General features: G+C 43.9%; 8 protein-coding genes across 19 annotated transcripts in view; 4 read left to right on the plus strand and 4 right to left on the minus strand.

Annotated features, from left to right (window-relative positions):
- Positions 1-64396: 64396 nt before the first annotated feature.
- Positions 64397-276066, minus strand: hip1 (huntingtin interacting protein 1). 4 transcript variants are annotated; one of them, XM_078422446.1, is made up of 31 exons: positions 275892-276066; positions 189562-189625; positions 181947-182089; positions 174368-174424; positions 163449-163529; positions 157630-157706; positions 150486-150547; positions 146294-146434; positions 143705-143762; positions 137014-137089; positions 129286-129429; positions 123628-123725; positions 122778-122850; positions 119560-119743; positions 118707-118795; positions 99209-99286; positions 97111-97212; positions 95201-95395; positions 94699-94846; positions 94142-94228; positions 89249-89356; positions 87952-88088; positions 87518-87628; positions 83433-83491; positions 82733-82826; positions 81515-81615; positions 75169-75274; positions 73226-73349; positions 70033-70094; positions 69096-69204; positions 64397-66551 (listed from the first exon to the last, which is right to left on the minus strand). In XM_078422446.1, the coding sequence occupies exons 1-31, from the start codon at positions 275994-275996 to the stop codon at positions 66541-66543; spliced, it is 3084 nt and encodes a 1027-aa protein (XP_078278572.1). In that variant the 5' UTR covers positions 275997-276066; the 3' UTR covers positions 64397-66540. The 4 variants fall into 4 exon arrangements, 3 of the variants coding, with proteins under 3 accessions (XP_078278572.1, XP_078278571.1, XP_078278573.1); XM_078422445.1 differs by having other exon boundaries at positions 99209-99325; XM_078422447.1 differs by lacking the exon at positions 275892-276066 and adding an exon at positions 227368-227938 and having other exon boundaries at positions 99209-99325.
- Positions 276067-276766: 700 nt separating this feature from the next.
- On the plus strand, positions 276767-369540 carry pom121 (POM121 transmembrane nucleoporin). 5 transcript variants are annotated; one of them, XM_078422444.1, is made up of 14 exons: positions 276767-276878; positions 336124-336339; positions 338375-338524; positions 338898-338978; positions 340360-340531; positions 341249-341346; positions 342087-342166; positions 343203-343324; positions 345236-345338; positions 346168-346350; positions 348192-350057; positions 355072-355110; positions 361432-361554; positions 363529-369540. In XM_078422444.1, exons 2-14 carry the CDS (start codon positions 336137-336139, stop codon positions 363621-363623), a joined length of 3315 nt encoding a protein of 1104 aa, XP_078278570.1. In that variant the 5' UTR covers positions 276767-276878; positions 336124-336136; the 3' UTR covers positions 363624-369540. The 5 variants fall into 5 exon arrangements, with proteins under 5 accessions (XP_078278570.1, XP_078278566.1, XP_078278567.1 ...); XM_078422440.1 differs by lacking the exon at positions 276767-276878 and adding an exon at positions 331661-332273; XM_078422441.1 differs by lacking the exon at positions 276767-276878 and adding an exon at positions 331661-332273 and having other exon boundaries at positions 363532-369540.
- Positions 369541-382173: 12633 nt separating this feature from the next.
- Positions 382174-400966, minus strand: nsun5 (NOP2/Sun RNA methyltransferase 5). The gene is made up of 10 exons (XM_078422823.1): positions 400755-400966; positions 395276-395398; positions 394332-394503; positions 393356-393464; positions 390757-390895; positions 389459-389574; positions 387099-387277; positions 385842-386055; positions 384239-384403; positions 382174-383286 (listed from the first exon to the last, which is right to left on the minus strand). The coding sequence occupies exons 1-10, from the start codon at positions 400845-400847 to the stop codon at positions 383151-383153; spliced, it is 1446 nt and encodes a 481-aa protein (XP_078278949.1). The 5' UTR covers positions 400848-400966; the 3' UTR covers positions 382174-383150.
- A 3386-nt stretch (positions 400967-404352) lies between these two features.
- Positions 404353-430401, plus strand: LOC144606406 (E3 ubiquitin-protein ligase TRIM50-like). The gene is made up of 6 exons (XM_078422458.1): positions 404353-404757; positions 410834-410929; positions 412531-412761; positions 416545-416567; positions 428458-428582; positions 429610-430401. Exons 1-6 carry the CDS (start codon positions 404353-404355, stop codon positions 430155-430157), a joined length of 1428 nt encoding a protein of 475 aa, XP_078278584.1. The 3' UTR covers positions 430158-430401.
- Positions 430402-434928: 4527 nt separating this feature from the next.
- On the plus strand, positions 434929-469301 carry lig3 (ligase III, DNA, ATP-dependent). 4 transcript variants are annotated; one of them, XM_078422127.1, is made up of 21 exons: positions 434929-435000; positions 437622-438220; positions 438840-438941; positions 440579-440773; positions 441943-442094; positions 445071-445237; positions 447440-447517; positions 448742-448910; positions 450009-450164; positions 452535-452666; positions 453342-453421; positions 454732-454819; positions 456775-456852; positions 458477-458600; positions 460441-460583; positions 460699-460773; positions 461191-461337; positions 462007-462184; positions 463216-463307; positions 466490-466561; positions 467508-469301. In XM_078422127.1, the coding sequence occupies exons 2-21, from the start codon at positions 437650-437652 to the stop codon at positions 467739-467741; spliced, it is 3033 nt and encodes a 1010-aa protein (XP_078278253.1). In that variant the 5' UTR covers positions 434929-435000; positions 437622-437649; the 3' UTR covers positions 467742-469301. The 4 variants fall into 4 exon arrangements, with proteins under 4 accessions (XP_078278253.1, XP_078278256.1, XP_078278254.1 ...); XM_078422130.1 differs by having other exon boundaries at positions 462007-462169; XM_078422128.1 differs by lacking the exon at positions 434929-435000 and adding an exon at positions 435052-435340.
- A 33907-nt stretch (positions 469302-503208) lies between these two features.
- On the minus strand, positions 503209-551582 carry LOC144606407 (complement factor B-like). Its single transcript, XM_078422459.1, has 18 exons — positions 551430-551582; positions 547494-547700; positions 545589-545774; positions 536094-536264; positions 533899-533973; positions 532254-532378; positions 530200-530332; positions 527523-527669; positions 526328-526408; positions 523807-523959; positions 521546-521667; positions 519737-519845; positions 511384-511528; positions 510774-510859; positions 507970-508100; positions 506717-506798; positions 504322-504371; positions 503209-503603 (listed from the first exon to the last, which is right to left on the minus strand). Exons 1-18 carry the CDS (start codon positions 551530-551532, stop codon positions 503481-503483), a joined length of 2229 nt encoding a protein of 742 aa, XP_078278585.1. The 5' UTR covers positions 551533-551582; the 3' UTR covers positions 503209-503480.
- Positions 551583-555801: 4219 nt separating this feature from the next.
- rad51d (RAD51 paralog D) lies at positions 555802-572146 on the minus strand. 2 transcript variants are annotated; one of them, XM_078422478.1, is made up of 10 exons: positions 571886-572146; positions 570362-570423; positions 570067-570185; positions 567483-567564; positions 564353-564487; positions 562879-562974; positions 562222-562306; positions 559376-559446; positions 557432-557590; positions 555802-556797 (listed from the first exon to the last, which is right to left on the minus strand). In XM_078422478.1, exons 1-10 carry the CDS (start codon positions 572019-572021, stop codon positions 556696-556698), a joined length of 1047 nt encoding a protein of 348 aa, XP_078278604.1. In that variant the 5' UTR covers positions 572022-572146; the 3' UTR covers positions 555802-556695. The 2 variants fall into 2 exon arrangements, with proteins under 2 accessions (XP_078278604.1, XP_078278605.1); XM_078422479.1 differs by lacking the exon at positions 570362-570423.
- clip2 (CAP-GLY domain containing linker protein 2) overlaps positions 571721-576716 on the plus strand; it is a 107622-nt gene continuing 102626 nt past the window's right edge. Inside the window, exon 1 of the mRNA XM_078422475.1 lies at positions 571721-571833. The gene's annotated coding sequence lies outside the window, so the exon portion shown is untranslated. The remainder of the gene's footprint in view (positions 571834-576716) is intronic.

The following is a 576716-nucleotide window of genomic DNA, read 5'->3' on the forward strand; positions in this document are numbered from 1 at the left end:
ACAGGGATAATCTGGAGCAGGTCAGTTTTAAGAAGAATGAGGCACTCAATGTATTACAGGATGCTTAGGGTTGACGATTCCCCCAAGGCCAGGCCAGGTGACATCTAACCAAAGTTGCTCTTGGAAGCAAGGGAGGAGATAGCTGGAACCCTGACGGAGATCTTAACAACAGGACAGGTGACAGAACACTGGTGAACAGCTAAAGTTGATCCTTCGGGTTACACAGTCCACATCATAACAGCATGCTGCAGAAAAAGATAATCTTCATTTAACTTCAAATTCTATTGCCAATTAACTTTTGTTGCTCCTGCCAATGTATTATTATTATTTATTCTCTCAGAATCCCACATATATATAATATCCTAAATCTCCCTCTGTGTACTGAAAGAAGAAAACTGGGAGACATCACATTAGAATAGTGGGTACTCAGGATTGTCTGGAATAAAAGTTTAATTGATGTAGAGTTATGGTGAGATTCAGCCTAGAAATAGGCCCTTCAGCCCACTGAGTCAATGCCAGCCAGCCATCAGTTTACACTAATCCCACATTAATGTTTATTCTCCCTCCATTCTCACCAACCCCCCACTCCCACAGCATCCTATCACTCATCTATACATCATAGTACCTTCCTCAAACTGTTCTACTCTAATGCCATCACGTAGGTTTAGTTTAGATTAGAGATACGGCGAGGAAACAGGACCTTCAGCCAATCGAGTCAGTGCCGACCAGCGATCACCCCGCACATTAACGCTATCCTACACACACTAGGGACAATTTACACAGGCACCAAGCCAATTAACCTACATACCTGTATGTCTTTGGAGTGTGGGAGGAAACCAAAGATCTCAGAAAAAACCCACGCGGTCACGGGGAGAATGTACAAACTTCGTACAGACGGCACCCATAATCGGGATCGAACCTGGGTCTCCGGCGCTGCAAGCACTGTAAGGCAGCAACTCTACCGCTGTGCCACTGTGTTGCCCAATCAACCGTAATGCTTTGACAACCTAATTTATTTTATTTCTCGTTCCACAACAGAGTCAAGTAGCATTTTTAAAATTGATTATAATGTTTTAGTTATAATGTTTTGTTCTTGACATCCCCCAACAAGCCAAGACTTGATCAGGTCCTCACAGGGTAGCTTTCACTCCCACAGCTAGCTAAACATTTACCCAAGTCATGTTATTGGAGAGGTTTGATGCAGAACAATCGGGGGTAAATTAAGTACAGAACTGCACATTAAATCCTTCTTTCAATAATAAATTTAGATTTTTAGCTAATCATTATTATATTAGTGGGAAATGTGGACTTCCCATCATGCTGGATGCAAGACATTAATGTAACAGATTTGAATTAGCAATGCTATTGTTGTAACATAATTAAACATGACCAACTACTAACTAATTACAACTCTTGCAGACATTCGAAAATGTTACAAGAGATGCTGAAGTTTGAGATTTATAAATGTGCCATGCTCATATCAGATGTGGTTCAATTGGCAATACTCTTGGCCCTTGCGTCAGAAACGAAACCAAGTTCTCACACCAGTGCAGTACTATGGGAGCATTGCATTGTTACAAGTGCCATCTCAAAGATGAAACTTCAGCCAAAGTCTAGCCGGCTCTCTGAGGATATAGAAGATCCTGTGGCACAATTTCAATGAAGACCAGGGGAGCAATCCCAGTGCCATGGCTAATATTTGCCCTCTATCTACACCCTAAAGATCAGAAATAAAATCAGAAGATGTCAGAAATATACAGAGGATAGAGAAGCACAGTTAATGATTCAGGTCAAAGCATCATAGATTCATAGAGAGACACAACAAGGAAACAGGCTCACCGGGTCTGCACTGACCATTAGCACTCATCCTACATTAATGACATCTTTTATGGTCAATGATCTTTTATCAGAATTTGGGAAAGTTAGAAATGAAACACATATGAAGTTACTGTGAAAGAGGAGAGGGTGGAGAGAACAAATGAGATGTCTGTAATAGGCTAAAGACTGATTGAATGATGTGGCACTGGGTAGATGTGGTAGCGGTGTTGGCTGAGATAGGCTGGTGAAGGTTTATTAGCTGTAGATGATTGATCTGGGAGAGTTATGTCTTTCTCCACAATTGCTGCCTTAACTGCTGAATATTTCCATCACTTTCTGTTTTAATTTCATATGTACAGGATGTATCATCATTCAGTAAGACAGTTCCCAAGAGGGTATACCTATTTGCAATAGGCACAGCCACTGGGGTCTTCTGTAGTCCACGTCCACTCCCCCCTGAAACAGTCTCCCACCTTCGCTCGACCTGGACCCAATGCTAAATGCTTTATAAGATTGCTGTACCCTGCCTCTTAAATTCATTCTACTAAAATCAATAGAATGAATGTTAGAGGATGTGTATGATGTACTGATATGACTAGATAATGAGTTTAACCCTAATATCCCGAGATGAAATTTTAACCGTAACGTTTACTTTCTCTTCCTGGCCACAACATCAAGTTAAGCTAGAAAATACATGCTTAAAGTCTCGTGCAAATCAGTCAAGTTTATTTATATCCTTTCACGGGACGTTGATATCATTGGCACGACCCGAATTTGAAGCCAATCCTTCATTGCTCTGAGAAGGTACTGGTGAACTGCCCTCTTGAGCATTGTTTGTGAAGGTACTGCTATAATGTTATTAGATCGGGAGCTCCAACATCAGTGAGAGTTAAGGAGTAGTAATATACTTCAAGCTCAGAAAAGGTCACTCACTTCCAAGTCATGTGCCTTGGAGAAAATTTTCAATCCCTCTAGTCATGCAGAATGCAAACAGGCCATTCGGCCCAACACATTCATGCCAACCAGTTGGCACCTAACCATACAAGTCCCATCTTCCAGCACTTAACCTCGAGCCCTTCATTCCTAGGTGATTTAAGTGCCATCAGTGTCTTTGATTCTACCATTCTTGTAGGCAATGTATTCCAAGTATTCACCGCTCAGAGTGAAAAAAGGTCCCTCTCATGCCCTCTCCAAATTTCTTGCCCATTGCCCTAAATCAATGCCTTCCAGTTTTACCTACCCCAATAAGGGGTAGTTTCCTGTGGCTGGAGATGTGGCTGTTTAACTTTCTGAAAAAAAGTCTGAAGAAGGTTCCCGACTGGAAACATCACCTATCCATATTCTTCTTCATTGCCCTGAGAAGGTACTGGGGCAATGAAGGAGATGCCCCAGCGATGCTGCTTGGGCCGCTGAGCTACTCCAACACTCTGCTGGAGTTTTCAGTTGCAGGGAATATGGGAGAGGGCTGGAGAGAACAGAGGGAATATCCACAATAGGGAGATACTAAATGAGTTAATGTGGTAGTTACGACTGCATCCATGCCATGTTTGTAAAAGCAGAGCTGTGGGATACAACAGTCCAGGACATACGAGCGTAAAAGAGATTAATTGTTTCTTTTTCTATAGGCGTTATCTGACTTGTTGAGTGTTTCCAGCACTCGAGGTTTCATCACCTACATTTGACCTAATGCCAGAAAATGTGATTGTATGTGGATTCATTGTTTCAGTGCTATTTTGTTCCTGACCCTTTGCTTGGTCTCTCTGGCAGATGGGACAGAAACTACCTTAACTAGATAGAATTGGAACTTAAGAGAATATGGCTGCCAAGCCGTTGTATAGAAGTGAACCTCCACCCCAGCCCTCACCCCCGACCCACGTATTGAATTAACATAGATTTGCTGCAGGTAATATTGACTTTCTGAGAGAGGTTAGATTAGTTCAGGTAATATATTTTCAGGGACAGATAAAATAGAGAAAATTCGGTCCTCGTTCATTAAAAAAAATATGCAAAACTGAACATTACTCTTTTTTGTAATATTTCACATGGAGGTCTGGTGTGGAGACCAGACTAAGTTGATTGAGCGGGGAAATTGGGTTAAATAGTGAAATTACGTGATTTTTTTGGTTCGAGATCTAATTATCCAAATCATACCATTGTGTTGTCAGCAACAGCATCTCATATTTCACATTGGCAGCTTGCACCCCAGTGGTATGATCGGCACAGAGGATTGGCAAAGATCAGAGATTAAAAGAATAGTGAAATCAGGGAAAGGAATGTAGGTGGAAGGGGAGCAGGAAGGGAGAAATATGTACGAGTTCAGGTCAGCATAGGGGAGGGAAGGGTAGAAAGAGGGGGCTGGGGGAAAAAAAGAGTAAGGGAGGATTTGTATTTACCTACTTTTGGGGACATTTAAACAAGAAGCTTTACAGAAAACAGGCAGAATAGGGTGCAACATCAGTTTTATCAATAGTCAATAGTCAATAGCCAATTTATTTGTCACATACACATAAATGTGCAGTGAAATGAACAATTACCCGCAGTTCAACAATAAGACCAATAAGAATAATCAATAAAAATGCAATAACACATACAATCATAACCAACACCAAACAAAAGAAACATCCATCACAGTGAGTCTCCTCCAGTCACCTCCTCACTGTGATGGAAGGCCAGAATGTCTGTTTCTCTTCCCCTGCCATCTTCTCCCGCGGTCAGGCTGTTGGAGTTGCCACGTCGGGGCTGTCGGGGCTCCCGACATTGAAGCCCCCGCCGGACGGTGAAAGGTCCGTGGCGGGCCGACCCAGGCCCCGCGATGCGGGGCGGGCGAAAACGCTGTCGCTGTCGCTGCCGCTGCTGGAGCTTGTCCTTATATCCTTGTCATTATAACTTTAATGTTGAGGACAGTGGACAGGAATGTAAAATCTCAATTCCCAGGGGACAATGAAGTTAAAATTATCGCAAATGAAGTTAAAAATGGCACAGAATTTCCTTCAACTAAACGAGAGCAAGTCTGAGGTCATCCTATTCGGGCCCCCCCGACTCCATCAAATCGATAACAGGCAGCCTTGGAAGCCTATCCTCCCTAGTCAAACCGCATGTCAAAAACCTTGGCGTGATATTTGACTCTGCATTAAAGTTTGACAAGCAAGTCAATGCTGTGGTAAAAGCCAGCTTCTTCCAGCTTCGTACCATAGCTAAAATCAAACCATTCCTCCAATTTGACGACATGGAAAAAATCATCCATACATTCATTTCCTCCCGCCTAGACTACTGCAACTAGACGCTGGGATCAGCCAATCATCCCTGTCCCGCCTGCAATTGGTCCAAAACGCCGCAGCGAGACTCCTGACGGGCACCCGTAAAAGGGACCACATCATTCCGATTCTGACCTTTCTCCACTGGCTCCCAGTACGGTACAGAATCAACTTCAAGCTCCTCCTATTCACATACAAAGCCCTAAACGGGCTTGCCCCCCACTATATCAAAAATCTTCTAACCCACCTCTCTATCTCCAGGTCCCTCAGGTCGGCCGATTTGGGGCTACTCACTATCCCGCGGTCTATGCTTAAGCTCAGGGGTGACTGCGCTTTTGCGGTTGCAGCTCCTAGACTGTGGAACAGCATCCCTCTCCCCATCAGAACTGCCCCCTCCATCGACTCCTTTAAGTCCAGGCTCAAAATCTATTTCTACTCCCTAGCGTTTGAGGCCCTCTGAGGGGGCGCTGTGAACTGTTTATGTATGTGCTGTTATGTTTGTGTGCCATTGTATGTTCGTTTCTTAGTACCTGGACTGATGTACAGCACTTTGGTCAACGTGGGTTGTTTTTAAATGTGCTTGACTTGACTTGAATATCTAAATGACACAGCAAGCACATCGTCCCTTGCATTTCTTTTAATCAAATAGTTATTCCATTTAAAATGATTTCATTAATATATGACTTTTGCCTTCAGCATGAATCTGTTTTCCACACTACGTTATGTTGCTTTTGTCACACTTTCCCCTGTAATATTATGCATTAAATATAGGCAAGATAATTAGGCAGCTGTGTTGCTGAGAATCAGTGCTGTGGGATTTGGGTGATTGATTGATCTGACATGCAGTGGGAGGCAATGAAAGTCAGGCAGTATGTAATGGAATATGGATTCCTATTTTAAATTGGACTGAGCTACTGGAAAAAATAGCTTTCAATATTTTAAAGTTGAAACCTTCCCCATAATATCAACAATAAAGGTTATGTCATCTGAGACTACTCTGCCATCCAGGCACTGTATATTAAGGAAAGCAACACAGTCAAACATTTGTCAACACAGAAGTGAAGAAGTTACAAATGCTGGATATCTGAGATGAAGACAGGAAATGCCGAAAGCATTCAGCAATTTAGGTTACATCTGTGGAACGACAAGGAATTAATGTTTCCAGTGAAAAACCGTTCATCAGGACAAAGGGTCGTCAACCTGAATCATTGACTCTTTCCCACAGGTGCTGCTTGACCTGTGAAAAAAGTGTCAATTATTCCGATGACTCTTAACTTTTTTTTACCCTCACCTTGTTTCCGGCATTTTCCGTGTTTATCCATCAACACAGATTTGCCAGTAGATATTAAATTGTGCATAATTTGGATTTGGAATCAACTTACCTGAAAATGATTGTTTCATCAAAGGGATCTACAGGAGGTGCTGCCTCAAACAAGCAGCTAAAATCAAAGATCCAGGCTCTCACCTTGGCACCACCATCGGGAAGGAGGTACAGCAGCTTGAAAAACATGATCTCCGGGTCCAAGAACAGCTTTCTCCCAGCAACCATCATGCTCTTGAACACAGCACAACACGAATCACAACGTCAGCAACTATGATTTACCATGGACTTTGTTTAGGTTTGTACTACAGACTTCAGTTTTGTACTATTGTGGTCTAGTTACAGAATATTTCTGATTATTAGAACATTGAAAACTACAACGGAGGAACAGGTCTTTCAGTCCACAATGTGTCGAACATGATGCTCAGCTAAACTAATCTCAACTGCCTGCACATGATTCATACCCCTCCATTCCCTGCACATATCATATCATATCATATATATACAGCGCGGAAACAGGCCTTTTCGGCCCACCAAGTCCGCGCCGCCCAGCGATCCCCGCACATTAACACTATCCTACACCCACTAGGGACAATTTTTTACATTTACCCAGTCAATTAACCTACATACCTGTACATCTATGTGCCCATCTAAATTCCTCTTAAATACCACTATCGTATCTACTTCCACTATCACCCGCACATCTCCTTTAAAGTTTGCTCACTCACCTTAAAGCTGTCCCCTCTAGTATTTGGTAAATCTACAAAAGCAGCATTTCAAAGGCAAATCTATATCGGCCCCTCATACACCATCCTCCTCTTTGAGCACTCATTCATTGATATGCTCCCACACATTCAGTCTTGCACATGTACAATTGCACACTTACTCAGATTTTCACATCACTCAAGTTCACCCACACAGACTCATTTACATAACAATGTTGTACATTAACCTTTATCATCGTTACTTTGTTGCATATCTTTTATTCATTGTTCTTTATCTCTCCACATCATCATCTAATATCTTTCGTTTCCCTTATCCCTAATCAGTCTAAAGAATTAGTCTCGACCCGAAAAGTCACGCATTCCTTCACTCCAGAGATGCTGCCTGTCCCGCTTAGTTACTCCAGCTTTTTTTTGCAAATATACTACACATTAGTTCACATTGATGAAAGCACACACTGTCACTTTGTGTTACACACTCACATTGCCTCTTATTTACAGGCAAAATTAAGCACACATTTGGCTACAAATACTTGCATCTACAATGTTTCACACAGACACACACTTGGGTATAAATGCTCAGATACTCACAAACCCCAATGAACATGTTCGCTCCATCTCTCCCGGAGACAATGCCACCACATGACATTTCATTACGCAACTTTGAAACTTTTTCTGGACTCGCATTTTGACCCCAGTTCCACTCTGCAAGTCACATCTCAAAACAATATCATGCATGAAACTTTCCCCATTTGTGGCTGAATATTCTGTTGCAGCCGACTGAGTCCTTGCCAGTGGCTTTTGAGCACAAGGATATCCCCAAGACATTTCTTAATGAACCTCTTAACTTTACCCAATGACAGAAACGCTCATTTAGCTTTCAGCACAACCTCTTTAAAAGACAACTTCACCGTCTTCTGTTGCGTATAATCTACCACCAGCTATTTCATGTAAAGGAAATGGCTTTTCCACAGTTGTGACTTTATCTAGAATGGAGTCAGAGTTAATATCACCTTATTTCCATCTGTGGGATCATTATGTATCTCACCGCCTATTGTTTATAGTATGGAGAAATGCACTGTGCACAAGGAAATAAATTCATTATCTTAAATTAAACCTGTACTCATGCATGACATTAAATGTGAAGACAAAGCAGTTTCCCATTTTAATGTGGCTCATCAGAAGTCTCCCGACTCAGGCTGCATTTTGGAAATATGAGAAACAAGAAATTACAGATGTTGGAAATCAGAGCAAACGAAATATCAAACTGCTGGAGAAACTCAACGATTCAGGCAGCATTGGGAGGGGGGGGGAGGAGTGTAGTCAGGGCTTCCATCTTTTGCACAGGATTGTAAATGAGTTGCCTCATGGTTTAGTAAAAGAGGTTATAAGCACATTATAAAAGGGCAATAGAATTCTCCCAAAAGCCCCTGCTAATCCCTTAATCAGCATCAATGACAGGTAACCTGGCCATTAGCTCATTACCATTCAAGGGAATGTTGCCCAGAAATTGGATCACTTAGTTCTTTTTAAGCACTGATCCAAAAATGACTTTAACGAGCTTAAATTACATTAGCAAACACCTCTGGATGAAAGCAATCCAGTCATTAAATTGGACTGGGTGTTTCTGGTCACAATCCACACCTGACATTTTCAGAACGTGGCTGCAAACTAGACCAGATGGCAGATGTAGACCGATCATCATGCAACACACATCTCTGCTCAGCCTGACAGAAATTAGAGCTCAAAATTCCAAACATCATGGAACAGTCTCACGGAAACCAGGAGTGAGAACATAGGCATTTCCATGCTTCATAAAGGAAAATCAAGGACTTCATAAGGCTGCCTCAGAACTGACTGCAGAATGCTCAAATACCTCCCGAGCTCAGGCGAGTTTGTCAAAACCACTAGGGAACATTTTGTGGTAACATTGGAGGCCTCGGGATAGGTATTGCAAGTAACTTAAAGAGGGGTTGTGAAGCATGGAGCAGGAGACATAGATATACTCGGGAAAGACAACAATTGATAGAGAACTTTCAAAGACAACACACTGAACCGGGAACTGTGCTGAGCAATGACTTTGCAGGTTCAGAATCTCTAAACATGTAGTTACGGAGATATTTGGGATATCGTTAGTTGTGTTTTCTTGCCTGAATTGGTCTGTGTGTGAAGATGAAGACCCTTGCTCAGTCTGCCAAGGCCAACGTGATCTCCTGTTTGCCAAACACCAACTCCCCTTCCCGTTCTCACCTGTCTGTCCTGGGCCTCCTCCATTGTCAGAGTGAGCCCAACTGTAATTTGGAGGAACAGCACCTCATATTTCACTTGGGCAGCTTACAACCCAACGGTATGAATATTGATTTCTCTAACTTCAAGTAAACATTGCATCCCCGCTCTCTCCATCCTTCCCCCACCCTAGTCTTTGTATTAGTTTCAGTGTCGTCCTGTCGAGTTTCAATGTCTGGATAACTTGTTATCGCCTATCCACAGCCAACAATGGACCATTGTGGGCTCCACCTTTCCTTGATTATAGTTGCTTTTTCCATATCTTCAATTCATTTGTTCGGTATCTCTCGTTTCCCTCTGCCCTGACTCTCAGCCTGTTGAAGGGTCTCGACCTGAAACCTATTCCTTTCCTCCAGGGATGCAGTCTGCCCGTCTGAGTTACTACAGCTTTTTGTGTCTGCCTTCATTTACTTTGATATCTGTAGCAACTCGTGATTTGCCTGCATTGTTGATCCCCCTCAAGTGGCATTGGTGGGAAAAGAAACAATTAATATTTCAGAGCAGAGACCCTTTATCAGAACTGGGAGGTTTTGTGTCACCGTGCCACAGGAAGGATGTTATTAAGCTGGAAACGGTGTAAAGAAAATTTACGCGGATGTTGCCAGATCCCACGTGCCTGAGCAAAAGGGAGAGGTTGGGCAAACTAGGACTTTATTCCTTGGAGTGCAGGAGGCTAATGGGTGATCTTATCTGGTAGGCCCCCCTCGGTCATGGCTGACTATGGGTGATGGAGGCTAATGGGTGATCTTATACAGGTGTATAAAATCATGAGGGGGTGATCGGGTGAATGCAGTATTTTACCCAGGGTTTACACTAAAGATCGACACAACTCAGACAGTCAGGCTGCATCTCCAGAGAAAAGGAGGTTTCGGGTGGGAACCCTTCTTCAGTCTGTACAATGACACCTATTCCTTTTCTCCAGAGATGCTGCCTGACCCGCTGAGTTGCTCCAGCACTGCGTGTCTATAATCTGAACAGGATTCCGCTCACAATGAAGAACAATGGGGAGAGGGGAGGTGTGGCATTTCTCTGCTGCTGCAGAAATGAGTGCGCGTTTCCACACGCCACATCCATGCCCCTGCCTGGCACCTCTCTTGCTCCTGGAGGATGAACAATCCACTGAGGCTTGGGATAGCTGGCGTCCCTTGCTCTGGACAACAGTGAAATGCCGGTGGACGGCATTCCCTCCGTTCACTGGGAGCAGCTGTCTGCTTACAAGTGGCTCAACAAGGAACCAAGCTGCTCCCTGGTGACGTACTGCTCTTCCTGAGGAGCCTCAAGCTGATTCCATGTGGCAGAGACCAGACCTCCGGCTGGATCATTGCCAGACTGCACAGAAAAGGGAAGAGTTTGCGTGGCACACATCTATGCCTTTACAATGGCTGTCACTGAGCACCGTGAGACGAGATTGTTGCCAAGCACAATGTAACGATAAAGCTGATAATGCTGTTTAAAGGAGGTGGGCGGGTGATTTCAAAGAGGTATGGAGAAGAATTCATGACATTGGCTCAGAGATGATCAGGGTCTGAGACGATCAGGGCTGGAAGAGGATGGAAAAGGTGACCTCACCTAAGAGAAGATGTTACTTATTCTGCTTAATCCATGGATGCCACAAAGGATCTTAAACTTAAAAACATATTAAAATAATCAAGGTTAGGGAATCGGGTTTGCTGTTAACCAATACATGTTGACTGATCTATATTTATAGTATGCTTAGAATCTATCAGGGGCTGTGTAGAGGAATTTACTCGGACATTGTCTTTGAAGTTTCTTATGTTGTAAACCACAAACTCACTTGGAGGGATTGGACTGTGTACTAATGGTTAAATGGGGGGAAATAAAGTTATACAGGTAAATAATGCCTGAGCAACGACTGGGCAAGAACCTTGGGGTTGTTTTGTTCTGTGGCCTTTCAAAAAGCTTTAGTAACTCCAGACCGATAAAGGTTTAGTTTTAATGCAACAAGGAAACAGCAAACTGGTAAACTTGTCTTGCCAATTTATCAAACACAAAACTCCTCGCAATGCAACTACAAACTAGACCTGTGTGACAAGATAACGAGGAAGAAACATAATGCGGACAGTACATCTAGAAATTAATGTACAGGCGAGAACAGCTGTACATAATTCGCAAAACAGATATGAAGTGTGAACAGCAAGGAATTGACCTTGTCAATCAAACTTTTGAAATTTTTGACTCGGCCTTAAAGGAGCCGTCTAAACTACGGATAGAGGAAAATGTGGGAGAGGGGGACGTGCCTTCAGTGTGTGTGGCCATTTCACCATCCCCCTCCCAAGTTCATTGACTCAGTTCAAGAGAACAGCACTAAGTCACGGCCTTGTCATTTTGCAGAGACACCAGCACATGTCTCTGCTGTGTACTGTTGCAGGAAGCAGTGTTAAAAGCCCTGGCAGGTAGACGCCAGCAGCTACATAATCAGTGCCCCAGTGGGATCCTTTGATTCACAACTCCTTGCCAACGTGCTGCACAATCTGATCCTTGTTTCGCTGGGAGTTGAAGATGAAGGCTATAGCTGGCAATTACCATCCCACTAACTGTTATTGAAGCAAGAATGGGCAGTTCAATTGTCATCATGTACATAAAAGACACCAAATAACTAAGTCATTGTTAAGATAAATAGTCTCAGGAGGTACCCCATCCAAAATCCCCCGAGTGTGTCATCCACAGGAAAGAATTTCCAACAGTTTATAACATGAACAAGATCTCTTAGGTGTAATTTGCACATGAAGTAGGTGTACAAAGCTCCAATTCCCAGCCATGGATATCCATTGGAGCAACAAGTCCATAGAAAAATCGTCCCCATCTGGAAGACGGTTGTTGGGATCTACCACCTTTTACAGTTGGACAATAAAAATTGTAATAAACTTTTAATTTTACTAAGTAATGGATCAGTGATTGAAGCTCACTCAATCCAATATGCTTTGCATTGTGTTCTGCATGAGTGTGTAACTTCTAATTGCACAGTAAAGTACACCTGTTCTGCAAAGGCATTTTGCTGGAAAGAAATGGGCCAGCTCAATTATGCAAACAATCCTTTGATATTCTCACAGCATTATCCCATTACACCAAGTAATTAATTAATAGCTGGTAATAAATTTTAATTGTTTCCGGCACTTTGGTGTACTTGGTTGATTGCTAATTGACAGTGGATCTGAGAAATCCCTGAACAATGTTTGCCTGACTGATTTTTTTATCCAATATACAAATAAGATACACATACATTCAGATATAATACAAACATTGCCTCTGCAAACAGGGCCTGCACAATGATTAATGCAACCATCCTTAATGAATAACTCATACAAACTTAAACTAATCACGATATATTCACAGACAAAGCCTTCCTACTGCCCAGAGAATAGCAGTACAAGCAACCTTCCCTCTACAAATAATCATAAATTCACTACTGTGAGAAGTATACCAAGAAACGTTCACAGAACTGGACTGTGCATTTAAAATTGCCGAGTGCTACAGAGAACAGAACTAATTGATGCCAACTCCCATGGGATTGGGAATGAAAATGAGCAGAATAATGAAAGAATGTTAGTGGCATCAGCTGGCTCTTTCAGCGCAATGCAGACATTTTCCACCAAGCATGATGGTTTAATAGTGCCAATTAAGAACTCGTTAATATCCCTGTGTAAGAAGGAACTGCAGATGCTCGTTTGCACCGAAGATAGACACAAAGTGCTGGAGTAACTCAGTGGGACAGGCAACATCTCTGGAGAGAAGGAATGGGTGACGATTCGGGTTGAGATCCTTTTCCAGTGATGCTGCCTGTCCCACTGAGTTACTCCAGCTTTTTGTGTCTATCTTTGGTTTAAACCAGCATCCATAGTTCCTTCCTACACATTCTATCTTGTGTCTATCTTGTTAATACCCCTGCTGTTTTCCAATTTTGAAATAACTTTTCCATCGGTGCCCATTGCCAGCTGGAACTATGCTGCTTATATTACTATTTCCATGGCACAGAAGGAGACCATTCATCCCAATTAAGTCTATGCTAGTTCTCAGACCAATCCCAATAATCTAATTTCCACACTTTCCCTGTTCCCCACTGTCTCAGACATGCCAATTAATTCCTCCCTGGATCTTGGGATAATTTACAGCTACCACTTATCCTGTCAACCAGCACACCTTTAAGACATGGGTAGGAACCGGAGCACCTGGGTGAAGTGTACACAGTCACAGGGAGAACATGCAAACTCCACACTGGCAGTACCAAAAGTCAGGATTGAACCTGTGTCACAGGAGCTGTGCAGCATCAGCTCTACCAGCTGCACCACTGTGCTGCCCGCTGTTCGAATACTCTATATACTGGCACGAGTTTAAAGAAAGCGCATCAGAAATGGTGAGTTCAAGTGGCACCACATGCAAGCTGCCCGAAAACTCTCACCCATGGCAGAGAACGAATGGCTCTCCCTGACCAAGAATCAGTATTGCCCACTGACTGAGGAACATTGACTGCCCCTGAATGAGACTCCCTCCTGCCAGAGATTCAGCAAACCCTCCACTCTGACAGAGATTGGGCAGCTGCTCCTGCCAACTGAGAAATGTTGGCTGTGACTGAGAATCTGGTTCTGGTTGAATACTGCGGAAACACCTCATTAAGTGGTTATCTCGCGCGCAGGTCAGAGTGAGTAGAGTAGTGATTACATTTTGAAGTGGGCCTTTTTGACCAAGTTGAGGAGATCTAGTTGCTCAATCCCCTTTTTAATTGACTGAGCATTGGGAGCGGCACGTGTGTTGGGTGGTAACATATTCCATTCCCTTATCGTCCTCGGGTAAAGTGAATATTGGAGCAAAGCAAAGTTTATTGAAATTCAGCGAGTTGCTGATGAGTTCAATCAGTGAAAGGGAATCAACCCATAACCTCGTCTGTGAATTTGCCCAAGTGGGAATCATTGGTGTCCCTGACTGAGAATCAGTGGCTGTTGTGTAATTAAAATCTGAGCATTCCAGCTGAGAAAGAGTGCCCAAAAGAGTTTGCTGAGCGGCCCCATCTTGCGACAAAGAGCTGTAATGACTGGCCTCATTCAAAGCTCTTCACAATTTCAGCAATTCTCCCCTGAAATGCCGGTGTGTTATCCCCGACAGCGCGCTCTTCAGTACCAACCCTCTGCTTCATGGCCGCATTATAAAGGTTGCCATGGGCAACAAGCGCAAAATTAACTTTTTTTATAGATGACTGAACTGCGAGACGCCATGCACTGCTAGTGCATAGCTAATTGAAACAATCCTGAGCTATATACAAAGTCACAGATTATTCATAATAGTAAACAACCTTCTCACTGCATGGTGGCCTTCAGTTTTACTTTGGTCAAAATCCACACAAAAACATTAGTTCTACAAGGCAAAAAGCAGCAACAAATTGTAATGTGCATCTCCTGACTGGTAAGATTTTATTTAGCTTTCTCTACTTCGTCGAAAGGAAAAGGCCAGAATAGCCAGATTTCCTATTGCTTTACAATTACCATCTTGATTCATGAGGTGGTCAATCACTTCAAATGCTCCAGACCAAGAAAAACAGAATAACTTTTATTGAAAAAAACCTGACAAAGAAAGCAAGGAAACCAGACATACCTTACTGAGACAGATTGCTCTGCACTGCAGGAAAACAGATTTCAAAGTATGGAAGGATTGAAGGATTGAACTCCAATCTTCGAGCAAGGTTCTGTGCAGTCTTGGTGCTGGAACCCCACCAGCTCCGTGACACTATGCAAAATAATTAGATGGTTAAACTGTTGGAGGGTGAAGGTGAGCTTCACTCATCTACCACAGTGGTGGGTGAAAACATATTCACTCATCTACCACCCCAATGGGTAGAGGACCTCCTCATGCACCTACCACCTCTTTGGGATCAGACCTCCTCAAAGAGGGCCTAGGTGGGCTGAATGGCCTAATTCTACCCCCATCACTTATGACCTTATGAAATCAAAGACGAAAATGTAAAAAGCTGGAAATTGGCCAATATTGATGTGTGAACATCTACAAATGGAAAAATTAGTTGAATAAATATCAGAAATCTGGTGAAAGGTCATTAATACCAAACTGCTAATTCTCTTTCCACCAGCTCTGCAGGATCTAATGAAGACATTTATAATTCTTTAGAAGAAACAAAGAATTGCAGGTGTAGGTTTACAAAAATAATGCTGGAGTAATTCAGTGGGTCAGGCAGTTTCTCTGGATAACATGGATAGGTGATGTTCAGATTTCAGATTTCCACCTGCAGAATTTTGCTTTATACAGGTCTTTGGTACAATTAATCTGGCCTTTTCATTTTGAGTAATAGATCCAGCAGCTTATCTCAAGCCTGTTCCCTGTTTTTCTGCAATACCACTGCAGCTGGGCCCAATCTCAACCCAGAAGCACTATCTCCATTCTTGCTTTGGCTGATCTGGTACAATTGTGCTGCAGGAGAACATGGAGGTGCCAAGATGTGGCAGGCAGGAAATGTTCAACGAAATAACCATCTCGGCCTAGTCATCCACGAATGTGAGAAGCATCCTTGGGGAGCACATGCGTCATAAATCATCCAGCAGGAAATAAACCTCCATTGCCAGTTTCCGCAGTGTGTGTATAAGTAATGTGAGTAATGGAAAGAGTAAGTAAAGAGAAACAGTTTTACAAACAGAAGAGCAGTAACCAGAGGACTCAGGTACAAAGTCATTGGCAATACAGCCAGTGGCAATAGGAGTAGAGTGTTTTTTCTGCAGCAATTATTGTTCTGCAGACCTAAACGATGCATTCACCATTCATTTATCTCACCAGTGCTTCCATTTTCGTACACTCAGCAGAACTCTGCTAATTTTCTGGGGTACATCTATAAAGTAATTATTCAGACATATGCACAAATGAATATTCAACATTTTAAACCAGTCATTTGCTGTAGTGAATCTTGAAATTTCCGATCACACTCTTTCAGCGACAGCTCAATCTGTTCTGCGACTAATCTCACTCCAGGATAAACAGCCAGGGAACATCTCGGCCCCAGGAAGGTCTACCGCTTACTGCTGTCAGATCCACTCCCCAGCTTCAGACATTTCCATACCCCGAGCTCAACAGGAGGTCATGTCTAGTTAGTCCAATTCAGTCTGAAGAAGGGTCTCGACCTGAAACGTCACCCATTCCTTCTCTCCAGAGATGCTGCCTGTCCCGCCGAGTTACTCCAGCATGTTGTGTCCATTTTCGATTTAAAGCAGCATCTGCAGTTCCTTCCTACGCAATTAGTTTCAGGTTCACCCATGAAGCAGGAGTTGTGCCACGATGTAGATGCCTTTATTACATACTTTAAAAATGAGGGTAACCAGGGAGAAGGTACGAGCACTCGAGGATCAAGGAGGGGATTTATGCTTGAAGTCAGAGGTGATCAAATGAGGGTAGGCAATGAATGATGTCCACATGGATTTTAGTAAGTTATTTAAAGAAGTCCCTCACGGTATTCTGATCCGGTAAGATGGAAGGGATCCATGGTGACTTTGTCATTTGGATTTACAACTGGCTTATTCAAAGCAGATAGAGTGTTGTGATAGAAAAGTGTTATTCTGCTAGAGGTCTGTGGCCTGTGGTGTTCTTCAGGGAACAGGGACCTCTGTTGTAATGATTAAATATACCCACCCATTTACATTTATAAGATATGGATGGAAGTGTTGATGGGTTGGTTAATAAATATGAATATACTATAATTGGTGGAGTTGTAGGAAGTGAGGCAGGCGTACCCTCAAAGTATGTAGGGAACATAGATCAGCTAAAGAAATTAGCAGAGAAATAGCAAATGCTGTTTAATCATAGCAAATGTAAGTTGTTGCATGTTGGGGGGGTCGAACGTTAGGGGAAAGTATACTGTTAATGGCAAGACTCTAATAGACATAACCTCTGAAATCCTTACTATTCACGAATCTATTAATGCATGCTTTAAAAATACCCAATGACTTGGCCTCCACAGCCGTCTGTGGCAATGAATTCCACAGGTTCACCTCCATCTGGCTAAAGAAATTCCTCCTTATCTCCATTCTTTTATTGGGAGGCTGTGCCCCCAATAATGTAATGAGCCTCTCCTATTATTGTAAACATCCTTTCCACATCCACTCAATTTTAGACCTTCCATCATCCATTGTACATATGGATACTTGGACTGTACACAAGTCCGTAGATTCTGTAACTCGCAAACATGGAACCAGATTGGTGAATCTTCTCTGCAGTCCCTCACACAGACCCATTTACAGTATTCCAGATGTGCAAATTGCCTCTACTCTTGTCTCAACTGACTGCTGACTACATCTGCACATTGACTTGCAATGATTTGTACACTAGGCTCCACAGATCCTACTCAACACCTTCCATTATTTCACCGGGTTTTTAAAAAAATCTACTTTAAAGAGCTTTTCCATCAGTGGGCAACTTCCCATTTTTTCTCCTTACATCGCACCCACAAAGTTTTCAACCATTTTATCAGCCTGCCTACGCCCCTCCATCACAGTCTCCTGAGACACCAGTTTTGTACCGATGCAAAATTGTTGTCTTTGACTTACATTTGAGCTGAAATTAGTCAGCCAATCAATAGTCAATAGTCAATAGTCGTTTATTTGTCACATACACATAAATGTGTAGTAAAATGAAACATTACCCGCAGTTGAACAATAAGACCAATAAGATTAATCAATAAAAATGCAATAACACATACAATCACAACTAACACCAAACAAAAAGAAACATCCATCACAGTGAGTCTCCTCCAGTCCCTCCTCACTGTGATGGAAGGCCAGAATGTCTTTTTCTCTTCCCCTGCCGTCTTGTCCCGCGGCCAGGCTGTTGGAGTTGCCTTCCTTCCTGTTGCAAGCAGCAGCAGTTGTTATAGAATCAGATGAGGAAGTCAATGAACACTATGGAGCCCAAAGACATGCTTGTCAGAAACAGCCTCCCCAGGATTTATTTCAACTGATACAAACCCCCAACCAAAGAAAGTTTAAAACAAGATGTGTGCCCATTTAGCCTTAAAGGCTTTCGTTATTTAATCTCCTTGGTGCTGGTATTAAGTAAACCCCACTGCTCCAATTTCAATCTCAGCAGCTGCACCCCTCTTCCTTTAGTGTAATTAGGAATGCATGAAACCCAGCAGGCTATTGGTAGAGTGATTAGCACAGGCAGCTCGATGCAAATGAGAACTGGTCCTAAATGCTGCTTAAATCTCAAACCGAGAGCTTTGGTTGAAACAGGAGGCAGCTGAGTGAGACACAGTGCGTGTGAAAATCATGTGGAGTTCATTACGTTTCTCGTTCAGAGCCTCAGGAAGAGAAGCTGGCCATTCAGCCTTCAAACAAAAAACAAACTACTTGAGGAACTCTGTGTCAGGCAGCAGCTGTCGGACTTTTTAGGTTCCAACCCTTTAGTTTAGAGATACAGCGCCGAAATAGGCCCTTCGGCCCATCAATGTGTCGACCAGTGATTCCCCGCACACTAACGCTATCCTGCACACGCTAGGGACAATTTACAGAAGCCAATTAACCCACAAATCTGCACGTCTTTGGAGTGTGCGAGGTAACCAGAGCACCCGGAGAGAACCCACGCAGGTCACAGGGAAAATGTACAAACTCCGTACAGACAACCACCCATAGTCTCTGGCACTGTAAGGCAGCAACTCTACCGCTGCGCCACCGTGCCGCTCTTCTTCAGACTGATCCATTTCCATCCACAGATGCTGCCTGACCCATTGAGTTCCTCCAGCAGTTTTCTTTTTTGCTGAGGATTCTTGCATCTGCAGTCTCTTGCGACTCCATTCGGGACTCAAGTTGGTTCTGCCACTCACTTACGCCATGGCTGACCTGTCTGTGCTCATTCATCTTGCTTTTGCAACCCGCAACACCCTCATCCAACAGAATCCGTGTAAAAAAGAACGATCAGCCTGTAGTGGGTCTGGACGCGACAGGAATCAGGCCAGACGCCAGGTAAGAATTAACAATAACTTTAATGCAGTATCTGAACATTCACTCACTTCAGTCACCCGCACGAGTAAACACAAGCCCCTTCCAGCAAACCCCGTAGCCCCAGACCAGTCTGTTCCCAGGGGTATGACCCAGGGAGTGGCCTAATCCCCCCGGGCATGGGGCATGTCCCCGGGCATGAATCGTCATTCCCAGGGAGTGCCAAGGGGAATGACCCAGGGAGTGGCCTAGCCCCCGGGCACCGCCACAAGCCTCTGAATATCGAGTTCCACTCCCCCTGGTGAACGAAGTGTGAAGAGTGTTGATGAATCAAGCTTACACATTGTTATTGACTGTAAATCTTCAGTAAGGGTTTCAGTAGCTGAGCCAAGAAACTGCTGGCTGGAGCGGAGGCAAGGGGAGGATGGATGAGTTATAATATCATTTACCAAGATGGTATTTAGGGTTGTGCTAATCCTTAAAAGACTAGGTCCCTTTAAGAGAGGCTGCTTTTGTTTTGTTTCATCCCTCCCAAATAGTTGAAAGATAACCAGAAGACAAAATAATTTTACATAAAGAAGCACACGGAGAAAAAGCTCCTCAACTGTGTCTGTACTTGAGGTTTTCACGGAGGAAATGTTGTGATACCAATGATCTATGGAACAGCTTCTCAAGCTACAACAGACCACGTGGAGAAGGTGCATTGATGTGTGAACTTCCAGTATTTAGACTGGATCACAATCTCCTTACTCTGTCCCTCTAGATTATCTGCATTTATGTTTCAGTCAAGTATATCAATGAGTGGAATCAAGGGATATGGGGAGAAGGCAGGCACAGGTTATTGATTGTGGACGATCAGCCATGATCATAATGAATGGCGGTGCTGGTTCGAAGGGCCGAATGGCCTCCTCCTACACCTATTTTCCATGTTTCTATGTTTCTAGTAAACAAGATGACTAAATATGGCCCAGCGCAATCCCTCACTTCAGTTTCTTTCTAGGGGGCTCTCAACGTTCTTCAAGCTCCCATTGCACACAATTTAATTAGCCACAAGTGTCTTGTCCTCCCTGACCTGCAGATTTGCTTGGTTTGGGGTTGAATCATGAACATTAAAAATGATGCAGAATGGATCCCAGTCATTGGCCTCATAACCATTGGACTCGTGTGATTTGTGCCAGTGTTTGTGTTCCACTTTGATCGTCCTCCTGTTCCTCCCTCCCAACTCTATCTAGCTTCACCTTTGTTCAGGTCATGGTATTCTCTTCAACCGCTCCGCAGTGATGCCATTTCTCCGTTAATTTCGTTCTCTCACGGCAGAAGCTTTCCCGAAACCTTGTTGAATGCAATTCTGATCCCAATTCCCAATTCTGATTCCTATTGATGAACTGACCAATGTCAGTCAGATCCTCCAGTTTTTTTCTATGTTGCATCGGTTATTGCAATTCAAAAGCCACCTTACTGACTGTGAAATGCCCAGGAAAGTATTGTGAAAGAAGTTTTGTAAACGCAAGTCCTTCTATCTTGTGGAGAGCAGGGGAGGAATGGAAGTCAGCTAGGCTTTTTGATCATGAACCTAGCCAACCATAATTTATAGTTGTCTCCAACACAACCACGTCAGGGTAATACTGGGGAAATGGCGTCTGTACGGAATGGGATTCAGGTTTATGGCATTTCTGTTCCCCTTGACTCATGTTCTGAAGAAATAGATCCAATAACATCACACATCTACATTTCCATGCCAGCATTAAGACTGCTTATTTCCACTTGTGGAGCTCTGCTGAGCATTGTCCCAGCCTCTGCTCATCCACACCTTTGCTCCATCCCTGCTGACCAAGAGAGTGTTGAAATGGCCATGTTCCAAACACACTCCTGATTGGCTTCCCTCATTCTATTCTCAGACACCCAAAGTCATCCAGCACTCTGGGCTAATGCATGCCATCCTGTTCACACATGCCGACTCACTCTGGACCTCCACCTTTGACGCCTCAGGTCCATGCACCAACATCAGGAACATTTCCATGGGCAGGGATGGTGGTCCTGGTTTATTTAGTGAAGGATCGGTTGTCAGATTACTAAAGCCATGATGTGGATGCTCTTACTATGGTTCCATATTTCCCAGTTCACCAATGTTTTTAAGATTCTCAACCTGGAGTTCACCCTCTAGATCCTCCCAACCTGTGTGATTCCATGCAATTCAACAATCCTCCACATCCCTAACTCTGTGCGTCTCCAGCTCCTGCTCATTTACAAGTTAAATTGCTGTAAAAATCGGTATCCATGAGCTCAACTGCCCAGGGCCAAGCTTTGGAACGAGGTCCATAAACCTGCCTCACCTTTTCTTCCCCTTCTTCCTCCTTCAGTAGCTTTCTTAAAACCCGCCTCTTTGACCGAGATATCGGTCAGCTGGTCTATGTGATTACGTTCTTTCTGTTTTCAGGAACGTTTCTGCAAATCATTTCGGATACACTTGCTTCAGTAAATATAACATGTTGTTTAACGACGTGAAAGAGTAACCAAGAAATCCAATGGCAAATTCAGAACCAAATCCTTTACCTTGCGAGAGGTGAGTGGTGAGGTTTTTCACTGTGTCTCGCTACACATGGCAATAATAAACCAATACCATTCCAAATACCAGTAAAAATACTCCAATGCTGGCCTAACAGAAAGAAAATGAGGAACTCACTCCACAGGGAGCTGTTGAGGGGATTGGTAGAGACACAGTTTAAAGGAAACTGGACAAATATATGATGGAGAAAGAAAAAGACGGTCATCCAGCAAAAAAAGTTTGAGGGATGCAAATACAATTCTTTATGAAGCTATGCAGTTTTTTTCTGGTAGAATCTCAAATGTTCATTGATGGAACTAGATGAGGAGAAGCAGGCACATGAAGTCCAGGGTCAGGCATGTGGTTGAGATGACCCACCCAATGGAAGCAAGTGAGTGGAACTAGGATCTCATTCCTGAGGATGTCAGCTTGGGGGAGGACACAATGCTCATTCCAGGATTGGAGCCTTGTGTGGGGATAGCAGTGACAGGGTCTTCCTGTGCCTTGAGCTGGGGATCCAGCTCTCAACAGCATAGTGGAGCACAGACAACGCTGCTTCTCGGTAGATCATACATTTTGGGTCAGGGTCTGAGGTCTCGATCTTCGAACAGTCTTTCTCTCAAACAACCAAAGGCAATGTTGGTACATTGATACTAATGAAGAATTTCACCACTGATGCCAGGGGGCAGCTGTCATGCCATTTGATTAACTGGGCCATTCTCAAAATATCACACTTTAATTGGATACATCAAATCTGTTTGTATTCACTTACCATTTATTTTATGTTTCATCTAAGAGCACCTTGATGATTACAATATTCCTATCACCTGTCACTGTATGTTTATTTATTTTTTTCCTAATCAGATGTACAGCACTTTGGTCAACGTGGGTTGTTTTTAAATGTGCTATACAAATAAAATTGACTTGACTTAACCTTCCTGAGAATTAGACACAAGCTGAACAGCAGCACTGTCTTTCATGATCACAGATCAGGTAATGATCCTCCCTTGCACTTCAGCATCTAACTACATCTGAAACAGATACAGAACAAGGCAGCCTTGTACGCTGAAGGGAACTGGAGTACTTGTCTACTGTAATCCATTAATTGATTCACAGTAGAAATGACAAAGGTTTACACGATTCGAACCATTGCTAATCAATCTCTCACATCATCAATCTCAGTGACACCTCTATGCCGACCCTGTTAATGACAGCAGCCTAGAATATTTTAGCACTGTTGTCGCTAATGAACATTTAATGCTTTTGCATCATTTTAATAAATAATGTAACTTTTTAATTGAACCAAAAGGTGCCAGCATTAAAATAACGGAATATATCGGCATTGGCTCTTATTTCCTTGTGTTATTTTGGGACACAAATGTTCTCCCGACATATCTACAATAGCCAATGCATTTCAGAAGGTATGCCATTTGGGCGTAGGATGCACTAGATGCTGTGATTGGTGTTGTATCCTTTTGTCTTGCTTTTTTTAATCTATGATCCTGCACACATACTTTCATGATTACATCCATGAATGCTTGCACTCTGCATCTTCACATGGCCTAAGGTGATCTACTGGGAGGTTTATGATTCTCCATGTGGTGTGGGTTTCAGAGTACAAAATTATTCTGTACATACAAACCAATGTCAACCAAAAGATGAAACTCCCCTCGCATTACTTCTCTCCAAATCCTTATTTTTCCCTCTAAAAACAATTCTTACTATTATTTTTCTTTAATTTCATCTACCTGCACCATTGATTTACTGCCTGACCGTTTACTTCTGTTTCCCGGTCTCAGACATTAACATAATCTCACACTAGCTCTCTCCAAAAGATCTGGGACCGGAAACATTAGCTGTTTCTCTTTTCACAGACGCTGCCTGACCTGCTGAGTGTTTCTAGCATTTTTCTTTTTTCTTTTAGATTTCCAACATTTTTTTTTTCATCCCCTGTTATGGCACTTGGAGTTAAGGAGTAGAGTTGCAGACTAAACATGCTAATATCAAGGGGAAAGACAAGCTATTTTAATTATTCATCCTTTTGAATGCATGATCACTGACGCTGCATCATTTAAAGCCCATCCCGAACATCTCTTGAAGAGGCACGGTGGCACAGCGGTAGACCTGCTGCCTCACAGCGCCAGAGATCCGGGTTCAATCCTGACTACAGGTGCTCTTTGTGCAGAGTTGTATGTTCTCCCTGTGGCCGCATGGTTTTTCTCTGGGTCCTCCAGTTCCTCCCATATTCCAAAGACATGCAGGTTTGTAGGTTGATTGGCTTCTGTAAATTGCTTCTAGTGTGTAGGATGCGAAAGTGGGACAAATAGAACTGCAGGTGATCGATGGTACAGGTGATCGATGGTACAGGTGATCGATGGTCGGCGTGGACTTGGTGAGCTGAAGGGCCTGTAACTCTAAATTAAAAAGGCTTAGAGCTATCTTCTTGCAGCTCTGTATTCTTTGACGAATCTACTCTTGCTGTACTTTGGCTAAGACCCATCCATTTGCAATGAAGGAGATATATTTCTAACATGAAATGGCATTGGATTTGAAGTTGGTGCTCCAATCAGTCTATTGCCTTTTACATCTGGATGGCCGAGGTTATGGGTTTGTGATTTGCTGCCCGATAAATTTTAGCCCGTCACTAAAATAAATGTTATAGATGATAAACACTTCAGTCACAACATATTGGAGGAAGGCAATGTTCAGGATGGTTGTGAGGTGATGATGCTAGGTTTTTTGAAGATAATAGAAACATCACACCACCATGTAACTGGAGAATATCCATTGTGCTCCTTGCTTTGTGCCTTTTAGATAATGGAAAGGCCTTGGTGAGTCAGGAGGTGAGACATTTGCCACAGGACACCCAGCCTCTGATCTTGTAGCCTCGGTGGTATTTACGTGGTTGATTCACTTGAGTTTCAGCTCAATGATGACTTCTGGGATGTTTATAGTGGGGAGTATTTGATAGTAGCAATGTTAAGGGATAGGAGTGGGATTGTTGGGATTGCCAAAGTAAACTTAATGGGCCAAATGGCCTCCTCTGTCATTATGAAATATGAAGTTGAACATGAATATGAAGTTGAATATGAGTTGAACAGTGATTGGGAAGGGAAGGAATTCACTATTGTTATTATCAACAATATTTTTGCAATGCATCAATAATTCAGTAAAAATCCTCACGATTAATGGCACAGTGAACCTTTGTCATCCTCTAGAGAATGGTCCAGGAGCGGGGTTGAAATTAGATCTGGTCTGCTTATTGCCCGGGGTTGTTCAATTCCTCGTGCAAGCAATCAGTAGAACAAATTAAGACTAAAAAGCTGTAGCTGATGAGATTATCTTGGTTTCAGTGCTGTCGGATTCTGGCAAGCCCATTCCTTAAACTGATCCAGAAATCACAGGCTGGCACCGCAATGTTTCAACATATGCCAGGAACTGGGACCGCACAGTTAGAAGCTTTAATCTCTCTGCATGGTACCAAGACACATGACCCCCCCCCCCCTCCCCCCACTGCAATAGCATTGGTAACATACTCCCATCCCTGACAAGAATAAAAATTCATCCTAATAAAATGAGTGACAATTAAAATGTAGGCTTAGATGCTGTTCAAAGCAAAATAAATCAGAGACTAGCAGAGATCCAGAGCAGTACAGGAATGCTAATGTGACCTAAAATTGGAACAGCCTAATAACTATGCAGTAATCGCTTGCTCAAATTGATGTTGATTTTAAAGCCCTCAGGCCTTTGCTTTGTATTTTCCCTTAAAATAAAATTTCACAAAAGAACCCAAAGCGAACTTTCAAACCCTGCAGTTGAACGGATTTTATTGCAGAGCAATCATATCATCCAAGATAATGGAACATCGAAAGAATTCATTGGAACAATGCAATGCCAAGAAAAGTCTTAATTGTATTGCTCGCCCTAGAAAACACATGAGCTGTTAATGGGGCAGGAAGCTATAACAGGCAGATCAACCCCTTCAATAATGCTTCTCAAGTGTATACATTTTGAAAGATGAAGCTTATTGTTGCTTTTGGAGCAGTCATGCAGTGCCACACCATGAAAACAAGGCATGAAATTTAGCTACAAAACGCAGTCAGAACCTGACTACTGGGGTTGTACAGTTGCTGGAATAATGGGTAGTGCTGAAAGTGGGATCAGTAAAACATGCAAGTCACAGTTCAGTGCCTGGGGGGAGCCATTGGCAATGGAAACCAACAAGCAACTCTTTCTTTCTCCTCTTTCCTCTCTCTCTCACTCTCTCTCTCTCACACACACATTCTTCCTCTCCAGTCAATTGTTCAAGACTTTCTTCCATGCAACTTATGTGATATTTACTGTCACATCCCTGACTTGTTGATGGCGAAGTGTAATGAGAAGAGCTGCCAGGTCTGATTTGTCAGCTACCTGTTGCTCCAAAGCCATGAGCCAGCCACCATTATGTCAACCCCTCCCAACATTCTGATTTATTTCCTGGCCTTCTTCCAGATCTCCGCTGAATCAGTTCCTCATCCCTCAGTGCCCACAAGGGCTTCTAACTCAGAGCGTGACTCCATGTGCTCTACATTTCCACGTTTACCTCATGTGTGAGTTCAAATTCACCTTGCCCCCTTTTAAGCTGTTTAATGGGATTCCACCTGCTGTAATTTTAGTTCAAACTCTGCGTCCTAACTCTGACATGACTATTTACCTCATTGGGTACCCTTGGACTATCTTTGATTGGTCTTTACTGGCTTTACCTTGCACTAAACGTTGTTCCCTTATCATGTACTTGTACATTGTGTGTGGCTCAATTGTAATCATGTATTGTCTTTCTGCTGGCTGGTTAGCACGCAACAAAAGCTTTTCACTTCTCCATTCTATTTTTTAAAAACAAATCTTATTCATACAATAGGTCATATTTACGAAAAAGGAATACAGAATCTCTGCATGCCTCAAATATTGAAGGCAAGGGGTGGGATACAAGAAATTACCTTTTAGCAAGTGCAAGGTCTTGGATGGGTAGGTTTAAGATATGTAAAATAGAATGGAGGAGGAGAAAAGATAATAGGAAAGAACTGCAGATGCTGGTTTAAATCGAAGTGACTCAGCTTCTCTCCAGGGATGCTGCCTGTCCCACCCAGTTACTCCAGCATTTTGTGTCGACCGGGACAAAAGATAGGTTAGGATCGATGTGTCCTTATACAGAATTGGCTACCATGACAAGAAATCTGTGTAATGGCACAGCTTTAACTTGGGTAGTGCTTTAAATATTCCCAACATTAAACTTTATAGAGATAATTACAAAGGTAAAAAGAAAAGGAAATATCAATGCCTAATTACTAAAAGTGTAATTAAGTGTTGGGATACTGAAGAGTTGTTCTGGATCATGTCTCTATAATTAGGAATCAGGCAACTGAACCATCCTACCGCAAACAGAGAGCGGTCCTGAACTACTATCTACTTCATTGGGGACCCTCGGACAGTCTTTGATCAGACTTTACCTTGCACTAAATGTTATTCCCTTATCATGTATCTGTACACGGCTCGATTTTAATCATGTATTGTCCTTTCCACTGGCTGGTTAGCACGCAACAAAAGCTTTTCACTGTACCTCGGTACACATGACAATAAGATAAACTGATCTGAAGGAAATGCCCTATAATAAAACTAATCGTCCTTCGTGATCTGCATTTTGTGCGTTGATATTAGGGAATAGAAGAGATAGACAGGCAAATGGCTGTGCTGAATTGATCAGATTGTGAATGAATGAAAAGACTGGACTACCCCAAGGCAACCTTGTAGAATGTCAACAATGGAGGTTAAAACTTACTATATAAAGTTTTATAAAGCAAGATGTTACATCTTCAATGGGGATAAGTATGATGACAGGTTTCTAATTAATACACCAGAAATTGCCTTGTTGGAGGGAGACATTTCTGGGACAATGATCATAAAATAGGTTGGTTTTAAGCCAGAACAGATAAAGGAAAAACAATAAAGAAAATAAAAGTACATATGTTAGACTGGAAAAGATGTTAGACTGTACAGACACTCCAAAAGATAAGAGAGCCAAATCATTTACAACAAAAAATGATATCCTTGGAGAATACAAAAAAAGAGACTCAAAATTTAGATGCGTATCGAATATTGCTCTGATTTACACATTAAACTAAATCAAACAAAAGCAGAATGCTGCTGGCACTGGAAGTTTGATGGAACGTCATTAACCTGAAACATTAAGTCGATCTCTTTCTCAACAGACCTACTGACTATTTCCAGCATTTTTTTTAATTGTATTTGTCTGTTGCATTATGCAACGGTCAATATTCTGCAAACCCAATTCAATATAAGAATTCACTTAAATGTATCAGTTCAATGTATTGCAACACAGTTCAGATAAACAAGCAAAGAAAAGATAAACATTAGGCGTACAGATCCAACACCACCAAGCCTTCTCAAAACCTAAACACATATCTCCTAGTCTCCCCTCATCTAAACGAAGAAATATCCTCAAATAACTTAGTTAAATGTAATTTATCATTCATGTACCCATGCTCAATCACACTGTTATTTTCAAGCGGCTTTATTCAAGGTCTAATGGTTTAATATCTTATCCACAGGTTTGCACCTCTGACATAGTTGCATTTCCTCAGTATTGTAATGTTGATGTGGGTAAAGCCTTGAGATTCTGGTGTGGGATATAATGAGTACTTTACAGCAAAAATAGCCAAATTAATGACTACTACTTTCATGAACGTGCCTTCATTTCACACTATAAACTGAAATAAGTAGTGTTGATTTCAGATTTTCCTTCTCAGGCAAACTTTTGGATCCACTGCTCCTCTCCTCTGCTGTTAACATGGGAGAGCTAAAATCGATCAATTATGAGGTGATTCATTTTGAATTAGAATCAAGACGATTATTCTCAATTTAACACAAGTGTATCTCCCTCCCCACCTCTCCATATTCTATTCAAAGGACAATAAAATTTTCAACTATTCCCAAGTAAAAACAAATGTTTGATGATGTATTCAGTTTATGTTACAGAAATAAACCAAACACCAAGCTTCTGGAGGAACTAAATGCATCAAGCAGCATCTGGGTGTGTGAAAAGAATTGTCGACCTTTCAGGTTGGGACCCTGCATTAGGACTTGAGTGTTCAATTGCAAAATATTAAGGAGTTCACCCTCACAACTTCATCGTCTTTTTTGCGCTCATTTCAAGCATTCATTTTGAGTCTGTTTTTCAATTCTTATTCCAAAGTCCAATAATCACTTTTGAATGACTTTTCTTAACTCAGATTAAGGGATCGATTTATTTCTCCAAATCTACTGCCTGTGCAGAGTTATGATTTAAATGACATTTCAATCTGATCTCGAGATATTAAAGATAAACATTGTCATTCCTCAACACAAATACAGCTTCATTTTTATTTCTTTGAGAAAACTCATTCAGGCATTGAAATCCTATTTTCCAGAGGTAATTATTGTCTTAGTTCACATTGCAGATGGTTTTTCTTCCCAACCAGTGCTTTTGTCATGCCATTTCAAATTGAAAGGCGCAGCGATTATTTTATTTTGGTCCGTGTTCCTAAATCATGCTATTATATTTCAATCTGTTTCTTTTGTCCACACTCCAAGATATACTGTCATCACTTAAATTAGAATATTATTTCAGAATTCAATGCGATCTTTGTATGAAGTACAACACAGTTAACTCATGAGTTTCTAACTTCATTCCATCCCTTACTGGAATGTGGATATGGCAGTCATAAGTGATAGGAGCAGAATTAGGCCATTCGTGGGGTTGCTCTGCTGGTAAGGAATGATATTCATTCCCTTGCAAGGGGTGACATAGAATCAGGAGATGTTGAATCAGTATGGATAGAAATGAGGAATTGTAAGGGTAAAAAGACCCTAATGGGAGTTATCTATAGGCCCCCAAACAGTAGCCTCGACATAGGGTGCAAGTTGAATCAGGAGATAAAATTGGCATGTCACAAATGTAATGCTACGGTGGTTATGGGAGATTTCAACATGCAGGTAGACTGGGAAAATCAGGTTGGAAATGGACCCCAGGAAAGAGAGTTTGTAGAGTGCCTTCGAGATGGATTCTTAGAACAGCTTGTACTGGAGCCTACCAGGGAGAAGGCAATTCTGGATTTAGTGTTGTGTAATGATCCTGATCTGATAAGGGGACTAGAGGTAAAAGAGCCATTAGGAGGCAGTGATCACAACATGATAAGTTTTACTCTGCAAATGGAAAGGCAGAAGGGAAAATCGGAAGTGTCAGTATTACAGTATAGCAAAGGGGATTACAGAGGCATGAGGCAGGAGCTGGCCAAAATTGACTGGAAGGAGGCCCTAGCAGGGAAGACGGTAGAACAGCAATGGCAGGTATTCCTGGGAATAATGCAGAGGTTGCAGGATCAATTTATCCCAAAGAGGCGGAAAGACTCTAAGGGGAGTAAGAGACACCTGTGGCTGACAAGGGAAGTCAAGGACAGCATAAAAATTAAGGAGAGGAAGTATAACATAGCAAAGAAGAGTGGGAAGGCAGAGGATTGGGACTCTTTTAAAGAGCAACAAAAGTTAACTAAAAAGGCAATACGGGGAGAAAGGATGAAGTACGAGGGTAAACTAGCCAATAATATAAAGGAGGATAGCAAAAGTTTTTTTAGGTACGTGAAGAGGAAAAAAATAGTCAAGGCAAATGTGGGTCCCTTGAAGACAGAAGCAGGGGAATTTATTATGGGGAACAAAGAAATGGCAGACGAGTTAAACCGTTACTTTGGATCTGTCTTCACTGAGGAAGATACACACAATCTCCCAAATGTTCTAGGGGCCGGAGAACCTAGGGTGATGGAGGAACTGAAGGAAATCCACATTAGGCAGGAAATGGTTTTGGGTAGACTGATGGGACTGAAGGCTGATAAATCCCCAGGGCCTGATGGTCTGCATCCCAGGGTACTTAAGGAGGTGGCTCTAGAAATAGTGGAAGCATTGGAGATCATTTTTCAATGTTCTATAGATTCAGGATCAGTTCCTGTGGATTGGAGGATAGCAAATGTTATCCCACTTTTTAAGAAAGGAGGGAGAGAGAAAACGGGTAATTATAGACCAGTTAGTCTGACATCAGTGGTGGGGAAGATGCTGGAGTCAATTATAAAAGACGAAATTGCTGAGCATTTGGATAGCAGTAACAGGATCATTCCGAGTCAGCATGGATTTACGAAGGGGAAATCATGCTTGACAAATCTACTGGAATTTTTTGAGGATGTAACTAGGAAAATTGACAGGGGAGAGTCAGTGGATGTGGTGTACCTCGACTTTCAGAAAGCCTTCGACAAGGTCCCACATAGGAGATTAGTGGGCAAAATTAGAGCACATGGTATTGGGGGTAGGGTACTGACATGGATAGAAAATTGGTTGACAGACAGAAAGCAAAGAGTGGGGATAAATGGGTCCCTTTCGGAATGGCAGGCAGTGACCAGTGGGGTACCGCAAGGTTCGGTGCTGGGACCCCAGCTATTTACGATATACATTAATGACTTAGATGAAGGGATTAAAAGTACCATTAGCAAATTTGCAGATGATACTAAGCTGGGGGGTAGTGTGAATTGTGAGGAAGATGCAATAAGGCTGCAGGGTGACTTGGACAGGTTGTGTGAATGGGCGGATACATGGCAGATGCAGTTTAATGTAGATAAGTGTGAGGTTATTCACTTTGGAAGTAAGAATAGAAAGGCAGATTATTATCTGAATGGTGTCAAGTTAGGAAGAGGGGATGTTCAACGAGATCTGGGTGTCCTAGTGCATCAGTCACTGAAAGGAATCATGCAGGTACAGCAGGCAGTGAAGAAAGCCAATGGAATGTTGGCCTTCATAACAAGAGGAGTTGAGTATAGGAGCAAAGAGGTCCTTCTACAGTTGTACTGGGCCCTGGTGAGACCGCACCTGGAGTACTGTGTGCAGTTTTGGTCTCCAAATTTGAGGAAGGATATTCTTGCTATTGATGGCGTGCAGCGTAGGTTCACTAGGTTAATTCCCGGAATGGCGGGACTGTCGTATGTTGAAAGGCTGGAACAATTAGGCTTGTATACACTGGAATTTAGAAGGATGAGGGGGGATCTTATTGAAACATATAAGATAATTAGGGGATTGGACACATTAGAGGCAGGAAACATGTTCCCAATGTTGGGGGAGTCCAGAACAAGGGGCCACAGTTTGAGAATAAGGGGTAGGCCATTTAGAACGGAGATGAGGAAGAACTTTTTCAGTCAGAGAGTGGTGAAGGTGTGGAATTCTCTGCCTCAGAAGGCAGTGGAGGCCAGTTCGTTGGATGCTTTCAAGAGAGAGCTGGATAGAGCTCTTAAGGATAGCGGAGTGAGGGGGTATGGGGAGAAGGCAGGAACGGGGTACTGATTGAGAGTGATCAGCCATGATCGCATTGAATGGCGGTGCTGGCTCGAAGGGCTGAATGGCCTACTCCTGCACCTATTGTCTATTGTCTATTGTCTATTGTCTATTGTCTATTGTCTATTGTCTATTGTCTACTCCGCCATTCAATCATGGCTGATCTATCTCTCTCACCTAACCCCATTCTCCTGCCTTCTCCCCATAACCTTTGACATCTGTACTAATCATGTATCTATCTATCTCTGCCTCAGAAATAACCACTAACGGCCTCCTCAGCCTTCTGTGGTAAAGAATTCACCACCCTCTGACTAAAGAAAGTCCTTTAATTCTGAGGCTAGGACCTCTAGTCCTAGACTCTCCCATTAGTGGAAACAGCCTTGTCAAAATATTGCAGAGGTTTGGAAGTCTGAATTTTTTTTTTTACAACTGGAAACACTCATCAGGTCAGACAGCATCTGTGGAAAGAAAAACAGAGTTAATATTTAACAAATCAATGTTAAAATCCACAATAAAAAACAGAAAATGCAGAATAGGGGTATCTGTGGAAAAAGAAAACTTGCATTAAAAAGCCCCTTCATCAAATCAGTCTTCAACCCCATAACATTCATTGGGTTTCGGTTTCTACGTTTCTGTTATTCTCCTTTCTCAGTGTAATTTTTGCCACTGCCTTGAACTTGATTAATCAGAAATATTGCACTTGGATAATGGCACGCCTGACCAAGAAGATTGAATACATAATCTTTCTCTTATTTTCCATTCAGTTCTGGGCAACTTTTGCACAGACATTTTTCAGCAGTCTCAAAAAATAAGAGTCATGATTTAAAAAAGGGTGAAGAGTGTTTTATTGTCATAGGTCCCAAAATGGAACAATGAAATTCTTACTAAAAAAGAGAAAATGCTGGAAATACTCAGCAATTCTGCGATGCCTATGGGAATACTAACAGAACCGGGGATGAGACCGAAGAAGATTGTTACTCTGCAGGGTGTGGTGTTTCCAATAGGATAAAACTGGGCCGACCATGGTGGGGTAAATGGCAAACTGGACTATCTGGTCAATTAGTAAATGAGAACAGTTAGAGAGAGAAGGTAGATGAAGGATCATTGACATCATAATCATAATAATCATAATCATACTTTATTAGCCAAGTATGTTTTGCCAAAAAGTCATACCAATAAAAAGCAACAAAACACACAAAATACATTTTAACATAAACATCCACCACAGTGACTTCTCCACATAAGAATGGAGGAGTTATAAACTGCTGAGCAGAATGACATTTCGGGTTGAGACCTTTCTTCAGAGGACATAACTGGCAAACCAGGCCAGTCACGAGAAAACATCTGCGCTCATTTTCATCAGAGGTTTTCTTGATTTTCATTAACATGGTGAGTCATGAAGTGGCCCATTCAAAACGCTGCAATCAGTGTGGCATGGGTATTCCCACCATGTTTTTAAGTGGGGAGTACAGGAGTTAGACCCTGCGTTGATGAAGGAATGGCAGTAATACTTCAAGTACATATGGCATACATTGAGATAGAAGGGATTGTGCAGATGACGGTGTCCTTGGACATTGAGGTCATGGAGTTGGCGGATGGGGTTGAAGAAACTTGCTTCAGCGCCATTATCAGATGGTACAATCCACAGCCCCGTTGTGCCATGGGAGGAGGAGAGCATGTTTGAGATGGTGGTCGGGGGTGCCTTGCTTTGACCTGAATGGTGCGGGGCTTCTAGATTGTTGTTGGGGCTGCACACACCCAGGCTAGTGGCAAGTATTCTAGAAACAAAGAACTGCAGATGCTGGTTAATTCACAAAAGGACACAAAGTGCTGACGTCACACAGCAGGCCAGACAGCATTTCTGGTGAACGTGGATGGGTGATGTATCAGACCCAAAGCATCACCTGTCCATGTTCTCCAGAGATGCTGCCTCATTAGCTCTGAGTTAGTCAAGCACTTTGTGTCCTTTTGCGGAAAGGGTTCCATCCTGCTTGTCGAGTCCAGCAATGGAAATTTATTTTTGAGGTGTACTGGGGAGTTCTTGACTAAAGGAACTCCTGCAGCAATGCCAGAAGCTGAGAAACAGTACAACTCCAATGATCCAGCATGCCCAGGACTTTGATGCTGCTAAGCTGGTAATTTGTTTTAATTACTATTGGATGGTCCCACCACACCCCATGTGCACTTTTAATTCATCGTATTATAGATGTTACAGAATATTACCATAAATTTTCCAGTGAACGAGGTAAGCTTAAAGAGGACACGGGAACTGGGGCCCTGGTGAGTGGAAAGTGAATTCAGCAATTATCACCTTGTGACCAAACCAATAGGATTTCCCAACATTCAAATGCCAGATTATTGGACTTTTACTCCACTTGGCTGCCAATTAATCCAATTTTCCTTTGAAATCAGGTTTAAAATCTTTTTTTATATCAAAAAATACTTTATTCAAGTTATAAATATCATTTACAAACCATCATTTTTAAACAAACCCATCCGACATTTCCGGAGGTTACATATTCAATACAGGCATTTACTTGGACATTTACATACATTTACATACATATCCCTTATTTGGAGGGGCGTCTCTCTCCCCCACACCCTGCCCCCCATGTCCAGCAGCGGAAGGACCCTAGACTGTGGTCCTCCCCCACAGGGCCTTGGCGTTGGCTGCACCAAGCTTCAGAGCGTCCCTCAGCACGTACTCCTGCAGTCTGCAGTGGGCCAGTCGGCAACATTCCTTGACGGACAGCTCGCTCCGCTGGGAGGTCAACAAGGATCGGGCAGACCAAAGAGCGTCTTTCACCGAGTTGATGACCTTCCAGCAGCACTCGATGTCAGTCTCGGAATGCGTCCCTGGGAACAGTCCGTAGAGCACAGAGTCCTCTGTGACGGAGCTGCTCGGAATGAATCGTGACAGGGACCCCTGCAGACCTCTCCAGACTCGCCTGGCAAATCCACACTCTTTGAAGAGGTGGGCCACCGTTTCCTCTCCGTAGCAGCCGTCCCGAGGGCAGCATGCGCTGGTAGTGAGGTTCCGGCGGTGCAGGAAGGATCTGACTGGGAGGGCTCCCCTCACCGCCAGCCAAGCCAGGTCTTGGTGCTTGTTGGTGAGTACTGGCGATGAGGCATTTTGCCAGACAAGCTGGGCTGTCCGTTCTGGGAACCACGCCACAGGATCCATGGAGTCATTCCCCTGCAGTGCCTGCAGGACGTTCCGTGCTGACCACTGCCCGATGGACTTGTGGTCAAAGGTGTTGGTCCGGAAGAACCTGTCCACAAACGACAGATGGTTCGGCAATGTCCAGCTGACTGGCACATTGCGTGGCATCTGCGCCAGGCCCATCCTTCGCAACACCGGGGACAGGTAGAACCTCAGCAGGTAGTGGCATTTGGTGCCCACGTGCCTTGGCTCTATGCTCCGCCTGATGCAGCCACACACGAAGGTGGCCATCAGAATGAGGGCGACGTTGGGCACGTCTTTACCCCCGTTGTCTGCCGACTTGTGCATTGTGGCTCGTCGCACCCGGTCCATCGCCGACCCCCAGATGAAGCGGAAGACGGCCCGGGTGATCCCCTTGGCGTAGGAGGGAGGGACGGGCCACACTTGCGCCAAGTACAGCAGCCCCGAGAGCACCTCACACCTGATGACCAGGTTTTTCCCGGTGATGGAGAGGGAGCGCTGCTTCCACAGCTCCAGCTTCTTCCCCACCTTGGCTATCCGCTCCAGCCAATTTTTGTCACATGCCTCAGCCTTCCCAAACCAGATCCCCAGCACCTTCAGGAAGTCAGGCTTGATGGTGAAGGGGATGGAAGATCGGTCGGGCCAGTTGCCAAAGAGCATGGCCTCGCTCTTCCTGCGGTTTACCCTGGCCCCCGTGGCCAACTCAAACTGGTCGCAGACGCTGATCAGTCTGCGGACCGACCCTGGATCCGAGCAGAAGACGGCGACATCGTCCATGTACAGGGAGGCCTTGACCTGAGTGCCCCCACTGCCTGGCAATGTCACTCCTCTTATGCTCGCATCCTTCCTGATGGATTCGGCAAAGGGTTCAATGCAACAGACGAACAAGACAGGGGAAAGAGGGCAACCCTGCCTGACTCCAGACCTGACGGGGAAGCTGTCTGATTCCCACCCATTAATTTGGACTGCACTACAGATCTCGGAGTAGAGCAGTTGTATCCACTTCCTGATTCCCTCCCCAAAGCCCATTTTGGAGAGCACGTCCCTCATGTACGTGTGCGATATCCTGTCGAAGGCCTTCTCCTGGTCCAAGCTGACCAGGCAGGCATCCACCCGTCTGTCCTGCACGTAGGCAATGGTATCTCTCAGCAGCACCAGGCTGTCTGAGATTTTCCTGCCAGGTACAGCACAGGTTTGGTCCGGGTGGATCACCTGTCCCAGAGCAGACTTGACCCGGTTGGCGATGGCCTTAGACAGGATCTTGTAGTCTACATTCAACAATGTGATGGGTCTCCAATTCCTTAAGTCATTCATCTCCCCCTTCTGCTTGTAGATCAGGGTGATGTTGCCCTTCCTCATAGAGTCTGACATGCTGCCGGCTAGAAGTATATCGTTGTACACTTCCAGCAGGTCCGGGCCCACCCAGTCCCACAGAGCCGAGTACAACTCTGCCGGTAAGCCATCGCCTCCGGGAGTTTTACTCGAGTCAAAGGAACGGATGGAGCCAGTCAGCTCCTCCAGGGTCAGTGGTTGGTCCAGACTCTCCCGCTTGCTGTCGTCCAAGACTTCCGTGATGGAGGACAGGAAGTTCTGGGAGGCGGTGCTGTCTGTGTTCTTTACATCGTACAGATCCTTATAAAAGGATCTGCAGATCTTGAGCATGTCTGACTGCGAGGATGTTACCGAGCCGTCCTCCTCCCTAAGGCTTTTGATCACAGAGCTCCCCCTGTGAACCTTATGGAAGAAGTAACGTGAGCACGTCTCATCCTGCTCAACATGGCGGACCCTGGACCGGAAGATGATCTTGGAGGATTCAGAGGTAAAGTGCCGAGCTTGCCGGCCCTTCAACTCTCTCAGTTCCTCCCTCACATCCACCCCTCTCCTCTGCAGAAGGAGTAGCTGCTGCAAATCTGTCTGGAGTTGACACAGTTCCCTCTTACCCTGTCTTGCTCTCTGAACACCTTTGGAGACGAAGAACTTCTTGATGTTCTCCTTTGTTGCCTCCCACCAGAGTGTCGCGGAGTCAAAGAGGGGCCTCACAGTTCTCCAACATGCGTAGTCCCTCTTTAGCTCCTCAACGTTCTCCGGGGTCAACAGCTCCACGTTTAACTTCCACGTCCCTCTGCCCGCCTTCCGGTCCTCCTGTAGGTGACAGGTGGCCTGAAGGAGGCAGTGGTCAGAGAAGAACACCGGCGCGAGGTCGGTGTGTCTGACCGTGACGGCCTTCGATGTGAAGAGGAAGTCTATCCGGGACTGGGCTGAACCGTTCGGTCCTGACCAGGTGAACCGCCGCTGGGCTCCGCCTGCAGGGTCACTGAAGGCGTCGCGCAGCTTTGCATCTTTGACCGTCTCCACCAGGAGTTTGGAGGTGCCGTCCAGTCTGTGGTTGGCACTGCCGGATCGTCCAGCCGCATCGATGATGCAGTTGAAGTCACCGGCCAGGTTTAAAATCTTTTTTTTATATCAAAAAATACTTTATTCAAGTTATAAATATCATTTACAAACCATCATTTTTAAACAAACCCATCCGACATTTCCGGAGGTTACATATTCAATACAGGCATTTACTTGGACATTTACATACATTTACATACATATCCCTTATTTGGAGGGGCGTCTCTCTCCACCACACCCTGCCCCCCATGTCCAGCAGCGGAAGGACCCTAGACTGTGGTCCTCCCCCACAGGGCCTTGGCGTTGGCTGCACCAAGCTTCAGAGCGTCCCTCAGCACGTACTCCTGCAGTCTGCAGTGGGCCAGTCGGCAACATTCCTTGACGGACAGCTCGCTCCGCTGGGAGGTCAACAAGGATCGGGCAGACCAAAGAGCGTCTTTCACCGAGTTGATGACCTTCCAGCAGCACTCGATGTCAGTCTCGGAATGCGTCCCTGGGAACAGTCCGTAGAGCACAGAGTCCTCTGTGACGGAGCTGCTCGGAATGAATCGTGACAGGGACCCCTGCAGACCTCTCCAGACTCGCCTGGCAAATCCACACTCTTTGAAGAGGTGGGCCACCGTTTCCTCTCCGTAGCAGCCGTCCCGAGGGCAGCGTGCGCTGGTAGTGAGGTTCCGGCGGTGCAGGAAGGATCTGACTGGGAGGGCTCCCCTCACCGCCAGCCAAGCCAGGTCTTGGTGCTTGTTGGTGAGTACTGGCGATGAGGCATTTTGCCAGACAAGCTGGGCTGTCCGTTCTGGGAACCACGCCACAGGATCCATGGAGTCATTCCCCTGCAGTGCCTGCAGGACGTTCCGTGCTGACCACTGCCCGATGGACTTGTGGTCAAAGGTGTTGGTCCGGAAGAACCTGTCCACAAACGACAGATGGTTCGGCAATGTCCAGCTGACTGGCACATTGCGTGGCATCTGCGCCAGGCCCATCCTTCGCAACACCGGGGACAGGTAGAACCTCAGCAGGTAGTGGCATTTGGTGCCCACGTGCCTTGGCTCTATGCTCCGCCTGATGCAGCCACACACGAAAGTGGCCATCAGAATGAGGGCGGCGTTGGGCACGTCTTTTCCCCCGTTGTCTGCCGACTTGTGCATTGTGGCTCGTCGCACCCGGTCCATCGCCGACCCCCAGATGAAGCGGAAGACGGCCCGGGTGATCCCCTTGGCGTGGGAGGGAGGGACGGGCCACACTTGCGCCAAGTACAGCAGCCCCGAGAGCACCTCACACCTGATGACCAGGTTTTTCCCCGTGATGGAGAGGGAGCGCTGCTTCCACAGCTCCAGCTTCTTCCCCACCTTGGCTATCCGCTCCAGCCAATTTTTGTCACATGCCTCAGCCTTCCCAAACCAGATCCCCAGCACCTTCAGGAAGTCAGGCTTGATGGTGAAGGGGATGGAAGATCGGTCGGGCCAGTTGCCAAAGAGCATGGCCTCGCTCTTCCTGCGGTTTACCCTGGCCCCCGTGGCCAACTCAAACTGGTCGCAGACGCTGATCAGTCTGCGGACCGACCCTGGATCCGAGCAGAAGACGGCGACATCGTCCATGTACAGGGAGGCCTTGACCTGAGTGCCCCCACTAATGGAGAGTTTTCTCCCAATGTAATAACACCTCAGTCAATTAAATGTAGCTATGGTATCACACTTTCAAGTCACCTTTGAGCTGAGGCGAGAGTGAGGTTCAGAGTCTTCCAGGAATTCATCTTGCTGGCATTGGGATTTTCCAGCCTGGAACACAATTCCAAGATTCGGTGACCAAGATCATCCCAATAGATCAGCCAACTGGAACATCAGAAGATGCTGCCTGTACTTCTGGTACATTCTTGCAATGGACAGGGGGGAACCTGGATGCTTAAGGGAGATGGAGGGAGAACCGAGGAGATCGAGAGAGAATCAGGAAATAATTATCCGAGTCCCACCGAAAGTGGTCCCTTTCACAAGGAAAGGTCATGGATGCCAACCCATTCCAACATGCAGGGAGAAAACACGTTGAGTTTAGTTTAGTTTAGTTTAGTTTAGAGATACAGTGCGGAAACAGGCCATCCGTCTCACCGAGTCCACTTCAACCAACAATTCCCATACATTAGTACAATCCTACACTCTAGGGATTTACAATCTTTACCGAAAACAATTAACCTACAAACCAGTACGTCTTTGAAATGTAGGAGGAAACTGGAGCACCTGGAGAAAACCCACACGGTCACGGGGAGAACATACAAACTGACAGCATCCGTCGTCAGGATGGAGCCCGGGTCTCTACCTCTGCGCCACCATAGGTGCTGCTTACCACATATGTTTCCAACCGTGGGGTTCCACAGAACCAGGAAGAGCGCATAGATATAGATAACAAACAGTAATGTTTGCTAAACGAGCTCCTATATTCCCTTTCGGGTAGACAAGGTACAGCTTACTACAAAAATAACAACAGTGGATCCGCCTAGAATCTCAGGAACAATTTATTCCTCAACCAATATCACTAAGAATTGATTATGGGGTCATTAACAATTTCCACAGTGGGAGCTTCCTGTGCACAAAATGGCTGCATTTTTTCCCCTACTACTCATCGAAGCCTATTCATTTTTAAGCTCTTCGGTATGTCCTGAGCTTGTGAATTGCACTGGTAAATGCAAGGATTTATTTTTGTTTAGAGTTCTACCATGGGGATTCGCGATCTCCAAATGTTCATTCCACGTAATTGATTGAAACATCGTCGTTCAGTTCCATCGAAACCTTCTTGTACAAAACCTGTCCTGAAACCTCCTGTTCAGAGGGAATATATGGAGAAAAGTGTTTCATCTTAATTTGCCCAGTGCATTAGCTTTCATCATTCCCATACAGTTTATCATGTTGCAAATGAGTGGGAGAATGTGGGAAAGATTTTTCACTTTGATGGCATCATGCAGCCTGATTTATTCAAAACACACAGGGTCCTGTAAAAGCTCCATCAAATGCAACAGTGGAAGAATTATTAAAGGAACACTTTTAAATCAGCATGATGTGCAGTGCTGTTTATTGTTCCCTTCAGCCTGTGGTGCATTGTTAAATGACTAGCACTCAGAACTGATTTCTTCACATAGCCTTGGGCTATTGTTACAGAACTGATTTCCTTTAAACGTTCTGTGCTCTCCCCAAAGAGATTAAATAGTTAACTTCAAACGATCACAAAAAAATATATACAGCAGGCCATGGTCAGTGTATAACATCCGTATACAAAGCAGCATCTTTACACGGCTTTCTCAACAGCACCTCCAAACCTAGGCCCTCGGCACTGTCAAAGGCAAAGGCATTGAAGCCACCACTGACCGCAACCTCCTCATCCCTGTTCCACAGGCAACAAACTTCGTTTCTCCAAGATGGAATGCACCTGACGGGTCGCGATGCGCAAGTCCCCAACGAATGGGGGAGAAGCATACCCAAGATCGCTCTTGTCCTGGTGGCCAGCTTTGTGAGTGGCTGCATCAAGCTGTGTGCAGGGCTAGAAATAGACAAACACCAGCGTCTCTTTGTGCTGAGGTTGTTTCTATCCCGGCGTGTCGAAGGATGGGCCAGTTACCCCACGAAGTTTCAAACAGTTAGACATTGCGGCACTTTATGGAAATGTTCTTTCAGTAAGAACAGTCCAACAGGTAGTGCAACTTCCTGCAGACCATGAGGGAAATGGTAACGATGAATCCAGAGGGGTGGGTGGTGGTGGTTCGCTGAATGTTGGTCAAAGTTATTTGGCAAAATGGCTGATCACCAGCACTCGCCAACATGTACCAGGTGCTTGCCAAACAGTGGGGTAAAAGAGGACTCGTTGATCTATGTGCTGTGGCGGGACCCACTGAGACGGACTTCAAGTGCTGTTGTCAGATCATCAACTTGTGATAGATGCAATTTTGCCTCCTCAAAATGTTTTTGTTATTCTGATATATTGAGATGTCCGAAAAGGGGTAGCATATTCCATGCTGCAGGAGTACAATAGACAATAGACAATAGGTGCAGGAGGAGGCCATTCGGCCCTTCGAGCCAGCACCACCATTCAATGTGATCATGGCTGATCATTCTCAATCAGTACCCCGTTCCTGCCTTCTCCCCGTACCCCCTGACTCCGCTATCCTTAAGAGCTCTATCTAGCTCTCTCTTGAATGCATTCAGAGAATTGGCCTCCACTGCCTTCTGAGGCAGAGAATTCCACAGATTCACAACTCTCTGACTGAAAAAGTTTTTCCTCATCTCAGTTCTACAAGCGGAGGGGTGCTCTGAAGCTCGGCGCTACCAACATAAAGATATTGTGGGGATGGACTACAACCTAAGGCCCTTCTGCCACTTGCTATGGAGGGCTGTGTCAAAGCCTCTCAAACACTGGACCTACGTTCTTACCCAGGTGACCACGTGACCAGCAATGGGTCTCTGTACACAGAATGTACAAACATTCCCACTGCGGAGAACCAATAACACTGTGAATGTATAATCTGAATAACACTATGTGTGCAATGAAAGCCATGCACTGCTATTGTTACTCCAAAGACGTACAGGTATGTAGGTTAATTGGCTGGGTAAATGTAAAAAAATTGTCCCTAGTGGGTGTAGGATAGTGTTAATGTACGGGGATCACTGGGCGGCACGGACTTGGAGGGCCGAAAAGGCCTGTTTCCGGCTGTATATATATGATATGATATGATATAGTTCCTGTATATATTTTTGTGAACAAAGTTAATATTTAAAATAATGAAATAAATCTCCACCCACCGCTGCAACATTCCAGTCCTGGCAACATCCTCATAAATCTCTTCAGTACTCTCTCCATTTCAACTGTCCCTTTCCTGTAATGTGTTAACATAGCACTCAATCTGTGTACCATGGACACTACATAACACACACTATGTTTCTATACAGCTCCAGCATAACTCTCTGCTCTTATATTCCATTCCTTGCCTAAAAAAGGAAAGTATCCCGTGTCTATTTTACCACCTTATTGACCTTCTACGGATCTGTTGACATAGATGCCAGAGATCTTTAAAAGTAGCAAAACAGGCCAATATCTTCCCACATTGGAGATTTTCTTGCCTTGTAGCACTTTCACAAATGCATCCGCACATCCTTTGGTTTGGTTTAGTTCAGTTTAGAGATACAGCGTGGAAACCGGCCCTTTGGCCCACCGAGTCCACGCCAACTGGCGATCCCTGCACACTTACACTATCCTACACACACTAGGGACAATTTACAATTTTTATCAAGCCAATTAACCTACAAACCTGTAAGTCTTTGGAGTTTGGGAGGAAACCGGAGATCCCGGAGAAAACACACGCAGGTCACGGGGAGAACGTACAAACTCCGTACAGACAGCATCCGTAGTCAGGATCAAGCCCGGGTCTCAGGCGCTGTAAGGCAGCAACTCTACCACTGCACCATCGTGCTCCATTTGCCATAAAAACAGGTCACACAGCTTTTGATTTCTATTTGCTATTTTCCCAATCAACCAGACCATCCACATCTTCCTGTAGCCTGCAGCCTTCCTCCTGAATTCGCTTAATTCTGCATCATCATTTCCCACCTCTCAAAACCAAGCTACACTTTTAGGTTTTCAGTTAACAGGAAATTAACTTAAGTTGGCCTACTTTCACGTTAGATTTCAGGACAAGCTGAATTCTCCAATTAGTAGTAAAACAAACATCACATCCTTTCAGCTTTCCTTATTTGCCAATTTGTTCGTGGTTTTTGTTAATTGCAGGAGGACAGGATGTCTCTTGGTGTTTAATGAAGGCTGGAAAAGGGAGCAATTGGGAAGGACAAAGCTGGTTTTAATTGGACTGGTAGGAGAACACTTCAAACCTCAGGATCACAGAACAGAAATCGTCACTGGTGTAACCTCTGGGAGGTACCACTGAAATAATCAGACCCAAGAGTTCAATCCAACTGAAGAAGTGTAACAGATCTAAACCAGCATATCACAGAATCACAGCCCTGGAGACCTTAGGGCTTTGCATGCAGAATGGCTACATTTCCTATTGTATAGACCAGTTATAGAAATCACCACAATTTGGTAACTTGAAATAAATGATGTGCTTCAATAAAACCTATCACAGCCATAGAATGTTAGAGTCATAGTGTGGAAACAGGCCCTTCAGCCCAACTTGCCCACACCAACCAACATGTCCCATCTACACTAACCCCTCTTGCCTGCATTTGGCCCAGATCCCTCCAAACCTGTCCTATCCATGTACCTGTCTAACTGTTCCTTAAATGTGTTCCAAAGCATTTTACAGCCAGTGAAGTTGTTGCTTTAATATGTCAAATACAGATTGTGGAAGCAACTCCACCGGCAGTAACATGAACCTGAGAATGAACAGAAAATCTGACCTTTAGCGGATGATGACTGCAGAATGCTAGTTAAGGATTAAATGTTGGCTGGAAAAAAATCTGTGTTCTGCCTGGGACCATCTGAGAGGGGAAAGCTCTGGATTAAATCCAATCAAACTCCTCGCCGTCTTCATGCAGCATAAAACACTCTTGTCTGGAGAAAGGTCTCGATCCCAAAAATCACCTGTTCATGTTCTCCAGAGATGCCGACTGACCTGCTGAGTTACTCCATCACTTTGTGTCCTTTTGTGTATTAATCAGGATCTGCAGTTCCGTGTTTCTACTCTTGTCTTCGGTTTCCTCATTTAACTCCTTGAATGGGCAGTTGCAGTCTTTAAATCATCAGTCGGCATAATTTTAGCTTACAAGGTTAAAGAAGGACTTTACACAGTTAATGGTGACCTCAAATAAACAATTAGTGAGTTTTCAACAGTGAGACCACGTATATAAACTATAGCACGACTTACACTAGTTAAAATGGGTGCCATTCCCTTCATGTAAATATAACATGAGGGTCAGAGATGCCCTGCAGAAACAAAGGTAAAAAAGGAGTTCTACTTTAGAATTAGATTTAGATTTTTTATTTTATTTTTTTAGATTTAGAGATACAGCGCGGAAACAGGCCCTTCGGTCCACCGAGTCCGCGCCGCCCAGCGATCCCCGCACATTAACACTATCCTACACACACTAGGGACAATTTTTACATTTTACCCAGCCAATTAACCTACATACCTGTACGTCTTTGGAGTGTGGGAGGAAACCGAAGGTCACGGGGAGAACGTACAAACTCCGTACAGACGGCGCCCGTAGTCAGGATCGAACCTGAGTCTCCGGCGCTGCATTCGCTGTAAGGCAGCAACTCTACCGCTGCGCCACCGGTTTTAAATGATAACAAGTGCAGTGTATTTGTAGACCAAAAATGTAATTCTCAAGACAACCGGGCTATAATGTACAAGAAAGCCAACAGTTGGGAGCCTTTATCTTGCTCTTAACTGTTAACAGTTTCATTGCTCGCCGGCTGCAAGCAACTAGTTGGAATGTTAAAGGAATAAGCATAATCCTGTTACATTAACCTCATCATTTTATCTGCCTCATTAGCTGCCTTATCAAGTGTAAAGGGCAACAGTACTCTATTGCAGTAAGATGCAATTTATCCCAACATTTTGCACCACCCATCGTCCTTCCCTCAGTTACCGTACAAGATCAGCATGTTATTAAGTATCACTGGTTGCGAGAGTTGATGTTTAAACTGGTGGATGTCTTTGCCAGCCGTCCACTTTTCCAGAATAATACACTAGATGTGGGAAGCATGGAAGGTGCAAGTTAGAGCAAGGTTTTGCTATAATCCCAAGGCTGCCCGGTGGCACAGCGGTAGAGTTGCTGCCTCACAGCGCCAGAGAGCCAGGTTCAATCCTGACTACGGGTGCTGTCAAAATGGAGTGTGTCTGTTCTCCCTGTGACTTGCGTGGGTTTTCTCCGGGATCTCCACTTTCCTCCCACACGTACAGATTTATAGGTTAATTGGCTTGGTATAATTGATAAATTGTCCCTAGTGTGTGTAGGATAGTGTTGATGTACGGGGATCGCTGATGGGCGCGGATTTGGTGGACTGTTTCCGCACTGTATCTCCAAACTAAACTAAAAAAGGTATCACATTATAAAGAAAAAGTGGGAAGCATTGATCATGATTAACGTCCAGAATGTGAGTGCAAGAGAAGACAATTCAAGAATTAGTCATTTAAAAACAGAACATAAAGCCCATGTACCTGACTCACTTCCCAGGCACGTTCTGCCTGAGCTGTGATTGGAAATGTTTGCACAAATATGCATTAGTTGTTCTGCTCTTCAATCTCTGGGACTGTGGCAAACAACCTCATTAAATTAAACTAATCAATACTGACGTTTCAAACGATACAATAGCCAGGATTGCTCGACTGTGCCAGTGATTCGGTTCTAATTATAATTCACTGTAAATGCTTCGGAAGAAAATATTCGGTCTCGCACTCCCTTACTGAGTGCATCTGAGAAAATCAAATCATACAAAAAAATAGCAATTTGCCTCAGCAATCGTTCAGTGAATTCATTTGGTACAACAGCAACCAGGGATGGGCTTTGAAATGGGGGGGTCGTTTAAATGAAGGAAAGACTTTAAATGAAGACTTCCATTTATGTGCCACCATTCACAATCTCAGGACTTTGCAGAGCACATGACAGCCTCTCTGAAATAGTGTCTTTGTTGGAAAGAGGGGAGCCTGGAAGGCAGTGTGCTTCCACAAAAAGCAAGATGAATACACAATGCTGGAGTAACAGCAGGACATCTCGGGAGAGAACGAATGGGTGATGTTTCGGTTCGAGACCCTTCTTCAATCTGAGAGTCAGCGGAGAGGAAAACTGGAGATATGGAAGGGTAACAGAGAGAATGCAAGGTGCGAAAACGACAGATCAAAGCAGGCGATGGTCAAGGAAATGTAGAATGGTTCATTGTTGGCTGAGAAAGAGGTGATAACGAGCGTATACAAACAGTAAAATTAATCAGGAGGACAGTGAAACTAGTTGGAGAACTAGGGTGAGGGAGGGACAGAGAGAGAGGGAAACCAAAGGTTACTTGAAGTTAGAGAAATCAATATTCATCAGTCTGAAGAAGGGTCTCGACCCGAAACGTCACCCATTCCTTCTCTCCCGAGATGCTGCCTGACCTGCTGAGTTACTCCAGCACTTTGTGAATAAATCGATTTGTACCAGCATCTGCAGTTATTTTCTTATACTCAATATTCATGCTGCTGGGTGCAAGCTACCCAAGCGTAATATGAGGTGCCGTTCCCCCAATTTGCATTTGGCCTCACTCTGGCAATGGAGAAGGCCAAAAAGCAAGCTGTTAATAAACAGGTATCAATGGAGAAGTAAATATTGACCAGGACATTGTCTGAAGATGCACCCTTCCAAATAGTGGCCTGGAATATTTGAATTTCACTTTGTACGGCATATAGGGGAAGAGACGTGAGCTGGGGGGGGGGGGGGGGGGGAGAGATGAGTGAGTAGGCACAAAGTGCTGGTGCTCTACGGTGCAATACAAACTCACAACTGACTGACCATCACTAGCTCTTATTTCTGTGCAATGGCTGACTAACAATAAGAGTTAAGTAAGGAGAACGTTTCATTACAACTAATTATTCAGCCTGTGCAATGATCTGTGCACCAGGACCCAACTGTGATGTGTCCTAATAAGAAATAACAGAATAATAAGATGAAATTTGGCTTTTTGTAATGATATTTTTTTCACAAAACGGACTGAAATGAAGTGTTGAGGGAATATAGCATGTTAATAGGGGCAGTTTACAAACTACTTGGTAAGGGTAGGTAAGGCCACATTTGGAATACTGTGTAGAGTTCTGGTCACCCTGTGATGGAAGAATGTCATTAAAATGGAAAAGGGGGAAAAAGGATTTTCCAGGTCTGGACAGGGGAGAAACTAGATTGGTAGGGATTTTTTTCGCGAGTGTACAAGAGGCTGAAGGGTGATCTTATAGAGGCTGGGCAAGGAGAACTGTACACAGTACTCCAAGTGTGATCTCAATGAGATTTGTACAGTAGTAACATTATGTCTCAACTCCCCTACTCAACGCGTTGACCAATGAAGGCAAGTATACCAAACTCCTTTTTCACAGCCTGTCCACTGCAAGAAAAGTAGAAAGTTAAACCCCTGTCCCACGTAGGTGATTTTTTAGGCACCTACAGGTGACTAGGCTGTCGCCACACGGTCGCCAGGGTGTCGCCTGTACGGCCGTGAGTCGTCTCCAAAGAGTCGTAGCGTTTTTCTGGTCGCTGCTGGATTTTGAAATGTTTAAAAAATTTCGGCAACTGTTGGTTTGACGCCAATGTTTGTAGCTTGACGTCTCCTGATATGGGCGCTGTCGTAGGTTGTCGCCAGGTGACGTAGGTTGTCGCCAGTGCTGACTTCATTGAATTCCATTGACGACTACCTACGTCAACCAGCGACAGGTACCGGCGTCAAAACCGGAGGCCAAAATGACGTGAATTGTCTTCAGTTGTCGCCGACACGGTCGTAGCTTGTCGCGGGGAGGCGTGGGTTGACTTCGGTTGTCGTAGGTTGCCGCCTGCGTGGTCGTAGGTTGTCGTAGGTGCGGTCGTAGGTGGATGATTAGGTCGCCGGTTGTCGGTAGCTTGCCGTAGCTTGACGTCGACTAGGTGGTAGGTTGTTGTAGCTTGTCGTAGACATTGTCGTAGGGGGGGTCCAGTCGCCGTTTTTTTCGGCGAACTGCTACGACTATTGCAGTCGCTGGCAGTCCCCTAAAAAACGCCTAAGTGGGACCGGCCTCTTAGTGAGTCAATGGCATAGGTCTGCAAGTGAGAGTTTTCAATAATCTGCCAGAGGAAGGAGGAAAAAGGTGGAAACAAGGTTGGAGTCATTGTAACTTCTTTTGACTTTCAAACAATGAGAATTCAATACTGGAAAGAGCAGTGAAACATCCTGGTCGTCGTGATTGTAACAATTGTTTAAAATAATAATCACAAAAGATCAAAGCAGCAAAAAATTGGAATAAAATGTTCAAAAGACAAATATGAAACTTGGGAAGGCAAACTGGAAGAATCATTGGCAGACTTTGAACTGCAATGGGAAATAAGTTAAAAGGTCAACAAAGAGATGAGAAGAAGTGTTTTCTTCTAAAATATAAATCACCCAATCAAAATGTCTGAATGGATAATCAGACAGACAATTTAAGATACAATCACAGAGTGACATACAATTTAAAGAAAAAGCACACATGCTGAGAGTGATAACAAAAGAGAATATGACGTGAGGAAAACAAAAAGGCATTTTGAGTATTGTGTCTAGTTTTTGGTCAGCCTGCTATAGGAAAGATGTTATTGAACACGAGGATGTTGCCAGGACTTGAGGGCCTAACCTATAGAGAGAGATTGGATAGGCTCAGGATGAGGGGTGGTCCTACGGAGGTGTATACAATCATGAGGGACATAGAAAGGGGACAGTCTTTTACCTAGAATAGGAGAATCAAAGACTAGAGGTTATTGGTTTTAAGGTGAGAAGGGAAAGATTTAGTAGGAACCTGAGGGGCAACGTTTTTTACACAAATGGTGGTAGAGGAGGTAGTTGAGGCAGGTACTGTCACAACGTTTAATAAACATTTGGACAGGTACATGAATAGGAAAGGTTTGGGGGGTGGATATGGGTTAAAAGGGGCTCTGGTGTAGATGGTGCATCTTGGTCAGCATGGGGAAGTTGGGCCAAAGGGCCTGTTTCCATGCTGAATAACTACTGTATATGACTCTACAAGGAAAGCAAAGAGGATCTACAACACTAAATGACAGAGAAGAACTTTAAAGGAATTTGGAGATATATGAATTATAAATCAGAGTAAAAGTCTGGGCACTAAAGAATGTGCAAGATAAATCTCACAGTTAATGACAGCAAAGGTGCAGAAATATTGAATAACTACCTTATTTCATTATTTAGTATGGAAACCAACAAGCTGGAAAAGAGAAGAGAATGAGAAATCAGAAAATAACACGTTGTCAGATAGAAATACGTGAGATAATTGACAGATTAATAGCAGTCCTGGTTTTGATCAATTGTGTTTGCACATATGAAGGGTTAGGTTTGGGAGAGTAGAGGCACTGAACATATATAAATAATATGTAATAATAAATTCATTAGAAAAGGGAATAGTAGCAGCAGGCTGGCAGATAGTTAATATTATTCTTATATTTAAAATGCGAGACAAAGCACGTTTGGGGAATTTTAGGCCAAATATATTAATGTCAGTGGGAGGAAAGATAATGAAATCTTCATTCGAAATAAAATAGAGAAACAGCAAGAAGCTGAAAATATAATAAGGAACAGTCAGCATGGATTACAAAGGCAAAGTCATACTTCTCGAGTTCTTGAAAAAGAAGCTTTTGATGAAAGACAAGGGAAATCCAGAGGATATATTTGAATTTCCAATAGGCCTACAGTAAAGTGCCAAATAGCAGGCTTACGATCAAGGTCAGAGCATGTGAAATCACAAGAGTAGGTACAGACAGATCACACGATGACTATAGAACAAAAAACAAGTGTGGGTTTCAGGGTGGCTTGTCAAAAGACACCACGTCTTCTACAAGGAATTATTCGTATTCACAATTCCCAGAAATGGTTTGACTTATGAATCATAAAGACAATTTTAATATTTGCCAAACATGCCGTTTGCAGAAAAGACTGGAAGCACAAGCATTAATTGATTTGCATAATAGACATGCAAACTTTAATATAAGAAGGAGACATCAAATTACTTTTGCAGGAATAGAAAGGTTAGATGAATCTTGGATAATGTAGCTACGTGTTGGATGAGCAAACATATCAAGGGGCACAGATGGTAATATTGAAAGATAATGAATCTATAAAGAGACAAGGATAACATGGAAATTAAAATCAAATCAATGAAACTAGCAACAGATTAATAAAGCCATCAAAGTAATGTTCAGAAGGCACAAAACTGCAGATTCTGTAAATCTGCAGGCTTCATCAGAACATTTACATATCTGTGAAGAGTTCTGATCCACTGTCACAAAAAGGTGGCACAGTGAAAATGAAAAATAAAATGGTAAGAATTATATCAGAAATAAAAGATTGAACCTTACAGGAAAGGTTTTCTTCTATAGAAAAGTGAAAATTGAAGACTGACTTAATGGGGACATTTAAGATAATACTTGACATAATGGACTTAAAATAATTCTGCTCCCAAGCAAGTCCAAAACTAGGGGTTATATATGTACGGTAAGAACTTACAACTCTGAATCTCATTTGGGTGAAACCTGTTTATTCAGACTCGTTCGAATATGGGTCTGGTTACCAAAGGTAGAATAATGTGGAGCATTTCAGACAAAGCAAATGACTCAGAATGGAAAAGGAGATGGGGTTCAATATAAAGGATGGAGCAAAGATCAGTTGAATCAAATGGCCTGCTACCTCTTGGAAATCTGACATAATACCCTTGTATTTTTAGTATCATCTTGTTGGTGATCCCATGGAATGAGATGGGACATCTCAAGCACAGGATCCAGCAGGGAGCATGATTTCGGAAATCATGGCTCTCATCAGCAGCCTTGTGATATTACATTAACAGACATAGATTCAGAGGCTGGGGAACTGTGGATCTGCAACCACTGGTCCCTGCAGCCACAACACCTAATGCACTACCCAATGTCAGCCCTATTATAGGTCCTCCCTGAACTCCCCACCATGGACATCCCATCCATGTGAACAAGCTCCAAAAAATATGAAGTGCTGGAGGAAGTCAAGCGGCCTCTGTGGAGGGAATGGGCAGGTGGCGTTCCGGGTCAGTCCCTTCTTCAAGATGGCTCCTGACCCAGAGTGTGATCTGTCCTTCCCTTCCAGAGATCCTACCTGACCTGCTGAGTTCCTCCAGCACTTTGTGTTCTTCTCAAGATTCCAGCATCTACAGTCTCTTTTGTCTCCAGTAAATATTATTAAATTCAAACACGAACCAGTCTTGAAAAAGAATGTGTTTACAAGTAAACCTCTCCGCAGTAATCAAACACCATTGTCTCTTAAGAACAGCTTCACTGCAGGAGGCTGCTTGCTTTGAAAATGGTTAAGCAATGGCTTCTATTGATACATGCACAAGGATACTATTAAACAACGTAACACCCATTGATACTTCAAGTGCATCGAAACCAGCATGTGAGAGTGGGACATCCTGATTCAGTTTCATAGTAGACATAAACTCCTGGAGTAACTCAGCGGGACAGGCAGCATCTCTGGAGAGAAGGAATGGGTGACCTTTTGGGTCGAGACCCTTTTTCAGACCCGACCTGAAGCATCACCCATTCCTTCTCTGAGTTACTTCAGCATTTTGTGTCTATCTTCGGTTTAAACCAGCATAGGCAATTCCTTCATACATCAGTTGCATTGTAACTAGTTTGGAGAAGACGATAAATAACTATTTATGTTAATTGGCCCTCATCAGCACCATTCATTGCAATACATTGGGGGTATTATTAATTTTATGCTGTAAATCACAAAATGATAGGTTTAAGATGTTTTTAGTTTTAGTTTTAGTTTTAGAGATACAGCGCAGAAACAGACCATTCATCCCACCGAGTCCGCGCCGACCAGCGATCCCCGCTCACTAACTCTACCCTACACACGAGGGACAATTTACATTTATACCAAGCCAATTAACCTACAAACCTGTATGTCTTTGGAGTGTTGGAGGAAACCGAAAATCTCGGAGAAAACCCACGCAGGTCATGGGGAGAACGTACAAACTCCGTACAGACAGCACCCGTAGTCGGGATCGAACCCGGGTCTCCGGCGCTGCAAGCGCTGTAAGGCAACAACTCTACCGCTGCACCACCGTGCCACTCAATGTGTTATATTATTTGGAAGTAAATAGATCACATAAACCTAATGAGGTATCGCTGTTTCTCCGGATGTTTGACCGTGAAAGAGTAACGTTGCAAAGAAGAAGCATAGATCCAAAACATTGGAAACTAACTGTTAACCAAACTGAAGTCAAAGTCTAATCATAATCACTATTGGAATACATAGAGGCTTGATTCATAACTAAATCGTTCACACTGATGTCATAATTAACTCCAGTGGCTTCACGTCGACAGTTTCATCACCCCGTGTCAGTGTAGTCACCAATTCAGGGAAGCTGCAGACTCCATTACTGGGAAATTCAATTGCACGCAGACAGAGAACAACACCTCCATGTAAAACCTACTTGGACATCCTGCCTGGGATACAGGGCCATTGACTCCAGGGGATGCAATGAGTGATGGAGAAAGACAAGTAAATGTTGTTGGATTTTTGGCTGTATATTTAAGGAAATATATTATTTATCGGTGCAACATTGCTTTCATGTGAATAGCCTTTTGTATTTCATCAATAATGTAAACAATATCAACAATAATGTACAGTGCAGCTGCACGTGCTGTACAGCTCCATAACTCTGCAACTAATTGCCGAGGAACAGAAAGTGACAGACCTCACGTGTGAATGGGATTTGAAAAGATAGGTGCATGGGCACTGGGCCAAAGGGCCTGGTTATATGCGAGATGTTTCTATGAATGCAGCCAATCCTCTCTGGAGGTTAGGGAATGCAGGTGAGATGGATCCTTCTGGATGGTTACTGCTGTGTGTGGTCACACACCGACATCTCCTAGCAAGGGAGGGAGGTGGGTCGGGGTCCATGTGCTGTCTGGGTGCTGCAGTTGTTGTGCTTGCACAGCTCGCAATACGTGAGCTGTGGACGTGAGGACTGCATTGTTGTGTGAGAGAGGGTGCCGCAGTGGGCATGCACTCAAATGGGGATTGCTGGAGCTTCGGGTGCATCAAAATGACATTGTCGGAGTCTACTATTGCACCTGGTGGGAGATCGAGTTATACATCGATTCACCAACTTTCTCATCATCTGTCTTCCACCTGCCTTGCAACAAAGGAAGGAAATGTGTCTGGAAATGATTGAAGTTCTTGCAGCATTGCATCTCAAGACCTGGCTCTTGGATTTGTCTACTGCTCCCACTGCCTTTTAGCATGCGTCTGACCCCTGTGCACACTGAACCTCGCCTGTGTTCATCCTCTTTCACTAATAATGCAAATTAATCCTGGGCTCTAACACTCCGAAATGGTTCTCCAACTGTGTAGGAAAGAACTGCATATGCTGGTTTAAATCAAAGGTAGACACAAAATGCTGGAGTAACTCAGCGGGACAGGCAGCATCTCTGGAGAGAAGGAATGGGCGGAGTTTCGGGTCGAGACCCTTTTTCAGACTGAAGAAGGGGCTCGACCCAAAATGGCACCCATTCATTCTCTCCAGAGATGCTGCTTGTCCCGCTGAGTTACTCCAGCAGTTTGTGTCTACCTTTGGTTCTCCAATGGGATCCTTCCACATTGTGTTGTTCCTCAGTGATGCCACAATTGGACACTTCCCACATGACACTCAACACCTGCTCAAAGCCCAGTGCACATTTCCTCAAGGGTTCAACAAAGGATATGATGCCTCAAACCATTGAGACCTCTAACCACTCGCACCTGAGCCTTCTAGACACATTGCTTCCCTGTGACCACTGGAACAGGAATACTCTCTCAAGCTCTCCAGGTGGATTAATTTGCATTATTAGTGTAATAGTCTTTTTGTTCCAGCTTTAATATTGTTTAAACTAATGAACAAAGGTCACAGAGTCGGGGAATATACAGCTCAGGAAGGTGCCCTTCGACCCACCATGTCTGCACAGAGCATGTTGCACCCACTTCCATTAATCCTAACTCATTTTATTCTCCCCACATTACCATCACCTATCCCCACACCCCGAGATTCTACTATTCACTCAGGGCAGGTTACTTGGGAACAGTTACCTTACCAACTAACATGTTTTGGTTAGTGGGAGGAAACCGCAACATGTGGGGAAACCCACACGGTCGGAAGGAAAGCATGCACCCACACAAACAGCACTGCAGGTCAGGCTTGAATCTGGCTCCCTGGTGATGTGAGGTAATGGCTCCACTAGCTTGCCACTGTGCTCTCCTGAAATTATTCAAAGAAAGTAAACAAAACACAACTTTGCTTAATGCCTCCCTGATTCAGTTTATGGCAGTATCGGAGCGACCACTTACAGTCTTTGGACATATCTTCAGCACACATGTGAGACAGATCCCTCTTCGGCCTGCTGGCTGGTGACCTTGGATAGAGTGGATGTGGAGAGGATGTTTCCACTAGTGGGAGAGTCTATGATTAAATGTCACAGCCTAAGAATTAAAGGATGTTCTTTTAGGAAGGAGCTGAGGAGAAATTTCTTTAGTCAGAGGGTGGTGAATCTGTGGAATTCTTTGCCACAGAAGGCTGTGGAGGCCAAGTCAGTGGATATTTTTAAGGCGGAGGTAAATAGATTCTTGATTAGTACAGGTATCGGAGGTTATGGGGAGAAGGCAGAAGAATGGGGTTAGGAGGGAGAGATAGGTCAGCCATGATTGAACAGCGGAGTAAACGATGGGCCGAATGGCCTAATTCTACTCCTATTCCTGATGACATTATGACCTCTAATTGAGTCCCTGGGCAGCATCATTGCCCGAGTCAGGCCATCATCCTGGGTAATCTCACCGTGGCAGATTTTGAAATAAATTTGCATTCTCATAATACTTTAAATCCCGGAGACACATGCCTGTGATATTAATGGATGGGAAGGAACAGGTTATTTAAACTAATCATTGCCCATCACTCTCCCACCAACTGTTAACAAAGGAGACATGAACGCAGTAAGCACTTGTTTAATAAATATCAGCATCAGCCACTTCAAGGTTCAATTGTCAGAGCTGAGTCACAGGAGTGGAAATTGAAAGTAGCCTGTGGCCGATTAATAAAAAGATAGTGCTTGAGCAGTTTGTCTAAACTATTTGTTGCCTCTGAAGAGTGTTATATGATCTCTCAAACTGATTAAATTATGGAAATGAGACACAATGAATAATAAAAAGTCTATTCTATTATCTGCGTTGTACTATGTGGTGAATATAGTTATTCGGTCCACACTATCAAGGCCTTTCACCTTCAGAAACACCTTAAGCAAAATAATTTCACATTTGAGTCCTTTTTTAAAGTGGCTGGTGGTGAGAAATGAAACAACGCACACAACACAATCGACATGGGCAGAGAGGCTTGTCTAAGCATGTTGTACATGTTCGTACTGTACAAACATAAGAGGAGACCCTAACACATACACTGACCTCAGATATGAAAGTGGTTTAAATGGTCCAACAGCCTGTTCCAGCCACATCACTGCAGCATGATTATTTATCAGCTACTTTTATTATGATAATACCAGCCAATTTGAAAATAAGTCTTTCAAAATGTTTAATTACATTTATGGAAATGTAGTACTTTAATAACTGCAGGACATACTGTAACAATCTGTAATTCGTGGCACTTCATTAGACACCCTCACCATAGCAATCTGTAACATTGACACGGTGTTTTAATGATGTTGAAGATGTGGAAAGCAGAGGTTTATTATTCTACAAAATGCTGGAGTAACTCAGCGGGACAGGCAGCATCTCTGGAGAGAAGGAATGGGTGACATTTCGGGTCGAGACCCTTCTTCAGACTACTACCTTCTATTTAAACCAGCGTCTGCAGTTCTTTCCTACACATTTTGTCCGCTCCACTGCAAAACCTCCTCAAGGTATGTCTACTTTGAAGAAGTTCTCCTCCTCTCTCCAACGATAGTTTATTATTCTGCTGATGGTTTGATTTCGATTTCAGCATCGCACTCAGTAACTGGATCTTGCTACGACAGTCCTAAATCCAGGCTGCTCCCTTATAGAAAGGAGACTTGAACGAGCTAGATACAGATTTGCCCCATATCCCCACCACACGTTAATGCCGGGAGGGAGAGGAGATTAAAAATGAGGACGATATTGAGAATTTAATTTTAACAAAGATCCATTTATGGGACTTCTCGTCACTCTGAATGTCATTCATAATAAAAATATTCTTTAGTCTGGAAGAGAAACTATAACATTAAGAACCTCAAGGCATTCCAAAGCAATTTTCAGCCTATGAAGCAGCTACTATTATAACGTGGAAAATGCAATTCCAAATATACAGACGACCCCAGAGACAGGAATGTGACAACCTGGTTTGTTTAACATTGACCAGGAAACGAGCCAACATCCTTACTGTTTCTCAGACAGTCACATTTAACAAAGATTGCAGTTTAACAACTGGTTTTGGTTTAACAACTTTTTTTTTTCATTTCTGAAGAGCCATAGAGAGACTAGTGCTGTAAATGGAGGGTCTCGACCCGAAACGTCACCCATTCCTTCTCTCCCGAGATGCTGCCTGACCCGCTGAGTTACTCCAGCATTTTGTGTCCACCTTTAAATGTAATTAGTCTTTATTCAACACAACCATATAGGAAAGAGAACTCAACGTCCATCTATATCTTTGTTCCACGCTTTAGGTACCTCAACAATAACCGATGATTGAATAGAATTTCAATAGTCCTGATGCATTGTTTATTGCAATGTTCGGTGAACAAGTGGTTCCAAGGAATTTCCAAGGGAGCACATCTTAAACAACAAGTATTGCGAAAGGGCAGCTCGCATCAATATTCTAAAAGCTTTAGAGTATGAAACCCAGGAATCATTTTCCACAATGTTGTGAAGGATGACTCTTTGGATACACAAACATCCCAAGTACTGATTGCATTTGTCTTCAACACAGAGGGTACAGTAACATCCCAGAAACAGCTGTAAATCAGGAAGTGGAAACGAGGGAGCATCACAGGAAAATTCCAATCACCAGTGTAATGGTGAGTGCAGTCTGATTAGTCTCTGGGTTCTGACGGAGTGAATCTGTCTGAATCTGAGTCTCCCACTGCTCCTCACTCATAGCTTGTCTCCCTCCATCATATCATACAAGTGTGGGAGAGGCCAACACCTTGGAATAGTGCAGATTTACATCAGTTTATGGTCACACACACCAGGGTGGAATGATACGAAGCTCATGGAGTAAACAATGTAGTTAAAGCAATAATAAATACGACAGTAAATACAACGCCTAGTGTAAAATAGCATAATGGAGCAAGATTGCACTCCAGAACCATTGCACAATGTGTGGTTGAGAGTGGGGACTTGGAGGAAGAGCAATTGCAGTCTCATAGGGATCCCCACTGTTAGGAAATCATCAACTTCAGGCCCACATGCTGTCTTGTCTCCCAGGTGGCAGGTTACAGAATGCCACTGAGAAGGGAGTCAGGGGATATGGGGAGAAGGCAAGTGCGGGGTACTGATTGTGCATGATCAGCCATGATCACGGTGCTGGCTCGAAGGGCCGAATGGCCTACTCTTGCACCTATTGTCTATTGTCTATTGGACGGGATGTTCTGTGAAGGAGAACATGTTGATAAACTACATCAGAGGGAGGGCTTTGCTGTACGAATAGGGGTCCTATAATCAGACATTCAGCTGCTATGAAAGAGTTTAAAAAGTGGGGCACTGAAGGATATTGCCTATTGTCTATTGATATTAGCTATATGGAGAGATTGGACAAACTTGGATTGTTTTCTCTGGAATGTTGGAGGTTGAGGGGAGACTTGACAGAAGTATGTAAGTTGCATGTTCCAGCAAGAAAGAAAATGGACAAATTGGTTGGCTTATGTATGGCTAACAGCATGGTTTGGCACAGAGGGCTTCAGATGCTTGCAAAGGAGGAAGATGTTGAAGACAGATGGGTTGCACTTCAATGGAACTGGTTCGTTAGCAGGGTTGGGAAGGGTTTAAATTGAATTGGCAATAGGATCAAACTAGTGCATAGTAATGGAAAGGAGGAAAAGGTGCACGAACAAATGGAAATGGTAGATGGGAGTAGGGAAGGCCGTAGAACAATGCTCATTCAGCCAACCAAGAGAGACTGTGGAAAGTACAAAAAGGGATTAGAGAGCCCTTATTGAAATGCACAAAGTGCAGTTGATGAGGTCCAAGTACAAATAGCATGTGGGATGACAACGTTGCGAGAATTGGAACTTGGTTCAAAAAGACAGGAGGGAGTTAATATTCCAGAACATATCCTGTTCAGTAAAGTGAATTGAAGGGGGAAAACAATTGAATCACATGCACTAATTAAGGAAGATAACATGGAAGATATCTAGCTGGCAATCAGAGGGCAATTCTCCAGTGATAACTGAGTCCAGGGTTGTTCCATGATTTGCTGAGCTGAGCAGTCACATACATGTTGTCTTTGGCCTCCTGGCTTCATGCCAGCCACAACTGCCACATCTAGTACAGGCCACTTTATCACTGACCTGTATTAAAAAGGTAAGTGGTGTGTTGTTTTTACTTTAATTTAATTCTAATGCCTTTAATCCACTTCCATCAGATCTATGTACCTTTAAACGCATTTTCTTTTTTTTAAGTTAGTTCATTTTTTTCTGACTGTTTCTAAATTTGTCTACTCACCAGAGGCCTAGAAGAGAGCATCTTCAACCAATGCACTCAAAATCGTTCACAATCATTAACATTTTCTGAAGAGGAGGAATTATTGTCACTGCAGATAGTATTTTCCCATGTTTACATTCTTGTGGAACTTGGACTGTGTGTAAAACACTGGAGTTACACTCGCCAGACAAATATCTGCATCTATTCTTCTTTTGACATTCATAACATATATTACATTCAGGCCCGCCCAGAGCCTTATGTCATTCACACCATTACTTTTGAGTTTCGTATGTTATCAAAGAGAGCAGCATTCTCTGCCCATGCACTGTTATTTTCCCACAGTTAAAATGACCTGGAAAAAAAGTTGCTTCCCATGAGCTTGAATTTGTTACGAGTGTTTCTCACTGTATGCAGGGTACACGTTCTGAATTATTCTCATCTTGTGCAATGGACCTAGGTTTATTCAAAGGCTGGAGGCTGCCAGAACTGTGCAGTGCCCATTGCTCTGCTGGCTGGTCTTTGTGTAGTTGCAAGAGCACCACGAGCCATGTTTGTTACCTCCCTCTCGAGACTTCTCATGGCACAATCGGGAGATTTTATTGATCTGCAGGAAAATGGTTAAGGATTTTAGGGTGGAACCTTACTACGTTTAAATAGCAGAAGGTGTAATCAAGGAAACTCAGCCCACCCCCTCACCAGGTCACCCAAACCAACTCCCCAGCACTGCAGAAGATACAACACCTGTTGCTATACCTCCTCCCTCAACTCTGTCCAGGGACCCCGACAGTCCTTTCAGGTTAGGCAGAGGTTCACTTGCACCTCCTCCAACCTCATCTACTGTATCCATTGTTCAAGATGTGAACTCGTATACATTGGCAAGACCAAATGCAGACTAGGCAATTGTTTCGCGGAACACCTTCGCTCAGCCCACGTGAACCAACCTGATCTCCCGGTTGCTGGACACTTTAATTCTCCTTCCCATTCCCATACAGACCTTTCTGTCCTAGGTCTCCTCCATTGTCAGAGTGAGGCTAAATGCAAATTGGACGAACAGCATCTCATATTTCACTTGGGCAGCTTCCAGGCCAGTGGTATGAGTATTGATTTCTCTCTCTTCAGGTAGCCCCGGCATTCCCTCTCTCACTGTAACGACTGAAGCTTAACCACGATACTGAGGACCACATCCTGAGTTTAGATTAGTCACATTGCTGAGAACTTTCCACTGGGACAAACCTACAATGTTACCAGGTGGAACTCAGTAGCTGTTAATAGCCTAATTTATAATCTGTACAGCACTTGTCTCTGCTTTCGGCTTTGATGGATGAATTCAGACCTGGCAACAATGATGAAGCTCTCTGCTCATCGATGCTTTAAGTACTTACCATGCACAAGTTCCTCAAATTAATTTAATGGAATTTTGACAGTGAGCAAAACTGTTTGTAAATTAATTAACAGATACATTTTGGAACTGAAGCAGCAGCTTTCCACTCAACAACGCAAATTAAAAATGGTGTAAAATTATTTTTAATGTTTAAAATAATTTATTACTTGACTGCAACCTAACCAAAGGTTTCAGAATAGCAGGCACAGTTGCAGCCTGGGATCTAATTGAGAGATGTGGGTGATTGCAGATAGAATAACTTGTCTCTGGTAATGGATTTCAGACTGGGATCAAAGCAAGGGATTATATAGTTCACATGTAGAAGACCCAACACTTGACAGGTTGCAGGCTGGGATCTCATTAAAGAATTTCGATAGTTTATATTTGAGTTATGGATCCTTCGAAGTGGAAAGTTAGGCTGGGACAAGGGAACCCTATCAGTTTTTTTTTAGATTTAGAGATACAGCGCAGAAACAGGCCCTTCGGCCCACCGGGTCCGCGCCGCCCAGCAATCCCCGCACATAAACACTATCCTACACCCACTAGGGACAATTTTTTTTTTTTACATTTGCCCAGCCAATTAACCTACAAACCTGTACGTCTTTGGAGTGTGGGAGGAAACCGAAGATCTCGGAGGAAACCCACGCAGGTCACGGGAAGAACGTACAAACTCCATACAGTACAGCACCCGTAGTCAGGATCGAACCCGAGTCTCCGGCGCTGCATTCGATGTAAGGCAGCAACTCTACCGCTGCGCCACCGTGCCGCCCGTTAGGGTTATGTCAAATAACTATCTGGCTTGTTTCTATAAACATTTAATTCGGAGTCTTGTGCAGAAAAATGCTGCATAAGTACAGGCCATACATGTATGTCATTGTCCTTTTCATCAGCTGCATTTTGTCTTACCTGAAGTTCTCAAGCACCAGCTCAGAGAAAATTTAAATTAAATTGTAAATAAAAGCAATCCTTCAGTGACAAATACCCCAAAGTCAAAATTCACTATTTAGATCAGCAAAGCTGCAGTCTAAATTCTCATTAGATTTTTTTGCTAAAATAGTGACGGGCGGGTGCAATTTATTACAGCACTGCAGGGCAGAAAGAGCAGGGCATCCACTCCCAATTATTGGCCAGCAGAATTAACGACCGGCCAAGAAACGCAAGTGTTGGGATGAGCAGTGACTGGGATTGAATCCCTGCTGGTTCTTCCTCCTCTTGCACTGAGCTGTCAGTACTACCGTATCCTGTAACTATGCCTATTGAGAAATAAAAATAATGTGAACCTAACCATCCCTCATTAAAACCCCTGTCATATTTCCTTCTGATAAATTTTCCATTCTGCATCCTACAAACACAAACCTAGAGAAACTGGCAGAGGAACAGTGAAAGTGAATTTGTGTGGAGTTTACAAGGGAAAGGTGGTTGAAAGGAAAATATGTAGAGGGGAGTGGAGCTGGCCAGACTACTCCTGCATGAAGTTGATATTCTGTGGGATGAATGATCTCATTCTATACTGTAACCTTGCTGTGATTGGATTGTATTATCACTGAGTAATGGATTTGGGAATAATGGTATTGTCAGAGTGATATGTTTTGTGAGCAGTGTTAGAAATGTAGCAGCTCAAAGACTACATGTATAACCGCAACTTCAGGTGATCATAAAAGATTAATGGACTCTTTTTCATTTGGCGGATCATGACTATGCATACAATAAGTCCTTAATAGGCTCTGGGATCCCAGATATGTGAACATATCATATCATATATATACAGCCGGAAACAGGCCTTTTCGGCCCTCCAAGTCCGTGCCGCCCAGCGATCCCCGCACATTAACACTATCCTACACCCATTAGGGACAATTTTTTACATTTACCCAGCCAATTAACCTACATACCTGTACGTCTTTGGAGTGTGGGAGGAAACCGAAGATCTCGGAGAAAACCCACGCAGGTCACGGGGAGAACGTACAAACTCCTTACAGTGCAGCACCCGTAGTCAGGATCGAACCTGAGTCTCCGGCGCTGCATTCGCTGTAAAGCAGCAACTCTACCGCTGCGCTACCGTGCCGCCAGGAAATAATGCAGACTAATTCTGATTTTGCAACCACTGCATTTAGTAGCAGCAGAGCTCTCCAGGCTCATGATAAGTAAAGAACCAGAAAGGGTCCTAGGTTCAATACGGATTACAGATCACTGGCCAGTCCTTCTTCATAGTATGCATGGATGGATATGGGATGAAACAATCAGCCACATATACAACATTTACCATAACCCAATAATCTGTCAATACTGTCTACACATGTAAACATGGAATAGCCACTTACATTAAGTATGGGAAGACAGTGACAAGCAGCACAGCATGTAGGAGAATGGAACGATCGGAAAAATGATAAGGAAAATAATCTGCATCACCTACAGCCCTTTTAATGATTCATTTGGTGTGGCAATGTTGCCCTCTGCTGGTCCACAGTACTTTATCAGGAAGAACAAACTTTTCGACCCTTGCCATTATTTCCCTGCTGAACAATATCAATGCAGCTTGGATTACAGACAGCACATGCCCTCAATAGATTAAAATAATTTTTTTAATGAAATTAACTTTTTTAATGACATTTCATTTGATATTCACCCAGTGGAGTATATCAGGCAATTCACTCTCATTCTACTTTGTGCCTTGTAGGTTTTTTTTAAAAACTTGTCATTGCATTGTACTGTAACTTTGCTCACCTACTTCCTTGGTCTTGGTGAAAGACTGAATATAGACAGAGTATATTGCCAGGGAACAGTTGCAGATGGAATGAATGGGACAAGGTTCGAGTCACATCAGAGCTTTCACTATTAAGACCTGTCATTGGAAAGTTCCACCAAGATGCAGGACAGAACGCCACAGGAGATCCTTCTTCCCTGTGGCTATCAAACTGTGCAACTCCTCCCCCTTCAGTCGTGGGGTAGACTGAGACTGACTCAGTATCCGCCCCCCCTTATAATCTCTGCACATCCCCAATCCTCTTTACTCGTTACTTTAATTTCAAGTTTCATGTATTTTGTGTTTTGTGACTGTTGGCAGATCAATTTCCCTCCTGGGATAAATAAAGTTCTATCTTATCGTTAATGCAACTTTGAATTACAAGGGAATAAGTACGGGAGAGTATGTGCGTAGAGAACAGAATCAGTTTACAAGTGATGCAAACTTCATCACTGACACAACGCAAGTCCACGAGAGCTTTGCAGCTAAGAACAGAATTAACAATGGGAGGAGTATTTATTGTGTCTGTAATTATATTTCTTAATAAATTTGAGTTTGTAGTTATAGCTTGAGCCATACAACAGGTGCTTTCAAGAGAAGAACCTGGGGACCCAGTGTTAGGTTGACATCCTCCACAGAAAAGGCTTCATAACACCATCGATCATCTGATCACAGTTGCTGTTTTTGCAAGCTTGCTGTGCAGAAACCTATCTATATTACAATGGCTACAAACTCGAAGTACTTAACTGCCTGCACCACCCACAACCTTGACATTATCACAAGCATTTAACACATGTCATGCTTGCTGCCTACAAATGCAATTGTCTACCGTAAGCACAGGTGAACTAGATTAGGCAGTTGCCCAAACTGTTAGCACAATTAAATCTCTCGGTCTGGATGCATATTCCATTTTGAAAGGATATACAAGCACAGTGGTGAATGGGAGCATGGAAACAGTAAAACTGAACTAAGTGCCGATTCAAAGCAGTCAGTCAAGAACTAGTCAAAACAACAGAAGCTGAAAATCTCAATTTTTATGATTTAAAACAAATATTAAAAAGTATAAAGTCAGGCGTGTACAAAGTTGGAACAAATTCATTACAAGAGCATGGGTGCAGAGTATTGTTTCTGTAAGTTGCTCAGAGTTAGAGAATAATGCCACAGCAATCAAATCCCTGCAAAAGATCAGTCACAGTTTGCAATGAAAGGGGAAACATTCTCAGTAGACATCATCCATGGATCATTGCAGGTACGGACTCACAACCAATGTTCAACTGCAAAAAACAAGTCATGTCAAACTTGGCTAACAAAAAATATTCATAAGTTAAGCTATGAAGTGAATTAGAATGTCCAATATTTTCAGGAAAGTGACAATCAAGATATTTTGAGATACATTAACAGATTTGTCATGGGTAAACTGAATTCATTTTAAATAAATTGTTAAAATCATACTTTCTCCCAAGTAGTTATAAATCCGAGTGTTTTCGCTATTATCTCTCAACCGATGAACCCCCTTCACCAGCACTGGAACGGTACATTATTGAGTTGCAGCTGCTGACCAGTAAACTAATATAAAACTTTGCTTTCTCCTCTCTTCCTAAAGCTGAAATTAGATGAAGTAAAAGTCAACACCACAGGTCGATATTGCTCTTTCACTTCTTCCTCTGCAAATCTTCGCAACGCAACAAGAGAGCATCGACATAGCAAGAGAGATGTTCTGAGATAGTCACTGTGCAGTACGTTCTACCATGCATGAAGCAGAAGGGGAATAGGGAAGGTAGGGGTCAGTGGGATGAACTGGAGGGAAGAAAAGGTTGGATATATACAAGGGATAAAATAAGAAAACATAGCAATAGAAACCACTGGAAGAATTCAGTGTGCCAGGCAACATCAGAGTTCCCCAGCATTCTTTTTTGCTCCAGACTCCAGAATCGGCAATCTCTTGTGTCTCTGCCAGCATTTTGAAAGGGTAGGGTTAAGTAAATGGAGCATAAACAACAGCAATGATCAGGCCCTACTGTGCCGCAGAATGCAATACAACAAGATGGCAAAGAACTGCATGCAGAATGTAAGGGAAAAGGCAGCAGTGACAAGGGAACCCTATCACATGCAAGTTCCCTTCAGGTTCAGACCACATTTCCATTTCCTCATTGTCAGGTCAAAATTATCCACCTAATAGCTTTCAATAAGTACTATCACAGTGAGAATGAGGCCATTAAGGAAAACAGCCCCACCCCACTTTCTCAAGGACCATTATGGGTGGGCATGAAATGGTGTCCTTTCCTGCACTGTCCGCAAACCTTGTGGGATGATAAAAAGCTGCCACTGGGCTGCAAAGGTGGGCAAACAAATCACACTGGGCTCTTGCAATGATTCTGGAGCCATGTCCTTTGTACAGGAAAGACAACTAAATGGCTTATTCTGACCACTTTTAATGAAAGTACTGGTGTTCTGTCTCAATTCCAAATTACACTGTCCATCCTCCGGGAATGCTTATCAAAGAGTATTCGCGTCAGTCAGAGTGGACAATAAGATACTAGGTGAAGGACAGCAGCATACACTCCCTATTCATTACCAAATGGAGTACACAACAAAAAGGATATTGGCACTCTTTTCATTTCTTCACTGACCTGTTAGACCTACAACAATTGCTACCCTGATTGCTGATTTGGGCTCAACACAGATCACGGCGACCTTGGGACTCTCTTGTCTCTGTGTTAACAACACAGCGAACCATTGCTCACCAGTCAACGTAGTTTTGAATAGAGGAAAAAGCAAACCACTTGAAATGTTACAAAACAGTCATATCTTGCTGCAGGTTACTGATGTGTGCCGGCAAAGGGGGGTATAAATAGTAAAACTAAAACTTGTTGCAGGTACTGGAAATGCAAAGACTGGCATAATACTTACCACTGGTGTGCAAAAACAAAAGGTAAAAATATACATGTAATAAATAAAGGAACATAACAGCGTTGTGTCAATAGTGACAGAATCCTGGAATACAATTGGGAAACACTGATGCAGAAGTGTAGGACCATTCCGGCCAAGGCTCGCGGTTACTGCGTGAATCCTCTCGATGCTGGAGAGAATGGAGTGGGTTTTGTGTGCTCAGAGTTTCAATGTTCATTCAGTCTTTGATTGGAGGATACATTCTCACAATCTCCGCGTCTCATTCTCCACTCAGCACCTATTTGGTATCTGTGTTTAAGAAAAATAAGATTTTTAGTTTTTACCCAAACTTTGATCTGATGAAAGGTCACTAACATGAAACATTATCTCTGTTCCTCCGCCCACATATACCACCTGAGCTGCCAAGTATTTCTAGATTATTTTTGTGTGCATTTTGCAATTCCCTAATTACTAACTTTACATTATTTTTAAAAAATACTTCGGCCTACCGTGCTTTATCCCAAAACAAATTAAGTCATAATTTTCAGCATGAGGTTATAACCTTTTGCTCCCTATTACATTTCTTATTTTGCCATCTATCTTTGCGATTCTCTATTGTGTTAACAACATCATTAATGTAATGAATATAGTGTACAAAATCACGAGGGGAGATGATATTGTGAATGCACAGAGTCTCTTATCCAGGGAAGGGAATCAAAAACTAAAGGACATATGTTTTAGGTGAGAGAGGCAAGATTTAATACGAATGTGAGGGGCAACTTTTCACTCGGAGGGTGGTGGGTGTAGGGAACAAGCTGGCAGAGGAGGTAGTTGAGGCAGATGCTATAACAGCATTTAAAAGACTCTTTGACAGATACAGGGATAGGAAAGATTTCGAGCAATATGGGCCAAATGCAAGACAAGCTTAAATGGGGCACCTTGGTCGGCACGGACAAGATGGGCTGAAGAGCTTGTTTCCATGCTGTGTTATTCGATGGCTCTCTTTGACTCTAATAGATGAGGCCTCATCATTGATTCCTGTAGGACCCCAGATGTTACTTTCTTCCAGCTCGACTATACGCCTATTAGTGTGGCTGTCTGCATTCCATTGTCTGACCAATCTTCTAAATGGGTCAATGACTTGACTTCAATTCGATAGGCCGCCTTAAACTTAAATTTCCTGTAGCAGAACCTTAGAGTACGTTCTGGAAAATATTACCTAGTTACTTCCTCAAAAACTTTAATTCTGTTTGTGAAAGGAAAACCGGTTCAAAGTAGGTTGTTTCTAATCAGCACAGATTCCTCGTGCTCAGTCATTCTCTCCTTTACTACAGATTCCAATAAATTCCTTGCAGCAGATGTTAGACTAATAGATCTAGAATTTCCAAATCTGCCCATTTTTACCTTCAGTTAATAATGGATTTATATTTGCAATTGTCAATTTCAAAGCAACAATTTTTGAAAGTGATATCAAAAGCACCTGGAAACATTCACATCTACAACCTTTATGGACCTTGGATATGACATAGGTATGGCAACAATAATTTAAATTATTGAACTGGTAATCCTGCAGAAAAGTGTAGAAATTAAATGGAGAAATGAATGGGAAAATTAGTTCAAATAACAGTGCGACATTGAGCCATTTAAATCCAGTTAATGAAGTATCTGAAACGTTAAAAAATAGGGTATCAGGAACCATTTTTCTCGATATGTTTTCTCATAAAATCCATCCAGTTCTTTAATATCCCCCAGGGAAGAAAATCCTTAACACTGAGCTGTACGAAAATACAGTGATACTGCAATACCCTCTGTAATTCCCTTGGTCGGTCAAGGGATTTATAGAGGATATTAAATACTAACCTTGCTAGTGGTGCTAACATCCCAGGAAATACAACAGTGAAAACCTTCAGTTGCAGAGAATGTTTAAATCTTTGATGCCAATTTCATGGTCACAAAGTAATACAGCATGGTTCTTTGGCTACTGAGCTATAGGCCAGCCATCAAACATCTATCTATACTATTCCTTTCTTGTGTCTCTAATCCAAAGCTAATTCCATTTCACTCTCCCCACTTCCAACAACTCCCCCCCCCCCCCCCCAGATTCTACCATTCTTCTGCAGACTACGTCCAATTTATGGTGGTGAATTAAACTACTGGACCACCGGAAGGAAACCCACACAGTCACAGGGAGAATGTGCAAACTCCACACAGGCAGCAGCCGAGGTCAAAATCAAACCTAGGTCACTGGAGCCGAGGGACGGCAGTTCTACTAACTCTGCTACCCACTTTTCTAATCATGCTTCCCTGACAGCATTAATTTAAATGAATTCCTCTCCTTAATTTCTTAGTGGGTTTCTTGGAATATAAACCCCAGTATCCTCTTCTGGTACTAAGAAGAATGACAGAAAACAAATTGTTCAAATGACGTGCAATTTGTTTGTTTTTCTAAAAACAATGTTTTTCAGTAAAAAAAACAATGCTCAATTTTGAACGTATCACCAAATCTATCTTTGCATTAATATTCCACTGCATTGTATAGAGGAAAGATGGCATTTGTGTTCTGAGGGACCCACATGAATATTGGAAAGATGCTATGAAAGCCTGTACCCTGGGAATGGTTTAAAAAGGTGATTCTCTAGTTTCAGTCATGAATTCTAACCCATAAAACATTGGCAGTGAATAGAAAATAAGTGTTGCACAAACGGTTTGCAAACAGGTGAAAGGATTTGTAATAAACTTGCCTAGCCCACCCGCCCCCAATTGCTGGTGGTGATGACTTTGTGGCCCTGGTGAGTAGTTTATCATTACTATCCCAAATACCTCGGTTCGTATTGAAAAGAAGTTTGCACACACCTTCCTCCCATCCCTCAGAGACTCCTGCCAGCTCATAATGCTTTTTCCTCAGTCCACCAAGCCGCTGCCTCTCTTTCTGTAGCTGGCTTTCCAGTTCTAAAACACGAACCTTCAGGATAGGGATAAAAACACAAAAATATTAGCATTTACACTTTTATTTCACCCTGTTATAGTCATACAGCGTGGAAACAGGCTCTTCGGCCCAACTTCCCACACCGACCAACATGTCCCATCTACATTAGCCCCACCTGCCTGCATTTGGGCCGTATCCCTCTAAACCTGTCCTATCCATGTACCTGTCAAAACGTTTCTTACAGTTGTGATAGTACCTGCCTCGACTACCTCCTGCGGCAGCTCATTCCATACACCCACTAACCATTCTTTGTGTTCTTGCAGAAGAACCTGTCTCAGAGTGAGCTTACAGTCACTTTACAGTTTTATAGTACAGGTTAAAAACACAGACGTAGAGCAAGAGAGGCTCACCAATCACATTTTCTTTCTTCAGACCACTTGTTTAACCTCTAAAGGAAAACTCATACAGTACATTATTACCATTACAATGGTAATCAAGCAAAAACTCCTGGGCATGCATCAATCTTGTTCTCTCCATTGACAGCAAAACAGCTTTTGACCTGACCAGAGAACTAACTATTCATTCTTTGTGTGATACTCATCATGGGGTACAGCTTCTGATAAGCTGCAAGCTGTGGCTTCCAACTATCTCATTTATTAAAGAACGTATTAACTCTGATTAGAATGCAAGCTTAATGTTTATTCCCTAAATTATACCCCTGCTGTGGGACCATGGTACATGAACGATGCACTTAATTCAAGGGAGCTGGAAGATATAATAATCAGACAAACACTTTGTCTTTTTCATTACTTCAAGAAACAAGGGAAAAAAGCAGAGAGCCATGCAATGATAGTTTTACAGTACCTGCGAATCCATTTCCTGTCGCTTGATTTGTGTCAGTGTCATGCTGGAGAAATCCATTGTATCTGGAACAAATCAATGAAAGTGGCAGACCACGCGTGAAGAAAAATAAAATCACCAACAGACATACATGAGATATGGTTCCTCATCTGCAATTTATCTTCTGCTACTAACAGAAGTATTTTTTGCTGGATATAGTTCTGTAGGCACTAGGTGTGGTCCAACAATTTGCCCAAAAGCTCTTCCTTCCTGTCAGCCTGCACAGAGAAGCTGCACCACAAATGGCCCAAATGCAACATCCAAACAAACGTGGAAAACCCAACAGCTGATCTGAGGGAAGATAGTGGCCAGGGTGAGAGGGGTCAGAGATGATCTTACCCGCTCGCTTCCTGGCCCTTGCAGTGTACAGTTTGTCAATGGGGGGAAGGTTGCAGCCAACAACTTTCTCGGCTGATCGAACGATGCGCTGCAGCCTCCGGATGTCATGCTTGGTGGCTAAGCCACACCAGACCATATTGGAGAAGGTGAGGACAGACTCTCTATGATGGTAGTGTAAAACTGGACCATCATTGCCTGTGGCAGGTTGTGTTTCCTCAGCTGCCTCGGGAAGTACATCCTCAGTTGGGCCTTTTTGACTGTGGTTGATGGTGGCCTCCCTTTTAAGGTCCCTGGAGATGATGGTTCTGAGGAATTTAAATGACTCCACAATTGGGACTGTAGTGTTGTTGGGGGAGGGGAGGGAGAGCTCTCCTAAAGTCTACAATCAGTTCCATTGTCTTAAGAGCATTGAGCTCCAGGTTGTTGCGATGGCACCAGGACGCCAGCTGTGTCACTTACTGTCTGTAGGCAGATTCCTCCCCATCCTGGATCAGTCCAATCAGGGTTATATCATCCGCAAACTTAAAAAGCTTGACAGAGAAGTCTGTGGAGGTGCAGTCATTGGTGTAGAGAAACTAAAGGAGAGGGGAGAGTACGCAGCCTTGCGGTGCTCCTATGCTGATGGTCAGCAGGTCCGAGATGTGCTTTCCCAGCCTCACATGCTGCTTCCTGTCTGTCAGGAAGTTGGTGATCCACTGACAGAGGGGTTCAGGCACAGTCAACTGGGAGAGTTTGGAGTGTAGTAGCTCTGGCACAATGGTGTTGAATTCAGAGCTAAAATCCAGAACCAGAATCTTTGCAGTAGGTTCCCTGGCGGTCTAGGTGCTGGAGGATGAAGTGCCCAAAGGGTTTGGGACATCTTGTGTTCACGAGCGACGACCAACAACTGGAACGTGCCCCGGTAGGCCCGACTAGCCTCACAGGCCTCACTGGCCTCCTAGGGACTGCCGAGAAGCCGGGCGGCAAGGCCTGCTTGGGTCGAAGGAGCCTCAGCGGCGATGGGAGACTCGGCGGCAGCTTGAGCCTCGACGGCAATGGGAGCCTCAGCGGTGATGGGGCCTCAGTGACAACGGGAGCCTCGACGCGGTGGAAAGTGAGTGGGGGAAGGGGGCGGGAAAGACAATGGAGGACCGGGCGTGGGGGGACCGCCATGAAGAACATGTGGGAGAACAAAGGGGGACCCTGATGTGGGGGGGGGGGGGGCACTCTGGTTTAGAATCCTCTGCCCAGGGGATAAGCCTGCGTTGGTTGGTTGGTTTGTTTGTTCCGGTGAAGGCGCCGTGCACATTGCAGCCAGCCAACAGTCGCTTGTCTTATTCTTTTATTTTGCACTTTTAATTTCAAGTTTTTGTGTACCTTATGTGTTGTGACTGTTGCAGACCAATTTACCTCCGGGGATGAATTAAGGTTTTATCGTATCGTATCCTTTATTAATGCAGGTTTTCTATTACAATTTGGAAGAGCTCGTCATAACAAAATACCTCTTCTAAGATTTTCAATCATCTCAGAATCAGAATAACCTTTATTTTCATCCAAAAGAACAAGTCTTTTGGACGAAATTCCATTACCCACAGTCCAACAATAAGAGCAATAAAAATAAGCAATAACACACACAATCACAAACCAACACAAAACAAAAAAAAGAAACATCCATCATAAGGTGGGTCTTATTATTCTCCTGAAATGACCCAACTCCCATGACTGTTGGGTAACAGACATTCTGTGCATCATATTCCATAAAGAACAAAAAGCGAATGGCCAATTATTCTGTTTCTGGTGATATTAAGGAGACACTGTTCATCAAAATAACTTTTTCCAATCATATCCATATCTTTTAACATCCCCTCGAAACCACATTTCTGGGAGATAAGGCCGCTGTTTTATCTTACGGCAAATGTTTCCAACCAAACAGAATATTGTGTGAAAATTTAAATCTAGATTACAAGTCAAGAATAGGTGGCTGAATGAACAATCCTCCAACTCCAGACAAAGAGGAATGCTTTACAACTGTCACAAATGATAGCACTTGCAAACTCGACAAGAGCCTTTTCAATATCGAAGTGAGGCAACATGCTGACTGAAGGTCTTCCAGGAATGGTAGATTTCCTCCTCATATCACATGGGAAAGATTGTTGCCAACTACAAAACCATTGCTCAACACCAGGAACTGGAAGTTGGTACATTAAAGGTAACCAAGTGTCACAGTGTGGTACTTCCACCAACTTCCACTTGATGGCCATTTTGCTGCTGCTATTTGAAATAGTCAGTCATTCTAATGAATTATAAAGATTCATAAAATACTCCATACGTTGCCAGTGATTCTCAAAACTATGTAGTTTGTGATTTTTAACTATCAGTATTACATTTTCCAGCTAAAAGTATACAAATTGCCGCAGACTCTGCTTTTCCAGGATGATTCCATTTGCATGCATCCCAATCAGCATCAATGAAAAGCAACACACTCAAGAAACGAGGAGCTGTGCTCAATAAAAAACAGAACATTCTGGAAAAGCTCAACAAGTCAAGCAGCAGCTGCAGAGATAGAAACACACAAATAATTTAGGTCAAGGACCCTTGATCAGAATACTGGTGAAGAACAAGTCGTTCCTCTGTTCCCCAGATGAGATATCAGCGACCTGGAGGGCTAGTTATATTTCTCAAATATTGCCAGATTTACTGAATATGTCTATGTTTCCAGTGTCTGCCATATTTTGCTGTTAGGTTATATTGAATGGATATTTCCACTTCCCTCCACACATCCCACCATCCACCTCTTTATATTCTATCAGGTTCACACATAATGTGAAAAGTGAACTACCTTTCTCCTCAATCTGGGACTTTCCCGATTTGGTGGAAGCCACTACTTTGGCTGTGGCTTCGTTAACACCCTTGGACGCTCCCCGCAGCCTTCCAAGGTTACAGTTGTCTTTATCTGCTTTCACCTAGAAAAGAAGGTGGCACAAATATAAGTTTATCAGGAGCAAGGGGGTAATCGGGGAAAGAGTGGGTCCCTATCAGGAACAAAGGGATAATCTGTGTGTGGAGGCAGGTGCAATGGGCAGGTCCTGAATGAATACCTCTCATCTGTATTCAACAAGGGGAACGATGCGAAAGAGAGAGTTCAGGGAGGGGTATTGCGATGAACTGGTTCGTGCCAAGATGGAGGTATTGTATGTCTCGAACATGGGTGACTAAACCCCCAGGGCCAGATGCAATGGAGACCAATGGAGGAGATATTTGGTGCTGTGACAGAGCTTTCCGCATCTTCCTCACCTACAGGTGATGTGCCAGAAGACTAGATGATAGCAAATGCTATTCCTTACGTGATGAAGAGCAGCAGGAAGTGTAAGCATTTAATAACAGGCCAGTGAGCCTTACATCATAGATTGGGAAATTATTGGAGAAAATCCTAAAAGTAGGATTCATGTTGGAAAAACAGTGATTGATCGGGGAATGTTCAGGATGACTTGGTATAGGGGAAATCCTGCCTTACTAATTTGAAGAGATTTCTGAGAAAGTTAGCTATGAGTATTGATAAATGCGGGGCTGTAGTCATTGTCTATATGGACATAATAATAATAATATATTCCTTTATTCGTCCCACACCGAGGACATTTGACAAGGTCCTGTATCCAGAAGGTTGAGTCCAGAGCGAGCTGCATAATTATCGAAAATTGGCTTGGTATTAGGAGGCAGAGTGTAGAGGTGGAAGGATGCTTTTCAGATTATAAGTCTGTGACCAGCGGTGAACTGCAGGAATCAGTGCTGGATCCTTACTGTTCATGATATACAGTATATCAACAATTTAGCTATGAATACAGGAATCATGATGAGTAAGCTTGCAGATGACACAAACATTGGTGCTGTTGTGTGTAGCAAGGAAGATTACCTAATACTACAGCAAAATGTAGATCAATCCAGCCAACATCCTGGTGAATCTCCTCTGCACTCCATGCCTATCTTTCTATTTGAAGTTCTTTAGCTATGGGAGAGACTGGATAGGTTGGGTTTGCTTTCCTTGGGGTGAAAGAGGCTGAGGGATGACCTGTTACAGGTAGATAGCTGAATTGTTTCCCCATGTAGAGGTGTCAAAACAGGCGAGCAGCCATTTTAAAGGATATTTGAGTTGAAAAGTTATTTTTTCTAACAGAGAGGGATTGACATCTGGAAAGTGCTGCCAGAGGAGGTAGTGGAGTCAGATGCAATCACAATGTTTAAGAGGCACTTAGCCAAACATTTAAATAAGCAAAGCATGGAAGGATACGAACATAGTGTGGCCAAATATGGTTAATGTAGATGGGCAAAATGACAACACAGATACAGTGGGCCCAAAGGGCTCATTTCTGTGCTGTATAATTCCATGACTCTAAAAGTCTAGACATTAAACTCCTGACAAGATTATACTATTTTTCACCATGTCACAGTCAGAAGTGAGATTGATAGGACTGGTCCCGAACATACTGAAACAAGCGTACCTTGTTGTTGTAGTAAAATGAATAGCAGGTACTCTCCTGCACTATTAGATTATATATAAGACTGCTCCCTCACGTACTGTACTGGCATATAGAATTCTGTGAATGTTAAATACTGAATCACTCTTGCTGTCCACCTGTTCATTCAGTGGGAATTTATTTCGGAAACAAAGTGTTTATAAATTAAATTAACTCTTCAGCTCTTTTGCATTTCTTTGTCGGAAGGTTTCTATTCGGTTTCTTTGTGTTTTATTTGCTGTTATTTTAATGAACAAACATGATGATTTACCTTGGAGGCAGCAACCAGTTGTGCTGTACTGGCTGCAATCTCATGAGAACACACCATTAACTCTTCAAACTTCCCCTTTCCCTGGACAACCAAGTCTGCAGCATCCCTGAATAGACACATGGAAGAATGCTAGTTAGGCTCCAAACCATCCATTAAATCTCAACACTGCTAAATAAACTAGAGTAAGAATATAATTTACTAACATAAGCTCTTTACTGAGATTTACAAGAATTTTGCCAGGACTTGACGGTCTGAGCTATTGAGAGAGGTTGGACAGGAGGACACTCTATATTCCTTGGAGTGCAGGAGGCTGAGGGGTGATCTTATAGAGGTGTAAAGATCATGAAAGGAGTAGATAGGGTGAATGAATAGAATCTCTTACCCAGAGTAGGGGAATCAAGAACTAAAGGACATTAGTTAAATGTGAGAGGGGAAAGATTGAAAAGGAATCTGAGTGGCAACATTTTCCACACAGAGGGTCGTGGGTGCATGGAACAAGAGGAGATAGTTGAGGCTGGTACTTTAACAATATTTAAAAGACATTTGGACAGGTACATGGATTGAAAAGATTTAGAGGGATAATGACCAAACGCGGGCGGGCATGTGGGGCTAGTGTAGTGTGGCATATTGATTGGCATGGGCAAGTTGGGCCGAAGAGCTTGTTTTTGTGATGTAGGACTCTATAACTCTATATTAGGTAGACATGCATCAATGACAATGACAACAAGTTAATCAGTAAATACACATCCCAAAGATGAATCACGTAAGCTATAAAAAACATTATTGCCCAATAAAACCTCCTCTGAAGCATTTCAACTCCTGACTTTGAAGGCCTGCATTATACAGTCAACAGATGGGCCCACAGCTGACCTCCAGCTGCCCACAAACATCAAGTGTCCACTGTGGGGTGGATTTCCCCTTTCCTGACAGTTTGTTTCAGCTTGGTCTCGGGATCTGTGGCATACAGTGGCCATGATGTCGTGGTTCGCTATGTATCCAGTCACATTAAAGAGTTCTGAACCTTTGCACAATGTAAAAACCATAATTTCTAGCTAATTGGACATAGTCCAAAAGTTTCAAACGGAAGCTGACTGTGGAGGAGTATTGATTCACTGACAGTAACTTCAGGATTTCTCAATTAAGCTGTACATGTGGAAATCCCAAAACTGCACTCTGGCGCATAATACAGTGATAAAGCATGATGACAGTTACTCTGCCACTAAATAGCCAAAATCCAGGCAATCAAGTTCTCAATAACTTGATAATATTGCTTGAACGTATTCTCGTGTATCACTGTAAACAGCTTCATTTCATGTTCTATTACCTAATACTTTGAAATCACAACATGTTGAGTGGTGTGGGGTGAATCACCTGCAACTCAACACTGACAAGACTAAGGAGTTAGTGGTGGACTTTAGGAAGAGAGGGACACCCCTGTCCCATGTCTCCATCAATGGTGTGGATGTGCAGTTTACCAAGGAGTGCCACTACCTTGGAGTGTACCTGGACAGTAAACTGGACCGGTCCAGGAATGCTGACTCCCTGGACAAGAGGGGACAGAGCCGGCTGTACTTTTTGAGAGGGCTCCACTCCTTCAATGTCTGCAGTAAAATGCTTCAACCAATCGGTGGCAGCCAGTGCCATCTTCTTCATTGCCGTGTTCAGCAGGGCGAAGAATCAAGAAACTCATCAGGAAGGCTGGCTCCGTCCTGGGGGCGGAGTTGGATTCATGGGAGGTGGTCTTGGAGGGGAGGAAGCTCCTCAAACTGCAGAGCATCTTGGACAATGCAGCTCACCCCCTCCGTGATACACTGGTCAACCTGAGAAGTACCTTCAGCAACAGACTGGAAGATGCAGTACACAATACCACGGGAGATCTTTCTTCCCTGTGGCTATCAAACTGTACAACTCCTCCCCCTTCTGGCTTGGGGTAGACTGACTCCCTTTCTCCACCCCCCCCCATCTCCCCCTCCCCTCCACTCCCCAATCTTTGCACGTCGCCGATCCTTTCCACTCGTCATTTTAATTTCATGTATCTTGTGTTTTATGACTGTTGGCACATCAAGTTCCCTCCTGGGATAAATAAAGTTCTATTCTATCGCATGTAAACAGTACTGAATCCATATGCTTGCTGAGTTCACAACTCTTTATTTCCTTTTCCTTCTGACTATTCTACTTATATTCTATTCTATTGACAGAGCATCTGCGCCACAGCTTTATTCTTACAACTATTTACTCTCATTTTAACTATAAAATATTTTTCTTGCTGCATCCTATTTTACTTGCATTTAATGTTTGTTGTACATTTGTTGGCCCCTTAACCATTTGATCCTATCTCACGCTTCTATAATTTTAAACACCTCTGTCAAACGATTGTATGATGTTCTACTTTAATGAAAATTTAGTCTGAGTTTTCTTCCTTCGTGGCACATAAAACAGCATCATAGTAAATCTGCGTTAAACATTATTACTGCAGCATTCTGTCATATAGTGATGAGCCCAAAACTGAAAACATGGCATGGTTAAGTTTTATACTGATTAACCACTGCATCACTGCACTGGTTAACCAAGGGTACAGAGAAGATTTACTAGGATGTTGCCAGAGCTAGAGGGTGTGAGCTACAGGGAGAGGTTGAGTAGGCTGGGACTCTATTCCTTGGAGAGCAGAAGGATGAGGGATGATCTTATTGAGGTGTATAAAATCATGAGAGGAATAGGTCGGGTAGATGCACAGAGTCTCTTGCCCAGAGAAGGTGAATCGAGGACCAGAGGAAATAGGTTTAAGGAGAAGGGGAAAAGATTTAATAGGAATCTGAGAGGTAACATTTTCACACAAAGGGCGGTGAGTGTATGGAACAAGCTGCTGGAGGAGATAGTTGAGGTAGGGACTATTCCATGATTTAAGAAACAGTTGGACATGGATAGGACAGGTTTGGAGGGATATGGACCAACACAGGCAGGTGGGACTGGTGTTTGCTGGGACATGTTGGCCAGTGTGGCAAGTTGGGCCGAAGGGCCTGTTTCCACACTGTATCACTCTATCTATCTCAAATCTTAGATTCTATATAAACCTAATATTTCATTACATTTGTTGTGGCCTTACTTACATGAGCTGCTTTGTTTAATCTCTATCATTCTGCTTTTCCACATCAACAAACAAATTCAATGCACATTTTATCTTGAAAATAAATGAATGACACAGATATCAAATCTTTGCCCATTCACCACTGCAACTTCTTTGGTCCTTTGAAAACGTTATCAACCCTCCTCTTTTCTTACAATTGTGCGTAGCACACCGATAGCCCAAAATCTCTATCTTAATGAACATCCCCAGTTTCAGAAACTGCTAGCCACTTGCAATCTTCTGAGAAACTGCCTGCAAATTTGATGCTATCTTTCCTCCTTTTAATATGGATTACATGTCGGCAGATATGATTTGGTCTTGGTACCATGTTCAGCACAGACATTGAGGGCTGAAGAGCCTGTTCTTGTGCTGCACTGTACTGCTCTTTGCTTAAACTGAAAACAAGAACAGTATCTGTAGCAGTGTAACTGTTTAGGAAAGAACTGCAGATGCTGGTTTAAATCAAAGGTAGACATAAAATGCTGGTGGAACTCAGCGGGACAGGCAGCATCTTGGCTGTATACACTGGAATTTAGAAGGATGAGAGGAGATCTTATCGAAACGTATAAGATTATTAAGGGGTTGAACACGTTAGAGGCAGGAAACATGTTCCCAATGTTGGGGGAGTCCAGAACAAGAGGCCACAGTTTAAGAATAAGGGGTAGGCCATTTAGAACTGAGATGAGGAAAAACTTTTTCAGTCAGAGAGTTGTGAATCTGTGGAATTCTCTGCCTCAGAAGGCAGTGGAGGCCAATTCTCTGAATGCATTCAAGAGAGAGCTAGATAGAGCTCTTAATGATAGCGGAGTCAGGGGGTATGGGGAGAAGGCAGGAACGGGGTACTGATTGAGAATGATCAGCCATGATCACATTGAATGGCGGTGCTGGCTCAAAGGGCCGAATGGTCTCCTCCTGCACCTATTGTCTATTGTCTACTCTGGAGAGAAAGAATGGGTGACATTTCAGGTCGAAACCCTTCTTCAGACTGAAGTCTAAAGAAGGGTCTCAACCTGAAACGTCACCCATTCCTTCTGTCCAGAGATGCTGCCTGTCCCGCTGAGTTACTCCAGCATTGTGTGTCGACCACAGTGTAACTGTTGTTGGATTCCTCTTTAAATTTCTCAGTCCTATATGGTGAAAATTGTCACTTCTTGGAACGTCTACATCAGAGGCAAGGACTAGAAGGAACTCAGCGAAGGTGCCAGATTTTTAAACTCATTAATCATTAGGCAAATTAAGACTAAGCACAGTTTACAATAATAGGTTGCGTATTAGACGTAGACACAGAAATCTGTTATGAGAATACTGATATGAAGTGTTAATATTTCAAACTGTAGATTTAGAATTGGAGGGGAACAAATAACTGTGACCTAACTTCTCCTGTTCAGCACCTAATAACGTTGTACTCCATTCTCTTGTGGATATTTGGAATTGCATGAGTATCTGGTCTCCTAAATACCCACAGTTCTTGCCTCCATGGACATCTGGCATTAGTTTTGGTCTGTTTCTGGAAGGCAGCACAGGGAATGCTTACTCAATGAAAAGAAGGTAGTTAAGATAAAGGAAAGTTAATGGAGAAATACAAAAGCTAGCTATGTTGAAAGAAAATAAGTGATCTGATTTGGATGGGGTGAATCGTAAGGCAGAGTGCAGAGTGCATGTTACAAACTTCCAATCCTCCTGAAGTACCCTTGCATAACAAAACGCCCACCAGTAATTATAGATCAGCCTGTTTAACCTCAATGATGGTGAAGTTCTTAGAGTCTGTAATCAGGGAAAGAATTAAAAGGCACTTAGAGAAGTCTGCATTATAAAGAGAGCCTGCACAGATATATTAAAGAAAACTTGCATTTGACTAACCTGATTGAATTTTCTGATGAGGTAACAGAGATGGTCAATCAGGGTAATGCAGTAGATGTCATTTATTTAGATTTTCACTTGACGAAGTCCCACATAAAAAGCTGGTTAGTCAAACTGTGGCACATGGAGTAAAAGGGTCAGGGCCAGAGTGGATAAAGAACTAGCCAAATGAGAGAAATCAGAGGGTGGGAAACAGTTGTTTTTCAGACTGGAATATGAAAGACAATGTTCCCTGGTTTGTTTTGGATAAATTGTCAATGACGAGGCATGAGCAGCAGGGCAAAAGTTTGAAATGACACAAAAATGGGAGATGAGATAGACAGTAAGGAGAATTGTGATATACCGCAGCAACACAGGCAGAATGGGTAGATAATTTAGCTGATGAAATTTAATATAGAGATATGTGAAATGATACATTTTGGTAAAAAAGAATGAAGAACAACATTGTGGATCAAACGGCATATTCTAATTTATACGGATGAGAGATATTTGTGCTTGTGAATCTTTATAGCTAGTGGAACACATTGAGAATGCATTTGGTAAAGTCCATGGGATCTTAAGCTTCATAAACAGAGGCTTGGAGTGCAAAAGCAGTGTCATTATATTAAAGCTTTGTAACATTGGTTAGCCCGCAAATAGAGTACCCCATGTGAAATTGTGGCCATCAAACGTTAGGAAAGAGGTGAAGGTTCGAGAGAGGTTGAGGAAAACATTGACGACAATAGTTCCAGGCATGAAGGATTTTAGCCACAATGTCTGACCAGAGAAACTGGATTGTTGAACTCAGAGCAAAGGAGGTTGAAAAATGCTTTGACCGAAATGTAGAAGATTGGATTCATTAAAGAAATATAGAGAATGACTAATGCCATTAGAGCACAGCTCAATAAGGGAAGACAGATTTACAGAGATTAGCAAAAGGCATGGAATGATATGAAGAAATTTGCTTTTAAAAATGTAGAAAATGGTTATGACCAAGAAACTGCTGCTTTGTAAAGGTGATGAAGCCTATCAGGGTTTTATAAAGGAGACTGAATAGAAAGTCATGGGAAAATTATTTTCAGGTAAACGAGGAAAGATTGGAATAATGAAACTGACTAAATTGTACTATGTGGAACCGATGTGCCAAATGGGCTTCTCCTATGCTTTAACAATCCTGTTTCTCGGAAAATAATTCATGTATTTTAGTGGAATATTCAAAGGATCAAACCTAATGATATCAGGTAGCTAAATGCTAAATACTTAAACTCACATTGGATCCGTGTTAACCAGATATGATTGCAACTGTGATCCAGATTCAACAGCACACGTGACAGAGTCCATAGGTGACTGAGAAATGGACCCATAAAATATTATAATACTTACACCAATACAGTGGCTCCCCAGCCTACAGCCTTTGATGCCGAGATGAGGCCTTCAGTCCATCTGGAGTTCTTGACGTAGAACTCTTTCTGGGAGGCTGCCCCCTGTAAACAAAAAGCACAAATTTATCATGGCATTTTCTCTCAACTTTCCCATCCTGTGTTGAAGGTTCAAACATCTTGCTAGGTGTTCTGGATCACTTATGTCATCCAAGTGCCCATCCTCCATGCACCAGTGGCAAAAGGAAATGGCAATCCAGACTAATTCAAATCACCTCAACCTCAGCACAGAGGAGGAATTTGTTTTGGGACCTTTGCCTGAATTACAAATGATCAGAAGGGTGGCTTTCTGATCATTTGCTGAGGATAACATTATATGGCCTTGCAAGGAAGGACAAATACATTCCCTGCTGCATTTTCTTGACCCTCTGCCATCACTTCAGTAGAAACTCCAACGAAATGGTAAAAGCAACTTCGTGGAATTTTAGATGGTTTACGCATTGTGGGCAAGTAGTCTTGCAAGTCTTTGCCACTGTTGCTATTACGTTGCCCCTGAAAATGAATTGATGACGAACCTATTTTAATAGCACAGAGCACTGTTATATACCTCCATTAACAGTAAAGTTCTTTCACACTTCACTTGCGAGTAATCAGACAAAAATTGAAAACTAAGCCCAAGACGATGATAATAGATGACTGAATGCTTGGATTAATGAAAGCTTTAAGAAACATTTTTAAATTGGGAAGAAATTGAAGAGCTCAAGGCTCAGGCATTTTAAGGAGCAGCACAATGGATGCACTGGGCAGTGAGGCATGCACAAGAGGCTAGAAATTAAGTTCAGAGTTATGTTTTAAAGTATTTTATTCATCCAAAGCAAATCAACAAGTTGTCTTGCAATTTAACAAGTGCCATCTTATAATTGAAAAATTCTGTGCTTCCAAGAGGAGCAACGCATTTGTGCCACACAGCTCCAGTGATCCATGTCTATGTGGAGTTTGTGCATTCACTTCATTACCTTGTGGATTTCTTCCCACATAATTGACCACTGTAATTTGCCCCAAGTGTGTGTGTGTGTGTGCGTGGTAATATCTTGGTAGAGAATGTGGGAAGAATAAAATGTGTTTGAGGTGAATGGGTGATTGATGGTTGCATGGATTCAGGAAGCCGAAGGTTTGCTTTAGTGTTACATGACTCTATCACTGAGTTTTACAAGGCTCTTACCCTTCCACTCTCCACTATGTCCCTCTGTAGATCCTTCGATGACAGAACCAACACTTTGATTGCATGCATCAAGCCTGTGCAAGATTCAAGGATCCTGCAAGAAACAACACGGAATGAAATTGACACAAACAAACTTGAGGATGGAAATATGATTTAAAGTAGCCCATTATAATTCTGGTCAAAAGGAAGAAAAGTGCAGTGAACCAATCAATTTTATTTTTTGAACCCACTGCGTCATACTGCCATCACACTAAGAGGAAATGGATCCATGCACAAGATGCTGTGAAAGACTGACAGCTGGCTGGATCATACCACAGAAAGATTCAAAGCCTGTAAACTAATTAAATTATTTAAAAAAAAGTTAAATGTAAAACAAAATAAACAAGGACTGCTGTTCCCACCTCAGATCTAAAGGTGGTGTGGAAATGGTCCAATTTCACAGCTCCATACAGCCATCAGAGAATACTGTTGATCACTGCAGAGAGGCTCATCTGAGACATCCATTATCAGGTGAACATTTAAATTGTTGACAATAGGGATACGTTGTGATTACACGGGAGATTGCTGACATTTCTTCTCAGAGTCCCAGAACAACTGCTTTTCCCGGTGAAGAATGCAAGGCCCTTTGAGCCAGAAACGTGATATTGAAACTGTACACAATGGTCAACAGTCCCAAATTGATGTAGACTGATGCAATTACCTCTCATTCACCTCCAACTTTACACCGGTGTCTCCTGTCCTTGACTTGTTCAGCATTTCCTGGATTTTTAATGGAAAACAAAACAGTTTTAATCATTGACAGCTTTGCAATCCAACAACTAAATGTCATCCTATAGTACTGTTCAGAGTTTTAACAACAAAGAAATTGAGTACAGGTGCTCCCCGGCTTACGATGCTTCGACTTGTGATATTCGGACATTGCGATGGTGCAAACGGCAGCGACCCGCAGCTGGCTTCCGGCCACGTGATCAGGTGTATTAAATGCATTTCGACTTACAACATTTTCGGTTTGCGATGGGTTTCTCGGAACGGAACCCCATCGTAAGCTAAGGAGCACCTGTACTGTATCATGTCAAACTACTCGTGCAATGCGACTTGGAAGAAAGTGTTGCTTCGCCAAATGCAACTGTTTGAAAGATACAGTGTTTTAGGTAAAATGTGTTTCAACTGTGTTGGGGGGACAAGAGGAAGACATGAGCAGTAAGGGGTATTCTACTTAAAATTGAAGATTTCTATGTTAATGCCTTTGGGTTGTGCTGATCTTCCAGGTTGCATTGGCCTCACTCTAGCAATGGAGGAGGACTAGGACAGAAAGGTTTTATGGGAATGAGAAGGGCAGTTAATGTGGTGAGCAACTGGCAGCTCCTGGAAGCCTTAGCAGATAGAGTGCAGTGTAATGACTCTGTCAAGTCTGAGAAGGACAAATAAGGCACAGAAGACCAACAAATGATAGAATACCCGCATTATACAGATGGAGAGTACATGCACAAACAGGTGAAGTTGGAAGATGGATATATCAAGTGGTTAAGGCAGCACGAGAGATGTTTTATTTTAATGACCAAGGTATAGAATTAAACAGAAAGAAGGTCATGCTAAAACAGTATAAAGCACCAGTTAGACTACCGTTGGAATACTATAAACATTTCCATTTTATACGGTGTGATGGTGCTAGAGAAAGTACAGAGGAGATTTATGAGAATAATTCCACAGCTGGATAATTCAATCAATGAGGAAAGATTCACTGGGCTGGGTTTGTTTGCTTTGGAACGGAGGAGGACATGGAAAGATTTATAGGAGTTATATAAAATCCCAGGTCCACTAGTTAAGCTGAACAGCAAGAATCCACTTCCCTTAGAAAGAGGTCAATAGAGGTAAAGATTAAAATAAGTAACAAGATTATCAGGAAACTGAGAAATTTTATTTCACCTGAAGTGCGACAGAAGGCTGGAATTCACTGCCTGAAAGGACAGTTGGGGCAGAAACACTTTTGAAAGGTATCTGGATAAACACATTCAGGGAACTAGGTATCTGAGTGCATGATTCACAGTAGACTATATGCAGGTACGTTAATTAAGAAATCTCATATCATCATAAGAGTTAATTTGCAAGTTGATTTGGTAGTAAGGAAACCAAATGCATTGTTATAATAATAATAATAATATATTCCTTTATTTGTCCCACACCAGAGAAATTTACAGTGTTACAGCAGCAAAGTGGATAGCAAGAGATCATTCATTATAAATAAAAGTAAAGACAAGGATAAATTATCATCAATTTACTGTGTATTCCTCAACTGTCACTGTTGACTTGTCTGCTGGGAGCAGTGCTGGTTGTGCAGTCTCACAGCAGCGGGAAGGAAGGACCTCCTATATCTCTCCACACACTTGGGGTGAAGGAGTCTGTCACTGAAGGAGCTACTCAGTGCAGTGACAGTGTCCTGCATGGGGTGGGAGTCGTTGTCCACTTAACTTTGCCATCATCCTCCTCTCTCCCACCACCTGTACTGAGTCGAGGGGGCAACACAGGGCAGTGCTGGCCTTCCTGACCAGCTTGTCAAGTCTCTTCCCCTCTGCCACTGAGATGCTGCTGCTCCAGCAGACCACTCCATAGAAAATGGCTGATGTTAGCATTTATTTTGAGAGTACAAGAATATAAAAAACAAGGATATAATGCTGAGGGTTTGCATTTGTAGTATTGTGAGCAGTTTGGGCCCCATATCTGAGGAAGGATGTGCTGGCGTTGCAGAGGGTCCAGAAGAGGTTTACGAGAATGACCCTGGGATGATTGGGTTAACATATGATGAGCAACACAAAAGGCTGGAGTAACTCAGTGGGACAGATAGCATCTCTGGAGAGAAGGAATGGTTGACGTTTCGGGTCGAGACCCTTCTTCAGTCTGATGAAGGGTCTCGACCCGAAACGTCACCCATTCCTTCTCTCCAGAGATGCTGCCTGTCCCACTGAGTTACTCTGCCTTTTTGTGTCTTTCTTCGGTTTAAACCAGCATCTGCAGTCCTTCTTACACATAACATATGATGAGCGTTTGACAGCACTGGGCTTGTACTTGCTAGAGTTTAGAAAGATGAGGGGGGACCTCATTGAAGCTTACAAATAGTGAAAGGCCCGGAGAGAGTGGATGTGGAGAGGATGTTTCCACGAGTGGGAAGAGTCTAGGACCAGAGGGCACAGTCTTAGAATAAAAGGATGTGCCTTTCGAAAGGAGATGAGAAGGAATTTCTTTAGTTAGAGGGTGATGAATCTGTGAAATTCATTACCACAGGTGGCTGTGGAGGCCAAGTCATTGGGTATTTTAAAGGCAGAGATTGACAGATATTTGATTAGTAAGGCTGTCAAGAGTTATGAGAAAGAAGGCAGGAGAATGGATTGAAGGGGAATAATGGATCAGTTGTGAATGGCAGAGTGGACTCAATGGGCCAAAAGGCCTAACTCTGCTCTTATGATTTATGAACATATGTCGTCAGGGGAACTAAATATGTAGGAAAGTTTTGCTTCAGTTACACAGGGTGTGATGCGGCCACATGTGTAATACTCTGTATGGCATTGGTCTTCTTATTTAAATAAGATGGTAAACCTTTGGAAGCAGTCCAGAAAGATGAGTAGATTAAAACATGGAATGGACATTTTGCCATGTAAGGAAAGGTTGGACAGGCTAGTCTTGTACCTTGGAATTTAACAGAGTGATATATGATTAATTGAAAGATACAACATGGAAATAGTCCCTTTGACCCACTGAGTCCATGCCGACCATCGATCACCCATTCACACTCGTTCTACGTTATCCCACTTTCTCATCTTCTCTCTACACACTAGGGACAATTTACAGAGGCCAAATAACCTATAAACCCCCACATTTTTGGGATGTGGGGGGGAAACCATTGCCCTGGAGGAAAGCCACGAGGTTACAGGGAGAACATGCAAACTCTACAGTCAGGGCCCGAGGTCAGCATCGAACCAGGGTCTCTGGTGCTGTGAGGCAGCAGCTCGACCAGCTGTGCCACTGTGCCCCCCTTCAGCATGGCTTGATTGAAATATATGGTTCTGTTGTCTTGATATGGTGGAAGTGGTAGAAACATTTCCTCGTAGGACAATCTGAACTCGAGATTACAATGAAAAAAATAAGGAGTTGTCCCTTTAAGTCAGAGCTGAGGCAAATTATTTCCACTGAATATTGTGTATCATTTCAACACTCTTCCTCAAAGTCCAGTGAAAGATAAGACTTTGAATATCTCTCAGGCAGTAGTAGATAAATTCTTGTTAAGCAGGGGATGATAGGTTTTCATGGGTAGATATCACAATCATATCATCCATGATCTTATTAAACGGCGGAAGATGCTTGAGGAGTCAAGGGGGCTCCTCCTGCTCACAATTTATTGGTTTGTACCTGTGATTGCCATTACCATTACCTATATAGGTATTGACAGAGCTGGGAAGGAGGGCTTAATCCAAATAGCTTATTTTGACAGGTCGAAAACTCAATGGACCAAATTCTTCTCTTTGCTGCTGCAAATGACTGAGATTCTAAGGTTCTGCCCGCTGTGAGATCGCATCTCAGTTTTCTAAACTCTAGTAAACATATCCTTTTTACACATTCTTTTCTCACAAACAGTAGTGTATCCGAAAAATTGATCTTGCCTTAGGGCAAGTATACTCTTCATGTTCAACTATATCCTCTCCTCCAGACACCCGCACTCGGCGGAACCGAAAACCTTTGCACCATTTTTTGTTCTAGCTCGTGAAATGGGGCACAGATACTGAAGCAAATCACCTCTATCCTCGCAGTAGCTGACTCTACAGCTGCTGATGTGGCACACATCTCCTGCTCCACAAGGTCACCCAGTTCTTTTTGTTTGATGTCTCTTCCTTTAGGCCTCAGTTCCTAAAATGAAGATATACAACAGTCAGTAGCGCAACAGGGGAGAGAGAATTCATAGCAAACTCAGTCAATATGGAATTTCATGAGCTGCACAAATAGTGGTATTTGATAGCGATATATTTTATCTTAAATGTTGGTGTTACACATTGACAAGACATCCCAGGCCCAGGTCTTGAACTGTGTTACTGCAGTTGATCGCAGGTGGAGAACCAGTGTGGGTAACTCTGGGTGGATTCAGCAACCTTCCTGCAGGTTAGGTTGGCTCAATCTGCTTCCAGCTTCGTCCAAAGTTTTCCAAACTTGCAGGAACATACTCAGCTTCTTACCTCTGCGATGGCGTTTATCTGGTTCAGACTCTCTCTCACTTTTGTGGAATCTGCAATGCTCAGTGTTGTAGAGTCCTTCAAATTGGAGAAGTAGGAGAGCACGTCACTGCCACACCGCCTACACGCATCCAACAGGTCTAACAAATTGAAAACAAAACCAATGTCACGTCTGAGCAGAATGGTATGACCAAGATCATGAATGCAAAACACCATGGCCAACTGGTTTATTCCAAGTTTTCTCCTTATTTGCTCAGCTTAGACCTTCTAGGTTATGGAACAGAAAATGATCAGCCAGGGTCGCTACTCAAAGACTAGCTGAATGAAGTGCAGCTGTAGAACAAAAAATTACAGATGCTGATTCACAACAACAAAAAACAGTGCTGGGGTAACTCAGTAGGTCAGGCAGCATCTCTGCATGACATGGGGAGGTGACACTTCAGGTAGGTGACACTTCAGGTAGGTAACTCAGTAGGTCAGGCAGCATCTCTGCATGACATGGGGAGGTGACACTTCAGGTCAGGATCCTTCTTCAGACTTTCCTAATCTGAAGAAATGGCCCATCCCAAAGTATCACCTATCCATGTTCTCCAGAGATGCTGCCTGACCCGCTGAGTTACTCCAGGGCAGTGTGTTTTTTAAAGCTCAACAGTCACCGCCCCTGCCCAAGGCTCAGATCTAAGAAAAGGTGCTTGGGAGTGCAGCACCTGTTTAACTGTTCACAATATTTATCCCAGCTGCCTATACTTGACCCATGCCGCCTCCATCTTTTTTTCAATTTCCATCATCATCCAAGGTTCTTTACTCCGACCTGCCTTGCCCTTCACTCTAACAGGATTATGCAAACCAATAAACTCTCATTATTATACTTTTAATGGCATCCCACTTTCCGGATGTCTTTTTGCTCACAAACAACGGACTCCAATCACCTTTTACAATACCATGTCTAATACTGTCAAAGTTGGTCTTGCCCAATTTAGAACTTATTAGTTTTGCCTCCTTTTGATGCTATTCATTGCAATACAGTGGTGGTATAGTTACCATATTGAGTGATTTTTGTGTATTTTCCAACCGCTAGAGAAAATCGACCCAAGGATGTCAGTGAAAGCTGAACCTTTTTCGGGACGGCCTATATTATTTATCATTCGTTTACAGCAGACTGACAACATTACCAACTGTCCACAGACAATGGGTTAAGAACATGACTGCCATCTGCAGCCAATGGGTTAAAAACTTTGCTGACCGTCGGCAGATATTGGATTTATAACACTACCATCTGCAGACAAAAGACCTTACTTACTATCCGCCTGCTCCATTGGAACCATATGGGATGTGGCGCTACCTTGAACAATGGTGTCACTCATCAAATGGGTAAAGAGGGTCACTGACTGCAGCAGAGAGCTAGCGTCTGAAAAATAAATAAATATTTTCGAGAATTTAAAAACTGAGAACAGTTATGCAAAAAATTAGATACAACTTGCATGATATACAATGAGCTCCTGTTTTTATTATAAATTTCCTCCCTCTTTATCACTCCCACTGAAAGTTTTTACCTTGCCGGCATGCACTTTGGTGCAAGTCACTCTGCGTCTGGAACTTCATTGGCCATGAAAATCACATCCGTAAAAGAAGCACAAGTTCAAAAATAGAAACTTTACTGCCAGCTGTACAGCACTGATTTCAATTTGCAACTCCTCAGGTAACAAAGCAACCCATATTCACACCCAGTAAGTCTTAAAACACATTTTTGATATGGCTCGAAAAGTGGCATGGAATATTAATGACATTTAAGTGCCATCAGGTGGGACAGAGTAAAAAATGCTGGCATTCAGAAGGAAATGGGTAATCTTGCTCAAAAATAACCCAGGCGTTGTCATGTTTATCAGGCAACTATGAAGACAAATTACTTTAGTAATTAAGGGAAAGGGATTGCAGTAAAACAATCAAGAAATGTGACAGCATTTTCATGAGGCTTTAGTGCAATCAAACTTTGCTTGCTGTGTGGTTTTGTTAACTCATTAAGGATATGTTTGCTTTAAAAAATAATGCAACTAAGAGTTCATGGGATTGATTCCCTGCAGTGATGAAACAGCAATCCTTGAAAACAAAAGTGACACTTGTCTTCTCTGGAATTTACAAGGATAAAAGGTGGTATCTTTAATAATAATAATAATAATAATAATAATAATAATAATAATAATAATAATAATAATAATAATAATAATAATAATAATAATAATAATAATAATAATAATAATAATAATAATAATAATAATAATAATAATAATAATAATAATAATAATAATAATAATAATAATAATAATAATAATAATAATAATAATAATAATAATAATAATAATAATAATAATAATAATAATAATAATAATAATAATAATAATAATAATAATAATAATAATAATATTCCTTTATTTGTCCCACACCGGGGAAATTTACAGTGTTATAGCAGCAAAGTGGTTAGCAAGAGACATTCATTATAAATAAAAGTAAAGACAAGGATAAATTGTCATCAGTTTACTGTGTATTCCTTAACTGTTACTGTTGACTCGTCTGCTGGGAGCAGTGCTGGTTGTGCAATCTCACAGCAGCGGGAAGGAAGGACCTCCTATATCTCTCCTTCACACACTTGGGGTGAAGGAGTCCGTCACTGAAGGAGCTACTCAGTGCAGTGACAGTGTCCTGCATGGGGTGGGAGTCATTGTCCAGCAGCGATGTTAGCTTTGCCATCTCTCTCCCACCACCTGCACTGAGTCGAGGGGACAACCCAGGACAGAGCTGGCCTTCCTGACCAGCTTGTCAAGTCTCTTCCACTCCGCCACTGAGATGCTGCTGCTTCAGCAGACCACTCCATATAAAATGGCCGATGCAACCACCGTGTTGTAGAAGGTCCTTAGGAGTTCCCCCTGCACTCCAAAGGACCTGAGTCTCCTCAGCAGATAAAGTCTGCTCTGGCCCTTTGTGTATAGCGCATTGGTGTTTTCGGTCCAGTCCAATTTATTGTTGAGGTAAACAACCAGGTACTTATAAGAGTCCACCCTCCCGATGTCCATTCCCTGGATGTTCACCGGTGTCGGGGGGACCTGGCTGCGCATGTGGAAATCCACCACCATCTCCTTGGTTTTCCCCGCGTTGATCCGGAGGCGGTTCCGCTGGCACCAATCCACAAACTCCTTGATCAGTTCTCTGTACACCCTGTCATTGTCGCCTGTGATGAGGCCGACGATGGTAGTCATCAGAGAACTTCTGTAGATAGCAGTTTGCATAGCTGTGCCTGAAGTCCGCAGTGTACACGGTGAACAAGAATGGAGCTAGCACTGTTCTCTGCGGAACCCCTGTGCTGCAGACCACCATGTCCGAGACATAGATCACGTAGTTGTTGAGAGGCTGATTTACCTGCCAAGGGTCTAGAACTTTAGGCAGAGCCTGAGAGTAAAGGTCACGTATTTGGAGCCAATGGAAAGAAGTCTTCACTCAAAGATTTAGATCCTCGTAATTCTCCTTGATTAAGTAGATTCAAGCCTGAGATTGATAGCTTTTTGAACCTTAAGGGAATGAAGGAATATGGCGATAGTGTAGAAAGGTGGATTTATGTTTGAACATCCTACAGTCTTGGTCAGTTGAGTAGCCAGTTCCCAAACCTATTTTTCATGGCGGTAAGAGGCTCTTGTGAAGTACTGACTGAATCCCAGATTAGCAGAGATGCTATTTTTCTGATTAATGCTAAACCAAGGGCTTGTCTGCCCTTTAATGGATTCTAAAACAAAAAGTATTCAATCAAAAATGTTTGAGTAGTTCCCCCCCAATTGCACAGAGATCATCCTTCCACCAACATCACCAAAACAGACGATCAGATCCTGATCTTTGTGGGTGTGTTTCTGACAGTGTCCAGTTTTCACACACTGTCCAGTTTTTAATCTGAGTCTCTTGCCCAGAGTAGGTGATCGAGGACCAGAGGACATACGTTTAAGCTGAAGGGGAAAGATTTAATAGGAATCTGAGGGGTAACTTTTTCACACAAAACGTGGTGGATGTATGGAACAAGCTGCCAGAGAAGGTAGTTGAGGCAGGGTCTATCCTAACATTTAAGATGCAACTAGACAGGTCCATGGATAGTAGACACAAAATGCTGGAGTAACTCAGCAGGTAGGCAGCATCTCTGGAGAGAAGGAATCGGCGACGTTTCGGGTCGAGACCCTTCTTCAGACTCCGATGTCCATGGGTAGGGCAGGTTTGGAGGGATATGGACCAAATGCTGGCAGGTGGGACTAGTGTAGCTGGGACATGTTGGCCAGTGCAGGCAAGTGGGCTGAAGGGCCTGTTTCCACACCAGGATGGAGGTGCCGTGGCTGCGGCTCGCCTGCAGTCTGTCTGTCTTTCTTCTCTCTTTGTCTTATCGTTAATGTTAGATGCATGTAATAGTCCATTTTTAGTTGTGTATTATGTGGGGGTGGTGGGGGAAACTTTTTTAAAATCTCTTTCTTCAACGGAGATACGACTTTTTCCGTGTCGTATCTCCGTTCGCGCTGTGGCCCAACATCGAGGAGCTGGACGGCCTCCAGCTGGGATCGATCTTGAGGGCTCCGGTCGCAGAGCCTGTGGACTGGCGGAGCTGGCTGACTTTCGGAGGCTGTGGTGGTGCTGCGATTGCGGCTGCAGCACTACGTTCGGCGGCTTCGGCCTTGGTCTCCGTGGTCTGTAACATCGGGAGCTCGCAAGTCCCTGGTTGGCGACCGACCTTTCAGGAGCTCCAGCCACAGCAGCTTCGTTCGCCCCAAATAGCAAGGCTTGAATCGGCCCTTTCGCAGGACATTTCATCGCCCGGCGTGGCTCGGCCCCGGGATCTTCCATCGCCCGGCGGGGGCTTCAATATCGGGAGCCTCGATCGCCTTGACGCAGCAGTTTGACTGTCTGACCGCAGGAGAAGACGCAAGAAGAGATAAGACTTTTTTACCTTCCATCCCAGTAAGGAGGTGCCTGGAGGAGAGAGAGTCACTGTGATGGATGTTTATATTAAATTTATGTAATTGTGTGTTTTGTTTGCTTTTTATTGTTATGACTGTATGGTAACAACATTTCGTTCAAATTTTTTGAATGACAAATAAATTCAATTCAATTCAATATCACTCTATGACTCTAGAAACCGGGCACAGTCCTGCACGATACATGATCAGCTACATCTTGATTGAAAATTCGTCCTTCCTCTGGGTTGGATGATAGACCACCTATTAACTACACGCTTGCCATCAAGGACACCCATTATGGTCTGCATTTCAAGTCTAGAAGATGCAGAGCTCCTTCTGTACTGTTCTGCAATGTGTATGAGCATAAAAATCATAAGAAGAGAAATGCAACTCAGCCCATGATGCATTGTTTTTCCTGATTTATCTCTGTAGAAAAAATTCACACCCCTTTCACGTTGAACCAATGATGTCTATTAAGACGCTGACAATAGAGCTCTCGGTTTAAACATTCATAGGCTAGAATTACCCGTTTCTAATAGCATGATTATTTGCAGCCAGGGAGGAATGGACAGTAGTTAATAGCCACGATAACTTTCAGTAATGCAAGCCATACACAGCCACATGGCAACGTAAGCAGTGCAAGTGTTGAACTGTTGTATAGATCTGTGGAGCCCTGACCAGACAGCATCAGGTTACTAATCAATTCCTGAAGCAACATTTGGAGTCACTGTGGCTTTGTATAAGCTGCAGCCCAGCCTCTAGTGTTCACACAACTGCTCCTTGTATATTCCTGCCTGTAGCTGCCCTCAAAGCTCCTCTTCCTGCAGCCACATTGATGCCAAGAACAGGACCATTCTTGCACAGTGAGCTTTTGAGGATGTAATAATAAATATTCAAGAACACAAACCAACCACTAAAAACACTGACACCAATGTAGATTTTCCCCTTAAATTGTATGCAAATTTCTTTTAAATCAAATTTTGATCACAGTTTTAAAACCAATCCTTCCCAGAATTACTGAATGAAGTCAGGGCTGGGGAACCTTGAATAATTTCTAGTGATATTATTGGAAACTACTTTGAACATACGACTGAAGTTCCCCACCTGCATGAGTCAGGGGAGTTGAATACAATTCTGAAATGGCTGGACAAAGTCACACACGCTACAAGCCAAATAGTTAATGTTTATCACACTGGTAGTTCCTCAGATCTCACCTGATTTGTCAGCCAGATACTTTGTATGCCCATTCTGTAGTCTGCTGAGGGAATCCTGTGTAGCTTCAGCTCTTGTTATGAGATAATCTGTAAAACAAAATTAGAAGCATTAAGGATTGGTGCAAATGTATAAATTTGTCTCCCAGATTTGAGTAAAACTTTTCAAAAGGTGATCCCTGGTTCTAAATACTGCCATGAGATGAAACATCTTCACATCCACCTCAGCATCTTCTACGTTTCATTCAAGGCCCACTTGCGCTTCTAAATGCTTACAATAGAACCCTAGCCTCATACGAAAATTTGGCCATTCCAGGCATTGATCCAGAAAACGTTCTCTGCACTGCTTCAAACACGATGTACTAACGCATAGTGAAATGATCTGCCCAAAATGTGCACATCTCTTCCCAGATTCTTAATATGTAAAAGTGAATATGTATTTAGATTTCAAGCCTTACGGTAAATCATCTTCAATACTACTTAACAACTCTATTATTTAGAACCAACAACAAAGTATATTTGGTTCAAATTCAGGCCTTCCTCTGACTTTCTGTGTTTACCTGCAGAACTGGTGCAGCCAAAATGAAGAGGGTCCTCCAACCTATTCAGAGCATCCTGAATGATCCCCTCCGCTTCCTCGACCGCAGAGCGCAGAAGAGCAAACTGTTCATCGAGCAGCTGCTTCTCCAGAGCTTGCTCGTGGCTTTCCTGAAGAAGGCAGGTACATAAACATTGTATGAATAATATGACTAAAGCCCAGTTACACCGCGCATCCAAATATACACAAAGCCCAGTTGCATAGTGCAACCCAAGCACACGGCTGGCAGTTACCCAGCACAGCCCCAACACACAGCCAGCCCAGATACACAGCACAGCCCCAACACACAGCCAGCCCAGATACACAGCACAGCCCCAACACACAGCCAGCCCAGATACACAGCACATTCTTGCCCAAAGCCAGGACATTCATCTCAGTCTATTTAATCAGCAGGTGTTGTAAGATATTTAAACGCCAAATTCAACTTGATTCCTGAGTTCTGACCAGATAAACTTCCCTTGTACCTTTTCATTCAGCTGATTTTGCAGCCCCTCGACCGTTCGACTCGTGCCGTCCTTCTCTGCAGTCAGGGCCTCCTTCGCCTGCTCCAGCTCACCCCGTAGCATAGTTAATGTGCTCTCCTTCTCATCCACAGCCTGACTTAGAGCCGTCTTCTCTGACGCCAGCGATTCAATGGTTGATGCCATCACAGTGCTCTCCTGATGGGGAGGGGGGGGGGGGGGGGGGTCAGACACAAAGGACACAAATTAATGAGGCATCTCAGATTTACTGAGGGAATTTTTTCTCTGTCTTAATGTGATCAATTTCTGTCCTGGTGAATGTTTCTCGCATTTTCTATTTTCATGATATGAGCACATAATTGCCAAGATTTATCATCTATCTGTTTTATAATGTTTACTAATACTCAGAATTGAACTCAAGTTTACATGACGCTTGCTCTGGCCTCACGTTTTGCATGAAATCTTTAGTCAAGTATGAACCTCCGTTCTCCCTGCCTCACCCCAGGAATCATTCTTCTTCCCAATCTGAAGGCAGGTTTTACTCCAAAACAGATTGTTCTAGCAACACGAAAGCTAGTTTCATTCTCAATTAAGCAAATATCATTGTGGAAACTGGTGATATCAACCTCAGCAGCAGGGTGTCCAGAATCAGTTCAGATCCACGAGGATCAGGGCAATTGTCTCGTGGTATCTGTTGTCACAACACAGAATGATTCACCACACACGCCCTACTGCAATCTGAATACAGCACAGCAGTATTGGTTGAAGTGACACACAGGACGTGATTGTGCTGGAGATAGTAAGGATGAGATTGTGCTGGAAATAGTGCCGAGGGCATTAACCGGGACGGTGTCTGTATTGGAAGACTTTAATTACGAGGCGAGATTAGATAGTTTGGAATTGCAGTGAAGGAGGAAGAGAAGCATAAGCATCTAAGATAACGAAAGACATAGATAAGGTAGATAGTCAAAATCTTTTTTAACAATAGTAGAGATACCTAATACAATAGGGCATAGATTTAAGGTTAGAGGTAGAAGATTTAATGGGGATCTAAATGAATGAGTTAAAGAAGATCTGAGGGTTAGATTTTCTTTGCACTGAAAATATAAGATCGCTACGTTTAAGAGACTTTTAAACAGACACTTTAATGGGCAAGACATAGAAGGATACTGTCCTAATGCAGGCAAACCATATTTGTGTGGATAGAGAGAGAAGTTGACAGATGTGTGGTGGGCTGAAGGGCCCATTTCTGCTCTGTAAAACTTTATGCAATAGAAGCAAAAGGCTGTTTCCTGTCCTGAGCATCAAATTGCACACAATCTCCAGATTGCAAAGACGGGAAATGGAGAGGGTTGCAGTCTGCACATGACTTTGTATATCTCTTAAAGCCCTGTTGTACAATGGGGGCAGGTCTTTAGTCCAGTCACCCAGTTGACTCAGTACTGGGGGTTTAAAATTGAACAAGTAAGAAGGACACTGGAACAATCAGTGCTGCTATGTTGAAGCCCAACACCTGACCATGTATAGAGTGGTGGGGATTGGATTGATGCATTTAATTACATCAGGGCATTCAACCAAGGAGAGCAACAAATTCTCACTAAATGTCCTCCCCTCAATCCATGGGCACTTTAGATGCAGGGAATGTTGTGGTCAGGAGCATCAAACCTCATTTTTTTATCCTCCTTCTGGCCAGGATATTCAGATGACGTGCAGCCGCAGGTATCTGATCAGAGAAGCTCTGGATCCAACTTGGAATCCCCCGGTTTACAACACTCATTTTCACAGAACCAGCACATGAATCATTTTAAATGTTATTGTCCAGTAAAATCACAAATACCGGCCAAGCTAATGGAGCAGGGGTTCCAGACCCCACCCTCTAACTTGGAACGAGAGTCATTCCCAGAAAATCTCACCTGTTTAGAGTCCTCGTGGGTGCTTTTCAAAGATAAAACTTCTACATTCCTGGATTGCAGCTCTTCCTGTAGAGTGTCGAACTTGTGAGTCTGCTCCTGTTCCTATTGTTTCAGGAAAGAGAAATTCATAATTTTTTAAGTCAGAGACACCACGCTGCCTTTTATTTTATTTATTTTAATAGACTTTACAAACTGCTAACAATAAACTCTTCATCACAAAGAAAAGAAAATCCACAATTGAATTTCTCCCCACAATTGCCTTTGAATGAACCCATCTATTTACTAAAACTCTCGTTTGTTTGTTTATTTGTGATTGAGCTACAGTCAAAACGGTACACGATAGCATGACAATTTTAGGCCCACTTTACTCACCGTTCTCACTTTAATGGTAAAGCGAGTAGTTTTATTGAAATCGGTGTTATACTTTTAAAGTTATTCACATTTTAAAGTTTAAAACCAAATACCGATTCTCGTGACTTCTGCTGGTAACAACTTTCCAATCACTTCTGACAACCACTACCTTCTGTTTCCTGCGTCTGAGCCAGCTTTGCCACATTTGGATCCCATTTTTTATTGAAGCAGCCAGCTACTTGTGTTCCGTCAAATATATTGCTAAAATCCATGATGGCTTCATCAAAAAAAAAAACTGCTCAGGGTGCCAAACAAAAGATTCCTCACAAATAGATCATTTTGAGTGAAATCTTGTTTGGCTTTAATTCACCTGCACATGACGGTGTCACTGAAAAGGCAAAATTGATGATCCACATCAATTTCCAGCAACGCTACTGAAAGTGTCAGTGTGTCTACCTGAAACAGGGGCAGGATTAGGTTTGACTGTAAAATTCTGTAGAGAGGTAGGTGCTTACACATGGACAAATTGCATTCATGTACAGGTACTCCTCAACTTACGATGGGGTTACGTTCTGAGAAACCCATCGCAAACCGAAAATATCGTAAATCTAAATGTATTTAATACACCTGATCACGTGGCCGGATGCGAGCTGCGGGTCGCTGCGGGTCGTTACGGCTCGCTGCCGTTTGCACCATCGCAAAGTCGGAATATCGTAAGTCGAAGCATCGTAAGTCGGGGAGCATCTGTACCATCTTTAATATATTAAGATCCCAAGACGTATTGCAAGAACAATTGCAAACAAAAAGTGATACTACAGTTCAGTTCAGTTTGACAGTTTAGTTTCAGTTTAGTTTAATTTATTGTCACATGTACCGAGGTACAGTGAAAAGCAATAAATGATTACAAATTTAGAAGGAATTTTAAGGACTATCTTGAGGGATTGAGAGGAAGATAGATATAAGGTAGGCTGAGGTAGAGGACACTAAGAGGGGACATGAAAGAGAGGAAAGAAGCACATTATTAATTAGCCCAAACAAATCATATAAGATTCATGATTAGGAATGCACTGAACCAGACTGGAATTACTGCTCCAACTTTCAGTGTCCTGATACAAGCCGAAAGAGGAAAGGAATTAAAGATAGACGCAAAATGCTGGAGTAACTCAGGCAGCATCTCCGGAGAGAAGGAATGGGTGACGATTCGGGTCGAGACCCTTCTTCAGACTGATGTCAGAGGAGTGGGTGGGAAAGAGGTAGAATGTAGTCGGAAACAGTAAGACTGGTGGGAGAACTGGGGAGGGGGAGGGGATGGAGAGAGAGGGAAAGCAAGGGCTATTTGAAGTTAGAGAAGTCAATGTTCATACCGCTGGGATGTAAGCTGCCCAAGCGAAATATGAGGTGCTGTTTCTCCAATTTGCGCTGGGACTCACTCTGACAATGGAGGAGACCCAGGACAGAAAGGTCAGATTGAGAATGGGAGGGGGAGTTAAAGTGCTGAGAAAACGGGAAATCAGGTAGGTTAAGGCGGACTGAGCGGAGGTGCTCAGCTAAACGATCGCCGAGCCCGCGCTTGGTCTTGCTGATGTACAGGAGTTGACACCTGGAACAGTGGATACAGTAGATGAGGGTGGAGGAGGTGCAAGTGAACCTCTGCCTCACCCGAAAAAAACTGTTGGGGTCCTTGGATGGAGTCGAGGGGGGAAAGGAATTTCTGATTTATGGCAAATTGGCCAGATGCTGAACTCACTTTCTGCTCCATGCTGTCTTTCAGCTGCTGCACTGTTTCCTCCAGCTCCTTCTTCATCTGTTCCATGTCTTCCTGCGTCTGACGAAACAAAGTCATTTGCTTCATGACCTCTGCGTTCTGTAAAAATTACAGTAGGGGTTTTTAGTCAGGTGAATAGGCGGATGAGCTGTATCAAGTTTCCATGACACATAGAAGACACTGAATGCACGACTCGGGCCATTGACTCCAACTAGCAGCTTCCAAAAACCATCAGTAATGATCACTCTTGTGAGGTGTATTAACGATCATAGAGTACCTGCTACTACTTATTAAACCCCCCCCCCTTCTCTCTATCTTGAGTTCCCTCTTTAAAAAACCATGAGTTATTCTACAGCATTTACTGAACGATACAGCAATTTAGCTTAACATCTATATTACATTTTTCTTTGCCAGTGTCATGCTCAAGAACAAATCTGAATGACAAAATGTTGCATTCCTTTTTTTTTTTAAAGCCACTTTCTCCGATTCTGCTAAATGTGTTGCCGCTGCTAAATCTAGAAATGATCTCTGCATCTCTGGAAACACCTCATTAAAAAACATCTCGTTTGCAGATACTAATCCTGCTCTTCAATAATCTAGTGAGTCGAGGTACCAAACAATGGGAGCTGAGCCAGGAGTTGATGAATTACAACTGTAATCCTTGGGCTTCCTTATTGTGCAAAATGTGGGGCTGCTGTTTACATGCAAGCACCAATCCTGGGAGAAAATAAAGTCGCTCTCTCTGTTCTATTTTTAGGTTTTCTGCTCCATTTCAGGGGCAACAAGCAGAGAGATTGCTAATTTTTAGTTTAGTTTAGAGATACAGTGCTGAAACAGGCCCTTCGGCCCACCGAGTCTGCACCGACCAGCGATCCCCGCAAACCAACACTATCCTACACACAAAATGCTGGAGTAACTCAGTGGGTCAGGCAGCATCTCAGGAGAGAAGGAATGGGTGTCGAAGGGTCTCGACCCGAAACGTCACACATTCCTTCTCTCCTGATATGCTGCCTGACCCGCTGAGTTACTCCAGCATTTTGTGTCTACCTTCGATTTAAACCAGCATCTGCAGTTTTTTTTCCTACTATCCTGCACGCACTAGGCACAATTTTACATTCATGCCAAGCCAATTAACCTACAAACCTGTACATCTTTGGAGTGTGGGAGGAAACCGAAAATCTCGGAGAAAACCCACACGGTCTCGGGGAGAACGGACCAATGTACAGTCAGCACCCATAGTCGGGATTGAACCCGGGTCTCTGGCGCTGCAAACACTGTAAGGCAGCAACTCTACCTCTGCGCCACCATGCCGCCCCAAATAAAAGTAGATACTGTTGAAAGTACACAGAGATTTTATAAATATATTAAGGGAAAAAGAGTAATTAGGAAGAGAATAGGGTCCCTCAAAACACCAGGGTGGACATCCAGGGCGGAACTGCAGCAGATGGGCGAGGTCCTCGATAAATCTTTCCTCTGATTTTCCCAAGGAGAAAGACATAAACTCTAAGGAACTCAGGAAGGCTAATGGGGATATCTTTGGGACAGTCGGCATTACAGCAAAGGATGTGTTAGACATCTTAAACCATATGAAAGTAGATATATCTCCGGGACCTGATCAGGTATATTCTAAGTTAGTAAAAATGCAAATGACACTTAAATAAGTGGTATCATAAACAGGGAAGGTCATCAGGAATTCCAACGGAATTAGTTGGGCAAGCGGGCCCAGGAACGCTAAATGGAGTTTAATTTAGAAACGAGAGAGTGCTGCATTTGGGGAATTCAGACCAAGATAGAACCTTCACGGTGAATAGTAGGGCGCTGGGGGGGTGCTATAGAACAGAGAGACCAAGGACTGACTGCAAGTACACTGTTCCCTGAAAGTGGCATCATAGATAGACAGGACTGCGAGGGAAGCTTTAGGCACACTTGCCTTCATCAGTCAGGTCATTGAGTGTAGAAGTCACAAAATGCTGGAGTAACTCAGCGGGTCAGGCAGCATCTCTGGAGAAAAGGAATGGGTGACGTTCAATTTTGGTAATTCTGTAACAAGAAAGATGTCATTATGCTGGAACGGGTGCAGCGGAGATTTATGAGGATGTTGCCAGCATTCAGGGGCCTGATCCCTGGGAAGAAGTTGGGTGGGGTATGACTTTATTCCCAGGCGCACCGGAGGTTGAGGAATGATCTTATAGAGGTGTACAAAATCATGAGGGGAACAGATAGGGTGAAAGTATGGAGTCTTTTTCCCAGAGCTGGGGAATCAAGAACGACAGGGCAGACGTTTAAGGTGAGAGGGGAAAGATTTGAAGGGAACCTGAGGAAAAACATTTCCATACAGAAGGTGTACATACGTGGAAAAAGCTTCCAGAGGAATTGGTTGAATCTGGTAATAATAACAACATTTAAAAGACATTTTAACAGGTACATAGATAAAGAAAGGTTTTGTGGGATGTGTGTCAAACATAGGCAAATGGGACTAGCTTTTATGGGCATTTTGGTTGGCATGGACAAATCGAGCCACAGGGCCTGGTATCATTCTGTATGGCTTTATGACCTAGCAGGTCAGGCAGCATCACCAGAAAGAGAAACTAGAGTCAATATTTCAGGCCAATGACCTACATCAAAAAATTGTTAAATAGCAATGAAATCACGACCAGGCCTGGATTTGATTTTCTCGGCTATAAAATTAACCTCCAAATGAAGGTCCCAACCAGGTGTCATCCTGATGGACTCGTCTGAGATTTGTGTACACCAAACTATTGGGTGAGTCTTACATCCAAATGAAGAACACATATTTCACACTAAATGTAAACAGAAAACTGCATGAAACCCTCACTCCAACTCTAATAAAACTAAACTATACAAAATACCATTAGGTCAGGCAGAGCCTGTGGAGAGAAACGCAGATCTGATGAAAGCAATCAACCTGAAACACTCTTTCCATTGAAAACCACAGGCCAGAGCGCGTGACCGAGTGGTCCTGCTTCTTGCACTTCAGAACAAGAACAGAACATGCTGCAGGGCACATAGGTATATCTGACTTCCTGCCCTGCCACTTGACTCATACACTGGGTACAAGCTTATTAAAAAATTGCAGAGACAGATGCACTTCATACCTGGCTCCTCATCACTGCCTGCAGCCCAACCTGTGTTTGTGCTGTCTTGTCAAACCAACATGGCAATAACACAGGCAGTGAGTGCATTGAGAACTACATGACCAATATAGGTTTACACAGGGGTTTGGGGTGACAGTGACCATGTGGTAGGCACCAGGGGCCAGTGTGATCTGGTCCATTTACTCTTATTTTCTGAATTCTGATGAAAAATCATCAAACCTGAAACAATAACTGCTTCTATCTCGCATCAGATGTTGCTTGATCCGATGACTATTTTAAGCATTCACCAACATTGAAACAAGGACCACGTGAGCACTTGATTATCAGAACGAATTGAGATACATTTTCTGAAGGTTTGGTGGACCTGCCATTTGATTTAGCCTGTCACTTCATTAACCCGCCATCCAGTGAGGTAACTGAATGGGAGATTAGTTCTCCGTTCTACGCTGTCTCAGAATCTTATTTCTACAAAATCAGCAGCTTCCTGTAAAGCAGACAGACAAATGGCAAGCACACAGATTGAATGCCGTCTCAATGTTATGTTTTTCCCATCACTTATCTTTAATGTTTGATCTTGCAGTTATGTTTAATTTTAAGTGAAAATCCTGTGACACTTGCTTTTTATGCCCAACTTTATCACTTTTGTTATACCGGGGGTTTTGCCTGTCACACCTGAGAGTGGCAATTTTTCATTGAAAAGTGGTGTGTAATGCATTAAAGACAAGTTACTGTCCTTTCTCACCCTGTAAAATCATTAAATCCAGTCTCTCAGCTACATGAGAATCTCTTCAGCCATTTAAGCTCAGTTATTACTTTCCTGATTAATTCATTTATTTAATTTTCTCATTCCAGTATGGGCCTGCCTAGAGTTCCAACATTATTTAATTAACTGGCTTTGATATTATTTAATCTATTTAATTTAATATACTCATGCATTTACTGAATCCATCGTATCCAATTTTACATAATCTTCCAACAATAATAATTATTTGACAAAGGATTTATTACTACCTCCCAGATCTATTTGCGAAGTATTAGAATGTCCTGTAATTGGCATCCATCTAATTGCAATGATTTATGACTTTATGATTTATGGCTTCACTGTACTTTTATCTCAGACAAATATTTACAGTGCAAACTCCTTTGTAGGCTGTCACTTGCAATACTTTTGCAGGTTTTCTACTATGAGAAGATCTGAGAACGAGAGTAAGGAAATGCTGTTGTTAATTATTTAGAGCCTTGGTGAGACCACAGCTGGAGTATGTGCAGGTTTGGTCTCATTATCTTTAATAAAAGATAAACTTGCCACATAGGTAATGCAATAAAACTTTACATGGGATGGCAGGTTTGCCACATAAGGAGATATTATATAGACGAGACTTGTATTCTCCAAAGCTTAGAAGAATGAGAGATCTCATTGAAACAAAATTCTTGCAGGATTTGACAGAGTGAACACAGTATTCCCTTCGGCTGAGGAACCAAGAGACATTGTTGCAGAATGAGAGATAAGCCACTTAGTATTGAAATTAGAAATTCATTCAGAAAAGGATGGAGAATCTTAGGAATTCGCTGGCCTGAAAGGTTGTGACGCTGACATTAATTTCATTCAAAACAGCTGGATAAATCTCTGGATGTTGAGTGAATGTAAGGATAGTACGGGACAGTGGAGCCGAGGTAGAATAGCCATGATACTGAAGATTGGCACAGCAGGCTCAAAGGGCCAGTGGTTTAAGCTTGCTCCTAATTTTAATACTCTTTTATCATCTTGTCCTGCCACATAGACTATAAACTTTCTTCATTCTTCTCCTGTCAAATGGGGGTCTTCCAGTCAACAACATTTATAATATTAATCATTTATCTGTGTTGGGAAAAGGGTGCTATTTTTAAGGGGAAAAAAGTGAAATTGTGTTTTATGTGAAACATGTGTAATACTAAGCAAATACATAGCCAACACTCTTCACAATATATAAGCAGTGACAAGCAAAAGCTCCAACAATGAAAGTAGCAAGCTGGAACAAACTCAAAGGTGTCAAATAATTTTTTTCAGAATGTCTAAAGGACAATGCTGTTAATTTTCAGGCATGGTACTCATCCCATTCACAAATACACACTACTGATTTATTTCTGTCTCGCTGTTATACTCTGTCCCTATATTGGTATTTTCTACTGCCCTCTTAATTTACCAGTGTCCCTACCGTTCTATTAATTAATTGATCTGGTAATATAAAAATTGAAACCTCATGGAGATGCTGAGCCATTCATTAATTAATTTGGGAAGATAGTGTCCAATTAAATAGTTAATTCAGTGTTTGTTGCAGCAATTTATTCTGTTGCTGATAAATTCTTTATTGATTTGAACACGGCTACTTCACTTTTATTTATTGGCCCACTATCAGTTCCATGAATTAATCTGGTGTGTCCTTGGCTCCAAAATTCAATACAGTTGCATGATTTAATTATACCAGTGTACTGTTTGTACTATAAAGTTATAAAAGTTACTGCTGCCGCCCCATAGATTTATTTTAAGTTCAGTCTCAGAAAATGGGCGGATGGAGGGAATCACTCAGGTCTGAATTATCCATGATGATGAAAACAGTTTGATCAACATTGTTGAAGCTGTACTCATCCAAATAGATGGAGATTATTCCATTACATTCCTGGATTGTACCTTGAAGACACTGGAAAGATTCTAGGGAAGTCAGTGTACTCAATCAAGAAACCGCTATGTTTATGTGATAAGTTTCTCACAAAATGCTGGAGTAACTCAGCAGGTCAGGCAGCATCACAGGAGGGAAGGAATGGGTGACGTTTCGGGTCGAGACCCTTCTTCAGACAGATGTCAGGGGGGGCGGGACAAAGAAAGGATATAGATAGAGGGAGGAAGACAGAGGGAGAACTGGGAAGGGGGAGGGGAAGAGAGGGACAGAGGAACTATCTAAAGTTGGAGAAGCCAATGTTCATACCGCTGGGCTGCAAGCTGCCCAAGCGAAATATGAGGTGCTGTTCCTCCAATTTCCGGTGGGCCTCACTATGGCACTGGAGGCCCATGACAGAAAGGTCAGACTAGGAGTGGGAGGGGGAATTGAAGTGTTCAGCCACCGGGAGATCAGGTTGGTTAAGGCGGACTGAGCAAAGGTGTTGAGCGAAACGATCGCCGAGCCTGCGTTTGGGTCTCGCCGATGTAGACAAGTTGACATCTAGTGGTGTCACTAACTTCCTACACTATTAAGTTTCTGTTCAATAATGTTTTTGATGATATAAGATCATAAGTGATCATAAGTCCCGTGACTCTAGTCTGAAGAATGGTCTCGACCCGAAACGTCACCCATTCCCTCTCTCCAGAGATGCTGCTTGTCCAGCTGAGTTACTCCAGCATTTTATGTCTATCTTCGGTTGAAACCAGCATCAAGATTCAAGATTCAAGATTCAATTTATTGTCACATGTACCAATGAAGGTACAGTGAAAATTGAGTTACCATACAGCCATACTAAGTAAAAAGCAACAAGACACACAGCCACATAAAATATAATTTAACATAAACATCCACCACAGCTGATTCCACATTCCTCATTGTGACGGAAGATAATAAAGTTCAATCAGCTTCCTCTTTGTTCACCCGCTGTCGGAGCTGTTGAACCATCCGCAGTCGCCGACTGTCCGAGGCCCTCGCGTCGGGATGATCGAAACTCCAGCGTCGGGACGGATTGAAACACTCCCCGGGGCATTGGAGCTCCCGAATCGGCCTCTTCTTACCAGAGACCGCGGGCTCCACGATGATAAAGCCCCGCGGTTGGAGCTCTCCACAGTCGATCCTCGACAAAGGATCGCAGCTCCACGATGTTAAAGTTGCGCCACGCCCGCGGTTTGAAGCGCCGGGCCAGTCTCTATGAAAAGGCTGCACCACCCCATGATGTTAGGCCACAGAGGGGACGGAGATAAAATACGGAGAAAAATCGCATCTCCGTCAAGGTAAGAGATTGAAAAAAGGTTCCCCCAATCCCCCCCCACACCCCCCACATAAAACAAACTGAGAAACACTAAAACATACTTTTAACACATACTTAAAATAATAAAAAACAGTCGAAGGACATACAGACTGCTGGCGAGGCAGCCATTGTGGTGGCGCCACCCGATGGAGATTCCTTCCTACACGTCCAAAAGGTCGCCTGCTTCACGAAGGAACCAGCAGAAATTGGCATTGCTCATTGGATTGTTGTCTCAATGAGAGCAGACTGTGGTGCAGAATATAGACATTTTGAAATCTGCTATGAAATTAATGTACTGCTTGGAAGCAAAAGCGATAGAATAAGACAGGTCTGATGACTCTGTCACAGCCCACATTAGCTCGAGGGATACACAGATCATATTCCCTTGGAGGAAGTGCTTGAAATGCTCACTGATGTTCCAGGATTTTGAGGAATTTGCAGCAATCTCATTGAAATCTTTACAATTCTTTGATGCGCAGATGCTGTCCACTTGCTTCTCTTTTCGTAGATTTTGCTTGACCTGCTGAGTGTTTCCAGCATTTTCTGCTTCTATTTTAGTTTTCCCAGGTCTGCAGTTATCGACTATTTCTTCTTGTAATGTATTCCCCCTGTTTGGGCAGCATAGAGTTAAGGATCCTATTCTCTGGATTGACAGGTCTGCTACTTAATATGCAATGTGAAATTTCTTCAATCCTGGGCTGTGAAACTTTGGACTCATATGCATTAGTTGTAGATGTTATGTTGATTCACAATTGAAATTTATGGATTTTAGACACTAAAGAAATTAAGAGATATGATGGGACCAATGTAGATGAACCAATGCAGCCACTAGTCTGACTATGACTCTGACTTGAGGTATGTATTTGTTTTACACCTCATCCTCCACCCAGCTCCATTTTGAAAATTGTAACCCCTCCACCTTTTTCCAAGTTCAGCTTTTGTTTGAAATACATGGGAAAATGGTAGAGATTCTGCCTTACAACACCAGAGGCCCGGGTTCGATCCTGACTGATGGGTATTGCCAGTACAGTGTTTGTACGTTCTCCCTGTGACCTGCGTGGATTTTCTCCCGGTTCTCCAGTTTCCTCCCTTCCAAAGACGTACAGGTTGGGAGGCTAAATGGAATGCTAAAAATTGTAAATTGTCCCTAGTGTGTGTAGTATAGTGTAGGTATGCAGGGATGGCTGGTCGGTTCGGACTCGGTTGGCTGAAGGGCTTGTTTCCACGCTGCATCTCTAAACTAAAAACGATTTACCTTTCTAAACAGCATCATGGGTGTTCGCCAGCAGATGGCGCATGAATTGCAGAAATCAAGCAGAATTTTTTGCCTATTTAAATTTTATAAAACTGAAATCTTCAAGCAGTTATTCTGAATTATTATGAACCCAAAATTCACAAACCACTTACGCGGCCTAATAGACACCTCATCCAGATTAGCAGCCACTCCACGAAGCCATAGATCCCGTTTACTGCAACTCCGCCACAGAGCTAAGTATGGGCTCCACCCCAAATTCCAGCTTGTTCAGACTGACTTTCAGCTAGATGTCCCAGCACAATTTTATTGTGATTTCAATAATCTGATCATGCCTGTCATGTCATCGCAATTATATATTCATAAGGATTCTATAAAATTTCACTGATTTAAATTTGTTGCACTGGAATGCACTAGTGCCAACTCAAATTACTGTTTTAACAAGTATTAAAAACATACAGACACTAATGCTGGAGTAACTCAGCGGGTCAGCATGTCTGATTTGCTGAGTTATTCCAGCACGTTGTGTCTTTTTTTATAAACCAGCATCTGCAGTTCCTTGTGTCTACACTTCAAAATTAAAACATAGGTTGGAGTGGTGATGGTGTCACAAGTTTCAGGTTCAGATGTGGATAATCCACCTGGGTATTACTGGTTCCTGTATAGATGCAACCCTGAGGTGAACATCTGCTTTCTGCACGAGTCTAATCACCTACTTCAGCCAAGATTTCCAGCATCTGCAATTTTGTGATTTATGTGACAAGATGTCGCTGCTTCAGACACAATGGTATGAAATATATGACTGGTGCAATAAAGATTTAATTACATTCCTGACATGTCTTGGAGATGGCGGATAGGATATGATGTTCAAAAGATGAATCACTTGCTGCAGGATGAAGAAGGGTCTCAACCCGAAACGTCGCCCATTCCTTCTCTCCTGAGATGCTGCCTGACCTGCTGAGTTACTCCAGCATTTTGTGAATAAATACCTTCGATTTGTACCAGCATCTGCAGTTATTTTCTTACACTTGCTGCAGGATAGTCAGCCTCAGACCTATGACCTGACCCATTCCTTCTTTGCTTCTCTCCAGAGATGCTGCCTGTCCCGTTGAGTTACTCCAGCATTTTGTGTCTATCTCAGACCTATTCTGTTGCCAAGGTACTTCTGGCTGGTCCAGTCGAGCGTCTGGTCGATGGTGATTTTCTGTTTGTTGATGTGGGAGAGGGGGGGGGGGGGGGGGGGGGTGGAACTCAAAGATGGTCATGCCCCTGAATGTTAAAGGCGTTCAGGGTAGGTGTTTAGACAGTTTCCTATTGGATATGGGCATTGATTAACACTCCTGTAGAACAAATGTTACTTGCAACTTATCATCCCATGCTTGAAATGTCTTGGTCTTCTTGGACTGCTTCTGCTCTGAGGATATGTGAATGCATTTGAACATTGTTCAATCATCAGCAAACATCCCCCACCTCTGAACTTGTGATGGAAGGAAGGTCAACAATGGATGAGTTAAAGATGATTGGATCTAGGCATGATGATGAGGAACTCCTGCAGTCATATCCTGCGCTTGGATAACTAACTGCAATCACCTTTCCCTGTGTAAGGTCTGACTCCAACCATTGGAGGATTTCCCCTAGATGCCCATTGACATTGTAACAGTTTTAGTAGGATTCTTAATGCTATGCTCTGTCAAATGCTGCCAAAACTGCCTAAGGGGCAGTTACTCTCACCTGCCCACTGAAATTCCACTCTTTGGTGTTCATATTAAGACCAAGGATGAAATTAAATCCAGAGTCAAATAAACTTGACAAAACACAAACTGGGCATCAGCAGGCAGGTTATTGGTGAGTAAATGCCACCAGATGGCATTGTCAATGACATTTCATTACTACACTAATAATTCTGAGTAGATTGATTGGGCAGTAATTAGTCTGATTGGGTTTGGCCTGCTCTTTGTGTGCAGGACATACCTGTGCAATTTGCTGCAAGGTTCGTCAAGTCTATTGTTACATGCATGAGTACAAGTTAGGTAAATACTAGTGTTGTATACTCTAGGCACAATATAACAGACCACACAATATGTTAATGCACCAATTAAAGATCCACAATGAAGTGGCCTGAAACATTAGCTGTACTGAGCTGACAGCGTAGCCTTCTCTGGCTTCCAAGAGATAAATTAAAGTGGTTTGTGGTCCGTAAAGGCCACAAATAGGCGGCCTTCTAAAAAATACCTAAAGTGGCGGACAGCTAAATAGAGAGCCAGAAGCTCTCGGTCAAAGGCGCTATACTTCAGCTCAGCCGTATTAAGCTGTCGGCTGAAAAACGCCAAGGGCTGCCAACCGCCATCTACATGTTGTTCCAAAACCCCTCCCACCGCCACGTCCGACGCATCGACCGTCAGGGCCGTGGGGGCTGAGGCACTTGGGTGGACGAGCATGGTGGCGTCTGCCAGAGCCACTTTAGCTGCCTCAAAGGCCGTCTCCGCGGCCTCAGACCACTCCAACTCGACAGGTTTGCCTGCGAGACACTGGAAGAGCGGACGCATGACCCGTGCCGCTGCCGGCACGAACCTGTGATAGAAATTCACCATGCCCACGAACTCCTGCAACCCCTTTACTGTGGTGGGTCGCGGGAAGGCACGAACAGCCTCCACCTTGTCAGGCAAAGGAGTGGCGCCGGCTGAGGTGATCCGGTGTCCTAAGAAATCAATAGAGGGGAGGCCAAATTGACACTTGGAGGGGTGGATGATGAGCCCGTGGTCTTGAAGCCGCCGGAACACGGTCCGCAAATGGACCAGGTGTTCTCGCACCGAGCGACTGGCGACCAGGATATCATCCAAATAAATGAAAACAAAAGACAAATCCCGACCCACACGGTCCATAAGCCGCTGGAAAGCCTGTGCCGCGTTTTTCAAACCGAAAGGCATACGCAACCATTCGAACAACCCGAACGGAGTGATCGTGGCAGTCTTTGGTATGTCTCCCGGATGCACAGGGATCTGGTGGTAGCCCCGCACCAAATCAATTTTGGAGAATACTATGGCACCTTCCAGCCCAGACGAGAAGTCCTGGATGTGCGGTATGGGGTAGCGGTCCGCCGTGGTGACGGCGTTAAGGCGCCGGTAATCCCCACATGGTCTCCACCCCCCAGATGCTTTGGAGACTATATGCAACGGAGAGGCCCACGGGCTGTCGGACCGACGGACAATGCCCATTTGTTCCATCTTCTGAAATTCTTCACGTGCTACCCTGAGTTTGTCCGGCGGCAATCTCCGGGCCCTCGCGAAAACGGGGGGCCCCTCAGTGGGAATGTGATGGACAACGCCGTGCCTTGCAAAAGGGGCATCAAAACGCTGAACGAGCAGCTCCGGAAACTCAGCCAGGACCGCAGCATACGGGTCGGAGGCCGCGACACCGGCCTGGACAGTCGGGCTGGGCGGGGTGGCCGGCGGTGGAGCAGCGGGCTCATCGCTGCTAGCGGAGGGTCGAAGGCCTTTACCTCGGACATCGGGAACTAGCGAAAAGGCCCAGAGGAAATCTGCGCCCAGGATCGCTTGACCGACTTCCGCGTGCGGGTGCCTAAAGCCAGAGACATTGCCCGCGTACCATACGTGCGGATGGGGCTACTGTTAACCGCGATGAGGGTAGGCCCTCTCTTACCCGATCGGGCTTCGAGGTCGGTCGGCGGTACAATGCTGACTATGGCTCCCGTGTCGACCAAGAATTCTGTGTCCGTGAATCGATCTCGGACGTAGAGGCGTCGGTTCTGGCCAATCGCAACCGCCTCTATGTACGATCGGCCGAGGCATTTCCCGAGAAGGTGCACGGTGAGCGGCAGTTGCGGGATTCTCCACCCCATCTCAGATGATAATAACACCAGCCGCGCTTGTGCGGATCTTTTTGGCGGGGTTTTGGAGAAATGGCGGGAGTCGCGGCGTCATCTTGGTGCCGTTGCGGGCTGCCCGATGGTGCCAAGACCCTGTTGATCGAACTATGTTTTTTCGATTTGGACGCCATGAGCGCATCGGCTTTCTCCGCGTATGCCACGGGGTCCTTAAAAGAACAATCCGTGAGCATAAGCCTAACATGTTCTGGAAGTTGCTCTCGGAATGCCTGCTCGAACATGAGGCAATCCTTGTGCTCACCTGCCAGCGCCAACATTTCAGCCATGAGGGCGGACGGCAGCTGATCTCCGAGATCCGGTAGGTGCATAAGCCTCTCAGCTCGATCATGCCTACTGAATCTGAAGGTTCGAAGCATGAGTACCTTCAGTGCCTCGTACTTGCCGTCTGCAGGAGGGGAGGTGATGAACTGCATCACCCGCACGGACGTCTCAGGCGGTAGGGCGCTGACCAGGTAATAATACTTCGTCTCGTCCACCGAGATGTTTCTTAGGTGGAACTGAGCTTCCGCATGGGCAAACCAAAGGTGGGGTTGATGTGCCCAAAACGGAGGAAGATGAACGCTGACCGCGTTTAGCTGCGGTACGCCGGGCGTTGGAACCGAAGAAGGGGCGTCTTGTCCCTCTATGGTAGATGATCGGCTAGATCACGTCGGGGTCACCAATATGGCGAGTCTGGAGGCTTGTTCTTTGTTAAAGAAGTTTATTGCGGCAGCAATATTCGATTACAAAGTATAACAAACGAAATTACAGACAACCATTAAATCAAACTGTTCGCTTCGAAGTTCTCTTCCCACTGCTTGGTTTTGGGCGCCAAAACCACCACCTGACCTAGCTGGCCAATCCGAGGGTTCGACTCTCAGGACCAATCCCTATGGTCGCTACAACCTCCTACATATTCTTCAACTAACTTGTTGATAAATGTAAGTTTCACCTAGGATTCAGTTCATTGCAGATGCTTATCAAAGCTACTGCTTAGCTGTAGGAACAAAAGAGGCTGCAAGGCAAAACTGGGTCAAATCAATCACATGGAATGAGGGAGCCTTTTGCAGAGCCACAGACTTAAACACTAAGCACCTTCTGTCCATCCTACCACTCAAGTCTCTCGTACATCAAACCTTCCTTAATTTCCTCATGTATAGGAAGGAACTGCAGATGCTGGTTTAAACCAGAGATAGACACAAAAAGCTGAAGTAACTCAGCGGGGCAGGCAGCATCTCTGGAGAGAAGGAATGGGTGATGTTTCGGGTTGAGACCCTTCTTCAGACTTCCTTATCATGTGTTCCTTATAATTTCCTTATCCTTACCAGCAAGTATTACAATATTCTCTTTCCTAGAATGAAACATCTTGATCAGTACAGTTGGCTCCCGATGACCAACGTCATCAATATTAATCTACTGGAGAATTGATTGATGACATCAGCTTGCACCACCACTAACAGAGATGAGCTCAACAAGTTCTGGCTCTACCTCAGTTCTTGCATTTGAACAGCCAAAGTGGATAGTTATAAGAAATCCCAATGAAAGGGCTCCCGATAGGAGATTTTAAAATATGACAAGCAAATTAAAATGCAAAGAATTAAAACAAAACATAAAAGTCACCAAGTCAGTCAAATTCAGTTGCTTTTCCCTTGTATTCAATCATTCTTTGAAATTCATTTTGCTTTACCTCCCTTCCATCAGAGGTAATTCACTCATCCTCCCTTTCCATGCTGACTCCAGGTTATAATGTCCTCCCCAGTCACTCTTTGATTAACCAGAGTGTTTCTGGCACTGCAGCCCCACTCTCTGGGATTACCTTCTCATTATTTTCTCATCAACCTGAAAACCCTTTGAAGAATCTTTTCTTTCATCCAAGTCTTGTGTCGCCACAACTCTCCAGTTCCTTTTCCTTTTGTCTGCTCACTGCTCAGCCGTGTTAAGTTACTCAGGTATATTATTCTGTGCCAGGATCTCCATTAAAAACTGCTGCTGTTCGTTCCTATCTTATCACAATAATGTTGCAGGATATATAGCGGTTAAGCTAATCAGAGATGAAAGGAATGAGCAATAGTTTGTGAAACAGCTTCCGTTACTTCAGAGCTTCAGAAATAAGCCCTTGCACCTTTTACAGTATCACTTGTTCATGTATAATATCGCCCGCCATATTCAATTTCTTAAATCAGCTGTTCTTAGCGTTTTGCTGTTAAAATTAAATCTTGCATTGGCCCTAAATTAATGGCCCGGATTGTGTTAAATGATTCCAAAAGGACCCGTCGGCTGGCTTCACATGCCTTGGCATTATGCTTGGTGTAAGACGAAAGTCTGATACAAACTGGAGGTCTGGTGCAGGTGCATCTTACAGTCTCCTGTGTTGCTGTCATTGAGCCCAGCGACAAAGGAGAAACATGAGAGCAGGGTCTGACCTTCAGCCTCACATCAGGATGAAGATTGCCTCCAAATGGTAACCATTCCCATTTGAAAAACATAATTCCTGCCTTGGCTTACCTTAATTCAATATTTTTTAATTTGTTACAGTTTTGACTACATTTTAATATACTTTTTATTGAAACATGTTTGAATGATTGTAATAATCTCTGACTATAAAAGGCATTTGAAAAATGCCTCTGATAACCTCCTCGCCCCATATGTCACATCATTGCTTGGCTCTCAGATTCAAAGGCCAGCTTGTCTGGCTCTCCACATCTGCAAACTAAGGGTCAGAGGATGGGAACAGCAGGTGTTGATCGCAAAGGGGCTGGATCTGGGAGAGCCAGGCTCCATACATCTAATTTAGAGTCATAGAGTCATATAGCATGGAAACAGATCCTTCAGCCCAACTTGCCCAAACTGACCAACATGTCCCATCTACACTTGTCCCAGCTGCCAGCGTTTGGCCCATATCACTCTAAACTGAAATAAAATCTTGGCTTCAATCAAACTTCCTCAAACTCAATTGCAACAAATCTGAAATCATCATCATTGGTCCAAAAATGTTCACCAAATCCACCCAAAACTTCATCCTCAACATTGATGGTCTCCCAGTATCCACCTCACCTCACATCCGGAATCTTGGAATCATCCTTGATCAAACCCTCTCCTTCGACAAACACATCAAACACATCACAAAGACAGCCTTCTTCCACCTCAAAAACATTGCCCGTCTCCGTCCATCCCTCTCCTCCACAGCTGCAGAAACCCTCATCCACGCCTTCATCACCTCCCGTCTGGACTACTGCAACAGCCTCCTCTATGGCGCACCCTCAAAAATCATCAATAAACTTCAATACATTCAAAACTCCGCTGCCCATCTACTCACACACACCTCGATCCGTGACCATATCACCCCCGTCCTTTATAAACTCCACTGGCTCCCCATCCCCCAGAGAATCCAGTACAAAATCCTCCTCATAACCTACAAAGCTCTCCATAACCTGGCCCCATCCTACCTGACCGACCTCCTCCACAGGCACACTCCCACCTGCACCCTCCGCTCTGCCGCTGCCAATCTCCTATCCCCCCACATCCGGACTAAACTCAGATCCTGGGGGGACAGGGCTTTCTCCATTGCTGCTCCCACCCTATGGAACTCACTACCCCAAACCGTTAGAGACTCCCCCACACTCACCACATTCAAAACATCGCTGAAGTCTCACCTGTTCAGTACTGCCTTCAACCACTGAAGGTCACCTCACCTTCTGTCTCCTTTCTCTGTTCATTTATTTATTTACTTATTTATCTATTTATTAATTTCCCTATGTTCCCAAAATCTCTGTAAAGCGTCTTTGAGTATATGAAAAGCGCTATATAAATAAAATGTATTATTATTATTATTATTATTAAACCTGTCCTATCAACGTACCTGTCTAAATGGTGCGATGGTACCTAATACCTACATTAACAGAGTACATTAAAACAGCACATTTCCACAATCTTCATTCAGTGATCCCACCACCAGCCATATCTTCCCATCCCCACCGCTTTCCCCAGAGACCGCTCTCTCCGCAACTCTTTTCCCACCCAAACCACTCCCTCCCCAGGTACCTTCGCTGCAGATGTAACACTTGCCCCTATGCTCCTTCACATCCATCCAGGGACCCCAGAAGTCCATCCAGGTGTGACTAATATTCACATACACCTCCTCTAACCTCAGCTGCTGCATTCAGTGCCCAGGATGTGCGACCCATCAGCAAGACCAAGCATAGACTAGGCGACTGTTTTGCTGAACACATGTGCTCAGTCTGCCAAGGTCTGCTGGGTCTCCTGGTTTGTAAACATTTTAAATCCCCCTCCCATTTCCATACTGACCTTACCATCCTGGGTCTCCTCTATTGTCAGTCCATACACAAACTGGGTTGCGTACAACCCAATTCAATGAGCATTGAAGCCTCCACTTTACTACTCCCCCTCTCTTTTTTCCCCTCACTCTTCCCTGTATCCCACCTGGATGCACACCCACTTCTTCCTTTCCTGCCAACCCCCTTCCACCGATTCCTTCCTCTGGCCCCACATTTCACACCTCTTTTATCTTTATATCCTGGTCTCACATTCTGTCTTTTCATCTGTGCCCTTTGTCCAATTATCTGCCAATCATAAACACCCCTCACCCGTGTCTATCTATCACATGCCAGGTTTTGTCCCAACCCCACCTTCCAGCTTTCTCCCTCCTAATACAATCAGTTTGAAGGAGGGTCCGACCCGAAACATCACCGATCCATGTTCTCTAGAGATGCTGCCAAACCCGCTGAGTCACTCCAGCACTCTGTTTTGTTTTGTAAACCAGTATCTGCATTTCTGTGTGTCTTCTAAAATAGTGCTTGTGCCCCTCCCTCCCCCTCCCCCCCTCCCCCCTCCCCCCTCCCCCTCCCTCCCCCCTCCCCCCTCCCCCCTCCTCCCCCCTCCTCCCCCCCCTCCCTCCTCCCCCAATTCTGGTGGTTCCAATTCATTTTGTTAACAGGGATAATTATGTAACCAATGTATGCCATTTTAACTACCGAAGGTTACGGAGTGTTTAAATGTCAGGTGCACCATTACTGGTAAACAGACAGTCAGGCCATAAAATGTTATCAACACCCGTCTTTCAGGAGGGCCATATCAGCAAACCAGACACTGCCTTGGTCTACTCACTCGCCTCAGAATCACAAGCTTGCAACCTCAAGTCCCACTCCAGAGACCTGTGTGGAAACCTTAGCTGAACAAACCTTGCAGTACTCAGTAAGTTCCACAAAGCCAGAGATTTAAACAGTAAATTGAGGGCCCAGCTAACCCTACAGATGGACATGAAGATTCATGTCACACTAAAGCAGAGGAGCTCTCCCAATATCCACAGCATTAATTACAATTTCATTTTCAACCACCTGACTAACGTGGTCTCTACACTGCAACAACAGCAGCACTCAAAAAGCACTTTGTGGAACTATAAATGATGCAAAATTAATGCAAGATGCTCTTTCTCTTGCATTAGCTAAGAGCCAAATGTGCACTCAGAGGACCAATAGTTCAATAGAGCCCATAAACCTTCATTTCCCAGAGAAATAAAGCCAAATCCAACACAGGATTTACAGCCATGTTGCGTTAAAGCAATCCAAAATCCGTAGGGCAAATTTCTCAAGGGAACAGGGCCAATAGGAAAACTGTAGAAAGAAGATTCAGGAGTGAGACTTTGATAGTGTGTCTTTTACAATCTCTGGAGTTCCCAAGAGGTTCAACACCAAGGAAAAACTTTATTTGTCTGGTCACTGTTGCAATACAGGAAACATTCCTTGGGCAGGCTAGGACTTTATTTCATGAAGCACAGGGGGACGAGGGGTGATCTTATAGAGGTGTATAAGATCAGGATGGAATAGATAGGGTAAATACACAGTCTTTTACCCAGGGTACGGGAATCAAGAACCAGGTGACATAGGTTTAACATGAGAATCGAAGGATTTAATAGTAAACTGAGAGGCAACCTTTTCACACAGGTGGTGGGTATATGCAATGAGATGCCAGAGGAGGTAGTTAAGGCAGGTACTATAATAATATTTAACATAGAAAACATAGAAAACAGGTGCAGGAGGAGGCCATTCGGCCCTTCGAGCCAGCACCACCATTCATTGTGATCATGGCTGATCGTCCCCAATCAATACCCCGTGCCTGCCTTCTCCCCATATCCCTTGATTCCACTAGCCCCTAGAGCTCTATCTAACTCTCTCTTAAATCCATTAAAAAGATATTTGGATAGGTACATGGATAGGAAAAAGATGGAGGGATTTGGACCAAACGCAGGCAGGTGGAACTAGTGCAGGTGGGGCATCTTGGTCGGCATGGGTAAGTTAGGGCAAAGGCCTCGTTCCGTGCTGTATGACTCTGTCTATGTGAACAACCATAATTTCTTGCCCAGATAGCTTGACTGTGGTTGAATAAACGAGGGATAAAGATTGACTTGGGTTGGAAATGTCTCACATATGCCCTTCTCTCCTTCAAAAAAGTGATGTGAACTGTTTATGTCCAACTACATTACAATACAATACAATACATCTTTATTGTCATTGTACAGGGGTACAACGAGATTGGGAGTGCACATAAGGTATTGTTTAAATATTTCATCCAAAACACAGCTGTTTTGAGAATGTCGCACTCCCACAGTACCACACTAAAGTGTTAACGCAGACATTTGAGGGTAAGTAGAGAGAAATTTGGCTTTTTGGGGAAATCCAGGAGAAAGGGGAAAGTCAAAAGGTTATCGCCAAATCTATCAGTGGCAACATTAAAAAGCAATTCCACACATGGAGTTCTTCTACACGTAGCAAATAATGCTCGGGTTGACATTGGACATAGGAGTAGCATTAGGCCATTCAGCCCATTGACTACTCCGCCAGTCAATCACGGCTGATCTATTTTTCCTTCTCAACCCTATTCTCCTGCCTTCTCCCCATAACCTTCAAGATCGGGAGATTTTGTTGAGGGATGTGGGAAGAAGTTGGCTTTGTGGCTTTAGGTCACAGGTCAGTCATGATCCTACTGAATGGCAAAACAGGCTCAAAGACTAAATGACCTCATATTTCTCTGCAATGAACTTTGAATTAATAACCTTCATACTCAGAGTGAAGAGTGCTACCAACGAAGCTGCAGACATCAACCAACGTATAATTTTACCCACCTGTAGCTATTTCAAAGCTGTAACAGTTTTCAACCTTCTTATGCCTGCTAGACACTCAATTTGACCATGCTGTAAAATCAGGCTGGTGTTCTGGAGGGACTCACCTTCCGGAGCAAGTCTGCATGATTTTGAACCAGTTCGGTGTACTTCTCCTTCAACTTTGTGTATCTTTGTTCATTCGCTTGAGCTTTTCCTGGGAGATGAAAAGAAACAAAAAAAACTCAATCATCCCATCTCAAATTTGTCACTGAGGTTAGTATTTTTGAAGCATCAAAATGTTTAAATGTAGTCAACTAAGCATAGTTCTTCACTGGCCGCAGTCAAAAATCCAGTGGGCCGCAAGGTGTATGGTTCAACCCTGAACTGATCCATTGATCTCAGACTGGTGGGTGCTACCAACCATAATTTGCCTGAGTAACAAAACAAGAGACACGGGTCGTTACCAATCGTAATTACTATTTCATGGCCCCACTGGAAAATGGACTTGTGTGAACGTCAGGGGAAGAGGTTGTAGCGCAATATAGTAGGGAAGTTTCCCACAGAGATACAGCCACTAGTTGCACTCTGATGGAAGAGTTACTGCTTTCTGAAGCGGATGAAAGGGATTCTGTAATTCTTTGAATGCTGTGGAACGCTTTCACCAAGTTTCAGATCCCGATAAAAAATGGACTCTGAAGAGATGCGAAAGGGACCAAAGTGATCATCATTGAACCGCACACAGCATCTTAAAGTGCGAAGAAACACCCAGAAGGTTGGCCCTGAGGTCAAATCTGATTATACGTACTGGATGAAAACAGTGATCCCTGGCTGACTGGTGAAGACCATCACTAGATTCAATCAGATTATATTTTTAACATCATTCATTACATCAACAGAGGCATGGCAGTCAGATACAACCGCCACCATGCATTTACAGGAACTAATCTCATCAGGCTCTGACGCGAATTTGGAACTCACGTTCGATTTCCGTGAGGCTCCTCTGGGCTTTCTCCGTGACATCTTGCTTCTTTTTCACCTCCTCGAGTTCAGCCTTCACAAACTCATTCTCATCCAAAGCCTGCTGCTTCAGGTGTCGCTGCTCGGCCAGCTCAGCCTCCAACTCATTCATGCGTCCCCTCAGCTGTAGGATCAGGCGCTTGCTCTGAAGTGAGAGGAGCAGAGTGGGATTGAGGACCTCCGGTTTTAACATGTAGAAATTAAACATGCAAAACAAGGCAGACCCAAAGTAACAGCAGAGAAGCTGTAAGCTGTTGGTTGGCACACACCTGCAAAAAGCCCGAGGATAGGGTTTTTTTTAAAGATTAAAAGTGTGCCTTTGCTGAAATGAGTAACTATTAAATTTAGGTTTATAAAAGCCTGTAGGTTATAGAAGAAGGGAGCAACAGAGAGAGTTGAGGTATACCGGAGATTGAGGAGAGCAAATTAGAACAGAAGAATTAGAATCTGGTAAATAGTAAGTTGGACTGGGTATTAGCTGTTTATAGAAGAACACTTTCAGAAGATAAAATAAAGGGAAGAAGCTTCAGAGCGAGAAAACAAGTGAGCGAGACAGTAATGAGCAAGAGAATAGTATACAAGGATATGCACGCAAGTCAAAGGCAAGAAATGAACCTAAATTTTCATCACTTCAGGCCTTGTGCTAAAATTAGCTTAGCTGTTCTTATCACCATCAAAGTTACCTGATGCGCCTGGAACAACAAGCTATTAATCCTGAGCACAAAGATTTCCATCTATGTAACCAATATTCTCCATCACATCTGTGAAAAGTGGAATATATACTCCAAAGAGAGGCAGAGATCCAAGAGCTTCCCCGTCAATGTCTGAGTTACTTGGGACCAACAGATCATCAACAAGATGATCGTTAAAAGAACCAACATTGAATTACAGGCTTCAGTGGCTGTGGCTGGAGTGTGGAAGTCAAGTTCATAAGCCAAAGGGCATGAACGAAGTGCCTGCTCAGAACAACTGGCAGCAGACAGAAAGCCTAAAACTCACACATGAGATTCAACCTTCTCACCGACACGGTCAAACCGTGCCCACGAGGATTAGTTCAGTGAAGCTGGGTTAAGATCACGGGAGTTATTTTGGAGAGCAACTATTGTATAGCTTGCATACCCAATCTGAGCTTGACAGAACCCAACCACGTATGTTGGGTTCAGGTCAAGGACAATCAAGAACCACCAAAGTTATAAGTCCATGGGCAGGTCGAGCTCCTTATAACTTCGCATGCTAAAGTACAGTACTGTGGAACATGATACGGCTGTCTACCCACAAACAGCATGAGAGTCTTTGTGGCACGGGAGCTTCTATTCCTTGACAAACAGATTCCCCTGTTATGTTTGGTTACCCAACCCAAGCATTGCAACTATCCACGCAAGGTCAGGTATTAAAAAGATTCTCAAGCCCTTGGGCTTCAATTAACTGTGGGGAGGTCAGTTTCTGGTCAGGTTTGCTGGTCTGGTGTCAGGGGTTACGGGGAGAAGGCAGGAGAATGGGGTTAAGAGGGAAAGATAAATCAGCCATGATTGAATGGCAGAGTAGACTTGATGGGCTGAATTGTCTAATTCTGCTCCTATCACTTATGAGCTTTATCCCTGAGTGGACAGTACACAAGGGAGATAGACACAAAATGCTGGAGTAACTCAGCGGGACAGGCAGCATCTCGGAAGTCTGACGAAGGGTCTCGATCCAAAATGTCACCCATTCCTTCTCTCCTGAGATGCTGTCTGTCCCACTGAGTTACTCCAACATTTTGGGTCTATCTTCGGTTTTTTCACACAGAGAGTGGTGAATCTGTGGAATTCTCTGCCACAGAAGGTAGTTGAGGCCAGTTCATTGGCTATATTTAAGAGGGAGTTAGATGTGGCCCTTGTGGCTAAAGGGATCAGGGGGTATGGAGAGAAGGCAGGTACGGGATACTGAGTTGGATGATCAGCCATGATCATATTGAATGGCGGTGCAGGCTCGAAGGGCCGAATGGCCTACTCCTGCACCTATTTTCTATGTTTCTATGTAAACCAGCATGTACGGTTTCTTGGTACACAAGGGAGACCAGGCCCGGACCCACTGCTTGACCATCAAACTGACCTAACGCACCACTGCCCAACACCCCCGATTGACAGTGTGTTGTGTTTCCTTCGTAAGATGTCGGACAATTTTCTAACTGGCTTGATTTCAATGATTAATAGGTCAGTTAAAATGTCAGACAGAGTCTCAAAACTAATCAAATGCTATTATTTCCACAAAATTACTACCCTTTAGGCACAAATGTTCTATCCAGACGATGTCCACATACAAATAGACTAACCCTATAATTCTACTGCTGGAAGCTTTCCACAGTCCAAGTCAACACAGTATGAAAACAGCATTCAGACCCTAATGACATAATTGCAGCGACAGTCAAATGATCTGATTATAGTAGTTTCCAGGAACCACAGTCCCTTTGCTCATGGGTTCATTCAGGACTTGAAGGAAAATAATAGCTCCTGATAAGACCTAAGCCAGTTCCTAGTTCACATAAACTTGGAGCACCATGCAGTGCTAATTCCAGCTTACTTTAGATTGAGTTGGCAATGAGCGGCTGCAGTTAGGATGTTAGAAACAATATATTGGCTGCATCAAGCATGGGATCTATCGGGTAGACAGGAGCAGAATTACTGCTGCCAAGATTGCTGGTCATCTATACTCTAGCCAAACTATTTCTTTCAGCAAGGTCCAAGGCAGAGTCGACAATGGGGAGGCCAACACCCAAGCTCATCAGCACGTGCAGTGCAGGGCTTTTCCCAGTGCAAAAGGTTCACTGTGCTGATAGAGCAGGTTTGAAATCAGGTGAGGCCTGGACCCAAGGTTCAATCGGCAACTTAAAACTAACTTGTTTTCTCACATTCCATTTCTGAAAGGACAATAAATTAGTTTATCTTTCCACACATTTCCTGACCTGCTGAGTCTTTCTAGCATTTTGTTATTATGGCAGCCAGGTTGAAAAAGGCCAAAGACTGCAAATGCACAATGGCCATGACCTTAGTGAATGTCATCTGGGACTTTCACTGGAATCAGTTTTTATGAGAACTTGTGGTATTATTGTAAGTTGGAACTGTTGATCAACAGGTAAATCATTTTGTTTTCTCAAATCTATGGTGTAACTTGTACACTAGCAGAGTAAAACGACAACCCACCTCCGCTTTAAAACTCGCCAACTCATCCTTTAGAGCTGCGATCTCCTTGTAGAGTTGGTCAATCAACTTATCCCTGGAAATAAACAGATTTACAAGATCAATGAGTACATTTTACTCCTAAAATCTATCATATCATATCATATCATATATATACAGCCGGAAACAGGCCTTTTCGGCCCTCCAAGTCCGTGCCGCCCAGTGATCCCCGTACATTAACACTATCCTACACCCACTAGGGACAATTTTTACATTTACCCAGCCAATTAACCTACATACCTGTACGTCTTTGACTATGTCAATTGGCAGGAGACAAGCATGGACAGTTAGCAGCCAAGAGAACCAGAATTGCCACATGATAAATGAAGCTTACTTTATCATTGGACCTTTCGCCTTCTGATACCACCAACTCACAATGGACGCACAGCACCATTTGCCCACTGGAATTTTGCCATTCTTTACTTTCTGCAGGAGTCACTGTCTGGCAGTGGGGTGTTGCAAGCTGTTCTGAACTTTGCCCTCTAAACAAAGATTACTGAAGCTAATGGCAGCCATCTGCTCAATTTGGATCAACTAACATGTTGCAGACCTTGAGCAGAATTTACAGTTTATTCCCACCTGGGTGGATTTGGAACAGCTCCTTTTTTTGTCTAGGCCTCATTAGTATGCATCAAGAACATTAAATATCCAAGGGCCAACTCCAGATTGATTTCTGCCATTTGCCCGTATATTTAAAACATGAAGACTCACTCTATGAAGCCCCACAATTACCAACTGGATATCAGCTGGAGGTATCCATCATTAATTATCGAACACATTTACTCCAAAATTCAAGTTAGATCAATACCCTTACCTTTCATCCTTAGACATTCCATTCTGATTATTAAAATTGAATGGGTCAGTGGGCCCAGTACTTCCAAAGAGGTCATCAAATTTATTCTCAAATAAATCCTGCAAGGAAGAGGGTTAAAACTTGTTAAAGGCAACCACAGTTACTGATCCACTCACACGAGTAAATAATGAAAACCAGCCTAAGAGTAAAAGGCAGAAGTTACATGTCTGTTCAGAAATACACACGATGATCATTCACTGAAAGAGGAACGCAAGAACATAGTAGCAGGTGTAGGTCATCAGCCTGTTGAAGCCTGCTCTACCATTTAATATGATCATGGCTAATCTAAGCAAAAGAAGAAATGGATCAAAGTTAGTCAAAGAAATTCCCAACAACTTCTGACCAACAATTTTGATTTTCATGTTTTTATGGTCCAATTTCCAAAAACAATTCCTCTTTTGAGGAAGTCACTTACCCCTGAATAGGTGACTTCATCCAGTTACCAAATCAACAACCATTCTCTTATAATACTGCACATCAATTACGAACCAACGTGTTCTCAGTACTGCAGGGGCCATAGCTGCACCTGATCATATCCATTCATTCATATGCTGAGAAAGATCACCAATGTAGCAGAAACCCTGGCTGCATTTGTTTTCTGCTCCATCCTAACGGCACTTTGCCAACCTAACATGTTTCCTAACATCGCACAATGGCCAAATGCAGCACGGAATTAAAAAACCTGAAACTACAGATTTGTCACCTGCCCAAGAAAGGATCAATTTCACAGTGGATCTTATACAAACAAATTGAGACTCTAATTCAAGGCAAACCAATGAAAAAGTTGCAGAGGTGATAGAAAACACCAACATTTTACCCACAGCAAATAAAAGATATACAACCTACTTAAGGATGGACAGAAATGTATGAAAACAGATGGTGGAATCTATTAAGAATAAACAGCAACAGTGCTCATGCAAGATGATATTCATAGCACATTTAGTGAGGTTTATCATCCCAAAGCCCTTTGTACAAATGTAACCAGAATGGGGCACCCAGCCACAAAAGGACATAAGGAGAAGTGACTAAAAGCTCGATCTAATTTAATTGTAAAGAAACATCACAAAGGAAGAGAGAAGAGAGGTTCAGGTCAGGAATTCCATAACTTAGGTCCTGGGTAGTTGAAGGAACCACATAAATAATGAAAGACGATCTGTTGGCAGAACAGCTGGCAGTGGAATGACTGTGACAGGAAGAGAAAGCCTGCAAAGTTAAAAGCCCACATCTACAGAAAGTGATAAAATCCAATCGACTGAAGCAAAATACAGATAACTGGTCACAAAGAAGAAGCTGGGACTGCAAGGTGGAAGTGGGCAGGACAGTGGCGAAGGCAGATTTACGAGCCAGTTAAACAGCAGAGCTGAGAGCCTGGATTCTCCTGTCATTATTATAATGCTGGCATTAAATCAAAACTGATTCCAGAATTTAGGCCCTTTTAAGACCAATCTACCAACCACTGAAAGAACAGCAAATCATTCTTCTGAAAAGGCTGAATTTGCTCACCACTCTTGCTTCCTGAATAACAGAAGCAGATGGAGTTACTCTGATGAGACAATGGTGTAAGTTTCTAGTCACGACTCAGCTCCTGAAACAGTTACACATGGAATACTAAAGATTCTGCATTCGTTCTGATGAAAATGCAGCGCCTCTATTGAATGCAGTTAATAATCCTTCAAATCTCTTCAGCAAAGCTGGGTATAAAGCCATTCAGAGAGAAATCAATTATCACCATGGTAACAATTCCACTTCTGTCTCGGTGCCTCTTCCGTGCATTAATCCTTTCTACTGCAGTGATAAAAAAAATCACATAGGAAACTAACTGATCATAAGATCACTTGCAAATTCTAGGTTGAATCACAGAAAATAACGTACTCTATTATAAATGAGGCAATATCTGTCATGGCACTCTTCCCACCAAATTTGTACAGATTTTATCCCCAAATGTTATCCAACAGTTCAGTCATCCACATCTATTTTTAGTATAAACTAGGCAAACAGTTTACCATTACAAACTCCATACTGTTCCATTTCTTCCATTAGAAACTAGACAAAATCTACATAAAGTTCTGCATGTCCCAGTGTTCATTACATTGTATTAGTTTGATAACTTCAGAATGATAAATAACTATTATTTATAATAATACATTTTTTATCTGTATATATATATATTATATATAGATTAAAAAATCTATATTTATTATATATCGATTTATTATCTATGATAAACTACATTCTGGGTTTTCCCTAATATATATATATAAATTCTCAGAGTGACATTGATTGTTTCACTTCTCTGATACTATGAAATGAATAACAGAGACAAAAATAATGTTGCAACCAGACAAAAAACTGAATTTCAAGCAATCTTTTCCAAGCTAACTGATCTGCTCATGCCGTTCTACAATTCTCAGCTTTAGTCTACCATTTTTGGAATATCGGAGAATCAAAAATGGTCCCATCAGCAATAAGACATGAACAAGGAGTTGCCAGAAAATACATTATTACCATGATAAAAACTGATCAAGATCGCAACTTGATTGGTTTAGCTTAGTTTAGATTAGTTTAGTTTAGTTTAGTTTAGTTTAGTTTAGTTTAGTTTAGTTTAGTTTAGTTTAGAGACACAACATGGAAACAGGCGCTTCACTCACCAAGTCCACGCTGACCATTGATCACCTGTCTACTATTTCTATGTTATTCCACTTTCACATCCTACACACTAGGGACAATTTAAAAAGGCCAATTGACCTACAATGGTGCACGTCTTTGGGATGTGGGAGGAAATGGGAGCATCTTGAGAAAACCCACGCAGTCACAGGGAGAACGTACAAACTCCGCATTGACAGCACTCGTAGTCAGGATCGATCTCGAGTTTCTGGCACTGTTTGGCAGCAGCTCTATCTTTTGCAAATTCCCAATGTGGCCATGAGAATTGTTCATTTGATGTTGCAACCATAAAACATTTAGCTACATCATAGTAAGAATCAAAAACACTGGAAACCTGAAATATGAATTAAAAATGTTAAGAACGCACAGCAGATCAGGCAGTATCCATGCAAAGAGAAAAAGACATAGCCTGTCACATCAAAGACCGTTCTTCAGAACTGAAAAAGCAAAACATGTCAATAGTTGGTTGCAAAGAAGGGACATGTGGGAATCTACAATAGGGCGAGGTCAAGATTGGTGAGGGGCTAAGCTATAAATGATTGTTTAATGAGAGCAGTCAAAGAGCAGGAATCTGAGCGAAGGAACATAACATCTACGAAATTAGGGTAGTCAGAAAGTGAAAACATTTAAAAAAAAAGAGAATTTATGAACTGCCAAGATAACTACATATGCCCAGCAGATCAGGTTGTGCTAACAAAGAGCGAAGAAACTACAACAATATTTCCCACTAAATGCAGAACCAACTTATTTAAATTTTCCCCCAATTTTGATGAAGGGTCTTCAACCTGAAATACTTGATTTCTTTTTCCTCAACGCTGCCTGATCTGCTGAGTATTAGCAGTATTTTCTTTTTTTATTTTGTAGCAGCTAAATCATAATTCAAATGTAGAAACTGGTCTATTTTAAAGCTAAGTGTGAAAAGTAGGGAATGAGGAAAAACCATTCCATGTTGTCATTGGTCACACGAAAGATTACCATGCTATTGTGAACTGTATTGAGCACTGGACAAAATATCAGAATAATTTTACAGGTTTAACAAAAAAGATTCTTCTTGAAAAACATATGAATGTTTTGGAAAGAATTAGGTAGGGAGACTCCGGGCTCTACTCTGGGAAAAAAGTCAACAAGTCTATTTACGTGCCTTTTTAACGCAACAAAATTTCCCACAATATGAGACCAGGGCCAAAATTCTGAAATGAGGCAGGCTTCAGAAGTATTTTATGGGAGGAAAGAGATTGAGAAGCAACCAGATATTGTTAGTTACACAAAGGAAGAGACAGATCCTGACAATTATCAATAACTTAATTTATGTTCCGATTGCAAATATGCATCATTGACCCATGCATATTTTCCTTATTTAAAATGCAGAAAATGAAAAGCTGATGTTTTTGTGCTTGACAACGTAATTGACTTTAGGTCAGGTTCAAAACCCATTTCTATCCTGGAAGCTCAGAAATACTCCAGCATTGTTGATTTTAAAATATTACTTGCTTTATTAGTTCAGCAAGATAGAAATCTTGTTTGAACAGTTTACCCTCATTTTTGAAACTCTTTCCAGTTTTTGTGTTACATTCCTCCTCCTAGAATTGTACATATTTATGTTTCTCTGGTAATAAATAATCAGATGACTTTATACTCTTCAAAGAAACAGAATGAGCTAATGGAACAGTTCAGCATATTTACAGTGACGATTAGAAAAAAAAAGCTCTGATATTCTCCAATACCCGCAAAACCTTAAAACCGCCACTGAAAATGTACTTGTCTATTTTCCTACAGCAGATCCTAAGAATCAACATATTCCACTTCAAATATTCATACCCAACTCCGATCAAATATCAAATAATGCTTTCTGGAGTTAGTGGATGGAGGGAGAATCAGGGGTGAGAGGATTGGGAGGCGAAGGGTGGAAAATCGTCTTTAAAGGGAAATAAATTGCTCCTGACTATTCCATTTGACTCCCGGATTCTATCCATGGCCGTTCCGAGTATTCTCCAGAAAAGATACAGAAATGTCTGGAGAATGAAGAAGGGTCTCGACCCGAAACATCACCTATTCCTTTCTCCAGAGATGCTGCCTGTCCCGCTGAGTTACTCCAGCTTTTTGTGTCTATCTTCGGTTAAACCAGCATCGGCAGTTCCTTCCTACACCGAAATGTCTGGTACTGGTCGAATACAAATAACAAGAGTACAAGGATAATTATCCCCGTTTTTGTCCGTTTATAACTTTGAAATAATTCCAGTCTCATGTGCTGTTATTATCTTAAAATTTATTAATCTCCTTTTAGAATATATTTAATAACAGCCCATTCCTCTTAGCAAAGCTGAATGATTCCCCACCCTCTGGGTGGAGAAATTTCTCCTCATCTCACTCCTGAACATCTGAATGGAAATTTGAGTCTGTGATCCCAGCTTCAAGATGCCCCTTCCTTCTCTCCCTTCTCTCCTGAGATGCTGCCTGGCCTGCTGAGTCACTCAGCATAAATACCTTCGATTTGTACCAACCAGGAGAAACATCAATTCAAAATCTATCACCCCTTATTGAACATACTGACAGTAGTCTGAGAATAAAGCTCAACTCTTCCTGCTCAAGCCATGGGTGTAGTACAGGGGTACAAAATGAAAAGTAAAAATATCTGATTGGACTTGAGAGGAAGAAAGAAGGAAAAGGATTGTTCTCTGCTCACAAACAAGATTTTTTGCAAGCAGCCACTTTAGAGGTAAACGATCCATCAAAAGATTTAGCCAGGTGGAACCTATCCCACTACCTTCCTTTGATTTGATTGCCTTTTCGAATACTCACTCTTACACTGATGAAGTATTGACATCCAGTGCATTTGCCAAAGAGGGAATGAGACCAAGTGTATTGAAGCTGATCCCGAGAAATACAGCAGCAGGTTTTATCAATCGGTTCCTGATCTCCTTGCTATAAGTACTCATTGAATATCTTGCACAGTACCTGTTGGGATGATGGATCCATCTCAACCAAGTCATCAGTTTCCATAACCGGCTCACTGTCAGGGGAGGTAGACTCAACAGGTATCACTACAACAGGGCTGACATGTTCAGACAGAGCTGAGGCCCGCAGGAAGTTTGGAGGATTCTGCAAGATAAAGGAATAACCAATCGTCAATTAAATATATAATGAAAGTACACAGCTAATCATTCAACATATATTTGGGTTAATGCTTTGGGTGTGGACTGTTCAGGTGCTGTCTGTACAGATTGTCTGTGCAAAATTCTCTGCCACAGAAGGCAGTGGAGGCCAATTCACTGGATGTTTTCAAGAGAGAGTTAGATTTAGCTCTTAGGGCGAAGGGAATCAAGGGATATGGGGAAAAAGCCGGAACGGGGTACTAATTTCGGATGATCAGCCATGATCATATTGAATGACTGTGCTGGCTCGAAGGGTCGAATGGCCTACTCCTGCGTCTATTTTCTATGTTTCTATGTTTGCATGTTCTCCCTGTGACTGCGTGGGTTTTCTCTGGTTGCTCCGGTTTCCTCCCACATTCCAAAGATGTGCGGGTCTGCAGGTTAAGTGACTTCTGTAAATTGCCTCCAGGGTGAAGGATAGAACCAGTGTACAGGTGATCATTGGTCAGTGTGGACTGTGAGCCGAAGGGCCTGTTTCCACACTCTACCTCTCAATTAAACTAAAACTAAATTAAACAAAGCACTTAAACATCTGATAATATCACTACACCAATTTGCAGGGCAATATTATTTGGTACTTAAATGCATAATGATTGAAGGAAATACAACTGCAAGGAATCTGAATGACTTCAAGGATAGTAGTACAAATTCATCATTTAAGTTAAGGCTTTCGACAAATATGCAAAATCTTCTCACCGTCCATTCAGAATTGTATCTGCAGCACTGCAGTCTCAATTTTGTTTCGTTAACTACTGCCAAACAACCATCTTTATGTCCCCCATCTTTTCTTAATTTTATCTAATGTACAGTCATCACTTTATATAAAACTAAACCAGCATTTTATTTTCCCACTTTCCCTCTCTCTCCCCCCCCCCCCCCCCCCCCCCCCCATCATCCACCACCTATATCTCTCCCTTTGGTTTAATATTTCACTCTTCTCTCCTTATCTGACAATCTTTCATCTCCTTTTGATCCCTAGCCTTTGGCTTTTACTCCACCCATCTGCTAATTCATATCCTCCCCCCCCCCCCCCCCCCCATCACCTGTCTCCACATCACTTGCCAAACTTTGTCCTGCCTTCATCTCTCTTTTAAAGCTTTCCCCCTGCCCCCCAACTACGATCACTGAAGAAGTGTCCCGACTCGATACATCGCTTATCCATTCCCTCCACAGATATGTAGGAAAAGAAACTTCTCTAACCAGATTGCCCTTGCTTTCCCTCTCTATCCCCTCCCCTTCCCAGTTTCCCCCACTAGTCTTACTGTCTCCGACTACATTCTATCTTTGTCCCGCCCCCTCCCCTGACATCCACCTGAAGGGTCTCGAACCGAAAAGTCACCCATTCCTTCTCTCCCGAGATGCTGCCTGACCCACTGAGTTACTCCAGCATTTTGTGTCTACCCTCCACAAATGTTGCTGAAATGCTGAGTTGCTCCAGCACGTTTTGTTTTGCTGTTTGTTGGTCAAAATGTTTTCTGCCTAAGATTTCCTCCAGAATATTTTAAGAACGATGGATGGCTCTTAAAATTCACAAAGATATTTTCCAGGTTCTGGATTTTGGAAACATCCGCCTGATCACCGCCTGCAATTTTCCTGAAACGTTCATCCAAAATTCAGAGCTGTACTGTACACGCTGAAATCTAAAACTACCAAATAAAACATCAGCTTTGCTCACCTGGGCCCTGTCCTATGGGTATTACTTGCAGACTATTCCTAATGTTTGACTCGTGTTAAATGTAATAGCCACAGGGACTGTTGTTGTGGTTGCTCTACAGAAAATCATTTGCTTACATTGTAACATGACCTCAGTAACCTGGTGCTTTGCCAATCTTATTTTCAAGGTACCATGGGAATACAGCTTGCTTTCACAGCCACACTCTTACCACTCCTTATTTGATGAAAACAAGTGCCTTCCAGTCCAATGGAAATTTTTTGGAATCAGTCAATACACTACAACCCTGGGAGTCTGCAGACTGAAGTCTCATTCAGCAGTTGCGGGAACTGTTGTCAGGGAACAGACACCATCAGGATTTTCACTGGCTTTAAAAGTCGCCCACCTGGTACCATTATATGCAGGGGTGCAGTGCTGCCGGAGGTCACTGGAGTGCCGCTCCAGGAACCTCTGTTAAAAAAAACCCAAAATAAACAGCGGGGAATTTAACAGTGGACGTTCTGGCACCAGTGACAGCTCCAGCACCTCAAAAATTAGCACTGCAGCACTGGTTCAGTGCAACAAAACCATGAGACAATCTGCTGTCTCAAAACGATCACATCACACAACTTGCATTGCTATTACAAGCTAGTGCATTGCTATTACAAACTAGTTCCATTTACATTTTCATGATTAGTTGCTTACCCACAAGAAATGTCAAAATCAGATTGTGTAGGAGAAATTGTATAGGAGAAATTGCAGGGGAATAACAACAAGAGTAACAATAGATAATAGACAATCGGTGCAGGAGTAGGCTATTTGGCCCTTCGAGCCAGCACCAAACAGTTGGAGAGGTTATGTGTGATTTCATATGAAATCAGCATTTGGCCTGAGTACATATAATCAATAATCACGTTCCAATTGAAAACGAGCCTTCAACACCTAGTTTCTGGAAATAAGCACTGTAATTTTTTTCAAGGTACCCAACATACCTAATTATAGGGCAGGATGATCAGGAGAGGTAAAGAGATAAAGGTAAAGGCACCAATCGCAGAAAACCAGCAGTAATAGCTGAATGGAGTAGTATGGAGGAAAAGATTAAGTATTCCCACATAACCCTAGATCAGAATCCAATGTTGAAAATCCTCAAGACTAATGAGGGTAATTTAACAAAATTAATAATTCTGCATATGCTTTTGGCAAACTCAGGTTTTTAACACATTTTTCACTAAAGAAGCCAAACAAACATGAGATGAGATACTGAAAACATGAATTTAATAGCAAGTGACTCAAATGATTAGTCTCACATGAGCAAGTCTGCAGTAAAAATGATCTCTGCAGCTCAGAGGCAAGTTGCAAAGTAATCCATACTCTTCCCTTTAAGTGGCAAAGTGCAGGAGAGTGGATCCTACGACACATATGATGAGACTCCAGTTGGTGTCCAGAAATGTTGGGGTGCAAAGTGCAATTGGATAAATATTCTACAGTTAAGAAGAGCAGTTTACCATGAAAACTGGTAATCACTCCTATCTTATCCTTCTTGTGACACATCGTCCTCCTAAAGTACTTAGCATTCATAATTTAAAGTGCACAGAAGGATTTAATCAATACAATTAGCAACTTGAACAGGAAAATATTCCACGTGATCTTCAAAATATGCATCCCTGAATGAAATGAGGTACAACTGGTTTACTTTTGTCATTTGGAAAATAGTGGTTATTACCTCAAATTCCACCCAATTCCAAAAAAAAGGATTGTTCTCCATCCATTTTCATCCGGAATAAATGTTTGCTTGGGAGATATTTTCAGAGACAACTGAAGGATGCCGTGAATTAAATGGATAAGGGACCTCCCCTGATGAATATTGTGTGAGTGAACTGCTCCTTGGGAATATGTGAACAGACGTGTTCATTCTTTGCACTTTACATCACGATCAGTGCAAGTCATATGGTGCAGTGTCAAAAAATGCTAAAGATTATGCAGTGATGAAAATGTCACTTAAATCAGCCAATTGTTTTCCATATAACTGCAAAATGAGGTGGAACTGCCTTTTAATTTAGCATTGAAAAAAGACTGAAAAACCCTGTAGGGCATTGCAAAAATAGTATCTGTAAATAAGAGTCAGAGTGGAACATCTCACTGGGTGCCTTTTCTCTGAATAACATGACAGAATTTTGTACTCAAATGTGATCCTCACTGAAACAGGAGCCTGAGGAACAGGACATTAAGGTTTCACTGCAGAGAAGAGAGGGAATCAGGCGGCAGGCACGGTGGTGCAGCGGTAGAGCAGCTGCCTTACAGCGCTCGCAGCGCCGGAGACCCGGGTTCGATCCTAACTACGGGTGCTGTCTGTATGGAGTTTGTACAGTCTCCCCGTGACCTGCGTGGGTTTTCTCCCACACTCCAAAGACGTACAGGTATGTAGGTTAATTGGCTTGCTATAAATGTAAATTGTTCCTCTTGTGTTGTGTGTAGAATAGTGTTAATGGGCGGGGATCGCTGGTCAGCGCGGACTCGGTGGGCAGTTTCCACGCTGTATCTCTAAACTAAACTAAACTAAGGATGCAAAAATGCAAGAGAGAGACTGCAAATGCAGAACCATGAGTTTTGTTTGCATTGGTCTTACAATACTGAAAGACAATCTTCACATTTCACCTCATATTTCCTCAAGGCCACCAACTATCTGTTGGGGACATAATGCCAGCATCCTTTTTACATCTTCCCCAAGTGGTCATTTCTCATGCGTGAGCCTTCACGATACAGGAGCATTCAATCACGTTATATTTTAAACTGGTTTGCCCTATTTTTAACACTCCATATCTCATTTTGCGAAGTTCAAGCCAGCCTTAATAAACTGATTGACATTAGTCGATGTTAATGGAGTCAGTCGTAATTGGAATGATTTGTTACACTGTGAAGTTCCAGAAGCTACAAGCTGCTCTTTGCTGGAGGCTAATTGTATGTCAGCAATGCATCACTCCCCGATGAGCTCAATGCTTGCTTTGGTTGCTTTGAAAGAGTGAAAGAAGATGTTCCTTCATGGGCCCACACAGCCCGATGGTCCTGTGATCTCAGTCTCCGAGGCTATCATCAGATGATCCTACTCCAAGGTGAATCCTTAGAAAATGTGCATCCCTGATGGCGTACCTGGCCGTCTTCTGAAAACCTGCTCGGACCAACTGGCTGGTGTTTGCACAGACCTCTTCAACCTCTCGTGATTACAGTCCAAGATCCTGCTTTAAAAGGACATCCATTATACATCCATCAACTGTCAGGTTCTTGAGCCAGCCGGCAAAAACTTTAACCACAACCGTATCTCAGCACTGAAGCATTCTGTACTTTGCACTACTATGGTTGCTCAACATATCTTGCATTTTCCACTGTCATAGTCTGGTTTACTTGGAATAACTGATAATTTATTGTGCACTGTTGTTGTACCTAATGTGCCTGGAAAGCTGCAGCAATGAAGAATTTCATATCCGGTACAAATAACTAATAAACACTCTCTGTCCGGGTGTTGCAGTTAATCCCCCATTGGCACTCTGCTCTTATTTATCTCCATCTTTGGATAATGAGAGATGAGGAGGAGCACTAAATAACCTTCTCATTTTGTTTTCCCTTTAGAGGATTATCCTCTGAGCGATGAAGCAGTAAGAATATCTGGAGTTGGACAGGATGGGGTGTATGGGACTTGTAGCCATGAAAAAGCAGTACATTTTGATCTGGAGTTGAACTTGACAGGTAAACTTTCTTGCTTAATTCGGTGATTCTCACAACACGCCGACACCTTCTCAGTTACGCCTTGTCAACCTCGTCTAATGCTGTCCCTGACAAGTGGACTATCCACAAAGTGCACAAGACCTTCATCCATGTGTTGATTGTACCAAGACTCTTTCAATGCTTGTGAGAGCTCTCTTCCTCTGCTCTACGACCTCTCCTTCCTCCACAGTAGCTCCAGCTTGTCCTTCTCAGAAACTGCTGCCAGGGACATGAAATGATGGTCCCAGTGGAACTATCTGCAGCCTATTTGAGTGCAAGCCGATGTTTCTAAATCACGTCGAAGCAGTTTCAAATGTCTTTTGGTCAACTTCATTATTTCATTTCAAGGAATCCATATAGAGTCCATATAGATGTGAGCACAAAACACATCAAATGTTTAATACATCAACAACAACAAAAATTCTGGCTGCTTTACTATCTGCTGACAAATGCGGTTTGGTTTCAAGATTCTGTAAGTGTTTATAGTGTACTGTACGTAGCAAAGAGGAGATGAGAAATGAATTCAAGTTTGGCAGATTTTCTCCGTTAACTTTGTCACGTCTGCTTGAAGATTAAATACTGAAATGACATTAATTAAAACGGTCTCTGAAAGGAAGGAGAGGAACCAGCAGATAATTCTTATTGGAAAAAAAAGACCGCATTCTCAGTTTTTAGAAACTTAGAACCAAGAGATCCAGAAGGTAATTAACCACAAGCAGAGCATTCACAAATTGGAAGCTCCACCATTCCCCAGGGGAATAGAAGCAGCTCCTTCGGCACAGGAAGCTCGAGGCCCAAAATACCCAATGGACAGACCATGGGCGGACACATCACAGAAGGTGCAACAGCTCACTAATGACCATGACACAAGCAGATTCTTCAGAGCTGTTACTATCATCAATGTCCAAACATCCACATTACTGACAGGCATGAACTGAAGAAGAGTCCCAGTCTAAAACGTCACCTATCCATGTTCTCCAGAGATGCTGTTGCCTGACCTGCTGAGTTACTCCAACACTTTTTGTCTAAGAATTAAAGAGAACCTGTTATGACAAGCAGGCAGTCGGAAGAACATTTATCTTCAATTTGCATCTGCTACCTGATAGCTTGCAAGTCATGATATTAATCAATAGGCCCACATCAGACTTGATCTCCATATAGACTAGTTCAAACAAATTGGATTGTCACCTCAACAGTTTTTTTTACCCTTTCTTGTTAAAATGCTGCAGTTCATCTCCGACATGATTCCTGCTAATGCATAGCTGATCTACAGGACAAATGGAAAACGGTTTATACTATGTAATTTACACTCCAGAAGTCGGGGCACTTCAACCTCCTGCAGAATGTAAACAACTTAGTGATTGTACACGCTCGGAAGTCAAGTTCGAAGTCATTGTCAGCATGTCCACTGATGCATATAGGTGCATGCGCCTTACACTCAAGCATCAACAAAACATAGGTGCCCCGCCAACTAGTCCCCAGCATATAGAGCTAACTCCCTAAAATAAAAGGTCCACAATTAACCCCTTGAAAAAAGAGCCCACTTCTTATATCTCTCATCAAGCCAAATATCAGTGATGAAATTCACCGACTTCTTCAGTATGTCAAATCAGCCTTTCACCATCTAAAGAGTGTTTGAAGACCAAGACTTCAAACCCCTCACAAAGATCCTGGTCGATTGATGGAGTTACCACCAATGCTGCCTCCACGGAATTTTCCTTGACGATAATCAGTGTCTTCTTCAAAGCTAACATCCTGAACCCTGAAGATTGAATTACACAATGCAACTCTAATGAGTGTGCCGTGTCATTTACATGCCCGACACAAGACTCCTGAGGTACACTTTACTTTGGATTCCATTCCAAGTAATTACCAGATGGATAACATAAACCATTCATGGATCTTCTCAGCCTCCTTTAAAAATGGGCATTATCCTCAGTGACACAAGGGATTCTTTAACCCAACATGATGGAAGTGCATTTGTGCTAACAAATGAGTACATCAGCTGTGTGCTTGGCATTGTCACCATTCTTTCGGCAGTAAAAATTTCAATGATTGTTTTCCACACAATATGCACAACTGGTGTACCCTGAGTGATTTTAATCTTCAAAATCAGCTTACCTCTGGAAGCTGTGGAATCTGGATCAGTCGCTTGAAATATTGTAAGTTGCTGGATCTATAAAATAATTCTTTAAGTCTGTGAAGTAAAACAATGGGAAAATTGTCAAGTGCATTCTAAATGGGCAAATTAAAAGTCACCCTGCAACATGTGCTGTATTACACATTGACTGTGGAAATCTAGTGATGGAGTAACTGGGCAGATGATGGATAAATATAGATTTTTTTCCTTCCGCTTCTGTATCACATCGCTGACAAACCCATCAAAATAATCAATAAATGCTACTTACAATATTTCAAAGATTTTTTAAACATCAGCTCTGAGCACAATGAACGGTTTGTGGTGAAGAAGGGGTTTAGAGACAGACACTCGTTAAATTAAACCACACGAGAACTGACAGTCTATAATATTTTAGAGAACAGATCCTAGTTACTGGAAGATACATTTGCAGATAGCTATTTTAGGAGTCAATAACGTCCGTGCAATGACCAGACATTGCAAGGACATAAAAATACATGATTTTAAAATGGGTTTTTTTAAATGTCCGTGGGTGCGGGGGGAGGAGAGGGGAAGTTTTGTTGCCTCCATCACAGTGAGGGGGTGTTTGGAGTCACTGTGATGGATGTTTGTGTTGGGGTCGTGTGTCCTGTGTTCTTTTCTTTTTTTGCTGTGACTGCTGAAATTTCATTCGGTGTTGTGCCGAGTGACAATAAAGTTTTGTTATGTTATGTTATGTTATGTTATCAAATCCCACTAGTTGCTCCACACTTATCCACCCCTCAATCCCTTCCCCACTTCACCAAATAAACATGTTCATGAATTCATATCAGAGGAGCAGAATTAGGCCATTCGGCCCATCGAGTCTACTCTGTCATTCAATCGTGGCTGATCTGTCTTTCCCGCTCAACCCCATGCTCCTGCCTTCTCCCCATAACCTTGGACATCCTTAGGGAGTCAAAAACTTCAAATTCCTGGGCGTGCATATTTCCGAAGATCTTTCCTGGACCCAGCACACTGATGCAATTATAAATAAAGCACATCAACATCTCTACTTCCTGAGAAGATTACGGAGATTCAGTACATCAAAGAGGATTCTCTTGAACTTCTACAGGTGTACATTAGAGAGCATATTGACTGGTTGCATCACAGCCTGGTTCGGCAACTTGAACGTCCAGGAGCAAAAAGACTGCAAAAAGTGGTGAACACTGGCCAGTTCATCACCGGCTCTGACCTCCCCACCATCAAAGGCATTTATCAGAGTCACTGCCTCAAAAAGGCAGCCAGCATCATAAGAGACCCACACCACACACTCATTTCACCACTGGCATCGGGAAGAAGGTACAGGAGCCTGAAAACTGTATCGTCCAGGTTCAGGAACAGCTTATTCCCTACAGCCATCAGGCTATTAAACACTACAACCTCAAATAAGCTCTGAACTACAATAGACTATTATTATCATTATTATTGTACTACTATTGTTTGTTTTTTGAGTGTGTGTGTGTGTGTGTACTTGTGAGTATGTGTTTATATATACACTGAATTTCTTTTTTCTCTCTCGTTTATCACATTGTTTACAGTGTACTAATGAAAGAGTTAAAGGCTATTAACTTTGCATGATGAGATGCTTGACCATAATAAAATGGTAGAATGAATAAAAAGCCTGAACTCTGAATAGCTGATGTTTGCAATATTTCACCTGGCAGGATATAACTCCTAAATCTTGTACACCAGGCTGATAGAACATCCCCCCTTTTGCTTGGGGAGGACGTCTTGGAATGATGAGAACAATGTTTCCGCTGAGATTGGGATGTAGTTAATTGCTGACTGATTGTGGAATTGTGCAAACATGACCTTCTGTGGTATAATGTATAATGGTATATTCTGACCCAGCTCTGTTCTCTCTCCCCCTCAATCCTCCTCCTCGGTGATTTCAACATCCATATGGACTCCACTGACTCCACAATAACCGCTGACTTCACTGAAATACTCAACTGCTTTAACCTCACTCAACACGTCAATTTTCCCACCCATAACCGTGGGCACATTCTGGACCTTGTCTGCTCCACTGGACTAAATCTACATCACCTCTCTGGCTCCGACCCCACCCTCTCTGATCACTTAGCCATCACCATGTCCGTCAACATTCCCACCCCAGCTCCAAGGCAAAAACGCAAAATCAACTTCCGTAAGCTGAACTCTGTTTCACCTACCTCGCTCTCATCCTCCCTCTCTGAAATAATGTCCGCCTCTCCCTTCGTTGACCTCCACAGCCCCTCTGACCTCACTGGCTACTACAAACACACTCTCTCCTCCTGCCTCGACCAGCTTGCACCTATAAAAACCAAAACAGTTTCCTTCACCCACTCTGCTCCCTGGTTTACCCCCGAACTCCGCATGATGAAAACTCATGCCCGCCAACTTGAAAGACTCCGCAACAAAACAGGTCTCACAATTCACTCCCAAGCCTACAAAGACCACCTGCAGCACTACAAAGATGCCCTCTCCCGCGCCCACTCCACCTACTACTCTCAAATAATTCACTCTGGCTCCGGAAACCCAAAAGCACTCTTCTCTACAATAAGCAAACTCCTCAGCCCCCTGGACACCATCTCCCAATCATTCACAGTTGACAAATGCACCACTTTCCTTTCATTCTTCCAAAGCAAAATAGACAGCATCTACAGCACCTTACCACCAACGCACCTGCTCCCCCTCAAACCACCTGCCCCCCCTTATCCTGTCAACCCCTGCCTCAGTTCTCCCCAGTCTCCACCACCGACCTCTCTGACCTCTTCACAGGAATAAAAACTGCCACCTGCTCTCTGGACCCCATCCCCTCCAGCTTTGTCAAGGCCTGCCTTCCTGCTCTCTCTCCATTTATCACTGCAACAATAAACTCCTCCCTGTCCACTGGCATCGTCCCGCCATCCCTCAAAATCGCTGCTGTCACCCCCATTCTGAAAAAACCTGGTCTCAACCCTGACACCCCAAACAACTTCAGACCAATCTCCAACCTACCATTTCTGTCCAAAGTTTTGGAACGTGCTGTAGCTTCCCAACTCAAATACCACCTCTCTACCAATAACCTGTATGAAACTTTCCAATCCGGATTCCGCTCCAACCACTGTACTGAAACTGCGCTCCCCAAAATCACAAACGACCTTTTCCTCTCCTCCGACGCTGGTAACCTCAACATCCTCCTCCTACTTGACCTCAGCGCCGCCTTTGACACCATAAATCACTCCATTCTCCTCACCCGACTTGAAACCTCCTTTAACATCACTGGCACAGCCCTATCCTGGTTCAAATCTTACCTCTCTGACAGGCACCAGTTCATCTCCATTAACAACTGTAAATCCCCCACCGCTCCCCTCCCCCAAGGTGTCCCCCAAGGCTCAGTCCTTGGCCCCCTCCTCTTCATCCTCTACCTGTTCCCCCTTGGTCAATTAATCCGCCGTCATGGTCTCAACTTCCACTGCTTCGCCGATGATATCCAGCTCCTCATCTCCACCAAGTCAATCTCCACCACCACACACTCTACACTGACAAACTGCATCTCTGAAATAAAATCTTGGCTTCAATCAAACTTCCTCAACCTCAACTGCAACAAATCTGAAATCATCATCATTGGTCCAAAAACGCTCACCAAATCCACCCAAACCTTCATCCTCAATATTGATGGTCTCCCAGTATCCACCTCCCCTCACATCCGGAATCTTGGAATCATCTTTGATCAAACCCTCTCCTTCGACAAACACATCAAACACATCACAAAGACAGCCTTCTTCCACCTCAAAAACATTGCCCGTCTCCGTCCATCCCTCTCCTTCACAGCTGCAGAAACCCTCATCCACGCCTTCATCACCTCCCGTCTGGACTACTGCAACAGCCTCCTCTATGGCTCACCCTCAAAAATCATCAGTAAACTTCAATACATTCAAAACTCCGCTGCCCGTCTACTCACCCACTCCCCGATCCGTGACCATATCACCCCCGTCCTTTACAAACTCCACTGGCTCCCCATCCCCCAGAGAATCCAATACAAAATCCTCCTCATGACCTACAAAGCCCTCCATAACCTTGCCCCATCCTACCTGACTGACCTCCTCCACAGGCACACTACCACCTGCACCCTCCGCTCTGCTGCTGCCAATCTCCTGTCCCCCCCCATCCGGACCAAACTCAGATCCTGGGGGGACAGGGCTTTCTCCATCGCTGCTCCCACCCTATGGAACTCAATACCCCAAACCGTCAGAGACTCCTCCTCACTCACCACATTCAAAACATCACTGAAGTCTCACCTCTTCAGCACTGCCTTCAACCACTGAAGGTCACCTCATCTTCTGTCTCCTTTCTCTGTTTGTTTACTTATTTATCTATTTATTCACTTCTCTATGTTCTAGAAATCCCTGTAAAGCGTCTTTGAGTGTTTGAAAAGCGCTATATAAATGTAATGCATTATTATTATTATTATTATAATAAAGATCCTTACCTTTGACTAATGACTTTGTGTGAAACATTTTATGACAGTAGAGTGATAAGAATATTGGGCAGGAAACAATCTGTTATTAATTTGAAGGAAATGGTGTGTTAAACATTTTTGCTGCAAATTTTGTATAAAAATGCTGCGAAAATGCTGTATCTTTGAGTGGAAGCAAGGGGAGTGCTGAGTATGGTCATACACCCTCAGCACTGATCCCCCCCACTCCCGTCTGACGATAATTAAAGCTTTGCTTGGTTTACCTTTAACTGTTTGTGTCGTTGTCTGTTTTAAGAACCGAACTTTAACACTATGTTTACATATTCTGTTGTGCTGCAGCAAGTAAGAATTTCATTGTTCTATCTGGGACATATGACAATACAACACTCTTGACTAATCATGAACGTGTCAATCTCAACTTTTAAAAAAACCAACATCTCCATAGCCATCTGTACCAATGAATTCCACAGGTTCACCACCCTCGGGCTAAAGAAATTCTTCCTCATCTCCTTTCTAAAGGTAAACTATTTGTTCTGAGGCTGCACCCTCTGGTCCTAGCCTTTCCCACGAGTGGAATCATCCTCTCCAAATCCACTGAATCCAGGCCTTTCACTATTCAGTAAGTTTCAATGAGCTCCATCCTCATCCTTCTAAACTCCAGTGAGTACAGGCCCAGTGCCTTCAAACGCTCATCAAATGTTAATCCAATCATCCCCGCATCATACTCATAGAAGATGGTCTCCTCTGGACCATATCCAATGCCAGCATATCCCTCAGCTATGAAGCCCAAAACTGCTCACAATACTCCACATGCAGTGCATTTTCAAGCTGCAGCATGACATTCCTGTTTTTATATTCTAGTCCTCTCGAAATAAATGCTAACATTGTATTTGCCTTCCTTACCACCAATTCAACTTGCAAATTAACCTTTTGGGAATCCTACACCAGCACTTCTAAGTCCCTTTGCACCTCCGATTTCTGAATCCTATCCCCATTTAGAAAATAGTCAATGCCTTGATTCCTACTGCTAAAGTGCATGACCGTACACTTTGCCATGCTGTATTCCATCTGCCGCTTCTTTGTCCACTCTCCCAACCTGTTCAAGTCTTTCTGTGGACTCCCTGCTACCTCTACAATACCTGCCCCTCCACTTATCTTTGTACCAACACAAACATAGCCACAAAGCCACCAATTCCATCATCCAAATCATTGTTATGCAACGTGAGAAGTAGCAGCCCCAACACTGACTCCTGCAGAACACCACTAGTCACTGGCAGCCAACCAGAGAAAGCCCTCTTTATTCCTACTCTTTGCCTTCTGCCATTGAGCCAACCTTCTAACCATGCGAGGATCTTCCATCTAATTCCATGGGCTCTCATCTTGTTTAGCAGCCTCATATCCGTCACCTTTTCAAAGGCCTTCTGAAAATCCAAGTAAACAGTATCCACTGATTCTCTTTTGTCTATCCTGCTATTTATTTCCTCAAAGAATCCCAACAGATTCCACAGGTAAGAACTCCCCTTAACAAAACCCAGGCTGACTTCGGCCTATTTCATCATGTGCTTCTAAGTACTCGGAAACCTCATGCTTAATAATGGACTCCAAAACCTTACCAAGCAATGATGTGAGGCCAACCGGTCTATAGCTTCCCCTCTTTTGCCTCGCTCCCTTCATGAACAGTGGAGTAACATTTGCAATTTTCCAGTCAGGATACTTCTTGTCAATCACCCTGGGCCTTCAATAATTTTACTGCGTATTATTTCACAAGCATCCTCAACCTCATTGAATCCATTTACCCTTGATGTCGCCAATAGCTATGTTAAAATCTATTTCCTTCAGCACATTTTTAGCTCCTTAACTTAGCTTCCTTCCTGCATTTCAATAATAATCGCATTACAAAACTCTATGGTTGTGAAAGACACTACTTAATTTCACATCTTTATTTCACTCTCTCAGATCCAACAGCACATGTAAATGTCTTGAGATATTTTGCAATAATAAAAGCATCAGAAAAATAAACATCAGTAACATTTGGCATTGTTGCAAAAATGCATTACAGGAAGAAACTCTTTGTCAAACTATATATATTAAAGCCAGCAAAGCAAACAGTTAGCAGTTTCAAAGATGGGCTTAATGGAGGAAACAGCATTGGTTTCACAATGCTAATGACTGATGTGGTGGGTCAACAGGATGAGATAAGCTTTACTACTTACTTTTTGAACTGTTCGTGAAACCGATCTCTATGGCCTTGCAATGTGTCAGCTGGGAGACCTGCAGGAGAATGTAAGTTTAAAACTGATACGTCAATAAAGCATTTAACATGGAAGGCAAAGACACAGCTAACTGGATTAGTTATATAAAACTTAATACTTTTATAAACAGCTTTCCCTGTTTTGATAGAGTTTCTAACACTCAAGGGAAGGTTATTGAAGACAGTCGTTAAAAATCAGATGATGCACCATTTTCTAGCCATTTCCTAATAAGACTTTATTTGCAAAGTTTGAGAGCCTAAATGAGTTTACTGGAGCCTCATGTTACATAATCAGGAAAACTGAATATTTGATCCCTCAAAACGGTTGTTTAAGTCAAAGTCTGGATTTTATTCTCAATTTGTATTTGGGTCATAATGTGGGTATGAGAATAAACAGAGAGTGATTTACCAGTCATTTCTCCACCTTAAAAGAGTGAAATAAGGTGGTATCACCTTATATATTTACTTTTTGTGATACCTTCGATTTGCACCAGCATCTGTAGTTATTTTCCTGCACTATTTACTTTCATTATCAATATGGGTCCTTTGGGAATTTTAAGTGGTGGTGACCAAATTTCTGCTTCAGACATTTCAGGTTGATTGATTTCTATTGGCATCCTCAGCTGGAATCTAATTTTGTTCAACAATGACAAACATCCATATACCCACAACACTCACCCCTACATACTGTATTGCTAGCACACACAGCTCCATCTAATCAAATTATACCTCCCAAGGCTTCAGATTTGATGATGTGAGTCAAAGTTACCTAGATTTAGCTGGGTTGCATTCATTTCAATAAAACAATAGCACGTATGCTCAGAAACAGTGTTTAAAACCTTCAATTAACGCATTTGTTATTAGTCATAAAACCACCGATCAATTCAGCTTCCTCAATTATCTTCATCGTGACTTGTCCACCCTCAGTACCACCGGACTTTGCATTTCATCAGACCTATTCCAATGTGGAGTTGGCTCGATGGGCCGAATGACCTGATTCTGCTCCTATGACTTGTGAACTCCCCATAACTCTAACTTAGGTTCTTCATGGATCCAGATGCCCGTGGCTAATTTAATTATTTAAACAACTTTTGCTTTTCTCGGAGACATTTTGATTAACACAAAAATTATTGCAAATCATCCATTTTTCTTTAAAGGTTTTGCAATGCTTACAGCTACCTACAGATAGTGACTTTGGTGTGGCCATATAAAGCAGACAGAGATTCCATCACAGGGTTTTAAAGGCAGTGTATGCTGGCTACAAGGAAACATTATGATTCAGACCCCTGCTTGATATCTTTGAACTGGAACAGGGGACCCAAAAATTACACAGTTAGATGTTCAATCACATTTAAAAAGAAAGGTTGTACATCAATCACAACCTTATTTATCAATTCCCCTCAAAGAGAAACTTTTATGAATTCCAGAAACCCAGCCAACAAGGGGAAAAATAAAACAAAAAGGAAAGATGGGTTAAAGGAAATACACTAAAGCTGAAGGACTACTTCTGAGTGTTTAGAGAAGTGGACGGAGTGTCGATACAGTGGGGTGTTGTGTCCTGAATGTTATTAAGCTTGAGGAGCTGCACAATCTAAGTAGTAGAGGATATTCCATCCATTGATGGAAAGTACTTGAAGTATTTAACATGTGAGTCAATGAATTGTAAAGTACCAATCTTTGAATATCATAGCTCTTGTATTTATCTAGACAGCTCAGTTGAGTTTCTGGTCAGTGGTGGTGATTGTAGATAGTTTATTGTTGAATAACTCGGGAGAGTGCCTAGTCTCTCCTTTGTTGACTATGATCATGGCAAATGATGAAGGCTAATCGTTAGTCCCAACTTTTGTGCTGTCCAGGTCTTGCTAAATGTGGTTGGACACAAAAAGCTGAAGTAACTCAGCGGGACAGGCAACATCTCTGGAGAGAAAGAATGGGTGACGTTTTGCGTCTCGACCCAATGGGCTGAATGTCTCGACCTGAAACGTCACCCATTCCTTCTCTCCAGACATGCTGCCTGTCCCGCTGAGTTAGTCCAGCTTTTTGTGTCTAACTTCGGTTTAAACCAGTATCTACAGTTCCTTCCTATACACTTGCTAAATGTGTACTTGTTTATTTGAGGAGGTGCAAATAAAAATGAATATTATGCAATCATGAGCAAAGATCCCCAGCTATGACCTTATCAGAAGTTGAAATGTTAAAGCCGATGATAATATTTAAACCTAGGTAATTTCCCCGAGGAATTCCTGTCCCTGGACAAAGATGATCGAGCTGTAACAGTAAAAATCAACTTCCTTGAACCCTAGCCAGTGGACAGCTTTGCCAAATTTCCCACAGCTTCAATTTTACTAGTATTCTTCAAGACCACAAACCTGAGTTAACGACAAAGTCCAGTTTCCAAAATTTGTCATCGTAATCCTGCACTCTACACCCACTACCCAGCAACTCACTAGTCAAACGACACAAAGCCACAGTCTACTTACAACAGCATTGCCTTACACAAAACATTCGTGACATGCATTGTTTTTGACGCTAATGGTGCATTCAAACTTACAGGAATGTAACTTGAAGAGAAGTTTAACTGTGTAATCATAGAGGTGGCTGCCGTCAAGAATGACCTGAATTAGAGGTGCCAACCGACACTGGCCAGCCACTGTTACCGAGACTGATCTTGACATGTCCAGAGAACTAAAAACTGCAAAATGAAAAGGAAATAATGTCACCAAACGGAACCAAAGAAACAACTCTGCATCAGACATTTAAAAAAACATTCAGCAAGCTATCATGGCAGCTCAATGCTTGGAACATCTTGTTAAATTATCTACTCCGACAAACACCAGAGAGATAGTTATCCATAACATCATCATATCATATCATCATATCATATCATATATATACAGCCGGAAACAGGCCTTTTCGGCCCTCCAAGTCCGTGCCGCCCAGTGATCCCCGCACATTAACACTATCCTACACACACTAGGGACAATTTTAACATTTACCCAGCCAATTAACCTACATACCTGTACGTCTTTGGAGTGTGGGAGGAAACCGAAGATCTCGGAGAAAACCCACGCAGGTCACGGGGAGAACGTACAAACTCCTTACAGTGCAGCACCCGTAGTCAGGATCGAACCTGAGTCTCCGGCGCTGCATTCGCTGTAAAGCAGCAACTCTACCGCTGTGCTACCGTGCCGCCCCAGCTTTGGATATGTCTCCAAAAGACAAATTATCGGAACTTCTAATGAGAGAGAAGAAACAAAAGTATCCCTGTGGAGATACGTTTGGAAATGCGCTACCCAGTTAATGAAAGTTGGTGGACAACATTGCACAATCACAAGAAATAATTAAAGCAGAGTTTGATGCATCTTTTAAAGAAATGTTAGTTAAATAATTGAAACAGCGGAAGATAGCTGTCTAAGGGTGATGGACAATACAATTATTTCTGGGATGCTCACAAACACAGTGATCAAAATTATGTGCATGTGCAGGAAGGAACTGCAGATGTTGATTCATACGGAGTATAGACACAAAATGCTGGAATAACTCAGTGGGTTAGGCAGCATCTCTAGAGAAAAGGTATAGGTGATGTTTCTGGTCAGAATCCTTCTTCACACTGAAAGATAGAGGTGGGGAGTTGGGGGTGGAGGGGAACTGGAGGTGAGAAAAGGACAGAAGAAATCAGGGCTGGCAACAGATGACCTCAGAAAGGGTGGAGTCCATAATGGTCCATTGTTGGTTGGGTAAGATGTGCTAACGAGAGAGATACAAGGATGTAAACAGTGGAACTGGTAGGACAACTAGGGTAGGGGTGTGGTGCAGGATTTACGACTTTCGAGAAATCAATGTTCATACCACTGGGTTGTAAGTTGCCCAAGTGAAATACGAGGCGCTGTTCCTCCAATTTGCATGTGGCTGCCCTCTGACAGTGGAGGAGGTCCAGGACAGGAAGGTCAGTATGTGAATGGGAAGGGGAGTTAAGATGTTTAGCAACCGGGAGATCACGTGTGCCAAGGCGGCCTGTGCGTAAGTATTCAGCAAAACAAATCTACTGAATCCAGTGCTCCCGGTGTGGCTCCTACATATCGGCGAGACCAAGAATAGACTTGGTGATCATTTCGCTGAACACTAAGGATGTAAAAACCTGATAGGGTTCTTAGGACTGTTGAGAGGCCTTGTGGTGCAAATTCATAGGTCCCTGAAATTGACGACACAGGTGGAGAGGACAGTGAAGAAGGCATTTGTCACGCTTGTCTCCACAGACCAAAGCAGTGAATACAAGGGTTGAGACGTCATGTTGCAGCTACACAAAACTTTGGTTAAGCTGCACTTGGAGTTTTCATTGCTACACTACAGGAAAGATGTGGTAACATGAGGAAGAGTGCAGAAGAGATTCACCAGGGTGTTGCCTGGAATGGAGTGCTTTAACAACACGGAGAGAGTCTGAAGAAGGGTCTCGACCCGAAACGTCACCCATTCCTTCTCTCCCGAGATGCTGCCCGACCTGCTGAGTTACTCCAGCATTTTGTGAATAAACGGAGAGATTGGATGGGTTGGGTTTGTTCTTACTGGAACACAGGAAACTGAGGGGTAATCTTACATAAATTTACTTCGATTATAAGGGGCTTTGATAAGGTTGATAGTCAGAGGCCTTTTCACAGGATAAAGGCACCTAAAATAGGAATAGGTTTAAGGTGAGAAGGGGCTAATTTAAAGGTTATCTGAGGGTTTAGCTTTGCACATGGAGTACAGGGAATGAGCAGCCAGGGAGGAAGTAGTGGCAGATACATGGATAAGAAAGGAGTAGAGGAATATAGGCCTAATGCAAACAGATGGGATTAGTGTAGTTAGGCATCATTGTTAGCGTGGCATGTTGGGCCAAAAGGCTATGTCTGTGTGCCATTGCTCCATGATTCTATAAGATATTCATCTCTATGCATGACACCCTGACCCAACCCAACCCCCCCCCCCCCCCCCCCAACCCGTTGCTCATCAACTCTCCCTCTAATGCCAACTCTTGGCAACCAGCACCATCCAAGATTGCAGTGGGTTGTACCATTAGACAAGGAGAGGAACAAGAATTTACAATGTTTCGTTCTATTGCTTGGGCACCACTCTGTTTAATGCAGTCTCCCATTAGGTTGAATTGCGGTCTATAATTTAGAGATGAATATTTAAATTAAGAAAGTTCTTTCACGTTTTTAACAGTCTGAAGGTCAAAAACATAAAATTTTCCAAGCAATACCAATGTGTGTGGCCCAAGAACTGCTCTTTAATACAAGTATTTCCTTCTGTGCACAATCTTGGAGAATCGCCTCCTCTGAATGAACATCCTCTTCCTGAAATAGTGCTTTTTAGACAGGTGCTCCCCTGCTTACGATGCTTAGACTTGCGATATTCCGACTTTGCGATGGTGAAAACGGCAGTGACACGCAGCGAGCTTCCAGCCACGTGATCAGGTGTATTAAATGCATTTCGACGTACGATATTTTCGGTTTGCGATGGGTTTCTTGGAACGAAACCCCATCGTAAGCTGAGGAGCACCTGCAGTCACCTCAAATGTCAAAATAGGCATGGTGCATCTGAATAGCCTGTGAGTTATATCTCATCGGCTGGTATGTCCAACTAGAAGCAGGTCCTCAGCTCTGCTCTGGGTTTGATCCCAAAACTCATCTAATTCAAATGCTAGCAGAGGCAAGAAAATACATTTATTGAAGGACATTCTTCACAGACACTCTATATATATATATATATATATATATATATATATATATATATATATATCTTTCAAAACTCATTGAAATGTTGCCCAGATCATCTTTCAGTTATCAGAGGACACTGTGCAAGGGTTCAATTTGCAGAGGCAGTGGGCATAGTCTTCCAATTCTTTTTAGATGCTCTGACAGGTGAATGGAAAAAAAAAAAAAATTGTTTGGAATAAAGAGGGCAACAATTAACCCAGAAGCTACTCGGGTAGCAAGTGATACTGCCTCACAGCTGCTGAGACTCAAGGTCCACCCAGGTCTCAGTGTCATTTGCACATTCTCCCTGTGACTGTGCTGGGTTTCACTGGATGCTCTGGTTTCTTCCTGCATCCGAAAGATATACTAATTATATGGCTGCTGTAAATTACACCTTAGTATAGATACTGTAAATGCCTAAAAGAACTAAAGGGCAGTTGATGGACATGCAAGAGAGAATAGGTTCCAGAGCTATAGGGAAATAAGAAGGGGATTGGAACCAATGGGGTGCTCTACCAATTCTCTGTACCTCCCCCCTCCTGGCACAAAATCATCCGACTGACCCAAGTTAAGTTCTTGAAGGAAGCTCTTGGAATGTCTAGTAGGGACCATGGGCGGTACAACCATCTTCCCCACAATACCCCAACACTCACCTTCTCCCCATCTACAAACCTCTGTGCCGTACCGCATTAACCCCAGAAAACCCTTCCAACCCCATTGTCAGTCATCAACTGCCCCTCTTACTTCACCCACCAGCAATCCTCTCCCAAACTCTGCTCCCCAGCAATCGCCACTCTGCAGTGGAAGGAGACCATAGCAAAGATCTGCTGCTGCACTTGTGTGTCACAGGATATTAGAGCCTCTTCTTGAATAAAACTCCCTATCAGTACATCAAGCTAGGAATTGCTGTTGGCTAAATGGCCCTCGGGCTTTAACTAAAATTGCAAAGCAAATCTGTATTCCATTCTGTTTAAAAGCAGATCAGATAGTTACTAAATCCCAACTTACCTGCCTGAAAAAGGTTGAGCTCACACTCCAGATAATCAAACATTTCCACTGTCAACTGAAAACTGATGAAAAACAGAAAATACATCCTTTAGTTATAGTTTTATCAATGAAATGGATACCTTTTTAAGGGGCACTCTATTCACCACATCTGTATAATGTAAGCCTTAGAATTAACTGTAGAAATAAGGAACTGCAGATACTGGTTACACAAAAGAACACAAAGTGCTGGAGTAACACAGCGAGTCGAGCAGCATCTCTGGAGAACATGTATAGGCAAGATTTCAAGTCGAGACCCTTCTTAAGACTGGCGATCTGATGTTCTCCAGAGATGCTGCCTGACCCACTGAGTTACTCCAGCACTTTGAGTCCTTAGAATTAATTATAAGGCAACGCCCAATCTTGGGCAATGCTGCCAGACCACCTGGAAGCAGCTGAGTGCAGAGGCTGTTTTGTACCAGGAAATAATTTGCGCAACACTATCTTCCAAAATCAATCAGGAGATGTGCAGATCATAATATTCCCTCAAAGGTCACCTTTATCAAGAACTCACTTACTGTGGAAGGGCTCGCAAGAATCTTGTGGTAGATGAACAGATGAACTGTCTTTTTCAATGTGTAAATCCAAAGGATCATTGTTTTTAATATACTGCATGAAGGAGAATAGTGATGGGCCAATATTAATCCAAATATTAATCCAATAGATCCAAATAGTTAATTCATAGGAAATGAAATGACTTTTTTTTAAATGTGTTAGTCAAAGAAAATTTGATTCTTGCAAAGCAATAGGTCTTTAATAGAGATGAGAAAGCAGTGAGATGGAAACGTAAACTGGAACAGTGAACAATAGATCCTTTGATCATTGACTTGGCGAGCAATGCTGAAAGGATTATGGGGGGACCAAATCAGTTGAGCTGGTGTCATCAGTTTTAGGTAAGTTCTACAGGAGCACTATTTGAAAAAGACAGATATCACTAAATGCTGGAGTAACTCAGCAGGTCAGGCAGCATCTAGGTGAGAAGGAATGGGTGACATTTCGGGTCGAGATCCTTCTTCAGACCCAAAACACAAATTCTCCTAGATGCTGCCTGACCTGCTGTGTTACTCCAGCATTTTTGTGATACCTTCGATTTGTACCAGCATCTGCAGTTATTTTCCCACACATTTGAAAAAGACATTACAGCAACATGGCAAAACAAATATAAGAAATACTACTGGTGCTAAATTACAGGCTACCGAAACTTGTTCCTCCAATGCAGGAAGAATCCTCTCATCTAAAAAGCCAACAGCTGATCTTTCAGTGCAGGCCACTTACCACCTGGTTCCCATAACCATGTACCCCTTCAGTGTCCAAAAATTTATATCAGCCTTGAATATACTTATGGCCACAACACACTAAACTAGAGAATGCCAATGGTTTACTACCCTTCAATTTTGTCTGCCATTCGCTTTGCAAGAAAGGCCATGATATTTCTTGCCTTCCTAATTAGCTCCTGTATCTTCATACTAATTTTCTATGGTCATGAACCAGAAAGTGAAGATCATTCTGTACAATCTTCTATGCGTGTTTCTCACTTGTAGAAAACACTTTGTTTTTCTATTCTTCCATTCACAGTAAAGAAGCTCACACTCTTCTCATTCTAAACTTCATCTTGTTCACTCACTTAGCCTGTAGCAGCCTATTTGCATTCTCACAAATCACAAGTTTGGGCTAATTTAGAATCAATGTCAGGAATGAATTTGTAATGATAGCAATGGGACCTCCTCCCTGGTGATGAAATGGGCAAAATACTCAGCGTTGTGCAGCGAGGTTGCTACTTAAAATGTGTAGGTTATGATGGAAAACTAAATTAGTTCGAAATATAACTATCCCTCTATCCAGTGGTAAATTATAGCTGCGTGACACCGTTGTCTTCACATCTAATGCCCGTGTTTCATGTTCAATTCACACAAATTACATTCAAAATGTGCTTTAACCTAAAGTGGTCTCTTAAATTCCTGTAACAAGTATTTCATTACACACAACTTACAAGTCAAGGATTCCAATCCTGCCAATTATTTTGCAAAAAGAACCACTCTTTGAAACGATGAACAGAAATTTATTGCCTGTCTGCACCTGCACTTCGTCAGTGTTAAAATTACACAGGCACCATAGTGAGGCATTGCCAAATAAAGGTGAGGTCTTCATTTCGGAAAAATAACATCAATAAAACTTTCCTTTAAAAGTTGAGATACAGGGAACTACATACAGATGCTGAAATCTTGAGCAAAACACAACGTGCTAGAGGAAATGACCGAGACAGGCAGCATTTATGGTGTGGACAGATAACGTTTCAGGTCAGGATCCTTCCTCAACTGTATTTGTTTTCGAAATGCAAGGTGAAAAGGCAATGAACAGTAGTTTTCTTTTGAACTCCAAGCCAGTGCTGCTGCCTAGCTCCAGTGATCCAGGTTTGATTCTAACTCCTAGGGCTGTCAGTGTGGCTTTTGCACATTCTCCCATGGACTGTGTGAATTTCCTGTTGTTCCTGTTTCCTCCCACACCCCAACGGCTTGCTGGTTGCCAGATAATTAGGTTGCTGTAGACTACCTCTAGTGCAGGTGAACAGTGGGAGAATTGTGGTGAAGTGTGGGGAGGTGATTTGATGACCCAAATGAAATATGGAACAAAATCTAAAGCGGTACAGACCTAAAATGGAGCTTTCTTTGAACATGTCAGGCTATGAAGTAACAAAGCTGCAAAGAGCACAATAAATACTTGCTTACTTGCAGGTTAACATAATGTTGTTTATAACAGAGATTGGATGGCCAAAGGTTTTGCACTGCTGAATGCCCATATTACAAATTGTCTGTCCAAAGGGCATCCATTAATATTTGGTACATTGCCTTTCAGCTAAGTACATTCTCGAGAGCATTTTCCCATTTCTTTAGTCTCCTTACATTTTATATCTGGCAAAGAAAGAATGCACGATTTAATTAACGATAAAACACCAATTTCTGTTTTGTTGGGAGTGGTAGGCCAACCGATTTCCAGACTACACAAACATTAACACATTGAGAATGACCTCTGTTAAAACCTACGATATAAAGGAGTAGTTCAATGGGATGTTTAGGAAATGAAATCACTTCCAGCACAGCAAAGCCAATATAACATAATGCCATGCAGTCAAAGTTGAATCACTCTCACTGTTAAAAGGATAGGTGCTGCTTCACAAGGCATTGTGGCAACATACGTCAATGAAACATTCTTCATACAAACCCACTGCACACAAAACCATAATTGGTAACTGTCCTTCAACTGTTTTATGAATGATAACTGTTGTAAAGAATATCACTCCTATTCTTGGGATCCAACATAGTTTCAGAGATCTTTTTAGACAACTTGGGTAAGAATTGCGTCTGAGCTCTTTACCTGAATAATGTGCCGACTGTCCGTTTATTTAAACAGCTGTAGGTTCTTTTACAGCCAAAAATACCATCTAAATTCCTTTGAAACTTTCTATATAGGCATCATTATTTCCATTTCCAATCCTGACAGAAATCCAGCCGAGGGAGAGATTTGTAAGCAAGTGGTTCACGCTATGGATGCAATGAGTTTCCCAGTCTTACACGGTGAGTCCAGTCTGACACCACTGCAATGTCACTGCACAAGAGTCCCCAGAACATGCAAAGAAAGTGGGTCACGGTATCGATATGGCTTCCTTCAATTCTATTTTTGGATTGACTTAGAAACATGGCCAATTTTAATTCTATTTTTTGCCATTGTAACTTTCTTCCAAATGCCAAAAATGAAGAAATACATCTGGTTATTTATTTATCGTTCACAGGCTTCTATACACACCAAGGCACAGCTGCGCCTCACCCAATACTCGCTATTGGATGATAATGTAAATTTAAGTTACTTCATTGCATCAAGAGATGCCTATTATAGACAATAGACAACAGGTGCAGGAGTCGGCCATTCGGCCCTTCGAGCCAGCACCGCCATTCAATGCGATCATGGCTGATCACTCTCAATCAGTACCCCGTTCCTGCCTTCTCCCCATACCCCCAGACTCCGCTATCCTTAAGAGCTCTATCTAGCTCTCTCTTGAATGCATTCAGAGAATTGGCCTCCACTGCCTTCTGAGGCAGTGAATTCCACAGATTTACAACTCTCTGACTGAAAAAGTTTTTCCTCATCTCCGTTCTAAATGGCCTACCCCTTATTCTTAAACTGTGGCCCCTGGTTCTGGACTCCCCCAACATTGGGAACATGTTTCCTGCCTCTAACGTGTCTAACCCCTTAATAATCTTATATGTTTCGATAAGATCCCCTCTCATCCTTCTAAATTCCAGTGTATACAAGCCTAGCCGCTCCAGTCTTTCAACATATGACAGTCCCGCCATTCCGGGAATTAACCTAGTAAACCTACGCTGCATGCCCTCAATAGCAAGAGTGAACAGTTCACTTGCCAATTAATTCTGGACAAGCATTTCATAATGAACTATACCAGTAGAACCATCCTAATGCTCTATGGAATACAAATAATACAAGCCTAAAGATGGCACTCAAGCGAAGAAATACAGAACATAGAAAATATTCATTCAATTCTAACAGTCCAACATTTTCCCACTTCCAAATCTCCAAATCTTTTCCTTCCATTCTATCCAAACAAATGTTGATGAGTGATATTTTTCTACTTCAACTTCCAGCCCAATTTTTTTTGTGGCTCCTCATTCATTTCACTCCTTCAATTACTGAAAAGACTTAAGTATATTTTCATCCTGTAGTCCAAATTAATTAAAATACACCTTTACTTTGTCTTTCTATTTTAATTTTTTTAATTTCTTAGACCAGACAGCATCATCATGAAAATGCAGGAGAGAATTCCCTATGTTTTTGGAAGACTAAGGAAATTTGGCATTCCTCACACTTGAGTGTGTTGCAGAGATATGCACATAGTGCCAAATTATAATCAGAATCAGGAACATGTAGCTGATTGAGTTTGCAAAGATGAATCAAACAGAATTCACGGAGAATGATAAACAAAAACATCATATTGAAAATAAATTGCAAAAGGAATCAATTGTGCCTGTTAAATGTGGAGCTGAGAGAATGTACATGACCAAACAGAATGCAGGTTATGATGTTTTAAGAGAGATATTATAAATGCCAGATCTGAGGGGTGTCATGAAGCATTCCAGACCATTTGACTCTGGCTGAGTAAATATTTAAGTGAACTGAAAACAATCTGAAGATACAGCAGATGGGCAGAGTCAGATTCTAAGTTGTAGTAATTTACACATGGCCTGAAAAATATTCGTTTTTTTTATTGCTGTTGAATTATGGAAAATATTTCTCCTTCTTGGAATTGTCTTGGCAGTTGGAACGCAGAGCAAAGATTAAGGAAGAGAATGTGATGGTGAAGATGAGCTGAGCATCACCGAAAGGAACTAACCTGAGATAAGGAACAAATAGAACTGGAGAGAGGCACAGTGACAAGGCGTTGCACAGGAGGGGTGATAAATTATTATGAACAGGATCAAGGCCCTATAAACAAATTATCCACATATATTTTATACATAGTGAAATATAAGAACAACATAGTATGTTTTCACAACAAGGGATTCTGTTAATTTTGTGCCACTGGTCATAGTAAATTAACAATTCTGTCATGATTAAGAGTCTTAGGTTATCTATCCTTGTGTAACCTTTGCAATAGACTGCACATGCCAGTTTGCTTGGTGTTTTTCTTCCTGAATGAGCTATCTGCTTTCCACCAAGGAAGACAAGAAGGAAACCAATATTGTTCAATTTTAATGGCCAGGTTTGAGATTGAAGAAGACAAACTTGAAGGAGAACCTGCCTCCTTGATCTGGAAGATTGAGGCAATGAATAATAACCAATTCAGCTTGAAAGCAAAAGAGTTAAAAAATTGCCTTCTGTCAAAGTAATACATGTCAAAGTAAATAACATATACTTCACTCCAGGAACTAACCTAATGGGAAACCCAAGTTGTTCAAACATATATGGGAGGTAATAAGCTGATCTAGTCACATAATACGGCGTTAAATAAAATTAAATCCTTACCATATTACATAAATATACAGGGATAGATTGTGTTCTCTATTTTATGAAATGTACTCTCAATTAAAGTGCCTTTCTCAGTAGACTGATTTGGAGATCCTTATGCATGGTGGCATTCAGCTGGTCAAAAAAGTCTACGTTAAGCTGATTAATCAATTTGCTCAAAGGAATTTGGAAAATTTCCCAAGAAGTCACGCAAAAAAGATTTGAGCTGCATGAATTTATTCTCTTTAGCAAATTCATTACATTTGGAAAGTCACTAGTTTTCATTCAGTTGAAAACTTAAATAACTGAACAGAACACAATTGCCCCAAAAACAAGTACCTCAAAATTGGGCTATCTAAATTCAATTTGATTTAGTCAAGACTGATCCGCAGTCTTGATTACAGGAAACCTTACAGAATACCTTCAACAAGCCTATATGCTTTCACTGAATACGGAATATAATCTGACATTGTCGCAACCAGAATACCAATTCTGTTTCACTCAAGTCTGAAGAAGAGTCCCAACCCGAAACATCACCCTATGTTCTACAAAGACGTTGCCTGACACACCAATTTATTGCAGCATTTTGTATTAGTTTTTGTAAACCAGCATCTGCTGGTCCTCGTTTCATCATCAATTCTGCTCTTCTTTATCATTAATATTAACTTTTATTTAATTGCACTCCGCTGTCTGGAATGTGCAAATCTACAGTTTGGTATTAGTTTATTATTGCAACATTAACCAAGATAAACATTTTTTATGCACTATCCAAGCAAATCACACCATACATGAGTACATCAAGGTGCTCAAAACAGACCAATTCAGTTTTCCATAAAACCTTCAGAACTTCACAATGAATGAAAACACTTTTGAAAAGAGCTCAGCTGAAACAGCATCTCTGAACAAATTTAATAATTAGCCAATCTTTTAAAGATAAGGTAATAAATCATGTTTCATCTATTCTTTATCTTATCGGGTAATCGTTTTTTGTTTAGCGACTTTCCCTTGAAGTAATTTGGGATACCATGCTACATTGAAAACATAAAAACAATTATTCGAATTTAGATGAAGCAAAATAAATCACAATACTTACAAATTATTTACATCATTTTCCCCTGTTTCCTCGAGTTGTCTGTCTGTCATCTGAAGATTGCCTGGAAATCTGGGATTCTACATGGAATCAAAAAAAGGTGAGAAAGAGCATTAAAAACAATTTGCACTCAAATGTTTTGGCAATCGCACTCCAAAGTGAAACAATGTACAGAAATTTGCACTCTAGGATTTTCAGTTCTGATGAAAGGTTATTAGCCATTTTCTTGGACACTACAAGACCTGCTGAATATTTCCAGTAACTTTTTATTTATATTTCCAGCATTGTGTCATTGTCTGTGTGGCTTATTTGCAATGCAAGTATTTTTGCTTATAAGCCTCACTGCATAAAACATGCCCAGTAAACTCCATTTAGAAACATTGTGGAGAGTTTCATTGTTTTGGGGGAATAAGCTTATATGTGTTTAAAGACACTGGTGTGGAAAAGGATGTCGAACATCTGGTAGTAGCTGTTGCTAAAATTAACAACAGAGTCTATACTTGGAATTTATTATGCTCCGTTTAGAGAAAGCTATCTGACAGTTTGGCAACATTCCTTCAATACGCGGGAGCTCTGTGTAATTTCATATATTAGTACAAATAATTCTGTGGAAGAACTTAATTTTGAAAACACCTACTTCTATATTGGAATTTGAACCTCAACTTAATTAATGCTCAAATCACAAGCTGAACGAGTAAAGGTTTTTGGAAGGTTAGTGCTCAAACACAGAACAATACCTTACAACCAAACAAACCAGACCAGTCCCCCATTAATACAACAACTGTGCTAATACAACTTCTCAGCACAACTTCACATGTCAATGAAAGACACAAAAAGCTGGAATAACTCAGCGGGACAGGCAGCATCTCTGGAGAGAAGAAATGGGTGACGTTACGGATCGAGAACCCTCTTCAGGCCTCTCTCCGACGATACACATTTCACCTGTCAATGTACTTTTTGCATTACCCACAACAAGACATGGGTTTCTCTATTACTTTTTGAATGCACTTTTACAATTCTTGATGGTGGTTTCTTCTGCTGCTGTTGTCTGCCTTGCTGGGGACACAGATGCAGAGTTCCCTGGCCAAGTAAAAAATGTTCATTTTTGAATCAGATTCCACTAGAGGCTGCTTAGGAACATAGCCACTGGTATTTTTGGCCCACTGAACATCCTTAGAACCATCCAACTCAATCTGACACGTGACTGGGTATCTTAGCTCTGTCACAGTCAACAATTTACCTGGATTAAATTTTTTCTATTGCTTTTTATAAAAATTGCCATAGTTCAAAGAACTAATATTCTTCTCTTTTCCAAAGAAAAAAACAACTTCCTTTATCTCTCACAATTTAAATTTCCATTCCAAACTAACTATATTTTCTCCGTAGATACAACATCTTGCAGAATGAGGGATCGCTTGAAATTTAGCTACAATGGAAAATATTGTCAACGGAGGGCAGTCAGAAAACATAATTCTCTTTCATAAACTGTGGCTGAATCGGGTATCCATAAATTTAAAGAAGAAAATTGGACAGTCGGTTGGAAGAGAGAAATAACAGAAATGTACAGTAATTAATGTAGATAATTCATACCAATTGTGTTTTAAGAAGATTAATGTGAAGCTGCTGCATTCCCTTTTGAACACGATCAACTACCAAATGACTCTGGAAAATACCACTCAATTCAGTCACTATAAATGAAAAGGAACTTTCATGTGAGTGGTACCAGGAGTCTTTTGATGTGAGGATGACCTCAACCACAGATTTGCATATAGGTCGTGAAATAGCTTGAGGTTGCAATTCTAGAAGTGCAAACCTGCCACAGAAGGTACAGACATTGCCGTGCAGGTCAGCTGTCTACTGGAGATTGTTCTTTCTATTTCCTTTCTTCACTCTCCCTCTTTTCGGCTTTGATGGTAAAGCTCTTTTTCTCCATGCAAGTTACTACTTAATTGAGGTTGTGGAGCCACTGAGACCAATTGACAGTTTACTGTTCCCAACGACATGTCTATAAAAAGGTTCTTGAGTTCACTCTCTTGCAGCATTTCTGCTGTCCACCATGGGAACTCTGATCATGCGTGTCCTGAGATAAGGGGCCTTGGAGAGATGAGAATCTGACATCCACACACAAAGCTCAGTCCAGCAGAGCTGGCGCCCAAAGATTAGCACCTCACTGCTGGTGACATTGGCTTCAGTGTGAATTTTCGTCATGTTGTGCAGCATTCTTCCCAGTTGAAGAGTCCTTGTTAATGGCAACTCTCCACCCTCTTGCCATTAAGTCATCCAGATCTTGCAATAGAGGATTACGTGATGACAAGTGCATTACAGACTTGGATCTTGGAGTCCTTCCACGTAATCCTCGTGGAATTACGCAGTAACCATGTGCTGGAGCAACTTCCTAAAAGAAACATTTGTTCGCTGGATCCAGTGCTGAATCATAATGGTGAAGTTAGCACTCTGAAAATAATATCTTCTAAGGCAACAGAAGCACTTAACTATCTCTGAGGTCACAACAGTATTTTGTATTGAATGATGTGTAAGGTCTGAGGTAGGCTTATAAGCATCTATAGCATTAAAGTGAGAATCCTCGTCTCGAGTAACCTTGTGCAAAAGGATTCAAGGTGGACTTAAGATCATTCTCATTCTGCGCATGGATGACATAATCATCAGCTTATTAGAGAACAACAATGGATGTCTTCAGGATGATCACCTTTGTTCGGAGAAGACGGATTACAGAGCCATCCATTGTGCACTCTACATCAATAGCAATGGGAAGGCTTTTTTTTTAAGGAGGGAAAGAATAACTGCTAGGAAGATAGAGAACAGGGACAAAGCAATAACACAACTCACTGGACATCATTTTGAGTGACTTTTTGGTCTGTGTTAAAGACGTTACTGATCATGAAGCCATAGGTCATAATCAGTTCTGGAAGGAAGATAAAAATCTGGTCAGCATTCTCAACACCAATGTATGACTGGTGAAATCAATGGTATTTATCAAATCAAGGAAGATTATATGCAGGTCTCAATTTTGTTCTTGACATTTTTCCTAAATTTGAAGTGCAACAAAGATATGGGATGGTTTGAAACTCCACCGAGATTGCTGCAGGACTTCCTCAGCAAGGAGAAACCATTGGTGCAAGAAAATACAGGTAAATATTTTTTCTGCTACAAAAAACATGATAATTCCTCAGTGACTTTCACATGCTGTTATCATTTTCAAGAAAGCAAATGTCAAAGTTAGCATCTGTCACAGCTGATTCAGCAGTTCCTTTATTTCGCTCTGATGGCTTGATTTTCCCCGAGGAGCACCAACTCATCGTTGGCTCACAGTGGAGCGGTACTTGAGCCATAACTGTCCCTCACATCCTGGAAAGGGCTCGTCATGTCATGTTCGTCAGCATTAAGTTTGATCTCCAGGCAGTTTCTTGTCACCACTTGTTTTTTAATGCACAGATCTTCCCAAGGGTTTCAGGCTTGAGCTGCTAGTAAGACTCTTACACTGGCATGAGACATCATTTTGCCACATGCAATGAGCGTTTCCTTTCTGATCAACCAAGCCGTGAACACCAGCATTATTCACGACAAACCAATCTTGGTGATGGTTTGTCAAAGCAATGCATACCGTGTGTCAAGAAAATGACAGCCATTAAAATCACGCTCAAATGTTCAGGAGATTAGGCATTACTCAGCTCACGGGTCTCATGACTATTATTTTGTTAAATAGATATTTTGCCCGTAGATACTGCTTTCAACTATAAAGAAATATATCCACTGAAACTAGAGCTACTAGCGTTCACATTATACATGAATACAATAGGTAGTGCAAAGGAGAAAGGAAACAAAGTGCAGAATATAGTGATAGAGAAAGTACAGATAATGAAAAGTGCAATGGCCAAAACGAGGTAGATTGGGAGATTGGGAATTCATCCTCAGCATATGAGAGATCCGTGGAAGAGTCTGATAACAGCAAGAAAGATGCTGTTCCTGATTCTGGGGAAATGTGCTTTCAAGCTTATTTCTGTCCAACGGGAGAGGGGAGAAGAAATAATGACTTGGGTGTGAGTGGTCCTTGATTATGTTTTCGACTTTCCCAAGGCAGTGGTAAGTGTTGATGGAGTTGATGGGCTTGGGGTGGGAGGGAGGCTGGTTTGTGTGATGGACTGGACTCACATCTCTCTGCAATTTCTTGTGGTCTTGGGCAGAGCAGTTGCTATTCCAGGCTGTGGTATATCCAGATAGGATGTGTTCTATTGTGCATCTGTGGAAATTGGTCAGAATTATTAGAAAAATGCCAAATTTCCTTAGTTTTCCAAAGACATAGGGGGTGATGATTTGCTTTCTTGCCCATAGCATCAATGTGTTGGACTAGCAACTCAAAACTTTCACCCATATTCACTTTGGTGCCATTGATACAGATGGGGGTTGTACTCCACCCTACTTCCTGAAGCCAATAACCAGCACTATCCTTTTACTGGCATTGAATGAGACGTTGTCGTCCTGACACCATGCTACTAAGCACTCTGTCTCCTTCCTGTACTCCATCTCATCATTGTTTGCGATACAGCCCTCTAATGTGGCGTCATTTGCAAACATGCAAATGGAGTTTGTGCAAAATTTAGCCACACAGTCACGAAAGTGTAGGGAATATGGCAAGGGCTGAGGGCGCAGCCTTGCGGGGCACCAGTGTTGTGAATTATTGTAGAGGATGTTTTGTCATTTATCCTTTCTATTTAAACTGCCTGGATTCACTCACGTAGAAATGTCACTAACACAAGGTCTCATGTGCTTCATGATGCTTGCTGAACCATGCCACTGTTATAGATAACCACTTTGAGGACTGGATTGGAAAAATAAACAATGCAACTTGTCAAATGTTACATACAAAAGCTATTTAGGTATCACGTTCCTGATGATTAATTTGTTTCATTTCATGCAGACAACAACATGTTTTAGATGGAGATATGCTCTCTGAATTAGAGTATGGCGATCCAACCTGAACCCAGCAGCACACACGGTTCACTGCCCCAGCATTGGCAATTCTTTAAAATGAACCATGTCCTGGAGCGCCCATTTTCACCGCCATCCTACTGTGGGTGTTGCCACTCCCCACAGATCATGCCACCACCGCAGGTCCACTGGCCAGACTCACCTACTGCATCTGCTGCAATGAGATGCAGAAACGCAATCTCTCAGCTGTCAACTTCAAGATGAGGTTTAGAACCCAGGTCCCAGCCACCTCTTCACACAAACACTAAATATCACAAGGCTCTATGAAAGGAAAATAAGTTCTACTGGTGTCCTGCGAAGAATTACATTGCAGACAATACCACAAATACAAATCAGACAATTATTACTACCGGGTATAGGGACCTGCTGTAGTCAATTAAGTCAAGAGTCAAGGAAGTCAATAGTGCTTTACTGTCATATGTTTCAAAATGGCACAATTCTTATTCGCAGCAGCACAACAGATATGTAAAGGTAGTACTCTATTTCCATATTGGGTAATATAATAGTTACTACCTATTGAACTTAAAGCTTTCTGGCATGAAATGCAGTATAAAATACATGTTCTACATAATGCAAGAGTTTTGTTTATCTGCAACCCCCTGGTCAAGCAAACCCTTTGTTCATAGTCAAGAGCGAAAGGCTGAAGTCACCTGCTGTCTCAACTGATTTAGATTCTGCTCAATCACTTCTGGGAATCAAGGTCTTCTTTGGGTTTGTTACTGCAGGGGGTTCCTCTTTCAACTAACCTTTTCTCTTTCAATAGATTGAAAGAATCCCGCCATGAATAAGGAAATAAAGCCAGAGAAGTTACTCACCTTACTGTGGAATTCCATCTTTGTTATTAGTAGCTTGAGGTAGATGCAGCTCAGTTTCCCATAACCTTCACTTAAATGACCCTGTGGGGGAAACAATATAAGCAACCAAATTAGGCTTGGGCTAATGTTTCAAGCACAAAAAATAGTTTTGTTACAATTTGAATGTTGATGTGCTTTAGCAACTGCTTTTCAAAAGCTTATCAGTACTTTCATTGATTCACGAGAAATCACATGTTCTTTGAGACTGCGTTGAGGGAGCCAATATCAGCCAGGTCATTTGGGGTACTTCAATTGATCTCAGTGTCATTCTGTAGAGAAGGGAAGTGAGTGAAGATTACATCAGGAAATATTTCTCTTTGGAGTATGATAATGGCAGCTAGATTTTTTTGCATCCTGTGTGACCAAAGAAGCTGTCTGCATAGAGTTTGTGTATTCACCCTGCGACCACAGGTTCTCCGGGGAACTCTGGCTTCTAACCACATCCCAGTGACGTGCTAACTGGGAGGCAGCCAGATCTGCAGCAGTAAGAAACAGGATTATAAGTCGTTTATATACACTAGTGTTCTTATGATCACCTGATGAATCTGACATATTCGACCGCCACCACTCACCCCATGGAACATGAGCACAGTACCTGGAAGCATCCATGGAGCTAAAAAATGTGGTCACCAGGGAGGCCTTCAGGTAAGACTAAAGCATCAGGGCATGCTACCCTCATCACACCCCACCTCTTCCAGCTAACCACTAGCCAATGAACAAGACAAAAGAGCAAGTCTGCCATATCAGAGAGACATGAGGGACTGCTGTGTACTCTGTTTCACAGAGACGTTACTCACATCCAACTTTTCAGACATGGCACTCCAGCCCAATGGTTTTTCCAACCATCTGCATGGACTGGACGGCAATATCAGGAAAAGATGGCGGTGGCATCTGCTTCATGATAAACTTGTCATGGTGCTCGGATGTGGTAATTTTGTCCCATTCCTGATTCTCTAACCTTGAACATCTGACGGGTAAGTGCCAACTGCTCTCCCTACTGAAGGACTTCTCACCTTGATCCAGACTGCACTCTGTATCTTGCCTCAGACATCAATGGAGCATTTATGGAATTGAGCGCTTTGATCGACAAGCATGAAGCTTCCACATCATCACTGGCGACTTCAATCCGGTTAGCTTGAATAAGTATCTATGTAATTTACTATCAATGTGTCACCTTCAACACCAGAGGACCCAACACACTCAACCACCATCAGGGACGCCAACTGCTCCAACTTTCCCCAGCAAATTGGAGAATCTGACCACCATTCTGAGCTTCTTTTCCTGTGAACAAACAGAGGCTGAAGAGCTCAACCCCAGTTAATAGGACTACGAAGAGCTGGCTTGGGGAGGCAGAGAAGCAAAGGACTGCTTTGGATCTGTGGACTATACCATGTCCAATGATTCGTCAGCAGACCTGAATGAATTTGCCACAGTTATCACTGGCTTCATAAAGGAAGTGTATGAGTGTGTATCTACAAAAACATTGAGTCTTCCCAAACCAGCAGCTCTGGTTGAATGAGAGGTTTATAATCTAATGAAGACTAGATTTACAGCATTTAGTACCGATGATCGAGATTCGTATAAGACGTCTACGGGGTGCAACTTCTAGAAGGACAAGTATGAAGAGACAGTTCTGGACTGAACTTGATTAACAAACGGATGCTTGACAGCTGAGGCAGAGCTTGTAAACTATCAGCTCCTACAAAGTGTAACTGGATAGCATAAGTGGCAAAGATGCATCACTTCTAGATGAACTCAATGCCTCTGAGATATGTTTTGAAAGGAAGGACAATGACACATCTACACGAGTCCCCACAGCTCCCGACCACCTTGTGATCTCAGTCTCTGAGGCTGATGTCAGAGTATCCTGAAAACCCGTGCAGACCAAGTGGTTGGAGCATTCAAGGACATTTTCAAACTCTCGTTTCCGCGATCTGAGATTCCCACCTGCTTCATACAGGCACCGATTGTACTAGTGCCCAAGGAGAGCACAGTGACCTGCCTCAACGACTACGTTTGATAGCAGTTATAGATAGTCATAGAAGCATACAGCACGGAAACAGGCCCTTTTGCCCAACATGCCATTGCCAACCAAAATGCCCATCTTACGCTAGTCATACCTCTCCAAGTTTGGCTCATATCCCTTCTAAACCTCTCCCACCTATGTACCTGTCTAAATATCTTTTAACATTTTATCAGTGCTACAGGCACTGTAATGAAATATGTTGAGAGGTTGGTAATGGCGTGAATCAACTTCTGCCTCAGAAATGACTGGATCTACTTCATTTTGTCCATCGCCACAATAAAGCATCAGCAGATGCAAGCTCACTGCTACCAGCTCAGTGTTCAGCACAATCATTCCCTCCAAACTCAGCATCAAGTACCAATACCTAGGCCTTTGTATCTCCTTTTGCAACTGGATCCTTGACTTTCTCATCGACAGATCTCAATCAGTGCAGATCAGTAACCTCACTGACCATCAACACATGCCCATCTCAAGGCAGCGTACTTCGCTCCCTGCTCTTTGCTCTTCACATCCACAACTATGTGCCTAAGCACAACTCGAATGTATCTTTCATTTTGCTGCCGACACCACTACTGTTGGTCAAATCATGGGTGGTGATGAGTCAGCATACAGCAGAAAAATGGAACACCAGCTTGAGTGGTGCCACAACACTCACCTCTTGATCAACATCAACAATACTAAGGAACTAATCGTTGATTTCAGAAAGCAGAAGTTGGGAGATCATCTACCAGTGTTCACTAGTGGGTCAACAGTGGAGAGAGTCAGCAACTTCAAATTCCGAGGGGTTAACATCTTAGATGGCCTGTCCTGGGCCCAGCACATAGATGTAATCATGAAGAAGGCATGCCAGCACCTCCAATGTTTAAGGAGATTCAGCATGTCCGAATACTAATAAACCTCTACAGATGCACAGTGGAAAATATCCTGACAGGTTGCATTTGGCGGGCCTGGTATGGCAATTCCAATGCACAGGAACTCAAGAGGCTGCAGAGAGTGGTGAACACAGCACAGTCCATCGTGGACACAGTCCTCCCCTACATGAAACGTCACCTCAAGAATGTGGCACCTATCATCAAGGATCCTCACCTTCCAGGCCATGCCTTCTTCTCACTAGTAACGTCGGGCAGGAGCTACAAAAGCCAAAGGTCCCATGCTATCAGGTTTGGGAACACTGTAGGAAAGTAGTGTTACAAGGTCATATTCCTTATGGCCTTATAACACTACTTTCCTACACCTGTCATTTTCTTGACCCGGCCAACCTCATCAACTGAACATAACAGACCACCTCTTGCACTACCGTAGACTTGCTTCTAATTGTGATTTTGTACATTTGTTTTGTATTGCAGTCCTTTTTCTTTACACTATCATGCATAATTTATGAATGGTTTTATGTATAATTTATGTTCTTTGTGTTGCATGAGTTTATGTCTGTGTGATGCTGCAGCAAGCAAGCTTTTCATTGCGCCTGTTTCTCACCATCCTCGTACATATGACAATGAACTCGACTTGACTTGACTCTGGCACCGTCAGCTGCCTGGGCTCTAAGCCAGGAACACTCTCCCTAAATCTCGTTAAATAATACGTTTGTGAGACAGCCTGTGTTAATGGTGCTATGTGAGTACAGGCTGATTTTGCTAAACATGTAGAATTTTTTTTCTAGTTCTTTCCTGAATTTCCTGTATTTATGTCAAATTTGCAAAAGTTGCAATTATTTCAAGATGTTTTATCACCAGTCAGAAGTGCTGTGTTGTTACAGGAAAAGAATCAGAAGCTTCCCATGGAATGAACATTCAGTGAAAGGAGCGTTAATGATTATTTAGATTGGCGACTTTTCACCTGACGCCATTTATGACTAATCTCATAATATAAGACTATTTCAGTGTCTCATAATTAAGATCACAAGTCCCATGGATCAGAACTCAAGATCCTTGTAATTATGCCAAACTTTCTGCCAGACCTAGGTTTAAAATGTTGTAAGATCGGCCCACATTTTGAATATCTGTGGTTCCCTGCATTACATTTAAGTCCAAAAGGTGTAGCCCACTGTTGGTGCCTGTTCTTTCACATCATGGAAGCAAGAATAGAAATGTGAAATTGCTTAGCTTCCTCCCTACTTTAACTTAGAGAATCAAAATATAATTATACACTGGGAGGTTGGAGGTTGAGGGGAGACTTGTACATACAAAGTATATAAAATTATGAAAGGCATATTTAGGGTACACAGTCAGTACCTTTCTACCAGAGTGGAAATGTCTAACACTGGAGTGCATAGCTATAAAGTGAGAGGGAAAAACGTTAATAGAGATGTAACGGCTTTTTTTTAACACACACATAGTGGGGTCTGGAACACATTGCTAGGGGGGGTGGTGGAGGCAGGTGCGATAGTGGTATTTAAGACACTTTTCGATAGGCATATGGAAGTTCAGGGAATAGAGCGATATGGATCATATACAGCCAGGTGAGATCAGATAAACTTGGCATCATGTTCGCCATAAGCATTGTGGGTCAAAGGGCCTGTTTATGGACCTTTGTCCTTTACAGCTGTTCCTCTTAATAGATTCACCAAAACTAACCTGGCACCAATGAATCACCAGAATCTCCCATTTACTCTTTACACCCATGATAGTGTGACTAAGCACAGCTCCGATGCCATCTATAAATTCGTTCGCTCAGGTTGGCCGAATCATAGGTGGTTTCAAGTCAGCGAGCAGGAGAGAAGTAGAACACTGCTCGAATGGTGCCATCAGAACAACCTCTCAAAGTCAATAAAACCATGAAAGGGAATATTGCCCAAGTGTTCATCAGTGAGTTGGTGGTGGAGAGTGTTTGCAGCTTCAAATTCCTGATCCCTTGAGTACGACCGTGGATTTATTTCTAATTGTGTTTTATACTAATGTCTTGATATTCTATGATCTTCTTTCTTGCAGAAATGTCATGTGCTATTTATGTATATGTTTTTGTGTTTGGCTGTGTCTTTGCCTGTGATGCTACTACAAGTCAGATTTTCATTGTGCCTGTACCTCACTCTATTTATGCACATGACAATAACTTTGACGACTTAAATTCCGAGGACGTGCAATAAGTTCAAATTTTGTGCTCTTCTCTACCACAATCAACAAAGCCCAATGGAAATGGCCAGCAAGCTAAGGGTCCTATTAATTGACAGTGAAATGCTGAGGGTTTAGTACCCAGCTGCCAGCAAGTATGTCAACACTGAGACCTCATAACCCAGATTGAGGTGGGGCAGTGAACTGATGGAAATGTTGGAAGAATAAAATGGGTTAGGGTAAGATTAGTGTCAATGGGTGTTTGAGATTTGGCATAGATTCGATGGGTCGAAGGGCCTGTTTCCAACCTGCATTTCTCTATGATTCACTACCTCCAACATCCCTGCCATCCACCCTAAATTGGTAGTTGCATCATCATGCATTCCACTGTAAACTCCTCTGCCTTTCTATCTTTCTTTCCTATTTAAAAAACACTTCTTTGACCAAGCTATTATGTGTCTTTCCTAATATCTCCGGATCAACCCTCTTAACATCAAAATATTTACTCAAATCCAATGTGGTTTGTCTTTAATGCTGGCTTTCTCTAATCAATAAGGAGTTGAGTATAGGAGCAAAGAGGTCCTTCTGCAGTTGTATAGGGTCCTAGTGAGACCGCACCTGGAGTACTGTGTGCAGTTTTGGTCTCCAAATTTGAGGAAGGATATTCTTACTATTGAGGGCGTGCAGCGTAGGTTTACTAGGTTAATTCCCGGAATGGCGGGACTATCATATGTTGAAAGACTGGAGCGACTAGGTTTGTATACACTGGAATTTAGAAGGATGAGAGGAGATCTTATCGAAACGTATAAGATTATTAAGGGGTTGGACACATTAGAGGCAGGAAACATGTTCCCAATGTTGGGGGAATCCAGAACAAGGGGCCACAGTTTAAGAATAAGGGGTAGGCCATTTAGAACTGAGATGAGGAAAAACTTTTTCAGTCAGAGTTGTGAATCTGTGGAATTCTCTGCCTCAGAAGGCAGTGGAGGCCAATTCTCTGAATGCATTCAAGAGAGAGCTGGATAGAGCTCTTAAGGATCTATGCCAAATCTCAAACACCCATTGACAGGGGGTATGGGGAGAAGGCAGGAACGGGGTACTGATTGAGAATGATCAGCCACGATCACATTGAATGGCGGTGCTGGCTCGAAGGGCCGAATGGCCTCCTCCTGCACCTATTGTCTATTGTCTATTGTCTAAAGTAAATTCTAATTCTATCCTGATGAGAATTTGTAGGGCTTTCGTACCGATGTTAAACAGATTGGGATCCAGTTATTGATTTTACACCTACACTCTTTTTTGAATAAAGGCGTAACATTTGCAGTTTCACGTCCTCTGACATCATGCTCCCTGCAGAGATTCAACCACAGTTTCTTTTGCCAAGATTCCAGTAGCGTCTTGTTCCTTGGTGAAAATTAACATAAAGTTAACGTAATAACTCAGTAATGACCTGTGACTCCATGAGTAAATTTCCTGTTTGGTCTTTGATCCCCCCACCTCTCCTTTTGCAATACTTTTCCTGCCAGCAGAATATTTTGTTGACTCTCTTTCATGTTTGTTGCCAGTCTTTTCTCATGCTCTTCCTGTGCCTCACGCTTCCTCTCTGAACATTCCACAACACTAGCAGTTTCAAAACCAACTCCACATATGAAGCATGAAAGGAAAAGGATGCAAGTTATTTTCAAAATGGAAATTAAAAGAGAAAATAATGTAAACTGAATATGAAGATCAGAGAAATGCAAAATTATTTGCATCTCCAATATGAGTTTCATTTTTTAAAAAGTGATCTGTAAAGAACAATGCTCTTCGCTCAAATCAACAGCTGTTACTTATTTTTATGGTTGAGCTCTGCAGCATCTTGCTGGGAGTTCTAAGAGCTAGTTTCATTCTTTAGATTGGACAGCAAGTAAGGGCACAAGAGACTGCAGGTACTGGCATTGGGAGCAAAAAAAAAGTGAAGCTGCTGGCAGAACTTAGGCAGCATCTGTGGAGGGAAATAGACAATCAAAGTTTTGGGTAGAGACCATTCATCCGGACTGCAAGTGTCAATGGGCTTCAGGTATAGGCAATATCAAAACTGAAGTCATAACTAGGATTAAATCCATCAACGTGACTGGAGTTTCCAGCAGGAATCACAGAGTAAATGCCTCAACTAATCAAATGGAATTATCGAAAACACCAAAGCCATTCTGCCACATCCCTTCCATGTTCCAGTTTACATTAGTTCATTCAACATAAATGATAACTGAAGTTGTGACTTTGCAACAACACTAAAAAGGCAAATCTGCAACGTTACCTCATTCTTAAGACACAAAGCTTGAAATTAGTCTAAATTCAGGGTTCTGTCAAGAGATTCTTCAAATACCAGTGAATTTACTCCCAATGAAGTTTCAAAGTAATTAGTGGAGGGAAAAAATTGCAAGGAAAATGTGTTAAATTCCACAAATGATGGATTGTCAAGATTTTTAAATGAATGAACAAAATAAGTTAACTCTACAAGTAGTTTTGAGTTTCAGTATTCAAGCATGGCATTTAACCCTGAAACAAGTCTCAGTTGACCTCTGACAGATAGAGATTTACACATTGGAATGATTGAGCAGTGTAGGATTAATGCTTCATCAAACTTAAAAGAGTACTCTCATAAAAATAATCAAGACAAAGCTGCAAATCCCCACAGAAATACTTTAAAATTACTTCATTATTTAGTGGGGTTATACTTTTAAGGGGGATTATATTATTAATTAATTCAACTCATACTACTCAAGATAAAGAGCCACCCATTTTCCATATTAGTAAAGGGACGGTTGGGACCAGCTAGCTCATTCCCAGGACAAAAGATGAAATTCAGAAACCTTCTAATTCTATATGGCTCAATTACTCATCAGTAAACATTTGGATACACAGAAAAGATTCTTTCGATTTATATATTAATTAGGTAATCACTATCCGATTTCAGATACTCCCAATGGTTTGCCCGTCCTCCCGTAATTATAGAATAGTGAGAATATTGATTCTAACACAACATACATTAAACTAAAAAAATGCAACGATACAGCAAAGAAATTGGAAGCTGCACTCAAACCAGATTGGGAAATGCGTTACTTTATATTTGAAAACCATTTTTGTTTTGTAAAAAGGAAATATAAAGTTTGGTGAAGAACCAGGAGTCCATCTGTGCAAATGGAATATGTCCCACTTGTGCAATAAATAATGAATTGTTGGGTTTCATCCATCCCCTGTGCTGAAAAGGCAGTGACACTGTCCCACAGCTGCCAGCTGCCAGCTAGTGGGCTGGTCATTTTAATCTGCTTAGGCAGACATCACAGCCAAAACAAAGGCTGCACCACATTTCTTAAGATTCATGTTTTTTTAGTGCTATTCATGCCTTCAATATTTTCCACATCATCACAGCAATTCCAACAAACATCTGTTTACGTGTCCCATGACTAACAACTACTGTGAGAGACATTCTGAATATTAAATAGGTGCATCCTACATTTTCAGTCATTTTGGTACACAATGTCACCTCAAAAAATCAAAATCTGCAACCACTGAAAAATAGTTTTATATTTTCATTTTGAAATGCACATGAATAATGATTGGCAATTATTCAATTGCGGGACAATGCATTTATCAGTCATGAAGGTTCAAAATATCTTTCACATTTCCTGCGCACATTAACAATTCTGTATCATAAAGCTTTGGATAACCACTGCAAACAAAGCCTTCCTTTTTCTCTCCTTTGTTGATGATCAACTTTTTTCTGGTCAGGATTCAGATGCATTTCCTTTGTTGCATAAGTTCTTTATGCAATTTCCTATGAATTAGCTGATTACTTGGACTGCTTTAACAATATCAGGATTCATAAATAACCACTTATGACAAAGTTGGACGATCAGACTGAAGCTACAAGGGTACATCCACAGAACCTTTAACAAAGCTTTGCACTGTTCTTCAAACAAAGCGGCTTCTAAATAGCAGCCATTTAAACACTATCTCCTTCAAAAATTTATATACTTTCCTGCCTGCGGTTTCTGAATTAATCCTTGGATAACAGCAGTTCACATATTTTCATATCTAAACAATCTATAAACAAAGCTAAATAGAGCATATTTAACTTTGAAACTCTGATCTCAACTCGTTAAATGCCCTGTCTTCAAGAACATGAGGCAGAATGGTGGTGACATTTGTAACATTGATTTTAAATATATACAATACGAATGAAAAAATATTTGTCATATTAATATCATGATAACAAAGTAAATATAACTACTAAATCATTTAGTCAAAATAAAATTCCTTCTTTGGAGTATATTTCAAAATATTTGTATTTGTTAGCATAGTGGATTTAAAGGCTCAAACATCTACTGGAATAGAATCTCAAAAAATAGCAGCATCTGACTTAATTTTGTATCAGAACCAAGTGGGAAAGAAAAGAAGATTTCAGATTACTCTTCATCTGTCAAAGTACCACACCTTAACTAAACTTCCCCAGGTCTCTTCCCTTTAGGGTGCTCATTGTCCAAGCTTTTTGTTACCCGCCCCAAAACTTCCAATTTGTACCTTATCAACACATTTTGCCTCAAAATGTTCCTGTGAAACAGCCAACCTTTCCTGAAGTGCTTCACAATTGCAGTGTATGTTTAAAAGAAAAAACAATCTTTTTTTTTTTCCCCTTTCATCATGTTCTTTATTTCCAGGGAGTAATGCTTATGATTGTCTTGCCCTTTCCTCCATGTGGGAATGCACCTAGTTTGCATCTGAAATTAAGAGAGAAAATGCTCAAAGCATTCAGCAATCGTGCAGCATTTGTGGAAAGAGAAACAAGAATTAATGCTTCAGGGCAGAGACCATTCTGACAAAGGATCTCCAAACTGAAACGTGAACGTCTTTTCTTTCCACAGATGCTGACTGACTGCTGAGTGCTTCCCACATTTTCTGTTTTGATTTCACATTCACAGCATCTGAGACAAGAGTCAAGTGTTGAATTGTCATATCTACTGGCAGCAGAACAATACAATTCTTACCTGCTGTACGTTTACTGGCTCATTAATGCAAAATATGCAAATTTATATACAGTAATCAATAATACAATAAATTAGTAATACTCGGTGACCAGACCATAATAGAACATACCAAACTCCAAAGTACAACTAAAACAAAATTTATAGTAGGTAATAGTTGCTGAGGTAGGGTTGTGGTTAGTATTGTCTCGTGCTCAATAGCCCAATGGATGCTGGGCAGGAGCTGTTCTTGAATCTGGAGGTCATGGTTTCTAGGTCCTGTACCTTCTTCCCAGTGATAGCAGCAAGATGAGAGTGTGGCCAGGGTGTTGGTCTTTGATGATATTAGTTGTAAAAGCTATCAGGTGCCTTCTGTAAATATCAATCTCATAACCACCATTGATCTTTAAATAAATTTCATGTGATTGGACAAACTGATTTCCTTATCTCAAAAACCTTCAGAAACCTATTTTTGTGTACACCTTCTGCTCTTACTCCTATGATGGTTCGCTTTTGCTGCAACCTTTTATATTGGAACTTTCTGCAAACAGCAATCCGGACTTTTCCTAATAAATTCATACATTGCTTCCTCCCTTCCCCAATTTTCAAATGCTCCAAAAAACATCAATATGCATCTATTGCAGCTGGACTTCCAATTGTATCCCATCTTTATTCTGTCTAATTGCCCGTGACTTTAAAGGTCTGATACTATTTCCTATAAATATTACGTTGATAGACTTAGCTCATGGCTCCATAAAACAGAGACCAAAAAATATGAAAAACTGAGTTAACAACAGTACTTACCCACATTCTGCTCATGTCACTCAGCTCATTTTTGTATCGTATGGAGTCCTGAAGAACCTACAGCATAATGAAATGGAGATCATGCTCAATAGCTACCTGATATAATTTAACCTTATTAATCAGAACATAATATTTTCTTGGTACACATTCACTCACAATTAAAACATAATGACAGCTTCACAACAAGTCAAATATGTTCAACTTGTGTTGCCATAATAACAATATTCTTTATGAAAGCCCCATTAATCTCACAGGTAAAACCAATATTCACTCAAACTACCTTTCGCAAAAAAAAGTTACCACCTAATTTTAATTATGTTCATTGCTATGTTGGAAGAAAACAGAAAGAATGGTCAACATAAGGGATCCAAGTTTCCCATTTAGAAAAATCAAATCCAGAAAATTCACCTTTTCCCACCCTCAACATAAATTAAACATTTTCACAAAGCTGGTCCACACAAAAACAGCAATATCACATATATCTCAACTACAATAACTCCTTATTGCAATGTCTGCCTCTTATCCCGTTGTTGTGGTCATACCACCACCTTTGGTGGCAGTGCTTGGGTGGGAAACAGCATTCCGACCAAACAACAAGAAAGGCCTTCGACAAGCCTATCCATCCTCATTTTCAAATAGTGAAACATAAGGCGATGTTTTCAGAGTAGATATCTCAATAATCAGTCATTCGCCACCAAATTATTATCATGGAGCTTAGAAATGAGCGGATGTAAGAGGGCAACCGTTTTGGTAAGACCACATCTGTGTGAATAGTATTGGTTACATTTAACATACAAATTGTTCAGAGTTGGCATAGTATCCCAGGATTGAGCAAAAAGGGCCGATGGTCCAGAATTTAGGAAAAAAGATAACCTCACTGAAACATATTCCGACTAAAATCAACAGGGTTGATGATCTGACAATATTTTGAATAGTGACAACAAGAGGGCAGAGTCCCAGGATGAGGGCTTAAACACTCAAGTGAGGTGCAAAGAAATATTTTCTTAAGGGTTGCAAACCTTAGAAGTTCTGTACCCAGACAGTTGCAGACACCAAATATTTTAATACATTCAGACCAGCAGGGATATCAAGAATTACCGGGACTCAGCAGGAAAATAGAGTTGAAGCCAAAGATCAGGTCAGTCACAATCTCCCCGAATAATAGAACAAGCTCAATGGGCCATATGATCTACTCCTGTTCCTATTCCAATGCTCATCTTACCACATTAAACAGCTTACTCAAATTCCAACATATCCTGGTAGATACCTCAGCACACAGTAGCTGGGATTACACTTTCCAATGTTACACCATTATTTATGTAGTTTCTGTTCTCCTAGATCCTTGCCCAAAGCTTGGGAAAATTTAGTCAGATTTCAAGATAAAACATTAAAATGTTCAGGTTGAAACACTTGAATCATCCAGCTGTCCATTTAGAAATCATGGGTCAGAGATACACATTAATGGTCTGCCATAGATGGTGTTTAATCTCACATACCATTTCCACTCAGCAATCCAATGGACCTTCCTGATGCTAAATGTCAAGGCTGCCTTGAGAGGCTATTTTAGGCTATTATCTTGCACAATGAAGACATTGGAGTTAGTTTGACCAAGCTTTTACTACCTGGGTCTCTCCCAACAGGAAAGAACAAATTTCATCCAATATGCCTACGTATTTATAAAGCATTGTATAAACATAATTTGGTGAGTCTTTTTAAAATCAAATGCTTCTTTGTTCAAGCTGTCACAGAACTACACTGGCATTTTTTTTGCTTGTCAAGAATGTCACATTCAAACAACTAAATTCATATACCTGCCTCATATTTCATTAATGCCATAATACACTCTATGCTGTTTAACATTGTGAATATAAACACAGTAGCTATATCACAAATCTGCCTATTGTAAGTACTGTTGGCAGATGTCATGGCAGTAATACATTACACTTCCAATTAACTGAGAAAAGCTAAAAACAGAAACATTGTGGATGCTGGAAATCCATAATCAAAGCAGGATAAACTCAGCAGATCAAGGAACATCTGTGGAAAGAGCAACAGAGTTAACATAGCATGAAATCTGCCAAAGGCTCTTCAACCTCAAACATTCATTCTGGTTCTCTTTCCACAGATACTGCACCACCCACTAATTGTTTCCGCATTTTCTGTTTTCCTTCAGATCTAAATGAGTGTGTTTCCACCTCTGGTTTATCCTGGTCTGGTTACAACTTTGCCTGGGAAGAGACAGCGTAATTAAAGTGGGTATGAATGAACAGGAGTCAGAGAAAATATAATTTCCTTTTTAATTTATTTTCATAAAACTTACATTTTGCCTCCAACAGCCACAGAAGGTGGGTATGAACTCTATGAAATGCATATTTACTGCAAGTTGTCTCAATTCTTGCTGCTGCCAGGTACTGACAATACACCTTGGATTACCCATGCATTACGTAGACTTGATTGTGATTGAACAAGAGAGTTTAGATGCATGAACGGCCAGTGTGCTGATCTGTCCACACTGTTATCCTTGGCTACAAAAGCCTCCATAGTGAACTTTATTCCAAACTTTGCTGTCCAAATTCACACACTTGGGCTACTTGGGCAAAGTACTGAAAGTTCATCCTTTAAATGAACTCCCATTTTACTGCTCAAAATTCATCATCCTCGGAGCAAGAAAATCACAGCCAAATCAATTTCCCACATTCACAACCTTTCTCAAAACCACTACACCTTCTTTGACGCTTGCATGTCAAGATCTCTCAATGTCACCAGGAGATTGGTCTAAAGGGAAGGACATAAAATAGAAAAAGCATACCTATGACCAACATGCCCCATTTGACTTTTCTACTGGACCTCCCAGTAGAATCAAATTTATAAGGTAAAAATGTGACAAAGAATTGTTACTTCCTATGGATTATTAAACAAAGCCCAGCACCTCTGCCACAGTCAGCAGTAATGCCTATTGGAGCTTCCTTGGAGTCGTCACAAGGTAACTGGTAACTGAGCCATTATTCAAGGTCGCATCATAAAATAGAAAATGAATCAATATCAATAAAATGTTTCTACTACCACAGTGACCTCTCTCTTTGATAAAACTGACAATGTATTTTATTTGCTTCTTTCTTGCATTCAACAGACAGTCTCATCTCAACAAATGAAGTTCAAAGAACTGAACAAAGTATTTGATGGTCAAGATTCCAGCACAATGTCAGCAGCCTGTTAAATTCCACCAGATAGGCAATGTTTCACTGCAGCTTACGTCCTTGTTCATTGGCGATAGCTTCACAATTAGGAATTGCAATAATATGGTCACTAACCAACAAGCAGTTATTAAGTTTACTGTAAATAATGTGTTTGTGCCAGCCAAGATTGAGAAAAGGCAAAATATAGTTAATTAAATGGATGCAGAATAAAAGGTAAACAACATAAGTTTAAGATGAGAAAGCCCAAGTTTAAGGGAGATGTGTGGTGAAAGTGCAAAGGCTAGAGAGAGTGCAGGTGTTTGAAATGCACTGCCAGGGATGATCGTGGAAGCAGATATGGTAGTGGTACCACAGATGCTTTTAGACAGGCACATGAATAGTCAGGGAATGGAGAGATACAGATCAACTACAGTTAGAAGGGATTACTAAAATTTGGCGTCATGTTCAGCACAGATCTCGTGGGCTGAAGGGACAGTTCCCATGCTGCACTGTTCTAAGTTCTAACATTTATGATCTGGCAAGCAACTCTGCTGCACCAAACCACTTCAACAAAACACAGCAAGAACAAAATTAGTCATATTACTCAGCATGAAAACATTTATGATCTGGCAAGCAACTCTGCTGCACCAAACCACTTCAACAAAACACAGCAAGAACAAAACTAGTCATATTACTCAGCATGAAAACCGGTAACAAATTTGCACACAACCCAGGCACACACAACCCAGTTGACCCTGGAAAGCCCTATTCACAAACATCCAAGGAAATGCCTGATTAAAGAAAACTGTCCCACAGACTGGTCAAGTTACAAACTGACAAGCAAACTCTGAGAACCATAACTTTTCGACCATCATCCCACCAGGATTCCAAGAGACGTCCTATCACGCAAGCAGAACAAGCACATAATTTGCCGCAAAATTGTCTACCGGTCTTCAAATTTGGCATCAGATTCATTGAAGTTCATGGTACCAAACCATTCACCTTATAACACCACTAACATATTATGACATAGGAGGAGGCCATTTGGTCTATCAGATTCATGCCACATTCAAGGGTTATTCTATCAGTCCCATTGCTCCACCAATGTATTTTCTCTCACGTCCATTAAACCCTTTTCACTAATTTGCTGCTTACCTATACTGAGGGCATAATAACTAATTAAGCAACCTGCATACCATTGGGTTCTGGGAGGGGAATAGAGCATGTGACAGGAACACATGCAGCAGACAGAGAGAGAGAATATGCAAACTCCACACAAATAGTGTCCAAGGTGAGGATTGAACCTGTCCTTGGAGTCGTGAGAGAGCAGCAACATGCTGCCCATGTGTGCTCAATAGATCAGAAGATCCATTTTGATCTCAATAGATCCATGTTAAACAGCAGTGTAAAGGTGAGCTGGGTTAGTACTAGAGATACGCTCTGAAGATGCCATGAGAACTTCAATGTGCATCACTGAGATTCATTCAGTAGCAACACCACAGTCCAAGCTGGGCAACTCGGACAGTTGCAGTTGACAAATGTGGGCCACCGTAGCTGATGAGAGTAAAAATAGCAACAAAAGTCACTCGGTTATATTCTGCTCTCCCAAGAATGAAAGAGTGGACAACTCACAGTCTTGTGAATATCGCATCTTCATACCGAGGACACAATCTATCATGTATAGAATTATCTTGAGAACAAACTAAACACGCTACAATCCTCTACAATCTATACTGTAGCTACATAGTCATTCCTTTACCAAAACTAACAAGCAGGGGAACCAACCCTGGTTCACTGAGATATTATGAAAAGTAGGAACTGCTCAAAAATGAAGAACCAATATTGTCAAACTTGTACTAATAAATGAGTACACATATACCAACAGCAGAAGCAGCATGGTGTAAAAAAAAGCTAAGCAGAAAACATCTCCAGAACTAGCTGCATTTCCGATCAAACTGCATTTGACTGCAAAAGGTATAAGAAAACTATCTAGATATGCACTGGGCATTAAAAAAAAGGTAAATATTATCTGAGTCAATAACCATCCCATCTATTTCACCACGATCAGCAGTCATAGAAAGATGCTATTGACAGGGCATTCACTCAGCTCCAGGTCACTTTCCACACTTCTAAATATGGAGAGAAGAGCTAACTTTCAGAGATGTGGTCAGAGAGAATGCCATTAGCATGCAAGACAGCAATTGGCCAAATTTAGCTTCAAGGAGGCCTCAATGGGAATCAAACAGAAATGTTTCCAACAGTTCAGATCATGCCCAGTGCATTCAGAAACTGGCTGCTCTTCTTGTAAGCCAAACACTTTCATCCCAGGACATCACTGCTCAGCTCCCCGGGGCAGGCTTCATCTTTGCATTCTTTATCAATGACTTTCCATTTAGAAGATAAAATGGTCGAGCTGATTCTCACTGTTCAGTTCCATATGCATCTTCTCAGATAATAAACTTGTCATTGGCCACATTCACGGTGGACTGATAGGTTGCAAGAAATATTCACATAACACAAATATCAGGCAATGGCATCTTCAACAAGATTCAATGGCATCATTGCCATCACCAGTTATATCATTAATAACATGGAGTCACCACTGACCAGAAATTAATTGGCTACAAGCTGATTATTATATGGTGGGAACATCCACCTTTTCATGTTTCTTTAGGACATTGTGTTTAGGCTGCACTCAGCAATCCTATGAAAGCAGGAAAATATCATACCCAAATTGAATCTTGCAAAGATCCATAGGTTCGACTAATGGATTATTTGGTTATGACTCTGGTGGTCTCCAGAAAACTGAGCATGCATTGTTTTATAACAGTAAATTATTACAATGTAATTGTCATAAAGAGGTACATTGTCCTGCTAATTTGAAGCTCTTTACTGCTCCATGTTTGACAGTATGAGTGTTACAAGAGGACAGGACCTTGATTTACCCAAGTCACGGTCTCATGCTTCATCACCTTCCCCTCCCCATTGTACAAATGTCATGAACTATCGATTCCTTTGGCTCCTGCCACTTGTAAATTTACCATTCCCAATTACCTAAAATGATCACGTTCATTTTAAATTTCATGTCTAAATTTCATGACTTTGCAAGTTCACAAACTCCTCAAAATCTCTATCCTATATTCCTCCTTAAAAACCATCTGCACTGGTCAATCGCTTACCTGATAACATACCTGATAACCAGCAGAAAACTATTAAAGACATTTGTTCTCTTATTAATGTACTGAGAAACTTAAAGTTTCAGGTAGTTTAAATGTAAAATAGTCAAAAAACTCATTATTTATAAAGTTTCCAAGTTTTTCTAAACAAACTGAAAAGTAAGTTTCATTCAAGAAATTATCTTATGCCTCAGAAATGGTCCTTGGGTTCAAAAATCATGTACTTGCTGAGATAGACTGAGGCAGTGAAAAATTTAGACTGCGAATTTCAATAATTCATTCAACCAAACCAAGTAAGTTGGTATGCAACAGAAATAGTAGTTAAACTCCAATTTAATTGCTCCCAGAAAGTATTCAGTTATATAAAGGCAGGAACCGTATCTTGTTTTCCCCTATATTGTATTTGTTATGTATAGTAATACAATTGGGATATCTCATTATCTTCATGCACTGCACCTAACAATTTAGTGCATGCAGTTTTATAAAGGATTCATCTCCAAACAGTCCATCCATGAAGCATTTGAGCGGCTGTTATAAAGGGCACAGCCTCTATACTTTTCTGTAGAAATGTTTTTCTGTCAAAATGTTTCTACAAGAACAAATGGGGCAAGGTCTAAATGAATAAACCACTGCAACAATCTGGCCCATCCTTCGTAACAAAGAAGACAGGTAGAACCTCAGCATGTGACGACAAGTGATGTCTGAACTTGGGCTCTACACACAGCTTAATGCAGCTACACACAAAAATTGCTGTTGACATAAGGGTTACATCAGGCACATTTTCCCTTTCTCTCTGGAAATCAAATCTCTGCAGAAATCAACCACATGGCCAGATGAAATGGCAGATTGGTCAGGTGACTGCTGTGGTATAAGAAAGGAAATGGACCACACATGCTCCTTGTATAGCAACCTTAAGGGTGCCTCACAACTGATAATTAAGTTATTTTCTACTTTGGAACACTATGGGCTCTATCCAAGTAATTTTTAGTTGTAAACTCAAAGCATTAACACATGTATAATGCAAAAACGTCTTCCAATTACTGACACATTTGGCACAAACCAATAATAAGGAACTTTAATATCTTGAATTATGAGAGATGCCCTCTCGGTTGTGTTGAAGTACGTTTTTGGTTCAGGGATTGTGTGAATAATGATTTGCCTTCATCATCTCTTCAACATTAATCAATGCACGTTCAACCAAGTAAAAATTAATATGGTAGGACTTACAGTTGGATGTCCATCTCGAAGCAGCTTGTGAAATACGTGACAAAATTTCCAACAAAGGACTGCGTTGCTGGACAGAGGCAACCGGTTCACCACTGACCAGAAGGTATGAGCACCCTTTTCATGATGCGTGCCCAGAATGCATGGTGCAGAAACAGGTTAAGGAAACTGCAGATACATTTTTCATAAAAACATGCATGTAAACAGATGCGATCAGTTTTGGGCTTCAAAATGTTGTTACTTTGATAACATGGATTGCTACGAATTAAGTTCTTTTCTACTTTGGAACACTATGTGCTCCATCCAAGTAATTTTTAGTTGTAAACTCAAAGCATTAACACATGTATAGTGCAAAAACTTGTCTTCCAATATCTAAACAGAAATTGACAGCAACTCATTTGGCATCTGAAAAAGATATACTAAAACTTTAGACTCTAATATAAATATGTTATGGTCAGGGAATTTTATCTTTCAGTGCCATTTGACAAAAAAATATTTCTAACAAAATATTTCTAACACGTTTGTGTAGGAAGGAACTTCAGATGTGCATGAAGGAACTGCAGATGCTGGTTTATCGCTGGAAAAAAGGAATAGGTGATTTCGGTTACATCACGTATTCCTTTTCTCCAGAGATGCTGCTGACCCGCTGAGTTGCTCCAGCTTTTTGTGTCTATCTTTTTTCTAACACATTTGTCTATTTTAAAATATATATATTCTTTTAACGGCTTTCTTGAGCTCAGCTGAGGAAATGGTTAAGTGTGAAAGTTCTAGCAGAGGTGTTGTGCCGAATGCATGGGAGCATGTCCACCTTCCCCCACATGAATGCTCGCCTTTCTTGATGTAATTTGGGCGTCCTTGAGCTAGACAAATAGAATTTCAAAACGAGAAACAGAAGCATCCCATGGCAACTTGGGTTTACATCTGGCTTCAAAATCTCACTGCCTGAGGGGATGGTCCAGTCAGGTATTCCCACATTATTGAAGAAGCCAGTAGATATAAAGTCCAATCCAACAGATCACTTGCATTGATTTTTTTTTCAAATATATTTTTTCAAGCAGAGTTGTTAACTTCCCTGAACTCTCTTCACTACCAAGAATTAACTTCAGGTTCAAAATTTATGAAGTCCTCCAGATTTCTCCTGATTTGGAAATCCATATTTCACAGAGAAGTGAAAATGCTACCAATGGCCGAATAAGGTTTGGTTATTCACTTCTTTTAGTAAAAGCTAAGACAATTGCTATTAGTCTACAGCGCTGAGCAATAAATCGAGCATTCACAACTATTCAAGAGTTTCTTAATTAATGGCACTATTTAGAAAGAAACAGGTCATCGAATGACTACCCTGTACAGGTCGGGAAGTTGGGAAGTTGGAGAGAGGACGACCATTGGCTGAAAGTAAGTACCTGTTAATAGTGGTAGAAACGGCAGTTTAAAAAGAGCGCCAATAGGGCACTGTTAATCAGTCTGTAAAGGTCGGGAAGTTGGAGAGAGGACGACCATTGGCTGAAAGTAAGTACCTGTTAATAGTGGTAGAAACGGCAGTTTAAAAAGAGCGCCAATAGGGCACTGTTAATCAGTCTGTAAAGGTCGGGAAGTTGGAGAGAGGACCACCATTGGCTGTAAGTGAGTGGGAATTACAGTGTAATAAGTCAGTCAGAAGAGAATACGTGGATTGGTTGATCATTTAAGTGAGAAGTCTGGTAAATTGGACAATCAGGCAATTTAATTGGTGATATAAGCAAGACTTGCAAAAGGGTGCAGCCCTGTGAGGGAAGTGCGAGTCTTTGGCTGCGAGTCTTCGGTGAGGAGGTTACAATTGTTTTAAGCCAGACACAAGGTAATGGCGGAAAAGTTGGTGCAGTGTGTTTCCTGCAGGATGTGGGAAGACAGGGACGTCGCTGGAGCTTCTGGGAGCTACACCTGCAAGAACTGTGTCCAGGTGCAGCTCCTGAAGGGACGTGTGGTGGAGTTGGAGAGGCAGTTGGATGACCTCAGGGCCATCCGGGAATGCGAGAGTTTCCTCGACAGGACCTATTGTGAGGCTGTCACGCCAAGGGTCCAGGTCGAGCGAAGGTGGGAGACTGTTTAAGGGGGGAGTGGACGAGGACTACAGGAGACCCCGGTGGCTGTGCCTATTGCAAATAGGTATACCCTCTTGGGAACTGTCGGGGCAGAAGACGTTTCCAGTCCGAGTGGCGGACCTGTTGGCAAGGATACTCGACAGGGGAGACCGAAGTCAGGAAGAGCCGTAGTGGTCGGTGACTCCATCGTCCGAGGGACGGACAGAAGATTCTGTGGCAGCAGGAGGGACTTGAGGATGGTCTGTTGCCTCCCTGGTGCCAGGGTTCAACACATCACGGACCGGCTTCAGAAAATCCTAGTGAGGGAAGGCGATCAACCTGAAGTCGTTGTGCATGTGGGCACGAATGACGTCGGGCGGAAGAGGAAGGAGGTGCTACAGCGGGAGTTTAGAGAGTTGGGAAAAACACTGAGAAGTAGGACGTCGAAGGTGGTTATCTCTGGACTGCTAACGGTACCTCGTGCTGGTGAGGCCAGGAACAGAGAGATAGAGTGTATGAATTTATGGCTGAGGGGCTGGTGCAGAGAGCAGGGATTTAGATTTCTGGACCACTGGGATCTCTTCTGGGCTAGGGGTGACTTGTACAAAAGGGACGGGTTACATCTTAACAGCAGGGGGACAAACATTCTGGCAGGCAGGTTTGCTAGTGCGACACCTGTGGCTTTAAACTAAGTAGTGGGGGGGAGGGGTTAACAAATTGTGAATATGAAGATGAGGTAAAAAAAGGGAATACAGGAGATATTGCAAAAGACTCTCGGAAGAATGGGAACAGAAGTTCTAGAGGGGATAAGAAATTAAGGGCAGGGCCAATTGTGACCGATGTGAGAGGGGAGGTAAATACAGAAGTTAAAGTGTTGTACTTAAATGCGCGTAGTATAAAAATTAAAGTGGATGAGCTTGAGGCTCAGTTAGTCATGGGCAAGTATGATGTTGTAGGGATCACTGAGACATGGCTACAAGAGGACCAGGGCTGGGAACTGAATATTCAGGGGTACACAACGTATAGAAAAGACAGACAGGTGGGCAGAGGGGGTGGGGTTGCTCTAATGGTAAGGAATGATATTCATTCCCTTGCAAGGGGTGACATAGAATCAGGAGATGTTGAATCAGTATGGATAGAAATGAGAAATTGTAAGGGTAAAAAGGCCCTAATGGGAGTTACCTATAGGCCCCCAAACAGTAGCCTCGACATAGGGTGCAAGTTGAATCAGGAGATAAAATTGGCGTGTCAAAAATGTAATGCTACGGTGGTTATGGGAGATTTCAACATGCAGGTAGACTGGGAAAATCAGGTTGGAAATGGACCCCAGGAAAGAGAGTTTGTAGAGTGCCTTCGAGATGGATTCTTAGAACAGCTTGTACTGGAGCCTATCAGGGAGAAGGCAATTCTGGATTTAGTGTTGTGTAACGATCCTGATCTGATAAGGGGACTAGAGGTAAAAGAGCCATTAGGAGGCAGTGATCACAACATGATAAGTTTTACTCTGCAAATGGAAAGGCAGAAGGGAAAATCGGAAGTGTCAGTATTACAGTATAGCAAAGGGGATTACAGAGGCATGAGGCAGGAGCTGGCCAAAATTGACTGGAAGGAGGCCCTAGCAGGGAAGACGGTAGAACAGCAATGGCAGGTATTCCTGGGAATAATGCAGAGGTTGCAGGATCAATTTATTCCAAAGAGGTGGAAAGACTCTAAGGGGAGTAAGAGACACCTGTGGCTGACAAGGGAAGTCAGGGACAGCATAAAAATTAAGGAGAGGAAGTATAACATAGCAAAGAAGAGTGGGAAGACAGAGGATTGGGACTCTTTTAAAGAGCAACAAAAGTTAACTAAAAAGGCAATACGGGGAGAAAAGATGAGGTACGAGGGTAAACTAGCCAATAATATAAAGGAGGATAGCAAAAGTTTTTTTAGGTATGTGAAGAGGAAAAAAATAGTCAAGGCAAATGTGGGTCCCTTGAAGACAGAAGCAGGGGAATTTATTATGGGGAACAAAGAAATGGCAGACGAGTTAAACCGTTACTTTGGATCTGTCTTCACTGAGGAAGATACACACAATCTCCCAAATGTTCTAGGGGCCGGAGAACCTAGGGTGATGGAGGAACTGAAGGAAATCCACATTAGGCAGGAAATGGTTTTGGGTAGACTGATGGGACTGAAGGCTGATAAATCCCCAGGGCCTGATGGTCTGCATCTCAGGGTACTTAAGGAGGTGGCTCTAGAAATAGTGGAAGCATTGGAGATCATTTTTCAATGTTCTATAGATTCAGGATCAGTTCCTGTGGATTGGAGGATAGCAAATGTTATCCCACTTTTTAAGAAAGGAGGGAGAGAGAAAACGGGTAATTATAGACCAGTTAGTCTGACATCAGTGGTAGGGAAGATGCTGGAGTCAATTATAAAAGACGAAATTGCTGAGCATTTGGATAGCAGTAACGGGATCATTCCGAGTCAGCATGGATTTACGAAGGGGAAATCATGCTTGACAAACCTACTGGAATTTTTTGAGGATGTAACTAGGAAAATTGACAGGGGAGAGTCAGTGGATGTGGTGTACCTCGACTTTCAGAAAGCCTTCGACAAGGTCCCACATAGGAGATTAGTGGGCAAAATTAGGGCACATGGTATTGGGGGTAGGGTACTGACAGGGATAGAAAATTGGTTGACAGACAGAAAGCAAAGAGTGGGGATAAATGGGTCCCTTTCGGAATGGCAGGCAGTGACCAGTGGGGTACCGCAAGGTTCGGTGCTGGGACCCCAGCTATTTACGATATACATTAATGACTTAGACGAAGGGATTAAAAGTACCATTAGCAAATTTGCAGATGATACTAAGCTGGGGGGTAGTGTGAATTGTGAGGAAGATGCAATAAGGCTGCAGGGTGACTTGGACAGGTTGTGTGAGTGGGCGGATACATGGCAGATGCAGTTTAATGTAGATAAGTGTGAGGTTATTCACTTTGGAAGTAAGAATAGAAAGGCAGATTATTATCTGAATGGTGTCAAGTTAGGAGGAGGGGGAGTTCAACGAGATCTGGGTGTCCTAGTGCATCAGTCAATGAAAGGAAGCATGCAGGTACAGCAGGCAGGGAAGAAAGCCAATGGAATGTTGGCCTTCGTAACAAGAGGAGTTGAGTATAGGAGCAAAGAGGTCCTTCTACAGTTGTACCGGGCCCTGGTGAGACCGCACCTGGAGTACTGTGTGCAGTTTTGGTCTCCAAATTTGAGGAAGGATATTCTTGCTGCAGCGTAGGTTCACTAGGTTAATTCCCGGAATGGCGGGACTGTCGTATGTTGAAAGGCTGATGCGATTGGGCTTGTATACACTGGAATTTAGAAGGATGAGGGGGGATCTTATTGAAACATATAAGATAATTAGGGGATTGGACACATTAGAGGCAGGAAACATGTTCCCAATGTTGGGGGAGTCCAGAACAAGGGGCCACAGTTTAAGAATAAGGGGTAGGCCATTTAGAACGGAGATGAGGAAGAACTTTTTCAGTCAGAGAGTGGTGAAGGTGTGGAATTCTCTGCCTCAGAAGGCAGTGGAGGCCAGTTCGTTGGATGCTTTCAAGAGAGAGATGGATAGAGCTCTTAAGGATAGCGGAGTGAGGGGGTATGGGGAGAAGGCAGGAACGGGGTACTGATTGAGAGTGATCAGCCATGATCGCATTGAATGGCGGTGCTGGCTCGAAGGGCTGAATGGCCTACTCCTGCACCTATTGTCTATTGTCTATTGAACTGAGGATTGGTGCTTAACGTTTAGAGGATGTATTTGTTCCTGAATTAAGTTACTCCAATTACAAAACTTTTGGCTACAATCAATCCCAAGTTTTACTCTACATTGCTAAAACCTTAGAGAAATTGCAGATAAAAAACAGATACAAAGCAATTTTCACGTGGCATTTCCCACACTTTCTTTTTGTGTAAATGGATGCTGCAATTGGGATAACCAATGTAGGTTAATTATTCTGGATCTTTTCACTTCCACAAGCTTCCCTGCTAGTATACACTAAATTTCATCAGAAAGTTCCGACTGTATCAAGCTACACAATGGTAATTCTGCTCAGCCAACATGTACCAAAATATACCAAGTACAGTGTGGAACTCTATCCCTAGTCTCTTTTTTTTACCCTAACCCAGAATCTCATGAGTTCTTTCTGCAAAACCAACACCATCCCAACATTTCCTCAAGTCTGGATTTTCATTGCACAGGGAAATGCAGGTTTCAGAACTTTATTTGTTATACAAAACTACTTGCTTAGGGCCTGCAAAGTTTCTTAAGACCAGAAGACAGAAGAACAGAATTAGGCTATTCGGCCTATCCAGTCGACTCCACCATTGAATCATGACAGATCTATTTTCCCCTCTCAGCCCCATTCTCCTGCCTTCTCCCTGTAACCTTTGATACCCAATTTACATCCAATTAACTATTCTTCATTTGTGATATTGTAAATGGGCAAAAATGATGGTCAAGATCTCATACAATAAATGAGCAAAAAAATAGTTAAAAGTAAGCGTGTCCCTAATAGAATGATGTGTCCAGATCATGTATGGTAGTATGTCTACCATATCAAATAGCAGCATGTGATATGTAAATACAATCTGAGCCATGTGATCAGCCAGAATGAGAATGCAATCTATCACCTGAAAAGTAAATTGTAGTTTAATTAACAAAATCTCAAAAGATACCAAAAAAGACTCAAAGACTTGCACTCTTCACTAACCTGCTGATGTAGCTTTTCTGTAGGAAAGAACTGTAGATGCTGGTTTAAATCGAAGGTATACACAAAATGCTGGAGTAACTCAGCGGGAAAGCCAGCATCTCTGGAGAGAAGGAATGGTTGGCGTTTCGGGTCGAAACGTCACCCATTCCTTCTCTCCAGAGATGCTGCCTGTCCCGCTGAATTACTCCAGCATTCTGTGTCTACCTTCGATGTACCTTTTCGGATCCTTGTCAGAATCAAAACTCCTTGGCTTCCCAAAAGTAAATATTTGCATCGGTGGGGGGAATTTATATTAAGAATATACTATATTAAGAATAAAAATAGCTGAGTTCTAACACCTGCTCACCACCTACGGATTCTTGCCAGAGAATGTAGGGTTTATATATGTAGGGATGATATCATACAGAAGAATTATACCTTTGGGCAAGGAACCATAGACCAAAGGCAAATTATACATATATGGGAGAAGAGAAAACAAAACAATTCCGGCTTTGAACTGCATGATGGTATGCCAAATGTCTAGTCAAGGAGCAGAGGCACACACTGTTCCCATGTAAGGCAGTAACCACACAAATCTCCCAAATGCACCTGCAAATTCTGCACTCACAGTTTCCACATTGGCTAATGTGTCTAAGTATGTGGAGTGCAATCCAGAAAATGTCGCCACCCAGCATCAACACATTGAAAACATCTGAAGGAGAATCAGGAAACCACAGTCCGTACACTCACACAGCCCAGTCAATGGGAAACAAACACAGTCCGAATAAGGGTTCCTTTTGTGCTCGCTCCAACTCCACCCAAAAGAAAGGATATTTCTGGCATGTTTTTCCTTCACAGCAACTTCCTGTGCGTTAATGGCCTTATTGATGCTGACGCTCTGCAAAAAAAAAAAGAGAGATCAAATCTTTCTCAAGGAATGAATACCAGTAAAATAATTAAAAAATAGAGCAGCAGAACAACATGGATGCTAGAAATGTGAACAGAAAAGACCATTAATTCTTCGGGTCTGATGGAAAATCAATGATCTGAAACATCATCTCTATTTTCTCTTTTCATAATATTATTTAATTAGCTGAGCATTTCCAATATCATCTGCATAAAAAATGCAGGTGTTGTTGCAATCTTTTATTTAAATCTGTCATACAGTCGTGCAATCGTTACAGCAAGGGCAGTGTGTGGCCCATCGAGTCTTCACAGCGCTCTGTAGAGCAACCCATACACTCCCATTGCCCCACAATGTCCCTGAAAGACATTTTTCTGAAAGAAAGTTTATTTCATTCAAAAGTCTATGGATTTAGTTTTATATTCATTATGGAAGTTGCCACTTTCACTACAGCTAGTTCCAAGTACCACTGTCTGAACATGCACTCACACTTTCCCTTGCCCATGTTAAATTTGTATACCCTCGTCTTTGCACCATGAGCTATAAGGAACAGTTTCTTAAACTCTATGATTCAAATTCACCAAAATAACTACCTCCCATGAAGACTTCATGCCTCTGCTCTTTTAGTAATCTTAGTAATCCTTGTGAACTGTGGTGTATAATCCAGCTATCTGATTATTACTTATAATCAGAGAACCGGATTATACTCTCCGCATCCTGCTGGTAGAAAGTTTGACGCATTGCTTCAATGGAATGAATCGAACTGCTATAGAAAATGGCCAATGTCTCCTTTATGCAATTTTGCTTGCCAAAAGAGTACGTTTGGGGCCATCCTGATTACGTTACAAATACCAGGCTGCTCAGCAGATTTAACCATGTCTTTCTTGTCGCTGCAATCAATACAATGTCTTGGATGGAGTTTATGGAAAAACCCAGACCAGGAACTGTGGCAAAAGCTACAAGCATTTTAGTGGGCGAGGGAAAGAGATGTACTCAACAGAAGCTATTGACTGCATTAATTCCAGTTCCTGTTCATTCTGGGTAAGGAAATGAGCACTTCAGGTACAAACTGATCAAGAGTGGTTTGGATACATGTTAGCAAATTACCACTGCAGCTTGGACTAATAACATACAGCTCATAAAGTGGGTAAAACAAGATTAAAAGCTGCATCCTGTCGAGGCGCCTCAACATTAAGCAGAGGGCTGACACAAATTATGCCAATGAAGAGGCAAGAGAAATAGAAACATTAAAATCTTTTCAATAAATAGCTTCAAAATAGCCTGTAGTGTTGAAAACGTCTGATGAAATACAAACATAAATTAAGCCAAGAGTAAACCTTTGCAGTATAAACTATTTAATTTCAAATGTCATCTGAAGTAATCCAAGCCCTTGGATGAAAGCCAGGCTGAAAAAAATATTTTCTATGCAAAATAACACTTGAGAGTCAGTGACTGATCACAAAGCAATGACTGCATGTTGATATGTAAACAGCACAATCCCCATCACCACTGGAGGTGAAAGGCCACAACTGAAAAAGCAACTGCATGCAGACCACTAAATACACCAATGAGCCAAAACATTATGACCACTGACAGGTGAAGTGAATAACATTGATTATTCTGTTACAATGGCACCTGTCAAGGGGTGGGATATATTAGGCAGCAAGTGAACAGTCAGTTCTTGATGTGTTGGATGCAGGAGAAATGGGCAGGGGTAAAGACCTGAGCGACTTTGACAAGGGCCAAATTGTTATGGCCAGACTATTGGGTCAGAGCATCTCTGAAATGGCAAGGCTTGTGGGGTGCTCCCGGTCAGCAGTGGTGAGTACCTACCGACAGTGGTCCGAGGAGGGACAGACCACAAACCGGCAACCAAGGCTCATCGATGCGCAAGGGCAACGAAGGCTATCCCGTCTGGTCCGAACCGACAGAAGGTCTACTGCGGCAAAAGTCACAGAAAACTTTAATGGTAGTCATGGGAGGAATGTGTCACAATACACAGTGCATCGCACCCTGCAATGCCCATGATGACATAATGTTTTGGCTCATCAGTGTACACTTAGCCAGTACTGTGTGCAATGCGCTTAGGTTGCAATGCAACACAGCATCATGATACGGACAACGTCCTTCATTCCAAATTAAATATCCAACTTCCCAATCTTTTCACTGTCCACATAATGGCTTAGTGTGAACAGGACTGCCTGCAGGTCAAGCACAGACAGGTCTACTTAGATGCAAACATGAACTAAACCTATGACAAACCTTAGTAGTATCAATGATTCAAGTATACATGCCAACAGAAATAAAGCCTTTTGACAAAATGCATTATTTGTCTGAAAAATTGGAAAGTCAATCCAACTCAGATAACAAACAAAAGACAGTTCTGTCATATCAGAATGTAGCATGGTCAAAGTACGTGTCAAAACCAACCATCACTTCCTGCAAAGGGCCGGATATCAATAGTCCATGAAGCACCAAACTGACCACATTCCACATTACCATTGCATATGAAAGCCCATTCCTCATCATGACCCGAGTTGGAATTTCCCGCCCTTAATGTTGGCTGGCAGCCTCCACCATTCAGTTATCCAGTTCCAGCAACAATTTTGGTGCAACTGAATATCTCAATGGTGAGAGGCCTATGAATCAGGATGACCCCAGGAAGAGCAAACCTGGGTTTGTTAAGGGTTACCAAGGGTGCGAGCAAATTTGGTGAATGGTGCCCATATAATTGTTTGCCCAAAAGACCAGCTAACAAGGCTGTTTGTGAGGGAAACAATTGAATGAAGGCAGAAGCAGCCCTAATTAAAAAAAATATTTGATTGAATTTTTCAAACTTCTGCTTCTTCCAAGATGATTGGCATTGAAACATTGTGATATCTCTCAGTGGTGCAGGAGTGTTTCTTGAGGGTGCATGGCAGGTGTGATGCTATTCCCCACTGCAACAAGGGCACAAGCGAGCAATGTCACCAGGGCTTTATACGGAAATCGTATGAGGGCCAGGCACATCCACCCCCCCTCCCAACTCCCTGTGTCGAGTGACATGGACTGTGATCACACTGGGGCCGACTTGTTAATCCAAGAGATCGAGGGGCTGCAACTATCAGTGAGTTATAGAATCACCACTGTCTTTCAACATTCAAGACAATAACAAACTATTTTTCTTTACTAACGCAAATAATGGACCATTAATGAGGCAAAGACAAATGAAAGTACTTGAGTTAAATTGTTGAAGGAGAACAGTGTCAAGGAATCTGTCAAGGAATTTGACACCAGAAACCGACAATAGGAACAATGATGAGGACTTAACTGTAAAGAACTAGACAATTTTACATGGCATGAGGTGACCTAGCTTCCACTCCACACTGCAAGCCAAAAATATTCTTTAAACATGCCTTATTGAGTAACACGTTCATAGATTGGGCTGCACTGTAATATCTTTAGTGATGCAATAAAGCAACAAATACCATGGAGACTGAGGATTACTGAGGATTACTGTCGCTGGTGCGGCTCGGCTGCGGGACTTAACATCGCCCGGTGCGGCTCGGCTGCGGGACTTTACATCGCTGGTGCGGCTCGACCACGGGACTTAGCTGCGCAAGGCTTGGTCGCGGGGCCTTTCATCGCCCGGCTCGGCCGCGAGACATTTCAGCGCCCAGTGCGATTCGGCCGGGGGGACTTCCATCCCCTTGCGGGGACTGTGTGGGTCGGTCGGGGACGAGCTGTCTGTCCGTGGACGTGGGGAAGAGAGTGGAAGTTTTGTTGCCTCCATCACAGTGAGGGGGTGTTTGGAGTCACTGTGATGGACGTTTGTGTTGGGGCTATGTGTCTTGTGTTCTTTTTTTCTATGACTGCTATGTAGTTTCGTTCGGTACTTCGGTACCGAATGACAAATAAAGCTCTGTTATACTGTTATACTGTTATACAGAAGCAGAATTATCCTGATTGTCAACGTGGCAAAGGCATACATCAAAATAGTCCCTTTGGCAATAGAGAAAGGAAGGGTGATGTTGGGCAGCCCACATAATAGGTGTGTATCACATGGAGGAGGTTATTACTGATTTCATGCTGACAGAAGGTTATCCATTCAAATTGTCAAATCGATCTCTCTCAACAAATGTTATCTGAGCTGCTGAGTATTTCCAGCATCTTCTATCCTTTTCAGATTTCCAGTGTTTAATGTATTTCACTTTAGTCTTGGCTAATCTAGGGACCAGGGGTTAGAGCAGGAATAAAAAAATAGTTCAGGCATGGTTTGGTCTTGTCAGGAAATTTAGCTTCAAACATCACTAAAGCTACGAGCAAAGATATGAAGCATTAAAAAAATGATGAAAGTGATTGCCCTTGGCATCAATAAAGCATTTGTCTGAGTTAGCGTCCAGGAGCCTTTGTACAACTGAAGAATTGGGAATTAAAAGAGAAATTCTCCAATGATGAAGTTACACCTGACAAACTCAGATGCATGGGGTCATCAGAGAGTAATTTCAGCAATAGAACAAATCATCTTTTAAGCTTCATTAGCAATCTTAACTCAGTCATAAAGTTAGAAGTGAAAATGTTCACTTATCATTTCTCAACAGTCATTTACAGCCACATAGATAATGTAGTCATCCAAGGTCACATGTCTTACATCTGAACAACATTCAGAAATTGGTTGATAAATAGCCATAACATTCACACCAAGCAGTGACCATTTCTTAGTGAATCCAACCATCTGTGCGAGATTTTCTTTGACAATGCGCGAGTTAATTTTCCACTACTGTCCAAAACTTATCTGGATCAATGCAAATGTTGTTGCTACTACTGCAGGTTAAGGTTCCATACTCAAATTAACTTTCTAAAGCCTTTCCACTATTTAAAGGCTTAATTAGGTGAATGGTGGAATACTCTACATTTGCACAGCTGAGTGCAGCTCCAATAATTGTCAACTAACACAAAAATATTCTGGACTCGTCTGTCCACTTTACAGATACACCACTCACCATTTTAATCACTTCAACGCCAATGCTCTCTTGTTGCAGTCCATACCAAGTGCAAAATACACTACTTTAACTCACCAAAACTTCATCAACATCAACTCCCAAATTGAATACATCAAATGGACATCCAGATGGGCAAAGCCAGATGACATAATGGTAGAGACACATGGAACTGCAGATGCTGGTATACCAAAAAAATAAAACAAATGCTGGAGTAACTGAGCATGTCAAGAAGCATCTCTGGAGAACATGGACAGGTGACGTTTCAGATCCAGACGCTTCTTCAGACTGATGGTGGAGAGAGACAGCTGGAAGAGAGGTGGGGGCAGGACAGAGTTTGGCAAGTGAAGGGTATACCACTTACTATACGTTCCTGAGATCACACATCAAGCTGCGATGGAAAGATATAGAAGGTGTTTCAGTATAACTTGTGGAACTCCCTCCCTCACCACATTGCAGAAATAACTCTCATAAATAACTCCAGCAATTCAAGTAGTTCATTGCCAGCTTCTGTACAGCAATTAGTAATGGGACAATAGCTTTTGGCCATGCCATCAATGCTGAATCCTACAAAAGAATAAAAAAGATAACGATTTCAACTATCCTGAAATAGTGAACAGTCACAATTAGATTTGTTTCTCTCATCTCATCAATCCTCTAGTCATCTTGGCATGGTTTAGGCTTGTGTGAAAATATTGAAACTGGATACATTGGCTGTTCTTGCACAAGAAGAACCTACAGCCCACTGTGAAGCGCTGTCTTTCAGCAGAAGACAGACAAGTTTGGAGAGAGGACATTTTAGAAACTTAATGTTGTTGGCTGTCAATGCTGGAAAGGGTCCACTCAATGTATGGTATGATATCAGAAGACCCAATTAGTTTTAATGAAAAAGTGGCATAGGGAAAAGAGTCCATCTGGAAATAGACTGTAATAAAATATTTATTGGTCACCGAATTATACGTTTTATTAAATTTATCATATTTTGTTTTATTGATGACTCAAGCAACATTCCACGGCCTATAAAACATCCCACTTTTTTCTCTAGGTAAGACTACAGTGAAGATCTCTATTCCATTTCTTGATAGATGAAAAATTCCCACTTTGACCACTGATCAAGGTGGTAAAAAGAGGACCCATGTAAATGACCTTTCCCGTGATAGACAATAAGGCAAAGATCCTGGAAAACACAGGGATAGTGAAAGCTGCAAATAGCTTTTTGGTACACTTATCCATTTACGTTTTAAATTACAGGATAGAACCACCTACCCTTGACATTCAATGATATCACCTTCACTAAACCTCCCACTGTCAATATCTTCAGGGTCAACTAATGATAAGAAATACAAATGAACAGGTGGAAGAACACTGTGACTGCAAGGGTACTGCAAGAGACTGCACTTCCTGAAAACACCACAGCAATTACACTATTCGTAGGAGATACACGCTGCAAACACTGAGCCGGTGGTCGAGGGGTGAATGTAATGACTGGATAGAGTGCCAGTCAATTCCATAAACAGGGGAACACCACCACAATGTCCAACTGTTGGCTGCCAATTATAAAACTCTGCACCCAATAGCATTGCAGTAGTTTCATCACAAGGGCTAGTGTTTCAAGATGTGTAGCACAGAACTGCAGATGCTGGTTTAAACCGAAGATAGACACAAAAAGCTGGGGTAACTCAACGGGTCAGACAGCATCTCTGGAGAAAAGGAATAGGTGACATTTCGGGTCGAGTCTGAAGAAGGGACTCGCCTTTGTCGTTTACTCAGCCCATATGCAAATCACACCCCCTCCTCACCTGAATCTGCCTGTCACTTACCTGGCTATGCCCCAACCCTACCTCTCATTTCAAGCTTTCTACTCCCTACTCCATCAGTCTGAATAAGGGCTCAGACCAAAACTTTGTCCATTCCCATCAGGTGCTGTCTGACCCACTGAGTTCCTCCAGCACTTGTGATTTTTTGCTCAAAATTCCTGCAACTGCAATCTCATATTAGCAGATCTTAACCCAAGGGACAGACATTAACATTTATTTATAATGCATTAATTTTTGGTCTGCCGACACACCTGCCAAAAAGTCCATCTCTATTGCCAGTTTCTTGTTATCTTCCCAAACTTCTGCACACACTTACAATTATTTAGATGTGAATTTCATTCTGAGTATATAAAATTGGCAATGTTATTTGAACAACAGATAGCAAGTTCACATAGAGATAGTGTCTGAAACAATTTGAGCAGTTTAATTGGCTTGTTTCCTTATGTTTGCTGGTTGATAATGGTTTTCTGTCTTCTGGCTGTTCAAATATTGGAACTAAATGTCTACTTCCACAGTTGTGATTGCTTTTTGTCCTTTGTTGATGTGAAAAATTAATTTCTAAGCATGACAGAGGGGTGGTGCAGATTTAAATTTCTGGGCAAGAGATTGGAGGACATGAGGAATCGAGAAATTATGATCTGTAAATCTGTTAGCAGGGGTGAAAGAACCAGAGACAATTAGGCTCTTAAAAGTGGATTGTACAATCATTAAAGAGAATCATTTGCAGTGCTATGGGCTAAAAAGTAACAGGGTAAACAATCAATGGGATTGCTGATGAATGACATAATGAGTTGAATGGCTTTCCCCGATGTCATAGCGAACTTACGACCATATCCCTTCTCAACACCACAAGTAGTACAAAATGCATGACTGAAGTATTTGAAACCATATTTAGCCACATGTCCAACTAAGGGTCCATTGCAGCCTCCTCCTAAGGTATCCTGTGGCACACAAGCCAGCCTTCAGCCATTACAATTTAGTCAGTATGGCATCAAAAAGATCTGAGATCTTTGGATCTATCACGGTATAAGTTCTCTCAACAACCCAACTGTCATGCCGATTTTTTTTTCTGGATGAGCTGCAATGCAAATGAACAAGTTGCTGCAGCAAAATTCCAATACAGGCATCTATCCAAGAAAGCAGGATTGTTCAATAATGTTTGCTCTCGGGTTCAATCTTGATCTTGGGTACTGTGCGGAGCTTGCATTTTCCCTCAATGACTGTGTATTTCTCCTGGACATACTGGTTATCTCCCACACTCCAAAGATATTCTGGTAGATAACTAGCTTCTTCAAGTTGTACCTTAGTGTTGGCTTCAGCGAAAAGAATCAAAGGGAGGCTGGCATGCAACTGTGAGAAAGAATAATTTGCAGCAGTATACGGCAATATGGGGAAGGGTAATGCAATTAACGGGATTGCTCCCATGAGGGTCGACATAGACCAGATGGGGCCAAATGGCCTCCTTCTGGGCTATTAGATAATCCCAAATATTCATTTTCCCTATATTTTATTCCAGATCTATGGCATCCAGCGTTTTTCAGTAATTTCAAATACTAATCCTGCTGCCCTTTTTCTAATCATCAGGAGCCACAAGAAGCTTCTTCACGTACCATTACCACCCTATTTTCCTTTATGCTGTGACTATTTTGGTCATTCAACCTTTCCTCTCCTCCTCTTATCCTCTTATCATATTTTCGTTACTCCTCCCCTTCTCCTTTGCAACTGAAACACTTGCCAATAATGATACAAGAATACTGATCTAAAACGTTGACCGTTTTTACACTCTCCACTTATGCTGATGGGTCTGCTGAGGATTTCCAATTTGTTTTTATGCCAGTTCCTTTGGCCAAGTTGTGAAGCCACCAGCAGGTCAGAGGTAGGCCAGTGTTTGAACACTGATAGAGCAACTTAACTCCCTCCAATTCCAAGCCTTTCTATGTTAGGAGGCTATCCAGTTTACCACCCGGGTGAAATTTACCCAACTGAATGTTCGCTGAAAATAGGGTTGCCAACTTCCTCATTCCCAAATACAGGACAAGGTGACGGCACCCCACTCACACAGCCAGCAGCCACGTGCTCCCGTGCCACCAATGGCGGCCGCCCGGCCCGCCATTGTCCCTTCTTTGGGAGTGAGGAAGTTGGCAACCCTACTAATACGGGACAAGGGCGGTCCCATACGGGACAAACCAATTTAGCCCAAAATATGAGATGTCCCGGCTAATACGGGACAGTTGGCAACCCTAGCTGAAAACTAAATGCCCAAGCTGAATATCCTCTAAATGCCCAAGCTGAAAACTAAATGCCCAAGCTGAATTGCAAACAAGGTTGGGTCAAATCATTCCCTTTCTCATCTGTATGGTGAAGACGATTACACACAGCAGAGATTGAACTTGGGTCAGTCCTACGCTGTGCAATAATGGAACTGTTCTCTCTAAATCCCTTTTGCACTGAGGGCAGACGCAGCTGGATACATGTTTGTGAACAAACAGTGAGCAAAAGAAACAAGCTGCTTGGAACATTTACCAATTAGTAAATGGTACTGTGGAGGCTAGGAGCAATGTCTCTCATGGATGTGATTCTTCTTCAGGAAGGCTGGAATTGGAGGGTTAAATTCCTCTGTCACTCTTCAGCCACTGGCCTCCTCGTGACCTGCTGGTGGCTTTACAATGTGGCCAAAGGAACATAGCAATTGTACGGTCCCAAAACCAGCACCACAAGTCACCCGCATGCTGACAAAACAATAAGCTTGAGCTTTCCAGCGATGACAACATCTGGCATTTCTTCAAAATCAATTTTGGATGCAAGGCATTCCTGCAGTCTATATCTCATATGTTCAACACAGCAGGAACAGCACGAGTGGAACAGGAAATTCAGTGGTAACAAATGCATCCAGAAATGCTTGCTTGAATATCAGTTCAATAAATCAAAAGTTCACATACCTCGGTCACCGTGAAATTCCTGGTTCTCAGAATGTTGCATCCTCATTGCAATTTCTTTGTTTGGATCAAAACAGTTCACAATGCCTTTTCCCACTTTAACATAAAATCCTGCTTGGTAATTTATAATGAGTGTATAATTTTTTCTTCTTACTTTATCTCTATTAGTGTCTTCACTGCCCCAGAAGCAGATAGGTCACTGAGTCAGAGTCATACAGCATGGAAACAAGACCCTTCGGCCCAACTTCTCCATGTCGACTAAGATGCCCCATCTATGCTAGCCCCACATGTCTGCATTCGGCCCATATCCCTTTAAACCTTTCCTATTCACGAACCTGTCCAAATGTCTTGCACACGTTGTTCTAGTACCTTAAATGTTGTTATAGTTTAAGTGAATAAACAATTTTTACTACACTGCCATACTTCATGCCTGTCTCAGCTAATATGTGATGGAAACATTCAGCTATGGCTGCTGCCTTAAGACCTGACCATTCCAACTTACTCCTAGATATCTCCCATGTTTTTCCCTCTGCAGGTTCCATCACATCCAGAATCTAATTGCAGCATAAATGCAGTGCTGCTAATCTGTATGTTTTTTTTCAGCAAGGCCTTGATACTAGAATGAACATTTTCATTTCCAAATTATTTCATAATCTTCTCACTTCATATCCTCATTCTTTGCCTTACAATTGCCTGAAATATCTGCATTCATACTATTCTGGATTCTCGCATGACAGTGAATTTACCTTCACTGCCAAGGTACAAAGTAATGAAATTCTGTTCCACTTCAATATTTCCTTCTTCAAGATATTCCTCAAAATCACTTTTGTGTCCAATATAAAATCTGATACAGTGATTGGAAGGAATAAAGTATGCCCTCACACTTCACAGCATCACCCGTTCTATAATTTCATCCATATATCCTTCATGTTCTCTCTAGACAGGAGTCACTGCAAGGTAAAACGGCATAAAGGACGTGATAGCAGCAGAATTAGGCCATTTGGCCCTTCAAGTCTACTCCGCCATCCAATCATGGCTGATCTATCTCACCCTCCTAACCCCATTCTCCTGCCCATAACCCTAGGACACCCGTATTATTCAAGAATCTATCTATCGCCGCCTTATGTGGCCTTTAGTTGTAACATTAGATATCCCTCATTTGCCCAAAGGGTATGTTAACCAATAGCCCCTTCTCATCTTCCACCATGCACCAGAACATTCAAGTCAGCAAAGAGAAAGGATAAAATCTAAGACTCAACTAGCAGTGAAGATGCACAGATTTAAATTCCCATCTCTCCATTTAATATTCTAAAAATGGCAACCAAAAAAATTTACATCCACTAATAACACTGAGATAGCATGCCCCGGTTGATCAGACAGCAAAATAAAATGAAATGAATGCATTTAAAATTGCAACAGTCTGTCAATTCAAATTACATGTAATTTTGAAAATTATTAGACCATTCTCTCAGCTGAAAGTCAGACTTACTTAGCCAAGCCACTGTTGTTACCACCGTGTAAATTAAAATGACTAGAATACGCAAGTAATTTGCATTTTTCATCTCCATTTCCAGAAGGCACTGCTCCTCACTTGAAATTGTTTCTTAGCCACAGGCTGCCCTCCGGTACTCTTTCCAAATGGCATTCTTACAGCGACAGAAAGTGAATGGCGAACCTTCAGTTTCTACATGTCCAACACAACGCCTCAATGCCTGACAGCATCCATCGGAAAACTTTGTGAAACTAGCTTGATTCATTTAAAAAGGTTGGGAAATCTGACGTTGCACGTGCAGATCCCTAAAAATTAATTCTCAAAGGCAGCTTTTGATGGCAAAATTAAAAACCTGACAACCTCATCACCCAAAGTCTATAGCATTTCTTTTCAAGAAGTCACAGCAGTCAGAAGTGACGTAACAGTTAGAGCTCCTGCTGCACAGCTCCAGCGACACAGAAATAATCCTGATGTCAGGTGTTGTCAGCCTGACCTTCCACTGGGTCCTCCAGTATGGTCCCAGGTCTTAAACAGGTAAGTTAATTGTAAATTGCCCCAGTGTAGTTCAGGGGAATTGCTGGGATGGGGAAGATTTGATGTCCACATAAGAGAGAATATATTACAAATAATGGGACTGACGAGGATGATCTAAAATCTGGCATAGACCCAATGGGCAAACAATCTTCCATCTCTGGCATCATGTCAAGCTTCCATTCTTATTAATGGCGAGTTAAACCTCCATAAATCTCATGTGGTCTACGAAGATTCACTCGCCCCATCACTACGTATACTGCAAACATAGCTGTGGAATGAAATGTAGTGGGAGGGAGTTTGACCTCATGATGGTGTAAGTTCCCAGCTCAGTCGTGCTTACTGCAGCTTGCGACAATGTGACTGTTGGAGTTCGTTTCCTGTGGGCATGACAGAGGCTTCAATGCAGCTGAAACGCGAAGTGAAACAAGGAGAGCCAGCTACATCCACCAGGCAGATTAGGTATGAATGCTGAAGACTTTTGTTTCGAAGCATGAATATCAGCCTTAGGCTCATTCTACAGTAAGTTCAGGGAATGCTGAGTCTCCCAATTAAGTCACAGTATCAATAGATTTGTTTTAAAAAGAACTGCAGATGGATGATTTATACCAAAGATGGACACAAAATGCTGGAGTAACTCAGCTGGGCAGGCAGTATCTCTGGACAAAATGGATAGGTGACGTTTCGGGTTGGGATCCTTCTTCCGTCTCTGAATTCTGAGTCTGAAGAAGGGTCCCAACCCAAAACGTCACCCGTCTATTTTCTCCAGAGATGCTGCCTGACCTGCTGAGATACTCCAGCATTTTGCCAATATCAATAGATTTTGCTTTGGTATGTGACATAGTCGCATTTCATAGGAACATAAAATATAGGTGGAGTAGGCCATTCAGCCCTTTGAGCCAGCACCGCCATTCAATATGATCATGTCTAATCATCCAAAATCAGTACCCCTCATTTAAAAAAAAGAGGGTGTTCGTGCATAACCTCTGCATGCTCCCCATCAGAGATTCAAAGTGTTCAATCTGGCTCAAGGGCAAGGATCCCTCGAGTTGGTGAAGATTCGTTCCCCTTCAGAACTATCCTTAAAATGCTTCCTCTGCCCTCCGAGAAATCTCATCACAGAGTTTGGAGCAGAATGCTTGTTATTGCCAGAGCCTTATGTCAGCTAGGTGGACAACGATGCCCACCCACCAGAGCTGGTTCAGCATGATAAGAACCTCAACTATCCTGGAAGAGCACTGACAATCAGAGGTGCACTGGACTAGATGATGAAATTCATGATAATTGCCTTCATGTTGGGATGACTCTCAATATATGGAAAGTGATCCACGTTTTCCACCTCCAATACTATACCTATGAATATAATCATTGCAAATTATCAAATCGCAAGCGTTTGTACACTGATCCACAGGAAATCTTCCAAAAAAATGGAATGAAATTCCTGTGCAGTTGGCACAGACTATTGCACCGATAGGGATAAGTACACATCAGTGGGAGGATGCGATGTGAATCATAAACGCTGGCAAAAAATCAGATGGGCTGAATCACTCATTTTAATTCATGTGAATTTGGAGTAATCTGAGATGAGATGAGACTAAAAGCACTCTAATTAGTCTGCTCCTAGACTGATAAGGCACGGACTGCGATGAAGTATGGAAGCAGCACTCCTGAGTATCACTTACTAAACAGCAACGTGGTGCGCGTGTCAGCGTAGAACAGGATCAATTGCAACTCCTCCCATGGTTAAAGAGTCAGCCCAGACTCTGGCAATACAATGTCAGGAGGCTTGTGGAGTTGGAATATACACCACAAAGGTCACACAGAAACTAACATCTCCTGAATTTTAAAAAAAAATCCATGTTCAGACAGGAAGCCAAAAACAAAATGTAACCTGTACTTCAACTTCCTTCAATAAGAAGTGTTACCCTGGAGAGGGAATAACAAGAGATGAGTGCTTCTTACAAAAATGTCAGGCTGTGCAAATCATAAGCATGTGTAATTGCTTAAGTGGAGACAGTCATGAAAATAAGTCAAGAGGGCAGCCCAGCAAAACCTGACAGTTAAAAAACCCACAGAAGACTGACTGACCAAATGTCACCTGGCATAACCACATTGTCTTTTTACCGTGGGTTGACCACACAAATTGATCAAAGCCACTCCGAACCAGCTGTTAACAATTTTGTTTGAGCAAGTTTAAAGAATCAAATGTATTGTGGATGTGGCACAACAGAATTGCACATAATTAGCAATTATTTAGGAATACCATACAAGATCACAAGGATGCCTGGTTTGGGGAAAATCAGTAACACAAGTCCAGCAGATTTATTTTATGGAATTGGAGTGAAAATGCCTTACAGGAGTTCTACTCTGCATCTAAAGATCCTGCAGTAGAAGACGTGGTAGTGCCTGCTTTAAGCTCTGGGTGGTGAAAACTGAAAATTATTCCAGATATCACTACACAAATTTTGCTCCTCCAGTGGACACAACACGGCTCTGATGTGGAGGGTGATTTGCACCGTTGCATGGTGGATGCATCTGCCCCACTGAACTTTTTGTCCCTTCAGCTGAAATCTGACCAGATATTATCAGCGATTGTTTCGCTGAACACCTCCGCTCAGTCTGCCTAAACCTACCTGATCTCCAGATTGCTAAATACTTTACCTACCTCTCCCATTCCCCCACTGACCTTTCTGCCTTGGACATCCTCCATTGTCTTAGAGTGAGGTCCAGCACAAATTGGAGGAAGAGCACCTCATATTTCGCTTGGGCATCTTCAAGGTTTCAAGATCAATTTATTGTCACATGTACCACTTAAGGTGCAGTGAAATTTGAGTTACCATACAGCCATACTAAGTGAAAAGCAACAAGACACACAGCCACATAAAATAAAATTTAACATAAACATTCACCACAGCAGATTCCACGTTCCTCACTGTGATTGAAGGTAATAAAGTTCAATCATCTTCCTCTTTGTTCTCCCGTGGTTGGGGCTGTTGAACCATCCGCAGTCGGAGTCCCTGATCAAAGCCCCCACGGCCAACTGTCCGAAGCCCTCGCGTCGGGATGATCGAAACTCCCGCGTTGAGACGGTTGAAATTCTCCGCGCGGCATGGTGCTCCCGAGTCAGCCTCTTCTTAGACCGCAGGCTCCACGATGTTAAAGTCCACAGGCCCCGTGGTTGGAGCTTTCTACAGTCAATCCCCGGCAAAGGGATCGCAAGTTCCGCGATAATAAAGACCGCGCTGCGCCCGCGGCATGAAGTGCTGGGCCGGTCTCCAGGAAAGGCCGACAAAACAAGGAACACCAAAACATACTTTTAACACATACTTGAAATAACAAAAACAGAAGAAAGGACAGACAGACTGTTGGCGAGGCAGCCAGTGCTGGTGGCGCCACCCCGGTCTTACACCCCAGCGGTATGAATATTGACATCCCTAACTTCGTGACACTTGCTTTCCCTGTCTCTCCATCCCTCCCCCTTCCCAGTTCTCTGACCAGTCTGACTGTCTCCCTGGTTCCATTTTATCTCTGTTTGCTTTGTGGTCACCTTATCCAAGCTAACAATGATCCATTCCCCCTTTCCTTGAACATTCTTCTCTTTTAATGTCTCGTTTTGACACCTTTCCCCTTCCTTATCTCTGTGTCTACCTCTCCCCTGACTCAGTCTGAAGAAGGGTCTCGATCCGAATCATCACCCATTCCTTCTATCCAAAGATGCTGCCTGTCCCGCTGAGTCACTCCAGCATTTTGTGTCTATTTTCGGTGTAAACCAGCATCTGCAGTTCCTTCGTACACATATATTGTATGCTGTTATTTAAGAATACAAAAAGGTCAAAACTACTCCAGAATTATGTACGCAGTGATTCCTCTGCAAAAAAAAACATTAAAAGGAAAGTGCAATATTTTGATGCTGCAGGCCGAATGAGAAAAACACAGGAAGACAATAGACAATAGACAATAGGTGCAGGAGGAGGCCATTCGGCCCTTCGAGCCAGCACCACCATTCAATGTGATCATGGCTGATCATTCTCAATCAGTACCCCGTTCCTGCCTTCTCCCCATACCCCCTGACTCCGCTATCCTTAAGGGCTCTATCTAGCTCTCTCTTGAATGCATTCAGAGAATTGGCCTCCACTGCCTTCTGAGGCAGAGAATTCCACAGATTTACAACTCTCTGACTGAAAATGTTTTTCCTCATCTCTGTTCTAAATGGCCTACCCCTTATTCTTAAACTGTGGCCCCTGGTGCTGGACTCCCCCAACATTGGGAACATGTTTCCTGCCTCTAACGTGCCCAACCCCTTAATAATCTTATTTCGATAAGATCCCCTCTCATCCGTCTAAATTCCAGTGTATACAAGCCTAGCCGCTCCACTTTCAACATATGACAGTCCCGCCATTCCAGGAATTAACCTAGTAAACCTAAGCTGCACGCCCTCAATAGCAAGAATATCCTTCCTCAAATTTGGAGACCAAAACTGCACACAATACTCCAGTTGCGGTGTCACTAGGGCCCTGTACAACTGCTGAAGGACCTCTTTGCTCCTATACTCAACTGCTCTTGTTATGAAGGCCAACATTCCATTGGCTTTCTTCACTGCCTGCTGTACCTGCATGCTTCCTTTCAGTGACTGATGCACTAGGACACCCAGATCTCGTTGTACGTCCCCTTTTCCTAACTTGACACCATACTGTTGCTGACCTTTACTGGAATGTAATGGAATGAATCAGTGAATCTCAAAAATATGAATTCATGGTACCAGATGCATGGAAAGAGATTAATTTCTTGCCGATAAAACTGCCAGGAAACAAAGGAAAATAGGCCTGGAATCAGAACAGATACACCAAAGGAAGAAACAATTCTGCCCAAAATCTTTGAACCAGCACTTCAAACAGTTAGTTCTGATTTCCTTCACTTTCCTAGCAAACTTGTAATCTTTTCTTCTTTGCACTCACTCAATTCTTTTTGAAGTTCAACAGTGAAATTTTATCCTTCGTTATTTCAGGCAGTCCATTCCCAATCCCAAGAACTCACATTAGCTCCAGATCGTTTACCGGTCAGCGTTCGCTGGTGAATTGTTCATCAGTCCTGGAAATCGTTTCTCCTTATTTATTCTACCAGAGGTCTTCGTGATTTTCAAAACAAAACTATCTAAGTGGGATGTCCAGTCCTGGCTACAAACATGTAAATGAGGCCAAACCAGTCCTTGAAAAGCCCACCCACCTACACAGAAGCAAATGTTAGGTTGTAGGCACTGGGAGAAGTCTGATGCCCTTCACAACGTATCTGTAGTTCACACTTCAAATACACCAGATCACTCACAGTAGGTTGCAATAATCAACACATACATACATTTTTATCCCCAGTTTTTCAGAAGATGGCAATAAATTGGAGTGAGATCAAACAGAAGGTGTGGCGAACGGGGGAACGGTCTCTTGAACATAACCACTTCAAACAAAAAGCTACGAGATACTCTAATCCTCTATTTGCTTCTGAGACATGCCTTTGGGGTCAAGGATGCATAGTCACCTTCCTCCACTGCATTTTGAAGAGTGGAAGATGCCTACATATGATTTCCTTAATCATAGAATGGCTAAAGCATATCAGCTACTACATGCACATGATAGTGAGAAACCTCAGTCCCTTAGCTCAACAGATTAACCACTGCCAACTGATATAGAAGTTGAGTTGGAGATTCATTTACTGCAAACAGCATTCATTTAATGATTTTGAAAATAAAATGAAAAGACAGTGAATTCCTCAAATAAGAATAATAGAAATGATAATCTCATAAGTTCAAAGGTCAGTCAGTTTATTGTCACATGTATCAATTAAGGTACAGCGAAACTCGAATGACCATACAGCCATACTAAAAAAAAGTAAAACAAGACACCAACTATGTAAAAGTTAACATAAACATCCACCACAGCAGATTCCCCACATTCCTCACTGTGATGGAAGGCAATAAAGTCTAATCTTCTCCCTCTTTATTCTCCCGAGGTCGGGGCAGTCGAACAATCCACAGCCGGCGATCGAAGCCTCCACGTTTGGGCGATCGAAGCTCCCGCGTCGGGGCGGTCGAATCTCCCGCGGCCTGGAGCTCCCGAAGTTGGTCTCTCACCAGGGACCGCGAGCTCCACAATGTTAAAGTCCGCAGGCTCCCACGGTTGGAGCTCCGAGGTCAATCCCCGACACTGATCGCCAGCTCCATGATGTTAAGTCTTGCAGGCTCACGCGGTTGGAGCTCCCAAAGTCGGTCTCCAGCAGAGGCCGCCAGCTCCACAATGTTAGGCCATAGTGTGGACGGTGTACAGAGATACGATATGGGGAAAAAATTGCATCTCCATCGAAGTAGGAGATTAAAAAAAGTTTTCCCCAGCCCCCCCCCCCCCCCCCCCCACACCCCACATAAAACAAACTAAAGAACACTAAAACATACATTTAACACATACTAAAAAACAACAAAGAAGGAAGGGACGAGACAGGCTGTTGGCGAGGTGGCCATTGAAGTAGTCCCTTCATCCTATTCTCCAGAGAGGTATCCAAATGCTGAGCAATTTAACTTCAAGATTTTTAAATGAACAAAGATTTTTCCTAAACATAAACAAACATCAGCAACAACAACCATGAAATAATCAGATTGTCTTAAAAATTCAAGTGTATGGCCAATAAAGAATGAAATTTGCCATCATCAGCTGAACTAACCTGAGCACTATTCCAAAGCCAGCCAATTGGGTTACATCTAGAAAGCCCCTGCAAAGACTGAGCCCAGCCCTTTCAATTCAGGGGACAATACAGGATGGAACTGACCTTCCAATCACATCCACAGCTAGTGAAGAAATAATCAACAACATGATGGGTTATTTCCAACAATGTCTGTTTTTACTCCAGAAATATTTTGAAGGCTATTGCATCCGTCCTATTTTATTTCAATTGCTAACCTGGTTTGTACACCTCATTGTCACCTTCCCCTCATCCAACAATGAATCATTCTACATTTCCTTGAACAGCATTTGATCTGTTATTTTCACACCTTACCCTTCCATATCTCTAGTTTCCCTCCCCCTTGACTCTCAGTCTGAAGAAGGGTCTCATCCCGAAACATCACCCATTCCTTCTCTCCAGAGATGCTGCCTGTTCCACTCAGTTACTCCAGCATTTTGTGTCTATCTTCGGTGTAAACCAGCATCTTTGGTCTAAGCCAGGCAGTTCCTTCCCACCCATTTACCACCTGTTTCTGACAACATTATTCCTGTTTGTCATTTAGCAATTGTCTTTCATCCTATCATATGCCTTCTCGCTTTATTTTAGCTCCTCTTTTCCCAGCCTCTGCACTTGTTTAAACCCATCTATATATCAGAATATTTCCTAGTTCTGGGACATAAACTCTATCTCCCCTTTTGAGATGTTGCCCAATAATCTATTGAACACATTCAACATTTTCTCTTTTTATTCCCACCATCAAACTAGTTGGGCCAAATTACCTGATTCTGTGCTGTAAATCCAATTAAATGATGGGCTGCCTGTCATTGGTAGGAAAGAGAGAGGTGTTGCAAAGAATCTAATATGCAATCATGAAAGTGATTTTTTTTCCATGCCGTGGTTGAATCCAAAATAGATTCTGTATTGAGTGCCAGAAGTTAAAATAAAATATGCAGAAGCAAAATAGTAGATGCCGTAAATCTGAACTAAAATCAGCAATTTCTGGAAATAGTCAGGAGGTCAGACAGCATCTGTGGAAAGAGCAACTGCTAATGTTTCAGGTCAACGATCTCCTATAATGCAAAGAAGTAGCACAACGTAAGCTCAACAAGCTGCACATGGCTCCCCACCAGAAACATTTACTGCCTTCTGGAGTCAAATGTGTTGCTCAAGTAATGTTGACAACATTGTGTACTTAGAAAATCCTCATGTAAATCATATTAAGCATTTCCAGAACTGTGGAAAGATAAATGGAAACGGGAAACAGAAATTGACTTTTTATCATCATAGTGAATATCTCAAAGGAAATTAAATGGATTATAAATAAATACTGATATTAAAGGATCAATGCAGGAATCCAAGGCCTAAAGTCCAAATGAGCAAGCGATCTGCATTTATCCAAGATCTTAAGCAGCAGAATATGGTTAAGATACAGCAGATCATAGCGCAGTGCATGGTTAATTAAATGTTACAAATGGAATAACTTGGAATGCAAAAAGAATGTTGGAAACAGAATGTGCTCAAGACATTCAAGAAGGTGGAATAATTCATTTCATGTTATGTGTAGTCAGAAGATGCAGACAATCTGATATAAAATTCAGTTCTGACACATGGTACAGGTTCTAATAATGAACAAAACAGATTTCATGCACGGAAATCTTAACTTTGAAAACTTAGTGTCTGGAGATTTAAACCGTATTTGTACATGTGTACACACTCTAAAAAAATATGGTCATCTATAAACTTCTTTATTACATATATCCTGCACTCATCTAGTTAATAATTCCCAAGATGCTCTACAGGAGTATATTCTGTCCAAAACTACACCTAATAACGGCAAGCCAAGGAGATATAAACAGTCCCTGGGTTACACAAGGGTTTTGTACTTCAAAACTGTCCATAAATCATTTTTCTTCGTAAGTCATAAACAGTTTCAACGATGGTTAATTATCATTTAGATAGTGTCTTTCCCTATGTGGTTACAAATAGTACAGAAACAGAATGTCCCATATTCGATAGTTCGATGGCCATAAAAGTATCAATGTATGTTATATTGTTTTATTAACAGAAGTGATTTGTCTTGCCAGTTTCCAAAGCAAATCTCTTAAGTGACCTGTGATGCACTAGTTGCTATGTTCTTAAAGACAATGTATCATTTTGATTATTGTGGGGAGGTTATATGTAAACACTTTTTTTTAATGGTTTTCTTTTGAACTAACTAGCGACTACCCTTATTCCATGACTCCCAAAGATATTTGCTTTCTGAAAACTATGTTTTCTGCCTTGAAAATCATTTAAAAACTTTATGGTGGAATTTACATGAGGTTGGTTTGACAAAACCAGGTCTTCATATCACAGGGATCCCCTGTATTAGGAAAATTGAGAACTTGTTCAAAATGAATGCTGCTGGAGATGCAGAATGATGTAGGATTGAGTAGAGTGCTTTACCGGAACAGTTCCGCTCTCGACCCAAGGCAGACTTGATCGAAATATGGGCCAGAGCTGACTACCTTCTCACGACATCAAGCAGCCAGGGAAAACTAAAATGAACAGACTACAAACAGAAAACATTCCAGTGGTTAAAGCCGCACCTTCCACAAAGGAAATTAGTTGTGATAATTACAGCCCTCGGATGTGGCCGCTGTAGATCCTCAGGACTATAAGCCCAATCATCTTCTCTTTCATCAAGGTCTTCCTTCCATCATAAGGTCAGAAGGGGGGATGCTGATCGATGGTCGCATAATGTTGACTTGCACTTGATCAATTCTAACTCCCTGTGGCATTCAATGGCATTACCATCACTGAGTTCCCCACCATCAATCTTTTGCGGCGGTCACCACTGAACACAAAGGCAGTTGGAGCAGCCGCATAGATTCTGTGGCCACAAAAGTAGATCAGAGAGGTTGGATATCCTGCAACGAGTTACACTTTCTGACACATCCAAGATCTTTCCACCACCTGTAAGGCGCGAGTCAGGAATGTAATAGCATGCAGACTGCTAGCCGAGATGAGCTCCAACAACACTCAAAGAGCTCTGCACCATCTGGGACAAAATAGCCCACTTAATTGCTAGATAACACACTTCCTAAATCACTTTTCTCTCCCCCATTGACATACCATAGAAAGCACCATCTAAAAATGTACAGCAGTAACTTAAACAGCCATTCTGACCCTCTAAGTGAATGCCAACCGGAATTGAAAATATTACCATTCCTTCGTCACTCGGTCTAAATCCTGGAGTTTTCTCCCCAGCAGCTGTGTGGGAGTACCTTCACCAACAGGATTGAGATGGTTCAAGACAGCAGCTCACTGCTACCCTCTCAAAGGCATCATGGGCTGGGAATAATCATGGCCTAAGAAATGAATATAACCACGGGGGAAATGAAAAACAAAGTGTTGGAGTAACTCGGCGGGTCAGGCAGCTTCTCTGGAGAACATTGATAGGCAACACGTTGGTCTGATTGTAGGGTGGGGGTGGGGGGAGGAGATAGGGAGCTCAATCAGTCTGAAGAAGAGCCCGATCCGAAAAGTCGTCTATACATGTCCGACAAAGATGATGCTTGACTCACTGAGTTACTCCAGCATTTTGTGTTGTACTCAAGGTTCCAGCAACTACAGTTCCTTATTGTCCCCATAACCAAATTGGGGGTGGGCTGCAAGGCTGCGGGAGGTTGCCGGAATAATCAAGGACAAGACTGTAGAAGATTTTAACTAAGTCCACAGACTGAACAAGGACAAGCATTGTTGCATCGTCACAGAGTCCTGGTGGTACAGGAGTTTTCGGAACATGTGTTCAGTTCAATTCTGTTTCATGTCAGACATTGAAGATACAAACAAGCTCGTTCAGCCTGAAACAAGATGTAGATAAATGGAGGGTTGGGAAGGTCAAGGACAAAGCCCAAAATAAGCAACTGCTTTAAAAGTGAGGGCAACATGTGGCATTCACATCGCTGAAGATCGCAAACATGTAGCTGCTGTAAGTGATACCCAGCTCCTCAAGGTGCACTCTGGAATGTGGAAACAGCTAGTGATATAAAAACAGCCTGCCAAAACTGTGTATGCAGCTTTCTTCAAGGAGCATCTCTTTACCACTAACTGTAAATGCTGGGCCAATTACAACTTTTCCACATTTAGTATTTCCATACAACATACGAGGAGTCACTTTGGCCTACTCAGTCGATATAACTCAGAGAAACATCTCACTCCCAGCTCATTTTCCCTAATCTACTCCTTGTGCTCCCATCCATTCAACCCCACTCCCACAAATTCTATCTCTCATACGATGGGCGACGTACAGTGGTTAAGTAAATTACCTACCCAGACATCTTTGTGACATGGAAGGGAACAGGAGCACACACAGGAGCATGCAAGCTCCAGACAGCACTGGAGGTCACGAGGCAAGAGTTCTACTAGCTGCGCCACTATCCAGAAACAGCTAAATCCCACGGCCTGACAGGCCATTTACAACTTTATTTTTTTTGCTGTGAACATGAACTCAAGTCATCATTCAACACAAATAAATTATTCCTCCTCACCACCCCTTGGATCTAAACTCGTTAACTATTGGAAATCCATGCTTCCTATCTACTGTTATCCCTTCCTTACTCGTGGTATTAGCGTAGTGGATATAACTCCAGACGCAAAGATCACCAGAAAAACTGTGAAAATGAACAAATAAATGACAATAAAAGCTGCCGTTTTTTATATCGAGCTGATGAACACGCCGATTAAAAAATGTGCTCTCTGCCTTGCAGCGTTAATTTAAATTGATTTTGATTGAGCATCTGAGGTTCTTAATCAGGCAATATGTGGTTGAAAGATTAATTGGCCGAGGGAAGAAACATGAGAAAACTCCAAATAATCTTCATAACATTGTATTCTCCAAGAAAAAACAGTGCCACAATAACTCAGCGTGTCAGGAGGCAGGTGCTGTTTCAGGTCGAAATATCCCCTATCCTTGTTCTCCAGGAATGCTGCCTGACCCACTCAGTTAGCCCAGCACAGCGTGTCTTTTTTTTGTAAACCAGCATCTGCAGTTTGTTGTTTCCACATTGTATTCTCCCATGTTGATTGGGGAATAAAGGAGAATTGTCAAGGGAGTCACAAGCATTGCAGTATCAATAAATAACAAAACATATTACAAGCTGATCACTGGGAGCAAGTCTATGATTTCTTCAGAGCATTCTACAGTAAGATTGGATTTTGAACGCACACTGGGTAAGTCTAAAGAACACTGAGTTTGCACTTGTGCGGAAAACTGGTGGCAGAGTTTGTGTCACAGTGTGCAAGTCTCAAACTCCAACCATCAGGAACAAGTGGGATTCTTACACACTAATTGAAAACCATCTCAAAAAGGCTACTCTAAAAATTAAAAGCTATGAGGCAGTACATCGGAACTGCATCACGTAAATCAACCTTTTAATCTAAGACAGAAATTAGAACGTGTGCAATTAGAACTTGTGTATCATGAATGACTGCATACAATGACCAGTTACAGTCTGCAGGAACTGTGCAGAGCTGGTCATTAGAAGCTGGACTTTAATAGATATACTTAGAACTTTACAATGATGATATTTAACTGAATTTAATAATAATTTTTTTAACATTTCTTCCCAAAAAACAAACTAAACACTGAGATCACGGTCTTCTTTTTAGGCCATAAATTATTATTTTTTTGAATTTTTTTTTTCTCTTATATTGTATTGTACCAAGATATGTTACAAACCCTTGTGCATAATGTGAAAAGACAATACTGCTGTAAAATAGGAAATCATCCAAATATTTTACCACTGCTGTTCTCACATTGGGTTCAGCGATGCTTTTAAAGCCACGCAGTGGAGATCCCGATGGGAAAGTTCCTACCATTCAGAGTAAACCCACCAGATTTATCAAAGTCAGGGGCAGGAAAGTGCTGTTTTTAACTCAAGATTAATTTTTGATCAACCTAGCAGGTTACTACTTAACAGCCAAGTCCATTAACATTCCTGAAATCCCCGAATTAGAGCAGCTGATCAAAGTAGAATCATCTGGAAGCTCCCCATGAAGAGGTGAATTGAAAAAAAAGGTCTGAATGCCAATGGCAAAGGAAGGATTGAAACAAGAATTTACTGATCCTCCGAAACAACGCAGAATTAGGTGTCAAGTGGTTCTCTGAGGCTGTATATAACAGAAATGGCCATTTGCAAAGATTCATTCAAGTTAGTTGCATGTGGTTATGGCACCTAAAGACAAGTTATGGACAATGAAAGTAAAAGTAAAACTGCAGATGCCGAAAATCTAAAATAAGAACAAACAAGAGCAGGAAACACTCAGCAGATCAGGCAGGATCTGTGGGAAGAGAAACAGTTGGCATTTTAGGCCAGGGATGCATCAGTGGAACTGAATTATCTTTTCACAGATAGTGCGTGACCTATTGAATGTTTCTCACATTTAGTTATTACTCGACCAAGTGGACCCGTTGGGCCCAAACCTCCCCTGCATTGGTCCAGCACCCTCTCCTCCCCCACTAACCCCCCCCCCCCCCCACTCCCCTCCTCCCCCCACTCACCCAGTCCCCCACTCCATCCCCCCTCAACCCCCCGCTAATCCCCTCCTCCTCCCCTCCCCCCCACAGCCACTCATCTACTCCATCCCCCCTCAACCCCCCAAACCTCTCCTGCATTGGTCTCGCACCCCCCCTCCCCCATTTCTCCCTCCCCCACTCCATCCCCCCTTATCCCCCCCTCCTCCCCTCCCCCCGCACTCACCCACTCCATCCTCCCTGAAACCCCCTTATCCCCCCTCCTCCCCTCCCGCCCTCCCCCCTAACTCACTCCATCCCCCCTGAACTCCCTCCTCAACCCCCCTCCTCCCCTCCCCCCTCACTCACCCACTCCACCCCCCCTCAACCCCCCTCCTCCCCACCCACTCTATCCCCCCTCAGCCCCCTCTTATCCCCCTCCCCTCACCCCCCCACCCACTCCATCCCCCCTCAACCCTCCTTATACCCCCATCCCCTTTCCCCCCGCCCCCGTCACCCACTCAACCACACCATCCCCCCTCACGTAGTCGGAAGCGAGCTGCGGCTCGCTACAGGTCGCTGCCGTTTGCACCATCGCAAAGTCGAAATATTGTAGGTCGAAGCATCGTCAGTAGAAGCATCGTAAGTCGAGGAGCATCTGTATTAGATCGACGGGCCCCAATTGCGCACGCGCGGACTGATGTCGAAAACGCAATTCGGTGGCGGCGGCCATCTTGTTTGACCCTCTGCACCACGGGAGGAAGGTCCGGCGCGGAGCACGCCGGGATGGGCGATGGTCCTCGCGGCGGGGGGGGGGGAGGGAGCACATTTATGAAAGTTTATTCAGCAGCGGCAGCTGGACGGCTAAGCAGCCCCCCCCCACCCCATTGGCCGCCACTCCCGTCTCTCGGGCGGGTCCTATTGTGACGTCGAGTGCTGAGAACGGCCAGGGTAAGTTGAAAAGTTGATTTTTAAACTTTAAAATGTCAATAACTTTAAAAATATAAGACCAATTTTAATAATACATAGATTTCAGTGAAATACAAATTTTAAATATTTGTTACAGAAATATACCACCTACAAGAGAAGCTTGCGTTCTCATATTTTAAAGAGGACATCATATCATTTTCCTGCCGGTTTTTCATGAGTGTATTTATCACTCAAGCAACATCAATAAAAATCAGTTACTTTGCACATTACTGTGTAAAACCTTACTACGTTACTGACATTACAATCATGGCTTTGCTCAAACTTTATTGGTTGTAAAGCACCTTGGAATATCCCGAGTTGGGAAAAATACTTTTTCACAGATGAACACAAACTGAGCGACATAATCGGCTTGATTTCTGATATACTTGATAATGGGCAAGTACAGTAGGGTCCTATTCAAAGTAGTGAGGATGTCACAAAGGCAATAAAAATGCAATTAAAATGATTAAGTCCTGAGCAGGATGGAGAGTGAGCAATCTCAGCATTGACTCTGGTGAGCAATGGTAGAAAACAAATGTAATAAAACAATAGACCGGGGAGTTTGAGTTTCGTTTATTGTCACATGTGTAACGAGGTACAGTGACATGCTGTATAGAGGGAATCCACATGTGTCCCATAGAAAATAAAATGATCAAAATATATCACTTAAATTCAACTTGCCCAGATAGACTCAGCAACCTTCCTCGTGTTTATCCATTTAATCCTCAATAACAGCCTCCAACTCTCTCAACTCATCCAAATACCAATTCCCTTTGAAATAATGAAATTCTTACTTGTTGCAGCACAACAGAAGTATGTAAACATAGTACACTGTAAACAATATAATAAACAAGAGAGAAAAAAAGGTTCAGTGTGTGTACATATACACACACTCACAAATACAGATCATATATATATATATATATATATACACGCGCATCTATATATATATATATACACATATAAATACATACATATACATATTCACACACATGCATACATACGTAAACACAAAAAAAACCAATAATAGTGCAATAATAACAATAGTCTATGTAGTTCGGAGCTTATTTGAGGTTGCAGTGTTTAATAGCCTGATGGCTGCAGGGAAGAAGCTGTTCCTGAACCTGGACGTTAGAGTTTTCAGGCTCCTGTACCTTCTTCCCGATGGCAGGGGTGAAATGAGTGTGTGGTGCAGAAATGGTGCAGATATCAAGGTAAGACGTAGGTATCACAAAATGCTGGAGTAACTCAGCAGGTCAGGCAGTATCTAAGAGAGAAGGAATGGGTGACGTTTCAGTCTGAAGAAGGGCCTCGACCAGAAACGTCACACATTCCTTCTCTCCTGGATGCTGCCTGACCTGCTGAGTGCCTCCAGCATTGTGTGATACCTCCGATTTGTACCAGCATCTGCAGTTATTTTCCTACTCAAGGTAAGACGTGGTGCCAACATGATCATCAACACCTGCCCACAGAATTATGACATCTTAAATTTATGTTGAATGCATGGGATCTCTACAACCATTTGAATTTTTCCTGAGAGTTTAAGTATGAATCTGATGATTTGATGATATTAAACTCAACCTCAACAGAACCACACGTCCATTTTTTTCCCAAAGCAACCAAGCTACAACAATCATAATTTATAGTTTTCTCCCAAGATGATGATAAACGATTCTTAATTCTTCACAGCGCTGCTTTCCATTAGTTATTTTCACTGTTCCTCCGTTGTACATCAACACTTACTCTACCATGGCCAACATTTAACAACACAATATGCTCAAAGGATCTCTAAAAATGCTTTACATGAAACAGATTGTTTTCGAAATGCAATCACTTACTCGGTGAAAGTCAGCAAATAATTAGTGTAACTTAAGGTCCCAAATGAATACGGCATCAGATAATAGATTATGAAGATTTGGATTGAGGGCGAATAGCTGTTTGAAAAATTGTACCTTGTGCTCCGAATAATGTAATAAACCCTCTTACAAAAACAAAACACAAACCTTTGCTTTAGATTTAATTTGAACGGTGATACTTGCTCTCATCTGAGTGCGTGAATTTATTTTGCCCTCACCCTGTGACATCGAATAGTTTCAGAATATGAGCTAACTATGGCTGAATGGACTTGGTCACCCACATTTACAGCGTAGGACAGGAATAAATCGGCCATCAGTAATCTGGTGCTTCTCAGTTCAAGCAAGTTCTTAACAACTGGCGTAAAGTCTGTTCTAAAAGGAACCAAGGCTATGAAATATCGGAGATTTTGGGGAGGCTTGATAGAAGTATATAAAATGATGAGAGGCATAGATAGGGTAGACAGTCACCTTTTCATGTATAGGAAGGAACTTCATCAAACCTTCTTTCCCAGGGTGGAAATGTTCCACACTGGAGGGCATAGCTATAAGGTGAGAGGGGGAAAGTGTAATGGAGATGTGCGGAGCAAGTTATTTTAACACAGAGAGTGGCCGGTGCCTGGAACGTATTGCTAGGAGTGGGGATGAACATTCAATAGTGGCGCTTAAGAGCTTTTAGATAATCATATGGAAGTGCAGGGAATAGAGGGATATGGATCATGTACAGATAGATGAGATCAGTGTAACTAGGCATCATGTACGGCTCAAATATTGTGGGCCGAAGGGCATGTTCCCGTGTTGTACTGTTCTATGAATCAAATTGTTTGTGTCTTGTTTTTTTTCTCTTTACAGGGGAACTATCAGGCTGGTTAATTTGAGCAAGCTATGACTCGTTATTCAATTGTATCAAGTACTGTGTGCTGACGAACATGCTATTGTGAGTTCCCCAACTCAGGCCTTCACCAATAACGGCTTGTGACAACTATTCATAGTGCCCTGCAGAGACAAACCTGCCGACAATACAGTGGTTTCGGTTCTTTGAGAGGACAGAAACACAAAGCACAGTTGGAGTAGGAAGACACTGGACAGTTCAGAAAATTCAATCTGATTATTTCAATCAATGACACTTTAAGATCACCATGTCAAGCCATGCTTGGTTTTATGGGGAGCTAAAATGATCTGCGTACATCAGGTTCATCAGTACTGGAGGAAAGTGCATCGCTGGTATGTTGGCTACCATCTGCCAAACCAACATCTCCAATCAAGTCCATGGTTTTTTTTCTCTCCTTGTCCTTTAACAACAACTGTATAAAAAGAATGTGTTGGAAGGAACTGCCGATGTTGGTTAGGACCGACGATAGACACAAAAATGGAGTAACTCAGCAGGTCAGGCAGTATCTCTAGAGAAAAGGAAGAGGTGACGTTTTGGGTCGAGACCCTTCTTCAGAAGTTGATGGATGATTTAAGGTACTTTTAAATCCCAGGAAGCAGTGCGGATGATGATACTGACTTCATCGCCAAAGTGGCGAGGATCGTTTTCCCAACTATCAGAAATAGTTGAGAAATCACATCAGAAAGGCGTAAGGTGTCTTTAAAACAAATTATTTTGTCTTTGTGTTCTCCTCTGTTGCTTTTTATGCCCTGTTCAAGAGAACATGTGGCGGTATACAAAAGGAGTTGAGAGATTGATTGAGGGGAGGTTGGGGTGGGGTTGGAGGGGGGGGGAAGATGCGAGGTATAATGAAAGAGTTGTGGGAGTAAACTGTCCAGACAATACTTGAAGGAAGTGGACAGCTCTTCTCCTCCCTTGTGATCTTACAAACTAATGTAGGAGGAAGCATAGATGAGAATCACTCCTTCCCAGAGTCTAGGGACCCACGACAATTTTTTCCGTTGGCTTCGTGCAGCATCAGCATAGGCAGTATGTGACACTAGTGTTTTAACATGCCCATGCATATGCAAACAGAATTCATTTTGTTGGACCAAACTTTTAAAATGAAAAGAACCAGAAGCATCAAATGGCACTCAGGCCAATCAGTGCCTTTCAAAGGGAAGAAAATCACCTTTGTAAACAAATTCCAAAGTCAGGTCCCCAGCAACAACAAAGTATGGGGCTGTAGACCACGTGCAAATCTTTAAATTCCAGCATATTCCAGAACTGCTGTTACGATTATTCTTCTGTTGTTCACAAAGACCCAAATGTTTACAGAAAAACCCAAACCTTGTTCTTACTACCACATGACAAAATCTTGGACAGGGCAACAACATTGAAATTACACCCTTACACTCCCACAAAGCATGCAAATAGCAGACTATCACTGGCAAACCACCAAGTTTGATTTCTCAACAAGCATCCCTGTGTTATTTACACCACATGCACAATTATTTCCAACAATATTCCTGCTGCTGTAGAATTTATCAACAAATCTAGGGATAAGGACTTTGTCCTAAGGAACATGAATCTCCATTCTATCAGAAAGCCAGAAGTCAGATGCACACTAATGATTGCACATTGTTCAATACCATTCCCAACTTCTCAGCAGATAAGTTCATATGTTCATAAATGATAGGAGCAGAATTAAGCCATTTGGCCCATCCAGTCTACTCCATCATTCAATCGTGGCTGATCTATCTCTCCTTCCTAACCCTATTCTCCTCCCTTCTCCCCATAACTTGTGGCACCCGTACTAATCAAGAATCTATCTATCTCTACCTTAAAATATCCATTGACGGCCTCCACAGCCTTCTGTGGCAATGAATTCCACAGATTCACCACCTTCTGACTAAAAAAAAAATTCTTCCTCTTCCCCTTCCTAAATAAACGTCCTTTTATTCTGAGGTAATGACCTCTGGTCCTAGACTCTACCATTAGTGGAAACATCCTCTCCTCATCCACTCTCTCCAGGCCTTTTACTATTACCGAATAGTAAAAGGCCCAATGTTTCTGTGAGGTTCCCCCTCATCCTAAACTCCAGCGAGTAGTGGCCTAGTGCCGTCAAACGCCCATCATATCTTTACCCACTCATTCCTGGGATCATTCCCGTAAACGTCCTCTGGACCCCCTCCAGAGCCAGCACGTCCTTCCTCAGATATAGGGCCCAAAATTGTTCACAATACTCCAAATGCGGCCAGATTAAGCAGCCCGCTCCTGCATTCAGCAGAATGTAGTCAGCATTCAAACAAGGGATGATTTGTGGTAAGTAAAATAGGCCCCTTAAAATGACCAACAATCACCATCTCCAACAACGAACTTCAATTTCCTACCGTTAATATTCAGTGGCATTACTATCACCAAGTGCAACACCGCCAACACCTTGGGTGCCAATGTTGACCAGAAATTCAACTGTTGGAGTCACATAAATAGTCTCTTCCCAATAAATCTCTCAACTTATCACCAATACCACCACATGAATCCTTAAGCAGATCATTAAAAAAAAACTGTCGCAGGCTGCAGCTCACCCACCACTTTCCAAGGGCAATTTGGGAAAATTACATTTTTTTAAAAAAAGAATCAATACTATAACCACCAAAAGCCTCAGGGATATAACCGTTACATCCCTTAGCATCACACCGTTTTATACATTCACTGACTTTGTCCACTGAGGAAATGCGTGAGTTTAAAAATGTTTTGCGAAATTGCTGCAACAGTGGCTGCTATGGGTCTTAACACCAAGCCAGGTGCTGGAAACCATGGCACTATCACACAAGGAAACTGCAAACAGCATTAACTGGCCACAAACCTTCTACCATGCCAGCAAAAGGATCATTACAAATATTGCTTCTGATGCATAGCACCAGCTATGGTACCTCTTTACTATAGCTATCTGGTACACTCCCCCAAGACTGCACTATTCGTAAAACTCATTTCAAATTGCTTGGGTCAGAATTGGTCCAGCACTTCCAATCCAAACATAATTATTCATTTGTAGGAAAGAACTGCAGATGCTGGTGTACACCGAAGATAGACCCCACAAAATGCTGGAGTAACTCAACGGGTCAGCATCTGTGGAGAAAAGGAATAGGTGACGTTTTGTGTCGAGACCCGAAACTCGAGTCTGAAGAAGACTCTCTAACCGAAACGTCAATTATACCTTTTCTCAAGAGATGCTGCCTGACCCACTGAGTTACTCCAGCATTTCACGTCTATCTTAGTTATTGTTTGATTCCTTCAAGATGCAGTTTGGCATTGCTCATATGGTATGCTATTTTATTGATGGGAGGAGACATGCTGAGCATGAACACTAGCATGATTATATAGGACAAAATACTTGATATGGTGTTCATATTTCCAATAACTGTACATAGGAGCGCTTTAATGTAATATATATTATTCTGTTACACTGTCCTTTAAATACCCACACTGATTCTTTGATATTAAGAAAAGTAGGAGCGCAATCCATGTTTTGATAGGGAACTCAGCAAACTGAAATTACTGCCCTGTTTCAGCTGGATAACAGAGACATGAAATAAATACCCCTTTTCTTAATTGTTTTAAGTTTGTTTTATTCTGTGACAGAGTATAATGAACTGATTGATGTGTGTTCAGAAAGGAAGAAAATTCATGCAGATACGAATTGCAAGCTGAAGCCATAGAACATGAAGAAGAACAATGGCAAGACAGTTCCCAATACAAGAGGAACTTTTCCCCAAACGTTTGGGTAAATAAGCATTAACAGCTGTAGTTCCTAACCGATAAAAGGAAACTTGCGACATGCTTCATTTTTTCTTTAATTATTCATGGATCTTTGTGGTATCTTAGTTTCAGCCATTAAACGACATCGGAGAAAAACAAGGAACAATGTACAAGGTTTCAGTGAGGTGGAGCTGGAATTCAAAAGCAGCTGAAATCTAAACCAAAAAACTGCCTTGCTGCTGCCATCTGAACAGATATTTCATCAAAGACACAATTGTTAACTTCACTCATACAAATTGCATTGGTGTAGTGTAAAGCATTTCTTGGGACACATTTCTACTAGGAAACTTTGTTGATCAGATTCACAAAAGGGATATTCATTTCCATGATGCTGGGGTCAATGGCACACCATCATTTATTACTTCTCCCAAAAACCTTCAAAGGATGGTGGTGGTCTCCCACATTACATGCACAGAAGGTCCACTCATGGAGCTATAGGCAACGTTCCAGGACTTTAACCCCACAACCATAAACAAAGGTTGGGAAGATGGGCAGCTTGAGCCGGAAAACAGAGTCAATGCTGTTCCCATGCACCTACTGGCCTTGCTCTACCATGCTTGCGAGATGCTACTGAAGCCTTGATGAGTATAAATAATACTTACACTCAACAGCCAATATCTTCTGGAGATGAACGAATAAATGTTTACGGAGGTCGACAGAACATTGGCTGCCTGGTTCTCGATGGTGTTGTGGGAGCTAAACTCACTTTGGCAAAAAGAGAGTTATCATCATACTTTTGACTTGTGCTTTTTGGGTGGTGGAGTCAAATGTTGAGCCTCAATCCACAGCACGTTGTTGATACTAGCATGTCCAGTTTCAGGTTAATGTCAATGTGGGTAAAGTGACATTGGTAATGCTGTTGAATGTCAAGGAGAGCTGTTTAGGTCTCTTCTTGGAGATGACCTTTGCCTACTACACGTCTGCCATGAACACTATTTGCAGCATCATAGCAAAGCTGGATGTTGTCCAGTTTTTGCTGGACAAACCACCACTGCTTCATTTTTTGATAAGTTGTAAATGAAACAGAATGAATTGTAATTAGTCTGTTTGCAATCAGTCAATATCCCTACATCTGACCTTATGATGGATGGAAGACATTGCAGAAGAAAGAAGTAGGACAGTTATCAAAAGTTTAAAATCAGTAAAGAAGGCTTTAATTGCATCTCACGACAAGAAAGATCAGGGAGATTTAGGGAGGGTGAAAGCATTTTAGTCCAAGCCGTCTAAAACACAACCCACTCACAATGAAGCACTGAAACTGAATTATGCTCTCAGACTGAACTGGAGAAGAGCACATATCAAGAATGGAGGATATTAGTCTGAAGAATGGTCTTCACCCGAAACATCACCCATTCCTTCTCTCCAGAGATGCTGAGTTACTCCAGCATTTTGTGCCCATCTTCGATTTAAACCAGCATCTGCAGTTCCTTCCTACACATGGAGGATATTACGTTTAGTGCAAGGCTATACAGATGAGATATTAAAAAATCACAAGATTGAATAGAAGTTACATTGAAAGATAGAAAATAGGTGAAGGAGTATGCCATTCGGCCCTTCGAGCCAGCACCGCCATTCAATATGATCATCCGTACAATCAGTACCCCGTTCCTGCTTTCTCCCCATATCCCTTGATCCCGTTAGCCCTAAGAGCTAAATCTAACTCTCTCGAGTTAGTTATGAAGAGCAGCAGAAATACAATCAGAAATCTGAAAAGAAAATTTATTTTATCTGAGATTGTTCTCAATGTTAAGGCTGGAGCTGTAAAATGTCTAGTGAGATGATATGATGTTCCTGTAGTCTCAGTTCCTTTCTTCAGATTTGCTGTGGACTGGCTATTTCCAGTATTCATCGTTTTATGAGCAGCTAATTTAAAAGCTGCATAAAGTATATGCTATTTTACAATGTCCAATCCCTAGTTTAAGTACAACAAAAGTTTGTAATTTAGATTTGGGATAAAATATTAAGAGAGCCACTACTGGGCCAAAAGATCTAAAAGGACATTGATTCCTGCAGGTCGACACAGAATGCTGGAGTAACTCAGTGGAACAGGCAGCATCTCTGGTGAGAAGGAATGGGTCAAGACCCTTCTTCACACTGGTTCCTGCAGTGTTCCTTTTCATCAACAGGAGGCACTATTCTCAAGGGTCACTTATGACCCCTTGTGGTAGAAACCAGCCCTGCAATAATAAACACATGGATTTTCATAACTTGCGTAAAGACATACAGATGATGGATTTTTTTTAAATGGAAGTGACAGCCAACAGAAGAAAAAAGCAGACCAATTAATCACGTGATTAAATTTATGGCCGCATAGTGGAGATAGTGGAGATAGTCCCTCAAAGTTTGCATGTACCTCCACAAATTGTGGCCCAAACAATGACAAGTGTCAACTTGGTTTTAAACTTCACACCAAGACAGAGGATTTAACACACTTAAAACATAGTCGAGTTGTTGAACGTTCATTACTCAGAAATGAAGATTCCCTGGCAGTATTAAAAGAACCCTGTACTTCAAATATCCTAACCACCATCAACACTACTAAAACACTAAAACACAAGAGAACTGACACTTGCTGATGTGATTACCAGCATTACCAGATACATTCATATGTCACAATCATAAGCAGTAAATAGGCAATCTATATGAAGAGTTATGGGGGAATGATTTTGAACTGTGATGATATACTATATAGATTCAAAATTCCTTACTCAACAGTGTTGGTGTTCAAAGTTCAACATACCCAGTGTCAAAGATGTAAGTTAAATTCAGGAGCCCTGACTTTTATTGTAAAAATCAACAGAAGCACATCAGAAAGCATCTGAAGAAGGAAGTACGCAGACGAGGTGTCAGGCTGACACCCTTCTTCTGCCCACATGAGGGGTCTTGACCCGAAATGCCGACTGTCCATTTCCCTCCACAGATGCTGCATGACAATAGACAATAGACAATAGACAATAGGTGCAGGAGTAGGCCATTCAGCCCTTCGAGCCAGCACCGCCATTCAATGCGATCATGGCTGATCACTATCAATCAGTACCCCGTTCCTGCCTTCTCCCCATACCCCCTCACTCCGCTATCCTTAAGAGCTCTATCCAGCTCTCTCTTGAAAGCATCCAACGAACTGGCCTCCACTGCCTTCTGAGGCAGAGAATTCCACACCTTCACCACCCTCTGACTGAAAAAGTTCTTCCTCATCTCCGTTCTAAATGGCCTACCCCTTATTCTCAAACTGTGGCCCCTTGTTCTGGACTCCCCCAACATTGGGAACATGTTATCTGCCTCTAATGTGTCCAATCCCCTAATTATCTTATATGTTTCAATAAGATCCCCCCTCATCCTTCTAAATTCCAGTGTATACAAGCCCAATCGCTCCAGCCTTTCAACATACGACAGTCCCGCCATTCCGGGAATTAATCTAGTGAACCTACGCTGCACGCCCTCCATAGCAAGAATATCCTTCCTCAAATTTGGAGACCAAAACTGCACACAGTACTCCAGGTGCGATCTCACCAGGGCCCGGTACAACTGTAGAAGGACCTCTTTGCTCCTATACTCAACTCCTCTTGTTACGAAGGCCAACATTCCATTGGCTTTCTTCACTGCCTGCTGAACCTGCATGCTTCCTTTCATTGACTGATGCACTAGGACACCCAGATCTCGTTGAACTCCCCCTCCTCCTAACTTGACACCATTCAGATAATAATCTGCCTTTCTATTCTTACTTCCAAAGTGAATAACCTCACACTTATCTACATTAAACTGCATCTGCCATGTATCCGCCCACTCACACAACCTGTCCAGGTCACCCTGCAGCCTTATTGCATCTTCCTCACAATTCACACTACCCCCCAACTTAGTATCATCTGCAAATTTGCTAATGGTACTTTTAATCCCTTCGTCTAAGTCATTAATGTATATCGTAAATAGCTGGGGTCCCAGCACCGAACCTTGCGGTACCCCACTGGTCACTGCCTGCCATTCCGAAAGGGACCCATTTATCCCCACTCTTTGCTTTCTGTCTGTTAACCAATTTTCTATCCATGTCAGTACCCTACCCCCAATACCATGTGCCCTAATTTTGCCCACTAATCTCCTATGTGGGACCTGCTGAGTTCGTCCAGGTTCTCTCCTATTTTGCTTCACATTCCAGCAACTGCAGTGCCTTCATTAAAAGCCTATACTTGGTTTTCAACTGTCCACACTGCAGAGTGAAGGCCCCAACGCGAAACTTCACCTATCCATGTCCTCCAGAGATGCTGCCTGACCCGCTGAGTTATTCCAGCACTGAGTTCTACGCAAGATTCCAGTATCTGCAGTTCTTTCTGTCTCTACCTCGTCCTTTAGTCAGGAAAATACTAACATGCATTGGAGTTTGTAATTTACTGAGTGAGCCACAAACACACTTTACAAGTTTTATGAACTGCCCTTCCTGTATAAAGTCACATTAGAATTTGATGGACATCTGCTGATTCGAATCTCCCAAATGTGAGGAGCTCCCCAACTATAACAGGCTTTAAAAAACATGCTCTGCTGAAATAAATCCCAAGATAAATTGTTGATCAAATGTTGAGGCAGCAGCAGCAGCAGCAGTATTTGCATTCAGAAGGAGTGAGTGTGGCAGATGGGGGAGGGAGGGTCAGGAGGAAACACTCCACACAATGTACTCAGACTGTGGGCAAGCTCATGCTAAACAGGGCTCTCCCCGACTGCCAGCAGCAGCTCGCTGATACACTAGGTTATTCAGTGATCGAAGCCAGTGAACATTATACAACCAAACACAAACACCATTGCATACCATGCTGAGAAGTGACTGCTTTCACTTGTGGATTAACCCAGTAAGCTCTCCCTGATATTGCCACATCTGTCCAGTCATCAGTTTTGCACTTAGGATGTTTCTCACAAAAAGCAGGCGCCTTTACTCTAAACATGCCCTGTACCAGGATATACATTTACAAAATGTAAATTATACATGCTGTCTCCTCATCATCCAGCCTTATCGACCGAGCCAGCAGTGCTAACAAAACCTTCAACAATGGAGTGCTTTTCTCTGCATCTGCCTTTTTCACATTTGTATCGAGAAATGTATGGAAACTAGTCAGTCCCACGTAACAAAAGCTGCAACATTTCAAATCATGAAGGCTAACATTGCATTCTCCAGGTATTTAGTGCTGTTCAATAGATTCTCAGCTGGGGACAGGGGGGTGGGGGAGGGGAAGAGGGAAATCTCTGGTTTCTGATCTTTTCCTATCAGTTGCACAAACTTACCGTTTTCCCAATATCCATCGTGGAAGTCTGTATTTATGTCCTGCTTCTTCCAGGAGAGGAGAGAGAGTGAGAGTGAGAGTGAGAGAGAGAGAGAGAGAGAGAGAGAGAGAGAGAGAGAGAGAGAGAGAGAGAGAGAGAGAGAGAGAGAGAGAGAGAGAGAGAGAGAGAGAGAGAGAGAGAGAGAGAGAGAGAGAGAGAGAGAGAGAGAGAGAGAGAGAGAGAGAGAGAGAGAGAGAGAGAGAGAGAGAGAGAGAGAGAGAGAGAGAGAGAGAGAGAGAGAGAGAGAGAGAGAGAGAGAGAGAGAGAGAGAGAGAGAGAGAGAGAGAGAGAGAGAGAGGGAGGGGGGGAGATAGAAAAGAAACACAAAGCGGAGTTGTATCCAGAGAGACTCCAGTGGCCACTACCCTGTGGTCCTTACACAATCTTTCATCGACAGCTTGAACGGCCTTCTACTTAACCTGTGCCTGGAAAGAACATGACCTGCTCTTTCCGATTAAGTCCAAGTCCAACTGAATAGGAAATTGTTTTTCTTTCCTCTTCCCTTTGCAGCAGCAGGAACTCAGCACTCACATTCCCCTTTATGCAAAGTCTGGAAGTCGTTACGATCAGGACTGAAAGGCTGGTCGCAAAGATGCCATCTCCAGCTGAGAGCTTCCGGACAAGGGGAGGAGGAAAGCGGCTGGGGAGGGTGAGTGAAGGAGGAGGGGGGGGGGATCAGGGGGGGAATCTGACAGCTGACATCCTCATTCACAGAAAACGCTGCCTCTGATGGTTGTATTTTTGTATATACATCTCCCTTTACCGATTACAAGCTCCCAGGGTTTTTAAAGAAATGAGCCTAGCTAAATCTCCACACACACACACACACACACAGCACCTTCTTTTAAATACAAATGCAATTGCAACTGGGAGGGAGGAGGAAGTAGGAAGCAGCATTCAACATTTGTCAGGCTCCGATCAACAAAGATCAGGAAATTAACCCTAACAAAAGATTTCACTTGTTGTTACCGAGAGCGCTAATCCTTTCTCCCCACCCCCCCACTCTCTAAGCGAAAAGTTTATCCAATACTGAAGATCACTGATCAGAACACAATTAACCACCAGCTGCAATACTTAAAAACTCTCAAATATATACCCTGGCTAAAATTAGTTCAGTTTTCAAAGAGTTATTTTATTTAAAAAAAGGTTCCACCACATACACCACAACCCCCAGTTGATATGATGATGCTCACAGATTATAGTGCATTAACAATATACCATCCAACACAATGGATGCTTCAGCACTAGAGGCCATTCCACCAATATAGTCTTATTCCAATGCAACTGTTCATTTCTTGGTGACTCTTTTCTCCACTTCAATATTCTTCATCACTTTATTCCTCAAGCAGAAACTGACTGCATCGCACAAGACACTTGGAGTTACATTCCTTTTTCTAACGTAACACAAAATGCTGGAGTAACTCAGCGGATCAGGCAGCATCTCAGGAGAGAAGGAACGGGTGATGTTTTGGGTCGAGACCCTTCTTCAGTCTGATTCCTTTTTCTAACGATATGTTTATTCTGACATATCCTGCAGTAATCTGCCCTCTACACATCCACTCAATATCAAAAGGACTTTCATCTTTTACACTAACTCGTCCAGATCATTTGCAAATGGTTGATAATTTTTTTATGTTTATTTTCTTTTTTTTGTATCAATGTCTCTGGCTGGAATTATGTTTTCTAATTGTCAACACGCTCTTTTTGGCAATTGTTCCATTTCTCTTCCAATAGTCAAATGCCGCCTTTGCGGAAATTAAAACTGCTGCTTATTTGTCCTCACAGAGTGTTATAAAAATCCAATAGGTCCGTTTTCACCGTTAGCAAATGTATCCCTCAGGTTTTGCCCGTGACTTATTACTCAACTAACATCACTGAAACAGCGTAGTTATTATCACAATGCTTTTTTTCCCCAGAAATTGCTGCTTGCAAATTAGAACCTATGTTTTCTACCATAATGGCAACCACATCTGAAAATACTTCATTTGTTCAAAACTGATTTGTAACAATGATACAGTGTGGAAACAGGCCCACACCGGCCAATATGTCCCAGCTACACTAGTCCCACCTGCCTGCGCTTGGTCCATATCCCTCCAAACCTGTCCTATCCATGTACCTGTCTAACTGTTTCTTAAACGTTGAGATAGTCCCAGCCTCAACTACCTCCTCTGGCAGCTTGTTCCATACATCCACCACCCTTTTTGTGTGAAAAGATGAAACTTTTTAGAAAATGCCAATTCAACCCAATTCTGGGTACCAGACTCCAAGAAAGATACAAAGACCTCAGTGGGAGCACAGCAGAGATTTACTCAAATTAGTCTAGAGATGAGGAACTTTACTTACATAGGTAGACAGGAGAAGTTTGGTCTATTCTCCTTGAAAGCAATATGGTTGGAAGAGATTTAACTTGAGGTCTTTAAAATCAGGACCAAAGGCAGAAGAGAAATAAAATGCTCGCACAGCTGACAGATCAAGAACCAGATATACACAGTAAATGTCCCTCAATGCTTCCTTTCTTTATGATGGTCCATTCACATCTTGTGATTATAACAAATCCTTTTGCAATAAAAGTCAACATACTGTTTGTCTAATTGTTTGCTTCAACCGCATGTTAGCTTTCAGCAAAGAGTGTACAAGATAGCTCAGGTGCACAAAGCAAACACTCCCTTTCTTAGCCAAATACAGAGCAATCTGCAGAAAACATTCCTGCCTAAATGAGACAAGGCCATATCATCTGAGGATGCTCGAGTCACGGACACTGACAAAAGTACAGGGAATGCAATGATTCAAGTAGGCAATCCAGCATCATCTTCTCAATGGAAATGAAGGATGGTCAATGTCCTCTATGCTTGGAAGCAACACCCACATTCAAATTAAAAAAACAAAAATTAAAACTGGCCAGAGAAGCTTCTCAAACAATATCCTGATGATTAATTTCCAACAAAAATCACCATTGCTCATAATCCAGCATGTTCTGCACATTCAGAAACAGTTTGAACATTAATAAAAACAATATATACATAAATAAAATCAGAAAATGAAGGCATTCTTCCCAGTGTCTAATAATCCAAGTGGAGCTGAAAGCCCTCATCCTGGGCCTTTCCTGGACACTGCACACAGACACAATAACAAAGAAAGCCCACCAGCGGCTCCTTTTCCTGAGAAGACTAAGGAAGTTTGGCATGAACGCCAGCATCCTCACAATCTTCTACAGATGCACCATCTGACGGGCTGCATTACAGTCTGGTACGGGAACTGTTCTGCCCACAGCCACAAATCACTACAGAGAGTGGTGAAGACGGCACAGCACATCACTGGCAACTGTCTCCCGGCCATTCAGGACATTTTCTACCGGCGGTGCCTGCGGAAGGCACGCAGCATCAGCAAGGACCACAGCCACCCAGCACCCAGGCTGTTCTCCTTGTTACCGTCAGGCAGACGATACAGGAGTATGGCTGCGCGTACCACCAGACTTAAGAACAGTTTCTACCATCAGGCCATCAGGCTTCTGAACTCAAACACATTTCAAATCATATATGTTGATTATTTTTAATATTGTCTTTTTAACTATTTTTAATATTGTCCTTTTATCTTACTAATGTCATTTTTAATCTTATTTATCCTTGGAATATTACTGCTGAGGTGACCCGTTGTCTTGTCAAATACATTTCATTGTACCGTTGACCCTGTGCCAACCTACATATGACAAATATCATTTATTATTATTATTATTAGTGAAGTCATAATGCTGCAAATATTGAAGACAAAGTAGGTCAATAAAATTAAAGATAGACACAAAATGCTGGAGTAGCTCAGCGAGACAGGCAGCATCTCTGAAGAGAAGGAATGGGCGACGTTTTGTGTCGAGACCCTTCTTCGGACTAGTCAAGGAAAGGGAAATGAGAGATATAGACAGTGATGTAGAGAGATATAGAACAAATGAATGAAAGATAGGCAAAAAAAGTAACAATGATAAAGGAAACAGGCCATTGTTAGCTGTTTGCTAGATGAGAACTGAAACCTGGTGCGACTTGGGTGGGGGAGGGATGGAGATAGCTGAAGTGCAGGGGTTACATGAAGTTAGAGAAATCAAAATCATACCTCTGGGTTGTAAGCTGCCCAAGCAAAATATGAGATGCTGTTCCTCGAATTTGCGATTAGCCTCACTCTGACAATGGAGGAGGCCTGGGACAGAAAGGTCAGTGTGGGCATGTGAAGGGGAATTAAAGTGTTTGGCAACCGGGAGATCAGGTAGGTCCAGGCAGAATGAGCAAAAGTCTTCAGCGAAACGATCGCCCAGTCTACATTTGGTCTCACTGATGTATAAGAGTCCATATCTTGAACAACGGATACAGTAGATGAGGTTAAAGGAGGTGCAAGTGAACTTCTGTTCAATAAAATTGATTTGCTTTGTACAATGATGACTCAGTGGGAGGGTCATGTAATCTCAGCACTGAATGTTTCACGCATAATAGAGGACACGGCTCCTATATCTAACTGGTCTCTGGTTTCCTCTCAAAAGAGAGCAGGTAACTCATAGGATGAGGACAAGTTCAGGGTCATCTCTGATGCTCACAACCAACCAGCCTGACCAAAAATTGCAAAAATCCTGACTCAACACCCCACCCTTCCCCTCACGTTCACAAAACCTTGTTCGTGCAGGAAGCTGACCCTTCGAAAGAGTGCAAAAAGGATTTCTGCAGTTAATGGGTATGTAGAAGTCAATAATGACAGATTCATAATGGTGCTTCCCACATGGACTAGCTGAAAGATTTGTGCAGTTGAAGGAAATGCCTGCATTCCCATTGGATGAATCCACCACCATCAGCCAGGGAGTTTCATTTGAGGATTAACTCACCATTCTACTGACATTGGGAAGAACCCTGTGAGCTGCGGGTTCTCCAAAACAGTTTGGCAGAAGTTTGGGGAGAGTCTAGGCTAAGCTGGAGGCTTTGTGCAGCTTAAATGCTTTATGAGTGGAGTGGATTGTGAGGAAGTGTGAATAGGTGGGTGGAATTGGTCAAGGGGGGCTTCCTCTGGGAGAAAGAGAGATCAAGTGGCTGGCAACTGCAGAACAGGGTGGGAGGAAAGATGGGTGATGAAATGCAACCAGGAATCTGAAGGTACGAAGGAAAACGGTTGTGGGTGAAGGGGTAGGGAACTGAGCAGAAGCAAGAATGTGTGGGGGAGTGATTATGGGGGAGGTAACTGGAAAAGTTCAAAGGTCAGGGAAGGGTTCTGTGAGATGAAGGGTTTAAGGAGAAGGTTGTGAGCCTGATCATGTTGCCAATGTTACTCCAAAAAATGGGGCAAAGCCAAAGATACTATAACACAACAATAAAGTTGATACAAAGGCATGAGTAACTCAAAAGCAACCTGGGATTGTTCACTCAATAATGCTACACTTGCATCCTTTAAATTACCAACAACATTCTGCACTTCGGCTCAGTTTTACATTTACTCACATCCAGTCAAAAGATTGAGTTTACTTTACGCCCAGTTTGAAACCATTTACTGGTATGTCACAAGGATTGGTGGCAAATGCTTGTTTGATAATACTATGAGATACCTTAGGATATCCTGCTGTGTGTAATAAATCAATACACACAACAATTAAATTAGGCACAGAGTAAGCCACTTGGCCCCTTGAACCTGCTCTGCTTTTTAATGATATTGTGGCCAATAGCAGCGTAACTACAGTGCAGTCCCCTCCTTTTTCAAAGAATTGTAGACCTCCCATTTGTATAACAATGCTAGAGTTAGTTCTTCAGTACAGATTTAATGACCTCCACATGAAGCCTTCCTACACCATTTCCCAAGGACCCTCCGGCATTCAACAATTAGCCAAGTATTCAGTTAATCACATTTACACTCTAGTTTCGCCTTTTTGCCAAACTAATGATTTATTTCTCTCACTGACACTTAACAAAACTGGTCTCAAATATGCTCGACAAACAAATCTATTCAGATTATTTTACATTGAAAAGAAGATCATCCAGGGCATCTTATGTGCATATTATACTGCTAAATGGGAGCTGCATCCCCTTCACATTCTCCCAAAGGTATAATTGATCCTTTTCTACAAATAACATGAGGAATTTACTTGTTGTTTTGTCTCTTGAAACAAAAATACAATGATGTCCTGCACAGCAGCATTGATGCTCTTAAACCTGTGCCTGCCAAGCTACTCACATTGTTGATTTCCTTCAAGTTCCCCTTTTTATTTAACTCAGATTAAATTGAGAAACTAAAGGCTTCAAAGTGTAGTGCTGTGGAAAGGACGACCAGTTCAGTTTTGTTTATTGTCACATGTACCGAGGTAGAGTGAAAAGCTTTTTGTTGCTTGCAATCCAGTCAACAAAAAGACAATACATGATTACAATCGAGCCATTTACAGTGTATAGATACATGATAAGGGAAGTTAAGTGCAAGGTAAAGCCAGCAAAGTCCAATCAAGGATCGTCCAAGGGTCACCAATGAGGAAGTTATAGTTCAGCACTGCTCTCTTGTTGTGGTAGGATGATTCAGTTGCCTGCTGGGCAGAAAATGTCCCTGAATCTGGAGGTGTGCATTTTCAAATTTGTATCCACACCTCACACTTGACCAGCTTGTATACTTCTCCTCAAATCTGACCCCATGTAGTTGGCTTGAAGCCTGTCAATTATTCTCAGTCCATTATTATTCTCAGCAGGAAACAGAACATTCTGGGCAGTACTTGTTCATTTACTTTCCGTGTAACAGCTTATGCAACAATTCTTATATGCATCGTGCTGACATTTATACTTATTTTCATCTTGTATCTAAAACATGCCTCTCATTAAGCTGTCCAGAATCCGAGGCATTGAGTTTCAAGAATCTTCCATCATAGAAAATCAAAACAGATTTCACACTGTGTTAAATATAGTGATCCCGATTTTGGTAACAAAACATTTCTTAACCTACGGTGCATGCCCTGAAGCTTCCTCTGCCTCAAGACTTTAAGGCAAATTTTTATTGTCAAGCCAGAACATGATATTTTCACAATTTTCTGCAGAATCTGCCAGACACTTGCACGTGTCTGTGGATAATGTTGAGAGAAGGTGCTCGAAACTCAAACGATATCCCACTCCTTTCACAGCTTTAAACATAATGTCTTAACGAGTTTGCGACAGTCATTGATTCACACAATGAAAGCCATCTACAGAATGAGAACCAATGATGAATCTAGGAGTAAATCACAATGATTTCAATAATTGTATTAAACAGTTCTCCATATTTTTATGGTGAGATTATGGTGAGAAGCTGCATTATTAACAGGTTCCAAGACCCAATGTTCTGGGCAAGATTTGACAACAGTTTGACCTTGTCCAACCACATCGACAACACTGCCAAGAACCCACACCATTGCTTCTCCTTCCTGAGCAAACAAAGGAAATTTGGCATGTCCACAATAACTTTTTCCAATTTCTGTAGACGCACCATAGAAGGCATCCTAACCGGATGCATCGTAAGTTGGTGCCTCTTATTAGGCAAATCAACCTCACCACTTCCCCCACTCCACTCCATCTGCTGTTCATGCTTCCACAGGAAAGCAGCCAACGCATTCACATGCCAAACATTCTCCCCTCTCTCCCATCAGGCAGAGGGTTCAAAAGCTCGAAAGCAAGTGCCATCAGATTCAAGAACAGCTCCTTCCCTGCTGTTGACAGATTCTTGAATAATCCTCTCATAAACTAAGGTTTAATTCCCGATCGGCCCATCTACTTTGTGGCAGCCCTTACACTCTTCATTTATTTGCACTCTCTTGGCAGCTGTTACACTGTGTACTGCACTCTGCTTTTTGCACTGAGTTTATCATGCATGGTATGATTGTGGTCACATATGGCGTGATTTGTCATGAATGCATGTAAAACATGGCTGTCAAGCAAGCCCAGCTCACCGACGCTGCAGACCGGCGATGGAGAACCGCCCACCGCGGAACGAGGACCGCTCGCCATGGCCTAACAATGACGGAGGACCAACCGGAAGGACTGGGAATTCTTTGTTTTTGTATACACAGTGCACAAAAGGGTCTCTGTGTACACTGCTCGCACACCACAAACTCCGAACGCGGACCCAAGCCACCGGCATTGACGAGAAGTAGGTCGCCAAGAACGAGGAGGGACATGGTACATTGAGGGGTAGGAGACCCTGGGGCTGAGGTGGAAGGGCCACATTGCAGATAACAAAGGAGACCCGGCTTGGGCAGATTGGGGGGGGGGCGTGAATAAAGGGGGAAATCGGCGTGGGGGGGCGCTGAGAACAAGAGGGACTGAGGAGGGGGGGTGGGGACGAAGAAAGGTTCAACAATATTTAAGGGTACTTTCATAATTTGTCAGCGCCATGAGGCTTTTGTGTACTGTGTGTACAAAAACAAAGAATTCCCAGTATCTATCACTCTCTCTCTCCAATGTTTTTTTACTGCGTCTTGGTGCACATGACAGTAAAACACTGAAACCAAAGTGGAAGTGATTGAATAACAACATTTCAAAGTCAGGTGGAGAGGTGGAGGGAAATGGGCCAAAGATGGGCAAATGGGACTACCCAAGATGAACGTCTTGAACAAGTTGGGCCTGTTTCCGAATTGTATGACTCGATGACTTAGTGAAATCAGTCTTCTGTGCCCTAACTGATCACAACCAAGAACCATGAATGGCTCATGGTCCTGCTCAGATGACTTCAATCTTCAAACGTATTTCTGTAAACGTCAAGTCAGCTCATCTCATGACTTTCCAAGCAGAAACCTGCCACACAGCTCAAATTGATCTTTGGCAAATGGCTATTTGGATGCTGACCCAGAAGGGAGCCAGCACCACGCAAGAATTATTTAAAGAGTAAATATTAGATCATCAAGAATACCCTGTGCTATCCTTTTGATGGACCCCACACATAAATAATCACCCAACAACTACCAAGCCATATCACCAACAAGGAAATATATCACTGCCACAATAGGAGATTACTGGAGATCGACACACAATGTTGGAGTAAGACAGCGGGTCAAGTAGCATCTCTGGAGAAAATACATAGGTGAGGTTTCGGGTTGGGACCCTGAGATTACTTGAAATTGGTAACATCAAAGCTTCACAAAGTAGCACGCACGAGAAACAATGACATAATATCAATAATACAGAACTGCCCTGTACTCAGCCCAATTGATCAACGTTTAAGACCCTACCTAAATTGCAGGATGAACTTTACAAAAACTGTTGCAGTGCAGCTCAGAAAAAAACTGCATTATGATTGTCCTGTTATCAATTACCATACTTTTTCAAAATTCAATAAATAGTTGTTCCTGGGAGGAAGAGACCTTAAACTCTACCCATGTATTTCTTAAAAGTTATTTTAATGATTATATTATGTCCATGGAGCGTTTTACTATTCCTCCATTGCAGTTCTCTAGATGATTGATTGCACAGTTGATTGCTTCAATCCAAGAATGACTGGTATGCTTGAGGGGGTCTGCAAGAGGAACTAGCGATGCTGGAGTCTGCAAATGGGTGGGACTTGGAGCAGCAGGCTCAGAGAGCCGAGAGCAGGGAGTGTGCCGGATAATCAAAACCACTGCAGCAGGGCTTGATGGTTCAGGATTTGCAATTTCACAACTTAGCTCAGGCATTAAGCATCCTTATTTGTGCATCTCCAATAACACTTCTTCCTCTTGTGAATATGTAGCTGCTACAGGTTATGCAGGAGAAATTGTCCAAGACAAATTTAGACGGCCAAGGGTATTAAAGTCAGGTTCAGAGATGGAACACAGAAGATGGCCCGGCTGACAATGGCAGAGACAATCTATTGCATCTAACATCACCTGCAATTCATAAATCAGCCGCTGAGCGGGTGAAGCAAAGCAATGTTCAACAATGTCAGATTTTTTTTTAAGTGATGCTTTCCAATATAAAACCTACACAGAAGGTATATAGACAGCTGATAAAGCTGGAAGAGGATGCAAAATAAACATAGGAAACGAGAGAAATGACCTTTACTGATTAGGCCGTAACCATGCCCAGCAATTGGAAGCATTCTTAACAATGTGATGCTATTCTTTGGAAATAAGTTTCAAACAACCAAACCTTTTACAGGAAGAAATGTGATACTCTAATTCACCTCTAAACAACTGCAATCAGAAATAATGGGCCAAATGGTTTTAACCCGTCCACCTATTTTGCAAATTCATAGGTTCTACACCTCCTCATGTTTCTCTGTAGGTCATGAATTCTACTTAACCTTCAGTGTTGCACTTCCCCACTTTATCTCAAACATATTAAATGTTTGAAGAAGGGTCTCGACCCGAAACATCACCCATTCCTTCTCTCCAGAGATGCTGCCTGTTCCGCTGAGTTACTTCCGCTTTTTGTGTCTATCATCAGTTTAACCCAGCATCTGCAGTTCCTTCTGCAGATGTAGATATTAGACAATAGACAATAGGTGCAGGAGTAGGCCATTCGGCCCTTCGAACCAGCACCGCCATTCAATGTGATCATGGCTGATCATTCTCAATCAGTACCCCGTTCCTGCCTTCTCCCCATACCCACTGACTCCGCTATCCTTAAGAGCTCTATCTAGCTCTCTCTTGAATGCATTCAGAGAATTGGCCTCCACTGCCTTCTGAGGCAGAGAATTCCACAGAATTAAATGTTAAATGTTTGCTTAGTCTACTTTATGCAAAATTCTTAACTCATTGTTCAAACACGATTTCCTGAAATCCGACGTGGTCTCCCTTTAATGATGTGAAATCTGTTCTTTCAGATATGCACACTCAAATAATACCACTTGCTGTAATCTAATTGAGCCATCTGGCATTAGACTAACAGATAAGTTAGATAGAGTAGTTGCCAAGGTTTTTACAAAGCACATCAACTAATATTATAGGTTTACAATAAGTAAGAATTCTGTAAAGCACCAAAGGCTTGTGAGATGAAGGAGACAAAGTGTTTGGGAACTTTAAGATGAATGTTGATAAAACATGTCCACTGTGGCCTGTTGGTACAAGTCACCCGGACGCAAATTGCAATTTCTAGCAACTCCAAGCTCTCATACCATATCTTAACATCAAAATAATATTTTAATTTAATCCATTTATGTGTGTACACACTTACATGCCGCTTTGATGCAGCAGTTAGTGCTGATACCACACAGCTCAAGTAATCTGGGTCCTAATCTCAGTAACTGTGTGTGGTGTTTGCAAGTTCTCCTTGACACTCCATGCATTTCCGAGGTGCTCCGGTTTCCTTCCGCACCCCAAAGACATCCTGGTAGGTTAAATGGATATGGTATATTGCCTCTTGCACTGAAGATAGACACAAAATGCTGGAGTAACTCAGCGGAACAGGCAACATCTCTGGAGAGAAGGAATGGATGACGTTTTGCGTCACAACCCTTCCCCAGACTGAGACGGGAGAAGGAGACTAGAGATATGGAAGGGTAAAGTGTGAAAATGACAGATCAAAGCAGACGCTGATCAAGGGAATAAAAAATGGTTCATTGTTGGCTGAGGAGGTGACAACGAGGCATACAATCAGTAAAATTAATCAGGACAGTGAAACTATTCAGAGAACTAGGGTGGGGGAGGGACGGAGAGAGAGGGAAAGCAAGGGAAATCTATATTATTACCGCTGGGGTCTAAGCTGCCCAAGTGAAATATGAGGTGCTGTTCCTCCAATTTGCATTGGGCCTCACTCTGACAGTGGAGGAGGCCCAGGACAGAAAGGTCGATGTGGGAATGGGAGGGGGAGTTCATGTGTTTAGCAACCGGGAGGTCGCATAGGCCGAGGCGGACTGATGTGGCAAGAGAATCGTGGGCCGTTGATGAAACAGAATAGGTATGTCAGGTAATGGAACTATTGAGAATGTCTTGAAAGCAGGCAAAAACTAAATTACTCAAATGGCCTCTTTCATTCTTGTAAGGAAAATTGCAAAACATGAAATATAACAGTATAACAGAGCTTTATTTGTCATTCGGTACCGAGGTACCGAACGAAACTACATAGCAGTCATACAAAAAAAAGAACACAAGACACATAACCCCAACACAAACGTCCATCACAGTGGCTCCAAACACCCCCTCACTGTGATGGAGGCAACAAAACTTCCACTCTCTTCCCCCCACGCCCACGGACAGACAGCTCGTCCCCGACCGACCCGCACAGTCCCCGCAAGGGGGTGGAAGTCCCCGCGGCCGAATCGCACCGGGTGCTGAAACGTCTCGCGGCCGAGCCGGGCGATGAAAGGCCCCGCGACCAAGCCTTGTGCAGCTAAGTCCCGTGGCCGAGCCGCACCGGGCGATGTTAAGTCCCGCGGCCGAGCCGCACCGGGCGATGTTAGGCCCCGCAGCCGAGCTGCACCGGGCACTGTTAAGTCCAGCAGCCGAGCCGCACCGGGCAATGTAAAGTCCAGCGGCCGAGCCGCACCGGGCGATGAAAAGTCCCGCGGCCGAGCCGCACCGGGCACTGTTAAGTCCAGCGGCCGAGCCGCACCGGGCGATGTAAAGTCCAGCGGCCAAGCCGCACCGGGCGATGTAAAGTCCAGCGGCCGAGCCGCACCGGGCGATGTTAGGCCACGCAGCCGAGCCGCACCCCGCGCCGTGGGGAAGAGAAAAGTTTCCCCCACCCCCCCACCACCCCCCCCACCACCCCCCCACCCACACCACCACCCCCCACACATACACAACCAAAAAAAATACAAAAACCATCCCAACACAGACACACAACAAAAAAAAAAGGAAAAAGACGAACAGACTGCTAGCGAGCCGCTGCAGTTAGGCGCCGCCACTTCCGCTTAGTATCAACAAAAGATTAACAAAAGATTATGGAGCTTTGAGCAACTGAAATGATGCAAACTTCCATTATAATATAAAATACATTAACAAGAAGAGGACATAACTTATTTTGCCATTAAATCAGGATAATCACAGTAAAATGTATTAGACACCAACAAGATAATATGTATATGGAGACAAAAACATGATTCTTGATAAATACTTTGTATTTTCTTTCACAAAGAAGAAATTATGAATTCTAGTTTCGGTGGTGAAATATTGACAATATAAGGAGGAAATAATTAGTTTAGTACCTTTGATAAAAGCCATTCACCATCGTGTGCCCTTATCTATTTGAGGGAAGTTGTTAAGGGAGGAGATCATGGGGCTTGAACCATCATTGTTTCATCCTTCGTAGTTAGTTAGTAGGCCGACACAGTGGCACAGTTGCTGGAGCTGCTGCCTCACAGCACCAGAGACTCTGGTTTGATCCCGACTTTGGGTGCTGTTTGTATGAAGTTTGCACATTCTCCCTGTGATGCGTGGGTTTCCTCACACATCCCAAAGGCATGCAGGTTTGTAGATTAATCGACTTCTGTAAATTGCTCCTAGAGTGTGGAGAGTGGATGAGAAAGTGGGATGATATACAAGATGTGTGAACAAGTAATCGATGGATGGCATGAACTCGGTGGGAATGTGTTTCCATTATGTACCTTTCAATCAGTCTGAGTTTTCAGATGACTAAGTGCTAACCTGTTCGTGCTACTTAAAAATAGCAGACTAACAGACAAAATCTGATAGGTAAATAATTGGAAGAGGACAGTATTTTAGAAGGGACGGATCAATCACAGCCACTCAGCATAGACTTTATTTTAAAGGAAATAACTGTTTGACACATTTCATTGGACTTTGAAGAGGTAACATGGAAGCTTCTGCACAGAAGACTGGTCAGAATAGGAATGCCAGGGAAAATTGACATTTGGATCCAAAATTACCTCAGTAACTTCAATTTTTCCACATTGCCCTTGGTACCTCTCTTAAAGGAACAAATGGTATCATGTTGAATGGGGGAGTGCTTTCACAATGCTGTATTAGGTACCAATCGAGTGAAACATGGCTGTTCCTGAAGTACTTCAGCAACCATAATACTTACACAAATCTGACCATGGAATGTCATCCGTTCCGTCACACAACTTACAAGAATTGGAAGCTACACCGTGACACAGCCAGAAGTTTGCACGTTCCATCTTGAACATGTGGCTCAGCGTAACACTGACCACTTTTATTTTGCACCTTCTCATCCCTGACTTCCCATCCCTAACCAAAAAGATCAGCCCACTTCAAGGGATGCAAGTGTAAAATATTGGTTTATCATGAGATCATAAGAGATAGGAGCAGAATTAGGCTATTTGGCCCATCAAGTTTACTCCGCCATTCAATCAGGGCTGATCTATCTCTCCCCCCTAACTCCGTTCTCCTGCCTTCTTCCCATAACCTCTCACGCCCGTACTAATCAAAAATCTATCTGTCTCTGCCTTAAATATATCCACAGCCTTCTGTGGCAAAGAATTCCACAGATTCACAACCCTCTGACTAAAGAAATTCCTCCTTCCCAAAAAAACATCTAAAAGAACTATACAAGTAACATCCCAAAGGTAACTGTAACCTTTTATAGCAGGATATCACAAACAGGCAACAGCTTTTCGTTGCAATATATTTAGGAATGAGATTTTAAACTTCATCTCTGGATCTGCAAGCTAGGAGTTAAAATTGATTTTTTTTCCCTCCTCCTCTCCTACCACCGAGTTATGGTAAACAAAAACATCTTTGTTTGTTCCTGCTGCTCTTGAGTCCCTTTTGCTGTAAATGCAATCAGCTATTCAAGGAAACCTGCAATTTGAACAAATATTGACTTCAGTAAACAATGTGCTGTGACACACCCAAAGGCTCTGGGCTGAAAGCAAGTCTATGTCCAGCATTGTTTTAACTGAATCCATCAGGACTGCCCCAATATAAGCCGTACTTTATTTCTAAATGTGCTCTCAGCACCCAAAAATTTATTTCACAAAAGAAATAGCAATCAGGACACTGAACTTATGCGGCAGCAGTATCTACTGCTGTTAACATATAAAACGCACAGAATATTTCAGGAGCAGAAAGGGATGTCTAGGTTACATTGTACGCCAGGGATGTCATGGGTAGCACCACCCCACCTACCCACCCCCTCCCTCACCCGTCTCCAGACTCTCTTCTCAGAAACTGGATATAAAGTCAAATATGTGCTTCGACCTGCAATGCCCCATTCACCATTTCCAAAAACAATCTGTCTCTCCCCTCCCCCAACCACTTCCTAGAAGTCTTCCAACCATCTGTTGCAAGGCCCAACTACACCAACCCCGCCCCCACCCCACAAAGTGCCTCCGGCCACCATTCCCCCTTTCCACTCCCATTTCTATTACTGAAAAATGAAGCAGAATCAAGTCTCCTCAAGTTACCCCTCCTCAATTTCTTTGCTCTTGTGATAATGGCACCAGGTCTCACTGCAGATTAACTGTGCAGTCCTCCTGCATCCTGGAGATGTGGCTACTTTTCACACACTATATAAGGCACCACCCACAAAGCCCTATTAATTAACAGAATAAACAAATTTCACTTGCTGACTGACAATTTATTGAGGTATAAACTTTGTTCGTCATTTATTTTTGGCAGCATAACAACAGAGCTTATTGGTTTCCTGAAGGTGGGTGTCATCTATTTTAATAGAATAATTCTGAAAGGTACTCCTTTCTCATGAGAAAGAGCTACATCTGATTGCTGCAGTAAGACCTCCCCCAATAGAATTTTTAAAAGAATAAGCAGAGGTCAGCGGAGGACAGAGTGCAAAAATATTAAGCATAAATACTTGCCAAAAGTTCCTGAGAATCAAAGGTTTTATTGTTTGTGAAACCGGCGGCTATTCGCGCCATTGTGTCGATGGCAGTGTCTACGTTTGTCTACTAATCTTGTTCCTTACCTCTCAGTACAGAGACATGGAGGACACAATGCTTCAATATCTCATCCATTTTAAAACATGTAGGGATTGAGCTGTAGATCAATACCATACCATTCTTCGGGCAAAAATAATGATCTCCCTCTAATCCTTACAATTTTTCAAATTCCATGTCCTTTAGTTATTGATCTAGCTGCTCTGTTCACCCAGTTTTGGCTTTCATTAAACATTCCCCAAACCCAAGCCCCCATCCATGTTCTCCCAAGAGATGCCACCTGACCCGCTGAGTTCCTCCATGACTTTGTGTCCTTTACCCCACAGCCTTCTTTATTTTAAAAGAAAGCAACACCGGTAAATTATTCCTTCAGTCCTGGGCCCTCTGAATCCTCCTTTGTATTTTCCATAGCTCCATCATATGAGCTGCCACACACTCCATGCATGGACCAGCCACCTCCTCCTATGCTGCAGGAGAATATGAGAAATATGCGCTTCTATAACTGCAACTAGAATTGAGCACTTTCTAACTGGGACCAAACTACGATGTAAATAAACCTCTGGCAGGATGTTCCTGCACTTACTTTTTGTGTCTCAGTAAATGAAATATTCCATCTTAACCACCTTAGCTGTATGCTCTGCTACATTCAAGGATTCCTGTTTTGCACAATGATTCTCAATACTTCATCTGTGAAGACTTTTATCCCATTTGACCTCTATAAATTCATAATCTACACTTCTCCAGATTAAACTGCATTTGCCACGTTTTTGCGTATCTAGGATTTAAATCGACAGATAACTTGCTTATGCCTTCAACTTTCCCCATTCAAAATCAACCATGTGGCCACATTTTATATAATCTACAGACTTCTTTTGTGTACTTCAGCATTTTATAAATCATTGATGCATACCAGGAAAAACAAGGACCTTAGAATTGACGCCATTTGAAGACCACTGCAAAGTGTTCCAATCATGATTTATTTTTCATTATCTTTTGTTTTAAGACAAAGGTTTGCATCCAATGACCTTTACTTTCCCTGTCAATATTTCACATGGAACTTTGTTAAATCGCTAGGTTAAAAACGTAAAGATACCACATGTGTTGCATTTAACAAACTTCTGCATTACTGTCCGAAAAAGATCAATTGTTATTCAAAAATGACCCTTTTAAGAAAGACAAACTGACTGCCATTGGTTAAACTATGCCTTTACAAAAAGAGCGATATCCACTTCCTCTCAGTTTAATTCTGTAATAATTTCCAATTCCAAGCTAATGATCAATGCATAGTGCAATTGATCATAAAGAAATGTTAAGATTACATAGAGCCAGAGAAATTTAAAGCGCATAACTGGCCTGTAACTATTCAGTCAATAGCTATCTCCCATTTTAAGCAAGTGTACTCCTTCAGCAAGCTTCATGCACTAGGTCCAAAATCAGAAAATATTATAAAGTAATGGTCAACAACTTCGCTGTTTACTTGTTTCTCTGAAGAGTTTGGAATACAATTTATCCAGCATGATGATTTATACACCTGGTATTATCATTTAATATTTCCTTGATATTTATCGTATCCAATATTTCATTTTCATTCTTCCTGATTTCAATTTCCAGTTCATCCTTCTCTTGTGAAGGCAGACACATAATATTGTTGTCGAACCAAATTCAGGTTTATCTTTTTCCATCTCTTTTCCTTCTTATCCTTTTGTTTCTTATGTTTATAAAAATATTAAGGTTATCCTTGACTTTTCCTGCACATTTTCTTTTCCGTGTTCTCTCTGTCTTACTAAGTTCACCCTTGCATATTGTACAATATTCTTTTTTTAAATTAGTCTGTTGAGTGACATTAAACAATGCTAACTTCTTTGTTGTCATTTTTCCAGCTCTTGTTTCCTCACCCTTTCAAACATGTTCATTCATCCCCTGCCTTCCACATAACTCTGCCTGTGGCTCTGATGAGTTTGTACAGATCCCTCCTCCTCCAGAATTACTACCTGCATCCCAGGAACCTTGCCCCCTTCATCATTTATTAGTAATGCAGTCACCTTAATTATCCAATTTCTGTTTATGATATCGATGTCTGAAGCTCTGGAATTCCCTTCCTAAACCTATTCTCCTCCTGATCATTCTGGTCGTCACTCTTAGTGAGTTTTCCAATATTGGGTTATTTAATAAAACCTGCAAAGCAAAAATCTTGCTCTATTAAATGTACAATATAAATGCAATTTATCTTATTTGTAGAACCCTCTTTCTATGTCATAGGGAAATATGAGAATTACGAGCATAAGAATTAGAAAGCTCTTTCATTTTACTTGGAGTGGAATGTCAGCTTTCACTCACATCCCAAACACCAAATTTCCAACGTTCTACTGGAAAAGGATTCCCATGGCTGCGCCTAACGGCTGCGGCTCTCTGGCAGTCTGTTTGTCTTTTTTTCTTTTATTTTGTTTGTGTCGGTGTTGGGATGGTTTTTGTTTCTGTTTTTGGCTGTGTATGTGTGGGGGGGGGGTGGGTGTGTTGGGGGGGGGGGGGGTGGGGCGGGGGAAACCTTTCTTTTGTTAGGTCTCTTCCCCGGGGCGCAGCTCGCCCGCGGGGCCTTCCATCGCCCGGCGCGGCTCGGCCGCTGGACTTAACATCGCCGGCGCGGCTCAGCCGCGGGACGTTTCAGTGCCCGGTGCGGCTCGGCCGCGGGACGTTTCAGTGCCCGGTGCGGCTCGGCTGCGGGACTTAACATCGCCGGCGCGGCTCGGCCCGGCCGCGGGACGTTTCAGTGCCAGGTGCGACTCGGCCGCGGGACGTTTCGGTGCCCGGTGCGGCTCGGCCGCTGGACTTAACATCGCCGGCGCGGCTCGGCTGCGGGACGTTTCAGTGCCCGGTGCGGCTCGGCCGCGGGACGTTTTTGCTGTGACTGCTGAAATTTCGTTCGGTGTTGTGCCGAGTGACAATAAAGTTTTGTTATGTTATGTTATGTTATGTTATGTTATATGTTCACAGTCATGGCAGGCACAGTGTGAACATCCCTGTCATGCCCAGGATATGCATTCCACACGGTTCTCCATTGTTCTTTCCGGCACTCACCAGAGTGCAAGCTAGCTTTCAGTTGGCCAGAGCATATTCCAACTTCAAGAATGTAAGTGGATCCGGTTGCTGAAGTATCACGGAAATCCCTTCAGGACATTGAGAAGTTAAACTGGAATTTGAATCAAAATTAATCAGTTGTCGGAACCAGGTCCCACCTCAGCTACTTGGTTCCCAGCCACCTGTAGATGTTCCAACTACAGGTGACTCTGCCAGGATGTAGACCCCTTTGTATTTGGTTATATTGGAGACTTCTTCAGAGAGTATGAGTCTATGAGTGTAGATTCAAGAAATGCAACTTTGGCACCATCTGGTGGGCTTCCTGGAGAATTTCACCTTGCAGTCAGTTGATCCAATGCAATGCTGTCATCCATTAAGATCAGTTCAATCTTTGGAGAAAATAAACCAATTTATCGTTGATCTACTTGTAGCTGGTTTGTTTTCAGGAGCAAGGACCCTCAAATGACTTTAAAAAACAATTAAAGAATGACAGTTATAGCAAAGGGTAGTGATGTGTGCCTCACTGAAAGAAGTAAAGTGAGATATGCAAGGACAACTGAGAGTGCGTTGTGGCAATACAATGCAATGCAAGTATTGAATTTGTTGATTCAATATTCACTGAGAATTCATCACTTTCGTTTCACACGATATTTTAAATACTAACCAAGTAATCCCAGAAGAGAGCAGCTTTCCTAAATGAAACCCGAACAACTGAGACAGGGGTAAAAATCCTGTTCTTTCATCACAAGAGCCTGTGGCAGATGACATGCCCTGTTGGACCTGGCACTGGAAGCAAACAGTGTGCTTTAAATCATTTTGAAGCTGCTCCTAAGCATTGATCTTAATCCTGAGCCAGATATCAAATGACAATGAACAGGTACCACCCATCCATTTGCACCACACAGAGGAGGCTTGTTGTCTACTCTGTCGAAGATAGGCCTTGTACAATTATCCCAAAACAGTGCAAGCAGCAGCATGTCTGACCCAGTCAGCATTTTCTTCCTTGATGCCTTTACAACATCCTTTTGCGAGTTGCCTGAACGTTCTGCAGTCAAACCTTTGCCTTTGGCGTGCATTTTCTTGCAAAAAAAACCAAAACATCTTGCGTACTCCCAGAACTGCACATAGCATACGATAGGTTAGGTTCGGACAAGAGGCAAAGTGTGCTGTGGTTCTACAGTCATTAGTTGAACTCACACCGGAGAGCAGTCACATCAAGTGCAAGAGAGCATTCTCAACGAACCTGGCAACCAATTTTGTAACAAAGGAATACAAGTGTAAGCCAGTTTCCAAATGAAGATGATGAACCGGTACCTCGTCAGGACTGGGGATACAAGTCTTTGTTTATGAGCTCAATGTTGAATTGAACTTTTCCCCCTAAAACAAATCAATCACAAAGCAGAAAAAAATGAATCTGTGTCACCTAAAGGATGTAGAGTTAAGCCTTCCAATTTCATGTTCGGTTTATTCAAGCTGCCACAGGATTTTGACGTGACAGGGATTAAAGGTATGAGAGAGGATGAATGGATCACCAATTCTCAATTATCCCACCGTGAACAATTTTTTTTCAATCTTGGTCTTGTTCTGCACTACGGATTTAGCCTTTCACTTGAACCAATTATTGAAAGTGCAAGATATAAATCAGTTACAGGACCTCAATGCCCTGACTCAAACTAACAACTTTTGCAGTTGTTAGGCACATTAAGCCAATACACCCAAATGGACGATGGTAAAACAGATGGAAGGAAGTGGCCCACTCATGCCAGGAGTGAATGTTCACATGAGCGGACAGCTGTCGAGAATGGCATGTTCTTTGCTTCAGTGGAAAAAATTAAACCAGTACTAAATCAGGCCAACATGCTCTGATTTCAAACACTGCTTTGAAATTCCAGCAATTTATTTTCTCAATTTAAAGTGCAGAAGAAATTTGATTCTAATTGGTAGATTGAATCTTCCAATCCGTCGTCATGGGTACCAAAATATATTCAAGAGTCAAGAGTCTTTTATTGTCAGATGTTCCAAAAAGCATATGTAAACTTAGAATTCTGTAAATAAAATAAACAAAAAAAAGTCAGGGTGAGTGGGTGTGCGTGTGTATATATATATATATATATATATATATATACACACACACATATATGTATACATATATACACACACACGCATATATATATATACATACATATATATATACACACATACATATATAAACACGTGTGTGTGTATATATATATATATATATATATACACACACATGTATATATATATATATATGTATATATGTATATATGTAAATCTAATTGTCCCTTGTGTGTAGGATAGTGCTAGTGTATGAGGATCGCTCATGAATTCCGAAGGCATGGATTTTAAACAATCATCCATGTAGAAGTTGTTCTTTACTCTGTCACCTCTTCAGGAAAGCAAGTTTTTCTTAATACAAAGTTTGCACAATTTGGTGACGACACGGCTCCGAAAAGATGTACCTTCATCCAGTATTCAACAAGATCAAGCTGCACATCACCATCGGGCCACCACAGAAATCGCAGATAGTCAATATGCTTTTCTGATACCTTGACCTGATGAAACATTGCTTTGATATCAGCCATCAAAGCAACCAGCTCTTAACTGAATCTGATGAGAACTCCAATGAGTGAGTTGGTTAGGTCTGGACCCTGCAGCAGGCAGTTAAGTGATGTACCTTTGAAAACTGCACCACGGTCAAAGACCACCCTTAAAGTTCCTTTCTCTGAGTGATACACCCAGTGATGAGGGATGTACCAGAGTTCTCCATCACTTCGATTCAGCTGGTCCATTGGTACCCTTTCAGCATAATCATTGTCAATCATTTATGTGAGGAAAGATGTATATTCATCATAACACTTCTCATTCTTGCCAAACTTGCGTTTCAAGCTCTGGATGCGTTGCTCTGCAATGCAACGGTTAATGAGTTGGTCAATGCCAGAGTCTACTTCAGGGTCCAAGTCCTTCAAGTAAGGCCATTGTTTCAGGTCTTCTTGTCTGGGAATGTTTAGCTTTCTCATCAGGCTTTCTGTACTGAAGGTAGATGAACTTCCATGATCCAAAATTGCGTATGTTTGCAATACTGTACTCCCATTGCTCTTTGCTTGTACTGGTACAATGGAAGAGATGCAGGTTTCATCACCTGCCCCAATATGCCCACACATTTGAGATGGGAGAACAGCATCACTCGCAATTGGCTTTTCCTTCTGTTCTGTATGTTCTGGTTTCTTTTCTTTGTCCTTTTGTTCAATGTGAAGTGTTTCAGGATGCTTTTCTTGCACCTGTGTTCTACAGGTTTTGCAGTTGTTGCAAAACTGCTTCTGGCTGTTTGCAGTTTTTTAATTCGGTTTTACATATTTTAATAGTATCCGGTTTCTTTTCTTATCTTTTTAATTAACAATGCAATGTCTTTCAATTGTTCTTTCCTTCTTCTCAGTCGTTCTTCTTCTTCAATCTCATGCTAGCTTTTCAGGGTAGCAACCCAATTCAAGACATAAGAGAACTTTGAAGCTCCATAAAATGAAAAAAAAACAATTTTCCCTTACGGAATCCATTCTGATGTCGCCACCTTTTGGCTGAACATCAGATCTAACCACAGACATACTTGTACATCACTATCCCTTTAAGACGTGTTGACATAAAGTCGTATCTTCACAAGAATTCAAAACAAACTGATATCTTGCGATGCTCAAGGTCACTTCTTTGACAGCTTCTGATGGCTGCTGAAATTTGGAATGCTGAGAACAAAGAAATGAAAACAAGGTGATATCAGTCTGGCCCTTTCGTGGAGACATGAGGCGTCAGACGTTGAGAAGCTATGGCAAGATACAGTTCTTACATTATGTAGTGGCAACTTCAGTCCTTACAATAAAGTCCTCTCCGCTTACCACCATTTCACGGGGAAGTGGAGTGAACGATCTTGACGCAAACCAACTACAGAGAGATCTTCACGACGTTACAATTTAATTAGTCGTTTATTGAAATAGTGATACAAACAGATCTGTATTTCTCCCGTCATAGATCTGGTAAGAACTGTATCTTGCCATAACTTCTCTGCGTCTGACGCCTCACGTCTCCGCCCCCTCAGATTGTACCTAGTTCTGGCTCCTCCCAGTACGTTACGCCCATATATGCACATTTTGCCCATATATGTATTCATCTCACGACAACTCCCAAGTGTCCAAAAATAATACTACAAGATACAAAATAATATAATGTGCAGAGACAGCTAGTAAACACAAATGGCTCCTGCACACAGCAACAAAAGAGCATGGTTAAATTTCAATAATCATTGGACACGACTATTACAGACGATCGCTGACTCAGGAACAAATGCACAACACATAGTCATTCAGTCAGCCCCAAGTGATCATATTGGGGATTAGCAATGCATACTTAATACATATCTACGTTTTAGATCTTGCACTTTTATTCTGATACAATGAAGCCAATATATTTAGTTGGAAAGAGTGGAAAATATACAAAGATCCCAAGTGAGTCAAGTAAATTCACATGGTGAATTTATTAGCATTAATTTTTTTTCAAACTGACGTTATTATTTGACCCCACTGCTGCAGAACCCATGAAACCGACCCACATTGTACACACATGCCCTTCTTGCTTTCTACAGGAGAACTGTAGTTCTTTTGAAATTCTACCAACCGCTTACCTTCAGAAATGAAACAATTGTTCATGACCGATCACTACACACCCTCAAGTAGAATCATTTATCTACATGCTGTAAGACCAGTAGGCTAAGCATTTTACCAAAGATCAATATCGGAGACTGAGTTTGTTGTTAAAGTTCGTGTATGCAGCTGCCCCAACCTGGCAGCAACAAACTACAGTAACAGACCTGGACAATGGAATGTGCCACACGAAACACCTCATCTATCCATCGCCCAAGGCTGCTCATTTTAATCTGAATCCGTGCTTTGTGCACAAGAACCGGATTTTCTTCCTGTCTGATAAGCAATTACTGTAGCACTACTATCCTTTCCAAAGCAAATAAGCTTGTATAAACCACATGGCAGCAGAATCCCAGTAACAAATAAGTCTTCACACAGACACAAATACCAGCTGTATTTAGGGAAGTACTTTGATAACAAGCAGTAAGGAATGACGCAGGCCGTTTCAACGATTCCCAAAGGGGGTGTACCACTCAACTCAATGAACATTGGCAAAGGACCATACTGTCCATAACACAGCAATTTTTAAATTTGTTCACCACATTTTCATGAGCCCTTTGGTGGTCAATGTATCTCACAACAATTGAAGTCATGCAGACCATCAAACTCAATCAAGTGAGTTTGATAGGAAATTCCTAGAAATCTGAAATAAAACAGAAAATGGTGGAAATACTCAGCAAGTCAGGCATCATTTGTGTAGGCAGAGAAAAACAGAATTAATAAAGTCATTAAGATTTTATACTAGGCACCATAAACTATCAAATGAGTCAATCATTACTTCCTCTATCCCACCGTAGATGTTGCCTGACTTTTGCAGTACAGAACGCCACAGGAGATCCTTCTTCCCTGTGGCTATCAAATCATACAACTCCTCCCCCTTCTGTGGGGTTGACTGACTCCCCTCCCCCCCCTCCCTTCCCCAATCTTTGCACATCCCCAATCTTTTCCACTCGTCACTTTTATGTATTTTGTGTTTTATGACTGTTGGCAGAGCAATTTCCCTTCTGGGATAAATAAAGTTCTATCATATCGTATCGTACATGTCAAACATTTCCTTTTTCTACACGAAGAGAACCTACCAGTGACTTCCTTCAATCACGGGTTGACACACATGTCCCACAGATTGTGAAACTGTTGAAATTAGTCCAAACAGCAAATTGCTGGAGGAACACAGCTTGTCAAGCAGCATCTGTACAGGAAAATGGACAACCGATGTTTCGGGTCGAGACCCTTCATCTGGACAGAAAGAGTAAAAGGGAGATAGTCTGAGGAGAAGGGAGAGGTAGAGCAAGAGCTGCCAAGTGATAGGCAGATGCAGACGTTGAGGGGTTAAAGAAAGAAAGAGGAGAGTAGAAATTCAACAGATGCACCGTAGAAGCATTTTACGGGATGCATCACAGTATGGTTTGGGACAAGCTCCATCCAAGACCGCAAGAAATTAGAGAATTTTAGACGCAGCACAGACCATCACGCAAACCAAACTCCTTTCCATTGTCACCATCTACACCACGCTGCCTCGACAAGCCACCAGCATAATCAAAGACGAGTCTCACTCCCTCTTCTCCCCTCTCCCATTGGGGCAATTTACAGCAGCCAAGTAATCTACTAATGCCGAGATCTTTAAGATTTGGGAGGAAACCAGAGCACCTTGTGGAAACCCACTGTAACAGAGAGAACGTGGAAAATCCACAAAGACAGTACAAAAGGTAAGGTTTTAATTCGGTTTCGGTGCTATGAGGTATCAGCTCTATTTGCTCCGCCACTGTGCTGCTCATAAGCAATAGACTACAGAGGACTTGTTCCCTATTTCGACATTTAAGTAGAATGTAAAGATCCTATTGTTCTAAATCAGGAGTTTTCCTGATTCCAGGCCAATATTGCCACTTTAGGAAAATAACTAGACTGACTCCTTAATTAAGAGATTTGTGGGATATGAAAGACAAAAACTAACAGAACTCAAGTGTCCTTCTGAAAGAATTGAAAACCTTACAAAAGTGAGATGAAAATGTCAAGCTGTTTCATTTCTGGAGTGACACAAAAACCTGATCTTTTTATGAAGGATACCCCTGTGCAAACTGCCAGGAGCTTTAAGATGGATAATGCACTAAAAGTGGAGCTCAAATGTTCATGGATTACTTCACAGCTCAATATGGACCAGAGCCCATATTGCAAATGGAAGAACTTGCACAGGCATTGTAGTTAAAACTACACTGCCAGAACCAAACAACAGGTTCAATACCCAGTCTCTGAAGAATTGATAGATTCTCAATATGGAACAGTGCCCATACTGCGAAGAGAAGAACTTGCACAGGCGTTGTTTCAGTTAAAACTACATTGCCAAAACCAAACAGGTTCAATACTCAGTCTCTGAAGAATTAATAGATAGCAGAGAAAGATGGCAGCCAGAGTGATACACATGGCTTCAAACAATCTTGTGTGGGGAAGAGGAAAGGAGACGTTTAAAATGTTCAATCCTAATCACAATGCAGTCTTTGACTGGGTGGGATCCAGATACAAATACAGGCTAAGGACATGATCAGGCTTGCCACGATGCCTCCCTTGCCTCTGAAGCTCCTGACATTATTTATTGTAAAGGCAATGTTAAACAGCCTAATTTTCTTTTTTTTAAATTATGTCATATGCCTAGGGCTACACAGCAAACCGTGTCTGGATCTTCAGCATAATGTTGCAAATCTAATTGCTGTCACAGACAGTGGGGCTGCCCTGGGATTACAACTCCCTTGCAGATTGGAACATGACTCAGACAAGATGTCATGGAAATTTAATTTGTATTCTGTACTCTCAATTACAGGTATTCCAAATATGCAGAAACACAACAAACGCTCGGAGATAATGAACTCCAGGTGCCAGACTAAATATTATTCACGGATACAGAAGATGCAACTTCAAAAGTCGGGCAGCATACCCTTAAACACATTAGAACCTGAATAGGTTGATTCCATAAACAGCAAGTGCAATAAATGAGTTTCTTGGACTTGTAAACCAGAGTTCTGGACATAAATTTAATTCCCACCAAGCCAGCGGTGGGATTTATATTCAATTCATACCTTGGAATTTAAAAAGTAACAGCTAGCCTCAAGAATAATGCCCACATGATTGATCTCAAAACTCACCTAGTTCAGCAGTATCCTTTCGCCACGCACATCCACAACCTCCACCTGCACTGACCAATATGTGAATGGTCTGGCAAATTTACATTAAAGCAACAAATGGAAAAGAATTGGACAATTGACCTGGTATTATGCTAGGCATTGAATTCAGATGTGGTGAGGTCACTCCCAGATCAGTTAACTGTGCAAAGTCCTCCTCATAAACAGTTGGGAACTGATGTACAATTTGCGATCACTTCACCACAACCGCCTGATTGAATTGTCACGACTAGATCATACTTCAGAGAGAGCATGCTAGAGTCCTTTATCATAATTTCTGGGTGCCTGGTCCAACTGCATGGAGTTTTTGTACTCATCTTCAACCTTTCACTACTCAGGTCCAAAGTTCTCACCTGCTTTAAAAGGACATCAATAATAAGTGCGCAAGCAGAGTAAGATGACATGGCTCAATGGCCAATGGCAGAAATGTCCATGGTGAAGAAATACTTTGAGAGGTTGGTCATGATGTATATCAACTCGTGCCTTCATAAGGACCTGGACCTGGTACAATTCCCCTACTGCCAGGTTAGATCAACTGGGGATATGAACTTGCCGGCTCTCCAATCTGCACTGGACCACTTGGACATTAAGGACATGTACATCAGCCTGTTGTTCATCAATTACACCTCAGCATTCAACACCATCACCTGCAACCAAACATCATCAAACTCAGAGAAATGGGTCTCTGCTTATCGCTATGTAACTGGAACCTCAGCTTCCTCATTGGAGACCACAAATGGTACGAATTGGCAACAGCACTTCCTCCTTGATAACCATCGACACAGGAGCACTTCAAACATGTGCTCAGCCTCCTGCTCTACTCTCTCTACACCCATAAGTGTAGCAAGACACAGCTCCAATGACATCTTTCATTTTGCCAGTCCTTGTTGAACAAATAATGTGTAACGATGAATCAGAGTACAGGAGGGAGATTGAAAATCTGATTGAATGGTGCCAGAACAGTATTCTTACTTTCAAAGTTAGCAAGACGATGGAGCGGATTGTTGACTTCAGGAGGGAAATGCTAGGATCCACAAACCTGACTTCATCGGACAGTAATGGAGGAAGTCAACAATTTCAAGTATGCGAGTGTGCATATTTCAGCACATCAATGCAATCACAAAGAAAGCGTATCACCACTTCTACTTCCTGAGAAGATTGAGGAGATTTGGTATGTTGACAAATATTCTATCAAGCTTATATTGGTGCAGGTAGAGAGCATACTGACTGTATAAGAAAATAACTGCAGATGCTGGTACAAATCGATTTATTCACAAAATGCTGGAGTAACTCAGCAGGTCAGGCAGCATCTCGGGAGAGACCGAAACGTCACCCATTCCTTCTCTCCCGAGATGCTGCCTGACCTGCTGAGTTACTCCAGCATTTTGTGAATAAATCGAGCATACTGACTGGTTTGGCAACTTGAATGCCCAGAAATGAAGGACTCTATGGAGAGTGGAAGACATTGCCTGGTACTGACATGGCTCATGAGCATCACAGGTGCTGACCTCTCCACCATCAAAGAGATCTATAGGAGGCGCAGCTTTTAAGAGGCAGCCAATATCTACACCACCTTGGCCACGCTCTCATTTCGCTACTACTGGTGGGTAGGCGCAAAGGAGCCTGAAAATTGTGACCACCAGGTTTAAGAACAGGTTCTTCCCAACAACTATCAGGCTCTTGAACACTACACAACACTAGCCTCCACAACCATGATCGTCTAAGGGACCATGTCAAAGTTGCCACAGACGGCTGTGGAGCCAAGTCAATGGATAGTCTAGTCAAAGGAGAGTCCACGACCAGAGGCTATAGGCTCAGAATAAAAGGATGTACCTTTAGATGAGTAGGAATTTCTTTGTTAAGAGGGTGGTGAATCTGTGGAATTCAGTGCCACGGACAGCTGTGGCAACCAAGTCAATGGATTTTTTAAGGCAAAGACTGATTAATTCTTGGTTAGTAAGGTTGTCAGGAGTTAAGGGGAGAAGGTAGGTGAATGGGATTGAGAGGGAAAGATAGATCAGCCACGATTGAATGGCGGAGTAGACCTGATGGGCCGAATGACCTAATTCTGGTCCTATAACTTATGAACAATGTGTGAACTTATGAACCATGTCTTTGGTTGCACTTCAAATTTTAATTTTAGTTCATGGTTACCTAGAATTACCATTATTAATTTATTATAGTATTGGTTATTTTAAGCTGCAGCAAGTAAGAATTTCATTGTTCTATTATCGGTACATAGGACAATTAAACACTCTTGCCTCTGGTGCAGACTATCAGTAGCTCCTCAAGATGCCCATAAATAAAATTGTATATAGACAATATTTAATGGATCATCTCATCAACATTCACTGTCAGGGCACACAGTGGGGAAAAAGGGCAACCAGAAGACAACATCATAGGATGGCTGACATTTGCAGAGTAATACCCTTACAAGGACCTAAAAGAATGGAGCCAGAAATGATATTCATCTCTTTCTTGTGAAGCATTTCCAGCATTTGGCTCTAATTTAACCTTTCCTTTGATTCCAAGTGCCCACCTGCACCTCTAGAAACATCAATCCAGCATTTTGCCTATAATGATCGAATAGATAAAGCAGTAAGTGCTGCATGACAAGAATGAATAGAAACATCAGCAATCTAGAATTGAATAAACTTCTAAACCATATGAGGTTACATCACTGTCATTATTTTCTTATATACAATTGGTTATACTGCAACTTAAAATATGTTTGTTTTAGTCCCTTTTAAACAAAAACATCTCTAACTTAGAAACTCCAAACATGTATTGTTCATTATCGGTACCAGAGGCGTTTGTGGCTGCCTTCTTGAACAGTTGCATTCTTTCTCGTCGAGTCTTGTGGGCAAGGATCGCTGAGCCTTGAACCCAGTGACAATTAAGAAACAATGACAAAATGTCCAAGTCTTGAAGGTGTTGTGGGTACTTCTCTTGTCCTCTATCAAGTCAAGTCAAGTCAAGTCAAATGTATTTGTCACATACACATACACGATGTGCAGTGAAATGAAAGTGGCAATGCCTGCGGGTTATGCACAAAAAGAATTACAGTTACAGCATATAAATAAAGTTAATAAGTTAATATTAGTGTCGACAAAAATTTAGTCTCTGGGGTTATAAAAGTTGACAGTCCTGATGGCCTGTGGGAAGAAGCTCCGTCTCATCCTCACCGTTTTCACAGGTTGACAGCGGAGGCGTTTGCCTGATTGTAGCATCTGGAACAGTCCGTTACTGGGGTGGCAGGGGTCCCTCATGATCTTACTTGCTCTGGATCTGCACCTCCTGATGTATAGGTCCTGCAGGAGGATGAGTGTAGTTCCCATGGTGCGTTCTGCCGAACGCACTACTCTCTGCAGGGCCATCCTGTCCTGGGCAGAGCTGTTCCCAAACCAGACTGTAATGTTGCCGGACAGGATGCTCTCTACAGCCCCAGAGTAGAAGCAATGAAGGATCTTCATAGACACTCTGAATTTCCTCAGTTGTCTAAGGTGGTAAAGGCGCTGCTTAGCCTTACCCACCAGTGCGGCAATGTGCATTGCCCACGTCAGATCCTCTGCGATGCGGACTCCCAAGTATTTAAAACTGCTCACCCTATCCACAATCGACCCATTTATCTCCAGTGGCGTGTACGTCCTTGGATGTTTAGCCCTTCTGAAGTCCACAATCAGCTCCTTTGTTTTAGTGACATTCAAGAGGAGGCTATTGTCCTGACACCAGAGTGCCAGATCAGCCACCTCCTCCCGGTAGGCCTTCTCATCGTTGTTGGAGATCCGGCCCACCACCACAGTGTCATCAGCAAACTTGATGATGGAGTTTGAGCTGAACCTGGCCCCACAGTCATGTGTGTACAGGGAGTACAGTAGGGGGCTAAGGACGCAACCCTGGGGGGATCCTATGTTCAGGGTGAGGGAGCTAGATGTGTGTTCCCCCATCCTGACCACTTGGGGCCTGGCAGTGAGAAAGTCCAGGACCCAGGCACACAGAGGGGTGCTAAGCCCCAGTTCCAGCAGCTTCTCAACCAGTCTGCTGGGGACTATTGTGTTGAATGCTGAACTAAAGTCAATGAACAGCATCCTCACATAGCCCCCCTGGCTGTCCAGATGAGAGAGAGCGGTGTGTAGAACCTGGGAGACCGCATCATCTGTGGACCTGTTCGGACGGTATGCGAACTGTAGTGGGTCCATGTTGCGAGGAAGGAGGGCGCAGATGTGCTTCTTGACTAGCCTCTCAAAGCATTTCATGACAACCGAGGTGAGGGCCACCGGTCGGTAGTCATTTAAACACGCTGGAGAGGCATTCTTTGGCACCGGTACAATGATGGATCTTTTGAAGCATGCAGGGACCACGGACTTTGCCAAGGAGAGGTTAAATATTGTGGTGAGCACTGGAGCAAGCTGAGTAGACTTTAGTACTCGCCCAGATATACCATCTGGGCCTCCAGCTTTCCTCGTGTTCACACGCGTCAGAGCCCACCTCACCTCATGCTCGGACACCGAGAATGTGTGCACATCCCCGGCGGTGGATCCCCCTCCAGCCTCGCTAGCCAGCGCCCCTTCGGTGCTGTTTTTAGACGGCGAGCTGGTGGTGTTACCCGTCTCAAACCGTGCATAAAAAGAGTTCAGGTCATCAGCTAAGGAGGAGCCGGCACTTCCGGTTGAGGGGGTGCTGGACCTGTAGCTAGTTATAGTCCGTAGCCCCTGCCAAAGGCGCCTGGTGTCCTGCTGCTCCATCTGTGACTCCATCTTGTCCCGGTACCTCCTTTTTGCATCCTTCACTGCCCTTCGCAGTCGGTAGGACTCTCCCTTGTAGTCGTCCATGTTGCCGAATGCCAGGCCGGAGTTGTAAGCAGCGGTGCGAGCATTCAAGGCCACGCGAATAGACCTGTCCACCCAGGGTTTTTGGTTAGGGAAGATACTGACCCTTACCGTGGGGATGATGGTATCGGCTATTGTGGCAATGAAGTCCGTAACCGCTTCCGCAAACTCATTTACGTCTCTGGAACTTGCTTGGAACATGTTCCAGTCGACTTTGCTCAGTGCATCCTGCAGCATGGCCTCTGAATGGTCAGCCCACCACTTTACGTCCCTCGTCACTGTCGCTTCCCGTACTATCCGTTGTTTGTACTCCGGCAGTGGATCTCAAGGATTTGGTAAATGCAGTCCAAAAACGCATGACTCCAAAAACTACAGAACATTCTGTAGATAATTCACCATGCAATTTTATTGAATTAGGATGAGAAAATTCAAGTGTGAGATTACAGTAAGAAGAAAAATGCAATAAATTAAAATGGTATGAAACCCACAAATTATTGTCTTTAATGAGAACATTTAGTTTATCTGCAGCTTCACAAGTGTGCCAGACCAATGCCAAGGATACACTTAACATTTCTGCCTAAGTCAAACACAAAATTACACAGGAACATAGGGAACTGCAGATGCTGGAATCGTGAATAAAACACAAAGTGCTGGATTAACTCAGCGGGTCAGGCAGTATCTCTGGAGAGAATGGATAGGCAATGGTTTGAATTGGGACCCATCTTCAAAAAATGAGACAGAGTATGATGAAGCCAGATTTGCAGCACCAAAGTACCGTGTTCTTTAATAGATGGAGATTGACACAGAATGGTAACTTAATTTATTCGTGTAGCCACATCAAAAATATGACAATGGAAATTTTTATATGTTAATTGTTGTGAATCATATATCTGCCTCCAATTACACCCAGAAGTGAGCCGATTTGTTAACAGCGCGGTGGTGTAGCCAAGTAAAGCTCAAATAACAGATTTCCAATCTAACCTCCAATGCTCTCCGTGTGGAGTTTGCATACGGTCCCTGTGAACACATACAAGTTGGTAAGTTAATTGGTCACTCGCTCCTCGTGTGTAGTGAGTAGTAGAAGTTGGATGGGGAAAATCAAATACTAGGGAGCATAGCTTTAAGGTGACAGGAGCAAACTTTAAAGGAGATGTGCAGGGCAGATTTGTGGGGTTTTTTTATACACAAAGTGGTGAGTGCCTTGCCAGACACTGCTGGAGGTCGTGGTTGAAGCGGATACGTAAGTGGCATTTAAAAGACTTTTGGATACATATACGGATAAGCAGGGAATAGAAGGATATGGGTTATGTGCAGGTAGATAAATGATGGTCTTGGCATGTTTAGTACAGACATTGTGGGCTGAAAGGTCTGTTCATGTAGACACAAAATGCTGGAGCAACTCAGCGGGTCAGGCAACATCTCTGGAGAGAAGGAATGGGTGACGTTTTGGGTCGAGACCCATCTTCAGACTGATCAATGTGCTGTACTGTTCTGTGTTGTATGGCTGAGTTTTATATGGCTGAACCTAAATAAACCTAAATGAACGTAGTCTGAACCTAAATAAACATCTCTAAATTGGAGCCAAAAAAACCCTCTGCAGAGTGCAAAATGAGGTTAGCTGAGGTCACACGGGAAGGGAGAGATAAAGACAGAGGCTAGAGGGTAATAATGACTTTAAAAAGTAAGTTACTGTGGAAGCAGATATGGGTGTAATGGAGCCAGGTGGAGAAGAGAGGGCCACAGGGATTGAGTGCAACCCAAAATGGAAAATTCAGTATTCATACTATTGGACTGCATTCTATCCAGGTGGTATATGAGGTGCTGCTCGTCTCCCCTACTGTTTTCCTCTCTCCTCATCCCAACATCCACCTCCACTCCTTTTTCCCCACACCTGGCTCCATCTGCCCACCATCCCTCTCCTTACCTGGTTCCACCCATCACCTGCCAGCCTCTAACCACCTCTCCCTCTCACTGGCTATCTCCCCTCTCAGTCCTTGAGTAGGAACTCAACTTGAAATGTCAACCAGCCCTCGGCAGATTCAGCCTCACCTGCTGAGTTCATGCAGCAGTTTGTTTTCTGCTCCAGAATCCTGCATCTGCACTCTCCCATCTCTTTATACCATTAAACTGGAAATGTGATCAAGTATTTTTGTTTTTACACTTCCAGCAATGATTACTTTTGTTAACTGTCATTCTCCAATCCCTTTCAACTATTTTCTGAGCCACAACATGAATTGAACATATCAATCTTATTTACCAATGGAAATGACCAGGCGTTTAATTCCCACCATTCTGGTCACTCGAAAACCTAAATTAAAACCATGATTGCTTCATTAGGCAACCAAATGTAAACAGAGGTTGAAGCCTTGATCCCCAAATTCTACACTTAATACATCTCAAAGTCAATATCACTGTGTCTTCCTACTTCTCAGTCCTCCGTCAAGATTTCACTGAGTCTTTGCTTCGTCAAGGATAGCCATTTCTTTGTAGGAATTCTTCAATGGCTTTCTGTAAATGCACATTTTTTTAATGATGAGCGTATCCCAAATCCACAGCACCACCGCCTCACTTCCCAGTGAAACAATGAGGTGTAATATTTTCTGTGTGTTTTTTCCTGTTAATTTTCCATGTTTCTTTCTTTTGTAGCAATTGTTTACTAGCCAGTGATGAAAGGCTGTATGCCAGTGAACACTCTGGATAATTTTGTTGTCTTTGCCAATACTAGCTGGTTCTTTTTCAGTTTATGAACGTCCTGGACCGAGACAATGGAATTCAGTAAGATGAGACTTGAATCTCCGAGAATGTAAACATACCAGGTCGTATTTCCTGTGTATTAAGGAACTGCAAATGCTGGTTTAAACCAAAGATAGATGCAAAATGCTGGATTAACTCAGCGGGACAGGCAGCATCTCTGGAGAGAAGGAATGGGTGACGTTTCAGTCGGTTCTCTCCAGAGATGCTGCCTGTCCCGCTGAGTTACACCAGCATTTTGTGTCTATCTTCGGTCGTATTTTCTGCACTATTCAGCCTGAGCCCACCTCGGAGAGATCAAGCTAGCCAAGATTCAAAGTAGAACAACTCATTCTTCACTAAAATGTTTATTGAAATTAAGTTACACTGCAAACATTATAATGTAACTCACCACAAATAACATACAAAACATTACAAGAAATTACAAATTAATTACAGATATAATAACAGATGTTACAATTAATACAAGTACAATGCACTTCAGCAGATTTATTTTTATAAAGCAACACAGAGTTAACTCTGAACTATAACACCCCCATAATTAATTCTGACTTTAATTCTGGACACAACTTTCCCTGTAATCAAACAAAGTTGCCCCTCACCACCTCCCCCCATTCCTACACGTTGATCGGATCCATCTACAATTTCCTTACAAGTTGTCCAAGTCTTAGATACAAGATACAGCTCAGAACATTAATACCCCCTCTCCGTTTGTGCTTTTCCAATCCATGCCAGGTTTATGTCTCCTTGTAAGGCTACACTTCTTCACGGAGTTGATCACGTGTTTTGAATTTTCATTTCAAAGCTGTTGTGATGGAGAAGAGCTCCTCATTTATCAGCACCTTGTAGAATTCGTAGTCCACTGAAATTCCACATACCATGCAGGCTTGGCTTAATCTGGTGTGTGAAAGAAAATGACTGCTTGCAGCTTTCTTCAGCCTGTTATTTTTTTAAAGTTTTTTCAAAAAGAAACTCCTGCGTAGTGTCTGGGAAGCATTTTGGTCAATTTTCAGTTAATGTTGCCAATGTTACTCAGCTTCCTCAACCGGGAATTGAATACACATCTTACTGAAGGTTTCTGCATTTACTTAATTTCAATTCTTTTTGAAAATGCATAAAGAAAGTTGTGAAAATTATCAACTCCTAGAATTCCCACGATGGGTAACATTTTTTCAGTCGATTTTCCAGTGAGCATTTCAGGAAGGATTCATTTAGTTTGGTAAACTTTGTGTGCATCCTTTCAGGGTCACGTTATTAAACCCCTTTCACATTGTCAAGAATCTGTTAGTAGGAAGAACAAAAGATCCGGAAAAACTGCAAATGCATCGTCTGTTTTCATTTCCTCAGTTGAAGCCTGATTCTGTCTTCCTTTTAGTATAACGTTTGGCCTTTTAGTAATTACTCGGTCTCTCACTTGCAATTTCCCATTGGCATTTTCTCTATATTAACTAACAACCCGCATATTTATCCAAATTGCTAAATATAACATTCAAAAAGACATTTGAACAGGTACATGGGATGGGAATGGTTTAGCGGAATATAGGCCCAGCTTGGGCAAATGGAACCAGCTTAGATAGCATATCTTGGCTGCTAATCTGATGCTTTTAAAGTAAAATTGTATTTGAGCAAGTAGCACCAAAACAAAGTATTTATCCATAACGATAAACCTGAAGATGGCAGCAGTGGAAGGTGATGGGGAATGTCTGGGGCTGTGAACGGTCAGCGAGCTCATCTTCAGTGCCCTCAAGTTTCATGATCAGTTTGGAAAGCGAGACATAGCAACCTCATTGTAATGCCTGCAGAGGGTGACAGACAGCACTGTTGCAGCTCATGGTTTGGTGGAGGCAGCTGCTGGAGGCCCTGCAGCAGCCAGGTGAGAAAGTAGATGGAGCACAACCTGCAGCAGAAACAGCATCGCCAACCCTATATTATCGATTCAGTGCTGCCAGGGTACCATGAGTTAAAATGAGAAAATGCCCATCACCTTAGACCAAGATCAGACTTCTTCAGAGACTTGAAAATTGCAGTCAAATGTGGCAACAATGTGTGTGCTGTGCCAGAAGAGGATCCACTAATCGTTTCTCTTACTTGTGTACAATTGTAATCATTTGTAGCATGATCTGCCCGGATAGCAAGCAGAACAAGCTTCTCACTGTATCTCGATACACGTGACAAGAATAAACTAAACTAGAATACTGCAATCTGTTTTCACAATAGTCAGATTTCAGATAACGCTTACAATGTTTTGGCATTGAAGAGTACTATTGACATAATATTATACAAAATAGAGATAAGGAGACAAGTATCAAAGAATTGCTCATCAATTATGATGTGTTTAACTGAACAGACCAAAATGATTTCTCATGCAAGAACAGAAAAAGGATGGGGTAGGCAAAAGGTAAAAGTGATTCTTGTTATTAATAATGACCAAGATTGTAGAAGCCACCACAAATCAAATCAACAAGATTTGCCCAGGAGAATCACTCCCATCAATCATTGATCATGAAGAGATTCACAAATGCAGTCACAGAGAGAGATAATGGAACATTTGTAGTGTATGTCCGTGGGGCAATTAGTTAGAATTTGTAAGTGGGTCACATTGTAAATCCAACGACTTTTGTTCCCACTTCAGCTGAACGATTAAATTTGGCAAAAACTCAAACTTGAGACTGCCATCACAAGTTCTTCCCAATGATCACAACAGGATCCTCAGCATCCAGAATGGCAGAGGCAAAGCAAGAGTACATTTAAGAAATAACATGTAGTGGTTGAAAGTCAGTGCACTCCATTCGACGGGGGCAGGTACTTACAGCTTTGGTGCCTGGTGCACCATCAGTTCTGCTAGAATTCAACCACTGAGTGGTCTGTTGCTCAAGTGGATCCAATTCAGTCGGCTGCCACATTATACCTGCAAACACATCTTCAACAAGCCAATATATAAAGATGCTTAGAGTAACAAGGGGCTTCTTCAAAATTAACAGTCATCGTGATAATATTTAATTGACATTATTCTTGTTCACAGCATTCCCGCTGTAGATGGTTAACTGGTTATTGTAAATCGGTTCGATCCTGACTACGGGTGCTGCACTGTAAGGAGTTTGTACGTTCTCCCCGTGACCTGCGTGGGTTTTCTCCGAGATCTTCGGTTTCCTCCCACACTCCAAAGACGTACAGGTATGTAGGTTAATTGGCTGGGTAAATGTAAAAATTGTCCCTAGTGGGTGTAGGATAGTGTTAATGTGCGAGGATCACTGGGCGGCACGGACTTGGAGGGCCGAAAGGGCCTGTTTCCGGCTGTATGTATATGATATGATATGATGATATGACTCTGGTGTATGGGAGTCGTAGCATCGCGAGCCCGGGGGTCATAGCATCGCGAGCCCGGGGAGTCATAGCATCGCGAGCCCGGGGGGTCATAGCATCGCGAGCCCGGGGAGTCATAGCATCGCGAGCCCGGGGGGGTCATAGCATCGCGAGCCCGGGGGGGTCATAGCATCGCGAGCCCGGGGGGGTCATAGCATCGCGAGCCCGGGGGGGTCATAGCATCGCGAGCCCGGGGGGGGTCATAGCATCGCGAGCCGGGGGAGGGGGTCATAGCATCGCGAGCCCGGGGGGGTCATAGCATCGCGAGCCCGGGGGGGGGTCATAGCATCGCGAGCCCGGGGGGGTCATAGCATCGCGAGCCCGGGGGGGTCATAGCATCGCGAGCCCGGGGGGGTGTTGGGAATGTGGTGAGTAAATAGAATTGCTGCAAATGGTGCTTGGTCAGCATGGTCCCATTGGGCAAAGGGCCTGTTTCTGTCCTCTATGACACCATGACTCCATTTATTGAAATATTTTATTAATGTACTTTATGGCATTGTTTGTTTTTCAAATTTATTAGGCACTTATGGATTAACATCAAAACCAAGTGAGAATATGGAAGCAGCTACAACTTGAAACACATCCAACGTGTATTTTCAGATTAGTGTTTTTCCTCCATGTCTCAATGTGGTGGAGAGCCATGGGCATGGAAATTTAAAGCCGCACACAAACAGTTGGTAACTACAGAATTTTTGCCGAACTTTTCGTTGCCTTCGAGATGGTGCTGGTGTGCGGCCTTCCTGTAGGAGGGCACCAGTGCTGTTCAATGAGCAAAAGATTCTTGGAGCCCTGACAGCATGGAGGGGGGATATGAAAGCAGCAGTACTTTTACGCAGCTTGTGCTGCTGCCCATCCTGGGAGGGCAGCAATCAATATCACATCAACATACTTCGCAGTCGCTGGCAGACGTGCCCTCCTGTAACAAAGCTGCACAATGCGGCTTCTGGACTACATCCTAAAACACATCCACTCAGGTTTGCATAAGCTACTTCCACAACATGATATCTTTGAATCTATAAGACTTCAGATTTAGATTTTAGACATGGACTTTAGATTTTAAGCAAATGACACCCTCCTCCCTCCATTAAAGCTTCATAACATTCCTGATTTAACTTTAAATTCAAAACATTGAATTAAGTAACAAGAACAAGCCATAATTGTAAACGATATCAATGTCCAGTATTGCAAACAAAATAGCTTTGAAAGCTCAGGGAGTAGAGGGAAACTACTGTGGAGAAAGGGGAATGGTGATCCCAGCCCTCTGAACACAAAGTATTTAGGGCCAATCAGTACATTAATCAGAGTTCATAAATCCACGCAGGATAACTCAACTGTGGCCAAAAACTTTGAAGAACTGCACATCTTTCAGAATCCTGGGTATTCGTATACCAAAGTGTTTTTATCCTGACAAGAACAAAGATTTCACGCAGGACCCCGATGCAGTTCTGCTACTGACTTATTAACCCAAACTCGTATCTTGCCAGCTCATGAAGGCTTTTTCCTGAAACATGTTGTTGTTTAAAAAAAACAGCAGAGATAAATAGTGGAGCCAAATAGGTTTCTGAAAACAGATTTCAAATGTTTAAAAGCAATCCCAAACCTACTCCGATTTGAGACTAAGTTGGTGAACAGTATCAGGTTACCATGGAGTTTCAGGTATTGGACAAGACCCATGGTCAAGGGTGACCAACAACAAACACCCGAATATACAATGTAATGTTGACTGGGTGGCAAGAGTCCATTCAGTATTGTGGAGGACACCCAGACAAAATTAGCACAGTAATAAAGCCCCAATGCCACAAAACCCCTCCCCAATGAGACGAAAGTTAATGACTGCCATTAATGCTGATCTCACGAATTTCATGGAGAATATTTACATTCATAAATCTTTGTGAAACCCGGAATAAAAGATACACATCATTGCAACTTCTTGTGAAGAACAGCAATCAAAGATCAACATCAAATCATGCAATGCAATTGAGCTCCTTAAAATTTCATTACTTCCCATTTGAATTATACAGGACAGAAATTCTCAATCACTCAATTCAATAGACTGCGACAACTAATGCGACTTTTTTGTCCAGGATATAATTGCACATAATACCCATGGCAAGGATACAGTGACACGAATAGAAAAGAACACACTAGCAAATTACTCAGATCATCCTAGGAGCGATGGAGATGGTTTTGTTTACTATCTGGTTATCTTCACAGGAATAGAAAAAAGTAAACCCGTTTTATTTTGTTCTAAATTCCACACAACCCAGCAGAATCATATAAAGAAATTAAATCTGAGAACGTAAAAAAAAAAATCAGGAAGACATTATTTATAGATTGAAGAATCCTTTTGTAGCAATAGTCCTCAGCTGCGGTCTTTAAAAATATAGCTGGCAATTTGTAATTTAACATCAGCATTGAGAGACCAAAGAGAAATAAGAAGGTAGACACAAAATGCTGGAGCAACTCAGCGGGCCAGGCAGCATCTCAGGAGAGAAGGAATGGGTGACGTTTCGGGTCGAGACCCTTCTTCAGACTGATGTCAGGGGAGGGGGCGGGAGCGAAGGAACGATGCTGCCTGTCCCGCTGAGTTGCTCCAGCTTTTTGTGTCTATCAAGTGGAGTGAATAATGTCTATGAAAGTAGGCAAGGAGTGAACACTGTATATCAAAGCAAATAATGCTTAAACATCAATGGCAACACATGGACTATTTCAAGGACCAGCATTCTCTTAAATGTTCAATCCAGCTGGAATTCCATGTTGGAATCAAAGAGATAACATTTCAATATTCAGAGATAACATTTATTCCCATTCCCCCCACCCCTTTATACTGGCTGTCTCCCCTCCACTCTCAGCACTGAGGAAGAGTCTCGACCCGACATGCCGTCTGTCCATTTCCCTCACAGATGCTGCTAGTCCTGCTGAGTTCCTGCAGCAGATTGTTTTTCTGCAGTACATTCCAGCATCTGCAGTTTTTGTGTTTATTTTTTTCTATTATAGTTAGCAATGTGGATCGCTTTTGGAAAGATTCTTGTTTCTATTGTTTCACTCATGCTACTGCAATGAGGTTTTCTGCAATAAGAAGTCCAGCAAGTTAGACACAGTGCAGAACAGGAAGGGGCTATATCAGGGAAAGTATAAATTTACAATAATCCAACGCATGATTTCTACAAAACAGCAAAGTAAAAGTTTAGATGTGCATTAACCACTTCACTTTGTAGTTTGTATTGTCTACATGCAAAGGGTAAAAATATCTGCATTCTGAAGTCGCAACGTGGTAAGTATATATCTCGCTGTAAATGAGGAATTGCTGTTCTGAATATCAGTGTAATCGGCTTCTTAAAAACAATAATCTAAATCTGTTGTATTCCATTCCTGCTTTAGTAACACCCCACACTTGCTATGAATTGAGCTCCAGAGTAGAGCTCAGTGGCTGCATTTAGGACAAAATAAAGACCAGTCTCCGTGCCATACCATAATTAATACAAGTGTGTAACATAGATATTTAACTGCCCTTTGTAAATTACTGGATTGGCGAGGTTCTACTATCTCATTTATGACACGCAAGAAGCATGAGAAACTGGTAGTTTGAACCATGAGCATCTTCCAGTTTAATCATCAGCTGCTATTCATAAATCGTCAATAATCTCTCAACTCTCAAATTAACATGGAAATTTGAATTAGGTGGATTGCAATTACCAAATTTTAAAAATTATTATCTGGCAACACAAATGAGTTTTATATCATCCTTTTATCAAGAGGGTGGAAAAACAGCATGGGTTAAAATTGAAATGGATAAAATAAAAGAGTTATGTCCAGAAGAATTTATATATAAATGGGAAGCGAAGCTATTAGTTAAGGATAAAGAGTCACCTTTGCTAAAACATTTAATTAATACATTGTTGAAAACAGTTAAAGTTAATGATAAAAGATTTTTTTTAACAGCTAAAACTCCATTAGTAAAAAATAGATTATTGCCGTTTGCTTGGAATAATCAAATACTACAACTCTGGGAACAGAAGGGTATTAAAAATATAGGAGATTGCTATGAAGGAAATAACTTTTTGACATTTTCTCAATTGAGAAATAAATATCAAATTCCAGGGAATAGTATTTTTTTCTATTATCAATTACAATCTTTTTTAAGGGAAAAGTTAGGTAATTCAATGTCTCTATTTCAGATTAAAGGAATGGAATCCTTGATTCAGGGCAAGGGAATAAAAAAAATTATATCATCAATGTATAAATTATTACAAAAATCTAGTCCAAAGATAGGAATTCAAAAATCAAGACAAAGATGGGAAACAGATCTTAATATTATTATTGATGAACCAAGTTGGGAAAGACTGTTTAGATAGTATGAAAAATACTATTAATGTGAGATATAGTTTAGTACAATATAATTTTTTACATCAACTATATTTAACCCCGAAAAAATTAAACAATTTAAAACCAAACTCATCTGAAATTTGTTTTAGATGCAACCAAGACGTGGGTACTTTTTTACACTCTACATGGGCATGTCAGAAGGTAACTCCTTTTTGGAAAGACCTAAAAAAAAATTTGGAACAATTGATGAATAAGAGCATACCAATGGATTCAAGGTTGTTTTTATTGGGAGATACAAAAGGAATATTACCAAAGCTAATTTTAGATAAACATCAGGAAAGACTTCTCAAAATAGCAATAGCAGTAGCAAAAAAATGTGTAGCGGTCACTTGGAAAGATCAAAATGAAATAAGATTTGAAAGATGGTATGCAGAAATGCGTAGTTGTATCCCATTAGAAAAAGCAATGTATAATCTGAGGAATCGATATGACTTCTTCTTGAAGGTGTGGAACCCATTCATTTTAAAGCTAGGATTAAGAATTGGAAATATTTAAATTCAGGATTGTTTAGATACCTTTAATAAGAATTTAATAAGAAATTACTCGGAAGTGACTCCTTCTGGACTCCAGGTTTCTCTCTTTCTTTCTTTTGCTTTTTCTTTTTCCTTCTTTTTAACTGGGGGGTGGGGGGAAGGGGGGGGTGGGGGAAGGGAGATAATACAGAACAATACGTGTATAATCAAATTTATAATGTAGTTATTATGGTTTACTATGAAATGTAAAATGTATGAGTTCTGTTAAAACTTAAATAAATTTTAATTTTTTTTTAATAATAATCTCTCAACTCTAAGAAAACTGTTAATTTGCACAACTGCTGATAGGCTAAGTGGTTAGAAACCTGCTAACTACCACTTTAACAACTGCGAAAGGAAGAAAGTTGTATTTAAAACAAACTATATTTCACCCTTTTGCCTTTTGCAGTTCAAGACCTTGAAGGTGCCTCACAAATGACACCCACGGCAAAACACCATTTCTGAATACCTCCATATTGGGTTCATACCCTGTAACAATGCTGAAATTACCCTCATGACAATAGACAATAGGTGCAGGAGTAGGCCATTCAGCCCTTCGAGCCAGCACCACCATTCAATGCGATCATGGCTGATCACTCTCAATCAGTACCCCGTTCCTGCCTTCTCCCCATACCTCCTCACTCCGCTATCCTTAAGAGCTCTATCCAGCTCTCTCTTGAAAGCATCCAACGAACTGGCCTCCAATACCTTCTGAGGCAGAGAATTCCACACCTTCACCACTCTCTGACTGAAAAAGTTCTTCCTCATCTCCGTTCTAAATGGCCTACCCCTTATTCTTAAACTGTGGCCCCTTGTTCTGGACTCCCCCAACATTGGGAACATGTTTCCTGCCTCTAATGTGTCCAATCCCCTAATTATCTTATATGTTTCAATAAGATCCCTCCTCATCCTTCTAAATTCCAGTGTATACAAGCCTAATTGCTCCAGCCTTTCAACATACGACAGTCCCGCCATTCCGGGAATCAATCTAGTGAACCTACGCTGCACGCCCTCAATAGCAAGAATATCCTTCCTCAAATTTGGATCAAATGACATCCATTGTGACTGTGCACTCTCTTTTAGACCTCCTTTGAAGTATTCAAAGACCATCCTTTCCCAAGCCTCCAGTGCCAAGATCAATACCTGACTCAAAGTGGTGCAGGAAACAAGACTTTGAATTTTAAAAGTTTTAACAGCCTTCCTGGGAAATCATGCAGTCCTGTTGGATTGGGCTTCACCTGCAAACATCTGGGTATCAAATGCAACTTGGACTAAAGAAAAAGTTGAAAAACATAAAAAAGATAGATGTTTTTGGGTGAAATAAAAATTAGAAATCTAAAAGGAGGAATGAAAAAAAGTCTCGGCAGTGATTTGGGTAATGTCAAGGCCAGATAGCAAGGATGAAAGTTTGGTAGAAATAGACCGTGGATGAATCAGTCTTTTGTTTTGTGGATTTGACCCAAGTTAAAATTGAAGATGAATTGCCTGAAATCAAATATTTAACAAGTTGTTTACACAACTCTTTCTGAAACATAAAGAACATCACAAGCCACTTCACAAAAGTAGATTCAAAAGGAACTAAATGTAACAGTTTTCAAGATAAAAACCACAGAGAATGCAAGTAACTTGATATCAGCTGTCTGGAGAAATGGTAACAGTGTATAGAAAATGATGAAAAGAACAAATACTATTGAAGGAGAAACTAAAAATATAGTCCCCCCCCACCCCCCATAATAAGACAGTAAAGGGGTTTGGGTTACCAAAGGACATTTGATCAAACACTGTTACACAATAATGTATTCAAAAGGCTAGGAATAAGATCGGCTTCCTAACCCAACTGACCCAGGTTGCCACAGTACTGTATCACTCAGCCTTCAGCCCAACTTGCCCAGTCTGAACAAGAAGCCCCAATTACACTAGTCCCACCTGGCCATGTTTAACCCATAACCCTCTGAACACGTGTGAAAGTTAAAAGCAACCTATTTTTGGAATCACTTTCAGAAGTGCTTCAACTCACTATGCAAGAGAGTGATGGAAGGCTATTCCTCATATAAAAACTTCAAAATCATGCATTTATATACAAACTGCCCAAAAGGAGGGGAAAATATCAAATCTTTGGCAAGACTATTTGAAGGATACTGGTTTCTGGACTGGAAAGCAATAACCTACCCGCAAGCAGCCTTTCTATGCTGCTAAATAGCAAACCTCAGGCTTGATCGACATCCCATGCTCGGTAAAACATTAGTGCAAGTCGAGAAACAAATGGAGCATCATACCTTACAATGAATAACCATTAAAAAAGAAAGTAAAAGCAAGAGAAACAATGCCCGCAGGCTATTTATTTTATGAGAATACTAATCACAAATAGTCAACTCACAAACAAACTGACCACTGCCTGCAACATTACCATTTGATGAATTGACCAGTATTTGTGAGTGATGAATAAGTCATGGTTATAAAATAAATGCAGCACAACCAGTTTACAAGCACTGTTCTGAGACCAGTGGACTTGAAATCACTAAAACATTAATAGATCGTTTAAAAATCTACATACCCGTGCCCCCAAATTGAATACCATTCATGACACTATTCCACAAGGCATAAGGTTCAGAGCACTTAGAGACTTCACTGACGAAAAAAATACATTATTAAATTACCTCATGTGAATCTGGTTATCTATCTACTTATCTATCTGTATTATATTATTTTATTTTTATTATTATATTACTAAAACTCATCTTGTTTGTTTGATCCTTCCTTATTTTTGTGCCCCCGTCACACGAAAACGTGACAATTTTAGGACCACCTTACTCACCATTATCCGGGGTAACAATGCAAGTTTCATTCAAATTGGTCTTATATATTTAAAGTTAGAGACATTTTAAAGTTTACAAATCACCTTTTCCAAGTCCCTGGCCGTCAGACACGTTTGACGTCACAATGGGACACGCCCGAGTGGTGGCCAATGAGGGAGGGTAAGGGCCCACAATGACTGCCAGGGGCAGGCCCCGCCAGAGTGATGGGAGTGGCAGCCAATGAGGGGGGGGGGGGGTCAGGGCCGACGGGCTGCCGCTAACTCACCCACTCCATCCCCCCAGAACACCAATCACCCACTCCATCTGCCCTTATCCCTCACCCCCCCTCCCTCACCCACTCACCCCCCCCCCCCCCCCCCCGCAGGGAGGATGAGCTGCGTTTTCGACGTCAATCCACGCGTGTGCAGTTGGGGCGACCCACGATATTTTGACATTGTGATGGTGCAAACGGCAGCGACCCTTAGCGAGCCGCAGCTCGCCTCCGGCCATGTGAGGGGGGATTGAGTAGATTAGTGGGGGAGGGGAGGGAGGGGGGAGATAGAGGGGGTTGAGGGGCAATGGAGTTGGGTGAGGGAGGGGGGGTGAAGAGAGGGGGATAAGGGGTGAGTGGGTGGAGGAGGAGGAGGGGGGATGGAGTGGGTGAGTGCGTGAGGGGGAGGGGAGGAGAGTTGAGGGGGGATCGAGTGCATGAGTGGGGGGGAAGGGAGAAAGGGGGGATAAGGGGAGGCTCGGGGGGATCGAGTGGGTGAGGGGGGGGAGAGGTGTGGGGGGGATAGAGTGGGTGAGGAGAGGGTGCTGGACCAATGCAGGAGAGGTTTGGGGCCAATGAGGGGGCTGCTGAGCCCACAGCTGCCGCTAACTTTAATAGATGCACTCCTCCCCCCCCCCCCCGTGAGGACCGGCGCCCGTCCCGGCGTGCCTCGCCGCTGACCTTCCTCCCATGGTGCAGCGCGGCTGCAGAGGGTCCAACAAGATGGCCATCGCCATCGTTCACCTCCTTGCTGCTGGAGAGGCTTCGGGTCCACGGCTCGCTCTGGCTGCTACGCTGGCAGCACAGGGTGAGTGCCACCCTCTCCTCTCCTCTGACCCTCCTCGCCCGCCCATGGCCCCGGGGGACACTCCCCACCCGGCAACGGGCTTCGTCAGTTGGAGAGGGTTGCCGAGCCCGCAGGATCGACAGTTGGGGGAGGGTTGCCCCAGGAGAGGCCCGCAGAAGAGATTTGGACCCAACAGGTCCACCTCAGTTTAGTTATGGAATAAAGGAAAAAGAAGTTCCAGCTGCAATTTCCATCCAGCTTTGTCCATCCCCTTCATCTGTCAGTTTCGTGGTACTCAACAGTCCAGGCTGTTCCAACACATACTCTATGACTGACCAACTATCCAAATTAGTATCCCAGCTCTTCACGGTTCTTAGTTCAAATACAGTTCTACAGGGTACCCAAGGAGGTCCAAAAAGTTTTGGAACAATGGGCAATGCGAGAAGCTGCAACTTAAGATTCTCACAGAACAAGTTGAATATAACACTCGAAACGTAACTAGATTCATTTAACAGTAGAACCTGATTCACTTCCATAAACCTAATTCCAAACGTGCTGGCAGTGCCTCGGAAGGCATCATTCAAAGAATGTCTGCCCTTAATAAACGCAAAAAAAAACAAATTATATATAATAGGCGTAATAAGCCGGAGCAACTCAGCGGGTGAGGCAGCATCTCCGGAGAAAAGGAAAAGGTGACGTTTCGGGTATACCCGAAATATCATCGATTCCTTTTCTCCAGAGATACTGCCTCATCCTGAGTTACTCCAGCTTTTTGTATCTATCTTCGGTTTAAATGAGCATCTGCAGTTCCTTCCTAGACAAATTATAGATAATGTTCTACTTTTAATGTGCATGCACATGTACAACCTTGTACAATGTAACAGACAAGTTACTATTCCATTGTGTTAATTTAAGATTATACCACGTTTCATATTTTTATTCTTTCAGCCTAAACCTCACAGAAAGAAAACTAGGAGCAGTACAAAATGAAACTGATTCATTCAAAACAAAACCTTTACATGAGATTTATACTATTGTACTATTGCAAGAATATTGTTCGTTTCTTCAATGACAGTATCCTGCAGGCAATGTTTTCCGAAGAGATACAACTCTTGGAAAAAATCACGAGTTACCCACTGCTATCTTACACTATGGTTAAGCATTAGTGAACTAATGACGACCTGTCCAAACCAGGCTCAACATTCACATATTCTCTTTCAGCAATAGGATACCATACAAAACCAGCGTGCATAACCACAACCACCACTCAGCCCATTTTATTTGATACAGGGATAGACCCCATCGCCTCCCCTCGACGTTTGATCCAACCAACTAAATATCGTTTTTATCCACTCTTCTGAAAACCGAGCCACAACTGTTCCATTGCTTGCACATCTCAAGGACAGTAAAACCAGGAAATATGCACACACTCCCACTGGAACTTTGGAATGATTAACGTACAACGTAGTGTTGAAGGAATGATTAACGTACAACGATCCAAGTCTGCTGACAAACGAGAAATAGTCACCGAATAAAGTATGTATATTTCTTTAAATAACTTAATTCAGGTTTTCCTGGTGATTCAGTGGGAGTAGGGAGGTAGGGGAATTCAGACAGGGAGGAAAGAGATGCCATGACATTTCATCGGGAGTTTTGCAACTTAAGTTAAAATATTACACTCCCCACAAACTAATACTCCTGTTGACGCTGAAACTACCAATCATCCACAACCACCAACGATCCATCTCGCTCAACACCAGCAGATCTCCAAATAAAAGCCAGCAAATAAACAGTTGGATAAACATGCAATTCAATTTGCTTCAGTTATCCATGTGACTCGATGTCACACCCGTTCATCCAAGTCATTTAATTTACTTTGACAGGAGCGCTGGGCAGAGGGAACTGCGTTGGAAGTTGACGTTGGGGCGAGGATTAACTTGAACCATTGGGACACTCACACACACACACACACACAGCCAGGCGGGCGGGCGGGCGGGAGAGAGAGGTTGGGGCCCTCACCATGACACCTCTCCCCCCCCCCCCCTGCCCGCATCTATCCATCCATCCATCCATCTCACCTGGCCGCGCTCGAAGTTCTCCCTCTCCGCCTCCAGGCTGTTGCCCGGGCGGGCGCGCAACAGCTGGGCCGGCACCTGCTTAACGGAGCTGGTCATTTTCTCCATGGCTGCCGCTGGTGCTGGCGAGGCCAGTGGAGGGGCAGCGCTCGTCTCGCCGGCTCCCAGCCCGGCCTCTGCTCACCCCGCCCATGCTCCCGCCCCCCCCCCACCACCCTGGCGGCCACGGCTCGCAGCCCGGCCTCGGCTCACCCCGCCCCCTGGCGGCCACGGCTCGCAGGGCGAGGGCTGGGGCGGCCACGGCTCGCAGCCCGGCCTCGGCTCACCCCGCCCCCTGGCGGCCACGGCTCGCAGGACGAGGGCGGCCACGGCTCGCAGCCATTGGCCATGTTCAGTGGTCCATCGGGCTGCCAATCAACAACCGGGGGCGTGGCCCGCGTGTTTACGTCATCGGACGATCCCCTCTGCTATTGTAGTATAAGAAAATAACTGCAGATGCTGGTACAAATCGAAGGTATTTATTCACAAAGTGCTGGAGTAACTCAGCAGGTCGGGCAGCATCTCAGGAGAGAAGGAATGGGTGACGTTTCGGGTCGAGACCCTTCTTCAGACTGACGTCACCCATTCTTCTCTCCCGACCTGCTGAGTTACGCCAGCACTTTGTGAATAAATACCCCTCTGCTATTGGATGAGGCGTGACGCTGCTCCAATACCATTGGACCGCGCTCGCTTCTCACCCCATTGGTTAAAAGTTCGCTCCTTGAGCCGGCTGACCAATAGAAAGGCCGCAAAGTTGGGTGGAAACTGTTTGGCCGCTGTTGCCATTTTTTGCCAATGCAAGGGTTTTTCTGGCTTTCCATTTTACAGCCAGGCTATGCAGGAAAAAACACAAACTGCTTGAGGAGTGGTCCTGACCAGAATTGTGTAGGAAGGAACTGCAGATGCTGGTTAATACACAAAAAGGCACAAAGTGCTAGAATAACTCGACAGGTAAGACAGCATGGAAAGGTGACGTTTTTGGTCGGGACCGTTCCTCAGACATTGAACTGAATATGTGTAGGAAGGAACTGCAGATGCTGGTTTACACCGCAGATAGGCGCAAAAATGCTGGAGTAACTCAGCGGGACAGACAGCATCTCTGGAGAGAAAGAATTGGTGACGTTGTAGCGACCATAGAGAATGGTCCAGGTCGTCGAACCCTCGGATTGGCCAGCGAGGTCACGTGTGAACGCGACCATGGGGATTGGTCCAGGGAGCGACATCGCTGATTGGCCAGCGATGTCATGTGCGCTTTTGGCGCCCGAAATAGCCGTTCGGCGAAGTCTTCGAAGAAGACAGTAAGTTTTTGATGGTTGTCCTTTACCTTGTTGTTTAACTCTGTATTCGAATATTGTGGCTGCAATAAACTTCTTCTACAACCAACAAGTTTTCGGACTCGCCATATTGGTGACCCCGACGTGATCTGGACGATCACCGACTAAGCAGGAACCCGACGCCTCGTTGACGATGACCGCGCCGGGCACACCGGAGTTAAGCGCGGCAAGCGTTCACCTTCCGTTGTTTTGGACGCACGCACCGCAAGCTTGGTTTATCCACACCGAAGCTCAATTTCATATAAAGAAGGGGCCGTTCCGGGTTTTGCGTAAGGGAACGGCTACCTTCACCTTAGACATGTGCGGCAAGAGTGAGCTCGTCTCGGTGTCCCGGCTCAAACCTGCACATTTGGATCCGGATCAACCAGTCCTGGTCGGTCAAACCCCTAGGAGAGGCCGACCTCCGTTAGTTCCGCTCAGTCCAGGACCCCCCGTTCCGACAGTTCCTCCAGGACCCCCTGTTCCGACAGTTCCTCCAGGACCCCCCATTCCGGTAGTTCCTCCAGGACCTTCCGTTCCGGCTGTTCCGCCAAGTCCGGAACCCCCGGCTCCTGTGGTTCAGGCTGTCCCTCTCCGTACTCGTTATGGTCGCGAAATCCGGCTCCCTGCTAGGTTCCGCACCTCGGGTTCTGGGGGGGGTCATGTAGCGACCATAGAGAATGGTCCAGGTCGTCGAACCCTCGGATTGGCCAGCGAGGTCACGTGTGAACGCGACCATGGGGATTGGTCCAGGGAGCGACATCGCTGATTGGCCAGCGATGTCATGTGCGCTTTTGGCACCCGAAATAGCCGTTCGGCGAAGTCTTCGAAGAAGACAGTAAGTTTTTGATGGTTGTCCTTTACCTTGTTGTTTAACTCTGTATTCGAATATTGCGGCTGCAATAAACTTCTTCTACAACCAACAAGTTTTCGGACTCGCCATAACGTTTCGGGTCGAGACTCTTTGTCAGACTGAGAGTCGGGGGAGAAGGACACGAATGATAAGGAGGGGTAAGGTGTGAAAATGACAGAACAAAGCAGAGGTAGCCACCCATGCAGCACATCAGAGACTGATACTTAGCGTAACACCATCAGAGAGTCACTCATGGAATACCGACTCAATCTTTCATAACAAAGAACGTGGATCATTCGTGGACTGCTGCTGAGCAGTGCCCACCTTGAGTCGTCAATGGCCAATGGATCTGTTTTTACGCACCAATTTTGTATTAAGTAAGGTAACTTCACGTTTTTTTCTAATTATAACAGGGTATACAGGATTCATTGACTCTTTTAATCGAGAGATTAATTATTTTCTTTTGTCTTCCTCTTCTTAAGCAGTCCATTGGGATCTGTGTCTTCTACTTCTGAAGCAGTCCATTGGGATCGGTAGACTTATTTTTGCCACAATGGGGACAGAGGTGTTTACCAGACTGCAGGGTGGGAATGGGTGAGGCTGGTGGTGTGGAAATTAGTGAGAATTTCATCATTTTGCTGGAAAAAGAGACTCGAGGGTCTCGTGCCATTTTGGATGCTCTTCTGCTTTGATCATGAGTCAAGGATTTCCATTGTCGGTGAGGATGTTATATTTATTCAGTGTGCTTGAGAACCTTCATGAACAGTTTGTGCGTCACAATGGTGCAGCGATAGAGTTGCTGCCTTACAGTGCCAGAGACTCGGGTTTGAACCTGACAATGGGCACTGTCTGTACAGAGTTCACACGTTCCCCCTGTGACCGCATGGGTTTTCTCCAGGTGCTTCGGTTTCCTCCCAAATTCCAAAGACGTGCAAGGTTAATTTGATTCTGTAAAATTGTCCCAAGAGTGTAGAACAGAACTAGTGAGCAGGGTGATTGTCGGTCGGTGCAGACTCGGTGGGCCGAAGGGCCTGTTTTCACGCTAAATTAAAATGTCCTTTTTTTCCTTGGTGATCTCTTCCCATGACAGACGACAGTTTAGAGAACTTTATTTGAAAGCCGGGTGGCAGATCCGCAAAAGATGTTACCTTCTCATTGGAAGTTAAGTACCTTACAGCTGAGTACCCAATCAGGAAGGTCTTGCAACGCTTCTTTTGACTTCTTAAAAGATGTCCATGAAAGACATGAGAAAAGTCTGTGAGTGTGACTGGATTTCAAGCACACAGATGTAAAAAAAATAGCAGAGGAGCAAGAATCTCCATAATGCAAGGACTCTTAGGGTCAACGTGTTCAAATGAAGGGATTAAAAGTAACATTAGCAAATTTGCAGATGACACAAAGCTGGGTGGCAGTGTGAACTGTGAGGAAGATGCTATGAGGTTGCAGGGTGACTTGGACAGTCTGTGTGAGTGGGCGGATGCATGGCAGATGCAGTTTAATGTGGGTAAGTGTAAGGTTATCCACTTTGGTGGTAAGAATAGGAAGGCAGATTATTATCTGAATTGTGTCAAGTTAGGAAAAGGGGACGTACAACGAGATCTGGGTGTCCTAGTGCATCAGTCACTGAAATGAAGCATGCAGGTACAGCAGGCAGTGAAGAAAGCCAATGGAATTGTTGGCCTTCATAACAAGAGGAGTTGAGTATATGAGCAAAGAGGTCCTTCTACAATTGTACAGGGCCCTAGTGGGACCGCACCTGGAGTACTGTGTGCAGTTTTGGTCTCCAAATTTGAGGAAGGATATTCTTGCTATTGAGGGCGTGCAGTGTAGGTTTACCAGGTTAATTCCCGGAATGGCGGGACTGTTGTATGTTGAAAGACTGGAGCGACTAGGCTTGTATACACTGGAATTTAGAAGGATGAGAGGGAATCTTATCGAAACATATAAGATTATTAAGGGGTTGGACATGTTAGAGGCAGGAAACATGTTCCCAATGTTGGGGGAGTCCAGAACCAGGGGCCACGGTTTAAGAATAAGGGGTAGGCCATTTAGAACAGAGATGAGGAAAAACCTTTTCAGTCCGAGAGTTGTAAATCTGTGGAATTCTCTGCCTCAGAAGGCAGTGGAGGCCAGTTCTCTGAATGCATTCAAGAGAGAGCTAGATAGAGCTCTTAAGGATAGCGGAGTCAGGGGGTATGGGGAGAAGGCAGGAACGGGGTACTGATTGAGAATGATCAGCCGTGATCACATTGAATGGTGGTGCTGGCTCGGAGGGCCGAATGGCCTACTCCTGCGTAAATTGTCTATTGTCTACCTTAAACCGGAAGACTTATCTCCGAACATTAAAATGATATAGTTTGCATGCACCGTGCACGGGCGGTCACAGTGGTGCAGTGGTAGAGTTGCTGCCTTACAACGAATGCAGCGCCGGAGACTACGGGTACTGCCTGTACGGAGTTTGTATGTTCTCCCCTTGACCTGCGTGGGTTTTCTCCGAGATCTTCGGTTTCCTCCCACGGTTACTTGGCTTGGTAAATGTAAAAACTGTCCCTAATGTGTGTAGGATAGTGTTAATGTGCGGGGATAGTCAGCACAGACCCAGTGGGCTGAAGGGCATAGTTCCGCGCTGTATCTCCATCTCTAAACTAAACACAGGATATGCCAATGCACGTATCATCCCAGATAGCCAGGAAAATATCAATTGATTCACATAGCCTGCTTATATTCACGTTGAAAGAATTTAGTTTAGATCTGCAAACTATTCAAAGAAAAATGAGACCACAAAACAGATAAAACAGAGCAAAGGCAAGATGGAAAAATAGCAGTAGAACTTCCTGGGAAACTGGAAGTGATATTCTAGGGGAGAATTTGTGACAGGTGTCCGATTGACAATGCCACCATTCATGGTCCATCATGGTGCAAAGCCATTCAGCTCTTGGAGCACCCACCCAAAACTAACCTCAACTATGAACTTCTATGGACGGTCTGTGGTTGCACTCATGACTTTGGGGTCTTTTTTGGACGAGTACTGGTTATTAATTTATAGATTTTTTTTGTTTATTATATACTATCTATGTATATAATAAACACTGGGTGGCGCCACCAGCACTGGTTGTCTCGCCAACCATCTGTCTGTCCTTTATACTGTTTTTATTATTTTAAGTATGTGTTAAATGTATGTTTTAGTGTTTCTTGGTTTGTTTTATGTGGAGATAGGGAGGGGGGGTAATTGAGAGAAACTTTTTTCCAATCTCTTACCTCGATGGAGATGCGATTTTTCTCCGTATACTATCTCCGTTCCCTCTGCGGCCTAACATCGAGGAGTTGGCTGCCCTTCCTGGAGACCGACCGGCCCAGCGCTTCAGGCCGCGGGCACAGCGCAGACTTTAACATCGTGGAGCTTTGCCGAGGATCGACTATAAAGAGCTCCAACTGCAGGGCCTGTGGATTTTAACATTGTGAAGCCCGCGGTCTCTGGTAAGAAGAGACCGACTTGTTAGCTCCATGCTGCGGAGAGTGTTTCAACCGTCCTGACGCCGGAGTTTCGATCACCCCGACATGAGGGCCTCGGACAGTCGGCAGCGGCAACTGCGGATGGTTCAACAGCCCCGACAGCGGGTGAACAAAGAGGAGGATGATTGAACTTTATTACCTTCCATCACAATGAGGAATGTGGAATCCGCTGTGGTGGATGTTTATGTTAAATTTTATTTTATGTGGCAGTGGGTGTCTTGTTACTTTTTACTTAGTACAGCTGTATGGTAACTCAAATTTCACTGTACCTTAATTGGAACATGTGATAATTAAATTGAATCTTGAATATATATGTGGTAATCACAGACTTCTTATGCTGCTGCAAGTAATACTTCAAGTGTTGCATTGTCAGTACATATGACAATTAAACACTCTTGACCTTGTATGGAGTGAATTAATGTTTAAGGTGTTGGGTGGGGTACCAATCAAGTGGGCAGCTGAGCTCATTCAGGCATGTGGAGAATGTATTCCATCACATTCTTTATTTCATTCTCTCTGCTGGAAATGCTGTGGAGTGTTAGGATGGGAGTCACCTGCTCTTGGAGTCATTGTATTTATCTAGCTGGTTGAGTCAAGTTTCTGGTTAATGGTAACTTCAGGATGTTGATTGTGGGAGTCTTGGTTATGGTAATGCAATTAAATGTCAAGGGTAGGCAGTTAGATGCATTCTTGTCAGAGATGGTCACTGCCTGTGGTGTGCAAGTTACTTGCATTGATCAAATTATGCCAGATCATTGTCTCAGTTTTGCTGTACGTAGGCGGGGACTGCTTCATTTTGCAGAGGAGTTGCAAGTGGAAATGAACATTGTGCACTCATCAGTAAACATCCCCTTTTCTGACCTTATGATGGAAGGAAGGTCAATGATGAAGCAACTAAAGATTGTCAAGCCGAGGATACTCCCATGTGGAACTTCTCCAGTGATATCCTGGATGTGAAATTATTGACCTGCAACAGTCACAGTATATTTTCTTTGTGTGACCCTGATCATTGGAGCATTTTCCCCTTGAAGGCTGTTTTAAAACGATTTGGGACAAGTTATTTCAAGACTTTGCAAACTCAACCCCTGGTAATGTTACCAAATTACTTGGTGAAAAACATTGTAGCTTTCATTTGGAGTACATTTTGTGTACAATTTTCAGTTCTTCTTCGAGATATTGCTCAACTTGCTGAAGCTCTAATTCGACAGCTAAGAATGGTTGGTGGTTATGAGAAGATTTCCTTGTCAATATTTGGCCTGATGGCAAGTGTGTAATGGATTCAATGTTGGGATTCTCACAGCTCCAACTATGTCCACTATTTCTGGTGGGTTTGGCACAGGACATACCTGGGAATTTTGCTGGTGGAGCCGGGGAAGTTTACGACAAGGTACGATTCTGTGAGGAGGACCACGGTAGGCTTTGCTTTGACTTGTTCATTGCCAAGTTTAGGCATAGGTCCCGAGAAATGTATGACCAATGTGTTTGCAGTTGACTGGCCTTGGTGTGACTCATGGCTGAATTAAGTGCTGAGGTTGAAGTCAGATTATTCTTCATGTTTTGATTCACCTTCCGTTTCAATGAGCCATTTATGAGAGCAATTTAGAATCAAATGCATTGACGAAGGTCTGGAATTGCAGTGACCAGACAGGAAGGATAACACATTTCCTTCCTGACGATTGTTGGTGAACTTGACCAGATTTTATTGACAGTCTGGTAGATTCATCCTCATAGTTATTGAGGTTAGCTTTTTTAAAATGTGCTTCCTGATCATTTATTTGGTGGGATTTGAATTTACATTAAACTCGGAACATATCCGTTTGCCAGCATTTAATCGGGATTTGGGGCATTCTCCTTTTTGGAGTATTGCACGGGTACTTGGACCACATTGCTCAGAGAGTTCCCATCATCCTGCACTCCCAGGACACCATGGTCTGATTCCTGCCTTGCAGGCATGGGAGGTCTGCAAGAAATATGAAGCGCTTACCTAAATTGTAACCCTTTTCCCCACCTCAAATTCCTGGTGGCCTCAAACTCAAAGCTTGACTGTGATTTCCCTCAGCCAGTTTGCCTGCCACCTCTACTAACCCCACCGGCCTCTGAATCCCCACCATGCATTCCTTTGCAGCAGTATTGCTGGTGTGACCTTCCAAGCTTGGTGTTGGGAGAGGTGGGTCGGTCAGTACATCATCAACTGCAAAAAATATGGAACAGAAGTTTGACGTGTGGGGAAAGCAGTCAGTGGCCTACTGTATCCATGCCTTTCTTCAGGTGGAAATCCCTTAGGCAAACGGCAGAGAAAATAACCAGGCCGTGCGAAGGAAAGATTCTTGGAGACATCTTAAGCCTTTCATTACCGAGGTGCTAGGTTCCCATCTGCCAAGAAGACTAAGGTGACATGCCTTAATGACGACCAACTGGTTGCACTAATGCCCATGGTGTTGAAGTGATTTGAGAGGCTGGTTAGGATGCATATCACCTCCTACCTAAGTAAGGACATAGACCCATGAAAATTCATCAACTGCCACAACAGATCCACAGAGGTTGTGATCTCGCTGACACTCGGTTCTGCACTGAACCACTTGGACAATAAGAACACGTATTTCAGCCTGTTATCTATTGACTGTAGCTCGACATTCAACACTATCAACTACTCAACCATCAACTATCACCAAACTCGGAGAACTGGGTCTCTGCTCATCCTTGTATAACTAAATTCTCGACGTCCTCATCGACAGACGACAATCAATACAAATTAACGACAATTCTTCCTCGATAACCATCCACACAGGAGCATCTCAAAGCTGTGTGCTCTGCTCTACTCTCACTATACCATTACTGTGCAGTCAGCACTGTTCCAACACTATCTTTAAATTTGCCGATGATATTACCCGTGGTGGGTGAATAACCGGTAACAATGATTCAGAGTACGGAAGGGAGATTGAATAGTGCCAGAACATACAGCTTGCTCTCAGCATGAACATGACCAAGGAAATGATTGTTGACTTCAGGACGGGAAAGCCAAAGATCCACAAATCTTTCTTCACCTACAGGACAGCAGTGGAGGGAGTCAACAGTTTAGGTCCATGGGCGTGCCTATCTCTAAAGATCTGTCTTTGGCCAAAGCAGAAAGAAAACTCACCAATGCCTCTACTTCATTAGTAGATTGTGGAGATTCACTATTCAGAATACTCTATTGAACATCTACAGATGTACGGTAGAGAGCATACTGACTGATTGCATCATGGCTTGGTTCGGCAATTCCGTGACCACCAGGTTCAAGAATATCTTTCTTCCCAAACACCATCAGGCTCTAGAACACTACACAACATAAACCTCTGCAACTATGAACCTTTGTGGACCATGTCTTTGTTGCACCATGGTTTTTGCATCATTGTGGATTACTTAGAATTATGTTTATTAACTTCTTGAATGTTTAATCATTATATATTATGTGTATGTATTGTCTTTACAGGCCTGCAAGTAAGAATTTCATTGTTCTGTTGTTGGAACATATAACAATTAAACATTCTTGACTCTTGGAAGCAAACAACCAAACTCCAGGACGTTGGTCTCAACAAGTCAATAATTGAAGCTACTTTGCCATTGTCATTTCCCCACCTTCAGGATCTTGACAATTCCTTGCAGATTAATCAAAGACACTAAAGAAAGATCTATACATAAAGAATATAGAATGTCCACAAGTACATCATAACTAATAAAGTCCTTTCAAAGTACAGAAACCAAGAAAAGAGGGACTTGTTACATGAACTAAATCTGCATTTCTGTACTTTTTCTATATTCCCTGTCCTTCCATCTTCATAGTCCTTGGTCCTTAATATTTTGACTGGTATGTATGGAAAAAATGTCTTGCCAAGATCTACATTTGTAAGTAATATACGTGGGCAATGAGGATTCACTACTAATTATCTCTAATATGATTAGAAGAATAACGGTAACCCAGCTTTATCCAAAAGTGGAGTTGAAAAAAATTATAAAAGAAACTGAGGATATTTCATAAGTATTTAAGCATGCCAGAAAAGACAAGTATAATTATCAGCTGATAAAGATTGCAGAAATAACTGAAATGTTGCTGTGTACTTTCAACTCCTGATAATATTCCAATTTGACATTTTTTCTGCCAGCCTTTGTGATAAGGGCATGGTTCATGATAATGGCCAGACACACTTGTGTACTTTAGGCTACAGTGTTGCATAGACTGTATTTCCTCCCTTATCCTCTTCCTTGGGCTTAACATATCACAACTCCTTTCTAGCAAGATTATGCATGCTTCTTTCTATTTTAAAACTCGATATAGGAAACATGCTATAAATACTCTGCTGGATCATTCTTGTCCACAAAGATAAATGTACAGACTTGTTTTACCAACAGTCAACCAGTCCAAACATAGTATGAATGTTCTGTCGAAAGATAAAAGCTCACACATTTTATATATATTTTTAAATATTTAAAAGTCACAATGATTAAGGTTACTGTCCAGTTCTCCTTTATCCACCATGACAAATGTCTCCTGCCCTCGTCTGAAGATATGACTTCCTCCATTTCTTCTTGTCTCTCTCTTTGAATGTATCTTGTAAGCCCTGCAGTGGTGGATCGCTTATTTTCTTTCAACTGAACTAATAACACATCTTCTCTTCTTCACTTCCTTGCTCTAAGTGACTTCCCGCTTGCTCTCAAAACCACCAGTATCAGAGAACACCTTCATCTTTATTGTGAGCAGATCCCAGAGCATGAGTGGAAAGGACAGGGCTGCAGCATCTGCAACACCTTGAGCTAGAAGTGATGCGTGGAAAATTCATCTTGTCTTTCTCCCGAGTTCCACACCATTACCAAAGCAATCGAATTCGATTTACTCCTTGTGAGATCATGAAAAAGCTGAGAGTCACAGAATTGGCTGTGCTTCCAGCCAGACTGTTCCATTATCATTAACACTGGAAAACTGCTCAGTTATCAGGCTAGGACTTTATTCTTTGAAGCACAGAGGCTGAGGGGTAATCTTATAGAGGTGTATAAAATCACGGGGGGAATAGATACAATTCCCCAAAATAGGAGAATCAGGAACTAGAGGCCATAGGTTTAAGGTGAAAGGGGAAGATTTAATAGGAACCTGAGGTTTTGCAGCCTTAGTTGAAGACAGTAATTTCTATTTCTCAGGCTTTTAAACCCTTTCAAGGATTATGTTCTCTGGTTTATGATTAACTTGTTGCTTGCTTTGCTTCTCAAGTAGTCAGCATCTCCCTCCAGAAACATTGCTACACTATGCAGAATTGTGTCATTGGAAGTCCCGTTGTTCAGATAGAATATTAAATTGAAGCTGAACCTTCTTTCTGGCATGAATGGTCACAACCTCATAGGTAATTAAAAAGAAAACACTGAAATGTTCCTGACACTGGTTAATATTTATCCTCCAACAAAATCATTAAAAAAGGTCACAATGTTTGCACGCCAGCTTTGCTCAAATGCGTGGTGCTTCCTTCAGCAGTGCCTTCGCTTCAGAAGTAACAAAGTGTCAGACCATTTGTCCTCTCCCCAGGCCCACATTAATCTTGTGCAGATGGTGCAGCGGTAGAGTTGCTGCCTTGCAGCGCTAGAGACCCAGGTTTGATCCTGACTACAGATGCTGTCTGTACGGAGCTTGTACATTCTCCCTGTGATGGTGTGGATTTTCTCCGGGTGCTCCGGTTTCCTCCCACACTCCAAAGACGTACAGGTTTGTAGGTTAATTGGCTTTGGTAAACTTGTAAATTGTCCCTAGTGTGTACAGGTGATTGTTGATCGGCGCGGACTCGGTGGGTCGAAGGGCTGTTTCTGTGCTGTATCTCTAAAGTCTAAAGATGTATGGGTCCAATTGTTTTCGATTTCCTGATCCCAGAGGTGGGCAAGGAGACGTGGCAAGGCCTCAGTGATGATTAAGGACCCCATGATTCCGCCCAGGTGACATATTGGCTTTAGACTTCAATCTTTAGAGATACAACATGGAAACAGGCCCTTTGGTCCACCGAGTGTTCTCCACCCAGTGATCACCCCATGCACTAGCACTATCCTACACAATTTTTACAGTGGTCCATTAGTCCATGGTTCCACTTTTACTGATGTCCATAAGTCTATTTTATCCTTAAGTTTGAAAAAACACAAAAAAATCTCGATATGGTAAGCATATCACCACAGTATTGTGATGAATGGCATTGAAAGCATCTAAAATTAACAAGAAGAATTACTAGAGATGGAGAGTGAGAGGAAATTACATGGAATAGTACAGCACAGGAATGGGCCCTTCCTGTTTATGCTGAACATGATTCCTAGTTAAACTGATCTCATCTTGCTGTACATGATCCATATCCCTCCATCTAAATGCCTCTTAAACGCTCCTATATCTGCCTCCATCACCACCCCTGGCAATGCGTTATAGGCCCCCACCACTTTCAGTGTATAAAATGTGCCCTGTAATCTCCATTAAACTTCCCCACCTCACCTAATAGCTATGCCCTTTCGTGTTGGACATCGTGTTTGGAAAAAGGTTTTGACTGTCTACTCAATCAATGTCTCTTATAATTTTATATACTTCTATCAAGTTCTGAAATTTATAGGAACAAAAAACGTATATACGTCGGATTTTCGAATTTAATAATATGATGACAGCTCATTTGTCTGCAGGGATGTTCATAAGTTGGGAATTTCATTATCCAGGGACAGCGTGCAAATACAATTTCTTTCTCATGATGAAATTCTCCAACTTTAAAAAAATCTGGACGATGTGATGGATGTGGAAAACTCAGCCAGTGAGACTTGGGATTGCAGAGACCCAAACACAAAGGAGCTGGTTAATTTTTCACAGGTTTACTGCTCAGAATAAATCATTGCTTCCATCAAGGCCAAACAAGAAGTCTAAGGTCAAAGCTGTGAAAATTCTTACTTCCTTTCAATCAGAGAATTGTGAAAACTTTTGCTGCAAAACTAAGAAGTGGAAACTCCTGTGGCCAATAGAAAGGGAAGGGAGAGTGATGCATCAGAGTCGTAGAGTCACAAAGTAGGGAAACAGTCCCTTCAGCCCAACTTGCCCATGCCAACCAAGATGCCCCACTGGAGCCACCTGCCTGTGTTTGGCCCATATCCCTCTAAACCTGTCCAAATATCTTAAATGTTGTTATAGTACCCAGCCAAAGATCTAATTTCAACACAAGGCAATCTTTGTAATAGGAGGATTGTCTACATTATTATAAAGTATTAGTTGGTTTTAAAATGCATTTGGAAGTCCTTAGATTTCTGTAAGTGGCATAAATGCAAGTCCTTGCAACCACCAATCCACGCCACACCTATTACCGCCCGTTGCCAAATGAGCTTGTGAGCCGAGAAGTTATGGGTAATTGCTTGCAAGTCATGGAAAATTACGATTCACAATGGAATAAAGGGGTTTGATCTTCATTTACTGGGCAAGTTCAGGCTGTGGAAATTTTGACATTAATTAACCAACTTGCTGAACTGCAACCAATTTCATTAATCACTCTCTTTCTGCATGAAAAGTCACAGAGCATCCATGTTCAGTGAACTTTTCCCCACAACCGCAACTGTAAAACTAACATTCTATTTGCTTTTATCTCCTACCAATAACAACTATCTTGAAAATTACAGTTTAATGGTCAAACTAATACAGCACAGAGACGGGTCCTTTGGTCCACTTCATCATGCTTCTAAAGATGCCTAACTACACTAATCTTATTATATTTAATTTAGTTTAGAAAAAGGCATTGAAATGGGCCCTTAGGCACACGTTTGAAGGGTCTCAATCCGAAATGTCACACATTCCTTCTCTCCAGAGATGCTGCCTGTCCCTTCAGCATTTTGTGTCGACCTTTGGCACATAAGGTCCACGCTGACCATCGATCATCCTGTTCACACTAGCCCTATCTGATCCTACTATCTCATCCACTCCCGACACACATCATGGGCATGTTATTTTACAGGGACAATTATCCTATTATCCACATATCTTTAGGATTGGGAGGAATCTCGGGTACCTTGAAGAAACCCACACATTCAAGGGAGAACATGCTAACCCCACACAAGGTCAAGATGGAATCCGGGTTTCTGGTGGTGTGAGGGAGCAGTTCTACTCGCTGTTATTGTGCCAACATTATGCGAAAATCCCTCTACTTTCCTATCCCAGTCTAAATGCCTTTTAAATACTACAATGTTTTCTGCCTCTCCCAACTTCCACTGGCAGCTTGTTCCATTTACCCACCACCCACTGTGTGGAAAAACCTGCTCCTCAGATCTTTAAATTTCTCCCCCTCACCCTAAACCTATGTTTACTAGTTTTAGACTCCCCGTCCGGATTCTCCCAGCCCTCCAGTCACCATGCTCCTTTCCCCTCCCTACACGTAGCACCTATCCTCGAGTCACCCTTTCATCCCTCCCCTTTGCCCTCCCTTGTTCCCTTCCACCCACATCCATCCCTCTGGTTTTACCTCCTTAGAGGAAGTCCTCCTCTTTTCCTTATGACACCCTTTTGTCTCCATTTTACCTCTCACCTTCACATTTATTCCACCCATCTGCTCATAACCCCCACCTACATGTATCTACCTATTACTTGCCAGGCTTTGTCCTCTTTTCCAGCTTTTTTTCCCTACTCCAATCAATCTGAAGAAGGGTCCTGAAATGTTGCCAGTTCTTCGAGTACTTTGTGTTTATTTTAACAATAGTATTGATCATGTTAAATATCATTTTTTTAAGACTCTGGCTAACTCTGAGCTTTTGGCATCTGCCTGTGCATGGGTATGAGGACACCGATTAGTCTAAGGATATCCATAAACTAAAGTCAGGAAATCCGCTTGTTCTGTTGAGCAATCGTTTCTTGTACGGTATGACTGGAATCTTTGTTTATGACCGAGGAATGAATGTAGAATATGTTTATAACACATTCTCTCCCATTTAATTTGCATAGATTGTTTTAAATTACTTTATGTCTCTGAAAATAATGAACAGAGGAATGAATGCAGTAAATCTTTGTCCACAATTACTGCAGTAATTTCAAGCTGCTGCAGCATTGCACTGGCAATTGGCAAGGATCCACTGCTGTATATTCCTGCCATCTAGTGGTTATTGTTATACATTGCAATAGAGAGTTTAATTTGATGAGAAATGTTTCCTTTGTTTTGTCGTGAGAATCCTTTTCTTAAAGCTCATACATCGGAGATCTCAATTATCATTGATAATGTGACAATATTCCCTGGGCTTTATATAAATTTGTCTTATTTTAAGTTGTTTTATTGCGCATTTATTGTATTGTTCCATACGTTCTCCCTGTGATCTGCGTGGGTTTTCTCCGGGTGCTCTGGTTTCCTCCCACACTCCAAAGACGTACAGGTTTGTCAGCTAATTGGCTTGGTAAAATTGTAAATTGTCCCTTGTGTGTGTAGGATTGTGTTAGTATGCAGGGATCGCTGGTCGGCGTGGACTGGGTGGGCAACATGGCCTGTTTCCGCATTGTATCTCTAAACTAAACTAAACCTGGGATAGACACGGAATGCTGGAGTAACTCAGCAGGACAGGCAGCATCTCTGGAGACTATCTTCGGTTTAAAACCAGCATCTGCAGTTTCTTACTAAACTAAACATGGGTCTCTGCCACTGTAAAGCAGCAGTACGAACTGCACCATTTTGCCACTTTTATAGGCATTAGAAAATACAAATGGGTCTTCAAGATAAAATTTGGATTTCTCTTTTTATAAACTACTTCATAATACTGAAAAAAATCAAGCGAATGTCATCAAAGTGCACACAATTAAAAAATAATCTGGATCATGTCTATTTTATTGTAATTTATGTGATAAAAGATTTAGCAAACTGAAGATTTTTGAATGCACAGGTCAGGAAATTTGTGAGTACTAACTGATAGTGATTTCAGAAAACAAAGTGACAGAATTATTTGGAATACTGTTGATATTTTAATTTTTAACAATGCAGAATTAATTGAAAACCCAACATCCAACTTGTATCTTTTTCATGTCGCTTGCAAAATATGTCTGTGGATTTTCTGAGGAAGTGTAAACTGAAGAACACGATGTTTAATATTGAAAGGAGAGACACAATGGTAGTTCACTGTTTGCTTCAGGCAGTTTACCTTGTAACGCCACCAGGTTAAATCGAAGCCTCAGAAGAGCAGACAAAAACAAGTTTCTCAAAACACTTAAAACATCTCAGGGGAATTTCTAAAACTCTGTCTTCCATCTGCTAACCTTCAGAAGATTAATGGTTTTGAAAACAGAAATTAATCTAACATTTCCTTTCGGGGAGGATGTGGATGGGGCACACCAAAGGGGGATGAACTTTGCACAGAATACACAGCCTTGTGGAATAAGCAGCTGCCTGTGAAATACAGCCAGTGACAAAGATGCTTGCCTTCGTTCAAGAAGTTTTGAACTTCCTCTGACCCTTTAAGCTTTAGTTAGTGCAGAGGGGATATTTCCAATAAATAACTCACATCCTTCACCATTTTGCTCTGGGTCCCCACACATACATTTGAGGAGAAGCTATTTGCAGAAGACATCCTCAAGATACCAGATGTTTGGCTCCTGGGTATGAAACAGCAGAATAGACAGTGTACAAACAGAAGTCAGCATGAAGGGTGTGAGGTAACTCCTTGAATTGGCTAAAAATTAGGAATGTTTTAGGGACACAATTTCCATTAGCAATTTGTACTGTTTAAAAATGTGCAGTGAGCACCAACTCGAGTGGTGCACTAATACAATGGAATAATGTGACAAAACAGGCAGTTTGAATTAAATGGCAAAATGGTCTTCTAAATGGCAAATTAAATTTTCAGTATTATTGAGGTGAAAAAATAAGAAAGGTACACTGCCCACTAGAAAATAAAAGTGGGATAAAGGATCAAAGGAATGTCTCCACTCCCATCCTCAATCACCTTGAGAGATTATGTCTAAATTACACTAAAACACACTAAATTCTGTCTGTCCATCACCTATATTGCCACCTGCCTGAGCTGTACCTTAATGTTAAAACTCTTTGCTTTGTTTTCAATTCGCTGTGTAGTCACATCTCTCTCTGCCTTTGTAATCTACCAATACAGTGCCCTCCACAATGGAGGGGGGAGGGAGGGGGGGAGGGAGGGGGTGGAGGGGAGGGGGTGGAGGGGAGGGGAGAGGGGACTGCACCAATGCAGGAGAGGTTTGGGCCCAATGGGTCCACTTAGTCCAGTAATAAAGAAAAATCCCCAAACACCTGTCCGACAGCTCAGAAACACTTCAGGAGTCAAGTGTGGATTTGTCAAAGACCACTGTCCGCAGAAGACTTCATGAACAGAAATACAGAGGCTACACTGAAAGATACAAACCACTGGTTAGCAGCAAAAATAGTATGGTGTGGTGCCACCTAGGGGTCAAGCCACTTACTGATCGAACCTTCGTCACCATAACTGGAATGATCACATGATAGGAAAATGACAGTTGACAGTAGGAGATGACAGTTGTGAATTGGAGATGAGAAGCTCTGCTCGAGCTATCGAGTGAACAGACGTCTGGTGCTCCTCTCAACAGCAACTAGCACCTAACTGTTCTCCTAACTAAGCGTGTGTGTGTTCAACCACTGTTTCTTTAATAAAACCTGTTTGATTCACAACGCTTGGTTTACTACATTGGTAACCCTCGACCATCCAAAACATCTTCTTTTGGATTTTGACAATGGATGCAGACGACAACCTGGCCCAGCAGAACGCAGTCGCTCTCAAACTGCCTGTTTTCTGGACCGCACAGCCACATGTGTGGTTCCAACAGACCGAGGCCCAGTTCAATATTCGGTGCATTATCGCCGATGCGACCAATTATTTCTACGTGGTCAGTGCGCTGAACCAAGACACCGCAAGGCGCCTCATACATTACCTTCGCCAACCGCCCAATGACGGCAAGTACGAAGATCTCAAAGCACTCCTGTTGCGCATTTTTGGGCTCAGCCGTCGCAAAAGGGCCGCCTGGATCCTTCACATGATGGGCTCGGCGATAGTACGCCATCAGTGCTGATGAGGGCGATGCTCTCCCTGATGGACGGACACCAGCCTTGCATCCTATCTGAGCAAGCGTTTCTGGAGCAAATGCCTGATAACATCCGCCTGCTCCTCGCCGGTAGCGATTTCGCCGACCCCCAGCAGCTGGCTGAATGAGCGGATGAGCTGTGGCTGGCCAAACAGCAGGTTGGCGTTTCCATCGGTCAGGTGTCGGCAGCTCTGCGGCGGTCCCAGCGGCCATTTCCAGCCCCCGCTGCCATCAGTGTCAAAACCGGTCTCGGGCAACGCCGGCAAAGGTACATGGTGCTACTACCACCAACGCTGGGGTTCCGAGGCCCGTCGATAACGTTCTCCCCGCATGCATCCGGGAAAAGCTGCGACCGGCTGCCAGTAGTGGCTGTCGTGGTCAGCCAGAAACATTGCCTCTACATCTGCGATTGCCACTCTGGGCATCGTTTCCTTGTCGAAACGGGAGCGGAGGTCAGCATATTGCCCCCGTCAGGAGCTGACACCTGTTCCTGTAAGCGAGGGCCTCCCCTGACTGCCGTCAACGGCAGCCCCATCCGGAAATACGCTGACCGTACGGTTCCCCTTATTTTCGGCCCCTGCCTCTTCACTCGGCCTTTCATTGTCGCGGATGTCTCCCAACCGTTGTTGGGCATCGATTTCCTCCGGGCACGTTCTCTGCTGGTCTATGAAGGGACAACGCCTCGTCCACTTTGAGACTTTCCAACCCATCTCTTTGCGCCCGCCGTTCCTGCTGCCCCACACTTCAGCTCGGGATCTTCTGCTAAGAATGTGTATGCCCAGATACTAGCAGATTTCCCCAACATCCTGACTCCTCAGTTCCAACCCGCCCACCCCAAACATGGCAAGCTGCACCATAACCCCACCACCTGACCGCCGCTCCACACACGGGCACGAACGCTTCCCCCCCGATAAACTGCAGCTTGCCAAGGAAGAGTTCCAACAATTGGAGGACATGGGCATTGTGCGTCGGTCCAATATACCGTGGGCTTCTCCCCTTCACATGGTCCCTAAAGCGCCTAGGGGCTGGAGGCCTTGTGGGGATTAACGCCACGACGGCCGATCCTGTTCCCCACATTCAAGATTTGCGCCTTCCCCACATCTGGAAGGCGCAAAATTCTTTTCATAATGTGACTTGGTCTGCGGTTACCATCATATTCCTGTGAACCCGGACGATGTGCCCAAGACCACAATCATCACACCTTTTGGCCTGTTCGAGTTCCTCAGGATGTCTTTCGGCCTCAGGCTTTCCAATGCCTTATGGACATGGTAGGCCGTGGGTTGGACTTTCTGTTCATTTACCTAGATGACATCCTCGTCGCCAGTCGCTCTCATGAAGAGCACTGCGTGCACCTCCGGCTCCTTTGCCAGCAGCTCAGCAAACAAGGCCTGGCCATTAATCTGGCTAAATGCCATTTTGCCCTTAATTCAATTAATTTCCTTGGCCATCACGTCACCCAACATGGTGCAGTCCCGCTCCCGGCAAAGGTTAAGGCCATTCGGTAGTTTCCTCGGCCTTCCACGGTGACAGGTTTTCAGGAGTTTGTAAACTTCTACCATCGGTTCGTGCCAGTGGCTGCCAGGATTATGCGGCCATTGTTCAAGTTCCTGGCCAGCAAGCAGCAGGACCTCGAGTGGAATGCTGAGGCCACGGCCGCTTTCAACAGCGCTAAGGAGGCGCTCGCACAGGCAACGATGCTGGTCCAATCGCGGGCTAAGGCTCTGACCACCCTGACTGTGGACACATCTGACACTGCTGTAGGTGGAGTACTCGAACAGTTGATCGATGGCCGCTGGCGTCTCTACTGGCCAGCCTCGGCCCATCCGGCTTGGCGTCGCTGGATTTTCGATTCCGTCCATGGTTTGACCCACCCTTCCATCCGGGCGGCGCTGGTAGCCGCAAAGTTTATGTGGCACGGGTTGGGGAAGCAGGTTGCCAACTGGGCCAGGGCGTGCGTTCCCTGCCAGACATCTAAGGTCCAGCGTCACATCAAGGGGCCACTGCAGGATTTCGCTTTGACCATATCCACGTTGATCTTGTGGGCCCGCTACCACCATCCAGGGGTGCCATCCACCTTCTCACCATTGTAGACGGGTTCACGCAATAGCCAGAGGCTGTCCCACTCGCCGATCCCTCTGCCACAACATGTGCCCGTGCCCTCGCTGCTCACTGGATCGCCCGTTTTGGTGTGCCGGTGGACATCTCGTCAGACCGCGGCGCAGTTCACCTCTGCGTTGTGGTCTGCCACGGCCCATCTACTGGGCACGCAGCTGCACCACATCACAGCTTACCATCTACAATCCGATGGGCTGGTGGAATGTTTCCATCTGCACCTGAAGTCCTCCCTGAAGGCACGGCTCACGGGCCCGGACTGCTTAGATAAGTTGCCTTGGGTTTTGTTGGGGATCCGTACCGCCTCGAAGGAGGATTTGGCTACTTCATCCGCTTGGCCACCCGCATCCACCTTCGCCTCTGTTGGTGGTGCCTCCGAACACAGACCATGTGATCATGCGGTCTGGGCGCCTTACTTGGACCCCTGCTCGTTTTCATTCTAACGGTTCTGGGGGGGGGGGGGCGTCATGTGGCACCACCTAGGTGTCAAGCCACTTACTGATCGAACCTTCGTCACCAGAACTGGCACGATCACATGACAGGGAGGTGACAGTTGACAGTTGGAGATGATAGTTGACAGTTGGAGATGAGAAGCTCTGCTGGAGCCCTCGAATGAACAGATGTGTGGTGCTCCTCCCAACAGCAACTAGCACCTAACTGTTCTCCTAACTAAGCGCGTGTGTGTTCAACCACTGTTTCGTTAATAAAACTCGTTTGATTCACAACGCGTGGTTTACTACAATGGCCAGGTTACAGTTTGCCAAGAAGTTCTTAAAAGAGCAACCACAGTTCTGGAAAAAAGGTCTTGTGGACAGATGAGGCGAAGATTAACTTATATCAGTGATGGCAAGAGCAAAGTAAGAGAGAAGGAACTGCCCAAGATCCAAAGCATACCACCTCATCTGTGAAACATGGTGGTGGGGGTGTTATGGCCTGGGCATGTATGGCTGCTGAAGTTACTGGATCACATTGATGATTCAATTACTGATGGTAGTAGCATAATGAATTCTGAAGTGTATAGACACATCATATGTGCTGAAGTTCAAACAAATGCCTCAAAACTCATTGACCGGCGGTTCATTCTACAGCAAGACAATGATCATAAACATACCACTAAAGCACCAATGGAGTTTTTCAAAGCTACAAAATGGTCAATTCTTGAGTGGCCAAGTCAATCACCTAATCTGAACCCACTCGCCCCCAAAACAAGCAGAAGCTAAAGATGGCTGCAATACGGGCCTGGTAAAGAATCACCAAAGACACCCAGCAACTGGTGATGTCCATGAATCGCAGACTTCATGCAAAGGCTATGCAACAAAATAGTAAACGTGCCCACTTTTATTTACATGACATTGCTGTGTCCCAAACATTATGGTGCCCTGAAATGGGGGGACTATGTATAAATACCTCTGTAATTTCTACACGGTGAAACCAAAATGTATAAAGATGGCCTTTATTAAAATCTGACAATGTGCACTTTAACCACATGTGATTTTTTCTATTACAAATTTCAAATTGTACCAAATAAATAAATGATGAGTCTTTGTCCCAAACATTATGGAGGGCACTGTATATTGGTGGTTTCCTGTTCTTCTGGTTTCCTGGTCTCCCTGAAGTTCAGCCTCCAGCTGCATACAGCTACCAAGGTGCTTAGATCTAGAATTCCCTCCCTAAAGCTCAGCAGCTCTTGTTTCACCTTTAATATGATCGCTTTGATCAAAATTCTAGTCATCTGCTTCAATATCTCATATGGCCCAACGTTAATTTTGTTTGATGGAGTTTGAGACAGATTTGCTTTGTTGATGAAGCAAAATAAACAAAAAATGCTGTGTCCAAAATAAATCATAAATACAATGTCGGAATAATTTACATGAGACTTGGGTGATAGTTAATTCTCCTTTATTTGCAATAAATTGTCAGACAAGAATAGACAAGCAGGAAACAGTTCAACAGATTCAAAGCATGGAAAATAAAACAATTTTTGTTTGTGTGCTGGGAAAGTCTTTTTTACACATTAAGTATTAGGGGCCTGGAACACTTTGCCAGAGGAGGTGGTGAAGGTAGTTATGATAGTAGCATTTAAGAGGCTTTTAGATAGACACATAAAGGTGCAAGGAATAGAAGGATAAAGATAATGTAAATGCAAATAAGATCAGTTTTACTTGACATCATGTTCAGCACAACCATCATGGATTAAAGGGGCTATTCCTGTGCAATACTGTTTGATGTTCTAATGTTTACGAACTCAGCACTATCCAGATGAAAACACCCCACTTAATTGCTAACACATTGACTAGCTTGAAATCTCTTTGCTCACACTAGTCTGCACCATGGCTCCAGTGCATACTATCTTTTTAAAAATGCACAGTAATCTATCTATCTATCTATCTATCTATCTATCTATATACTACTAAAACTCTGCGGTCCAACATTCCGTATGTATATACGGAAGATTCCGTATGTTTGTACGGAAGATTCCGAAGATTTCTGTCCATAACTTACAAACCCTACTCCTCCCAGACGGTACACCAAAGCGCTACGATTTTTGTACCGCCATATTCACCATTAACATGGGCAACTATTGTAAGTACTTTCGTTCAAATTGAAGCTACCTTTTTAAAGCTAGAGAGATATTAAAGTTAAAATTTCTCATTTCTAACCCTTTTCTTGAAGGGGCTTCAGCGCGTGATGTCACAATGGCACCCGTGCACCAATGAGAGATCAGCTCGGTTTTAAATTTACATAATTTTTTTTCTGACCTTTTTTTTCAAGGTCTTCAGCTTGTGACGTCACAATGCTTGTGTGAGATGGTTTGCAACATTGTTGCGAAAAGCAACTGCCAGTTTTTTAAAGTTGTGCGAGTCACTTAACATACACAGATCAGCATGGGGCCCCTATTCCCTCCCTCCCCCCCCTTCCCCCCTCAACCCCTTCCTCCCCACTCCTTCCCACCTCCATCCCCACTCCCTCCCCCCCTCCTCCCCAACTCCCTCCCCACCTCCCTCACCCCTCCTCCCCTAACTCCCCCCCCTCCCTCCTTCCCTCCATCCTTCCCCCCCTCCCTCCACCCTTCCATCCCTCTCCCCCTCCCCCCTCCTTCCACCCTCCCTCCCCCCCTTCTGGTTACAAAGGAAACCCTACGGGGACGGGCCCAACGGGGAAAGAGGGGTACTGGGAAAAGGGGAGGTCCCCCTCCCTCCCCTTACCCCCTCCCCCATCCCCCTCCCCCCTAACCCTCTCCCTCCCCCTTCCCCCCTCCCCTCCCCCCCTCCCCTCCTCCCTCCACACCTCCCTCCTCCCTCCCTCCCCTCCTCCCGGTTACAATGGAAACCCTACGAGGACGGGCCCAACGGGGAAAGAGGGGTACTGGGAAAAGGGGAGGTCCCCCTCCCTCCCCCCTTCCCCCATCCCATCCCCCCTCCCTCCCCCCTTCCCCCATCCCATCCCCCCTCCCTCCCCTCTCCCTCCCCCTTCCCCCCGTTCCCCCCTCCCCTTCCCCCTCCCTCCCCTCCTCCCTCCACACCTCTCTCCTCCCTCCCTCCCCTTCCCTCCCTCCCATCCTCCCAATGCTTGTTTGAGATGGGTGCTACATTGTTTCGAAAAGCACCACTAACAGATCGCAGTGAGAAGCACTAAATGACCGTGGTCGTGAGAAGCACTAAATGACCGCGAATGTAGCAAAAACAGCACTTTAAACCACTTTAAACCACTGTTTTCAAGTAGTCTTTTTTATTGCAAGTCACTTAACATACACAGATCAACATGGGGCCTCTATGCTCGTGGGCCACCGGGGCAAGTGTTGCGAAACAGCACTTGGAGTGTGTCTGGGGGAGAGAGAGAATGGGGGGGGGGTCTGAGAATGGGGACTGGGGAGGGGGACAACAGGGGTCGTTGCGGAGGGGGCTTGGTGGTGGGGGAAAGAGGGGTACTGGGAAAATGGGAGGTCCCCCTTCACCCCACAACCCCTTCCTTCCCACCTCCATCCCCACTCCCTCCCCCCCTCCTCCCCCTCCCTCCCCAACTCCCTCCCCCTCCCTCCCCACCTCCCTCAAACCTCCCCCCTAACTCCCCCCCTCCCTCCTTCCCTCCATCCCTCCCTCCCCCAATCAATCCACCCTTCCATCCCTCTCCCCCTCCCCCCTCCTTCCATCCTCCCTCCCCCCTCCCGGTTACAATAGAAACCCTACGGGGACGGGCCCAACGGGGAAAGAGGGGTACTGGGAAAAGGGGAGGTCCCCCTCCCTCCCCTCCCCCCTACCCCCTACCCCCTTCCCCCTCCCCTTCCCCCCTCCCCTCCCCCCTCCCTCCCCCTCCCCTCCTCCCTCCACACCTCCCTCTACACCTCCCTCCCCCCCTCCCGGTTACAATGGAAACCCTATGAGGACGGGCCCAACGGGGAAAGAGGGGTACTGGGAAAAGGGGAGGTCCCCCTTCCCCCCTCAACCCCTTCATCCCCCCTCCTTCCCACCTCCATCCCCACTCCCTCCCCCCCTCCTCCCCCTCCCTCCCCAACTCCCTCCCCCCTCCCCCCTAACTCCCCCCTCCCTCCATCCCTCCCTCCCCAATCCCTCCCCCCCTCCCTCCACCCTTCCATCCCTCTCCCCCCTCCTTCCACCCTCCCTCCCCCCCTCCCGGTTACAATTGAAACCCTACGAGGACGGGCCCAACGGGGAAAGAGGAGTACTGGGAAAAGGGGAGGTCCCCCTCCCTCCCCCCTTCCCCCATCCCATCCCCCCTCCCTCCCCTCTCCCTCTCCCTCCCCCTTCCCCCCTTCCCCCCTTCCCCCTCCCCTTCCCCCCCTCCCCCCTCCCTCCCCTCCCCTCCTCCCTCCACACCTCCCTCCTCCCTCCCTCCCCCTTCCCGCCCTCCCCTCCTCCCGGTTACAATGGAAACCCTACGAGGACGGGCCCAACGGGGAAAGAGGGGTACTGGGAAAAGGGGAGGTCCCCCTCCCTCCCTCCCCCCTACCCACCTCCCTCCCCTCTCCCTCCCCCCCTTCCCTCCTCCCTCCCCCCTCCCCTCCCCCTCCCATCCCCCCCTCTCCCCCCTCCCTCCCCCCTACCCCCCTCCCTCCCCTCTCCCTCCCCCTCCCCTCCCCCCTCCCTCCCCTCCTCCCTCCCCCTTCCCTCCCCCAACCCTCCCCCTTTCCTCCCCTCCCGGTTACAATGGAAACCCTACGAGGACGGGCCCAACGGGCCCACTCGGTCTAGTATACTACTAAAACTCAGATCTTGTGTTATATATATATATAACACTGATGTCGGCTGAATACGGCAATTCCGGCAAAACGGTGAACCGTAGCGCCACGATTTTTGTACCGCCTTAATCAGCATGCGGTTCGCTGCTGGAAAATGATATTTTTATTTAATTCGGACGCATATTTTTTAAGTTACAGAGGTTTAAATGTGCTGCCCCCCTGATTTATCGAAGTTTTGACAGAAGGGGGGCGCTGCGGTGCGGATTGTGATGTCACAATGCCCCTGTGAGATGGACTCGAGCTGACCCCCCTTCCCCCCCCCAGCGGTATTCAGCGTGTGACGTCACAATGCCCCTGTGCTACATTGTTGCGAAGAGCTGTCAAGTCAAGTCCATTTTATTTGTATAGCACATTTAAAAACAACCCACGTTGACCAAAGTGCTGTACATCTGATTAGGTACTAAGGAAAAAATGAAACATACAGTGGCACGCAAACAGTTCACAGCGCCTCCTCAATGAGCCTCAAACGCTAGGGAGTAGAAATAGGTTTTGAGCCTGGACTTAAAGGAGTCGATGGAGGGGGCAGTTCTGATGGGGAGAGGGATGCTCTTTCCACCCTCCCCCTCTCTCCCTCCCCCCTCCCCCCTTTCCCCCCTCCCCCCCTTTCCGCCCTCCCCTTCCACCCTCCCCTCCCCTCCCCCCTCCCTCCCCCTTCCCTCCCCCCACTCCCCTTCCCCCTTCCCCCTCCCCTCCTCCCTCCACACCTCCCTCCTCCCCCCCTCCCCCTTCCCTCCCTCCCCTTCTCCCGGTTACAATGTGAACCCTACGAGGACGGGCACAATGGGGAAAGAGGGGTACTGGGAAAAGGGGAGGTCCCCCTCCCTCCGCCCTTCCCCTCCCCCCCCCTCACCCTCTCTCCCTCCCCCTCCCCCTCTCTCCCTCCCCCCTTCCCCCCCTCCCCTTCCCCCCCTCCCCTCCCCTACCCCCTCCCTCCCCCTCCCCTCCTCCCTCCACACCTCTCTCCCTCCCCCTTCCCTCCCTCCACTCCTCCCGGTTACAATGGAAACCCTACGAGGACGGGCCCAACGGGCACACTTGAGATGGGTGCTACAGTGAGAAGCACTATGTGACCGCAAATGTTTCAAAACAAGCACTTAAAAAGCACTTATCTCTTTTTAAAGTATATTTTTTTATTGCAAGTCACTTAACATACACAGATCAGCATTGGGCCCATATGCTCGTGGGCCACCGGGGCAAGTGTTTCGAAAAAAGCACTGAGAGTGTGTATGGGGAGAGAGAGAATGGGGGGGGGGGGTCTGTGAATGGGGACTGGGGACAACAGGGGTCGTTGCGGAGGGGGCTTGGTGGTGGGAGAAAGAGGGGTACTGGGAAAAGGGGAGGTCCCACTTCCCCCATCAACCCCTTCCTCCCCCCTCCTTCCCACCTCCATCCCCACTCCCTCCCCCCTCAATCCCAACCTCCATCACCACTCAGCCCCTAACTCCCCCCCTCCCTCCTTCCCTCCATCCCACCCTCCCACACTCCCTCCCCCCTCCCTCCACCATTCCATCCCTCTCCCCTCCCCCCTCCTTCCACCATCCCTCCACCCCTCCCGGTTACAATGGAAACCCTACAGGGACGGGCCCAACGGGGAAAGAGGGGTACTGGGAAAAGGGGAGATCCCCCTCCCTCCCTCCCCCCTCACTCCCCCTTACCTCCCCCCTACCCCCCTCCCTCCCCTCTCCCTCCCTCCTCCCCCTTCCCCCCTCCCCCCCTCCCCTCCCCCTCCCCTCCCCTCCCCTCCCCTCCTCCCTCCACACCTCCCTCCTCCCTCCCTCCCCCTCCCCTCCCTCCCCTCCTCCCGGTTACAATGGAAACCCTACGAGCACGGGCCCAATGGGGAAAGAGGGGTACTGGGAAAAGGGGAGGTCCCCCTCCCTCCCCCCTCACTCCCTTCTCCCTCCCCCCCTCCCTCCCCCTCCCCTTCCCCCCTCCCTCCCCTTCCCCCTCCCCCTCCCCCCTACCGCCTTCCCTCACCTCTCCCTCCCTCCCTTCCTCCCTCCCCTCCCCCCCTCCCTCCCCCTCCCCTCCCCCTCCACACCTCCCTACTCCCTCCCTCCCCCTTCCCTACCCCCACTCCCCTCCCGGTTACAATGGAAACCCTACGAGGACGGGCCCAACGGGCACACTTCTTCTAGTATAATACTAAAACTCTGCGGTCCAACATTCCGTATGTATATACGGAAGATTCCGTATGTATATACGGAAGATTCCGAAGATTTCTGTCCATAACTTACAAACCCTGCTCCTCCCAGACGGTACACCAAAACGCTACGATTTTTGTACCGCCGTATTCACCATTGACGTGGGCAACTATTGTAAGTACTTTCGTTCAAATTGAAGCTACCTTTTTAAAGCTAGAGAGATATTAAAGTTTAAATTTTCATTTCTAACACTTTTCTTGAAGGGTCCAAACCCTACTCCTCCCAGACGGTACACCAAAGCGCTACGATTTTTGTACCGCCGTATTCACCATTAACATGGGCAACTATTGTAAGTACTTTCGTTCAAATTGAAGCTACCTTTTTAAAGCTAGAGAGATATTAAAGTATAAATTTTCATTTCTAACCCTTTTCTTGAAGGGGCTTCAGTGCGTGATGTCACAATGGCACCCGTGCACCAATGAGAGATCAGCTCGGTTTTAAATTTACATCTTCAGCTTGTGACGTCACAATGCTTGTGTGAGATTGTTGCAACATTGTTGCGAAAAACAACTGCCAGTTTTTTAAAGTTGTGCAAGTCACTTAACATACACAGATCAGCATGGGGCCCCTATTCCCTCCCTCCCCCCCTTCCCCCCTCACCCCTTCCTCCCCACTCCTTCCCACCTCCATCCCCACTCCCTCCCCCCCTCCTCCCCAACTCCCTCCCCACCTCCCTCACCCCTCCTCCCCTAACTCCCCCCCCCTCCCTCCTTCCCTCCATCCTCCCCCCCTCCCTCCACCCTTCCATCCCTCTCCCCCTCCCCCCTCCTTCCACCCTCCCTCCCCCCCTTCTGGTTACAAAGGAAACCCCTACGGGGACGGGCCCAACGGGGAAAGAGGGGTACTGGGAAAAGGGGAGGTCCCCCTCCCTCCCCTTCCCCCCTCCCCTCCCCCCTCCCCCTCCCCCCTAACCCTCTCCCTCCCCCTCCCCTCCCCCCCTCCCCTCCTCCCTCCACACCTCCTCCTCCCTCCCTCCCCTCCTCCCGGTTACAATGGAAACCCTACGAGGACGGGCCCAACGGGGAAAGAGGGGTACTGGGAAAAGGGGAGGTCCCCCTCCCTCCCCCCTTCCCCCATCCCATCCCCCCTCCCTCCCCTCTCCCTCCCCCCCGTTCCCCCTCCCCTTCCCCCCTCCCTCCACACCTCTCTCCTCCCTCCCTCCCCTTCCCTCCCTCCCATCCTCCCAATGCTTGTTTGAGATGGGTGCTACATTGTTTCGAAAAGCACCACTAACAGATCGCAGTGAGAAGCACTATGTGACCGTGAATGTTTCAAAACAAGCACTTAAAAAGCACTTATCTTTTTTTAAAGTATTTTTTTTTATTGCAAGTCACTTAACATACACAGATCAGCATTGGGCCCCTATGCTCGTGGGCCACCGGGGCAAGTGTTTCGAAAAAAGCACTGAGAGTGTGTCTGGGGGAGAGAGAGAATGGGGGGGGGGGGTCTGAGAATGGGGACTGGGGAGGGGGACAACAGGGGTCATTGCGGAGGGGGCTTGGTGGTGGGGGAAAGAGGGGTACTGGGAAAAGGGGAGGTCCCACTTCCCCCCTCAACCCCTTCCTCCCCCCTCCTTCCCACCTCCATCACCACTCCCTCCCCCCCTCCCTCCCCCCTCAATCCCAACCTCCTTCACCACTCAGCCCCTAACTCCCCCCCTCCCTCCTTCCCTCCATCCCCCACTCCCTCCCCCTCCCTCCACCATTCCATCCCTCTCCCCCTCCCCCCTCCTTCCACCCTCCCTCCCCTCCTCCCGGTTACAATGGAAACCCTACGAGGACGGGCCCAATGGGGAAAGAGGGGTACTGGGAAAATGGGAGGTTCCCCTCCCTCCCCCCTCACTCCCCCCTCCCTCCCTTCTCCCTCCCCCCCTCCCTCCCCCTCCCCTTCCCCCCTCCCTCCCCTTCCCCCCTCCCCCCTCCCTCCCCCTCCCCCCTACCCCCTTCCCTCCCCTCTCCCTCCCCCCTTCCCCCCTCCCCTCCCCCCTCCCTCCCCCTCCCCTCCCCCCTCCACACCTCCCTACTCCCTCCCTCGAAAAGCAACTGACAGAAGCACTAAGTAGCCGCGAATGTTTCAAAACCAGCACTTAACCGCGAATGTTTTTTAAAAAAGCACTTAACCGCGAATGTTTCAAAACAAGCAATTAAAAAGCACTTTTTTTTTAAAAGTATTTTTTTTTATTCCAAGAGATGGGGGGGGTCTGAGAATGGGGACTGGGGAGGGGGACAACAGGGGTCGTTGCGGTGGGGGCTTGGTGGTGGGAGAAAGAGGGGTACTGGGAAAAGGGGAGGTCCCACTTCCCCCTCAACCTCTTCCTTCCCCCTCCTTCCCACCTCCATCCCCACTCTCTCCCCCCTCAATCCCAACCTCCATCACCACTCAGCCCCTAACTCACCCCTCCCTCCTTCCCTCCATCCGACCCTCCCCCACTCCCTCCCCCCCTCCCTCCACCCTTCCACCCCTCTCCCCCTCCTTCCACCCTCCCTCCCCCCCTCCCGGTTACAATGGAAACCCTACGGGGACGGGCCCAACGGGGAAAGAGGGGTACTGGGAAAAGGGGAGTTCCCCTCCCTCCCCTCCTCCCTCCCCTCCCCCCTACCCCTCTTCCCCCCTCCCCCTCCCCCTCCCCCCCTCCCTCCCCCTCCCCTCCTCCCTCCACACCTCCCTCCACACCTCCCTCCTCCCTCCCTCCCCCCCTCCCGGTTACAATGGAAACCCTACGAGGACGGGCCCAACGGGGAAAGAGGAGTACTGGGAAAAGGGGAGGTCCCCCTCCCTCCCCCCTACCCACCTCCCTCCCCTCTCCCTCCCCCCCTTCCCTCCTCCCTTCCCCCCTCCCCTCCCCCCTCCCATCCCCCCCTCTCCCCCCTCCCTCCCCCCTACCCCCCTCCCTCCCCTCCTCCCTCCCCCTTCCCTCCCCCAACCCTCCCCCTTTCCTCCCCTCCCGGTTACAATGGAAACCCTACGAGGACGGGCCCAACGGGCCCACTCGGTCTAGTATAGTACTAAAACTCTGCGTTCGTGTGTATGTACGAAACATTCCGTATGTACGAAAGATTCCGAAGTTGATTCCGAAGTTTCTGTCCATAACTTACAAACCCTACTCCTCCCAGACGGTACACCAAAGCGCTACGATTTTTGTACCGCCGTATTCACCATTAACCTGGGCAACTATTGTAAGTACTTTCGTTCAAATTGAAGCTACCTTTTTAAAGCTAGAGAGATATTAAAGTTTAAATTTTCATTTCTAACACTTTTCTTGAAGGGGCCAAACCCTACTCCTCCCAGACGGTACACCAAAGCGCTACGATTTTTGTACCGCCGTATTCACCATTAACATGGGCAACTATTGTAAGTACTTTCGTTCAAATTGAAGCTACCTTTTTAAAGCTAGAGAGATATTAAAGTTTAAATTTTCATTTCTAACCCTTTTCTTGAAGGGGCTTCAGCGCGTGATGTCACAATGGCACCCGTGCACCAATGAGAGATCAGCTCGCGATGGACAAGCGGCTGCTATTGGGTGTTTACTACTTTAAATTTACATAATTTTTTTTCTGACCTTTTTTTTCAAGGTCTTCAGCTTGTGACGTCACAATGCTTGTGTGAGATGGTTGCAACATTGTTGCGAAATGCAACTGCCAGTTTTTTAAAGTTGTGCAAGTCACTTAACATACACAGATCAGCATGGGGCCCCTATTCCCTCCCTCCCCCCCTTCCCCCCTCACCCCTTCCTCCCCACTCCTTCCCAACTCCATCCCCACTCCCCCCCCCCTCCTCCCCAACTCCCTCCCCACCTCCCTCACCCCTCCTCCCCTAACTCCTCCCTCCCTCCCCCTTCCCTCCCTCCCCTCCTCCCGGTTACAATGGAAACCCTACGAGGACGGGCCCAACGGGGAAAGAGGGGTACTGGGAAAAGGGGAGGTCCCCCTCACTACCCCCTTCCCCCTCCCCTCCCCCCTTCCCCTCCCTCCCCCTCCCCCCTACCCCCCTCCCTCCCCTCCCCCTCCCTCCCCTCCCCTCCTCCCTCCACACCTCCCTCCTCCCTCCCTCCCCCTTCCCTCCCTCCCCTCCTCCCGGTTACAATGGAAACCCTACGAGGACGGGCCCAACGGGGAAAGAGGGGTACTGGGAAAAGGGGAGATCCCCCCTCCCTCCCCTTCCCCCCTCCCCTCCCCCTCCCTCCCCCTTACCTCCCCCCCTTACCCCCCTCCCTCCCCTCCCTCCCTCCTCCCCCTCCCCTCCCCTCCTCCCTCCACACCTCCCTCCTCCCTCCCTCCCCCTTCCCTCCCTCCCCTCCTCCCGGTTACAATGGAAACCCTACGAGGACGGGCCCAATGGGGAAAGAGGGGGTACTGGGAAAATGGGAGGTTCCCCTCCCTCCCCCCTCCCTCCCCCCCCTCCCTCCCCCTCCCCTTCCCCCCCTCCCTCCCCTTCCCCCCTCCCTCCCCCTCCCCTCTACCCCCTTCCCTCCCCTCTCCCTCCCCCCCTTCCCCCTCCCCTCCCCCCCTCCTCCCCCTCCCCTCCCCCCTCCACACCTCCCTACTCCCTCCCTCGAAAAGCAACTGACAGAAGCACTAAGTAGCCGCGAATGTTTCAAAACCAGCACTTAACCGCGAATGTTTTTTAAAAAAGCACTTAACCGCGAATGTTTCAAAACAAGCAATTAAAAAGCACTTTTTTTTTTAAAGCATTTTTTTTTATTCCAAGAGAATGGGGGGTGGTCTGAGAATGGGGACTGGGTAGGGGGACAACAGGGGTCGTTGCGGTGGGGGCTTGGTGGTGGGGGAAAGAGGGGTACTGGGAAAAGGGGAGGTCCCACTTCCCCCTCAACCACTTCCTCCCCCCTCCTTCCCACCTCCATCCCCACTCTCTCCCCCCTCAATCTCAACCTCCATCACCACTCGGCCCCTAACTCACCCCTCCCTCCTTCCCTCCATCCGACCCTCCCCCACTCCCTCCCCCCATCCCTCCACCCTTCCACCCCTCTCCCCCTCCCCCCTCCTTCCACCCTCCCTCCCCCCTCCCGGTTACAATGGAAACCCTACGGGGACGGGCCCAACGGGGAAAGAGGGGTACTGGGGAAAAGGGGAGTTCCCCCTCCCTCCCCTCCTCCCTCCCCTCCCCCCTACCCCTCTTCCCCCCTCCCCTCCCCCCCCTCCCTCCCCCTCCCCTCCACACCTCCCTCCTCCCTCCCTCCCCCCCTCCCGGTTACAATGGAAACCCTACGAGGACGGGCCCAACGGGGAAAGAGGAGTGCTGGGAAAAGGGGAGGTCCCCCTCCCTCCCCCCCTTCCCCCTCCCCTCTCCCTCCCCCTCCCTCCCCCTCCCCCCTACCCCCCCCTCCCCCCTCCCCGTTACAATGGAAACCCTACGGGGACGGGCCCAACGGGGAAAGAGGGGGTACTGGGAAAAGGGGAGGTCCCCCCTCCCTCCCCCCCTTCCCCCCTCCACTCCACCCTCCCCTCCCCCCCTCCCTCCCCCTCCCCTGCTCCCTCCACACCTCCCTCCTCCCTCCCTCCCACTTCCCTCCCTCCCATCCTCCCAGTTACAATGGAAACCCTACGAGGACGGGCCCAACGGGCCCACTCGGTCTAGTCTATCTATATCTATCTATCTATCTATATCTTCTATATAATACTAAAACTCTGCGGTCCAACATTCCGTATGTATGTATGTATATGTGTATGTACGGAAGATTACTTACAAACCCTACTCCTCCTAGACGGTACACCAAAGCGCTACGATTTTTGTACCGCCGTATTCACCATTAACCTGGGCAACTATTGTAAGTACTTTCGTTCAAATTGAAGCTACCTTTTTAAAGCTAGAGAGATATTAAAGTTTAAATTTTCATTTCTAACCCTTTTCTTCAAGGGGCTACATTTGTTTCCAAAAGTTTACAGAAAAGGATTTAGTTTTCAGCAAGGATTTAGTTTTCAGCTTGTGACGGCGGCTACATTGTTTCGAAAAGCTTCCAAGAAGTCTTTTTTGTTATTGCAAGTCAAGTCAAGTCAAGTCAAGTCACTTTTATTTGTATAGCACATTTAAAAACAACCCACGTTGACCAAAGTACTGCACATCTGATTAGGAAAAAAACCCAAAACATCTGATTAGGAAAAAAAAAAAAAAAAGAAGGCTATAGTGGTCACTTGACATACACAGATCAGGAGGACAGAGTAAGAGTGGGGCTGGGGGAGGAGAGAATGGGGGGTGTGGGGACGGGCCCAACGGGCCCTCCCCAACGGGCACACTTGGAGAGTAAGAGTGGGGCTGGGGGAGGAGAGAATGGGGGGTGTGGGGACGGGCCCAACGGGCCCTCTTTTCCGGGCCCAACGGGCACACTTGGAGAGTAAGAGTGGGGCTGGGGGAGTGAGAATGGGGGGGTGTGGGGACGGGCCCAACGGCCCTCTTTTCTAGTATAATACTAAAACTCTGCGGTCCAACATTCCGTATGTATGTATGTATATGTGTATGTACGGAAGATTACTTACAAACCCTACTCCTCCTAGACGGTACACCAAAGCGCTACGATTTTTGTACCGCCGTATTCACCATTAACCTGGGCAACTATTGTAAGTACTTTCGTTCAAATTGAAGCTACCTTTTTAAAGCTAGAGAGATATTAAAGTTTAAATTTTCATTTCTAACCCTTTTCTTCAAGGGGCTACATTTGTTTCCAAAAGTTTACAGAAAAGGATTTAGTTTTCAGCAAGGATTTAGTTTTCAGCTTGTGACGGCGGCTACATTGTTTCGAAAAGCTTCCAAGAAGTCTTTTTTGTTATTGCAAGTCAAGTCAAGTCAAGTCAAGTCACTTTTATTTGTATAGCACATTTAAAAACAACCCACGTTGACCAAAGTACTGCACATCTGATTAGGAAAAAAACCCAAAACATCTGATTAGGAAAAAAAAAAAAAAAAGAAGGCTATAGTGGTCACTTGACATACACAGATCAGGAGGACAGAGTAAGAGGTGGGGCTGGGGGAGGAGAGAATGGGGGGTGTGGGACGGGCCCAACGGGCCCTCCCCAACGGGCACACTTGGAGAGTAAGAGTGGGGCTGGGGGAGGAGAGAATGGGGGGTGTGGGGACGGGCCCAACGGGCCCTCTTTTCCGGGCCCAACGGGCACACTTGGAGAGTAAGAGTGGGGCTGGGGGAGTGAGAATGGGGGGTGTGGGGACGGGCCCAACGGGCCCTCTTTTCTAGTATAATACTAAAACTCTGCGGTCCAACATTCCGTATGTATGTATGTATATGTGTATGTACGGAAGATTACTTACAAACCCTACTCCTCCTAGACGGTACACCAAAGCGCTACGATTTTTGTACCGCCGTATTCACCATTAACCTGGGCAACTATTGTAAGTACTTTCGTTCAAATTGAAGCTACCTTTTTAAAGCTAGAGAGATATTAAAGTTTAAATTTTTCATTTCTAACCCTTTTCTTCAAGGGGCTACATTTGTTTCCAAAAGTTTCCAGAAAAGGATTTAGTTTTCAGCAAGGATTTAGTTTTCAGCTTGTGACGGCTACATTGTTTCGAAAAGCTTCCAAGAAGTCTTTTTTGTTATTGCAAGTCAAGTCAAGTCAAGTCAGTTTTATTTGTATAGCACATTTAAAAACAACCCACGTTGACCAAAGTACTGCACATCTGATTAGGAAAAAACAAACAAACATCTGATTAGGGAAAAAAAAAAAGAATGAAGGCTATAGTGGTCACTTGACATACACAGATCAGGAGGACGGGCCCAACGGGCACACTTGGAGAGTAAGAGTGGGGCTGGGGGAGGAGAGAATGGGGGGTGTGGGACGGGCCCAACGGGCCCTCTTTTCCGGGCCCAACGGGCACACTTGGAGAGTAAGAGTGGGGCTGGGGGAGTGAGAATGGGGGGTGTGGGGACGGGCCCAACGGGCCCTCTTTTCTAGTATATACTACTAAAACTCTGCGGTCCAACATTCCGTATGTATGTATGTATATGTGTATGTACGGAAGATTCCGAAGAGTTTCTGTCCATAACTTACAAACCCTACTCCTCCCTGACGGTACACCAAAGCGCTACGATTTTTGTACCGCCATATTCACCATTAACATGGGCAACTATTGTAAGTACTTTCGTTCAAATTGAAGCTACCTTTTTAAAGCTAGAGAGATATTAAAGTTTAAATTTTCATTTCTAACCCTTTTCTTGAAGGGGCTTCAGCGCGTGATGTCACAATGGCACCCGTGCACCAATGAGAGATCAGCTCGGTTTTAAATTTACATCTTCAGCTTGTGACGTCACAATGCTTGTGTGAGATTGTTGCAACATTGTTGCGAAAGGCAACTGCCAGTTTTTTAAAGTTGTGCAAGTCACTTAACATACACAGATCAGCATGGGGCCCCTATTCCCTCCCTCCCCCCCTTCCCCCCTCAACCCCTTCCTCCCCACTCCTTCCCACCTCCATCCCCACTCCCTCCCCCCTCCTCCCCAACTCCCTCCCCACCTCCCTCACCCCTCCTCCCCTAACTCCCCCCCCTCCCTCCTTCCCTCCATCCCTCCCCCCCTCCCTCCACCCTTCCATCCCTCTCCCCCTCCCCCCTCCTTCACCCTCCCTCCCCCTTCTGGTTACAAAGGGAACCCTACGGGGACGGGCCCAACGGGGAAAGAGGGGTACTGGGAAAAGGGGAGGTCCCCCTCCCTCCCCTCCACTCCCCCCTCCCCCTCCCCCCTAACCCTCTCCCTCCCCCTTCCCCCCTCCCCTCCTCCCTCCACACCTCCCTCCTCCCTCCTCCCTCCTCCCCTCCTCCCGGTTACAATGGAAACCCTACGAGGACGGGCCCAACGGGGGAAAGATGGGTACTGGGAAAAGGGGAGGTCCCCGTCCCTCCCCCCTTCCCCCCATCCCATCCCCTCTCCCTCTCCTCTCCCTCCCCCTTCCCCCCCGTTCCCCCCTCCCCTTCCCCCCCTCCCTCCACACCTCTCTCCTCCCTCCCTCCCCTTCCCTCCCGCCCATCCTCCCAATGCTTGTTTGAGATGGGTGCTACATTGTTTCGAAAAGCACCACTAACAGATCGCAGTGAGAAGCACTATGTGACCGCGAATGTTTCAAAACAAGCACTTAAAAAGCACTTATCTTTTTTTAAATATTTTTTTTTATTGCAAGTCACTTAACATACACAGATCAGCATTGGGCCCCTATGCTCGTGGGCCACCCGGGGCAAGGTGTTTCGAAAAAAGCACTGAGAGTGTGTCTGGGGGAGAGAGAGAGAATGGGGGGGGGGTCTGAGAATGGGGACTGGGGAGGGGGACAACAGGGGTCGTTGCGGAGGGGGCTTGGTGGTGGGGGAAAGAGGGGTACTGGGAAAAGGGGAGGTTCCACTTCCCCCCTCAACCCCTTCCTCCCCCCTCCTTCCCACCTCCATCCCCACTCGCTCCCCCCCTCCCTCCCCCCTCAATCCCAACCTCCATCACCACTCAGCCCCTAACTCCCCCCCTCCCTCCTTCCCTCCATCCCACCCTCCCCCACTCCCTGCCCCCTCCCTCCACCCTTCCATCCCTCTCCCCCTCCCACCTCCTTCCACCCTCCCTCCCCCCCTCCCGGTTACAATGGAAACCCTACGGGGACGAGCCCAACGGGGAAAGAGGGGTACTGGGAAAAGGGGAGATCCCCTCCCTCCCCTCCCCTACCCCCTTCCCCCCTCCCCTTCCCCCTCCCCTCCCCCCTCCCTCCCCCTCCCCTCCTCCCTCCACACCTCCCTCCTCTCCTCCCTCCCCCCCTCCCGGTTACAATGGAAACCCTATGAGGACAGGCCCAACGGGGAAAGAGGGGTACTGGAAAAGGGGAGGTGCCCCTTCCCCCCTCAACCCCTTCATCCCCCTCCTTCCCACCTCCATCCCCACTCCCTCCCCCCCTCCTCCCCCTCCCTCCCCAACTCCCTCCCCCCTCCCCCCTAACTCCCCCCTCCCCTCCTTCCCTCCCTCCCCAATCCCTCCCCCCCTCCCTCCACCCTTCCATCCCTCTCCCCCCTCCTTCCACCCCCCCTCCCCCCCTCCCGGTTACAATTGAAACCCTACGAGGACGGGCCCAACGGGGAAAGAGGAGTACTGGAAAAGGGGAGGTCCCCCTCCCTCCCCCCTTCCCCCTCCCCTCCCCCCTCCCCTCTCCCTCCCCCTCCCCCCTCCCCCCTACCCCTCCCTCCCCTCCCCCCTCCCTCCCCTCCCCTCCTCCCTCCACACCTCCCTCCTCCCTCCCTCCCCCTTCCCGCCCTCCCCTCCTCCCAGTTACAATGGAAACCCTACGAGGACGGGCCCAACGGGGAAAGAGGGGTACTGGGAAAAGGGGAGGTCCCCTCCCTCCCTCCCCCCTACCCACCTCCCTCCCCTCTCCCTCCCCCCCTTCCCTGCTCCCCTTCCCCCCTCCCCCCTCCCATCCCCCCCTCTCCCCCCTCCCTCCCCCCTACCCCCCTCCCTCCCCTCTCCCTCCCCCCTCCCCCCCTCCCCTCCCCCCTCCCTCCCCTCCTCCCTCCCCCTTCCCTCCCCAACCCTCCCCCTTTCCTCCCCTCCCGGTTACAATGGAAACCCCTACGAGGACGGGCCCAACGGGCCCACTCGGTCTAGTATCTATATACTACTAAAACTCTGCGGTCCAACATTCCGTATGTATGTATGTATATGTGTATGTACGGAAGATTCCGAAGAGTTTCTGTCCATATAACTTACAAACCCTACTCCTCCCTGACGGTACACCAAAGCGCTACGATTTTTGTACCGCCATATTCACCATTAACATGGGCAACTATTGTAAGTACTTTCGTTCAAATTGAAGCTACCTTTTTAAAGCTAGAGAGATATTAAAGTTTAAATTTTCATTTCTAACCCTTTTCTTGAAGGGGCTTCAGCGCGTGATGTCACAATGGCACCCGTGCACCAATGAGAGATCAGCTCGGTTTTAAATTTACATCTTCAGCTTGTGACGTCACAATGCTTGTGTGAGATTGTTGCAACATTGTTGCGAAAGGCAACTGCCAGTTTTTTAAAGTTGTGCAAGTCACTTAACATACACAGATCAGCATGGGGCCCCTATTCCCTCTCTCCCCCCCTTCCCCCCTCAACCCCTTCCTCCCCACTCCTTCCCACCTCCATCCCCACTCCCTCCCCCCCTCCTCCCCAACTCCCCTCCCCACCTCCCTCACCCCTCCTCCCCTAACTCCCCCCCCTCCCTCCTTCCCTCCATCCCTCCCCCCCTCCCTCCACCCTTCCATCCCTCTCCCCCTCCCCCCTCCTTCCACCCTCCCTCCCCCCTTCTGGTTACAAAGGAAACCCTACGGGGACGGGCCCAACGGGGAAAGAGGGTACTGGGAAAAGGGGAGGTCCCCCCTCCCTCCCCTCCCCCCTCCCCCTCCCCCCTAACCCTCTCCCTCCCCCTTCCCCCCTCCCCTCCTCCCTCCACCACACCTCCCTCCTCCCTCCCTCCCCTCCTCCCGGTTACAATGGAAACCCTACGAGGACGGGCCCAACGGGAAAGAGGGGTACTGGGAAAAGGGGAGGTCCCCCTCCCTCCCCCTTACACGCTCCCTCCCTCCCCCTCCCCCTCTCCCTCCCCCCTCCCCCCTCCCCCTCCCTCCCCCTCCCCTCCTCCCTCCACACCTCCCTCCTCCCTCCCCCCCTACCCCCCTCCCTCCCCTCTCCCTCCTCCCCCTTCCCCCTCTCCTCCCCCCTCCCCTCCTCCCTCCCCCTCCCCTCCTCCCTCCACACCTCGCTCCTCCCTCCCTCCCCCTTCCCTACCTCCCCTCCTCCCGGTTACAATGGAAACCCTACGACGACGGGCCCAACGGGGAAAGAGGGGTACTGGGAAAACGGGTGGTCCCCCCTCCCTCCCCCCTTCCCCCCTCCCTACCCCCTTCCTCCCCTCTCCCTCCCCCTTGCCCCTTCCCCCCTCCCCCTCCCCTCCCCTCTCCACACCTCCCTCCTCCCTTCCCTCCCCCCCACTCCCCTCCCGGTTATTCCAAGAGAATGGGGGGGGGGTCTGAGAATGGGGACTGGGGAGGGGGGACAACAGGGGTCGTTGCGGTGGGGGCTTGGTGGTGGGGGAAAGAGGGGTACTGGGAAAAGGGGAGGTCCCACTTCCCCCTCAACCTCTTCCTCCCCCCTCCTTCCCACCTCCATCCCCACTCTCTCCCCCCTCAATCCCAACCTCCATCACCACTCAGCCCCTAACTCCCCCCCTCCCTCCTTCCCTCCATCCCACCCTCCCCCAATCCCTCCCCCCTCCCTCCACCCTTCCATCCCTCTCCCCCTCCCCCCTCCTTCCACCCTCCCTCCCCCCCTCCCGGTTACAATGGAAACCCTACGGGACGGGCCCAACGGGGAAAGAGGGGTACTGGGAAAAGAGGAGATCCCCCTCCCTCCCTCCCCCCCCTACCCCCTTCCCCCCTCCCCTTCCCCCCTCCCCTCCCCCCTCCCTCCCCCTCCCCTCCTCCCTCCACACCTCCCTCCCTCCCCCCCTCCCGGTTACAATGGAAACCCTATGAGGACGGGCCCAACGGGGAAAGAGGGTACTGGGAAAAGGGGAGGTCCCCCTTCCCCCCTCAACCCCTTCATCCCCCTCCTTCCCACCTCCATCCCCACTCCCTCCCCTCCTCCTCCCTCCCCAACTCCCTCCCCCCTCCCCCCTAACTCCCCCCCTCCCTCCATCCCTCCCTCCCCAATCCCTCCCCCCCTCCCTCCACCCTTCCATCCCTCTCCCCCTTCCTTGAAACCCTACGAGGACGGGCCCAACGGGGAAAGAGGAGTACTGGGAAAAGGGGAGGTCCCCCTCCCTCCCCCCTCCCCTTCCCCCTATCTCTCCCCCTCCCCCTACCCCCCTCCCTCCCCTCCCCCTCCCTCCCCCCTCCTCCTTCCACACCTCCCTCCTCCCTCCCTCCCCCTTCCCCGCCCTCCCCTCCTCCCGGTTACAATGGAAACCCTACGAGGACGGGCCCAACGGGGAAAGAGGGGTACTGGGAAAAGGGGAGGTCCCCCTCCCTCCCTCCCCCCTACCCACCTCCCTCCCCTCTCCCTCCCCCCCTTCCCTCCTCCCTTCCCCCCTCCCCTCCCCCCTCCCATCTGCCCTCTCCCCCCTCCCTCCCCCTACCCCCCTCCCTCCCCTCCTCCCTCCCCCTTCCCTCCCCCAACCCTCCCCCTTCCTCCCCTCCCGGTTACAATGGAAACTACGAGGACGGGCCCAACGGGCCCACTCGGTCTAGTATAATACTAAAACTCTGCGGTCCAACATTCCGTATGTATATACGGAAGATTCCGTATGTATATACGGAAGATTCCGAAGATTTCTGTCCATAACTTACAAACCCTACTCCTCCCTGAAGTTACACCAAAGCGCTACGATTTTTGTACCGCCATATTCACCATTAACATGGGCAACTATTGTAAGTACTTTCGTTCAAATTGAAGCTACCTTTTTAAAGCTAGAGAGATATTAAAGTTAAAATCTCTCATTTCTAACCCTTTTCTTGAAAGGGCTTCAGCGCGTGATGTCACAATGGCACCCGTGCACCAATGGGAGATCAGCTCGCGATGGACAAGCGGCTGCTATTGGGTGTTTACTACTTTAAATTTACATGATTTTTTTTCTGACCTTTTTTTTCAAGGTCTTCAGCTTGTGACGTCACAATGCTTGTGTGAGATGTTGCAACATTGTTGCGAAAAGCAACTGCCAGTTTTTTAAAGTTGTGCGAGTCACTTAACATACACAGATCAGCATGGGGCCCCTATTCCCTCCCTCCCCCCCCCTTCCCCCCTCAACCCCTTCCTCCCCACTCCTTCCCACCTCCACCCCCCCTCCCTCCCCCCCTTCCCCCCTCCCCTCCCCGCCTCCCTCCCCCTCCCCCTCCACCCTCCACACCTCCCTCCCTCCCCCTTCCCTCCCTCCCCTCCTCCCGGTTACAATGGAAACCCTACGAGGATGGGCCCAACGGAGAAAGAGGGGTACTGGAAAAGGGGGAGGTCCCCCTCCCTCCCCTTCCCCTCCCCTCCCCCCCTACCCCTCTCCCTCCCCCCTTCCCCTCCCCTACCCCTCTCCCTCCCCCCTTCCCCTCCCCTCCCCCCCTACCCCTCTCCCTCCCCCCCCTTCCCCCCTCCCTCCCCCCTCCCTCCCCCTCCCCCTCACCCCCTTCCCACTCCCCTCCCCCTCCCTCCCCCTCCCCTCCCTCCACACCTCCCTCCTCCCTCCCTCCCCCTTCCCTCCCTCCCCTCCTCCCGGTTACAATGGAAACCCTACGAGGATGGGCCCAACGGAGAAAGAGGGGTACTGGGAAAAGGGGAGGTCCCCCTCCCTCCCCTTCCCCTCCCCTCCCCCCCTACCCCTCTCCCTCCCCCCTTCCCCTCCCCTACCCCTCTCCCTCCGCCCCCTTCCCCTCCCCTCCCCCCCTACCCCTCTCCCTCCCCCCCCTTCCCCCCTCCCTCCCCCCCTCCCTCCCCCTCTCCCTCCCCCTCACACCCCTTCCCCCTCCCCTCCCCTCCCCTCCCCCTCCCGCCTCCCCTCCCTCCACACCTCCCTCCTCCCTCCCTCCCCCTTCCCTCCCTCCCCTCCTCCCGGTTACAATGGAAACCCTACGAGGACGGGCCCAACGGGGAAAGAGGGGTACTGGGAAAAGGGGAAGGGGAGGTCCCCCTCCCTCCCCCCTTCCCCATCCCATCCCCCCCTCCGTCCCCTCTCCCGCCCCCTTCCCCCCCTCCCCTTCCCCCCTCCCTCCTCTCCTCCCTCCACACCTCCCTCCTCCCTCCCTCCCCTTCCCTCCCATCCTCCCAATGCTTGTGTGAGATGGTTGCAACATTGTTTCGAAAAGCAACTGACAGAAGCACTAAGTAGCCGCGAATGTTTCAAACCAGCACTTAACCGCGAATGTTTTTTTAAAGAGCACTTAACCGCGAATGTTTCAAAACAAGCAATTAAAAAGCACTTATTTTTTTTAAAGTATTTTTTTTTTATTCCAAGAGAATGGGGGGGGGTCTGAGAATGGGGACTGGGGAGGGGGACAACAGGGTCGTTGCGGTGGGGCTTGGTGGTGGGGGAAAGAGGGGTACTGGGAAAAGGGGAGTCCCACTTCCCCCTCAACCTCTTCCTCCCCCCTCCTTCCCACCTCCATCCCCACTCTCTCCCCCCTCAATCCCAACCTCCATCACCACTCAGCCCCTAACTCCCCCCTCCCTCCTTCCCTCCATCCCACCCTCCCCCAATCCCTCCCTCCACCCTTCCATCCCTCTCCCCCTCCCCCCTCCTTCCACCCTCCCTCCCCCCCTCCCGGTTACAATGGAAACCCTACGGGGACGGGCCCAACGGGGAAAGAGGGGTACTGGGAAAAGAGGAGATCCCCCTCCCTCCCTCCCCCCTACCCCCTTCCCCCCTCCCCTTCCCCCCTCCCCTCCCCCCCTCCCTCCCCCTCCCCTCCTCCCTCCACACCTACCTCCTCCCTCCCTCCCCCCCTCCCGGTTACAATGGAAACCCTATGAGGACGGGCCCAACGGGGAAAGAGGGGTACTGGGAAAAGGGGAGATCCCCCTCCCTCACCCTCCCCCCTACCCCCTTCCACCCTCCCCTTCCCCCTCCCCTCCCCCCCCTCCCTCCCCCTCCCCTCCTCCTCCACACCTCCCTCCTCCCTCCCTCCCCCCCTCCCGGTTGCAATGGAAACCCTATGAGGACGGGCCCAACGGGAAAGAGGGGTACTGGGAAAAGGGGAGGTCCCCCTTCCCCCCTCAACCCCTTCATCCCCCCTCCTTCCCACCTCCATCCCACTCCCTCCCCCCCTCCCTCCCCCCTCCCTCCCCAACTCCCTCCCCCCTCCCCCCTAACTCCCCCCTCCCTCCTTCCCTCCATCCCTCCCTCCCCAATCCCTCCCCCCCCTCCCTCCACCCTTCCATCCCTCTCCCCCCTCCTTGAAACCCTACGAGGACGGGCCCAAACGGGGAAAGAGGAGTACTGGGAAAAGGGGAGGTCCCCCTCCCTCCCCCCTTCCCCCTCCCCCCTCTCCCTCCCCCCTACCCCCCTCCCTACCCTCCCCCTCCCTCCCCTCCCCTCCTCCTTCCACACCTCCCTCCTCCCTCCCTCCCCCTTCCCGCCCTCCCCTCCTCCCGGTTACAATGAAACCCTACGAGGACGGGCCCAACGGGGAAAGAGGGGTACTGGGAAAAGGGGAGGTCCCCCTCCCTCCCTCCCCCCTACCCACCTCCCTCCCTCTCCCTCCCCCCTTCCCTCCTCCCTTCCCTCCCCTCCCCCCTCCCATCCCCCCCCTCTCCCCCCTCCCTCCCCCTAACCCCCTCCCTCCCCCTCTCCCTCCCCCTCCCCTCCCCCCTCCCTCCCCTCCTCCCTCCCCCTTCCCTCCCCCAACCCTCCCCCTTTCCTCCCCTCCCGGTTACAATGGAAACCCTACGAGGACGGGCCCAACGGCCCACTCGGTCTAGTATATAATACTAAAACTCTGCGGTCCAACATTCCGTATGTATATACGGAAGATTCCGTATGTATATACGGAAGATTCCGAAGATTTCTGTCCATAACTTACAAACCCTGCTCCTCCCAGACGGTACACCAAAGCGCTACGATTTTTGTACCGCCGTATTCACCATTGACATGGGCAACTATTGTAAGTACTTTCGTTCAAATTGAAGCTACCTTTTTAAAGCTAGAGAGATATTAAAGTTTAAATTTTCATTTCTAACACTTTTCTTGAAGGGTCCAAACCCTACTCCTCCCAGACGGTACACCAAAGCGCTACGATTTTTGTACCGCCGTATTCACCATTAACATGGGCAACTATTGTAAGTACTTTCGTTCAAATTGAAGCTACCTTTTTAAAGCTAGAGAGATATTAAAGTATAAATTTTCATTTCTAACCCTTTTCTTGAAGGGGCTTCAGTGCGTGATGTCACAATGGCACCCGTGCACCAATGAGAGATCAGCTTGGTTTTAAATTTACATCTTCAGCTTGTGACGTCACAATGCTTGTGTGAGATTGTTGCAACATTGTTGCGAAAACAACTGCCAGTTTTTTAAAGTTGTGCAAGTCACTTAACATACACAGATCAGCATGGGGCCCCTATTCCCTCCCTCCCCCCCTTCCCCCCTCACCCCTTCCTCCCCACTCCTTCCCACCTCCATCCCCACTCCCTCCCCCCCTCCTCCCCAACTCCCTCCCCACCTCCCTCACCCCTCCTCCCCTAACTCCCCCCCCCTCCCTCCTTCCCTCCATCCTCCCCCCTCCCTCCACCCTTCCATCCCTCTCCCCCTCCCCCCTCCTTCCACCCTCCCTCCCCCCCTTCTGGTTACAAAGGAAACCCTACGGGACGGGCCCAACGGGGAAAGAGGGGTACTGGGAAAAGGGGAGGTCCCCCTCCCTCCCCTTCCCCCCTCCCCTCCCCCCTCCCCCTCCCCCCTAACCCTCTCCCTCCCCCTCCCCTCCCCCCCTCCCCTCCTCCCTCCACACCTCCTCCTCCCTCCCTCCCCTCCTCCCGGTTACAATGGAAACCCTACGAGGACGGGCCCAACGGGGAAAGAGGGGTACTGGGAAAAGGGGAGGTCCCCCTCCCTCCCCCCTTCCCCCATCCCATCCCCCCTCCCTCCCCTCTCCCTCCCCCCCGTTCCCCCTCCCCTTCCCCCCTCCCTCCACACCTCTCTCCTCCCTCCCTCCCCTTCCCTCCCTCCCATCCTCCCAATGCTTGTTTGAGATGGGTGCTACATTGTTTCGAAAAGCACCACTAACAGATCGCAGTGAGAAGCACTATGTGACCGTGAATGTTTCAAAACAAGCACTTAAAAAGCACTTATCTTTTTTTAAAGTATTTTTTTTTATTGCAAGTCACTTAACATACACAGATCAGCATTGGGCCCCTATGCTCGTGGGCCACCGGGGCAAGTGTTTCGAAAAAAGCACTGAGAGTGTGTCTGGGGGAGAGAGAGAATGGGGGGGGGGGGGTCTGAGAATGGGGACTGGGGAGGGGGACAACAGGGGTCATTGCGGAGGGGGCTTGGTGGTGGGGGAAAGAGGGGTACTGGGAAAAGGGGAGGTCCCACTTCCCCCCTCAACCCCTTCCTCCCCCCTCCTTCCCACCTCCATCCCCACTCCCTCCCCCCTCCCTCCCCCCTCAATCCCAACCTCCTTCACCACTCAGCCCCTAACTCCCCCCCTCCCTCCTTCCCTCCATCCCACCCTCCCCCACTCCCTCCCCCTCCCTCCACCATTCCATCCCTCTCCCCCTCCCCCCTCCTTCCACCCTCCCTCCCCTCCTCCCGGTTACAATGGAAACCCTACGAGGACGGGCCCAATGGGGAAAGAGGGGTACTGGGAAAATGGGAGGTTCCCCTCCCTCCCCCCTCACTCCCTTCTCCCTCCCCCCTCCCTCCCCCTCCCCTTCCCCCCTCCCTCCCCTTCCCCCCTCCCCCCTCCCTCCCCCTCCCCCCTACCCCCTTCCCTCCCCTCTCCCTTCCCCCCTCCCCTCCCCCCTCCCTCCCCCTCCCCTCCCCCCTCCACACCTCCCTACTCCCTCCCTCGAAAAGCAACTGACAGAAGCACTAAGTAGCCGCGAATGTTTCAAAACCAGCACTTAACCGCGAATGTTTTTAAAAAAAGCACTTAACCGCGAATGTTTCAAAACAAGCAATTAAAAAGCACTTTTTTTTTTAAAGTATTTTTTTTTATTCCAAGAGATGGGGGGGGTCTGAGAATGGGGACTGGGGAGGGGGACAACAGGGGTCGTTGCGGTGGGGGCTTGGTGGTGGGAGAAAGAGGGGTACTGGGAAAAGGGGAGGTCCCACTTCCCCCTCAACCTCTTCCTTCCCCCTCCTTCCCACCTCCATCCCCACTCTCTCCCCCCTCAATCCCAACCTCCATCACCACTCAGCCCCTAACTCACCCCTCCCTCCTTCCCTCCATCCGACCCTCCCCCACTCCCTCCCCTCCTCCCTCCACCCTTCCACCCCTCTCCCCCTCCTTCCACCCTCCCTCCCCCCCTCCCGGTTACAATGGAAACCCTACGGGGACGGGCCCAACGGGGAAAGAGGGGTACTGGGAAAAGGGGAGTTCCCCTCCCTCCCCTCCTCCCTCCCCTCCCCCCTACCCCTCTTCCCCCCTCCCCCTCCCCTCCCCCCCTCCCTCCCCCTCCCCTCCTCCCTCCACACCTCCCTCCACACCTCCCTCCTCCCTCCCTCCCCCCCTCCCGGTTACAATGGAAACCCTACGAGGACGGGCCCAACGGGGAAAGAGGAGTACTGGGAAAAGGGGAGGTCCCCCTCCCTCCCCCCTTCCCCCTCCCCTCCCCCATCCCCTCTCCCTCCCTCCCCCTCCCCCCTACCCCCCTCCCTCCCCTCCCCCCTCCCTCCCCTCCCCTCCTCCCTCCACACCTCCCTCCTCCCTCCCTCCCCCTTCCCGCCCTCCCCTCCTCCCGGTTACAATGGAAACCCTACGAGGACGGGCCCAACGGGGAAAGAGGGGTACTGGGAAAAGGGGAGGTCCCCCTCCCTCCCCCCTACCCACCTCCCTCCCCTCTCCCTCCCCCCCTTCCCTCCTCCCTTCCCCCCTACCCCCCTCCCTCCCCTCTCCCTCCCCCCCTCCCCTCCCCCCCTCCCTCCCCCCCTCCACTCCACCCTCCCCTCCCCCCCTCCCTCCCACTTCCCTCCCTCCCGGTTACAATGGAAACCCTACGAGGACGGGCCCAACGGGCCCACTCGGTCTAGTATACTACTAAAACTCTGCGGTCCAACATTCCGTGTGTATGTACGCAAACATTCCGTGTGTATGTACGGAAGATTCCGAAGATTTCTGTCCATAACTTACAAACCCTACTCCTCCCAGACGGTACACCAAAGCGCTACGATTTTTGTACCGCCATATTCACCATTAACATGGGCAACTATTGTAAGTACTTTCGTTCAAATTGAAGCTACCTTTTTAAAGCTAGAGAGATATTAAAGTTAAAATTTCTCATTTCTAACCCTTTTCTTGAAGGGGCTTCAGCGCGTGATGTCACAATGGCACCCGTGCACCAATGAGAGATCAGCTCGGTTTTAAATTTACATGATTTTTTTTCTGACCTTTTTTTTCAAGGTCTTCAGCTTGTGACGTCACAATGCTTGTGTGAGGATAGTTGCAACATTGTTGCGAAAAGCAACTGCCAGTTTTTTAAAGTTGTGCCAGTCACTTAACATACACAGATCAGCATGGGGCCCCTATTCCCTCCCTCCCCCCCCCTTCCCCCCTCAACCCCTTCCTCCCCACTCCTTCCCACCTCCATCCCCACTCACTCCCCCCCTCCTCCCCAACTCCCTCCCCACCTCCCTCACCCCTCCTCTCCTAACTCCTCCCTCCCTCCCCCTTCCCTCCCTCCCCTCCTCCCGGTTACAATGGAAACCCTACGAGGACGGGCCCAACGGGGAAAGAGGGGTACTGGGAAAAGGGGAGGTCCCCCTCCCTCCCCCCTTCCCCCATCCCATCCCCCCTCCCTCCCCTCTCCCTCCCCCTTCCCCCCCTTCCCCCCCTCCCCTTCCCCCTTCCCTCCCCTCCTCCCTCCACACCTCCCTCCTCCCTCCCTCCCCTTCCCTCCCTCCCATCCTCCCAATGCTTGTTTGAGATGGGTGCTACAGTGAGAAGCACTATGTGACCGCGAATGTTTCGAAAAAAGCACTGAGAGTGTGTATGGGGGAGAGAGAGAATGGGGGGGGGTCTGTGAATGGGGACTGGGGACAACAGGGGTCGTTGCGGAGGGGGCTTGGTGGTGGGGGAAAGAGGGGTACTGGGAAACGGGGAGGTCCCACTTCCCCCCTCAACCCCTTCCTCCCCCCTCCTTCCCACCTCCATCCCCACTCCCTCCCCCCCTCCCTCCCCCCTCAATCCCCTTCACCACTCAGCCCCTAACTCCCCCCTCCCTCCTTCCCTCCATCCCACCCTCCCCCACTCCCTCCCCCCTCCCTCCACCATTCCATCCCTCTCCCCCTCCCCCCTCCTTCCACCCTCCCTCCCCTCCTCCCGGTTACAATGGAAACCCTACGAGGACGGGCCCAATGGGCAAAGAGGGGTACTGGGAAAATGGGAGGTTCCCCTCCCTCCCCCTCACTCCCCCCTCCCTCCCTTCTCCCTCCCCCCCTCCCTCCCCCTCCCCTTCCCCCCTCCCTCCCCTTCCCCCCTCCCCCCTCCCTCCCCCTCCCCCCTACCCCCTTCCCTCCCCCCCTTCCCCCCTCCCCTCCCCCCTCCCTCCCCCTCCCCTCCCCCCTCCACACCTCCCTACTCCCTCCCTCGAAAAGCAACTGACAGAAGCACTAAGTAGCCGCGAATGTTTCAAAACCAGCACTTAACCGCGAATGTTTTTTAAAAAAGCACTTAACCGCGAATGTTTCAAAACAAGCAATTAAAAAGCACTTTTTTTTTAAAAGTATTTTTTTTTATTCCAAGAGAATGGGGGGGGTCTGAGAATGGGGACTGGGTAGGGGGACAACAGGGGTCGTTGCGGTGGGGGCTTGGTGGTGGGGGAAAGAGGGGTACTGGGAAAAGGGGAGGTCCCACTTCCCCCTCAACCTCTTCCTCCCCCCTCCTTCCCACCTCCATCCCCACTCTCTCCCCCCTCAATCCCAACCTCCATTACCACTCAGCCCCTAACTCACCCTTCCCTCCATCCGACCCTCCCCCACTCCCTCCCTCCACCCTTCCACCCCTCTCCCCCTCCTTCCACCCTCCCTCCCCCCCTCCCGGTTACAATGGAAACCCTACGGGGACGGGCCCAACGGGGAAAGAGGGGTACTGGGAAAAGGGGAGTTCCCCTCCCTCCCCTCCTCCCTCCCCTCCCTCCCCTCCCCCCTACCCCTCTTCCCCCCTCCCCCTCCCCCCTCCCTCCCCCTCCCCTCCTCCCTCCACACCTCCCTCCACACCTCCCTCCTCCCTTCCTCCCCCCCCTCCCGGTTACAATGGAAACCCTACGAGGACGGGCCCAACGGGGAAAGAGGAGTACTGGGAAAAGGGGAGGTCCCCCTCCCTCCCCCCTTCCCCCTCCCCTCCCCCATCCCCTCTCCCTCCCCCTCCCTCCCCCTCCCCCCTACCCCCCTCCCTCCCCTCCTCCCTCCCCTCCCCTCCTCCCTCCACACCTCCCTCCTCCCTCCCTCCCCCTTCCCGCCCTCCCCTCCTCCCGGTTACAATGGAAACCCTACGAGGACGGGCCCAACGGGGAAAGAGGGGTACTGGGAAAAGGGGAGGTCCCCCTCCCTCCCTCCCCCCTACCCACGTCCCTCCCCTCTCCCTCCCCCCCTTCCCTCCTCCCTTCCCCCCTCCCCCCTCCCATCCCCCCCTCTCCCCCCTCCCTCCCCCCTACCCCCCTCCCTCCCCTCCTCCCTCCCCCTTCCCTCCCCCAACCCTCCCCCTTTCCTCCCCTCCCGGTTACAATGGAAACCCTACGAGGACGGGCCCAACGGGCCCACTCGGTCTAGTATATCATAAAGGCTGTTATGGTACGGCCACTCAAACTACAACCTCAATTTCCCTGAATATACCTTGGCTGACACCTCCCACAAATTGCTCCTTCGTGTCTATTTTAGAAGTTAAGAACAGGGTGGACCTGTTGGGCCCCAAGCTCTCCTGCATTGGTCTAGCACCCTCCCCCCCCCCCCCACTCACCAACTCCATCCTCCCTCAACCTCTTATCCCTCCCTCCTCCCCTCACCCACTCCATCCCCCCACCACTCACCCACTCCATGCACCCTCAACCCCCCTCCTCCCCCCCCCCACTCTTAGGGGCGCTCCTGCACCCCCCCCCTGCCTTTCCCACTCACCCACTCCATCCCCGCTTTTCCCCCTTTCGTTTGCACCATCGCAAAGTCGAAGTATCGCAAGTCAAAGCATCGTAAGTCAGGGAGCATCTGTATTAGATCAACGGGCCCCAACTGCACAGGCGCAGAGCCGTTGGGTCCCCATTGTGATGTCGAACCCGCGGACCCGTTGGGTTTCCATTTACGTCAAACACGGCAGACGGGCAGGACAGATGGAAAAGAGATTTTTAAAGTTTAAAAAGTGAAAAACTTTTAAAATATAACAACCATTTGAACCGCAGGACAATGGTAATTAAGGTGGTGCTAAAATTGTTCCGCTATCGTGTACCGTTTTAGCTGTGTTTCGGGAACGTACTAAGGCCAATATATTTTATATATACATATATATACACACACAAACACACAAGATGAGAGTTTTAGTAATATATAGATCCTGTGTCACACTGTGTTCACAGAAGAATGATAATATGAACCTAGGCTGGGATCTGATCTGGAATTGAAAGGAACACAAATAACCATGCCCAAACTCATTTAGTTTGTGTTGGTGGCGTTAATCCTTGACATGGGCATTCTCTATAGTAAGCTCTATTGCCATCTACCATAAATCCCACTAATCCCATTTCAATTTGGGTGATGTCCAACATATATTAGAACCAAGATTAGCTGTAAACACATTTATTCAAATTCTATTCAGGTTGCATCTTCAACTGAGCCTTGAATTTAAAGAAGCACATTGCTGAGCGTACTGCAATATATAATGTAATTGGACAGCTCATGAACCCTGAGATCAGCTTGCTGCCTTCCCTCAACAATTAACATAGCATGATAAGTACATTCTGCAAATTGGAGCTGAATGTCATTTTCGGTAATGGTACCAGGAAAAAAATTACAAGATGCTTCAAGAATCTGCCATGTCAGATTATCAGAAATATTTGAGCAGGATTTCCAAACACATTAACATAGAATTCAACATCGTCTACATAACAAGTAGAATGATCTGTTTCAGAAATTCATAATCTGAGATGGGAGCTTCTGGGTGTTTGCAAATCAGGTTTGTGAAGTGTCTGGAGCTTTGGAAACAAACCATATGTGAAGAGTCAAAGTTAAAATCTTCAATATACTTATACATATAGTTGGGGTCAACAGATCAGCCCTGTATGCAGATTCCAGATCACTCCTGGGATACGCCGCAGATCCGAACGAAGATGGACCCAGCAGGCTGCCACGATTGAAGACGGACCCACTGGCCACGTGCTGCGGCAGGCCTGGTTTGCCGCAGTGAAGAGCCCAGCAGTCAAAGACGGTCAGGTCGAGGAGAGGCATATCGATTACCTGGCCAAGCCAGTCGAGGGCGACAGAGGAGGTCTTGCAGCAGCCTGGGGCTTACCTGGATCGCAGGTGCTCCAGTCCATCCAGCATGTGGACCAGATTTTGGATTTTTTTCTTTGTGTAAATGGTGCCAAAATATGATAACTAGAGCATGTGTAAGCTATGCAAAAAAAGATTCAGCATGCTGTGCATACATGACAAAAAAACATGGAACCATTGTGTAGGAAGAAACTGCAGATGCTGGTTAAAACCGAAGATAGACACAAAAAGCTGAAGTAACTCACCTGAACAGGCAGCATCTCTGGAGAGAAGGAATGAATGACGTTTCGGGTCAAGACGCTTTAGTACTGTGGACGTTTGCCTACATCGCATTTGATGTCTGGTAAATTAGATAAAAATCTAAAATTTCATTTGAGCAAACATTCACAGTCTTTTTAAGAGTTCCATTTCCTCCTCCTCCTTTTAGAAAATGTCTCCTAATTGATATCCTGAAATGGGTAATTTTAGGATAGTAACCCTAAACGTTAGTTTTTCTCAGCAGAAGAAACGGCTTCTCTATTCTGACTTGGCAACAATCCTTTCATCATTTAAAATTATTTGATTTAATTCACTTCTTGCTTTACCAAACTTGAAGTTGGCACGTTATGCAACCTATCTTCATTATCTTTAAAAACCTGGTTTAATTCTGCTGAAACGACGTGTACTGTTTTGGTACTGCATATTTCCCCAAGGTGTGTTGTTAAAAATACATGTAGTTTAGTCTACCAAATGTAGGCAGGGTCTGACAAAACCTTTGTATAATTGAGGAATCAGTTATTCCATCCTCTTTGAGATAAAAGCCAATGTTATGGTTTGCTTTTTTAATACTTTTTTACATCTGATTCAATTTTTAGCCATTAAAGTAAATGAGCACAATTCTTTCCATTCTTCCAGTTATTTAAATGCATTAATGCTATTTTCTGAGTCGTCGTTTCAATTATAATCTATTTAAGTCATTAACATAGTTCCATGCTTCTTTCCATGCTTCAGACAAATAACATCCGGGTTACTTCGAAAAATTGAAAGGAAAATGTCATTAACAATTTATACAAGGAACATTTATAAGCGGTAACTGTAGGTGTTAAACATAATGGGTTTTAGGGTAAATTAGAAACTTTTAGCGAATATATAAAGCTCTTTCAATTTAGCAAATGGGTGTTTCAGGCGCAAGTAGTGTTGAACAACAGAATCGTGGAAGATAGATGTTCTTCCTGGAGTTCGACACCGGAATATCTGTGTGTGATTAGCACAAGCTCATGTCTGGATTCTCACTGTCCACTTTGACAACACAAGTGTTCAGTCTGTGTTCAAGACTGTGTTCAGTCTGAAGAAGGGTCTTGACCCGAAACGTCACCCATTCCTTCTCTCCAGAGATGCTGCCTGTCCCGCTGAGTTACTCCAACATCTTGTGTCTACCTTTTACAACACAAGTGTCAAGTGAGCATTGCATCAGGACAGATGTCACCGAAGCCCCACTTTGCAGACTTCCTGCATATGGATGCAATGCTATCCAATTTGGCGAGAACTTAAAGTTGAGTTCAGTTTAGTTCATTGTCAGGTGTACCGAGGTACAGTGAAAAGTTTTTGTTGCATGTTATTCAATCAGCATAAAGACAACACATGATTACCGTTGAGCCATTTACAGTGTATAGACAAGACAAGGGAATACCGTTTAGTGCAAGGTAAAACCAGCAAAGTCCGATCAAGGATAGTCCGAGGGTCACCAATTATGTCGATAGTAGTTCAGCACTGCTCTGGGGCTCATGTTGTCGACCTCCCCATGGTGAGCCCTGTCAACTGACCTCAGTCAGGCGAATGATAACAAACAGAGACAGCAGAAGCAGAAGCAGCTTCATAACTTCTGCTGCTTCAAACGCAAGAAGAAGCACTGCTCTCTGGTTGTGGTAAGGTAATTCAGTTGCCAGATAACAGCTGACTGAGCTTTGTTTTGTATTTTGCACTATATTGTTTTTTTAATTTATTGAAATTCTTCTTTGGCATACAATTCCTCAAAGAATTATAAAAACAGAGAGTTTCGGAAGGAACTGCAGATGCTGGTTTACTCCGAAGATAGATACAAAATGCTGGAGTAGCTCAGCGGGACAGGCAGCATCTGTGGATAGAAGGAATGGATGAGGTTTCGGGTCATGACACTTCTTCACAGACACTTTGAATATGTTTGCAGCAGAGCTTGATAACCAAAGATGTGAAAGGATGTCATGGGTTGTCAAGAATGTCCAGTGCAGATTACACTCTAATTAAACAGTAGAGCAATGTCTGAGTGATTTACTGCTGTTCCTAATACATATAAAACTGACAGAAATTTCTGGAGTTCAGATTTTTGCCCGGGAGCATAGTTTAGCACAAAAATCCAAATGTTGCAGTCAGCAAATGATATTCCACCACCAGACTCTCTCTGGTCATCTTGACAAACCAACAAGTTGACAAATAAATCCAGATAATACATAACCAATAGTTCCAGACTAATCTTTGTGGTTATAATGATGTTCTTCAGTGTTTCTAAACTTGCTGCAACCATCGGGCAAAAGTCTGAAGTCTCGCATGACCAGGTTGAGGAACAGTTGTTGAACCAACCTGCACGTGTGAAGAAAGGTCCCGACCCGAAACGTCACCCATTCCTTCTCCCAAGAGATCTGCCTGTCCCACTGAATTACTCCAGCTTTCTGTGTCTATCTTCATGCACAATCTTAATCCTCCCTCGACAAGTCTATATCTTGTGCTAGCATTGACTTTTATTTTAAATTATATTTTGCACTGATGTCTTTTTTTTTTACACTATATTCTTTCTGTATAATCTTATGTTTCCCTGAATCTGTGTATCTTTAATGCTGCAGCAGGCAACATATTTCATTGTACCTGTACCTCAACGTAGTCTGCATATAACAATAAACTTGACTCGAATATCTACTTGTGAAGGCCAGAACAAGTGAGACCATGAAGCCTCTGATGAAACACAATGTACTTTGCTCCATTTGAAACGCTACTGATTGGATAATTCCCAGAACCAGGGACATTATTAGAGTCATAGAGCCCGGCAACAGGTCCTTTCTCCCAACCTCCCAAGCTGCCCGAAATGTCCATCTACATTTGCATCTACACGTTTGGTCCATATCTCACTTAATGTTTCCGATCTATGTACCTGTCCAAGAATTATTAAAATAAAAAGAGAAAATACTGTCAACACAGTGAGAGAAATAGAATGGTTCAGGTCGTAGACCCTTCGTTGGAACAATTAACCATAATTTAACAATAACTTGCTTTGTCATCAGGCACAACCGCTAGGGGTCTTAATGAAGGGTCTCGACCCAAAACGTCGTCTGCCCATTACATTTGTCTTCACATACACTGCATGACCCGCTGAGTTCACCAGCAATATGCGTTTTAATTGTAACTGCATAATCATACCCTGGCCACTCACTCTTCTTCCCCCGGGCAAAAGGTATGGAAGTGTGAAAACGCACAAAGATTCAGGGACAGTTTATTCGCAGCTGTTATCAGGCAACTGAACCACCCTACCACAACTAGAGCGCAGTCCTGAGCTACTATATACCTAATTTGGAGAACCTATGACTTTTTTGATCGGACTTTACTGGCTTTACCTTGTACTAAACGTTATTCACGTTATCCTGTATCTGTACACTGTGTGGCTGGCTCGATTCACGTTATTCCCTTTATCTTGTATCTGTACACTGTGGATGGCTTGATTGTAATCATGTCATGTAGTCTTTCTGCTAGCTGGTTAGCATGCAACAAAACAAAAACTTTTGGTCTGAAGAAAGGTCTCGACCCGAAATGTCACCTATTCCTTTTTCTCCAGAGATGCTGCCTGACCGGCTGAGTTACTCCAGCTTTTTGTGTCCATCTTCGGTATAAACCGGCATCTGCAGTTCCTTCTCACGCACTGTCTACGCTTTCCACCGTATCTCGGTACACGTGACAATTACTGTGAGTTTTATGAATAGGTCACTCGGCGGTCCAGCTTTGAAACGGAATCACAAGGAAAGCTGGAGATGAGCCGCTGCTTGGGAACGGGGTGGCGCGGCGAGGTGAGGTCAGCAAATGGCGGCGATGGTGATGAACTTGTCTCTCCCTCCCCCCCCCTCCCTCCGTCCGTCGCCCGGTGACCAGCAGGCGCGCGCGGACCTGGCGTCACAAGTGCGCGCGGATGACGAGACGCACGTTGCCTGGCGATGGAAGGGGGAGGGGGAGCGGTAATCCCGCGGGCAGTGGGTGCCGGGTAATGGCGCGCATGTGTGCTGTGTGAAGTGTCCGGTAATGGCGGACAGAGAGAGAGGAGAATGGCGGAGAATGAGACGGAATTAAAGCCGCCGCCGCCACCGCCGCCATGTCTCCCGCACACAAGCGGTCTTTGATAACGTGGGTGGCGGGGCTGAGTTTCGCTTTGCTGCTTTCATTCTACATCTTGGGTTGGTACCTGCTGGGCCTGCTGGCCGTGGCATCCGTTTGGGTTTATTATTCTTCTTCTTCGCCAGGCGTAGTAGGCCTCAGGCCCGGGCCGCAATTTCATCCAAGTCGCATCAAAGCGTTGATTCTTGGGACGCGTTGGATCCAGGTGGTGCACAACAAATTAAACGGTGGGAGCAGTCAGTGGAAGGGGAGAGGTCGGAGTGCCAGAGGCAGGCCGCAGCATCCCGGCAAGACGTCGGGCAACAGCTGGAAGTGGGAGGTGAACTGTGAGGAGTACAAACCGCTGGTGACAGCGAACGAGCGGAGTCCGGCCGACCTCATTATGGGCAGCTATCTGTCGAACGAAAACCCGGCGCAGACCACGTTCTACAGTCAGGAAGTGAAAAGACGCTACAATCGTTCGAGTGCCATCCCATCCCCAACCAGGAGATTGTCTTTCGGGTAAGAGTCCGGAGAAATGGAACTAGATGAGTTAATTACCTTGAAACCTCACATAGACCATAGACTCTTAATTGTTGCTCTTTCATGCTTCCATAAACATGAATCGGTTATACGTCGCAATCATTCTTAAGTCAATAAGTGAAAATGTTTACCTCTTATTTCATGCGTAACTTGGAACCATTTCGGTAGGTTGGCTGTAAACTTAAAAATCAAATGTGGAATAAAACTAGTAACAGTGAGACATGTGTACCGATTCTGAAAGAGAATGAAGTCCTGTACTTTGTTTACAATTCTTGCCAAATCGTTTTATTCGAATGTGTTACTGCACTTGTGAGAATTTCAAATCCTTTTATGCACCTGATTTTTTTTTCCATTTCTACCAGATTTAAAGAAAGACGTGTGTAATGTCTAGAACGAAGGTGGGATGTTCTGAAGTAGTTTACAGCCAATTTCACTTTCATGCATGAGAAATGGGAATATGAATATGTAGACCAGCTGATCTGTTTTTTTTGGAAAATTCAGAAGCAGAATTCAGATGCTGGAAATCTGAAAATAAGAATAGGAAACATTGGAAATTCTCCGGAGGCCAAGCAGCATCTTCTGATGGAGGAATAAAATTTTCATTGGTGTTGAAAGGTCATAATTTAAAATGTCAAAAATGTTTGGATGTCAGTTGCACTTTTGTCACAGCAAAATGACTCCCTTGGTCTTTAAAACAGTGCTATGAGAGTCTTTACACGCAACTGAGAGAATGAGTGGGTTCTCTGAATAATATCAAACAAGAGATGGTGCTTGTTACATAGGATCTCTACAATGACTGCCAAACTGGAATTTGTATGTCTTGGTGCATTCTTCCAACTTGAAGTGTTTCTGAAGTGTAGTCATGTTATGAAATACATAAACTTTTTATCTCATAATGGAGATTATTTGAGAATACCTCGGCACTGTCAAAATACTTAAAGTCTAGAAATGAAACGGTGATATCTTAAAGGGAATGGCAACTTAATATGACCAGTAGACATAATCTACATAGATGGCTCCCCATCCCCCAGAGAATCCAGTACAAAATCCTCCTCATGACCTACAAAGCCCTCCATAACCTGGCCCCATCCTACCTGACCGACCTCCTCCTCCACAGGCACACTTCCACCTGCACTCTCCGCTCTGCTGCTGCCAATCTCCTATCCCCCCACATCCGGACCAAACTCAAATCCTGGGGGGACAGGGCTTTCTCCATCGCTGCTCCCACCCTATGGAACTCACTACCCCAAACCGTCAGAGACTCCTCCACACTCACCACATTCAAAACATCACTGAAGTCTCACCTGTTCAGTACTGCCTTCAACCACTGAAGGTCACCTCACCTTCTGTCTCCTTTCTCTGTTCGTTTACTTATTTATCTATTTATTCACTTCCCTATGTTCTCTAAATCCCTGTAAAGCGTCTTTGAGTATATGAAAAGCGCTATATAAATGTAATGCATTATTATTATTATTAATAGTGGAGATCCTTGCTGGAGGCATATAATTGAATTACGGCAGTTTGTTAAAGTAAAGTACATTGGTTTCATCCCGCATAAACTACTGTGCAGATTTAGTCTATAAATGACATAGCAGCACAAGATGAAATGGAAAATCATGTATTGTGACAGGACTGAGTTTGTACTTGGTAGATTCTTTTCCTTTTTGCTTATAATAGGATTTAATAAATTGGAGATGATGCTTTCAGCATGAAGGACAAATGGTGAGCCGCAAATACGATCATTACAAATAAATTCAGGGAAGAGTTGTGAAATCTCTTCACTGCATATGGAATCACCTGCTGTTGTGGGTAGCTAAGGCCAAGAGTAATGGTGGATTTAAGATGGCGCTCAATAAACAAGGCAGAAAGGAATAAATAACTATACCAATGGAATGGGCAAAAACTTTTGTGAAACTGCAGAGGGCTGAATAGCCTGAGTCTGAGTGATACATTCAATATTACAGAAAGGAAGGAGCTAATGTAATGTTAATGTTTCCTAATAATCTCTTCTAGAAGTCACAAATTGTAATTCATTTGGAAATGGTGATGTGATTTAACTTTTTGTTGTAGAGTCACTTCTGTTTGCTGCTACCGCTATTTCTGCCCAGGGAATGTAGAGGGCAGAAATATAGAATGCTAAGAGCATTTGTGGCAATTTTGTTACAATAAAACTCCATTTTATACCCCACCCCTTTCCAAAGGCAAAATTTATATTGTTATTGAAGTATATTTGTAATCAATCTAGTGAGTACCAAGACGTTGAAATAATTTGATTTACCATCTCACAATTAATTTGATGTTTTATTTGTCTGGATTTTATAAGGAAATATTGGTTATTCTACGTAAGTGTCAAAGGTTTGGAATTCTTGCAAACTCATACATTCAGAAACATTCATAGTTGGCATTGTCAGGCAGCCAGTTATGCCAGGTGTGCATCTTATCAGTTTTATACTTGTGGACTGGGATGGCATTTTGCAGGAAGATGACAGTGAGCGAACCTTTAAAGCTATGTTCAGGATTTCCACAAGTCAGAAGTAAGTGGGGGTGATTCAATTCAAATGCTGGGTCCATGTGAGATGCGCCGCCTTCATTTGACAAAAATGGATCATGGCTCTTTGGATGCCATGACGTACTTGAACTAAAAGGACAGGTGATCAGGATTCCCCGTGCTATTTATTACCTTTCCATGTAAGTTAAATAAAGTGGCTATTAAAGACTCGACTTTCTCATAAATGACAGGTTGCTTTGAAAAGGTAAATGGCAAAATAACCTTCACTGAAGCTATTATAAATTTTGGGTGCTACTTTATATTTTTGTTCCTTTTTGTTTATTTGCTGCAATTGTTATGATGAAAAAATCAATTGAATGATCTGAATTATTTCAACAAGATCTGTATGTATGTATAAAGTAGACACTACCATCCTCCAAGTTGTTAACAGCTGCAGTCTTTGTTCTACATTGCAGTGAAACTGTAATTGATGGCAAAATGTTTATGCACTGAAATCTGGTTTGAGACTTTAAGATATTGATTTAGAAGTGTTTATTATATGTTAGGTTTTTTCACACTTTTGCCAAGGAACTGGTTTAGCATATTATTGGTACACTTGCAATTTTCAGTGGAGTTGTAGAACTGATAACAACAGATGTGATTTTTGAGAGCATAAACAGAGCTAAGCTGTTAATTTGTTCACAGCTGCAGAAACACTTTTGCAAAAATATCAAGCGAAGATATAACTGGAGGTATACAGCATGACTATTGAGATTTTCTTTTGAGTCATCGTGTATTAGATGTGATATAGCCTGAAGTGTTGGTAGTTCATAAAAGTAATTAAAGTAATAAATCATAAACAGAAAAGACAATTCATTACACTGCTTGTCTCATAATATTGTTATGGTCACAGCTAGTGATGTGTTGATAAAATCTTAATAAGTATAGTTAAAGAATCTTAAGTCAATTTGGCTTCGGCACAAAATAATTTTTCCCAGTTTCTCACATGCCCACTTACACTATCCTACACACATTAGGGACAATTTACAGTTTTACCAAGCCAATTAACCTGTACGTCTTTGGAGTTTTGGGAGGAAACTGGAGATCTCCGCGAAAACCCGCGCAGGTATGGGGAGAGCGTACTTGCTCCATACAGACAGCACATCTAGTCTGGATTGAACAAGGGTCTCTGGCACTGTAAGGCAGCAACTCTACCACTGCGCCAACGTGTCACCCTAAAACATTTGAGATATTTTGCGACACATGAAATATCTCAAGTCTGCGAAAATCACTTCATAGCAGAGTTTAACCTTTGCATCTGAATTATTTTGTCTCCTCCAGGGAACATCAAGCTATGGTAAACAAATTCACAGTGACCCCTCGCCGTCGGTATCCTATCCATCAGCCCCAGTATTCGGTACCTGGAACCCTTCCAACTGTCCGATGGGATGGCTACCAGAAGAAAAATATTCTGTCCTCCAGAAACTCTATTATGGTACATAGTCCAGTGACTGTTAAAATTGCTCGTCCTGACGCAAGTATAATTCATTCACCTCTGTAAGTAATACTGAGAACTATTTTGCACGGTCAAAATTTTATTTGTACTGTACTTGTCCAGTTTATGTTGGGTGATCAGAATGAGTGCACAAATTAACCAGTTAATTCTTGAGAAGTACAATACAGGTCTTTCCCAGGTATCAAATGCCTGGTTTACAGACAGCTGTAACATATGAATGAGCATTTGGTAAATTGGCAAGATGGATTAGCTGGCTGCTGCAGGCATCTTCCGTCATGTAGCAATTTGGTTCACGGCAATGGAATTGCACATTGCAGCAACTTCTAAATGGTTGAGTTGAACACCCAGGTCTTGGTCGGCCTATGTTTTTTAAGTATGTTGTTCAGAGATCATATTTCCTATTTGCAAGCTGTTCTTAGGTTGCAAACTGTTGTAACCTAGGGGTGACCTGTATTTGGCAGTTTATGATTTTCGGCTATGAAAGAGAATACAATCTGTTTGGGTTGCATTTCTATTATAAATGTTACAGATTTAGATAAAATAGCATGTTATTTCATTCTGTGTGCAGCGTCTTTACAGTCTCTCCTCTTCAGTGATTGGAATGAAATTGTGATCCAAAATATGGTTTACAAACCTTCATGTTCACATGACAAATCTGGTGGTTGAAATTACGCATTTAAATGTTAGGAACATCCTGACTGGTCTTAAATTCACCTGATTCTGTTTGTGCTTTTTTAATCCTTTTGTTACTTTTTGTGGAATAGCATCTTGTGGAATAACCTTCTGTTCACATTGTGATTCACATGCTACAAATAATCAATACATTTTATTGTTCGTTCAGCGATAATGTTACCCATATTTCTTCAGACCACTCTTTGCAAAGACCAGAAGTAATACCACTTAGCAGACATTGGTCCATTTAAGGGAAGTGTTTTTATATAGATGATATGCATGCTGAGGTGCAAAATACAGTAGAGGCAATTTTACTGTGCCTAGTATTCTTTGGGAGTTGCATTTCAATTTTATACCTAACATTCTTTAGAGGTTGTGTTTCAGAAATATTCCGTGTAACCAAGAATGCTATAACTGGTCTTCATACTTTGACTTTGCAGCAGAAGCCAATGTGTAAACAAGGATAGGAAATATGGCCAATATCACCATTCCCCTCCAACCTTTTCTAACCTCTGGAGGGTAAGATGTTTCCTCCGGGTGCAACAAAAATTGTCAGGTTCTGATGGAAGTTCATTGGCTTGAAATGAAACTGGAACATGTTTATGTTCAAAAATGTTTAAATAAATTCTTCCCTTGTTCCTGCCTTCCCATCTAATTTTTCTAGTTGGATTGCTGCGTAAAGTTCAGAGTAAAAAATAACCAGATGATAAACACGTACTATATAGGAAATCACTTGGCATTAAAGGAAAATAAAATGGTACTTTGCCGTACATGGTTAATGCAGCTGTGAGAGTTGAAAGCTAAAATGAGGCCAAACATAATATTTCATCCTATTCGGTACAAAAGAGGGATGGTTAAATCTCTGTCTAAACAGTGCCTAGAGTGTTGAGGTTCAGTAAAACGGATGGAACCAAAATCTGTTAGAGGTCTGTAAATATGTGGGTTTACTGTATTGTAAAAGTAGGTAATTTGACCAGGTAGAAATGAAAAAAAAGTCAGATTTTCTCCATCTCTCAATCTTATAAGAAATGGATCAGGATGTTGATCTAAAGTTTTTTTTTTTTTGTTGTGTTCATTCAAAATTCATAAATGCTTTCACTGGTGGCCACAATGCTACAAACTTGGTGAATCATGCAGATTGGATTATATGTCATACAGGGGAACAAAGTCACATAATGTTGGGGTGCCATTCTGAAGTCTGATGGAGCTCCACCAAGTAACAAAATGATTTGTCTTTTGTATTATATGTATGTCAATTGACCCCTTTTGTTTATTTCATATACACAGACAACTTCTGATTTAATCATAAAATGTCTTTGACATGTGGCATTTAATATAAAAAAACTATTAGACGAGTATATTTTCTTGTGGTTGTAGTGGACATGTACTTTGTTCACTTCCCAGATTAGACCAAATGATGTCTCCTGCTGTGTCTCCTTTGATTGACCCCTGCTCAAAAACAACTGTGCTTAATGCATTGAAAGAAAGTCGGAAGAGAATGGTGGAAGATGATCCTGAAAGATCTTTGATCTCTGAACACGAGAATAAACGCAGGTGAGTTGGTTAGTTTGAGTGGCATATCGAATCTTGAAAAATAGGTTTTAGAATAATGATGTGAATGCTTGTGGCATGTGATAAAGATACTATATTGAGAGGCAGCATTTTCATCCATGAAAGTGATGAATAATATGTCGACCTAGTGTCCGATTAATTTTGAACTTTCCTGTGATTCCTACCTTATAGTTTAAATGAACAGAGATTCTGCTCCAATTTATCTCAAAGATTTCAGTTTGAAGAAATCAAATGGGGATTGCTTAACAAAATTAGATTTTCATTTCATGGCTGCTTAAACTTTTATTGACATATTTCAATTCCAGTCTTGCCTTGTGTTGTTTGTCTAACTTTTTGCTTTTTATTTTGTTTTCAGGCGTCACGACAGTAGTGGAAGTGGTCATTCGGCATTTGAACCCTTGTTGGCCAATGGAGCTCCAGCTTCGTTGGTTCCAAAGTAAGTTTTTTAGTATGGGTGAAAGGACAGGGATGGATATCAAATAAACTGGGCCAGATAAATGTCCAGTGTGACCTCTTACTGCTTCTGTGGATAGAATTTCAAAATGAGTTTTCGGATGTTTGAACTACATGTGTGGTGCTGTGTTCCACTTGTACTAAATTACTTTCATCTGAGTATTTATAACAGAATTTGTGCTGTTCCTATAACTTTGTATGGTCAAAAGCATTTGATGTTTGTGACAGTCAATTGATGGGGATGGATTTAATCTCATTCTTTTGCTGGACCAAATGCAGGTAAATGGGACCAGCTTAGATGCGACATCTTGATCGGCACGGATGAGTTGTGCTAATAAGTCTATTTCCATTGCTGTATTACTCTATGTAGTTTGTGATACTTACTGGGATTGTGAGCCAGCCTTCACAGACCTTTAGAATAGTTAGTATTCCTGTTTCCTGTTAATCTTGATTCTGTTAATGTTTTAGTTTTGCACTGTAGCTGGAAGTTAGTTGTAATTTCTCCCCCATGGTTAAGCAAAGTTATATAGCTTTAAACTAAGCTCGTTGGAATGGCTTTGCACTTTAATGGTAAAGTTCCTTAATGATTTTTACTTTGGCTCATCAAGCAGTCAAATATTCCTCAGCCACCCTCATTAAACGGTGAGGTACAATTGTGAGAATAATGTATTTTAAGATTTTATGTTGGATATTTGAAATAAAGTGTTGTATAGCATCAATTACATTATGAAAACCAACGAGAACAGAAAAGACCAGATAGACCGTAGAAAGCATCCTATTGGGATACATCACAGCTTGGTTTGGCAACACCTCTGCAGATATTGCAGGGTGTTGTGGATGTAGCCTAGTCCATCACACTAACAAGAATACTTCCCCCCCCCCCCCTTCCATTGACACTACATATACTTCATGCTGCCTCGGGGAAAGCATCCAACATAAACAAATCATTCCCTCTTTTCCCCTCTCCAGTCAGGCAGAAGATACAAAAACTTGAAAGCATGTAGCGCCTAGTTCAGGAACTACTTCTTCATTGTTATAAGACTACTGAGCAATTCTACCATGCTTAGATACAGTCCCGATCTTCCAGCCTACCTCATTGTGGATCTTGCACTTTTTTATCTGCACATTTTCTGTAACAGTGCTATAATGCTGTAACACTATATAATGCACACTGCTATTTTTCTCTTGTTCTACTTGTGTATGACTATTCATGTATTGTATGATTTGAATGTTTTGCATGTATACAAAGCTTTGTACTGTCTGTCCACATGACAATATTAATGAAAGAAATCGAAACAGAAGCTTTGTTTAGGACTTATTTTGAGTTTACTATCATTTTTGTTTAATTTTACTTTGTTTTCTAGACCTGGAACACTAAAGAGAGGCACCAATTCCCAGTGTTCAGATGACCCCATCTCCAAGAGGTCACGAACATCCTCCATTAGTTCACTGAACAGCATTTGTGTGGGTGGAAAGCAGAGTTCTGTTCGCAATCCCATTTTCAGTTCTTACAGTTCCACCCGAGGACAAATCCAGGTTAGTGCATTTTAAATGATTAATGGGATCTGGGTGCTACGAAGGAGACTTTAATTGTCCATTTTAATTGTCTTTAAAATGAGTGGTTGGCATGCAATTTTTTAAAAAATATTTAAAGTAATGTCATCTGGATGCGACTGTGTTCCATGTTTCTGTATAGCTTTGCCACTGCAAAGCAGAACCGTTTAGCTAATATTAAAATATTCTGCTTTCCTTTCTGTTCAAGATGAGAAATGGTTTTGGAACTGAGTCACTAGGTTACATACGCTTGCCCCCATGTATTATAGGCTGCCACATCAGTTCAATACAGAGGAACTCCATTGTTTGAGGGGAAGCAGAGGCTTCTTTGGGTGGATGCATAGCAGTTCATGTCACTGAAAAGGGACTTGCTTGATTGAATCAACATTTGTTTTTTTTCAAATAAAAGAAAATCAGCATCACATTTTTGCCAGTTACTGAACTTGGATCTGAATTAGTTGTCCTTTAACCCACAAGCATTCTTGAACACACTTGAGAAGTGGTCTATTGGTGGTAAAGTTGTTTTATTCCCATAGGTATGCCTTTAAGCAAACAACCCTGAGTTTAATTGCTCATTTGCATTCATTTTTCTAAATGTGGATTGAAGCTTGAATTGGCCAAATCTTTCAATGCAATATGAATGTTTTCTGAATAACTCTTTGCAAAAATAATTGCATTGAATTCTTGTCAACTTTATAGGGCTTGAGGAACTATCTCTCTCCACGAAACACAACTCCACTCCCAAGCCCTGCATCTTCACGCTCTGAAACTCCTGAGAGGTCAGGCAAGAAACTAAGGTAATAATAAATTTAAATAATTGTTCATTGGAATGTATCCCTTGACACGTCTTCAAAGTTTCATTAAAGACACAAAGTGGAGTAATTCAGCAGGTCGGGTAGCATCTCTGGAGAATATGGTTAGGTCATGTTTCTGGTTGGGATCCTCCTTCAGTGTGATAGACAGCATTTGCAAATCACTACCCAAAAAATTGAGATGAGGAATGAAATTCATTCTCATGGAGCGTGTGAAAGAAAAGTAAATAAGTCCCCCTGCCACTCCCACACTGAACTTTCAGTCCACAGCCGTCTCTATTGCGTGAGGGTACACACAAGCTGGAGAAATACCACCTCTATTCTGCTCGGGTAGCTTAACCCAACAGTGTGACCATTGAATTCCCCAATGTAAGTAATTACCAACATTAGGTAAACATATCGTTGCCCTTGCGCACCCCTTTCCCCTCCCCCCTGAACACCAGCCTTATTTTCCCCTCTTCACTGGTTGTATACCCATTTCTCCCTTACTCAAAATTCCAGCATCTACAGTTCCTTGTGAGTCCTTAAGTTCACATATGTAAAACACCCATATGGGTATTTGAGCGGGCAAAATGCAGGTTGGCAGGTGTAAGCTGCTGGTAATGTTTGTATCGGCAATGAAAATAGAGGGTACCTTTTGAACAATGCTACAGAGCAGAACAATTAGGTGGGCTTTACTTACATTGAGGATATTGTTTTTAACATGGAATAATGTTTATTCATAGAGAGGAGGAAATACAAAGATCAAATGCCTCTACCCCAGTTAGAGTGGACAGGCCAGAAAAAGACCAGTCGATCGAAGAAGGTAAGAAGTAAATGGAATACCATTTTACATTATTTTGTTTAATTGCAGTTGAACATGGGTTTCAGTACATGCCAAGAAATACGAACCAACAAAATATTTTGATTGAAATATCAAATACTTCAAAATTTAGAGCATTTGGCTAACTATCCTGTATAAAACCCAACTATGACTGGTCGTACAAAGAGGTATGCATATCGTTGTTATCACAATACATTTACCAGCTTCTAGTCATGTGTTAAATAATGTTTTGCCTGTCATAAGCAAAGATGCTCATTGCTGCGGTAAAAACACTTCAGCTGCATCCAGCTAGAGGGTTTTCATGTTATCCTCCTCGTAAAAAAAAAATGCTATTATCACTGGTATTGTTGCTTTGGATTTGAATTGCTTTTGACTGTATACCAGGTTTTGAGTCTGAAGAAGGGTGGGCTGGGCTTTCTGTGATACCTGACTTCCAAAAGCCTTTCTACCAACTATGAGGTACAAACCTGTAGCGCCACTTGGCTGATGAGTGTCATTCTTGTAACACTCAAACGCAATGCCATCAGGGCAAAGCAAAAGCCAGACATTTTCTGAGCATTCGGACTCTCCACTACTGGAAAAGCATAGTTGCTGTAAGTGGTGTTTACAAGCACACTTCTGCAGTTAATCACCTAGGCTACTCCATCGCCACCAAGAAGGATGGGCAGCTGGCACATGGCCACCCAATCAATTGTATTTTTCCTTCAAGTTGCACACCATTCTGACCAGGAAATATTGTCATTCCCATGCAACTCAATTTTATCAGTGAAAAAATGAAACCAAGTTCCATGTCTGTAGTCATGGATGCCTACTTATTCGCAAATCTCAAAATTTCCCTCAAAATTTATATCTTGATTGTGATTGGTGATGTGAAGAATATTGAGGGCATGAATGTATGGTGAGTAAATTAATGCATGATACTTTTCTCCTGAAATACTTTGTTAAAGATATATTCAGAAAACTTGCAATCCAATCCCAGAGTAGACTTTTAATGGAATAATTTTTAATTCTGTTTTAGAAACTGTAACTCCAGTATCAAAATTGTCATCTTCAACAGTGGATTCTTCCATGGAAGGTGATGGGAAACGGAAACGGAAAATTCCTCTCCTAACGAAACGCAAAGGAGATCAGCTTACTCTGGTTGAGTGCAACACTGCTTATTTCTTGCTGGTTTTTAATTCATTCCAATATTAATTGTGATTGAGTGAGGTGGCACATTTCTGGAGCTAAAAATAAAGTGAACATGAGACGCGAGATTGTGAATGCTGGAAACTTTTGTAAAACATAAACTGCTGGGGAAACTTGGTGGGTCAGGCAGTATATGTGGAGAGACAACATTTCAGGTCACTTCTCTTCTTCAGACTTGAAGCATCCAGATCCAAAACATCACCTCTCTATTTCCCTCCACAAATGCTGCCTGACCCACAGAGTTCCTCCAGCAGTTTGTTTTTTTGCTCAATGTTGAGCAGACGTGTTGCTGGAGTTGACCTTGCGTGCCCCTATATTAAGAAATAACAACTACATTAGGGTTTCCACCCCAAACAATTATTAATCCCATGCAACTGCAAAGAGCATGTGTTGATGTTTATTGAGATTATGGTTGTACTTGAGTATGATATGTTATAAACACATGAAGAATACTTTAAAATACCAATGTAACTCCATTTTTATCTCAGCATATAATTGCTTCAGACAAAGAAGGTATCTTTCTTTAAATTTAATTTTTGACTTTCAAAAATATTCCCTAAATACATTGCAGAGAATAGGGAAGAATCGTGTATGATGTTTTGCCTATTGCCACCATTTATAGCCCATTCCTAATTACCATTTTCCATGGTGAGCTACCTGGGGAAAGTACACCATCACTTTAATAGAATAATAAGTTTCAGGATTTGATTTAGAGCATAATGAAGGACTGAAATATAGGGTGAACAGATAGAAGAAAGCAGGTTTGGCTTTTTTCCCCCTCTTAACCCTGCCCTCCCATGCCTGCTATACCATTCAGCAAGATTGTGATTGATCTTTTATCTGTCACCTTCTTGCACTAATCTCAATTCCCTTTATGTAAAAAAAAATCAATCTCTTGTCTTGAAAATATTAAGCTACTGGGCTTCAACATCCTTATAGTGTGTAGATTTCCAAAGATTCGCCATTTTGTGGTAGAGGAAATTTCTTAATATCTCTGTTCTGAATGGTGAACACCTTATTTTGAGACTCTGACCCCCCTCCCCCCCCAAGGTTTTAGACCCTAGACTGCAGAAATAACTACATCAAACCTGTCAAGCATTTTGAATATTTTCAATGTGTTCACCTTTCATAAACTTGAGTGTACAATCTGAATCTATTTAATCTCTCTGCATCTAATTACCTGTGGTATTCTGCATTGGTATATTATTGCACTGAGGAATGCTTTGTTAAAAACTCTTTTCATGAAAGAGACATTCAATTGTTTATTGCTGATCTTTCTTAAAGTTTAGATTCACTGAAGAGTGAGTAGCTGTGATGACATTGGAACTTGATCTGGATTCTTACAACAAATTTCCATATTATTGTCTCATCTTAACCATTCACTGAATTACTTATAAAGTGGTGTTTTAACTACTGTAGTAACAGATTTTGAGAAAGCAAGATTCTGCAACTAACAAATGAGGGAGGTAACTCATGATGGTTATGGGGTAAATATTGATTGAGAGAATCCATGCTGCTTTTTGTATTGTTGGATCATTTGTATTCAATTAAAAGATTGACCCTCTGTTTTTTAATATATCAACAAATAGAATTTCAACAATCTAACCCCCTTGGTACAGCCTGGAATACCAATGTAATTTATTTGCTGCAGTCTTGGGACTGGACTATGAATTGATAGGTTTCTGACTTGATAGGCTTCTGACTGTCGAAGGTTTTTTTAATTTGCACAGTCTGGCGGGTTTTTTTTTTTTTACAGCTCTGCATCATATTACTTCATGCAATATAATTTCATTCTCTTTCAAATTGTTGAAAAGATGAATTGGTACAAAATTGTCCTGCTAATTGAAAGTTTTTTTGCTTCAGCATCCTCCAATAGAACTTGGATACACTATTACTGCAGATGACATGGATTCTGAAAAGAAAGCAAGTCTTGACAGGATTAAAAAAGTGTTGCAGGAGAAAGACGGTAAGGCAATAGATTAGTGATGCAGATCATCTTTAACTTTTGTGTTGTTTGGTTAAGTGACATAATGAAGTTGTTCAAATTTAGTTTGTTGTGGCTTTGTTCATTCCAGTACTTGTGTTATGATTGAGGTATACCATCTTGTTGCAGAAAGTGGTAAGAATAATAAGGGTGTGATTGAACTTCCCTCATACTGGCTGGGACTTGCATTGTGCAACGGAATTTATTAAATGTGTCTTTTCTCATCAGTGTTTCTATGGCCTTACCTTTCTATGGCCTTGCCAGCAATGAGGCAAGCCAACCTCCTATTTGGAAGTGTGTGACTGAAGTGTTAGAGGGGGAACATTTGGGCTCAGTTACCGTAATTCTATTATTACGGGGGGAAACTGTTTGTAGGGGTGGTGAGATTTTAACGGTGAGAAAAGGTGTTTTCGGGGCCAACATGTTCCTGTTGGAGCGAAGGGCAGGCAAGGCTGCCAGAATAGGGAACCGCGATTGACGTGAGGTATTGAAAAGAGGAGGCGCATGTCAGGAATATACAGCTGGGATCAAGCAAATCCTGTGGAGTCGAGTGTTTTAATGTCATACGTCCTGAAACAGAACAATTAAATTCTTACTTGCAGCAACACAACAGATATGTAAACATAGTACTCAGTAGATGCCATAATAAACAATAAAAAGTTCAATATCAAAAAAAATACATAGTGCAAAGACATAAACAAAGCCCAGAGTCCTTGGTGTAATCAAAGCAGTTTGTAGTATTATGTATTTTGTAAGTTCACAAAGTTTCGAGCATGTTATTAAGACTGGGATGATGCTTGGTGTTTAACAGAGCCTTCAAAGTCTTTGGAGCCTGTGATGATCGTGCCCTCAGTGTCATTATTTACTCCTCTCATCGTGGAAACCTCTGCTGGCTCAACACCCATTTCCACCTCCATTTCTCCCATCATCTCCAACCCCTTGCTGGACAGTTTGAAGATGATGCAGGAGCACACAAACTTTACAGCTACTTCAGGTATGTAATAATGGGAACAAGCTAGTAAGTCATAACTACTTTTTGCAAAGAGTTGAAGGGTTAAACTAATATTATTTAATCATCAACATCAGAGTCCAAGATAAATCGGACAAATTGATCCAGTTGCGAGCTCAGATAGAATTCCTTTCCCCAGAATTATTTAGCTGATGCACATAGTGTGGTTGGTTGCTGCCTGTTTGGTTCCCAAGTGAACTGTTTAGATTGTTAGGCAAATTCCCAAAAGGGCATGAATTGCTGTCCCTCGTATGATACTGTAGATCGTGCCTTTGTCAATGCTAACTCAGAGCTGATCGAAATAAGCTTGAAGCTGTCATTTGTTGTATAGGTGAAGACATTTCCTCTCTGCTCTAAATCCACTGTCAAAGTGAATGTACTTTCTTCAGACAAGTACAAAACTGTTTTGCCCCAAATTGACACCAGGAGTCAATCTAATACATATCTAGAGTCATTCTAAATTGCACCTGTATGTGGTCAAAATGTCTATTCTTCTGAAATGCAGATTTGATGATCACATTTCATCCTACATTTATTATGCTTTGCTTTCACTATTTTCATAGAATCTCTTTTATTTAGGTATTTTTCAAAATTATGCTGGGATTCCCTCTACTTAATTGCTTGCTAGTTTGGTTCCAATCACTGCTTAATTGAGTAATTGTTCAAAATGCGATTCACTTTCACAACGTTGCCAATTTTGTGGAATTTGAAAAAAAAATCTTTTATTAGCTGTTATTCTTCACTTTCAGTCTTTCAAAAACACAATGTAAGTTGCAACAAGATTATAATGTGAGATTTAAGGGATAGAGGCAGCACAGGCACTAAATTAATTAAATCATGCAGGAGCACAGAGACTTGGTTTGTTTATCCCCAATACTTTGGCAAGTTAAAAAGATGAGCAATAACGCATGTGGAGTCTTTGATTCCATTGGTAGAGGCATTGTGGTACAGCAATATGGGAAGTGTGGCAATTTAAAAAAATAAAACCATACTTGAACCTCATTTGAAATGCTGTGCATTTTTAAAATGATGCCTTGAGGGTATGCGGTTAAGCTTTGAGGATCCAAGAGGAATGAAGAAATAGCATTGTGCAAAGAGACTGGAAAAAGATGGAATTGCAGTCATCAGAGGGAATGTGTAAAGGATATTTGAAATTTTCAAAGTCATAAGGTTGTGATAGACTAGGAAATAGTCGTTCCCAGTGACAATGATATAGATGTAAGAAAGCTAGCGAAGGTGAGTAAAATGTGTTCTTGTATTGGAGTAAGATTTTGAAAGGAAATTAAGCGAGTTCTTCCAAAATGCTGTAAAATATCCTTTTATATTTGATTATATTGTTATTTTTTAAATACCACGCTGCTGGCATGTGTTGCATTACTGGAGGGCTCTATAACGTTTAGTGTTGAGGTAAATAAATCATTACTACTTTTACTTTTTTCAAACTTGAATTTTAATTTTATATGCTCAATACTTAATTTGCTCGTAGCACTTGAAGTCAATAGTCTTTGATGCAAATTACCTTATCTGCATATCAGGAAAATTAGAATTTTAGATCTGGTGTGGATACCTTATAAAATTCATGCTAGGTGTGTTCTAGATTGACTCCCAATGTCAATTTGGGGTGATAGTGCAACTCGGAGGAAGCACTTAATTAAGATATTTTTCTGGGAAAGCCAATTGGATCAATACCTGCACCCGAGATGGAATGAGGTATTAAAGCTAGGATTGCTTGCATATCAAGGATTAAAGAATGTAAAGTTTATTGTTTAAATCATTGACTTCCTATGGTGACTTTTAAGAAGTAATTGACACATTTTCTTCATTAGATTCTGCTAATGGAATGAATCCAAGTAAAATGGATAAAGCTCCAGAGGTTTCCAAAAAAGCTTTCATGGGTGAATTATTGCTTCCACCTACTACTTCTACTCCTACAACTGTTGCCATGACAATAACAACTGATATTCCAGGATTTACACCAGTTGATGCTTTGAAATTCTCATGCCCCACCATTACCCAATCACTTCTAACAACAATGAATAAACCTGCTCCCAAAGCTATCACCACTACCACCAACTCATGCCAGGTTTCTGCTGTGGTTAGTGCACAAGAAAGTAAACTTAACAAAGGGTCAGAAATGAGTGTGTCTGCCTGTACTGGGACTTCTTCAACTCCAAACACAAGTTTTAACCTTTCGGGTACAATGACTGTAATCCCAACAGGAATTAGCACCACAACATCTTCATCTGTCAGCATACCTGAGTTTAAGCCAGTGTTTGGTTTGCCAGTCACGCAGCAGACTACTATTGTATCAGCCCCACTGAGTTCGATTATGTCACTTACTACACCCGTAAGCTTGGCAGCACCAGTAACAGCAAGTTCTGCAGCCTCGATCATTCCATTCAAGCCTGTGTTTGGAAACTCTGTGACACCTACAACTGCGACGACCACATCGGCACCTTTTAATTTTGGCCAGTCAGTTCAAGCGAAAATTAATAATGAAGCCCCTCCTCCCACAGCTACAAAATCAAATTCTTCTCTGTTCCAATTTGGAGCTTCCAGTGCATTAACAAGTTCAAACATTGAAACCGAAGTGAAGAACTCAAAAGCTGCAATTAGTTTTGGCTTAAATGAAACTGTTTCTGCAAAACAAAATATAGCTCCTACTGCAAGCAACAACCTATCAAGCCAGCAGCAATTTCAGTTTGGTTCAAACCCGTCAACAACAACAACAACAACAACGACGACTACTGCTGCATCGAGCTCTGTGTTCCAATTTGGGAAGACTTCTATAGATGCCACTGCAACATCAGCTGGCCCTCCAGCTCCTGCCTTTGGACAGCCAAACGTAGTTACAAGCCAGGCGTCAACAAGCATTGCAGCTACTTCAAATTTATTTGGGAATTTTACTGCTGCAGTGTCGGCACCTTCAACCACTTCAAGTGTTCAGCTCGTACATACATTTGGAAACTCAGGAAAGACATCCCTGTTTAGTAATGCCACAAGCACACCTCCCTTTGGGGGCATGACAGCCCAGCTGAACTTTGGCGGCACAAGCAGTCAGTCATTATTTGGAGCTAATGCTGCAGCAACTCAACAAACCCCAACTAAGCCCCCTGCCTTTGGCAATATTGTAACTCCCTTCAACTTTGGAGCTACGCCTGTCAACCCAACCTTTCAGAGTACTACTTCACAGTCTGCATTTGGAACTCCGAGCCAGCCAGTGTTCGGGGGTGTTACAGCTCAGTCTGGATTTGGGCCAACTTCTACACAACCGACTTTTGGTAGCACCTCAGGGGGTTTCTCATTCGGTACAACCACCTCTTCCACTGCTACTCCAATGTTCACTGCTACCAAGAGTTCAAGTACTGGTGCAACTGGTTCAATCTTTGGCTCTGCACAAGGTGCTGGGTTTGGTTCCACAAACACAAACCAGCCAGTCATAACAACCAGTGGTTTCAGTGTTGCTGCCTCAAATCCAAATATAGCTTCAGCTGGCTTCTTTGGTTCAGGTCAGAGTGCATTTTGTGCATCAACCCCTTCTATCCCATTTGCTACTTCCACCCCAACATCATCATCATCATCTCAAAATATGTTTGGATCCTCATTGACTAACCAAGCGACACAGAATCAGAGTACTTCACAGTTCAACTTTGGAGCTGCAAACACAGTTGAGAATAAGTCTACTTTTGGAGGTGAGTGAACCTTTACTCCTGTCCTTATAACATGTTAAATCAGTGAGATGTAACCCCTTGAGGGATTACTATAAACCAGAGACTTTGGAACTATGTTCCATGGGCAAATTTTGCCTGCTGCTTCCCTCCTTCATCTGGTTCACCAGCCTTGGTATTCTGCAATCTATGTAGGGTGTTGCAGGACTACTGATGTTACGATTGAACAGAAAAAATATCATTTTGGGGAGCAGATTGTGGGGGATACAAGGGGCTGCTGGTGCTGGAATCTTGAACAAAACAAAAAGTGGAGGGAATGAACAGGTGATGTTTCATGTTAGAACCCTTCCAGACTGATTATAGTAGCGGGGAGGAAGCTGGAAAAGAACTTGGGGGCAGGGCAAAACCTGCAAGTGATGGGTTTTGTGAATAAATCGATTTGTACCAGCATCTGCAGTTATTTTCTTATACAAGTGATGGGTGGATGCTGCCGAGGAAGGCTTGGTTGGCATATGAGTGACAAGGAGTAGAAATCAAAAGTAGTCAAGAGGGTATCAGATAAGGAGAGAAGATGACTGAAATGTAAAGCTAGAGGGAGGGATTAAAGGTGAAAGGGACGTAGGGGTTGGGGAGGATGAAATAAAGTAGGGTAGTAGGATAAATGGGTGCACACCAAGGGAGGGGATGGTGGGGATATTACTTGACCCAAACATATACCATACTCACAATTTTAAGTAGAGTCAATAGGGGAGATCGCATGTGGAAGGAAGTTGGTATTATGGGTCGGAGCAAAAGGGTTGATGGAAATCTTTTGGGTTGGGTGGGTCAATTGTGAATGGCATGTTGGAGATAGGATTATGATGTGGAAAGGGAGATTGGGGTGAATGTTGAGACTTTCACAGTATATTTGGAATGAGAGTGGCAGGTATGAGGTTGAGAGAGTCGAAGACAAATTAAGTTTAGGAAGCAATGAAGCATCATGTGGGGTAAGTGTGGTGATGGATTGTGAAGGGAGAGGTGTTGCGATTTCAGTGCTGTGAGTGGAGTAAGGGAAATGTTCAGCATGTAAGGCCATGAAGATGGACAATAAAAGCTGCAGTAACTCAGCGGGTCAAACAGCATCTGGAGAAAAGGAATAGGTGATGTTTCATGTTGAGACCCTTCAAGATGAGATCGCAAATGGTGAGGTTGGGTGGTGTGATAGAGTCGTGTTGGGGGCAGGGGAGGGTATGTTGGGTACCTGGTTTGGGGAAGGAGATGGGTAATTTAGGAATGAAGGAATGGGTGAGATGGTAGTGGTTGATCAAGAGTTGGGTGGAAATGAAGATATCAGCAGTGAGATGCATGGATTAAGGATGGTAGTAATCTCCATAATGAAAATTAAATAAGGCACACCTGATGGATCTCTCTCGTGGTGGCTCAGGTAGGATCAGCTTTTACTCTTGCCAACAACGCAGTATTGTACTGAACTCCCTCCATCTGAAAGGATGTGTCTTGTCATATGTAACATACAATAATATGACAGTCTCCCCATTTAAATCGACATAAGCAGTGAAGATAACAAGTCCCCAGCACAAGCTGCAACTCCTAAAAAGGACTATTTCTGATGACATCAGCCTCGTAACTTGAAGTACTGCATAGGTTATGGTTGAGGGTGTGCCTGGGTCCTTGATACTTGAGGGAGTGCCAAGGACTGTGCTTGTTGGAAGCTGGCATGAATTACAATCTCAAAGAGCTCTTGAAGAGCTGGTGAGGGCACAACGCAATGCATCCCGGCCGAGATCTTACTCTTGTAAGAAGAAGGCATACATATATCAACTGGGGGAATTCCTGCGTAACGCTGGGAAGGCTGGCAGATTTTGTTGGCAAACAAGGAGAAAGTATATCCTGATTCCTATCTTGGGGTTAAAATAAGGCATTGAACATATCAACGGTACTGGTGAAAATATTGAAATTGAGGGACAATATGTAAATCACCATTGAGAGACAGCTGAATCAAGGCCAGCTAAATGATTTAAAAGACATATTTTATCGAATTGGAGTTTTTTGCAGCATGTTCAATGAACCTTGCAAAACTCATATAATCTATATAAAAAATAGATACACAGTAATAATGCAGCAGGGTCTTTGGAGAAAATTGATATGTGACATTTTGGATCAGGACCTTTCTTCAAAGTGAAAGGGTGGGGGGGGGGGGGGGAGGTGGAACTGGGGAGGCGAGAAAAAAACCCAGGAAAATCAAGACTGGCAACCGATGACCTCAGGCAGAGTGCTTCCCAGGTAGGCACATCTACAAACACTCCCCTCGAGATCACACCTTCCCTAAAGCAAAAATAGGTATCAGGGAACCACCCTGCCTGAGCACATATGTTACTGGCCCTGATTTATTGTAGTCTGATCTCATCTCCAATTCTTTTCTCTTACACCCCCCCCCCCACACACACTACTTTGCCTGAAGGGTCCCAAACTGAAAAGTCACCTATCCTTTTTCTTCGGAGATACTGCCTGATACACTGAGTTACTCCAGCACTTTGTGTCTATCTTTGGTATAAACCAGCATCTACAGCTCCTTATTATATAATTTAAATGTGTTTGATCAGAATAGCAGTTCCCAAGGGATCCTAAGGGAGGTGGTGTATCTAAGATAGGGACATAGTTTCCACTTGCGTGTGGAATAAAGTAATGTTTCTTTCTCGGTTTTTAACTCAATTTAGCATCCCCATCACATTGTAAGTTTTTTTTTATCATTTGTATTCTGTTTTGTGATAAAGTATCAATTTCTGGCATATTTTCTCCCCCTGTGTAACACTTGGTTTTTGCCAAAATTGGAATGAATAACCTGACTGCGTGGGTGAACTTGGTCTGATTCTATGTCCAGACTAATGAGTAACTAACCATCACAATGGCTAAAACGATTTTTAAAGCTATCACCTGTTATCTAAACAATAGGAAATTGCATTCACATGTACACTGATAATTATTTAAATTTTGTAATCTGGTTCATAATCTGGGAGGGCGGGGTTGAAGAGATTGACTAAAATTGCTTGGTAGGCTGAACACCATTCTGTTCATACAGATTTGTTAGGAAAAAGCTGCAGATGCTGGTTTAATTCGAAGGTAGACACAAAATAGTTAAATGAGTCTTTATAAACATCCTTTTGATCATAAAAAAAGCATTTTACTACTGGGTCACTTTTTTCATTCATTTAAAATCATTTGTTGCTTTGTGTTAAGCCTTTTTTAGCATCAAATGTAAGGATTCATAAATTGAAACATGGGTTTGAAGGAAAGCTATTGGAAATCTTTCTCCAGAAGAATTCTATTCTGTTTAAGCTGACCTTTAAAGTTTTAGCTCCTGAACATTCAGTTACTTTAACATAGTTATTTTAACATTGTCCCATAGATTTGTTATTTTTGTTAGCTTCAACTTGCTTATTCTCCCTCTCTATTGCTTAACCCCCCTCTCTAACTCCAGGTCCCTCAGGTCGGCCGACTTGGGGCTATTCACTATCCCGCGGTCTAGGCTTAAGCTCAGGGGTGACCGCGCTTTTGCGGTTGCAGCTCCTAGACTGTGGAACAGCATCCCTCTCCCCATCAGAACTGCCCCCTCCATCGACTCCTTTAAGTCCAGGCTCAAAACTTATTTCTACTCCCTAGCGTTTGAGGCTCATTGAGGAGGCGCTGTGAACTATTTGCGTGCTACTTACTGTATGTTTCTTTTTTTTTTCCATTGGAACCTAATCAGATGTACAGCACTTTGGTCAACGTGGGTTGTTTTTAAATGTGCTATACAAATAAAATTGACTTGACTTGACTTGACTTATTCCAATGAATACTAAATGGAATAGAAAGGTGACAAAGAATATTTCAGTAGCGAATAGTTTATTTTTCTACATCGCCTTATGTGCACAGAATTCCTCAATTCCTTCAAAGAATTCAAACCGGTTCCACATGGTCGGCTGCTCTGGAAGGTTAGATCGCATGGGATTCAAGGAGAGATAGCTGAATGGATAGAAAATTGGCTTCATGAAAGGAAGCAGAGGGTGATGGTGGAAGGTTGCTTCTTGGACTGGGGGCTTGTGACTAGTGGTGAGCCTCAGGTTTCAATGCTGGGCCCGTTACTGTTTGTCATCTATATCAATGATTTGGATGAGAACATACACGGCAAGATTAGCAAGTCTGCAGATGATACAAAAGTGGGTGGTTTTGCAGATAGTGAAGATGGTTGGGAAAAATTGCAGCAGCATCTTAATCGATTAGCCAGGTGGGCTGAGGTATGGTTTCACCAAAGGGTGGTTGCAATCTGGAACATGCACTGCCGGTGAAGTTTGTAGGGGCAGGTATTCTCAACATTTAAGAGCACCTGAACAAGCATTTGAATTGCCAAGATATAACAAGACTCTTGGCCAAATCCCGGCACATGGGACCGTTTCATGGTTGGCATGACTATGGTGGGCCAGGGTGACTGTTTCTGTGCTCTCCGACTGTTGGAAGCAACTACAGATGCTGGTTTACACCGAAGATAGACAATATGCTGGAGTAACTCATTGGGACAGGCAGCATCTCTGGATAGATGGAATGGGTGACATTTCGGGTCGTGACCCTTTTAGACCCTAAACGTTACCCATTTCTTCTATCCAGAGAAGCTGCCTGCCCGCTGAGCAACTCCAGCATTTTGTGTCTATCTCTCCAACTCTAATCACCTTGAATGGTCATAATCAAATTTACACAAAGCAGTCATTAGAGCTTAATTTAACAGATTCTATTTCCAAGCCAACATAATTTTGATGGCTCTGTTTGTTTGTAACTCTTAAAAGCTGAACCACGTCACAGTTTGATAGCTGTAAGATTGCACTGCAGTGTTTACTAGCTTAATACAATCCAGCTCCATTATAGAAATGTATCAATGAGCTGTAAAAATTGTATTAGACCATTGAACCTCCCTCAAGGTGCTGTAAATATGATAAAGTGTAAATGCATTTTTTATTTTAAGCAAAATACATTGTTGCTGGTGACGGACACCATTTTGTTTCATTAGGAATCAACTTTGGAACTCCCAGTTTGAATTTTGGAACTGGTAAGTTCATGAACTACAGTACAGTGTTCTGTAAGCTTTAGCGGCTCACTATTCTAGCAATGAGAGACTTGCAAGCAAAAAGAAATGTGCACTTTGGGAAATCTTTTTGACGTATTTCTAACACCTCTGCTCCAGCAAGACAAGTTGCTTAATAAATACAGCATAGATGTCAGCAACTGCAACTTCTATAGAAGTTGCAGTTGCTAACATCTTTAGCTGCTGAATCGGCAGTTGCTTTTCATTTAACACGGGTCGCAGGTTCAGCTGTGCAGCATGTGAACGCAAGTGACAGGATGAATTTGAATACATGAGGATGAAACGTTCTCCCCTTTATGATTGTGTTTCATATTAGATACTGATTTATTGCAAAATCATGTTTATAATAGTTGGCTTTCATTGCATTATTGTTGTATGTGCCTGAATTCCCCAAAGAGAATCAGTTGGTTCCATATAAGTGTAAGCAGAAACATAGAAAATAGGTGCAGATGTAGGCCATTTGGCCCTTCGAGCCAGTATCAATATGATCATGGCTGATCATCCAAAATCAGTACCCCGCTCCTGCTTTTTTCCCATATCCTTTGATTCCGTTAGCCCGAAGAGCGAAATCTAACTCTCTTGAAAACATCCGGTAAATTGGCCTCCACTGCCTTCTGTGAGAGAGAATTCCACGGATTCACAACTCTCTGGGTGAAATAATTTTTCGTCATCTTGGTCCTAAATGGCCTACCCTTATTCTTAAACTGTGACCCCTGGTACTGGACTCCCCCAACATCGGGAACAGTTCCTGCATCTAGCCTGTCTAATCCCTTAAGAATTTTATGTTTCTATAAGATCCCCTCTCATCCTTCTAAATTCCAGTGAATACATGCCCAGTTGACCCATTTTTTCCTCGTATGTCAGTCCTGCCATCCCAGGAATTAACCTGGTGAACCTATGCTGCACTCCTTCAATAGCAAGAATGTTCTTCAAATTAGGTGACCAAAACTGCACACAATACTCAAGTGTGGTCTCACCAGGGCCCTGTAGAACTGCAGTGGGACCTCCTTGCTCCTATACTAAAATCCTCTGACTATGAAGACCAACATGCCATAAACAAAGGTAAGAAGTGAGAGTGCTGCATCATATAGGGAGTGAATCATCCCCTGACATCTTGAACCATCCATTTTCAGATAACAAAAATGTGGCAGAATATTCATGTGCCTGGATAAATGCAGCTTGATCAAAATTCAAGTTGCTTAAAGCCAGAGAACAAAGCAGAATATTTGATTGACACCTTAGCTATCATCTCAAACATTCACTTCCTCCACTATAGGTAAGTAGTGGTTACACAGTGTGCCAAATACACTGCAGTTGCTTACCTAGGTTTGTTGCACAACAATTCCCAAACCCATTATACAGGAGCGTCAAGGACAGCACGCACAAGAAAGTAGCATCATCTGCTCATTTCCATTAAATCACAAATTATCCACATTAAAAATATAAATCTTGTCCTCCATTGAGTCTAATTCATGGAACTACCATATTACACTATAGACAGCATTTTCCAAATTAATTGGTGGTTCAAGAAGACAGCTCATCAGCACTTCAAGAGGAATCGGGGAGGGACATAGAGCTAAGTGCTCTACTTAAGCTAAGTAGAGTTAAGTGCTAATTACCAGCAGTCATTGGAAGAAATTCTACCTTGATGCAAAGCAGCCATCTGCAGTTCTGGCATTACACTAAGGATTTTGTTAATGGACATTGCTGTCTGCTTGAATACTGAAGTCACATTAAGAATGTAAGGAATAGAAACAGGTGTGGGCCAATTGATCCCTTGTGTCTGCATGCAAGTCAGGAGGATTGTAAATGATCTTGTATATCTTTTAGCCCCCATAATATTCAAAAAATCTATCAATATGTCTTTGGTATACTTATCAACTGAATCTCCACAAACCTGTTTTGGATGAGTTGTGGATGCTGGGCTATGAATGATGAAGGAGATTGTTGGACAATGGGGGAATCGATGATTATTAAGGTCAGGCAGGAAAGTAGAGTTAAGACCAGTGATCAAATCCGTCTTGATCTGATGAATGCAGAAATAAAAATAAAATGTTAGAAACACTCAGAAGGAGTGGCATCTGTTGAAAAATAGTTAATATTTCAGGTTGAGACCCTTCAGCAGTTTTTTTAAAACAATTTTGTGCCATACTAGGCTCAATTAACTTTTGCATTACCTCTCTTTATCCTGAAACTAAAAATGTCAGCCAGTTCACAGGGCTGTTCCATTCTGTGCAGGCAGACATTGTTTGAAAATGAATGTCAATTTAAAATTACATTTTAATAAATTCCTTGGTCAGGACAATACATTCTATCTTGCATTAATTAACCCATGACGTGAAGATATCAATTTGGTTGTATTAATGTTCGAATAGCTGGCTGCTCTCTGATTAATTTCAAGGAATTAAAACCTTTCAGTTGATCGAGAAGATTTAGATTCTTCATCCCACAGCTCCGCTCTTGCTCCCCCTCCCCCCACTCGTAACAAGGACAGAATCCCCCTCGTTCTCACCTTCCACCCCACCAGCCCTCTATCTTCCTGTCTCCACCTATATCCTTCCTTTGTCCCGCCCTCCTGACATCAGTCTGAAGAAGGGTCTTGACCCGAAACGTCGCCCATTCCTTCTCTCCCGAGATGCTGCCTGACCTGCTGAGTTACTCCAGCATTTTGTGAGAAGATTTAGCGCACAGTTTAGATATCATCTGACAATGCAAATGCACTTATTTGTGCATCACAGAATCTTACGGACAATGCCATCTTTTTCATCCTGTAAACTGATTTATTTTTTTAGTTTAGAGATAAAACGCGGAAACAGGCCCTTCGGCCCACCGAGCTCTCACCGACCAGTGATCCTCCACATTAACACTATCCTACACACACAATAGGGGCATTTTACATGTATACCAATCCAATTTACCTGTACGTGGGAGGAAACCGAAAATCTTGGAGAAAACCCATGCAGGTCATGGGATCTTAAATCAATTTCAAATACTTTGTATGAATACACTGTCAATGCAGATATGGAATAACAATCCAAACCTGGTGGTGCACATATATCTGATGAGTGAGTTCCTTTATTAAATACTTTTATGAAAAATGTGCTTTTCTGCAAAGTTAATGACTATCAGAATCGTTATGTGACAAATTGAGCTGTTTTAATTTGTTCAACAGATTCTGTCTGTATTGTAACTTTGCACCTTTCCTCTTTAGTTTGGTATGTTTCGCTGCTATTAGGAAGTGGGGGGGCTTGTGTTGGTAGGGAATGCTTTGCATAGCCAATAATCTTTATTTAGTTATTTTCCCTGTTAATCCTTTGGAATTAGCAGGAAATGTAGATCTTATGGACCTTGAGCAGAAGAATGTTCCCATGATATTCTATCTTTGTTATGGTATTTTAGTTTGTCAAGAGTATTGAGGTACAATGAAAAGCTTTTTTTGTTTGGGTTAGAGATATTGTGTGGAAATACACCCTTCGGCCCACGAGTCCGCACCGACCAGCGATCCCCGCACATTAACAATATCCCACACACACTAGGGACAATTTACATCAAACCAATTAACCTACGTCTTGTACGTTTTGGAACGTGGGTGGAAACTGAAGATCTTGGAGAAAACCCACGTAGGTCACGGGCAGAACATACAAACTCCGTACAGACAGCACCTGTAGTCAGGGTCTCTGGCGCTGTAAGGCAGTAACTTTACCACTATGCCACCATGCTGCCCGTTGTGTGCTATCCAGTCAGTGGAAAGACTATACATGATTGCAATTGAACTTGTACAGATACAGGATAAAGGGAATAATGTTTGGTGCAAGATAAAGTCTGATTAAAGATAGTCTGAGGATCTCCAATGAGGTATATGGTAGGTCAGGGCATTTCTCTAGTTGGTGATAGGATGGGATGGTTCAGTTGTCTGATAACAGCTGCGAAGAAACTGTCCTTGAATCTGGGGGTATGTGTTTTCACGTGTCTGTACCTCACCTGATGGGAGAGGGAGTATCCTGGGTGAGACATCCATGATTACGATGGTGGCCTTGCCGAGGCAATGTGAAGTGCAGATGGAAGCAAGGTTATTTTGCTTTGATATGGCGCTGTTTGCTTTAGCACTATTTATGTTTGAGAAGTATGTTCACTTCGTAATATTCAAATAGACAAAAAAACTATTACCTTAAATTTCAATAATGACAAAGTGACCAATAGTGGAAATGTTTTTTCCATTTTTAATATATTCATGCCCAATGAAATTCTACCAGAATTGATAGAAAGTGTTACCATGTCAGTTTCCAAAGCTCGATTGTTCCAGGGTGTCTGGTGCTTTTGCACAAGGAGCAATAATTTGGAATGAGCATCATGGGTAGGATAAGGATTTGGAAATGTATTACTTCAAATAGATTTGGGACACAGGTTATGTTAGCATCATGAGGGGAATACAAAGTATTAATGCAATTAGTCTTTTTCCAAGATCGGGGAATTGAGAACTAGAGGATGTAGGCTTACAGTGCGAGGAGAAAGATTTAATAGGAAATTCAGTTTTAATAGGAAATTCAGTTTTAATAGGAAATTCAGTTTTAATAGGAAATGATTAAATAGGAAATTCAGTCTGAAGAAGGGTCTCGACCCGAAACGTCACCCATTCTTTCTGTCCAGAGATACTGCTATTGCGCTGAGTTACTCCAGCATTTTGTGTGTACCTAAGATTTAATCGGATCCTGATGAGCAATTTTTTCATACTGAGAGTGATGGGTATATGGAACGAGTTGCCGGAGGAATTAGTTGAGGCACAATCAAAAGACATTTGGACTGGTGCATGAATAGGAAAGGTTCAGAGGGATATGGGCCAAAGGCAGGCAAATTGAACTAGCTTAGTTGGGGCAGTTTGGTTGGCATGGATGAGTTGGGCCAAAGGTTCTGTTTCCATGCTGTATAACTCTATGGTGCTATAATTCTACATCTGTGCTGATGGTGAAAGAGCCAACTTAATCCCATAATGGAGTATTTGGGCCATAATTCTGATGTTCACAGCATTTCAACTGTATGTCAAATGCTTTTCTAAAATGTGCCGAGCCATTCTGCCTCAACCAGCCTTCAACACCCCTATAACAAGCTAATTCTTTGTCCTGTTCTTTCAAATCTGTATCTCGTATTTGACTACTTTGCTAAAGGAAATGGGAATATCATATTTTCAGCAACTCAGTTCGTCTGCCTTTTCCTCCTCTATTTCAATGGAAACAACCCCAGTTATGCAATCTTTCCATGTATCTAAAATGTCCCAGTCCTGGCAAAATCTTTGCAAAGATATTCTGCGCCCTCTTGTGTAATCACATGTTTCCTGCCATGGTGCCCAGAACTGTAAAAAATACCTTGTGACATCATTTCGTCACTCCCCTGGAACAATAGTTTATGTTTGGCTCAACAGTTTTGAGCATGGTTTGGTGTGCCCTCGGAAGCCCCACTCTGGGTTTGACGGCCTCGGCTCTGCTCTGCAACTGAAGGCAGTGGACTGAGATAATGGAAACTTCCATCACGTTGTTGCCTCTGGGCCCTCTTCATGGCCAGCTGACCTTTCGCCTTGCCCTTTCTGATATCCTCCTTATCAGTCAGCAACCAGGGACCCTGACCATCGACAGCAGTCTTCCAGTTGCCAATAATTACGATATGTCCTTTTATAGAAGGAAGAAATGTAATAACTGCAACTGTGCTCAAGCAATGGCCCAACTAGTGTTGTTTATGTTTCTAATGTAACCTCTGGTTTTGTGCCTCAACAAATAAAGCATTTTGCCTGCCTTTTGAACCGTATTAGTGATCTGTTCTGCCTCCAAGGATCTGTGAATGTACTGTTCAAGGACCCTATGTTTCTTCACATCACTTAATATCCTCCCATTTGTGGGATATATCTTACCTTGTTTCATTTTGCTGAATTAGTTATTTCACTCTTCAGTTGCAAATGTCAGCCATTTAATCTGAGCTGAGGAATTTTGTTATCGTTGGTTGTGAATTTTTGGAATTATTCTCCCTCGAGAGCTAGAATCCATCATTGTGTGCATTAAAAGTGGAAATGATTAGAATGTTGGACTTTGAGAGAATCATGAGATCAGCAGGAAAGTCATTACTTTGTTGAATGATGTAAAAAAGGGAATAAATACTTGGAGGAAGCGGCAAGATAGTGGGATTGGAAAGTAGAAAATCTGCAACTGCAGTTTTCAAATGGATATTTTAGTACTAGTCACTATTTCTGCATAAAGTAGATATTTAACAGCTGCTCCCATTGTTCTGTTATTCTTCCAGCGACTACTGCACCTGGGTTTGGACAGAGTACTCCAACTGCAAATTTTTCCTTTGGGACCACTAATACTCCAGCATCAAACTTTGGGAGTCCAGGAACAGGCACAGCAGCAACATCAGCTTTTGGTGAGAAAATCCACCATTTTGTTTGTGTAATTAGAAACTCTGTTCATTTTCAGGATGTAGCTGACATTTGTAATTACTGACTGTTTTTAGTTGTCCTGTAAATGGTGTCGAGCCATTGAACCGCGACACTAATTGGTGTAGATTTGATGCTGTTTGGTGGTTTGCTAGTCCATTCAAGGGCGTTTCTTTCATTAACCACATTAGTAAAAGCAAGTGTGGGTTCGGTCTGCACGTCGTTTGGTTTTAAAACTTCCAGCATTAGTGAAATATCGGTCAAGTTTTGACATTTTGACCTTCATTTTATTTTTGAATCATTTATTTGCAGTTTGTATTTGATTTGTTTGATCTGAATCTGTATTCTGAATTTAGTCTCATACCTAATGATGCTGCTTTATTCCTTTAGGCAGGAATCAAACTGCGATGAAACAATTAAACATGAGTTCATGGAACTTAGGATCACTTACGAGTTCACTTAGGATAGACATAAGGTTAAAAAGTAGGACCTCAAAGGTAGTCATCTCAGGATTACTCCCGGTGCCATGTGTTAGCGAGGGTAGGAATAGGAAGGTAGAACAGATGTATGCATGTCTCAGGAGTTGGTGCAAGGTTTCAGATTTGTCTATTGGGATCTCTTTTGAGTTCGGGTGAACTGTACAAGAGGGACAAGTTGCACCTGAGCTGGAAGGAGATCAATATATTTGCAGAGAGGTTCTTTAATCAGGAGGGTTTAAATTTGATTGGCAGGAGGGATGGCAACAAGAGCAGGATGTCAGTGAATGGTGGGACTGATAAGAAGGTAGAAATTATGAACTGTAAATCTCAAATGAAATACAGGCAGGAAGAGACTAAAGAGTATGCTGAAACTGAAGGAGTTGTGTGTGTTTATTTCAATGCAAGGAGTATTATGGGTAAAGCAGCTGAACTGGGAGCCTAGATCAGTGCTTGGGACCATGGTATTGTGGCATTACGGAGACTTGGTTGCAAGGGGGGCACGACTGGCAGCTCAACCTTCTAAAGTTTTGATGTTTCACATGTGATAGAAAGGGAGGTATGAGGTGAAAAATAAGATGAACCAGACAGATGAAAAAATGTCATTCTGATTTCTAGTGTTGCTGTTGTACTTCAGGAGACAAATAAAGGAAATCTTTCAAATGTTTTTTACAGGGAGACACAAAGTTGAATAGAATTAAGAACTTGGGTTATCCTTGTGTTCTATGTGATTCTAATCTGAACTGATATGTTGTGGCAGTTCAGATGACATGACAACAGATCCCCACTTTAAAAAAATATATGTAGTTATTGTAATAGGAGAAGCTGGTAGCTTATCCTTATCATTCACGGAATATTAAGCCATATTAATTTTCAGAAAATAACTACATTGTGGTAAATGATCATTTTTAAGCCCCTATATGTTTTAGATGAGAGGATTTGTACTGGAGTCAAAACATAGCACGGAAATAGGCCCTTCGGCCCAACTCTTCCAAGCTGACCAAGATTCCCATCTAAACTAGCCCCATTTCCTCTTTGTTTGCACTTTTGTCAGAGGAATAGTGCTCTATTGTCTCACATACCCATGCTCTTTGCATGTGGAATTTTTAAAACATCATATAGCTTTACTCTTGTAATTCACAAAATGGGTCAAAAATGTGAATGCATTGACCAGCTGCAATAAAATACTGGAAATTAACAACATCTTGAATGCATTTATGAGAGGAAAACAAGTTGTGCCTTTGTGGCAATGGTTATACTTGGATTGCTCAATCTTTGCTGAGTTATCTTTCAATTGTTCTGTCTGTGCTCTACTTTGTTCCTTTATCCATTGTCTCTGGTTGTACTCTCCTAAGTCATTATGTATAAGGAACAAAAAGGCACAGCACTCTTGTCAGGAGACGGAAGTAATATCTAGGAATGTTTCGGGTCTAGGAGGAAGAATTTCCACATGTTATTAACCATCCAACATCAATTCTTTCTCAGCAGCAACACCGGCCTTTTCTATAGGAGCTGGATCTCGATCTACTGGAGGCAGACAGAGATTGCAGGCTAGACGGCAGCACATACGGAAGCGATAGACATTTGGGAATGTGAATAGTGCAAGTGAACATTACATGTTGACTATTCTGAAACAATTACCACTTTTTACTTTTGTACCCTAAACAACGCCAGTCGTGGACCTGCAGTCAACTGACCTCAAAAGATGACAATATATACTTGAGAAAAATTCTGTTTAAATTTAGGTCTTTTTTTCTGGGCTTGAACTGTCAGAACAAATGGCTTATGGCTGCTGAAAAAAAAATTGCTGCAACAGTGCGAGTAGCTCATTGGACTACAGTGAAGTCCATGTCTTAAGTTTGTACACTTTTTTCAAATCTAACCCATTGCAGAATGGTGATCTGAGTTTGGTTCAGGGTACAGCAGTAATGGGTGACACGAAAGCAACAAACATAGCTTTACTTGAAATTTTCTATTTTAAAGGTTGCTGTAAGATGCGATTTGAAAACCTTTCTGAACTGACCCTTTTTTGTACATACTGCTGCACTTCCTTTTTTGGGAGGGGAGGGGTTGGGGGGAATAATTTAAGGGCACAATTCCCTGTACCAGCACCATTTTTCTGTGGTGTCTGTGTCAAAAGGCAAACTGAACTGGAGGCAGATGTTAAATTCTTTTCATCCCTTTTCCCCTTTCCTTGAAAACACTTATTCAGTTTGAATATTTCTGGCAAGAAATCTAAACCTTTCTGTAACCACCTTTTTGTTTTTGGGCTAAGAAATTGTTAACGCTGTGAGTTTCTTCTCAACATCTTTTGCTAAGCTACCTACCTCTCCTTTTTTTTCCTCTCCTGTGAGTGGATTTTAAGACTGTTGTTTAGTTGGGTAAGGGAAACAAAACCAAATTGCTTTCCTTTCCGTACTCCTCTTTCCTCCCTTTCTCCCCCCACTCCCCAGAGCTGTCAGTTTTTTTACATACAGTAATGTTATCAGTGTTTGCTTGTATATCTCATGTCTTTACTCAGTGAATCGAGTTTGGAGGAAAAATGTCAATGTATGTGTGGCGGCATGTTAGTAATGCCGGATCTGGCTGGTTCATTGGATATATGTTAATCTGACTCTTGCTAATCTGTGATAGTGTTTTGCTCTATAATTGCGTGACACATTGAGCAGTGTTCTCTGGAGAAATGGCAGTCATGACTAGTTTTGGAGGTGGTTCCCACTGTACAGTGTAGGACTCTCAGAAAACATATTTCAGAAGTCTGGTGCTATAATGTTTAAAGAAAAAATACAAATTACTTCAGCTTATACCAAAATTTTGGCTGGCATTGTTGAGAATTGTACGTGTATACTATGTATATTTTAATCGCAACTAGATATTTGCATCTTATTTTGGGTGCAGCTCTGAAATGTGCCTATTTTAATTTAATTTTTATTTTTAAATCAAATTTTTTTTTTTAAGTGATTAATCAACCTTTTTGAATAATCTTTAGTGTCTTTAGATTGAATTAGAAGGAATAACAAAGTTGGGTATAATTGCATCAGATAGTACTTTCTACAACTGGTGGGACACTGCAGAAAGAGTTATAGAAACTCTTTATCAACTCTTGCCACAATAGTCTTCTATGAGTAGAGCTTCGAAGTTCCATCTAACCAGCCTAGAGATTATTCTACAGTTTATATGCCCAGGTTATGACATCTGATTTATTTTTTGAAAACTGGATATTTTATTTTTAGTGAGTCTTGTTCCATAAGCATGAGCAGGGCTTAGTTATTGTGAACCAGAATTGTGTAGGGTAACCTGCCTCATCCCATAATGGAGACCCTTAAGGCTCCCAAGTTCTGGTGTTCAAATTTCAGGATTGGGTGACTTTCAAATGATTCTATTTTCCCCACTCCCTGTATCCCATAAATAGATTCCATTTTTTTTTTTTTGAGGATGTGTGACCAGACTCCAGGAAGAAGGTTGATGCAGAATGTTTGTGGTTGCTGCAGTGAAATCTGTTCCAATCTCTTGGTGGATAGATGACCATGTGTGAGCTAGAAAAGACTCCGAAGTAGCACAGGGCACAAAGAGGAATACAAATTAACATGCCACACAGATGGATCATTTAACAAGGGCACAATTCTCACCGTTTTTGATGAAATCACTTGGAAATGTTATAAGTTTGAAAGAAGAGGGTGCTGTCTCCATGTGGCGAGAAAACTGGATTCTATAGCACCCTCTGTGTAGTTTATTTCCCCCAAAAGGTGTGTTTGTCTGACCTGCTGGTCCTCCACCCTACCTCCGCCTCTTCTTCCCAGGGTATTTTTCATGTTGCAAACAATATTTAATTGGTAGTGTTCTTCATATTTCCCGTAGGATAAACATCCAGAAATTGAAAAGGCCTTGCATTAGGTAATTTTAGGAGATAGTGCATTCCCTCATCATCTCTGGAATGAGTCACCTCCCTTCTGTGAAGACAGCTTGTGGGGAACTGCACATAATTCATAAAATCAAAGGCAACAGTGGAAGGAGAACAAATGAGGGGAGGGTTTAGGAGGTGGTTGCAGAAGATGAAAAGTTAATATCTCTCTTACAGCACCCGATCGTTGATTGGATATATTATCCATTAGAGGACACTACGATCTAATGACTTATAAATTCATTTTCAGAGAATTTGTATTATTTCCATATGCATGATTTTAAGATATTTCTGCTGGTCCCGAGTGGCCCGGCAGATTGAAGGATCCTCCTCATCCCGGTATAATGGCTGCCATTTTGTGACGTCTGAGTATGAATGTGTGCGAGTGATTGGCAACTTCTAAATTTAGATAAAATTGTTTAAAAAAAAGCAAAATAAATTTTATTTTTATATTTAAGCAAAAACTGCCTTCTACGTTCCTTCAAGCTTGGTTCATTGAGACTTAACGCTACACTGGTTAAATAGTATGATACTTCTGATAAACAAATGTATGTACAAATTGGTTTTTAAATATGAACTATGAAGTTGGTGTGAGTATGTTTTGGAAACAAACCAATGGTGTGTGGAAAAGCAGTTGGGATACTACGATTTTTCTTGCTGAAAGTTGCACATAGGCTGATATACCCATGCCTGTATTTGGGCCAAAACAATATTGATAAAATTTGGATGGCAATTAATTACAAACTTTTTTTTACCTTTTTCTTTTGACAGCTGATAAAAGTTGCTTAATATGTATGTTGATAGGGTTCAAGAATCAGCTGTAATGTTTGTGATAAATCTGTTTCCAGATTTATATGCAGAATGACTGATCTGATCTCTCTGATCATAATGCAGGGCACTGACACTTGAAGTTTCTACTGCATGACAGTTAAAATGAAAATAAGATGGATCAATCAGTTTTATTCATCTGTAGAGAGGGATAAACTAGAATTAGCACCAAGCGTAGAGGCAAATGCTCTTGAGATTTCTGCTGAGGTAGCAGAACACAATTGGTTAGCTTTATGGGTACTCAAGTACTGAAGGGAAAATAAATTACCCATATGTTCTATTTCTAATTGCTGCCCTTTGATATATACTGGAAAGTGCTCTTTGTCTGGATACTGTGTAAACGGAAGAACTCTTTTGGATGTGATGCCAAATTGCCAGGTAGCAATTAATCATCAGGCTTCTGTTTGAAATGGAAGGAAGTGAAATTTTTTATTAAAAAAAACAATTACATTTTCTTTGGTTGTTATCTATTGATTATAAAAAGAATGGTAGTGAAAATGTAACGATGATGTCTTTGCCAACAGCTCATGTTTTCATTCAGTTACATTGGATTAAGATGGTGAATAGTCTGACTTGTAATCAGTGGAATCTCGAGTTATACATGATCAGGCACTAAAATTTTGAAATTAACATCTATTTGGAACAAAAAAAATCAGATTGCTTCTTTACAAAATAAGTGGGTTTTTTTATAAACTTCCCTTTGAGATGCAACTTTCTCCATTGCTTTGCACTTGGCTACTTTTCTCCCAATATTTTCCCTTCAGAAATGTATTCCTTCATGAGGCAAATGTGTTCTTAGACTCCCCAACCCACCCACATTTAACTAATTTAGTTACTCAGGGCCTTCATTTTAAATATCATGAAGCAGTGCGTTTAATAGCTAAATAAATAAATTTAGTGGGGGTATCTCTTACAGTAACTAAAATCTTAGTATACAAATCATTAACATCTCCAATTCATTGCTTAGTATTTTTTGTTTTAGTTGTTCCCGGCTAGGGGTAGCTATGCTGCAACCCCAGAGAGCCAAGTGATCGAGATTGTCCTTATCATTTTCACATGCCCTTCCTCGGGCATGTTTCGTTGGGTGAATGAGAATGGGATTGCACTCAACTATGGTTGCTTTGAACTGCTAACCCTTTCTAGAATGTGCAATGCAAAGTATTAGTGATATGATCTGTGAAAGACTGCATCATGTCAAAATGTTCTCTTCAGAGAAGGAGGAAAAAGGTTGATTTTTAGGTGTTGAGGTGATACTTTCTTGCCAGTTATGCATGCTGCAGTCTTAAATCTGACTTCAGATGTCTCTGTCTCCAAATGTCCACTTTATATTAGCATTAGAACAGTGAATTCAAAAGTTTGGAAACACCAATAGTGTCATTTGTTTTCTGGGGGTCATGTACTCTTAACAAAGTGACAGTCAGGATTTCTTCCCTCCATTCCTTTGGTTATAAAGTTGTTTCTCAGGTTTAACATCTTTAAAATTATAAATGTGTAAATACATTTTATTGCTGCTCAATAAATATGAAGTGGAAGATACAGCTGACATTTGTATTTGGCAGCAAATAGGTCATTTCTAAAAATGATGAGATCATGGGACTAGTAAATGATGTGCACTGGAGAAATTCAATTTAATAGATTATTTACTTGATTTAATTTATGCCCCTTCCTTTTAACGGCACCTCTGCACAATTTATCTTTGGTGAACAAAACATTCTGTGCCACTGATCCTTTTGTCTTTGCTTCTTGCCACAGCGACATACCTGATAGGTACATTCTAAATTCCTTATAATGTCACATGGAATATTTTGCTTAATTGAAGACGGCTCATTACACTAACTTCCTTTCCATTTACCAGATTACTTGAATCAGCGGTTTTAATGTTTTGTTTTGGTTCACATAGATGCATGCTCAGGAGCTCCTTTACAATGTGTTATCATTTGCAGATTTGTTCCCATTCATGGGCACATATCTCAAATTGTAATATTACAAACCCTTAATATGATTTAGCATTTCTGCCACAGAGATAATTAAATTTCAATAGTAATTTCCAAACTCACGGCCAAATAATTACAACTAAACAACAAATGGGTTGGCAGTGGTGGGATGCCGGGTTTGCTGCAAGCTGCTCACTGGGCTCTCGTTTAAGTGAATTTGGAGGTCAATGTAACTGCTTAGTTAAGTGAATTGAAGGACTTGTGCTCATTTATTTCAGTATCTGAGTTGGTTATCTGAATTTAATGCTGATAAAATAGCTTGGAAAGGCCCAAATTTCTCATTTCAATCTATTTTCCAAACAAATGTATCTTGGTTTTTTTCTAACTTTTTGATGGGGAACTTTAATTCCAATGGCAACAAACTCAAGTTGAGGTGCATTGCTTTGGCAATTAAAGAAAAATACTGAGCTCGCTCCTCATAGTTCAAAATGACTTGGAATCATTTTGTGCCCAAGTATCTCCAGCAGAGAATTAACAAGTGACTCCCAGGTCTTCTACATAGTGTCTCTTGAGGAGATAATGATCATTTTATCCCAAAGTGCATGTTTTAATACATGGAAGATTGTTCAGAAATATAAACATAAAGTGAGAATTACTAAAGCATTGTGATCTTGTAACAGTGACTAGATTTCCTTCCCAAATAGAACATTTAATACTCATGAAAGATTTTATCCAAAACTATCACTCGTAGTTTTGTGCATGCCTGTGTTAGATGACAAAGTGAGGTGGAGGATCTGCTGAAAATAAAGAGTGGAACAATCAATGCACAATTGATTTCCGGGGGGGGGGGGGGGGGGGGTATCCATTAAATACTGAAAACTGCAATATAATCCCATTGTTTTTAATATGTTCCCCTTAATTGTTCCTCTCACCAATCAGATGAACTGCCTGGTCTCTATCAGTGCTACTCTTCACTCAGCAAATGTAGGTGACATGGGGCAGTTCAGTCTCAAATTCTGTTTTCCTTTGGGAAAAGTGAAGATCCTTTATTCCCCATTTGTCTACCTGTAACTGCAACTTAAGCTCTTGGGTAGGAGGATGGAATTTGGCAAATAACAAAATACATGGTACAGACTGCACAGTCTTAAGAAAATCCTGATTTAAAGAATCCACAATTCATCATCACTTTGGCTGTAAACAGATGTTAGGACACTAGTTGTATCGAAGCCTATTTGTTCCATTTAGGTGCACGGATTTATTAATTAAAATTTTGGTCTTTAGTCCAATAAATCTGATTGTCAGTAAATGATTATCAATTTTTGCCCTACTATTTACCCTAAATAATGCAAACTAAAATTGCACAAGCAAATTGCTGGAATACTTTTTGCTGGTTTCCTTAATGCCACACTTACATTTGTGTTTGCCCTCTGCCAGGCCACTGGATGGAGAACTTCGGCAGCAAAAATGCCTTTGGTGGGGAAATAAATCACATCTGTATGATAGCTGATCTAAAGGCCTTCATGACCAACTCAAGAAGACTGACTAAATTTAGTTTGGGCAGATTATGCAAATCAGAATTGTCAAAACACTTCTTTTTTTTTAAACCTGATAATTGACCAAGCATCCCACATCACTGCCCAAACTCAATAACGGGTTGGGAGATGCAGGCATTACATTCTGTGACCCATTGTAAAGATTTAAGCTTCATTTAGGCACTGTTTTGATAATTTCTCAATTGCCTCAAATTCCTGTTATCTTCCTTCAAAACATGTCAGATTTCTCCTGTTTTAAGATAATGTTTTGTGCTTAAACATACTGTTTTGACCCAGAAAAGGCATTTAAGAGTAAATACCTATGTACATCAAGACTAATAAACAGCAAGAAATGCATTGATCCCAATGGCATGAGTGTTCCCTGATGACTTTGAATGGTAACAAACATGCGAGTGATGAATGTTGATGAGTAATCGTAGGACGGTGGATGTGGAGATGTTAGTATGCTTTAAAAACGTTGTAGACTTCTATCATTGCAACTTGGGTTGATAGAACTAGTGAGTGAATGTGCAGATGTAAAGCTGGCTGCGAGTGTGCAAAGATCTGATTTTTTTGCTTATGTCATTAAATGGAGATAGTTTTAAATAAAAAGCTGTGATTATAAAGACTGTTTGTTTTGCTATAGCACTGCATTCTTGCACTGCACTCAAACTTTGCCAACTATCATCTGTTTTTAACATAAGTAAGAAATACATATTACAAAAATAAACACAAATTATTACATACTGGAGTCTTGTAACTCTGTTGGGCCTCTCCTGAAATGAACATGTAATGCTAATTATCCTATCTAGAACTAAAGCAATAGGAACTTTGGCATACCTATTTTTTCTAGGCAATCTATTCAACTTTTAAGGTTTCTAAGTCAACCTTTGTCAGTAATATCTTTGTACCTCAGCTGAATGGTGATTCTTTCCAGGTTTTGCTCCAGAGTAATAACAGGCCTGCATGAGATCAGACCACATTGAGGTTGACTCTTATTCAATGTCTAAACGTACCTACTTTGAGCAGGAGTAGATGGTTAGGAAGGAATGTACTTGGGAGAGCCATTTGAGAAGAGGACAAGACGTGGGAACAAAACGGAAATGGGGGTGAGCTGGTAAAGATCTGGTGCATACAGGGAAAATGCAAAATGTGGAATTGTCCATTTTGACAGGAAAAATATTAACTAGCTGGACAAAAAATACACAGCACTATTGTAGAGAAGTCGAGGTGTGTTACAAACTTGGGTCTCCTTACTTGAGAAAAGATAATGTATTGGCAGTGTTTTGGGGAAAGTTTACTAGCTTGATATCCTGGAATAGGTAAGTTGACATGAAGAAAGAATGGATGGTCTAGGCTTGTATCAGAATCAGAATAGCCTTTATTGTCATCCAAAAATAACCCGTCTTTTGGACGAAATTTAATTACCCACAGTCCAACAACAAGAGCAATAAAAATAAGCAATTACATACACAGTCACAAACCAACACAAAACAAAAAAAAGAAACATCCATCACAGCGAGTCTCCTCCAGTCACCTCACTGCGATGGAAGGCCAGAATGTCTTTTCTCTTCCCTGCCGTCTTCTCCCGCAGTCAGGCTGTTGAAGTTGCCACGTTCCAGGCCGCGCCGGACAATGAAGGGTCCGCAGCGAGCCGACCCAAGCCCCGCGATTCGGGGCGGGCGAAGACGCTGCCGCTGCCGGAACTCCCGATGTCGGCCCCCACCCAGTGGCCTGCAAGCTTCCGATATCCACGCGGCTGAAGCCTCCGAAGGCGAGTCGCAGCCGCTCTCGCAGCGCCGCCAGCTCCGCAGATGGTAAGTCCGGACCACGGGCTCTGCGAACCAGAGCCCAGGTGGTCCCAGGTGTAGGCCGCCAGCTCCAGGTGTTTGGCCGATGGTAGGCCGCAGCGTGAACGGAGACACCACCCAGAAGAAAAAGGTCGGGTCTCCGTTCGGAAGAGACTATTTTGCAGTCGTTCCCCCCCACACACATAGTACACAACCATAAAAACACTACATCACATCTAAACACTAAATTAAGACCAAAAAAACCAACAAAAAAGACAAACGGACTGCAGGTAAGCCGCAGCTGCTGAGCAGCGCCGCCATTTTGCAACTGATGTTTATCAGATGAGAGAGAAACTTGATTGAAATATGAGGGTACATTTGGAGAGTAATGCTTCCTATTGTTGGAGAATCTAGAACTTTGTTGGCAGAGGAAGGATGTGGACCCACAATCCTGTTTATATCAACGGGATGATGGTGGAGTCAAAAACTTCAAATTCCTGGGTGTGCATATTTCTGAAGATCTTTTCACAACCCAGCATACTGGTGCAATTCTAAAGAAAGCACATCAGCGCCTCTACTTCATGAGAAGATTACAGAGATTTGGTATATCAGAGACAATGCTCTTGAAATTCTACAGGTGTACAGTAGAGGGCATATTGATTGCATCAGGGCCTGGTTTGGCAACTAGGACAGCTGAAAATCTGACGTTTGTGATGGCCGATCTTGGTTTCATTGGTTTATGCCCATTCTGCAGTGATGAATGGGGAAAAAAAGCTTCCACCATTACTAACTTAATGGCAAGGACCATTTTTCTTAAAATCTCTCCATGCATGCTGCAAGAGCTGATTCCAAACAATCCAAAGCCTTTGCTGGAAAAATACTCGGAAAAAGCATTCAAAAGATTCATAATGCAAGCAGCATGGGAGGACAGGGTGTTCAAAGATGATCCATCAACTGCTCAACAATTAGGAATGATGCTGGACTTCCATTTTTCATAAATTAAAAGTCTTGCATTCGTAATGCATTTTACCTCCCTTTTAGGATATCCCGAGGGTTTAACAGTTCCAGTGAAACTACAAAATGCGTAAACTATCAAACCAGTTGGATCAGTATGTATGCAGGACTAACAAGACATCTATCTATATATATATATTACGAAAACTCTCATCTTGTTTGTTTGTTTGTCAGTTGCTGTTTATGTACCGAAAATACAGCCAAAACGGTACACGATAGCTCAACAATTTTAGGCCCACCTGACTCACCATTGCCCTGCGTTTCAAATGGTTGTTATATTTTAAAAGTTATTCACTTTTTAAACTTTAATAAATCCCTTTTCCACTTTCCCTGCCCGTCAGCCGTGCCTGCGCCGTAACACCACCGTGTTAGATGTCACAATGGGAACCCAACACGTCCGCGCCTGCGTAGTTGGGACCCGTTGATCTAATACTTACGTAAGATGGCCGCTGGATCCACGCGTGCGCAGTTGGGGGAGGGTTGCTGCTCGGAGGGGGGCGGGACCTGCCCGAGTTACGGGAGTGGCGGCCAATGGGGGGGGGGGGGGGGGTGAGGAGAGCTCTCCCGCTGCTGGCCGCCCGGGGCCGGGGTGAGTGGCTCCCTCTCCCCTTTCCTCTTCCCACTCGCCGGTAACGGGTCCACGGGTCGTCAATTGGGGGAGGATTACCGGGCCCGCAGGAGAGGTTTGGACCCAACAGGTCCACGCCCGTCTAGTTTATTTTAATTCTTTATGAATTGAAACATGAAGCCAGCTTTAATATAGTTTTCCTTTCTCAAAATCCTGATTTAAAAAATAAATCACCACTATGCCATCCAGGGGATTGCAAATGAAGGCCAATCAGCAGTAAAAACAATCAAATTAATAAACTTTAATATTAGCCAGCTGGGTCTCATATCATAATCACAGTATGCCATCGTCTTTTGTAGTACTAATCATGGGTATTAAAAAAATTAAATGTTTGAACTAAGTTCGCCTTACACAGGTCTTCTAGTAATTTTTTGTTTCTCTCTTCTCTAAACCAAAATGTCCAGTTTTTGTGTTCACCGCCATAATGCCATTGATTTGCACACCTCATAAGTAAATTGATTAGTGATCGCTTAGCAGTATTTTCAAAATCCACCCTTAAAGCAGTGGATGAAACTACATTTTGTGACTCATGTTTATGGCTAGCAAGTTAATTGGCACCAAAAAAATCCCTGATTTGAATAGGCTAATGAAAAAGTTCAAGTCTTCTTTTCGCAATAGTCTTGTATTGGTAATAAAATATGGGCCGACCGGCCTCGAGACCAGATCAGGTAAGACAGGTCCTACCCTCATCGCGGTTAACGGCTGCCCCATCCGCACGTATGGTACGCATACAATGTCCCTGGCTTTAGGCATCCGCACGTACGAATGGCCATTCATTATCGCGGTCGTCAGCCAGACGATCCTAGGCGCAGATTTCCTCTGGGCCTTTTCACTAGTCCCCGATGTCCGTGGTAATGACCTTCGACCATTCGCCAGCAGCGATGAGCCCGCCGGCCGCCACCCAGCCCAGCCCAACTCTCCAGGCCGTCGTCGCGGCCCCGACCCGTATGCTGAGGTCCTGGCGGAGTTTCCAGAGCTGCTCGTCCAACGCTTTGACGCCCCTTCGGCCAGGCACGCCGTGGTTCACCACATCCGCACCGAGGGCCCCCCGTTTTCGCTCGGGCCCGGAGGTTACCGCCCGACAAGCTGGTGGTGGCGCGGCAGAATTCAGAAAGATGGAAGAAATGGGCATTGTCCGTCAGTCCGACAGCCCGTGGGCCTCGCCGTTGCATATGGTCTCCAAAGCATCTGGGGGGTGGAGACCATGCGGCGATTACCGGCGACTCAATGCCGTCACCACGGCCGACCGCTACCCCATACCGCACCTCCAGGACTTCTCGTCTGGGCTGGAAGGTGCCGTGGTGTTCTCCAAGATCGATTTGGTGCGGGGCTACCACCAGATCCCTGTGCGTCCGGAAGACATACCAGAAACTGCCACGATCACTCCGTTCGGGTTGTTTGAATGGTCGCGCATGCCTTTCGGTTTAAAGAACGCGGCACAGGCTTTCCAGCATCTCATGGACCGTGTTGGTCGAGATTTGCCTTTTGTTTTCATTTATTTAGACGATATCCTGGTCGCCAGCCCCTCGGAGCAGGAACACCTGGCCCACTTGCGGACTGTATTCCAGCGGCTCCAAGACCATGGGCTCATCATCCAACCCTCCAAGTGTCAATTTGGCCTCCCTTCTCTCGATTTCTTAGGGCACAGAATCACCCCTGCCGGCGCCACCCCTTTGCCCGAGAAGGTGGAGGCTATCCGTGCATTCCCGCGGCCCACCACAGTGAAGGGATTGCAGGAGTTCGTGGGCATGGTGAACTTCTACCATAGGTTCGTCCCGGCAGCAGCACGGGTCATGCGCCCGCTCTTCCAGTGCCTCGCGGGTAAACCTGTAGAGTTGGTATGGTCCTCGGCCGCAGAGTCGGCCTTTACAGCTGCTAAGGCAGCTTTGGCAGACGCCACCATGCTGGTCCACCCGAGCCCCTCCACCCCCACGGCCCTGACGGTTGATGCGTCTGACATGGCGGTGGGAGGGGTTTTGGAACAACAGGTCGGTGGCCTTTGGCAGCCCTTGCCGTTTTTCAGCCGGCAACTGAGTTCGGCTGAGCTGAAATATAGCGCCTTTGACCGAGAGCTTCTGGCTCTCTACTTAGCTGTCCGTCACTTTAGGTATTTCCTAGAAGGCCGCCCGTTTGTGGCCTTTACGGACCATAAACCATTAACTTTTGCTTTTTCCAAATTGTCTGACCCATGGTCGGCCCGCCAGCAGCGGCACCTGACTGCCATCTCTGAGTTTACCACCGATGTCCGTCATGTCGCGGGTAAGCTTAATGCCGTTGCTGACGCCCTGTCTCGGCCTGCTGTTTCCCCCATTTCAGCGGTGGGCTGCGAGGTGGATCCCCAGGAGCTTGCGGAGGCACAGCTCCTGGCGGATACCGCCTCGGTATACCAGTCCGCCACTTCAGGGTTGAAGTTGGCTCAGGTGGCCTGCGGGCCTGCGGGCACAAAAGTCTGGTGTGATGTTTCCCTCCCCCGTCCTAGGCCGGTGGTGCCGCCCTCCCTTCAGTGCCGGGTATTTGATGCTATTCACGGGCTGGCGCATCCGCTCCACCTCTGCCTTAGTAGCCGCTCGGTTTGTGTGGCAGTGCCTGCGAAAGCAGGTAGCTGCTTGGGCCCGTTCCTGCATTCCCTGTCGGACCGCTAAAGTCCAATGCCATGTCCAGCCCCCGGTACAGGAGTTTGAGGTCCCGGCGGTCCGCTTTTTCCATATTCACATGGATTTAGTCGGACCTTTACCTTCCTCCCGGGGCTTCACCCATCTACTCATGGTAGTGGACCGGTTCACCCGGTGGCCGGAGGCTTTCCCATTGTCAGATACCTCCGCTGCTTCTTGTGCCAGGACCCTGGCCCTCCATTGGGTGGCCCGTTTCGGGGTTCCGTCTGTTATCACCACCGACAGGGGGCCACAGTTCACCTCTACCCTCTGCGCCACACTAGCGGAGCTGTACGGCTCCGGTTGCAACACACCACGGCGTACCACCCTCAGGCTAATGGGCTCGTGGAGAGGTTCTACCGACAGCTCAAGGCGGCCCTCAGTGCGAGGCTGGAGGGCCCAGACTGGGTAGACCAACTTCCCTGGGTCCTTTTGGGCATCCGAACCGCTCCTAAGCAGGATCTCGGTACGTTATCCGCGGAACTAGTATATGGCTCGCCACTTCGAGTACCCGGAGAATTGCTGCCAGAGTCCTCTGGTCAGCTGCCTTCAGTTCCGTCGGTGTTAGCACCACTCCGGGCACGCGTGGGTTCCCTGGCTCCGGTTCCGACTTCGCGTCATGGGTGTCTCATGGTGCATGGACCACCTGCCTTGAAGGACTGTGAGTTTGTATTTCTGCGTAGAGATGCCCATCGTTCCCCGTTGCAGAGGGTCTATGAAGGGCCGTTCCGGGTTTTGCGTAAAGGGACGGTCACCTTCACCTTAGACGTGGGTGGCAGGAGTGAGCTCGTCTCAGTGTCCAGGCTTAAACCTGCGCACTTGGATCCGGACAGCCCTGTCCTGGTCGGCCAACCGCCTCGGCGAGGCTGTCCTCCTGCAGTTCCACCCGGTCCAGGACCCCCCGCTCCTGCAGTTCCACCTGGTCCAGGACCCCCCGCTCCTGCAGTTCCACCCGGTCCAGGACCCCCCGCTCCTGTGGTTCCAGCTGCCCCTCTCCTTACTCGTTCTGGTCGCGAAATCCGGCTCCCTGCTAGGTTCCGTACCTCGGGCTCTGGGGGGGGGTCATGTAGCGACCATGGAGAGTGGTCCTAGGTGTCAAACCCTCAGATTGGCCAGCAGGGTCACGTGTGGGTGCGACCGTAGGGATTGGTCCAGGGAGTGAGACCGCTGATTGGACAACGTCGTCACGTGTGGTTTTGGCGCCCAAAGCAGTCAGTTGAGAGACTCCATCAAAGTGAAGTTAGTTTTAATGGTTGTCTGCAATCTCGTTATGTAAACTTTGTGATCGAATATTGCTGTCGCAATAAACTTCTTCAACAAAGAACGAGCCTCCAGACTCGCCAATAGACAATAGACAATAGACAATAGGTGCAGGAGTAGGCCATTCAGCCCTTCGAGCCAGCACCGCCATTCAATGCGATCATGGCTGATCACTCTCAATCAGTACCCCGTTCCTGCCTTCTCCCCATACCCCCTCACTCCGCTATCCTTAAGAGCTCTATCCAGCTCTCTCTTGAAAGCATCCAACGAACTGGCCTCCACTGCCCTCTGAGGCAGAGAATTCCACACCTTCACCACTCTCTGACTGAAAAAGTTCTTCCTCATCTCCGTTCTAAATGGCCTACCCCTTATTCTCAAACTGTGGCCCCTTGTTCTGGACTCCCCCAACATTGGGAACATGTTATCTGCCTCTAATGTGTCCAATCCCCTAATTATCTTATATGTTTCAATAAGATCCCCCCTCATCCTTCTAAATTCCAGTGTATACAAGCCCAATCGCTCCAGCCTTTCAACATACGACAGTCCCGCCATTCCGGGAATTAACCTAGTGAACCTACGCTGCACGCCCTCCATAGCAAGAACATCCTTCCTCAAATTTGGAGACCAAAACTGCACACAGTACTCCAGGTGCGGTCTCACCAGGGCCCGGTACAACTGTAGAAGGACCTCTTTGCTCCTATACTCAACCCCTCTTGTTACGAAGGCCAACATTCCATTGGCTTTCTTCACTGCCTGCTGAACCTGCATGCTTCCTTTCATTGACTGATGCACTAGGACACCCAGATCTCGTTGAACTCCCCCTCCTCCTAACTTGACACCATTCAGATAATAATCTGCCTTTCTATTCTTACTTCCAAAGTGAATAACCTCACACTTATCTACATTAAACTGCATCTGCCATGTATCCGCCCACTCACACAACCTGTCCAAGTCACCCTGCAGCCTTATTGCATCTTCCTCACAATTCACACTACCCCCCAACTTAGTATCATCTGCAAATTTGCTAATGGTACTTTTAATCCCTTCGTCTAAGTCATTAATGTATATCGTAAATAGCTGGGGTCCCAGCACCGAACCTTGCGGTACCCCACTGGTCACTGCCTGCCATTCCGAAAGGGACCCATTTATCCCCACTCTTTGCTTTCTGTCTGTCAACCAATTTTCTATCCATGTCAGTACCCTACCCCCAATACCATGTGCCCTAATTTTGCCCACTAATCTCCTATGTGGGACCTTGTCGAAGGCTTTCTGAAAGTCGAGGTACACCACATCCACTGACTCTCCCTTGTCAATTTTCCTAGTTACATCCTCAAAAAATTCCAGTAGATTTGTCAAGCATGATTTCCCCTTCGTAAATCCATGCTGACTCGGAATGATCCCGTTACTGCTATCCAAATGCTCAGCAATTTCGTCTTTTATAATTGACTCCAGCATCTTCCCCACCACTGATGTCAGACTAACTGGTCTATAATTACCCGTTTTCTCTCTCCCTCCTTTCTTAAAAAGTGGGATAACATTTGCTATCCTCCAATCCACAGGAACTGATCCTGAATCTATAGAACATTGAAAAATGATCTCCAATGCTTCCACTATTTCTAGAGCCACCTCCTTAAGTACTCTGGGATGCAGACCATCAGGCCCTGGGGATTTATCAGCCTTCAGTCCCATCAGTCTACCCAAAACCATTTCCTGCCTAATGTGGATTTCCTTCAGTTCCTCCATCACCCTAGGTTCTCCGGCCCCTAGAACATTTGGGAGATTGTGTGTATCTTCCTCAGTGAAGACAGATCCAAAGTAACGGTTTAACTCGTCTGCCATTTCTTTGTTCCCCATAATAAATTCCCCTGCTTCTGTCTTCAAGGGACCCACATTTGCCTTGACTATTTTTTTCCTCTTCACGTACCTAAAAAAACTTTTGCTATCCTCCTTTATATTATTGGCTAGTTTACCCTCGTACCTCATCTTTTCTCCCCGTATTGCCTTTTTAGTTAACTTTTGTTGCTCTTTAAAAGAGTCCCAATCCTCTGTCTTCCCACTCTTCTTTGCTATGTTATACTTCCTCTCCTTAATTTTTATGCTGTCCCTGACTTCCCTCGTCAGCCACAGGTGTCTCTTACTCCCCTTAGAGTCTTTCCACCTCTTTGGAATAAATTGATCCTGCAACCTCTGCATTATTCCCAGGAATACCTGCCATTGCTGTTCTACCGTCTTCCCTGCTAGGGCCTCCTTCCAATCAATTTTGGCCAGCTCCCGCCTCATGCCTCTGTAATCCCCTTTGCTATACTGTAATACCGACACTTCCGATTTTCCCTTCTGCCTTTCCATTTGCAGAGTAAAACTTATCATGTTGTGATCACTGCCTCCTAATGGCTCTTTTACCTCTAGTCCCCTTATCAGATCAGGATCATTACACAACACTAAATCCAGAATTGCCTTCTCCCTGGTAGGCTCCAGTACAAGCTGTTCTAAGAATCCATCTCGAAGGCACTCTACAAACTCTCTTTCCTGGGGTCCATTTCCAACCTGATTTTCCCAGTCTACCTGCATGTTGAAATCTCCCATAACCACAGTAGCATCACATTTTTGACACGCCAATTTTATCTCCTGATTCAACTTGCACCCTATGTCGAGGCTACTGTTTGGGGGCCTATAGATAACTCCCATTAGGGTCTTTTTACCCTTACAATTTCTCATTTCTATCCATACTGATTCAACATCTCCTGATTCTATGTCACCCCTTGCAAGGGAATGAATATCATTCCTTACCATCAGAGCAACCCCACCCCCTCTGCCCACCTGTCTGTCTTTTCTATACGTTGTGTACCCCTGGATATTCAGTTCCCAGCCCTGGTCCTCTTGTAACCATGTCTCAGTGATCCCTACAACATCATACTTGCCCATGACTAACTGAGCCTCAAGCTCATCCACTTTATTTTTTATACTACGCGCATTTAAGTACAACACTTTAACTTCTGTATTTACCTCCTCTCTCACATCGTTCACAATTGGCCCTGCCCTTAATTTCTTTTCCGCTCTAGAACTTCTGTTCCCATTCTTCCGAGAGTCTTTTGCAATATCTCCTGTATTCCCTTTTACCTCACCATAACGTAAACTATATTAGAAGAGAACAGAAGGACAGCAGCTGGACAAGATCACCTAAGGATGGCCACTTGTCCCAGCAGCCGTTTGTATCAATATAGTGCTTTTCAAGTAATCAGGATTTAATATTTTAAACTGCAAGAACAAGATGGCAGCAGAGTAGATCAGTGCCTGTGAGCTTACCTCCCGCACGCAAAAACTTCCAAGGTCGGCTATGGGAAACACCTTGGCATGGAAGTAGTGCTGTTACCTCAGGAGGACCGGTGGGTTGTGTGCGGAGGTTGCGGTGGAATATACCTTACAACCGCCAAGTGATTGTGTGGTTCAGGCATTTCTGGAGGTCCCACGGAGGTTGAACGAACATGCACAGAAGCAGCCTACAGCAGCACGGAGCGGCAGTGGAAGGCTACGATTGCCAGACCAAGCGACCTGCTACTTCACACCAGGACCATGGGCATTTAAGGCCACGTTAAGACTCAATATTTTTGAGAACTTGGTATTTGAATGATACAAGATTGTGCCAGAAAGTAACTTTGTGTATTGTCTTAGAAGAAATCTATTGTCTCAATTGCAGTCATTGCACTCTTGTACATATGCATTTTATGCTGATGTACAGTAGGATTTGTTTTGGCTTGTATGTAAAACAATGCATTTTGCTGTATCCAGGTGCATGTGACAATTAACTACTATTGGAGTGTCCTGTGGTTAGAACAGTGGAAGTACTTATATATTATTGCATCAAGAGAGAATGGCCAGCAGGAGGCTGCCTGCCGTGCCTCGTACATTGTTATTTCCAGGGCCTCTGCCATTTCGCTGTGAAATATTTTCTCAAATGTGATCAGCAAGTTGCTGATGCCAGTTCCATGCTTTTTTCTTACAAAATCAGTCTCAGCTCTTTAAGTTCTTGCTTTGATTGAATACTTTGATTAGAGGTGAGGTAATCTTTCAATAATCTAACTCATTTCACTCCTGAAGTTTTATCATTTATCTTTTTTCCTAGATTATACAATTAAGCTTATTCTTCCCTCATTTACAAATGGTACAAAGTTGAGTTGTTGCTCATTCAGCTGCCGTTTACAGATTTGTGTTTCTGAATTGCTCTGACATACAGAGGGGACACTGAAAGAGGTAAAACAAGTGTTCCGATTTTCCTCCAGCTTTTTGTGTCACCCGCTGAGTTACTCTAGCTTTTTGTGTCTCCAAAGATGCTGCCTGACCCGCTGAGTTACTCTAGCTTTTTGTGTCCCCAAAGATGCTGCCTGACCCGCTGAGTTACTCCAGCTTTTTGTGTCGATCCTTGGTTTAAACCAGCAACTGCAGTTCATTCCTACACATTTTGTACCGATTCAATATCTGTTAACTACTTTGCCTCGTGCTTCTTCTCCCACCAGATCTCTTCAAGTTCAAATCGGGTGAAATATATCAATTTAATCGACTATATATAAAAGAACAAAAACCGTGAAATAGCCTTTTATTGCACACATTCCAGTTAGGTGAGTCAAGCCTTCCTTCCCAGCGGCCATGTTCCCATTTCTTCACTCTCTTAAGCCTTCGGAGTACAAGTTTGAGTGGAGGTTGGCTGCATTCTATAAATCACCAGATCTTGTCTACATGATGGTATCACCCACCCGATACCTGGTTGCTTTACCATTATAAAAAGAGAGACTCAAGATAGCTGGTTTACATGGTTCCAAAAGAAACTCATTCACATTTACAGCAAAACGATACATCCTTTCCCATTCAATCTGTTTTTATTTAGTCCAGGTCATTGTAGATGAATCTTTAGAGTTCTGATATAGTTCCTGTTTATCAGATATCTGGTCCAACGTCTACACACAATAAAGCCAATATCGACTAGACTTTAAAACAAAAAAAACGCTGGAAGAATGCAGTGGGTCAGGCAGCATATGTGGAGGTGAAAGGTGCAAGTTGACATTTCAAGGTCTCAACCCGTGCCATTATTGAGGGGGAAGATAAATGATTGCCACTAAACAGCGGTGGGTGAAGGGAAGAGCAGGGAGTGGGTGGTGGGAGGGAGGGTAGTTGGTGATAGGTGGATGGAACCATTTGGGGGCAGAGGATGGGAGAGATGATCAAAAGGTGAAGATGACTGGGAGGAAAACACTGAGTTACATGAAAGACAGGGTAAACTCCCTCCCCTCTGCACGCTCTCCTCCCTCACCCACTCTTCTCCTCGCTTTGTTCATCTCCCATTTATTTCCTCGACCTGGTTGCATCTGGTTGCATCCAGCTTCACCTATCACCTAGGCAGCCTCTGAACCACCCCATTTTGCACTGCTATATACAGGGCAACTTTCATGCCATTTTTCAGTTCTGATGTAGTGTCTCTTTTGTGTCAACTTTCACCTTTTGCTTCCACAGATGCTGCTTGATCTTCCAACATTCCATGTTTTGCTGTACATTCCAGCATCTAGAGTTTATTTTCTCTTCATGTTAATGATTGGACTTTCTTCCGTTTCACTTTTTTGGTTCGAGGAGCAGGTGTGCAAGCTGCAGACTTTCCTTCCAATGTCTTCACAGGAGCAAGATCAGACCCTGGCAGTGGCACCCTCTCTGCAGAAAAGCTGGAAAGATAAAACAGCATTCCTTTGAGCCCACTACATTTAATTCCACTCAGTTTCTGAAACTAAGAATGTCTACTTGTCCTCCGATTTTTCTACTCATTTTGACATTTTAACTCGATTTCCTGTTATTCCTCGTCCCAATGCACATCACCTCTGTTACTGATATAAATGTTGTATTTGAGCTATCTCCACATCAACTAGACTGTCTATTCTCAAGTTTCTCACAGATCTCTGCACCTAATCATATTTCATTTTTGTGCCAACTGCAGAACTGTTATTGTAAGTAAAGGCAAAATGGTCACAATGACACTTAGGGAAGACCACATCTGCCTACAAAAAACATTCAGGAGAGGATATTAGTTCCTAAGAAGGTGGCAACACGGGTAGACAGGATAGTGAAGATGGTGTCTGGCACGCTTGCCTTCATAGGTCAGGGTTTCGAATACAGGAGTTGGGATATCAGGTTACAGTAAGGTTACATGTACAATAAGTTGATCAGGCCACATTTGGAATATTGTGCACAGTTCTAGTCGCCTGCCATAGGAAGGACATCATTAAACTGGAAATGATGCAAATATGTTACCAAGCATGGGTTTGAGTTATATATATATATATATATATTCCTTTGTTTGTCCCACACCGGGGAAATTTGCATCGGGGAAGTTATGAAGAGAAGCTGGAACCACTGGAAGAGGTGATGTTAGAGATTTATAAAATCTTAAGGGGCAATAGATAAGGTGAACAGCTACATTCTTCTCCCAGGGTAGGGGAGTTGGTATTTCTGAATAAAGACAGGCCTCTCAGCTGCTTTGGAGATATGAACACCTCAACTTTTAATTTTGTGCTACTAAAGAACCATGCATAAATATTTCTGACACCAATTCCAAGGTTTTACTTCATTAAGGTGGTTATTACGGTTTTATGGGGAATATGTTCCTTATGCAATCGTTACCTCTCTCTATTTTGCACCGATTCATTTTGTCCATTTTGCTTTTCCAACATAGCAACAAAAAAGCCATTTGTCAGTGTGTCGCTCGGCGAAGCCCGGAGACACCTGGGACCTTCAGGGAATGTGTCCAGACCACGACATGGCCACGAGGGCATCAGGTTGGCTAGTCTGCATGGGACAAAAAATATACTGTTTGGAAGGAGATCATATGTCCCAACTTCTGGACAGCATTCAACATTCCCATTATCTTTCACCCAGTACGACATGGTTAGTTCCCAAATTGCTCTTTCAAAGAGGAAATAACTCTGCCCAAGGTTGGTTCCACTGGAAGCCTCCAAGTGAATCAACTAAGTGGTCATTCTTTGTGTGTGAATCACGACAAATTGGCAGGCTGTGAAAGTATGGAAATGATCACAGGCTATTGTGACTGTGTCCATACTAAAATCAGCAAAACACACCGACAGAACTCCTATGGAAAGGGTCCCGACCGGAAACATAATTTGTCCATTTCCCTCAATAGATGCTGCCTGGCTCGCTGAGTTCCCCCCGGCACTTTGTGTGTTTTTTGCACTGAACAGAAGTCAGGATTGAGAATGCCGATGATTTTCTTCCTCCTGTCTTCATGAGTAATAAAAGTCCTAACAACTGCTGAAATCACACTCCAGGAATCTTGAATGGATTACTCTCAGACTGGAAGAATAGATGTAGCCAAGGAACATCGGGAGAATCCAATGAAAATGAGGAGAAACGATCATAGATTGCCATTAAATACAGAACTTCATCTCGCCAGATTAATGCACCAACAGTCAAAGGTCATTTGACAAACTCTTAATCCATTTGATACTTGCCAAAAAAAATTACAGCTGAATTCATCCTGGAATCACGAGGAATTTCAGTTTGGTCTTTGATTTTCCTATTGCTCATGATATTGGAGGGGCCATTCAGCCCATGGCATCTATGCCAGCTATTAGATACCTTGCACTAAACATTATTCCTTTATCATGTATCTATATACTGTAAAGGGCTCAAAGGTAATCATGTATTGTCTTTCTGCTGACTGGATAGCATGCAGCGAAAGCTTTTCACTGTACGTGACAATAAACTAAAGGAGATAAATCCCATTGATCTAATTCCCTCAATGATCTCCCAGTGCAGTGAGCTGTTCTCTCTCTAATGCCCATTAACTCATCACGATTCTCCTGCCACCCACCATCATACATTAGGGGCAACAGGCAATCGTGAAAGAAACAATCCACCAATAACCCTTGGGAAGGGGGGAGAACAATGTAAACTCCACACATACATCACCACTGTCAAGGTCAAACCCAGGCGCCTGGATCTGTGAGACAGCGGCAGTAATCACTAAGTCAACGCTGCAAAAAAGCAAACGTGATTTGGAGTGAACCCGCAGACATTAGCAATGGAGTAAAGCTCGAATGAATTGTACAATCTGCTTCCCCAGCCATACTCTGAGGTACAATATCACCTCAGACTGATATGATCATGTCTGAAATTCATTAAATTCCCATTCAGTTCATGAAATGTGTCAAATGAAATAATCTATGGCAGGAGGTAAAGATCATTGGGGCTCTCCCCTTGATACTACCTGAAATAGTTTCCATATTGCTGCAGTATCTTCTCAACAACATCTTCATTCTCCTCACGGTGGACCGAACAAGTTGAGTATATGACCCGTTCCACACTTGGAAAGCTCAGTGCGTGACTGAGGGCTTTGTGCTGGAAAGCTGCTAACGCCTGCAGGCGCTGTGTGGATGACGAGTCCTCATCATCTGTGAACTGGTTCATGCGGTTTACAATTCCTGATTTGGGAAAAGGACAAGGTAAGCAAACGTCTCTCAGTATGTGTGGGTCAAATCAAATCTCACGGTGGCGCAGCTGTAGAGTGCTGCCTTACAGCGCCAGAGACCCGGGTTCGATCCTGACTACGGTTGCCGTCTGTAGGGAGTTTGTTTGTTACCCCCGTGACCGTGTGGGTTTTCCCCGGGTGCTCCGATTTCCTCCCACATTCCAAAGACGTACAGGTTTGTAGGTTAATTGGCCTCGGTAAAGATTGTAAGTTATCCTTGCAATATAGTGCTAGTACACGGGGTGATCGCTGGTTGGCGTGGACTCAGTGGGCCTGTTTCCACTCTATATCTCTACACTAAACTAAAAAAAAAAAGGTCAGTGCTTGATAGTCAACCAGTGGTGCTCAGTTCCAATAGCATTTTAAGATTTCAATGCTTCTTGATTAATTGCTGATGGGACCAGTCCAGTAGGGAAACATTATTTTTGCCCAATTTCCCCTGTACTCCCCTGACAGTACTCAGAGCATCCATATTGCCACGGGGAATAGAGGTGGTGTGTGGGTGTTCACTGAATTGAGCTGGCTTGGCTGTTACCGCTCTCCTTATTTGAGCACCTTTTAATAAAACTAATGTATTCAGTCACTGCATGGTCTCTTTGCTCCATTCCTGCTTTGTATCCAACTGTCCCTTTCGAAGGTATTTATTCACAAAATGCAGGAGTAACTCAGCAGGTCAGGCAGTGACGTTTCGGGTCGAGACCCTTCGGAAGGGTCTCGACCCGAAACGTCACCCATTCCTTCTCTCCTGAGATGCTGCCTGACCTGCTGAGTTACTCCAGCATTTTGTGAATAAATACCTTTGATTTGTACCAGCATCTGCAGTTATTTTCTTATACCAACTGTCCCTTTCACATTGTCCATTACCGCCAAAAACTACAACAAAAACCCTGTCTAGATTTCACTTTTTTTTTTTTCGGCCTTCAGTTTGAAGTACTGAAATCCACCTAAACTTTTTGGTCTCAAAATTCTGCCAGATGTCAAGAAAAGGTCACTGACCAGAGCCGCTGCAAGAAGGATCCAGTAAAATGTACTTCACACCCTGGTACTTAGGGTCGCTGGCATCCACTAGCAAGAAGTCCTGGTTGGCCATTTCATGGCATGTGACTCCAGCCCGCAACAACAGAGTGCCCATTGTAGCTAAGCGCTTGGTGTCCAGATCAAATGCAAAGAGTTTACTTAAAAAAAAGAACATAAAACAAATTAGAAAGGTGAAAAGGAGCCAGGAAATGGAAATAATAGTAAAATTAACGCTGTCGATTACGTGGGAATAAAGTACTTTTTTTTAAATGGTGATAACGTAAGAAAGAAGGTATTTGGCCATACTAAGCCCACTCCATCAGTCAACAAGACCTTGCTGGCATCTCCAGTTCTATGCTGGCACCTCCTATTAGCCTGAGAGAAGAGATTTATACATACCTCTATTGAAAATTACCAGTCCATTATTTTCTAACTGTTGTCTTGTTCACAACTGCCACACTAGTGAGAATTACGCAACATCTACCCCGTTTCTACAATTTGAATAAGGTAAACCTTCATTCTTCTAAACTCTGAGGAATAAAGATCTAATCTGTCTAGCCTCACTTGACAGAACAACCCTCTCTTTGCATGAATTACCTGGAGAAGCCCCTATAGACATCACCTTTGCTACTCTTTCCTTTCTTAGGTAAGGGGGCCAACACCGTGCATGGTATTCCATGAGTGCTATTATTAAACTCCAACCCCTTTGCAATAACGCCAAAATGACATTTTCCTCCTTAACCACTTATTAGACCCATCTGCTAACTTGTGTAGGAAGGAACTGCAGATGCTGATTTATACCGAAGATAGACACAAAATGCTAAAGTAACTCAGCAGTTCAGGTAGCACCTCTGGAGGAAAGGAATAGGTGACTTTTCGAATCGCAACCTTCTTCAGTCAACAATAGTTGACCTGGAAAAGGAGAGTTAAGTAACGAGGATGTAACTAGTAGAGTGGATAAGGGAGAACCAGTCGATGTGTTATATCTGGACTTTCAGAAGGCCTTCGACAAGGTCCCACATAGGAGATTGGTGTACAAACTTAAAGCACACGGTATTGAGGGTTCAGTGTTGAGGTGGATAGAAAATTGGTTGGCGGACAGGAAGCAAAGAGTAGGAATAAACGGGTCCTTTTCGGAATGGCAGGCAGTGACTAGTGGGGTACCGCAAGGCTCAGTGCTGGGACCCCAGTTATTTACAGTGTATATTAATGATTTGGACGAGGGAATTGAATGCAACATCTCTAAGTTTGCGGATGGCACGAAGCTGGGTGGCAGTGTTAGCTGCAAGGAGGATGCTAGGAGGCTGCAGAGTGACTTGGATAGATAGGCGAGTGGGCAAATGCATGGCAGATGCAATATAATGTGGATAAATGTGAGGTTATCCACTTTGGCGGCAAGAACAGGAAAGCAGAGTATTACCTGAATGGTGACCGATTGGGAGAAGGGGAGATGCAACGTGACCTGGGTGTCATGGTGCACCAGTCATTGAAAGCAAGCATGCAGGTGCAGCAGGCAGTGAAGAAAGCGAATGGTATGTTGGCATTCATAGCAAGAGGATTTGAGTTTAGGAGCAGGGAGGTTCTGCTGCAGTTGTACAGGGCCTTGGTGAGACCGCACCTGGAGTACTGTGTGCAGTTTTGGTCTCCTTACCTGAGGAAAGACGTTCTTGCCTTAGAGGGAGTACAGAGAAGGTTCACCAGATTGATCCCTGGGATGGCGGGACTTACATATGAGGAAAGACTAGATAGACTGGGCTTGTACTCGCTGGAATTTAGAAGACTGAGGGGGGATCTTATAGAAACATATAAAATTCTTAAAGGGTTGGAGAGGCTAGATGCGGGAAGATTGTTCCCGATGTTGGGGGAGTCCAGAACCAGGGGTCACAGCTTAAGGATAAGGGGGAAGTCTTTTAGGACCGAGATGAGAAAACATTTCTTCACACAGAGAGTGGTGAGTCTGTGGAATTCTCTGCCACAGAAGGTAGTTGAGGCCAGTTCATTGGCTATATTTAAGAGGGAGTTAGATGTGGCCCTTTTTGCTAAAGGGATCAGGGGGTATGGAGAGAAGGCAGGTACAGGCTACTGAGCTGAATGATCAGCCATGATCATATTGAATGGCGGTGCAGGCTCGAAGGGCCGAATGGCCTACTCCTGCACCTATTTTCTATGTTTCTATGTTTCTATATGGAAAATGTGCAGCAGAGCCATCTGCCAGTTTCTGGACCATTGTGCAAAAACAGCTTCAGCTACAAGAAGTGACTGGTTGCGTTTGTAAAATTCATCTCTTTCTAGCATCATACGCCTTGTTTTCCAACTTACTTAGCTACTCCCAGGCTTACCCTTTGTTGCAAAGAACAGCAGCAAGATGACTGGTCTTGTTTCCAGGAGCTGCACACGCATCAATTACGTGAGAACCCACTGGAGGGTTCAAGAGATGTGCTGGGAGACAACTGGCCTACGGATAAAAAGGTGGTGAAAAGACATTTATTGGACAAGTGACTGAGATGAGTGATTCAGTCAACATATATAACCCACATTGCAGTAAGTGAATCACTGAGAGCTAGAGCAGGATCAGCTGTGGGAGCAAAGTCATCACATACATTGATCTAGAACAGGCTGTTGGTCCTTCACAAGATCCTAACATTTGCAACACGAGCAATGCCTCAGTAACTCACTTGTTTATGACCCATCCAGAAATAAGACATAAACAAAACATTACAGATGATGGAAATCTAAAACAAAGGAAATACCGGAAAGTTTCAGAAGGTCATCAGGCAACAAGTTAACGTTTCAGGTGACCTTTTATTTGAACTACGCAATAAACCTCTTTAGCCAGAGGGTAGTGAATCTGTGGAATTTATTGCCACAGACGGCTGTGGAAGCCAAGCCGTTGGGTATTTTTGAAGCGGAGATTGGCAGATTCTTGATTCGGTGGGGTGTCAAAGGTTATGGGGAAAAGCAGTAGATTAGGATCGAGAAAGAAAGGTAGATCAACCATGATTGAATGGCAAAGTAGACTTGATGGGCTGAATGGCCTCATTCTGCTCCTATGACTTATGAGTTGAAGGCATTTGCATCATGCACCAGGGTGTGACATATCAGTACTTCCTGCTGCGACAGGAAACTTCCACAGAGTCTCCAGAAATCTATGTAGCCAAATTCAGCAACTTTCTCTCAATATCATAAAATACCATTGATGGTCTGATACCACCAAACCCAAGTTCTTTACATACAAAGTGACCTGCAGCATCTAAATTAGAATGCATCCCATGCATGGATCAGCTCTCAAAATAAACTTTCATTCTGGCATCAATCATGTTTGTGAAATATATAGTGCGAGAATACAACACTACGAAGTTACGAGCTGCCATTTATTTTGTCAAACCCACACTTTCAGACCAAGGATAATAAATCAGAATATGGAGTTTCAAATAATCTCCCGAAGAGACCTTTATAAATAACACGTCCCCAAAATGGTGGAAGTAGAAATGTGGAACCTGTCCTCTTTCTATGCCACTAAAAGGCAAATTAGATATTTTCTGACAAATTGGAATATAAAGGATCTTGATTAAACAATAAATATATGTACTTTAATGATCCATTAGGTGCAGCAGGGGCGATGCATGAGTAGGCTTACCTTATCCTGCAGAATGATATGTCCGGCTGTGTACAAGAAATTTTCATGGAGGTCGATCTTTGGGTGGAAAACTAGTAGTTCAGGGAGATGAGGATCAGAGACAAACTGTTTATAAGCAAGATTCTTCAAATGATCTGCACTGTGGGGAAAATAATTCACATGTAAGGGCACCAGACAAAAACTGGGCAGCCAAAGATCCATAACAATAATTTTCAAAGTTTTGATTTGGAATTGATTATTTAGAGCAAACAGTGAATAAACCCAGGACCCAGTCCAAATAAAGTATGATATATTTGACCAAGTAACTTCACCACTAGACAATAGACAGTCATAGAGTGATACAGTGTGGAAACAGGCCCTTCGGCCCAACTTGCCCACACTGGCCAACATGTCCCAGCTACACCAGTCCCACCTGCCTGCGCTTGGTCCGTATCCCTCCAATCCTGTCCCATCCATGTACCTGTCTAACTGTTTCTTAAACAATGGGATAGTCTCAGCCTCAACAAACTCCTCTGGCAGCTTGTTCCATACACCCACCACCCTTTGTGTGAAAAAGTTACCCCTCAGATTCCAATTAAGTCTTTTCCCTTCACCTTGAACCTATGGATGGTCCTCAATTCCCCTACTCTGGTTAAGAGATTGTGCATCTACCCGATCTATTCCTCTCATGATTTTGTACACCTCCATAAGATCGCCCCTCTTCCTCCTGTGCTCCATCGAATAGAGACCCAGCCTACTCAGCCTAGTCCTGGCAACATCCTCAAAAATCTTTTCATGAACCCTTTCAAGCATGACAATATCTTTCCCACAACATGGTGCCCAGAACTGAACACAATATTGTAAATGTGGCCTCACCAAGGTCTTATACAACTGCAACATGACCTCTCAACTTCTATACTCAATACTCTGACTGATGGAAGGCCAATGTGCGAAAAGCCTTTTTGACTACCTTATCTACCTGCAACTCAACCTTCAAGGAACCTTACACCTGCACTTCTAGATCCCTCTGCTCTACAATACTCCGCAGAGGCCTACCAATTATTGTGCAGGTCCTGCCCTTGTTAGACATCCCAAAATGCAACACCTCACACTTCTCTGTATTAAACTCCATCAACCATTCCTCAGCCCACCTGGCCAATCGATCCACATCCTGCTGCAATCTTTCACAACCATCTTCACCATCTGCACTATCATCAGTTTGCAAATTATTCCAGAAAATCTAGTTAAGGGCCTCATCAAAGACTGGTAAACATAGTTAGGCAATCCAGCAGAAAAAATAGCAGGGACAAGTTAGGAAGCAAATGTCTGAGGAATTGAAAGAGTTCCTGTTATTTCCAGTTCTACACAATTGAATTCTGCACAAGTGGTTGTGATACTAATTTGGTTGGAAGTCAAAGCAATACCAAAGGGATACAGAATTACCTTGACAAATGTTGCAATCATAAGAAATGTAATTCACATCAACATACCGAAACATGGAGGGTGTAACACACTGGAGGAAGGAACATGGGAACCGGGCTTCCTAATAAATGCAGCTGCTCTAGTCAGCAGGGAAACATGCCCTTCGGCACACCGCTTCCATATAATAGAAAATGTCAGCCAGGGACCCAAACCATATTCTCAGGCAAAGTCACATGCACTTTTCCCATTCTGGTGTACTGCATTTGACATTCGCAATGTGGTTTCCTCTACATTGGCCAAGCAATACACAGACTACAAAGCACCTGTGTTCAGTCCACAGGAGTGGTCCTGAGCTTCCGGTTGCCTGCTGCTTTAATTCTCCATCCAATGACAATAACGTACTTTTGACTCTTGAACTCTTGCTCTGACCCATCTGTATGTGGCCCCCTGCACAGTTACAAGAAGGCCCAATGCTTGAGGAACAACACCTCATCTTGCACCTGTCTCTGATTATTGTCATCCAACTGACTGCGAACGCGAAGTCGAACTCGACAGATACATTGTAAGCTTCAGAACTCAACATCAAATAATCCAAGTTGACATAATTCGCTCTTTCTTCGTGTCTGCATCAGAATTGGTCATTTCTGCCAATCATCCATCTGTGATTCTGGCTCCGTTCATTTCCCCTGTTCATTAGTACAGTTTGACCTGCTGGCCACGTCACTCGGCCCTCCTACTAGCAACTCACAACACAGATAAAGAAGCATCATCTGTTTACAACTGTTACATGTAGTCTCACCCCATCAAGGATATTCATTTGTTCTACCCATTCATTGCAACTAGAAACTAATGTTTCCTCGCATTCTCAAGTGGGAGAAAGAGTCTCAGATTTGAAACATGAACTATTCAACAGATACTCTCTGAGTGTTTACAGCATTTTAAATTTTATTTTATATTGTAAATATGAAAAATGGCAAGACTTTCACTAAACTTAACATAAAGTTAACAGAAAGCAGTAAACACCAAAAACAGACCGAACATGAGGCTCTAACACCAAGTTGGTAAAACCCAGGACCCTCATGCGGACTGCAATCCTTCAGCATCCCTATGGTTCAGGAACCACTGTGAACCAACCTTGTCCTGTATAACCTCCTGGAATTATTTTGTGCTTGCTAATGAAGAAAAATATCAAACCTACTCAGTTGCCTTCCCGAGGTAAAGGTAATCCTCACGCTTGAAATAGTCAATGACATCCTCCATGTTGGTTTTCAGCAGATTCACTCGGACATAACGGGGCAGTCGGTAATCTGGGACGAAAGGCAAGATCTAGGATATTATAGCAGCCACTTCTAACAATGCTGAGAAAATGATGCAGTAGAAGCTTTGGGGGATGGAAACAGATTCGGGGGAGGGGGGGGTGAGTCTACAAACTGCAGGTAAAAGAACGAGGTATAATGTGACTAATCCAGCCATCCTAAGGAAGCTTAAAAGCAAAAAATAATCTACAACCACTGGCAACTCACTTTCCCCTTGAATTCACTGCCTTTAAACGGCAACACAGGTGCACTGAGTGTTTAACATAATTGCATTTGTTCTGAATGAGATGATAATAAAATTATCAACATCCGACCAATGAAGTCTCAGATTTGATCCCCAACATTTACTGAGTTAGCCTTCCCCACATTATCGTATTAGAAAGACAGAGATAGAAATAATCAGCCAAGATTCCTAGGTCTAATGCAATTCTCTTCACATTGATTTGTGAATAGTAGGATCATACCCATACTGTGGTTACTGTGAGTACAGTAAGTAGACGGTTCACGTTTTTTGAACTCGGGACATGAAATCAGCATAACATAGATGGCGAAGCACTGTTTCTTGCCTGTCTATCAGAGTCAACATTATAAATACCATGGCACCATTGAAAGACCAGCAGTAGATTCTCTCAATGTCCTGGACAATAATTTTGCCTTTGACCAACACCTCCAAACAAAAAGCTGAATGTTAACCAGTCAGGCCTTGTCTGAGCCCATGTAGATAAAGTGGCTCCAAGTAAAGAATACACTTTATAAAAAATGGCAGTAAAGATCCGAGGGATGATTTGAGAATATGGTCAAGAAGGATAAATGCAATTGTTAAAATATTTTCACCCTCTGTGCCAGAAGGACCCATACCTTTTGCAGCAGAAGTTTTTGATTCAATGAGGTCCTCGTTGCGGCAAACCTTTCTTTTTACCTTCAGTCTGGCAAGTGTTGATTTTAACTGGGAACGATGTTTCATAATCAATGTCTTCCAACCCCCGCCACACTTCAGACCCTTCCCAAAGAGGAGGTCATACACCAGTACCTAATGTTTAAAAAGTCAAATTGAATAGTTTTCAAAGTCAAGTTTCCAAACACAAGCATATTCTTAGAATTTAGATGCATCTCCAATTTTAGCCCATTCTGACAAATCCACACAGCTCACAATCCTTTCCCTTTGGTCACTGAACAACTAACTCAGTTACAGTTCCTTTCAACATCTGCCTGATGTGAACAACGAAACACTGGCTTCCATAAGAACACATTGCATAATACCATAAGAATAAGTTTTATTTATAAATCTAAACCTACATCCAAATCTCTGTCAAATACCTGTGAATATGGAGCTGCCTACAATTTTCTCCAGTAACCCCAGTCATCAAATATATCATTAGCCTGTCTCTATACTCCTGGCCTCACCCCTGTCTGATTTCCTGCTTTCCCTCCACTCTATTCCCAACCTATTCCGTTCTTTCCTTCTATTTCACTGTCTGATCACCTGTATACTATACACTGACCCGCAGTTTATTTCACCAGTCCATAGCATGCAGGCTAAATCATTGTTATATAGCTATGAATTAACATGAACGTATGAAGAAAAATCAGTAAAAACATATTTCGTTTCTCTCCCAGTCCCAGCACAGAAATAATAGGGTGTCACCCATATTTTAAAAAAAATGAATGAACAATCCTGTTTGTTTTTTAAAAAGAAATTATGACACCTGCAGAAGCTGTTTAATTACATGTAAAATTATAGAGGATCTATGGAGAAGATATCCTCAAAGTTCCTATCCACTCACTCGCGTTGATGGTCATACCTTGGCAACGTTTATCTGCAGCTTCTTCTCCTTTTTCAGCAGGTCTGTCATGCTAATAATATCTTCCAGCACAGAAGTGTATCTCAGTGTTTCACACACCAGAGCATAGAGCTGCTTAATATTCTGAAAGACATAAACCATTAACATGGCATTTTCTGTACAATTCACCCCCAATAAATATGTACCTTTTCTCAAGTTTGTTTGGTTAACAATCAGCCAAAGTGTTGCATCCAGCCCAATCTTGCTTTCCTCATTGACACCAGCCACGAATTTCTACTGCAGGAGGGAGGGGGGAGGTAACTGTGGAAATAGGTTTTCTGTATTTCTGAGCAGGATCAGGAATTTAACAATTGTTGGTTTTAGATGAAGATTAATCATCAGAACTGGGCTAAGGTGGGAAATTACAGATCTGTGAGTTTACATATCAGTGGTAGGGAAGTTATTGGAAAATATGTTGAGGGAAAGGCAGGGATTAATCAAAGATAAGTCTTATGGCTAGATGGTTTTGTTACAGAGAAATCTTATCTCTTTTTCATAGAGCTAACAAAATGTACTGATGGTAGCAGTCCATTTGCTGTAGTCTACTATGAACTTCAGTAAAGCTTTTGGCAGGGTCCCACATGGGGGCTTGATCTAGAAGGTTAGAGACTATAAGATCAAAGCGGGCAAACTGGCTTTGTAATTGGGGGCAGAAGGTGGAGAATTGTTTGTATGATTGGAAGCTACTGGTCAGAGATTTACCACATGGATCAGTGCTGACACCCTCACTGTTTTTTACACAAATTATAAAGATGGATATGACTGTAGAAGTTATGATCAGTAAGTTTACAGATGACACGAAAATTGGTAAAAAACCACTGCGGAACTCAGCGGGTCAGGCAGCTTCGTGGGAGGAAATGGTCAGATGACGTTTCTGATCAGGACCCTTCTTCAGACTGGAGAGGTAAATCCATGTTCATGAATATTCCTCGTTTGCCTTTTAAAAGAATTTAAGAAACCTGTACATTCTGCACTGATCTGCTGTCTTTTACAGTAGTCTATAGTGTGCATACCAAATCATTGTTCCATACCCAGAAATGAATGTAAACTTACAAATCACAAAAATCAACAAAAACAGTTACAGTTTCCACAGATGCTGCCAGACCCACTGAGTTCCTCCACCATTTGCTTTGCTGAATATTCCTGCATCTGCAGCCTCTTATGATTGCACAAAAAAACAGTGGTGGGCTCAATCATGAGGACAGTTGTAGGCGGCAGAATAAATTTGACCAGTATGCAAATGATAGCCAGAGTACAGCAGAAATTTAATCCTGATATGTGCAAGCTGCAAAAGAGGTATAACTTTATAAAACATTGGTTTGGCCAAGGCTGGAAATGTATCTACAGTTTGCATTACCGGGCTATAGGATACGATTGCGCTGAACTTGGAAAATAGAACAATATACCACAAAAACATGCCCTTTGGCTCAGGTATTTTATGCCTCAATGCCAATTTAATCTACTGCCCTCCTTCTGCACAGTCTTTCTCTCTCCATCCCCTGGTCTGTTCATGTGTTTATCTGAATGCCTCTTAATCGTTGGTATCATATTTGCTTCCACCACCACACCAACCAAGTATTCCAAGCACCTACCAGTCTCTGTGTAAAAAAACTTGGGAGAGTGAATTAAGGAGATTCACAAGGAAATTGCCTGCTTTGGAGCCTTTCAGTTATGAGACAGTGTTCAGGAGGCCATTCAGAGAATTAATGGAGGTACAAAAATATGAGGGCGGAGACAAAAGTAGATAGTAGGAAATCTTTCCCCATAACACTGTATCCAAAACTAAACTGCAACGGTTTAGGGTAATATTTTTTTTCTTAAATGATAAACTAATGTTGCAGTTTAAATGAAAAAGCAAAAATTTGTAAAAGCAGATAAGGCTAGAAACATTCAGCGGGGCAGCCTACATCTGAGTAAAAGCACTAACTGCTTCTTTCTCCAGGTGCGAGTGCGACACCTGTGGCTTTAAACTAAGTAGTGGGGGGGAGGGGTTAACAAATTGGGAATATGAAGATGAGGTTAAAGGGAATACAGGAGATATTGCAGAAGACTCTCGGAAGAAAGGGAACAGAAGTTCTAGAGGGGAAAAGAGATTAAGGGCAGGGCCATTTGTGACCGATGTGAGAGGGGAGGTAAATACAGAAGTTAAAGTGTTGTACTTAAATGTGCGTAGTATAAAAAATAAAGTGGATGAGCTTGAGGCTCAGTTAGTCATGGGCAAGTATGATGTTGTAGGGATCACTGAGACATGGCTACAATAGGACCAGGGCTGGGAACTGAATATTCAGGGGTACACAATGTATAGAAAAGACAGACAGGTGGGCAGAGGGGGTGGGGTTGCTCTGCTGGTAAGGAATGATATTCATTCCCTTGCAAGGGGTGACATAGAATCAGGAGATGTTGAATCAGTATGGATAGAAATGAGGAATTGTAAGGGTAAAAAGACCCTAATGGGAGTTATCTATAGGCCCCCAAACAGTAGCCTCGACATAGGGTGCAAGTTGAATCAGGAGATAAAATTGGCGTGTCACAAATGTAATGCTACGGTGGTTATGGGAGATTTCAACATGCAGGTAGACTGGGAAAATCAGGTTGGAAATGGACCCCAGGAAAGAGAGTTTGTAGAGTGCCTTCGAGATGGATTCTTAGAACAGCTTGTACTGGAGCCTACCAGGGAGAAGGCAATTCTGGATTTAGTGTTGTGTAATGATCCTGATCTGATAAGGGGACTAGAGGTAAAAGAGCCATTAGGAGGCAGTGATCACAACATGATAAGTTTTACTCTGCAAATGGAAAGGCAGAAGGGAAAATCGGAAGTGTCGGTATTACAGTATAGCAAAGGGGATTACAGAGGCATGAGGCAGGAGCTGGCCAAAATTGACTGGAAGGAGGCCCTAGCAGGGAAGACGGTAGAACAGCAATGGCAGGTATTCCTGGGAATAATGCAGAGGTTGCAGGATCAATTTATCCCAAAGAGGCGGAAAGACTCTAAGGGGAGTAAAAGACACCTGTGGCTGACGAGGGAAGTCAAGGACAGCATAAAAATTAAGGAGAGGAAGTATAACATAGCAAAGAAGAGTGGGAAGACAGAGGATTGGGACTCTTTTAAAGAGCAATAAAAGTTAACTAAAAGGGCAATACGGGGAGAAAAGATGAGGTACGAGGGTAAACTAGCCAATAATATAAAGGAGGATAGCAAAAGTTTTTTTAGGTACGTGAAGAGGAAAAAAATAGTCAAGGCAAATCTGGGTCCCTTGAAGACAGAAGCAGGGGAATTTATTATGGGGAACAAAGAAATGGCAGACGAGTTAAACCGTTACTTTGGATCTGTGTTTACTGAGGAGGATACACACAATCTCCCAAATGTTCTAGGGGCCGGAGAACCTAGGGTGATGGAGGAACTGAAGGAAATCCACATTAGGCAGGAAATGGTTTTGGGTAGACTGATGGGACTGAAGGCTGATAAATCCCCAGGCCTGATGGTCTGCATCCCAGGGTACTTAAGGAGGTGGCTCTAGAAATAGTGGAAGCATTGGAGATCATTTTTCAATGTTCTATAGATTCAGGATCAGTTCCTGTGGATTGGAGGATAGCAAATGTTATCCCATTTTTTAAGAAAGGAGGGAGAGAGAAAACGGGTAATTATAGACCAGTTAGTCTGACATCAGTGGTGGGGAAGATGCTGGAGTCAATTATAAAAGACGAAATTGCTGAGCATTTGGATAGCAGTAACGGGATCATTCCGAGTCAGCATGGATTTATGAAGGGGAAATCATGCTTGACAAATCTACTGGAATTTTTTGAGGATGTAACTAGGAAAATTGACAGGGGAGAGTCAGTGGATGTGGTGTACCTCGACTTTCAGAAAGCCTTCGACAAGGTCCCACATAGGAGATTAGTGGGCAAAATTAGAGCACATGGTATTGGGGGTAGGGTACTGACATGGATAGAAAATTGGTTGACAGACAGAAAGCAAAGAGTGGGGATAAATGGGTCCCTTTCGGAATGGCAGGCAGTGACCAGTGGGGTACCGCAAGGTTCGGTGCTGGGACCCCAGCTATTTACGATATACATTAATGACTTAGATGAAGGGATTAAAAGTACCATTAGCAAATTTGCAGATGATACTAAGCTGGGGGGTAGTGTGAATTGTGAGGAAGATGCAATAAGGCTGCAGGGTGACTTGGACAGGTTGTGTGAGTGGGCGGATACATGGCAGATGCAGTTTAATGTAGATAAGTGTGAGGTTATTCACTTTGGAAGTAAGAATGGAAAGGCAGATTATTATCTGAATGGTGTCAAGTTAGGAAGAGGGGATGTTCAACGAGATCTGGGTGTCCTAGTGCATCAGTCACTGAAAGGAAGCATGCAGGTACAGCAGGCAGTGAAGAAAGCCAAAGGAATGTTGGCCTTCGTAACAAGAGGAGTTGAGTATAGGAGCAAAGAGGTCCTTCTACAGTTGTACCGGGCCCTGGTGAGACCGCACCTGGAGTACTGTGTGCAGTTTTGGTCTCCAAATTTGAGGAAGGATATTCTTGCTATTGAGGGCGTGCAGCGTAGGTTCACTAGGTTGATTCCCGGAATGGCGGGACTGTCGTATGTTGAAAGGCTGGAGCAATTAGGCTTGTATACACTGGAATTTAGAAGGATGAGGGGGGATCTTATTGAAACGTATAAGATAATTAGGGGATTGGACACATTAGAGGCAGGAAACATGTTCCCAATGTTGGGGGAGTCTAGAACAAGGGGCCACAGTTTAAGAATAAGGGGTAGACCATTTAGAACGGAGATGAGGAAGAACTTTTTCAGTCACAGGTTGGTGAAGGTGTGGAATTCTCTGCCTCAGAAGGCAGTGGAGGCCAGTTCGTTGGATGCTTTCAAGAGAGAGCTGGATAGAGCTCTTAAGGATAGCGGAGTGAGGGGGTATGGGGAGAAGGCAGGAACGGGGTACTGATTGAGAGTGATCAGCCATGATCGCATTGAATGGCGGTGCTGGCTCGAAGGGCTGAATGGCCTACTCCTGCACCTATTGTCTATTGTCTATTGATGCTGCCTGCCCTGCTGAATGCTTCCCGCAATTTGCATTCTTTTAAATGTCTGTCTTTCATTCATCAACTGGACAAAGTTATAACTTTGTGAAGGAAGGAACTGCAGATGCTGGTTTATACCGAAGATAGCTACAACATGCTGGAGTAGCTCAGCTGGACGGGCAGCATCTCTGGAGAAAAGGAACGGGCGATGGATCGGGGCTGAAGAAGGGTCTCGACACGAAACCAGAGATGTTGCCTGAGTTACTCCAGCACTTTGCATCTATCTCAAAGTTATAACCTTCCCGGTCTATGGTCCCACTTCACCCGGGCAGGCTCCGTCGGCAACTGCCTCGCTTCCTCCCTTCCCTCACCGCCCCTTCCAGGCCCCGGTCCCCGGCTCCCACCCGCACCTTGTGGCCGCTGTTAAACACCAGGGCTTTGACGGATCCGCGCTTGGCCTCCAGCTGTCCCAGGACGGCGGCCGCCTTCACGTACAGAGCCATGGCCGCTGGCACACGAGGAGCCGAGGTGAGAGGAGCCGAGCCGCCGACTGTCACACGAGGAGCCGAGCGCTCGAGAGGAGCCGAGCGCTCGAGAGGAGCCGAGCGCTCGAGAGGAGCCGAGCGCTCGAGAGGAGCCGAGCGCTCGAGAGGAGCCGAGCGCTCGAGAGGAGCCGAGCGCTCGAGAGGAGCCGAGCGCGAGCCGAACTGCCGGCACACGAGGAGCCGAGCGCTCGAGAGTGGCGCGAGGGAAGCCCCAACCGCTTTACGATAGCGTGGCCGTTGGCGTCGTCGAGACGGAGACGCCGGTCGCGGAGAGACTCAACCCACAGTCTCCGGTCCCCGACCCGGGCAACCACAGCAACTCCCCCGAAGCTCAATGGCGGCAGCATTTGCATTGCGGACGTTGTGATGCAACAGGACATTCGGCCCTTCGAGTCACTTCCGCCACTCAGCACCACCATGGCGGATGGCTCCTGTGTTGCTGCACTCGTCCCCCATATGCCCCACCCACATCTGGCACCTCCTCATCTATCTCCCGCAACCACCAGGCCCCTGTGCTGGAGGATTCCACAGGCTCACCACTCCTCAGCCCTAAATGTCTCACCCTGCATCCTGAGACCATATCCCCCATTTTTTATTCATCCCACGCCAAAACCCTGCTTTACAAAAAAGAAGATTCCGACCCAAAATGTCACCTTCCCATGTTCTCCAGAGATGCTGCCTGACCCGCTGAGTTACTCCAGCACTTTATCTCTTTTTGCAAACCAGCGTCTGCAGTTCCTTGTTCCTCCATTAATCCTACTTTCCTCGACATAGATGTTGCAATGACTCGCTCAGTATCAATAGAATTATCTGTCATTATTTCTCATTTTCAAGGCAATTTAGCTTCTGTCATTTCTAAAATCTATTGACATGATTTGGGCAGCACGATCAAAGTTTGATTTGATGTCCACACTGCTGTGGCGAGGAAGTGATGCAGCCATTCAAGTACTCCCACAACAATGTCAGGGTTGGAGCAAAATTTTGCACCAGATCTAGGGACAATGTGGGAGTACAGCCATCAGCCAGGGTGGAAGATGTAAACACTGCAACATAGCAAGGCCAAATCCCTTACGCCTGCATTTGATCATTGCACATATGCTTTGCAATTGCAAACCAAATCTGCTGTACACTACATATGAATGAATGCCCATTCAGACTTCATTCTATATCATTAATACCGCACACAAACACTGGAGCAACTGCCACAGGGTAGTGTGTATTGATGAATGAAATTAAGTGTCTCTAGCTAATGCTGGAGATTCACTTTGAGTTTTAAAAAAAACAAATTTTAAGTTAATTGGCCAGTGTGTCTGAGTGGCAGATCTAGGAAGAGTTGGTGGGAATGAGGAGAAAATTAAAAAAGGATTAGTTTTAAAGAATGATATGATTGATGTTGACTTGTGGGCCAAAAGACCAGTTTCTGTGCTGTAGAGCTCTATAACTAACTGATGTGGAAAGGTAAACTTGATACAAGTGTAATGTATGCAGTCTGAGATTTTTTAGTATGATTGGCATGATGACATCAGAGTTGTTGAATGCCTAAGATCCAACAAAAAGATACCTGACAGCTGAATGAAAAGAGGTTCTTGCTCCACAGTTCACAACCTTTTTGTTGGTATCTTTATTTGAAGTTAGTGAGGGTTGCTTAGAATTGTACAAATTCAATTGTTTCTGCTTTTCTTTCAGCATAATGCAATTGCAGATTGATTTTTTTTTTGCAGTGAACTACAATGTCAGTCATCACTGAGTCATTTCTAAAATTTGCTCAGGTACCTCCTGGCTCCATTCACCCTTGTGACCTGAATGCAATTACTTCATCAGGGCCACATAAGATGAAGTCATCTGCGCATTAGTCCATTTGAAGCATTACAAGGAAATTGGACCATGTTGCCCTGGGGATGCTTGTCATCAGGCAATCTTGGGGCAGCATGGTCTCACTTAGTCTCTTCCCTGATTCCCCACACCTAGTGCCTGTCTCTCCAAACCATATCTCGACCTCCTCATCCTCTTTAACACAGTGCTGGTCTTTCTGCCCTAATTTTACCCTCCTCCACCACTTTGTGCAAATCTCTCCCCCTGTCCACAACAAATGTTGATCTCTTTCTTCTCGCATCCCAATTTCTTCAGCAGCCAATCCCTCCCTCTGATCCCACCAACAAGGGCCGGTCTTTTCTAACTGTTCAATCTTAACACCAACTTCTCTTCTCTGCAACCCACTCACCCTTGACAATTCTAAAACAAATTCTAATTTGGTTGCTTCCCGCTCCATCCCCTTCAGAACACTGGTCCCAATCTGGCATTCCACCAGAGAACAAGCCCGTCAGGTTCCTTTGGACATCCGATTGCAGCCTGGGAAGGGAATACCAAACAACACAACTGCATTTTAAGTTAAGGATAAATCACTGAAATAGTGGTGGTGATCCTCTCCTGTGCCTTTCCAGATCACACATTTAGGATGATCTAGGATTACTTGGCAGTTAGCCTTTACATATTGGGTAAGGGGTAGGTGTTGTCTGAGGGACAAGTGATGGCAAGGTGAATTTCATGCTTTTCTTCAAATAGTGCCCTGCGTTCTTTTTGATTGAATTGAAAGATACAGCATGGAAATAGGCTCTTCATCCTGCCGAATCCACGCCGAAAATTGATCATCCATCTACACTGTTCTAACTTATCCCACTTACGCATCCACTTTCTACATGCTAGGGGCATTTCAGAGGCTAATAAACCTACAAAAGCGCACATCTTTGGGATGTTAGAGGAAACCGGAACACCCAGAGGAAACCCATGTCACAAGAAGAACGTGGAAACTCCACACAGACAGCACCTGAGATGAAGGTCAAACCCAGAACTCTGGCACTATGAGACAGTAGCTCTATCAGCTGTGCCATGACAGCACCCTTTTTTTTAATCCTGCCTTGAGAGTGGAGGTTGATAGGTCATCTAAAAACTTCAATACAATCACCAGTGCCGTAGTAATGCGCTGTAGCCAGTTTACACAATTGTACTGAGGCTTTTGGATTGGGCTTGGCAGAGCACAAAAGGTCTGAGCAAAACTTAATGACTATAACAATAGAACCTAATGGTTGGTGGTACTGATAAATAAAGTTTGTATGTAATGCTTTGTCCCTTCATAAGAAAACTTCAAATCTAGATGGTATCCAAAGCAGTCCTGAAATTAACAATAATCAGAGTAGCCACAGTAACTGTATTGAAGAGAGAGAATAGAAGGGAAAAATACCAAGTCTGATAAAAGTTTGACATTTCAAAGGCAATGAAATGACACATACTAACCTAATTCTAAAATCTATTGTTAATAAAATGTCATCTCCGGCTCTTAAAAAAAACAAGATCATATGATTACAGTGCTCAACGGTACCTCCCTCCACCCTGCTGAAATTGCTCAACACAAAGATAAGAACCTGAGCCTGGGAGAGGTGGAGAAATTACATTAGAAGTCCAAAACATGGCAGCAAAGCAGAATTTCCAGTGCTTGGAGGACCAGCTTCTGTGCCCTGTTTGTCTGGAGGTCTTCAAGCAGCCTTTGATGCTCCAGTGTGGTCATAGTTATTGCAAGAACTGTGTCCTATCTCTGTCTGGAAACCTGGACAATTATTTTACTTGCCCTGTGTGTCGGAAGATGGTGGACTGCAGCAGCTCTTCTCCTAATGTATCACTAGCTCGTGTTATTGACACCTTGACAGTGATAAGTGGGTCCAGTGGCAATCAAGAAAACTGCAGGGATCACCACAACCCCTTGAGCCTCTACTGTGAGAAAGACCATCAGATAATCTGTGGGCTCTGCGGAATTATTGGACAACACAAGCAACATAAATTAACCCCTCTCTCCAGTGTGTATGAGAGGATGAAGGTAATGATTAGTGCTTTTGCCTTCTGTATATTGACTGTGACTAACAGCAGATTAAGCAAGCCCTCTTTGTTGCCATTTGGGGGGGGGGGGGGAGAGAATGTGCAAAATACAAGTTGTAAACCCCATTGAAATGAGTCTATCTGCAACGCAAAAGTGCTGAAACTGCTCCTCAAAAAAATCAACCCCATGGAAGGTAAATTTTGGTATCAGTTTTAGGGTAAAAGTGTAAAGGACTGAAAATGTAAAGATACATTTTCACTGGAGTAAAGAAGTCAAATACACAGAATTTGAAAACTGAAGTATAAATGTGAGAGAGGGTGGAATATAATTAAAGGGGGAAGAGGCGGGGGAATGTTTACTCACAGCCAAAGGAGAAAACTTGGAGGAAAAGAGAATTCAGCATTGTGTGGTCCTTCATTTGCTGAGCCTGGTCTCGGCCAATGAACTTGCAAATTCTATACTATTTTAACTGACTTATTTGCCACTGGGCACTGAAAATATACAAAGCTAGCAATAGCTTGAGATGAGGAATTTGTTGCAGGGCATTAAGTGAAAAGCAGCAAGGATTAATATCTTTGAATGTTTTTCTGAGCAACGTACCTATGTAAGTGTGTTTTAAATGGGATCAAAATAGACCAAAGTGATCCAGTGTGTTGTTAAACATGAGGTATGTTAATGTAAAAATAAGTCACTATTAAAGTTAGTAGAAAGTGGTACCGCAGTTAGACGCTGCTGCACCATTCCAATAACCTGGGTTCAATCCAGATACCCAGTGCTGTCTATGTGGTGTTTGCATGTTTTCCCTGCAACTACATGGGTTTTGTTTCCCTTCCACATTCCAAAAAAGGTGCTTCAAGTTTACGTGACTATTTTAAATTGCCTCTTGATTTAGGTGGGTGGCAGGAGAATTGAGGATTAGCTAATGTGTATGTGAGAAGAGAGTGGGTTGTAGAGAAATAAGTAGGAGAATGGGATTGCTGGCAATGCTTTGAAACCCAAATGGCCTAAAAAAATAAGAAGGCATAAAAAATATCTATTTATTCACAAAATGCTGGAGTAGGGTCTCGACCCGAAACGTCACCCATTCCTTCTCTCCCGAGATGCTGCCTGACCTGCTGAGTTACTCCAGCATTTTGTGAATAAATCGATTTGTACCAGCATCTGCAGTTATTTTCTTATAAAAAATATCTAATTATTTGTGGAAATAGCACTGCAATAAAATTAGATTTTTGCAAGATTGAGAAAGAATACAATAAAGTACAGATCTTAAACAATGAAATTTTTTTAAAAACAGTCTTGAAGAAGGGACTCGACCCGAAACATCACCCATTCCTTCTCTCCAGAGATGTTGCCTGTCCCTCTGAGTTACTCCAGCTTTTTGTATCCATCTTCAGTTTAAACCAGCATCTGCAGGTCCTTCCTACACATGAAGCAATTCGAAGGTAATCTGCATATGGAATTAGATAGCAATTGTCTGTTGGACTAGACTGCAATGATAAAAGCCTATGTGTAGAATGAGGTGACTGCAATGAAGTCAGCCTGTCCATCAGGTTGGATAACACAGATCAACTGTATTACATTTCAAATTAGATTATTTCTTTTTAATAACTAGTAAATAATGATAAGTAGAGTTGAGACTCACTATAAGCCTCTAACGCTACAACATCTCTAAGATCTCATGCATTTCCATAGGAAAAATATGGAGAGTCAAAATGGAGAGCTGATACAATTTTAAAGATACCACAGGAACAGAGATATTGCGATGAATGTACATAAATCCTTGACCACAGCAGGGAATTTTGACAAGGCTGTTGAAAGAGCAGTTGATTCTTTAACTGATACATTGAAGTTCTGTAAATCTTTACAAATCATGTGTTAGACCTCAGGTGGGATATGTTCAAATCTGTGAACCACAAATACATAGGATATGAAGGCTTTATGTTCTTTATTGGACTGGTAAATGGGAAAAGGAATTCAATATTATTTAGCAAATAAGATTACAGGGAGATTTAATAGCAATGTTTGAAATCATGAAGGGGTTTGATAAGATAAGTGAATGGTTGGTAAACAGAGGAAATATTTATGTACTAGGTACACAATAAAGAAATATATAGAGGCACAAGAAATTGCAAATGCTGGAATCTGGAGTTTAAAAAAAAGAGAGGTGCTGGAGAAATTCAGTGAGTCAAGCAGATCCGTGGAAGGAAATGGACAGACAAAGGTTTAGGTGGAGGCCTTTTACCTTGAGTGAAAGAGTAGTGGGGAGAAAGTCAGTGGGATAAGGATCGAGATGGCAACGGAGCCTGGGAAACGATAAATGAGGACATCAAAAGGCAACAAATTCTAGAATCAGATAAGAAAGGAAGGCAGTGAATGGTACCAATTATAGGTGGGATGGTGGCATATGGGAACAGGGAGGGGAGGAGTATGGGGGAGAGGGGGGGAAATGGGTGATGGGCAGATGGGATAAGTAGGGAGGAAGGAAAAGGCAGGGTGAAAATGGGCTGGAGATATTGTAGGAAGAAGTGATGTGTGAAAGAACCATGGTAGACAGGAGCAGAGAGAAAGAGGCAGGGGATGTGGGTCATCTAGAATTGGAGAATTCAGTGCTCATTCCATTTGGGTTGTAGTCCAGGTTTTGTAAAAATAATAATAAATATGTGCTTTTTTATAACATGAACTTGTGGATGAAGAATCAATAATCAATCATTTTATAAGAACAAGCACAGGCACATAGGGTTATGGCTTTCTTCTATGGTGCAGCATATTCTGATTCTGATATGACTATTTGATTAGGAATAAGACTGATAGATGTAGAGGAGACTTTATCCAGAAAAAAAGCATCACAGTTCTTTCTATGTGCTGCAAGCATGGCCAGTATTATTTGTAGAATCCAATGAGTTAACTGTGAAGATAGAATGAATTGCTCACCTTAAGGAGAAATAGGTGAAAATAATGGGGATGAATCAGACTGCACATTATAGGTAGAAGGGATAAAATGAATGGAGCAATACATGGTTGATTTCATGATTTTATGACCAAAACTACGCGGAATGAATATGTAAGTTAGAGAACCTAGCCCTAAAATCAAAGGGAGAAAAGTTGAAGACTTTTTTTTAAATTGTCATTGAAAAGCATCATTATTTCACTGGCATTGAATAGATATATAATCAGCACAGTAAACACTAATGTGTGGAGCATTGTATCTGCTAAGAGTCAGTATTAACTATTAATATGAATAGAAGGGTTCTTTGCTTCTCATCCTACTTGTCTGGTCAATAGACAATAGACAATAGACAATAGGTGCAGGAGTAGGCCATTCAGCCCTTCGAGCCAGCACCGCCATTCAATGCGATCATGGCTGATCACTATCAATCAGTACCCCGTTCCTGCCTTCTCCCCATACCCCCTCACTCCGCTATCCTTAAGAGCTCTATCCAGCTCTCTCTTGAAAGCATCCAACGAACTGGCCTCCACTGCCTTCTGAGGCAGAGAATTCCACACCTTCACCACCCTCTGACTGAAAAAGTTCTTCCTCATCTCCGTTCTAAATGGCCTACCCCTTATTCTCAAACTGTGGCCCCTTGTTCTGGACTCCCCCAACATTGGGAACATGTTATCTGCCTCTAATGTGTCCAATCCCCTAATTATCTTATATGTTTCAATAAGATCCCCCCTCATCCTTCTAAATTCCAGTGTATACAAGCCCAATCGCTCCAGCCTTTCAACATACGACAGTCCCGCCATTCCGGGAATTAATCTAGTGAACCTACGCTGCACGCCCTCCATAGCAAGAATATCCTTCCTCAAATTTGGAGACCAAAACTGCACACAGTACTCCAGGTGCGGTCTCACCAGGGCCCGGTACAACTGTAGAAGGACCTCTTTGCTCCTATACTCAACTCCTCTTGTTACGAAGGCCAACATTCCATTGGCTTTCTTCACTGCCTGCTGAACCTGCATGCTTCCTTTCATTGACTGATGCACTAGGACACCCAGATCTCGTTGAACTCCCCCTCCTCCTAACTTGACACCATTCAGATAATAATCTGCCTTTCTATTCTTACTTCCAAAGTGAATAACCTCACACTTATCTACATTAAACTGCATCTGCCATGTATCCGCCCACTCACACAACCTGTCCAGGTCACCCTGCAGCCTTATTGCATCTTCCTCACAACTTAGTATCATCTGCAAATTTGCTAATGGTACTTTTAATCCCTTCGTCTAAGTCATTAATGTATATACAGTCATTGGTGTTCCTATGAATCCGTTAAACCAGCAAACATGAAAGACATTCTCCCATAATTGCTTTTTTAGCATCTTTGATGTTCTTAAACACAAAACTTCAGCTTCCAATATTTCTTGTGGGTGGGATAACTAGAATCAGTGGTCAAAATAAGATCTCAAAATAATCCATTCAGGACAAAAATGGGAAGAAATTTCCCAACCCAGGGAGAGATCTTTGGAATTCTCTACCTGAGAGTGCTATGAAAGCTTACTCATTGAGTAAGAGTAGAGGAGATTAATAACTTTTAAAATATCAATGAATATGAGGTTAGTGCAGTAAAATGGCACTAATATAAAAACTTTTTGAAACCGGCACAAAAATTACTTGCTCTTCCATTTATGAGTATTGGTTTATTAGTGCCAAGATACAGTGAAAAAATTGTTTTGCATGCCACCAAACCATACACGATTACAACAGGAGTGCAAAAAATGAAAGGAAACTGAGTGCAGCATACAGCTACAGCTGCAGAGAAAGTGCAGGTTAAAAAAGTGCAAGGGCCCCAACAAAGTAGGTTGGGAGATTGGGAATATATCCAGAGATCCATTCAAGAGTCTGATTACAGTAGGTAGGAAGCTGTTCTTGAACCTGGTGGTACCTACATTCAAGCGTTGCCATTTTCTGGCTGACAGGAGAGGAAAAAAGAAAGAATGACTGGATGCAAGCCGTACTTAATTGTGTTGCCAGTGTGAAGTGTAGATGAAGGGGAGGCTGGTTTGTGTGCATCCGCAACCGTCTGCAATTTCTTGCAGTCTTGAGTAGAGCAGTTGGCAAACCTACTTGTGATGCATCATAATAGTGCATCTGAAGGAATTATTAAGAGTGGTTAGAGACATGTGAATTACACTTCTAAGTCAATGACTTGCTCCTTTGTTTAGCTAACATTAAGGGAGAGGTTGTCTTGACACCATGTTACTAAGTTCTCTATCTGATGAATAGAATAGAATTAACTGTGATATAACGTTTTGCATACAGTTATAGTAGAACCTCTTTGTTGTATATCCTACTTATCATTAAGATAGGATAGCATCCATGTGCTTTATTAACTGTCTTATTAACCAAGGGCCTTTTTTCCTGCTGCTCCACTCAATATCCTCCAATATATTGTATGTCCTTTGCCATGTTGCACTTTCCCAAATGCAGTACCTCAGGTTTTCTCAATTAATTTCCTATACCCACATTCCTGCTCATATCTTCATTCAGTTGAAAGCTTTCCTCCCGTTTTTAGTTTTAGTATCATCTGCAAAAAGCTGAAATAACTTAGTACTAACCCTATGGACCTCCACTAGCAATGTCTTTCCAGTCACAAGATCTTCAGACAGCCATTACCCTTTGATTCCTGTCACTGAACCAGTTTTGGATCCATCTTGTCACTCTATGTTAATCTACCATTTGGAAGCTTGTCAAAAGCTTTGCTAAAATCAATGGAGACTACATCAGTGCACTGCTTTCATTCACTCGCCTTGTTGTCTCTTCCTGCAACCATTAGTTGTCAAATTGATTACAGTTAAATCACAAGTGAGCACAATGAAGGAAGGAGCTCTCTCATCTATTTGCGAAATACTGTTTAATCTAAATCTTTCGCTTGGGCAACACGTGTCCTGAGAAGAAATCTTAGCCTTTTTGTCGTCGTCGTTTTCACACCTTATCCTTCCATATCTCCAGACTCCCTCTCCCCTGAGTCTCAGTCTAAAGAAGGGTCTCAACTCAAAACGTCACCTATCTATCCAGAGATGCTGCCTGTCCCGCTGAGTTACTCCAGCCTTTTGCTGTTGTTTTTCTTCACAGGAACAACTTGCTTTGCTCATAACAGGAGCTCAGATGCAAAAGAACAACACGGAGAGGAACATAAACAGATTAAGACACAACAGAACTCGTATTATTGTGAGTCTAATAACTCTTGGGATGGTGTATAATGTTTGGTGCGTGCTTTCTTTTTGAAAAGAGCATTGGTAAAAAATGTAATGATTGTTTATAAGAAATTAATCAATTTTCTTGGCAGACTCAATTCCCACCACACAGCATGTTCTGAAATGCATTCTTCCAAAACGGTATTGATGGAAACAGTTATCTCAGTATACTACACAGACTTATGACAGGTTTACAAAATTCTGAGAGGCACAGATAATGGAGAGATAACAACCCTTATCAGTGATGTATATAAAAATGGGTATAGATTCATATTAAGGGATAGGTGATTTAGAAGGCATTTGAAGAAGATTTTTATTGGAGGAAGATTTTTTTCACCCGGATGTGGTTGAAATCTGAAACCTACTACATGGAGCTTTGATGGATGCAAGAACTCTCAGAATATTTAAGAAAGATTTAGATGTCATGCTGTAGAAAGCAATGAGTTATGTGTTGGGAAATTGGATCAGTACTTAATGACCAGCACAGACAGATGGGATGAAGGATCTGTTTCCATGCTGTTAGACACAGTTGTTCTATGATCACAAAGGCATTGTGAAAGGAAGATGCATACCATATTGTTTGCCAACTTACTTGCGTTCTACATAATTTGCCGCTGTTCTTCAGAAAATACCACGTTTAGGGCTATATTATTCAGGATAAATCTACCATAATGACAATGTGCAAAAATAATAAAACAGAATAACAAAACAAATACTTAACCTATTTTATATTATGTAAAAATGTCCTGACATTAACAGAATGTCCAAAATATTAGGAAATATTTCCAAAATCATCTGAGTTGCATGTCCGTTTCATGAGCGTTATTATGAGCGTTTCAATGGTTCAGAGAAGCCCGTCCCTCCATCGCAATGTGGAAGCCCATGGTTGAAATGGTGGAACCCGGAAATACTAAAAAATGAAATAATTTCCATGTTTCATAAGAGTTCTTTCCACCAGTGTTATTAACAAGTTTTGCCATTCACTTTGGATGGTGTGAGATTCAGCTAGCAGGTCCAATTAAGTTACTATTCACTATTGATAACACTCAAAATAAGTACATATGTCTCACGACCATCTTTGGTGATGATAATGTTGATATCTTTCCAAACATCCAAGATTTCACAGCAAATGAACTCCAGATACAAATTGCAGGACAGCGCAAGGTCTTGCTTTCAGGACTGCCCTGATAAACACGCATTTTTTCTTTGCTCTTATTACGTTCCTTGACACAGTCTAGTTTGCAAATCCACATAGAAAATACTACTGACCTACACAATACTAGTATAATTCATATCACTCACTTCCCCATTACTCCACATTATGGGTGGAAAGTATTCCTTTTAGGAAATTAAAAACACAGTATGTATTCACAGTGCATGTTATCAATATGTTATCAACAATACTATGATCATGTCCTCCAATTTCTCTCACCTTATTCCTTCCATGTCTTTGTTTTGCTTGCTAAACTTGTTACTCCATATTCTCCCTATTAAAACTGTTTCCTCTTTTGCTTTGATTATTTCATCCATTTTCCCCACAAGAAAGTCTTTTCTCTCTTGCTTGTGTTCCACCAGAATGAATCTGATGTCTGCAAATTGGTGATTCAGAAAGAATTCCAGGAACTCAGAGGTTTTGTTGATGAGGAAGAGGCCAACTTCATTCAGTCCATACAGTTAAAGTGTACCACTACTGTTGAAACAATTGATGAACAATTGGAAGAAATGTCCAAAACACTGAAACAGCTGAAGGAAGTTGAGGCTTCATTGAAAAAATTGGGCAATGAAAATCATTTAGATTTCATAAGGGTAAGTATACAGTAATTACTTTTCCCCAATCAAGCTGGATTTGGATAGAATTTTAAGAATGATCATGTAGTATATAGAAAAGTGTGTTAATATATGTCTCGCAAATAAATCAGTAATTAGAAAGGAAGATAGAAAGATATGAAATGTAGAACAATGATATATATAAAGGATCAAATTGGGTAATCCATCAATTCTAATTCTCTCCCTGACTATTAATCAATGTTGCAGTTTATCCAGTTCTTGCTTTGCTCAGTATTAGAACACACATTTTGAATGAATGACAAATACATTTTATACGTAAACAGCACACATTTTTTACACATAATAAATGCTTTTTACACATTTAAATAAGTACCTTTTATCTTGATGGACTCAATTTTTGTTTTCTCAATGCTGATTTAATCAGATGTTAATGATTGAGGAGAAATCCCAGCAATTCAGAAGCTTGATGAAGAGTTAAATTCATGGAGATCATACTATTCGAGTGCACCATTGCCATTTCTACATTGGCAGTGGTTTATTGGAATGCAAAATCATTTAGGTGCACAATAATATCACCAAAATATTGACTGCATCTAAATAAAATCAAAGGCAGCATAAGAAAATGGTAATCAACAACTAATACCAAACCATGCAATTTATCAAATAACTGCAAGTGACATAGTACTAATGAATCAAGTATAAAGGCCATCAAAGGATGTGAGTTGCACAAATGTCACTGCACAGTTGATGTGATAGTAAGTCCAACAATCAGGTTCAATCCCTGATCTTTGCTGATTTAGCTGAGTGCAACATGTGTTGACATTACTCTTCAAGAAAGTTTATGTCTGCAAGTCAACAACCTCTTCCTCAATGTCAGCAAGACAAAGGAGATTGTGATTGACTTCAGGAAGCGAACCAGTACACACACCCCAGTAGACATTGATGGTGCCAAAGTAGAGATGGTCGAAAGCTTCAAGTTCTTAGGAATAAATATCACCAAGTAAATATTTGTCCTTGACCAGCCACATTGAAGCAATGGCCAAGAAAGCACACCAACACCTCTACTGTTTAGAAGACTTAGGTAGTTCGGCATGTACCCAACAACCCTCACCACCTTTTACAGATGCACCGTAGAAAGCATTTTATCAGGTTGCATTACAGCAAGGATTGGGAACAGCTCCATCCAAGACCGCTAGAAATTGCAAATTGTCGTGGACGCAGCCCGGACCATCACGCAAACCAACTTCCCTTCCATGGACTCCATCTACACTTCATGCTGCCTCAGCAAAGCCACCAGCATAATCAAAAGTCTTATCCCGGTCACTCCCTCTTCTCCCCTATCCCATCAGGCAATTTATGGTACAGAAGTTTGAAATCGCATACCTCCAGCTCAGGAACAGTTTCTTCCCAGCTGTTACCAGGCAACTGAACCGTCCTCTCTCCAGCCGGAGAGCAGTCCTGGCCCATCTATCTCATTGAAGATCTTTGAACTATTTTTAATGGACTTTATCAGACTTTATTTTGCACTAAATGTTACACCCTTTATCCTGAATCTCTATACTGTGGACAGCTTGATTGTAATCATGTATAGCCTTTTCAGTGACTGGATGCAACAAAAAGCTTTACATCGTAACTCGATACCTGTGACAATAATAAACTAAGTTAAACTAAACTAAACACAACACACAAGTTCTGCAAAACCTGGTTGAATAAGTTCTTGGCCAATGAGCTCACTTGTGCCTCCTCCCACGTGACACTTATGATTGCACATGGTGAACTATGCTTCATCTCTATATCCAACAAAGGAGATAATGAGAAGGAACAAATACTCCGTTGGAAGTAAGTTTTCATTGCAGAAAGCTTTTGAAGATGCGAGGAAGGCTTAGTGTTAAATAGACAATAGACAATTGGTGCAGGAGTAGGCCATTCGGCCTTCAAGCCAGCACCGCCATTCAACGTGATCATGGCTGATCATTCACAATCAGTACCCCGTTCCTGCCTTCTCCCCATTCCCCCTGACACCCCATACCCCCTGACTCCACTAAATAGGAAGAATATTTAGAGTAAACAGTGAGACTTACGGAAGAAGGGTGAGTAAAAGCTGTTTGTTTCCAATAGTAAACGAGAACAATCATTTTTCACACTAGTGAGGTTGAAAATCACACCAGGAACAAATTTTAAATGTGCATTATTATTGAAATTAATTGGGGTAGAGGCTTATGATATCCCTGAATGGCAACAGTGTCTGTGGAGTTCCAAAGTTTGTGTCAACCATCCCATTACTTCTACAAAGTCCATTGTACATCAGAGAATGTGCTATTCGTAAGATTTGCTAAAGGTCAGTCTCCTGGAATTTAGTGTGGAAGAAATTAATTGAGAGGGAAATTAAAGGGAAATGAAAAACGGAGACTTCGCAGGTTTGCTTCAAGAGACTTTATTGCATGATATCATGGAGAGATGGCGGCAGTTAACTGCTCACCAGTTCTCTGACTTCACAGCAGAATTAGCCGACAGTTATACTGTGCAGTAAACAATTTTTTTTTTTTTTTAGATACAACTAAACAAAAATGTACTATCTACTACATGGGTACCAATTATTTCATTAGTCATAACATACTTTTTGTTTATGTCAATCTTATTCAACAACAGATGGTTAATACAAGTCAAACACAATGCAAGGGCATCTTGACATTATTCTATCTCACCTTTTAGGCGGCCTGTGCCACCATCCCCTCTCCGAGCCAATCATAAACCCCTATTTACTGCAATGTTTCTACACTACTAGCGGTAGGGGGCGCGGGTGGTCTTTTGTAACACACTGCTGATAGAAACAAACTTCCTTATCTCCGTGTACTATTTCATGTTTCCATTTACCATCCAACTTTCAACACATTCCTGGACAAGAGGTCATACATCTAATCTTATTTTGCCGATTCCCACGAACCTCTTCAACACCTGGTCAACGAGAGATGTCAATTGTCACATCGAAACACCCTTCGTTACCTTGTCAATTCCAATCAAAATTAAGTAAGAAAGGATATTAATATTTTCTTCCACTTAGCTTTAACTTTCCAACTTTAACTCAATAATGGGTTAAAGGATCTATGAATCAACCTACAGGCCTATCTAATTTCCATAAAATACAGAAAGATATATATGCTAGTGTATATAATGAACAGAAACAAGTTACTAATTCAGGATCAACAAGAAGCAATTTCTAGGGACACAAGAGTCTGTAGATGCAGGAATTCTAAGCAAAACATAAACTGCTGGAGGAGCTCGGCATGTTAGCCTGCGTCTGTGGAAGAAAAATTCACTACAGATGCTGCCTGACCTACTGAGATCCACCAGCAATGTTTTTTGCTCCAGAATCAGTTCCAATCCATGTTCAGTACTTGGTACATTGGGAGCAGAATGTTGAGATGAGATTTCACCGATATAACCTGAGAAGCAGTGGCTCTAAACATTGAAGTATTGACATCCCACTGTGAAACGATGGTACACATTTAATCTCACACAAGATTAGCTTTACTATTGCAACCCTATTACCACAGGAAACTTGTGAGATATGCTCAACACCTCCTCACCTGAGAGATGGAATCAAATGATTGTGGGGGGTAGTGGTCGGCTGGAACTAGTTGGCAATAACTGGTGGCAGGCCATCCATCTGGATTTGAGGGAAGCAAGACCTGTGAATGCGGAAATATGATGAATTTAAAAATCATAGAAAAGTAACGGCTAATGTTTCCATTTCTAATTTATTTCTTAAAATTTAATTTTTATTTTCTCAACATTTTTCAGGAGTACAGTTCGATCGCCTCAATGTAAGTGCAATTTCCAATTTCTCTGTTGCTTCATTCACTGCTAATGAAACAAGATTAATAATGCTCTTGATTGTATTTTTTCTGGACTCTTATTGATTTCCTCCAATTTGTTAAGTCTCTTGATGGCTCAAAAAACTGGCACTGAGGATCTCCTGAGCCATATAAACCAGGAGTGATTCCTACCCCAGAGTGATCAGAGATTTCAGAAACCTCCAAAATAAAAAAATGAATAAATATCCTTCCTTTTTAATATCGTCCCTCAGCAAAGGATTGACTGCTGGGTGAGGACAGGATGGAGTTGCCTGTGCTGACCCCCACATCCAAACATTTCAAAGATACTAAAGAGTGCTCTGTGACACTGCAATTCTTTAGGCACACTATCAAATAAACTAACTTTCCTCTATATTAAGGGTTGCAGTTGTTCTTTTGCTGAGGATATGGGTGTGGGATTTTGAGCACCAGCTGCTGTTTAGCCCCGAAATATCAACAGCTTCATTTACCGGCAAATTGGGAAGAAAAGGAGCATGTAAATTGGAGAGGAAGCAATGGAAGTGGGTAAGGGAAGGAGACCACTGTAGTAAGAAAGTATTTTATTTAAATGCAGCACCACTCAGTCTCTGATCATTCAAACCAGTGGTACTGAGATGCTTCAGGCACATTATGATAGGGATTTCTTAACTGAAATTGAAGATGGTTAGTAATCCTTGAGAACTGCCTGTGTACTGCATCATTGCAGGTCTTTGCTTTGACTCTAAGTGGACTGTACTCGGCCATAACAATACCACCGACCCTGCAGTATCCAAACTTGCAGATAGCTACATAAAGCTTAAATCTCTTAGGGTTTGGGGAATTTATTAATTACCTGGTTATCAACATGCAAATCCCATTTTGCAAATCCCTCACTTAAAAGATACGTATGCTGGGAGTAGGCCTATTAACACAATGTGCTTGATTAAGTTAGCTGGTTCTCCCACCACCAACCACCACGTCCCATCTGATTCTCATTAATCAGTTCTTAAGGATTCCAAATTCTTTCGATGAAACAGTTGATATCAAATAAAATAAATATATCATTATTTTCAATGTACAATTCCTTTATTAATAGTGGTTTCTCAGTTTCTGGAAAGAACACAAGTGCTGGAGTAACTCAGAGGGTCAGGCAGGATCTCTGGGGAACATGGATAGGTAACATTTCGGTCGGGAACCTTCTTCAGACTCTTCAAAAGGATCCCAACCGAAAACATTGCCTGTCCATGTTCTCCAGAGATGCTGTCTGACTCGCTGAATTATTCCAGCATTTTGTGTACTTTTGTGTAAACCAGCATCTGCATTTCCTTGCTTCTACATTCTCAGTTTAGTAGACTAGGTTAAACTTACTTCATCCCAATGTCCTAACATATTGTTTTCTTCAGTTATTATGTTTGAAATTGGTACTTCATGGAGCTGAGCAAACATTGATAAGAGAAAATACTAAGATCAGGTGCCAGTTTAAGAGAGGTGACCGCTAGATAGGGGAAAGCACCAAAGTAGGTTTCAAGATTGGGAAACTTGTTTACTTTTGCACAAAAGACAGGAATGTGGGTGTTGGATTCTATTCTGGCAAGCCCCTTTATATAGGGTATGATTCCAGTGTGCAAACTACAAATGATTCTTATCACAGTCACAATGCTTACAGATTACATTACCTAATGCAGAAATACAGTAGGTGTTAGTAATACACTTAACCTAAGTCAAGAACAATTGTTTTGTCACACAAATAAGTTTACACCAGCCAATAGATGATTGTAGTATTTACACAAGAAAAGGCAGTTAATGTTCCCACAGTAGTGACATTGCACATGACTTCATGGACTATTTTCACTTCCAAATAAAATAATATCTAAAATACATGCATGAAACTGAGGCCTTTTACATTTGCAGAATGGGTGCACAGTGGCACAACAGTAGAGTTGCTGCCTTAGAGCACCAGAGACACGGGTTCGATCCTGACTAAGGGTGTTGTCCGTATTGGAGTTTGTACGTTCTCACTGTGACCGCGTGGGTTTTCTCCAGGTGCTTCAGTTTCCACTCAGATTCCAAAGATGTGTGGGTTTGTGGGTTAATTGGCCCCTTTAAATTGTGTAGTACCCCAAGTGGGCAAGAGGCGGGTGATAGTTGGTTGGCGTGGACTCGGTGGGCCAAAGGGCCCGTTTCCACAGAGTATCTCTAAACTAAACTAAACTAAACTAAGCAAAGACACAATGTTAAATTTCAACATTGTGTTGACATTAATTAAAATAGTTCTGGGCATCAGAGTTTGGGAAGGACTTTCAAGATGTAGGGGATATATAAACACTTGCTACTACTAGTTTGTGATTTAGATTTGTTTATCATTTGAATAATAAGGACAACTTTTCACACTTGGAGGCACTAGAAATAAGACACAGGATACTTACTATTGATTGAAACAAATTATAACACCAATTAAAATTGAATTTGATATACGTATGGCATGACAGACAAAGGCCAGATAAATGGGACTGAATTACAGCACTTCCTCCAGCAATTGATCCTGTTTTTTGATCAATTAAATAGTAAGGTGTTGATTACCCCTTTAAAAAGTTAAGATTGGGACAGTTCTTCCTCATTGCTGAACAAGTATATACATGTGCAAAATTAAGTGAAACCATTGGTTGAAGAGGTAAACTTTTTAAATGACATCTGATGTCAAATTTACATTCCAAATCGATTGGCATCAAGGTCTAGGGCACCAGTTGGAACTTTGAGGACAACTGTGGGGTGACACAGTAGCGCAGCAGGAGAGTTGTTGCTTCACAGCGTCAGAGACCTGAGTTTGATCCTGACTATGGGTGCTGTCTGTACGGAGTTTGTACATTCTCCCTACAGGATTTCTCCGAGTTAATTGACTTCTGTAAAATTGTAAATTGTCGCTTGTGTAGGATAGTGCTGGTGTACGGGGTGATCACTGGTTGGCGCAGACTCAGTGGGCCAAAGGGCCTGTCTCCACACTGAATCTCTAAAGTCTAAAGCAAAGAAATGAAGAACACAGTTTCCTATCTCTCACTGCAGGTACAAAATAACTTGAGCAAGTTCAGCAGCAACGAAAAGATTGGAAAACCAGTGTAGCTATAAGGAACTTATTCAATTCTATTTGCTAAACTTAGGAGTGAAAGGCTGGAATATATAAAATAAAATGGGAAACATATTTACAGTCCTCATTAATAATGGCAGGAGGTACCACTTTACAATGTCACAGCAGGTTTGGGATTATACAGTATTTTTAGGATGTAACAAGTAGAATGGATAAGGGAGAGCCAGTGGATGTGGTGTATCTGGACTTTCAAAAGGCCTTTGACAAGGCCCCACACAAGAGATTAGCGTGCAAACTTAGAGCACATGGTATTGGGGTAGGGTAATGACATGGATAGAAAATTGGTTGGCAGACAGGAAGCAAAGAGTAGGATTCAACGGGTCCTTTTCAGAATGGCAGGCAGTGTCTAGTGGGGTGCCGCAAAGCTCAGTGCTGTGATCACCGTTATTTACAATATATATTAACAATTTAGACGATGGAATTAAATGTAACATCTCCAAGTTTGTGGATGACACAAAGCTGGGTGACAGTGTGAGCCGCGAGGAGGATGCTATGACACTGCCGGGTGACTTGGATAAGTTGGGTGAGTGGGCAGATGCATGACTGATGCAGTATAATGTGGATAAAGGTGAGGTTATCCACTTTGGTGGCAAGAACAAGAAGGCAGATTATTATCTGAATGGTGTCAGATTAGGAAAAGGGGAGGTGCAACGAGGCCTAGGTGTCCTTGAACATCAGTCACTGAAAGTAAGCATGCAGGTATAGCAGGCAGTGAAGAAAGCTAATGGCATGTTGGCCTTCATAGCGAGAGGATTTGAGTATAGGAGCAAGGAGGTCCTACTGCAGTTGTACAGGGCCCTGGTGAGACCGCACCTGGAGTATTGTGTGCAGTTTTGGTCTCCTAATTTGAGGAAGGACATTATTGCTATTGAGGGATGCAGTGTAGGTTCACCAGGTTAATTCTCAGGATAGCGGGACTGACATATGATGAAAAAATGGATCGACTGTGCTTATATTCACTGGAATTTAAAAGGATGAGAGGGGATCTTATAGAAACATATAAAATTCTTAAGGATATGATTGGACTGGCTCGATGCAGGAAAAATGTTCTCCATGTTGGGGGAGTCCAGAACCAGGGGCCACGGTTTAAGAATAAGGGGTAGGCTATTTAGGACAGAAATAAGGAAAAATGTATACAGCCAGAGAGTTGTGAATCTGTGGAATTCTCTTCCACAGAAGGCAGTGAAGCCCAATTCACTGGATGTAATCAAGAGAGACTTAGATATAACTCTTAGGGCTAACGGAATCAAGGAATATGGGAAGAAAGCAGGAACAGGGTACTGATTCTGGATGATATTGAATCATGGCGCTGGCTCGAAGGGCCAAATGACCTGCTCCTGCACCTATTTTCTATTTTTCTATATATAATAGGAATGAACTGCAGATGCTGGTTGATACCAAAGAAAGACACAAAATGCTGGAGTAACTCAGCAGGTCAGGCAGCATTCCTGGAGAACATGGATAGGCAACGTTTCAGGATGGAATTATTGAACAGTTGCTACTGGTACCGCTCAATAATTCCAAAAGCATTTCTGCAAAACACAGAGAAGAAAATGAGATATTCAGATTACTGGGCAGATCCCTCTTCCATTTAAGATTCCAAGGCAGAAAGTATTTCCCCTTGAATTGTAGATGCAGCCATGTTCATTGACAGTAGGTCAACTGCAGGGATCAGTTCCTGTTTGCATGGTTTGTGTGAGATGCAAATGTGAGTGCTCACAATTACGATGCTCGAGACAATCTAGAGAAACAAGTATTTTATTTGCAAGTCTGCAGAGTTGGGTGCCTTCCCTCTCATGACACACCGAGGTCGGGAAAATCCCTTCTTTTTTATTCACTTCACTTTACAATTGTCACATCTTAAATTCCTCCCCTTCGGGCTCCTTCCAATCGGAGCACTGAGGTGCACAATCTACCGTCATCGCCCCTGTTGCCTCCCACATCATACATCGCATGTACATTTAAATGAGGCATCTTGTCATGCGGGGCGTTTTTGCAATATTCATTTATCTCATTAGGCATGCGCAGTACAGAGTAGTTCATGCCCTCTCCCCTAGTGCTCTGGTCATCTTGCCCTCTCTCCTAGTTCTTTGGATATCTTGCCCTTATCCTCGGAATGTCACAATTTACTCTTGCGGTTCTTAGTCAGGTCAGCTATTTCTCATGGTCCTTAGTTTAAATCAATTAACCCTTTTTACTTCTCTCTCACAATCCACCCTTTTTCTTATGCCACGCTACTTTGATTTATACTATTTCCTCCTTTTCTAGTGCTAACAGCAGAGTCTTTGCCTCTCTATATTCCTCCTGCTGGTCATACTGTACTCTGCAGGCCATCATGGTGATGTCGTTCTTTGTCAGGGCCGTCTCCATCAATCGCTGAGACAACCCCCGTATGCAGGGAATGATACAACATCCGAATAGACACATCAACCCCATCACAACTACCACTGATGTTAGGGCTGATGTAAAGATGTGCTTCCATTTCCCAAACCAGGAGTCTAGAAACCCGGTCCAGGAGGTGTCTACCCCAGAGTTTTCGGCCAATTCGATAGAGAGGGAGGTGAGACTTGCTAGGGCTCTTGATACAGACCCATCAGGAGCAGTGTTGTTGGGGATGTAGGTGCAACATTGTTCCCCAAACATCACACACACCCCCCCTTTCTCAGCCAGGAGCATGTCCAAGGCTATGCGATTTTGCCAGGCCATTAGGCTGGTAGCTGTCAGTTGTTCCGCTAATCCTTCAACTGCATCTCGAGTGTAATTTATAAAGCGTTGTTGATTGTAGTACAGGTAGTTTATCCAGTCCACATTTTTATTAATTGTGGACCACCAGAAGAGTATGGACTCAAAGCCAGCAGCTATCTGGTTTCTGGCTTTGAATTCATCGGGTACCCCTCTTGGCACCCCTATTGCATCTATATAGATGTGTGTGTCAAATGATCCTCTCACCTCTCTCCTTTGCCGTCGGCCCCCTTCATTGAGTTTGACCGCATGCTCTACTGCTATGGTGAAGGGCATCATTAGTTGTGTAAGGGTACAGGTTCCCGTCCATGACCCTGGTAGCCGGGGCCACAGGGTATCCTCTCCGCACCACCACCAGACATCGGCTCTACTGACTATCTGCTTTCTCAGCCAGGAGCTACTGAACAGTGACCCCTGTTCCTCAGCTGTAATGTTATACATCTGATTGCAGTTTAGCACCTCCCCCATTTCCTGTCCATCTGGGTTATATCTTGTATAGCACTCAATGGCGGAGGTCGAGGGTCTTTCCTTTGGCCCTTCGTGTTGTTGTTGCTAGCCGGGAATAGGTAATGGTAGCTCTGGCAGGTCTCATTCTTTGGTAGTATGGGATTCGTGAATAGTTGCAGTATACATGACATAGCCCCAGGTGTCCTATTCCAATTCAGGGAAATGGTACTGGGACCAGCTGAGGCTTAGCTCCGGCGCAGGCGTAGCAATTGGTTTGTTACATACTTCTGGCCGTGTACATCATCCAGGTAAGCCAGGTGTTGGTTCCCTTTCCCCCTGTTGGTATTCCCTCCCCATACAATTGCATTAATTCTATTTCTCCTGTTACTATCATTATATTTAAATCCTTAGGCTCATACTCCGTGGTGACATTGCGGACTACAGGTGGTGCTGGGGTAACCCAGGGATCCCTACTCTGACTGTCTTCTATCTGGAACATTTCCCCCTTATCCTCATATTTTACCATGTATCCGTCCCGTTCTACCTCTATTTCAAACCTCAGGCATGCGCCCTTCCCTGTTTTATCTGCACATATCCAATACCTACCACTTTCCTTCATTTGAACCCTCTGTATGCTTACATATACACGTCCTGGCAATCCCTCATTTGGGTTTTGATATACTCTCCACCTATCAGTTTGATAGGTGGGCTTATGCCACCCCTCTCTAGATGAAGTGAATACCTCGTGCCAATCTTTACAGGGATGGGTGCATACATACATCCTATGACCACACCACCATTTTCCTTCACATACATCAAATGGGATGGTGGTGGCCCTTCTATTCTGTGGTATAGTTATTTTTATGCATGTTACATTACTCACAACCTGGATAACCACCCAGCACCCGATCCACCAGCACAAAGTCTTCATTTTCCGTGCGGGGTCCTGGTGAATACCAAAGTCAATGGCTCCTTTCCTCCACGTGCCGTCTACGGGCTGATATTGTCTGGTGGGGCCTCCACGGGACCCTTAAATCGACTTGCGTGTGTCCACCCTTTTTCTTTTGTTCGTACTGCTGTCTCGGTGGTTAATAACACAAGGTAGGGTCCAGTCCACCTAGGTTGCAACTTTTCTTCCTTCCACGTTTTTATTAGTACCCAGTCTCCAGCCTTGACTGAGTGAATCGGAAAATCCAGTGGCGGGCTCTGGGCCAGTAATCCTTTAGTTTTTAGTTCTGCAAGAGATTGGGATACTGCCAGTAAATAGTTCCTTGAGAACACGTCGTTCCCTGGTATTGTTGGGATCCCTTCTATCTTTCCTAAGTACGGGAGCCCGAATAACATTTCATATGGGGATACCCCTATATCTTTCCGAGGTGCCGTTCGGTTTCTTAACAAGGCTATCGGAAGGCACTTAGTCCAGGGGAGTCTCGTTTCCTCTACTAACTTGGTGATTTGGGTCTTTAAGGTGCCATTCATTCTTTCCACCTTTCCGGAACTCTGGGGATGCCATGGTGTATGCAATTTCCATTCAATCCCTAATGCTTCACATATCATTTTATGTGTTTTGGAGGCAAAATGGGTCCCTCTATCTGAGTCTTATGTTTCCACAATCCCATATCTGGGTATAATTTGCTCCAATAATACCTTGGCTACCGACTGTGAGGTGGCAGTTGCTGTAGGGAATGCTTCTACCCATCTAGTGAAATGGTCTACTACCACTAACAGGTATTTCCATCTCTGTATCCGGGGCAACTCGGTGAAGTCTATCTGTATTCTTTGGAAGGGTCTTATTGCTAATGGTTGTCCTCCTCCTGGGACTGCTCTCATGATTTTTTTTGTTGATTCGCTGACATATTACACAACCCCCTATGACTTGTTTGGCCATGGTATACATCCCACGGCAAGCGTAGGTCCTGAGGAGGGTATCACAGAGGGCTTGGGTTCCCCAATGGCTTTGCCCATGCAGCCTCCCTAATAACTCACTTATAATTTCTTTGTTCAATAGCTGCTTTCCATCCGGTGTCCACCATTTCCCATTTGGGGTACGCCGGGCTCCCATTTCTCTCATGTGTTCCTGCTCTTTTTCACCAAAGATAGGTATCTTTTCCTCGGGTTCCCTTAAAGGTATCAGTGACATCATTTCTACCGTCTGATCTGTGGCTGCTCTCTTTGCCACCTCATCCGCTGCCCTATTTCCTCGGACTTCCAGGGTGTTACCCTTCTGATGCCCTGCCACATGTGCTATGGCTACCCGTTCTGGTTTCTGCAAGGCCTCCAGTGTCTGTCCTATCAATTGCTCATGCGCTAATTCTTTCCCCCGAGCTGTTATCATTCCTCGCTCTTTCCAGATCTTCCCAAAGGTGTGTACTACCCCAAAGGCGTATTTTGAGTCGGTACACACTTCCTTCCTTTCCCTCCAATAGTTCCAAAGCTCTCATTAGTGCGTATAATTCACAAGATTGGGCTGACCAACTATCAGGCAGCCTGCCACTTTCAATTTCCTCCATAGTTTCCCCATTCACTATACCGTATCCACTATGTCTTTTTCCATCTATACAGAGTATACAACTGGACCACTACTCTTCCCTCTACCGGTGCTGTGCCTATTCCCAATTGTATTTGTAAATCTCTGCCCATTAAATTTACGCCAGCCTGGGGTACTAAGATCAGGTCCTCTACCGCCTCCCGGTTTTCATACCTTACATTCACTCCTCCTATCTCGGGAGCTACCATCACAGTTCCCCCTACCCCGGTAATTTTTACTCTCCCTTGTCCTGCCTCCGTTCCTGTTGGTACTTTGGTCACACTTGATCGCTCCGCTCCTGAATCTACCATGAACACCGTATCTTCTCCTTGGGGTCCTATTTTTAAATTTACCAGGGGCTCCCTTCTATAGTCCCTCGACCCCAAGGACGAGAACCCCTGACCCCCCCTATTCATTTTCCATCATACTGTACGTGCGGGACTCCGCTACAAGCTCAGGGCACTCCCTTTTGAAGTGTCCTTCCTTATTACAAAAATAACATTTTGAAGGCCCTGTCCTCCAACCTTGTCCCGTACCCGTATTTCCCCGGCCCCTGCCGTAACCTTCTCCATATCCCCCTCTTCTACGGCCTCTGCCGCCTCCTCTCCCTCTGCCTTGGGCGTAACTCCCCCGCCGTCCTGTACTTCCCTGTTCCTTGTCTACTACTTGCTTTACTGCCTGTAACATAATCTTTGCCTTTCCCTTCTGTTTCTCCTCATCCCTCCGCACGTACACTTTCTGGGCCTCCGTAAGCAACTGAGGTAGTGATCTCTCATTCCAATCATCCACCTTTTCTAACTTTTTCCTCACATCAGGCCAGGATTTAGTCACGAAATTGGCCCTGAGCAGTTGTTGTCCTGCCTCTGATGCCTGCTGATTACATGCCTGTGTTTCTACGTTGCTGTCTCCCTCATACTCCTCATTTGCTGCCTGACGGGTCCCATAAATCTTTCTGTCCCTGAGGTCCTGCAGCCTTTTGATGTCTGCTTCTAGTTCCCGTGCTTCTTGCTTCATCCTTTCCTTTTCCCGCTGCCCCCTTCTCTGTCTATATTCCTTTATGTCTTGCTCATCGTTCCAAGTTGTGACTTCTCCCTCTATCTCCACTATTCCCTTTTACCAAAGGGCACTGCTTTGTTCCGTCCTGGCTGGAATAGGGAGGGGGATACCCAGGGTCCCATAGGCTGGGGTACAGAGTTGATTTTTTTTCTCCTGAAGCTCCTGACTTTCATGCTGTTTTGGGGGTCTTTCACCCTTGTTTGGGGTGGTATTCTTTTCCTGCTATGCTTTCCTCAGCCTTTCTCCTTCTATTCTAAACAATTTAAGTACGTCTAGTTATTTTTCCTTTTTCGTTACTCGGGTTTCTGATTTATCCTTAGGCTTATAGTTCTTAATTAACACTCCCATTTCATCACACATGTTTATATCAAAATATAAATATATCAAAATATAAATATATCAAAATTTATATCATATTTATATCATTCCGTGGGCCATTTCGTAACCAATTGTTTCGTCCTTTTTTTTTCCATTTCTCAGAGTGTTTTTTAAAAAATATCCTCTTTGGATACGGGGAACTTCCTACTTAGTAGTTCAACTGCAGTTATTTTATTCATTGTATTCGTCTTATATTATTTTATTCATTGTATTCGTCTTATATTATGTTAGTGCACTTGGTCAGTCAGTTTAAATGCAGTCCTTGTTCTCACTCCGTTCCGTCTCTATAGTCACTATGCTACCTATTACGCTATTTCTATCTTCTATAGTTCTACTATATTCCTTTAATATTTATTCTGAGGCATCGGCAAGCCTGTGATTCCTGTGATTCTTTCAGGATTTATTCTTCGCTTTCCCCTTACAAGCATAACAACTTTCCTCCAGATTAGGGGAAGCTTTTGAATTAACAAACACATTTAATGCCTGCCGTACTCAATCCTCATCGGAGCCCAGTCGTGGCCACCAGACTGAACTCCCTTTTATTGGTTCCTTTGGCCAATCAAAATAACAGAACTTAATAATTTTTGTCTTCTCCAATCCCTGGGTTTTCCCTGCCCCCAATGGCTCAGCATTCGCCCCAACGGACTATCAGGCGGAATGCGGGGGTTGGGCTTACCGCCCTTCCCCTCCCTTTTGGGCTTTCCGTTTTCACTGCCCATCCTCCCGATCGGAATTCCCCTCCGATCATTTATTCTCCCGATCGGAATTCCCCTCCGATCTTAGCTGTAATCGCCCGAGTAGTACTTAATAGTCAGTTTTCTTACCCGGGTCTTGTGCACAAGAATCACTCGATTTAGCTCCTCGCGATTTCCTGGTCCTCCCACTTGTTTCTCGAGTCTCTGGTCCAGGTATCACTCGCTCAAACCGCTGACGGCAAGCAAGGAGTCTGAGACCGCTGAACTCAGCGGGGTGCACCGTCCCTTCTTCCGTATACTCCCGTCAGCCGGCCGGAGTGGCGATCCCGGACGAGCCCCCAAGTTGTGAGATGCAAATGTGAGTGCTCACAATTACGATGCTCGAGACAATCTAGAGAAACAAGTATTTTATTTGCAAGTCTGCAGAGTTGGGTGCCTTCCCTCTCATGACACACCGAGGTCGGGAAAATCCCTTCTTTTTTATTCACTTCACTTTACAATTGTCACATCTTAAATTCCTCACCTTCGGGCTCCTTCCAATCGGAGCACTGAGGTGCACAATCTACCGTCATCGCCCCTGTTGCCTCCCACATCATACATCGCATGTACATTTAAATGAGGCATCTTGTCATGCGGGGCGTTTTTGCAATATTCATTTATCTCATTAGGCATGCGCAGTACAGAGTAGTTCATGCCCTCTCCCCTAGTGCTCTGGTCATCTTGCCCTCTCTCCTAGTTCTTTGGATATCTTGCCCTTATCCTCGGAATGTCACTATTTACTCTTGCGGTTCTTAGTCAGGTCAGCTATTTCTCATGGTCCTTAGTTTAAATCAATTAACCCTTTTTACTTCTCTCTCACAGTTTGGGTGTTTTATATATTTACCATCCTTTTAGATGCAAACAGATGCCAGAGCCACAGTCAGACAAAATCTTCAGTACCGTCTTGTTCAAGCCTGGCTTTAGGCATGATGACGTCAAACTAACCGTTTGGAAAAAACTGCAGAAGCGGATTTTACCAGGTAGGTTTGAACATTTACCTTGTTAACAAATGGGATCCAGATGTTGCCAGACAGATGATTAAAAAGAATTATGGTGGAATTTAATTTACAAATGCATGATACACCAACTTGGTACTAATACTGGGGAAAGATTATTTGAAGACTTGTGTTGGTCCACCCTGTCCAAGGATGTATTTTGAGTCTTTAAAGGGTACTGAAGTGTGAATATTTTTTTTCTATGGTTGAGCACATTCACCTGAGTATTACTGTTTTTTCCTGCATCCGAGAACCTCAACATCATCCAGGACAAAACCATTGATTTGATCGACATTCAATCTTTTCTTATAACTTTAGCATACTGTGTCTGAAGAGTGTAATGCATACAGAAGGCATTGCAACCTCTCACCAAGGTTTGGGAAAAAGGATGGGTGGCGTTTCGGTCCGGAACCCTTCTTCAGACTGCCATATCAGTCTGAAGAAGGGTTCCGACCCGAAACCTCACCCATTCTTTTTCTCCAGCGATGCTGCTTGACCCGTTGAGTTACTCCATCACTTTGTATCTTTCGTATAAAGCAGTATCTGTAGTCCCTTCCTACACATCTTACCAAGGATTCTTTGACATTCCCAACCTCCTGATTTTCACCGCTTAGATGGTGATTGCATGGGAATACCACCTCTTGGTAAGTTCCCTGTAAAGTCACTCACCATACAAATCTGGATTCATCTTGCTGTCGCTTCATCCTTGCTGGGTACTTTCACAACTTTTGCAATGCTACTTTCTCACCTAACAATGGACAGTCAGTTAATACTAGCCTTGCTAGCAACAGCCATATCACCAAATTGAATCAAAATAGGCCTCTTGCAATGTCTCCAGTGCTATGATTTGCAATAGTCCCAATCAGCTGAGAAAGTATATATTCATAAAATTAACCCCTGAGAACATAAACACAAACAGAATTTAATTGTTTTTTTTAGTGATTCAAGTAGCAAGTTTTCTCCATGCAGCTTCCTGGATACTTATTGGAATTGTTTGTTTTATCTCTTTCAGAACCAGAGGAGTTAAAATTAGATCCCAGCACCGCACACCCACTTCTGATCATAACCAACAGTAGCACCAGGGTAGAATGTGGAACTTACCTCAAGCGCTTGTCGTTGGTACAGGAGCGATTTGATTACAACACCTGCATTCTTGCTAACAAAGGGTTTTCCTCAGGCAAGCACTATTGGCAAGTGATTGTCGATGACAAGATTAGGTGGCGCCTTGGCGTTATTAAAGGTACCACAGGCCGCAAAGGGAAGTTAAACAAGACTCCTGAGAATGGTGTGTGGATGATTGGAGTGAAAGAAGGAAAAAATTATGAGGCATATCAGAATCCCAAAATTCAGCTTTCACTCTTGGTGAGACCACGGAAGATTGGTGTGTTCCTTGATTATGAGGGCGGGCGACTTTCATTCTATAATGTGGATAATCCGGATGAGCTGAGTTTGATCTATGTTTTTAATTCAGCCTTTCAAAGAAAGATTTATCCAATTTTTGACCTCTGCTGTGTTGACAGAAGCAATGACTTAGCACCTATCACACTTTGCCGTGTTTGAATTTATTCGAACAAACAGCAGGAGGCATAAAAGGCATCATGCAAATATAAACCACTACTTATCTGATGCCCTGGTTAGCAGTTATAGTATCATAATTAATACGGTCCCAATCTTATAACATGACTCATCATTTAAAAGGCAGCATTTAGTTCACATGATCTTTCTTTTAAACTTACTATTTGATCTCCTGAATTAGCAAGAAATACGTTTGTAATGTTTAGCTGTAAAGTAGATTTTCATTTCACGGAGCTTAATTGTTTAGGACATTGAACTGTGGGGTTTATTGGTTTATACAAATTATCCAAATGTAATGAATTTTACCAAAATGTGCTGCAATCAAATCCACAACAATTAACCATTTGTATATGTCTAGACTTGGGTCAAAAGAACCAATGTGAAAAGTATAACATTCTATCTCATCTTTTTTCAAGATTTTTCCATCTCCAACAAAGAGTGATTTTGTTTTGTGATGTCCATTGGTTGATATCTGGAATGTAACAGTTGTGTGATGGATGCAAATGTTATTGTCCTTGTTCAATTTGTATCTTGAACATTTATTGTATGGGGGGATGGATATTTGGTCCATCATGCCCCGGCTGACTCTTTGAAAGACCTGACCAATTTGTCTCATTTCCCTGGTCCATTCAACGATGGTCCTGTAAGTTTATCAATCCTCTGAAAAGAGTGCAGACAAGCTTTATGAGCATATTGCCAGGACTTGAGGCCTGAGCCATAGGGAAAGATTGGATAGGCTAGGATTTTATTCCTTTGAGTGCAGAAGGCTGTGGGGTGATCTTATAGTGGTGTATAAAATTAAAAGATTTTATAGGACCCTTGGACAGGTTCACAGATTGGGATGGTTTAGAGACATATGGGCCAAATGCAGGCAGGCGGGACTAATGTAGATGGGACATCTAAGTGGGCATGGGCATGGGCAGGTTGGGCCAAAGGGCCTGTTTCTGTGCTGTATGATTCTATGGAGGCAGATAGTGTGAATGCACAGTGCATTTTCCCAGGTTAGAGGAAGCAAGAACTAAAGGGCATGTTGCAAAGGTGAAAATGGAAAGATTTGAACCTGAAGGGCAACTTTTTTACTCATTGGTTGGTGGGTATTTGAAACAAGCTGCCAGGGAAAGCAGTTGAGGAAGGTACTGTAACAACATTTAAGAGACATTTGGACACATACATCTCCAAATTGTCTACTTCTCTAAAGTACCAGCAGACTCTGTTATTTGCCAAAACAGGTCCAACTTTCCTGGACCTCTGGGTTTGAATTCCTCTGAAGGCCAGAGATGAAAAGACAGGAGGTGTGAGATGAAAAGGATTGAAGAGTTACAAATTGTGAAACTAGAGGAAGGAATGTGGAAAGTAAGGGTGGGTGGGGAAAGAAGTGTCTTTGTTGGTAAACCAGCATCTGCTGGTTTCTAAATTTATGAGGAGGATAGATAAGGTTGAGAGTAAGAATATTTTTCCTATGGTGGGATAAAACAGTAAGGTATAGATTTGTGAGATAAGCGGTTTAGATGAGAACTGGGGGAGAGATTGATTTTTTTTTCATTTAGAGAGTGGTTGGAAGAGGAGTGGTTGTGCTGCCAGAGGAGGTGATAGAGGCAGATACTTGCACAATATTTAAGAAGAATTTAACAAGCATTTGAATTTTTTTAATTCAATTTAAATTAACTTTTGGGGATATCAAATTCATACTCTTTGTCTCACCATGACTCTATTTCCTAGCAATTGATTTTAACCAGGTTTCTATCAAATTCTAAGGCTGAACCATACAGTTTACCAGCTTGATATCACATCTCTTCCTGAGTTGAACTCCTGCCCTTATATTTACACAAACACCATTATGCTTCTATCTCTGCTTGTCTGCTGTTAAACCTACACCGATGCCTTGTTACCTCTCCACCTGACACTCGTGGCTGACTTCTCTTGTAAATTTGAAGTTCCAGGGTGCTTGACAAAGGCCACAGATTCCCCATTATAGCAAGCATCTAAGACACATTTTCGTATTACGAGTATCTTGCCTGGGTCACATTAGTGCAGGCCCTTCAAACTGTGGCAGATTTTCCAGATTGTGAATGTTTCAGACCATTATTATAGTGTCAGGCCATACCATAAAATTTCAAAATCAGAGAAACCCCAAAACATTGATGTTTTTGATCGATATCCATACATTATTACGAGAGCTCAAATCAGAGGAAGTCACCTATTAGGTTGGTCGTCCATTTGTTTCTTTATGAATGGACTCGTGTGTTTTATATGATTGGTAAAACTTTATTGCTGGGAACAAAGCAAAATGCAGAGATTTTTTGATCAAGGTACGAGCATACGACGGGGTTATCACATAAAGTCAATTTATGCTTTATTTTTGATGATTATGTAAGTAATTTTGTCAGTTACATTTATTTTTCTGATAAATTGATTATGGGTCTAAAATTGTACTTTGTGGATGGTTTTTACAACTGATGATACATTGAAGAATCTTGAAGTACTCTAAATATACCATGCTGATTTTCAAAATAATATTTCGACACAACAGAACCAAATCTTATTTCCTTGATCCCAGTGCATCTTTTTAATCTGTAGTTGGATCGTAAATGTACTGACTTCATTCAGGCTTGATTATTTGACTAAATATTAGCACTCATGTGAAATTTCCTTTCATCACAAAGTGCTAGAAAGTTGTGTGACAGCTAATCTGATTGTAAATTGTTCTTAGTTTTTTGTTGAATGTTCAGTTCTATTTGTAGAATCATTACAGTTCATTTTGTTGAATCAAGTATTTTCTTTCTAATTTATAACATCAGATCCATAAATCAACCTGCAGAAAATGTACTGGATAAATATGGACATCTTATTGAATGCTGCATGTATTGTTGCGAATTTATGAATAAAACTTGATTTTGTTTTCTTCTGGTAACATTTGATTTTTTTTTTTTTGGTACATACTGTAGCACGGAACACATTTGCCCTTCAAGCATTGACAATTCCAGCACACAACCTTTGGAGTCTGTTTGTGAATTCAGCAAATGCATCTTAATTGCACAAGGCCTCAGGGACTCTGAAGAAATATCTATTAGCATTTTGTTTACTGTCATTTTCAATGCAGCAAAAGGAATTAAGGAAGGAAATACATAAAACAATTCTTAAGATGTAACACTGGAATCTGAAGATACTCCACGTCACTTGTTTAGCCATTACGCCTGTGTCAAAATATTCACCTATCACAGTTTACACCAGACCATTAGCAATATCTCTTATTTTATAGGGGCTACATATAAACCAAGTTTTTACAATTTGTTTGGCGCCAGGTAATTAGGAAAAACATTTTTCCAGGTTTGCAGTTCACTGGTGAATAAATTCTAAAGGAAAATGAGAAAATCTGCTAGTAAAAATGATATAAACAATTTAAAATGATATACATTTTTCTTTTACTGTCCATAAGATTTGTATAATGTTACTGATACTGATAGAGAACTTTCAAGTGATGAAATTATGAATATTAAACCATAATATTAGTTTTGATAATAATTGTTGCAAGGCATTAACAACTTCAGGTCTCATCTAGTTATGTATAAATTTTCCTTGCAGAATTAACGTGTTTTTAACAGAAATTGTTGGGGCAGTAAATAAAAGCAGGATAAGTTCCTTACTGTGGACTGATCATATTGTTGCACAAATGCTGGGGGTTTGGATTTGTAGTAGCAAACAATAATTTCAAATTAGAATTGATTGTATGCAGAAAACCAACAATTAAATATTATGCTAACAATGCATCAGCCTTCTTCAACTGTTCTCTGTCCACTTTCTTTGCCTTTCTTTTACACTGTGAATAATGAGATGATGTTGATTAATCAAAGTACCAGTGCTTTGAAATCCTGACAAAAGTTATTGTCTGTGAACCTCAGGTATGTCATATATGGTAAGCAATTCTTTGAGCTAGTGAATGAAGTTCAAAAATGGGCCTGTCATCACAAAGTTTGACAAATAACTGTAATTTCCATATCTAGCTGGAAACATATCTGACTTGACTTTCCTCCAGGGGCTGAACGAGTCCTACTGAGAGCGCAATGTCTGGTGTTTCCTTTCTGGAAATATGGGATATCATATTATTGCACATTGGCTCCCTGTTCACGCCTGGCAAGTAAACAATTTCTCGCTTTGCGGAGTTTAACCATTCAGTCCCAGTGTCGAGAAGCAAACACTTTTGATCAAAGGCTTCAGAAATCTGAATAAAACCAGACCATGCTGGAAATATTCAGTAGGACTGGTAGCGTGAGTGCAGAGTTAACGTTTCAAGTTGATGGCCTTTTGTCAGATGCGTTATGATACAAATCTTGTGCCTGGCAATAGTTTTTAATATAAAACATAATGCAGAGAATGCTCAAGCAGCCGAGCGTTCTCTGCTTTATCTGTTTTATCTTCTATTAAAAACTATTGTCAGGTACAAGATTTGCATCAAAACGCATCTGACAAAAGGCCATCAACTTGAAACGTTAACTCTGCACTCATGCTACCAGTCCTACAGTTGCAATGTGAAAGATCAGTGGATCTTTGAATCTTCATTAACTGTTTTATTTAAACCATAAGCAGTGCTGCTTTATTGCAACATTTTCCCAAAGTTTATTGAGAACCCTTCCCAATAATACTACTGTACTGCATCACGCATTTTTCTTCCCCGGGCAAATAATGAAAACTGGCAGCTGGCTTGCGCCTTTAAATGGCGGCCACGTCACGGGCTTGAAGCGGAGACAAAGCGGGAGCGTTGGGCCGTTAAAGGGGAGGTTTGTGGCCTGGCAGAGAGTGGGCCGTGGCTGCCAGCGGGCTTTCGTGACAGGTCAGTGAGTCGGCGAACCGGGGGAGGATCACCGCCCGTCCCCGCGTTAAGACCGGGTTTCGCTGAACCTGCTCGCTGTTCTTTACGATTAGGGGGCGAAGTTAACTTTGTTGCCTGGGCCTGGAGGCCCCGGCCTCGATTTTGTGGCGTGGCCGCTGCCCAGAAGGATTGGGCGGTGGATGGATGAGCACACCGGTGACCCATATTTAGCGGGAGTGATGGTGGTCGGAGATGGTGGTGTAACCACAGATTCACGGCCCATTTTTGTGAGCACGGCGGGTTCAGAGGATCTCCCTTGTTCCCTGATGGCTGTCTTTAATATTTTCGCCTTGCTTTTCAGGTGAAATTGTGTGCATTAAAATGCCCCAGATTCCTACTATGTGCTCCTTGGGAAAGAAAACTCGATTTTAAAAAACCCTGTTAATTGGCGAATAGCTTTACAGTTTAAGTACTGGCGAAGAATCAACACTGGCAATACAGTTGTGCCGTGGGAACGGGCAGGTCATCATGTTTGATGATATTGATCAGGGGCACTGGTGAGAATATTGTTCTGTGGGATTGTCCACGATAACCTGAATGGGCAGAGTTAGTTTATACCAGTCTAAACCAAACATCACGCTTTCACAGTGCTAATGTCTATTGCACTGAAATTAAAAAACCGTGGTTATTTTTCTCTAGTATATGCATTTATCAGAGATATACAACATAGAAATGGGCCCTATGTCCCACCGTATCCGTTCTGACATCAATGCTTGTCCCATTTTAACAGCACGTGATCTGTAACCTCTACACCTTGATAATTCAGGTGATCATCTACAACTTGAATGTTGTAAGTGCACCTGCTTCCATTACCAGCGTTTTCCCGATGTCATCTATCTACATAGTGGTGAACTTCTTCCTTGAGAAGCAGATACAATAGCATTGTTCAAAACATGTTCACAAGCAGACATGTGAACAGGCAGTACTTTCTAAACCTTTCTTTCTAAACCTATGTTATCTATGGGGGGAAATGTCCTCATTACTATTTATATGTGCTGTACAATTTTGTATCCATGATTGGGCTACCCATCCTCCTTTCTCCCCCCCCCCCCCCCCCCCCCCCCCCCCCCCATCCCCTTAGCCTCCTGCATTAAAAAAAAAAAACAGCCAATGTTGTCTCTTCTATCTGAAATACTTCATCCCAGGCAATATCCTGTTGAAGCTCCATCTCCAGTGCAATTGCATTTTTGTAGTGTGACAATCAGAACTGGACACACTACTCAAGCTGAGCCCCAACTGATATTTGACAATGTTTAGTTTATTGATACAGTGTGGAAGCAGGTCCTTTGGCCCACCAAGTCTGTGCCAACCATCGATCACCCATACACTAGTTCACGGCCTGCTGCTGGGTAGAGCAACGGTTAAAGACATGGACAAATTGCCTGAGCAGGATGACCCCTGCGACTCCGACCAGTGCTGCCACCACAGCAACATACTTTTATTGCCAAGTTAACATCTTTAAAAACAAAATTGGACTTGAACAGTACAAAATGGTGCCTAAAATGTGGGGAGTCTTGTGTATGTATGTACTCAGTGTGGTGTATTATTTTACACTCTTGTGCTTTGTATGATTGCACCTAATGTATAGTAAGATTATCACTGGACTGTATGCCAATTCTTTTTTTACTGTACTTGGTTAATGTGATAATAAAGTACCATTAAACCATTAAATCCTTCCATTCTGAGCAACATCCTGGTGAATGTCTTCTGCACTCTTTCTAGTGCTATCTTACCCTCTCTATATTGTGGTGACCAAAATTGAACACGATATCCTGAGAGTGGCCTGCCCAAAGTATTGTACAGCTATAACATGAAATCCCATCTCGTAGTCAATACCCTTGTTTCTGAAACAAGCAGAGGGACCTTGGGTCCCTTTTGCCTTTTTCATTAGCCTAGCCATATGCATTTTTAGGGGGCTATGACCTTGCACCTCAAGGTCCCTCTGCACATCAATTCTTCAAGGTTCCTGTCGTTTACTTTGCGAGAACAATGCTGCCATGATTCTGTGAAAATGTTATTTGAGAGGGTGTAATAAATCGTTGATTAAGGAAGACTGGATGGATGTACCCAGCTATCTCAATTTCTGTCATTGGATGTGACTATGAGATCAATTGGCTGAGTACTCTATTGCTGAATGACAAGTTTTTTTTAACCCTTAGTGCTAAAGTTCTTTATTATTTCTTCATGAGAAGACATGAAGTTGTAAAAAGTAATGATTGGAACTGTTAACCATGCATATTTTCACATCTAAACTTGGTTTGCCTTTACCGTCATTGGGATTGTCAATTTTGTTTAAAGATTGCCGTGTATGAACGACTGTTGTACATGTATCCTGTTGTACATATTCAAATAATTTTGAATTGGCTCACAAAATTGAATTGTGACAGGAGCTTGCCATTTGAGAACTTTTTAAAGTTGTTACCCTCAACCTTTTACTTTGCGATAAGTTTATGGGTGTCCATGAAACTTGTAATGGTGATGTGTTGTTAATTATTGGTCAGACTGTGTTGCAACTCTGCAATAGAAAATAACTTAAAATTATAAATAACTTTTAAAAAGATATTTCTTTACTTGTGTTGCAGATGAACAGTTGACTGATGTGAAATTTCCATGTACCGGCTGCTTTCCCAGTTTACAAACATTTTGCTTAGGCTCGAGAAGACTCGTCCAGTACAAAGTCAACTCAGTGCTTTGGGAGTTGAAAGCCAAAGCGTTTCCACCTTGTTTTCTGTTACATATTTTCAGGTGGTCCAACTTGTTCATCCCTTCTCAGTACGTTTGGTTGTGAACAACATCTGCTTATCAGCAGTGCAGGGATTGAGACGTTGTGCTATCAGCCCAGTTGTCGTGACATTCTCTTGGGCTCCCAGTTGTTCATTTTTCATATCAAAAGCCAAAATGCCAGAGCAGCGGTATTGTGTGGACTACGCGAAGCGTGGCACAGCTGGCTGCAAAAAGTGCAGAGAAAAACTCCCAAAGGGGTCGGTGCGGGTTGGAAGGATTATGCCGAATCCCTTTTCTGAGGGAGCTGAGATGAAAGAATGGTATCACATTAAATGTATGTTTGAGAAGCTGGAAAGGGCCCGACTAAGTACCAAAACGATCGATGACGTAACTGATTTAGAAGGTCATGAAGAGCTTCAGGATCCTGAGAGGGATCTTATCAACCAGCATATTAAAGGTGAGAGCAAGAACGATGTATTATGAGATAAGTTCATGCAGTCTTTGCAATATAGCTCCAGTGGCTTAATAGGTGGAATATACTCCCTTTTCTCATTTGTGAATGAACTGGAGTGTTCTGAGGTCCTGTATTTGATCTGAAATCTGCATTAAGCAGAACCTGGGACATAGATTTTGGCTGCAGTGTCCCTGAGCTGAAGGATTGGGAGGAAATAACCACGGTTCCTGTTGCTAATTACTATCCAAAAAGCCAGTTTGAAAGCATGGATGTTGAGAGCAGGATCAAACCCAGCTGTTATAGTTCTTGCTATCAAATACTGCATGATTATTAGCTGTCTGTGATTGCACATGAAGTATACCCAAATGCATGAGTTTTCAGCATGCTGCTGGTTGGGCCAGGTCCTTCAGAAGCAATAAGTGAGAATAGGCTGTTTTATGCCTTTCTCAGGATTGTCTGTGTTGATAATGGTGGCTAACTTCCATTTATGTACTCGTATAATGTCACCTGAGGGCAGGCTTTCCAAAATTCGTAAATAATTTTCCCCTTGGATTGCAGTTTTAAGGGTTGGTTAGTGTGTTTAATGAAAAAGATGCTAATACAGTTTTTATCTTGTTTCTAGAACTTGTGGTCAAGAATGGCTTGTTATCCTCAAAAATCAAGTCCCCTCCAAGTAAACCGACGGCAGTCACTCCATCACCTCGTAAATTCTCTGGATTTTCTGGTAAAGATGCATGTTCTTTCACTAATGTTCTCTTGTGTTAATAAGTGCTATCTTGTATTGTGGGTGTCAGCTTTAAATGTTCTTAAATATCCAGGAAGGGAGGAATGATGGATTTGTAGAAAAAAATGGAGATGTTTGTATTTGCACCACTCTGCACTCTGATGACACCAGCAGCCAGGAAAGCAGTACTGCAGACTGACTTGTTTTGTATTAAAGTTTCAGGGTTCCTTTTTGGCTAATGTTTGTGGGTTGTGGTGAACTATTCAAATGAAGACATTGAAACCGAATTTCCGATGCGTTCCTGACAGCGTGCGTGCACTTTAACGGGAGCTACTTACTTAATCGTTCCCACACTTGTGCATCTTCCCAAATCTGAGTGGTAAACCAGTTTTGTTTTGAAATAGATTACTTTTGGGGTGGGGAAATTTGCTTTATGGAAAGCCTACCATCTCTTATGTAAGGTAGTACATGCTACAGATACTTCAAATTCCGTGCATGTCAATAACTTTGAGAAATGCATTTATCCAGGTAGTAGTTAAAATGTGAGACTGACCACATAGTGAAGATGTATTGAGATCAACAGCAAAGATGTATTTGAGAGGAATCTAGATGGAGACATAAGTGAAAATAATGCAACGAAGCAGGGCTGTGATTTGAGGCAGAGTGAAGGAGGTTTTTGTGGAGTCTAAACATCAGATAGACCCACTGAGTGAAACACAAAGTGCAGGGGGAACTCAGCAGGTCAGGTGTCACTGGAGGGAATAGACGGACCTGTTTTGGGTTGGGATTCTTCTTCAGGCTGATGGACTAGGGGGGAGAAGCAATGCCTGGCAAATGGTAGGCAGGTGCAGATGAGCAGGTCCATTGGCAAATGGCTGGAGATGGTGATAAAAGCTAGAAATGAAAAGAAGGCAAAGGGGTATCAGATAAGGAAACAAGCGGAATGAAATGCCGGGTGGGTGAAAGGGGGATGGGGAAAAGGCGATAAAAGGAAATGTGGGACAAGGAGATGGGAGAGGTGTGTAAGGAGGAAGAGCAGGATGACTGGGATGGTGGGAGAGATGGATGAACACTGGGGTTGGGGGCATGTGGGGAGGGGGCAGTAGGGGAGGTATTACTTGAAATTAGAGAATTTATTGTTCATGCTGTTGGATTATGAACTACCATACATAATATGAGGTGCTGTTCTTCCAGTTTGAGTGTGGCCTCACCCTGCAAAGGGGGAAGCCAAGGACGGAGAAATATGTTTACGTATCCATTGTGCTACTGCATTATTCCGTTTCGGGACATGTGGTAATAAAACACTCTTGACTCTTGTTCATTATGGGAAGGCGAGTTAAAATGGTTTTCAACTAGGGAGCTGTAGCAGGCCTTGGCCACCCTCTTTACCCTGCTAAAGGGATATGGGTGAAAGTGGATGGGAAGGTGGAGATAGATGGGAGAAAAGGGAATATGAGACTACAGTAAGGGAGAGGAGCATGCTAGTCGACTCTGCAAGAAAAATATATGTTTCACTGGGAACAAATTGGGGCAGGTATCTCCTGAGATGTGAACGCAATTTTATCTTTTAGACATTGTCCTATTGCATGGTTTAATTAACTGTAATTCTACTTTGTCTTACTAAAAAAAAAAACAAGCTAAAGCGGAGCCGCCCGATGAAGAGCCCTCTACCTCCAGAAATCCACAATCATATGGAGTATGTGACCCCAACCACAAGGATTGTTCCTTGAGGGAATTCCGTAAACTGTGTGCCATGATTGCAGATAAACCGAGCTATAATACTAAAACACAGATCATACAGGACTTTTTGAAGAAGGGCACTGGTGGGGATGGTAAGTCTGTTTTAAAAAATAAAATTAAAAAAATCTTAAAGCAACTACTTTGAATATCTTCCACTCAAGAAAAAGTTTAATTCTGGATGGATAGTATACTTGCTGTTTCTTTGTTTCATTCCAAGAAAAAAATAATTGAAACCTTTGCTCAGGATTCCAGCATCTGCTGTCTTGTCTCTCAATACCTTTGGCCTTGCCCTGTAATCTCCATCCATTTCTTATTATTATGTTTGTATGTATCTGTTTTGTTCATGGAGGTTGAGTCATTTCAACATTTTGGAATGTATTAGTCTGAACTGATGCCGCCCATTCCTTCTCTCCTGAGATGCTGCCTGACCTGCTGAGTTTCTCCAGCATTTTGTGAATAAATACCTTCGATTCGTACCAGCATCTGCAGTTATTTTCTTTCAGGTTTATTGGGCAGTGCCAGATATTTATTATATCAATATTTGCGTTTCAAGTTAATTGTTTAAAAATATATATATTTAAGTTCCTCACTGCTTACATGCACCATTCCTAGTGAATCACCGTTTACAGCATTTTCAATGCAATCACATCGTTCCTGTCACATGTTCCTCAATACTTTAAGGTCTGATCGTTCATTGTGTATATCTTTCCCTTATCCTTCCAAAATGTAGTGACTCCTGTAGATCAAACTCCATCTGTCATTGTTCTGCCCTCCTTACAGCCCATTATTACCTTATGAATACACTTGCTTACCACAACACCTCCAATCGTCATGTCCTCTGCAAACTTACTGATCATACCTAACAAACAGCAAGGGCTGCAGCTCCAATCCCTCCTGTGCACCACAGGTCACAGACTTCTAATCACAAAGCCATCCCTCAACCAACACCCTTTTGCAGTCCTATCACCAAGCCAGTTTCTGATTCAAATTGCTCTGGATGCCAAAAGCTCTTAATCTTTAGACCTGTCTTTAATGTGATACTTTGTCAAAGTCCTTGCTGAAGTCTATATGGACTAACTCAGATGGTCACCTTACAAAAAAATGCCGTCAAAATAGTTGGAAGGATCTCCTTAATGATATCAAGCAGACGATCCCTGATCAGTTCCTTCCAATTTAATTCTATGCTTTGGAATATTTTTCAGTAACTTCCCAACGACTGATGTTAAATATGAAGGTAATTACTTTTGCTTTAAACCCTCAGGTAAATTCCATGGGGATGTTTATCTGACTATAAAGCTGCTTTTACCAGGAGTAGTGAAAACAGTGTACAACCTGAATGACAAACAGATTGTCAAACTGTTCAGCAGAGTATTCAACTGCAACCTTGATGACATGGTGCGAGACCTGGAGCAGGTTTGTTGCAACGTTTGATTTTAAACTGGTATATAGACAAACTGCCAGAAACAGTAGAGATCATAAAGGAAAAGTAAGCACTGTGGTTAGTTGTGTGAAGAATAAATACAGGCCAGGATGTTTTGTGTTTGTGCTCTCCATCAAAACTAAACACTAAACCATAAGCATTTTAGTAAAATAAAGTAGAATTCATAGGTATACCAGTTGCAGGGAAGAAGGAAGGGATTATGTAATCTAACATAACATTCTTGATAATGAATTTAGCTGACAACTTAAGATATTTGTATGTGTATGTTAGGGGTTAGGTTGTGGAGGCTAGGAAACGAGCTGAAAAGAAATCAGATTGGAAATGGAAATTACAGGCAGATAAATCTAACTTGGTGAATGTAAAATTATTGATTAAAAGTTTGAAGGCCAGGATTAATCTGCACTTGGAGAGGTAGGAATTGAACAAAGATAATTGATATGGGTTTGTTATTAATATTCTATTTAATTTGATTGAATTTTACGAGGAGATGTCAGTGTCTTTGGAATGATTGATATAGTCTAAGTGGATTTGACTAAGGCATTTGACAAGGTCCCATGTCACCAATTGGTACAGAAAGTATTGGCCACGGATTGTTTCTACAATCGGAAGCTTGTGAGTGGAGGTATCTGTGCAGGGATCCTTGCTCTTTGGTATTAACATTAATGATTTGGATGTGAATATAGGAGATACAATAGTAAGTTTCCAGATGACTTGAACATTTGCTGGTGTTATGGATAGTGAGGTCTTTAACTACAGTAAGATATCAATATTGATAAAATGAGCAGAAAATAGTAGATAGAAGCTAATCCTGAAAAAATATTTGTCCTCCCACTATAAGACATAATGAGGCTAGAAGGTGCACAATGCATGGTAGGACACTAAAAATACTGAGAAAAAGAAGGACCCTGGTGTATATGTTCAAGGATCTCTGAAAGAACAGGATGGGTAGAAATGGTCATGAAGATGTTGGATACTTGCCTTCATTAGCTGGGACCTGGAACAAAAGAGTAAGGAGGTTCAATATTGGTTAAGACAGCTTTTCTGATCACCACACTACAAATTGGGATTTGCAGTGGTGAAAATGCAATGAGATTTGCCAAGATGTTGGCTGGGATGGAGCAGCCAAGCTATGAGAAAAGACTGGATAACCGGGTTTCTTTGGAGTGGAGAGGGCTAAAAGATGCATATCAGTTGTATGGTTGAAGCTCTTTCCTTTAGCAGTAATGTCCACGACTAGGGGTTGTAGGTTTATGGCAAGGGGTAGTAGATTTGGGAACATTCTTTTTGTACCCAGAGCTTTGTTGAAAACGGGGACATGCTGCCTGAGAAGGTGGTGGAGGTAGGAACTCTCAACATTTAAGTGATATTTAGATGAGCATTTGTAATGTTATGGTGCAAAATGGAATGGGCAGAATGCTGAAAATTGAGTTATTATATTTAGATGGCTGGATGGACACTGAGCCGAAGTTTTACCTTTTCATGCTATATGATTGCTTAAAAATAGAAAATGATTTGGATCCACTATTTAGGCTTTAAAAAAAATTCTCCGTGCCATTTTGTTTTCTGTTACAAGCTTTGATTTTGGAAATCATGGTTATTTAATTACAGTGGGTGAAAACTCTAATCAATGGCTACACCCTGTATCTTGGAAATGGGAAGCATTTTTCGAAGCCATACTGTTTGTGCAACACCTAGCATTTTGGTCATGGTTGCAGTTTTTGGCAGGGAGCGAGCGTTGGGAGAAGAGATGCTGGTTAGCAATGTAGGAGCAAAATTAACAAGGCTTGTTGCAACAGGGAGATAGATGATTTCTAAGCTGGGATGTTGCTGTTGATTGTACCTACACTGACATGTATTATTTCACCTGAGGCTTCAAACTGAACTTCAGCATTCTCCTCTGTATATAGTTTGTATGCAATCCTTTTGCTAATTGAACCAACGGAAGCCATCACCTTGGTATATTTAATAAATGCATCAGTATAAAGCAAAATTTACTGGAGTGCAATAATGTCTACTGATTTCTAGTTGAATATATGGCTCTTTAGCGGCAATGTTTGTAACATTTTCCAATAATTGGCAGCTTTGTTGTTTCCATTTCAGCATCAGACTCATTTGAGATTGATTCAGATATCTCGCAGCCAACGGAGGAAAAAAAATCTTATTGTACCAGAATAATTCTGGGACTCCATTTTGATTGTAATGAAAATTTCAAACTTTGAAAGTATGGAAAGACATTTCCAGCTCTAACTAAGTGAAATATTTTTGTAGCAATAAACATCAACATGTCTATTTAAACTGTGCATTTACTTCTGTGGCAAGTAGGTTTATGCTAATAAATACCAGTGAATAACCCTGATATTTTCTTCCATGTGACATATCGGTCACAATTTGGAGTGTAGACTTAACATTCCTGGGGAATGGAATGAGAAAAACTCGATTTGTCATGCACTTTCTCTTCATTCCCTGTCAGTCCTAAATCTGTTCTTCTTTTGTTTTTGGCTCTTTAATAAATTTTAATTGTTTGAATTCTGAATTTCAGCTATTGGTGAACAATTTGCACCCTGCCTGTAAAATCAAAATATTAAGGATTCAGGTCTAACATTAGGAACTTGTGCACATAATATTGAATGACCATTTCAATTAAATTACTTGTTAATACCATCTTTAGTAAAACTAGTGGTCTGTGTGTCTTGAGCATGAATCATGGCTTTAACCAATAAAATCACCTGGTTCCATCTCGAGCAGCTAAGTTCTACATTGACATGAGAATACATCCCTCGATTAGTGTCCCTAAAACAAATTATTCTGATCATTTGTCTTTGGGACTTTGCAGTGCGTGAATAATTAGATATTTCTGCATTACAAGTATTCTACTTAAAATATGTATTGGTGGAAAGTGCTTCTACACTTGTATTTATGTCTTCTTGACGTCTTTCTCTTTTTCTCAGGGGGATGTCTCTGAAACAGTGCGTATCTTTTTTGATCAGAGTAGTAGTTCCCCCCCAGCTCATAAGAGTGTGATGACAATTCACGATGTTGATTCAGCTCTCGCTCAGCTTTCGAACATGACCAGGGAAGAAGATCAACAGAAGGAGCTACAGACTATTGCTTCAAAGTAAGTCTCTGTTTTTTAGCAATGTCTACTAATTGCATTTTGAAACAAGGTGCTAATGAATTCAAATTGCATAAGTCTCTCGACCTCCTCTGTATTGGCAGTCTTGCGTGCTGACATTTACCTGGAAGAAAGACCCTAAAAGTGTTTGAATTGCACAATCAATATTTTTCCAGGTTTAAAGTAAATTGAATTTCAGGTAGGTGTCCTCCACAGCAATCATACAGTTGCTGGGTATGATGTAAAGTTTGTTCAGTAGTTTTGCCTGGAGTGCTTTTTTTCTCCACCTGTTTTTGTGTCGTGACTGTGAGGGAGGATTCATGTACACAGTATTTGATATTGTGGCTTTCATTCACTGACTAATTCAAAAATGTAGACAGAATATTTTCAAGTTACTTTTTGTGGTGTCCCCACATCATATCGTTAATGACTATTTATTGCTGCATTCATGACTGGTGTTTTTCTGTTTCTCGGGGTGAATCCATTCTGGGCTGTGGCATTAGAATTTGGCTTTATAGCACAAAATAGGATTAAAATAACAGGAAATGCTGATCTGATGTCCGTATGCACAATGGTATTATGTATTTCATAATGTATGTACTCTTATCTATGCCTCTCAAAATTTTATATATGTTACCCCTCATCCTCTGACACTCCAGAGAAGAACTCCAAGTTTGTCTGACCTTTTATGGCTAATGTTCTCCAATCCAGGCAGCATTCTCATTCCCTTTTTTTGCATCCTCTCCAAAGCTTCCCAATTCCCATTCTACTATGATTAATGCTTCAAATGTGGACTAATGAAAGTTTTCTATAGCTGCAACGTGACATCTCAGCTTTTCTACTCGGTGCCCCATTTGATGATAGTAAGCATGTTGTGCACATTCTTTACCTCCCTATCTACTTGTGCTCAATTGCCGAGAGCTGTGGACTTTCACCCCAGGATCCCTCTGTATATCAATGTGCCTAAGGGTCTTGTCATTTACAATATATTTTCCTCTTGCAGTTGACCTCTTAAAATACTCACACTTGTCTGAATTAAACTCCACCTACCAATTATTTGCCCAAATTTCCAAATTATATATATCCTGCTGCATTCTTTTACAATTTTCACTATCCTTATATTTAGGTATTACAAACAGCAAGGGGTTTGGCATTGATCATAATGAAACATCACTGGTCATAGACTTCTAGTCAGGAAAACATCCCTCTATCACCACCCTCTATGCTACAAACAAGCCAATTTTGAATCCAAATTGCCAACTTGCCATGAATCCCATGTGATTTAATCTTCTGGATTTGTGTATCATGAGAGACCTTGTCAAATACTTATGTCTATGTAGATAACATCTATTGCCTTAGTCTCGCCAATTATCTTTCAATTATCTTTCAAAGCGCAATCATATTTCTAAGACAGGACTGCCCTTTATATTTGCCAGTGTTTGTGATGGAGGCAGATGCAATTATAATGTTTCAAAGGCATTTGGACAGGTACATGGAAGGGGCGAACAGAGATAAGGACCTAATGCAGGCAAATGGGTTAGCATAGATGGATATCGCAGTTGGTGTGGATGTGCTGGGCTTAAAGGCCTGCTGTGCTGTACATTTCTTTCTCACGGAGAGAGACCACATCCTGTATAGTTACAGTTAAATTTAATTATTTCATCTGCCTTGTAATGAAGCATAATTTTCCATTTACCTTCCTAATTACTTGCTTCGCCTGTATAATAATTCTTTCTGAAGACTAGCATTTAATAACCATCACCATTGAAATAATCTTGTTTACTCTTCACACTAAAGTGGCTAATGTGGCATTCCCGACATCAGACTGCATCTGCTACCTTTTCAACCACTGATTAATCCTTTCTAGATTATTTGTATTATCTTTGCAACTTGCTTTCCAGCATATCCTTTGACCTCTAGCATCTAGTCAGAAATTGTACATTTTGCTGTTCCGTGTTAAAATGATTATACAGCAGTCACTAATCTCAGAGTTCAGTTAATTATTTTTAATTAATCACTCATCACTAAAGTGTATCAGCTATTCCCTATTCCCTGTTTGCTTTTAGATTTTTGAGTTCATTTAATAAATCTCTTCCCTTCAGTCACTCTCTAGCACCTGAATGTTACAGCTGTGTCATGAATAGCATGCATCCTGGTAGGATAGTCATAAAACTAATTGAAAGTGTGGTCTTTTGTGTTTTGCAGATGCACAGCTAATGACTTGAAATGCATTATCAGGTTGATTAAACATGACCTACGGATGAATTCTGGTGCAAAACATGTGTAAGTGAGATGATTCAATCATTGCAAATTTAAAATTAAATATTCTGATATACTTTTCACATCTTCTATCCTAAATATTCTGGTAATTTAGACCCTGTGATTTTATTTTTAGTCGCATTTTTATTTTTGTGGCCTTTATCATGCAAAATGCAGACTTTGTTTAGCCTGTATAGCTGTGTCTCATTGGTAAACCTGATCGACTCTGCCAGCTACAGCAATTGGTGAACTCATTTCCACAATCCCATCCCTACTGATTTGGATTAAGTTTGCGGTAGAATTGCCACGGTAGAGTTGCTGCCTTGGAGCGCTTGCAGAGCCGGAGATCCCGACTGTGGGTGCTGTCTGTACCGAGTTTGTACGTTCTCCCCGTGACCTGCGTGGGTTTTCTCCGAGATCTTCGGTTTCCTCCCACATTCCAAAGACGCACAGGTTTCTAGGTTAATTGACTTGGTAAATGTAAAAATTGTCCCTAGTGTGTGTAGGATAGTGTTAAAATGCAGGGATCACTGGTCGGCGCGGACCCGGTGGGCAGAAGGGCCTGTTTCCGCACTGTACCTCTAAAACTAAACTAAATATACACCAGGATGCAGTGAAATTCCTTGTTCGCTGGAAACTTATTGAGTATATGGTAACGAAAGATGGGGACGGTAGACTGTTGAAATGAGAGGTTGAAGATGTTGAGTGAACCTCCCTGTTTATTCAAGGTTTCTGGTGGGACAGATACTAATTGTCCTTGTTGAAATGCAGTTGTTGACTCATTTTGTGCTGAAACTGGTAACGGCTGAGATATATCTTTTCAGGCTGGATAAAGTGGTTTTGAACATGTTCCATTCCACAGATTCCTTGAATGCTGGGGGGAGGTGTGTCTGTGTGTACACATTAATATTCGATAAAATGTAGTTTCATTGCATGCAGTCCATTCACATCAGTACTTAAGTAGCTGTTTCTGCATTCTTTACCAAGTATACCAACGAATGATAACATTTATAAAAAATAAGGTTAGAGAAGGCACAAAATAACATCAATAATCTGAGTAATGCTCATTTCAAATCTTCGATGCACTTCTCATTTTTGTGTTAACCTCCTGGCCTTTTTTGATAATTTCTCCAGAGGTGTGGAATACTCTTGTTGCCAACTCTGATCGAATTTGATGAAATACTTTAGTCTTGGTCATCCTTTACAATTACTAATTGGGTTGAAAGTCCAATTTTCTTTTATTTTTAGGCTGGATGCTCTAGATCCCAATGCTTACGAAGCTTTCAAAGCTTCCCGTAATTTGCAAGATGTGGTTGACCGTGTTCTCCAGAACCAACAAGAATCTGAGCGGGTACCAGGAATGAAGAGATTACTCAGTGTTAAGGCCAACCTTTTAACCCCAATACAACCAATGCTGGTAAGGAATAAAATGCTTTATGTCACTCTGTCTGATCTTTTGGGACAGATTGATTCCCATGTTGCTGGGACTTGGGAAACGCATGTTGCCTTGGACTTAGCAGGCTAAGTCTCAGGCGAAGGTGTGAATTGAATAATAGAGATGGGATTTGTCTGCTTAAGAATCGAGGCGCTTTATTTAATTTGAAAGTAATTTTGGAACTTGATTGTAGATTTCATGTGTTTTGCTACTGCTTCAAAAAGATCAACAATGTCTTTGAGAGGTACACAGTGTTATGAACTATAAATACACAGTCAGATTATGAGGAGAAAGATGCATGTTTCCTTTGCAGAACTCTTGCCAAGCCCGCAATGTTCCTCTTTTTGCCAATCATTTGGTAAAAGCCCAGGGTGCAGGTGATCAGAGGGTGATCCGCCTTTGTGTCAACTTCAACTTTTTCCACCCACGCCACTTTCCTCCACATCCCAAATTTTGCTGACTGAGAATTAATGACACTTCATCTGTTCAGTCCAACAGTGACCATCTATGGGCATGTCACAATGATACCAAATACTGCACTTTGCAGCACAAGCCTGATGCTTGTTGTAAGTGAGGTTCTTGGTTTTACTTCCTCGCTGGGACTCACTCGTGTTGTTTCCCAAAATAGGTAAAACTCATTTTGTGAGTTTTGGAATTGAATCCCCAAAGTTTCCTCAGACCATGGCATGTGATTAGCGATGTTTATGCTGCTTGCAGTTTTATGTTACTTTTACACACAACGACGCTTTTCATTGGCAATCTATCAGCAGGAATACGATATAGTATATAGCAAGTATTTCTCAAAGTAGCTTATGAAGCAAAGGTGAATTAATTGTTTTCATTTTGGAAAATGGTCTGCTGTGATGAATTGAACATTCAGTTGGAACTACAACTTTGCAGTAATTCATCCAAACCTTGACCTTGCATCTGTTTAGTTATATCTGTTATTAACATATTCATGGCAGAATATTACTGAAGGTTAGGATGTATGTGACAAAAGTATCAGATGAAAGATATTTTATATTTGTCTATATTGTCTTACTCTACCTGGATATATTTTTTTAAAACTTCTGACTTCAGGCTGAAGCCTGCAAATCAATTGAATATGCTATGAAGAAGTGTCCAAATGGGATGTATGCAGAAATCAAATATGATGGGGAGAGAGTTCAAGTGCACAAGAATGGAGACACTTTCCAATATTACAGCAGAAGCCTGAAGCCTGTGTTACCACATAAAGTGAGTATCTGTTCCATCTTTCTTGCTTCTCAATTTATCTGTGGATACTGAAACATTCTTTCACTTAAACCTAGTGTACTGCTAGGGTGGGGTGGGAAGTGCTAGTGCGCTTACTTTTGAATGTTTAAATGTATGATTTTTCTACTATCTCTAAATAGCTTCCTGCTTCTGAAAATGATTTATTCTGGCTTTTAGTCTTTGGACAATTATACGTCTACAGTTGAGAAGGAATAGAGGAAATTCATGGGAATTGGCATAGTCTTGCAGGGATCCCTTGCATGCTGTTGGTACAACTTGCAAGGAGTGTGTAATGCTTTTCTTCAGCTCTTGCATTTGCTGCTGTTTGGTCAGCATTAAATGTCATTATCAAAATGGAACCAAGATTTGGATCGATAAGTTAATCTCACGGGAGTACTTTTTTTAGTGCTGATCAATTTAACGTTAGTCCAATTACTTCAAATCATTCTGTTATTTTATATATATGGTTGATTTGTTTCTTTGCCAGCCATTCTATGTGATCCAAGGACATTGCTAATTTAGTGATATATATGCCAAATGTGAAAATAGACCTTGGTAAGAGTAAGAAGAGGCAATGTGACTCTGGCAGCTAATCCTTCATTCTATAAGATCTTGATTGGCTCAATGCCACTTGCTTGCAATATCCCTGGTGTGGCTAAATATTCATTAATTCTTTAATATACTGTAGAGAGAAATATTCATTAATTCTTTAATATACTGTTTGGGCAGCGAGAATCTTCTCCACTAAACTGCAAGCCCTCATCCTGATATTATGGCCAGTATTGCTAGATTTTCCAACGATGTAAATAACCTCAGCATTGATCCTGCAGATTTTATTATTTTACAATCTTACAGATTTTACTCAAACACCCCTTTAAATCCAATTTTGCTCAATTCCTTATGGGAATCTGAGAACATTGTAATTGGAGGTAGAAGAGATGAGGATTATTCAGAAATTTGCTAAGGTCGTGGTTGATTCTGTATCCTTTCGCATCTGATTTTCCCCAAATCTTTTAATTTCTTTTGTGTACATTTTCTTTGAATCTGACTTCGATGTCAATGACACTGTGGGGCAGAGAATTTTGAAGAATAACGACTTTTCTCCACATCTTGGTCATTAATGACTAACCCTTAATTCTGAGATTCTACCCCCTTGCTCCACATTCTGCAGCAAAATAAATGACTTTGCATCACCAACCTTTCAGAATGAGTTTGCCATTCATTCTTTAAGATTCTAGTGAGTATAGGATTTTCCTCCTTTGTCCTCCGACTACTGCCTTATAGGAATCTATCTACTGAATATCCTCCCGTGATATAGAGACGAGAGTGCACATATTCCATGTCTACAATTCCAGCAAGTTCCCTAGTTTAGCATTCCATATCTATTATAATAAAGGTGAATGCACTGAAGAAGCAACCCAAAACGTCACCATTCCTTCTCTCCGGAGATGCTGCCTGTGCCGCTGAGTTACTCCAGTATTTTGTGTCTATCTTTGTAAGTGGAGACCACACCTGGAGTACTGTGTGCAGTTTTGTTCTCCAAATTTGAGGAAGGATATTCTTGCTATTGAGGGCGTGCAGCGTAGGTTTACTAGGTTAATTCCCGGAATGGCGGAACTATCATCTGTTGAAAGACTGGAGCGACTAGGCTTGTATACACTGGAATTTAGAAGAATGAGAGGGGATGTTATCGAAACGTACAAGATTATTAAGGGGTTGGACACGTTAGAGGCAGGAAACATGTTCCCAATGTTGGGGGAGACCAGAACAAGGGGCCACAGTTTAAGAATAAGGGGTAAGCCATTTAGAACTGAGATGAGGAAAAACTTTTTCAGTCAGAGAGTTGTGAATCCGTGGAATTCTCTGCCTCAGAAGGCAGTGGAGGCCAATTCTCTGAATGCATTCAAGAGAGAGCTGGATAGAGCTCTTAAGGATAGCGGAGTCAGGGGGTATGGGGAGAAGGCAGGAACGGGGTACTGATTGAGAATGATCAGTCATGATCACATTGAATGGCGGTACTGGCTCGAAGGGCCGAATGGCCTCCTCCTGCCCCTATTGTCTATTATAATAAAGATGAATATTCCATTTGTTTTAAAATTGAATGCTGCACCTAAATGTTTATGAATTTCATGAACCAGGAGGCTAAGATTCCTTTTAGCACCAGCATTTTCTAATTTCTTAACATTACTTGGGAAATTCACCTTAGAAGATGGGCTCAAGCGGGTCTTGCATCTGTGATCTTTGGACTCCTAGATGAATCATAAACATCCTGTTGGCATCTCTATCCCTCTCCCAGGTAGCAGTGTGGTAACGGTCGTCTAAATATTATAGCATTCTCTTTTTGTATTTTAGGTTGCTCATTTCAAAGATTTCATCCCCAAAGCTTTTGTTGGTGGTGACAGTATGATCTTGGATTCAGAAGTTCTGCTGATTGATACAAACACTGGAAAACCACTCCCATTTGGAACGCTGGGCATCCACAAGGTAATTTGATTTGAAGCAACCAGGTTTAATTTCTCTCTCCATTGGAATGAGCATTGATTTTTCGGCAACTGGAATCAAGTGCATCGTTGAATGGGGAAAAAAGGGGAATTGAGCATACATAAGAAGAAACTTGGAGGGTAAAAAAGGGGCATGAGGTAGCTTGCAGATTAGATTAAGGAGAATCCATATTTTATCCATAATTTTATATACTATTGATTTAAAAGCATGTATAGTTGTGTTTGAAGCTGTATTGAGAGAAACTGCATAGTTCCTTGGTATTTGGTATTTAGTTCTGAGCCATACAAACTACATTTCCTTGGTTTAATAACTTAAAATGGCTGATCATGTCAGGTTAGCAGTTGTCGTCTTGTGTGGGTGTCTCATTCCTCATTTCCATTCATTCCTCGCATTTGGGCAGATTAGGCTCAGCTGGGAAGCATCCCATACTCTTGTAGTTAGCTGACAACATCAAGACACAGATATAAATTATGCCCATCAGCTTGAGGTAAGAGAACGCTGCCAACAGTAAAGCTGTCTCTTACCAATGATTGGACGTTTCATTACAAGGGATGGGACCGAAACAGACTTCTTTTAGACTCGTGAAATTGTACAATTAGAGCTGTATGTTTAATTTGGAAGGAGAAAAAAATGGATGTTGTATTTTTTCTCTTGCAGAAACTTGCCTTCAAGGATGCTAATGTTTGTCTTTTTGTATTCGACTGCATTTATTTTAATGGAGTCAGTCTCATGAACAGGTCTGTACAACCCCATTGTAAATCTTTCATCAGTTTTGCTAAAAACAGATTGTTTTTGATCATTATTACTGCTGTTTGTTGGAGGTTGCTGTGGGGAAAATTTGTGCTGTTTCTGCTCTTATAGAATGACTGCTTCAAAAGTACAATGGAGTATAAATTGCTTTGAGATAAGGAATATAACAATCATTATAAAATCACAAGATGTTTTGTTTGAAGTTCGCTGTGATCCTAGCGTATTGAGGCAACAGTGTTTAATGTGTAATTGAGTTGCTGCCCCCTGAGGCATCAAACGATGCAGCACAGATGCTGTCCCTTGAAGTGAAGAAAAGCACCGCACAGAAGGATATCATTTACTCCACTGCTATGGATGAGAAATATTTGTCTTTTGCAGCTTAAACCACAAAACTTCTGTGACTATTAACTGAATTGTTCTTTAAAAGAGCTGAATCAGTCTTACAAATTAAAGTGCTGAAAATACTCGGTGAGTTAAGCAGCATCTGCAAAACCTTGTTATTGTTTTCCATCAATGAGCATTCACTGAGTCTATCAGTCTTGCCCTTGTGTCTTTTTGTTTCCATACCACAGCAATTATTCCCCTGAATGTATTCAGTTCCTTCCTGTCGGCAATTATTGAGTTTGTTTCCACAGTCCTGTTGGCAGGGTGTTTCAAATCCTAACCACTCATTCTGTGAAAATTGCCTCTGGCTCTTGCCAGTCATGTGAAAGGTGTTCTCCAGTTATTAACCCTTCCAGTCGCAGATAGTGGTCCCTTTATTTACTACAGCCTGGTCTGCCATTTAATAAGGTCATGGCCAAACTTTTACCTTGCCATCTTGCCTTTTCTGTACTAATTCCACATTCCTTGATTTCATTAATACCCATAGAAGCATTTAAAGATGTTTTTGTACTTTTATTGAAGTATTTATTCTCGTGACGCCACTGATTTGCGAGAGACTAGAGTGCTCTTTGTTGAACTTTTTTCCTCATTTGGTTTGCTTTTTTTCATCATCATATCATATCATATATATATACAGCCGGAAACAGGCCTTTTCGGCCCTCCAAGTCCGTGCCGCCCAGCGATCCCCATACATTAACATTATCCTACTAGGGACAATTTTTACATTTACCCAGCCAATTAACCTACATACCTGTACGTCTTTGGAGTACGTCTTTTTCTTTGTATTGGTTGGGATACTCAGTAACTTCTAACAGCTCCATTTATAATTCTGGCTTTTTACAAAACTATGAGCTATACTGGCCCAATGACCATCCTTATCTCTAATTATGTTTATGATTTGTATTGTTTGCAGACCAATCAGTGAGCGAAAGCAATTTCTATGTGATAACATGGTTGAAATTCCAAACAGGATCATGTTTTCAGAGATGAAGCATGTAACAGTAAGTAGTTCTTTTAATTTTTAAGAAGTATGTTTTAAATGCCTCCACAATTTTGCATGTAGTTATTACCAACATTAATTAACATCCTTTGATTTTGATTTGGTATTGAATTGGTATTCTGTTTGAAAAGTAATGCTAATTTATCAGAATATCTGTGAGGGAGAAACATAGTAGATTTGTACAGGTAGGAAAATAAACTCAGCCACATGTTTATTCAAGCAGGATGTGTGTGTTATTGTAGTGCTACCAGTTCACACTGCCACATGCATCTTAGTTTAGTTTAGGGATACAGTGCAGAAACAGGCCCTTTCGGCCCAGCGGGTCCACGCCGACCAGCGATCCCTGCACATTAACACTATCCTATAATCACTAGGTGGCAATTTTTACATTTACCAAGCCAATTAACCTACATACCTGTACGTCTTTGGAGTGTGGGAGGAAACCGAAGATCTCTGAGAAAACCCACGCAGGTTACGGGAAGAACGTACAAACTCCGTACAGACAACACCCATGGTCAGAATCAAGCCAGGGTCTCCAGCGCTGCATTCGCTGTAAGGCAGCAACTCTACCGCTGCGCCACCGTGCTGCCCTGAAACTGATCTTGAACCCGAGTTTGTCTTGTCCCTTAATTGTTCAATCTTTTATCGTGTTTAACATGAGGTGCTATGAACATAGAGATTGCCCGGTACAGGTATTGTTTGAGAATGTCAAATCCCTAAGTTATGGATTACTACACTTCCATAAACCATTTTGTTCATCTTTCAGATAACTCAATCAAAAGTTAATTAGCTATATGCAATAAATAATAACCATTTGTGGCTTTAGTGTTCAATCTTGAGTTTTTTTCTGTATTGAAGTCATGTGATAGGAGCAGAATTAGACCATTTGGCTCATCAAGTCTATTCCACCATTCATTCACGGCTGATCTATCTCTCCCTCCGAACCCTATTCTCCTGCCTTCTCCCTATAACCCTTGACACGCGTACTAATCAAGAATCTATCTCTGCCTTAAAAATATCCATTGACTTGGCCTCTTTAAGTCAATTCGTTCTGTGGCAAAGAATTCCACAGTCACCACCCTCTGACTTAAAGAAATTTCTCCTTATCTCCTTAAAACTTGAAAAAAATGTAAATTGTTGATTCTTTCCTTTGGAGACTGCTGTTTGCTATTTGAATTTGATTTTGTTGTTCTCTCCATTAGTCCCTTCTGATATAACTGAGTGGTAGCATGTTTCTAAAAGCTATATCACTCCTAGGAAACTGGTATGTTTAAATTGGATTATTTTGAATGAAAAATAATAACAAAAAAAACCATCTATATATGTTACATATACAATGATTGCTGTAATTGGCAAAGCATCTAAATCCTGAAGGTTGATTTTAATCAAACGTCTGTTAGCTATCCCATTGGTGATGTATAAACTTTCACTTTAATTGCACAATGTATGTTATGTTGAATGAATCTCTTGTTGCATGTCTGATGATATACATAGTTTATCTTAATAGATTTTTAAAATTCTATTGATCTGCAGCACTACAGTTCTGGAGATTAGGCTTTGTGTTAAATAATTGACATACAATTTTGGGTACATTTTTCCACAACAAAATTGTTGCATTGTGCATTTGGTTCCCTCTTCATGTAGTGTAACCTGTTTAACTCTTTAGGAAATTTAAAATCAAGCAAAATTGCTATCGAAAGCAGTATTGAAAAAAATCATTCCAAGATTTATCCAAGTTTGTGATCCAAAATCTAGAAAATGGAAAATGCCAGAAATACTTAGCAGGACAATATCTTTGGAAAATAAATCCGAGTGAAGAATACTGGTTAATGCCCTTCCACCACAGATGTTCCCTGGCAGGAGTATCTGAAATAAAAGATTTTACGGTTTTATCTTATTTGTAAATGAGTATGAATTTTACTGTCTAAGTTTATCTTTTAATCTGTTTTTCGTCAGAGGGCCTCCGATCTGGGAGAAATGATCAATAGAGTTATCAAAGAGGGACTAGAAGGACTAGTACTGAAAGACCTTAAGGTGAGATTTTCTTTCTTGGAAAACTATAGTATGTTCTCTCGTATAGCCCAAGAGAGAGATGTTACTTGGTAAACTGGGAAATTTGACTGCCTATGTCAAACAAGAAGTCACAAGCCTGGGGGTTAAAATTGACAATGATCTTGAGATGAGAGTAAGTATTATTTATTTTCAGATTGTTTTACTGGAGAGGCTGTCATTTATACTTGTTTCCAGGTGCACATCTCTCCTGTTTATCCAATTTGAGTTTCATGTCAGCTGCAGACTTTAAACATGCTCTATATGTCCAGGTTATTAATGTATAGCAAACCTATTCACCTCACCCAAGACGTTGATAAACAGAGAAATTATATACACAGCAAGCCCTCGATTTAACGGACCCCTTTATAACGTGTTTTGGTTAAAGCGGATGGACCTGCCGGCGCCATTCTCAGCTCACACCGCTTCCCCTACACTTACAGCCCCCAGCTTCCAACACCTCCCCTGGCTTGCACGGTGCACCTTCTTCACCCACCGTATGGTCTGTTTGAAGCGGCTATCGTTGAGGCTCACGTTGTAGTATCTGGGGACAGGGCTTTCTTCAGGCCGCTGCCACTGACAGGGCGCACTCGGTCAAAGTGGGGCTCCCTCCTCTCCCACTTGCTACTGTTTATTCCAATGGGTCTGTCGTTTTATCCTCTCTACCCGCCCCACTTACTAGGGACTATTGGCAATAATGGACACCATTTCCCCACCCCTATGGTATGTTATAACAAAGGTTTAGTGTATTAATTAATGGAAGAATTACACTGCAGTTGAGAATAATCTCTCCATGCAAAAAGTAGTAGTGCCATTGGAACTTGCTGCCTGACAGGATGGAGACAGAATCCTACGTAACATTTAAAAGATATTTAGATTGACGTGTGAAGAGTCCTAGGTTATCAACGGAGCTAGATAGTAGGAATAATGCAGATGGCTTTATTTTGGCAAGCATGAACGTAAAGGAACAGAAGGCCACTTTCTATGCTGTCAACTTCTATTATACAAAGTTGAGAATGGTAGGTATTTGGAGACAGAGTAATTTTAGGATATGGGAATTAGATTGGACAAGGCACAGGATCAGTCATGGTCTTAATGAACGGTGGAATGTCAGATTGCAGAGTCAGATTTGTTCACGTTCCACACCCACCTTGTCTCCATCCGAAGTAAGGCTAGGGTCTGCTGCTGATTTTCTACACAGGATTAGTAGTCATCGCAATAAGTGGGCTTAAAGGGCCATATTTCTCTGCTGTTTGTAATGCGCCTTCCTGATTTTTCTGCTTTGAGCACCGGTCATGATGATATTAAGAACCTTTCCCCTTTTCTTTTGCAACCATTTGCCTAATGTATATTCACAATCATTATCTGATGTGTATTTAACGGAGAAAAGGAAGTCTGAGAAATGGCCAGGGGATAGAGCTCTATTATAAAATGAAATTGTAATTTAAATCTGTATTGAAATTCTGTGAAGAATTGATCCCTGTACTCAACATGTTTCACTGGAGAGGTTTTTAACTAAAAGTTTAAAATTGTTACCTGTTTTGAAATGTTAATACTTGTAGCTATCCGATATAAGGGCTATTGAGCCTCTTTTTTTACATATGTTTAGAGTGTCTATGAACCAGGCAAACGGCACTGGCTAAAAGTTAAAAAAGACTATCTCAATGAAGGTGCGATGGCTGATTCTGCAGACCTTGTTGTGCTGGGAGCATTCTACGGACAAGGGAATAAAGGTAATGGCTTTATTGCATGAAATAAGATATTTCTACATGCATAATATCTTTGTATTGTAATGTTAGGTGGATTAAGGATATTCTGAGATGTTATAGTGTCTGCTTTATTATTTTTGTAACCAAATAATTTTGGACAAACTGAAGGTGCCTTCATACCAGGTCCATCCAAAATGGGTGTTTTCCTTCGGTTTTCTAATTCGACCAAGCCCTCACCAACAAAACTCTTGATCTAGATTGGAGGGCACTACCATTGATTATTTAGCATTCTTGGGCTTGAGGATACAATTCTGGTGGTAGCCCCAGTGACATCACGAAAGTACTCAACATTCAAAAACTTTGCACCCAGCATGTTCTCGAGAAACAATAACTATACTTATCACGAGGTTAATTAACAAGTCTGTGAATTTGGAATGGAAGAATGAATTTTGGCAGCACCACAAGGTCTGGGTATAAATTTACAAACCTGAGACCTTGAGCAAAAAAATAGTGTGTTTGGTTTAGCTGGTGATAATGATTTTACTGAGCAAATTGTAGCACTTGAGTCAAGTTTACCAAATAAGAGCTTGGTTGTTTTTGTCTGAGTTCTGTGGAAAGATATTGAAATTTGGTAGGCACTTTAAAGCTTATTTTAGGTAATAGATATGTTCCTGCCGTTATCCCCTCCAGTCTCTTGCCCATTGTGATTCCACCTGTAAAATAATAAACTGCAGATACTGGAAATCTGAAATAAGGCCAGAATAATATTATAAGCACTTGGCAGCATCTATGGAAAGAGAAGCGATTTAGGTTAAAGACCCTTTATCAGACCTAGGAGAATGAGAGAATGTTAGTTTCATTGTAAAGAGGATGGGGAGGGATGCATAGGACTGTGGGCCATCTGGTTAATGGATTAATGAGGGAAAAAGAGAGCAAAAAAACAAGCAAAAAGGAGATAATAAAGCTGTGAAATGGTGGTCAGAATCATTGCAGAATCTGAATGTTGAACGTACATCAGAGCAAGCAGAGTCTATACAGAGAAAAAATAAGTTAATATTACAAGGAACCTTTTGGTAAAAAGTGTTCATTCTGATACAAAGAGGAAAAGATAGTTACCTAAAATTATTGAATTCAGAATTGAGTTCCAAAGGCTGCTAAGTCTTCAGATGGAAAATGTGGTAGTGTTCCACAAGCTTGTGTTAAGCTATGGTGTTGTAGAAGTTCACCAATATGTAGGTGAGAGAGATTGGGAATTAAATTGGCAAGAAGCTGGAAAGTCGGGATGGCCTTGCGGGGTGCAGTCCATCTGTAAAAATAGGCGTTTCTCTACTTTCAAATTGAAGCTGAACAGCCAAACAAACGTTCCCACCTGTAGTCATGATTGTGTTTTTCCATCAGCTGCTTGATGTAGCCACTGTATTTTGGGCTGGTGGGCACCTTTATGTTTATAATAATTGTATTGGTTGCATTTTTCCACTCATTGGACCATTGCAGGGGGAACAGGGGACTGGATGTCAGCTCCTTTCCTTATCTTTGCATGTGCATCTTGTTAGATTTTTAAGACTGGATCACTCGATAATGAGACCTTGCTCCTTTTTCCGGCATCAACTTTTGTTATGCCTTCCCAAAGCCCTATTTCTTCGGCCTTGTCCTTATGAAAGTATCTTGCCAGCATTCTAGAGATGCAGAGTGACATTGTATCCTACTGCAGGCAAATGGTGAAAATCAGTACTGTAAATATTTCATTGTCATAATCAATACAAAGGTAGGATTTCAGCCTCTGTTCCCTTAATTTATGATATTGCTTAGGTATGTGGGTGGATGAAGATCTATGGAGTTTATAGCTTCCTTGGATTTGTTTCAGGTGGAATGATGTCCATCTTCTTGATGGGCTGCTATAATCCCAACAATTCACGGTGGTGCACAGTGACCAAGTGTGGAGGTGGCCACGATGACGCAACTCTGGCCCGATTACAGAAAGAACTCGACATGGTGAAAATAAGCAAGGTAATGTAACATTTCCATTGCTCGCACAGCTTTGCACTGTTTTTGGAGAGATTTAAGCATTAAATAAAATGATTAGTTCTTGCTAGATCTTTAAATAAATATTCTGTTGCTGCAGGATCCAAGCAAGGTGCCAAGTTGGCTAAATGTCACCAAGAACTACATTCCCGACTTCATCGTTCGAGACCCAAAGGTCAGTTTCCAAGCTACCTGAATATTGGCTGTAATGAGATTTTCCTTAATTTGCTAGCATTAGAAGAGGCATCTCTGTTCCTTTCATTCACTCGGCAAATTTCCCTCTGAGGAATTACTGTCGCAACGTTTAAAAAATACATTTGGTCAGGTACATGAATAGGATCGGTTTAGAGGGATATGGGCGAAACACAAGCAGCCGGGACTAGTGTAGTTGGGGCATGTTGGTTGGCGTGGGGAAGATGGGACAAAGGGCCTGTTTCCACGCTATAGGATTCTATAACTATGACTCTATGAATGTCTTGACCTCCAGACAGAATTGTAAGAATTCTATGACATTCTGGTTTGCATCCCTCTTTTGGTGTGTGAGTGTTTACTTTCTGTTTTTTTTTTCTCTTTCTCTTACTTTGTTTCTTAGAAAGCACCAGTTTGGGAAATCACTGGAGCAGAATTCTCTAAATCGGAGGCCCACTCTGCAGATGGGATATCAATCCGATTCCCACGATGCACCCGAATCCGTGACGATAAAGACTGGGAAACTGCAACCAACCTTCCTCAACTCAAGGTGCATAACCTTTCAGGTGGACTGGTAACGTGTGTTTTATTACGGAGTTGCAGACTGATATGAAGACTATTCATACAAGGCATGTGTGCAAAGTCCAAGCAAGTTTTGGACCACAATGCTGGACTACGATGAGTACTAGTGGACTTGAGAAAGGGACTCTGGCATTTTCAAATCATTTGCCATTTCTTTGCATGCAAGATGGTGGAGGCAGGACCAGTGGGGTTTGCAGTGGGATGGTGACAGGGTGTGGATTACTCTTTACATATGGATGAGAAATTGGCTTGGACATTTGGGTTTGAAATTCTCTAGTGATGGCAGGTTATGTTCTGTACTCAGCAATGGGAATCTCAGACCGGCTACCTACTTGTGTATTCTGCTATCCTATGTACAAACAGCATTAGATGCAGTTGGCTCCAGTTTAATGAAAAATGCAAGAGACTGCAAATTTTTGAATCTGGAGCAAAAAGAAACTAGAGGAATCATAGCAGCATCTCTGAAGGTGAAGGGATGGTTAACAGTTCAGCACTTTGCATTTGGCTCCATTTTAATTCCTGTTAATGCTATCTTCTGCATTTTATTTTAATGACTAACATTCTTCATTAATCTTAATCCAATAATTAAATCTTCATATCTTTGCTTTTACATTTTGTTTTAAATGTGTTCTTTCAGGACTTGTACAAAGCTTCTAAAATGAATCAAAGTGCTGATATTGTGGTAGTTCCGGAGAAAGATGATGATGAATGGCCCTCGGGTGGTTCTGGGGCGTCTGATAAGACACCGAAACTGACCCCACATGGTTCAAACTCTTCCTCCAAATTGCCTGGAAAGAAAAGTAAGAGCGAAGGAGGTGAGGAAATATTCAAAATGTTAAATGTGTGGGACTTGAAGAGTCGCTTTAATCATTTTTTGTCTCTGGAACAGGGGTTTAGATTGAGTCTAGATTTATATGCAGAAAGATATTTTCTTGCAGTGTCGTACTGCATAGAAATAGGCCCTTCATCCCAACAGGTCTGTGCTGACCAAGGACCTGTTTCTCTAACCCAACACTAATTCAGTTTTATTTTTCCCACATTCCTATCAACCTCCCCCAGATTCTAGTACACTAGAGATACCTGCACGAGCTAATTAATCTAACCCTTGTACCTTGACATGCGGAAGGAACTGGAGCCTCTAGAGGACACCCATGTCACAGGGCGAATGTGTAAGTTCCACACAGATTTGCCTTTTGTGAAATTAGCTTGGTTCTTTTTTAACTAATTCGGAATGTAGCCCTCCCTCTGATTTACTCTGGTCGATCTTGAAGATTCAAGCAGATATTGGAAGTATGTTTTTTTTTCTTAAATATATAAAAGAATGTGCATTTACATAATGTTTCAGGCCTGTTAACATCATGCGATGCGTCGCACTTATTGTCATATACGAAACACGGCAGTCAGTTTGAATTTACAAACACTAATGGAATTAATAGGTTAATGGGTTTTCATTGTTTTGGTAGAGGAATAATATTGCCTGAACACCTGGCCAAGCTCACCTGTTCCTCAGCAAACATTACCCTGGATCTTTGGAGTTAGCCTTGGACTTCAGTTACGCTTCTACCAGTGTACCACTTGTCCTTCCCTTTATCTCCCTTGGTACCACCAAAGTCATAAATGTTGGATGCACACCATCATTCTATTTCTGAGATTAAGGAAATAAAGCTCTTTCCTTGACATGAAAATAATGCTTATGCCACCCAGTATGCAATGGAAGCAAGCTGTAAATTAAATGGTTCTGATTTACACCCGTTTTGGAAAACTGGTATATTTGGAAAACTTGGATATTTGTGCAGACTTCTAACTTTGTTTAAGCAAGAATGCTAATACGTCTAAACTGTTGTAGGAAACAGACCTTCTCAAAAATCACCACCTGAAAGTTCAACAAGAAAGACGATGAAGAGAAAATTACCGGCAATGGAGCGGAACGGAAAGAAGGTGATGCTCATTTTGCTGCCTCAAATATTCTGTACATTATTTGATGGGGTTTTTTCTTCCCCCCCCCCCCGATTATCATTGGTGCTTTTGTCGGGCTAATGGACATTGCCCGTGATTCCATGTTTTGAAGACCCAATTTTCAAACTATTTGTTAAAACTGCTACAAATACTCAGCAGATCAGGTACTATCTGTGGAGGGAAAAATAAACACTGTTTTTGGTCAATATACTGTTCAATTTTGATAAGTCATTAACCCAAAAGATGCTGCCTGGAATCCTGAATATTTTCTGTGTGTTTTTTTTTTTGCTGAACTTTGACTCCCGTAGTGCTGGCATGAGAAATTGGCACACTTTCCTTTGGAGCAACAGATGGCAGAAGTTGTTTGAGCTGCTTTCACCATTTTGAAATGAGTGACTTTTTTAATCATTCCTGCCCCCCGCCCCACTTCTCATAGAACCTTCCAATGCAATGGCAGAAAAGTCAAGTCAAGTCAATTTATTTGTATAGCACATTTAAAAACAACCCACGTTGACCAAAGTGCTGCACATCTGACCAGGAAAAAAAAGAAACATACAGTGGCAGGCAGCCAAACACAACGGCGCGGCCATCTTGAACAAAATGTTAATTCAATCACCCACAGTCCAACAATAAAAGCACTAAACAGGCACCCAAAATTACCCAACCCCAAAAACCCCCCAAAACACAGTCCAACAATAAAAGCATTAAATAGGCATTCAAATCACACACCCCAAAACCCCCAAAAACACAGTCCAACAATAAAAGCATCAAACAGGCACTCAAACCACCCAACCCCAAAAACACACAAAAAAAGAAACATCCATCAAAGAAACATCCATCACAGTGAGTCTCCTCCAGTCCTCTCTCTCCTCACTGTGATGGAAGGCCACAATGTCTTTCCCTTCTCCCGCTGTGCCTCGCCCGCAGTCAGGTTGTTGTGGTTGCAGGCCGCACCGGACGGTCCACAGCGGGCCGAGCCCAAGGCGCGTCGCGTCGCAGCCGCTCCCGCAGCCTCCGAAGACGGCCGGCTCCGCCGATGATAAGTCCGATCCGGGGCGGGCGAACACGCTGCTGCCGCTGTTGTTGCACGTCGGGGCGGTCGTGGCTCCCGACATTGAAGCCCCCGCCCAGCAGAGAAATATCCCGCGGCCATCCTAGGCCGCGCCGGACGGTGAAATGTCCGCGCCCCATGCCCCGCGATCCGGGGCGGGCGAACACGCTGCCGCTGCCGGAGCTCCCGATGTCGGCATCCACGCGGCCCGAGCCTAAGGCGAGTCGCAGCCGCTCCCGCAGCCTCCGAAGACGGCCGGCTCCGGTGGTGGTAAGTCCGATCCGCGGGCTCTGCGAACCAGAGCCCTGGAGGCCGACAGCTCCAGGAGTTGGGCCGATGGTAGGCCGCAGCAGGAACGGAGACACGGCCCAGAAAACAAAGGTCGGGTCTCCGTTCTGAAGGGACACATATTTACAGTGTTAGTTTCCCCCTCCCCCCCACATACACACATAGTACACAAACACAAAAACACCACATCACAACTACAATTAAGACAAAAAAAAACCCAACAAAAACACAAAGACAAATGGACCGCAGGTGAGCGGCAGCTGCTAGGGCAGTGCCGCCATTTTGTCAAAAACACAGCAACTGTCCCATTACCTCTTGGCCTCTGGCTGGTGGAAAAGTAAAATGACAGTTCCTGCAGTTGTATGAGAATGTTCTCGAGTTGTTTTGTTGTTTTTAAAGTCTGCCCTGATGGTTTAGTAACGTTAGCCGTAGCGTCATACAGCGAGGAAACGGGCCTTTCGGTCCAACGTGCCCACTCTGACCAAAATACTCCGTCAACACTAGTCCAACCTGTCTGCGTTTGGCCCATACATCTGTCTAAACGAATCTTATCCATGCACCTGTCTAAATGTTGCAATAATACCCGCCTCAACTACCTCCTCCAGCAAGTCGTCCTGTACACCCCTCAACCTTTGTGTAAAAACCAAAAAAAAATCCACAAAATTAAATCTTTCCCCCCTCGCCTTAAACCTATGTCCTCTGGTTCTCGATTTCCCCTCCTCTGGGCAAAAGACCCAATCTATTCCTCTCATGATAAAAAACATTATTCCTCAGGTTCCTATTAAATCTTTCCCCCGTCGCCTTAAACCTATGTCCTCTGGTTCTCACTTTCCCCTACTCTGGGCAAAAGACCCAATCTATTCCTCTCATAGTTTTGATGAGGATCACCCCTCATCCTCCTGTGCTCTGAAGAATAAAGTCCTAGTGTGCTCAGCCTCTTCCTATAGCTCAGGCCCTCGAGTCCTGGCAACGTTTTTGTAAATCTTCACTGCACCCTTTCCTGCTTGGCAATATCTTTCCTATAACATGGCGACCAAATCTCCAGTTATCCAGTGAGTAACTAAGTTTTGTGTTCTAGTGATGATAAGTAGTTTGCTCCCTGGTCTACTGTTTGGCATGCCTCTTGATGACTTGTGTGCGGAGAGGGACAGTTTGGCATGCCTCTTGATGACTTGTGTGCGGAGAGGGACAGTTTGGCATGCCTCTTGATGACTTGTGTGCGGAGAGGGACAGTTTGGCATGCCTCTTGATGACTTGTGTGCAGAGTGGGACAGGGTCCCATTCCTAGCCATAACTATTGGTGGGAAATTTGGATGAGATGAAGGTGTGGCTTGGTGAGAATATTAGCCAAAAAGAATTGAAGGATTGTTTTAAACGATGTTCTTAGAAGCAAGATAGACAAATTAAAGAGTTTGCTTGATGATAAGACCATGATAAAGCAAATGGCACATAGAGATGAATTAATTAGACATTAGACAGTAAAATCTTCTGGCAGATATATTTGCAATTTTGGCAATTTTAAGTGAGGCATTCACTGCAGTGGCATCAATAACATAATTAACAGAGAAAACCTGTTAATCTTTCTGATTTTATTAAAAGCCTCTCGCATGCAAAAAATTCCACCTCTCAAGTTCTTAAGATAAAGAGATCTTTATGTTGTACATGGGTGCAAGGCTCTGTTATTTACTCTTGTTAAAATCTTGCCAAACTATTAATAAACCATATAATGTAAAATAAATGTCAAGATGCACTGTACCTCATGATAAAATGTAAATGGAAGTGATCCTTGTGTCTGTTTTAACGTGGCTTTTTTTTCTTTAAACAGATCAAATTGCCTATAAATGAAAAGAGTAATGGCTCTTTGCTTTCCAGTCCATCTCTGCCATCTCCTAATCAGGTACTTTATTGCTGTTGTTATTATTTTGTAAAAAAGATTTGCAGCATTCATCAGATTGCTTCCTTTGGCTTTAATTCAGCAAATCTTCCACAGTGACTTCAAGTGTTTCTCATCACTTTCCGATGGAACAAAATTACATGACTTTCTGTTTTGTGCTTAGAGCAGGAAGACAGGAAAATCCAAGACTGACTCTTCAGGAGAGAAAAACATCATAATACAAAATGTTGTAAAAGCATAGAGCATGCTCCCAGAATTATATCTTTGTTTAATAATTCCATTTTTTTTGCTGGACCATCGGTCAGGAAAATTGATCTGATGGACTAAATTACGGAGACGAATAGGCTAATTATTTTTCTTCGATCCTTATAGATACCTATATCTTTGAAAGATTTGGGTATCTCTATTTAAAAAGCGTTCTAAAGAATCATTCCTGAGCCGAGATGGTGAGCAGCCGTACATCCACAGTGAACATAAATAATAGTATTTATTAATAATAACATTAATAATTTGCAGCACTTCTAATAAAACAAATTTGAAAATGAAATTTCCCCTTTGAATGTGTATACTGACTTCGCAATGAATGATGTGTTTAATTTCAAATGGAATTTCATATAGCTTTATATTTCATAATAAAGAATACAAAGCAGGCAAAGTCAAATATCTGCCAAAAAAACAACTTTTGGCACGAAGAGCTTGCACCGACAAATCTTCTGGTATGAATTATGCTGCTGCCTCTGATTCTAATCATTGCCTGTGTTAATAAATGGTACTCTTCCAGTCAACTCAAATGTCAGTTAGCTTAACTGCGTTAACCATCTGTAATAATAGTTTACATTTAATGCCTATTTGAATGCCTATTTGACAGAAATTTTCGCACCTTAAAAAAAACACCTCAAAAGAGACAGATCTTCTGCAACACTTACAATAAATATTTTTATTTTCTCAGACCTTGCTGGACATATTTACAGGGGTAAAACTCTATTTGCCTGCATCAGCGCAAGACTTCAACAAAATTCGGCGGTATTTCATCACATACGATGGTGACCTGGTTAAAGAGTATGATATAGCCACAGCAACACATCTGATTGGTGAAGTAGAGGATAACTCGTGTGCCAAACGTGTCTCTGTGAATTGGATCTGGGAGTGCGTCAAGAAAAGACGGCTGGTTCCACCATTCTGAAAGGATGAATTCTTCACAACGAAGCAAAAGGATAAAACTCTCATCTGAGATGAACTACTTAACTGAGAGATTTTAGATTTGCAGTCTTCTATATCATGGGGATGAATGAGATTGCAGACTGGAATTCTGTCCTTGGTGTCATGTAAATACGATTCTAGACTTTTGTAGTAAGATGTATGGAAAGAGGTGCTGCAATTGTCTTTACTTGCTTTAATGCTCCTGTTTCCAACATACATAACAGTTTCTGCACTGTGGTGCTATATCTGACTTTATTCGAGGCAAGGGAAATGTCCATTCTAATCCACAGACTTAATAGGAAGCTAAGTTGCAGAACCCCTTGTGAAAAGACAACTTCTTGAAGAACAATGATTGGTGTTCAACCTGGAGTCAGGATGACTTTCTACAAATAATAAAATTATTCACTTTGTTTTATGCAGTTGAAATTTATAGTTCATCGATTTAAAAATGAAATTTGCAGATGCTGGAAATCCGAAACAAAAACAAAATGTTGAAAAATCCGACAGAGTGGGTGGTATCTATGGAGAAAGAAATGTTATAGATCTATGATCCTTTGTAGATCTGCAGTATTGACTACTTCTGTTCTGAGTTTTTCCCAGAATTTTTATAGTTTCAACCTCGGCATAATTCCCTCTAACCTGACCTCTTGATTCCTAAGTTTTTGCAGTATTTTGGTACATTTTGCAGAGGACAAAGGTTTCGGGTGAAACATAAAGGTACATTTCCTCCTTTCCCTGATAACGTGCCCAGGAACTGCATTATTGGTATGTTATTGAGACATACAGGTAAAATAAAGTGTATGTTGAATTAGCTGGTCTCAGCTAAATATTGGACGGGGTGGTTATGTAGTAGCAAAATCATGAGCCCATGGTCCTCTGCAGCCATTCTCTCATTATCCCCTGTGAGTGTTACACAAGTGTTGTTGTGGTGCTCTTCGAGCATCCATGATGAATTGGCATCAAGGTGCCTCAAGTATGGCCATTTGGACAAACCTCTTATCAGAGTGGGCTCTGCTACCTGTCAAAGAGAAAGGCTTGCATAAAATTTCTCCACTTCCTCATTAGCTTTTTAAATTCTTTGTAGAGACTGCTATATGTTTTTAAAAAAAACACATTTATGTAAAGTGAATAGGTGAGGGTTTGGAATGCTGCTGATGTTTCCATAATGAAGTTGCATTACCCATCAGTGATTTGCTCAAATCTCTGCAAACAATTTGGATATTTTTTCTTAACTAAATCTTTTGGCTTTATTTTTTTTCCTCCCCTACCTCTTCCCAGCTCGCAGCTTGGCAAGTTATCAAAAGTTGTGGGAAGAGAATTCATGGAAACTGTCTAAATTTCTCATTTAGCTATGATTGCTGTTTAAAGAGTTTATAAAATGGGAATGTTTCATGTGACCCAATATGAATTGTGTGTTTATTTACTAACTATGATACATTGAGAGTGTATTTTGGAGTCCCTCAGACTTGATTTAAATTATTTTTGCCAGCTTCTGAATTGTTTTGTAGATCAGTACATTATGAACAATTCATGCTGACATATCAGTAAATGATCTACCTAAAAAAAACCCAGCCGGTTTCTGCCATCTGTGTAATTTAATAAGGAAGGTGAAAGGGAGATGGGAGACATGAAAGCAAATTTGCATTCTACTTTGGTCTTGGCTCCTCAGAAGTTCCATGTTTCTTTTTGGTGGTACTCCTGTGAAAGGGAAAGAAATGGGCAAGAAAAGCAGACGAATACAGAAACAGGGAGTGAAGATTATTTTATAAAGGATGAGGAAAGACAATGAGAAAGAGAACATCAACTTAACGTTAGAGTTGTTGGAAATCAGAATAATTAACAATTGCCTGTCCGGCGTTTTATTGTGGTTTGGAAATTTTTGGGAGATGAAGGATAACTAGGGTTTATCGAGTTTGGACTCTTGGGTGGGTAGAGTCAAGGGTTCCGTGACCAAGAGGGAGGAGGAGAACTGGTGAGTGGGAGTACTCTTGCTGATATTCTGCAGGGTTTGAAGACAGATCATCATCACCTTTTCTTGGGCATTTTGGGATGGGCAGTAAATGCTGGTCTTGCCAATGATGGGCAGATCCTGAAAATGAAGCTGAAATACGGGGATAAGGAGGGCGACAATATCAAGAACGTAGTTTTCAATCCACCCTCATTAAATTTGGTATCCCAAAGGCTTGCATAGACAGTGAAGCATTTCTCAAATTGGCAGGGTTTAAAATACTTATCGCCAAGAATTTTCCAAGCCATGATGGAGCGAACTGAATTGAAGATAAAGGTTGACTGGCCAATTTTTGTATTGTTCCAAAGAAATACTGTCACTGTTGTGTAAGTAAACACAGTAGCAAATGGCAAGTGTGGCAGATTTCTTCTTGTCTGCTTTATTTTATTAATATCTGCCAAATAAAGTAGTTAGATTTAAGGTCTCATCTGAAGGAAAGCACTATCATCAGTACAGGATTCACTCTCTCGTTCTCAGCTGTTGGGCTAGATTATCCACTTGGGAATCTAGAATGGGGTTTGAACCGCAGCCTTGAGTCTGAGGGGGGAACATTGTCTCTGTCTATTCTAGGAAAGTGGGGGAACTGTGTAGATGAGAGTGGATCAGATAGGAATATTTGGGTGCAGACAAAGTTGAAGTGATTTGTTGGAGAGAGAAATTAATCCACAGGACATGGTGTTACCAGTCCAAATGCAACCGTGGACCTGTAGACATGGCAATACTGTGGCAATTTGGAGCAGCGGGTTATATTAGAAAACAAGAAGTTTGCACCTAATATTGCATTGGCTTTATTAATTCAAATTGAGGTTGCGAAGGATTTCCCATCTTTGATTTGAATGATTGGCCCGGTTAGCAAATTTATGATGATAACGACAATGTGCATTTATGTCCATCTATCAGCCATGTTTCACGGACAACCACCACGTCAAAAAGCTTCACATGTCTATCTATGCTCCTGTTCATTGACTTTATTTTCTCATGCATTTAACTAATGTCTAAATCATTGCAAGGTTTGGTAACACTGATCTTCCAGCTTTCCTCTGTCTTCCTGATGCATTAATGCAGCTTCCCCCCCCCCCCCCCCCCCCCCCTCTGTGTCTTGTTTCAACTCCCCCTCCTGAAACTGTGAGGTTCCCATTCTCCTAGTAAGCTGGTTTAAATCCACCTCCTGTGCACTGGCAAGGACTCTGGTGTGCTTTTTTTTTAAAAACCTCCTGTCTTTTTTAGTCCTTATCTGGCTTTGCCATTTTTCTCTCTCTTTTTTTCTTCTTTTTTCAAATACTTTATTCAGCACAAACGCTTGATACATCACATCAAAACCACATTCAGAGGTTAGAAAACATCAAGTAATCATTATAGTACAATGTTGCCTTCATTATTTACAATGCTCTTAATCCCCCGCGGTGACCAGCGCCCACGGAAGGCCTCCAGGACGGGAGACTCAGGACCGCTGCAGAAACCCAATGCTTCCTATTTCCCCAGAAGAAGTCCACCAGCTTCTTCTGTAAAGTAGTTGCAAAGATGGAGGGCGGGACAAGAGTAGCCAGCCGGTACCACAACATGGAGGCCACCAGCTGGTTTATGACCAGCACCATCCCCTGAAAAGAAAGGACTCCAAGCAGGCCTGACCAGCGCCCCAGCCGCGCCACGACTTTCATCTCCAGCTCCTGCCAGTTCGCCGGCCAAGCATCCTCAGTGGGACTCGGGTACACCCCCAGATAGAGGAGGTGCGTGGTGCTCCACGCATACAACGCCATCTCCTCCGGCAGGGAGTCTACCTGCCACTGATCCACTAATAGTCCAGAACATTTACTCCAGTTCATCCTGGCGGATGATGCAGCTGAGAAAATCTTCTGGCAGTCACGCATCCTCCGCAGGTCACCAGGGTCAGTGAACGTAAGGAGCACATCATCGGCATAAGCCGAAAGAACCACCTCCATCCCCGGACCTGGTAGAGCCAGGCCTGTCAACCTCCTCCGAGGAAGACACAGGAATGGCTCTACACAGACCGAGTACAACTGACCAGACATGGGGCACCCCTGACGAACCCCCCTCCCTAAATGAATGGGAGCCAACAACACCCCATTAACCTTCACAAGACACTCCGCTGCAGCGTACAAGAGCCGGACCCTGGCTACAAAATGCGGTCCAAATCCGAACGCTTGCAGCGTCCCGAGTAGGTAGTCGTGATCTACCCTGTCAAAAGCCTTCTCCTGATCAAGAGACAGAAAGGCTGCTGACTGACCAGTGCCCTGAGATAGATGAATCAGGTCCCTAACCAGGTGGATGTTATCCTGAATGGACCGACCAGGGACTGTATAGGACTGGTCAGGGTGAATCAGTTGAGACAGCACAGAGCCCAGGCGATTTGCCATCGCCCGTGCAAAGACTTTGTACTCTGTACAGAGGAGAGAGACCGGGCGCCAGTTCTTCAACAGGCGGAGTTCGCCCTTCTTGGGCAGCAGGACAACGACTGCTCTGCGCCACGAGAGGGGCATCTCCCCGGTCGCCAGGCTCTCCCCCAGAACCTTCATGTAGTCACCCTCCAGGACATCACAGAAGGCTCTAACAAATTCTACCGTCAACCCATCCAGCCCAGGGGACTTGCCCCTCCTGAGCTGGTGCAGGGCACGTGTCAACTCCTCCAATGATAAGGAGTCATCCAGAAGATCGGACACTTCCCTATCTACAGTCGGTAGACCCTCCCACAGGACCCGCTGAGCCTCCCCGCTGCAACCATCTGCGGAGAACAGGGTCCCATAAAAGGACCGGACTAAAGCACTGATCCTCTCTGGATCTGTGACGGAGGAGCCATCATCCGCGAGCAGCTCTACGAGCTGTTTGCAGGCTCCCCGCCCCTTCTCCAGAGAGAAAAAGAAAGGTGACGCTCGGTCCAAATCGTGCAGCATTTGGACCCGCGACCTCACGTAAGCTCCTCGGGACCGCTCAAGCAGCAGGTTCCTCAAGGCTTCCTTCTTCCCCTGAAACTCTCCCCATTCACAGGAGTCCTCACCAATCCGACCCAGGCGAGACTCAGCCCCCGATAGCTCCCTCTCGAGCTTCTCAACCGCTGAGTCCCGCCTTCTGGTCGACCCCCACGTATATTCCTTACAAAAGAGACGGATGTGAGCTTTCCCCACATCCCACCACTGCCTAAGTGAAGAAAAGCTCCCCTGCCTCCCTCTCTACTTCACCCAACTCCGTCTGAATGACTCCCGGAACACGTTAGAGTTATTTCCTCACATTGCTCTTGGTCACAGAAACATCCCCCTTGAGGAAACTTGAGAAATCCCCAAGCTGAAGCCTCACAGACGCAGGAATATCACTTTCCTTGCTGCCAAGGATACTATCAAGATCCTTAATAAATCCTGGCAGCTCTCCCCACCGCCTCCGCGTTGTTTCAACTTTAGTCCTGTTACATTTAGTTGTTTTGAGAAATTCCTGAATCTCACGGATAAGGGCTGCGTTAGACACAGCCCTGGAGTCTGGGCGCTCCGCCAACCCACTCACACCTGGAGCAGCAGCCTCCTCTGCACATCGCTCAAGGCCAGTGTCAGAGTCCGTGGGACTACAGCTTGCCGAAAGCTCACTCACCCCACTGCACAGGCCGAGCCCATCACTCTCCCCCTCCTCCGGCATGACACCACCCCCAGGATCAATGCCGAGGGAGGGTCCCGATGCCTCTGACAGCAACAAGCTGTCCGGAGAAAGGCCAGGCTCCTGCACTCTCCCATCACACCCCACATCTGGGTCTGGGGAAGAAAAAACAGCAGGCACCCCCGGGGTCCCGGGTGTTCTTGGAGTCTCCCCTACTACCTCAACCGGTGAGGCATCACACCCCTCATCACCTCCTCTGGTTCTAATACAGAGCACAGACTGGAATGTTTGATCTCCCGATCCTCCCCCCTCAGGCTGACTCTGCTCATCCCCCATCCCAGGGGGCACATTTCCAGGGGAGTCAAACCCATCAACCGGCGTGCCATCACCCTCAGAAGGCCCCTGAAACGAGGGGACCTCCTCCGACCCAGGGGACACACTCCCAGGGGCACCAACCCCGCTACCCGATGAGATGACTCCCTCGGAAAGCCCCTGAGACGAGGGGGCCGCCACCAACCCAGAGGACACGGTTTCAGGGGAGGCGATCCCAGTAACACCTGCAGAAGGTCCCTGAAACAGAGGCTCAACCTCCGGCCCACAAGTCACCAGTCCGTGGTCACCGCTCTCGACAGGGGTGGAAGGTCTCGAAGTATCCGTCCCCCTTAATTTGGGCCCACGCTCATGCTCTTCCTCGCTTTCCGACAGCCTTCTTTTTGTCCCGGTGGCTATGGGAGGTGCGGTGACCTCCATAGAGGAAGGGTCCTCCACCTCCGCACCACCCGCTGCCCCCTTTCTACTCCCATGTTTGCTCCCCCCTGCCCCCTTCCGGTTCACCTCAGCTCCTTGCTGAGCCAAACCAGGTGCGCCTTGGACTTCACTGGGCCCACTGGGCAGGAGCCCATCTGCTATTGATTGATTCCCTTGGAGGGGCTTATTCTTCTTCTTATCCTTATTCTTAGTCTTCCCCTTCTGCGTCACCCAACCTCCCTCCCCCCCTTCACCCTTCCCCTGCGCCTCGCCATCTACCACCTCCACAGGTTCAGGGTATGGGGGGGGGGGGCCCTCACTGCTCCGGGTCACCAAGGTAGTACTTGCAGCCTCTGATGGGTTGGCAGTGCCGTCCCGGGTTACCGAGACGGAGCCAGCAGCCCCAGCCGAGTCAGCAGTTCCACCCCGGGCCACCGAGGCTTGGAGGGCCGCCCCGGATGGGCCAGCACTGCATTCCTGGGCCCCTGCGTTAGAATTTCTCGCAGTGGCCCGGCTCCTGGGACACTCTCTACGGAGATGTCCAAACTCCTTGCACGCGTGACACTGTGCCTCTCCCCAGCTCCAATACACGCGATTAGAGAGACCCTTATGCTCCACAGCGAAACTCCCCTCGGCACCCAACCCCACTTCCACCTTCATAAACACGCGCCTCTTAAAGCTCAGCACCCCTTTCTCATACGGGTCATTCCCGGGGTGCATGAGCCTAGTAAGTTTAGACCGCACCTCCCCAATCTTCATCAAGTGTGGAAGGATTTTTGCATCCCGGAGAAACGTGGGACATTTCCGTAGGAGAACCGATTTTACATTGGACACCCACGGTTCCACCTGTAGATGGACCCCCTCCACCGTGAGCCCCTTCTCCAACACTTGGGCCACATCCTTCCGGGACTTCAGTATCAACTGAACCTTCCCTCCTGCACTCTCGGAAGAGGCAATGACATCCCTCTTGAACAGATCATGCAAGCCCTTTGCAATTGCAGCCCTGCTCCACGTGAACCCGGTTTGAACCGAGATCCCGTAAATATCCCAGTCCAAGTCAACATGAGGCTCATCCACGAGTGGCCTCGAGGCCGCCGTCGAAGCCGCCACTGCGTAGCTCTGAACCTTAGGCCGAGCCCCCGCCTTCATGACAGTGGCACACCTCAGCTCCAGGGACAGCAGCACCTCAGCTCAAAAGCGATCCTCAGAGACAGTCACAGTCTGAATGAGCAGCAGAAGCAGTTTCCTCCAGCCAGAGAAAGGAAACCTCCACAGTCCAGAGCAGCTTTTGGATGGCTCTTCAAAGCCCTGACAGAAGCAAAAGATACCCTCTTCACGTTAAGCCCAGGCAACAGCACTGTGCAAAACGGTATTGGGGCAGAGAGTCGGTGCTATAAATGTCAAAGACACCGAAATCATTCCTACCCACGATCTCCAGGCACTCTTGGCAATCCGCCAGCCACGGCTGCTCCCACCGCGGTGCAGAGGAACTCAGGAATTCCACACGAAATGGAGAAATCCTTAAACAAAGGAAAGTTTCCACAGTCCGACGTTCGGTCAAACTATGAAATCTCACTGCAACTGTTCCTCCTCCTTCGACAAGAACCTTGAAAGGTTGCTTCAAAACTTCTCAGTCGCCGGAGCAGAGAAAAACACGACCTCTCTCTCTCTCTCTCTCTCTCTCTCTCTCTCTCTCTCCCTTCCTTCCAGTTTTCATACTTGAGTGAATGGATAGTCAACAACTGTCTTAGATTCAATATTTTTATTTGTATCGATACATTCATGGGAACAACGATAAAAGAGCATCAGGATATGACAAAGCAAAACAATTCCTGCTGAAAAGTTTCAAGTGCCGTAAATGCTTATTTCAGAGACATTTTTAGGGACGCACAACATGATCATTCACTTTTGAGCTTAGCTGAAAACAACGGCAAGCATTTGTAGGCAGTAAATTAGAAAAAGAAGGGCCTGGTAGTCTGTTTAGGACATTAGTTAAAGAATAATGCAGGCCATTCCTTTGGGCTTGATCTATGGCATTAATAATGGTAAACCTGAACTATTGGACAGGTCATCCAGCCTAATGTTTGACATTTGACTTGGTGCAAACGAAAACGGTTATTACTGCACAAAATGCATTATTTTGAGTTAACTGGCCTAATAACAGCATATTCTCAATCTTAGGATCAATGGTCACACTCTTGACTCACTGGTGGATTGGGTGCTGCTGCCAACTATAGGCAGCTTGTTACAAAAGGCCACGCCTTTGACGGCATTAATGAGCTTTAAGCGATATTTGGTGCCAGCGTAAAAATACACAAAAGGATTCAGAACACCATTGGCATAAAGGGCAAGAACACAACAGTAATAAAACACTCCGACTTGTTGGTAATTTTGGCAGCTCTTGACTCTCACAATGGACACAATTAAACGTGTTACATTTATAGGAAGAAAGCATATTACAAAGATGCACACTATTACTATCATCATCCTGACTGCATGTTGGCCTTTTTCTGAATGAGTAGTTACTGTCAAATTGGCCAATTTCCTTTGAATAAGTAAAGTTGACACCAGCAAGGATATAAATGGAATTCCAAAGGTCAGAATAAACAACATAATAGTGGAAAAGAGTAAATCTTTCTCTATGTTTGGTTGATTGAAGCTCATACAATGTATTTTTCCATTCAGTTCAAAAACATTAGTTCTAAAAAAAGCCGGAGATGCGAATAAACCTGCTAACAACCAGGTCATGACACAAATTGCAATGGTACGTTTCTTTGTAATCCTGCTTTGGGACTGGATAGGCTTAATGATCAGATAACATCGATAATTGCTGATGCATGTCAGGAAGAAGGTACTTGCCAACACGGTGAAATAAATGAAGAATGATTGGAATTTGCACACAAAGTTTCCAAATATCCAATCATTGTTGTTGCTGTGGTAAATTATTACGAGAGGATTAGAGAGTGTAAAAAGCAAGTCGCCGATGCACAGATTCAACATCAAAATGTCAATTGGGGTCTTTTTCTTCACGTGCAAGCAAAATATCCATAGGGCGAGACAGTTGAAGCTTGCAGCTAAAATGAAGAAGATTGTAAGGGTTGGAGGCATCATTCTTGTGAGGAACTGTTCATCCAGCAAACATGTTCTATTAGTTGTGGTTATGACTGATGAATTGCCTGTTTCTTCAGTAGGAGCCATCTATGACTGTAAGAGTAAGAACCAAAAATATAATTTAATTTGACCAACCCTTCTCCAGCTTTGCATGACTTTTTGGTGATGAGCAGACAGTGCTGTGGAACATTGGATCATGGCTACAGACCTGCTTTACTATAATACTTTGCACTTGGTCTGTTTCACAATGGCTTTAGTGGAGCTTCATCAGTTAATAAAAGGAGACTAAGAGCCCTGAGAGTGTGTTTTTGAATTCATTCCTGTAAATGTAAAGCTGTGATGGTCCCACAGATAAGTCTTGGTGTCTTCCACTCAAGGACTCCTGTACATTGTGTCCTCTTCCATTTATTCACTGCCATCCCATACTCCAGCCCCCACCCCACGCACACACCTGCTTCCGATCCACTCATAGTGTATCCCCTGAATCTCCACCCCTCTGCGTTTGATTTTGGTTGGAACTTAGCAAATTCCTTTTGGTAAATGAAGTACACAGAGTGGCCAAGCTGGTAGAGCTGCTGTCTTACAGCACCGGAGACCCGGGTTCGATCCTGACCATGGCTGCTGTCTGTGTGAATTTTGCATGGTCTTCTTGTGACCACATGGGTTTCCTCCAAGTGCTCCAGTTTCCTCCCACGTCCCAAAGACATGCTGATGAATTTGGTTAAGGTTAATTGACCTCTGTAAATTGTGCCCTACATCATAAGGTTATAAGGTCATGTGATAGGAGCAGAATTAGGCCATTCGGCCCATTAAGTCTACTCTGCCATCCTCAGATATGGTGCCCAAAATTGGTCATGTGTAGGGAATGGATGCGAAAGTGGGATAACATAGAACTAGTGCGATCATGTGATTGATGGTCGGCGTGGTATTTCTGAAGAACGTGGATAGATGACGTTTCAGATCAGGACACTTCTTCAGACTGAGGTAAGGGTCTTAACCTGAAACATCACCTATCCATGTTCTCCTGAGATGATGCCTGACCTGCTGAGTTACTCCAACACTTTGTATCTTTCTTTGTAAACTAGCATCTGCATTTCCTTGCTTCTCCAGCACTTAATTAGAAATGTATGGCTTTGACAAAAAGCCACTACATTCACATGACTGCCACAACAGGCCCCTAAGCAGACACTTGCATTCTGAGCTCTGCCACATCAGATATACAGAGGAAAAAAAATCACAAATGTTCTTAAAGCCTCCTTGAGAAGAGCGGTGTAACATTCTCACCAACAAATGGTCATTCCTGGCCTTAAGTAGCTGAAAATAACAAGGGAGCATTCATGATATCATTGAGAACCAGCAGGAAGATCCTGACAATATGGTACTTGGACTCCCAAAGCAAAAACGTTATTCTGGACTCTATTATGGGAGATCACTAGGTGGAAGAAAAACCGAGCAAAGTCTCTTCATAAAAATGTAACATTGTGACTGATTCTGGCTTCTGAGCTCTTTAGATTCTCCGGCCTGTTTGCTCTTACAATGGAGTACAGGGTTGGGATGGTGTTGAGAGCCTGGGACCATTCAGGGAAAATACAGAAACTGCCAGCATGAACGATGGAAGGATTGTACCCATCTCCTGAGCGAGAAACCACCCACCCTGACCCCCCACCTCCCCAACCCCAGCTCACGAGACACATTCTTGCCTCAGTTGAGACAGAGTTTGCTGGTCCCTCACTGGTTGGGCAAAAACGCCTGTTTACATGACCCTACCTCTATGACCCTACTCATTAAGTGATCAGAATTTTAGAAATGGAGATGATCGCTTACCAGTCTGTCTTGACGTCCCAGTGCAGCAGTGACAGTGCTCAGCAAGAATATCTATTGACATTTGTTTCACAACTCTTACTCTTCCTGGCGTGGATGATAAAACTTGGGTTGACTAATTCTGGCTTCTGAGCTCTTAAGATTCTCCAGCCTGTTTGCTCTTAAAATGGAGTACAGGATTGGGATGGTGTTGAGAGCCTGGGGCCATTCAGGGGAAGTACAGCAACTGCCAGCATGAGCGATGGAAGGATTGTACCCATCTCCTGAGCGACCCTGACCCCCCACCTCCCCAACCCCAGCTCACGAGACACATTCTTGCCTCAGTTGAGACAGAGTTTGCTGGTCCCTCACTGGCCACCCTTGAGCTGAGTGGCAGCAGTCGTTGTCTTCCCCCAAGGGACTGCTAACAGAAAAAATCAATGCTCCCTACAATAGATTCTTAATAACTACTTCTTTGTTTTACAAACATGAGGACGTTAGCGGGTCCAGAAGGCTTGATTATAAGGAGGGGATGGACAGGCATGGTCTTTTTTCTCTGGTGTGCATGAGACTGAGATGACTAATAATCAAGAGGTGCATAGCAGATAAGGTGAATAGCCACAGTCTTTTGGTGGGTTTAAAAGTAAAGGGCACAGATTTAAGGTGAGAGGGGGGAAGATTATAAAATGACCTGAGTAACAATTTTTCACTCAGAGGGTGGTGAAGCGAACTGCCAGGGGGAGGGGTATTATGATCATTAAAAGACAAGACACAAGAGAATGCAGATGATGGAATCTTGAGCAAATAACAAACTGATGGATGAACTCAGGTCAGTCAGCTTCTGAGCGGGAAATGGACATAATGTCATTCCTGGTTGGGACCCTTTTCCAGTCACGTAAAAATACACTTGGGTGGGTACATGGATAAGAAAGTTTAGGAGGGATATGGGTCAGGCGCAGGTAAGTGGGACTACTCATTTAGGCAACCTGGTCAGTATGTACGAGTTGGGCAAAAACGCCTGTTTACATGACCCTACCTCTATGACCCTACTCATTAAGTGATCAGAATTTTAGAAATGGAGATGATCGCTTACCAGTCTGTCTTGACGTCCCAGTGCAGCAGTGACAGTGCTCAGCAAGAATATTTATTGACATTTGTTTCACAACTCTTACTCTTCCTGGCGTGGATGATGAAACTTGGGTATAATTCAACATGCTGCATGTCTGAAAGTTACCAAATATTTTTGTTTAAATCAAGAAATGAGCTAAGTCAAGTTCCTGAAAGACGAAAGAAAAGATGATTTCATAAATAGTCCGATTTGTTTGTCAATTCTGCATTTCCTTTAGGATTTGGTGGGCCGAAAAGGCCTGTTTCCGGCTGTATATATATGATGTATGATGATGATGTTCAGAAGTTATTCCACACTCAGCATTTTAAAAAACCTGATTGGAATTGTTATTTCACAGCCTTGTGTACATTGTGTCACACTTATGCCACGGAGCAAGTAAATTTAAAGCCTGCAATAATCCAGAAAACAAATTTCAATACTTGTATGTTTGAAGTTTTACATGAATTTGCAATAAATAATGGTCATTTGTAAAAGTGACCACAAAGCGAAGAAGTTTACATTCTCATGCGTAGGAAGTAATTGCAGAGGCAGTTTTACACCAAGGTAGATACAAAATGCTGGAGTAACTCAGTGAGACAGGAAACATCTCCGGATAGAGGTTTACACCAAAGAGAGACACAAAATGTCTTATCCAGAGATGTTGCCTGTCCCACTGATTTACTCTTAAAGATAGTGGAGTCAAGGGAAGGCAGGAACGGGGTTCTGATTGTGGATGATCAGCCATGATCACAGTGAATGGTGGTGCTGGTTTGAAGGGCCAAATGGCCTACTCCTGCATCTATTGTCTATTGTCCTGCATTTTCTGTCTATCTGCAGCTTACATTCGCAGTTGGGTTCATGAATGTCCTTTGGCAAAGGGGATTTGCTTTGACTCATTTGTCGTCTGAATGGTTGACCTGGTTTGACTTCAGTGACTCTAGTCCCAAAATGGCAGACTGGGACGACCTTAGTAAACAACCTTTCATACTTGAGCAACTTCTTCTTCTTTCCTGTCCATGAACAACTTGGGGATGCGCAACGCTTGGTCACCTGCAAACTGAGTTGATGTTTGAGCGGTGTCAGACTAGAATTGTGCTGCAAACATTCAGGCAGATGATACAAGAGAAAATGTGGCAACATCATTGGATTATGGGATCATGGACTAAGAGGGATGGCAAATGACTGAACACTTGTGGTAAATACCGTACACCGGGGTATAGAGACCTTGAAATCTGCTGGCAAACAAAATGTATAAAGCTCGAGAATTAAGAATGTAAAAAGACTTGATAAAGACAGATGTGAAGTATCAGCGAGATCCTATTTGCTAAGTTGCATCGACCAGAAACTATTGAGGAAGGTTTTTTTCAATTCATTCTAGGATGTGGACATTATTGGTCATTCCAGTTGTTATATCCAGCTCTTATTCCCACTCTTTTGAACCATCAGTACTGTTTGGTGGAGGCTTCCAGGATAATGACACAAGGCAGTGTAGGAACAGGTGCATTGGGTGAACAAGTTGGAGGTGGTGGTGTTCCCAGTCACAGGCTGGTAGAGCAAATGGCAGAGCCTTGTGAGTCGCTGCAGGGTAGCTTAGTAGATAGTTCACCAAGTGACCTTGCAGGTGGGGAGAGTTAGGTTGGCAGGCAGTGTTGGCAAACTAGTGTACCTGCCATGGTATGGTCAGTAGCGTTTTGGTCTCTGATCTTAATGTTTAAGGTTTAATGTTCAAGTGCCACAACAACGTTGTTCCTCACAAATTGAGATGGATAACGAAGTTGAGCTCCAAAGGCAGGCTGCACCGCAGTAACTGTGGTATTTCAGACAAGTTTTTAAACATGCATATATGGTTCGGGTTCAGAGAAGACCGGGATTTTATCCATTTTAAATTTCTTTTTGCTGACGTTGAGCTTCTCGAGTGTTGCTGGAGCTATTTACTCTGGTGAACCAGTTAGGTCATTGATCAATTGTGATGTCCAAGATATTGATGCTGAAGAACATGAACCTCCAGGACAGATGATTTGCTGGCGATTGGGTTATTTGCAGATGAGACAAGAAATGAAGACACAAGGAACATAGAAACATAGAAAATAGGTGCAGGAGTAGGCCATTCAGCCCTTCGAGCCAGCACCACCATTCAATATGATCATGGCTGACCATCCAAAATCAATACCCCATTCCTGCTTTTTCCCCATATTCCTTGATTCCTTTAGCCCCAAGAGCTAAACATGAAAACATCCAGTGAATTGGCTTCCACTGCCTTCTATGGCAGAGAATTCCATGGATTTACAACTCCCTGGGTGAAAAAGTGTTTCCTTACTGTGACCCCTGGTTCTGGATTCCTCCAACATCGGGAACATAATTCCTGCATCTAGCATGTCCAATCCCTTAAGAATTGATGTTTCTATAAGATCCCCTATCATCCTTCTAAATTCCAGTGAATACAAGCCCAGTTGATCCATTCTTTCATCATATGTCAGTCCCGCCATTTCGGGAACTAACCTGGTGAACCTGCAGTACGACCTCCTTGCTCCTACACTCAAATCCTCTCACTATGAAGGCCAACATGTCATTTGATTTCTTCACTGCCTGCTGTAGCTGCATGCTTACTTTCAGTGACTGATGTATAAGGACACCCAGGTCTCATTGTACCTCCCCTTTTCCTAATCTGACACCATTCTGATAATATAAGAAAATAACTGCAGATGCTGGTACAAATCGATTTATTCACAAAATGCTGGAGTAACTCAGCAGGTCAGGCAGCATCTCGGGAGAGAAGGAATGGGTGATGTTTCGGGTCGAGACCCTTCTTCAGACTGATGTCAGGGGGGCGGGACAAAGGAAGGATATAGGTGGAGACAGGAAGATAGAGGGAGATCTGGGAAGGAGGAGGGGAAGGGAGGGACAGAGGAACTATCTAAAGTTAATGCGGACCGAGCGCAGGTGTTCAGCGAAGCGATCGCCGAGCCTGCGCTTGGTTTCGCCGATGTAAATAAGTTGGCATCTAGAGCAGCGGATGCAATAGATGAGGTTGAAGGAGGTGCAGGTGAACCTTTGTCTCACCTGGAAAGACTGTTTGGGTCCTTAGATGGAGTTGAGGGGGGAGGTAAAGGGACAGGTGTTGCATCTCGTGCGGTTGCAGGGGAAAGTGCCCGGGGTTGGGGTGGTTTGGGTAGGAAGGGACGAGTGGACCAGGGAGTTACGGAGGGAACGGTCTCTGCGGAACGCGGAGAGGGGAGGGGATGGGAAGATATGGCCAGTGGTGGGGTCCCGTTGTAGGTGACGGAAATGTTGGTGGATGATATGTTGGATCCGCTGGCTGGTGGGGTGGAAGGTGAGAACGAGGGGGATTCTGTCCTTGTTGCGAGTGGGGGGAGGGGGAGCAAGAGCGGAGCTGCGGGATGTAGAAGAGACCCTAGTGAGAGCCTCATCTATAATGGAGGAGGGAAAGCCCCGTTTTCTGAAGAACGAGGACATCTCAGAAGCCCTAGTGTGAAACACCTCATCCCGGGCGCAGATGCGGCGTAGACGGAGGAATTGGGAGTAGGGGATAGACTTTTTGCAGGGGACCGGGTGGGAAGAAGTGTAGTCCAGATAGCTGTGCGAGTCAGTGGGTTTATAGTAAATGTCTGTCACTAGTCTGTCTCCTGTGATGGAGATGGTGAGGTTCAGGATAATAACCTGCCTTCTTGTTCTTGCCACCAAAGTGGATAACCTCACATTTATCCACATTAGACTGCATCTGCCACGCATCTGCCCACTCACCCAACCTATCCAAGTCACCCTGCAGCCTCATAGCATCCTCATCGCAGCTCACACTGCCACCCAGCTTTGGGTCATCCGCAAACTTGGAGATGTTACATTTAATACCCTCGTCTAAATCGTTTATGTTGTAAATAACTGGTGGCCCAGCACTGAGCCTTGCGACACCCCACTAGTCACTGCCTGCCATTCTGAAAAGGACCTGTTAATTCCTACTCTTTGCTTCCTGTCTTCCAACCAGTTCTCTATCCACTTGTCGAAGAGGACCCTACCCCCAATACCATATGCTCTAATTTTGCACACTAATCTCTTGTGTGGGACCTTGTCAAAGGATTTTTGAAAGTCCAGATACACCACATCCATTGACTCTCCCTTATTCATTCTACTTGTTCATCCTCAAAGAATTCCATAAGATTAGTCAAGCATGATTTCCCCTTCATAAATCCGTGCTGACCGATCCTGTCACTGCTTTTCTCATGCAGGTTCTGGAACCTTGGCCAAAACTCAAAGTGCTGGAGAATCTCAGAAGGTCAGGAAGCATCTGCAGAGGGAATGGATAAGCATCGTTTCAGGTCAGGATGCTTCTTCAGACCAAAAAGGGATTTGGTTGATCCAGTAAAGGTGCCAGATCAAGAACTATGGCAGCATGCCCTGGGGCAGTTTTGCAAATAGATGCGCATCCATACACATTGGGTTAGAAAATCAAACAAATGAGACCACAGAAAACCAAAATGCACTTTGTCCTAAATTAAACTGAACTGTAGTTACATCATCATGTGATTGGGCAACTTTGCAGTAACTGTGATAACAATCTTAATGTGGAGCCAAACTGCCGTTGGAGCAATTATCGATCTCAGTACAATGAAGGGGCCTGAATTTGAATCAATACATGCTTGTCTTCCTAAAAGTGGGGAAAATAAGGTTGAGGAGGAAATACTTTAGTAGTGCCACTTTTTGGAATATGGAACTGATTCCCATAGTGAGGACTGCGTTGGAGAATACACATAATGTGAAAGTGAATTGAATAAGGAATATAAAATGATAAGTGTGGTAACAAGGAGATGGGGGTCATCATCACTGAGGCTCCACGAGCAAACCCGAACAACTGAATCACCTCTTCAAAAGATACAAAATCTTGGCAGGTATGAGGTTGATGCAGCTGAGGAGCGCAGTGCGGTTTTATAGGCAGATGGTTGTAGAAAGGGTAAAGATGAAAAGGCACAAGGTGTGAGACAGAAAGAATGAAGAGTTCCAAATTGTGAAGCTAGAGGAAGGAATTTAGGTGGAAGGGGATGGGGGGGGAGAGAGAAATAGATGTGAGTCCAGGTGGGGCACACGAGAGAAGGGGGGAATGTGGGGGAAGAAGAGAGAGGGTTCAATGTTCATACTGTTGGGTTGTAAGCTACCCAAGTGGAATATGAGGTGCTGTTTGGAGGATGATGTATTGGGTGCGGAGGTTGGTGGGGTGAAGGATAAGGACCAGGGGAACTCCTTGTTCTGTCCGGGGGGAGGAGGGAGAGAGAGCAGAACTATGAGGCACAGAGGATTGGCAGGTGAGGCATCCATCTAAGACAGCAGGGGGAAGCCACGTTTACTAAAGAACAAGGACATCTCGGATGTCCTAGAATGGAAAGCCTGATCTTGGGAGCTGATGCGGATGAGATCCATTCCCATACTGACCTTTCTGTCCTGGGCCTCCTCCATTGTCAGAGTGAGGCCTCATGCAAACCCACCTCAATACTTTTCTTCCAGGTTAAGTTTTTCCTTGGTTATATGGCCAAACTTTATGTAAAAGTGTAATGTGCCTGCTTCAACATTCTGACACACCCTTGAAACGCAATATCGAAGTCGTGGTTTTATTGGAAATGATGAAGATTTTTCTCAGTGTTCAGTCTCACACTGCATGATGCACTTTTCTTTTTAGTAGTGCAGTCTTGCTGGTTGCAACACACTGGGGTAAATTCCTCTGGCTGCTAAATTCATGTAATTATTCATATATCTAAGATACACGGGATGACGCATGGATCAGTTGAATTGCTTCCTTCGATTTACTGGGGTTCTGACATGAAACTTTCTTGCACATGGGATGTTCGTGTTGTGATCTTGACTCTTTATACATAGTCCACATCTGTTACTTTCTCTTTAATCCAGCTCATCAACCTGGGCACGTTTGAATAAATCCCCATGATGTCCTGTCCACAGATGGTCGATTTTCCAAAACTGACGATGCCAATCTATGGATGGGTCATGAAAAGTTGCATGTTAGTTCAGGGTGGGATATGCAGATGCAACCAACGCCGAGGATGTGAGAACTCTTTGTTTGAGCTCCTCCTGAAAACTTTGTGGTGTTTTCCCCTCAGCTAACAGAACCATTCTACATTTCTTTAGCAGCATCTGCTTTGATCTGTCATTTTCCATATCTCTTCCATATCTTCCATATCTCTAGGCTCACAGTCTGACCCTTCCATATCTCTAGGCTCTCAGTCTGAAGAAGGGTCTCGACCCTAAACGTCACCTATTCCTTTTCTCCAGAGAGGCCGTCTGACCCGCTGTTAACGTCTATCTTTGATTCTCTCCTGCTTCCTTTATTCCAAAGGAGCCATGTCTAATTTCAACTTTCCAGACTTTACATAGGCTTCCTTTTTCTTTTTGATTAATTTTGCCACGTCTCTCATTATCTCATCGCATTACCATGCCAGGTTTCTTTAATAAACATTCCCAGAAAGCAATGGATGTACACTTCACGTGACCGTGAGCTGCCCACACCAGGATATACTGGGTGCTAATTGAATTAAAAAGAAAAACTGTGAAGTTTCTTACTCAATGAGGCATTATTTCTCAGCTCACTCACAACCCACTTAGAATTAATTTAAAAAAATTCACACAAATCGATCCAGTAATTGAAATAGATCAATGTAAAAGTAACATAAAGAAATAATGCCATTACATTTGAGTTAATTGCATTCATTTCAAAATAAATTTAATGAAATAATTCATCAAAAACAATTAGGAGGTGAAATCTGTCAGTGGTCATTCTGAATATTTCATGCTTCAGTTATCTAAAGTAGTTGAGATCAAGTACCTGGATCCACCGGTGGTTTCTCTCCAAGACTAAGGGCCCACCAGAGTCTCCTGCCAAAGACAGTGAGGAAAATAGTGAGACTTCATCAAGCAGCGGTAATACTGTTCATCTGATTCAATCCTATTTGAGGGATGAAGTGGTATGTTCTACCCCACCGGATCTCAGAGAGAGCCCAGCACTCTTCCCGGCCCTTGAAAAAGGGAGGGACTCTTCCCTTTGGTCCTAGTGTCTTTGTGGAATGGGAGACTTTCTGATGGTGAGGTTAAGGATTGGAAACCCCTCCACCCACCTCATTAGCTAAGCCCTGCTTCACCTTCATTGCTAACAGTTCGGCCACAGCATTCCAATGGAGAAATACCGCTGAGGCAGTGTGATGATGAGTAGGTGAGGAGGTTGGGGATGGGCAAAGATAATAGAGCAGAGCAACATAGACCACTCCACCCTAAAAACCGTGGTATTTCATGGCGCCATTTTAGTAGGCAGAAACTTGCAGAAACATTTTAAAAGAAAAATAATAAAAATCTGTGAATTGATAGATGAGATATATTCTGCATTTTTTCTTTTCTTTCTTAATTTTTTTAAATTTTATAATTGATTACAATGCATATAACAACAACAGTAAACCCCATCCCTCCCCTTCCCTACATAATCATGAAAACAAACAAACAAAAACAAACAAATAAATAAATAAAAATACATTTAAAAAAAACATAACTACAATGTAACAAAAAAAAGACAAAAGCACAAAAACATGAGGCAAAGGTAATTTTCACAAGTCAAATATTTCAGTATTTTCACTGCTGGATTCAAAGAAGGTACAGAAGCATGTGGCATTGAGGGGATAGTTTTACTTGTCCTTAATATGCTGCAGCACTGGGTTCCATATGTTGAAGAACTTTTGAGGGTTGCCAGACAATTCATATCTCAACCTCTCTACGTGTAATATGCCCATTAATTCTCTTAACCAAGTCTCAAACTGAGGAGCAGAGTCTGATTTCCATAGTTTCAAAATACATCTGTTGGCAATTACCATACCATAAACCAAGATTGTGCGAGCATTATGGTCTAGCTTCTCAAGCGTTGTGGAATACCCGAATAGAGCAGTTTCAGGGTCCGGAGTTAAAGTGACGTTTAAAACAGTGGAGTACCATTGAAATAAAAGACACCAAAAGTTGTGAAGTTTTGGACAAGTCCAAAAGTGGTGAGCGAGTGTACCCTCAGCGGTCTTGCATCTATTACACAAAGGTGAGAGATCAGGAAAGATTTTATGCAGCTTAACCTTAGAGTAGTGTAATCTGTGTATAACCTTGAATTGAATCAGTTGTAGCCTAGAATTAATAGAACAGGATTTTATACTTTTCAGTACTTCCTTCCAGACATCGTCATCAATTTCAATGTTAAGGTCTTCTTCCCAGGTTTGTTTTATTTTTAAAGTAGATTTATCTAGTTTGTTTAAAAAGATACCTACAAACGATGAGATTAGGTTCTTTGCTTCCGGGGGACCCAGCAAAATTTTGGACAACAAGTCGTCTTCGGGCAGGGACTCAAAAAGCGAATTGTTTTGTCGAACATAATTTCTCAGCTGTAAGTACCTGAAGAATTGAGTTTTGGGCAATGAGAACTTGGATTGTAGCTGATCAAATGATGCAAAGTGTCTATTTATGTAAAGATCTTTTATTGTAACTATCCCTTTACAGCTCCATTCTTTGAATGCTGTATCTGTAAATGATGGGGGGAAAGCGTGGTTATGCCAGATTGGGGCGTGCATTGACGTATTCGGAAGCTCACAAGCTTTCCTAATTTGGTGCCATATTCTCTGAGCATTGGACAGAGTGAAGTGATCCTCTCTAAGAGAGGTGAGAGATCTGGGTAATGAAAAAAGGAGAGCAGGGAGAGAAGTTTTTGGGGTTAAGCTTTTTTCAATCGCCAGCCAAGGTGGCAGGTCATATCCAACTCCCCGTTCATATGCATACTGCCAGTATACCATGACTCTAACATTGGCCGCCCAATAGTAATATAAAAAGCACGGTAACCCCAGTCCCCCATGTTCCCTCGTTTTTTGAAGATAAGCTTTTGAGATCCTGTGTGCTTTATATCCCCAAATAAATGGCATAATGATAGAATCGATTAACTTAAAGTAGGATTTGGGGATAAAAACAGGAACATTCTGAAATAAATACAGAAATCTCGGCAGGGAGACCATCTTTACTGCGTTCACGCGGCCAATCAAGGAAATAGGCAACGTTCTCCATTTCTCTATGTTCTCCTTTAGCTTGTTCAACCTTTCGGTAAAGTTAATTTTAAAAAGGGTCTTGGGGTTTTTAGATATTTTAATGCCCAGATATTTTATACTATCCGGATTTGTTTTAAACTGCATGTTGGCTAAGAATACAGGGTCTAATTCTGCTGTTATCGATATAAGTTCACTCTTCTGCCAGTTTATAGTGTAACCTGAGACCTCGCCAAAGGAATTAATAAGCTGGAATAGGTAAGGAACAGAATGTTCAGGGTCAGATACAAAGATGGCAATATCATCCGCATAAAGCGAAATCTTATGTTCCACCCCACCCAGTATTATCGGTTTTATAAGCGCATGCCCTCTTATGCCGATTGCCAGCGGCTCAATGGCTAACGCAAAGAGGAGCGGCGAGAGGGGGCAGCCCTGTCGCGTACCCCTCTGAAGGGCAAAAGGGGGTGACCTATCCTGGTTTGTGAGTATGGAAGCGGTGGGATGAGCATATATAAGACGTACCCAGGAAATAAAAGAGGCTCCAAGACCAAACTCTTCCAGCACTCTGAGTAAATATCCCCACTCAACCTGATCGAAAGCTTTTTCTGCGTCTAAACACAGAATGGCTTGTTTGGAAGAACTATCGAATTTGTGATACATAATGTTCATTACTCTTCTAACATTAAAGAAAGAGAACCTATTGGGGATGAACCCGGTCTGATCCGTATGGATAATGGATTCTATACACTTATTTAGTCTAGTCGCCATTATTTTAGTAAAAATCTTGAAATCCAAATTAAGCATAGAAATTGGTCGGTATGAGGAGGGATTGGTTTCATCCCTGTCTTGTTTCAATAAGAGAGAAATATTAGCATTGTACAATGACGGTGGGAGCTTTTTCAACTCGATTGAGTGGGAGAGCATCCTGTGCAGAATCGGAGTTACCTGGTCAGCAAACTTCTTATAAAATTCGACTCCAAAACCGTCTGGCCCAGGGCTCTTGCCGTTTTGCAACGACCTAATTGCATCCTTGATTTCTACAGAGGAGGGTTCTGAGTTTAAGGCCTCACAAGAGGCACTATCTAATTTTGGTATGTCCAACTTTTTTAACCATGCATTGATATCACCGTTAGCTTTGGATTTAGACAGCTCTTGATAATACTCCTCAAAGCGTTCATTTATTAATTTTGGATCGGTTAAAGCAACACCCTTGCCTGATTTTATTATATGTATGGCCCTACTTGCTTGTTGCCCTCTAAGCTGACGGGCTAACAATGTATGCGGTTTGTCCCCTAATTCAAAATATCGCTGTTTCAGTCGCAGTAGCTGGTCACTGACTTGATTTGTTAAAATCGTGTTATACTCATATTTAAGACTGAGCATATTTTGCAGCGTTTGGGGGTTGTTTGTGCTCCGATACAACGTCTCCATTGGAGAAAGCTCCGAATCAATTTCTTGTAGACGTCTCTCTCTGGATTTCTTTAAAGACGCTTCATACGAAATAATATGACCCCTCATAACTGCCTTGAAAGCTTCCCACAAGGTGGAGTCCGAGACATCAGAAGTGTCATTGGTCTCCAAATATTCTGTAATTTTTTCAGACATGTATTTACAGAAAGTTCCATCATTAAGCAAGGAAAGGCGTAGTCGCCATTTAGCACATCGTTTAGACAGCTTAAAGTCAAAGATAATTGAGGTTGGAGCGTGATCTGAGATCAAAATGTTATGATATTTGGTATTTATTACATTAGGTATGAGTTTCGAGTCTAATAAAAAATAATCGATACGAGAGTATGAATTGTGCATTTTAGAAAAAAAAGAGTATTCTCTGTCTGTGGGATGCTGTATCCTCCAAATGTCAACTAAATTGGTGGAGGAGATGAGATTTTTCAAAACCGTGGATGCATTCGAAAGGCTACACATTTTATTTGATGACCTATCCAGGTGCCAGTCAAGGATTGTGTTATGGTCCCCTGCAACAATCACATTCGTATTAGAAAGGTCAGGTAGCTTATCAAAGATTTTGCGAAAGAAAGCTGCATCATCAATATTCGGACCATAAATGTTAAGCAGTGTGACATGAACAGAGTAAAGGTACCCAGTTACTATGAGAAATCGACCATTCGGGTCACTTACTGTAGAAATATGTCTGAAATCTATGTTTTTCTTAACCATAATTGCCACCCCGCGGGCTTTGCTAGAAAATGTGGATTGAAATATCTGATCTGCCCATCTGCAGCGCAACTGTCTCTGCCCCAATGTTCTAATGTGAGTTTCTTGGAGGAACACAAGGTCGGCAGATAAAGACCTAAGATGTGAAAACACCTTAGCTCGTTTAATTGGGTGGCCCATGCCGCGGACATTCCAGCTCACCATGGTAACCCTCCCACGCACATCATCATCCCCAGGTACCATCAGAAGGTGTAAATTGTATTACATAAGCAGCGACATAATAATTTGCCTCAAACAAAAAAACAGGAAGACCACCAACACAAAAACACACACAAAACTCGGACTTTCTCTCCCCCCATCCCCACTCTCCCAAACAAAGTGAGAGAAAATATCCTAACATACTGTAAACGGGGGTTACTTCAACTATCTAGCCTGTTAAGCCCAAAGGCTAGCTAAAGGCTAAATTGTGAAACCGCTAGCTAGTTAACTACAAATTCAGTCGGCATCCCCTCCGATAAACAAACAAAATTACGGATCTGTTCAACAAAAAAAACGTTTCCCTTTGAAAAATTAGCAGGAACCCATCCTGTAAAATCATCCTATTCCTGAAACGAATTAAGCACATTAAACAAAGTTAAAGTTAAATCTATTGAGTCCAACATCTACCTTTCGTGTGAATGACCATGTCCATGGCTCAGAGTTAACTCGTTCGCATGTTAGCCGACGCCCGCCGTCCACTCCGGGCCAGCGGCTTAAACATGGATAGACATGGGAGAGTCAGTGCACTTGGACAAAAGCTTGTATCCTCAGGATTTAAGCTTACTCGACAAGAGGGTGACCATGCCCCCACGTTGAGATTGGCTGAAACAGCTGGTCTGGAGACCAGCTAGTCAGTGTTAGTCTGTTAGCCGACATTAGCCCACCGTTATCACCGGGCTAGGCGGCAGGTTATCCGCGAATAGTTTGGCCTCCTCCGGGGTGCTAAATATCGACGTGTCGATACCCTGGGTAACCCGGAGGCGAGCAGGGTAGATATATCCGGTTCGCAGGCCTGCCTCTTTGAGCTTCTTCCTCGTGACCTCGAAAAGACGACGTTGTTTCATTATCTCTGCCGGGAGATCAGGAAAAATGTGAATTTGCTTCCCATTGTAGTTCAGCGGGTATTGTTGTTGTGACAGTCGCATTATCCGCTCTTTCTGATGGCCGCTGTGGATCTTAACTATCATGACTCTGGGGCGCGCGAGATCGTTAGCCGGTTGTCCTCCCAGCCTATACGCCCTATCAACTTCTATGGGCATCGAGAAATGTTCTGCCCCCAACAAGTCCCGAATAAAGTTACCAATGAACTCCATGGGGCGGCCGCCTTCAATCTTTTCTGGTAGTCCGACCACTTTTATGTTCTGGCGTCTGGAGCGCGCCTCCAGATCAATAACTTTATCCTGGAGGGCCTTGTTAGCATATTCTAGCCTTAGCCACTGCTGCTCCAACTGAATTAGTCGAGTGTCATGGTCACTGCTCGCATTTTCTACCATAGATATCCGTGCTCCATGTTCAGTCAGAGTGGCTTGGGTAACTTGGAGGGACACCTCCAGGGTATTAAATCGGTCATCCATCTTCTTGCTCATTTCATTTATAGCTGTAAGAATGATGGCTGTTTCAGGAGTTCCTTCTGCCGATAGTGTGATTAGCTCCGGCTCTCCACCACTAGGCCGCTCCTCATCCAGTGACGATGCTGGGTTTTCATTAAATTTCCTGACGGCTGGCTGCTTTCTGGACGACTTCTGCGTTGTCATTTTATGTCGGTCTGTTATTACAGCAGTAGACACAACTTAAAGTGGGAGTTGTACTATAAATAGTCTTTTATTCCTTAATCTCGATTTATCGGAGGGGAGCTCTAGCAAAACACGTCTATTACATCATATGCACACTAGCGCCCCCCTCTTCTGCATTTTTAATAGTATCATCACACATACTGTTCGCCCACAACACTGATACATTCATGGGAACAACGATAAAAGAGCATCAGGATATGACAAAGCAAAACAATTCCTGCTGAAAAGTTTCAAGTGCCTTAAATGCTTATTTCAGAGACATTTTTAGGGACGCACAACATGATCATTCACTTTTGAGCTTAGCTGAAAACAACGGCAACCATTTGTAGACAGTAAATTAGAAAAAGAAGGGCCTGGTAGTCTGTTTAGGACATTAGTTAAAGAATAATGCAGGCCATTCCTTTGGGCTTGATCTACGGCATTAGTAATGGTAAACCTGAACTATTGGACAGGTCATCCAGCCTAATGTTTGACATTTGACTTGGTGCAAACGAAAACGGTTATTACTGCACAAAATGCATTATTTTGAGTTAACTGGCCTAATAACAGCATATTCTCAATCTTAGGATCAATGGTCACACTCTTGACTCACTGGTGGATTGGGTGCTGCTGCCAACTATAGGCAGCTTGTTACAAAAGGCCACGCCTTTGACGGCATTAATGAGCTTTAAGCGATATTTGGTGCCAGCGTAAAAATACACAAAAGGATCCAGAACACCATTGGCATAAAGGGCAAGAACACAACAGTAATAAAACACTCCGACTTGTTGGTAATTTTGGCAGCTCTTGACTCTCACAATGGACATAATTAAACGTGTTACATTTATAGGAAGAAAGCATATTACAAAGATGCACACTATTACTATCATCATCCTGACTGCATGTTGGCCTTTTTCTGAATGAGTAGTTACTGTCAAATTGGCCAATTTCCTTTGAATAAGTAAAGTTGACACCAGCAAGAATATAAATGGCATTCCAAAGGTCAGAATAAACAACATAATAGTGGAAAAGAGTAAATCTTTCTCTATGTTTGGTTGATTGAAGCTCATACAATGTATTTTTCCATTCAGTTCAAAAACATTAGTTCTAATAAAAGCCGGAGTTGCGAATAAACCTGCTAACAACCAGATCATGACACTCATTGCAATGGTACGTTTCTTTGTAATCCTGCTTTGGGACTGGATAGGCTTAATGATCAGATAACATCGATAATTGCTGATGCATGTCAGGAAGAAGATACTTGCCAACACGGTGAAATATATGAAGAATGTTTGGAATTTGCACACAAAGTTTCCAAATATCCAATCATTGTTGTTGCTGTGGTAAATTATTACGAGAGGATTAGAGAGTGTAAAAAGCAAGTCGCCGATGCACAGATTCAACATCAAAATGTCAATTGGGGTCTTTTTCTTCACGTGCAAGCAAAATATCCATAGGGCGAGACAGTTGAAGCTTGCAGCTAAAATGAAGAAGCTTGTAAGGGTTGGAGGCATCATTCTTGTGAGGAACTGTTCATCCAGCAAACATGTTCTATTAGTTGTGGTTATGACTGATGAATTGCCTGTTTCTTCAGTAGGAGCCATCTATGACTGTAAGAATAAGAACCAAAAATATAATTTAAGTTGACCAACCCTTCTCCAGCTTTGCATGACTTTTTGGTGATGAGCAGACAGTGCTGTGGAACATTGGATCATGGCTACAGACCTGCTTTACTATAATACTTTGCACTTGGTCTGTTTCACAATGGCTTTAGTGGAGCTTCATCAGTTAATAAAAGGAGACTAAGAGCCCTGAGAGTGTGTTTTTGAATTCATTCCTGTAAATGTAAAGCTGTGATGGTCCCACAGATAAGTCTTGGTGTCTTCCACTCAAGGACTCCTGTACATTGTGTCCTCTTCCATTTATTCACTGCCATCCCATACTCCAGCCCCCACCCCACGCACACACCTGCTTCCGATCCACTCATAGTGTATCCCCTGAATCTCCACCCCTCTGCGTTTGATTTTGGTTGGAACTTAGCAAATTCCTTTTGGTAAATGAAGTACACAGAGTGGCCAAGCTGGTAGAGCTGCTGTCTTACAGCACCGGAGACCCGGGTTCGATCCTGACCATGGCTGCTGTCTGTGTGAATTTTGCATGGTCTTCTTGTGACCACATGGGTTTCCTCCAAGTGCTCCAGTTTCCTCCCACGTCCCAAAGACATGCTGATGAATTTGGTTAAGGTTAATTGACCTCTGTAAATTGTGCCCTACATCATAAGGTTATAAGGTCATGTGATAGGAGCAGAATTAGGCCATTCGGCCCATTAAGTCTACTCTGCCATCCTCAGATATGGTGCCCAAAATTGGTCATGTGTAGGGAATGGATGCGAAAGTGGGATAACATAGAACTAGTGCGATCATGTGATTGATGGTCGGCGTGGTATTTCTGAAGAACGTGGATAGATGACGTTTCAGATCAGGACACTTCTTCAGACTGAGGTAAGGGTCTTAACCTGAAACATCACCTATCCATGTTCTCCTGAGATGATGCCTGACCTGCTGAGTTACTCCAACACTTTGTATCTTTCTTTGTAAACTAGCATCTGCATTTCCTTGCTTCTCCAGCACTTAATTAGAAACGTATGGCTTTGACAAAAAGCCACTACATTCACATGACTGCCACCACAGGCCCCTAAGCAGACACTTGCATTCTGAGCTCTGCCACATCAGATATACAGAGGGAAAAAAAATCACAAATGTTCTTAAAGCCTCCTTGAGAAGAGCGGTGTAACATTCTCACCAACAAATGGTCATTCCTGACCTTAAGTAGCTGAAATAACAAGGGAGCATTCATGATATCATTGAGAACCAGCAGAAAAATCATGACAATATGGTACTTGGACTCCCAAAGCAAAAACGTTATTCTGGACTCTATTATGGGAGATCACTAGGTGGAAGAAAAACCGAGCAAAGTCTCTTCATAAAAATGTAACATTGTGACTGATTCTGGCTTCTGAGCTCTTTAGATTCTCCGGCCTGTTTGCTCTTACAATGGAGTACAGGGTTGGGATGGTGTTGAGAGCCTGGGACCATTCAGGGAAAATACAGAAACTGCCAGCATGAACGATGGAAGGATTGTACCCATCTCCTGAGCGAGAAACCACCCACCCTGACCCCCCAGCTCACGAGACACATTCTTGCCTCAGTTGAGACAGAGTTTGCTGGTCCCTCACTGGTTGGGCAAAAACGCCTGTTTACATGACCCTACCTCTATGACCCTACTCATTAAGTGATCAGAATTTTAGAAATGGAGATGATCGCTTACCAGTCTGTCTTGACGTCCCAGTGCAGCAGTGACAGTGCTCAGCAAGAATATTTATTGACATTTGTTTCACAACTCTTACTCTTCCTGGCGTGGATGATGAAACTTCATAAATAGTCCAATTTGTTTGTCAATTCTGCATTTCCTTTAGGTTCAGAAGTTATTCCACACTCAGCATTTTTTTAAAACCTGATTGAAATTGATATTTCACAACCTTGTGTACATTGTGTCACACTTATGCCACAGAGCAAGTAAATTTAAAGCCTGCAATAATCCAGAAAACAAATGTCAAATTTCAATGTTTAAAGTTTTATATTAATTTGCAATAAATAATGGTCATTTGTAAAAGTGACCACAAAGCGTAGAAGTTTACATTCTCATGCGTAGGAAGTAATTGCAGAGGCAGTTTTACACCAAGATAGATACAAAATGCTGGAGTAACTCAGTGAGACAGGCAACATCTCCGGATAGAGGTTTACACCAAAGATAGACACAAAATGTCTTATCCAGAGATGTTGCCTGTCCCACTGATTTACTCTTAAAGATAGTGGAGTCAAGGGAAGGCAGGAACGGGGTTCTGATTGTGGATGATCAGCCATGATCACAGTGAATGGCGGTGCTGGTTTGAAGGGCCAAATGGCCTACTCCTGCATCTATTGTCTATTGTCCTGCATTTTCTGTCTATCTTCAGCTTACATTCGCAGTTGGGTTCATGAATGTCCTTTGGCAAAGGAGATTTGCTTTGACTCATTTGTCGTCTGAATGGTTGACCTGGTTTGACTTCAGTGACTCTAGTCCCAAAATGGCAGACTGGGACGACCTTAGTAAACAACCTTTCATACTTGAGCAACTTCTTCTTCTTTCGTGTCCATGAACAACTTGGGGATGCGCAACGCTTGGTCACCTGCAAACTGAGTTGATGTTTGAGCGGTGTCAGACTAGAATTGTGCTGCAAATGTTCAGGCAGATGGTACAAGAGAAAAGGTGGCAACACCATTGGATTATGGGATCATGGACTAAGAGGGATGGCAAATGACTGAACACTTGTGGTAAATACCGTACACCGGGGTATAGAGACCTTGAAATCTGCTGGCAAACAAAATGTATAAAGCTCGAGAATTAAAGAATGTAAAAAGACTTGATAAAGACAGATGTGAAGTATCAGCGAGATCCTATTTGCTAAGTTGCATCGACCAGAAACTATTGAGGAAGATTTTTTTAAATTCATTCTAGGATGTGGACATTATTGGTCATTCCAGTTGTTATATCCAGCTCTTATTCCCACTCTTTTGAACCATCAGTACTGTTTGGTGGAGGCTTCCAGGATAATGACACAAGGCAGTGTAGGAACAGGTGCATTGGGTGAGCAAGTTGGAGGTGGTGGTGTTCCCAGTCTGGTAGAGCAAATGGCAGAGCCTTGTGAGTCGCTGCAGAGTAGCTTAGTAGATAGTTCACCAAGTGACCTTGCAGGTGGGGAGAGTTAGGTTGGCAGGCAGTGTTGGCAAACTAGTGTACCTGCCATGGTATGGTCAGTAGCGTTTTGGTCTCTGATCTTAATGTTTAAGGTTTAATGTTCAAGTCCCACAACAACGTTGTTCCTCACAAATTGAGATGGATAACGAAGTTGAGCTCCAAAGGCAGGCTGCACCGCAGTAACTGTGGTATTTCAGACAAGTTTTTAAACATACATATATGGTTCGGGTTCAGAGAAGGCCGGGATTTTATTCATTTTAAATTTCTTTTTGCTGACGTTGAGCTTCTCGAGTGTTGCTGGAGCTATTTACTCTGGTGAACCAGTAAGGTCATTGATCAATTGTGATGTCCAAGATATTGATGCTGAAGAACGTGAACCTCCAGGACAGATGATTTTCTGGCGATTGGGTTATTTGCAGATGAGACAAGAAATGAAGACACAAGGAAAATTGAAACATAGAAAATAGGTGCAGGAGTAGGCCATTCGGCCCTTCGAGCCAGCACCACCATTCAATATGATCATGGCTGACCATCCAAAATCAATACCCCATTCCTGCTTTTTCCCCATATTCCTTGATTCCTTTAGCCCCAAGAGCTAAACATGAAAACATCCAGTGAATTGGCTTCCACTGCCTTCTGTGGCAGAGAATTCCACGGATTTACAACTCCCTGGGTGAAAAAGTGTTTCCTTACTGTGACCCCTGGTTCTGGACTCCTCCAACATCGGGAACATTATTCCTGCATCTAGCATGTCCAATCCCTTAAGAATTTATGTTTCTATAAGATCCCCTATCATCCTTCTAAATTCCAGTGAATACAAGCCCAGTTGATCCATTCTTTCATCATATGTCAGTCCCGCCATTCCGGGAACTAACCTGGTGAACCTGCAGTACGACCTCCTTGCTCTTACACTCAAATCCTCTCACTATGAAGGCCAACATGCCATTTGATTTCTTCACTGCCTGCTGTAGCTGCATGCTTACTTTCAGTGACTGATGTATAAGGACACCCAGGTCTCATTGTACCTCCCCTTTTCCTAATCTGACACCATTCTGATAATATAAGAAAATAACTGCAGATACTGGTACAAATCGATTTATTCACAAAATGCTGGAGTAACTCAGCAGGTCAGGCAGCATCTCGGGAGAGAAGGAATGGGTGATGTTTCGGGTCGAGACCCTTCTTCAGACTGATGTCAGGGGGGCGGGACAAAGGAAGGATATAGGTGGAGACAGGAAGATAGAGGGAGATCTGGGAAGGAGGAGGGGAAGGGAGGGACAGAGGAACTATCTAAAGTTGGAGAAGTCGACATTCATACCACCGGGCTGCAAACTGCCCAGGCGAAATATGAGGTGCTGTTCCTCCAATTTCCGGTGGGCCTCACTATGGCACTGGAGGAGGCCCATGACAGAAAGGTCAGACTGGGAATGGGAGGGGGAGTTAAAGTGCTCGGCCACCGGGAGATCAGTTTTGTTAATGCGGACCGAGCGCAGGTGTTCAGCGAAGCGATCGCCGAGCCTGCGCTTGGTTTCGCCGATGTAAATAAGTTGGCATCTAGAGCAGCGGATGCAATAGATGAGGTTGAAGGAGGTGCAGGTGAACCTTTGTCTCACCTGGAAAGACTGTTTGGGTCCTTAGATGGAGTTGAGGGGGGAGGTAAAGGGACAGGTGTTGCATCTCGTGCGGTTGCAGGGGAAAGTGCCCGGGGTTGGGGTGGTTTGGGTAGGAAGGGACGAGTGGACCAGGGAGTTACGGAGGGAACGGTCTCTGCGGAACGCGGAGAGGGGAGGGGATGGGAAGATATGGCCAGTGGTGGGGTCCCGTTGTAGGTGACGGAAATGTTGGTGGATGATATGTTGGATCCGCTGGCTGGTGGGGTGGAAGGTGAGAACGAGGGGGATTCTGTCCTTGTTGCGAGTGGGGGGAGGGGGAGCAAGAGCGGAGCTGCGGGATGTAGAAGAGACCCTAGTGAGAGCCTCATCTATAATGGAGGAGGGAAAGCCCCGTTTTCTGAAGAACGAGGACATCTCAGAAGCCCTAGTGTGAAACACCTCATCCCGGGCGCAGATGCGGCGTAGACGGAGGAATTGGGAGTAGGGGATAGACTTTTTGCAGGGGACCGGGTGGGAAGAAGTGTAGTCCAGATAGCTGTGCGAGTCAGTGGGTTTATAGTAAATGTCCGTCACTAGTCTGTCTCCTGTGATGGAGATGGTGAGGTTCAGGATTATAACCTGCCTTCTTGTTCTTGCCACCAAAGTGGATAACCTCACATTTATCCACATTAGACTGCATCTGCCACGCATCTGCCCACTCACCCAACCTATCCAAGTCACCCTGCAGCCTCATAGCATCCTCATCGCAGCTCACACTGCCACCCAGCTTTGGGTCATCCGCAAACTTGGAGATGTTACATTTAATACCCTCGTCTAAATCGTTTATGTTGTAAATAACTGGTGGCCCAGCACTGAGCCTTGCGACACCCCACTAGTCACTGCCTGCCATTCTGAAAAGGACCTGTTAATTCCTACTCTTTGCTTCCTGTCTTCCAACCAGTTCTCTATCCACTTGTCGAAGAGGACCCTACCCCCAATACCATATGCTCTAATTTTGCACACTAATCTCTTGTGTGGGACCTTGTCAAAGGATTTTTGAAAGTCCAGATACACCACATCCATTGACTCTCCCTTATTCATTCTACTTGTTACATCCTCAAAGAATTCCATAAGATTAGTCAAGCATGATTTCCCCTTCATAAATCCGTGCTGACCGATCCTGTCACTGCTTTTCTCATGCAGGTTCTGGAACCTTGGCCAAAACTCAAAGTGCTGGAGAATCTCAGAAGGTCAGGAAGCATCTGCAGAGGGAATGGATATGCATCGATTCAGGTCAGGATGCTTCTTCAGACCAAAAAGGGATTTGGTTGATCCAGTAAAGGTGCCAGATCAAGAACTATGGCAGTGTGTCCTGGGGCAGTTTTGCAAATAGATGCGCATCCATACACATTGGGTTAGACAATCAAACAAATGAGACCACAGAAAACCAAAATGCACTTTGTCCTAAATTAAACTGAACTGTAGTTACATCATCATGTGATTGGGCAACTTTGCAGTAACTGTGATAACAATCTTAATGTGGAGCCAAACTGCCGTTGGAGCAATTATCGATCTTAGTACAATGAAGGGGCCTGAATTTGCATCAATACATGCTTGTCTTCCTAAAAGTGGGGAAAATAAGGTTGAGGAGGAAATACTTTAGTAATGCCACTTTTTGGAATATGGAACTGATTCCCATAGTGAGGACTGCGTTGGAGAATACACATAATGTGAAAGTTAATTGAATAAGGAATATAAAATGATAAGCGTGGTAACAAGGAGATGGGGGTCATCATCACTGAGGCTCCACGAGCAAACCCGAACAACTGAATCACCTCTTCAAAAGATACAAAATCCTGGCAGGTATGAGGTTGATGCAGCTGAGGAGCGCAGTGCGGTTTGATAGGCAGATGGTTGTACAAAGGGTAAAGATGAAAAGACACAAGGTGTGAGACAGAAAGAATGAAGAGTTCCAAATTGTGAAGCTAGAGGAAGGAATTTAGGTGGAAGGGGAGGGGGGGGGAGAGAAATAGATGTGAGTCTAGGTGGGGCACATGAGAGAAGGGGGGAAAGTGGGGGAAGAAGAGAGAGGGTTCAATGTTCATACTGTTGGGTTGTAAGCTACCCAAGTGGAATATGAGGTGCTGTTTGGAGGATGATGTATTGGGTGCGGAGGTTGGTGGGGTGAAGGATAAGGACCAGGGGAACTCCTTGTTCTGTCCGGGGGGGAGGAGGGAGAGAGAGCAGAACTATGGGGCACAGAGGATTGGCAGGTGAGGCATCCATCTAAGACAGCAGGGGGAATCCACGAAAGCAAAGAGTGGGGATAAATGGGTCCCTTTCGGAATGGCAGGCAGTGACCAGTGGGGTACCGCAAGGTTCGGTGCTGGGACCCCAGCTATTTACGATATACATTAATGACAGATGAAGGGATTAAAAGTACCATTAGCAAATTTGCAGATGATACTAAGCTGGGGGGTAGTGTGAATTGTGAGGAAGATGCAATAAGGCTGCAGGGTGACTTGGACAGGTTGTGTGAGTGGGCGGATACATGGCAGATACAGTTTAATGTAGATAAGTGTGAGGTTATTCACTTTGGAAGTAAGAATAGAAAGGCAGATTATTATCTGAATGGTGTCAAGTTAGGAAGAGGGGATGTTCAACGAGATCTGGGTGTCCTAGTGCATCAGTCACTGAAAGGAAGCATGCAGGTACAGCCGGCAGTGAAGAAAGCCAATGGAATGTTGGCCTTCATAACAAGAGGAGTTGAGTATAGGAGCAAAGAGGTCCTTCTACAGTTGTACCGGGCCCTGGTGAGACCGCACCTGGAGTACTGTGTGCAGTTTTGGTCTCCAAATTTGAGGATGGATATTCTTGCTATTGAGGGCGTGCAGCGTAGGTTCACTAGGTTAATTCCCGGAATGGCGGGACTGTCGTATGTTGAAAGGCTGGAGCAATTAGGCTTGTATACACTGGAATTTAGAAGGATGAGGGGGGATCTTATTGAAACATATAAGATAATTAGGGGATTGGACACATTAGAGGCAGGAAACATGTTCCCAATGTTGGGAGAGTCCAGAACAAGGGGCCACAGTTTAAGAATAAGGGGTAGGCCATTTAGAACGGAGATGAGGAAGAACTTTTTCAGTCAGAGAGTGGTGAAGGTGTGGAATTCTCTGCCTCAGAAGGCAGTGGAGGCCAGTTCGTTGGATGCTTTCAAGAGAGAGCTGGATAGAGCTCTTAAGGATAGCGGAGTGAGGGGGTATGGGGAGAAGGCAGGAACCGGGTACTGATTGAGAGTGACCAGCCATGATCGCATTGAATGGCGGCGCTGGTTCGAAGGGCTGAATGGCCTACTCCTGCACCTATTGTCTATTGTCTATTGTCTACTAAAGAACAAGGACATCTCGGATGTCCTAGAATGGAAAGCCTCATCTTGGGAGCTGATGCGGATGAGATCCATTCCCATACTGACCTTTCTGTCCTGGGCCTCCTCCATTGTCAGAGTGAGGCCTCATGCAAACCCACCTCAATACTTTTCTTCCAGGTTATGTTTTTCCTTGGTTATATGGCCAAACTTTATGTAAAAGTGTAATGTGCCTGCTTCAACATTCTGACACACCCTTGAAACGCAATATCAAAGTCGTGGTTTTATTGGAAATGATGAAGATTTTGTCTCAGTGTTCAGTCTGCACACTGCATGATGCACTTTTCTTTTTAGTAGTGCAGTCTTGCTGGTTGCAACACACTGGGGTAAATTCCTCTGGCTGCTAAATTCATGTAATTATTCATATATCTAAGATACACGGGATGACGCATGGATCAGTTGAATTGCTTCCTTCGATTTACTGGGGTTCTGACATGAAACTTTCTTGCACATGGGATGTTCGTGTTGTGATCTTGACTCTTTATACATAGTCCACATCTGTTACTTTCTCTTTAATCCAGCTCATCAACCTGGGCACGTTTGAATAAATCCCCATGATGTCCTGTCCACAGATGGTCGATTTTCCAAAACTGACGATGCCAATCTATGGATGGGTCATGAAAAGTTGCATGTTAGTTCAGGGTGGGATATGCAGATGCAACCAACGCATCTGCTTTGATCTGTCGTTTTCACACCTTACCCTTCCATATCTCTAGGCTCTCAGTCTGAAGAAGGGTCTCGACCCTAAACGTCACCTATTCCTTTTCTCCAGAGAGGCCGTCTGACCCGCTGTTAACGTCTATCTTTGATTCTCTCCTGCTTCCTTTATTCCAAAGGAGCCATGTCTAATTTCAACTTTCCAGACTTTACATAGGCTTCCTTTTTCTTTTTGATTAATTTTGCCACGTCTCTCATTATCTCATCGCATTACCATGCCAGGTTTCTTTAATAAACATTCCCAGAAAGCAATGGATGTACACTTCACGTGACCGTGAGCTGCCCACACCAGGATATACTGGGTGCTAATTGAATTAAAAAGAAAAACTGTGAAGTTTCTTACTCAATGAGGCATTATTTCTCAGCTCACTCACAACCCACTTAGAATTAATTTTTAAAAAATCACACAAATCGATCCAGTAATTGAAATAGATCAATGTAAAAGTAACATAAAGAAATAATGCCATTACATTTGAGTTAATTGCATTCATTTCAAAATAAATTTAATGAAATAATTCATCAAAAACAATTAGGAGGTGAAATCTGTCAGTGGTCATTCTGAATATTTCATGCTTCAGTTATCTAAAGTAGTTGAGATCAAGTACCTGGATCCACCGGTGGTTTCTCTCCAAGACTAAGGGCCCACCAGAGTCTCCTGCCAAAGACAGTGAGGAAAATAGTGAGACTTCATCAAGCAGCGGTAATACTGTTCATCTGATTCAATCCTATTTGAGGGATGAAGTGGTATGTTCTACCCCACCGGATCTCAGAGAGAGCCCAGCACTCTTCCCGGCCCTTGAAAAAGGGAGGGACTCTTCCCTTTGGTCCTAGTGTCTTTGTGGAATGGGAGACTTTCTGATGGTGAGGTTAAGGATTGGAAACCCCTCCACCCACCTCATTAGCTAAGCCCTGCTTCACCTTCATTGCTAACAGTTCGGCCACAGCATTCCAATGGAGAAATACCGCTGAGGCAGTGTGATGATGAGTAGGTGAGGAGGTTGGGGATGGGCAAAGATAATAGAGCAGAGCAACATAGACCACTCCACCCTAAAAACCGTGGTATTTCATGGCGCCATTTTAGTAGGCAGAAACTTGCAGAAACATTTTAAAAGAAAAATAATAAAAATCTGTGAATTGATAGATGAGATATATTCTGCATTTTTAATGGAATCATCACACATACTGTTCGCCCACAACACTGATAACACTGCGAGAGGCATAATGGACGGCGGGTTTTACCTACTAAAATGGCGGACGTTTCGCTCCGTTACGTACTACACTTCAGTATAGGCGATTTCAATGGAGTGGTTCATCTTGAACTTTAGTATCTTTGGGGATGGGGAAGGTGGGTACAGAGAAGAAACCAAGAAACTTAGGTCTCCAGCCCGTTTTTCCTTCTCCTCGTGGCTTCCCGGTTTGTTTTCTCTTCCTCTTTTGGTCTCAAAACCCTTTTCCTTCCTCTTTTGCAACAGCTGGCCAGCACACTGACATGCTGCAAATCGCTTGCAAACCCAGTGGTTTAACCATTCAATATCCACGGAATACCAACATCCAAAGACGTACAGGTATGTAGGTTAATTGGCTGGGTAAATGTAAAAATTGTCCCTAGTGGGTGTAGGATAGTGTTAATGTACGGGGATCACTGGGCGGCATGGACTTGGAGGGCCGAAAAGGCCTGTTTCCGGCTGTAGATATATGATATGATATGATATGATGTCAAAAACCAGAAGGACTAGCTAGAAACAGTTGGCGACAAAACCTCTGTGCGAATATCACTCCCTACAATAAAGTGGGGAAGTGAGGTTTTGTGAGCCGACACTGTAGGAGAACTCACAAAGTAACCGGGTATAGACTCATATTCCTTCAATTTCTTTATCGTTTGTCATTCTTTACTCCACCCCCACCAAATAAGCTTGGTTGAATCCAGGAGCAACAAAGACCCTGTTACAGTAGGGCGGCATGATGGTGTAGCAGTTCATGCAGCTGCCTCACAGGCCCAGGGATCCATGATCAATCCTGAGTTTGCATGTTCTCTCTGTGACCATGTGGGTTTGTCCCCTTGTGCTCCAGCTTCTTCCTGCATCCCACGGACATGCTGATAATTGTACTATTCTAAGTTACTCCTTGGTGTTGGTTGGTCGAAAAAATTATCCAAGGGAAGTTAATGGTGATGTGTGAGATCACAAGACAAGCTGAGATGGCACTTCTTCACCTAGAGAGAGGATACGCCTGGTTTTATATTTCCGAAGTGGCTCACAAAGCCACTGTAGGATCCACAGATTCTTCTAGAGACAGGAAGATCTCCTGATGGGTGATTTTTTAACAAAGATAATCAGGTGGAAAATCACCCTATGCTTCATTGATTAACCTGTGTGTGCGGGAACAAACACCCTACAGCTATGAATAACTGGGAGGCAGAGGTCAGTGTGAGTCAACGTTGAGACTCAACTTGACATTAGAATGAAGTCGTCTGATACTCTCCTTTGCAGGGCAAAGGTTGATGGATGGAAAGGGGTTAAAAGCTACACCAAACTTTGTTTCAGAATGAATTTGAGCCATTCTACTTGATGAAAACTAAGGGATTTGATTAGGTTTATAGTCACAAATGATACAGCATACAAACGCCTCCTTTATTTTACACCGACCATCCATCATCTATTTTACTCAACTCCAGCACTAATCCCATTCCATTCTTGTCACATCCCATCAAGCCCCCCCCCGCCACCCCCCCCCCCCCCCCAATTCTACAACTAACCTACAAACTAGGGGCAACATACAGTGGACAATCAACTACCAAACTGCACGTGGGAGGAAATGCAAGTCTTAGTGAGAACATGCAAACTCCTGATATACAGCACCGGAGGTCAGGATTGAACTTGGGTCACTGGAGCCGTGAGGCAGTGGTTCTACCAGATGCGCAGAGTGTGGTGACGGAATTGCATTTCTGTTCAGAGTCAATTCCTTCAAAAGAATTGGTGGACTCAGGAAGGAAAGACTTACCTTTGCAGCTGTCTGCCTCCCTCCCTCTCGCACAGAACATGGTGTCCGTCAATGGAAATGGGGAATCACATGTAAGACGATTCTACAAAAGTAAGGAACACTCAGCGTAATCCGAGAATGTGCGGCACGGTGGCGCAGCGGGAGAGCGACTGCCTTACAGCACCAGAAACCCGGGTTCAATCCTGACGAAGGGTGCAGTCTGTACGGCGCTTGTACGTTCTCCCCATGACCTGCGTGGGTTTTCTCTGAGATCTTTGGTTTCCTCCCACGCTCCATAGACATACGGGTTTGTAGGTTAATTGGCTTGGCTATAAATGTAAAAAAATGTCCCTCGTGCGTGTAGGGTGTGGGAGGAAACCGGAATGTGGGAGGAAACCGGAGCACCCGGAAAAAAACCCAGGCGGTCATGGGGAGAACGTACAAACTCCGTACAGACTGCATCCGTAGTCAGGATTGAACCCGGGTACCTGGCGCAGTAAGGTGGCAACTCAACCCCTGTGTCACACTGTCTAAATCGGAAATGGTCAGTTCTGCCGAGCATCGTTTCGCTTCGCTTTTTTCCTTTATCTTTGTATATTCTGGCCTGCTGGGCACGACACACGGCCTTACTTTTAGCCACACATTACACAGACCAACTAATCGAAGCTGATCTTTACTGCGTCTTAACGGTCCGATTAAATCATCTGAAGGGGTCTGGAGAAGGGTCTCGACCCGAAACGTCACCCATTCCTTTTTTTAACAGAGATGCTACCCGATCTATTCCTCTCATGATTTTATATGCCTCCATAAGATCACCCCTCATCCTCTTGTGCTCCAAGGAAAAGAGTCCCAGCCTGCTCAACCTCTCCCTGTAGCTCAGACCCTCAAGTCCTGGCAACATCCTCGTAAATCTTCTCTGTACCCTTTCCAACTTGACAACATCTTTCCTGTAACATGGTGCCCAGAACTGAACACAATACTCTAAATGTGGCCTCACCAACGTCTTATATAACTGCAACATGACCTCCCAACTGCTACACACAGTACTCTGACTGATGAAGGGAAATGTGTCAAAAGCCTCTTTGGCCACCTTATCTACCTGTGATGCTAACTTCAAGGAACCATGCACCTGCACACCTAGATCCCTCTGCTCTACCTGCTTCTACAGCAAGAAGCTACGTTCCATGGCATGTGTGTATTTATTCGTTTGGTCACGCTTTGCGAAAAGAACTTGTGAGTGAAAGAGGTAGGAAAAGGGGCATTTAACGATGTACCTGAATGTCTATTTGAGCGTGACGCAGGTCGAGACTCGATATCTTTGAAGCTTTCCTGTAGTATCCCCACCCAGTCACGTAACCCGAGAGCTTCAATGCCATACTTCCACCGGAGCCTGTCAGCCTCACATCTGAGAACAAATATTCATACAATGTTCATCTCCAATTTTCCAACCGAACTTGCAGCATTATTTGAATGTACAGAGCATATGGCATCTGAATCTTTCGAATGCAGGAACTGGGCATTGTGTGTCCAGACCTCAGCTTCCCAGAATCACTCCTCTCAGCTACAAAGATGATCTCAGAAAGTTGTTAAACTTTGTAACGTCTCCTCCTCAAAGGCTGGTGGAAGTCTGGAGAAGGTACAGTGGAGGTCTGCCTGCATGTTAAATGGGCAAGAGCAGCCATAGTCTGAAAGATGCCATCGCACAAGCAAGACAGCCAATCGAAGCCCTGTGGTCCTATCACATCTCGGCATGGATGGAGGTGGACAACTAAACAGCTGAAGGCAAGACCATCCACACTCTCAATAATGGTGGGGGCCAGCTTGTGAGTGCCAAAGAAAAGACTGAAGCATTTGTAGCCAGGTTAAGCCACAAGTGCCAAGTATTCCACCTCAGCTCCCACTTGACATCCCCACCATAATTTAAAAAAAGTAAATCAGCCACGATCGAATGATGGAGCAAACTTGATGGACCGAATGGCCTAATTCTGCTCCTATGCTTTACGGTCTTATATTGAGAACTAGCTGAGAGCACTAGATGCAGCTAATGGTATGGGGCCAGACAACGTCCTACCTGTAGCACTGAAGACTTGCACTCCAGTAACATGCACTTCTAGGCAAGTTCTTTCAATATAGTCACAACAATGGCATCAACTCAGCAAAATGGAAAGTTGCCCAGGTATGCCCTGTTCACAGAAGACAGGACAAAGCGAATCCACCCAATCGGTCTACTCACAGTGATGAAAGCTGTCATTGGCAGGTCTGCCATTAGCACTGACTCACCAATAACTAGCTCATCAAAGCCCATTTAGGTTTTGGCAGAAGCATTCGGCTCCCGACCTCAACATCAGCTTTGATCCACACACGAACCAAAGAGCTGAACTCCAGAGGTGAGGTGAGATGAGAATGACTGGCTTGAGTCCAAGGTGATATTTGATCAAATGAGACAACAAAGTGCCCTGACAAAAACAGGTCAATAGCTATTAACAGGGAAAACACCTAATTGGCCGGAGTCAGACTTTGCACAAGGAAGATGGTTGTGCTTGTTGGATAGCCAATCATCCCACCCCCAGGACATTAGTTGGAGTTCCCCAGGGCAGTGTCCTGGGCCAACTTTCCTCAGCTGTGAGCAAGATATGCTCCACTCATGCAAGTTGTTGCAACACCACTTTGCAAGAACGATGAAGGGTTCTAGTGCCTTGCCCCCAGGTGCTCGCTTTGGAGGGAGTGCGCTGTAGTTTTACCAGAATGATACATCGTTCAAGGGATAAATCGTAAGAACAAGAAACCCATCTGTAATTGTATCGTATGCCATGGAACTAGAATTTGATTCAGGCTATCAAGTGGAATTGACAGTGTGACAGAGAGAAAGGTCAAAGAGAAAAAACGGACAAAGGACAAAGAGAAAAAAAAATCATAGGACACGGGTTTAAAGTGAGAGGGGAAGACTTAATAGGAACCTGAGAGGCAATCTTTTCAGTGAGTGATATGCTATCAACAATGAGTACCAGAGGAGGTAATTGTGGCAGGTACAATAACAGCATTTAAAAGACACTTGGACAGGTACATGCATGGGAACGGTTCAGAGGGGTATCTAGTACAAGCAAATGGGGTTGGCTTAGATAGGGCATCTTGGTTGCATGGACAAATTGAGCCATAAGGCCTGTTTCCGTAGTGCATGACTTTCTGACTCTATGACCTGGGCCACTGGGCTGATTGAAGACTAGGTCTAGGAATGAAAGATCAGGTTTTCAGGATGAAGACACTTTCACACAACAAGGGAGGTGGCAGTCAGCGAATGGCATCTAATGATAGCAAGTCTATCCGAGATAGACTTCTGTTACCCATAGGTGTGAAGGGATATGGGGCAAGCTACACAAGTGTTCTGTGGAGTGGAGTTACAGGTTGGCCATGACCTAACTGAATAGCAGAATAGCCCCAAGAGGTTAAAATGCCCACTTCCTCTCCTCATTAATAACTACTTCCGAAATGCCCTGCAAGGGGTCATGAAATATTTTCTCATATCAGGAATGCTATTTAAACAGAGTTGATATTGTGATAAGTGTACCTTAACTCAACAAATGAAATTTGCCAACAATAGGGTAGTTTAATTATATCCAGAGTTTAGGAATAAATTGAAATTTACAGCAAATATTACTTTTAAATTTAATCACATGTAAATCTGAAAATAGATGCTTAATATCGTACATATCTAATTAGAATGTGTCACCTTTATAAAGAGAGGAGAAAGGTGTGAGGGTATGTGCAGAGATAGATGCAAATTGCTTTCGCTGAGTGAAGTTATAATTCTCAGTTCACATAATGCGAGATTTCATTATCACAATAGCTAGATTCCAGGATGTATTAAATACCGAACAATACACAAAACCACTGCTGGCAAGGAAGGCTAAGTCCACTATTGGAGAGATGTATCGTTAAAGCTGGGAATACCTACAGCCTAACGTTATCAGCATGAAATGGACTAATCGTTATATAACACCTGATTTGACTTTTATTGATGATGTTTAATAGTTTACCTGACAATTTATACTAAAATGGAGATTTTGTGAAATCGCATTACCTTCAGATTGACACGCTTCATACCAATTGCCCCCAGGTGAAGGAAGCAGTTGTGCACTCCGCTTGGTGCAAGGCAAACAAACAGGTCTGTAAGACACGAGGCCAGGAGAAGGTTAATTCCACTGGAAGGAGGGCAGAAGGGGAGTTAGAATTACACAGTACCACCATTTTACCCAGTCATTCACTGGACAATGTCTGGTCCTGATGCAATCCCTGATACTTCTTCAACTTATCACTGGGAGACAACACACCACTCAGTAAAGTCTGGTGGTACAGCAGAAGAGATCTGAAAAGAACAACTGTTGCTACATTTGATTCTAGGCAGGAGTACAAAGCAGCATTGCCTCTCCCAACCTGCTTGAGATCAACCCAGAGCTGGAAACGTTGCAGATCAAATGATTGAACTCACGGTAAAATCATTGCAAGAGCCCTCAAGTACTTATCCATACACCTGTGGTCATTCCTTTGGCTGGCAGGTGGAAAGGTCAACATTCAAATAGGATCCCAATAAAAAGCGCCACTTAGAGGCTGATCATTATAAAGAAAGACGAGCGTAAAGTTGTGCCTCGTAACATTTGCTATTCTTGGTAACATCTTGGCCTGTTAAATACCTCACGTGAGAACTGTAGGTGATGGTTTCTTTAACCTTCAAAAGGGCAATGTCGTTATTCATCCTTGTGGGTCTGTTAAAGTTTTCATGTAAGATCACCTCTTCCAAAGACAATGTTTGCAAACTATTCCTCCTTCTGGTTGAACCTGAAACGTAAGATTCAACTATTATTTTCCTGCCATCGGACTAAATATTGATCTTTCTGTACAGCAATTAATAAAGAATCCCTTCCCCTAAAGTTTCCTCTAGTAAACATTCAGTTAAAGACGGCAGTGCTAGTATTGTATGAAGGCATAGAAATGTATTAAAGAGGAGAAATATATCCAGATAGTTTCCAGCAAATCATGGCTGCGGTATTTTAGCTTAACAAAATAACCCTCATCCCCCACTAACACTGGTGTCCGAACATGTGGCACACTGGTGCAGGGGTAGAGCTTCTGCCCCTCAGCGCCAGAGACCCAGGTTCGATCCTGACTATGGGTGCTGCCTGCATGGAGTTTGCGCGTTCTCCCTGTGACCACGTGGGTTTCCTCCGGGTGATCGGGTTTCCTCCCACATCCCAAAGACGTTCAGGTTTGTTGGTTAATTGGCTTCGGTAAAATTATAAATTGCCCTTAGCGTACAGGATAGTGCGAGTGTACGGGGTGATCGCTGTTTGGCGCGTACTCAGTGTGCTGAAGGGCCTGTTCACACGCTGTATTTCTAAAGTATCTCCAGAACAAGGGGCCACAGTTTAAGAATAAGGAGTAGGCCATTTAGAACCGAGATGAGGGAAAAAAAAATCAGTCAGAGAGTTGTGAATCTGTGGAATTCTCTGCCTCAGAAGGCAGTGGAGGCCAATTCTCTGAATGCATTCAAGAGAGAGCTAGATAGAGCTCTTAAGGATAGCGGAGTCAGGGGGTATGGGGAGAAGGCGGGAACGGGGTACTGATTGAGAATGATCAGCCATGATCACATTGAATGGCGGTGCTGGCTTGAAGGGCCGAATGGCCTACTCCTGCACCTATTGTCTATTATCTAAGTCTAAAATTTGTAGATTGGCCTCTGACTGGCAGGCGCAGACCCCTCCCCCCCCTGATCTTTACCCCTCTGCTGATCCCCTCTTCTGTGCAACCCCCACTGCCACCTTAATACTGGCTCGCAGCACTTCCAGAGGACGTTGCTGTGGGCTCATTTGTGTCCTCTTCTGGTCCCAAGGCATCACTACATAAGCAGGGGATTTTGTTCTGGGAAGCTGCCAGGTCCAAGTCACAAACAGTCACTCCCAAAGCAGAGAGCAGAGTTCACAAACCCAGCTCAGGTTCTTACCAAACTTTCTCCACTGTTTGCTGCACCATTTCCTAATCACAATTTCCATGACAAAATCTTTTCACAGTTACCTAATAAAACGGACAGAGTGTGCAATGTTTGTGCATCATTGTCTTCACGTGAGCTGCAGGGAGCTAGGGGAACAGTTAGGATAATAAGTTCATAAGTTCATAAGCGATAGGAGTAGAATTAGGCCATTCGGCCCATCGTCTACTCCACCATTCAATCATGGCTGCTCTATCTCTCCCTCCTAACCCCATTATCATGCTTAGCACTCTGCACTCTGATTTGTAAAAGTCTTTAACCCAAAACTTTAAGTCTGCTTCTCTTTTCACACATGCTGCCTGGCCTGCTGATTGTTCCCAGTACTTTCTGCTTCTATCTCAGAGTTCCAGCGGCTGTGGTTTTCTTTGATAAGGCTGTCTGCAGCCCACCAAACAGTAGTAGGGAGGTTGGGGATAGCATCAAGCAGGAAATTAGGGATGCGTGTAGCAAAGGTACAGCAGCAGTTATCCTGGGTGACTTTAATCTACATATAGATTGAGCCAACCAAATTGGTGGCAGTGCTGAGGAGGATTTACTGGAATGTATACGGGATGGTTTTTAAACCAATATATAGATGATCCGACTAGAGGGCAGGCCATCCGAGACTGGGTATTGTGTAATGAGGAAGGATTAGTTAGCGATCTTGTGGTGCAGAGCCTCTTGGGCAACTGTGACCATAATATTCTGCATTAGGATGGAGAGTGACACGGTTAATTCAGAGACTGGGGTCCTGAACTTAAAGAAAGGAGACTTTGAAGGTATGAGATGGGAATTGGCTAGGGTAGACTGGCAAATTATACTTAAAGGCTGATGGTGGAGATGCAATGGCAAAGATTTAAAGATCGCATGGATGAACTCCAAAAATTGTTCATCCCTGTCTGGCAAAAAAATAAAACGGGGAAGGTGGCTCAACCATGGATAACGAGGGAAATCAAGGATGGCTAAATCCAAGGAAGAGGCATATAAATTGGCCAGAAGAATCAGCAAATCAGAGGACTGGGAGAAATTGAGAACTCAACAGAGGAGGACAAAGGGGTTAATTAAGAGGGGGGAAAAGAGCATGAAAGAAAGCTTGCGGGGGAATATAAAAACTGACTCGAAAAGCTTCTTTAGATATGTAAGAAGGAAGAGATTAGTGAAGACAAATGTAGGTCCCTTAAATCAGAGGAAGGTGGATTTATAATGGGAAACAAGGAAATGGCAGAACAGTGAAACAAGTACTTTGGTTCTGTCTTCACTAAGGAAGACACTAACAATCTCCTAGAAATACTAGGGGACCGAGGATTTAGTGGGAGGGAGGAACTGAAGGGAATCCACATTAGTCAGGAAATGGTGTTAGGTAAACTGTTGGGACTGAAGGCAGATAAATCCCCAGAGCCTGACGGTCTGCATCCCAGAGTACTCAAGGAGGTGGCCCTAGAATTTGTGGATGCATTGGTAATCATTTTCCAATGTTCTCTCAACTCTGGATCAGTTCCTGTGGATTGGAGGATAGCCAATGAGACCCCACTTTTTAAGAAAGGAGAGAGAGAGAAAATGGGGAATTATAGACCAGTTAGCCTTACATCGGTAGTGGGGAAGATGCTTGTGTCGATTATTAAAGTTGTTATAGCAACGTATTTGGAAAGCAGTGACAGGATCAGTCAAAGTCAGCATGGATTTATGAAAGGGAATCATGCTTGACTAATCTTCTGGAATTTTTTGAGGTTGTAACAAGTAGAATGGATAAAGGAGAGCCAGTGGATGTGGTGTATCTGGACTTTCAAAAAGCCTTTGACAAGGTCCCTCACAAGAGATTAGTGTGCAAAATTAGAGCACATGGTATTGGGGGTAGGGTATTGACATGGATAGAGAACTGGTTGGCAGAGAGGAAGCAAAGAGTAGGAATTAACGGGCCCTTTTCAGAATGGCAGGCAGTGACTAGTGGGATGCCGCAAGGCTCGGTGCTGGGACCCCAGTTATTTACAATATGTATTAACGATTTAGACGAGGGAATTAAAGGTGACATATCCAAGTTTGCGGATGACACAAAGCTGGGTGGCAGTGTGAGATGCAATGAGGATGCTATGAGGCTGCAGGGTGACTTGGATAGGTTGGGTGAGTGGGCAGATGCATGGCAGATGCAGTCTAATGTGGATAAATGTGAGGTTATCCACTTTGGTGGCAAGAACAGGAAGGCAGATTATTATCTGAATGGTGTCAGATTAGGAAAAGGGGAGGTTCAACGAGACATGGGTGTCCTTGTACATCAGTCACTGAATGTAAGCATGCAGGTGCAACAGGCAGTAAAGAAAGCTAATGGCACGTTGGCCTTCATTGTGAGAGTATTTGAGTTTCGAAGCAAGGAGGTCCTACTGCAGTTGCACAGGGCCCTGTGGAGACTGCACTTGGAGTATTGTGTGTAATTTTGGTCTCCTAATTTGAGGAAGGACATTCGTGCTATTGAGGGAGTACAGCGTAGGTTCACAAGGTTAATTCCCAGGATGGCAGGACTAACATATGATGAAAGAATGGGTCGACTAAGCTTGTATTCACTGGAATTTATATGGATGAGAGGGGATCTTATAGAAACATATAATATTCTTAACGGATAGGTCAGGCTAGGTGCAGGAAAAATGTTCCCAATGTTGGGGGAAGTCCAGAACCAGGGGTCACAATTTAAGAATAAGAGGTAGGACATTTAGGACTGAGATGAGGAGAAAAAAAATTCACCCAGAGAGTTGTGAATCTGTGCATTTCTCTGCCATATAACCATATAACAACTACAGCACGGAAACAGGCCCGTTCGGCCCTACCAGTCCACGCCGACCACTCTCTCTGACCTAGTCTCATCTACCTGCTCTCAGACCATAACCCTCCAATCCCCTCTCATCCATATACCTATCCAATTTACTCTTAAATAATAAAATCGAGCCTGCCTCCACCACTTCCACCGGAAGCCCATTCCATACAGCCACCACCCTCTGAGTAAAGAAGTTACCCCTCATGTTACCCCTAAACTTTTGTCCCTCAATTCTAAAGTTATGTCCCCTTGTTGGAATCTTCCCCACTCTCAAGGGGAAAAGCCTACCCACGTCAACTCTGTCCGTCCCTCTTAAAATTTTAAAAACCTCTATCAAGTCCCCCCTCAACCTTCTACGCTCCAAAGAATAAAGACCCAACCTGTTCAACCTCTCTCTGTAGCTTAAGTGCTGAAACCCAGGCAACATTCTAGTAAATCTCCTCTGTACCCTCTCCATTTTGTGACCACCTTCCTATAATTTGGCGACCAGAACTGCACACCATACTCCAGATTCGGCCTCACCAATGCCCTGTACAATTTTAACATTACATCCCAACTTCTATATTCGATGCTCTGATTTATAAAGGCAAGCATACCAAACGCCTTCTTCACCACCCTATCCACATGAGATTCCACCTTCAGGGAACAATGCACAGTTATTCCCAGATCCCTCTGTTCCACTGCATTGCTCAATTCCCTACCATTTACCCTGTACGTCCTATTTTGATTTGTCCTACCAAAATGCAGCACCTCACACTTATCAGCATTAAACTCCATCTGCCATCTTTCAGCCCACCCTTCCAAAAGGCCCAAGTCTCTCTGTAGACTTTGAAACTCTACTTCATTATTAACTACACCACCTATCTTAGTATCATCTGCATATTTACTAATCCAATTTGCCACACCATCATCCAGATCATTAATGTAAATGACAAACAACAGTGGACCCAACACAGATCCTTGGGGTACTCCACTAGACACTGGCCTCCAACCTGACATACAGTTGTCAACCATTACCCTCTGGTATCTCCCATTCAGCCATGGTTGAATCCATCTTGCAACCTCACTATTAATACCCAACGATTTAACCTTCTTAATCAACCTTCCATGTGGAACCTTGTCAAATGCCTTACTGAAGTCCATATAGACAACATCCACGGCCTTGCCCTTATCAATTTCCCTGGTAACCTCTTCAAAAAATTCAAGAAGATTAGTCAAACATGACCTTCCAGGCACAAATCCATGTTGACTGTTTCTAATCAGGCCTTGTTTATCCATATAATTATATATATTGTCCCTAAGTATCTTTTCCATTAATTTTCCCACCACAGACGTCAAACTAACAGGTCTATAATTGCTAGGTTTACTTTTAGAACCTTTTTTAAACAAAGGCACAACATGCGCAATGCGCCAATCTTCCGGCACCATCCCCGTTTCTAATGACGTTTGAAATATTTCCATCATAGCCCTTGCTATTTCTGCACTAACTTCCCTCAATGTCCTAGGGAATATCCTATCAGGACCTGGAGACTTATCCACTTTTATATTTTTCAAAAGTGTCCGTACCTCCTCTTCTTTAATCCTCATAATTTCCATCACTACTCTACTTGTTTCGCTTACCTCACATAATTCAATATCCTTCTCTTCGGTGAATACCGAAGAAAATAAATTGTTTAATATCTCCCCCATTTCTTCCGGCTCAGCACATAGCTGTCCACTCTGACTCTCTAATGGACCAATTTTATCCCTCGCTATCCTTTTGCTATTGACATATCTGTAGAACCCCTTGGGGTTTACTTTTACATTACTTGCCAAAGCAACCTCATATCTTTTTTTCGCTTTTCTAATTTCCTTCTTAAGATTCCTTTTACATTCTTTATATTCCTCAAGAACCTCATTTACTCCCTGCCGCTTACATTTATTGTATATCTCCCTCTTTTTCCGAACCAAGTGTCCAATTTCCCTGGAAAACCACGGCTCTTTCAAATTATTATTCTTTCCTTTCCACCGAACAGGGACATAAAGACATTAGGGCCACAGAAGTCAATGGAGGCCAATTTACTGGATGTTTTCAAGAGAGATTAAGATTTAGCTCTTAGGGCTAAAGGAATCAAGGGATATAGGGAAAAAGCAGGAACGGGGTACTGATTTTAGATGATCAGCCATGATCATATTGAATGGCGGTGCTGGCTCAAAGGGTTGAATGGCATACTCCTACACCTATTTTTCTATGTTTCTATGTCTCATGTTGGCGACTGATTTCTGATGCACTGTTACTCTTAGTGGTCCCTTACAAACCCACCTGCCCGCACAAGATCCTCCGCAGGCCCCTTTCCATGTTTGTGACTGAGGACTCTGAGATCTTGGAGGTGTTGACAGGAAAATATGACCCAGGCCTGCAGTGCAGGTCAGATAAATATGGCCCAGTGTATCCAGTGTAGTTCATTTTAATATGCTGCAGTGCAGGAGTTGAGGAGGAATTTCTTCAGTCAGAGGATGGCGAATCTGTGGAATTCATTGCCACAGAAGGCTGCGGAAGCCAAGTCAATGGATATTTGTTATGGAGATTGTTAGATTCTTGATTAGGACGGGTGTCAGGGGTTACAGGGAGAAGGCAAGAGAATGGAGTTGAGAGGGAAAGATAGATCAGCCATGATTGAATGGCGGAGTAGACTTGATGGGCCGAATGGCCCAATTCTGCTCCTGTAACTTATGAGCTTGTGTATCCAGTGCAGGTCAGTTAAATATGTCCCAGTGTATCTACCGTAAGTCAGTTAAATATGTGTAGGAAGCAACTGCAGATGCTGGTTTAAACCGAAGATAGACACAAAAAGCCGGAGTAACCCAGCGGGACAGGCAGCATCTCCGGAGAGAAGGAATGGGTAATGTTTCGGGTCGAGACCCTTCTTAATTATGTTTCACATGTCCAAGGCAAGTAATTTAAATAAACTCCAGTGAGTCCTGTGTAGGTTATTTAGAAACAGGGAATACACAGCTGTCAGATACTTACTGAAGAACTTCACAGCTGATTAATTACTTTGAATTACAAAGACTGTAATAGAGCCAATAATATGCGCACAACAAGATCATATCATCGGGGTATTAAGTGACGAGGCAAATAATTTGTTTTTTTGATGGCCTGAAGGAGAGGAATGTTGATCATAAAAGAAAACACCTCGACAATTATCAGATGGCATGTTGGCTGGACTGAAGCATTGCAGTTTTGAGGAGGGGCAGGAAGGGCTGGGTTTATTTTCTCAGGAGTGTAGGAAGCATGCTTGCTCATGGTGGGGAGTGTTTAAGACAGGAGGCCATAGGTTTAAGGCGAGAGGTAGAAGTTTGAGGGGACCTGAGGAGGGGTTTTATCACAGAGGATGATTGGAGTCTGGAATGCACTGACTGTCTCAGGTGGTGAGGTTTGCCACAATGCTTAAAAACCATTGGGGCAAGTTCTCAATCCCTATGGCACAGAAGGCTTGGGACCTGATGCATGTCAATGGGATTAGTGTGGGCAGGAATAATGAGCAGCATGAGTAGAGTGGGCTAAAGGGTCTGTCCCTTTCTTGTCCCTTTCTTGGGCAATACAGTGGCGCAGCGGCAGAGTTGCTGCCTTACAGCGCTGGAGATTCAGGTTCGATCCTGACTACGGGTGCTGTCAGTACGAAGTTTGTACATTCTCCCTGCGACCACGTGCGTTTTCTCGGGATGCTCCCGTTTCCTCCCACATCCCACAGACATACAGGTTTGTAGGTTAATTGATTTTGTTAAAAAAATTGTAAAATTGTCCCTCGTGTGCAAGATAGTGCTAGTGGGAATGGGGTGTTCCGGACTTGGTGGGCCGAAGGGCCTGTTTCGCGCTCTTTCTCTCTCGAAAGTCTAAAGTAAAGACTCTTGTGTTACAAAAAGTTTACATTCCGTATAAGTTCATAAATGATAGGAGAAAAATTAGGCCATTCGGCCCATCAAGTCTACTCCACCATTCAATCATGGCTGGTCTATCTCTCCTTCCTAACCCCATTCTCCTGCCTTCTACCCACTAAACCCTTGATAGTTTAAAGCAGAATTTAATGTCTCCAAAATGCCATTAACCCTTGACACCACAACGACTTAGCAGACGGGGAGAATGGCTCAAATCCCGGAGTTGCTGGTAGGAATTCTAGAAAATAAAGCGAATTGACAGCAACCTGCTCCTCGTAGAATTGAAAAGTCGGATTCTCACCAATTCGCACGGTTATGTTGCTGATCATCCCCATTGTTTCATTAAAGCAATGCGCAGCAGAGAGGATCCAACGTGCTGAGATGATTGAACCTCCACAGATTTCCCGCATCTAGAAATGAAAGAAAATGAAGCCATTGGAAGAATAACTTGAACGTTAAACCCAGGCCCCTTTGGCCTGAGCTGGACAGGCATATTATCAGGGTTGTCAGTTAGCAGACTCACATCTACCTGCTTCAACAAAAACTATTGAGTATAATCAGTCACTACTTAAAGGAGAGCAATGAGATCTTAAGAATGATTATCCCCAATTAAAAGATCAAGAAGAACTTCTCACTGCCAGTACTGGAGGAGTTCTCATTCCACTGTTTAAGGTCCATGCATCTTTAGATATTTTGCAGGTGAACTACCTTTCCGTCACAAGGATCCATCAGAAGGATGGGTGTTCATTGATTACGAGGGTCCAGTATCATCTGCCACTTCTTACAGAGAAGCTGTGTGAGTTTGCGAGCACAAAACAGCTTTTATTGTCAGGCTAACCGATGGCAATTAAATTTGCAGCACTCTGGAACGGCACGGTGGCGCAGCGGTACAGTTGCTGCTTTACAGTGCCAGAGATACGGCTTCCACCCTGACTAAGGGTGCTGTCTGTACGGAGTTTGTGCGTTCTCCCTGTGACCACACGGGTTTTCTCCGGGTGCTCCAGTTTCCTCCCACACTCTAAACACATACAGGCTTGTAGGTTTGTTGGCTTCGGTTGTAAATTGTCCCCTTGTGTGCAGGATAGTGCTATCTTACGTTGGTTGGTGCGGACTCGGTGGGCCGAAGGGCCTGTTTCTGGGCTGTATCTCTAAACTAAACTAAAATATCAGGCAAAGGCTAACATAGAAACATGGAAAATAGGTGCAGGAGTAGGCCATTCGGCCCTTTGAGCCAGCACCGCCATTCAATATGATCATGGCTGATCATCCAAAATCAGTAGCCCGTTCCTGCTTTCTTCCCTTATCCCTTGATTCCGTTAACATCAGTAGTGAACTGTCTGACCACCTCTCCTTGAGTTTCACAGACATTACCATTGCTAAAACTCTCGTTGATGTTTGTTTGAGGGAGGAAAGGGCTTCACCCGTTGGCCTTAAGTTTAATCAAAAATATCACTGGTGCAAAAACAGGACCGAGACTGGATACTTTGTAGTATTGGGAAGCACCGTGACCGCGCTGGTTGAGCGGGCACACGGGTTTGATCCTGAGAGGTCAGAATGGATTAACTTCAGGACGTGATATTGTGCAACATAGTTTCAGTTTAGTTAGTTTATTGTCATGAGTACCGAGGTGCAGTGAAAAGCTTCTGTTGCGTGCTAACCAGCCTGTGGAAAGACAATACATGCTTACAATCTAGCTATTTACAATGTGCAGATACGTGATAAGGGAATAACGTTTAGTGCAAGGTAAAGCCAGTAAAGTCCGATCGAAGATAGTCCACGGGTCACCAATGTGGTAGATAGTAGTCCGGGACTTCTCTCTGGTTGCGGTAGGATGGGGCATGGTGACAGCTGGGAAGAAACTGTCCCTGAATCTGGCGGTGTGCCTTTTCACACTTCTATACCCTTTGCCTGCTGGGAGAGGGGAGAAGAACGAGTGGCCGGGGTGCCACAGTTTGGACATTGCAAAGTGGGTAGAAGTTGGAAGAGTAACTTCCACAGGAGTAGAAATAGATTGGAGCAGAAAGGAGAAGTTAGCGTTGTGCCTTATCGACATATTCAATATTCCCTTTAAAATCTTGTCAAATGGGAGTTTTAAAAGCCATTAACTTACTGATTGTGGTAACTGGATACTGACTTGCCATGGCCAATCATACTCCCTCGAAGTGACGCCACCAAATATTCTCCCGACTGGTCCTTGTCTCAAGTTCCCTCGCACACCGCAATCAAATTGATCTGATAACAACAAAAGCCAAGTGCAGTGAAGCGGGTATATTTCAGCTCCTGAGTCTTACCTTTGGAAAACAAAAAGAAGCAACAATGGAATTGAAATGATTGCCTCAATTTGGAACATAAATAATTGAACGGGTATTTATGCTTCTACGTAACACTGAGGCCTTCAATCAGGCACTAAAATTGTCCTTCATGTTGGAAGCGATGAAGTGAGAAAGATCCCTCTCCTCGCGGCAATTTGAAAGTGCAAGCGTCTGTATGTTTGTGTGTGAATGAGTAGGCGCCTATGTTTCTCTGTGTGCGAGTGTGTCTTTAGTATTGTGTGTGTGGGTGCATGTCTGTATGTGTGTGCCTAAGTTTGTAGTGGCAGGTGGAAGAATATACCTCCAGAACACATACCTTCAGATTCAGGAGCAGTTTCTTCCCAGCTGTCATCAGGCAATGGTCCTCTCATCAGCTCGAGTGCAGTCCCGACCTCCCACCTACCTCACTGGAGACCTTTGAACTTTCTCAATTGGACTTCATTGTTATATCTTTGCACTAAATAGTGTACCCTTTATCCTTTATCTTTGCACTGTGGACGGCTTGATTGTATTCATGTATAGTATTTCTTTTGACTGGATAGCAGGCAAACAAACGCTTTTCACTGTATCACAGTACACATGACAATAATAAACTAACCCAAAACTAAGAATGTGTAGTTACTCCCTCCCATGTACACACCTGGTTATTAGCTCACATAAGAAGGGCCAGTTAGTGATACAGTGTGGAAACAGGCCCTTCAGCCCAACTTGCCCACACTGGCCAACATGTCCCAGCTACACTAGTCCCACCTGCCTGCGCTTGGTCCATACCCCTCCAGTTAGACTTAGCAGCAGCTGGCATCCAAGGGAATGATTATTGTGCTGTCAACACCTCCAGGTAAATAAAGGAGAGAAAGCATTTCTTGGGGAAAAAAAGAGTTTGATGAATGTCGAGTTAGATATACAAATGAGAAATGTAAGAATCTGCATGAATACTCTGGTGGATGGATACCTGAGCTGTGCAAATCACAGAAATAACACAGATCATATGAAGCAAATGTTGTGAAGGAGTATATAATTATCCCGTAATTCCACTTTGATCTAATCTCAATGGGATGGAGCTATGTTACCTTATAACATATAAATAACAATGGGAGGGAGATAAGGTTACCCTTGGCAGATATCACTGGCCCCTGGATGGATGGGCTACAGAAGGAAGGCTTTAGAAATTCTGTGCTTCTTTAGAAAACAAACTTGCAATTTATTATTGCAATTTATTAAACGTTAATCTGCGTCGTCTTGTTAGCTGAAGGATAGATGGGCACGAGTAATCAAAATGGATCAGTTTGTGTGTGAGGGGCGCAGGCTGCTGTTATTGTGCACACCAGACAGACTTAGGTTTAGATACAAAATGCTGGAGTAACTCAGCAGGTCAGGCAACATCTGTGGAGAAAGGGAATAGGTGACATTTCAGGCCGAGACCCTACTTCACACTGATAGTCAGGGGAGAGGGAAACTAGAGATATGAAAAGGTGCAAAGAACAAATGAATGAAAGGTATGCAAATGAATATATTTTTTAAAAAGACAAATGTCCTTTTGCATACCTTTCATTCATTTTCAAATCTCTATTTTCCCTTTCCCCCGACTCTCAGTCTGAAGAAGGGTCTCGACCTGCGATACAACCTATCCCTTTTCTCCGGAGATGCTGCCTGTCCCGATGAGTTACTCCAGCATTTTGTGTCTATCTTCGGTGTTAACCAGCTTCCTACAGATTTAGGTTTCGGTTCAATATGAACGTGCACTGAGGTACAGTGAATAGGTATGTTTTGCATGCGATTCAAACAGATGAGGTGCTACCATATATTCATGTAGAGCATTATCTGACCTGTGTGAATAGCATGCAAAACAAGGCTTTTCACTGTGTACCTCAGTACACGTACATAATAAACCTAAGTTCAATTCAAACTCAAGTACAATAGATAGAGCAAAGGGGGAGATACAGAAGCAAGATCACACATGAAGAATGGACCTTTGGCTAGATTGTTTCTCTTGCCTTCCCCATTGACCACCAAGGCAGCTCTTGAATCTATCGGCAATGATCAGATTCCATCTACTCACTGTTCTTTTTGACCATCTCCTGTGCTTGCTCCAGGTAGTCATAGGCTGGGAAGTAGAAGACGTACTGCTGACCATGTGCGAGCGTATCCTTCGCTGGTACCCAGCTTTCAAGAATATCTTTCCTTATTCCCCCAATTCCAATGGCATAGACATCTGCATAGTTGGAGGAGGACATGCAACTGAGAGAATACACGCGCAATTCCTATTCGGCAAACAAGAGAGTTCCTGTCTCACGTGTGACACAAGGAAACATCATGGGAATGATGAGAAAACACTACATTTTTACATTTTCACACACAGCACCGTAGAAAAGGACATTGTGCAATGGGCTCGGTGAGCACGATCTTCAATGGGTAATCAAGATGCACAAGTTTTGAGCAGTTGTTTAATAAAACTGGAATGGCAATTTGTCACTGGAATTGGTTGCAGTGCTTTCGGCCAGAGTAGTCAGGAAGAGAGTTGCCTGGCCTCATCCCTATTATCTAATGTCTCTCTTAATCAGATAAGGCAAGATTGCACTTGTGCTGTTATCCATGGATGAGTGAGCTCACAGGTCCTGGGATTCAAAGGATATTGGGAGAAAGCAGGAACAAGGTACAGATTTAGGATAATCAACCATGATCATATTGAATGTCGGTGCTGGCTCGAAGGGCCGAAAAACCTACTCCTGCATCTATGTTTCTACGTCCTGTCCCATGCAAGTAAAATGGACATTGGGAGGGAGGATCAGAAGGGTCTTCAGGAGAAATGGTTGGTGGTGAGTGGAGGCTTGCCTGCAGTCCGTCTGTCTTTTGTGTTTTTTGTTGTTTTTGTCTGAATTGTAGTTTTAATATGATGTAGTGTTGTATGTTATGTTTTGGGGGGGGGGGGTGGGAGGGAACGGGAACTGTAACATTCTCTCTCCTGAACGGAGACGCGACCTTTGTTTCTGTGTCGTGTCTCCGTTCCCGCTGCGGCCTACCACCGGCCATGCACCTGGGACCACCTGGGGCTCTGGTTCGCAGAGCCCGCGGCCCGGACTCATCACCTGCGGCGCTGGCTGCCTGCGGATGCTGCGGGAGCGGCTGCGACTCGTCTCCGGAGGCTCCGGCGCGGGACGCGTGGACGTCGGAAGCCCGCAGGCCCCTGGGTGGGGGCCGACATCGGGAGCTCCGGCAGCGGCAGAGGCAACGTGTTCGCCCGCCCCGAATCGCGGGGCTTGGGTCGGCCCGCCACGGACCTTTCACCATCCGGCGCGGCCTGAAATAGGCCGCGGGATTTTTCACCGCCCAGCGGGGGCTTCAATATCGGGAGCCCCGACCGCCCCGACGTGGTAACTCCAACAGCCTGACCGCGGGACAAGACGGCAGGGGAAGAGAAAAAGACATTCTGGCCTTCCATCACAGTGAGGAGGGACTGGAGGAGACTCACTGTGATGGATGTTTCTTTTTGTTTGGTGTTAGTTGTGATTGTATGTGTTATTGCATTTTTATTGATTAATCTTATTGGTCTTATTGTTCAACTGCGGGTAATGTTTCATTTTACTACACATTTATGTGTATGTAACAAATAAACGACTATTGACGAGGAGAGGAGCAAGAACAGGTTTCTTAAATCACATCTTTACACGTATGCCAGCTAGGCATTTTGGTATTCTGGGGGGCAGTGGGAGGGGCGCAGCAACCTGGGTTCAGTCGTACCCTTCTGTGCTGTTTGTGTGGAGTTTGCAAGTTCTGGAACCGCATAGGCTTCCTCCTGGTGTTCAGGTTTCCAAATATGTACAGGTTGGTAGGTGAGATGGCCATTAGGTGTAGATGAGTGTTAGAATCTGGAGGGAAGTTGATGTGAATGTGGGCACAATAAATTCAGTTTAAGTAGGATTAGTATAAAAATAGGCACTTGATGGCCAGCGTGGACTCATTTGGTTGAATGCCTGTATCCTTGCTGCATCTCTTGACGTCTCTAAAGACCTTAGGGCGGCACGGTGGCGCAGCGGTAGAGTTGCTGCCTTACAGCGAATGCAGCGCCGGAGACCTGGGTTTGATCCCGACTACGGGTGCTGTCTGAACGGACTTTGTTCGTTCTCCCCGTGACCTGCGTGGGTTTTCTCCGAGATCTTCGGTTTCCTCCCACAATCCAAAGACGTACAGGTATGTAGGTAAATTGGCTTGGTAAATGTAAAAATTGTCCCTAGTGGGTGTAGGATAGTGTTAATGTGCGGGGATGGCTGGTCGGCAAGGACCCGGTGGGCCGAAAGGGTCCGCGCTGTATCTCTAAACTAAACAAAACTAAACTAAACCTGGATCTTATCTTTTCTCAATCCGCTTGATCAGTCTTGCCTTAAAATGGTAATTGGGCTCCTTTATCCATCCCAGGAATCCAATGTGTATAACTGGTAAGAGGATGACCGTGCATAAGAGATGGTGAGCAAAATCTTGACAATCATGGGTCCAACCTTTTAACTGGTTAAAATCAGATCCATTGACAGGAGCAGGTTTGTGGGCCCCATCGGTCAAGTACCTTTGTGAAGGGTTCTACATACCTAGAGCATTTGGCAAATGTGAGAGGGAGTTGGAAATTTTCCTCATGACTGAAGAAAGTAAAGATGTTCCAATGAAAGCTCCTATGGAAAGAAAAGACAAATAACTTACGTTCTGCCACAGTGAAGAATAATCCAAAGTGAACTAAATTTCGTGTCTAGATGCACAGCAATCTATACCTGTGCAGGAGAAGTGAAAGAGAAATATGTTCAAGAATACCAAGATCTGAGATTAAGGAGGTTCATGCAAAAAGCAAGCAACACAATAACTTGCATGGAGAGAAGTATCCTGATCCAAAATGTCATCTATCCATGTTCCGCAAGGATGCTGCCTGAACTACTGAGTTACTCCAGCGCTTGTGTCTTTTTTTTTAAACCAACATCTGCAGTTCTTTTTTTTGACTGACTAATCTGGAGCAGGTTGTCCTCAGAGGAAATCGAAGGCCAATGTTAGTTCTGAAATGAAAGATATATTGTTCCATTTTCTCACGTGTGTAAAGAGCTGCAATCACGGTCAGCAGTCGGTGTTGAGCTTCTTTGAAGAGCTTCTTTGGTGAGACCGCACTTGGAGTATTGTGTGCAATTTTGGTCTCCTAATTTGAGGAAGGACATTCTTGCTATTGAGGGAGTGCAACGTAGGTTCATCAGGTTAATTCCCGTGATGGCGGGACTGACATATGATGAAAGAATGGATCGACTGGGAATTCAGAAGGATGAGAGGGGATCTTATAGAAACATACTTTTTTTTTAAGGGATTGGACCGGCTAGATGCAGAAAAAATGTTCCCTATGCTGGGGGAGTGCAGAACCAGGGGTCACAGTTTAAGAATAAAGGGTAGGCCATTTAGCACTGAGATGAGGAAAAACATTTTCGCCCAGAGAGTTGTGAATCTGTGGAATTCTCTGCCACAGAAGGCAGTGGAGGCCAATTCATTGGATGTATTCAACAGAGAGTTAGATTTAGCTCTTAGGGCTAAAGGAATCAAGGAATATGGGGAAAATACAGGAACGGGGTACTGATTTTATATGATCAGCCATGATCATATTGAATACTCCTGCACCTAGTTTCTATGTTTTTATGTTTCTATGTTTTCTCAGAGCCAAACACACCTATTAGCACTTCCTCCCCTGCACAGTTGATCTGTTTCACTGCCCAATGTGCAGGTGCTAATTTTCACTCAGACCTCCCAGAGACTCACCATTAGTGACGATCATAATGACTTGCTTTGGCATGGGCCGCCTATCCAATGGCCAAAGATGTAGAGTATCGTTAATGGAGGAGGAAACTTTTTCCAGCGCATGTCCTCCTGTTCTTTCTACTGTTCTCCCCTCGTTAATGTTGCGGACTTAGACAAAAAAAGTAACGGTTATTTCAAAAGTCACACTAAATGGACAAGGACACCAAATATTAAATCAAATTCTCAACTCTTTATTTCTCCCTTTCAAATCTATTCGGAAACAGATGTCCAACATTGTAGGAGTGACGGATTGTGAAGATGCACTTTAATGGAAGTCTTTTTTTTTCTTCTAAGCTGTGACACTCTAAGTATTAGCAGCATTTCCAATATATACCAAAAGGCAGAATACCATTTAGAATGAAGATCATTTGCGCAGATTTGGAAATGAGCCCAACATGAGCAGAAACAAAGCAGCCAGAGAGAATGTGCAGACTCCACATAGACAGCACCCAAGGTCAGGATCGAACTCAGATTTCTGGTGCTGTGCAGCAGCAAACTGTACCAGCTGCGTCAGATGATTCATGTATCTCAGCCAGGACATCTGCAATTTCTTCCCTTGCATCCAACACTGTCCTTGGATATATCTGGTGGTGCAGCGGTAGAGTTGCTGCCTTACAGCGCTTGCAGCACCGGAGACCCAGGTTCGATCCCGACTCCCGTCTGTACGGAGTTGTACGTTCTCCCCGTGACCACGTGGTTTTTCTCTGTGGTATTTGGTTTCCTCCTACACTCCAAAGACGTACAGGTATGTAAGTTCATTGGCTTGGTGTATGTGTACAATTGTCCCTAGTGTGTGTAGGATAGTGTTAACGTTCGGGGATCGCTGGTCAGTGCAGACCCAGTGGGCTGAAGGGCCTGTTTCCGCGCTGTGTCTCTAAACTAAAAACTAAACTAAATCTGATCAGGCTTAAGAGATCTACCAGGAGATTTGTTGTAAAACAAAACTTTTTTCTGAGTCCCGCGTTGGTTGACCCAGTGGTTTCCAGAGACATTCTCACCTTTTATGTCTTCCTGGCACCTATTTTTCTCTCATTGTTATAGTCATGAAAACTGGCCCTTCGGCCCAACTTGCCCATGCCGACCAACATGCCCCATCCACTCTACATCACCTGCCTGCGTTTGGCCCATATCCCTCTAAACCTAACCTATCCTAACCTAATACCTATCTAAATGTTTCTTAAATTTTGTCATAGTTACTGCCTTAACTACGTCCTCCAGCAGCGCCTTCCACACACCCACCTCCCTTTGTGTAAAAAAGTTACCCATCAGCTTCCTATTAAATCTTTCTCCCCCCCTCACCTTCAACCTGTGTCTTCTGGTGACTGTGTGTTTACCCAATCCATTCCTCTCATGATTTTGTACACCTCCATAAGAGCACCCCTCAACTTCCTGTGCTCCAAGGAATAGATTCCTAGTTTGCTCAACCTCTCCCGACAGCTCAGGCCCTCGAGCCCTGGCCACACCATCGTAAATCATCCCTGCGCCCTCATCTGCAGATTTCTGCAATCTCAGCAATGAAGGTTTTCTGCAAAAAGTTGTGAACACTGCCCAGTCCACCACCAGCTCTGATCTCCCCACCATCGAAGGGATTTTCCAGTGTCGCTGCCTCAAAAAGACAGCCAGCATAATCAGAGACGCACGCCTGCCTGGCCACACACTCATTTCACCACTGCCATCGGGATGAAGGTACAGGAGCCTGAAAACTCCAATGTCTAGGTTGAGGAACTGCTTATTCACTACAGTCATTTGGCTACTAAACACTACATCCTCAAATAAGCTCTGAACTACATAGACTACATTGCACTATTATTGTCTGTTTTTTGTGTGTACATATGTGCATTTATATATATATATATATATATATATATGTGTGTGTGTGTCTGTCTGTCTGTGTCTGTGTCTGTGTGTGTGTGTCTGTGTGTGTGTGACTGTGCGTGTGTCTGTGCGTGTGTCTGTGCGTGTGTCTGTGCGTGTGCATGTGCGTGTGTCTGTGCGTGTGTGCGCATGTGTGTGTGCATGTGTGTGTGTCTGTGCATGTGTGTGTGTGTGTGTGTGTGTGTGTGTGTGTGTGTGTGTGTGCGCATGTGTGTGTGTCTGCGCGTGTGTGTGTGTCTGTGCGTGTGTGTGTGTGTGTGTGTGTGTGTGTGTGTGTGTGTGTGTGTGTGTGTGTGTGTGTGTGTCTGTGCGTGTGTGTGTGTGTGTGTGTGAGTCTGTGTGTGAGTGTGTGCGTGTCTGTGTGTGTCTGTGTGTGTGTGTGTGTGTGTGTGTGTGTGTGTGTGTGTGAGTCTGTGTGTGAGTCTGTGTGTGAGTCTGTGTGTGTCTGTGTGTGTGTGTGTGTGTGTGTGTGTGTGTGTGTGTGTGTGTGTGTGTGTGTGTGTGTGTGTGTGTGTGTGTGTGTGTGTGTGTGTCTATACACACACTGAACTTTTTGTTTTCTCTCGTTTATTCTCTCTTGTTTACAGTCTGTCGTGCTGCTGCAAGTGAGAATGTCATTGTTCTATCTGGGACATATGACAATAAAACACTCTTGACCCTCTTAAACCTGTCTTCACCCTTCACGGTCACCGCCTGACCACCTACACGTTCCCAGGCTCTCCTGAATTTTTGTCCCAGCCGCAACAAAAACGGTCCAACTTACCTCCATATTTAACACCTTTAATCTTTTCTATCACCTTCTCAGGAGTAAGATTGTCCTTGATGTGTGTGATTGTTACGGTATTAGATCCAAATGCAATAACTTCAAACCGGACCACATCATTAAAACCTGACAACTAGAAGAACACAGAAAAGAGAATCTTTCAAACCACATGGTCCATTTTTCATATTTCATGTTCCATCTTCCCCTAACATTTGAAACGACATTCTGCCCATCAATCCTCTGCTGACTCTCAGAGAAATTCCAACAGTCCCATTCCCCCCTCTTATTAATTACCTGTATTCCATTCTCCCTCGCATGCTGGTCAAATTCACCCTGAATTGTTCTACACTAAAGGTAATTGCTAGTAACCACTTACTTGCAACTCCACACAGACAGCGCCAGAGATCAATTGAATCTGGGTCTCTGGTGACGTGAGGCAGTAACTCTACCACCTGCACTTCTGTGCTGCCCCAACGTAGACGCATTGGGAATCAGAGTCAAACCCAGATATCTAGAGTTGTGTGCTGAACCGATTCCAATTACAATATGGCTTTACTTTGCTTCCAGTTTTGTAAAAGTGTTTAAATTATAGAACACTTCTCACATATTACAATGTGGTGATTTTGCACGCAATTTATAATGAATGTTTCGCATCTCACAAGAGCCCAAAATCCCAGATTGAGATTCCAATGTTGAACTCTAGTGGCACTCCCTGGTCTTCTTTAAACAAGACCTCTCTGTCAAACCTTTTACCTGATCACACAGCATTTGCCACAATGCCCTGGAGGCTCAGCCCAGGTTAAGCATTGCCGTCCATGGTACAGATTCAAGCCTCCACTCCCCGAGCTGCAGGCAGGGCCAGAACAACAGGGGCAGTGCAGTACATGGTCAATTTCATGGATAAAAGTGGGAGGAGAATAGAAAGGCAAACGAACCAGTCTCTTAGCATCGGATAAATCCAAACACAAAAGAGCTGGGCAGAGCACCCAGCCTGAGGGCAGTCACCAGGTGCTTTTGTTTTCCTCACTGCTGAAAAATTATTGCAAAGTTTATTAGGTAGTGGACTTATATTAGGAGGCACAGAATTATATGAAGAGGGGTTCTTCTACTTTTAAAAAGAACTAAGTGCAAAAACGTAGCGGCACTGTGGCGCAGTGGTAGAGTTGCTGCCTTTACGGTGCCAGAGACCCTGGATTTATCCTGACTATGAGTGCTGTCTGTACGGAGTTTGTACGATCTCCCCATGACCCACGAGGGTTTTCTCCGGGTGCCCCGGTTTCCTCCCACACTCCAAAGAAGTACAGGTTTGTAATTTACTTGGCTATGGTAAAATTGTCCCCCGTGTGTATGATAGTGATCGCGTGCGGGGATTGCAGGTTGGCATTGACCGAGAAGGGTCTTCTTCCGCTGTCTCTCTAAACTAAACTAAAAGTCAGCTGTAACCTCTACGCTGTGATGGTGGTAAGGGACTAGACCTCGGTTACCTACTAGAATCACCTGATGCTGACTATCAGGGCATGTAGCCCAGGCTTGGGGACATTTTCCTCAGATTGTATTAAGTTAGGTGGAAACAATCTGATCCCTGGTTCGATTCTAACCTGCGACTCGTCCTCAGCTCTACCTACATCAGCAATGCTCTGCGTCTGGAATTCTACATCAGTAGAAATAGTTTGTGCTTGCATTGCATAACATTAACAGAAAAGGATGAAATGGGCTAGTCAGCTCTGATTCACGTCTCCAAACCAGATGTTCATGAATCCCTATCACAAAGTTATGATGACATTTTCCATTGTTTATTATATAAACCTCTTAATTAAATGCAAACTGCAAATGCAACGGTAGCTCTATCAAAATCAAATGTTGAAATTTATTTTAAATAGCAAGATTTCTCACCAAAAGGAACAATGCAAAGGCCAGGCCATTGTAACAGTGCAGTATGTAATTGTAACAGTGCAGTTTTCATTTTATTCCAGTCTGTATTAATTCCTCCCTAGTCCTGCTCAGCTTAGTCCTGAGCCCCTGAGATTTTTAGAGCACTAATCAATCGCACTTACCCTACTGATGAAAGTCGTAACAAAGTCAAAAGTCTTGATGAAGTTTTCATTCCCAAGACTTGCTGAAGTATCGACGACAAAGAAGAAATCAACCCTTCTCTTGGCCGCAGGTCCAAGAGTAAGGTCTGCAGAAATAAAAACACATCTATTCAGATACACTGCAGTACAATCTGGGCACACTGGTCTTGTTACAGGAAACATTTAGCGGGAATGGAATGTTATGTGAGGTTCCAGGCACTGTATGAAGGTTTATATTGAGGACAGTTCCAAACAATTGCACAAGATTCAACTCTGTTCAGCACTTCTTCGCAAAATAAACAGTCCACATCGATACCTGATAAGACCTAAACAACAATCAGGCATGTAGTGCCAAATGTAGGGCGGCACGGTGGCGCAGCGGTAGAGTTGCTGCCTTATTGCGAATGCAGCGCCGGAGACTCAGGTTCGATCCTGACTACGGGCGCCGTCTGTACGGAGTTTGTACGTTCTCCCCGTGACCTGCGTGGGTTTTCTCCGAGATCTTCGGTTTCCTCCCACACTCCAAAGACGTACAGGTATGTAGGTTAATTGGCTGGGCAAATGTAAAAATAAAAATAAAAATAAATTGTTCCTAGTATGTGTAGGATAGTGTTAATGTGCGGGGATTGCTGGGCGGCGCGGACCCGGTGGGCTGAAGGGCCTGTTTCCACGCTGTATCTCTAAAACAAAATTAAAATGATAAATACCATCAATGCCACTGATATGCTGGGCAATGACTACTTCCAACAGCTGCCCTTGAGATTCAATGGCATTGTTGTTCCTGCACCCCCCACCATTTCCATCCTGGGAGTCATCTTGGAGAAATATGGGTCATGGATCCATGGATTCGCTATGTACAGCAACAGAGCACATCCGAGGCCAGGTATCCTATGGATATCTATCCTATCCTATATCCCAACACCACAAGGCTTTTCTATAATCAGCAAGGCACAAGTCAAGATCATGATGGAATATCCTCCACTAGCCTGGATATCAGCTGCTCCAACAGCGTGCAACAATTTGATGCTGTCCAGAACAAAATAAGGTCGGGCATATGCAAATGGGACTAACGCCATTAAGCAACTTGGTCAACATGTTCAAGTTGGGTTGAAGGGCCTGATTCCATGCTATATAGCTCTCTGACTCTAGGTACACAAATATAGTCAGAATACTCGGCTCCAAGTCCCATAGATTTCCATTTGAGCAGTTATGAGATTCCCTGCGACCAACTACTATTTTGTGAATGGTTTTGGTTTCAAAATCAACTTGATATTTGTAATGAACATGCATAATGTTTGTGATCAAGTCAAACACTCCAGGTCTCACGATCCCATATAAAACACCAGCAAATGAAAACTAGACAACTTCAGTCGGATTTCTCCCCCTAATTTTCATACAAGGAAGGAAGCCAAATCTGGAATAAATTCCAACAGCAGTTGGTTGTGAATTGGTTGCAGAAAGTATCAATTAGATCAATTCAATCCGGAGAGCCCTGAGCCGTGACCTAAAGTGGGAGATGAGGTTTCCAGCTAACAATCTTATCATGATCCTAATTTGCCCATGTGTAGTAACACACTAGATCAGCTTGTAATAGCAGTAATAAACATCAGAAATGTATCAGTCTCACCATTAGTGCGTACTGTTGTCTCCAAGATGTCCAGTTCTCTTGTCAGGTCCTTCACGTTATCAAAAGCATATCTGTCTGTTCATCAATGGAAAGCAGTATTTAATAGGCAGGTAAACAGAAGGGCTTGCTTTCTGTTGCTTACTTTACTATTACTTTGTACAGCTAGTTCTGCTGCGATGCGTGTTTCCATAACTCAAATTAGTTATAATGTGATTGATGGATCCTGCAACTCTACTCATTGGTTATAGCACAGCTGTGATCAGGAAATCTATTTAAATAAGTGTTTCAAAAACACCAATGGCCTGTTATGCTACAACATGCCTTTATATAACATGAGGTTTCTCAGGAAGGTAACTATTGCAGCAACTTAACAGTATTCCCTTATCGAGTATCTGTACACTGTAAATGGTTTGATTGTAATTGTAATTATGTATTGTCTTTCTGGTGACTGGTTCGCATGCAACACAAGCTTTTCACTGTACCTCGGTACACGTGACCATAAACTAAACTGAAATGATAAACTAAAGTGATAACGTGGGGTTTATAGGTTAATTGTAGGGACTGGATGTGAAAGTGGAATAACATTGAGCTAGTGTAATGGTTGGCGTGGACACTGTGGGCTGAAGGGCCTGTTTAATGGTTGAGCTAGTGTAATGGTTGGCGTGGACACTGTGGGCTGAAGGGCCTGTTTAATGGTTGAGCTAGTGTAATGGTTGGCGTGGACACTGTGGGCTGAAGGGCCTGTTTAATGGTTGAGCTAGTGTAATGGTTGGCGTGGACACTGTGGGCTGAAGGGCCTGTTTAATGGTTGAGCTAGTGTAATGGTTGGCGTGGACACTGTGGGCTGAAGGGCCTGTTTAATGGTTGAGCTAGTGTAATGGTTGGCGTGGACACTGTGGGCTGAAGGGCCTGTTCCCCTGTATCTCTAAACCTGAACCTCTAAACCTAAAACTAAAACTGACTAATTTAAAGGGCGCAACGGTAGAGTTGCTGCTTTACAGCGCTTACAGTGCCAGAGACCCGGGTTCGATCCCGACTACGGGTGCCGTCTGTACGGAGTTTATACGTTCTCTCCGTGACCGCGTGGGTTTTCTCCAAGATATTCAGTTTCCTCCCACACTCCAAAGACATGCAGGTTTGTCAGTTAATTGGCTAGGTGTATGTTTAAATTATCCCTAGTGTCCAGGATAGTGTTAATGTGCGGGGTCCCTGGATGGTGCGGACTTGGTGGGCCTGTTTCCGCTCTGTGTCTAACCTAAACTAAAAGATACTTCTAATATAACAGGCTGTGTGCCTTGGCTTCATATCAATTCCTGTTACATCGCACGGCAGGAACAACTGCATTGCACAGGAAACTGTTTGCACGTATATTATAGCTGCCAAGTATATGTATGTGGCCTCCTCAAGATTAAGCTGCAAATCTGCTGATTACGCAACATTATGACACCCAATTTTGAATATATAATATATATACAACCAAGGTATAAATTGGTCTGTACTCAAATGTAAACCACATGCAAGCTTAACAATAAAGAGCCACGCTCTAAAGGTTGTGTAGGAAAATAACTGCAGATGCTGGTACAAATCGAAGGTATCACAAAATGCTGGAGTAACTCAGCAGATCAGGCAGCATCTAGGAGAGAGGGAATGGGTGAAGAAGGGTCTCGACCCAAAACGTCACCCATTCCCCCTCTCCTAGATGCTGCCTGACCTGCTGAGTTACTCCAGCATTTTGTGATACACTCTAAAGGTTTCTGCACTCTATGATCCCATGCTACCTGAATTTCTCCGACATTTTCTGTTCGCATTCCCGATTTCCAACATCTGCGTTTTTTTGTTTTTGAGCTAAAGAGCTTATGGATTGTTGAGTTGATTTCACTTCATAAATTCCTACTAATCAAGAGTAAAGGATAGCCTAGCTGGGCACGCTCTCATTTCACTCCTACCACCAGGAAGAAGGTACATGAGCCTGCAAACTGTGACCACCAGACTCAACAATAGCTTCTTCCCTGCAACTGATGTGCTTCCCACGTCATAACTTCAAAGAAATTCACCGACTGTAAAGAGATGTGGGATGCCCCCCCATGTCATTTTCTTTTAAAGGTCCACCTCCTAAGTTCTACGTTGCAACAACATGGGAGAACCACTTGTCTTAAAATACTTAAAGGAATTGGGGAGATAGAAAACAGATTTACTTTCACATCGTGGTTCCACTCCAGACCACTGGCCTGATGGCAAGCATCGGCGTTTTGATGAACCTCGTAAAATGTTTGCCCCACAGCTGTAATGCACCATCGACAATTCGTTAAACCTCGAGCCCGTTATTGTTGCACCAAAGGGAATTCCAGGGTTGGGACAGAATGTGGCTAAAGAGAGAAAGTACACCATTAGAGACCTTCTAATCAAAACTAGTTCTGCAGTTTGAGAATATCCGGCCAGGACTATGAAGACACACATTGATGGTGGCTGTTGAACATCTCCATACGAGATCTGGAGTACCATCAGCGCTTTGATTTTTAGATGAAATTTGAGTCTAAGTCAGACATGAAACTCTGGACTAAATCACTACCACAGCTTGCCAAGCCCTTGCATGCCCCAAATACCATATCTTGATAATTAGAAAATGACCCCATCCCAAAACATCACCTACCCATGTTCTCTAGAGATGCTGCCCGACCTGCTGAGTTAATCCGGTACAGTTTTCATTCACCTCGGCAAAGTTTTCCATCTTAACGCTCTCCAAGATGGAGTTAACAGTAGTGTGCGGAGGGTGAGGGGAGACTTTACAGAAGTATTTAAAATTATGAGCGGCATAAATCGGGTAGGCAGTCAGAACCTTTTTCCCCCATGATGGAAATGTCAAACACTGGAGGGCATAGCTATAAGATGAGGAGGAAAGTTTAATGGAGATCTGCGGGGCAAGTTTTATTTTTACAGAGAGTGGCGAGGGCCTGGAATTCGTTGCCAGGGGTGGTGTTGAAGGCAGATATGATTGTGGTGTTTAAGAGGCTTTTGATGAGTGGCATGTGGAAGTGCAGGGAATAGAGGTATATGTATCATGCACAGGTAGATGAGACCAGTTTAACTTGCCATCATGTTATAGGCGGGGGCCCGTTCCTGTGCCGTAACCGTCTGTGTTCTATGTTCTATGTTTTGTAATATATTAAACAATGCTATTGGTGTAACAGGATATGCTGTGTAATACTAAACAGGTAAACCTATATTATCATTGTCAAACTGCATTCTGTCCCTTAAAATGCATAAGAGTTTATGACTAAATAAATTTCTGCACTTAAAACAGATTCTAATGATTTAATGAAAGATATCCTAGTGTAAGAAAATAACTGCCATAGACTATAGCTCCGCCTTCAACACGGTCATCCCCACCAAGCTCAGGTGTGGGGTGTGGTGCTGCGGAGCTCTGTTTCAATCACTCGAACAAGTGAGTTTCTAAACATTTTTTTTGGAATTCGGAGGAGGTACAGCGGTACTCTAAACATCTTTGGGTATCGCTGCGATGCTACAGAAATCTTTTTAAAAGGTTTCTGTGAGTTTTGGGGCTGAAAGCGGTGTTATCAACTGACTGCTCAGCTCGCACTACTGAGGCTGGCAACCTGCCAGGAAACTGTGGCGCACAAAAAGGGGGAGAAAAACCTGTCTGGACTGATACACCTGCGCCCAGAACAACCCCCCCCCCCCCCCCCCCACACTGCCTCGTCGCTACTGACCGGACGGGTCTGGTTTTGGTGCGGTGTGGGAGTTTTCTACACCCTCGACCTTCTTCTGCGGCCTTGAGACCTGGAGCTGAAGGAGCCTCCTCTCTATCAGAGATAGGCTTCCAACAATAACAGACTGCAGGTGAATCCCTTTCGTTGCTGCAGGAGCAGCGAAGACCAGCGGGGATTGCTTGAGAAAGTCTGCAGCTCACCAGGGAACGCAGGAGAGCCGAGAAACCCGGGCCAAGAGGCCGTGACGCAGCAGTTTCTAGTGGGAGCCGCCATTATTGACGTTTGAGGCAACACCACTCGCCTCCCTCCCTTGAACTGTTCTACACTTGTTTGTGTGTTTGGACTTGGCCCCGTGCCTTTTGGATTGTCTTTGTGTATCAGTGTTTTTGTTTCACTGTAGTGCCTGACATCATGCAGGGTCAGCGTTCTGGGGGATCGGGGCCTTCGGGGAGTTATGCTAAGGCGGCTGCTTCAGCTGCTTCGGCTGCTCCTCTGGGGGCCCGGTTCCCCATGAGGAACCTACCCTTTGAACATGGGGTCAGGTGCTACATGCCCCCCCAAATGAACCTGGAGGACTGCGCGGCTGCTGTGGCAGCGGCAGCCAAGCCTGTAGGCATTGTGTATGTGGGAAAAATGTTTGGGAAGGGCGTGTTCTTTCTGGAGTCCGTTGAGGGGGTGAACGCGACTGTATGTAAAGGGGTCACAGTGGGTGGACTTTTCCTACAGGTCGAGCCCCTGGGGTCCACCGCGCAGCGGGTGGTCCTATCCAACGTCCCACCTTGCATCAAGAACGAGGCCCTCCTTCCCCACCTTCATACCCTGGGGAAGATCCTCACCGACATCACCCCAATACCCAAGGGGTTCCGCAGGAAGGACTTGCAGCACGTTCTCTCCCTCCGGCGCCAGTTGACAATGTTGCTGGACCGGGAGGAGGTGGTCGACGGGCGCTTCTGTGTCCAGCAGGATGGGCGAGACTTCACCATCTTCTGGACATCGGACCGCCCGAGGTGCCACGCCTGCAAGGAAGTGGGGCATATTCGGAGGAATTGCCCCAAATCCCGGGCGGAGGCCTCCGCCTCTGGTGCCACTAACCCCCCTCCCCCCCCCACTCCCACTCCCCCTGTAGTTGAGTCAGGGAACCCTGGGGATGGGGAGGGTCAAAAGAAGGGGGGCAAGGTGGCGAAGAAGATAAGGCACCTGGGGAACAAACCCCCCGGGGATAAGACTTTGCCACCCATCCCGTCACCTCCCGTTAGGGAGTCCGCAAGCCCCATAATCCAGCCAGGGGCGGAGGGGATTGGGCGGGAGGAGGGGGAACCGCAGACTAGGGTTGCTCAGGTGACCCCAGAGTCTGTGAGCTCCTCCCCTTCGAAAAAAAGAAGGAGGAATCTCTCCAGGGAGGAGCAGAAGGGGGACATAGGGGAATCTTCCAGTGGGGTGGGGAGTGCTGTGGTGGAGGATGACTCCTGGCCTCTGGTTCAGGCCCCGGTTCCATGCTCTGAAGGGGTTTCTGGGGATGGTGGTGATGGGGACCACTCGGGTGTAATGGAGCAGGGAGAGATTCCTGTTGGGGAGGGAATCCCAATTCATGCACCCGAGGAAGCCCAGGAGCAACCCACCCAGGACGAGGTTGAGAACACGCCTGTGGAGTTAGGGAATAGTAGGCGGGGAGGGGGAAGGGGAAACCAGCCCTTCTCTCCCGCAGGACCTGGCTCCAGAGGGACTCCCTGAGTCTGGGGCACCAGAGTCCACTCTGGGCCCAACTGGTGGAGGGATAGACCCCACTGTCAATGGTCTTGACTCCCCAGGTACACCCGAGGATGGCCCCTCTGCCACTGGCCCCACGGTGGGGACTGAGGTGGAGGTGAGACCAGAGGGTGGGGAAGAGGCAACCGCTGCGCAGAGTGGGGCGGGAGTCTCAAGCACAGAAGGTGTGTCCAAGGATGGGAATGGTGACTCCATCTGCAGTGGGGGGGTGGAAGAGGACTCCTCGGGCAATGAGTCAATGGATGTTCTCGCTGCCCCCGACGCCACTCCTCTCATTCCAGTGGAGGAGATCCGCGAGTTCATCGCGGCCACCGAAGGAGCCCAACATCGGCCCAAACTGGCCTCCCTCCGGTGGCCGAACTTACAAGGGGTCACCAGCTCCCTGAACCTCATCCTCAGAAGGAAGGGGAGGGGAAAGGGAGGGACGGGGGGTGAAGGGAGGGACGGGGGTGAAGGGAGGGATGGGGGTGAAGGGGAACGACCGGCGTCAGCTCAGGTCTTTCTTGGACGACCTGGAAAAGGACGCCGAGGCCCAGAGCAGCGTCGTTCCTGCTGGGGGTAGAGGGACCAGTAGAGCGTCCCTTGTTGCCAAGATCCGGAAGGTGAAACGCACTGCCAATCCATCTAGGGTCCGTAGCGGCAAAGGCGACTCTGCTGTCAGTGACCAGGGGACTGGTGAGGGGATCTAGTGTACTTCTGACATGGCGATCACCATAGCCAGTTATAACATCAATGGCAGCAGGGGGCCTCTCCGCAGGTTTAACCATCTCTCAACCCTGAGGGATGGGAAATATGCGGTGAGCTTCCTGCAGGAAACCCACACCATCCCAGGAGACGAGTCCACCTGGCTCCTGGAGTGGAGTGGTGAGGTCTTCATGAGCCACCTCAGCTCCATTTCCAGTGGGGTGGCCATTTTGCTGGCCCCGAATTTCCGGCCAGAAATCCTAAAGGTCCAGGAATTGGTGCCAGGCCGCTTGCTTCACCTGGCCGTGCGCCTGGATGGCGTGCCGTTGCATTTTGTCAACGTGTACGCCCCCAAGCCCGCCGTGTTGCAGATGTGCCTGTTCCGGGAGGTGTCTACCCTTTTGAGCTCCATCGACCCTGGCGACTGCGTGATCTTTGGGGGAGATTTCAACTGTACCCTCGAGGAAGGAGACCGTTCCGGTATCCAGCGCGGCCAGGAGTCGGTGAAGAAGTTGAAGGAGCTCGTGGGCTCCTTTGACTTGGTAGACACCTGGAGGAACCTCCACCCCGACTCCAGTGCCTTCTCCAGGAGGTCAGAGGGGGGTGGTTCTCGCATTGACCGCCTGTACATTTCTCGGGCGTACGTCTCCCGGGTCTCGGCGGCCTCCATGCGGCCGATGCCTTGCTCGGACCACCACCTGGTGTGGGCAGAGTTTACCCTGCTGCGCACGAGGGGAGGGTCCGTGTACTGGCACTTTAACAACCGGCTGCTGGAGGATCGCCGCTTCCGGGACTCGTTTGTGAGGTTCTGGACCGCTTGGAAGGGGAAGAGGGGAGGATTTCACTCCCTGCGGCTATGGTGGGACGTGGGCAAGGCCCACATCCGGCGTTTCTGTCAGGAGTACACTAGGGGGTCGACCAAGAGACGCGATTCCAAGGTCAGACAGCTCGGGAGTGAGCTGCTCGATTTGGATTCGCGTCTAAGTCAGACCGGTGGGGACCCGACCCTCTGGAGGGAATACCAGGAGAAGGACGCGCTGAAGGAGCTGCAGTTACAGCAATCCCGAGGCGCGTATGTGAGGTCGCGGATCCAAATGCTCCACGACTTGGACCGCGGTTCACCCTTCTTCTACTCGCTGGAGAAGTGGCGGGGAGTCCGTCAGCAGTTAGTGGAGCTGCTCGCTGACGATGACTCCCCCGTCACCGAACCAGAAGACATCAACGCGGCGGTTCGTTCCTTTTATGGGACCTTGTTTTCACCGGATAGCTCCGGCGTGGACGAGTGCAGTGATCTGTGGGAAGGTCTAACCACGGTCGGCCCGGAGGGTGCCGAGCGTCTGGACGCCCCCCTGACACTAGACGAACTGACCGCGGCCCTCCATCAGATTCAAAGGGGCAAATCCCTTGGCCTGGACGGCCTGACAGCAGAGTTCCTCCGCACTTTCTGGGGGACCTTGGGGGAGGACTACACCATGGTCCTGAGGGAGAGCCTGGCGACCGGGGAGATGCCCCTGTCTTGGCGGAGGGCTGTAGTGGTCCTTCTGCCCAAGAAGGGTGATCTCCGCCTACTAAAGAACTGGCGCCCGGTCTCCCTCCTCTGTACCGATTACAAGGTCTTTGCTAAGGCAATGGCCAACCGTCTGGGCCCAGTGCTGGCCCAAGTGATCCACCCTGACCAGTCTTACACAGTCCCGGGCCGGTCCATCCAGGACAATATCCATCTGGTCCGGGACCTGGTCTACCTGGCTCAGGAGACCGGTGTACCCACTGCCTTTCTCTCCCTTGACCAGGAGAAGGCTTTCGACAGGGTGGATCACGAGTATCTGGTGAGGACTCTGCGGGCGTTTGGGTTCGGACCGCACTTTGTGTCCCGGATCCGACTTCTATACGCCTCTGCGGAGTGCCTCGTCAAGGTCAACGGATCCTTGACGGCCCCCATTCTCTTCCGCAGAGGAGTACGTCAGGGCTGTCCCATGTCAGGCCAACTGTACGCCATCTGCGTGGAGCCATTCCTTAGTCTGCTTCGGAGGAGGTTGACGGGCATGGTTCTACGCGAGCCAGATATGGAGGTGGTCCTCTCGGTCTATGCCGATGACGTGCTCCTCATGGTCACTGACCCCGCTGATCTGCAGAGGATGCGCGAGTGCCAACGAGTCTTCTCGGCCGCCTCCTCTGCAAGGATCAATTGGGGGAAATGTTCTGGACTCTTGGTGGGTCCATGGCAGGTGGACTCCCTCCCTGAGGAGATGCGGTTTTTCACGTGGAGCACCACGCGCCTCCTTTACTTGGGAGTCTACCTGAGTCCCGTCGCGGAGACCTGGCTGGCGAACTGGCAGGAGCTGGAGTTGAAAGTCGTCGCCCGGCTTGGGCGCTGGTCAGGTCTCCTCAGCGTGCTTTCCTACCGGGGCAGGGTGTTGGTCATTAACCAACTCGTGGCTTCCCTGCTCTGGTACAGATTGACCACATTGGTCCCATCAGCCACTTTTGCTGGGATCATCCAGAAGAAGTTGGTGGACTTCTTCTGGGGCAACGGAAAGCACTGGGTCTCTGCAGCGGTCCTGAGTCTCCCGATTGAGGAGGGCGGGCAGTCGCTGGTGTGCATCCGCACCCAGTTGGCGGCTCTCCGCCTCAGGACTCTGCAGAGATACCTGTACTCGGAGCGTCCTCCCAGGTGGCACGTGCTGGCGACGCACTTTTTCCAACGGGGCCGCTGCAGGTACGCGGATCCCGATGGTGGGCGTCAGCCGTGCTATCCTGCTGGGAATGCCCGGCTTCTACCGGGACTTGCTGAGAGTCTGGAACCTGGTTGCTGTCGACCGGGCCCCCCCTCCGCTGACGGAGGGCGGTGGCCCAGGCGTGAGAGCAGCCGGCCCTTGTCCTGCCCCGCTGGGTGTCGGAGAGGCTCAAATGTGTGGAGTACCTGCGGCTGAGCAAACCCCCGCTCAGCCGGAAGTACTCGTCGGACCGAGGCGCCGTAATCCTTCCCGGGGGCCGGTCCCACACAACATGAGTCGCATTTCCTCGACACCCTTCATCTCCCTCCGAGACGCAGGGAGGCGTGTCCTGTACGGGCTCCTCCTCCACACCCTGCACTTCCTCGCCCTGGTCCACCGTCCGGACACTAAGTGGCGGTCAGTGTTGACTTCCGGTCGCGAGGTGACCCCACGGTGGGGGTCCCTCTACGCAGGAATTCTGCCCCTCTCCATCGGGGACCTGGGGTGGAAGATATTGCACCGAGGAGTCCCCTGCAACCTGTTCCTCGCGCGGTTCACAGACTCGCCAGCCGCCTGCCACTTTTGCGGGTTGGAAGAGTCTGTGTACCACGTGTACATGCAGTGTGTGAGGTTGCAGCCCCTGTTCCAATATCTAAAGGGGCTGCTCCTTGCTTTTTGGCTGCATTTTTCACCCACCATCCTCATCTTTGGACACCCTGTGCGTAGGGGAGAGGGTAGGGCCGAAGATGTCCTTGTTGGGTTGCTCCTGGGCCAGGCCAAGCTGGCCATCCGAGACTCACGGCGCCAGGCGGAAGAGGGCTCTGCCCGAGCCAGCTGCCTGCCCCTTTTCCGGGGTTACGTCCGTGCCTGGGTGGTGTTGGAGAGGGACTACGCGCTGTCCACGGGCACCCTGGAGGATTTCCGGGACCGCTGGGCACCGCGGGGGATTGGATGTATCCTGGATGGGGATTGTAATATAATTGTATGATAGTTTTAATAGGTATATTTGTTTGTATAATATTCTGGTGGTGGGTTCTGTTTTGGTTTTATTGTATTGTATATATTATTTTAATATTTGAATAAATATTTTTGATAAAAAAAAATTTTTTTTTAAAAAAAGCTCATCACCAAACTCCACCAGCTAGGCCTCAGCTCGTCGTTATGCGACTGGATCCTGGACTTCCTGCTGGAGCGACCGCAGGCAGTGAGAATGGGCCCGCACCTGTCCTCCACAATCACCCTGAGTACCGGCACACCACAGGGCTGTGTTCTGAGCCCCATGCTCTACTCCCTATTCACACACGACTGTGTTCCTGCATTCGACACCAACACTATTGTCAAGTTTGCAGACGAAACAACGGTGATCGGGCTGATCACCAACGGTGATGAAACAAACTATAGAGCGGAGGTGCAGAACCTGGCGGACTGGTGCTCGGATAACAACCTGTCTCTAAATATCACCAAGACCAAAGAGCTGATCATCAACTTCCGTAGGTCACACAACGGGGAATACGCCCCGATCTTTATCAACAGGGACTGTGTGGAGAGAATGTCCAGCTTCAAGTTTCTGGGCACTCACATTTCGGAGGATCTCACATGGTCCACTAACACTGCTGCACTGGTCAAGAAGACACAGCAACGACTGTTCTACCTAAGAACACTGAAAAAGTCTGGTCTACCCAAGAGCTGCTGACGACCCTCTACCGCTGCACCATAGAGAACATCCTAACGCATGGCATCCCTGTGTAATATCTCAGCTGCACGGAGGCAGAGAGGAGAGCTCTTCAGTGGGTAGTCCATAGAGCTCAGAGGACCATCGGAACACAGCTACCAGCCTTGGAGGGCGTCTACAACACACGATGCCTCAGAAAAGCCACCAGCATCCACAAAGACTCTTCACACCCCTGCAACAATCAGTTCGAACTTCTACCATCGGGCAGACGATACAAGGCCTTCTACGCCCGCACCTCCAGACTCAGGAACAGCTTCATCCCCAGGGCCATAGCTGCCATGAACCGATCCTGCTGAGCCGGATGGTCACATCACACAGTGAACCGGCACAGATCTACTTGCACTTTATTCTGTTTTAAAACTGTTCTAATTTGTTTCATTGGGTTGTTTAAATTAATACTGACTAGCTAATTAATTTATTGCATCGTATGGGAGGCGCAATCCCAATCTCGTTGTACCCCTGTACAATGACAATAAAGATACATTGTATTGTATTGTATTGTATTGTATTGCTCTAGTGCCATAGTGAGGCCCACCGGAAATTGGAGGGACAGCACCTCATATTTCGCCTGGGCAGCTTGCAGCCCAGCAGTATGAACATTGACTTCTCCAACTTTAGATAGTTCCTCTGTCCCTCTCTTCCCCTCCCCTTCCCAGTTCTCCCTCTATCTTCCTGTCTCCACCTATATCCTTTCTTTGTCCCGCCCCCCTGACATCAGTCTGAAGAAGGGTCTCGACCCGAAACGTCACCCATTCCTTCTCTCCTGAGATGCTGCCTGACCTGCTGAGTTACTCCAGCATTTTGTGAAATAAATAATGAAAGATACCCTGTTAATTGTGTAGCACATAATCTAATTTGAATAGAAGGAGTCATATAATGAAACACCCTAAGGTGTTATGTATAATAAACTGTAGTGTTCTGGGGCGTGACTCCTTATGTACGTTGGGTTACGCTGCATAACTCTGACAAGAGATCACGTATTAAATCACTAGAAGCAAACCGAAATTGCGAACTGTTATGCTAACTGCCGCGCAGTGTAAAAATTATAATAATAATGATAAATACCGTCAGTGAAACATCTGGGCACTTTCCCACTCCACTGACCATTTGGTAAACAGGTCCTTAAAGCCGATCCGACCAGCTTGAACCCATTATAGCATTGAAAGGAGATGGATTGATTGAACATGAAGACATTTTTATGGGGATGGTACGATCCAAACTCAAAATATTGAGGAGCAAGGCAAGTCAGTGCTGCAAAGTAATCGAGGAGAGAGTTACAATTGGTTACATCTGAAACCACATCATTCTAGCTTAGAATGTCACATGTACCGAGGTGAAGTGAAACGCCTTTGTTGCGTGCTAAACCAGTCAGCAGAAAGACAATAGATGATTACAATCGAGCCATCCACAGTGATGATAGATACATGATCAAGGGAATAACGTGAATTACATTTAGTGCATGAGATGACACTCAGTCTATGTTTCGGAGTTTATATGGTGGGGGTTATGAACATGTGTTTATAGATTCAATCCATATTAAAAAAATGTGTTGTGTTCTAGGCAATAATTAAAGGATATAATGAAGCAAAGGGAAATAATTCTCTCTCTCTCTCTCTGGGCCAGTCATGAGCTGTGGTTGAATGGAATGAAGGAGTTGAATGGAAATCTTGTGTTTTTTCACAAATGTCAGGGTTATTTTCATAATTCAGGCCTAGATTACACTGTAACATGGCAAGGATGGTAAATAACAGTGCTGTTAGTGACACACACCGTACTACGTTAAAGTGCAATAAATGCAGGGGCAACCTTTGGCTGGAATGTTGGAGTTCCCAGTGCATTTCAAGGATAAGCTGAACGCCAACATTCTTATAGACAATAGACAATAGACAATAGACAATAGACAATAGGTGCAGGAGGAGGCCATTCGGCCCTTCGGCCCTTCGAGCCAGCACTGCCATTCAATGTGATCATGGCTGATCATTCTCAATCAGTACCCCGTTCCTGCCTTCTCCCCATACCCCCTGACTCCGCTATCCTTAAGAGCTCTATCCAGCTCTCTCTTGAATGCATTCAGAGAATTGGCCTCCACTGCCTTCTGAGGCAGAGAATTCCACAGATTCACAACTCTCTGACTGAAAAGGTTTTTCCTCATCTCAGTTCTAAATGGCCTACCCCTTATTCTTAAACTGTGGCCCCTTGTTCTGGACTCCCCCATCATTGGGAACATGTTTCCTGCCTCTAACATGTCAAGTCAAGTCAAGTCAAGTCAATTTTATTTGTCACATACACATACACGATGTGCAGTGAAATGAAAGTGGCAATGCCTGCGGGTTGTGCACAAAAAGATCCAACCCCTTAAGGTCCAACCCCTTAATAATCTTATCCGTTTCGATAAGATCTCCTCTCATCCTTCTAAATTCCAGTGTATACAAGCCTAGTCGCTCCAGTCTTTCAACATATGACGGTCCCGCCATTCCTGGAATTAACCTAGTAAACCTACGCTGCACGCCCTCAATAGCAAGAATATCCTTCCACAAATTCTTCAACTCAGTTTGATGAAATTGCTCGATCTGACATTGAATTAAAATAACAAAACTGTGCTGTAAGTAAAACACTAGGATGTGGCAGATCTAAAAGGTTAAAGAACTTTCTTGGGGATGGTGAAGTTGGTGATAACCATCAAACGCGAGTAAGGCTGTAATCTGGCACCCCTTTGTCATTTGGAACCATTGACATCCATAGCAGTATGAAGGGTGGAAGTAAATCACTGAATGGAGAAATTCTCAGCAAATTATTATGTCCCCACTTTTGCCTTCATTAGTCTATTTCTTATAACATCAACACTGATATGATGAGAAGTTGCTACAAATGCAGAGCAGTTGAGATGTGCGAACCTCAACTCGGTTCAAAGTAACATCCAGCATGTTCCTTATCCCTGCAAGGGGATTAACAGACTAGATAAAGACTAACCTTGGCACGATGCTCTATGAGCAACTTCACGATATGCATTTCTCAGACGACTCCACTTCCCGTCCGAGCCACAGTATCTCCAGCTGACAGGGTGGGGCCGGAATCCCTCAGGACAAACGTAAGTCATCACACTTCCTTCCACTCGATTCTCCGGCCACTTGATCCATCCGCCTTCAATTTCTTCATCATTAGGGCAGAGGTTATCTTCTACAATGTTCGGCGTAAAAGCATTACAGATGAGTACATTTAATCTGCTTAATACGATTCTCCAATAAATGTTCTCCTCTCGACAAGGCACGTTTATTCTTCTAATCAGTACCTTTCCTTCAAAAGTGTCAGCACCTCTCTCCCTGCAATACTTTCCATCTTTACACCCTGGAGTGTAATCAAGGTATTCGAATTACAGAGAATCCAAAACATGTTCTCACCTATTGACATCAAATCAGTACTCAACAACCCATACTTTCCGGAAGAAATGGAGAAGCCATGGTATAACGATTAGGAAAGGGATCCAGGGCTAATTTCATTTTCAATTTCCTCACTAAAAGATACCTAAATGAATTACACCATCATCACTCTCTCCGAGGCTGACATTGGCCTGTACATTGAGGCTTTTCTGCATACAGATCCTTGCAAAAGGGCTTTCTCAAGATCTGATTTGCCAAGAAAGGCGATATTCTGTAAAATAGGGATGGCACGGTGGCGCAGTGATAGAGTTGCTGCCTGACAGCACCAGAGACCCGAGTTCGATCCTGACTACGGGTGATTGTCTGTACGGAGTTTGTACCTTCCCAGTGACCTGCGTGGGTTTTCCCCGAGATCTTCGGTTTCCTCCCACACTCCAAAGATGTCCAAGTTTGTAGATTACATTTACATCAATGATCTGGATGATGGTGTGGCAAATTGGACTAGTAAGTATGCAGATGATACTAAGATAGGTGGTGTAGTTAATAATGAAGTAGATTTTCAAAGTCTACAGAGACTTGGGCCTTTTGGAAGGGTGGGCTGAAAGATGGCAGATGGAGTTTAATGCTGATAAGTGTGAGGTGCTGCATTTTGGTAGGACAAATCAAAATAGGACGTACAGGGTAAATGGTAGGGAATTGAGGAATGCAGTGGAACAGAGGGATCTGGGAATAACTGTGCATTGTTCCCTGAAGGTGGAATCTCATGTGGATATGGTGGTGAAGAAGGCGTTTGGTATGCTTGCCTTTATAAATCAGAGCATCGAATATAGAAGTTGGGACGTAATGTTAAAATTGTACAAGGCATTGGTGAGGCCGAATCTGGAATATGGTGTGCAGTTCTGGTCGCCAAATTATAGGAAGGATGTCAACAAAATAGAGAGAGTACAGAGGAGATTTACTAGAATGTCGCCTGGGTTTCAGCACTTAAGCTATAGAGAGAGATTGAACAGGTTGGGTCTTTATTCTTTGGAGCGCAGAAGGTTAAGGGGGGACTTGATAGAGGTTTTTAAAATTTTAAGAGGGACGGACAGAGTTGACGTGGGTAAGCTTTTCCCTTTGAGAGTGGGGAAGATTCAAACAAGGCGACATAACTTCAGAATTAAGGGACAAAAGTTTAGGGGTAACATGAGGGGTAACTTTTTTACTCAGAGGGTGGTGGCTGTATGGAATGAGCTTCCGGTGGAAGTGGTGGAGGCAGGCTCGATTTTATTATTTAAGAGTAAATTAGATAGGTATATGGATGGGAGGGGATTGGAGGGTTATGGTCTGAGAGCAGGTAGATGGGACTAGGTCGGAGAAAGTGTTCGGCATGGACTAGAAGGGCCAAACTGGCCTGTTTCCGTGCTGTAATTGTTATTATGGTTATATATGGTTATATTAATTGTGTAGGAAAGCTGCCTGGCCCGCTGAGTTACTCCAGCATTTTGTGTCTACCTTGTAGGTTAATTGGCTTGGTATAAAATGGTAAATTGTCCCTAGTAAGGTAGTGTTAATGTGCGGGGATCGCTGGTCGGCGCAGACTCGGTGGGCCAAATGGCCTGTTTCCGTACTCTCTCTCTAAACTAAACACCTAAGTAAAAAAATAAATATAAGCAGGAGGAAGCCAATTGACCCATCTAACCTCCTGCCTCACTCATTAGAGTCAGCATTGTATCCTCACTGCCTCGTTCCTGCATGAAACGGGTGTCAGGGGTTATGGGGAGAAGGCATGAGAATGGGGTTAAGAGGGAGAGATAGATCAGCCGTGATTGAATGGCGGAGTAGACTTGATGGGCCGAATTGTCTTATTCTGCTCCTATTACTAATGACCTTATGGAACCTATGTTTCTTTATCTCCAAAATATCAAAAATATCTATAAAGCTACACTCCACAACTATTGGCACATACTATTCATGGGATTTGTATATTGTAATCACAGCCCCTGCTTTCCCCACCCTTTCCTCAGTTAGAATCTGTCCTAGGTGGCTCTTCTACTTTTGCACGCTAGTTTATTCTTGGTCCATTTACATCCTAACCGCTACTATCACTACCATCTCCCCTTACTTTGACTTTGACATTATCCTCTTTCGTGAGTCCAGTTGCAAGTAACTCATGTAACATTCAAGTCTTGCGCCTCTTCCAAAAACCTTTGTGTTTTTCCTAGTCGAGCCCACACTCTCCCTCTGCCTTTTTATCAGCTATATATTTCAATTTCAGTCCACCTTTTTATGTTTGGTCTCCAAACAATTGCTGAACCAGACTTGATCCTTATATTAATCGAACTTTTTTTTCCCCCTGTTTCATTGCTTTAGTCACCCAAGGATCTATAGTGGTAAATATCTTTCCTTCTCCCCTTGTTGGCTTGTCCAGTCTGAACCCCATCTTCTCTTTGATGTCCACCCTTGTTGTCTGCTTTGTCAGTTTTTGTATCCACTCCACTTGCAACAGTTCACTTTTCCGATCACTAAAAGTAGTTTGCTTCTGAATGAGCATATTTCATATTTGAATGCTTTTATTTTTTTACCGTAGCTAATCCAACCCTGAATATCTTTAGTTTTAGTTTAGTTTAGAGATACAGGGCGGAACCAGGCCCTTCGGCCTACCGGGTCCTCGCCGACCAGCGATCCCCACACATTAACACTATCCTACACCCACTAGGGGCAATTTTTACATTTACCAAGCCAATTAACTTACAAACCTGTACGTCTTTGGAGCGTGGGAGGGAAGCAAAGATCTCGGAGATCTCTCCCACGCAGGTCACGGGGAGAATGTACAAACTCCGTACAGACAGCGCCAGCAACTCTACTGCTGTGCCACTGTGGCCGCCTAAATCTAATCACACTGAATCTTGTGACCACTTTTTCTTCAAACACTTCCCAGTGAAACGAGTTGCACTTCTCCTGGATCATACCTGAAAACCTCCTTCATCTTCATTCCCTCAGAAGCTTAGAAATCAAACACATTCTCAGTTCATGGATTCTCTGTCACCTTTTCAGATTTCCTTTGGATACCCAAAGTCTGGATACCTAAATCTTACATTAGAGAAAATAGTAATAATACTGCACAAATTAAAATAAACTTATGGCTTCATTTAGAAACATAGAAACATAGAAAATAGGTGCAAGAGTAGGCCATTCGGCCCTTCGAGCCTGCACCGCCATTCAATATGATCATGGCTGATCATCCAGCTCAGTAACCTGTACCTGCCTTCTCTCCATACCCCCTGATCCCTTTAGCAAAAAGGGCCACATCTAACTCCCTCTTAAATATAGCCAATGAACTGGCCTCAACTACCTTCTGTGGCAGAGAATTCCACAGACTCACCACTCTCTGTGTGAAGAAATGTTTTCTCATCTCGGTCCTTAAGCTGTGACCCCTGGTTCTGGACTCCCCCAACATCGGGAACAATCTTCCCGCATCTAGCCTCTCCAACCCCTTAAGAATTTTATATGTTTCTATAAGATTTAAGGTATCAAAGAAGCACCATACCACATATCGCAACAGGCCACAGCCCAATCATCAGAACCATTAACGCCATATCATGTCCACGCTGTCTGGTCGTGTGAAATGCCATGTTTAAATGTACAGGCATCAGCAGAGAGCAATGATTTAAAATCCGATTTACAGAAAATGAACACTCTCTTTGGTTAATCATTATCGTCTAACCAGCTTTGAGGCATATTTTCTGATCTTGATGTTTGTTTTTCTGTTTGAAAGCTAATCATTGATGATTCTGTATAAGGGGGAATGTGGGCCACGAGAGAGAGTGGGAAACACATGTACTTCGATCCGATCCTTTCCGGTAACTTCTCTGCAACTGCTAGATAAATTCCAAGCCCATAGCTGGAAATGCCTGTGAAAGTTCCTTCTGTACCTTTAGACCTCAGAGATACAGCGTGGAAACAGGCCCTTCGGCCCACCGAGTCCGAGCCGACCAGCAATCACCCCGTACACTAACACTATCCTACACACTAGGGGCTATTTACAATTTACAGAAGCCAATTAACGTACAAACCTGTACATATTTGGAGTGCTGGAGGAAACCGGAGCACTCGGAGAATATCCATGCGATCAAAGGGAGAACGCATAAGCTCCGTCCAGCAGGGGTGCCGTGCTGTATGGAGCTGCTCCAGTACCTCTAGAAACAAAAGCCAAAATAAACAGCCGGGAATTTGAACTAGCGGGGAATTTAACAGCGGCCGCTCCGGCACCTACAAAATGACCACTGCGACACTGGTACCGTCAGCACCCGTAGTCAGGATTGAACTCGGGTCCCTGGTGCAACTCTACCGCTGCATCGCCCACTGTACCTCTTCAGTGCAATGGCATCTTTCCTGTAACGTGGTGCCAGTACTCCAACCGTTGGCCCTTCGTACCCACTCTGCCGGTGTGTGGGTATGGATTCAGATCAATGACAACGTTAAGGGCTGGGATGTCTCTTCATTTTTATTCTATAGAGTGAGAGAACACGAAACCTGGAGACGACGAGTCCAGAGAAAGAAATGTCTAAGTCCGGGACGGGACCCCCTGTGCCCCCATCCTCTGTACTGTCCGTATCCTCATCCTGATACAGGATAAGAGGAATGCACACATGTGGATACTTGCTCCTTCCTGGGATGTCTGAAAGGGCCCTACAGTCAATGAACCACAACCTTTGCTGGAATGTGACTGAACGACCAACACACACACAGCAAACCCCTCCTTACACACCGCACTGAGGAAAAGGCCAGGTGTGGATCCGTGATATTTGCAGCGGGGCAAATGTTTACTTGGACCTGGGGAGAACTGAAATATTGCCTTGGTCTCTTTTACATCCAGCCAAGGCCAATAGGGAGGCCAGTGTAATATGAATGATGGCACTATTGGCCGTACAGGCAGCACTCTGTAAGAAAAAAGGTCCCAGTCTGAAGAAGGGTGTCGACCCGAATGGGTCTCACCCAATCCTTCTCTCCAGATGCTGCCTGTCCCGCTGAGTTACTCCGGCTTGTTGTGTCTGTCTTTGGTTTACACCAGCATCTGCAGTTCCTTCTTACACACTCTGCGTACTTAGTTCAGGTTTTGTGCTTCATGTGTCTGCAGAGGGATTTAAATCCAGAACCTAGAGGCTGTGGATGCATCAGATCCAAGTCGTAGTGGACACGGAGGGGGTTTCTGGGCAGCACACGTAACGTTGTAAAGTCCTCATGCACGGCAGTAGCAACGGACAGAGGAAAGACAGAGGAGCCAGTGAGCGGGTTCTCCACCCGCAGGCTCAGACTGACTCAGTACCGTCCACTGGTTGGTTCACAACCTATCTCTGGTAAATATAACAGTGTACAGTATTGAGTCAGTCTGCCAGAAGCAACACTGAACAATGACACTCGTCCTCGTATTCAGAAGTGACGGTTAAAGAGGGGAAACTGTGAAAGTGGAATAAGGACAAAAGGGACATGGAGAGTGTCGTGCCATCGAAGATACGGTGCCCTCCATAATGTTTGGGACAAAGATCCCCTCCATAATGTTTGGGACAAAGATCCCCTCCATAATGTTTGGGACAAAGATCCCCTCCATAATGTTTGGGACAAAGATCCCCTCCATAATGTTTGGGACAAAGATCCCCTCCATAATGTTTGGGACAAAGATCCCCTCCATAATGTTTGGGACAAAGATCCCCTCCATAATGTTTGGGACAAAGATCCCCTCCATAATGTTTGGGACAAAGATCCCCTCCATAATGTTTGGGACAAAGATCCCCTCCATAATGTTTGGGACAAAGATCCCCTCCATAATGTTTGGGACAAAGATCCCCTCCATAATGTTTGGGACAAAGATCCCCTCCATAATGTTTGGGACAAAGATCCCCTCCATAATGTTTGGGACAAAGATCCCCTCCATAATGTTTGGGACAAAGATCCCCTCCATAATGTTTGGGACAAAGATCCCCTCCATAATGTTTGGGACAAAGATCCCCTCCATAATGTTTGGGACAAAGATCCCCTCCATAATGTTTGGGACAAAGATCCCCTCCATAATGTTTGGGACAAAGATCCCCTCCATAATGTTTGGGACAAAGATCCCCTCCATAATGTTTGGGACAAAGATCCCCTCCATAATGTTTGGGACAAAGATCCCCTCCATAATGTTTGGGACAAAGATCCCCTCCATAATGTTTGGGACAAAGATCCCCTCCATAATGTTTGGGACAAAGATCCCCTCCATAATGTTTGGGACAAAGATCCCCTCCATAATGTTTGGGACAAAGATCCCCTCCATAATGTTTGGGACAAAGATCCCCTCCATAATGTTTGGGACAAAGATCCCCTCCATAATGTTTGGGACAAAGATCCCCTCCATAATGTTTGGGACAAAGATCCCCTCCATAATGTTTGGGACAAAGATCCCCTCCATAATGTTTGGGACAAAGATCCATCATTTATTTATTTGCCTCTCTACTCCACAATTTGAGATTTGTAATAGAAAAAACAATCACGTGTGGTTAAAATGCACATTGTCAGATTTTAATAAAGGCCATTTTTAGACATTTTGGTTTCTCCGTGTAGAAATCTCAAATTGCGGAGTACAGGCAAATAAATAAACGATGGGTCTTTGTCACAAACATTATTATGGAGGGCACTGTATTTAACGTGTGCATGGGATTGAGGAGGATGGCTGGAGATCATCTACTCGGTGAAATCACGGTTCCAACCAGGATTGTGCTGCTGTTGGTTTATTCTGTGCCAACTCGGCAACATTTACCAAGAGAGTTTCCGATAAAATGATCTGCATGTTCACACTCGGAGTGCACCTCTCAATAGACAATAGGTGCAGGAGGAGGCCATTCAGCCCTTCGAGCCAGTACCGCCATTCAATGTGATCATGGCTGATCATCCACAATCAGTACCCCGTTCCTGCCTTCTCCCCATACCCCCTGACTCCGCAATCATTAAGAGCTCTATCTAACTCTCTCTTGAAAGCATCCAGAGAATTGGCCTCCACTGCCTTCTGAGACAGAGAATTCCACAGATTTACAACTGTCTGACTGAAAAAGTTTTCCCTTATCTCCGTTCTAAATGGCCTACCCCTTATTCTTAAACTGTGGCCCCTGGTTCTGGACTCCCCCAACATTGGGAACATGTTTCCTGCCTCTAGCGTGTCCAATCCCTTAATAATCTTGTATGTTTCAATAAGATCCCCTCTCATCCTTCTAAATTCCAGTGTACAAGCCCAATCACTCCAGTCTTCCAAAATACGACAGTCCCGCCATTCCGGGAATTAACCTAGTGAACCTACGCTGCACTCCCTCAATAGCAAGAATGTCCTTCCTCAAATTTGGAGACCAAAACTGCACACAGTACTCCAGGTGCGGTCTCACTAGGGTCCTGTACAACTGCACACAGTACTCCAGGTGCGGTCTCACTAGGGTCCTGTACAACTGCACGTAGTACTCCAGGTGCGGTCTCACTAGGGCCCTGTACAACTGCTTCCTTTCACCACATAAAATGACTTTTTCTTGAAGTAAACATCATTTCATAAAAACATTTGAATATAAAAATCCTGAGTAACTCAGTGGGTCAGGCAGCATCTCTGAGGAATATTGTTTTGAATCTGAAAAGCCAGATTGTCACAGAGTGATGGGGCTTAACGTTTTGGGTATTTAACCGTAGCCCTTTCACATGGGTTCAAGAGTTCGGATCTCCAGTTTGGTAAGAGTCTGGCAGTCAGATTTACACAGGTTTTACTTTCAGATGAAAAGCTGAAAGCATATTTAGTTTCCGTTAGCAGACGTCAATATTAACAATAACATTTTATTTGCACTTTAGGGGCAATAATAGGCATTGAAAATACGTAGTTATATCCACATAGCGTCAGATATCAGTCTTACAATGGAGATTTGGCTTCTGAACAGCACACTCCGCCCCAATTCAGTTCTCTCCCCATGTCCGCCCAACATCAACAACATGGCCCCCAGTCCATATCCTCTCTTTCAAAGAGGAACGGTGTTGCTGAGAACTCCAGGCCAGCCTTAGCTCAGGGAATAAGGCTCAATGTGCTGGAGAAGGTGCCAGCCGCTGTCAGGGTTCACAGCCCAGGAAGGCAAACGGTGCAAACACGACTTGATTGAGCTGAATGTTCTTTCCCCATCCAAAAACACACAGGGATCAGGCTGTCCAACGATTCGCCGCAGTAAAGCCATGGCCAAAGTACGCTTCCAAGGCCATGGCCATGACCTAAAATGCGTCCTCTCAATCTCTGTAGGAAAATAACTGCAGGTGCTGGTTCAAATCGAGGGTATCACAAAATGCTGGAGTAACTCATTCTCTGCCACACTGCCACAGCAATACAAAGGCCGACTGCAGAAGCCTTGGGTTGTTCAACGCGACACAGTCGGTCGTTCTTGGTAGCCTCCCACTATGCCTGAGCTCCAGGTCATCAAAGATATACGCTCAGAACGAGCGTCTTCACCAAGTCAAGCTGCCGGGTACATCCTCAGCTCTTCCTGGATTCCAGGCTGGGCGTCACTATGTGATCCTGGAATTTCCAGAAGCTGATTGTCATGTCTGTCCGGATGCCGAGCTGGCTCAGAGCCAGCAGGGAAGCAAAGTTGTTGTAGCAGCACCTTGAAGACAGGCAGTGGCCACATCCAGTCAACTGCACCAGGTCTCGAGATGAGGGAAGGGAAAGCCCCAGTCCCCATCAAACCGCGCTCATTGTCCTATCTTTGAAATGGAAGTGTTTACACACGGTTCTACGGTTACAGAGCTCCATGCAGATCCTGTTAGGTGCTGCCAAGGTCACCGGCAGAGGGCAGAGCAGCAGCAGCTCGGCTGCTCAGAGTTCCAGAGGAGGTAATGTCAAATTCCACACTGATTCTGGTCGGCTGCAAGCAACAAAAAAAACAAGATCATGGTTTGAAAAAAATAGTGAGAGGGAAGGGGAGTGTGGGAGAGAGGGTGGGGGGGGGGAGGGGAGAGTGGGCGGGGGGAGGGGAGTGGGAGGGGGGGAAGGGGAGAGTGGGAGAGAGGAGGGGGAGGAGAGAGTGGGGAGAGGGGGGGAAGAGGGAGGGGAGAGTGGGAGAGGGGGGAGGAGAGTGGGAGAGGGGAGTCGGAGGGGGGAAGGGGAGGGGAGAGAGGGTGGGGAGGGGGGGGGGAGTGGGAGAGAAGGGGGGAGAGTGGGAGGGGAGAGTGGGATAGAGGGGGGAAGGGGGAGGGGAGTGGGAGAGAGGGGGAGAAGGGGAGAGAGGGTGGGGGGGGAGAGTGAGAGAGGGGGGAGGAGGAGAGGAGAGTGAGAGAGGGGGGGAGGGGGAGAGGAGAGTGGGAGAGGGGGGAGGGGAGAGGGGGGGAAGAGGAGAGTGGGAGAGAGGGTGGGGGGGAGAGGGAGGGGGAGAGGGAGGGGGAGAGGACCATCTCATGAACTAGGCTCACTTGCGGCTGTTGGCACAGAGAGAATGGGGTGAGTCGGGTTGCCCGTTGGGCACGATGTGTGGTCTTGTGACCCGTAGCTTTGCCACCCACCTGCCTGGAAGATTTCAGTACCGATGCACTGCGCTTGCTGGGGCCGACTGGGTCAGCTCCACGCTGGAGGAGGATACGGATGTTGGGGACATAACTCCATGTGCATCCCAGGGCAGGCTTCACCCCTCCGCCAATGTCCCGGACCATACAGTTGGTCACCTGTGAAACAGTCAGAGCCATAGAGTGATACAGTGTGGAAACAGGCCCTTCGGCCCAACTTGCCCACACCAGCCAACATGTCCCAGCTACACTAGTCCCACCTGCCTGCGTTTGGTCCATATCCCTCCAAACCTGTCTAACTGTTTCTTAAACTTTGGGATAGTCCCTGCCTCAACTACCTCCTCTGGCAGCTTGTTCGATACACCAGCCACCCTTTGTGTGAAAAAGTTAACCCTCCGATTCCAATTAAATCTTTCCCCCTTCACCTTGAACCTTTGACCTCTGGTCCTCGATTCACCTACTCTGGGCAAAAGACTGTGCATCTACCCAATCAATTCCTCTCATGATTTTATACACCTCTATAAGGTCACGCCTCATCCTCTTGTGCTCCAAGGAGTCGAGTCCCAGCCTACTAAACCTCTCCCTATTTGCTCAGATCCCCTAGTCCTGGCAACATCCTTGTAAATATTCTCTGTACCCTTCCCAGCTTGCCCAAGGAGAATGGTTCATGTGATAGGAGAATTAGGCCATTCGGTCCATCAAGTCTACCCCGCCATTCAATCATGGTTGTTCAATCTTTCCCTCCTAACCCCATTCCCCTGCCTTCTTCCCATAACCCCTGACATCTGTACTAATCAATAATCTATCAATCTGCCTCAAAAATATCCTTTGACGGCCTCCACAGCCTTCTGTGGCAATGAATTCCACAGATTCACTACTCTGACGAAAAAAATTCCGCCTCATCTCCTTCCTAAAGGAACGTCCTTTAATTCTGAGGCTATGACCTCTGGTCCTAGACTCTCTTACGAGTGCAAACAGCCTCTCCACATTCACTCCATCCAGGCCTTCCACTATTCTGGAATCAATTGGCTTTTCACTTATGGTTTTATGTCTTTGCTGTTTGCGGATGGGCTGAATTAAAATATAGTAAACGACTAGACCAAGTGGACCCGTTGGGCCCAAACCTCTCCTGCATTGGTGCAGCACCCTCTCCTTCCCCCTTCCCCCCCCCCCCCCCTCCCCTTTTTGGTTATAGTTCAGGAACAAACAAAGGAGAATTTTAGCATAGAGAAGAAATGGAAATGCTGGTTAACAGAAGAAGACTCAAAGTGTTGGAGTAACTCATCAAGTCACACAGCATCGCAGGTTTGAGGGTCCGAATCCAAAATGTCACCGATCAGTGTTCTCGTTAGATGCTGCCCGACCCATTTAGTTATTCCAGCACTTTGTGATTGAATTAAAATGTGTTAAACTACCAGTGAATATCCGACCCTCTAATTCAGACGAGAAGGAACACAATCTATGCCGGTTCATGATGCATTCTCCGACCTCTGACATACCAGGTCATCTCAGCGCCACCCTCCTACATATCCCCGATCAGCTCCTCCAAATTACAATGCCTTGAGGTTAGAGAGTAGCATAAAGCTGTCACCCATAATTTCACTCCAAAGCAATCCCAGTTTCCTGACTCCAGGCAAATGACAGCCCTCATCCCTGGAACTGGAATCATTCTGAAAAATATCCTATGTGCCACTACAAAGTTTTGTAGTGCTGTGCTCAAAGATTCAGCCAAGGACTATTTATGTGAGCACATCATTCAGAGTTAGACAGAGTCTGAAGAAGGGTCCCGACCCGAAACATCACCTATCCCTTTTCTCCGGGGATGCTGTCTGACCCGCAGAGTTACACCAGCACTTGGTGTCTATCTTTGGAAGAACCAGCACCTGCAGTTCTTTGTTTCGACATCATTAAGAGCCCTCCGTGCGGGACAGGTCTTGTACTCACAATCACTGCGACGCCCAATTCTCTGGCTAATAGCTTCAGTTCTCTCGCGAGTTGCATCATGAGGGACATACCTACAAGATAAAATCCATAAAATACACATGCGATACACATACAAATCCATAAAATACACATGCAATACACATACAAATCCATAAAATACACATGCAATACACATACAAATCCATAAAATACACAGGAATGGGTGACGTTTCAGGAAGAAGGGTCTCGAGCCGAAACGTCACCCACTCCTACTCCCCAGAGACGCTGCCTGTCTCGCTGAGTTTTTCCAGCATGTTGTGTCTATCATCCCAAGTTATTGTCGTTTTAAGACTTTCCAGTTGACCATTCTGTCTCCTCCAGTGGGCAGTAAACCAACCACCTCTGGGCTCCCTTCCCTGGTCCTGTCAAACAGTGAGTAATGGAAGAGGTTGCCAGCCAGTCCCCCAGCTCCGACTTTCCAAGAAGGAATAGCAGCAGAAGACCTTGGTCGGAATTTCCCAGCAACTTTTTAGATTCGTTTCGAGATACTAGAATGGAAACAGGCCCTTCAGCCCACCGCGTCCACTGCAGCCATCGATTGCCCGTTCACTCTAGTTTCATGTTATCCCACTTTCACATCCACTTTCTACACACCAGACGCCAATGAACCTACAGACATGCATGCCTTTGGGATGTGGGAAGTAACCGGAGCACCTGACGGAAACCCAAAGGGAGAACGCGCAAACTCCACGTTGGGGTCAAAGGGAGAATGTGTAAACTAGCTCAGAGAGCACCCGATGTCAGGATCGAACCCTGGTCTCTGGCGCTGTGAGGCAGCAGCTCTACCAGCTGCTCCCACTGTGCCACCCCAACTGTAACATCCATATGGAGGCACGAGGAACTGCAAATGCTGGAACCTTGCGGAGAACACAAGAGTGCTGAGTAACTCAGCGGGTCTGGCACAAACTCTGGAGGACATGGGTTGGCGATGGTTTGGGTTGAGACCTTTCTTCAGACTAGTGGATCGGCAACGCTTTGGATTTGGACTCATTTTCAGACTGATGGATGGGCAATATTGTGGGTCGTGCAGCCTGAAGAAGGGTCCCAGCCAGAAACATCAACTAGACACATCCTCCAGAGATGCTGCCTGACCCGCTGAGTTACCCCAGCACTTTGTGTTTTTACAAAACATCCAAATCTTGGGATGTGTGGATTCGGGGAGATATTATTCACATGATCCCCCTCGTGGGATAGATAAAAGTTCTTTCGTATCATATCGACCTCCACTGGCCATCGCCTACTGGTTGCCTGATACATCTCTGCCTTCCCACACCGAGGAGAAAGCAACCACCCTCTAGATCACCCGGCCTGGAGTCAAGAACAATTCCAGCAGCCTACCCTCACCATCACAAGCACCCAGCCCAGGCCATCACACAAACCAAGTTCCCTCCCATTGACTCCATTTGGACCTCACGCTGCCTCGGCAAGGCCAGCAGCATAATCAAGGACGAGTCGCACCCCCTCTTCTCCACTCTCCCATCGGGTAGAAGTGTGAAAACGCACACCTCCTGATTGCTATCAGGCCACTGAATCATCCTACCACAACTAGAGAGCAGTGCTGAACTACTATCTACCTCTTTGGTGACCCTCGGACTATCCTTCATCGGACTTTGCTGCTTTAACCTTGCACTAAACGTTATTCCCTTACCATGGATCCATACACTGTAAGTGCATCGATTGTAATCATGTATTTGTCTTTCCGCTGACTGGGCAACAAAAGCTTTTCACTGCACCTCGTGAAAAGTACACGTGACAATAAACAGAACTGAACTAAATATCACTAGAAATTGAAAAAAAGACACTATTTATTTACCAGCTCTTTGGCTTATCTCCAACACTCTCGGCAGACACGGCCCAGAGATCAATGCACCATTCCCAGAAAGGCTTTCAACACTATTTAGATTGGGAAATGTTAACAGAACTGTAGGGAGGGGGAAAGTGTGTCCCTATCTTCCACATTTCCTCACGACGCAGAAGGCCGTTCGGTCCATCGAGTATGTGGCGGCTGGCGAGGCCATCGCCAGTTTCTCCGTCTCTTTGGGTGAAGAGATTGGCTCTAACTTTGAAAGGCTGAGCTCCATTTAAAAATAAATGCTGCCTTAATGCGGGACTCCCTAGCCCAGGTGCTCACAACCCTTTCAAACCTGTTTAATTGCCCTCAACAATTCAATGAGATTATCAATAATGAAAGTAAAGAGTGCAGGAAATACTCAACGGTCAGAGAGGTGACCACAACTATATGATCACTGCTGGCATTTTCTGTTTCTAAGTTCAGATTTCCAGCAATCACAATTTTCTTTTTAGAAATAGTGTGGAAATAGGCCTTTCGGCCCACTGACTCCACGCCGGCCATCGATCAGCCATACACCAGTTCCATGCTATCCCACTTTTGCACTCTACGCACTGGGGGCAATTAACCTACAAACCTGCACATCTGTGGGATGAAACGGGAGCACCTGGAGAAAACCCACGCAGTCACAGGGAGAACATGCAAACTCCACACAGACAGCACCCGAGGTCAGGATTGATCCCCTGGCGCTGTGAGGCACCAGCTCTACTGCTGGCCCGCTGTTCCTTCCCCCCCCCCCCCACAGACCTTGTTTTCTAATTTAATTTTCCATATACGTAATTGAGTAAAAAGCCTTCGACCTTACAACCCAGGGAGGAAGATGTGAGGAAGATGCGAACACAAACCACCGGCGGGCAGCCTACACTCCCACACTCCCTCCGCTTGAACCCCTCACTCGTTGCTCTGAACCTGGAGCCGACCAGCCCGCCCGACGGTAGGGTTCCCGCCACAAGCTCACCTTCCATCTGCTGGCCCCCCAGAATGGGGGAGAGCACGGCTGTGGCGGAGTCGAGCACGAGGGCCTTCACCGAGCCACACGTCACCTGCAGAAACAAGATGGCCCCCGTCATCACCACCGCCCGGTGAGAGAGCGGGAGGGAGGGGGGGGGGGTGACATGGCGAGCGGGCGCCAACAAGGGGCGGTAAGTGCAGGAAGGAACTGCAGATGCAGGTCTGTACCGAGTATAGACACAAAGTGCTGGAGCAACTCAGCGGGTCAGGCAGCATCTCTGGAGAAAAGGAACAGGGTGACATTTCGGGTTGGAACCCTTCTTCAGACTGAAAGTAGAGGAGGGGGGGGGGGGGGGGGGGGAACTGGAGGTAGGGACAGGCCAGAACTAACCAGGGCAAGCAACAGATGACCAAGGAAGGGTGGAGTTCATAATTGGCTGGGGAAGAGGTGATAATAAAGGGATACAAGGATGTGAACAGTGGCAGGAAAAGATACAGGGATGCCAACAGTAGCAGTAAGTCATCCATTTCCTAATGGCAGGAGGACGGGCCGGGGTAGGGCAGTGGGGGGTAGGGTGGGGGGCGGGGGGAATGGAACCTGCATGTGGGTAGTTCAGTATTCGTGATCGAGTGGGCCACCCTCCCTCCCCCACGAGGCCAGTACCTGGCACGTGGAGCTCGCCCGGAAATCCTGCAGCACCTCCAGCAAGCGGTGCACCTCAAACACCCGGACCACCTCGATCCTCTGGAGAGCTTCGCTCTGCACAATGATGGGGAGAAAGTGTGAGGGAGAAAATAGAAGAGTGCAGGACAAGAACTGGCCCTCCAGCCCACAATGGATGTCTCTGCCCGCACATGATGCCAAGACCAACTCTTATCTGCCTGCACATGATCCATGCCCCCGCATATCCATATGCCGAGCCAAAAGCCTCTCAAATGCCTGCCTCAACCACCAACCCTGGCAGTGTTCCCGAAACTTGCAACTCTCTGTGAAACAAAACCTTATCCCATACATCTCCGTTAAACCTTGCCACTCTCACCTCAAAGCTAGTGTATGTCCTCTAATATTTGATTTTCCCATCCTGAAAAATAAAAGTTCTGACCGTCTACCCGATCTCTGTATCTCCTTATGTTATACGCCAATCCTGAGAGGCATGGAATGGGTGGGCAGTCAGTGGGATAGGAAGAGGGTGAAGGAGTGACAGGAACGGGGTGGAAAAGCCAGGAAGAAAAAATAAAGCGCGAGTTGACAAAGTGCTGGGGCACCCCAAAATATGGATGGCACGGTGGCGCAGAGGTAGAGTTACACCCCCCCCCCCACAGCGCCAGAGACCCGGCTTCGATCCTCACTGTGGATGCTGTCTGTGTGGAGTTTGCATGTTCTCCCTGTGACTGGGTGGATTTCCTCCGGGTGCTCCGGTTTCCTCCCACGCTTCAAAGACGTGCAGGTTTGTAGGCTGATTGGCTTCTGGAAATTGTCCCTAGTGTGTCGGATGGAACCGGTGTACGGGCGATCGATGGTTGGCATGGGCTCGTTGGGCCCGAGGGCTCGTTTCTACGCTGCGTCGCTAAAGTCCAAAATGATTCCAGCTCAATCAGAGTGTTTTTGACCATAGACACAAAATGGTCAACTCACAGCAGGTCAGGCAGCATCAATGGGGAGAAGGAATGGGTGATGTTTCGGGTCGTGATCCTTCTTCAGACTGAGAGTCAAGGGAGAGAGAGGAGTGAGGAGGTAAGAGAGAGTTAGTCATAGATAAGGAAATTAGAATAGTTCATTGTTAGCTGAGGGAAAGCTGACAACGAGGCACGCAATCAGTAAAATTAATCAGGGCAGTGAAACTAGTCGGAGAACTAGAGTGGGGGAAGGAACAAAGAGAGAGCAGGAAAGCAAGGGTACGTGCAGTTAGAGAAATCAAATTCATACCGTTGGGTTGTAAGCTGCCCAAGCGAAATACGAGGTGCTGTTCCTCCAAGTTGCGTTGGGCCTCACTCTGACAGTGGAGGAGGCCAAGGACAGGCAGGTCAGTGTGGGAATGGGATGGGGAGTTAATGTGTGTGTGTGTGTGTGTGTCAGTGCACAGGGTGGTGTGGAGGGGTGAGTGAGAGAGGGAGTGGGGAGTTGGCCAGGCCCCTACCTGTTCCTCCAGGCTGTCCACCTGGCTCTGCACCAGCTGCAGGAGGCGGCCGCTGCTCAGCCCCCCCGACGTGTCGACGTACAGCACCTTCTGCTTCAGCGCACACGCAACGTTGACGGCCAGGCTGAGGCACACCTTTAACACAGGTCAGAGCAGAGCTGAGACCACTGAGGCTGGCTGGTGCCTCAGCACCCCAACCCCGCCAGCTGTACACACCGATAAACGTTGAGAGGATGGAGTTGACAAGGAGGGGCAGGAGTGTCGGTGTGGGAGGAACGGCGGATGGGACAGGTCTCGTTGACACGGCCAGATCTTGTGGAATTCATCCTCAGTGATTATCAACATCTCTCTCACCTACACCCACCTACACACTGAACTCTTACTCCTCGGGATCGAGAACATAAAACACTACACGCGGCACAGTGGCGCAGCCAGCGGTAGAGTTGCTGCCTTACAGCGCTAGAGACCCAGGTTCCATCCTGACTACAGGTGCTGTCTGTACGGTCCATTCACCCTGTGACCATGTGGGTTTTCCCCGGGTGCTCTGGGTTCCGCCCGCATTCCAAAGACGTGCAGGTTTGTAGTAAATTGGCTTCTGTAAACTGTCCCTAGTGTGTACGATTGAACTAGTGTATGGGCGATCGTTGGTCGGCCTGGACTCGGTGGACCTGCTTCCAGGCTGTGTCCGTAAAGCTAAGCCACAGCACAGAAAGGGGCCCTTCAGCCCATCCTGCCAATGCCGACTATGAAGCTAATCTAAACATATCATCTGCCTAGCACGGCCTGTCTATATCCCTCCATTGATAGACACAAAATACTGGAGGACTGTGGGACAGGCAGCAGCTCTGGAGACAAGGAACGGGTGACGTTTTGGGTTGACCGTTCCTATATCCCACCATTCGCTGCCTGTTCATGTGCCTCTCTAAATGACCTCGATGTCTAACCCAATTAGACATTAGGGACAAAGTAGTGAAGATCAAAAGCCCCAAATGCTCTCTGCAGGTTCATTAACCTGAATGGGCAGCTTGAGTGGGTCATTTCACAACCTCTGCAGGTTCACAAGGAACCTGCAATCATAAGTTCATAAGTGATAGGAGCAGAATTAGGCCATTCGGCCCATCAAGTCTACTCCGTCATTCAATCATGGCTGATCTATCTCTCCCTCCTAACCCCATTCTCCTGCCTTCTCCCCATAACCCCCGACACCTGTCCTAATCAAGAATCAATCGATCTCTGCCTTAAAAATATCCATTGACTTGGCCTCCACAACCTTCAGTGGCAATGAATTCCAAAGATTCACCACCCTCTGACAAAAGAAATTCATCCTCATCCTAAAGGAACGTCCTTTAATTCTGAGGCCGGGACCTCTGGTCTTAGACTCTCCCACTAGTGGAAACATCCTTTCCACATCCACTCTATCCAAGTCTTTCACTATTCGGTAAGTTTCAATGAGGTCCCCCCTCATCCTTCTCAACTCCAGCGAGTACAGGCCCAGTGCCGTCAAAAGCTCATCATATGTTAACCCACTCGTTTAGTTTAGTTTAGTTTAGATCCAGCGCGGAAACAGACCCTTCAGCCCACAGAGTGTGATCCCTAGTGTGGGTGTAAGATAGTGTCAGTGATCCCCGCACAATAACACTATCTTACACCCACACTAGGGACAATTTATCGAAACGTATAAGCTTATTAAGGGGTTGGACATGTTAGAGGCAGGAAACATGTTCCCAATGTTGGGGGAGTCCAGAACCAGGGGCCACAGTTTAAGAATAAGGGGTAGGCCATTTAGAACTGAGATGAGGAAAAACTTTTTCAGTCAGAGAGTTGTGAATCTGTGGAATTCTCTGCCTCAGAGGGCAGTGGAGGCCAATTCTCTGAATACATTCAAGAGAGAGCTAGATAGAGCTCTTAAGGATAGCGGAGTCAGGGGGTATGGGGAGAAAGCAGGAACGGGGTACTGATTGAGAATGATCAGCCATGATCACATTGAATGGCGCTGCTGGCTCGAAGGGCCGAATGGCCTACTCCTGCACCTATTGTCTATTGTCTAATTTACATTTATACCAAGCCCATTAACCTACAAGCCTGCACGTCTTTGGCATGTGGAAGGAAACCGAAGTTCTGGGAGAAAACCCCTCGCAGGTGACGGGGAGAACGTACAAACTCCGTTCAGACAAGCACCCGTAGGCAGGATCGAACCCAGGTCTCTGGCGCTGTAAGCACTGTAAGGCAGCAACTCTCCCGCTGCGCCACCGTGCCGCACGGCCGTTCCTGGGATCATTCTTGAAAAACCTCCTCTGGACCCTCTCCAGAGCCAGCACACTGACTGCAGAGCGACAGTGGGGCCCCACCTGCTGGGGGATGGCTGCATCACCTGGGGGCACATGGGCTGTTGGACTCTGCCTCCTGGTGGAGTACGCTGGTATCTCGTGTGAGTAACTGGTGTAGAGAGGATGTTGCCACCGGGACTAGAGGTCATAGTCTCAGAATTAAAGGACGTTCTTTTAGGAAGATGAGGAGGAATTTCTTTCGTCAGAGGGTGGTGAATCTGTGGAATTCTATGCCACAGAAGACTGTGGAGGCAAAGTCAGTGGATATATTTAAGACAGAGGTTCTTGATTAGTACAGGTGTCAGAGATTATGGGGAGAAGGCAGGAGAATGGGGTTAGGAGGGAGAGGTGGATGATTGAATGGCAGAGTAGACTTGATGGGTCGAATGGCCTAATTCTATTCCTATCGCTTATGATCTTAATCCAGCATCTGCAGTTCCTCCGTACACTTCACTCCTGGAGTTGCCCACGCAAATCATCCCTAGTGAGGGTCAACTCAGAGGTTTGATGAAAATGAAACGTGATTTACAAATGCCATAGTTTATAGGAAGGAGGGTCTGAGGGAAATGAATTATATGGTTCAGGTTAGAGCACTGAAGAATAAGGGAGACCCATTTATACAAGCGTCACAAATTCAAAAAGTGCCAGGGTCAGTCAGCCTCAGATGAATGTACTGTAAATCTTCTGGGCGAGGAGTTTTCCGAGAAAACTGAAGAGGAATGATGAATGGTTGGACCGAGGATCTTTTCGCTACCTAGATAAAATCTGCAAGAACAGCAGCTGCAAACAACCAGTCTTCTTACCTGAGTCTTTCCACTGCCTGGAGCTCCGACAAACTCTGTTAGCTCTCCTGTATAAAGGCCCGAATCCAGCAACTTGTCCAGGCTACAGAGGGGAAGCAGACACCTCGAGTAAAAAATGGCTGAGCAGACAGCACTATGACCCAACTCCTCAAAGCAGCAACAGCAACAGCAACATCTGATGTTTCCACTAGAGGGCGAGCCTAGGACCAGAGGCCATAGCATCGGAATAAAGGGGCATACCTTCAGGAAGGAGGTGAGGAGGAATTCCTTTCGTCAGAGGGTGATGAATCTGTGGAATTCATTGTCACAGAAGGCTGTGGAGGCCGGGTCAATGGATATTTTTAAGGCAGAGTTAGATAAGATTCTTGATTAGTGCGGGTGTCAGGGGTTATGGGGAGAAGGCAGGAGGATGGGGTGGAGAGGGAGAGATAGATCAGCAATGATTGAATGGCGGAGTGGACTAGATGGATTTTGCCCCTATCACTTATGAATTTAGTTCAAGGCAGGTGAGCTGAAACCGTCCCCACCCTTGCAAACCTTTCCTGCGATTTTTTTTCTAACATTGACACTGGGTTACTCTGGAAGTTGGGCCGAAGGGCCTGTTTCCTTGCTGTATGACGATACTCAGAAATCAGGCAATCTGTCAGTAATTCAACACTGGGTGTGCACTGTTAAATCCCATTCCCAGTGATACACAGTAAAGCTGGATCCCAAGTGTACACTGCAATGCAGGATTAAAAATCAATCAAACAGCATTGCAAGAGCATCACTGTTTATGGCCTGCTCACTTTCTTTTCCTGGAAACTGGTAATGAGTAATCATTAAAAACTGAGGAGCATAGGAATTTAGACACAAATGGCTGCAGTGACTCAGCAGGGTGGGAGAAGTGTTGTCGAGATAGTTGTGGGAGTCAGTGAGCTTAAAATAGACGTCAGATGACAGTCTATCATCTATGATGGAGACTGCGAGATCAAGAAAGGGGAGGGAGGTGTCGGAGATGGTCGAAGTGAATTTGAGTGCAGGATGAAAATTGGTGCTGAATTTATTTGTTTTGAGATGCAGCATGGAAAAGGCCCTTCCATGAACTGTTCGGTGAACTTTTGTAACTTTGTCGGCACCAGAAACATGGCGGCTCCTGTGTACTGCCCAGGTGAGGTCTGCTGTGTGATTTTACGGCGTTGTATGCAAAACAAAGCATTTCACTGTACCTCGGTACATTTAGTTTAGAGATAGAGTGCACAAACAGACCCTTTGGTGCACCGAGTCTGAGCCGACCAGCCATACCTGCACATTAACACTATCTCTACACTCCCTTGGGACAATTTACAATGTTACCAAAGCCAATTATCCTACAAACCTGTATGGGATCTTTGGAGTGTGGGAGGAAGCCGGAGCGCCCGGAGAAAACTCACACAAGTCACGGGGAGCATGTACAAACTCCGTACAGACAGCACCCGTGGTCAGGATCGAACCCATGTCTCTGGCGCTGTAAGGCAGCAAGTCTACCTCCACGCCTCCGTGCAACCCCTGTACATGTGACAATAAAGCATGATCGGTTCATTGAATTCGGCCCATTGATCGCATCCATTGATCACCTGTTCACACGGGTTCTGTTATCCCACTTTCGCATCCACTCCCTAAACACAAGGGGTAATTTACAGAGGCCAATGAATCTGCAAACCAGCACATCTTTGGGATGTGGGAGGAGACACACGTGGTCAAAGGGAGAACTTGCAGGCTCCTCCCTGAGAACAGTGAATCTCTGGCATTCTTTACCCAGAGTCATGGAGACTGGATCACTGGAGGAAGGAGACTGACTTTTGAAAGGTGGGGAGTTGAAAGCTGGAATTGGGACAGAGAGATCTGGGTCACTGTGGGGTTTAGTGGGAGGGCAGGCTTGAGGGGCCAGGGATCCGATTCCTGTTCTCCCTGTGATCGTGTGGCTTTCCTCTCAGATCACAAAGACCAAACAAAGGTTTGTAGATAATTAGTTTCATTTAAATTAATTAGATTAATTAGTCTCTTTTTTTTTAGTTTAGAGATACAGCGCGGAAACAGGCCCTTCGGCCCACCGGGTCCACGCCGACCAGCGATCCCCGCATATTAATACTGTCCTACACACACTAGGGACAATTTTTACATTTTTACAATTTTTACGTTTACCAAGCCAATGAACCTAGAAACCAGTACGTCTTTGGAGTGTGTGAGGAAACCGGAGATCTCAGAGAAAACCCAGGCACGTCACGGGGCGAACGTACAAACTCCGCACAGACAGCGCCCATTGTCGGGATCGGGGTCTCCGGTGCTGCAAGCGCTGTAAGGCAACAATTCTACCGCTGCGCCACCGTGACTCTATAAATGACCCCTAGTGTATAGGGAGTGGATGTGAAAGTGGGATAAGGTAGAACTCGTGTCAACAGCTGCTCGATGGTTGCTGTCTACTTGGCGGGCCGCATTGAATGATTCAACGATACTTTATTGTCACATGTACCCGGGTAGAGTGAAATGCTTTGAGATGGTTATGGACGACCTATATCATGCAGTTTTTCTCTCCGGCATAGCAGGTGGATTGGGCAGTACTTACCTCTGGTTGCCTGTGGACAGGATGGCAGTGGAACCCAGCAGTTCCTCATACACGTCGGCACCATTGCAAGGGAATGGGGAATACTGAGCAAGTAGCACACGTCTCACAGCCACCAGAGTCTGAAAGCAGGAAAAAGCTGACCGTAGGCAAATTCAAGAAATAAACTGCAGAACTTTACATTATCAGTAGAAAGGAAGTTAAACTACATCCCCGTAGTGAAAAGGTTTAGTCTTAGAGCTGAATACACCAAGTTGCCTTCAGATAGAAATAACATTCGAGGCAGTTTCTTTATTACCTTGTAAGAAATGGAACACCGCTGTGCCAGATCTTCAATGTCTACAGACACTAAGTCCACCACTGAAACAGATTGAAGAGTATGTAAGAAGAGTAGAAATAAGGAACAGAGGGTACTGGTTTATAAAAGACAGAGTGCTGGAGCGGCTCAGTGGGTCAAGCAGCATCTCAGGAGAATATCCATGTTCTCCTGAGATGCTGCCTGACCCTCTGAGCTACTCCAGCGCTCCTTGTCTTCTGAAGAGTACGCAAGGCTGATTGTACATAACTCAGTACAGAGGACCCAGACTGGCGTCTGAAGTCTCTGAAGCTCTGTGTCTACCCAAGCCATGGGGACTGGCTCATCTCCAAGGAATACCTATTAAACTTCGAGGCACAGCTATGAGCATCACACTCATCACAGTCCCTGTTACATTAGTGGGTGATGTGGAGATAATCCTTTGCATTGTCCTTGCACACGCCAAGAGGCGAAATTCTTGTAATGTTATGTCAAGATGCTGTATGTATGCCAGTCCCCATGGCTTGGTGATCTTACTAAAGGAGATCTAAAATTTCCAACTTTCAAATGCAAAACAGTGGCTATGCTGAAATAAAACCTGCTCGAAATATTCATCAAGTCAGGTAGCATCCACAGAGAGAGAATAATTGACATTTCAGGCCATTATTTGTAGTCAAAACTGAAAAAAGTTAGAAATTAAACACATTTTAAATTGCAGGGTAATGGGGGTGGAAAATAACACTGGGGAACAGGAACATTTTAAAATTTATTAAATGTTGATATCTGGGACAACATTGAGCGTGATAAAGCAATGGAGCATGGAAATAGGCCCTTTGGCCCAACTTGCCTATGCTGACCAAGGTGGCATTCTGGCTGCATTTGTCCCATATCCCTCTAAATCCTGTCTATCCATATTTCTGTCCAATTATATAGTCTATACATTATTGCCCATCCTTAAACCTCTTGAACTAAGTTGCTTGTTTGGTCATTTGAGAGTTAACCCTCAGTGGGTCTGGAGTCACAGTGGTCCATATACAACCCCCCACCCCCACCATCTGGTGACCAGGTTGCACATAGAAGTGTTGGAAAGATGGCAAGGGCGAAATAATGTAATAGAGGCAATTGGAAGAATTACAAAAGGTCAAGAGATAGAAAAAAACTGCCGCAAAACCTCGAGAACTCTGGCCTTATGTTAGTTATAATTACCCAGCAGAGTCTTTTAAGTAACATTTGTCATAATTCAGGAAGCAAGGAGTAAACAAAGATCTGGGACTCAATCCAATCCCGCAGGAAATCCTATTTTGGTGTCCAATTGAATTCCACCAAATGAAAAATTGGCGAGATTCGGCTTGCAAGGGAATGCATTCAAGTTGGGAACTTAACATGTCGACGTCTCTCTCTGCCTGGGCACTCGTACAGCACGATAATTGGCGATACTGCCCTCTGGTGCGCCCTGAGGCCGTAAGACTATATTTGTGAGTATTGCATTTCCCACCAGGGTCTACGGGGCGACAAGCCACTCCATACCTGTTTTCGCATTCTGCTCTTTTAAAGCCTGGACGAGCTGGGCGGTGGCTCCGGGGCAGATGCCCTCTCTGAGGATCACCATGGTGGGGGAGCGGCTTTGGGTTTCCTGATGCCCAAGGGGGGGGGATTGCGGCATAAACGGGACAAAGTAAAAAAGGGGGGTGGGGTGGGGTGGGATGGGGAGGCGGCAAAGGGTGTGAGCAGCCGAGTGAGCCCCAGTTGCCCAGCAGCTTGTCCAGCAAGCCCTATCCTGCAGCTCGGCGCTTTCCCGCCACAATCTGACAACATGTAACGTTCGGTCACGGAGTTCCAGAACCCCATGACGTCACCGGTTTGTAGCAAAGAAAATGACCCGTAATCACTCGAATAATCCGCCCTTCAGGCAGATCTGACCGTAAATATCATATAATCCCGCCCCCCTAAAGCCGCAGGCTTTTAAAACAGATGTTTGATGAGTACCGTTGTCAGGGGTTATGGGGAGAAGGCAGGAGAATGGGGTTAGGAGGTAGGGAGAGATAGATCAGCCATGATTGAATGGCGGAGTAGATGTGGTGGACCAAATGGCCTAATTCTGCTTCTATCACTTAAGACCTTCCAGAACCTGTTATTGAAGAGAGACACAAAATATTGGAGTAACTCAGCGGGAAAGGCAGCATCTCTGGTGAGAAGGAATTGGTGACGTTTTGGGTTGAGACCCTTCTTCAGACTGAGAATCTGGGGAGAGGAAAACTAGAGATACCGTTGTGATCATAGTATTGAATTCCATTCCTGTGCCTTTTGCCCCTTTAATATTTTGCCAAAACTTCCCCCAAAGCTTATTTTATTTTTTTGTTCTACATCTTTGGTGAACCGAGTTACTCCAACATCTTGTGTCTATCTTTCATATCATATCATATCATATATATACAGCCGGAAACAGGCCTTTTCGGCCCACCAAGTCCGTGCCGCCCAGCGATCCCCGTACATTAACACTATCCTACACCCACTAGGGACAATTTTTACATTTACCCAGCCAATTAACCTACATACCTGTACGTCTTTGGAGTGTGGGAGGAAACCGAAGATCTCGGAGAAAACCCACGCAGGTCACGGGGAGAACGTACAAACTCCTTACAGTGCAGCACCCATAGTCAGGATCGAACCTGAGTCTCCGACGCTGCATTCGCTGTAAAGCAGCAACTCTACCGCTGCGCTACCCCACAGTTTAAAACATTTTTTTTTCATGCAATGTGAACATCAATGGCAAGCCAACACTTTTTTTGTCCATCCTGCATTTTTATGAACTGTGGAGACAGTTCAAAGTCAACCAGATTGGTGAGTCTAGACTCACACATGGTCCAGACCGGGTAAGGGCAAAAGATCCTGAAGGTCATTAGTGAACCAGATGCATTTGTTTTTATGCAGACTAGATCATGGTAATCATTACTAGCTTCTTGAAAGAAAATCCAGATTCCACATCTGCCATGATGGCATTTGAACGTGTCTCTGAATCAATAGTAAAGAACGCTGCCTACTTGCCCTGTAATTTAACCACGGATAATGGATCTTTGACCCGAACCATCGATTCTGTTTCTCTCTCCACAGATGCTGCCTGACCCGCTGAGTGTTTGTAGAATTTTATGGGGTTTGTTTTGTTGACTTAACCAGTATGCTTACTGCCATAACCGGGTTAATACTTCCATTGCATATGTGCTGTGGTTAATCTTTAACTTTCTGACCTTTTCCTCCTTTCAGGCTACTGCTTTCTCTCCTAATTTAATTTTTATGGCTGGTATCATTACTCAGGTCGAATTTGATGGTGTTTTTTTGTGTTTATCCTCACTATTTAATAAGGACCAGGATATTATCAGATTAACAGAGGCTGAGGTTACCAACATAAGTGCCATTTCACTTTTTTTCAATTTTTTCTTCTTACCTCTATAAGTATTTACAGCCACTCTGTAAGAGCTGGGTATTACAGAAATGTTGATAATACTGAATTATTCTTCCTAAGTCAAATGCATTTATAATTAAATTTAGGCTTTAGTATTCTCAACCCAAAGCGTGTCAATTCAGGAGCATGCTTTCGAGAATGGTAACATCAGTAAAAGACCTAAGTACAATTGTTTGTTCAAATCTTTGTGTTTTTGCCAGTGGGATCAAGCTTTCGTACTTGTACTTAACAATGTTTGCAATCCTTAGAAAATGAGGTGAAAATGCACAAATGCATTCTCACCAAGCAGTTAGATGACGAGGAGAGATTCAAAATCTGTCTGGACCCAAGTCCCATAGATTATTGTTTAAGATGGTCCCCTGTCCCACCCAGCTTCTATGTGCTGTCTTAATACTGCAACACTGTATTCAGGTGTACATGGTACATGGATAGTGTTGGAAGGAACTGCAGATGCTGGTTTACACTGAAGATAGACACAAAATGCTGGAGTAACTCAGCAGGACAGTCAACGTCTCTGGATAGAAGGAATGGGTGACGTTTCGAAAGGTCTGGACCCGAAACGCCATCCATCCCTTCTATCCAGAGATGCTGCCTGACCTGCTGAGTTATTCCAGCATTTTGTGTCTATCTTTGGTACATGGATAGGACGGGTTCAGAGGGATTTAGGCCAAACACAGGTAGGTGGGCCTAGTGTAGATGGGGCATGTTGATTGGCATAGGCAAGTTGTGCCGAAGGGCCTGTTTCCACGCTGTATGACTCTATGGCAGATGTATGAATTGTCAGCAGCCTTCTATATCTTGCTAAGATGACAGGCTTTCACATATAAACTTAACAAGTGCCCACAGATATTCAGCAATAGAGGGCAGAGCCCAATGGGCGATGCCAGTAAGATTAAACGATAGAACCCCACTTTTTAAAAAGGGAGGGAGAGAGAAAACAGGGAATTATAGACCAGTTAGCCTAACATCGGTAGTGGGGAAAATGCTAGAGTCAGTTATTAAAGATGTGATAGCATTACATTTGGAAAGTGGTGAAATCATCGGACAAAGTCAGCATGGATTTACCAAAGGCAAATCATGTCTGACGAATCTTATAGAATTTTTCGAGGATGTAACTAGTAGAGTGGATAAGGGAGAACCAGTCGATGTGTTATATCTGGACTTTCAGAAGGCCTTCGACAAGGTCCCACATAGGAGATTGGTGTACAAACTTAAAGCACACGGTATTGAGGGTTCAGTGTTGAGGTGGATAGAAAATTGGTTGACGGACAGGAAGCAAAGAGTAGGAATAAACGGGTCCTTTTCGGAATGGCAGGCAGTGACTAGTGGGGTACCGCAAGGCTCAGTGCTGGGACCCCAGCTATTTACAGTGTATATTAATGATTTGGACGAGGGAATTGAATGCAACATCTCTAAGTTTGCGGATGACACGAAGCTGGGTGGCAGTGTTAGCTGCGAGGAGGATGCTAGGAGGCTGCAGAGTGACTTGGATAGATTAGGCGAGTGGGCAAATGCATGGCAGATGCAATATAATGTGGATAAATGTGAGGTTATCCACTTTGGCGGCAAGAACAGGAAAGCAGAGTATTACCTGAATGGTGACCGATTGGGAGAAGGGGAGATGCAACGTGACCTGGGTGTCATGGTGCACCAGTCATTGAAAGCAAGCATGCAGGTGCAGCAGGCAGTGAAGAAAGCGAATGGTATGTTGGCATTCATAGCAAGAGGATTTGAGTTTAGGAGCAGGGAGGTTCTGCTGCAGTTGTACAGGGCCTTGGTGAGACCGCACCTGGAGTATTGTGTGCAGTTTTGGTCTCCTAACCTGAGGAAAGACGTTCTTGCCTTAGAGGGAGTACAGAGAAGGTTCACCAGATTGATCCCTGGGATGGCGGGACTTACATATGAGGAACGACTGGATAGACTGGGCTTGTACTCGCTGGAATTTAGAAGACTGAGGGGGGATCTTATAGAAACATATAAAATTCTTAAGGGGTTGGAGAGGCTAGATGCGGGAAGATTGTTCCCGATGTTGGGGAAGTCCAGAACCAGGGGTCACAGCTTAAGGATAAGGGGGAAGTCTTTTAGGACCGAGATGAGAAAACATTTCTTCACACAGAGAGTGGTGAGTCTGTGGAATTCTCTGCCACAGAAGGTAGTTGAGGCCAGTTCATTGGCTATATTTAAGAGGGAGTTAGATGTGGCCCTTTTTGCTAAAGGGATCAGGGGGTATGGAGAGAAGGCAGGTACAGGCTACTGAGCTGGATGATCAGCCATGATCATATTGAATGGCGGTGCAGGCTCGAAGGGCCGAATGGCCTACTCCTGCACCTATTTTCTATGTTTCTAAAGGGATACAAAGTGCTGGAGCACCTCAGCAGGTCAGGCAGCATCTCCGGAGAACATGGATGGGTAATGTTTGGTGTCTCAACCCAAAACATCACCTATCCATGTTCACCAGAGATGCTGGCTGACCTGCTGAGTTACCCTGTGTATTAATCAGCATCTGCAATTCCTTGTTTCTACAGTACCAAGAATTAGCCTGATTATGAGTCTCACTCTGGTGCTTTATTGTCACATGAACCGAGGTACAGGGACATTCATTTTTGTATATCGTTCAGTACAAGTATCACTATACATAAGCACTTCAATGGTGATACTTGTACGTAGCTGTATACGAAAATGAATTACATTCCAACCTGGGGTCACGCTTATGATATTTTAATATTTTTTGTTAAAGGCTTGATTTAAAAAAAATACTGATGCTTCTTGGCGAGTGATTAAAGTGTGGCGGCAGAGAGTGAAGCTGTCAAAGGCTCACGGTTTAACTCCTTCCTCGACACGCCACACTGTCCCTACAGTCAGGATTTTCTGCAGCAGACCGAGAGGAGTAGGCAGCAG

Source organism: Rhinoraja longicauda, chromosome 26 (genome assembly GCF_053455715.1).
Source record: "Rhinoraja longicauda isolate Sanriku21f chromosome 26, sRhiLon1.1, whole genome shotgun sequence".
NCBI classification, from domain to species: Eukaryota; Metazoa; Chordata; class Chondrichthyes; order Rajiformes; family Arhynchobatidae; genus Rhinoraja; species Rhinoraja longicauda.

What these genes read in the sequence shown, in the direction of transcription:
- hip1 (XM_078422445.1), bottom strand. Translation starts at nt 275,996, where the DNA reads ATGGAGAAAATGACCAGCTCCGTTAAGCAGGTGCCGGCCCAGCTGTTG. An exon ending in TCTCTTCAAGTTACATTCCT is followed by an intron (nt 143,763 to 146,293) that starts GTAAGTTTGAAT and finishes ATTCTCCTGCAG; the next exon opens with GTCTCCCAGCTGACACATTG. An exon ending in TGGATCCATCATCCCAACAG is followed by an intron (nt 123,726 to 129,285) that starts GTACTGTGCAAG and finishes TCTTCCTTGCAG; the next exon opens with GATTTATTTGAGAATAAATT.
- nsun5 (XM_078422823.1), bottom strand. Translation starts at nt 400,847, where the DNA reads ATGGCTCTGTACGTGAAGGCGGCCGCCGTCCTGGGACAGCTGGAGGCC. An exon ending in TACCTCGGGAAGGCAACTGA is followed by an intron (nt 390,896 to 393,355) that starts GTAGGTTTGATA and finishes TTTTCCCCACAG; the next exon opens with TGCAGATCATTTGAAGAATC. An exon ending in CAATATGGAAACTATTTCAG is followed by an intron (nt 384,404 to 385,841) that starts GTAGTATCAAGG and finishes TGTCCCATGCAG; the next exon opens with ACTAGCCAACCTGATGCCCT.
- LOC144606407 (XM_078422459.1), bottom strand. Translation starts at nt 551,532, where the DNA reads ATGCCTGTACATTTAAACATGGCATTTCACACGACCAGACAGCGTGGA. An exon ending in GTGGCCTGTTGCGATATGTG is followed by an intron (nt 547,701 to 551,429) that starts GTATGGTGCTTC and finishes CGAACATTGTAG; the next exon opens with AAGATAACCTCTGCCCTAAT. An exon ending in GTATCCAGTTACCACAATCA is followed by an intron (nt 519,846 to 521,545) that starts GTAAGTTAATGG and finishes TTTCATTTCTAG; the next exon opens with ATGCGGGAAATCTGTGGAGG.
- rad51d (XM_078422478.1), bottom strand. Translation starts at nt 572,021, where the DNA reads ATGCCGCAATCCCCCCCCCTTGGGCATCAGGAAACCCAAAGCCGCTCC. An exon ending in CTGTCCACAGGCAACCAGAG is followed by an intron (nt 567,565 to 570,066) that starts GTAAGTACTGCC and finishes TCCCCTCTGTAG; the next exon opens with CCTGGACAAGTTGCTGGATT. An exon ending in GGGCGAGCTCCACGTGCCAG is followed by an intron (nt 562,307 to 562,878) that starts GTACTGGCCTCG and finishes TTGTTTCTGCAG; the next exon opens with GTGACGTGTGGCTCGGTGAA.
- LOC144606406 (XM_078422458.1), top strand. Translation starts at nt 404,353, where the DNA reads ATGGCAGCAAAGCAGAATTTCCAGTGCTTGGAGGACCAGCTTCTGTGC. An exon ending in ACAACAGAACTCGTATTATT is followed by an intron (nt 410,930 to 412,530) that starts GTGAGTCTAATA and finishes GTGTTCCACCAG; the next exon opens with AATGAATCTGATGTCTGCAA. An exon ending in ATCATTTAGATTTCATAAGG is followed by an intron (nt 412,762 to 416,544) that starts GTAAGTATACAG and finishes AACATTTTTCAG; the next exon opens with GAGTACAGTTCGATCGCCTC.
- lig3 (XM_078422127.1), top strand. Translation starts at nt 437,650, where the DNA reads ATGTACCGGCTGCTTTCCCAGTTTACAAACATTTTGCTTAGGCTCGAG. An exon ending in AATTCTGGTGCAAAACATGT is followed by an intron (nt 447,518 to 448,741) that starts GTAAGTGAGATG and finishes TTTTATTTTTAG; the next exon opens with GCTGGATGCTCTAGATCCCA. An exon ending in TCATCGTTCGAGACCCAAAG is followed by an intron (nt 460,774 to 461,190) that starts GTCAGTTTCCAA and finishes TTTGTTTCTTAG; the next exon opens with AAAGCACCAGTTTGGGAAAT.
- pom121 (XM_078422440.1), top strand. Translation starts at nt 331,750, where the DNA reads ATGTCTCCCGCACACAAGCGGTCTTTGATAACGTGGGTGGCGGGGCTG. An exon ending in AGTATAATTCATTCACCTCT is followed by an intron (nt 336,340 to 338,374) that starts GTAAGTAATACT and finishes TTCACTTCCCAG; the next exon opens with ATTAGACCAAATGATGTCTC. An exon ending in AAACTTTACAGCTACTTCAG is followed by an intron (nt 346,351 to 348,191) that starts GTATGTAATAAT and finishes TTTCTTCATTAG; the next exon opens with ATTCTGCTAATGGAATGAAT.